This window comes from Mesoplodon densirostris, chromosome 3, assembly GCF_025265405.1.
Source record: "Mesoplodon densirostris isolate mMesDen1 chromosome 3, mMesDen1 primary haplotype, whole genome shotgun sequence".
In the NCBI taxonomy this organism is placed as follows: Eukaryota; Metazoa; Chordata; class Mammalia; order Artiodactyla; family Ziphiidae; genus Mesoplodon; species Mesoplodon densirostris.
The window spans coordinates 54667215-55243930 of record NC_082663.1 but is presented as its reverse complement, the minus strand read 5'-3'; the positions used below and the strand labels follow the sequence as shown (position 1 = coordinate 55243930).

Here is a 576716-nt window from a genome sequence, read left to right as displayed (position 1 = left end):
TTTACACATTTCCAAAAATGGTCTAATCAACATGTGGTTAGTTTTGAGCACCCAAACCTTTTGCCATGACGTTTACCAGCAAGAAATTTTCAACACTTATGGTTTGTGGGTACGTTAATGCCCTCTATTCTAGGAGTATTCAGAGAAACAAAATAGATTCCAAATGTTTCTACATGGGAAAAGGATGGCATGGTACATTAAAAGAAGGCAAAGTAGCACCATGTTTTTTACATATGGTAGATAATGTGACAAAGCACTGGCTTATTCTCCCATGGTTTTACAAGTCATTTACTGAGCCTGTTCAGAAAATGTGTAAATTACCAGAATTTTTGCAAAGAAAAACTCTTTTCTTTGTTAGTGTGTAAATAATCTCAGTAGGTATTTACTAAGGATAGAATGAAATGACATTAGGCAATTAATCAGAAAAATTCTCCTAATGTGGAACTTTTTTGCTATAATCAATCAAATGGATATCTTGCCCCGAACTGAATCAATCTGAAATCATTAGTCAATGTGGCCTCCATAATTCTCTCACCTTCTTTCCCACTTAAAGATCCCATTGTTCTCCTCCAGTGCCACCAGACTCTATCCTAGTAGTCCCGTAAAACTCCATATGAGAATTAAACATGATTTTCAAAATTTTATAGCACAAAAATCTGGCTTTTTAGAGCTATTACATTATAGACTGCAGCTACCCCACTGACAACATAAGCAGAGTGCTCAACCAAAATCTTGGCTTTCCTTAAGCCCCAAGTGTTGAAATAAACAGAATGTTGAAACAGCACTGCTGTTTCACCACTCTACATTTATATCATCACATTTGGTACTCTCAGCTATCTCACACTAACTGCTATCCCAAACTGGAGATTTCTGCCTGTCTTCTACTTTCACCTTAGTGAGGGGGGAAATTTGATTGGGTCTCACTGGGATATAAAGTAAAAACAGTTTAATCATTTAAGAATCTATAATAAAAGAGAGTGGTAAATTCCAGTTTGTTCAAGAAAAAGAAATGTATTTAAGACAGGTTTACAAAGAACACTTCATCCTTCCTGAAAAAGCCGGGCTTAGTTAATGGCTTTGCCAGGAAAGGAAGCAAGGAAGAGAAATCTATGTCCCACAGGTTAAGATGGCACCCACTATGGGAAGCTCTCAGCTTCTTCAAAGGTGAGTTTTCCTCCAGGTGAGCAATATGCTTGAGGGCAGGATCTATAGTCTGAAAGAAATGTACTCAAATTCTGGCTTTATCTAGAGCGTAACTTAAGCAAGTTACCTTATTTCCCTAACCAGAGACCCAAATATGTAAATGAGGATGATAATAGTAATATCTATTGCACTAAGTTGTCCGCAGAATAAAGTGAGGTAACACAGGTAGGTGTTTAAGATGGTACCAGGCGTGCAGTAAGCGTTATTTATAAAGCATTATTACTTTATTATTATTTTCCACACAAAGCCCTAAGGCTAAGAAATGTTTCTAAAGCCTAGTAAATTTGGAATGCTTACAGGTAGAACTAATGGCAAGGCCATCCCAAGGTACTCAGACAAATGTATTTACATTTTATGTAAATACGGGGTTTTATTACTCTCTGTCACATCTTCTCTAGTTCTGCCAACCTTTTTTTTTGTTAATTTTCTTCACTGAAGTAAAATTATACACCCTTCCTATTACATCTGAATGAATATGATGTTCTGTGAAACATATTTGCCAAGGTCTTTGCTTAAATGAGAAATTTCAAATCCTACCGTTTAACTTACATATCATCAGTAAAAAACACATATTTTCCACTTGTTGAAAAGTGAGCAGAGAAGAAATTCATGAATTTGAATAAAAGATTCCATACCTCATTACAGTCATGAATACTACAGAAGTTCTACAGAGCATGTGATAGAAAACAACATGGGACTGTATCAAACATTTAGGGGATTTTTTTTTTTTTTTTTTTTGCGGTACGTGGGCCTCTCACCGTCGTGGCCTCTCCCGTTGTGGAGCACAGGCTCTGGACGCACAGGCTCAGTGGCCATGGCTCACGGGCCCAGCCACTCCGCGGCATGTGGGATCTTCCCAGACCGGGGCACGAACCCGTGTCCCCTGCATCGGCAGGCGGACTCTCAACCACTGAGCCACCAGGGAAGCCCTTTAGGGGATTTTTGATAGTTCAGACTGTAGCACTGGTGGGTCAAGAATCACTTAAATTTACCAGAACAGTCATGTCAAAAACACAGTTTCATTCATCACAGCCATATGCTGTATTGACTCTCCATTAATGGTTTGTGCTTACAAAGTTCAAATACTTAGCCATTTTCCATTTATGATGTGCAAGATGTTGAAGGTTATAAACACTCGAGAGGGAGAAATTATTCTAGGTGGTCTTGGTAAGGGGGAAGAGGACATAATTAGGAATAACATAATTAAGGGGAAGAAAGGCTTTAATCCGAGCAGAGCAAACAACTTTTCTAACTACACCAAAAGCTAAAATGATATTATCCAAAGAAAAGTGAAGGAAACCAATGACACAAAATGATTTGATGAGGTCAAATGAAGAATTTTTATTCCTTAAAAATCATTAATGCAATTTTCAGCAGAAAGCAAAAGCACTGTGAAATAAATAATAGCGTGTTTACTTTACCGTGAATGTGAAAGGAACAGAATAACCAAAAGGGAGTGTGTGTATTTGAGATCATGTCTTTCATGGCAGGCTTGGAGACCTCAGTTAACATGACAGCCCACGAGGGAACCAGGGCAAGGGCCTGCAAGAATCTCAAATTTTCTCCTGCCCATTCATTCTCTGGCTTGGGACAGTGAACACCTCAGCCAAATGAGACCGGGAAACCAGGAAGATCTTCTTCTAGAACTAATATTTTGAACGCAGAAATCATGAATCATTCCCAAACTGGCAGCAGAAGTGTGAAGAATTTGGAAAGGCACAAGGAGAGTCGAGAAGTCAGCACAGACACCTCAAAGAGAAGGGAACAGAGAAAGCTGAAGGACGGCCAGAGGACAGCCAGAAACCTATGGGGGAAGGGGAAGCCAGAATTGCTCTGAGAGAAAAGTGCAGGGCAAGGCATGATGAGAAAGAGTTCTTCCCAAGCGGTCAAGAGCAGACAGCCTGCCCTTATTTAAAAGAGAAAATTGTTTATTCTATCAAAATGGTAGAACTCTGATATTAGGCTCATCCCTCCCTCCCCATGTCCGCCAACCTCTATCTTCCCCAGATAAAGCTTGCTTGGTGCTGGAAGAAAAGAAGGTAGAATTAGAGTTGCTGATCTTAATTCTCAATGCTTTTGGATGTGCATAATTAAAACTCAGCAAATGAGGAAGAGGAGGGAGGACTTGGGAGATGGGGGCAGGGAGAATGTGAGGAAGAATACTGAATAAGAGAAAGAGATGGTCGGGAGCCTGGAGGAGCTATAAAGAGAAGGGGCAGATGAGAGTGAACTTCAAGAGTATAAGGGGAAGGGGTCAGGATGACCCGCTGAGCTTGAGGATCTTGGGACATTTCCAGACACAAAACATATGGATGAGGAAATAAACAATACCAATTCCTATGGCTAAAATGAAAAAGAGTTCTCCATTTCCTGTGAAAAATTGGAGTCTGCTCAAAACACTGGGGGTGATTGTGTTTGGTTTTCTTTGCAAATGCTCTACTATCAAATGCTAGTACTAAATAATCTTGAAGTTTTAATTTGTAGGCTCAGTTAAGCTCCAGAAGAACTTCCCCTGTTTTAATTTTCGAATTCTAAATTCTTACAGTTGGGACCATGGAGGTCAACTAGGCCAGCTCTTATCAGCTTCATAGAAACCATGTCTCTCAATGAGCCAACACCTCCCATAGGAATCAGTTAAGCAATGTGGTCTAAGCTCCATGTATTTCCAATGGGGTGATATCTTAAATGATTGGTCAAGGTCTGGGATTGAGAAATGTGGATTTCATATCCCAGCTCTCTTGGCACGTTAATGAACAATCACATGAAATCCTGGGACTCTCTTGACACTAACGATGACCTTTGCATATATATAGCATTTGCAAGTTTGCCAAAAACCATTTTCATCAATGTTCTCATCTTATTCTCACTGTAGACACACGAGGGATTATATTTCCTACTTTTCAGGTTCAAACACTAGCAGGACTCAAAGAATTTATGTGACTTGCCTAAAATCACACAATTAATAAGGTCTTCTAACACCAATTTACTTCTGCAAATGTACAAAAGCACTTACTAATTTTATTTCAAATCATTAAATTATATAGTACTTAAGAAACTTCCAATAAAATGGATAATTAAGAGTATGCTGATTCAAGTATAGTATGGGAAGTTAATCTGATCAAATACATTTTGCTTCTCTCAGTTTGTGTTTGTAAGTATTTGAAAATCTGTGAACTTACTGCATCTTATTACTTCACAAAAATTATGTTATTAATAAGCCATTATTTTAGGGAAAAAACGTTTCTGCAAGAAGTTTCTGCAGAAATCAAGGTATCCTGCATGTGAGAAAGGAATATATGTTCCATAAATCCAAATCAAAACCTTGTATTCCTTAATAGAAAAGACCCTTCCTGTTGAGAGATAGGTTGGTGTGATAGCTAAGCACATAGAATTTGGTATCAGTCTGCCCTAAATTTAAAACTTGGTTCCAACACGGAGTAGATGTCTGATGCTGAGCAAGTTACTTGATCTCCTGTGCCTCTGTTTTCTCATCTGTAAAATGGGAATAACATATTACTGACCCATTGAGATATTGTGAGAATCCAGTGGGTTAATATCTTTAAGGTGTTTAGAACTATGCCTGATATATAGTAAGTCCTGTGTGTATAAGTTATTCCTACTTCTATCTGTCAAGGACTATTATGCTAGGTGCACTGGGGTCTTATCCAATCTACAAAATAACTGTAGATGGGTATTACTACACTGTCTAGAAGAGGGGGGGAAAGAGCCTCAGAGAAGTCCAGGAATTAGCACCATGTCATACAGACCATTTGCCTTTGAAGCCCTGCGGGGCTTGATCTCAGGAACTCCGTAGGACTGGGCAAAATAGAAACTCTCCTCTTGGAGAGTGCACACAAGGTCTCGTGGGCACCAGGACCCAGGGAAAAAGCAGTGACTTCATAGAAGCCTGGACTAGACCTACCTGCTAGTCTTGCAGGGTCTCAGGGGAGGCAGGGAGCAGCTGTGGCTCACTATGGGGATAAGGACGCTGGAGGTAGAGGTATCGGAGAATATTCATGAAGAGACTTTTTTAAAATAAGCTTTCTTCTGTGTGACTAAAATTGCACTTCTCCACCTATAGCCACTAAAAATGTGGTCATGTTCCACCCTGACTCAAACTGAAAAAGGTGGTAGGAAATGAATGCATATAAAGTGTTTTTCAAGGTCTTCATATAAAAACTTTCAGGAACATCAATGTGGAATTAGGGTGTTTTGATATTTATCTGGCAAAGGGATTGTGCAACCAGCCATGTTTTTCCCTTCTGATCACCCTATTCCAGGAAAAAGATCCAAAGGAGCTTCTCTGAAATTTTACTTTGACAAAATTTCAAAAGTACCCTCTCTAAAATCGCTACTCAGCAGAAAGAAATCCCTAGTTTCAGTCCACTTGGGAGCTATAAACTCAGAAATCAGGAGAAAAAGCTTTGCTTACACTGTTTTGAGTTGGTTGGTGCAATTAAACAATTTCATTGGAGTATTTCAGAGCTGCAGTTCTAAGTAGAAGGTGAAAAATAAATAAGATACCATGGTATTTATCAATTCTCTAAGAATTTTAGACCCTCTGTCAGATTTTTATACCCTCTGGGGAACAAATGTCTATTTTGGAGCTCATTCCAATATCTTCTAAGAACAAAGTGTTTCCGGGACTAACTTCAAAGGGAATCATGTAATCAGGGCTTTTAATGCTTTATACCAAAAACATTTCAAATCAGTAGGTATCTTAAATCAGTTATTCTGACCAATATCATTAGCTAGGCAATGAAAGTGAAAATAATCCAGTTTTTTCAGGTCCGTTATTCTTCCTTTCACAAACTGGAAAACATTATATTACTAACTGTGACTCTAACTATTGAGATTGGAACCCTCAGAAGTATTCAATAAGATTTAAATTGTGTGTATTTTACATGGGCCAAAATGGGAGCAGTGCGGGGGAAGGGTTCTCTTGAGCTGAGTCCATTCAAGTTACTCACTTTAGTGTTTAATTAATGACCTGGTGACATGTTTTGAAAACAGCAATGCTTCTAAGTCCCTTAGCAATGCTAAGTCCAGGACTTCCTTCTCACTGCAGCCAAGGTTGAGCTTAACCTCCAGCTCCATGGATAATAAGGAAACAAGCTTTCTGTTATGGTAGCTAAAAAATGTATGTCCACCCCAGTGACTATGTCATGAAACAAAGAAACAAAATATAGGAAAGGTGGGATAGGAAGAGGGCTAAGCCTGAATAAGTAGGCAAGCTTATCTCAGCCACAATAAGCAGATTATTTGAAACCATTCTTGCAAGGCTTCTTACATCCCTCATAAGAGGGAATAACTAGACATAAAAGAAGAGGCCCTGCAGAGGTACATTAACAGTGCCATGAAAAATAGAGAATATATATATATATATATACACACACAGTACATTCACTTTTGTGTTCTAAGAACACAAGATTTCTAAAGTCATTTTCTCAAAAGCATGCCTAATCCATTTTCAACCTAAAAGAATACACTTTACATCAGAGAAATACAAAGTATTTGTTAAATTACAAACGTTCTTTGGTAACATGAGCTCCTAGCTGGTTGCAGTTTCCTCCTCCATCCATCTATTATGTTGGTTTGAGTCAATGATGCTACTGTTGACTGACAGAGGAAATACATCACTCAAAATCTTTTCCTCACAATCATTTTCCCACTTGGAAGACATGTACATACACTGCCAACTGTACGTCTATTCTTTAAACTAATTGCAGCTCAAATGATCTCTATTTACAAAACTAGTATGTATATTCTCTATAACTCTTTTCCCTCCTCTTTTCTAACTCTTGCCTAATTACTTCAGCAAAATCTCTCATCTTCTCTTGGTTATATATGCAAACAACAAGTTCTTGTTGGTTTGGAGTCTGAGAAGTATAAAAACACAACTACTAGACAACCGTATCAAATAAAAAGAAAGCCATTAGATATAATAAATATTTATCTCCAAAACCCTTAAAAGTACTCACAAATCTAAAATCATCCCCAAAGTTTCTATCTACTTCCTCATCCTCCTTTCCCTTAAGCACAACTATCTAAGAGTGAAATATAACAACTTTGACCTTCTCTTTTTACTAATATTGTAACAGCACTGCTCTTTTTATCTTATTTTATTGCAAATGAGCGTATTTAGCTATTCATGGCTTAACTAGATTACAGATTTGTCTGGAAGTTTAACTTCTTATAAAAGTGTTCCTATGGAGAAATATGTTAGTATTCCAGATTCTTCAATTTCAAAATAATTGCCAAACAGAACCCATTCAAAAGATGCAAAATACGGACTTCTGAAGAATCTGACAGATTACACTATGTATTAAGGACTAGCAAAAATAGAAGCCCCCAAATGGGCTTGCTCTTTCATTCATTGTCATCAAAGGCAGGGTGGCATAGTGGTAAATAATGTGGGCTTTGGAGCCAGATGGCCCAGGTCCAAACCTTACCTCTGCCACATACTAGTTGGGAAAACTTAAGCAAGTCATTTAGTCTTAGTGCCTAAGCTTCTTCATCCTTAAAGTAGGGATAATTATAATATCTATGTCATAGAGAAGCTATGAGACTTTAATAAATTAATTCATATAAAGTTCATAGAACAATTCTTGGCAGAGAGTGAAACTTCAATAAATGTTTGGGACGATTATCGCGATTATTATTATATCAGACACCAGAATCTCCTCCTCTCTTGTATCTTCTTACCAAAACTCACATGGAAACAGACACACATCAGAAGAGATGTGATGACATCCTGCCATCGAAACATGCATTGTGCATGGTAATAGCTAAGTTGTGAGGAGGGGAGGCCTATAGAGTGGCTACTGCTATCACCCAGAGCTAAGGAGGGCTTGAATTAGCCCAGCTGCAGTGGGACTAAAGATGGGTAAATAGGATCTAAAAATCAAAATGGGAATGTTACTATCTTTCTCACACTCATGCAAATACTCCTGGTATAGCACAGAAGCCAATCAATAATAAAAAAAAAAAAAAAGTATTTTTGGGTGACCAACTCTGCTGTGTTCCCAGAACCCTGCCTGCTTTCTAGAACCTTTAGGACCCAGCTTCAAAGGAGTTTGGAGTATAGGATCCCTGAGTTCCCATGCAGTTCTTATGTAACACTACTTTTGACACGGCAAATATCAATATTACTGAACTATTTTCCTTAGCAAACATCAAGATGCCAGAGGCAAGATGGGGGTAGGCACTGACAGTCTCTGTAACATTTTATTTCTTCAAAAATGAGAACGATCTGGAGCTAATAGGGTAAATATTAACATTTATTAAAGATGGAAGATGGAAATATGGGTGTCAATTCATTTCCTGAATTGTCCGTATGTTTCAAATATTTGATAATTAAATTAATAACTTAAAAATGTAAATATAATCCAGAATGGGCAGACTCAACATGCAGTAAAGATGAATAAAAATACACCAATGTTTCTGATAAAATTTCTGTTTTAGTTTCTAGGTATTGACTTTCACTTGAAGGGACTGAATCTAGATAGACAGAAGCAGAAGTAAGGAGGCAGGTCAGGATGCGGTGGAGCGAGGTGAGGGAGGCCGTTGCTGTCACTGTCCATGGAATGGAATCCTGGTCAGACGGGGGCTGATGAGCTGTTCACTGAATGGTTGTAATGTCTTCCAAAATAAACCTCTTTATGTTCAGGCTCTATAATGCACCACTTAGATTTGGGTCCAAATAAGGACCCTACATGTAATGGCTTCTGTCTAAAGGTCACCTGGTCTGAGAAATCTTCTTTCACTCCCCAGGCCTAGCTAGCTGCCTCCCCTCTGGGCTCACCATGCTACAACAGCATGACTAACACATGGAAGGTGTTGAGAAGGTTCCAATCATGCAACACTGGGGAGCTATTCAATATACTTTGCTTAAGCATAGGGGTTTAAGAGTAAACCTGCCCTAGGTCCTGATTCTTCCATTTTACCCTCCAGGATTAGGCTGTTAAAGAACCTTATCGCCTTATCTAATGAACATAAACATTCAGTGATGATTCACTGTCCTTTTTCCCTAGAATATTTTACTTTCCCCATGCTCTAGTTTAGGGATTACCAAACCTGGGAAGAGTGTCAGAATTCCTTGGGGAAAATTTTTAAATATATAGTTACAAGGCTCCATACCTGACCCACTGGATCAGAATCTCCTCCCTTGTGGCCAGGTATCTGTAGCTGAACTGGAAATCAAACCAAAGTTTCCCTGCTCCTACATGGGCATTCTTTTACAAATTGTTGCTTTACTGGTCATCCCCAAAGTTCGGAGCCATTACACCTGCCTAAAGTTAGACTTGTTTCTAAATCTCTACCCACAGTCCCAGCAAATATTTGATTAGGAGGAAGATGACTCTACGTGGCAGGAAAGCATGGAGATAGCAGGCTGAGACCGCTGGTACGGGGAACAGAAAGTGAGGAACATACATTATCCGGAAGGCCTGGCTGGCTCTTGACTCATGTCTAGATCCTGCACAGATGGCTGAACATTGACGAGCAGAGAGGCAATAGTCAGCTGGTTATGAGCCAGGGCTTTAGAGTCAGACTTTTCTGAGTTCAAATTCTAACTCTGCCACTTAGCAGTCATGTGACCTTGGGCAAGTTACTCATCCTCTGTTTCCTCCTCAGATGGAGACAACAATGGCACCTTGGCTCATAAGGTTGTTATGGGGATTAAATAAGTTAAAACCTTTAAAATTTTTAGAAAAATGTCTAGAATATAGGAAGTGCTCACTAAGTATCAGCCACTATTATCATCATCATTAACATTATTATTTGTCCTGCTATCTACCCCCTGGACTGGAGTATAAACTGCAGGGAACCATCTTTCTTACAGATACACAAACCAAGTCATTCTGAAATTCCATTCATCCTTTTGCTTCATGGTTTATAATAACTTCTGTACTTTTAATAGGTGAAAATCCATCTATATCAGCAGCGATGAAACCGACTGAACAAATAAAACAGAGAGTAAGCCTCAAAAGTCTAAAAGGATTTCATCAAGGTTGTACCAGGATGTTCTTTCAACCATGTTAGGAAAGTCACTAGTTGCTTGGATTATGAGTTAAGAACACATCCTCCAGCACCAAGACTCTTCCTGTGTAATCCCAGCCAATGTTACCCTGGAAGCAGCAGTACCACTGTTTCCATTCATGGCCAATCATTTTGTAGGTGGACTAAAAAACGATTTATTTAAAAACACATTGCTGAACTTTAAAATATCTTTGCTTCTCAGAGTTGGAAAAACAGAAGTAGAGTGGTGTTATATGCAGGGGAAAAAAATACAGTTATACTACAGAGTCACAAATGTCACAAAATCTCTCTCTCATGGGTAATGTTGCTTATGTTAAAATTCTTTTTTCTCATGTGCTGCTAGACTCCCTGAGGATACAGTGTCTAAAACCATTGCCACTACATCCTTTTACAGAAGAGAGAGGCAGAGAGACACCAGGGAAGGTACACAGCCAGAAAAGATATTGCAAGAGTATTTTAGAGGCATAAAGTGCCAGACTGCATCGGTTGGCCCAAACTTTTCAGTATCATGGGTAGGCAAACTGAAGCAGAGGGAGGAACCTGTGTCGCTCAAGGTCACCTAGATGGCTGGGGGCAAGTGTGGAACTGAGGTTTCAGTTGCCTGACTCTAGTCTAATACGGTGCTCCATGGTGCTTTATACAAAAGAAAGAGTGGTGAAATTACATTTTATACCTAGCATTTTAATTAAATATATATATATTTTTTCAAATTAAAGTAACTAAAAAGCAAGGAATGTTGCTTATAAACTCCCTTTATCTAAATTTATTTATTTATTTTTGGCTGTGTTGGGTCTTCGTTTCTGTGCGAGGGCTCTCTCTAGTTGCGGCGAGCGGGGGCCACTCTTCATCGCGGTGCGCGGGCCTCTCACTATCGCGGCCTCTCTTGTTGCGGAGCACAGGCTCCAGACGCGCAGGCTCAGTAGTTGTGGCTCACGGGCCCAGTTGCTCCGCGGCATATGGGATCCTCCCAGACCAGGGCTCGAACCCATGTCCCCTGCATCAGCAGGCAGACTCTCAACCACTGCGCCACCAGGGAAGCCCCTAAACTCCCTTTTTGATCTATATTAGCTTTTTTTTACAACCCAAGTCCTTAATAAAAAGGAAAAGAAGGAACACCATTTTAGTGAAGTATGTTGTATATATTCTATTCTAAAAGTGAAACACATGCATTTGAGCAAAATTAGACGATATCCGGCTAGAAACAACAATATCAAAATAAGCCTTAGACCCACCATCCAAACGCAATCACTCTTAATTGGTTGGTATATTTCCTTCCAGTTTTATTTCTCTGCCATAATTTTTATATATTTGTAGCTAGATTGTATACATAATACTGAATTTTCATTTTCACTTAGTATAACATAAGCATTTTTTCTGTTTTAAAAATGCATGCTCTGAGGAAAAACTGGAAAATAGAAAAATAAAATTTATTTTCACTAAATTTAACAATTAAAATTAATATTAGTTTAAATAATTAAATACAATTTAATACACCTATATCACACCACTGGTATATGATCTTTCCTATCATTGTTAAGTATAGTTTCCTGTCCCCTCCATTTTCCCTGCAGGAGCACCTACTCTGCTCTGCGTAAGTTCCAGGGACTGGCTTTGGAGCCTCAGAATACATCATGTAAACAGAGGAGAGAAGAGGAATTAGCAAGAGAGGCTGACCCCATGAGCTCTTCATTGTGTCCTGCTCAAGGCCCACCCAGGCCTAAACTCTCTTCATTTAGGACTGTATCATTCTCGTGTTCAGCTAGAGGAGATTCTGAGAGGATAAGGAGGGAACAGAATGATCCAAGGAGGGGCAGACAGTCAAAGGTGAGGCTCTGACCACCAGTGGGTAGTAAGTCTCAAAGAGAAAGCCTCCAAGGACTCTGGGACCAAGCTGGTGAAATCCGAAGTGGGAGATGGAAGAAAGAATAATGGGAAAAAAGAGAGAAAAACTAAGAAATAGAAAAGAAAAAAAAGAGATTGACAGAGAGAGAGAAACTGCTATTCCCTTCTTTTCTACCAGCTCTTCTGTAACCTAGACTCATAATAACATGACTGTCTAAAGCACATGGTGGATCTGGTGATAAATTTTCTTCCCCTGATGTTCAGCTTAGCTCTCCATGTTATTTTCCTTTTGATTTATGACTTGACCTCTGCCCAACACCCCTCAAATGGTGGAGAACTGTGATAACTTACTTCTCTTACTCATTCTCCTGCCAGTTGGAACAAAAACTTGAGAGAGCCCATGGTTGAAACAATGGCATATTTATAGATATATGTGAGAGAAGCTTCTGAGGTTTCATATCCCTCAGTTTTTACAATGATGTTTTTACCTTCTTCCATAAAATGGGTTTTGAATTAAGGAAAGATTACCCATCATGTCAACTGATTGGCCATAGTAGAATTTATTCAGTTAGGATTTGCACTATTGTCCTTGATATCTTTCCTATGGTGGAGTACACAATTTGTTTACTCTTCCAATGGGTGTTTGTGGACATAACTATTGAGTTTAGAGTTCTATATTTAAAATATTTCTCTATGCAAGAAAAGATACAAAAAAAGGGGGATTAGTAATTTACAACTATTAAAACAACAGTTCCTCAGTAATGTTTTCTAGTGTGACTTTAATAGATTTATAAGAACTTTTATAATTGGATCATTTATATAAAATAATTGCCCATGTGTTTAGTCTATATATTTCTAATATGATTGCCTTTATTTGTAAGTGAGCTACCCAAGATACCATGAGAAGCAAAGGTAAGCTCATTCGGCTCCCTCATTCCACCTGGCAGCTGGCTACTCCACAGCTTCAAAGAGTAACCCCACCATCCTGAACTAGTATGAAAAGTATAAATTATTCTAAACTGGACAAGTGTCTAGTAACTTCTGCAGAATTCCTAACCTAGGTTTGGGCCAGGTCTCTCACCTTTTCTGAACCCTTACAGGTTCATTCACGGTGTAGTCTGACGCTTGAAGAACAAGTAAACCTCTTCCCTCTAGCTTATCTTTAACCATTTCCTATCCCTCATACAAGCACCTAGGCCAGTATTATACTGATAGAGCACATACACAGTTAAGTATCGATGTTCTGTCTTTGCAATACAACCCTGTGTGTGTACGCACATGTAAATAGATACATACTTCCAGTCAGGAAATAATTGCAACTGTACTGTCACATATCACTGGAAGGGTTCTTTGAAAATGAACAAAGAGAACAGAATCTAGTTGAGGGATCAATCACGGCCAAATATGTCAGGCTACAGACTTCATGACTTGGGTGCTTGTGAAGCACCAGACTGTACTGATGTATTTCCACCTATATAAAATGGGAAAAGAGCATAAAAAATCAGCCAAAAAAAGAGTAGGAATATAGTGTTTTTTGAAAATAAGTAAACCTATGTGGGAAAGAATATACACACATTTTCTTACATACAAGTAAACAAACATTAAAAAGTCAAAATGTCCCTTTAGCTTTGCTTGCCTCTTGTTCTACTTTGGATCTGTAGTGTTTTCTTATTTCTAAGAAATTATCCCTTTATTGACTCTAGCCTTCAATTCTTACATTTCCAATAGAAACATTAAACAACCCACCATACCCCCATTTTCCTATGTGGAAATGGCTTAAGTAGCAGATCAGACCAAGCAAAGAGGGTATCTACTAAATTTTCACACCATATCTTCTTTCCAAAGTTGAATGAAAGAAAGAGAAGGCCCATTGAGCCAGGGCCAGAATGCCACAAAAGCATATTTTATATTAAAGCGAGCTTGGCCAAGAATCTATTCTTTCGGAGTTTCCAGGCAGATACCAGCACACGGCCTAATCATTGGACTAGCAGCTTAGCTGGTCCCTCGGCCCAAGACACCACCAGCGGAACCTGCCAATGTGCCTGAGATTCCATTAAAAACACATTCCCTCAGGTTAAGACACTGCCTATTCCTAGATAAACTCTTTACAAATTAATCCTCTTTTAAATTAAATTCCTAATGTTAGGAAGGATAATATATTAATATATTATTTATCCACAAGGGCATTTTGTAAATACTGTCCTGGCTCTTTTCTATCCTGACTAGAAAAGCTTCCTGGGGTCTGTATTTGTTTCCACCTTTTAGTAGCTGTGTGAGTGTTCACAAGTTACTTTATCTTTCTGAGCACTGTTGACTTCATCCATAAAATAAAATATTTACCTTCCCAGATTATTGTACAGTTTCATTCATTCATTTCAAAACATTTATTGAGAGTACCTTTGTGTCAGGTACTCTTCCAGGAACTGGGGACACAGCAGTGCACAAAACAGATAATATCCATGCCCTCTTATCCATGTGTGGGTGTGATGCGGGAGCAGGGTTCAAGTAAATAGATAGACAAACAGTTGCCTGGTGGTAAGTGCTATAGACAGTTCCATTTTTATATAAGATGATTAGCAATTGCCCCCAGCTGGCAATGCAGATATTTGATGGAACAGTCGTTCTGGCAGAGGTCATAGCAGGTGCAAAGGCTTTGATGCAGGAATGTGATGCAGGAACTGTGAAGACACCGGGGTGGCTGGAGCAGAGCCAGTGAGGTAAGGAGTGGCAGGGGATGAGGTCAGAGAAACAGGAGGGCTGAGGATCATGTAGGGCTTTCTGTTATGGATCTTCATCACAAAGGCTGTGTGTGGTGGATGATACACAATGATTCCACTAACTAGAAACTGGCAATGGTCTATGACATAGGCTGGAGGGTTCTGTCAGTTTTACTAAAAACAAACAAAATGAGAAAGCATACTAGAGAGATTCAGAGAAGGAGTTTTTCTTAACAGTCAGTGAAACTGTACCAGAGAAGAACAAACCTGACTCTATATTGGATCTACATTTGTGCTCCTTTGCCTGTGCCTTGTCTCCTCAATCAGTAAAATAATGTTGCCTATACCCTGAAATATACATAAAAGCCCTTTCTTAAGGCTCTGGCTCCCATGTTTGACCTTTAAAGGTATAATACTTTTCATTCATATAAAGATAAAAAGTTGCAGAACAGAGAATAACACTTGTCTTGTTGGAGGTTTACAGGAACTTGGTGACCAGCCTGACAAGGATTATCACATACCCTCTGGGGTCTGGCTGGCACCAAGAAGTTTGTAACAACCAGTTACACTCCCTTCCCTTTTAGTACAAAAGGAGTCTGAATTCTAACTCGGGTAAGATGGTTCTTTGGGACACTAGCCCACCGTCTTCCTGGTCTGCTGGCTTTCTGAATCAAGTCACTACACCATGCTCCACCACCTCATCTCCCCACTTACTGGGCTGTCATGAGGCAAGCAATACAAGCTTGGACTCAGTAACAACATGAGCAGACACTTACATGACATCTTCTTAGCCCTAAAAAAACAGGTGCATCCTGAATTGCTCCTCAAGTAACATTGTCATTACACCCTGGATATTGTGGGTTAGTCAGAAATGAAAAGTCCTAATGGGGTGGTAGTTTTCAAAGCAAGGTGAGAAGGGCTCCTCTCTGGGACAGCTTCTTGCCTGTCAGCGAGGATTTCTAGGTGGTCTACTGCACACAGTGGGCTGGACCAAAGGACTCGAGTTATTTTCTGCTCTATCTCTATAGACAGGAAAAATAGCAAAATCCCCTGTAACCTAAATGACACATTTTATCAGTTGGGCTTCACAGGTAGTTTCAAGTACAGTGACCTGGAACAGAGATTCTCACCCATGATATTTTGGAAGTTCAAAGTTCTCAAGTGTTTTCAATACATGTCATGTAACACTCAAACCAAAATCATTTTTAACTCACTTTAAGTTTTTAATGTCAAAAAATATATGCACCGGGCCTCCCTGGTGGCGCAGTGGTTAAGAGTCCGCCTGCCGATGCAGGGGATGCGGGTTCGTGCCCCGGTCTGGGAGGATCCCATATGCCGCGGAGCGGCTGGGCCCGTGAGCCATGGCCGCTGGGCCTGCGCATCCGGAGCCTGTGCTCCGCAACGGGAGAGGCCACAACAGTGAGAGGCCCGCATACCGCAAAAAGAAAAGAAAAAATATATATATATATACGCACCATGCAGTTTTTTTAGGAGGTTGTGTGTCTGCATATGTGTGAATAGACTATGTGTCAATTCACACCCAGGTGTATGAGCATACATGCACACACACACACACATGCACACACACATACACAGGAGTTGCTGAACATAGTAGGCATTTCATCACCATCTGAGGCAGATTCTATAAGAACCTACTAACATTTAAGCTTCAAGAAGCTTCCCTTGGGCTTCCCTGGTGGCGCAGTGATTGAGAGTCCGCCTGCCGGTGCAGGGGATGTGGTTTCGTGCCCCGGTCCGGGAGGATCCCACGTGCCGCGGAGCAGCTGGGCCCGTGAGCCATGGCTGCTGAGCCTGTGCGTCTGGAGCCTGTGCTCCGCAACGGGAGAGGCCACAGCAGTGAGAGGCCCGTGTACCGCAAAAAAAAAAAAAAAAAAAAAAAAAGAAGCTTCCCTTGTATAGATCCCTTCCAAGGCCTTGAGTTGTCCTAGTAATCTGATCAACTGACCATATGTTTTAATAAAATGTGTAAAAGAAGATGTTTCATTTTTCTACACAAAGAGGTGGTCCAATGTTGTGCAAGCTTTTGGCCTCACAAACCTGGATGTATCACTGAGTAGCATTAATAAGGTCAGTATATGGCTGGAAGGAGAGGAGCCAGGAAGAGGGAATGATATATATAGCATTTATTGAGTGCTTAATATGTCCTAGGCCCAGTGAAAGGTATTTTGTGCAAACTAAAGCTTCAACAGGATTCTAGAGCTTTGATTTCCTGCTTTGGAAACTTCCCTTCACTTCCTGGCTCAGCGCGAAGTCAGTTCCGCTGAATTGTGAGGGCCTACAAAGGCAGTTGGTCCACAGCTACCCCCATAGGGATGAGTGTAATGGGAAAGAGAAGGGGGATGTTTATCCCTGCCTCAATTCTTCACTGTCTGTCACTTCTCTTCTTTCCTTGTTTGATAACATTGCATTTTATTTATAATCACTCTGGTTTTAAAGTGCTTTTTATCATATTTCATCTGACCCTTCAACCACCCTAGAAGTTAGGCAGGTGTTATTAAAGCCATTTTACAGACCCAAAAAACTAAAATTTAGAGATGTTGGAGAGTTTGGTGAAGGTCATAGGCAAATAACAGAATGATCACCAGTGAGCTCCCACTACTCCATCCCTTGAAGAAGTGTAAGAAGTAAATGGTAAACAGGCCAACCTTCCTCAACAAAATAACATTAGTTTCTAAATACAAAAAACGCCCCCGGGCCCATCCCAGGCTAAATGAGAGACACACACAGCCACAGGAACTCAGAAGGAGCAAAACCACTAACACAATAATCTTCTCTCATGACTTTCATTGTGAGAGCATCCACAAATGAGCCCATCCATCTAACCCAAGGCCAACACCAAACACTGAACCCTTGAATCTCTGCCTCTAAAATAAATGCTTTGCCCTCGGCCTCCACCACCACATCCCCCCAATATTAGTCTTCTCAACTGTCTTCCACTAGCTTCCTCCTCTCCATCCCTCCCCACTGTCACTTTGATATTTCAACAAATTTGCCCTTTTAGGAACTCAGATCTCATTTTATTGCATGTGGAAACCATGAAAGTAGTTCTAATGTCAAAACAGAACGACTCATCATTATCCAATGTTATTAAACTAGAGAAAGAAGTTGAATGTGAAGATGGCCAAAGAAGTGACCTTGCCAATTCTGCCCAAATTCTGCAGCTACAGGAAATTCTTTTCCCTTCCTGACTCAAATGAAAAGTTTTTATAACTCAAAATAAGCCAACAGAATGGAAAAGTAAAGGTAACAGACATGAAAACTGATGTCCAGAGAACACGGCCACGTTTCTAGAATGAGCAGGTTATTGTCATTGCTTCCATTTTTTCACCACTTGTATCTTATTACCTCTTTGCAATCAGCTGCCCTCCTTACCATTCTACTGAAATGGCACACTTTGGGGTCTCCCAACAGCCCCTTCGTGACAAGTCAAATTCCTTCTTTATTCATTCCTTGTTTTCTGCATTCTCTAGGTGGCCCTTTACTCTGTTAATGAAACCAAGCAGGGCCCTATGGGGCCTTCCCTGTGGGGCACACCCTTCCCCCATATCCTCTGCTTTAGCTCTTCTATGAAGTACCTAGATAACTGTCTGATGCACATCCCCTGAGTTGTTTTACAGTTGCCAAAACCCCCACCAATGGAAGATGTTAACTACTTGATGATCATATGCACATAGTCCTCAGTCCTCCTGGAGCCTGAGGATTGATCATGTTAACCCCTGTGACATTGCCCTGTTACCTCACCATCAACCAATCAAAGAAGTGTGCATGAGCTGATAACATACCCTGAGACTCCCCTCCCTCACCTGGTCTTTAAAAATGCTTTCTGCGAGTTTGGGCTTTTTGAGCAGTAGGTGTCCAGAACTCCTTATAGGGTGCCTTACAATAAATGCTGCACTTTCCTTCACTGCAACGAGGTGTCAGTAGATTGGCTTTACTGTGCATGGGCAAGTGACCCAAGTTTGGTTCGGTAACATTAACTTCCCCTTCTTGAAACTCTCCATGCCTTTGGCCATTGGGGCATCCCAGGGTTCAGGTTCTTCCCTGTTTCTCCACTTGCTACTTTTCTCTTGTGTTCTCTGGGTCTACCTATAGAACATCCTGCTAATCTCTGTCCCCAGGTCTGTTTTGCTATTTTTCCCATTCCCATTCCCACAATAAAAAGGATTCAAAATCTATGTGTCACCCTCTCAGTCTATCTGATAGCACTGGTTCCTACTTGCAAATATAAAGTGTTTTCAGAGTTTAGCTTAGAAAAGACTATGGAGGAAGGCAAGGGACACTGCATTTTCCTTAGGTTGAGACATTCATAATCTCATGCTGAATGAAGTTATCTAAAGATTCAGAGACCTCTCTGCCAAAGTCTTCGCCAAGCTGGTAGCAAACAGTGAACCTTTTTAGCTCCATCATTATAGGCCAGTTGCCAAGGATTCAAAGTTCATAGCACAAGGGTCACACACTTAATTTGATTCTCTAATAACCAGAATTTTGCTGCTGATCAGTCACAAGCTAAACTGATATATAATTAAAAGGCTCTTTTGCCTGTAAGCACTCCGTGAGACTCAGCACGTTTGTCTAATAAAAGGGCAATGTAATTAAAGAAGTTCTGCATAATGGAATTAGGAACTCACAGAGGGATGCACTTGCCCACAGTGTCGCCTCCTTAAACAAGGAATCCTCCAGAGCCTCTACCAGTCACATGCCCAGGGAAAAAAGCACTGGTCACTGACTAAAAGCTTGATTGATCTGATACAAATAGAGGTAAAATTCCTTGCTGTCCCAATAAAATAGTCATTGAATGTTAATATCACTTTAAGTTTTACAGGGCTCCTTGTAATTCAGTAATTCGACTAGTCACCTAATTGACTGCTGGGCATGTGTAGGCACTGTAGGAAATAGTTCCTCTGGACAAGAAATTGTCAACCTAGTAGTATGACTAAATATGCATTTAAATAACTACAATATAAGCGGAAAATAAGTGATGTAAGAATTGTCCAGTTAAAATACTACATGTTTAGGGCCTCCCTGGTGGCGCAAGTGGTTGAGAGTCCGCCTGCCGATGCAGGGGATACGGGTTCGTGCCCCGGTCTGGGAGGATCCCATATGCCGCGGAGCGGCTGGGCCCGTGAGCCATGGCCGCTGAGCCTGCGCGTCCGGAGCCTGCGCGTCCGGAGCCTGTGCTCCGCAACGGGGGAGGCCACAACAGTGAGAGGCCCGCATACCGCAAAAAAAAAAAATACTACATGTTTAGCTTTTTTAATATCAGGACAGAGAGATTACTTTTAAGTAGTATTTGATCCGTATTGCATATTCCAATTCATTCATTCAACAACTACATATCACTTGCCCACAAAGTGTAAGGGTGTGGGGGGATACAGAGTGACAAGATACAGTGACCCAATCACTATGTAGCTCAGTCACATAAGGAAAGCACACATTTTATATACATATGTGTATATATATATAATATATATATGTATATATAATTGCAATATCATATATAATATATATGTATATGTAATTGCATGTATATATAATATATATATTATAATATAAATATAATATATATATGTATATGTAATTGCAATAACACTGAGAATCACCAAAGTAATATGCTGGGTCTTATAACTTGGCAATATCCAGACAGTCTTGCCTCCTCCTCCCCACCCCCCATAAGATATCCTTGTATTTTCCATTTCCCAGTCAGGAAGCCCTAAAATGTGGTCATGGGGTTGAAAATGTCCACCTATGGTACAAAAGGTCCATTTATGAGTAACAGACAATATTGCTGTTTTATCTCCCAAGAACCCCATTTCTGCTGAGAAATAAAATTAGGGCAGTCAAACATATGTTGGCTATTGAGCTGACCATGAATGTAGCCTGACTAAATACTAGGTAATGTTCCTCAATTAGACATGATAATCTTCACAAAAGCTAGATAAGCATATTATGCGTTTATACCAAATCCCTCAGCTTGTTGGTGAAAATGACCTTATGTTAGGCAGCTGAGACAACTCAGCTGGGACACAGACCCAAGACAGCAAGTGAAAAAAGGTGACTCCTTTTACGCCACATAAGCAAAAGTACTCATATCCATCCTTGGTAATTCATTCACTACAGATATAAAAAACTGATTAATAGATAGTTCTAAATATACTATGGCTCTGTGTAAAATGGAGGTTCCTTTATAAAATGCTCATGGTGTATTTTCTGAAAAAACAAAACAAAACAATTCTTATCTTTTTCTGAAAGCTAAATGAACTTTAAGAAGTTACAAGCTTATTTCATTTATTTACTGATTTATTATTTTACTTGCTCGTGTACTCAGCTCACATTTAGCATGGTGTACTAGACACTACACTTGGAATTAAAGACAAATAAAGTACAGCCCCGGCCCTCAAAGTGCCCACAGTCCAGTTATCAAAGCGCAGAAGAAGGAGCGATCAACACTCAAAGCTTAACCAGGGCTTTAACGGAGGTGGGTCTTAAAAGAATAACACAGCCATTATTCACAAAATGTGGTCATGGGCATGCCAGGCCAAGACAACAGTTGATGGGGAAAAGCCCAGAGGCTTAAGAGAGAGCAGTGAAGAAACTTTTATATTTAGAGCTTGGTTTAATTAAATATTAAGTTAATATTTAAATATTAATTTTTATCCTGAGAGTCTTGGAAGTATCTAAAATTTTTTAAAAACACATTGACTATGGACTTTAAGTGTTTCTCTCTAAATAAAACCCTCCTAGAAGTCCCATTTCAATCTGAGCTTCAAGTTTTATGTAAGTTCTGTTTATTAAAAGCATGTCTTCTCCAGAAGGGAAGATAAACTCTAAGTCCTGAGAACAAATATGGAGGAAAAGTCAGAGTATATTGAGTGCTTTAACAGTTACATAGTTACTTGAGCAAATGCACCCAGAATTGCCAACAAAACAGATATTTACATTAGGGCAAACAATATGAATCAGTTACTTTAACAGCCCAGTTTCACTGAGAGAGAGAGAACACTTTCACAGCCATGAAATAAAGACTAGTATTTTCCTCACCAGTTTTTCATTCCTACTTCCTAACGTTCCTGACAAGTATCATCTGATGGAATTTATATTATTCCACAGCTGAAGTCTACAGGGGTTAAGAATTTGACACAAATACATTAACTCAGGATAGCAGAGATGATGCTCGATTTCAGGCCCAGAGCTCAATCTACCATTCTACTTCCAAAATAATTCTGGACAACACTTTCAAAAATGAGCTATAAATCAGAAAGGAAATGAACTCTGAGTCACCTCGTAACTGATCCAAAACACCTCAATTCAGAGCCACCACACCCTCCAACTTAGAGTGACCAAGGGCCAAGAAATCTCATAGATCTTTCATCTTTCATGCTGAAACAGTGAATTTCTGCTTGGAACTGCAGAGTATTTCCCCACCCCTCTCTTCTCATCCCTCAAAATACAGGAAGTGCCCTTTTCTTCTGCTATACTCTCCGGGGAGAGAGTAAACTCTTCTTTTGTGTCCATTACTTTTTTCTATTACTTGCTCATATTAATTTATTTTTTATTTTAATTGTACAGCTTGATAAATTTTGACAAATGTATAATTTGGTATGACCACTACCCCTGTCAAGATATACAACATTTTCATCACCTAAGAACTTTCCCTAATGCCTTTCCCAGTCAATTCCTGTCTATCCCCAAAAGAGGCAACCACAGCACTGATTTCTATCTCCATAGAATAGTTCTGCCTGTACTAAAATTTCATAAAAATGTTATGTTAGGCAATATGAACTTTTTTTGTGTCTGGCTCCTTTCACGCAGCATGTTTTTGAGATTCATACATGTTATTGGGTGTATCAGTACTTTGTTCCTTTTCACTGCTGAGTAGTATTACATCACATGAACATACCACAATTATTTGTCCATTATCCTATTGATGGACATTTGGATTATTTTCATTAATAGGCTGTTATAATAAATCTGCCATATATATACCTTAAGAAGTCTTTTTGGGAACAGCTGCTTTCATTCTTCTTGGATAAATACTAAAAAGGATCATAGATCAGGTATATGTTTAACTTTCTAAAAAAACAATTTTTGTTAACCTGAAAAACCTTTTTTCTTTGGAGTTTGCAATATTTTACCCTCCCACCAGTAATGGACTGTTGTTCCACAACCTCAGCAAAAGTTGTTGTAATCAGTCTTTTTCATTTTAGCCAATTTAGTAGGTATGTAGTGGTTATCTCATTGTGATTTTACTCTGCATTTCTCTGACTAATTGCATTGATCACTTTTTCATATTTATGTAGGCTATTAATAAATTTTCCTTTGTGAAGTGTCTGTTCAAGTCTTTTGTCCAATTTTCAATTGGGATATTTGTCTTTTTTATCAAGTCATAGGAATTCTTTATAGATTCTTAATACAAGAACTTGTCATATTTATGCTTTGTGCCTATTTTCTGCCAGCCTATTTATTTTTTATTGATATCTTCTGTTTATGATGTGATATAGGAGTTTGGTTTCTCTATTTTTTTCCATAGAGGTATCTAATTTTTCTAGCACCATTTGTTGAGACCTTTCCTTTCTTCACTGAATTGCTTTGGAACATTTGTCAAAAATCAGTTGTATACCTCTGAGTCTATTTCTGGACTCTGATTTGTACCATTCGTCCATTTGTCTAACCCTACTTCAGCCCACACTGTCTTATTTACTGTAGATTTATGGTCCATTTTGAAATCTGGTAATGTAAGTTCTTCAACTTTGTTCTATTCTAGATACTCTACTTTCCCCATAAACATTAAAATTAGCTTGTCAATTTCAACAACAACAACAAAAACCTGCTGGGATTTTTATTGGGATTGCATTGAATCTACACCTCAATTTGAGGAAAGTTGACATTTTTAACAATATGGATGTTTTTATCCTACATTTTTGCTTTCTGTATTGAAGGTTATTTACCTCATTGTGATTATTGGGAATACCGATCAGCCAAAGAAGAAAAGGAAGGAAAGATCATGAAGGGACTAAAATAAATAGTCTGTTAAAGGGATCAGCTTTATCATGGTCTGTGAAAAAATATTCTATCCATATCCTTTTTTAAAAGCTTTGCAGTATAAAGCATTCTCAGCCCTCTTCTGTTTAGTCCCTTGATTCTACTTACCAGTTGTTCCAAACATTTTACAGCTTGGTTTCCATTGATTTCTTTAACTGTGCTCAGAAAATATGACCACAGAATGTTCTCATGCCATTGGGGTATTAAGAAGAAAGTATAAAAATGTTCCTACAAAAATAAAGACTGTGTCCTATAGTCATGGTCAGATAGAAAGCATTTTTAAAAGAGAAATGAACAAACATCTTCTCTAATGTTTCTTCTTGATTAAACGGATGTGAAATAGGTAATATTCTTGGGATGGGTAATCGAAGTAAATGACGATGTATAATTGGCAGATTTCTCACAGTGGCTTGATTGTTCTGATGTCATCCATGCATAAGTGAGCAGGAGATACTTAAATTGGAAAAAAAACTGCTGATGCAGGGAAGCATTTAATACAGCAACATTGATGCACTGCAATGATAAGAAGAGGCAGTCCTCTAAAATTTCCAGAGTTCTGCAGCAGACATTTGTTGGCAGTGCAGATATTAGTGAGCTGCATCTCCTTAAATTCTGTACTATATGGATGCATGAATACTAATCAAAACATAAATCATCATAGCTTTATTAAGACAGATTATGAGGATTCTGAACTTAAAATGTGAACTTTCAGCAATTAAAAAGTGATAAAAAAAATTTCTTCAGTAAGTCTAATAATCATGATATGAGAAGCTTGTTCATTTGATATAAAGCAGATACAAACTGCTTTAGAAGAAGCTTGAGGACTGCTCAGAACCAGGAGATGAAAGAGGAAAGACAATCAAGACTAGGATCAGTACCTGCCTAGGATCAGTACCTGCCTTAGCCCCTTCTAGATAAATTTTCAACTGTACCTTGTTGCAGAGAATTGGTATGAAATACCAATTATCATCACAGGTGATGGCAACATCATCCTTCTAATTGACTGGGCCAAAAACCATGGAATCATCATTGACTCTTTCATCTTATATCCAATCCACCAGGAAATCCTGTTTTCTCTACCTTCAAATATATGAAGAATCTGAACAATTCTTACTACCACCACTGTTCCTATCCTACCCAAGCTACCGCCATTTCTCAACTACATTACTGCAATAGCCTCCTAAGTGATCTTTCTGTTTCCAATCCTCACTTTCCTACAGTCTAGTTTCAAACCAATAGCCAGAGCAATCATTTTACAACGAAGATACACCTTGTCAGTAATTTGCTCAGAACTCTGACATGGCTCCTCATTTCATTGAAAAACAAACAAACATCAATGACCACAAAACACTAAAGGTCTTTATGTGGTCTACACATACTGGTGCAGAACCATCAGCAACAATCAGTCAATAATGCTACCATATGGTCCAGTAACCAGGTCCATATTTATGTACAAGGCAGAATAGACCACTTCCAACATCTAATGATATGACTTTATGGAGCCAGAAAGTCTCCCTCACTTAAAAACCCTCCTCTTGCTGATGAAAATTAGAAATTCAAGCAAGGGGATCTTTATGTCTGATCTTATGACTTTGATCTTTGTTGAATAACAAATATATATTCAAGGGCAAAAATGTATGTGCTTAGAAATTATTTATATTTAAGAGTATATGCATTTCTCATACTCTTCTAGGCAGTAAATTTTGATAAAAAAATAACATGGGTGCTGCAATAGGAGAGACGGAAATGGAATCAAATCTTACAGAATAAGGAGGCAGAAGTTACAGACCACAAACTTTAACTGCATAATAATTTTACCAAGGGTCAAAACTGAAAGTAATTTACTAAAAATGTAATTTCCTTTGAAAAATTCACTATTAAAAATAATAGTACATGCTTGTTGCAGCAATTCAAGTAATATAAAAATACATATAGAAAAGTCTCTACTGCTGTCTCTAATGCTATACCCAACACAATCAAGATACATTATTTTAAGAGTTTAGTATATATCTATATTTAAAGTATACCTCTAATGCTGAGCTTAAATTTTTACAATCAGTTCCATTATAGTTTCCTTGGATTAAGCTTATTTTTCAAAAAATTATCTTAGGTTTCTCTAGAATATTTGAAGGTAATTATTTTATTAAAAAGAAAGAAAAGATTATCCAAATATAAAAGAACTTTTATTACATCTCTCACTAAGTCTGGCAAACTAGCACATTAAGCAATTTTTTGCTTAAGTTTGAGATCTTTGTCAAAGGTCATGCATTCTTTCAGAAGAAGGAAATGAGATGCTATTTTCCCAGTGGAAAATTTACAGAATTACTTTCCTTGTTTTTTACATTGAAAATACATTTGGATAAATTAATAATTTCTGTGATTGAATCCCTATTCAGTGACAGTCTCTGTTCAGTGAGCACTCTCCATTAATTATCTTAAGTCCTCATAACAAGCAGAGAGGTTTATTCTGGTTTTACAGATCACACAGTTAAGGACTAGAAATTACTCAAGGATTTTCCAAAATCCAGAAACAGAATATGTTCAAACTAGGGTTTCTCTGATTTATAGAGAGGTGTCTATCTAATATTACATTCAATTCTAATTTTTTTTCAGTCTGGTCTTCGAACTTTCAAAAAATATGTTCTAGACTAAAATCTTTCATATTTTTTGCTAAAATAAATGGGAAATACATTTTTCTTTTGATAAAGTATAATAATAACCAAAGTAACAAAGTATTACAATCAACTCAGGATAGTATAACTTTGTATATCCAAGCCCTAGTAAACCATACCTTTGGCTTCTTGGAACCATTTTAGAATACAGGAAAAGAAACAGAAATCAAGGGAGAATATGTGTAGAACCTGTTCTAAAACAAGTCAGAAGGCAAAGTGCTAGACTGAGATGGGGTGGGAACTAAGCAGACAGATGTAGCTGAACCATATATAGAAATGGAAAAAAAATCATCTCTCATTTATCCACCACAAGATGACAAATAACTCTTATCTCATGTGTGAATTCTACCTGATTGATAGTAGCAGCCTGGAGTGAGGGCTGAAAGGGATTCTAAGGCTCTCCTTGGGCTCAGCCAGAACGTAGTAGGAAGATTTTGACATGTCTAATTTGGGCATAAAATAGGGAATGGCAACATATATTCTATGTATCTGCTATCTCTAGGATAGGGGACAAAGAAGAGATGGGGACTCATAGTAACTAAGTACTTGCTTTGCATCAGGTGCTTCACACACATTCTGTAAATTTTCCTGGATCCAATGAGTTTAACATTATAATCTACATTTTACAGATGAGGAAAATCATCCTCTGAGTGAAATTTGAAGAAAGAGGGGGGCTTCCCTGGTGGTGCAGTGGTTGGGAGTCCACCTGCCACGGGTTCGTGCCCCGGTCTGGGAGGATCCCATATGCCGCGGAGCGGCTGGGCCCGTGAGCCATGGCCACTGGGCCTGAGCGTCCGGAGCCTGTGCTCCGCAGCAGGAGAGGCCGCAGCAGTGAGAGGTCCACATGCCTCAGAAAAAAAAAAAACAACAAAAGAAAGAGGGAAAAAACCAATCACTTTGTAATAGAGGGAAGGAAAGGCAATGTGCAAATGACCAGTCCTACATAAAAAGTTTATGAGCCAGCTATTGTCATCACAAATAACCTATGTACACTAATGTCTTCCTATTCCATTCCTTCTAGTGTTTCCAATGTTTCTTATATTTAAGTATCACAAATATTCAGCAGTCTGAATTGTCTCATTCGTCAAGATGTGCCATTATGCTAATTATAACCTCTTCATAAATGATGAATAATTTTTCCATTTGGAAATTATTTTAGAGTCTAAAAGAAACTTTATTTGAACTCTCTGATTACTACTCCTAGACCACAAAGAGATTATTTTAGAATGATCAAAAAGAAAACATGCTAGTCCAAGAGTACAGAAATTAATAGCAGTCTCAGCTACAGAGATACTTGGCTACTTACAACTTGGTCTGCATCTGGATTAGTCACTGTCTTCCTCTGGGCCTTAGTTTTCCCATAGGGGGTTGGACCCCTCCCTCTAAGCTTAATGTTGACTCCCACATGCTGTGGTTTCTATAAGCTCAAATGCAACTCTTACTAGAAAGAGTCAGAGAGCCTTTACCACGAATAATAAATAATGTTGGTTGGGAATAAAAAAATAAATCTTTTCTTTCTTTCTTTTTTCAAGTCACGTAAGATATTTTTTAAATATATTGAGCATCTACTAGCCCACAGGCCCAGGGACTGGGTACTAACCAGTGGCTATAAGTAAAGCACTGTGTAGATGTGAGAGGAATTTAAAGTTGTATCAAGTATAAATTTGCTCTGAACTTATGAATAATAAAGGTAAGTAACTAAAATATATAGCAGAAAGTTAAAAAGAATTATCAGAGTTACATGGATAAGTTTCTATGGAAGGTAAAAGGGGGGCATATTACCTCCTGTGGGACCATGGACGTGGTAAAAGAAGTCTCACGGATAGAGTCTTCTGAGCAGGCCTTCAAAGATCAGGAAGACTTGGCCACATACGGAAGAGTGTGAAGAGGAAGGTGATCCAGCAGATGGTCCACCATGAGCAAAGGCAAGGTGGTGGGCAAGTGCAAAACATAAACAGAGAAAAGTAAAACTTTCATCATGGCTGGGCTGAAAGGCCCCTACAAGAGAGTAGTGGTAACTAACAGTGGAAAATAGTAGGGAATCTGCAATGCCAAGCAAAGGAGTTAAAGACTTTATTTTCTAAATTAAATCTTTTTGAGCAGGAGAATAAAAATGTTTGCCATCTCTCAGATTAATCTGGTGAATAGAAGCAGAATGTAAGGTGAATTGGACTGAGAAGATCCTGGGGATGAGGTCAATTAAGAACTACTTCAGTGCCCAAACAAGAACCAAAAGTGCCTCGATTAGCATTGTTACAGGAAGAGGAGAGGGAGAGGGTGAGACACATGCAAAAACTAGTAATAATCATAACAGCTCATATCTATTGGGTATTTACTGTGTACCCTGCACTGTTCTGAGAATAAGTAAATAACTCATTTAATCCTCACAACAGGGCTATGAGGTAAGTTCTATTCTTTCACTTTTATAGATGCAGAAACTGAAGCACAGAAAGGTTCAAATTTGCCTATGGTCACTCATTAAGGGATTCAGTTTCTGGTTCCAGAACCCTGTTTCATAACCAATCTGGTACACTGCTTCCCTGAAGAATAAGAATGAAATAACATGGTCATTGATTGATGATGAGAGGCAAGGAAGAAGGAAAACTCAGAGCTGATGGAGAGTTTCCAAGCCTGGTTGCCAGGAAGATGGAGAAGCAACTGTCAAAAGATGGAGGAAGAAAGAGGCAGGGCAGTTTCGGAAGAAAGAGTATGAGTTTAGGGCTTGTTACTTTCAAATGGAAGCCATGAATTAAGGTACTGTTTGTAATAACAAACAAACAGAGGCAAGGAATTTGAGGGAGAGTTGAGGTCAGTGACACTGACTCACAGAGGTGAAAGTCGGTGCCATGACATTCCCCAAGTGGAGAGTGTGATAGTTCAGGTCCTGGTGGAACATTTAAATGGAAAAGAAGAGGAATTGAACAAGAGAATGGGTTAAAAACCAACACTGCCCATAGACAAAGGGAAAAAGCCTGGAGACCACATGCTATGAAATCTAAAGAAAAAGTGGCTCCAGGAAAGAAAAAAGGAAGATGTCAATGGAATTAGGGAGAACAGATCAATGTGTGAAGCCAGCTAGGAAGGCCCTTTCCGGTGAGTTTGATATTTCATAGTGATCCCAAAAGGCAACCTCATTTCTACAGGGACTTAACCTACGATCAAGGACACGGAGAAAGTCTGATTCGTCACTGAATGTAACTCATTCTAAAAAGCGGAAATGTACAAATTGTTACCTAGATTCTGATTCTTTCAGGGAGCCACTGCTTGTACATATAAAAAAGAAGTAGATAAATAAAATATGTAATAAGTAAAATAAACATTCCCAACTCACCTATAGCATTTGCTCAACTCTTCAAAAATACGTACATTACTGAATGATCAAATCCACCATCAAATGGTAATTCCATGACCTCACTAACTGAAACAGGCTGTGGACCTCTCAGCCCTGCCTGCCACTGCATTCACTCTTGGCTCCCCAGATGAAATATGTGTGAAATTAACTTTTGAATTTAGTAAGGGAAAAGAGTTCCCAACCCCAGCCCCATTGTGTGACAGCTAATTTTGTCATGGGAAGGTGTGTGGCTTTATGCCAGGTGAGCCAAGGGTGTGGACTCAAGAACTGTCTCTTCCCCAGTTTCCCTGACCAGTTAAGCTGACTCAGCCCTAGTCCTCTCGGCTTTCTGCCACAAGACCCGACTCAAGCTGAACCAGTGATTAGGAATGATGTATCCTCAGAGAAGGACGCAGGACTGGAGTCTATTTTAAAGGAATGTAGAACCATATTTACAACTCCAATTTTCCCTAATTCTCAGCGGTAATCCTAATATTTGCTAGAACAGGCAGTGACACCCCATAACAACCTATCCGCAGTCTGTATTTATGCGGCTACCACACCATTTTTGCTTATTTTATTGCTTTTTGTTTGGGTGTCAATAAAAATGCTTAGGAAGACAATGACATAAGTGACATAAAATCCTGGAAGGAAGGAGAAATGTCAGTGATTAAAAGTCAAAGAGATTCATATTTAGAAGCCGAAACAACTGCCAGTTACATAATTCCAAAGAATGGGCCCTTGCTTTGGAGGCAGCCCACTTCACGTTCAGTGCTTCTATTCCCCTGCAGCCCTCTTGTGTCGGTCTTCTAGCTGGCAGAATTCAGTGCAGGGAAGAGCATAGTTACCATTTGACAAAACATATTTAATTTCCAGTGGGGAAAATTAACAGTCTTTACAACACTGCTCTTGATGTAAATATGTTGTATATTTAATACCAAACCATGTACTAATTTGCTTTAAATTTGCCTAATAATTATTATTGCTTAAACTTACAGCAGTGAAACAGCTTCTGCTTTTTGAAAAGCTAATTTTGACAGCAGGTGCTTTTCATGCCACTGTAATTTTTCCTATAAAGATCATTATCACTTAATTGTAAATGGCAGCTGTTTTGAGGGTATTTCATGGTTTGATTGATGGATGGAACTCCAATTTCACCATGATACCTTCTCTAGTCTGTTGGATTTCCGAAAGGCATCATCAAAATTCTTAATACCAGTTCACACTGGTTCACTCTGTCACAAACTGTCAGCCATGAGGTAATGTGTTTACTTGGTAAAACACAAAGACAATTATCTTTTCCTGGTCAAGAAATTTAAAAAATAAATAAAACACTTGTGTGTGGCTTAAAATAATATGTTTCTTTAGCTTCTAACTCAACTAGATATGCTTTGAAGAAAACTAATTTAGATAAAGTGTTTTGTTTGAAGGACATTATTATATTTAAAGAGGAACAGGAGTTCTCTAGATTTTAAGGAAACACATATGATGAAGGCAATGCCTAAGACTTTTCATGTTTTAAAAAGTAATACCTATCTTCTTAGAAACCCAATTTTGTCATTTTCTCCAAACTGTATGATAAACATAAAAGTGAGCCAATGTGGTTACTTATCCTTGAAACTCATGCAAACCTTAGGCCAAGATTCTGTAAATATGTGTCAATCTACATTTGTCTTCCATCAGAGAGAGGGATGTTGACTATGTCAATCTCAGGGACACTCTCTCTTCTTTTGGAGCCTAACCCAACAGAGGAAGAACATATACAATTGCCTCTGTCCCAGTCCTACTTCTTTTCTAACTTCTTAAAGACATGCAGCTGCATGATCTTTGGCAAGTCCCTCAGCATCTCCACGCCACGACTATCTCGTCAGTAAAATGGTGCTGATGATATGATCTGGTTTTGTGCAAACCAAATGATAGAACCTACGTTAAATTCTTAGGAGAGTTACTGTCACGTACGAAGCGTTAAAATATTATAGGATATTTTATGTTCATTATTAAAGAGCTGCACATTTTTACTGAGCTCCTTCTCAGGGTCAGGCACTCTTCTGAGTGACAGAATGAAATACAATCTCCCTCCTCTAAGGCTGACGTCAGCAGCCTGCAGCCTGCAGCAGCATGTTTTTGCTTGGCCTCCAACCCAAGAATCAATTTTATATTTTCAATGGGTTAAAAAGAAAAACAAATAATAATATGCAACAAAGACTTGTAAGGCCCTTGAATTCTAAAATATTTGTTACCTGGCCCTTTAGAGAATAAATTTGCCAAGTGCTGCTCTGGAAGGGCTCTCAGTCTAATGAGGGTGAATACTATTCTAGTGAATACTATGGTAAGAGTCCCACAAGGAATAGAAAGGTTCTGGTGAGGAAACACCAGGCTATTAATCTTGCCAGGGATAATGGAGAGAACAACACAGAAGGCTTTACAGAAGAGATTATATATGAACCAGGACGTATGGACTTGCAGAGTAGGTAAGACCTCATCAGCCTGAGAAGGGAAAGGATTATGCACAAAAACATGATCAAAACACTAGGACTGTGTATTCAGGAATTGTGGCTAATTGAGTGTGGTTAATTATAGGGTGTCTATATGTGTAGAAGGTGGGGTGGGGAAAGGAAGAATTAACAGCAAAAAATGATTGTGGAAAGAGTTATAATATGAAGGGCCTTAGATGCTCTACTAAAGGTTAGAACTTTGATTTGAAGGTAAAAAGTTATCACCAAAGTTTTTTTTTGTTTTTTTTTAGCGGTATGCGGGCCTCTCACTGTTGTGGCCTCTCCCATTGTGGAGCACAGGCTCCGGACGTGCAGGCTCAGCGTCCATGGCTCATGGGCCTAGCCGCTCAGCGGCATGTGGGATCTTCCCGGACCAGGGCGCGAACCCGTGTCCCCTGCATCGGCAGGCGGACTCTCAACCACTGCGCCACCAGGGAAGCCCTCACCAAAGGTTTTTAAGCAGGAGAATGACAAAAATTAGACCAGAGATTCAGAACAATAATTCATGCAATAGTTTACAAAATTAATTATAAAGAAACTCTGGCTTTGGGCCCAGATGAAATAACAGAAACCAGATTTAACCTTCTGCCTGAAACAACTGAAAAAAACTAGACAAGATATATGAAACAAGGTTTTCAGACATTGGCAACAAGTAGTGCCAGACACTGACTCTTGAGAAGTGGGAGAAATTAACAGCCCTATGATTTCCCAGATTCCTGTGTGGAGAGAGGTTTTTGGCTTCAGCATCGGAGGGGGAAAATATAGTCCATAATGAATAGAAAAAACAATCAACAGAAACAAAGTGAGAAATGACAAAGATTAAAGAATTGGTACACAAGTACATTAAAATTTATAACTATATTCCAAATGTACAAATGTCAAACTAATGTTTGAGCATGTTAAGTAGAGATTTAAAAGATATTTTTAAACATCAAAATTGAACTCTAGGGCCTCCCTGGTGGCGCAAGTGGTTGAGAGTCCGCCTGCCGATGCAGGGGATACGGGTTCGTGCCCCGGTCTGGGAGGATCCCATATGCCGCGGAGCGGCTGGGCCCGTGAGCCATGGCCGCTGAGCCTGCGCGTCCGGAGCCTGCGCGTCCGGAGCCTGTGCTCCGCAACGGGGGAGGCCACGACAGTGAGAGGCCCGCGTACCGCAAAAAAAAAAAAAAAAAAAAAAATTGAACTCTAGAGACAAAACAAGTCTAAGATGAAAAATAAACTGGATAGGATTAACAGAAGATTAGATACTACGGAAAAAAGTATCAATGAACCTGAAACATAGTAATAGAAACTATCCAAAATAACAGAGAGAAAAAAAAGCACCCCCATGCCCAAACTTAAGTGAGTATTAGTGAGCCGTGGAGAACTCCAAGCTTCCTAATATGCGTGCATTGAGTCCCTGAAGGAAAGAAAAAAGAAGTTGTACAGAAAAAAATTTTTGAAGAAATAATGGACCAAATTTCCCCAAATGGATATAAACTATAAACCCACAGATTCAAGGAGATAAATGAACCCCAAGCATAAGAAACATGAATGTAATAACACCAAGGTTCACCATAGTCCAGTTGGTTAAAAAACAGTGATAAATAGAAAATCATAAATGAAGTTGGGGTTGAGGGGAGACATTACATACAGAGAAATAAAGATAACAACAAAAGCAGGGTTTTTATTGGAGGTAATATAAGGCAGAAGTCATTGAGCAACATCTTTAAAACACTAAAAGAGAGTGTTCTAATTTCACACTTTTACATGTACCTGTCCAGTTTTCCCAACACCACTTATTGAAGAGGTTGTCTATTCTCCACTGTATATTCTTGCCTTCTTTATCAAAGATAAGGTGACCATATGTGCGTGGGTTCATCTCTGGGCTTTCTATCCTGTTCCATTGATCTATCTTTCTGTTTTTGTGCCAGTACCATACTGTCTTGATTACTGGAGATTTGTAGTATAGTCTGAAGTCAGGGAGCCTGATTCCTCCAGCTCCATTTTTCGTTCTCAATATTGCTTTGGCTATTCGGGATCTTTTGTGTTTCCATACAAATTGTGAAATGTTTTGTTCTAGTTCTGTGAAAAATGCCAGTGGTAGTTTGATAGGGATTGCATTGAATCTGTAGATTGCTTTGGGTAGTAGAGTCATTTTCACAATGTTGATTCTTCCAATCCAAGAACACGGTATATCTCTCCATCTATTTGTATCCTCTTTAATTTCTTTCATCAGTGTCTTATAATTTTCTGCATACAGGTCTTTTGTCTCCTTGGGTAGGTTTATTCCTAGACATTTTATTCATTTTTTTGTTGCAATGGTAAATGGGAGTGTTTTCTTAATTTCACTTTCAGATTTTTCATCATTAGTGTTTAGGAATGCCAGAGATTTCTGTGCATTAATTTTGTATCCTGCAACTTTACCAAATTCATTGATTAGCTCTAGTAGTTTTCTGGTAGCATCTTTAGGATTCTCTATGTATAGTATCATGTCATCTGCAAACAGTGACAGCTTTACTTCTTCTTTTCCGATTTGGATTCCTTTTATTTCTTTTTCTTCTCTGATTGCTGTGGCTAAAACTTCCAAAACTATGTTGAATAATAGAAAAGACAAACTGTCAACTTAGAATTTTATACCCAGATGAAATTTCTTTTCAAAACCAGATTAAATACAGACTTATTTATAACAGAAAAGCTGAAGGATTCATAGACCTGTACTACAAAAAAAAAAAATTAAAAGAAGGTCCTTTGGGCAGAAGAAAAGTAATACCAGATGGAAATCTGGATCTACCAAAAGAATGAAGAGCACTAGAAATAATTTTTTTTTCAATTTAAAAAATGTATTTAGGGACTTCCCTGGTGGCGCAGTGGTTAAGAATCTGCCTGTGTCAGAAAGAGAAAGACAAATATGGTATGCTAACACATATATATGGAATTTAAGAAGAAAAAAATGTCATGAAGAACCTAGGGGTAAGACAGGAATAAAGACACAGACCTACTAGAGAATGGATTTGTGGATATGGGGAGGGGGAAGGGTAAGCTGTGACAAAGCGAAAGAGAGGCATGGACATATATACACGACCAAACGTAAGGTAGAGAGCTAGTGGGAAGTAGCCGCATAGCACAGGGAGATAAGCTCGGTGCTTTGTGACCGCCTGGAGGGGTGGGATAGGGAAGGTGGGAAGGAGACGCAAGAGGGAGGGGATAGGGGAACATACGTATATGTATAACTGATTCACTTTGTTATAAAGCAGAAACTAACACACCATTGTTAAGCAATTATACTCCAATAAAGATGTAAAAAAAAAAATTAAAATCAAAATTTCCCAAATCTTCTTTCACCACATCTGTCTACCTATAGCATCAGTACCACATACTCTGCCTTGACGAACTGTCTATGCTCTAGCTAAGGCCAGCCTCCACTTGTGCACCAGACTACTTCCTCTGGCATTCTCAAGGATAGCAGTTTTTCCCTTCTAGCGAAATGTTCCCCTCAGCATATAACCATGCCATCACTTTCCCATCTTCAAAACTCCCTCTTTTGATCCCATTCCCAGTATTAACATTATTTCTGTGCTAAAAAAAAAAAAAAAAAAAAAAAAAAAGAATCTGCCTGCCAATGCAGGGGACATGGATTCGAGCCCTGGTCTGGGAAGATCCCACATGCCACGGAGCAACTAAGCCCATGCACCACAACTACTGAGCCTGCACTCTAGAGCCCATGAGCCACAACTACTGAGCCTGCATGCTGCAACTACTGAAGCCCACGAGCCTAGAGCCCATGTTCCACAACAAGAGAAGCCACCACAGGGAGAAGCCAGCACACCGCAATGAAGAGTAGTCCCAGCTAGCCACAACCAGAGAAAGCCTGTGCGCACCAATGGAGACCCAATGCAGCCAAAAATAAAATAAATAAATTTATCTCAAAAAAAATGTGTTTAAAAGAAAATTGACTAAGGCAAAAGCAATGACAATGTATTGTAGGGTTTACAACATACACAGAAATAAAATGTATGAAAACAATAGCAAATTAGAAATAGAGAATTCTTTGACCTGAATAAAGACAGCTATGTAAAACCTACAGCTAACATTGTATTTTTTTAACATCTTTATTGGATTATAATTGCTTTACAATGGTGTGCTAACATTGAATTTAACAATCAAAGACTGGCATCAAGAACAAGGCAAAGATGTCCTTTCTCACCCCTTGTATTCAACACTGTACTGGAACTTCTAGCAAGGGCAATAAAGCAAGATAAAGAAACAAAAGGCCCACTACTGGGCATATACCCAGAGAAAACCATAATTCAAAAAGACACATGCACCCCAATGTTCATTGCAGCAGTATTTACAATAGCCAGGTCATGGAAGCAACCTAAATGCCCATCCACAAACGAATGGATAAAGAAGATGTGGTACATATATACAATGGAATATTACTCAGCCATAAAAAGGAACGAAATTGGGTCATTTGTTGAGACGTGGATGAATCTAGAGACTGTCACACAGAGTGAAGTAAGTCAGAAAGAGAAAAACAAATATCGTATATTAACCCATATATGTGGAACCTAGAAAAATGGTACAGGTGAACCTGTTTGCGGGGCAGAAATAGAGACACAGATGCAGAGAACAAACGTATGGACACCAAGGGGGAAAGTGGCGGGGGGGGGGATGAATTGGGAGATTCGGATTGACATGTATACACTGATGTGTATAAAATGGATGACGAATAAGAACCTGCTGTATAAAAAAATAAATAAAATAAAATTCAAAATAAAATCTGTGGGGGGAAAAGAAAAGAAACAAAAGGAATCCTAATTAGAATGGAAGAAATAATTATGCTGAGTGAAAGAAGTTAGAAAAAGAGGACATTCCACTTATATCAAACTCTAGGAAATGTAAACATCTATAATAACAGAAAGCAGATCAATGACTTACTGGAAATATATTTATGTGGGGAGGGGAGGGAGGGGTAGATTACAGGGAAACACATGGAATGTTTTGAGGATGAATGTATGTTCATTGTCTTTAAGCAGTGGTGGTTTCAAAAGTCCTCAAATTGTATATTTTATTTTATTTATTTATTTATTTATTTGCAGTACGCGGGCCTCTCACTGCTGTGGCCTCTCCCATTGCAGAGCAAAGGCTCCGGACGTGCAGGCCCAGCGGCTATGGCTCACAGGACCAGCCGCTCCACGGCATGTGGGATCTTCCCGGACCGGGGCACGAACCCGTGTCCCCTGCATCAGCAGGCGGACTCTCAACCACTGCGCCACCAGGGAAGCCCTGTATATTTTAAATATGTGCATATATTGTCTGTCAATAATATCTCAGTAAATCTGAAAAAAAATAATAATGAGATACAGAGGCAAGGATTTATCTAGGAGATAATGACAATAGACAAGGGGAGAAATGACTAAGATCAGAGCTAGAGAGGGGACTTTGGGAGGGAAGAGAATAAATGAATATGAGGTATCCTTCTGAGGTTGAATGGACAATTGAGTAACTTGGTGTATGGTGTAACTATAAACAGCATTAAGGAAGACAGAAGGAGCATCTGGTTTAAAGGCAAAGGTAATGATTTGAGTCCTAAACATCTCCTATGGGGGATCGAATTACAAACTGAAGAAACAGTTGCATATATAGTACTTGGTTTCAGGAAAGAGGTCTTGGTTAGAGATATAGATTTGGGAATCATAAGCATATACAGTAGAAAATTGAGGCCATGGGAGTGGGTGAGAATGCCCAAGGAGAGTCCTTAGGTTAAGAAAGAAGTGACAGGGCTTCCCTGGTGGCGCAGTGGTTGGGAGTCTGCCTGCCGATGCAGTGGACACGGGTTTGTGCCCCGGTCCGAAAAGATCTCACATGCCGCGGAGCGGCTGGGCCCGTGAGCCATGGCCGCTGAGCCTGCACGCCCGGAGCCTGTGCTCCACAACGGGAGAGGCCACAACAGTGAGAGGCCCGTGTACCGCAAAAAAAAAAAAAAAAGAAAAGAAAAGAAAAAAGAAAGAAGTGACAAAGTGGAGCCTTGTGGAATACCAATATTAAGGGAGGAATACAGGCTTTGTTCTCTGAGAGTCTCAGGCCTCTTTGTATTATCTTATACTCTAGAGTGAATTTATTAATCAGGTCAGATGAAAATAAACCATCATCTTCAGCAATGAGAGATGCATTTCTCTCCAGGAACTAAGATGTTTGCTTACGATTTCAACTCAATCTTAGGTCAAATCAAAAACTGTTTCTTCAGGTTTTCAAGTGCCATACAAAATACATCCCTAACTCTTCTCAGGGTACACATCATACTTATATTTTTCTATGCTTGGTAAGAGACAGTAGAGAACTGGGATATGCAGGAATGAAAAAAAGACGAGAGTCTTAGAAGACAGTCTTCCTCTTCCTGGCAAGTATATTTCTAATTCCCATCTCAGGTACTGAAATAAGATTTCAACAAACATGAAAAAAATATTATGCTTCATTCTCCTTAAGATAAATAAAAAGAAAATTCCACTCTAAATTCCTCTGTGATTACCAGGAAGAAAATAAAAGGGGTTGAATTGAAAGGTGCTCTTTATTGACCAAGCAGATAGAGATTATCTCCCTTCCCATAAAATACAAGCTTTGGACTACCACCACTTCCTTCCCCTTCGCATCCCAACCTCAGCTGTTGTACGTGCTTAGGGAAGACAACACTGTTCACATAACCACCACCTCTAATAACAAAAATTCATATTTTGATTTCCAAGAAAAATTTCAAAGAGCCAAAGCCTCTTTATTCTTTGCTCAGTTCAATTAAAACCATTCAGCCCTGTACACATCAAAAATGAAATGTCCATAGCAGCACTATTTACAACTGCCAAGATATGGAAGCAACCTAAGTGTCCACCAACAGATGAATGGATAAAGATATGGTACACACACACACACACACACACACACACACACACACACACAAAGGAATGCTACTCAGTCATAAAAACGAACAAAATTTTGCCATTTGCCACAATGTAGATGGACTTGGAGGGCATTATGCTAAGTGAAATAAGTCAGAGAAAGACAAATACTGTATGATATCCCTTATATGTGGAATCTAAAAAATACAACTAGTGAATATAACAAAAAAAGAGGTAGGGCTTCCCTGGTGGCGCAGTGGTTGCAAGTCCACTTGCCGATGCAGGGGACACGGGTTCGTGCCCCGGTCCAGGAAGATCCCATATGCCTTGGAGCAGCTGGGCCCGTGAGCCATGGCCGCTGAGCCTGCACATCCGGAGCCTGTGCTCCGCAACGGGAGAGGCCACAACAGTGAGAGGCCTGCATACCGCAAAAAAAAAAAAAAAAAAAAAAAAAAGAGGTAGACTTACAGATATAGAGAACAACCTTGTGGTTACCAATGGTGGGGGTGGGAGCAAATAAGGGTGAGGGAGTAGAAGGTATAAACTGCTAGGCATAAGAGAGGCTACAAGGATGTATTGTATGACGTGGAATATAGCCAATATTTTGTAATAACTGTAAATGGAGTATAACCTTTAAAAATTGTAAAAAAAAATTGTTTTTAAGAGTAAATTAGGACACAGAGCCACATGCACAAGAAGAATGAGATGTGAAGATGAAGGCAGAGATCAGGGAACACCAAGGATTGCCAGCAAACTACCAGAAGCTAGGAGAAAGCCCTGGAACAGATCCCTCTTACAGCACTCAGAGGAAACCAGCACCGCTGACGCCTTGATCTCAGACTCCCAGTCTCCAGGACTGCGAGACAATAAATTTCTGTTATTTAAGCCAACAAACAAACAAACAAACAAAGACAATTGGGGGCTTCCCTGGTGGTGCAGTGGTTGAGAGTCCGCCTGCCGGTGCAGGGGATGCAGGTTCGTGCCCCGGTCTGGGAGGATCCCACATGCCGTGGAGCGGCTGGGCCCGTGAGCCATGGCCGCTGAGCCTGCACGTCCGGAGCCTGTGCTCCTCAACGGGAGAGGCCACAACAGTGAGAGGCCTGCGTATCACAAAACAAAACAAAAACAATTGGAACACAACAAAGGAGCTACAGCAGAAGCATCCTTTCTTGAATATCCTTACAAGCTAGGGAGCATTTAGGCAGTGATTTTACTTTGAAAGAAAAAAAAGATTGTAAGCAGAGAAGGCTACCTCTTGCTCTCTGACATTTAACTTGGTGCTCTTTCTTTTTTTCTACCTTCCATATGCAGGCCAAATTCAAACTCATTAAACTCTCAATTCATCAGACTCCTGTGTAGATTTAAGTATGGAGTCAGGTATTGGATAACACTTGAAGTTTTATTTTTGTGTTTGTATTCTTGATTCATACCCTGGACTGCAAATTATCCTTTCTATCAGGTCAACTCAGAAATCTAAGTGTTTCTAGAGTGGATACAAGCAGAGTTGACAAGAAGAAAGCTTCAGATATATAAAATAGAAAAAAAAATCCAAATTTCACTGCATGGGACTCCCACTAGGACTTCCTTCCATCGGAAGATAAGCTAGTGATTCTCAAGGAATTCCTCCTGTGTTTGCTGTGGCTGGTCTTACAGTTAACTGTTGACTGTCACAGTTTACAGGTCACAGACAGAAAACATGGCATGGTAAAATCATCATCCTCAGAAAAGGATATGTTACTTGCTAACACAAGCAGATACCAATAGCATTTACTTTGTTTTTAATCATCTGAGATACACTGTATCTGAGAAAAACAACTTAACTGATTATCTTGGTAACAAAGGTAGATGAAAAGAGCAGAACAAGGGCAATTAAAGCCCCGGGTTGAACCCTGAGTGCAGAAGGAATAAGTGAGTTAACCTCAAGTCTCTTAAAGATTTGTTGGTGAAGCTCTTAACTTAATATGTTCATCAGACCTTTCATTCAAGCAGGTTTTTTTGAGTTTTGAAAGTTTTAATAGCTTTTCTTTCACTGTCTCTAGCATCAAGTTTTCTTTCTTATGTGTTGTCTTTCATTACTTCTAGTCTTTTATCTACTTCAAAAGAACTAAAAGTACTTGGATCTCCTACACAATAATCCTCAAACAGATTCTGCACACAGTTTGGTTAAAAATACAATATGAAGGGGGAGAAATGTAATTGTTGAATAACTACTATTTTATATATGTTTATAAAATATTATTTGTATATTTATATATATATATATATATATATATATATATATATATTTCAACATGTAATCCAAAAAATGGAAATATCTAAAGACACAGTCCCTTGAGGAAATAAATGATAATAACCCATAAAGAGTAAATAGAACATTCCTGGTGTACTCCAAAGTGGCCAGAGAACTTAATTACAAACTTCATAGTTACATTATGAAGATTTACACCAAGGCTAGAAACAAGAGCATCTTAGTCATGTTCCTCTCAGATTACCAATGGTCTCCTCTCTCACAGAAACATTTTTCACCATTTCTGAATAGCATTTACATAAACTTTTTCAAATGCCCTGTAAAGCTCACCAGTCACACGATGGGGAATGGTAAAGATGTCATATTTATATCTTTCCTGAGAAAAGGTGATAGGAGCAGCCACATCCAGAATGGTCAGCAGTCATCACAATACCATTCAAAGTGTACATCCAGCAAAACACACTCTACCTGATTCCATGAGCAAGGCAGGTAACTTTGAACATAATAACATATAGGAGTCTCCATAAGGCCTCATTTGACCTAGAATAACTAACCTCCTACCAACTTAGAGTTCTGCTTACCTCTGATCAAGCCTAAGATTTGAGTTATTAGAAACAAGAATAGATTAGACAACAAAGACAATGATATTGTTTCCAGAAGGCTTCTTTTGCAGTACAGATACTACTTAGGAGCAGAGATGGGTCTTATCCTATAATCCAAGGTCAAGATTCTGAGGCTGCTTTTGGCCACAAGTAACAAAAAAGCACAGATACAACTGCCTTAATCAACTGGAAAATTTATGGTCTCACATACAAAGAAGTACAAACATAGGGGAGATCTGGACACATATTGTGATATAATAAGAAATATATTTGGTCTTTGTCCCTAGTTCCTGACACAGAGCCCCTAAAACTCTGAGAATTTCCTGACTGATAGGAGTATCTGTTGCTGTTCACAAGAAGCCCCTTTCTATCACACTTGAGTTAATGAGGTGACTGATAGTAGGGCCCCTAGATAAGCTCATGATGGCGCTGGTCACCAGAAAGACCAAGTGGCTAGAAGGTTGGAAGTTTCAGCCCTAGCCACCAACCTCCAGAACAGGATGTGGGGCTGGACACCAAGCTCCATAAGAACTCCTGAATGATGAGATTTGATGAACTTCTGAGTTGGTGAATACAGCAAGGGGCTGGAAGGGTAGTATGCCCAGAAGGGGAAGGAAGCTCTGTGAACCTCTCCTACCATACCTTGACCTATGTTTCTCTTCTACTTGTCTGTTCCTGAATTGTACCCTTTATAACCAACCCATAAAAGTAAGTAAATCACTTTCCAGAGTTCTGTTAGCCATTTTAGCAGATTATTGAACCTGAGGAGAGGGTTGTGGGAACCCCGATTTATAGCCATTTGGTCAAGGGCTTGCCCTTGCCACCTAAAGTAGAGGCAGTCCTGTGGTACTGAGCCTTTAACCTGTGCGGGGCATCTGTGCTAAACCCCAGTAGTTTGTGTCAGAATTGAGCTGAATTGTAAGACGCCCAGCTGGCATCTGGGGCTTTGGAGAATTCTTTGGTTTCAGGAAAGAACCCCCCCCCACACGTTTGGTATCAGCGGTGTTGTGAGTAGAAACAGATCATGATACACACCAAGCTAGATCCTCCGTCAGGGCTTGGCAACTACAGCCCGAAGGCCAAATCTGGTCTATGGCATTTTTGTTGTTGTTGCTGTTAAATTAAGCTGTATTGGAATATAGCTTTGAGCAATCACGTATGTATTGTCAGTAGCTGTTTTTGTTCTGCAACAGTAGAGGTGAGTACTTGCGGCAAAGATCATATGGCCATAAATCCTAAAATATTTATCATCTGGCCCGTTACATAAAAAAGTGTTTCTGATCCTGCTCTACCTTTGTCTTCCTATAACTCTCCAGGTTTTGCTCTCTTCCATGTATTGACTCCATGCTCAGACCCTGACCCTTGGACCTGGGGGTCAAAAGGTAGATATTCCAGGTATCACATCCAAGTCTGACAATATTCTCAGGCAGAAAGAAAGCCATAGTTTTCTTGTATCTTTATTATGAACAAGGAAGCTTTTCCTGGAAGTCCATAGAATACGATTATTCATGTGGTATTGCCCTAAAACATATCACAAGCCAATATCTGAATCAATCACTGGCAAGCAGACTAGAACTGCCACCATTGGATTAGACCAATCAGAATCCACTCTCTGGGACTGGGGATGGGTCAGCATATGACTATAGAGAAGAGGGTGAATGTCTAAACTAAATCAGGACTCATTTAGGACAGAGGATGGCAAGGAGAATGACTGTTGGCTACTACCAAGGGGATGAGTAATAGGCAAAGTAAAGGAACTGAGCTTGATCTGGGTATCCACAGGGGGAAATACTAACAAGAAAGATATAGGAGCACATGAAGAAGATTCCAGAGAGGAACTAGTGAGGGAACACATGCCACCCGTTTTGAGTTTTCTACAACTAGCCCTGCCAATATCCAAAGCAATAAATGCCTTATTGTTCGATGGCTCTACTATTAAAAAAAAAAAAGTAAGTTATATATTTTGTTGAAGAAGGAAAGAAGAAAAAAACCAAGAATGCAGTTCTTCTGAGGAACACTCTCTGGAGTAAGTCTGACAATTTGATCTTAATAACTATGTGACACATATTTAATGCAGTCATCAATGCAGATCCAAATGACTTCTGAAGACTATTGTTAGAAAAGAATTCATAAGGTATGCTTCCCAACCACCACTAATCAATAAATAATTGTTACATACAATACATTAAAACATGAAATTATAATAGCACAAACAATTAAGATATGTAGCTCATGCTTTCACTTCCACAGGAAGACTTTTCATCATTTTAATATAGGAAGATAGTTTTTAAACATTTCCTATGTATAGCTCCTCTCTGATACATGAGAGTACATGGCAAGTGGTTTAAGTCAGGGGTCCCCAACATTTTTGGCACCAGGGACTGGTTTCATGCAAGACAATTTTTCCACGGACCAGGAGTGGGGTGAGGGGTTGGTTTCCGGATGACTCAAACGCATTACATTTATTGTGCATTTCTTTCTATTATTGTTACATTGTAATAGATAATGAAAGAATTCTACAACTCACCATAACGCTGACAGGAGGCGGAGCTCAGGCGGTAATGCGAGTGATGCGGAGCAGCTATAAATACAGATGAAGCTTCACTCGCTGGCCCACCACCTACCTCCTGCTGTGCGGCCCGGCTCCTAACAGGCCACGGACCGGTACCCATCCCTGGCCCAGGGATTGGGGACTCCTGGTTTAAGTAAAGGCAAGTAGGGACAGACTGCAGTATATTCTTTCAGCTGAACAATTTTATGGGTTCTGACTTTCAATAACATGTACATTTCATACGACCCATTAAGCACTCAAACATACATTGTTATATCTTATAAATGGTTTCACTAAATTACAAGTTTCATTACAAAATGTATCGCCTCACCGCCCCTTGCCCAGGATAGCTATTTTATTTCCTCTTGATAAACCTTGCCAATAATCGGTGCTCAGCATAAAGCAGTCTACTTTTTCAGTAATCCACAGTTTTTAAAATATTTGCATTCAAAAATTTCATTTGTAAACTTGAACCTGAAAGTCGAGTCAACTTTTTCCCCTTAAAGAAATGTGAAAAATAGTAGTTAGGTATCTAGAGTAGTCCATGAAAGATTATTTAACAAATAATGCAGCTAATACCATTTAGCTTTACAATGAAAAGCAGTAGAAAACCACACTAATAGAAGGCTGCAATGATTGCTTCAGAAGATCATGATTTCAAATCATAAAGAGTGCCCTTGAAAAGTAAAAGTATTCAGTAGTCATCATGGCAGGGACTACCTCCACAATTAAAAGCATTACAACTAGAAAACATTGACCCTATCCCAAAATGCCACCCCATTTCACAGTCACTAGCGTCCAAAAACTTCTTTATCTGTTTTTTTGTGTGTCAGCACATGCTAAAAAATTACACCAACACACCAGCAGTTTTCTAAAAAACAGTGATACAGTAATACCAGTTTAAATAAACAATATTTTCATTCTGTTTGACTCATTTGCCACCAAAAAAAACAAACAAACTTCACATGCCAGTTGCATTGGAGAAAGGGAAAGACAGCATGGTGGGGAATGGAGCAAGATTCAGAACATCATACAATTCATCAGTCAGTGAGGACAATATTTTTCAAAGTATTGGTACACCACTTAAAATATTCAAGTATAAATACTTGAGTTTACACTGGTCTTATTTCTAAAATCTTTTGTTAAAAGGAATTTCTCTAAAACTTAGGATCCAGCCCCATAACCATCCAAATAATTTTTCTCTTCTCTTTGCATAGATACCTATTACAGTTACAGAAATGGTTTTAATAGTCCATCCTGTGCCTCTGTTTAGCAACTCAAACCTAATTCTTAGAGTAAAATTCAAGTCATCATGCTTGCTGGCTCCCTACAGCTTGTTTTATAATTAGCGTAATTAGTCAAAGGTAGCTAAGTGGGGAAATCATATCATTTGTTTCCCAGGAACATAACCTGGGATGCCTCACCAATGTTTTTCATTAATGGAGAGAGCAAAGATTGTGCAAATGATAAGCAATGTTTCTTTTGCAGGCCTATCTTTACCAAGTTATTCTCTCAACTGTATAAAAATATTTAATATTTATTAAGTGCCAAATATGCTGCACATACACTACATGTGATGAGAATCTGGCAATTCCAAAGTTATTTGGAAAATAACTAAAATGAGGATAAAATAATATCTACAATGTAATTATTATATTAAGTGAGAAAAATCTTAAAAGAGGAAGCTGACTAACACAAGTGGTCAGTAAAAATTACATGTATGTATACATGTGTGCAGTAGGTTGGTGATAAACGTTTAACAACTAGCTGGGGAGAGGGCCGCCTGATTTGTAACATGTGCTCATTTCCATGGTGTACATACTCTCTCATCACAGCTGATTTCAAGCTACCAACATGATTTCACTAACCAGGGAGCTTGGAAGAGATGGGCACAACCAGAGCACCATTGTGTTTATGTGGACATTAGGAAAAGAGAAAACAAAAACTAGAGTGAGTGAAAGAAAAAATGTCAGGGCTTCAAGTTTCCTAAGAAGTGTGGTATGAGAGAGGTAACCTCTCAAATAAATGTAGGATAAGTCCTATGAGTGAAAAATAAAGGGATTAACAAGAGACTGTAACAGGGAGACCTGGTTAAAGAAAAATTTTGAAGTGGTGACTTTTAGGCTGATTACTAAAGAATTAGTAGGTATTGCCAGGCAAAGTTGGGGAATGGTGCTCCAGGAATTGGAATTCAAGGTCAATGAGATGGGGAAAGCCTGTTTCAAGAACTAGGAAGGGATTTTCCTGTGATATTCACTGTGGGAATCTGGTCGAGATCCTGGAGCCACATGGGTGAATGCTGACAGCCAGAGCCTTTTCAGCTGTTTATGGGCCCTGGATCTGTCCTTGACTCCTGTCACTGGCCTGCCCTGCTGGGCTTAACTGCAGCTAGCTCCTCCAGCTGTGCACCTGCACCTGGCTGGCCTAACTCTCCTCACCAGCCTTCAGTGCTGTGCAAACAACAGTGGTGAGACCTACAGCCACAGAAGTGCACACTGACAACTAGGGCTCCTGCAGCTGCGAGTCCACCTGGAGTTGGCCCCAGCCCTTGCTGCTGGCCCTGGCCCTCGCCACCATATGTATATCTGCAACTGGCCCCTGCCACTACTCAGGCACTGTTTTTCCTCTAAGATCAGGAACAGGAGAAGAGAGCCCAATCTCAACACTCCTTTTCAATACAGTACTGGAAGTCCTAGCCAGAGCAATCAGAAACAGAAATAAAAGGCTTCCAAATTGGAAAGGAAGAAGTAAAATTGTGTCTGTGTGCTGATGATGTTGCATATAGAAAATTATAAAGATCCACAAAAAATGTTAGAAATAATAAACAAATTCAGTGAAGTTTCAGGATACAAAATTAACATACAAAAATCAGTTGTGTTTCTATACACTAACAATGAACTATCTGAAAAAGAAATTTAAAAACCAATACTATTTACAATAGCATCAAAAACAATAAAATAATTAGGAATAAATTTAACCAAGAAAATTAATGATATATATAACAAATCTATAAGACACTGATGAAAGAAACTAAAGAAGACACAAATAAATGGAAAGATATGCAGTGTTAATGGATAGGAGTTAGTATTGTTAAAATTGCCACACTACCCAAAGTCATCAATGCAGTCTCTATTAAAATTCCATTGACATTTTTTGCAGAAATACAAAAAACAATCCTAAAATTTGTATGGACCACAAAAGACCCCAAATAGTCAAAGCAATCTTGAAAAAGAAGAACAAAACTGGAGGCATCACATTTCCTGATCTCAAACTGTATTATGAAGATATAGTATGGCACTGGCATAAAAACAGACACATAGATCAATGGAACAGAATTGAGAGCCCAGAAATAAACTTATGCATATATGATCAACTAATATTTGACAAGGGAGCTAAGAATACTCAATGGGGAAAATATAGTCTCTTCAATAAATGGTGCTGAGAAAATGGATATTCAACATGCAAAAGAATGAAAATGAACCACTATCTTACACCATTCACAAAAATAATCTCAAAATGGATTATGGACCTACACATAAGACCTGAAACCATAAAGCTCCTAGAAGAAAACATACAGGGAAAGCTCCTAGACATTGGTATTGACAATGATTTTTTGGTTATGATACCAAAAGCACAAGCAGCAAAACCAAAAATCAACAAATGGGATGAAGAAAACCAGAAAGCTCTGCTCAGCAAAAAAACAATCAACAAAATGAAAAAGCAACTTAGGGAATGGTAGTAAATATCTGAAAACCATATAGCTGATAAGGTGTTAATATCCAAAATATATAAAGAACTCATACAATTCAATAGGAAAAAAAAATCTGATTTAAAAATGGACAAAGGGGCCTCCCTGGTGGCGCAAGTGGTTGAGAGTCCGCCTGCCGATGCAGGGGATACGGGTTCGTGCCCCGGTCTGGGAGGATCCCATATGCCGCGGAGCGGCTGGGCCCGTGAGCCATGGCCGCTGAGCCTGTGCGTCCGGAGCCTGCGCGTCCGGAGCCTGTGCTCCGCAACGGGGGAGGCCACAACAGTGAGAGGCCCGCATACCGCAAAAAAAAATAAAAATAAAAAATAAAAAATAAAATAAAAATGGACAAAGGACATTTTTCCAAAGAAGACATACAGATGGTCAACAAGTACATGGAAAGGTACTCAACATCACTAATGATCAGGGAAATGCACAAAACCACAATGATATGTCACCTCACAGCTGTAAGAATGGCCATCCTCAAAAATACAAGACAAATGACTATTGTCATTATTTGCCATTAAATAAAATTATCTTTTAAATATTCACAAATGCTGGTGAGAATGTGGAGAAAAGGGAAACCTAATGCACTGCTGGTGGGAATGTAAATTTGTACAGCCACTATGGAAAACAGTATGTAGGTTCCTCAGTTAAAAATAGGACTATCATAAAACAGCAAACCCACTTCTGGGTATATAACCAATGGAAATTAAATCATTATCTCAAAAAGATATCTGCTCTCCAGTGTTCATTGCAGCATTATTCACAACAGCCAAGGCAAACTTAAGTATCCATAGACAGAAGAATGGATAAAGAAAATGTGAGAGATATATATCTCACTTTTATGCTTGTATGTATACAATACATATTATTCAGCCATAAAAAAAGGAAATCCTACCATTTGTATCAACATGAATGGACCTTGAAGGCATTATGCTAAGTAAAATAAGTCAAACAGAGGAAAACAAATACTGCACGATCTCATTTAAATGTGGAATCTTAAAACATTAAACTCATAGAAACAGAAAGTAGATTGAGAGTTACCAGGGACTGGGGGGGTGGGCGGGGAATATGGGGAGATGTTAGTCATAGGGTACAGACTTTCAGTTATAAGATGAATAAGTCCCAGGGATTTATTTAATGTATAGCATGGTGACTATAGTTAACAATACTGTATTGTATACTTCAAAGCTGCTGTGAAGGAAGATCTTAAGTGTTCTAACTATAACAACCAACAAAAAAAAATAATAATTACATGATGTGAAGGATGTGTTAACTAACCTTATTGTGGAAAACATTTCACAATATATATAATTACCAAATCATCACATTGTACAACTTAAATGTACACATTATATGTCAATTATATCTCAAGTAAGCTGGGGGGAAACTTTAACAACAATAACAAAAAAAGAAAAAGAACTTATTCTGAACAAAGAAGAAGCACAACATGAGGCCAGAGAAGTGGGCAGGGGTCAGATCACACACTTCCCTGTGCACCAGTCATGTTGAAGAATTGGTGTTTTATTCTAAGTTTAACAAAAAGTCATTGCAAGCTTCAAATAAGGGAGTAAAATGCAATTTAAAGTGTAAAACGTCAATCTGGATGCAGTATGGAAAAAGGATTATAAGAGGACAAAAGTATGAAAGTTGAAGAGCTATTAGGAAGATGAAGAAAAATTAGGAAGCTCAACGCAGGAAGCTGTGAATGTACTTTCAGGAGAAATATGACTTTGAGTTGATACAGGATAGGGAAGGCAAAGATGGAGAGTTAGAGATTCAAAACACACTGGAAGAAGAAGTCATCAAGATGTGTGGGTAGTGAAACAGACGCAGAAGTTAAAGATGACTTCTAGTTTCTAGTTCATACTAGTGGGTTGATAGAAGCACCATACACTGAGAGGAGAAAAACTGAGGAAGAACACGTTTGGGAAAAAGACTGTTTGAGATGTCAATGGTATATCAAAGTGAACTGTAGAATATCCTTTCGAATATGTGGTTCTGGTCTTCATGTGAGTTTGAGATTGAAATTTTGGCTTTGTCTGTATATAGCTGGAATTTAAACCCACAGATGAAGATGCCTAGAAGAAGAGGGTAGAGTAAGACCAGGAAAAAGCCCAGGACAATTACTGGCTGGTAAGGGAAAGAGACATCTTCAAAGGAATCTGAGAAAGAGCCATCAGAGGAGAAGGAAAAATTTAAAAGAACATGGTGTCATGAAAACCAAGAGAGAAAATTTTTCAAAGAGAGGGAATAGTTAACCACTAAGAGGTCATATAAGATGAGTAAAATATGAGTCCATTGGATTTAGCAATTTGGGAAGTCATTGGTAATGTTAATGAAAATTATTTCTGGGGAGGGACTGAGGTAAAATCCAGGCATCAGTGGCTCAGGCAGAAAATGATTCTACCACATGATTCCTCTGATTTTGAATGTAAATTTATGCCACTACGATGGCCTGGATTGCTTAAGGATTTACTCAGTTACATGATTCAAAGGCCCGTGTGTGATATCCATTATAAAGACATAGGAATTCACCTTCTTGGAGCAAGCTGAAAAATTCACAAATTCTGCAGAGAAGAAGCAACTAAAAATTTCCACAGAGTGCAAAAGTAAATAATGAATGATTTTTGAAAGCATGTCCTGTAGCCTTCTCAGGGCTCCTTTCACAATGGGCGATACGTGCATGTAAGAGTTCGATGGAGGAAAGAAGTCAGCTAAAAAATAAGACGGAATTGACTTCCCTGTCAAGTGCAGCAGTGCTAGAAAACACTGGATCTAAATTAGTGTAAGAAAGATACAGGGTTTCTTGTTTGCGGGATTGGGGGTGGTGATGATGGGTTTTGATGTTTTGTTATTATTCTCATTATTCGCTATTAAATAAAATGATGTTTGAAACTAAGTCCATCTATAACTGTGGCATAGAAACATGTACTGTTTTCATTTCAAAGCATAAGTGTCAAAGTTCTAGGCAAACATTTTAAAAGAGACATGTGCTATATTCCCAAATTCTTCACTCTGAAAAGAGAAAAGTTAAATAAATCGTGATTCTTTCCTCAGAGTAAATGATCTGAATTCTACCATGAGTAAGAACCACGATTGGTCAACTTCAGGCATTCCTGCTCTGGTTTCTTTAAAAGACCATTTGGCACACTGAATTATTTCTTCTTGAGTTTAAATATTTGCTTAAAATAGATATTTCATAAGTCTATTCTCTTTACAGCTGAATGTACAACTGTAAATTAAAAATCTTTAAGCAACTAGGAAGATAAAAGATTCTCTTATTCAATTTAAACAAATCTTTTTCAAATGAAAAAGTGTATTAGCAGCCCAAATTATACATTTTTTCACATTGTGCAGTACGTGTAGAACCTACTTATACTCCCATTATCAGGGAAATTTAGAGTTGAAATTTAGAAGTTGAGAAAAAACTTAGAGTCCTTCTTAGTCAACTAATAATCACAGATGATGAACACATCTGCATAACATTTTTTAATGAAATCTGCACAATGTTGAATTTCATATTTCTAACCAGACACATATGACAAATATCAGAAATGACCTTTTGTCATTTTGGAAAAAAAACAGAATTTGAATGTTGCATTGTGGAAATTTCTCTTCTGGGAATACAAGAGTTCTAAGGTATAGTCCCATCTTTAATGTACATATTAACCAGATGTGAAAAGAGAATAGGTAAGTGAGTGGGGGCAAAAGGGAAGATCAGTCAAGCAATCTTTGCTACAATCCAGGCATGAGGGGAGTAGGGTTAAGTTCTGGGGTACTGGTGGTGGGAAATAACAAATGAGAAGCGGGGAAGGATGTAGAGTGAAAGAGCCAATGGGATAGTCCCAGGTGACTGCTACATATGTTAGGGATGGGAGGGAAAGGAAGACATAAAGGCAGACTGAAGTTTTCAGCTGCAGTGAGAATAGGGGTGCACTGAAAGAAATATGGAAACCTAGAGTGGGACTTAAGAGAAAGTAGAGCTTTCTCTTAAGCAGAGCTCAGTTTTATAGGTACTGACTGAAGTAAGGGTAGGACCACCACATTATCAGGAAGAGAGAGAAATGGGACTGGAGCTCAGGAGAGAAGTCAGGCACAGAGAAGCAGATTTGTAAGTCATCTACGTAAACGTGATGGTCACATCAGAAATAGGTGAGCAGTGTGAGGGCAGGAATGAAGAGGAAGGAGAGCAAAGGTGTCCTCCCGATGCTCCTGAGGAAACCCTAATTTAATGGGCAGCAAGCGGAAGTCAGTTGGACATATGTACCCCTTGTCAAAGGAGTATAGTTTCACTTATTCTTTTCAATACAGATTAAAATATTTAAATCTCATAACTCTATATTAAAAAGTAGCTACAAGCAGACTCTACTAGTAGAACTTTAAAAATAAAGGAGAAAAAGTGAAAATAAATGAGATAAATTTTATTTAATTGCAAAATAAAATTTGAAAGTAATATCAGTAAATAAAAAAGTAAATTTTATAAAAATTTAAAGTTTTGAAATAAGTGGGGAAAACAGGGATCTTTTTTTAAAGAGTTCTCACTGTCTTTTGATTTCTATTATCCAGAATACAATTTGTTGAATCTGAATATGAGACTCTCTATGCTGACCATTTTCTCTTTCTAGAAATATTAGTTTTCCCATTTAAGAAAACATTTAAGAGATTCTAAAATTAATTCCATATTTTAAAAGGCTTACTAAGCAGTATGGTCTGGGTATGTGTGTGTGCATGTGTGTGTGTGTGTAAAGTACTGTAACCTCTTGAGACTGTTAGGTCAGCCACAGGAAAGACTGAGAATCATTCATGGAGTAATTTCCCATGTGGCTCACAGTGGGAGAAGCAGTAAGGGTAAAAGCCACAGCCTTCCTCCCACCGCTTTCCCTAATCTAAACTAAGTTTACTTTATCCTCAAGACTATCTATAATTAAAAGAACTAAAATTGAATAAATATCTCATTTTCCTTTTTCAAAGTGAGGATAGAAAATTCACCAGTTGTTAGCATTTCTTCTTCTGATTTCAAAAATCAAAAAATGTGATGCAGCAAAACAAAGGTAGAATGTTTACTAAAATGAGGTAGAAAAGAAGCAGAATGAGTAAACTTAAATACAGCTGGCAACCTTGGATTACTTCTTCAAGGAGGTAGGATATATGCTCACAATGCCAGAAAGAGTTTATAGGCTATTTCTCTCCCACCATCTATCTAAATGCAAAATGTTCAAGTGCCCCATCCAAACAGATGTGCCAGGGCCTTCTGGAGCAGGCAAGTCCAACAAGCTGGGAGAAAGGAAACTCAAACTGTTTGGAAGGAAGAAGTGCAGATTTAAAAAAAAGAAAAAGAATTCTTTCTAGGTGGTTGAAATTTTCAGCATTTGCTGGCTGAGCTGTGTCACACTCAATCCCACTCTCTAGCGCTGTCCAGTTCTGGCTGCCTGCCACTGCTGGGAGTTATAGATATGTAACCTCGGGAGGTATTCTGTCATCTCCCCCTTGTTGGTCATTCATCCCAGCTAACTCACATTCACATGGTATTAATATATGGGGAAACAGAGCTGACATTGAGTATTTCAGAGCATCCAAAATACACTGTGGGTGTTGTTTATCTTAACACAGAGCAAAAGCTGTATCTCTAACAACTCACATGATGAGCTTATCAGTGTGCAAATGTCATACCTCAAAGTAGCCCTCTCTGGGACTCCATTTAAAATGTCAATCCTGATTGGTCTACTCTAGCTGTGCTCTCCCCTTCTCCCCTTCTTTCTCTCTCTCCCTCTATCTACCTACCTATCTACACAACACACATATGTATGTATTTACTAGCTTCTGTGTGGGTGTCATGTCAACTAGAATGTGAGTTCTTTCTGTAAGTACAGGTATTTCTGTCCATGTTGTTTACTGCTATACCCCCAAAACCTACAACCGTGCCTGTCACATAGAGGCACTAGTAGATATTTGTTAAATTAATGTATTATTTTAGATAACTAGATGTGTATATTTAGTTGATGGCCATAAATGAATATTCTATGAGCTGAAAGAAACCACGGTCTTCTTTTTTCTTACCAACTAACTGCTTGTTAGTTTGAAGATACATGCTTTCTGGCTAAATAAAAATTTGCCAAACACTTACACAATTATGTCAAGATTCAAAATGTATAATGAAACTGTAGGTATTTGGGGGAGGGTTTTGGACAAAGTGATTATAGAAATAAGCTCAGGAGGCATCTGATTCTAAGTTCCCTGCAAAAGAATAAAAGGCATAACTTACATCTTCCAAATATACCCGATGTAGACATAAAGCCTCTCAATCAGTGCTTTACAAATTGCTAACTTTAATAAACACAGCCAGTGACAGACTCTGCTCAGTAAGAAGCAGAGAGTCCCCCACCTTTAGATGTAGACCTCATCTGAGATAGTGGTGATGACAGTGCTAGGAACTACAAAAATCACACCCATAATTGGCAGCTACTAGCATTTCCCACCCCCCTTCCCAACAATCTATTTCTATGAAGTTGCTCCTATTGGTAATAATTAAATGAAGAAATCTGTGAAAGGGACTTACAGCCATATCTCACACCTAGTAATTGCTCTAAAACTGTTAGATGTTACTTAGATCATCATTTCAAAGATGAGGAAATTCAGTTAAACAGCCATCCCCCAAATCACAGAGATGGTAAGTGGTAGAACTGGGATCTGAATCTAGAAATAAATTCTATCCTCAGAACTGAGCCCTTAGTCTGGACAATTGTGTTTCCCCCTGGCTCTGTGCCTCCAGCCCTAATCTCAGTCCTTTATGTTCCAAAACCTGCACCTGTATATAACTTAAAAGGCTAAGTCTGAATAATATAATCAGTAAATACTGTTGATCAAAATTACTTACTCAAAGAAAATTCAAATACTTCTGAATTCACTGATTTTGTAAGGTGAGCATTAATTTGCAAACGCTCGTATACTGACACTTTTCATACTCACTGTCACTGGTCACAGACCTGACTGGATCGTTGAATGAAACTGTCACCAATTCAACTGGAAGTGAGAAAAATCCATCTCTTCCATATTAGACAACCAGCTATGTTTTGATTGCATATGGTAAAGCGAGTAGTCTCAACCTAATACCATGAACACAACTCTGAAAAACTTTAAACCCAATTTCCATCACAGAAGTTCTTTCTTCTTATTGGATTTTATACAAATTACATTTTGTCTTCTACTGCGAAAAAAAATGGGTTTCTAAACGAAATAATGTCATGTGCAAACAAAACACATGTTGTAAAATCACATGAGAATGATAATATTTATAAAAAGCTACCTATTTCAATTAGAAGGGACAACTAAATAAGTCCATCCTCCAAATAAGTCATGACATGAGTAAACCATGCTGGCAGTGCAGCATCTTAAGATGCAGGCTGTCTGGCCCACTGTCTGCCTAATCTGCTTTGTGCATAGCAGGAATTTGAGTTAAGCAGTATTTCTGTCCTTTTCTACTTCCCTTACGGAATCTTCAAATAATAGCACAAAGATATAATAAATAATTCATTTATTTATACATTTCCTACCAAGTATTTTTCTCCCTAATCTACTTTAATGAACAGCTCTTCTAGAGAAAAGAAAGCTGACCATCTGGCAGACACAACCCAAATACTTATTTTAGTCAGAGTAATTGAATAGGAGGATGTGATGAGGAGAATGAGATTTTGCTGAACAGAGCTGATCCTAGTCAGCAATTCCTAGCTGATCAGTGGCTAATCCCACTTCGGCTGCATGAAACCTGAAGCTAGGAAAAACTCTAAGCTTCTTTCAAGCACCCAAGAGTCACCTTCTAGAAATAACGACTTCAGCTAAGAGGCAATCTATGCTCTTTCGCACCTTCCACCCCTTCTGGGTATGTAAGTTTAGTCCAAGTTTGGCTTCCCACCCTGTGACCCCAGCCCTCTTTGCAATGCCCCAGTACTTACCCTGTATTTACCTTCAAGCAGCCTATCTCCCACATTCCTACAAACAACACTACTTTCTAACAGGCACCAATGATTTTTAAGTCTTATTTCTACAACAAGAGCATACATTCTTTGAGAACATTGGCTGCATTTAATTCTTGTAAATGCTTTCAGAGCAAATGCATGCTTGATTGACTTAAATATACAGTTGACTCTTGAACAACGTGGGAGTTAGGGATGCTGACCCTTTGTACATTTGAAAATCTACATATAACTTACAGTCAGCCCTCCGAATACGCAATTCTTCCGTATCCATGGTTCCAACCAACATCGATCATGTAGTACCGTAGTATTTACTACTGAAAAAAAAACTGTGTATAAGTGGACCCACGCAGTTCAAGCCCATGTCGCTCAAAGGTCAACTGTAATTGTTTATATGGGGTACTTACTCTGAGCTAGCACCGTGCTGCAGAAATCAACTACCTGTTAAGCCATTTCTCTAGTCTGGTTTGAAAAAGTGTTTTAAATTTAATCTAGAATTGAGAAATTACTAGAATCTTCTCTCTTTTTTTTTTAATAGGAAGAACTGATGCAGAACTAAAAAAACAATGCTATTTCCTTCTTGTTTTTCATGATGAGGACCAAGTCCTGTTATCTATTTCCAGGCTTAAATCCTTGCTATTGAAAGTGTGTTCCATGGATTGGTCCATGGCACTGACATCACCTTGGACCTTCTAAAAACTGCAGCAACAGAAGCTCCACCCCAGACCTAGTGAATCAAAATGTGCAGTTTAACAAGATCCACAGGTGAATTATATGCACATTAAATCTTAAGCACTGATTTAGTTTATAACTTTTTCTTTATAACACTATATTTTATCTTTTGTTTCATTTGATTGAATTTTTTAAAACTATTATGTACCTGATGTAACAAGTTAAACATAAAATTGTATGTGTAAAAAGTTAATAAATACTCCCATCCTAGCTACCTGTGATAATCAATGTTAAATGTTGACTGTGTATCCTACATCTTAGTCTACGTTCATATATACTCAAACAAAAAATACATGTGCACATATGAGATAAGTTTTTTTTTTTTTTTTTAACTTTTTGGCTGCATCGCACAGCACGCAGGATCTTAGTTCCCTGACAAGGGATCAAACCCGTGCCCCCTACATTGGAAGAGCGGAGTCTTAGCCACTGGACCACCAGGGAAGTCCCAAGAGATAAGTTCTGAGTGATGGAACAAACTTATTTCCAATTAGCTCCAGAACATAGATGTTAACACAAAGGGGCTGTTAACCCAAATCAACATCAGCTGCCTACATCTGCCTAAGCCATTTCTCAGATTCCCTAGGTGCTAATGGGCATTTTCACAGTAATCTATTCACAACTGCCAACCTCCAAGTAGTAAAACAAAGATGAATAAAGTGGACAAACAGAATAAATCCTCAGGTTATGAAGGCCTAAGCCTTTGTATATGATATACTTCATATGATGGCATGCACATCATGTCGACAGAAAAAAAATGTTTACGTTATCAAGTCAGCACAGTGTGGTATTTTCTTTCTCCATTTACAGTTGGGCAGCAGTGACAGTGATGAAAATTATATGGCTTGATTCAGAGGACAAAAGACATTGGTGAGCACAATTTGCCCCTAAAGTCAAATGGCAATGTTACAACGCCAGAAAATGGCTCTGTTATATATTCACAAGTTTTTTCTATGAAAACAGCACAGATTACTTAGGCATTGATCAGGTAGACTATATAAGTAAAAAGGAATAACTATTGCCAGATATTGTGCATGAAATAAAGTTATAGATTATCCTAGGACAACCGGTAGCTGAAATCATCAAAATAAGATAAAGCTGAAGAAAAATGAAGAATAATGTTAACATTAATGAAAGGCAGGGTATGAATCAAATTATGAACTCACCAACTCTACTGACAGAGTACTTCCTTAGTGTGGGACAAGTCTAACTTTAGAGCCACTATATAGTGTTTGTCCATGCCCTGAAAACTGGTTGTACCTTTTTTTTCTACAGATGGAAGTTTGATGGGTTCATCTAGGGCCCCACCAAGGGGTGGGTCAATGAAGGGTCAAAAGCCCTTCCTGATGGAGCAGCTCTCTCTGATGACACAACCCCTGGCATAGGGCACACAGTCTATCATCAGCAGGGGAGTCAGTCTTTTTAAGTTACCCTTGAGATCTCATTCCATAGCTTAGTTCTCCAAATATCCAAATCCTAATACTACAGGGTTTTCACCTTTGACCCAAGCCTTCTGGTTGGGTCTGCAAAAAAAAAGTGGAACAAAAAAATCCTTAAGTTAATGAACAGTGACTAGGTAAGCTCAAATGGTAATATAATACAAGACCATTAACCAAGTCCCAGTGCCCTGCAGTTAGTGGATACTCATCAGGGTCCAACCAGCCTGGATATCAAGAATCAGCTTTATTTCTCTTGTGAAACCTTCCTTGTGTATAATAGAACTCTATTACAGGAGAAGGTTCAGTAAAACATAAGGAGGTTTGAAACATATTCAAAAAGGGTAGTATTTTAAAAAATTATTCCCCATGAGTTACGCTCCCAAGAACATCCAAAGGCCTGACTTAAAACAGGAAACACAATCACACAGCTAGAAATCAGTACTACTGAACAAGAGCCAGCTATGTACCAGGCAACATGCTGAATGTTTTACCTCACGGAATCACTAAAACAACACAGTATGTTGAAAATTATCACCATGTTACAGAGAAGGAAATAGAGACTTAGAGAGATTAAATAGCTTCCAAGGGTCACACAACTATAGTAGCCACAGAGATGCCTTTCGATTGCTGGTTTTTCTGCTGCCAGAGCCCATGGTCTTTTACACTTATCAATAGATAAATACATTAACATATGGGGGGAATAAAGCACTAGATTTGGAGTTACAATATGTAAGTGTAAAAGCTGGTTCTGCCACCTGCTGCAGGCAAGTTACTTAATATCACTGAGTGGTAGGATCCTCATTTTAACATAGGCTGTTTTAAGAATTAAATAGGTTTACAAAGAAAATAGAGTGCCTGGTGTATAGTAAAACTTTACAAATAATAAGTCCCTCAAAGTGATCTTCATCCTTGGCTATTTAGAAGCACTGTAGCTACTTATCCTTGACATATATTTTAAAGCTCTTGCTGCATGTTAGACAAAGAACAAACAAGGGCCATCAAGGTCTAAATGATCTTGTTGAAAGAAAGATGACATCATCCATACTTATATTGAAAAACAGAGTTGGAGAAAATGCCTGTGGTGTTTTACCTTTCCCATTAATGTATGGCTTGAAACATAAATTCACAAAGCTTATTACCCTCCTAATATCAATCCAATTAATTCAAACAGAATTTGAAATTAACATATAGATTTCAATTCAGGGGCATTGTTACTTTTTAACTGGTGGTATACATCTAGGCTAATATTTATGAAACAGTACAAATCTTATTTAGCAAAAAGACTGCTTCTAAGCTGGGCAAGTGCAGGGCTCACTAAATCTCATCAACACAAAAGCCAAAAAAGGTTAATCCTGATTTAGCCGCCTAGACATTAAAAGCTGATCATCTGTTTCTGTCCTTTTGTTCTACCCCACCTGCACAAATCCTCAAGGCTTTATCTAACTCTGCTCCAATGTGCTGGGTGTCAGGAGGGCCCCAAGCTGGTGACATAAAGGGAATTTACTGAGAATGTTCCACCACCATCTCCACCCTGCACACACGTGCCACAGCCAAAGGACTCACACATGGTGTTCAGAAACTCAGATGAGAAAATCACGTCTGTCCCAGTTTTGTATCATGTAGGGTCTTACAAGAGTTTATATATTCTCTTTGTTTTTGTTTAAAAACAAGAGCGAGAAAGAGAAAACAATCAGATTTTTGCAGTATCAGAGGTTATAGGTTGGGGCTGGTACATCTGCAAACTGAGAATGTCCAGGAGCTGTGATGCTCTAGGTGCCAACCCAAAAAGGTCCGAGAGTAGACAAGATGAGAAAAACTAAGAGTCAGGAGAATTCTGCACTCAGTAGGTCTTTTGCTATCATCACACAAACAATCAAGAAAATAATAAGAAATAAACAGGAAATCACTGGGTCCAACACATGCTTTTTGCCAATTAAAAAAAAAAAAAAAGTCCAAAAATGGGAAGGAAGGAACTCAAGTCTGTTTGATTAAATAAAAAACAAAAACAAAAAGCAAAGTAGGCCTTCCTTTGACCCAATCTCCTCCTCTAATTATTATCTCCTTGCTCTCTGCCTCATATTGGGTTTGTTCAAATCTTGCTTCTGGCTGCAGGTTCATGACCAAGTTATTTAAATGACCTGTACCTTATTTCCTCATCTGTAAAAAGAGGACACTAAGGCTCCATACCTCGTTGAACTGTTGTAAGGATTGACTGAATACCTGGAAAGAGTCCTAAACTTATGAGGATGCTTCGAGACCATGGCAAGTCTGGGTTTGCACGCATCTGCAAGACAGGAGTGACCGCTACACTTGTGAGGATGTCCCTGAGTGATGTGGAGTCACTGAGAAGCAGAGTACTACAGCGGGCACTTCACGTAAGGAGACGAGGTAGCATGTAGTCTTCTGAGGAGCATTTATAGACTTTAACTCAAGGTTTGGGACATAAAAATCTGAGCAGATGGAGCAGGTGGTGGTAGAAAATAAGGAGAAACAAAAGGGCCTTTGTGATGTGTCCACTCCCTGGGGAGGAAACTTAAGGTTGGGAGAATTGACAAAAGTTGTTGGGAGGGAAGGAGGAAGATGAAGGCCAGAAGGTAGCCCTCACCCAGTGTAAGTGACCAGGAACTCGGAGAGAAGGTAAGGATCACCACTGTGTTAGGTCAGGGCTTCTGAGAAGCAGAAACCAAGACATGATTAGATGGGTAGGGATTTATTGGAGGAAATGCCTGGGAAAGGAACAGGGAAGGGAGCCACAGAAGGGTAGGGAGAACCTGGAGACTGTGATGCAGGTCTGAGTTCTGTGAACGAGAGGGGGAGGAAAGGAGGTTGGGCAGGAAGAGTCCCAAACTGCAGTGCAGTTCCACCAAAGTCTTGGCCAGCCCAGTGGGATGTCCTCAAGCCAAAGTTGTCCATCAGAGACAAGGAAGGACCTGCTTTAGTCCCCCTCTGCCCAGTCATTGGCCAAGAGAAGCCTGTGGGAAGTGAGGCTCCAGTGGGAAATGGTGGTGGATCCAGGACAGTAGCTGGGGCCATAGGCCAACTATACTCCTGCAGGAGAAGATCTGAGCGTGCACTTCATGACCACCACACACTACTCGTGCTGCGCACGTTTCTTCTGTAAGCAGAGTTAGGGGCAGTTCCCCCATGGCTCCTGGTTGGCCTCTCTTACTGAAGGTGGTTAGTGGGTCTGTAGGACCACTGCTTCTTATCCTTTCCCTACTCCACTGTCCATTCCAAATTCCCTCACGCCATGCTATCACCTCCGCAGATCTTGGTGGCTTATCTGGTAGTAGGACCCACACTTCCATTCCTTCTGGGATATCACACCTTTCTGCACCTGAGGTTGCTACACATATTCATTCTCAGCTCCATAGGGGTAGGGAGTGCTGGCAGATGCCAAAGTGGATCAGAAAGTTTCCACACACATTCCTCCACACCCCATTGTGCAAACGTAGCTCTATTGCCCCTGCTAGTTGGGATGAGTTACCCCTGACAGGATGGTAACTTTTCTTCTTGCCTGCTGGGCTCTGGACATGAGTTGTCCAAAGTGCTTTGGCAGTAGGGGTAACTTGGACTTCAATAGGGCCTAACTGTGTCCTCTTCAACCCTGTGAGCACAGAATTTCAGGGAGAGGAAAATCTCGAGTAGGTCACTGGGAGTGAAGGTAAATGGAGCCACTCCTGATTCCACCCTTCACTTCCCAGACTTGTAGATTTTTCCTATTGGGAACACTGTGTCATAGAGACGTCTCTGATGTAATGCATATACTGCGTCTTGAAGGATGGTACTCCATACTTTCATAAACTTGCCTCTAAGCTAGTGTTTCAGGCTTGCCTTCAGATGGTCATTCCAGGGCTTTCTGAGGTCAGTTCTTTCTGGATGGTGGGCAGCGCAGTATGTGGTAAGATCGGTGGATCCATGGTCATGTCCCACTCCCACTCCTCCTGTGCTGCAAAGTCGGATCTCTGGTTGGATGCATGTGTGTGGATCAGGCATTCTGTGAGTCCCTGGATAGTGGTAGTGGCTGAGATTCTGCAGACACAAAAGGCAAGCACATACCCAGAGGAGGTATCTATCTCTGTGAGAATGAACCACTCGACCTTCCGGGACAGGCCCAGTGTAGCCACTTTACCACCAAGTGGGCAGTTGGACTCCTCAAGGAATACGCTATATCAGGGGCTCAGATCTGGCTCTCTTGCAGACAGGTAGGGCATTGTGAGGCAGCAGGGAATACATCTGAGTGGCACACAGTTCATGGCCACCACTCTATCTACACTGCCCAAGGTACTGGGCAACCTTGAGCAAATCACATGGCCTCTCTGCACCTTAGTTTCCTTTTATGAATAGTAAGGAAGGTTGGACTAAATGTTCCCTGAAATTTCTTCCATGACCAACACTATGAAATACTATGATATGAAGATAAGATATTAATGAACTGGGATGGGGATGTCCCTCTAATCCCTAAATCCATGCATAGTAAGCCCTTCCTTGAATTGCTTGAATTACTGCTTTTTTTAAACATCTTTATTGAAGTATAATTGCTTTACAATGGTGTGTTAGTTTCTGCTTTATAACAAAGTGAATCAGTTATACATATACATATGTTCCCATATCTCTTCCCTCTTGAATCTCCCTCCCTCCCCCCCTCCCTATCCCACCACTCTAGGTGGTCACAAAGCACCGAGCTCATCTCCCTGTGCTATGCGGCTGCTTCCCACTAGCTATCTATTTTACATTTGGTAGTGTATATATGTCCATGCCACTCTCTCACTCCGTCACAGCTTACCCTTCCCCCTCCCCACATCCTCAAGTCCATTCTCTAGTAGGTCTGTGTCTTTATTCCTATCTTGCCCCTAGGTTCTTCATGACCATTTTTTTTCTTAGATTCCATATATGAATGTTAGCATACAGTATTTGTTTTTCTCTTTCTGACTTACTTCACTCTGTATGACAGACTCTAGGTCCATCCACCTCACTACAAATAACTCAATTTCGTTCCTTTTTATGGCTGAGTAATATTCCATTGTATATATGTGTCACATCTTCTTTATCCATTCATCTGTTGATGGACACTTAGCATTTTTCACAGAACTAGAATAAAAAATTTCACAATTTGTATGGAAACACAAAAGACCCCAAATAGCCAAAGCAATCTTGAGAAAGAAAAACGGAGCTGGAGGAATCAGGCTCCCTGACTTCAGACTATACTACAAACCCAGTAATCAAGACAGTATGGTACTGGCACAAAAACAGAAAGATAGATCAATGGAACAGGATAGAAAGCCCAGAGATAAACCCACGCACATATGGTCACCTTATCTTTGATAAAGGAGGCAAGAATATACAGTGGAGAAAAGACAGCCTCTTCAATAAGTGGTGCTGGGAAAACTGGACAGGTATATGTATATGTATGAAATTAGAACACTCCCTAACACCATACACAAACATAAACTCAAAATAGATTAAAGACCTAAATGTAAGGCCAGACACTATCAAACTCTTAGAGGAAAACATAGGCAGAACACTGTATGATGTAAATCACAGCAAGATCACTTTTGACCCACCTCCTGGAGAAATGGAAATAAAAACAAAAATAAACAAATGGGACCTAATGAAACTTAAAAGCTTTGGCACAGCAAAGGAAACCATAAACAAGACCAAAAACAACCCTCAGAATGGGAGAAAATATTTGCAAATGAAGCAACTGACAAAGGATTAATCTCCAAAATTTACAGGCAGCTCATGCAGCTCAATATCAAAAAAACAAACAACCCAATCCAAAAATGGGCAGAAGACCTAAATAGACATTTCTCCAAAGAAGATACACAGATTGCCAACAAACACATGAAAGAATGCTCAACATCATTAATCATTAGAGAAATGCAAATCAAAACTACAATGAGGTATCACTCCACACCAGTCAGAATGGCCATCATCAAAAAATCTAGAAACAATAAATGCTGGAGAGGGTGGGGAGAAAAGGGAACACTCTTGCACTGTTGGTGGGAATGTAAATTGATACAGCCACTATGGAGAACAGTATGGAGGTTCCTTAAAAAACTAAAAATAGAACTACCATACGACCCAGCAATCCCACTACTGGGCAAATACCCTGAGAAAACCATAATTCAAAAAGAGACATGTACCAAAATGTTCATTGCAGCTCTATTTACAATAGCCAGGACATGGAAGCAACCTAAGTGTCTATCAACAGTTGAATTACTATTTTCTGTAGAGAAATATATTGGCAGAAATTCACAACAATCTGGATTGTAAAATATTTGAGGTTTTGTTACTTTCAAGTACAGTAGGCTAATGCTTAGTAAAGACCTTACCTTAATGAAAAGAAAACACTACGTAGTTTTTATTTTCATTTCACTAATTTGCACGTGAGTGGATTGTTAAAAACAAAAAAAATAGCAAAAAAAAACCAAAACAAAAACAACCCTGTCTCCTCCTCATTCCTCAAATTCACTACTCAATCAGGTCTGTAATCACCACCAGCAGGGCCCTTCATTAAAACCACTTAGGATTAGGGTATCACCAGGGTGACAGCTTAAAAATCCAGATGTTTCATTATCAAGACTGAGGTTTCAGGGCTTCAGCCAGTTATCTGTTTTCCTGCCTATTTTGTCCCTGCTTCTTTTCTTCCTGAGAAGTTCCTGGTTACTCTCGTCCAGGCTGACCTTATACAAGTTACTTAACTTCTCTGTGAGCTTACTCAGTTTCTTCACCCATAAAATGGAGATCATTCCATCTACCTCACAATGCAGTTGTGAAGATTCAATGAGATAATGTACATAAAGTGGTTAGCCAAGATCTGGAGTGTGGTTGCATACATGATCATTTTCATTATTATGACTTGATAATATACTTGCCCCAGTCTGCTCTCACCCCACACTCCCCTTGCCAATTGATAACCTCTGCACTATTTGGTAGGGTTTGGGTCTCCCCTCATCTTTCTCAGTTCTCAGAAGGAAGTTAATTTAAATTTCCACTGTTCCCCTGTCCCAGACACTGTCGTTTCACATATGTCTCAGCCTTAATAATTTTACAACACCAAGGACCCTGTGTCACCGTGAAACTTCCAAAATGTGGGAGCTTAAAAGGAGTCTGATTTCAATTTTTTTTTTTTTTTTTTTTTTTTTGCAGTACGCAGGCCTCTCACTGTTGTGGCCTCTCCCGTTGCGGAGCACAGGCTCCGGACGCGCAGGCTCAACGGCCATGGCTCACGGGCCCAGACGCTCCACAGCATGTGGGATCCTCCCAGACCGGGGCACGAACCCATGTCCCCTGCATCGGCAGGCGGACTCTCAACCATTGCGCCACCAGGGAAGCCCTCAAATATTTTAAATAGTTTCCCCTTCCTACACTCAGAAACACAGTCATCTTTTTGTTCATAATAACTGGCACAATCTGGGAAGGAAGATTTCATGTACTCAACAAAGATAAGCTAGAGCTCAGACTTGGTCCAAAGTACCAAGGTCTGATTTGGGAGCAATGTGCAACATGTGCTCAAAGGAAATAATTTGATGAAATGTGTTGTCCCCCAAACAAAGTTGCCACAAAATAAGTCCATCATTTTCCCTCTCCCAATTTAAAAGCACTCATTTTTCAATGGAAAGAGGCCACAAGTTTAGGATGATTCTGTTTACTAATGTCTAGTTGCAGGTGATGGTTTTCAAACTTTCCCCCCATTTTCTTTTATTTGTGAGGCTGTCAGGTTTAATCATCCCAAAGTCACAGACAAGGGAGCAGGCTCAGAGAAGACATGCCATTTGCCAGGGATCACAGAGATGATGGAATAGCTCTAGATCCTTTCTTACTTAGACTATATTGGAGTCAGCAAACTCTTACTGAAAAGAGAAAGATAGTAAATTTTTCAGGCTTTGTGGGCCACATTTGGCTTATGTTGCATATTCTTCTTTGTTATATTTTTACAGCCCTTTAAGAATGTAAAAATCTTAGTTCACATGCTATATTAAAACAGGTGGTGGACTGATTTGGCCTACAGGCCATAGTTTGTCAACCTCTGTACTAGAACAATTTTATTGACGTATTATTTGCTTTTTATTTTACACCCTGTCCCATGAACCAGATAAAATTTTAAACGCCTTTTACACCAGTTTTTGTTTTTGTTTGGGGGAGACAGTAGCGTGCATTTGTTTGTTCAACAGCAATTGTAGGACTTTTGATTCTTTTTTCATAGTTAATTCTCTTCCCAAAGGTTTTAAAATTAAATTTAGAATTTACAGGTCTCTAAACTAAGTGATTTTTCTGCCAAAAAGAGCTAAATAATTTGACTATATTTCTATGAAGAGTAAATAAATGTCAGCCTAAACCCTTTGATTTAAAAATATCTTATGTAGCCTAAACTTGCAAGGATTTTGCATGGTGTCTTTTATTTCTAAAAATTCCTGGATATAAAAGGAGGAGAAAATGGGACTTCTGAGCTTGGGCTAAACTTTACTACTTGTCAGCACTTTGAACTTAACCAGAGCATTTCAGAGTCTCTGAAAAATCCACCAACCCATATGAATAGCACACAAAGAAGTCAAAATGAATATAAGGAATTAAGTTCTTTCATCAACATTCACTTGTTTGACTATTTAGTCCTCATAACTTTTTTAGGGGTTAAAGATCATTTGCCATGTTGACTCAGAAAAAGCAACCAGGAAATCAATACCATGTTAATAAATATAAGGGTCACCCCGGGTGAAAATAAGTCATTCTTCAAATGTTATTGGCCTTAATCTGTTATGGGAATTGCTCTTCTTATGACCTAGAGTTATAGGAAATGTGGAGTTTCAGTAAGCCAGATGCTAAGGTGACCCTTTTCATAATCTATTCCATATGCTAATTGTTTCCCAAGCCCACTCATCTCTACAATCAGGTGGGTCAAAATCTTTTTGGCATAACGTTGACAAAAAACATATCCCATATGTTATGCATTACGAGATTGGCATCTACACAATAGAGACAGGGTCCATCCTTCTCCAACTTTCCCCAACCTTCCTTCAGGGAATTAGGGACTGGCTACAGCCAGAAGCTGGATACTGCATGTGCTCTCTCAATTCCTGTGGGAACATTTCTAAACCAAGCCCCAGTCGGTCTCTGCCTGCTCTATATAACCACAGGTTTCTTCTTCATGGGCCTCAGTGTCACCTCCCATCTTCTTTTGCATCTACGTACATTTCCTTAGTATTTTCCTCATTTCCCTTTAAATAAAATAATTACACTATGGGGCTTTTTCTGTGATGTTTTAAACTTGAATCTATCATATAATTCCATCCAATGACAATAACTAGATCCTATTTAAAAGAAATATATAACCCATCCATAATTCATATTTAAAAGAAAATGTATAATCCATATAGCATTTATCATCTATCATTTTCCCCACTGGTGAATCCTTCTTCAGTTGCTAGTTTTGGCCTCAGTTATAATAGTCTCCTCTTCAGCAATTTCACTCTCCAGGAAAAATCAAAAATGAATACCATAGAAATCAGTGGTTCTCAAACTTTTATGTGCAAGAGAATCAGAAGAACTAGTTAAAAATACAGATCACCAAGTCTCACCCACAGAGATTCTGATTCAATATGTCTGAGTTGAAGCCTGGAAATCCGAATTTTAGCAAGCTTCCCAAGTGACTCTGATATAAATGTTTCATTGGACAGGTACATAGTTTAACAGGTTAGGACTCTTTGGGAAATGTTCTGAAAATCATTGGGTAAAAGTTGGTCTGAGTCTGCTTAATGACGCCACAAGAGAAAAGTAATATACTAATAATTCATAAAATTACAGGTCTTACAGGTCAGTATATCCATCAGGGTTCCCCAGAGAAACAGACCATTCATATTTCATATATATATATATCTATGTGTGTGTGTGTGTGTATATACTCTTGCCTATTTATATATATAAAGAGATTTAATTTAAGGAATTGCCTCATGAGGTTGTGGAAGCTTGTTGTTTCCAAAATCTGTTGGGGGATTCTAGCAGGATGGAGACTCAAGAAAGAGTTGCAGTTCAAGTCCAAAATAGTCTGCTATAGAACCAGGAAGAGCTGATGTTACAGATGAAGTCTAAAGGCAGTCTGCTAGAGAACTCATTCTTGCTCAGGAAACGTCATCCTTTTGTTCTATTCAACCCTTCAGCTGATTTGATGAGGCCCATCCACATTAGGGAGGGCCATCTGGTTTACTCAAAGTCCACCAATTTAAATGCAAATCTCATCCATAAACATTCTCAGAGAAACATCCAGAATAATGTTTGGCCAAATATCTGGGCACTGAGGTCCAGCCAAGTTAATACAAAATTAAACATCACAGGGAATCCAGTACAAGGGGTTGAGATTTGGGAGTCATGGGTTATAATCCTATAACCCTCTGATTATAAGATTCATCCATTTTCCAGCTTTAGTGTCATCTCTAGGATATAACTTCTAACATAAAAGTCCCACCTTTAATAGGCAAACATACCTATTGGCTGTAATGGTTTTGGGGCTGATCATACTCATCCTCCTTCCCTCACCTGCTCTCTCTCACCAAGAGAGTGATAGCAAAGATTACTAAATAATTCTTTGTGTCTAAGAATACTGTCAGTGACTTTGGGAACTTCTTCATTTAGGAATCAAAGGCCTCAACTTTTTTAGTATCAGGCTGTAACCAATTGCATAACCTGATTATAAAAAAAAAAGATAGGCTTTCGAAACGGGTGTGAGGTTTTCTCATTACTTTAAATGTGTAGGCTGTAAGCTGAGGATTCAGGAGGCAGTTTTACTTTCTCTGATATTTCACCATTTACTCATTCAATCACTTAACCTTTGTTAAGCTACTACCCTGATCTAGGGTTTTGATGTGCTGGGCATGTTAATGTAGGTAAGACAGTCTCTAACCTCAAGTAGGTCAAAATACAATGAGAAACAAACATACATACAGCAAAAATAATCATAACCATTTACTAAGGGGCTACTATATGATAGGAACCATGCTGTGTATATATTTTTTAGACCTCACAAACTTGCTCAAGTGTAGTTAATCCCACTTTGAGAAAACTGAGTCTGAGTGGTTAAATAACTTGTCTAATCTCATAGCCAGTTTCTAAGAGACTGAGCTATAAATCCATTACTGCATATTTCTGACTCCATAATCCACAACTTCACTCTGCTATAGAATTACCTCACAACAGAAGCCCAATAATTGTCAATAATTGTGATGCCATAGTCACCATGGCATGAAGAAAGAAACACAAGAATGACTGATTCGGAGAACATGACACTCAAACTGGCCCAAGTGAGCAACATTTTGCCCCACTGAAATGATAAGAAAGGGTAGTCTAAATAAACGCATCACCCCACACACACACAAAAATAGCATGGTAAAATAAAAGTGCCTATATTTAAGTATCAAGGGGTAGCCTGTTATAGCAGAATATAGGGATATAAAAAATAAAAATTCAGAGATAAGGCTCAGGATGTATAAAATCTTAAATACTAATTTTTCCTTGCAGGTATGGGGTGTTTTAAATTCAGAGTTTGCCATCACCATGTGGATGGCTATCCTGTCATAACATCATAATACAAACAGCAGGAATTCAACTGTAGTTAGTATTCAACTGAGCTATTAACATTTTTTTTCCATTCAAACAGTATTTACAAGGGAATAGAAAGCTCTTAATTTTAAAAAATATAATAACATTAAAATCAACCTTTTTGTTAGTAACACGGTACTTCTAATTTTAAAAACATCAGGCTATCATAAAATGTCTAAAATAATACCAGTTTCAATGTAGGAAAATCTATCAAAAACAAGAGAAATTTACATTCACAAATTAAAGTGGTTTTTTTTTTCTTTTAGGGTTCTAATAATGAAAGCAGTTTTATTGTGTAGGTACTTTTTTTTATTGTAAGCTAAAAATAAGTTGGTTGAACAAAGGCAAATCCTTTCTTATTAGCCCTTCAGTCCTCACGCTCAGAGGACTCCTCATCTCCTCTGTCATCTTTGCCCTAAACAATATTGCTGACAATTCCATCACAAACACCAACAAGAAGTAGAAAGGCCAAAGGCCAGCTGTTCAAACAAAGCCCTTCAACTTATTCTGTAGAGCTTTGATTTACTTTTGGGGTGCTAATTACAAATTCCAAACATATTCCAAACAACAGTTCACATCATTCAACTTGTGTTCTGTAGTTAATTGACATTATATTTGACTTCAGTTAAATAACTGGCATTATAGAAACTCAGGCTTTAAGAGAAATGCCTGTATAACACATTATAAAATATTTCTAAAGCAAGGTTTAAAATAACTATCTCTATTCAATTCAAAAGCTTACTTGCTTCTCTGTAATCTTTAAGTCTGTAAGGTGAGAAACCATTAGTTCTTTTCCATCATTTACTTAATTGAGATTCAAAACACCCAGACTTCTGGAGGTTAGAGTTCTACAGAACTCATTTATAGGTACACCCTTTGTCTCAACTTCCTTCGTAACTATGATTTTAAAATTCTACCAGATGATTGTTATATGTTTCCTTAATTGATTATCAGAGGAAGCATAGGTCATTGATATTTCCTTTCAAAAGATATTTTCATAAATTAAAACTCTAATTTTTCAAGTCAGCGCCAATCAAACTGGGTTCCAAGGACCTCCAAGGGAATATGGGGAATTTTCTTTTGCTTTTAAAACGAACCTATATGGCCTAAACAGAAACGCTGTTTTTTAAAGGTGATACCTAGCAAAATAAATGTCCTTGGTGTTTTGGGGGGCAATAAAGTGGAAAATGCATGCTCTGTACAAATATTCCAAATTTTCCTGGTATTTACATGTACATTCTAATAATAAAACTTCTGCAAGGATAGAAGGAGGAGGATATCCAAATGCCAACAAAAACAACTCTTATCAAAGCCTACACAGTTTTAGGAAGCATTGCCTACAAAAGAAGTTACTCCACACCAGAGCATTAACAGTCTAAAAACCCTTACAAGACAATTATATTACAAGTCAAAAACCAGAATGACAAGCTCCAAGATATGGTCTACGTTCTTCATTTGCCCAGGAATTTTGCTGTATCAAACACTGATACACATAATTTGGCCATTACCTAGGGTTGAGAGGTGCATTTATTTGTTTAGCTGGCATCAGACATCATCAGGTATTAGTGAGTAAACTGTATGCATGTGCAGCCACAGATATATACATGGATCTACAGGTTTAGAAACCAGGTGTGACATAAAACAAGTATATAGAGCTCTATTTGGATATGCAAATTGAATCAATAGAAGTTATTCACTCAACGATTTTTTTTTTCATAGAATGTTGCAGGAGCTTGCCACTCTATGAGGTTCCTTCCTGAAAGAATTTAGTTCTGTCCAAATCTTGGTTCTGTGCGTTTCCTCTTCTCTCCAGCATAGAGCAAACTTAACATAGAATCATCACAAACTTTGGTGGGCCTCTCAAATTTTTGTGTGAGTGTGATTTTGTTCATGTGTACATTTTCTTTCTTCCAAAATGCTACGAGATTCAGTTTGCTCTCTTGAAAGCCTAAATAAGTTCTTGGATTAAGTCAGTCAGATCAAATTGCCAGTTCCAAGTGTTGGCTACAGCACCAGAACAAACACATTTGTGCTTGTGGAAAGTGTCCTGGGGGTTACTGATTAGACCTGCTTTAGGTGTTGGCTTGGTTCCTCCCATAGCACCTTGAGAAAGGTCCATACTTCTTAGGGAAAAAAAAAATCCTCTTCAAAACCATCTGTTCTTGAAAAAGTTAGGAGTTTCACTTATATTCTGAAAATGACTGACTGGTTTACCTGTACTAAGGGTACTAAGGGTACAAAGCATAAAGCTAAAGCATTTGTCCATCCAAATCTTCCTTGAGCATCTGTGCTAAGTCATGAGGATAAACAGATGAAATGGATATCTTTTCTCTCCTCTAACTGCTAAGATCTACTGGAAGAGACAGATACATAAACAGATAATTAGACTAAGTGCTATAAGGATATGTGAATACAGTAATGCGAAACCCAAAGGAGGGGAGGGTGTGTGTGTGTGTGTGTGTGTGTGTGTGTGTGTGTGTGTGTGTGTGTGTGTGTGTGTGGTTATTTTTCCCCATCACTGGCATCTCTTTCACGAAGCCTCATGAGTCGGCAGCCAAACAAAGACGTTCTGAATATGCATCTGGAAGCATCACACAGGGCTGAGGGCTTCATTGTACTAGGATTGAATAAGGTGCCGATTATATAAGTATCATTACCTGCCTGTGTTGAGCTCTGACTATTTCTGGCACATTGCTAAGAATGAAGGCTTCTCAGTGGCAGTGTCAAGGAAACGGTTGGAGGTTGCCAGTCATTTTAGAGAAATGCCACAGAACACTGCGTGCCAGATGGCTACTGATGAAAGTGATGAAGGTTCATGCTTGGAAATGAAGTCCAACTCCATATTTGGTGCTTCTTTCCTTCTTCTTTTTTTGAATACATAAGAGAGCACAAACTCAGTCTTATTCTACTCTTGCCACACAAAATCCCCATTATCCTTTCTTCTTTTAACAAGGTCCTGGAGAGATGGAGTCAAGTGAAATCCGCTTTATTCCCAAAGCCTCAGAGGCCCCAGAATCCTGTCTCTCCCTCAGCCAGGCCTTTTCTCTTTTACCTCTTCTTATTCATGACTGCCAGAAATGACTGTCAATGGAACCCACTCAGGGTCGGCCTGCCAGGGACTAAAGTTTCTGTGAGGTAGGTTTTTTCCATCTCAACACCTCATGGAAGGGGAAAAAAAGAAATGCCCCACTGGAAATGTTTTCTAATGGTTCTGCTTTGGGGAAGAAGTTCACCTTGTCTCTACTGAGGACATTCCCCACAACCAGAGCCCTGGCCACCTTGTCTTTCTCTGACCAGTGCATAACATTAGGAATAACTGTTTCTTCCTAACTTCCAATGACTCACATGGAAGGGGCTCCACCAGAATAGCAATCCTAGTCTATGTCCCCAACTTTTTTCATTCGACCCCAGGAAAGTGAAGTGGTAAAGGGAAAAATAAACTGAGCCTGCTTCTCCCCAAATCTTCCAAGTTGGGGGCCAAGTCACCACTGTTCCTCCATGCTGGGGCTTCCGTGGGTGAGTCTGCTTGGTTGGGGCTCAGTATCAGTAGGCTGTCTTGCCTTGAGTCATACAACCACTGTCCAAACTAAAGTTTTATCATAGTAAAGGTGACATTTTGGTTCTTTATCTGTTTTTAGGTCCTCCAGGAGACCTCCTGGAGGTGAGAAACAGTGATATGAATTCTAAGAAGACCGACTTCACTCTGAGTAGATTTTTTTTTTTTTTTTTTTTTTTTGCAGTACGCGGTCCTCTCACTGTTGTGGCCTCTCCTGCTGCAGAGCACAGGCTCTGGATGCGCAGGCTCAGCAGCCATGGCTCACAGGCCCAGCCGCTCCGCGGCATGTGGGATCTTCCCGGACCAGGGCATGAACTCGTGTCCCCTGCATCGGCAGGCGGACTCTCAACCACTGCACCACCACGGAAGCCCTGAGTAGATTTTTAATGGACAAAAGCATTATGTTGCTTTCTGTTCCTCGGCTTGGAGGTAGAGGAGGGCTCACTAGGAGAAAGGGAAATTGCAACAGATTTCTCAGTCCATCTTGAGGGCTATAAGAAAGCCCTGAGATAGGGCAGAACAAGTTAGGAAAACTACTTTTTGATGGCTTTAACTTGATTCTTGTCCTTTAGGGGAGGTAAAAAAAAACATTCTGACATTCACATATTCTGGGCACATAACTGCCTTAGGTCTCTCCCTTCCTCCTACCTACCATGTTCTCATAGCTACATCTACAAAAATGCCTCTTAAAACTTTCTAAGAAGTGTTCTCTAGTCTCTCTCTCTTCTAATTTTCCACTGTGCTTGCTCTAATCACATTTGAATGAATGAAGAGTAATGGTTTTTTTTTAAATGGAATATCCCTTGCTTGTCCATCTGTATAAGAGATGATCTTCTTTAGGGTTACTTTTCCTCTGCCACATTGAAATGTCTTGGGGAGAACAGAAGCTCAAAAGCTCTTCATGCAATAGCTTAATAAAAAGTGTGAAGATCAAAGCAGCTCAGAGATCAGCAACTTGATTTTCATTGCACTGGACTTTGCTTTGCATTGCCTTGGACTTTGGGGTCAGCATGAGGTCTGTAACACTTAGGCTTGAAGTCTTTTCATTTGGGCCAGAGAGCTGGACCGCCCAGCCTGAGACCAGGTCTCCACCAACACGGGATGGTGAGGCAGAGGGCAGTGTTCCAGACAATTTGGAAGAACAGAGACTGAGCTTGGCTAGAAAAGACCTGAGAAAAGCAATTTTGATGCCTGGATAATTGCCCCCGTTGCTTGCAAAGCATGCCAGTGGAAGCCTGTCCCGGGGGTTCCAAGCTTAGAAAGTAAAGTGATTGAAGCTCAATCCAGAATGGGGGTTAGTGAGGCAATTAAGCAGGGGAGCAAGTGGGGCCTTTGCCTGGAGCAACTTCTGTTCCATCAATTGAGAGAATTTACTTGCCCTCAAAGGAAGGTTCTTTCAGCACCTGGCACCAGAATTCTCAACATATGAGCTATGCAGTCTCCTTTGATCTGCACTTACTAGTTCCTGGATTATCAGGCAGTAACCAAGGGAATAAACATGTTCTCCAGCTGCACTTGGCCTATGGGCTGTGATCAGTTCTGAAGGCTGAAGCTCCCACATGGTTAGCCTACTTTGTATATAGATTTACTCATCAGGGTTCTTTTCCAAACACCCAGTTGAACAGAATTCAGTCACCTCTAAGGTCAGCTTACATCTATACCTATGCTGTAGGTTACTTTAAGCTTATCACCTTTTCATTTCCTAGCCCTACAATGATGACTCCAGTGATAGGATGCCATCCACAGAGATTCAGGTACTACTTTTTTTGTTGTTTTTTGAGAGAGAGGAACTTGTGTTCACTCAATCCTGCATTCAAATCTCAGTTCTGTGACTCAGAAAAGGAAACACTGACTTCTCCATTTCCTTACCTTAAAAAAAATAGCAAGATATAATCTCGTAGATTTGTTATGAGGACCAAATGAAACATTTTATGCCAAGGACCAAAACAGTGACTGGCACACAGTAATTATAAAATAAGTGATCACTCCCTTCCTTAATCCTCTTCCCCAAGCAGGCCCTGGAGAGCTGTTTTAGACCAGCAGTTCCACTCCCATGGTGTGCTCGTGAGAGCCGACTGTTACATTTTTAGGAGTTTGGTGAGCCAGTTGATATCATGCCAAGAGCTTGAAATTGGCCATGGTGGGAGTATTCACATCAGAGAGATCAGCAGACACTTTAATCGGGCCTTCCACCCACCAACCCAGAGATCTGATTTATCAGCACACTACCAGTGGTTCTCCAGGTGCTGGTCCTGCAACACCAGCAAGGAGGTCACCTGGAACCTCTTAAAAATGCAAATTAACCAATCACATCCCAGCCCTGATGAATCACAAATTCTGGGGGCGGGGATCAGAAATCCATATTTAATTCTCTTAGTGAGAGTTGTGCCTGGCATGTTCAGTGACTAGCAGGGAAATAAATCAGTGTGGCTGGAGGAAGTGAGCCAGAGGGAGAGTAACAAGAGGATATGGGGGGGGGGGGTGTGGGAAGCAAGTGGCAGGGAGCATTACAGACCACCATAAGCATTTTGATGTGTGTTGCAAGGGATAAGGAAACCACTGGAGGGGTTTGAGCAGAAGAACATAATGTCCTTAAATCTCATTTAGGAGGATTCCTCTGACTGCTGTGTTAGGAATAAATGGTAGGGAAAAGGGTGGTAAGAGAAGACAGTGGTTTGAACCAGGGGGACAGAGATACATGAGGTAAGAAGTGGCTGACTTCCAGATGTATTTTGGAGATAGAGCCAAGGGCATTTGTTGTTGATGGTTTAGATGTAGAGAGTGAGAGAGAGGAGTCAAGGATGACTCAAAAGTTCTTTAGCCTGATCAACTGGGAAGATGGATTTTCACTAAGATACAGAAAAGTTGGGCTGATGGAAGATAGAAGGCTGAGTTTAGGAAGTCTATTAGACATCAAGAGTAAGTGTCAAGGAGATCATTAGCCATAAACCTGGAGTTTGGGGGAGAGGTTGGGCTGAGGATTTAACTTTGGAAGTCGTCACCTTCCAGGTGCTATTTGATGAGTTGGGATAATATAGTGAACGCACTTAAAGAAAAGTAGGACCTGGCCGTGGAAGGTGTAGAGGTCTGGAAGAGGCAAAGGACACAGGGAAGGGGCCATCAATGAATATGAGTGCTACACAAGTTATGGAAGCACTCAGAGAGTTGAAGTAATACATTGCAAGTAGCTATACAACTTTAGCTGGTGTAACATAGTCTTCATCCATGGCCTCCTAACTTAAGACACTAGACTCTGAAGGCAGTGTGAGCTACACATGAAGGGTGACCCTACTAAGCCAGTCTGCTCTTTCTTCACCCCCTACCATTGATGGGGCTGGCTTCTCCCTAGGGAGGAGAAGAGTCGTTACCACAAGCTAATCACAGCTGGCAATAGGCTCAGCAAGACCAGTCTGAAACTACATCTGTGTTTGTGAACATTTCTGCTTTATCAAAAGGAACATGTAATTATCTTAAAAGTATAATTTTCCATCTTTAACATAAGCTGGAATAGTCAAACCTCCTTAAGCCCAGAGCGCTTTTACAAGGACAGTTTATTCAATTACCTTTTCAAGCTTTTAAAAGTCTCTGACTCATTTGAGCAAGTGGGGGAAAAAGACAAAACATCAGTATCTTGCTGGAAAAATACTGTGGTTATTGGCACTGAAACAAAAATAACGCTATGATAAGGGCATTGTGTTCCCCAAATCAAGTGTACACCTCATCTTTTTCTTAAGAAATCTTCCTGCACTGGGGATTTCACGAACCGTAAATGTTTACAACCTACATGATGTACCCTTCGACAAGTTCATCTCTCTGAACATTAGTTCCCTTCTGGGTAAAATGGGGATAGTAGTACCTATACAATAATATATGCATGGGAAGCAACCAGCACAATGCCTGATACTCAGTAACTCCCTTTCCATTGGCCTTAAAACAAACATGACACATGTAGCTGGAACAATCATTCCATATTGAAAGAACTGCTGCTGCTGTCTGTCTATCCCATGCCTACCTCAGAGTCCCTCACCAATCTCTACAGCAATATAAGATGTACTTGGGATCGTTTTGCCAAAGATGGGCACTCTGTCTTTGTTGTTTATTTGTACAGAATATCAGGACACAGCCTCATCAAAACAACTGTGAACAAAATGTGAAATGGCTTTTTAAAAAATTACAGTGATGTGCAAAACAGATATCACTGATCTACTTTGACCATGGCCTTCGCCTTAACTGAAGCCCATCTTCAAGAGAGAGGTTAGGGATGTCTATTTCCCACATTGAGTCTTTCTGAACTAAAAATTTAGTGCTTATTTTTGTAACCTACTCAAAACGTATGGGTCAAAAGGCATCTTGCTATGGACACATGCTAATATCATTACACATTTACCCAACCCTATAAGATGTATAACACCAAGAGTGAACCCTAACGTAAACCATGAATTTGGGTGATAAACGATGTGTCGGTGTTCATCAACTGTAACAAATGTACCACTCTGGGTGGGGAGGTTGATGATGGGCGAGACTATGCATGTGTGGGGTATATGGGGGACCTCTGTAGCTTCCTCTTAATTGTGTTGAGAACCCAAAACTGCTTGAAAAAATAAAATCTATTTAAAAAATTTTAAAGCAAAACTAAATTATATTTAATAAACAAATTTTTAAAAAGTCATCCTGAAGTAGCACATACCCACCTTTGTGGTCAATAAGAAGGCTCAGTGATATCCAAGGAAATAGTTCTCAAATACTGAGTCGAGTTAATGTAAACAGCCTTGCTCAAGGTAGAAAGCCATGGGATGGCCTCCTCAGGGCTGAGGGTCTGAGTAAGGGCTGGCTAAGCCTCCCGACCACAGGTAGGACTTGGTATGTGAATCACTATAAATGCAGTTTCTCAAAGTAGTTATTTCTCCCATATATTAGACATCCCCAAGGGAAACCTTTCATCTCACTTCATTCTGGATCCTTCTAGAAACCTTGTTAAAAATGAAAAAATATGATAGCAAGCAACAAGAAATAGGGCAATTACAGTCACTATCTTCTGGGAGAATGTATCCAAGGCAACCTGGATTCTACCAGCACTAAAGAAAATTCAGACAAGTTGTTTCTCAACCCCTCTCTTCCTTGAACCTCTCCTGACTTAATTTCTGTGACTAGTGTTCTCCTGGAGTCCCTCCCACTTTTCTGACAGGCAAGTGAGTCCCCAGTGAGGTCCTCTGTCTCCACCTACCACTGAAATGTGGAGACACCTCCACTTTTCCCATGCTTCACATTCTTACTCTCATGTTCCCCCTCCCAGACACAGTCACCTGGGTTTCTCTCGGGTTACTGGGGTTTCAGGAAATGGCGCTGGACCCAAGAAAGGGGAAGACCTGTTGTGGAAATTTGTATTGATAGTAAAGGGTAGTAAAGGCTTGAATGGGGGAGCCTTGCCTGAACTATAAGTGCAGAGAAAATTAAGAGCTAATTCTTTTTGTTGCACTGATTTCAGTTACTATTTATATGCTGAGGAATTCTCCAAATCTATATCTCTAGCATAAGCTTCATAGCCTTATACCTCTACCTGGATATCTCACAGGGAACTCAAACTAAAAATGTCTAAAATCACAATATTCATCTTCTACCTTCATACCTATTTCTCATTCCATTTTCTAGACTTTCTGTGGGACTACCATCCATCTAGTTACCCAAGGCAGAAACCTATTTCCAATCTCTCTCACTCCCATTCCCCAAATCCAATTCCCCAACTCCCATTCCCCAAATCCAGAAATCTTATAAATTCACATTCCAAATGTTTTGTGGCTCCATCACACATCTGCACTGTTAAGTCAAAGCCTCAAGGAGTTCTAGGGCCTCCCTGGTGGCGCAAGTGGTTGAGAGTCCGCCTGCCGATGCAGGGGATACGGGTTCGTGCCCCGGTCTGGGAGGATCCCATATGCCGCGGAGCGGCTGGGCCCGTGAGCCATGGCCGCTGAGCCTGCGTGTCCGGAGCCTGCGCGTCCGGAGCCTGTGCTCCGCAACGGGGGAGGCCACAACAGTGAGAGGCCCGCATACCGCAAAAAAAAAAAAAAAAAAAAAAGCCTCAAGGAGTTCTAGAAGCTGCCCTGATCTGGCCCCAGGCGAGCCCTAGTGATTAAATCCAGAATACATAGGTGTCTTGTAAGGAGCGCTCAAGAGGCTCATCACCCTTCTAGCCACATACATTTTCTCCTTCCAGTAATTAGTTTTTACTCCTATAGTAAAGTCCTGGGCATTTTTAATTTTCTTTGGCATTTTATATTCTTCTAACCCTCCCAGTTTCTCTTTTGGCATGTAATCAACTCTTAAGAATTCCAGAATTCAGGTCTTTGCTAGGCAAATAACATCATCATCTGTTAGCTGCAGCCTCATGACTATCATAAGTTGCAATGTAGAGGTTCCCAATGCCAAGACCAGACACAGCCTTGGGCTCTCTGAGCCCTGGGAGGACACCATCACAGACGACATATGCATAAAACTAGGGCAAATGCTGAAAAAAGTTATTAGGCATTTTCTAATTCTACAAAGACTCTAGGAGTCCAGTTCCTACTTGAGAAATAAAAAGATAAACAATTTGAAGATAAGCAGAGGTTGGGAGAAAGGAAGGACACAGCACAGGGGCATCTTCATCCCAATCAACAGAAAGAAAATCAGGAAAGGACTGTCAATTGTCATGAAGTTAAGGCATCATTTCATGGTATTGTCCCTCTGGCTAGGCAATAGGGACAGATAGAGCTGCAAATAAGAAGACCATGACTGTTGTTTCAGCAAGTCTACAGTACAGAGGGAGATGAAAACAAGGAAACAAGCACTTACAAAGCAGTGTTATTAGAACTGTAATGAGTGTGATGGGGATAGTCTCTTACTAGCTACATGAAGAAATTTAGACTTTGTCATGTTTTGTGTCTTAGAAATATCACTGTTTGGTGGAGAGAATAGATTACAGTGAGAGAAAACTATAGGAAAGGTTATTTATTAAGAAGCTTATTGCAATAATTTAGATGAGAAATTATGGTGGTTTATACAAGAAGACTAGCAATGGGATGTAAATAAGTGATTGTGTTAAAAAAATATTTAGGAGTTAGAATCAATAAGACTTGATGATTACATGTGAAGGTAGAGGATACAGAAATGACGAACGACTCCAGGTGTCTGACACTGGCAATTTGTTGGGTGGGAACAGCATCCACTATGATCAGAAACTAGAGAGAAGAAGCAGGTTTGGGGAATGGGAACAGAGAAGAAGCATAAGCTGGGTTCCTGATACATTAAATTCCACATTTTTGCAGTGTATTCAAGAGGAAGTATGCAGTAGGCAATTAATTATGGAGGTTAGAAAAGTGATCTGGACAGGAGGTAAAACTTAGAGTCAAGAGCATATAATAGTGAATGGAAATAGATGGTATCTGCCATGGAGAGGGTGGGAGCTAAGACTCTGAGACTCTTGAACAGGACACAGGAACTGGTCCTTGTAGAGGAGACTAGAAGATGCCTACAGAGGGAAGGAGGAGCACTGCTGTGGCCTGGCAAGCAGGATCTTCTCAGAAGGAGGGAGTTTACAACAATACGCTGCTAAGTGAAGATGTTCAAAACACATTACACGAAAAGAGCACGTTGAAGAACAATATGTGTGGCATGACCTCCTTGTATTTTTTTCATATTGAATCTGAATTGAATATTTCCAGAAGGACATACAAGAGACTGTCAAAAAAGGTCCTTAAGAAAGTAAGGCTGGAGAGTCATAGAAAAGAAAAGGGGACTGTAAATTAACACTTAGTGTACCTCCAGTATTGATGGAATATTTTACCTTGAGTGTGTATTACATTTTATATATTTTCAGTTAATTTAAAAAGATGAGACTGATCAACAGTATCAATGGTGCAGAGAAATAAAGTAAAATCAAAATGAAAAATATTCATTAGCTTTGCAACAAGGAGGTCATTAGTAAGTTGATGGAAGGCTTTTCAGGGGAGTGATGGGGCTGCATTTGTGGATGGTTGTTTTGAAATGGGAGATAAATAGGAGAAAATCTGTATAGATAACTCATTCTGGAAGATTGGTTATAAAGAGAAAGGAAAAGATAGGGCAATTACAGGAGGGGGCATAGAGTTCAGGAAGGGGATTTGTTTAATATGTTGAGTTTAGAATACTCTGACATCTTGATAGGACTCACCTCATGATTAAGGGGCGCGGGGACTTGAGATAGTCATCTCAGAGGGCTAGGAAGGGATGGGACTTGGAGAAAAGGTTTAGGAATCAACCTTGGACAAGAAGAGAGATACCCCTCTCACTGCTACAAAAAGAAAAAGTGAGAAGGAAAGAGTAAAGGCAATGCAGATAAGTCTGTAGGGTTGCTAGCAGTAACACTCACCAGTATCTTAGGCTTTTAAAATTTCCCTCAGTGCAATAAAAATATAATCAAATTCCATGCTGCAGGCCTATAGCAGAGTAATTAAGACTTTGAATATTGGTATCTATGATAAAAACATATTATCTCTTTAATATCTTCACCATGCAAAGCAAGCACATGTTAATAAAAGATCTTATGTACAATTAATGGTTTTGAAGGATTATCATTATTTATATCTGAATAAGTTGTGTGAATTATAAGTTGTCTAATCATTCATTATTTACACCCAAGAAGTCACGTAATGAACATGGGAACATTAATTTTACGAGTAATGCTGTGAGTTTCTTGAGGGCAGAGTTTATGTCTACTTTGTCTTTATGTCCTTGTATTTAGCCAGGGCCCAGCACAGAGTCACTGCTCAATTAATGTTTAATGAATAAATAAATGTAATTCTGGGGGAAAAGTTGCTGCTTCATTCTGACTGATATCACCAACAAAAAATTTTAATGTATATATGTACCTATATAAAATTGCCATATAGGGGACTTCCAGGGAACATGGCGGAAGAGTAAGACACGGAGATCACCTTCCTCCCCACAGATACACCAGAAATACATCTACACGTGGAACAACTCCTACAGAACACCCACTGAATGCTGGCAGAAGACCTCAGACCTCCCAAAAGGCAAGAAACTCCCCACGTACCTGGGTAGGGCAAAGCGGAGAGATTCCCGCACAGAGGATCTGTGCCGACCGGCACTCACCAGCCTGAGAGGCTTGTCTGCTTGCCACCGGGGCGGGCGGGGCTGGGAGCTGAGGCTCGGGCTTCGGGCTTCGGTCGGAGCGCAGGGAGAGGACTGGGATTGGCGGCATGAACACAGCCTGCAGGGGGTTAGTGTGCCATGGCTAGCCGGGAGGGAGTCCGGGGGAAAGTCTGGACCTGCCGAAGAGGCAAGAGACTTTCTCTTCCCTCTTTGTTTCCTGGTGCGTGAGGAGAGGGGATTAAGAGCGCTACTTAAAGGAGCTCCAGAGACGGGCGCGAGCCGGGGCTAAAAGCACGGACCCCAGAGACGGGCGTGGGACGCTGGGGCTGCTGCTGCTGCCGCTGCCAAGAGGCCTGTGTGCGAGAGCAAGGTCACTGTCCACGCCCCGCTTCCAGGGAGCCTGTGCAGCCCGCCACTGCCAGGGTCCGGAGATCCAGGGACGGCTTCCCCGGGAGAACGCACTGCGCGCCTCGGGCTGGTGCAACGTCTCGCCAGACTCTGCCGCGGCAGGCTCGCCACGCACTCTGTACCCCTCCCTCCCCCCGGCCTGAGTGAGCCAGAGTCCCCTAAGCAGCTGCTCCTTTAACTCCGTCCTGTCTGAGCGAGGAACAGACGCCCTCCGGCGACCTACACGCAGAGGCGGGGCCAAATCCAAAGCTGAGACCCGAGAGCTGTGAGAACAAAGAAGAGAAAGGGAAATCTCTCCCAGCAGCCTCAGAAGCAGCAGATTAAAGCTCCACAATCAACTTGATGTACCCTGCATCTGTGGAATACATGAATAGACAACAAATCATCCCAAATTGAGGAGGGGGACTTGGAGAGCAAGATTTATGATTTTTACCCCTTTTCCTCTTTTTGTGAGTGTGTATGTGTATACTTCTGTGCGAGATTTTGTCTGTATAGCTTTGCTTCCACCATTGGTCCCAGGGTTCTATCCATCCGGGTTTTTTTGTTTGTTTTTTCTTAATAATTATTTTTTATTTTAATAACTTTATTATATTTTATCATACTTTATTTTATTTTACTTTATCTTCTTTCTTTCTTTTTGTCTTTCCTTCCCTCCTTCCTCCCTCCCTCCCTCTTTTCTTTCTTTCTTTCTTTCTACTTCTACTAATTCTTTCCTTCTACTTTTTCTCCCTTTTATTCTGAGCCGTGTGGATGAAAGGCTCTTTGTGCTGCACCCAGGAGTCAGTGCTGTGCCTCTGAAGTGGGAGAGCCAACTTCAGGACACGGGTCCACAAGAGACCTCCCAGCTCCACATAATATCACACGGCGAAAATCTCCCAGAGATCTCCATCTCAACACCAGCACCCAGCTTCACTCAACGACCAGCAAGCTACAGTGCTGGACACCCTATGCCAAACAACTAGCAAGACAGGAACACAACGCCACCCATTAGCAGAGAGGCTGCCTAAAATCATAATAAGTCCACAGACACCCCAAAACACACCACCAGACGTGGACCTGCCCACCAGAAAGACAAGATCCAGCCTCATCCACCAGAACACAGGCACTAGCCCCCTCCACCAGGAAGCCTACACAACCAACTGAACCAACCTTAGCCACTGGGGACAGACACCAAAAACAACGGGAACTACAAACCTGCAGCCTGCAAAAAGGAGACCCCAAAAACAGTAAGATAAGCAAAATGAGAAGACAGAAAAACACACAGCAGATGAGGCAGCAAGATAAAAACCCACCAGACCTAACAAATGAAGAAGAAATAGGCAGTCTACCTGAAAAAGAATTCAGAATAATGATAGTAAAGGTGATCCAAAATCTTGGAAATACAATACACAAAATGCAAGAAATATTTAACAAGGACCTAGAAGAACTAAAGATGAAACAAGCAATGATGAACAACACAATAAATGAAATAAAAAATACTCTAGATGGGATCAATAGCAGAATAACTGAGGCAGAAGAACGGATAAGTGATGTGGAAGATAAAATAGTGGAAATAACTACTGCAGAGAAAATAAAGAAAAAAGAATGAAAAGATCTGAGGACAGTCTCAGAGACCTCTGGGACAACATTAAATGCACCAACATTCGAATTATATGGGTTCCAGAAGAAGAGGAGAAAAAGAAAGGGACTGAGAAAATATTTGAAGAGATTATAGTTGAAAACTTCCCTACTGTGGGAAAGGAAATAGTTAATCAAGTCCAGGAGGCACAGAGAGTCCCATATAGAATAAATCCAAGGAGGAATACGCCAAGACACATATTAATCAAACTGTCAAAAATTAAATACAAAGAAAACATATTAAAAGCAGCAAGGCAAAAACAACAAATAACACACAAGGGAATCCCCATCAGGATAACAGCTGATCTTTCAGCAGAAACGCTGCAAGCCAGAAGGGACTGGCAGGACATATTTAAAGTGATGAAGGAGAAAATCCTGCAACCAAGATTACTCTACCCAGCAAGGATCTCATTCAGATTTGATGGAGAAATTAAAACGTTTACAGACAAGCAAAAGCTGAGAGAGTTCAGCACCACCAAACCAGCTTTACAACAAATGCTAAAGGAACTTCCCTAGGCAAGAAACACAACAGAAGGAAAAGACCTACAATAACGAACCCAAAACAATTAAGAAAATGGGAATAGGAACATACATATCGATAATTACCTTAAATGTAAATGGACTAAATGCTCCCACCAAAAGACACAGAGTGGCTGAATGGATACAAAAACAAGACCCATATATGTGCTGTCTATAAGAGACCCACTTCAGACCTAGAGACACATACAGACTGAAAGTACGGGATGGAAAAAGATATTGCATGCAAATGGAAACCAAAAGAAAGCTGGAGTAGCAATTCTCATATCAGACCAAATAGACTTTAAAATAAAGACTATTAGAAGAGACAAAGAAGGACACTACATAATGATCAAGAGATCGATCCAAGAAGAAGATATAACAATTGTAAATATTTATGCACCCAACATAGGAGCACCTCAATATACAAGGCAAATACTAACAGCCATAAAAGGGGAAATCGACAGTAACACATTCAGAGTAGGGGACTTTAACACCCCACTTTCACCAATGGACAGATCATCCAAAATGAAAATAAATAAGGAAACACAAGCTTTAAATGATACATTAAACAAGATGGACTTAATGGATATTTATAGGACATTCCATCCAAAAACAACAGAATACACATTTTTCTCAAGTGCTCATGGAACATTCTCCAGGATAGATCATGTCTTGGGTCACAAATCAAACCTTGGTAAATTTAAGAAAAGTGAAATTGTATCAAGTATCTTTTCCGACCACAACACTATGAGTCTAGATATCAATTACAGGAAAAGAGCTGTAAAAAATACAAACACATGGAGGCTAAACAATACACTACTTAATAATGAAGTGATCACTGAAGAAATCAAAGAGGAAATTTAAAAAATACCTAGAAACAAATGACAATGGAGACACGACGACCCAAAACCTATGGAATGCAGCAAAAGCAGTTCTAAGAGGGAAGTTTATAGCACTACAATCCCACCTTAAGAAACAGGAAACACCTCGAATAAACAACCTGACCTTGCACCTAAAGCAATTAGAGGAAGAAGAACAAAAAATACCCAAAGTTAGCAGAAGGAAAGAAATCATAAAAATCAGATCAGAAATAAATGAAAAAGAAATGAAGGAAACGATAGCAAAGATCAATAAAACTAAAAGCTGGTTCTTTGAGAAGATAAACAAAATTGACAAACCATTAGCCAGACTCATCAAGAAAAAAAAGGGAGAAGACTCAAATCAATAGAATTAGAAATGAAAAAGGAGAAGTAACAACTGACACTGCAGAAATACAAAAGATCATGAGAGATTACTACAAGCAACTCTATGCCAATAAAATGGACAACCTGGGGCCTCCCTGGTGGCGCAGTGGTTGAGAGTCCGCCTGCCGATGCAGGGGACACGGGTTCGTGCCCCGATCCCGGAGGATCCCACATGCCGCGGAGCGGCTGGGCCCGCGAGCCATGGCCGCGGGGCCTGTGTGTCCGGAGCCTGTGCTCCGCAACGGGAGAGGCCACAGCAGTGAGAGGCCCGCGTACAGCAAAAAAAAAAAAAAAAAAAAAAAAAATGGACAACCTGGAAGAAATGGACAAATTCTTAGAAGAGCACAACCTTCCGAGACTGAACCAGGAAGAAATAGAAAATATGAACAAACCAATCACAAGCATGAAATTAAAACTGTGATTTAAAATCTTCCAACAAACAAAAGCCCAGGACCAGATGGCTTCACAGGTGAATTCTATCAAACATTTACAGAAGAGCTAAGACCTATCCGTCTCAAACTCTTCCAAAATATAGCAGAGGGAGGAACACTCCCAAACTCATTCTATGAGGCCACCATCACCTTGACACCAAAGCCAGACAAGGATGTCACAAAGAAAGAAAACTACAGGCCAATATCACTGATGAACATAGATGCAAAAATCCTCAACAAAATACTAGCAAACAGAATCCAACAGCACATTAAAAGGATCATACACCATGATCAAGTGGGGTTTATTCCAGAAGTGCAAGGATTCTTCAATATATGCAAATCAATCAACGTGATACACCATATTAACAAATTGAAGGAGAAAAACCATGTGATCGTCTCAATAGATGCAGAGAAAGCTTTCGACAAAATTCAACACCCATTTATGATAAAAACCCTGCAGAAAGTAGGCAAAGAGCGAACTTTCCTCAACATAAAAAAGGCCATATATGACAAACCCACAGCCAGCATCGTCCTCAATGGTGAAAAACTGAAACCATTTCCACTAAGATCAGGAACAAGACAAGGTTGCCCACTCTCACCACTCTTATTCAACATAGTTTTGGAAGTTTTAGCCACAGCAATCAGAGAAGAAAAAGAAATAAAAGGAATCCAAATCAGAAAAGAAGAAGTAAAGCTGTCACTATTTGCAGATGACATGATACTATACATAGAGTATCCTAAAGATGCTACCAGAAAACTACCAGAGCTAATCAATGAATCTGGTAAAGTAGCAGGATACAAAATTAATGCACAGAAATCTCTGGCATTCCTATATAGTAATGATGAAAAATCTGAAAGTGAAATTAAGAAAACACTCCCATTTACCATTGCAACAAAAAAGAATAAAATATCTAGGCATAAACCTACCTAAGGAGACAAAAGACCTGTATGCAGAAAATTATAAGACTGATGAAAGAAATTAAAGATGATACAAATAGATGGAGAGATATACCATGTTCCTGAATTGGAAGAAACAATATTGTGAAAATGACTCTACTACCCAAATCAATCTACAGATTCAATGCAATCCCTATCAAACTACCACTGGCATTTTTCACAGAACTAGAACAAAAAATTTCAAAATTTGTTTGGAAAAACAAAAGACCCCGAATAGCCAAAGCAATCTTGAGAACAAAAAACGGAGCTGGAGGAATCAGGCTCCCTGACTTCAGACTATACTACAAAGCTACAGTAATCAAGACAGTGTGGTACTGGCACAAAAACAGAAAGATAGATCAATGGAACAGGATAGAAAGCCCAGAGATAAACCCACGCACATATGGTCAACTTATCTTTGATAAAGGAGGCAGGAATGTACAGTGGAGAAAGGACAGCCTCTTCAATAAGTGGTGCTGGGAAAACTGGACAGGGACATGTAAAAGTATGAGTTTAGATCACTCCCTAACACCATACACAAAAATAAGCTCAAAATGGATTAAAGACCTAAATGTAAGGCCAGACACTATCAAACTCTTAGAGGAAAACATAGGCAGAACACTCTATGACATAAATCACAGCAAGATCCTTTTGGACCCACCTCCTAGAGAAATGGAAATAAAAACAATGATAAACAAGTGGGACCTAATGAAACTTCAAAGATTTTGCACAGCAAAGGAAACCATAAACAAGACCAAAAGACAACCCTCAGAATGGGAGGAAATATTTGCAAATGAAGCAACTGACAAAGGATTAATCTCCTAAATATATAAGCAGCTCATGCAGCTCAATAGCAAAAAAACAAACCACCCAATCCAAAAATGGGCAGAAGACCTAAATAGACATTTCTCCAAGGAAGATATACAGATTGCCAACAAACACATGAAAGGATGCTCAACATCACAAATCATTAGAGAAATGCAAATCAAAACTACCATGAGATATCATCTCACACCGGTCAGAATGGCCATCGTCAAAAAATGTAGAAATAATAAATGCTGCAGAGGGTGTGGAGAAAAGGGAACACTCTTGCACTGTTGATGGGAATGTGAATTGGTACAGCCACTATGCAGAACAGTATGGAGGTTCCTTAAAAAACTACAAATAGAACTACCATATGATCCAGCAATCCCTCTACTGGGCATATACCCTGAGCAAACCATAATTCAAAAAGAGTCATGTATCAAATTGTTCATTGCAGCTCTATTTACAATATCCCAGAGATGGAAACAACCTAAGTGTCCATCATCCGATGAATGGATAAAGAAGATGTGGCACATATATACAATGGAATATTACTCAGCCATAAAAAGAAACGAAACTGAGCTATTTGTAATGAGGTGGATAGACCTAGAGTCTGTCATACAGAGTGAAGTAAGTCAGAAAGAGAAAGACAAATACCGTATGCTAACATATGTATATGGAATTTAAGAAAAAAAAAATGTCATGAAGAACCTAGGGGTAAAACAGGAATAAAGACACAGACCTACTTGAGAATGGAGTTGAGGATATGGGGAGGGGGAAGGGAAGCTGTGACAAAGCGAGAGAGAAGCATGGACATATATACACTACCAAACGTAAGGTAGATAGCTAGTGGGAAGCAGCCGCATAGCACAGGGAGATCAGATCGGTGCTATGTGACCGCCTGGAGGGGTGGGATAGGGAGGGTGGGAGGGAGGGAGACGCAAGAGGGAAGGGATATGGGAACAGATGTATATGTATAACTGATTCACTTTGTTATAAAGCAGAAACTAATACACCATTGTGAAGCAATTATACTCCAATATAGTTGTAAAAAAAAAAAGTGCCATATAGATTTTATTCTTACAGCCTAAAAAGGTGTTTTTTGTTTTTTGTTTTTTGTTTTTAGCAATTGCAATGGTGCTCTCAGGAATGGAGAGCAGAGAAAGTGTTACAAAAGCTCTTAACAGTGCAGGCTCGCCTGTGTATATATTTATTCCATATTGCTCACTCCAGCTTTGGTCATGACTTCGAAATGATAGCGCGAGTTAATGCATTTTCACACCTCAAAGAAAAGTTACACTCTTCATGCCAGCCTGCTGTGCACAATTATAAGAGAGAAATCACAGGGAGTAACCGGCTGCTAACAAGCATCCTCCAGAACATCCGAGGATTTTCACCAACACATCCTCTCACCCAAACTGCCCAGCACAAATTCAATCAGACCTTTCATTTGGAAATCACGATTCCAATGGCAGACTCTTCTGAAGGACCATTGTTCCAAGGGATTTCAGGGAGTGGAGCTTTGCATTATTTTTTTCTCCTCCTTGGCTACAATTAGAATTCATTACCATCTGAGGGCTATTTACCAGGCTGTATAAAAGGAGTTAAATGTTGAGCTAACAGATTGGAAATATGTCCTCATAACACAATTTGTTCTCCCCACTGGCACTCATAATGGAAGCCTAGAAAAAGGGCCAAGAATGTAAAACACATCACATCTACTTAGCCACATCCCTAGGTGAGTCTTCTCCAATAGGGTTAAGGAAGACTGACCAGAAGGCCATTAGCAATCTGCGCTCTGATTTTACTCAATAGGAAGCCCTTTCAGGAGTACTAAATTTTTTTTTTAAGTAAATTGAAAGGCTGGCCTTCCACACAGAGCACTCCCCGTACAAACTGTAGAGACTGCTCATCACACACTAAGATGAGCGATGTTTGACTGAGGCTTCCCTTCTGATACCTCGCTTCTTTCTGCTCTCATTCTCACTGCATAAGCTAGAACTTTGACAAGCTAACCTCCAGCAAGTTTCTTTCTTCTGCCAGGCTCAAAAGATTTGAGAGGCAAAAAAAAAAAAAAAAAAAAGAGAGAGCGAGAGAGAGAAGGAAGAGAGTGGGACAATGATGCAGAATTAAAGGACAAGCAGACAAGATGGAGGTCTCCATGTGGGTGTATGTGACATCTTTCTTCTGAGCAGTTTAAGGCCAAATCACACAAACTCCAGCGAAGACTCCAGAGTATGTTCACGGCATAAGTATTCATCATCTTATAAAAGCAAAGAAATAACCATCTGATAATCTGTCCCAACCTTTAAGCCTCAACCTCTTCAGCTGCTAAATGGGAATAATGCATATACTCAGGGAAGTCATGAGGATTAAAGAGATTACATAGCAACGTGCTTAGCACTGATTGAGTACTGTGAAAGCACTCAATCCATTATGACCATAATTATGATTAAGCAGAGTAAGAATCTTACCTTTGGATGACAAGATAAACTGCCAAATTATCCGTTTCCTTGTTTCTTTCTGAGGTTGTATCTTGTTCTTTTGTTTGGAACATAGTCCTATTTCCTCATTTTGCTTGACCCTCCGTGTTGGTTTCTGTATATTAGATGAAACAATCCGCTCTCCCAGTCTTGAAGGAGAGCTTGTATAGAAGTGAAACTTATTGTTCAGTCCTGCCCTAGCTGTTGGTTGTCTCTCAAACCTATGTGAGTGTCCAAGCAGCCTATTTCATTTTTAATCTCTCCCAGTGGTTGACGGTGTGCCAAGACCTGTCGCTGGCCCAAGGCAAGGAGGGGGATCTCAGACAGCACCTAGATTCAGGCTGATTGGAAGCCAGACCCTCAGGAAGCAGGGTTTAAAATATGCAAAGATGCAAATATATACCATCCTGTGGGAATGCATGCATAAGTCCCTCTGGCCAGATGATCTGGAGGTGTCCCCAGGGTGAAAGGCACAAAACTCAGGGCTCCAGACAAGTGTATGAGCTCCTTTCTGGGTGAAACCAGTGAGTGGGAGCCAGGCAGAGGGAGGGCACAAAGATGGCATCCCCCTGCCTCCACTTCCGAGAGCCCCTCTGTGGGCCCCTAGGGGTGTGCAAGCCCAGAAGCCTGCCTTCCAGCCAAAGCTCCAGAACAAGCAATAGGCCTCTTTCTTGGAACAACTGTGGGCGTCTCAGTCTGCCATCTGTGCAGTGCCCTGGGGGTGGTATGTTACCATCCCGGGGAACCCAGGAACGTAAGTCCCCTGCCTCCAGAGTCAGATCATCAAGGGCATCCCCTGGGCAGCAGCTGCAGAAACCAGGCGCGAATGCTCCCCAGTGGGAGCTGCAGCTCTGTGGAGCGTGGCAGTGGGAGAATGTGAAGATGGTGCCCACCAAGTGTGTCAAAAAAAAAGTCTAGAATTTTTTTAAAAAATGGAGCCTACCGCTTTAGCGAGCATGAAAATGGCGTCCACCCGAGGCTTTAAGATCAGCAGGTGAAGCTCTTTGACAGAAAGTCCCAGTGATTTTCAAACAGCTGCTTCTGCACATGCCCTTGGCTGGTGAAGTCTGAGCACCAGCCCTTCCCCAGTTCATTACAACACTTTGGGTCCAGAGGACACAAGCCCTGTTGGTTTTCAAAGCCAGGTGTTTTGGGGGCTTTCTCCCAGGTGAGGTCTTAAAAGCTGGGGCACCTGATGTGGGGTCCGAGCCCTTAATTCCTTAGGGAGGAGTTCCAGGTTGTGAGTTCCCTCCCAATGTGGGTTGCCATGCCAGGTGTGGGGTTTATGGAAAGACTGTGTCTCAGCCTCTCCTTCCTTCTTCTTCACGGTGGATGTGAAGGGGTTGCTCATCTAGCTTTCAGATCTTTTTCAGAGGAAATGGTTCCATATGTAGCTGTAGATCCGATGTGTCCATGGGAGAAGGTGACTGCAGGATCCTCCTATGTCACCATCTGGAACCACCTTCTGCCAGATTATATTGACCCATGAAGTACAAGGTCACTCACCACATCAACCTTCATTTTAGGAAAAATAAAAGTCCTTGGGCATTGATTCACAGCAGTTACCAAAGGGATCTTGGTGTTATTAAACATGGCAAATGACTGAATTACCCTCAAATGCACAGAGTGGAAGCATAGCTATAAAATGAGTGTGGGCATCCTCCTCCCCCTTTACAGGCTTCACCCCCAGACCACAGGGGGAAGGTCTGTGCCCTGGGTGAGGCCACCCAGTGTAGCAGAAGCCATCCTGTGCGTGCCTCACCTCTATCCCCTCAGCACTAGCCAACCCAATGGCTTCCACCTGCATGCACCTATGGTTCTTTGCTGGGTGGTTTTCTTTGGCCCACTGAGCTGGAAGGGGCAGCAGGCAGAGTACCAGGGAGTTAATATCCCCTGGAGCCAACCTCTACCAATAACTGGTGGAAGCTGGCGGATCACTAGCTCCTCGGGTGGGACAGCCTGAGACATTTCTATGCGGTCTCCAGAACTCCCCAGCAGATTGAGTCCCGGTTGCACACAGCAATAACCTGTTCAGTGAGGTCGGTTTCCTTCCCTTCTCTCACTTCTCCACTTTCCTACCAGTGTTTCCTGGACCACCTCCCATTTCCTTCTCTTCAAGGTCTCCTTCTAGAAACATCCAACCTAATACACCCAAAAGAGTCCTTCCTTTAGGCTCCCTGCAGCTCCTCATCACAGAGTTCTCATCCCCACCCCCATTCTATCACGGGCATTATAGCAATTGCCATTTCTGTTTGTGGATTTCTAATTTAGGGACATCCAATACAGCTCCCAAAACAGCTTTTACCCTGTGGGAACCTACACTGCCCAACGTTTCTTGAGAGCTCAACTTGTACCAACAATCCTAAGAATCAATTCTTGTTCACTATCTCTAACCATCACCATAAAGATGGTATTATTATCCCCGCTTAATAGATGTGGAAATCCAAGTTCAGGGAAGTTAACTCACTTGCCAAAGTCTAACAGCAAGTGAGATGGAGAGCTGGGTTGGAACGCATGTCGGTTTAGCATCAATGACCATGAAGTTTAATTCCTTTTGCTCCCTGTAAGACCTGCTGAGGGGCAGTTCTGGAGTCTGTATATTTATAGGGCATGATTGGGTGACAAACATATTTGGACTTACTGGTACAGTTTAACACTTTTTCCTTCTTCTTTCCCATTAGCAACTTACAGCCTAGTCTGCTTTACCGTAATCCTCAATCATTTTTCAACATGTAATTTAATAGCATGAGTGACATTGGTCCCCTCGCATCATTCTCCACTTTCTCCATTTGATAATAGAACCCTTTAGTTTTAACTGAACACTTGACTACCATCTAGAGACTTCCTCCCCCAGTGTGTCTTGCAGCTATGATGCCAAAAGATGTAGCCAAAAGGATGTGAGTGAAAGTGCTGAGAACAAGTTCCAGGACCTACCAGGTGGTGCTGTACTGCCACATCTTCCTTCTCCCTCCATTTGGGAGTGAATGCAGATGTGAGGGTAACAGAGGGTTGACACCGACCAGGAGCACCAGGGCACCACCCCTACAAGGTGGCAGGACAAGCTAGAAGGAGCCTGGGTCCCTCTGATCACTGGCCAGCACATACTGTGGTGGGAGAGACAAACTCTTACTTGTTTGAGCCACTGTTATTTGTTCTGCTCTGAAGCAGCCAAACCCAAATCCTAACTAATACAAAGAGAGAAAAGAGAAGGAAAAACGGAGAAGCAAGTCAGCAGAAAAATGGTGTAGGACTGTGGGGATAGGCATTGAGGGAGGGAAGACCAGGAAGGAGAGCAAGGCTCAGAGGGGGCTGAGCTATATTTTATTTGTTTGCTTGTTTTACCATTTTCCAAAACATAAAGGAGGAAGAGAAAATCAAAGCCAGAGAAGAAAGGAAAAGCAACGACATTCTCTTTCATCCTGCCTCTCGGAGACTGCGGGTGGCAGGAAAACAGAGGGGGAGAGGAGTCCCCAGCTGTTAGCAGGGCCCATCCGAAGTTCAAACTCAACCCTCTGCTGAGGAGCAGAAGATGTCATCCACTCCGAAGCACAGGGGGTTCTCGGGATTAACTAGGTGTCCACAGGGGCCTTTGCACAGGCAGAGACCTCAAGACACCCTGGGTCTCCCACCCTGTAATAGAGCAAACCTTCTCACGTGAAGGGGTGGGGAGTTCAGGACAGTCACCAGGCTTTTACTTAACTCACAAGTATGCTAATCATGCAATGCAAATGTGTGCAAATTTCCAGTCATCTTCTAAGAGGACACATGCTTTGAAACATTCATTTCCAGAGTCCACCCAATAGGACACTGTCAGTTATTGACACAAAAGCAAACACAGCTACTCTGAATTAAGGGACACTTTAGAAATCACATGCTAATTATTCTCCCATGCAAGCCTTGTCGCAGCCTGCAGTTTTGTGAGTGAACCTCACTGCCAGCCTTTCGGGACTCGGCCAAGCCCCCATCCCACATGGGCCCCACACACAGCGTTGCTCAGAGTGGCTGCCAGGCCTCAGCAGCTCAACCACACTTCACCAGGGCAGTGGTTGCGATGTGGCACTTTATAAGCAACACGCAGATCAACTGGAGAAGCAAAACTTGCCATGGTCACTAAACAACAATAAGAGAAAAAATGCAATGACAGCAGACAATCTGAATCAGGCTGTATCACGAGTCAAAAGCCAGCAACCCTGGACGAATATGAATTAGAATGTGCAATCCAGGCTTCCCATCTCTTTAACTGTCACGAGTCAACGAGTCAGTCTTGCCGTTAACACCCAGTAGCCTGAGAACCCATTCTGCAGAACTTCAAGAAGCCCAGTCTGGGGGAAATTTTCCTTCCTCAACTATTTCTGAACCTTTCTGGAGATACCTGCACATCACACAAGTTTGTCCTTATTGTCATCCACCACCTCAATCTGCCTCCTGGTTCTCAGCATCTCAACTTATCACTTGCATGGATCATTACTCACCAGCTCACAACTAGCTGTCCGGGCTGTTGTCTTCTTCTCTGAACAAATACTCCCTGAGCTGAGTGTTAATGCCCTCAGGAATGGCTGAGACCAGGATATAATATCTAACAATAGACAGGCTAGGGGATACTCAAGGGAATAACCATGCAGAAAGAAAATCTTAATCAGGCTAGTGGACATCACCCATACAAGGATCCACAGACCAAGGCATTGCTTACGTGGTGGCCAGCTTGCGCCTCAGTGCTCCCAAGCCTGCCAAGATGTTATGGGAGAAGGGAAGGAGATTATACTTTACTCTGACTAGACTTCAAGTAGCTCAGCACCACCGGCATCTCCACTGGAACATATCTTCCTCTTTGCCCTTGGTCATTGGTTGACCTAGAAAGGTCAACATCCCTCAGAGATGCAATTCTGGCTCAAGAAAGGTGGCTTCCATATCATCAGGCAGGGCCTCTTGATTCCTCAGTGTCCTGAACCTGATTTGGGCTTTAGCTTGCATGAACCAAGTTACGGACGTGAGGAATCTACTTAAGCCTCTAACTAAACAGGAACTGCCAACAGCTTAGAAAGAGCAGCTATCACTCCTGCCCCTCACTTTATTCTGATTGAGGTTTCAGAAATATTGGGGTTCCATAAGGGTTGGATTAAACCATTGGAGAGCACTGAGAACATTCTAGTGCCCCCAGCCAGTATGAAATACAAATTGAAACCTACACCATCATATAACGAAAGCCCACCACATTCTCATTTTTCTCATCATGATGATTCTGGTACTTTTTCAAAACATTTTTTTAAATTCAAATACTTCCTCGAGATGCTCTCATTTTCTTTGGAATATTTCCCTGCTGGTGCCCCAAGGCCATTCAGCCTCCTGGGAAGCACAGCACTGGGTCCAGTGTCAGAACCCCCATTACACATGTAGAGCTTAGTCTCAGAGCGCCGCTAACGTCACAAGAGCCCCTGCCGGGAAATCCACCAACCTTCTATAGTAAAAAAACGGTGTTTCCTCTCCGTTGTCTTTCTACTGGAGTGTTCCTGAGAACAATGGGCTTTTGTACTCAGCAGATAAGGTTGAGCTGTCCTCTAGACTATTTAGAATCAAAGGTATCCCCTCCCTTTCTTTTTGTCCTCTCTTTCCACTGGGGCTTAAACCTGAAGGTCAAAGGAAACCTCCTATGACTCATTTATTCACTAATGTTTGTTGAGCACCTGTAGAGGGCTGAATAGTGTCCCTCAAAAATTCATGTCTACACATGTATTTGGAAAGAGGGTCTTTGCGAATGTAATTAGTGAGGATGCAGTCATATTGGAGTATGAGAGACCCTAAATCCAATGACTGATGCCCTTATAAGAAGGGGAGAGGACCCAGAGAGATCCAGCTGGGAAGGAAGGCCACGTGATGATGGAGGTAGGCTTTGGAGTGATGCAGCTACGAGCCAAGGAACTAACTCCAAGGACTGCCAGCAACCACCAGAGGCCAGAAGACAGGCAGGGAACAAGTTGTGCCTTACTTAGGGCCTCCAAAAGGAACCAACACTGCTAACACCTTGATTTCCAATTTCTGGCCTCCTGAACTGGGAGAGAGTAAGTTTTTGCTATTTGAAACCACCCAGGTTGTGGTAACTTAGAGCAGCCACAGGAAACATACAGCTCGTAATAGTTTCTCATCACAGTACCAAGCACTAAGAGCGTAGCAATGACTAAGACAAGTAAGATCCCTGTTCTCGGGCTTCCCTGGTGGCACAGTGGTTGAGAGTCCGCCTGCCGATGCAGGGGACGCGGGTTCATGCCCCAGTCCAGGAAGGTCCCACATGCCGCGGAGCGGCTGGGCCCGTGAGCCATGGCCGCTGGGCCTGTGTGTCCGGAGCCTGTGCTCCGCAACAGGAGAGTCCACAATAGTGAGAGGCCCGCGTACTGCAAAAAAAAAAAAAAAAAAAAAAAAAAGATCCCTGTTCTCACGTGGCAAAAATCCTAGTGGAGAAGACAAATAGGAAGTAACCAAATAAATAAATAGGGTTCTTTCAGAATGGATCAATTTCATGAAAAAACAAACCAGAGTTATGTGATAGAGCAGAACCAGGGTGGAAGGCAGGGCAATATTGCCTTTTAGAGCGGGCTATCTCTGGGACATCCACCCAGGGCGGACTCACTCTCCAGTCCGGCCAGGACACTCCGGGGAGTGTGCTCCCTTCCACTTCTGCATGCTTCTCTCATCCCGTCCACAGATATCTGGCCTCTCCTCTCCTCTCTTCTGAACCCAACGCCTCGGAGTTCCATCAGCAGTTCTGCTTCTGACATAGCCTTCTGTTTTCATTCCACAGAAATTTTTCTTCCTTCACATGCTCCCGAGCTTGAACATGTACATAACTGACAAGAATTGTTTTTGTTCCCCGCATCCAGCCTGTACATGATGGATGTCAGTATATTTCCTCACCATACTAAGAGAGCAGATCCAATTTGACTTAATTACTGCTGGAGCTCTGTAAACAGCCACAAGTTACTGCCGGGCCCTGTGGTTTATGAAGAGAACACCACAAATGACAGGAAGCTGCAGGGAGAAAAATAGTCTGAGCTGACTTTGGCGTGTTCATTTCCGAGTACAGATACTTCCATTCATCAGTGGGGACATTTATGAAATCTGGGCTAAGATGATATTCTAGAAAGGAGCAACAGAGACCCAAAGTGTTGTAATTATGAGGCCATCTCTGAGCAGAAGCCCTGTGACTAGAATGCAAGCTGCTCCACGGGAACCAGAATCAGTCAGACACGGAGAACCTATCCACCTGAGGGTAATTTCAGTGTTACCCGCCCCTGCTCCCCATTCCCACCAAAGCGAGCCTGGCATTCGGGAATCAGCGAAGACCCAAAAGGAAACTCATTTAACCAGAACTTGACTTCTTAAGATTTCCACCCCACAAGAAGCTGCACCACCATCTGACAGACTGAAAAGTACACAATGGGCACAGAGGGGAAGAGCCGGAGAAAGGAAAGCAGACGCCTCCATTCTCCCCAGTGACACATGGGAGCCCTGAGCTGAGGCCTCACGGCTCACAGAGAGGGGGAGACAAAGGCGGTACTCAGAGGGGGCCGTGCTCAAGTGTGCAAGTAGGGATCCTGTTAAAATGCAGTTTCTGGTTCCGTAGGTCTGGAACAAGGGCCTAGAATTCTGCAACCAGAACAAGCTCCCGGTGATTCCAACAGGCTGTCTAGAACCTAGGGAAGCAGCTGCAGCGTGAGGATGGACTGGGAAGGGAGTCCTCTTAGGAGGCTGATGTGATGCCCCAGGAGTCCAGGTAACAAGCAATGCTGCTCTGCTTCTCATCCAAATTTAGGCAAAGACAAACTCTGTTACATAATAGATGGAGTTTATCATCAACAAAAATCATTTATTAATTTAATTGCATATAGTAATTCCATGTGTTGAATTAAGACAATTTCAATAAGTAGTTTTTAAAAGACGATAATTCAGCGTCTTTCAAATCCATCTGCATGTTACAGTCATCTGAGGAGCCAATCATCTGGTTAAAAATACCAGTACCCAGGCCCCAATCCAAGGCAACTGAATCAGGATCTCTTGCCCTAGTGTGTATACAGGCAGATGGGGGGGAGGGAAGGGAAGAGGTAAAGAGCCCTGAAGGGAGAAAAGAGAAGAATCCAAGACAAGAGGGACTGGAGAGAAAGATTAAATCCACACATTTCTTACTTCTATTCCCACTTCTTTCAATTTCACTTCTCTCTCTCCAGCAGTCTTCTAATCAAAGAATGTTCCATGGATCAGCAGTATCAGCGTCACCTGGGAGCTTATTAGAAACAGAATCCTAAGCCCCTCCCCAAACCTACTGAATCAGAATCTGTATTTTAAGAAGATCCCCAGGTAATCAGTGGGCATGGTAAGTCTGAAAGCACCGCTCTACATAGACTTGAGCCCAAGCTTCCTGCGCCAAAGTATGCTACGTACAAAGGCAATCAGTAAGCTGCTCGGGCATTGCAAATGGGGATCAGCTGCTGCTTGTACCCCGCCAGGCGACTGTAGGAGAGGGTGCCTGCGAATGTGTAATTGATTTACAACATCATCTGGCTGTAACCCAGCAAAAGCCAAGTTCTCTCTTTCTCTGTATTGATATAATTACTGACATGAGGGGAAGCAGGTTCTTTCTTCAGATCAAGTAACCTTGTTATTTATCAGCCTGTGCTAGCTTCGCTTCTGATTAGCAATTTATTCTGGGTGGTTATTGACTGGCCCCACTTGGGTCTCCTTATTCATTCTGTTCCCACCAGCAACAATGATTTAGCTCTCAGGGTGATGGCAACATAGATGCAGGTATATATATTTGCATTTTCTGTACATTTTCCTATTTTCTTGCCTGCTTTAATAGAGAGAATATTACTTAAGGACCATGATTGCTTTTTTAACTCCTCACAATACCTAGCAAAGCAGCACTTATTGAAAAATGTAATGGATGCTGCTGGGTGGTGCCAGGAACCATTCTTAACACTGTTGTTCTCAATTCTCCACCTCATGAGCCAGAAAAGAAACTGTTTTAAAGCCACCTTGGAACACCTGCACTTCGACAAAAGTCACCGCCTGCCTCTGTTCACCGACTCTGTGCTGTCAGTCATAAAAAGCAGACGCTGTCACCAGCTCAGAGGCTGCTTCCCCAGAGTTCATTTCAAAGTCATTTATTGGAACTTCGAGTGTATTACTCCCAAACAATTCCTTCAGTTCCCACTGTTGCCAGGCTGGACTTCAAGAGTGGGAAGCCTTACTCTTACAATACTACTAATCAACAGCAACAATGTTAAATTAAGTCCAAATGGGTTTTTATTCAACTTGATGTTGGGCACTTAAGGAATAGTTTGCATCAGAAGACAATTAAGAGGTAGGAACAGATAATATTACAGATTCTGACTTCTGTATATTTCTAAGAGCTTTAAAGCTGGATAGCATTAATTCTTCATAATAGTTTATTAAAACTTCTGATTTTCCTTTTTATTACAAAACATGTAGGCGTGCCTTCATTTTTACATTTATTTTCCACATGTATCACCATTCTGTGGCTCACAGGTGAAGTCAGAAGAGGGAGAAAAAAGAAAGGAAAAAATAAAGAAAAATGAAAGTGATCACCAGTTTAGCGAGCCTAGCACACTAGAAGGAACTTAAAAGGCTCAGTATACGAATGTCTGCGTAAAGTAGATATAATTGAATAATTGAATCACTGAACTTTAGAACTGGAAGGGGCCACAGTCAGAATTACCACATTGTCCCTTAGGGCAGTGTTTTATAAAATGGGGGATTTGGGGGTGATTTTCCCCGTGGGGGCGGACATCGGGCAATGTCTGGAGACATTTTTGGTTTTCATACCTGGTGGAGAAGTACTACTGGCATCTAGTGGGTAAGGACCAGGGATGGTGTTTAACATTCTACAATGCACAAGGTAGCCCCTCATGACAGAAACTCAAAATGCGGCCCCCAATGTTGATAGTACTGAGATTGAGAAACTGCCTGGGAGGAAAGGAGCAACAGGTAAGATGGCCGCGGGCTGGTTGACTAGAGAGAAGCATTTCAGGTTGTTCTACAGCAAGGTAATGAGGTGGAGAACTGGAATGGCTGATCTGACAACCCAAGGCTTAATGCAATTGAGAAGATGATACTGTCCATCAAATACTAAGAGTAAGACAAAGCAGAAAAAGAGCCAGTTGTTGGGAGAGTTATGAGTAGGGAAAAGCAAGGGGCAAAGAACGGATCAAGGAGGACAGTTCCAGATTGAGCACCCCTGATACTGTGGAAGTAGACAGGATAGCTTAAAAGAGTTGCCTTGGGCAAGCCGAAAAAGTCCCTCCTGTGGAGTCTGACACCTGGGCTGAGCCTCAGCGTTGGTAGAAGCAGAGACTGGGCCAGCTTCTGTACAACAGTTCACTACTATGAACATGAGATGTCTGTAAGGAAGATCCCTGAAACTTGGAGGGCATCAGTATATAAAATGGTCTCTGACCTCCAGGAACTAACAATCTCATTAAGATAAAATTTACATATATATGCTGATGGCTCCCCAATTTTTATCTCTAGCCAGACCTCCTCCCCTGGACTCCTAAATCAGGTATCAAATGCCAATTCACCTTCTCGCCTTAAATATCCAATAGACATCTCAAATTAGCATGTCTAAAAATAAACTGTTAATAATCCCCCAAACCTGTACCTCTTACAGTTCTCCCCATCTCAGTTGCTCAAATAAAAACATTGGCATCATTCTTCATTCCCTCTTTCTCACACCAAATATACAATTAGTCAGCAAATTCTCTCAATGCTACCTTCAAACTATACCCAGATTGAAAACATTTTGTTAAGTGAAAGAAGCAAGCCATAACAAAGGACTACATATTGTTTGATTCCATTTATATGAAATGTGCAGAACGGGCAAATCTATAGAGATAGAACATGATTGGGGTTGCTTAGGGCTGAGGGGAGATTGAGGAATGATGGCTAAGGGGTGCAGGATTTCTTTTGGGAATGATGAAAATGTTCTAAAACTGATTGTGGTGATGGTGGCACAAATCTGTGACTATACTAAAAGCCACTGAGTTGTACACTTTAAATGGGTGAACTGCATGGTATATCTCAATAAACTGGTTATTAAGAAGTATACATATACACACATATATAATTATATCTCTCTAGAATCCACCCTCTTCTCACCATCTGCATCATGACCTCACTGGCCCGAGTCCCCATCGCCCCTCACCTGATTACTGCAGCATCTTCCTGACCTGACTGGCCGTTGGCTTCTCTTCCTGCTCTACCTGGACCCTTCTGCATAAGCACCATAGTGACCCTTTGAAAGCACAAGTCAGATCTTATCATTCTTCTTCTCAAACCCTTCTGGTAGTTCCCATCTCACTAGAGAGAAAGCCAAAGCAGGCCCCACATGAATTGGCCCCCCTGGCACCCCAGCCTCCTCTTCCCTGACTCCCTCTCACTCACTGCTGTAACCACTAGCTTCCTCCCTGCTTCTCAAACACACCAGGCCTGCTCCCTCAGGGACTTTGAACTTGCTGTTTCCTATGCCTCTTCTCTCAGATCCAAGTGCCTTGTTCCCTCACCTCTAGCAATCTTTGCTCAAATATCACCTTTGCTGTAAGGGCTTTTTGATCATCCTATTTAAACCACAAATCCCCATCCCCTGCTCCAACACTTTGTAACCCTGTGTCCCGTTTTATTTTTCTCTGTAACACTTTTCACTATCTAACAGAGTGTGTATTTCACTTATTTCTTTTTATAGTCTGAGTTCCCCAAAATGGAAGCTTCATGAGAGCAATAATTTTTGTCTGTGTTCACTGCTTTACCCTTAGCACCTAGAACACAGCCTAACATAGTAGATGCTTAATACAGTTTTGTTGAATGAATGAATGAAACAAAGAATAGTGCAAGACAGAATATAGCTAAGTGTTAAACTACATAAAATTGAAAATATATGCTAAAATCATTTCATGTCTCTGTTTTAAAACCTTGATGCCTTTTATGCTATTTTAGGTATGTTCTATTATTTTCAAAAGCAATGATTAGTAAACACAGAAGAGGACTATATGGTCTTTAGAGAAGCACAACTGTAAAAAAAAAATTCAGTAAGAATAATATACCTTTAATAATGTACAGTGTCAGGAGCCAAAAAGGAGGACAAGTTCCTTCCAAACTGGACATCATTCTCTGTTTAACCTGTCTTATGTGGATTTTGGCTTCACCCCAACAATGAAAAGGCAGTCCTTTTATAGGTACTTAAAAAAAAAAAAAAAACAGAGATTATAAGAAAGAGGAGAGCTGAGGTGCCATGCATGGTTGGAAAAGAAAAGTGACCATTGAGAGCCAATAAGTCTCTTTGATTAGATTCTAACTACAGGGTCTGGCACCTCCTAGGGTTACTGGAAATCCTAGAGCTTCTCATCTTTCCCCCAAAGGGCTTTTGAATCAAATAAGTTATTGCAGATGAATTACAGAAAATATTCTAATAAACCTAGGAGAAAATCATGATTTGATTAAAGAATCAATAATGATTAGAGAATAACCATCTATTTGTACTTATTCATAAGCATTTCTCTCAGCCCTGCTCTAATATATATCTTATTTAAACAGACTTTAAAATAGAATGTACTTAGCACATTGAGTGTAAAACCATGCTGGGTTCTGTTCACTGTGCGCTGGGTTGATCCTAGAGTTGGGGGCATGCAGACCCCTAGTCCAGGAGCCACTATTTATACCTGGCGGCCTCATGTTACAACTACATTCAAAGTACCCAGAGGAAAAGGGCAGTGACCTGTGGAAACCCACAGCTACAAAGGAGTAACAATATCATATTTCTGAAGAAGGGATTTGTGGAATCAAGGAAAACTTCATGGAAAGAGTAGAATTTCAGATAACAGAGTGTTGGATAGGTGAAGAAGAGTGAGAGTGAGATTTTGGTTGATAAAGGGGATTCTAGGTAGATGAAAGCAAAGACAAGCCCTCTACGATGACAGCAGAGAAGGCCCTCCACTCATGCCTCCTAAGGAATTCAAACTGTGTGTCCCAGGACTTCCCTGGTGGTGCAGTGGTTAAGAATCCACCTGCCAATGCAGGGGTCACGGGCTCGAGCCCTGGTCTGGGAAGATCCCACATGCTGTGCTGTGCATCACAACTACTGAGCCTGTGCTCTAGAGACCGCGAGCCACAGCTACTGAGCCCACGCACCGCAACTACTGAAGCCCACGCACCTAGAGCCTGTGCTCCGCAACAAGAGAAGCCACCGCAATGAGAAGCCCGTGCACCACAATGAAGAGTAGTCCCTGCTCGCTGCAACTAGAGGAATCCCACATGCAGCAATGAAGACCCAACACAGCCAAAAATAAAATAAATAAAAATAAATAATAAAATAATAAATTAAAAAAAACCTGTGTCCCAAGGGAAGTCCCCAGAGGCATAGTACTAGACGTCATCTGGAGGTCATGGTATTCCAGAGTGCTGGAGTTGGGGAGCAGATTATGGCCAAGAGCCCCGAAATTTTCTCATATGCAACTCTGTGCATAAACAGGTCTGCTTCAAATATTTTCAGAGCCTAGGGCAAGAGTATAAATGGAGGCCCACATACTCAAAATTTGTACCGGAACATGACATCAGAGGATGGCATCTAGGGGAGAACCAACCCCAGCCTCTGACTTGAGGACTGCCCCCTTGTCTTCCCAAACCCAGCTCTATCCTGCACCTCTTTCCACACATATGTGGACACCCAGGTTACATATCCAGACTCCATCCACAGCAGTCATTTGACCATTCTTCAGACCTGGAAGTGTCCACATCAGTGGCCCAGGATGCCTTCTGGAGACAGACCTGGAGAAGAGGACTATGGAGGGCCATTTGAGCCGAGAAGTCCAGGGTCCTGGGTACCAGGGGCATGATCTTAAAGGAGTAGTGTAGGTTCTGGGGAGGTGGGGGGTGGATATGGGGAAAACCTGCTTGGGAAAATGCCAGAGAGGATCTAAAGCATGTGGTCCTATTGTCTGTGTGATGAAGAAATAACTGCCTCAGAAAATTTCTCACGTCTCCAAATGTTCCCAAGGAAACAGGTGGGAAAATCAAAATTTATACTTCTCCCAAACAAACAGCACTAGATTTTTTACTGCTTCAGAAGATTTTCATTACACTGACATCTCAAAAAAATCATTCAGGAGAGAGGGGACAGATCTTTATTACAGAAGAATTCCAACAACTATAAGTAGATATCCTCCCTCCAGAAACTGGAGCTTCAACCCCTCCTGCCTTGAGCATGGGCTGGACTTAGTGATTTGCATCTGAAGAATAGAGTTTAGAGTATAGAAAAGGAAAAATAAAAACTTTGCAGTAGAGCAACTTGGCTAACGCTACCTCACCCAAACGATCAGGGTTAACCTCATCAGTGAAAGGTCATGTTGATAACGTGTACCCCCAATGACATGCATGTTGATGATGCATGTTCTCTGTGGTTTTCTTTCCAAAAATCCCATAACCCCAGTCTAACCAATAAGAAAAACATCAGACATGTCCAAAATGAGAGACACTGGTAAAATACCTGGCCAGATCTCTTCAAAAGACTGTCAAGGTCCTAAAAACCAAAGAGAGACTGAGAAGTTCCACAGACCAATAACTAAGGAGACACGAAAACTGAATGCAGTGTGGTGCCCTGGATTGGATCCTGGCACAGAACAAGGACATTAATGTGGAAACTTGTGAAATACAAATAAAATCTGGAGTTTACTTAATAGCACTATAACAATGTTGGTTTGTTAATTTTGACAAATGTACTATGGTAATGTAAGATGTTAACATTAGGAAAAACTGGGTGAGCAGTGTATGGAAACTCTGTATTATCTTGGCAACTTCTCTGTAAACCTAACATTATTCCCAAATAAAAAGTTATTCAAAAAAATGTTCATCCACAGCATCAAAGAATCACAGAATATCCAACATTCTGTCTCATTGTGGCCCACATTCACTTGATGGGGCAATGGGATGGCATTTCCCAGGTCTGGAATGTTGATGTGGAGCCCTTTCTCATGAGATCTCAAAGATGCCAATTCTCACGGTCAAAGACAGTCTGATCCCAGAGGGACACGTAAGTGACAGCTCCTCGGAACATCAAGATGTGTCTGTAAGCATTCCAAAGAAAATAAATAAGGTTTGGAAGAAGAAGAAAAAGGGAAATTACTTGTGGCATGTTTACAATTTGGAACAGCATAAAATAGGAAATGAATGACATATATAAAACTCTGGTAATAAACTTAAGGAGGAATCCTAAAACCGACCACAGAGACAATAACGCTCTGGGATAGAACTTCAAGCTGTAAAACCTCCCTCTAGCAAGCACACAATAGGCGGTCCACAGATTTAACTCAAACGGAAATGAACTGTACACATATGCCGTCACTTGCACCTACTGGTTATGGAGGGGACATTGGGAATTTGCATTAAACTCGATAGATCAACTACCTTTAAGAAAAGCATTTGGTTTTCCATGGGCAAACAGCACAGGACCTAGATCACAGGTCCCATTCACTCAAACGTCCAGAAGAAAACGTGTTGTTTCATATACATAAATGTGTAGGATTTTACAGTGAAAAAAATAGAACTTCAAGTATTTTCTGTATTTTCTCATCAAAAATAATAATTTCTTTCCTAATTAATTTAGTTATCCTTCAATCAGCCCCACTAAGTTTTAGGGGAGCAAAATCATGTAACTGTACCATAACTGTTCCAATTAAAAAGAGAATGTCAGGAAATTCATCAGTACCTCTTTCAAAAGACACATTTTGCTCTCTTGTTGGGATTCTTATTGTTGAGAAGTTGTTTTCAAAGTGATTAATTAATTATACAAAACTCTAGGCCTTACAAAATTTAGTAGCAACATCATTTACATTATTTACATTAGAAACATCATTTGCATTTATATAGATTTAGTTACTTTTGAATAGATGTTTCAACATCCATCTATGACTTGTTAAGCCTTCCTTTGTCAGATCACCACAGCAAGAGAAAGAGATTTATGTGTACTGAGTACAGACTGTGTGCTATGAATTACATGTGCTATTTCATTCATTCCTCCCCCATCTCTGTGAAGCAGGTATTATACTTCTTTTACACACAAGGTAATCAGGTGTGTGAGGGCTTAAGTCCTAGGTAAGGCCACACTCCTGGAAGTGCTAGAAAATGGATATGAAGTTAGCATTGTTTCCTATCAAAGTGAAAGGTGTTGCCATATGCCCACACTGACCCTAGAAATACTTGGAAGACAGAAGAGATAGAGTTGGGATCAAGATCTGCTGTAGGCAAATTCTGAAGTAAAGCAAGTTTCTCTTTGTCTGGCCATGCTCTGATTGCTTGTCTTCCCTTCTTCCTTTCCTCCGCTCATCCAAACTTTCCTGTCTTGGAAATCATCCTTGCAGGTTTATAATCACTTCCGTTGCAATGAACAGAAATTCCAACTCAAAAAGGCTTGAATAGTAGAGGAAAAATTTTAGATCAATTACTAGAAAATCCAGAAACAGGGCAAGTTTCAAATCATCTCTATCCTAGGCTCTCACAGTGGGGCTGGGACCTATTTGGTCTCTCACTTCCTTTTTCCACACCTCAGAATTACCTCCATTCATAGAGTGGCCTTCCCCAATACAGCTCCCAAGAACTGCTTTCTCATTTGCATCCAAAGAGAGACATGTTAGAAATTGAGGTAAGAGAGTGGCATGGCAACACAGAGTAATACAGGAAGGCCCGAATTCCGCCTTGGCTTTAGTAAGCACTGCCCCTCATCTTCCTCACCACTGACCCCATCCCTCACCTCCAGCTCTGTGGTTTCCTGTGGGATGTGTATACATAGGACAAAGGGAACTGGGAAATAAAACCCCACCTTACCACTTGCCAGGTACACATTACCCACAAAGCAGAGTTCCCTGGTAAATTTGACAAGAGTCCTTGATGAAGGCTTTTTAAGACTTCAGGATGGTCTTTCTTTTCCAGTCACCAAGTTCAAAGTAAGGAGAACGCCCCAATACTTAAATGTTTCTTTGCGAAGAGGAGAGAGCCTACCTAGCTGAGAGCATGGTGACGGAAAAGAAAACAAATCCAGGGCCAATTTCTTGTTCTAAACATTATTCAGATGAAGGAAGCAGCACACAGCCATGCCCATGTGTAGGACTTCTCCCACTAGAAAATGTGGCTCCATCAGTGTGTCCTGAAAACTGACCAAGTCATTTCAGTATTACTTCCTCTTAGAAAGGGAAATACATTATTATTAGGGGTTGCCTCCAAGGCTCAGAAGATATTTCTTCCTATAAGGAACTTTCTAGCTTCTTAGGTGGGATGAGTGATGTTTTTCATGATACAGCTAGGACAGGAAAAGTAATCCAAGGACCAGCTGGGCACATTGCTTTGCACCACCATCCTAGGAAAATGTGACCTTAAGCAGCAGTCAACTTTACTTGACTTTTCCAACGTGAAGTGACAAACTCCATATGGATTTGTGGTACAGAAATTTGTTGAAAAATGTCTGCAAGATAAGACACTGGTCTTATCTTGGTCTTCACACCCAAGTTTTTCAGCACTTAGAGACTATCACCTATTGGGTAACTCTAAGCAAATCACTTTCCTTCCCTCTGCTTTAGTTTCCTCATTTGCACGTTGGGAGAAGGCAGGGGTTGGCTAAACCCTCAGATTTCTTCCAGAAGTCTCAAATATTGAAAAAAAAGGTATTTATATGTAAATGTGGATTCTAGTGTTGTTTGCTCAGAAGTAACACTTATTTGTATACTATCTTGTTTTACAATAGATGTAAGGCTGTTATCATTTTTTAAGCTCAACAGAGAAGACATTGTGCCTTAAAAATGTATACAGCGCCTCGTGTTCAGAAGATCCTGGGTAAACTTTCAGTAACTGTACCAATGAGGGTGAAGTCACTCTCACTCAAGGGTCCAGTAAAGAAATAAGATCTCGGTCACCAACTCAGGTATGTAAACTATTCCTATACTGGTGTGAAATAATAGGCCCAAATAAAAGTAGGTTATAAAAATTAATGTATTTGAGTCTACAGAAATATTCTAATAATGTTATGCCCAGCTTAGCTTTCAGCTTACTATGTAGGCGAAAATGTTCCTTCTTACTAATTTTCTCTTTCCTCGAAGAGGATATTATTCTACTACTCCTCAGCAAAAGCTAAGTATTGAATATGTCCTTGATTCTAGTGCTTTTTTCTCCAGTATTAGTATTTTTTAAAATAAGCCATGTGGTGTAAGTAAAACAAGCATGAGATCAAAAGAACCAAGTTCAGGGTTCAATTCTTCTTCTTCATAAGCAAGTCACCTAAGCAAGTGACTTCTCTAATATAAAATAAAGAGAATGATTACATTTACCTTACAGGATTATTGTGAAAATCATTTTTACTTATTTATACCTTATGCTCTTTCAGAAAAGAGTTAAGACAGTCTCCATGAATATATTGATATAAGAATATAAGATGGTCCCCAAAATGGGACTAAGACAAGAAAAAACAAGACTTGGGATATAAAATGGAATTGGGGGGCTTCCCTGGTGGCACAGTGGTTGAGAGTCCGCCTGCCGATGCAGGGGACACAGATTCATGCCCCGGTCCAGGAAGATCCCACATGCCACGGAGCGGCTGGGCCTGTGAGCCATGGCTGCTGAGCCTGCGCGTCCGGAGCCTGTGCTCCGCAACGGGAGAGGCCACAACAGTGAGAGGCCTGCGTACGGCAAAAAAAAAAAAAAAAAAAATGGAATTGGGAATAAAGTTTAAATAGTTCATTACATAAAGACGTAAATATTTGCTACAGGTAAGCCGTAAATTGGACAGCTGTGGACAGTGAGTGACATCATGGACAGAAGAGGGCCGAGGAAGGTCTCAAGTGCTACGTGATTGTTACTTGTTTTTGTGGGAAAAGTCCAGGCTTTGATATCATGCCAGTCTCAGTGTGACCACTGGCTCTGTGTGCTTCTTTTACAGCCTTTTAGGACCTCAAATTTTCTCATCTATACAATGAGGAGAATAAATCATACTTTGCAGGGTTGTGGAGCTATGAAGTGCCTTGTGTGTGGTGGCAGCCAGCATATGTCAGCTCCCTGCACCTTCTCCCCCCACCCCACTTCAACCTCTCCTTTCCACTTACTCCAAGTAGTAAACAGTCCTGTGAGAAAGTTTTTGTAGTTCACTAACCCTCTGTTTACCATCATTTTATTTATAATAATTATTAACAGCAATACAATACCAATATCTGCCTCAGAGGGTTGCATACATCCATATTTGATAGAAAATTGTTTCCTCTCAAGGTGTCGACAACAAGAACAAAACAGCAAAGTACCTTTAAGAACTTGCCCTGCAACACACAGAGCCATTAATGTCACATGCAATATAGCAGATGATTTCTTGACAGAAGGTTAATTAGTTCTCTCCCATAGGATGGCATCACCATAATTAAACCAATAACAACAAGGAAAAAATACACCCTTGGGCAACTGAAGACATTCTGACAGTAATGAGAAATGGCAACGGGCATTGAGTACCAAGGCTATTTTCTAGTTGCTGTTGTTTAATCATCATTGGCACAAAAAGCCAGTCGTCCCATGCAAGATAACATCTGTTCCTGAGAGAGCCCTGTTTAAAAAAGAAGGCAAGTATTTCAGCTTTATATTAGCTTTATACAATCTCTTGGTAAATGTAAGCAGGAAGCTCCAAATGAGGGTAAAACCCTGTACCTGTGGTTACGTGGTACCATATATCATTTCCCCTGGTAGTGACATGATTTATAGCATCTGCTCTGCGATCTAATTATAGCCAAATTCATGCATATTCTTGATGGGGAGGGGAGGAGTGGAGGCTACCTGCATAGGCAGGTTTCCCTAAAGGAGGGTCCTAAATAAGACCCCTGCAGAGACTGCTGTTCTGAGGGCTCACTGACACCCGCTGGCAGGGCTAGAGGGCGCATTTTCCTCTCCTCCATTCAGCCGTGCTGGACGTCCACAGTTTCCCTGTGACACCCTACTCAAACCCTGGAGAGAGTCCAGGGAAGTGGTATTCAGCAGCTTGGACGCACTGGGATGCCCTTCACAAAGGTTTGAGGGGTTCCAAATTCAAAAGAAGAAAAGCAGTACCTTGTGTTCACACATATCCCTACACCCCACCGCCTAAGGGTTGGGTATGTTGGGGATAATGCAGCCTCCCACCCCTGTACATTCAAGACTTCAGTGGGCTGAGAGGTGAACATCAGTGTCCAGTCTGACCTTAATTCAAACACACACCACCTTCAAGGCTCAGCTGAGCACCTGGTGGGGGGCTCATGACTCAAAGCAACCAGGAAAAATAGAACCAAACAAAGATGACTGCTAAGAATACATAAAAACTGCTCCAAAAGCCTTCAGTCTGAATCCCAGAGCACTGTCTGTCTTCTAAGCCTCGTCCCTTGGCATGATATTGGAAGATCACGGGCATTAAAAATTCCTAGGACCTTTACTGTGATCCACCAAGAGAAACTCCAGTGCAGAATATGCAGGATCAAATGAACAGCAGTACTTCTCAATCTAAAATTTGGCTCCATGGGAATTTGGATACCCTGGTTTTCTATCCAGAAGCACTTCTGCATCCTCTCTGTCCGTTTTCTGGGCTCAGGGTAGCCCATAAACCAATGTTTGCCAAGCAAATAAAGGAGTCTGCTCCAAGGAAGCAGGTATGCAGGTGTTTATTATTTCCTCAAAGATCTAGGACATTAGCAGACATAATCAATGTGCACTGTAATCAGGTATCCTCGGAATATATTTTCAGTGTCACTGAGAAGTCATAAGTTGATGCTACTTACTCCCAGATGGTTCCTAACACATGGCAGTCAAAAAAGTTCGCCTGCTTGGAAATAATTTATAAGAATCTTTATTGAGATGTGATTCAAGGCAAGGTGTCACAATACTTCTAAAAAGCTGCAAAGTTCTGCAGAAATCGAAACTTTAGCTAATTTTGGATAATTTATGAGAAATTTCGGTCCATATATCAAGACACATGAATTATTAAATTAAAACCTGATGAGGGACCAGAGACCTTCAAGACGGCAGAGGGGTAAGACATGGAGGTCACCTTCCTCCCCACAAATACATCAGAAATACATCTGCATGTGGAACAACTCCTACAGAACACCTACTGAATGCTGGCAAAGACCTCAGACTTCCCAAAAGGCAAAAAACTCCCCACATACCAGGGTAGGGCAAAAGAAAAAAAAAAAAAAAAAAAAAACAGAGACAAAAGAATAGGGATGGGACCTGCACCTCTAGGAGGGAGCCGTGAAGGAGGAAAATTTTCCACACACTAGGAAGCCCCTTCACTGGTGCAGACCTGTGGGGTGGGCAGGGGGAAAGCATCAGAGCCACAGAGGAGAGCACAGCAACAGGGGTTCAGAGGGCAAAGCAGAAAGATTCCCAAGCAGAGGATCAGTGCTGACAAGCCCTCACCAGCCCGAGAGGCTTGTCTGCTCACCCGCTGGGACGGGTTGGGGCTGGGAGCTGAGGCTCCAGCTTCGGAGGTCGGATCCCAGGGAGAGGACTGGGGTTGGCTGCGTGAACACAGCCTGAAGGGGGCTAGTGCGCCACAGCTAGCCAGGAGGAAGCCTGGGAAAAAGTCTGGACCTGCCTAACAGGCAAGAGACCATTGTTTCGGGGTGTGCGAGGAGAGGGGATTCAGAGCACCGCCTAAACGAGCTCCAGAGACGGGCATGAGCCGCAGCTATCAGCGCGGACCCCAGAGACGGGCATGAGATGCTAAAGCTGCTGCTGCCACCACCAAGAAGCCTGTGTGCAAGCACAGGTCACTATCCCCAACTCCCCTCCTGGGAGCCTGTGCAGCCCGCCACTGCCAGGGTCCCATGATCCAGGGACAACCTCCCCGGGAGAACACACGGAGCGCCTCAGGCTGTTTCAACGTCACACTGGCCTCTGCCGCTGCAGGCTCGCCCTGCATTCCGTACCCCTCCCTCCCCCCGGCCTGCGTGAGCCAGAGCCCCCTAATCAGCTGCTCCTTTAACCCCGTCCTGTCCGAGCGAAGAACAGACACCCTCAGGCGACCTACACACAGAGGCGGGGCCTATCCAAAGCTGAACCCCAAGAGCTGTGAGAACAAAGAAGCGAAAGGGAAATTTCTCCCAGCAGCCTCAGAAGCAGTGGATTAAATCTCCACAATCAACTTGATGTATCTGTGGAATACCTGAATAGACAATGAATCATCCCAAAATTGAGGCAGTGGATTTTGGGAGCAACTGTAGACTTGGGGTTTGCTCTTTGCAACTGACTGGTTTCTGTTTTTATGTTTATCTTAGTTTAGGATTTAGAGTTTATTATCATTGGTACATTTGTTTACTGATGTGGTTGCTCTCTTCCTTCCTTTTCTATATATAGATATATATATATTTTCCTTTTTCTCTTTTTGTGAGTGTGTACGTGTATGCTTCTTTGTGTGATTTTGTCCATATAGCTTTGCTTTTACCATTTGTTCTAGGGTTCTGTCTGACCGTTTTGGGTTTTTTTTTTTTTTTAGTATAGTTGTTAGCACTTGTTATCATTGGTGGATTTGTGTTTTGGTTTGGTTGCTCTCTTCTTTCTTTCTTCTTTCTTTTTTTTTATTAGTTTAAAATATTTTTATTTTTTATTTTAATAACTTTATTTCTTTTTATTTTTATTTTTTCATTCTTTCTTTCTCTCTCCCTTTTACTCTGAGCTGTGTGGCTGACAGGGTCTAGGTGCTCCAGCTGGGTGTCAGGCCTGTGCCTCTGAAGTGGGAGAGCCAAGTTCAGGACATTGGTCCACCAGAGACCTCCTGGCTCCATGTAATATCAAAAGGCAAAAGCTCTCCTAGAGATCTCATCTCAATACTAAGACCCAGCTCCACTCAACAACCAGCAAGCTACAGTGCTGGACACCCTATGCCAAACAACTAGCAAGACAGGAACACAACACCACCCATTAGCAGAGAGGCTGCCTAAAATCATAATAAGGTCACAGACACCCCAAAACACACCACAAGACATAGTCCTGCCCACCAGAAAGACAACATCCAACCTCATCCACCAGAACACAGGCACTAGTCCCCTCCACCAGGAAGCCTACACAATCCACTGAACCAACCTTAGCCACTGGAGGCAGACACCAAAAACAACGGGAACTATGAACCTGCAGCCTGCGAAAAGGAGACCCCAAAAACAGTAAGTTAAGCAAAATGAGAAGACAGAGAAACACACAGCAGATGAAGGAGCAAGGCAAAAACCCACCAGACCAAAAAAATGGACAGGAAATAGGCAGTCTACCTGAAAAAGAATTCAGAGTAATGATAGTAAAGATGACCCAAAATCTTGGATATAGAATGGAGAAAATACAAGAAACGTTTAACAAGGACCTAGAAGAATTAAAGAGCAAACGAACAATGATGAACAACACAATAAATGAAATTAAAAATTCTCTAGAAGGAATCAATAGCAGAATAACTGAGGCAGAAGAATGGATACGCTACCTGGAAGATAAAATAGTGCAAATAACTACTGCAGAGCAGAATAAAGAAAAAAGAATGAAAAGAATTGAGGACAGTCTTAGAGAGCTCTGGGACAACATTAAAGGCACCAACATTCGAACTACAGGGGTCCCAGAAGAAGAAGAGAAAAAGAAAGGGACTGAGAAAATATTTGAAGACATTATAGTTGAAAACTTCTCTAATATGGAAAAGGAAATAGTCAATCAGGTCCAGGAAGCAAAGAGAGTCTCATACAGGATAAATCCAAGGAGAAACATGGCAAGACACATAATAATCAAACTATCAAAAATTAAACACAGGGCCTCCCTGGTGGCGCAGTGGTTGAGAGTCTGCCTGCCGATGCAGGGGATACGGGTTCGTGCCCCGGTCTGGGAGGATCCCATATGCCGCGGAGCGGCTGGGCCCGTGAGCCATGGCCGCTGGGCCTGCGCATCCGGAGCCTGTGCTCCGCAACGGGGGAGGCCACAACAGTGAGAGGCCCACATACCACAAAAAAAAAAAAAAAAAAAAAAAATTAAACACAAAGAAAAAATATCAAAAGCAGCAAGGGAAAAACAACAAATAACATACAAGGGAACCCCCATAAGGTTAACAGCTGATCTTTAGCAGAAACTCTGCAAGCCAGAAGGGAGTGGCAGGACATATTTAAAGTGATGAAAGGGAAAAACCTACAACCAAGATTATTCTACCCTGCATGGATCTCATTCAGATTCGAAGAAGAAATTTAAATCTTTACAGACAAGCAAAAGCTAAGAGAATTCAGTACCACCAAACCAGCTTTACAACAAATGCTAAAGGAACTTCTCTAGGCAGGAAACACAAGAGAAGGAAAAGACCTACAATAACAAACGCAAAACAATTAAGAAAATGGTAATAGGAACATGCATATCAATAATTACCTTAAATGTAAATGGATTAAATGCTCCCACCAAAAGACATAGACTGGCTGAATGGATACAAAAACAAGAGGCATATATATGCTGTCTACAAGAGACCCACTTCAGACCTAGGGACACATACAGACTGAAAGTTAGGGGATGGAAAAAAATATTCCATGCAAATGGAAACCAAAAGAAAGCTGGAGTAGCAATTCTCACATCAGACGAAATAGACTTTAAAATAAAGAGTATTACAAGAGACAAAGAAGGACACTACATAATGATCAAGGGATCAATCCAAGAAGAAGACAGAACAATTGTAAATATTTATGCAAACAACATAGGAGCATCTCAATACATAATGCAAATGGTAAGAGCCATAAAATGGGAAATCGACAGTAACACAGTAGTAGTAGGGGACTTTAACACCCCACTTTCACCAATGGACAGATCATCCAAAATGAAAATAAATAAGGAAACACAAGCTTTAAATGATACATTAAACAAGATGGACTTAATGGATATTTATAGGACATTCCATCCAAAAACAACAGAATACACATTTTTCTCAAGTGCTCATGGAACATTACCCAGGATAGATCATATCTGGGTCACAAATTTAGCCTTGGTAATTTAAGAAAACTGAAATTGTATCAAGTATCTTTTCTGACCACAATGCTATGAGACTAGATATCAATTACAGGAAAAAAATCTGTAAAAAATACAAACACATGGAGGCTAAACAATACACGACTAAATAACCAAGAGATCACTGTAGAAATCAAAGAGGAAATCAAAAAATACCTAGAAACTAATGACAATGAAAACACTATGACCCAAAACCCATGGGATGCAGCAAAAGCAGTTCTTTTTTTTAATAATTTTTAATTGACATATAAATCACATAACAATATGTTAGCTTCAGGTGTACAACATAATGCTTATATATTTGTACATATTGGGACATGATCATAATAAGTCTAGTAGTATATCCATCACCACATATAGTTACAATATTTTTCTTATGATGAGAACTTTTAAGATGTATTTTCTTATCAACATTCAAATATATAATCCAGTATTAACTGTAGTCACCATGCTGCACATTACATACATCCTCATGACACTCATTTTAGAACTGGAAGTTTGTAACTTTTGACTACCTTCACCCATTTTGCACACACCAACCCACCTCTGGCAACCACAAAACTGTTCTCTGCATCTCTGAACTCGTTTTTTTTTTTTTTTTTTTTTTTGCGGTATGCGGGCCTCTCACTGTTGTGGCCTCCCCCGTTGCGGAGCACAGGCTCCGGACGCGCAGGCTCAGCGGCCATGGCTCACGGGCCCAGCCGCTCCGCGGCATATGGGATCCTCCCAGACCGGGGCACGAACCCGTATCCCCTGCATCGGCAGGCGGACTCTCAACCACTTGCGCCACCAGGGAGGCCCCTGAACTCGTTTTTTGTATTTAAGATTCCACATATAAATGAGATCGTATGGTATTTTTCTTTGATTTACTTCACTTAGCCTAATGCCCTCAAGGTCCATTCATGGGGTTGCAAATGGCAAGATTTTCTTCTTCTTTTTGTGGCTGGATATATGTATATATCACATTTTCTTCATCCATTCATCCATCAAAGAAGACTTACGGGGCTTCCCTGGTGGCACAGTGGTTGCGAGTCCGCCTGCCGATGCAGGGGACGCGGGTTCTTGCCCCGGTCCAGGAAGATCCCACATGCTGCGGAGCGGCTGGGCCCGTGAGCCATGGCCGCTGAGCCTGCGCATCCAGAGCCTGTGCTCCGCAACGGGAGAGGCCGCAGCAGTGAGAGGCCCGTGTACCGCAAAAAAAAAAAAAAAAAAAAAAAAAAAAAGAAGACTTACGTTGTTCGGCTATTGTAAATAATTCTACAATGAACACTGGCTCACACAAATGTTTTCAAGTTAGTGTTTTCATTTCCTTCAGATAAATACCCAAAAGTGAAAGTGCTAAATCATACAGCAGTTCTATTTTTAATTTTTGAGGAACTTCAGTACTGTTTTCCATAGGAGCTGCACCAACTTACCTTCCCCCTAACTGTGCACAATCTTTCACTTCTATGCACATTCTCACCAACTCTTGTTACTTCTTGTCTTTTTTTTTTTTTAAGATTTTTTGATGTGGACCATTTTTTAGAGTCTTTGGAATTTGTTACAATATTGCTTCTGTTTTATGTTTTGGTTTTTTGGCCATGAGGCATGCAGGATCTTAGCTCCCCGACTAGGTATTGAATAGCAATACAATCCTACCTCAAGAGAGAAGAAAAATCTCAAATAAACAACCTAACCTTACACCTAAAGCAATTAGAGAAAGAAGAACAAAAAACCCCAAAGTTAGCAGAAGGAAAGAAATCATAAAGGTCACAGCAGAAATAAATGAAAAAGAAATGAAGGAGACAATAGCAAAGATCAATAAAACTAAAAGCTGGTTCTATGAGAAGATAAACAAAATTGATAAATCATTAGCCAGACTCAACAAGAAAAAAAGGGAGAAGACTCAAATCAATAGAATTAGAAATGAAAAAGGAGAAGTAACAACTGACACTGCAGAAATACGAAGGATCATGAGCGATTACTACAAGCAACTATATGCCAATAAAACGGACAACCTGGAAGAAAAGGACAAATTCTTAGAAAAGCACAACTTTCTGAAACTGAACCAGAAAGAAATAGAAAATATAAACAGACCAATCACAAGCTCTAAAATTGAGACTGTGATTAAAAATCTTACAACAAACAAAAGCCCAGGACAAGATGGCTTCACAGGTGAATTCTATCAAACGTTTAGAGAAGAGCTACCACCTACCCTTCTCAAACTTTTCCAAAATTTAGCAGAGGGAGGAAAACTCCCAAACTCATTCCACGAGGCCACCATCACCCTGATATCGAAATCAGACAAAGATGTCACAAGAAAAGAAAACTGCAGGCCAATATTACTGATGAACATAGATGGAAAAATCCTCAACAAAATACTAGCAAACAGAATCCAGCAGCACATTAAAAGGATCATACACCATGATCAAGTGGGGTTTATCCCAGGAATGCAAGGATTCCTCAATATATGCAAATCAATCAATGTGATAAACCATATTAACAAACTGAAGGACAAAAACCACATGATCATCTCCATAGATGCAGAAAAAGCTTTTGAAAAAATTCAACACCCATTCATGATAAAAACCCTGCAGAAAGTAGGCAAAGAGGGAACTTTCCTCAACATAATAAAGGCCATATATGACAAATCCACAACCAAAATCGGTCTCAATGGTCAAAAACTGAAACCATTTCCTCTAAGATCAGGAGCAAGACAAGGTTGTCCACTCCCACCACTATTATACAACATAGTTTTGGAAGTTTCAGCCACAGCAATCAGAGAAGAAAAAGAAATAAAAGGAATACAAACTGGAAAAGAAGAAGTAAAGCTGTCACTGTTTGCAGATGACATGACACTATACATAGAGAATCCTAAAGACTCTACCAGAAAACTACTAGAGCTAATCAATGAATTTGGTAAAGTAGCAGGATACAAAATTAATGCACAGAAATCTCTTGCATTCTTATACACTAATGATGAAAAATCTGAAAGAGAAATTAAGGACACACTCTCATTTACCACTGCAACAAAAAGAATAAAATACGTAGGAATAAACCTACATAGAGAGACAAACAATCTGTATGCAGAAAACTATAAGACACTGATGAAAGAAAAAAAGATGATACAAACAGATGGAGAGATATACCATGTTCTTGGATTGGAAGAATCAACATTGTGAAAATGACTATACTACCCAAAGCAATCTACAGATTCAGTGCAATCCCTATCAAACTACCAATGGCATTTTTCACAGAACTAGAACAAAGAATCTTAAAATTTGTTTGGAGACACAAAAGACCCCAAATAGCCAAAGCAGTCTTGAGAAGGAAAAATGGACCAGGAGGAATCAGGCTCCTGGACTTCAGACTATACTACAAAGCTACAGTACTCAAGACAGTATGGTACTGGCACAAAAACAGAAATATAGATCAATGGAACAGGATAGAAAGCCCAGAGATAAACCCATGCACATATGGTCACTTTATTTTTGACAAAGGAGGCAAGAATAAACAATGGAGAAAAGACAGCCACTTCAATAATTGGTATTGGGAAAACTGGACAGCTACATGTAAAAGAATGAAATTAGAACACTCCCTAATACCATACACAAAAATAAACTCAAAATGGACTGAAGACCTAAATGTAAGGCCAGACACTATCAAACTCTTAGAGGAAAACATAGGCAGAACACTCTATGACATAAATCACAGCAAGATCCTTTTGGACCCACCTCCTAGAGAAATGGAAATAAAAACAAAATAAACAAATGGAACCTAATGAAACTTAAAAGCTTTTGCACAGCAAAGGAAACCATAAACAAGACCAAAAGACAACCCTCAGAATGGGAGAAAATATTTGCAAATGAAGCAACTGACAAAGGGTTAATCTCCAAAATTTACAAGCAGCTCATACAGCTCAATATCAAAAAAAAGAACAATCCAAAAATGGGCAGAAGACCTAAATAGACATTTCTCCAAAGAATATATACAGATTGCCAACAAACACATGAAAGGATGCTCAACATCACTAATCATTAGAGAAATGCAAATCAAAACTACAATGAGGTATCACCTCACACCAATCAGAATGGCCATCATCAAAATATCTAGAAACAATAAATGCTGGAGAGGGTGTGAAGAAAAGGGAACCCTCTTGCACTGTTGGTGGGAATGTAAACTGATACAGCCACTATGGAGAACAGTATGGAGGTGCCTTAAAAAACTACAAATAGAACTACCATACGACCCAGCAATCCCACTACTGGGCATATACCCTGAGAAAACCATAATTCAAAAAGAATCATGTACCAAAATGTTCATTGCAGCTGTATTTACAATAGCCAGGACATGGAAGCAACCTAAGTGTCCATCAACAGATGAATGGATAAAGAAGATGTGGCACATATATACAATGGAATATTACTCAGCCATAAAAAGAAATGAAATTGAGTTATTTGTAGTGAGGTGGATAGACCTAGAGTCTGTCATACAGAGTGAAGTAAGTCAGAAGGAGAAAAACAAATACTGTATGTTAATACATATATATGGAATGTAAGAAAAAAAAAGAAAATGTCATGAAGAACCTTGGGGTAAGACAGGAGTAAAGACACAGACCTACTAGAGCAGGGACTTGAGGATATAGGGAGAGGGAAGTGTAAGCTGGGACAAAGTGAGAGAGTGACATGGACATATATACACTACCAAATGTAAAAGAGATAGTTAGTGGGAAGCAGCAGCAAAGCACAGGGAGATCAGCTCGGTGTTTTGTGACCATCTAGAGGGGTAGGATATGGAGGGTGGGAGGGAGACACAAGAGGGAGGAGATATGGGGATATATGTAAACATATAGCTGAATCACTTTGTTGTAAAGCAGAATCTAACACACCATTGTAAAGTAATTATACTCTAATAGAGATGTTAAAAAATAAATAAGTAAATACCATATAAGTTATGCGATAGAAATTAAGATATAGCCAGTGAGCACCAGGAGCTTATAACCTAGGTGAAAAAGTGAATGATGTAAAAGAATAGCTTTAAGATGAAGGAGGATGTGAAAAATGTTATTGGATACCAACGAAAAATAGATGCTAATCTTGTCCAGGCATAGAAAAACAGGAAATCAAACCAAACCCAGAGACTATTATTCCATCTCCAAATAATGTGAAACTCCTTCTACATACACAAAAACGTAAATTTTTTATCCTTCATTGATTAGGTCCTAATTGATACGCATGTCAACTCAATTATTCATTTTGTGGCCTAACGTTATTACCTTCTCAAGTAGACACAGCTCTAAATTCACCAAGATGATGAGGCCAGTTAAACAGATTACGAATGAGATGGTCTGGTGGCATCATAAACCCAGAAGGCAAACCAAGTCCTCAAGATGGAAAGCGTTTGATGTATTAGAATTTAATCTTGCTATCTTAAACAGATGGTGCTCCTGGGAGAAACGCCAAACACTCAAAATGGAAAGTTCATTGATTGAATCTAACCTCAAAGTTTAAAAATACATAACATCAAGACAAAACCCCTAGTTTGGGCCTAAACCAAAGAGCATTTAAAACTCAATTTAGTACTCAGTAAATATTTATTGGTGATTGACTGAAAGAATACAATTGCCATTCATATCGTATGATATTTTATCATTCAGCTTTTCCACAGCCAATTATTATTTACTCCCCAGAATAGCGGGGCACATATGAACTAAGACATTAAGATGGAAGGGTATGGATCCCAGTGCTCTTGACACAGGTGTATTTCACGTGCTGTTAAAAGCTGAATAATTGGAATGAATGTGTTTCAGTACACATGCTGAGCCCTCCCAACTTAAAACATCCATTTGTACTGACTTAAGCAAAATACTATCAAGGAAGTATTAAATAATAAGTCTCCTTTTCTTTATTCTTCTACCTTCAGCATTCTCTCTTTTTACCTTGACAAAGGAATTCATTCATAACTAGGAATTTGATCAAGTGGTGTGGATGATTATAGACCTTGCACAGATCCCTTTTCACTAAGTTGGGATGTAAAAATTAGATCACTTATCTTTAAATGCTCTAATTAAATGACTTCTAGCTCCCTTACGTCTTCCCTTGCTGTGATAAGTCCGAGACCCCAAGAATGCTGGTTCAGCAGGGAATCAGCAGGCACTGACTGTTCCGGCTGTTTCCCAGAATGACCAGCTGCTCAACCCAGAAGTGCGGGGTTGCGGGGAGGGTTCTGAGATGCCTCTTCAGAAGGCCTCTTTGAAGGCATCCCACATGACTGAGCAGGAAGCTGCGGTCTGCTCTGTAACACACCCCCTTGTATTTCCTCTCCCTCCCTCCTTGCCTCGCATCTTTCCCCTCCCCCCCACCCCCTGCCTTTTGCTTCCCTGGAATGATACCCTCTCCATAAAGCACAGCGAAGCATATAAGCTTTTCCCTCAAGCTATTTGCTAGTAAATCTGGGATAAGACTCTACCTCTGCTGATTAAACTGAAACATCTCAGGTTCTCAGCAAACAGAAAATCTGTGTCCATATATGTTACGTGCAGCTCTATTTACTCTACATCATTGTAGCCTGGGCTCCTAATGCTGCTGTAGTTAGAAGCAGTGTACTTTTAGTACACACACATACTCTCTCTCTCTCTCTCTCTCTCTCTCTCTCTCTCTCACTTTATCTCCAAGAAAATATCACACCTCCACCCCAGGGCCAGGGTAGCTAGGACAGAAGGGGCTTCAATCCTTAACTATACTGTGTCCAGGAACCCATTCCCCTCCACCCCCAGCCCCATGACGTTGGTGCCTCCTTTGAGAGTAGACGAGAAAATATCTCCCTCTTCTCGTCTTGAGAGCCACCTTATTTCTTGCTTTAAAAGAATGGATTTTTTTTCAGAAAAAATTTCAGCTTACTATAAGAGGTTATGAGAACATCATGATCATTCAGAAGGCTGTTTCAGTGAGACCCCTTGTGTGGCTCTCTATTCCCCTGTGGGTTGCAGAAGGACATCACAAGGCTGACCATGACAAGAAGAATCCATTCTCCCCTCATTACTGTTTAGCTAGGACAAGGCCTACAGGCAGACATTTATTCAGCTACCTTCACTGTATAGTTTGAATGGAAAATAAAGGACTTTCTCACCAAAACCAGTTAGTCCCTTCTTCCCTTCCTGACATGCTGTTTTTAATTCCTGGCATTGAATTTCTTTCTTAATAACCCTCTGGATACATGTGAATCTCACCTGGATAAAACCATTAAGGGGCAAGGCAGGGAGGAGAATGGTTTTATATTAGCTAGTCAATATACTTGCATAGATTAAGTGGCAGAGGGTCTGGTCCTAATGCAATTGGAATTCATTCAACAACTTGTAGCCAGTGTACAGAGAGCCCTTACTACATGCCAGGCATTGTGTCAGGTGCTAAGGGAAAAGAGAAGCAAAACTCCCTATCTCCATCCCGAAGAGACACACTGGAAAATGGTTGGGACTTGTTTTGTTTCCTTTGTTATCATCAATTTTATTATAAAACTTCACGTTTTACAATAAATAAATATTGAAAAAAATCCACATCTTCGTCCATCACTCCGAGTGCATTTTGGAGAGTCATACAGACATATACATGCTTTTTTACACAAAATCATTATTCACAGAATACTTTTCAATAAATATTATGTCACACGTATCATATCCCTGCATAAACCTAAATGTTAACATTTCAACAATTGTATATATGACAGTAATTTTATTCTTCTTTCTGTTCCAATATACCTTATAAAGGCGATAACCTCCTACCAGTGACAATGACGTGTTAGAATAGTGGTCAAGGAGACCCCTCACTCCTATCCCCTATTCTGATCCTCGTCAATATGTATATAACATTTCATGGTGATGAGGAACCAGAGTTTACTTAAACATTACTCTACTGATCATCATTTGAGTGACTGTTTTCTTTCGTATATATTAATTGGTACATTTCACTGCTCTGGACATTTTTTAATAAATCATTCTTTCTTTCCTTTGGGGGTATATTCTTCAAAGTAAGTGTGTAACTTTTATTATACCATGCCAGGTCACTGCTCAGAAAGGCTAGAACAATAGAGAGCCACTAACAAACAATTAGTGTGCATGTGTGCCCTTAGCCCACTAGGCTGGATCAGTTACAGTTATTTCTTCTAACTCAAGTTGCTGTCATTTTCATTTTCTCAGTTATTTTCAAAGCTATGTATTTTATTCTATGTGATGTTTCACTTACTCTGTTTTCTTCTATGTAAACCGTCTGTTCAAATTCTTTGACACTTAGAAGTGAATTTTTATGTGAAACAGGAGTTTCTAGAGAATTGGGGCAAAGTCGGGCTTATGGGCTTTGACTGCCAGGGGTAGAGTCCTAACCATGGGGCCCAGATCCTGAGAGTTAGGAGATGGCATCAGGGGAATTCGATGCCAGGCCAGCCCTACCTTCTACACAGAAAGCCACAGACCTCCACCCAAGAAAGGGACGTTCCCCCAGTGTCTGTGCCAGTTCCCAAACCATAGATATAGCCAATCATTCTACAGGAGCTGAGATTTTCAAAGGCCTTTCCAACATGCCTCACAGCTTTCGAATTAATCTGACCAACCCCACTTTACAAAGAAAGGAGCTGAGTCACAGAGGGTTTGGCTGACTGACTTGGAGGGCCAGGAGGACCAGGCCCCATTAGTGGGAGAGCTGGAGGCAAGAGGCAAAGCTCCTGAATTCTTGTCCTGGGCTAGGGGAAAGAGGCCACTCTGCCTCTTTATTGTGTCCATCAAGAAACAGACAACCAATTGTGATTATCCCAATGCCCACAAAAGAGCAATTTGCTGCTTTGCCAATAGTGGGACCTGAATAAACTGGCTTTGTGCTGAGAGTCTACTGAGCCCAGCTCTCTGCCCCAAGCCAAGAACAGCCCCAGCTTGCTCCCCAGCTGTATCATCTGCAGGCCAAATCCCTGGGGTGATGGGAAGACCTCTTGTGCAGATACAGTTCATTTGGGTATGAAAGAGGGAATCATTCCTTCCATTTTCTGGAAGAAGAAAATGAAAAATGCATAATGCATAAAAGTCAAATTTTTTCTAAAAAGGTAAATTAATCCTAATTTCTGAGTTAGACATTCAGATTCATTGACTCTCCAGAGGTTTAAAGGCAGTATCAAAACACTGGGTCAATTTAATTGATTCCCCCTGACCCCCCGCCACCGTGCCAAGTTGCTTAACCAGCTTTTTGCCCAACATCCATGTAGATTGTAGAACCACACTGCTGGTACCTAATGGACCAGATGTTTGGCAATGAATAAACATTTTCTGAAAAAGTCTGGGACTCCAAATACCAGTTTTTCAACGTTCTGACTTTTATATTTCGTATCACTTGGAAGTGACAGAGGAAGCAGACTTGTCTACTTCTAAATTAGCCCTTTCAGACTTCACTGGCGGCGCAGTGGTTAAGAACCCGCCTGCCAATGTAGGGGACATGGGTTCAAGCCCTGATCCAGGAAGATCCCAAATGCCGTGGAGTAACTAAGCCAGTGCACCACAACTACTGAGCCTGCACGCCACAACTCCTGAGCCCACGTGCCACAACTACTGAAGCCCGTGTACCCTAGAGCCTGTGCTCTGCAACAAGAGAAGCCACCACAACAAGAAGCCCGCGCACTGTAACTAGAGAAAGCCCGCACACAGCAACAAAGACCAACGGCAGCCAAAAAATAATAAATAAATAACTAAATAAGCTCTTTCCACCTCATTGCAAGGCAATTCAGATGCTCCTTAAAGAGCTAGTCTCATCTCCCATATAAAACCACATGAGATTCTGTTGTCAGGGTTTTATTTCACTTTCTGGCTATTACTGAATAGGTATATCTATTTTTTTTTATTATGGTAAAAGTCACATAAAATAAAACATACTATTTTAACCATGTTTAACTGTAAAGTTCAGTGGCACTAAGTACATTCACATTGTTATGCAACTCTCACCATTGTCCATCTCCTGAATTTTTCACCTTCCTAAACTGAAACTCTGTCCCTTTAAACATTAACTCCCCATTCCCCCTCCCCACCCCCCCCACCCCCTGGCCCCTGGCATCTACCAATGTACTTTCTGACTCTATGAATTTGACTATTCTGGGTACCTCGTATAAGCTGAATAGATATTTATTTATTTATTTATTTATTTATTTTCCTTTTTGCGTTATGTGGGCCTCTCACTGTTGTGGCCTCTCCCGTTGCGGAGCACAGGCTCCGGATGCGCAGGCCCAGCGGCCATGGCTCACGGGCCCAGCCGCTCCGCGGCATATGGGATCCTCCCAGACTGGGGCACGAACCCGTATCCCCTGCATCGGCAGGCGGACTCTCAACCACTGCGCCACCAGGGAGGCCCTAGATATTTATTTTTTAAGGGATGATGGATCATGAAAAAGAAAACCAAGGTTTTATAAAACCAGTGTTCATGCACCCCCTTGGAAATTCACTACCAAGTGCATATAGTGGGAGTCTCAAGAATGGAGACATCTCTTTACAAAGCCTTTCTTTCAAAGTGTTGTAATCATTCTAAGCAAATAAATAAAGCAGCACTCACTCCTGGGTTCATTTGCAGCCGGAGACAGAGAACTATCAATACCAAGGCTGCCAGTGATCCTTCGGTCCTAGGCCAGCTCTTCCTGTCTCCTATTTGCTGCCCTGTTCCTCAGAGGCAGACAGACTGCATTGGTTGTGGGCAAATCCCCAGACTTTACCTTGACAGTAATGCATTCCATGAGTTTCACTCTCCAGTTGTAGGGGAAATGCCTCTGTTTTGATTAGGCTCCCAACCAACCAGCTCTTGTGTGCAAACTCTGCCCAGAAGGGCAGGTACATGGGGGCAGCTTGCTTACTGTGAAACCAGGGGCTGCTCACATATGGCTTGGTCCTCTATTCCCTTTTGCTTCCACAGTCCCTAGCATAGGAGGCCATAATTCAACCAGTAGTAACTTAGGACCTCGTGTACGAGGCTGTTTTAGGCTCAGGGGGATACAGGAATGAACGAAAAAGACAAGGTCCTTGCCTCAGAGCAGTTTCCTTTCTAGAAAGGGAAACAGGGAATAAACAATAATTTGTTTGAATATTAATAATAAATAGATGTGACCATTGCAAGCACTGTTAGCATCTTGGTGAAAATGAAATTGGGTGACATGACAGTGACTTGTGTTACTCTGGGTTTCAAGGGAGTCCTCTCTGGGGAGATGACAACTGAGCTCCTTGTGGCTGAGTGACAAAGGCAGAAGGAATAGAACATGCAAAGATCCTGGAGATAGAATGGGCAGAAGCATTTGTGGCCTCAGAAAAAGATCCATGAACTCCAAGCTCATCTCAGGCTGTTAGCCTAACACGTATAGGTGCCAAGGAGACCAATCTACCACTGAGATACACAGCAGAGAGCCAACTGTGGCCCTGGAGGTCATGTCATCCAACCCCTTACTTTATTTATTTATTTATTTTTTTCTTTTTGCGGTATGCGGGCCTCTCACTGTTGTGGCCTCCCCCGTTGCGGAGCACAGGCTCCGGATGCGCAGGCCCAGCGGCCATGGCTCACGGGCCCAGCCGCTCCGCGGCATATGGGATCCTCCCAGACCGGGGCACGAACCCGTATCCCCTGCATCGGCAGGCGGACTCTCAACCACTGCGCCACCAGGGAGGCCCCCAACCCCTTACTTTAAAGCTAGAGAATAAAGGCTCAAAAAGACAAAGAGTGATTTGCCGTAAGTCACATGGCTTCAGGTGTTGCAAGCTCAGGGTCAGGGTGGGGGGTATGAGGAGGTGGTGATATTCTAAGGTAGAATAGCCTTTCTAGAATCTCTAAATCACAGCAGACTACTCCACAACAGGGAAAGAAGACCCTGAATTCTCATCGGACCTGCTTAAAAATCGATCAGGATAGGCCAGGTGATGTTGCCATAACAAGTAACTCCAAAATCTTAGTGACTTAAAAGCAACACAAGTTGTTATCATGGGTCAGCAGAAAGGGTCTCTTTATCATAGTCAAGTCAACATCCTGAGCATTCCCCAGAGGGAAGGGAGAGTTCTGGAGGGTGTTACATAGGCAAAGAGATAGTCCAACTCAGAGGTGATGACTGTCACTCTGCTCACAACTCATTTGCCAGGTCTACTCAAATGGTCCCTCCCAACCAACAGGCAGCTAGGATATGCAGCCTACACATGTACCCAGGAGACAGAAGAGCTAGATATATTTGGCAAATTGTACTTATGGCTCTACACCTTGTTCTTCTAAACTCTACAGGCTGCACCAGCAAATAGAAAAATCCTCCACAGGACCAAACAACAGGCCTTTCATTTTCCATCCTAGAAAAGCTGAGGCACTACCAGGAATAAAGTAAGCAGAGAATGTGATGAAGAGAGAAATACCCAACAAGCAATCACTGATTCTTACCGTCAACAGTAGGAGAATGGGGAGAGGATGGTTGGCTGAGGAGGAAGAATGGCATGCTAAAAGCTGACAGTTGGGCTTCCCCAGTGGCACAGTGGTTAAAGAATCCACCTGCTAATGCAGGGGACACGGGTTCAATCCCTGGCTCAGGAAGATCCCACATGCCGCGGAGCAACTAAGCCCATGTGCCACAACTACTGAGCCTGTGCTCTAGAGCCCACAAGCCATAACTACTGAAGTCCACATGCCACAACTACTGAAGCCCATGCACCTAGAGCACGTGCTCCACAAGAGAAGTCACCACACCGCAATGAAGAGTAGCCCCTGTTCGCCACAACTAGAGAAAGCCCACGCACAGCAACGAAGACCCAACGCAGCCAAAAATAAATAAATGTATTATTAAAAAAAAAAAAAAGGAAGAAAGAAAGAAAGATGATGGTCAGCTCCCTGGGCAATCTGGGCTTTGGACCCTAGATCTAAGAGGTCCTATCCTATCAGGAATAGGAACCCTAAAGTATATCTTAATACCTAATTAGTAGGAAGTCAATGTTATTTCAGAAGACAGCTTCAATGGTGAACTGGCTCCAGAAAGAGTCTTGGCTCTGACACAGAATCTGCTCATTTCAAACCTTGTAGAGCTGTTCTCTAAGGCCATCTAAACAGGTAAGCTCAGTCCTACATATCCCCTAGGACAGTTAATACCAAAATAAGACCCACCCATATGCTCAGACCAACTAGATCTTGCCTTCGAACTAGGTGTATACAGATTTACTGCCTGCCTGGACCTCAGGCATCTGCAGCCCAACTAAAGTTTTCATCTGTTGCCTCTCCGGGCCTTAGTGAGCTCGTGCATCCTGGTGACTCTTGTACTATTGCTGCAACTGGCGTAAGACACAGAAAACCACCACCAACATATACACACCCCCACATGCTCTCAAGTGAGAGCTCACCTTATCCAATCGAAACACAGTGTGAACACTGAGGAACAGACTTATCTTCTGTTCTCTTTTGCCCCAGCATAAACCATGGCAGGGGTTTAGCGCTCTGTTCCCAAAGCCCACAGTGAGAGATGAGTTTGAAAATTCAGTCAAAGGACTCAGCACTTCAAAGAAACCACACAATAGAGCTCTAGTCACATGAACCCCAAGAATGCGTTTGTTATTTTTAAATCTTCAAAATCTGCCTGCTTTTTCCACATACATCACTCTTTTAGAATCCTCTTTACCAAAGCCCCCGTGCCAAAAGGAGAAGCGTTCCAAAATCACATAGACTTAATGGCTACAGAATTCTTCACCACTTTTCCATGGAAATTGTGCAAAAAGCTGGCTTTACAGCAGGATGTCAAAATGGCCTCAGCCTGCCGACCTCTCTGTATGAAACACTGGAATCCTTCTTAAGGAAATTCCATCCAATGACCTTTTTCAGCACATAATTAGAGTGTGAGGTTTCCTTAAGCCCTGTGCTAAGATGTTCCTGATATAAATCCACTGGTGATCTGAAATCTCTTGTGATTACTGGAGATTGTTGTGCCACTTCTCAGAGTTCAAAAGCCAAGCAGACAAATACCACTGGGCTTTGGGGACACACAGCACTGATGTGTTTGCCAAACTAAAATGCTTTCTCATTAGAACTACATGAAATCTGCAATTACTGGTCTGCTGAGGCTTTTGAGAGAATTCCTATACATATTCTTCACCTCACAATGAATCTGCAGGAGTTCACAGACCCCCCTCCACCCCCCAGCCCCATCTGGCTCAACTTTGTCAAGGCTTGTTTTAATCATATTAAAATGTCACATCTGGGGAATAAACTTTTTCATGGGGCCGCACATATGGCCTTTACGAGGGACTTTTAATGCTGATTCATGAGCTGTCTCCTGTTTGAGTTGAGGTTCTGGTTCGGTTCGTAGCCAATGTTTATCTCTCCCACCACCCCTCTCCTTCTCCCTCCCTCCACCTCGCCTCTTCATCATCATCACCTTCACCATTGGTACTTGGTCTGAACTTTCACCAGTTCCACAGCTGGGGAGGAAATTCTCCCTCATCATCTACTGTGCAGCTCACCTCCTCCACTGAGTCATCCAAGAGCACTGGTTTCACCAGCTGAGAAGTCATTTTTCAGGGGTGGTATGCCCTCCCTCCTGCAGGCAGCCGACCAACACTCTCTCTTTATAAGGTCAACCGCCCCCAAAATATCCCTATTCAGTGTCACCTTCCCAGGTTAGGCTGAGAAATGTGAAAGTGGGCAGCAGTGGGTTACTGGTAACGACTATGAGGACATTATCACCATTGTGGTCACGGCTAACATTTCTAAGGGCTTACTCTATGTCAGGCACTAACCTATTCCTCTTCCTATATCATCTCATTCAATCCTAAAAACAAATGCATGAGGGGGCAACCCATTAGCTCATTTTAGAGCCTCAAGGAAAGTAAATAACTCGCCCAAGGCCTTGTGTCCACTTAGTGATACAGCCAGGATAAATCTTGGACATTCTGACTCTGGAACTCATTCTCTTATCAGGAGTCTTTCTAAGTGATACATAGAAAAACACAAAAGGTTCCCCAGAAAAGGATGCTCTCATCACCTGTGACCTACCAATTTTCTGCTCTCTCCTTCTTTCCTGCTAAGAAACAAAAGAACCCATCCGCCCTGCAGAACCGTAGAGATCTTGGCGAGGGAGAAGGCAGCCCAGCCTCGTGCCCAGCACAGGCCTCACTTCCACTCACAGCCTGGTCATCTGCCAGGCTATGTGAAAAGGAGGCAGACACAGCCCCAGCTTTCACAGTCTTGGGCTCCTCTGGGACCTGCAGGGTCTCCATTTACATCTATGTAATGGATGTAACTGAAGGAAAGACCAGCCAACGGTTCCTGTTAGACCAGGATGAAAACCAAAGTTTCCTCTCCGAGGCCAGCTCCACCTCAATTCCCAGACGGCCACTAAATGGATCCACGACCAAGTCCTCGCTCCAACACTGGCAGAGTGAAGATGTGTGATCTGGTGTTAGTAACCCGACCTCTCTGAGACAGTTCCATTGCAATGGGGCTGCTGTAGGCCTGCAATGAGCCTAGGGGTGTGAAGCATGGAGCCCGCTTCACAGGCCCAGCACATGTTGCTTCTCTCTCTGGAGATCGGTGGTCTGCCCTCCTGTCCGGGCTTTAGTGAGTTACACTTAAGGATCTCCAAATCCCACAAGCTCCTCCACTCCTGACTGATCCTGATTCTGTGACCTCTGACTTCCTCTCTGCTCCCAGTTTTGTTTATAACCTCACCCCTGCCTGACCTCTACTTTACCTCTCTCATTCCTGGCACTGTGTCCTCACTCCCTGATTGCCTCCTGCCCTTGGCTCAGCCTTGCCAGCCCCCCACGTGGGTATGGGGCTCCTCTGGAGACAAGGGTGAGGACCACCAAGTATTTGAGAAGCACACACATGGAAAGTCCAAGGCAAAATTACTAAGTAGATGATCTGTTTCAACACACCCACCAAATGTGCCTGGTCTGTTCCACTCCTGGTTTATCTCCTGGACAAATCCTGGTGCTGGTTCCTTCACTCTCAGACTCAGATTTTGAGTACTATTTTATGGCCCACATAATTGAGCACAAATTCTTGCTGAGGTACTCCAGACTCACTGCCATCCTTTCCTTCGGCCAGTTTTTGGCTTTATTCTCATTAGACCTCTCCACAGGACCTGTTCCTGCCTCTAAATCCCTTTCCCTAAAATACTCAGCTTTCAGACATGAGAAAACGAAGGCTCACTTGACAGCAGCAGGGCCAGGCAGCCACAACATTTTTTTTAAACTTGGCAGGAGTTATTTTTGAGTCCACAGTACCTTAAAAAAAAACCTGCCGCTTCATTTCATATAGAATCACCTTGACCTGTGCTTCAGGATGACTGTCTATCTCTGGTCCCTGGAGTAGCCCCTGCAGTGTGGAATAACAAGTGTCCTCACATCCCTCCAGACCATGCCAAAGGCTCATCAGGATCCAGAATGATGCAGTGATAAAAACTTATGAAAGCTAAAGTTGCTACAAGTGAGAGAACATTTATGAATGAGATTTTTCTCACTGTACTAACATCAGGAAGTGAATCATTCAACCTCCCACTCACCAGAAATTCCTCTCTTTAGATCTGCAGGATTCACCATCCAACAGCTTTTACATCCAGTTGGGGAAGAGGAAAGCGGGTCCTCCTATGGTGGGTGTTAAAATAAACAGGCTCTGGCAGCAAGAAGAACCTCCTGTTTCTTAAGAAGGATCTGAGACAGAGGAGGAAGTGCATGGACATGACATGCAGGTTTTTATACACTGCCCTAGTGTATAAGTCAAACTCAATTTATAAATGATGACACAAATGCTAATATCCATTTCCATATAAAGCCTCAAACCCCTTTTTTGTTTTTTAAGAGTTTATGCCGCTAATCACTACAGGCAAGAGGACAGGAACTGAGAAAAATAACACATCATGAGGGGCTTCCCTGGTGGTGCAGTGGTTGAGAATCCACCTGCCAATGCAGGGGACACAAGTTCAAGCCCTGATCCGGGAAGAGCCCACATGCCGCGGAGCAACTAAGCCCATGGGCCACAACTACTGAGCCCATATGCCACAACTACTGAAGCCCACACACCTAGAGCCCATTCTCCACAAGAGAAGCCACCGCAATGAGAAGCCCGCGCACCACAATGAAGAGTAGCCCCCACTCGCCGCAACTAGAGGAAACCCGTGCGCAGCAATGAAGACCCAACACAGCCAAAAATAAATAAATAAAATAAATTTTTTAAAAAAATCATGAAAGTTACAGATGCTTTAGGAACCTCCCAAGTCCTGTTTGTAAGAGTTACATGTATTCTTTGCTCAAAGGCAAATAGGTCTTGGCCCCCACCTAGCCACTTCCAGGAATTGCTTTCCTTCATGTTTTACTCTTCATTCCTGGCAGTGGACCTCAAAGGACACATGAACCCCCTAAAACAGTATCCACATCCTCGCATTTATGTTTGTATGTGCACTCCTTTAGGAAGGAAACACGTAAATTTCATTAAACACCAAAGGATTTTGAAACTCAACGAAGGTCAAGGACACAATTTGAATAAGAGGTCCTCAACCATCTTTCAGGGCGAAGAAGTAGATCAAATGGAGCCCACATGGATGTCTCTAGATTCTATGGACTATTTACACCAGGAAGAACTTGAAACAGATGTCTGCAATTTGTATCCTCCATGCTCAATCAGGACCCTAACTATGTTATATTCAAATTATCTGGTTACAACTCAAAAAAAGTATTTATTGGACAACTACTGTGCCATGATTGTTCTAAGCATTAGTGATAGAATTGGCTTGCACCACTACAACCGTGTGGGCAGTTAAACTATTGAAGTTCTTCTGTACTGCCCCAGCCAATGTCCCCTCCATCTGGAAACACTGGAGTTCTCCCAAATCCCTCAGCTAAAGGGTGAACACCTGGAAGTGCAGAGGGCCTCCAGGACCCTACTCGGCACTACAGTCAGTGTCCTTATAGATTGGCTGGTCCCAGGGTCATGGCATCTATTAACGTTTTGGATGCCACCCCTGCATATAATCGTGAGCAAAGATTAGACTGGTCCTTACCCTCTTTTTGCTTACGGTCTGTATTAATCAGAGTAGTTAATAGAAGCTGCTCTGAGAAACAACCTTCAAATCTCAATTACTTAATACAACAAAGTCTAGTTCTCACAGTCACATACAGGCTGGCAGTATACCTGTCAGGACCCAGGCTTTGACATGGATTACGTCACTTCAATGATATTCCAATGGCCAAAACCCAATCACATAGCCAATCTAACTGCAAGGAAAGCTAGGCCCTTTGCCACCTGTTAGAAGGGAAATTTAGTTACCATCTTGTTTCTCCTGAGGGCATTCTGCAAATAAATAGGAAAGAGGATTAACTTCTTTGAGGTCCTTGAAAAGGAGTATTCTATAAATTCAAACCTATGATTATATAAACCTACAATATCAGTAAGTGAACTAAATAGACTATTTGATGCAAACTTGTTTTTCTAGATGAAAGATTTGTCCCCCAAGAAGGGATTATCTACAAATAATACCCACTGAGAATTGAAGTTGGAGGTTGGGTTTTGTTTTTTGGGGGTTGCTTGTTTTAATTGATTTATGCCCACATGAGCCTGAACATGAAAGTTTTAACCTGAGATCCAATACCTAAATATTTAGAAAGGTTTTATAGCAAATTGAGGATTAAACATCAATACATCATTTAGGAGAAAGCAGACGTCACTATTTTAACCCAGGGCTGAGTTAGCATAATCTCCTCTCTTTCTCCATACAGCATATCGAGCACCTGGACCACTTAGCACGTGTTCCAACAGCCTCCAGAATCTGGAAATATCCAAAAGCAATGCTGCTGCAGAAAGGAAATTAGGAGAGCTGATGCCATCCATCAGGAAATTGAGTATTTAGGATAATGTGCTTTTCCAGCTTAAAGAACTCTGTGAACTACATCTTTCTCACTCTGTTAATGACAGGAAATGAATCATTCCCTGCTTCAGTAAGGCAGCGAAGTTCCATTTTCCAACGTTAGGGAGTTAGCCTGCAGCAGGATTTCTCTCTCCTGAGGGCAGCACTGGAAAGGCCCCCTAACACTCAGAATTTCATAACAGGCCTGGACCAGATAGGGAAGGTTGGTACAACTCAGCACATGAGGAACACATGTCCACTGGGCTGGAAATACAAAAATGTAGTGGCCCTTCCCTGTCATGCTCCACCGAACAGTAAACCATCAGAGATTTGTGCATGTGTGGTTTTTGTTTGCCCCCTTGCACAGACAGAATGAGCTTAAATATACCAACATCAATAAAGATGCCTAGTAAAATGATAGCTTGCCAGCCTAAAATCCAGCAAACAATATTACAATATTAAAAGTGGATTCTAATGAGTATGCATCAACACATTTTGTAATCTATCTTTTTCCCTGCGGCACCCCAAAGCACCCCTTTCACCAGGGAAGCCTGAGCAGGTCTTAAATGTTTGGGAAGAAAAATGTTAGGGAGCAATTAAAAGAAGGGAAAGATCATTGGTCAGCACCTAAATATGCCGAAGTCTCTTCTAAGTGCTCCATGGGGTTCATCTCATGTAATCTGAACAAATAAGGCCCAGGGTTGGCCCAGCCCTACACATTCATGATTTCTTTCCTCCCAGTGCCTTCTGCTTCTCAGAAGCAGCCCTCACTTGGTATCACTGATTTTAAGCAGGGATACTTAATTACAGGCAAAAATGCAAACCCACAAAACAGGAAAGGGCATGGTCACCCCTGTATAGAGAAAGAACCTTGGTGGGCTGACCTGGGAAAACAGGACTTCCTCATCCACAGAGAAAGCCTGTCCCCAAGCCAGTGCTCAGCACACATTTCAGATGGAACACTGCATCCTAAATGGGTAGTGTGGAGAGAAAAACAAGGAGGACAAGATGAAGGGCAGGTCTTCTAGGTGAGGAGAAACTGCACAAAAGCACACAATCATCCAGAACAAATGCAAAGGAACAGCAAACTGATTCTTCAATAGTACTGACTAGGAAAGAACAATGGGCCAATTACATATAAACAGAGGGAAGGAGGGAGGGAGGGAGAAGAGAGAGGAGAGAAAGGGAACAAAGAGAAAGTGGAAGGGTAAGAAAGACCCCCAGGGCAGCTTCTGCTGTATTTGGAGTGACAGGATCCTTATTCTTCTCTCCAAAGTATAAGCACTTTGATGGCTAAGCCTGAAGTTGAAAGTGGATTTTATTCTCTTCCTTTACACTAACTACCTGCCCCCACCCTCACCCGCATACACACACACAGAACAGAAAGTTTGGTAATTTTCAGCCTGAGGGTTTGAAATGCTTAGACTCCCTCGAACCACAGGTTCAAATTCTAGCAGAATACTTAGAGCCCTCCTCCTTCAATGGTTGATGATTGGAGGCAGGGGAGGGGGTTATTCACTTTCCTCTTCAAGGTCCAAGTCAACAAATTTCCAGTGTGTACCAAGATTCTCTATTATTTATCAGGGTTGGTAGGACAAAGATGGGTGTGTTATCACAAGGGTAAAAGAGGAAAAGATCTAAAGTGCACAATGGGGGAAACATTTTAGCAAATTAATAACTCAGATCTCTTATTACCCATCTTTGTGAGGAATAATCATCTGTTAACTTAGGCGAGTATTAGATGAACACCTTGATTCCAAGCACCAGGAGAAGAATATGTTGATTAGAAATGAGTCCCAACTTAGAGACACCAGAAGCAGGAAAATCAAACATATTCATATTTGCTCCTGACCATTCATGATTTTAATCGAAGTGTTATATCTTTGGTAAAACAAATGATCAACTGTGACTGTAAGATGGAAACGGGTCATTGTTAGTGGTTCCAGAGCCCATTAGTGCTCCAGACCATTGGCTCTGGAACAAGACAGCCTGGGTTCTCTTCCTGCTTGATCACTGATTAAATGGTGTGATCCTGGGCAAGTTACTTAACCTCTCTGTGCTTCAGCATTCTTGTCTGTAAATTGGGGAAACAACAGTACCAAGGTCATTGAGTTGTTGAAATAATTCAAAGAAATTACTTAATACATGTACAGCAATGAGGAACAAGGCCTGGCACAAAGTATAAACTTGAAACTTATAACTTTCATGATGTCGAACATACCTGTAATGGGATAGAGCAGTGGTTTTTGAGGAACAGATAGGACAAAGGGGCACCATCATCTACCCCGTTGTTTAAGAGTGAGGGTCACTACCCAAAGTAAGAGTCAGGACAAGGGGTATGTGTTGCCTATGGAAATGGTATGAAGGTTTTTAAAAAAAGTTAACTGAAACATAGGCATTGGTTAGTTTAGTATTTAACCACAAATGTTCACCATATGTAGACATATAGCTGAAAGATGTTATTTCATTTTCAACAAAACTTATCTTGCAGGCCCTACTAGCTAAATGAGAGCTGCAAATATAAAGAAAACCATGATCCTCACGGTTTAGGGGCACACAGCCTAAAAAGAAAAGCTGTATTACAGTGTAATGCTACAGCACTGTGTCAAGGCATGTACAAAGTGCTAAAGGGGCACAGAAGACGAAATTATTGATTCTCTCTCGGGAACTCAGGAGGAATATGTGTGCTGAGTTTCGAAAGGTATACGTTAGTTCTTTACGGGGTAGAAAGTCCTCTAGGGACAAATTGGTTCAAGACTATGAAGAGCCTTATACGATATTCTGAAGAGAATGGATTTTATCCCATAGTAAACTCATCAAGAGATTACTCAGTGAAGTGGTGTGACGTGTGTCTGTGTTTCAGAAAGACACCTCCAGTGGCAGTGTGGAGGATGGGTCTGAGGCAGGAGAGAGACAGAGGAAGAAAAGGCAGACTACTGAAACAGCTGAAGCATGAAAGAATGAAAGCCTGAACCAGGACAGAGTCATTAAGGATGGAGAGCTGGAGACAGCTGGACAGGAGAAGTAGAAATAGCAGGACGTGTTATCCTGAGACGTTAGGAGTCAAAAGTCAAAATAATCCCAGGGACTCCATCTTGCACTATTGGCTGGATGGTGGTGTCCGATTCGAAAGACTATAGAATAGAAACAAATGTCCTTATTTTGGCTTTGGTGGGCATGGGGCAGATACAAAGGTATTGGGACATACTGAGTTTCAGAAGCCTCTAGGTGATTAAATGAAGGTGTCCATAGGTAGTTGAGATCAAGTCCTGGAGTTTAGGCAAAAGACAAAACACAGACCTAAACATCGATGACATTCAGACTATCTTTAAAGGCAGAGTCAAGGAGAGCATGTAAATTGAGGGGAAGGTCAAGGTCAAGGACGGAGTCCATGGGCACACAAAGGGAATGGCAGCTGACGGAGCAGTCAGAGAGATAGGAATGTCGTTGGGGCCCCTGGTCGTGGAAGAACTCAGGTTTTAACTTTGGGACCTCCGGTGAAATTTCGACTCCCCAAGATTCTCTTTCTCACCATATACATCGATTAGGAGGGTGTTTGCCTCTGATCTCACGATGAACAGCTAAGTAAACATCTGTGAAGAATACAGAGCCTGGGAGCTGGCATTGGAAACATCACGGATCTATGATGGGGACACCACTTTCTGTCTCGCTACCCTTTTGACAGCGTGGACTCTGGCACAAGACTACACATGTTCTTTGTACGACCTGTCACTGCTGAAGGATTAGCCTTTTCACCTCTACTGTTTCTCGAGAGGCGCCACCCCACTTCTGGCTCTGTGCCAGATCACGCTGGCTCCACATAGCATTCTCAGCATTCCATATTGCTAAGTATGAGGCTTCAGTTGCTCCACAAGCTTTTACAATCTCCTAAAAGAATCTTACTTCAAATGCTCCCTCATGGTCTGAGTATTTGCAAAAGATGCAGGACAGCTATATATTTACCTTTTTAGAGATGTGTAATCACTGGAGTCAAATGAACATGGATTATCATTTTATCTCTGCCCCTTGCTAGCCACAGAACATCACACACTTTACTTAAGCTTTAGGGTTACCAGTTTCCTCATCTGAAAAATAGGGATGATCTTTTAATTGGATGCTATTGGGTACCAACCCTATATCTATTCTTCCTTCTTAACAAGACCCCGATTTTGCCAGGTGTCCACCTCTTCTCTTGCAGGCATGAACTTTGGGGCAGCTAATCCCACCCGTAACTCCAGGATTGGACTTGATTGATCTAAGAATAATTATATTCGCTTTTCCAATGACTGATTCAGAAATGCAAAATTCTGAACACTAAAGTGTAATAGAAAATCTGCAGCAGACATTTGGGGAAATTGTTCTCACTTTTAAGAGACAGCCAAGTGAAGAGATGATCTCACTCTGGACTTTGCTGTGTTTGGCTGGGATGTCTGAAACTACTGCCACCATCTTGCTTCTAGCTTGAGAGTGAGGCCAATGTAGGGATGGCAGATGAGAGAGAAAGAATACGGTTGCACTTGACATTTTCGATCACTGAATCAACCAACTCTGCAGACGGCTCTAATTCTGGACTTCCTGTCGTGAGAGAGAATGCATTTTCTCATCGTTTAAGCTGGCTTGCTTTGGGATTTCAAATACTGTAATGGACAACATAGTGGTATCCACTTCCTAGGACTGTAGTGAAAATTAAATGAAACCTGTGAAGTGCCTGGAATGTAGGAAGTACTCAAGTAGCTATTGCTACTACTGTATTGCTCCATTACTTCCATTTCAACACACCTTCCACATCAGTTACTCTTTGCAGGAAAGTTTCACCTTGTATGGTTCACCCTGGGAAAATGTCACTTGGATTCTACATATTACTTTGTTCTATAGTCTTGCAGCTGGTGAACCATTATATCCATAAATTGAGGACTCCCCATATCATGAGCAATTGGGCTGAGTGCATTTCCTGAGTTATCTCATTGAATCCTTAGAATAATCCTGGGTCAAGTGCTCACTTTTAATACCCCATTTTGCAGATGATAAAACTATGTCTAGAGAAATGGACCTGAATCTAGGCTTATACCTCCAAGCCTAATATTACACTGCTTTGCTCGTGAATGCTGAGAAGATCTATTTCATAGACACCTGTGAAGGAACAGATGTCTCGTGCAGCTCAGCCATGTCTAAAATCTTTTGCAAACGGGTACTTCTGTCTGTGATGCTCCAGGTGGGGCCAGCCGAGGTACAGAGAATTGAAGCTACTTAGATTTAACCAAAGGGTCAAGAAAGCATTCTACAAAAGGGTGAGGAGAAATGCAAATGCTGAGATGTATGTGACTGAGCTGAGCAGATTAAACTGAATTGTGAGCTCACTGGAATGGAGCGTAAGCTCTGAGAACACTGTGAAGATCAGAGAAGGCCAGGGAGTAAGTTCCCCGTGTCAGGCAAAAAACATACTTATTCTAATTTAGCCTAAATAGAGTTATCAATAATGAGCAGACATGTGGTCATTTCTAATCTAAAATATATGTTATACATGCAGCATGTGTGTAGTCATACAAAGACAACTGGAAAGAAACATAGCAATGTTTTGCAGAGATTTCTCTGGAAGGTGAAATTATGGATAATTTTATTTATCTCCTTTGGGGTTTTTCCATATTTTCCAAATTCCCTAACCAAAATTATTATATATGTATTAATTATATAATTAGAAAAATAATTTCATAAATATTTATATATATATGTATGCACACTCACACATATACACTTTATATTAACCATACTTAGCCATACTTCTACTGGGTCAGCCCACAGAGCCAGGACGGGAGATGGCACTCTGGGAGCAGCAGAGGAGACAACGTTCTCTCAGACAACAGCTCCCCAGGGGCTCTTCACTCGGTCTGTGAGAGAGCTAGGAAGTGAGCGTGACCAACGAACTACTGCTCAGTGGGAGAAAAAGGAAGGATTCTCTGAAAATTCAATAGCATTGGAAAGGGACAAAATAACGTTCAAGACACACATTGTTCTTGATATTAGAAAATACCTAACCAGTGAATTCAGTCCTTTTCTTATGTTTAGGAACAGGGAAGTAAGGCAGGCGTGGAGGAAGGAAGGCAGGCAGGGAGGGAAGGAGAAAAGAAGAAGACCACCACCAACAACAAAAAAGGCTTCTCTTCCTTAAAATCAGTGTCAGAGTGAAAAAAGGAATTACCTTAACAGCCAGCTCCAGAATTCTCTTTAGGAAACTGTTTCATAATGAAAACATCTTAATAAGGTAGAGCATAAGGTTGTGAGAACAGGAATTAGCAGGAGACAAGGCTATAACAGCTATGACATGAACAATGTGGACTTTTAAGAAAAAGCACATCCAATGTTGAACTGAGAATATATGTTTTTCTGAGACGTGAAGACACAAATTCCCCTCTGAATCCCTCAGAGCCCTTGGTAAAACTTACTAAACATACACACAGGGGCCCAGAGAAATAGGGGTAGTTTTATGGAAATCAGAAGGACTAAATTCTACATTGGGGTTGACGTGGGAGTAGAACCCAGGCAGCCAAGGATGAGACCCTCCATGGACTGAATTTATTTAGCTTAAGTAGGAGCCCAAGTCCAGAAGTAACATCCATGGTAATCATTAGGCCCCGAGTCTTACTGTGTTCTGGCACGGGTGAACTAGTTTAATCATCATCACAACCACCCAGCAAAGTGGGAACTATTCTTATCTCTACGTTCGGCTGAGGAAGGTGAGGCACAGACGTTATGTCCTCCACAGCCCATGCTCCTAATCAAGACGCTGAACTGCCCCTCCCAAAAAAAGGATACGTCGTCCCCAAGAACTCACAAGATGCTGTTGGACTTTCCTCACATTTTTGGATGGTGGTGAGTTTCTTGTTTATTCATATCTGAAGTGGCAGGAGGGGCCCAACAGACATTTGGGTCAAAGGGATATAACGTAATAATGCTTTGTAATCAGACACCCCAGTTTTGCTTTCTAATTTCTATCTCTATGACCTTGGAAAAGTTATTTATCTTCTCCGACCTTCGATTTTCTCTTCAATAAAGTAGTGGGCTGCTAAGAAGACCCACCTCATAAGATCGCCTAAGTAATAAATCAACTAATGAACCTGCAGCACGGAGCACAGGGCCCAGCACGTAAGTGCCCAATAAATGGAGCCTTTTATTTGTTCTCTGCAGTTAAAATATATACTGACGCTGAGAATACGAGCTAACAGCTGGCAACCAGCAAACCTGCTAAGGCTCTATCAGGTGCACCTTCTGTAAATGGAAAACATCTGGTTCACTTCATATAGGCCACTAGGGTTTCAGTCAAATAAAATAAATATAGGCCTGAAGAAAATTTAGGGAAAATATGCATTTAAAAGGTCACTTTAATGCATGATTGTGTGAATTGAATATTAAAATGGGAAATAAAATGTTCCTGCCACTGTCTGAATATACTGTGATTAGTTGTAATCTGCAATTGACACGATACTGTTTTTCCAAGGATTAAAGTTTCTCATTGCAAGTTCAACACATATGTTGAAGCTTTGCTTTCTTTCTCCCACCAGGATTTTTATAGAGGAGCCTGAATTAAGATTAAATAAACATATAACAAACCCATATCACATTTTTAGTTGGAAAAAAAAAATGAAAGCCTGAATCAGTCAACCCACCTCTCTCCTTCCAGCTGGGCCATAAATGTCAGTTGTTCTACTTAAACAGAAACAGAGGCCCTGTCTCATGTCTCTATGGGAGCCAAGTAAGATGAGAAACCAGAGAAAAGAGACGATTGTTTCAAAAACTGCAATGCTGGGTGTACTTGGAGTTCTCAAACAGCAATAATTGCTGAACATCAAATTTTGTGCTATCAAAGGGCTCCTGTTCAAGAGTTAAACCTCATCCCATCCCACAACAGGGCTTTGATGACATGTGATTTGAATAGAAAAGTTTCTATACAATTTCTTTCTTAAAATGTTCTAGGGAAAATACCAAAGCTGGTAAAAGAGAATCACTTAGTGAAAGGGGAATGATGAACTGTTCCAGCTTTCAAAAATCATTGAAATGCATCCCGCATAGTGAGCTGAGTTGTGGAGTCACACGCATTCATGCTGATATGCACCTGAAACACTAAGGATAACAAGTGTAAAACTGAATCCATAAATTTATATCCAGAAAATAATTTTCCTTTAAAAAAATTTGTGTATTTAATACGTCTTAAATGAATAAGAGCTTTTGTTTAAAAAAAGAAGAAAGAAAAGAAATTCCATGATTTTCAGAATTCTTAAATGGCTTAAATTGAATTTTTTATCCTCTGGAAACAAAATCAGAGCACTCATATGAGACATAAGAAGGTCTCACTCATGCTTTCCCAACGTGTCCAGAGCAGATACAAGCTAACCTTTAATAGCAGTGCCCTAGCAACTTCTTTGTCAGCTTACTTCAGCCTGTGCCTTAGAACTGGACAATCTCAGGTGCCATTTCAAGGGAAGAGTTTTCTCACAATTGAAGGAAAATAAAGCTGCTAATGATGTCTGATAAACTCCTCACCCCAACACCCCCATGCCCCCTACTCCTATTAAGAAGCCCATGCCCTGTCTGTGACCGTCCCTTTGTCACGCATCACACTGAGAAGGTCACACTCAGGACAGGAGACACAGTTCTCAGAATATTCCGTAATCCCCTGCTGGGTGAGGCAAAATCCTTGGAACAAGAACTCTAAAGGAACAAAAATCACGTTGAAAGTGTTTTGAAACAGTGAATTTTGTGTATGTCAAACAGAGGATCATTTGATTTCATTTTGTTTTATAAAATGCTTGTGGGCAGAATGGTCTGATGTGCCACTTCTGTGGGTGTTCCCAGCAAGTTCACCCAGTACGAAATTCTACCCCAGGAACTCTTCCCCTTCAAAAAGAACACATTGTCCATCTCTACCTCCTTTTGCATGTGCAGAGGTTAATAATTCAGCAGCAGATGTTCCTTCACCAGAGGGAGAGGGTATCCTGAGGGTATGAAAAGATTCACCTGCCCAAAGATCACTTCCCATCAAGCTTTTCAATTAGAATCAATTGTTTGAAGACAGGGATGGGATGTCAAATGGGTATATCTGGGCGGACGGCTGGGGCCAGGGTGAAAGGGACCCAGCTGCAAAGATGTAGAGCAGAAACCTGCTTGGGCTTCACAATGGGGCGGTCCAAGACCCTCAGGCATGGGATGAATAGGCACACTCAGGAACTGGGATGATTAGAGAACCTAAAGACTCATATTTCTTACTTCTGAATTATTTTTCTCCAGAAAGCCCAACCAAGACCAGGACACAAGAGTGGACCGGAGCATGTACCTGCAACTGTTCTCACGTTACAATGAAAATGTAATAGATTTAGGGAATCACAGCCCCCTCACAGAATACACCAGAATAATCTTAGAATCACAGATGTGCAACAGCATATTCAAAGACTGTTAGGATATTTAAGGATCCAGTTCAGGAGTTCTTAACATTTGGGAAGCCATGGACCATTTTAGGGAATATGACCAAAGTAATGAGCCTTCCCCAGAAAAATGCCCATCTGCACAAAGACATAACACACTGCAAACTATTTTGGAGGGTTCACAAGATCTCTAAGGCCCTCCGGATCATGAGCAAAAAACATCTAACCCAGCCACTTCTCACTTTTCCTACCCCATTATAAAATGAGAAAGCAGGGGGCCCAATGGGTAAAATAATATCTCTAGTTTTGAAGAGCCGAAGTTGCAGCCGAGCCAAAGTTAGTTCCATTTCCCTCAACCCTTAAAGCAAAATTTTTTCCACAGCTTTGTAAATCATTTTAAGAATTTTTTTATCCTTTTTATCTATATCTCAGTTCCAAGATACATAAAAATCAGTGTCTTCTGTTGCCACTCAACTCTAAAGGGGCCACAGGAAATGTAAAAGGTCTAGACAATTAAACAAGAGCATCCTTGTTTTATATACAGATTGATTTCTTTTTAATTTTTTTGATTCTGGGAAAAGAACATTCTGATTAGAGCTACCTGGATACTCTTAAAGTGAGTGTCCCACGTATCCCTGTCCATCCCCTCCTGGGTGCGACCTTCCATACTCAAACCATCCACCACATGCCCTACTGGCTGGACATCTTCTTGAAGCAGTTTCATCTCATTCTCAGCAGTGTTCAGCTGAGAACTCTGTGACCTTTTCCCTCTCTCGATTCAGAACATGGGCTGTCGTTCTTTCCAAATCAATGGCAAATGTTCCAAGTTGTCATGGGGCCAAACTCCCCGCTTGCCCCTGACTAATAAATCTTCTTGAAATCCAGGCCCGAAGCATAAGCTATTTTATTGTGAAGGGCCTCTTTACACAGTGAAGCAGGGATTTGGGTGGGCTCTCATAGAACTTCAGAGCATGTCATAATATATCTTATCACTTGGCTAGGGTTGCTAGTTGAAAATTACTGTGGACCAATAGTTTTTGGATCCCTTTCTTCCTTCACTCTGCAAGAGCAAGGACTAGTCCTCAGAGAGGCGAAGATTCTAGGAAAAAGGAGAACACCGGTTGCATAAAAAAATTTTTAACCAAGTATGTAGAATGCTAATCTTTCCAAGATTGGTCATTATCTGGGGGTGATATAGTCATTGCTTAATGGGAGAGGCAACATGGAACAAAAATGCAGGTCCTTGGGGCACTGGCTGGGCCCGTCCCAAGGAGGGGAGGCCCTGATGCCAGGTCAGATCATTCCAGGCCATCAAAGGTGACCATCCTAAGCCTTTGCTGTGACTTCCAAGCTATGTGCTTATTTCATCTGCCCTCTCCCCCAAAGGCTTTTCACAGCCCAGAGGGTACACATAGCAGAGCCACCTTTAGGGGGCTCCTTAAGAACCATGTGTTAAACCCCAAAGTCTGATTTGGCTTCCAAGGGTCATTTGAATGCAGGAAGCTGCAGGAAATGCACCTATCCTTACTACCCCAGAGCAGCCTGAAGCCCAGAACACTGGCTTCATCCCACTTCTCACATAGAAGAGCCAGCAGACATCTTGGTGCTGAACCATCACCGGTCATGGGGCAGAGCTGCCCCATGGCAGGGCCTCACGAGCAGAGAGAGCGGAGAAGAGCTGGCCTGGTTCCCCTGCATGCACTCCCAATGGTGTATACTGGAATGGCTCCTAGAGGTGCTGGCCCTGACTTCGCTTTACAGAGCTCCCTCTAAGCTGGCTGCAGCCTCACCAGGGAGAAGCTCAAGATCTAATCCTCAACTCGCCAATAGCTCAACCTTCTTTAAGACCAAGCCCACCCCTCTCGGTTTCTCCAGCCTGCCTGGGTGACTGTATCCATCAATCCCACTAGATTCAAAGTCCTGGATCATCTATGCCCCTTCTTTTCCAGTGTGTTCATAGTATAAATTGTATGACCTACTCCCCTCAGGATCTTTCCTTTCCATTTTTATGAGTCCATTTTTGGAAATTCCAGATATGTACCCAAAAGAACTGAAAGCAGGGACTAGAACACCCATGTTCAAAGCAGCATTATTCACAAGAGCCAAAAGCTAGAGGCAATCCCAGTTTGTCAACAGATGAATGGATAAACAAAATGTGATATATACCTACAATGGAGTAGTATTTAGTTATAAAAATGAATGAAATCCTGACACATGCTATGGATGTGGATGGATATGGATGACCCCTGAAGACATTATGCTAAGTGAAATAAGCCAGTCAGAAAAGGACAAATATTGTATGCTTCCACTTATGTGAGTTACCTAGAGTATAAAAATTCATAGAGATAAAAAGTAGAATGGTGGTTGTCAGGGGCTGGGAGGATGGGGAAGGGGGAGTTATTGTACAATATAATGGGTATGAAGTTTCAGTTTGGAAAGATGAAAAAGTTCTGGAGACGGATGGTGGTGATGGTTGCAGAACATTGTAAATGTACTGAATGTCTTTGAATTATACACTTAAATATTAAGAGTCTATATTTGGAAGCAAAATAAAACTAACAAAAAATAAACCAAAGTGTCACCTCTTTGGAGCATACGTGCTGAATGCTATGCTACTGAAATTGAAGAGAGAAGTCACTTCCTGGGCTTCCCTTCCCGTTTTCGCTCCTCTGTTGTGCCTCAGCAGCTGCCCTCAAGTTGCCCGTGGCTCTTGGAGGCCTGGGAGGCATGACATGGCTCTGGGAGACAGAGCATCCCTGCAGGCCCCAGAAGATGCCATCGTCCCCATGTGTTTCTGCTGAGATGATAAGTATTCACAGCGTGACATTCTGAGAAAGAATTACATAAATGCAATTTTCCTCAGTACTATTTCTGGACCGTGTATGAGTCACTCTCTGCCTTCTGAAGTGCTTGCATTGCTAATGAAGGCTTTCGATGCACAATACAGCAAGAATCCTTCAAAATTCTATTGAGATGGAGAACAAAAAATTTGCTGTTTCATTCTTATGTTCATCCTGAAGGGTTAGAGACAACTTGATGGAAGGATCAAACACTTATTCACTAGGTGCTTTATCTACAAAGCCAACCACCTGGGAAGTACTAGCTCAATGTATCCAAAACCTCCCAGTAATATTTAATGCTTCCAAGAGCTTGTTGTGCCAGTAATGAGAAACAGAGTGACACGTTCCTTAGATGTAGGTCCAGCTCACGTTTTTGTGTAGAATTGAAAACTTGCATTGAGTATGACTAATGACATTTACAATGACCACCTTCATAACTGTTGTAAGTTTGAAGGACCTCAAGGTTGAAGGTCTCCTAAAACATCAATTCAAAGGACACTTTAGACAGACTAGGGCCCTAGGCCAAAAGCTTCTCATAGATGGACTGTTCACAGGACAGTCCATTACCAAAGGACTTGTGCAAATTAATACTTGCCTTCCTTTCTCTCTACCTCCCTGGCGGAATGAAATAAGCATGCATATGAGGTTACTTTGAAAAGTATAACTCATTACCCAAACGTGAAGAATTCTATCAGCCTCCTTTGTAAAAATGAGGAAACAGGGACACACCAAGACAGCAAAGAGTATGACACAAGGCAGCTTTCAGTGACTTAAAGACCTTCGCTTTTCCTCCTCAACTCCTCTCACAATGTAAATCCCCAAAACTCAAGGGGCACCCACTTACTGACAGGGACTTAGACCCCTCAGTCTATTCAATGAGGGGACACAAGACCAAGGCAACCAGCCAAACAGAACTTCTTCCTCCTCCCCCTTCTATAAACGACCCATGTGGCAGGAGAGCTCCTTATTTGGAAGAGAGCAATGATCCCTTTTTGAAGGGGACTTTGACGTCTAGTGAACTCCCCTGACAATGGGCTGCTTCCACCTCATGTCCAGGTGGAGTTACTGTTTTCTTCTTCTTCCCTCTGGACAGTACTGTAACCAAACAGAACATCCTTTCAGAAGTCCTTTCTGCCACTGACACCTAACCTAGCCATCCCTCTCCCTCCCCCACTTCTGTTGACTTCTTAGACTATCAGAGAGAGCAAGTAATAGAGATGCAGTCCAGTCCCAGAGAAGTTTAATGACTTGCCGAAGGTCACACAGCTAGTTAGTGACATACCTAGTTAGTAGCATAGTGTTTTTCTTCTCATCATTCTCTCCTTTATTTCTAGCTCAGTGCCTGGCATACAGTTACCATTCAACCTATATCTGATACAATAAGTGAATGCTTTTCATATCTTCTATGGAACCAATCATTCTGTTTCTTGATGGGAGGTGGGATAGGGAACAGAAATGCAAACCACCTTTATTATTATTCCTATGGCCAGCAGATAAGAGGACCAGGAACCTGGAGCTGAAGGATCTGAGGGTGTACTCAATCTTCTGAGTACTGAAGGTCACCTTTCCTGTCACCTGCACATCTAGATGTGGTCATGTTTTTGTGTAGCTTGTGAATGAGTCCCATGTCTTGCCCTTGGTCTTACGTGGGAAATTATGAAATTGTGTGTGTGTGCATGTGTTGGGGAGAGACAGGCAGAGGCCAAAACATAACGACTGCCTCTCACAGGTTGGGACAGCAGGTGGTGAGAAAGACCAGGGGTGCAGGCCTAGGGCTGCAGTTCCTGTGCCACCAGGTCCCTCTGCGGCAGTCCATGTTGCCGGAGGCATCCTGCCACATTTGCAGGTGAAAATGAAATTGAAGAAGAGCAAATTCTTACTTCCTGCTATGAAATCCCAAACCCCATCAATACTCCATCCCTCCGGGCTGGGAACATTGTGTTGCCCTCCAGCACAGTGTTTCCCGGCCCTGAGGGAGGGCTCCACCTATGAGTGGAGCACAGAAAAGCTGCTTCCCTTGTGTTGAGAATGAGCCTTACCACCATTAACAGTAAGGACGGCTCAGGGCAGGATCCTCTTTGGGGCCCGCTGACTGCTCCCTGGCCCTCGGGCAGCTCTGCTCCACCGTGGGTTCTGCTTCGTGTCTGAACTTGACAGGCTGAGGGATAAGGACTTGGTTGCTTGCTGAAGTTTTGTAGGAGGCTGGCAACGCTTTTGAGCATTTTAGAGGCCATGTGCCATTTGAATGAAGAATGACACTGTGATTTTCGATCTGACTTACTATAAACTGTACTCCAAAATCCTTTCCAAACCTTAGTGCATTAAAAAGGATAAAATTATTGCCTTCTGTCTTCCTTTGCCAAGGAAAATCAGGGAGGGGCCAGTGCTGGTGCAGTCCTATTCTCTGCCAAAAGGATGACAAAGTGTTGCAAGCTCATCTCCCAGCTCTTTTATAAGAACAGAATCAATGCAGACAAAAGGAAAAGGGGACCCTTTGTGACCCACTGTCACTTTTCTTATCCCTATATATTGGCCTTTTATTTGAGGTCAGGGGGTCTGAAATCCTCTGAGAAGAGGTAGTAAAATTCAAAGTACAGTAAAGTTTGTTCAGACCTAAAGAAAACAAAGATTACGAGTTGTGGTTAAATTCTTACAAGGAATGTTATCCAAAGAGCTTATTATATTTTCAAGATGGAGTCAAGTCTGACACAGAGATGTTCAAAAGTATTTCTTTCGTTTAAAGCTTCACAAAAGCAATATATCACAGTAAAAATGAAAAGACATCTGAGGAAAGGTTTTCTTCTACTCAGAGAAATGGACAAGACAAAGCTTTTAAGTGGGCTCCACTGGGCACTCAGCCTGGCTGAAATAGCAACAGCAGAGCCTCCAATGGTCCCATCAGCATGTTGACATTCAGTGACTTTTCACACTTCAAAATCTAAGTGACAAGTTTATCTCATTGAAACTATTACCAGCCTCAAAACCAAAAGATTCTCAGCACAGGTGGCTAAGAAGGAAGAAAATGTTTTAAAACCACAATGAACATGAGAAAAATGGAAGTCAAAATAAAGAGGATGTTTGAACTTGAATTCATGTTGCTTTGAGGGCTTTTCTATCATTCATTCATTCCTACATCAGGCTGCTAGGGGATTAAGGGCAGTGCCAGAGAGCGGATGAGAAAACCAAGGCGGAGGTACCGCAGGCCAGGTCTAGGGCTTCTGACCAAATGCCAGACCTTAAGGCTGGAAGGAGCACCAAAGCTGCCTCCTTTTCCAAATTCCAAGTAGCATCTGGAGATGCTCTAAGACAAGAGTCAACAGCTACAGCCCTGGGCCAAATCCAGCCTGCTGCCTGTTTTAGTATGGCCTATAAGCTAAGAATGGTTTTTACATATTTAAATCAAAAGAAGAATATTTTACCACACGTAAGAATTACATGAAAATCAAAATGCTTCTGTGTCCATAAATAAAGTTTTACTGGAACATGGCCCCACTTGTTCCTTTACATGTTGTCTGTGGCTGAGTTTTAAAACTACAACAGCAGAGTTGAGTAGTTGCAACAGAGACCTTACGGCCCACAGAGTCTAAGATATTTACTATCTGGCCCCTTACAGAAAAGTTGCCCATCTCTCTCTAAGATCACAGAGGGAAAGAGTAAAGAACAGGGAACATTCTGTGTGCTTCTGCATTGGACCAGGAGGAAAGAGGGTTGTTTTCCCCATTAAAGATTCCTTCACCATGGAGGAGAACCTTGAGGCCAAGTTGCTCTTGGATGCTGAGGCCTGAGATCAGCAACTCTGTCATGGGATTCTGACCCCACTGGTGTGCAGCCATTAAAGTAAATGATCTATGCATTTCAGCTCCTGCACTCAAGTTGCTTGGGGCCCCATGTTACCTTATGGTAAATAATAGACTGTAATCACACAAATGTGTAATTATATCAGCTAAACACTGAGGAGGGAAAAAGAGGCAAATGGGCCTCCAGTTTGTGGCACTGGGCTCTGTAACCCGTCAGACATTCCAAACTCATACCCAGGGGCAGAACTCTGGACTTGCCTTGTTGATAAAAGGATGTTCTCAAGATGAAAATTACTTGGATTGAAGGTTTTAATGCTATCCTGTTCTTACAATGCTCAGATTGAGTGTCAAGCAATTCTGGATCTTGGGGTAGTTGGCAGTTATCCATTGAGTGTCCCACAGAGCTTCGCACCCAAGCATGCAGTGCTTCCCAGAGCTCGGAGGATGTTGCCCCACTTGGGGGAGAGAAAGGGAAGACAATGTAGGACTGTTTGCCAACAGCAAGTTTGATTCATCCCTTTGTTAAAATGAATCTAAAAAGCTGCTGCATCTGTGTATACTGTGGAGTCAGCACAGTTGGCACTGTTTACAGCCCCATTTGTTGTGGCTGCTTCATGTGCACAGATTTGGCCAAGGGGAGAGATTTCCATATTAAAGTCATTCTTCTGAGCACTTGGTGGTTGGTTCTCCAGTTACACAGTTCTTTGCCTACCATGCTCCTGGACTTGACAGACCAGCCTGGAATAATTTGGGGATGGGGTAGCATACAGGGCAGCCAGTGCCTTGAGTCTGAGGATGAACAGGCATCTTGAGATGGAGGGAAAAGGCCAAAGAAGGATTCTGACGCAGAGGACACATGCTGACACAGTTCTAACTTATAGCATGAATTTTTCCAACAAAAAAGCATTCTAAAAATCCAATCTGCACCTTGGAAATCTGCTTGAATTCCAAATCCTAAAGAAAAAGAGTTCTGGAACTCTTTAGGAAGGAAGGAAGAGACAGAGGGAAGGAGGGAGGGAGGGAGGGAGGGAAGGGTGTGATGGGTTTTGCTATGGCAAATTGACTAGGGTAAACTATAAGGACAGAAGGGAGGGCAGCAGCCATTTTGCAGCAAACATGCACCTTCTCCCAGTTATTCAATCGAACACTAATCTAGGCACTGCTATAAAGGGATTTTGCAGATCAAATTAAAGTCCTTCATCAATCGACTTAAAATAAAATTGTTGGTAGGCCTAACTTAACCAGTGGATGCCTTTTAAAGAGGGCGTGGGCATTCCCTGCGCCACACACCAATAGCATCTTGGTGTTCGGCTGCTCTCCCCTCACAGGCACTTCCATTCCTGCCTGCCCGCAACAGCTTCAGCCTATGCCTGTGGGGTTCAGATTGCTCTTGATCTTCCCTCCTAGAACTGTCTGCCCATGGATTCCAGCTTCTACAATCATGTAAGCCAATTCCTTGTAATATCTACTGGTTCTGGTTCTGCTTCTCTGGTCGAACCTGACTCATACAGAAGACAAGTTACTCTAGCCTTGCAAATCAGGACACGACACAGGCCCATGACGTTATAAAGTCCACCAGCAAAGTTGTTCTCGATTCTCTTCCATCCCCACCTAAGGGATGTGACAGTTTTATACCTAAACCATGGCTCAGTTGGGCCACGATCTGCGATAAGGGCGTTAGTAGGGGACTACAGCAGATGCTCCAGAGTGTGTCGTTCACAAAGCCTCCAGAGGTTCTGCTACTCTCCTCCCATACCCAGGCTGAGAATCTCTGCAGCCAAGAGCCTCTGTGAGGTGGGCAAGGGAACTTTGGTTTCTTTTCTTCCATTGATAATATGTTCACCCAAAGGTATATCCAGGTGGGAGAATGCTAGAACTTGGCAATGATGGAGCAGTCACACCACCAGATGTAGATTCAACACAAGCTTTTCTCTGTTCTCCCCACTTCCAGCACCAGAGCAGGAATGATTCGGCCCAACCAGCATATTTTTTGTTAGTGTGCATACTCCTTTTCTACTCAGTAAATCATCAAGTAAGAAAACTTTTTTCCTGTATTTAGCCACCACTGCCACTTGGCCTTAGGGCAGAATCAGAAGAGAGTACAGGTTTGCATGGCGGGGAAGGGGGCTTTGTGGCCTTCAACACTGGCCCATCCTGGGATGCTCAGTTTCCCTAGGGAAGGATGCAGAGGGCCCCTCAGTGGTGGAAGAGGATAAAGGAAGGGGAGGGTGGGCAGGGATGGGAAAGAGCCCGATTTCTTTCAGCTTCCCCATTCAATTTCCAGACTCTTCACCCAGGGAGGCCTCAGAATCCAGGTGGGAGTCCCTGAGGCTAGAAACTCCTGTGTTTGATTTTATGTTTATGTCAGGCACAGACAGATCAACAGGCCCTTGGAAACACAACTAAGGAGGTTTCTGCTTGTTGATTACCTCACAAATGACCAAGAAGAAGTTGACACACAAGTAGTATGTTTTCAATGATGCACTAATTTAAAATCTTATGTATGAGAAGACATGGTACACACGGTTCCTATCAAAATCAATTTACCCTGTGGTTTTGCATCAGAGCCAGCAGAGGCCCTCAGCTGAAGTGGGCATCATTGAAAAGAGCGTCTGTTCCTCTCTCAGTATCCCTGCTCATGTGGACCTCGATGGGCTGCACTTGCTGCCCAACTCAGTAATATTGCAGAAGCAATATTTCCATGTTTTTTTTATGAAGATGCTTTCTTTTCTGAAGAAAAAGAAGATAATAGTTCTTGCTGAAGATAAAGATCTTATAAAGGTTCTTTATCTTCAGCAAGAACTATTTCTGTTGGAATTAGACTATAGGATAATATCAATTCGGGAACAAACTTGGCTAAGACTGAAGATTCTCACTTGGCTGGATCAAGTTTTTGGAAAGTGAAAAAAATTTTAAAAAGAAAAAAGAAAGAAAACAATTCAGACAAGGCATTCCTTTGTGTTTAGTTGATTCAAAATCAACTTTATATCGAATAAAGGAAAAATAAAACTGATCATGTGAATACTATTTCTAAAAGGAGAGAGAACCTTTTTACCAATTAAAAATACAATGGTAAACATATATTTAAACACACACACACACACACACACACATACACGTTTCAGGCGTACCAAAAGCAAAATAAGTAATACATTCACACAACTAGCCTTTTGCCTCTTTCAAAACTAAAACAATTAAAATTATTAAAGAATCCCGTTAGCCTCAATGAGGTTTGTGAACTTTCCTGTAAAACAGGCTTTATGTCTGTGGTTAATATATTTCTGAACCAAAAATTGAGACAGAATGTCTGACACAGAATTTGCAGGGGGAGAGAGGATAGTTCCAGGAAATCCTAGACACATGGTTGCTGTAATGAGGCCACATGTAGAATAGCACCAATTTTTAAAGTTCTTCAGTTATAAGAATTATATTCTATATATTCCTTACATCCCTCCTCCCCCAAGGGCCTAGAAGATTACTGGTCATGCAGCAGGGCTCAATATGCTTGGATTCTACTTTATGGTTTATAAAATATTTTTACCTTTTTTATTTCATTTAATCATCAAAAATAGCTTGACATGAAACAAAGAAGCAATTATGACTGTACCCATTTTATTGAAAGTACTATTATAAGGACCTACTATATAGCACAGGGAACTCTTCTCAATACTCTGTAATGACCTATACGGGAAAAGAATCTAAAAAGGGTGGATATATGTATATGTATAACTGATACACTTTGCTGTACAGCAGAAACTAATGCAACATTGTAAATCAACTATAATAAAAAAAATTTTTTAAGGAAAGTACTATTAAATTCTCCATTCTGCTTTTACAGACAAAGGGGCAAAATGCCAAAGGTCATATAAACAGTAAATGGCAGAGCTGAGACTCATAAACACTCACTGATTAATGAACTGATTGATTCAAGGAATTGCTCTTTATTACCTGTGTAATTGGCAAAGACAAGAATAGAACTGAAGGCTCAGCTGACGTGGGTAGCTGTGCATTCCCACGTAGCTCTGCAATGAGCACAATAAGCTTGAATATACCAAAATTAAAAGTTTCTGCAGCATAAAAGACAGTTGTAAAAATGAAAAGAAAAGCTGCATACTGTGAGAAAATATGCACAAAATGCATATCTGATAATGGACTGGTACCCAGAATACATAAAAAACTCTCAAACCTTAATAATAAGAAAACACACAACCTTAATTAAAAATGGGCAAAAGATTTGAAGGAACACTTTGTCAAAGAAATATGGATGGCAAATAGGCACATAAAAAGACTCTCGAAACCATTAGTCATTAGGGAAAGGTACATTAAAATCACACTGAGGGCCTCCTTGGTGGCGCAAGTGGTTGAGAGTCCGCCTGCCGATGCAGGGGATACGGGTTCGTGACCCGGTCTGGGAGGATCCCATATGCCGCGGAGCGGCTGGGCCCGTGAGCCATGGCCGCTGAGCCTGCGCGTCCGGAGCCTGCGCTTCCGGAGCCTGTGCTCCGCAACGGGGGAGGCCACAACAGTGAGAGGCCCGCATACCGCAAAAAAAAAAAAAAAAAAATCACACTGAGATACCACAACACACCTATTAGAATGTAAACAAAAAAAAAAAAACTGGCATTCCCTAGGGTTGGTGTGAATGCAGAGCACCGGGAACTCTCATACACTGCCAGGGGGCATAAAAAGCGGTAGACCCACTTGGGAAAACTTCAGCAATTTCTTAGAAAGTTAAACTTACATTTCCCACACAACCCGGCAATACCCATTCCTAGGTATCTATCCAAGGAAATTAAAATTTATGTTCACATAAAAAACTATAAAAAATGTTTATAGCATCTTCAGTCATAATTGTCAAAAACTGGAAACAACCCAAGTAGGAGACAGATAAATTGCAGTACATCTATACATTGGGATACTACTCAGCAGTAAAAAGGAACAAACTACTGATACATGCAACAACATGGATGAATCTCAAAAATAGTATTTTAAGTGAAAGAAGTGAGATACAAAAGGATAAATACTGTATGATTCCACTTTTATGACATTGTTGAGAAGAAAAAGATTTGTAGGAGTGAAATCTGATCAGTGGTTTCCAGGGAGTATGGTGGAGGGACAGAATTAATTATAAAGGGCCATGATGGAACTTTTTCTGGAGGTTGTGGAAATATTCTATAACTTCAGTTTGGTGCAGTTACATGACTGTATATGTTTTTCAAAACCTATAGAACTATACACTTAAAATGGGTGAATTTTATTGTATGTAGATGATACCTCAATAAACCTTACTTTTTAAAAGTGAGAAAGAAAATAGACTTGCACCAAAAAAACAAACAAATATAAAGAAACCCAAAATACAAAGTCATATGAGGTGACAAGTCAGTTTAATACTAGTTGATGTCTATAAGATACAAGGAAGGTAAATATCTGGTTCTTTGCATGATTTTGATCATATTTATATAATAAATTTTCATATATTTGGAAGAAAACCAACTGTGCTTAACTGGGTTGTCAACAAGAAAAATACTTATACAGATGCCAGAGAAGGCAATTTAGGATACAAACTATTCCCCATATATAGTGGGCTGAATGGAGGCCCAAAAAGATAAGTCCACGTCCTAATCCTCGGAACCTATGAATGTTACCTTATATGGCAAAAGTATGACTATTACCTTACACGGTAGAAGGTGTCATTAAATTAAGGATCTTGAGAGGAGGATTATTTGGGTCTGCCTTAAGCACAATCCCATGTACCTTTATAAGGAGGGAACTGTGAGACACACAGAGGAGAAGGCCATGTGAAGATAGAGGCAGAGGTTGGAGTGATGCATCACAAGCCCAAAACTGCTGGCAACCACCAGAAGCTGGAAGAGGCAAGGAAGGGGTTCTCCCCTAGAGCCCCTAGAAGGAGCACAGCCCTGTCACCTTGATTTCAGCTCAGTGAAACTGATCTTCGACTCTGGCCTCCAGAATTACAAGAGAATAAATTTCTGTTGCTTCAAGTCACCAAGTTTACCGGTAAATTTGTTACAGCAGCTATAGGAAATGAATGTTTGTACATTATATGTATGTTTGTATATATGTATATATACACATATATGTATATACACATACATATATGTATAATGTTTGTACATTATAATGATATGGCAATATACGGACATGAGTATACATGCCTAATTCGACCACAGGAAGTAGGCCCTGTGTGAATTTTTCTTGGATTGTACTGACCAAGGTATCATGTTGCTTGGATTGTTTCCCTACCTCTCAACATCACACCTGGTGGTGGGCCTGCCCAGAGGAAGAAGCAGAACCACAGCCACTGCAGTAGAGGCTGCTCCTTGCCGACCCAGTGGCCACTCTCCCTTCTTCCTTAGTAACAGGCACCTACACAGTTAGACTCTGCAATGCGCTCAGCAGACAATCTACATTTCCAAACATCCCTTTTAGATACAGGTGGCCAATGAGATTTAAGTAGAAGTTACTGGGGAAAGCTGCAGAGAAAGGTCTCCAAAAGAAGTTGATTCAAACGGGATGCAATTGACTTTACTCACCTCCTTTCCTTCTTCCTGATGTCTACAAGGCAGAAGTGATGGATAGAGCTCCAGCAGCCATCTCGCGACAGTGAGGTGACCTTAAACACAGAAGGCATGCACTAAGGATAGAGTAGCAAGAAAGACAGAAGGAGCCTGGGTTCCTAAGGACCGTGGAGCTGCTGTACTAGTTCTGAGCTGCTTGCTTCTGTTCCACATGAAAGGAAACACAAAAGGGCTTTATTTTGTTAAAGCCATTGTTATTTTGAGTCTCTATTAACAGAAGTCAAAAGCAATTCCTAACTGATTTCAGGATCTAATTAACTTTATTAAAGAATACTGAAAACTAGAAAGTTAAAAATGAAAAGTTGTGAATATCTGGATTTCTCCTCTGCTTTAGTTTTCTTGAGAACAAATGTGCCGATCTCATAGAAGATTCCTATTCTTTTAATGCTCATCTTTGCTTTTTTTCTTTTTCAGTTAAACTGAAAATGAATAGAAATGTACAAGTTAGTTATAAGTCACATCACTCTATGTCCTCAAAACTGCATGAAAAGAGTACCCAGCCCTGTTACTTGTTCCAAATCAGGAAAAAGATACCTTAGCAGCCAAATTACTAATTCCCCCCATCTTCTTATATTAGTACCCAGTGTACTCAAAGAGCATCAAAATACTTCCTTACTAAAGTATGTAATTTTGCATTTTGTAGGGGCTGGCTAACTTATTTGGATTCTAAAGAATTCAGAAAATTTTCTCCTGATCACCAAAAACACAATTAAATCTACAGAACAGGTATAAAGATGCAAATTCTAAAATCTTTTAAAAAAAAAAAGTAAACTCTCAGATGAGGGGAATGAATAGGGACAATTGCTGAGTGAAGTGCTTAAAAGCAGATTTATAAAAGAATACCTAGAATCAATGATAAAAATGAGAATAAGAATAAAAGAACTTCCTGAGGTTATAAAATATATGAGGACCAGCAGCCGGTGGGACTGACTGCCTGTGGGCTTGAACCTTTTCAGCCTCACTTCTGTTTACAAGAGCCCCATTCACACCACCTTACAAATCCTCCATTCACACCACCTCACAGGCTGTCCTGGGGGAGCAGTTTGGGGAAAGCAAGGAATATAAACAGAAGGCATAATAAACAAGATCACAAGTCCTGCCAGGTACAGGATATAAGGCAAAACAGTTCGTCTACACTGGGCTCCTAATCTAATTTTACCCTCGTTTGCGTTTCCTTCACCCCCATGTTTCCTAAAAGGGAGGTTTAAACCAGTTCAGGACAAATCAAAACTGAGACGTTCTTGTTGGGCGCACTTCCTGTTGAAAGGAAGCCACTGTACACACACAGGGCGACACTCCATGGAGCACTGTCCAGGGAGCCACCCTAAGGACACTTCCCAAACAATTGTAACCATAAATGTGTCTGTTCAGCTTATGCCACTGGGTAACAGAATTGAGAGGAACGGGGAGTCACTTCAACTACACTTTAATTTCTGCTGGGGAACATTATTATAGACATCTGAATCTGCCAAATCTGCTAGCAATCACACAGGGGTCCACTCAAACCACCATCTTTTCTTCCCTCTACCACAGCACATGTTCCAATACTGAAGTTAAACATGCCATTTTGGCTAATTCTACCATGATGGAGCAAAAGACTGAAAGTGAAATTGAAAGTTTAGTCAACAATTTACATGAAATCAATGGGGGAGGGAGGTTGAGAAGACACATACAGACACATACAAACAGACACACACACACACACACACACACACACACGGGTTGAGTAACTAATGATTGACTATATTCATCTGTTTCCCTTTGTGAATTCAGTGAAATGAGTTTATGGGAATAAACAAAGTATAAATCATGCATTTTAATTCTACAAATGTTAATTAATGTTTAAATGTATAACCTTATTCTAATTTGAGTCAGCTTACACTTACATATATAATCAAATATTAAATTAACTTAATTATCAAAAAAAGATAATTAGAACAAACTGTTAAGAGACCACGGAGGAAGAGGCACTCATATTGCAGATGGGAGTATGAAATGTTACAATCCCTACAAAGGGGAATTTGGAATTCGAGATGAATTTACCATTTAGACCTGAAAAAATCCACTTCTAGGAATATATCTTGAAAATACACCTGCATCCATGAGAAATAGCATATGCATAAGTGTATTAATTATCTATTGCTGCATCACAAATACACTTACCAATCATCTCGGTTTGTCTAGGGCTGTGGATTTTCTGAACCTCATAACTTTCAGTGCTCAAACTAGAACAGCCCCAGGCAAACACAGACTGTTAGTCATTCTAATAACAAATTGTCCTAAAATTTAGAAAATATATTCAGTAAGCTTGACAGAGGTCTTGGCAATGATTTTTTTCTCTGACACCAAAATCAAAAACAAACAAGTGGAAGTACATCAAACTAAAAAGCTTCTGCACAGCAAAGGAAATCAACAAAATGAAAAGACAATATACTGAATAGGAGAAAATATTTGCAAATTATATATCTGATAAGGGGTTAAAATTCAGAATATATAAGGAATTCATACAACGCAACAGCAAAAAAAGCAAGCAATCCAATTTTTAAAATAGGCAGAAGATCCAAATATTCTTCCGAAGAAGACATACAGATGACCAACAGGTATATGAAAAGATGCTCAACATCACTAATCATCAGGGAAATGCAAATCAGAACCACAATGAGATACCTATCACCGCACACCTGTTAAAATGGCTATTATCAAAAGGACAAGAAATAACAAGTAGAAAAAAGGGAGGATGTAGAAAAAAGGGAACCCTTTTGCACTGTTTGTGGGAATATAAATTGGTGCAGCCACTATGGAGAACAGTATGGAGATTCCTCAAAAAATTAACCTAGCAATTCCACTTCTGGGTATTTATCCTAAGAAACCAAAAACACTAACTTGAAAAGATATATGCACCCCCATGTTCACTGCAGCATTATTTAAAATAGCCAAGATACAGGAAACAACCTAAGTGTCCACCAGTGGATGAATGGGTAAAAAAAAATGTGATACACACACAGACACACACACACACACACACAGAGGAATATTTTTCAGCCATAAAAAAGAATAAATTTTTGTTATTTGCAACAATATGGATGGACCTCAAGGGCACTATGCTATTTCTATGTGAAATAAGTCAGACAGAGAAAGACAAATACTATACAATCTCACTTACACATAGAATCTAAAAAACAAACAAAAACCAAGCTCATAGATACAGAAAACAGTTTGGTGGTTGCCAGAGGTGGAAGACTGGGGGGAGGGGAGAAATGGGTGAAGGGGGCTAAAATATACAAACTTCCAGTTATAAAAATATGTGATGGGGATGTAATGTTCAGCATGGTAACTATAGTCAATAACACTGTATTGCATATTTGAAAGGTGCCAAGAGAATAGTTCTCATTACAAGAACAAAACTTGTAACTATGTGTGGTGATGGATATTAACTAGACTTATTGTGGTTATTATTTGGCAACGTATACAAATACCAAATCATTATGTTGTACACCTGAAACTAATATAATGTTATATGTGAATTATATTTCAATTCTAAAAAAAAGTTAAAAAAAACAGAACTTAAGGCTTCCCTGGTGGCACAGTGGTTGAGAGTCCACCTGCCGATGCAGGGGACACGGGTTCGTGCCCCAGTCCAGGAAGATTCCACATGCCGCGGAGAGGCTGGGCCCGTGAGCCATGGCGGCTGGGCCTGCGCGTCCGGAGCCTGTGCTCCGCAACGGGAGAAGCCACAACAATGAGAGGCCCGTGTACCGCAAAAAAAAAAACAGAACTTAAAATGCTAAAACTAGAACAGTCCCAGGCAAACCGGGACTGTCTGTCATCCTAGTAACAAAATGCACTAAAATTTAGCAGCTTAAAACAATACATGTTTATTTATCTCACAACTTCTGTGAGTCAGGAATCCAGGCAAGGCTCAGCTGAACTTGTGTTCACAGCCTCTGACAGGGCTGCATTCAAGCGTCAAAGAGGGCTAGGGCCTCCTCTGAAGGCTCAACCATGAGAGGATCTGTGTCCAAGCTTACTTACGTGACTGTTGGCAGCACTCAGTTCCGTTGGGCTGTTGGAATGCAGGCTTCGGTTATTTGGTGGCTGCAGACGGGAGGTCACCCTTAGTCCCTTGCCATGTGGGCCTCTCCAACATAGCAACTTGCTTCATTAAAGCCAAAAGAGAGAATTTTCTAGCAAGGCAGAAGTCACATTTCTGGTAACCTAGTCACAGAAGTGATGGCCGTTCAATATTGCTGTCTTCTTTGGTTAGAGGTAAGTTATGCAAGGGGAGTGGCTTACACAACGCCAGGAGATAGGACTCACCTGGGGCCAGCAAAGACTGAGCCTCGGCCTAGACGCATCAGAACACATCTGTGTTCTATTTCAAATCCTCTCAACTCCCATGTGTTACTCGAGCTACCAGTGCAACAAAGCCCCAAGTCTTGATTAGCTTTACACAGGTGCAACCTGACAGTGCTTTGCTTCGAGCCTGTGCTGATGTCTGATACAGATCATAGTATTGAGGGGTAACATAGATGGACAGAAGTACAGTGTTTCTTGAATTTCATTTAAAAGAAGAAAAAAAAAACTACAGAGCAGAAAGCTGAAGTTGGATGCTACAATGGAAAAATCATGGCCCTCCGCCTGGGTTCTCAGGTAAGTTTGTTCATAGACTCAGAGCCCACTGATTGAAGGGGAGACTGGATCTCCTCGAAAAGAGTCCTGCAAGTCCATTACAAGTATAAACAATAAACTTTCCCTCAGGGCTTCCCTGGTGGCGCAGTGGTTGAGAGACCGCCTGCCGATGCAGGGGACACGGGTTCATGCCCTGGTCCGGGAAGATCCCACATGCCGCGGAGCGGCTGGGCCCATGAGCCATGGCCGCTGAGCCTGCGCGTCCGGAGCCTGTGCTCCACAACGGAGAGGCTGCAGCAGTTTGAGGCCTACATACCACCAAAAAAAAAAAAAAAAAAAAATGGTGTCCTTAGCAGGAATGTATGGTCCTTGATAGCTCCTCCCAGCCCAAATACAACTGACCAGACAGGGGTTATTTCATTGCCAGCAATGTTGCTTGCAAATACAGTTTGCATTTTACCCTTAAGAGAGTGACAGAATAACAGAGCTGTACAGTTACCCAAAGGTCAAGTCCTCGTGCAGAAGACAAAGGCTTATTTACCGTCAGCCACCCTGGGGAAAGAGCAGAGCCTACAGATTCTGCTCTTCTTTAGGAAGGAGCTACTAGAGCTGCAGGAGTGTTCCGGCATCTCTGGGGAGCTGCACGGAAAGACATAGGTGGAAGGAGGGGAATTCCTGAACCAGCTTTATCTCCTCCCTTTGTTTTTCTGAAACAAGCCCTACTTGAAGTATGAGGCTGACATGTTTGCTTGTTTGTTTGTTTGTTACAAATAGGGATGCTATGGTGGCAAAAACCCAGACAAATCTTAGGGCTTCATCTGACAACAGAGACTGAGGTGCTTGGGACTATTAAAGCAAAATATTAACTTAATAGGTGTCCTACAAACAGAAAATTCAGGAGATGGATGATGGTGAGAGTTGCACAACAATGTGAATGTACTTAGTGTCACCGAACTGTACAGTTAAATACGGTTAAAGTTTTTTAAAAATAAAAATTAAAAAAGCAGAACATAAATGCCACCCACTCTCCTCCACTGCACCCTTCAGATCAGGCAGGAGAGTCTTACCCAGGGTCCAGAAAGTCCCCTATTAGCGGCTATCTATGAGGCTCGCCCTAGGGGGTTACTCAGAAGCAGCTCTCCTGAGCCCCTGAAAGCTATACTGCCTCCCAGGTAAGTCTGCAGTCCTTCAACACAGGTCCTGGGTTGGCAGGGACCCCTCACCTAAAAGCTTTCCTCTCTCAGGCCCCTGAGCCCTTAGGCCCCTTCAACTCTCTGCTCCCTTCCATAGGGCACCCTCTTTTCCTCTCCTAGATTTGGTCATTTGGCTCCATTCCACATCCCCTGGGATGGAGCTGAAGAGAGTTTAGGGTCCACATGGATGAAGGGAAGAATGAAGGTCAAGCGTTCATTTCCACAGTGATCGAACTGTTTTCCTAGTGAGGGTGGATGCCTCAGTAACGATCTTCTGTTCTACTTTGCTGAAGGGATCTCTGATTCTTTTCTCCCGAGTTACGTTAAGAACAGGTCTTCTTCTCTCCTCTTAGTCTGATGGGTGCCATCCCCCAGGAGATGAGACGCAAGGAACTCATTCTGCATATAAATACTTCCAATTTTACAGAAGCCTGCCTTGTTTATTCCAAGAAACTGAATGTCCGTGGAAAATGGTTTGCCCTGAAAGACCTCACCTCTTCCCAAGCATGTGCAGCAGGCGAACTCTTCAGGGCCTGCCCTGTCCTGATGGCCAAACTCTCCCCTTGCAGCTTGTGGACGGGCACCAGCCCAACGGAGAAAACTCGGTTCTTTTCTCCCTCAGCAAGTCCAATACGCTCCTTTAATGACTCTAGTGGTGCTACGGTCAGCTGTCCAGAGAGCCAAGAACAGGCTTGGTGGGGGCAGGGAGGGTGGGTGAGGACTGATGAGCCGGCATCTGTGAGTCAAGGTGAGCTATGCAATGATTCTTTAATGAATTTGTTTAAGGGGAGGAGATGAAATATGGGGCAGTCTGAGAGGACAGAGGGGGAGAACTAGGGAAAGAGAGCAGATGTTGTAAAAGATACTCTTTCATGTTTCCTGTGCACTAGAAATCTGCAGATGTATGTTGGCAGGGCTACACTCAGAGAACAGAGGGAGGCTGGAGTTTACACATCTGGAAATCATTTGGCAGGGGGCAGAGTTCAAACACTTTCTGCTTCAGCCGCTCGCAGACCTTCCTTGCTGCGCAGGCTGTGGCTGAGTGAGGGGCTGCCATTCAAAGACTCCCCCTGGCCTCACTCCAGGGGAAGCCCTACCTAAGCCGGTGGGTTTGCCTCTGTATCGGTTCAGTCACGTAGAAAAGTTGAAAGGCTGACAAAGAGAGAGAACGGGATGGGGGAAGGACAGGAGCGAAGCAGAGAATTCACCACAACTGAGAGAAGGCTGGCTGGAAATCAAGAAACAAAATGTACTTGGACCAAATCCAGCGCATGAGTTAACTTGAGAGCAAAGAACACCATTCAGTGGAGGGAAAAAAAAAAAAGGCCTCCTCTGCTGCATAGTAACACCCAGGGATCATGCTCACACCACAGCTACTTTTCTCAGAAATCCCTGTACATTTTGCCTTCATTTATTTCAGGAATGTGGAGGGCCCTCTTGATCCTGAGGGAATTACTCCCTTTGGAAGGATTTATGGGGTTCTGCAAAGAGAGAGAACAAGGTCTCTGAGGGCCCGGTCATCACCCCACTGACCCGCAGCCTCTGCTGCCACTGTGAGATGGGGTCCCTCCCAGAAGGGGGCAAGGTCAGCTCGGGTGTTTAACTTCCCTCTGAGGGGAAGCACATCTCGGGTGAACTTGTGTCCCAGCTCAAAGTTCCTGCCATGCTCAACCGTGTAGACATATTGGATGCAGCTGCTGGCAGGCTAGGCTTCGGGCTCCATGTGGCCTGTGCAGGAGGTGAACTCACAGGGAGTGTCTTGAGTTAAAGGCACTGGGCTCACTCAGGCGGGTTAATATGGCCCAGGACCTCAGAAGGATCAGAGTCCACTTGGGGAGAGAACAGAGCACATGAAAAGATGAGTAACAAAATACAGCCAAATGGAATAAATATCAAGTGTGAGATAAAACATGCTCAGATGGATCTCCTCATAATCCCCATCCCCAAAATCTGTTTAACTTCCTGTCCCCTCTACCTTAATGGATGTCTCTGCCATCCTGTGGTTGCCCAAGGAGAAATATTCATTTCTCCCCCTCAACTTATGTCCAATTTGGCCACAGGTCCCATTGATCTTATGCCTTCACATCTATTGAATGTCTGTCACCCTCAGCATCTCTAGCCTGAGTCGCTGCAGCAGCCTCTGCATCAGTCTCCCTGGTGCCTCTTGAGTCCATTCTCTGAGTTTTCTTTCTGAAAAGTAAATCTGAGTGTGTCATTGCTCTAAATGGTTCAATGGTTCTCCACAGCTTTCAGGATAAGCTCAACCTCCTAAGCATGACACACAAAATCTTCACCATCTGGCTTTTGTCCACTTTCCGAACCTCATCTTCAGTGGTGTGCTGGTAAATGTTTAACAACAAGGCCTCCAGACACACCATGTGTCATCTTATACGACACACTCCCCCTGAACAATGAACTTCTTCCAGCTTCCTGGCCACGCCCGAATCTCTCCCTCACCCCAGCCTCTGCACATCTTCCTCTCTCTGCCCAGAAAGACCTTCTTTCTGCCTCCCCCCACAACCAAGTCATCTTTCCAGATCTAGCTCCACCAGATAGCCCTTAGCAAGCATAGTGGTCACCAAATGCTGCCTTGTAATTGTGTGATGGCAGGGCTGCTGCTGTAGCCAGGCACATTTGAGAATAGGCATCATTTTTATCTTTGTATCCACACTGCCTGCCGTACTTCCTAGCACATGTGTAGGTTTTCAGTAATCATTGAATTAAAGAACAAACAGTGCTGGTTTTTAATTTACTACTTACATTCTACCCTCTTGTAAAAAGATTCAAGCTTGTAAATGAGTGCTATAAGCCTTTCCACACAGAGCTCTGGGAAGTACTGAAGTCAGAGTAGCCAGAGAAGACTTCTTGGAGTAGATTTGCCAAAATTAGCAAATTAAAATACAGGATGCCCAGTAAAATTTGAATTTTAGATAAGCAATGATTTTTTTTATTATAAGTATGTCCCAAGCAATATTTGAGAAATACTTATAGTAAACAAGTATTCGTTTATCTGAAAAGCATATTGAACTGGGCATCCTGCATTTTATCTGGCAAGCCTATCTTTGAGGAGGCTGCATTTGAGCAAAAGCCCGATGGATGAGTCAGATTCAGAGAGGGCAAGAGAAGGGGGACTGGTTTTTCTCACTGGAGACTGGTGGGAGGGGCAATAAGCAAAGTGCATGGAGAATGGGACCTGCAAGGAATTTTCAGATTGGTCTTGTTAGAGCCCGATGTTTGTGCTCACCGAGGATGAGAGGCTGAAAAGGAGGAGAACGTTGAAATTGAAATCGAAATGGAAGTGATCAGAGAGAAGAGTACGGCCATTATTCAGACATTTGTTCGGTTTACAAGTCCTGAACTGGCCCAGAGGCGATTGGAAGAAAGGACAAGAAGAAAGGGCAGATTTCTAAATGTGTTGGAGGATGGGAAGGTGATCTAAGAAATCCACAAAGATTTAAGACTCAAGAGGAGAGGCCGGATTAGAAGGGGCAGGCAGAGGAGGATGAGCTTCATTTAGACCAAATGACATTGATATGAAAGTAGGACCCTCCAAGGAAAAATGAACAGCCACGTAGGAGATGGGGTGCTAGGGCCTGGGCATGACAGTGATCGTGGAGTGTCACTACATACGTGACAGGAATGGTTTGCAAGAGCTCTCAGTCGCTTACATGGTCTACATACATGACAGAGGAATGGGACTATCCTCACACATATCCGAGGCAGTGTGACAGATCACTAACATGCTCATGTGTTCAATGACTCATCCTCATTCCAGGGATTCTCAAGAGTCCACCAGGCCACTGGGGAGATGTCTCACTCTTCCGTTTCTTGAAGGAACAATGGATGCAGTTCACTATAAGACACTCATAAGATGGAAAAGGGCATTTTCCCAGTAAGTTACCTAAATGTATTGTAAAGTCCAAGTTTAATATACTTCAAATATGTGCCTCATCGGAGCAAATTTGCTTATCTATGTGAAATTGGCAGAGGTACAGTCTGTGGATAGGAAAATACTTTGAGAATTATACTGCACTATACAAATTTAATATTATTTATACAAACTGCATACCTAAGAGATAAATGAAAATAATCACCCAGATATCCAAAATTATGTTTGTGTATTGCCAGATGTCTATTTCAGGAAAATCGAATTCAGACTTATGCCCCTTCACTCCCTATGCTCCTCTTGTCTTCCCTTTTTCATAGCACTTATCACTATCTATCACACCCTATGAGGAATACCTTATTTCGTGTTTTCCCTGACTACCCACAAGACTGTATGAGCCTTGAGGGCAAGAATTTAGATCTGTTTTGTTCGTGGCTATACCTCGTGCTCCAAGCAAAGCTTATTTCTGATTGAGTGAATTAACTTTAGTTTTCAAAGGGATGACTGAGCTTGCATAAATATATCTTGGTAGCTAGGAAATATCCTGAAAGACAAATATGAAGAAATCTCCAAATCACAATATCCATTGTCCTATAACTGGGCATCAAACGGTCATGCAGGCCCATTAGGAGACACTGACCATGTAAACTTGATTGTCCTAAAAATAAGACATGTGTAGGCCAAGGCCTGAATTATTTCTGGTAGAGGACACTATAGGCATCTCAGGTGACCCGTGAAAGTTAATTTCCCTCCCTGAGTATGGACCTTGCTAAGCTCAACTGTTTGATAGCTCTTATGTCCCTAGAGGCCTCAGGTCCTCACCCCACCCCTGCTGAGGATTGACTCAACAGAGGCACCATGCAGACTTTGCTTTTCCCATCTTCCTAGGATATTGTGTTTGTCTCAAGCATGAGAGCCACATTTGAGTTCCAATTCCAGAGCTCAGCATGTCTATTTGAGCCTATGGTTCTTTTTGCACAGTTCATTCCCCTGTCGTCTGTAGCAATCCGAATGGTCTTAGAGTGATGACCGGACACCGCCTTGCACATGGTGTTCCACAGAGAAAATGCAAGAAAAAGGATCCCTGCTCAGCTTCCCAGTGTGAACTGGCATCCCTGATGTAGGCAAACAAAAAAATATATATACACTGCAGCTAAGGCTCAAATGAGCCTTGAAAGGTATCCAGCTGCACTCTTAAACCCAGCCGGTATGTGTTCTGGTCAAATAATGGAACAGACTGGCAAGTCTCAGAGAACCCAGTGCTGAAGTCCGGAAGGCTGTCATGTCTCTGTGTGCTTGGCCTCCCTGGGAGGCAGGAGGACAAGGGGGAGAAAGACTCAGTAGCAAGATGCTAAGGGAGATGGAGCTGTCCCAACTAAGAAAGACCCTACTAAATAGCTGAATCCTTCTTGGAGTCTAGTTTCAAGGAGATGGACAGAAATTGGCCACAAGGCCCATAGAGGGCAAACTGGAGAAACTGAAAAAGTCACGGACGGTGGTGCCTGAATCCCAACAGGTCATTGTGAGGAAACCTCATGTACCTCTCACCACTCCCTCCATCTCCTCCTCTGTCTCCCCTCATTGTGTCAATCACCTGGCCCCCCACAAAGAGCCAGAGAAGAGGCTCCCCTGCTGTCTCTTTCTACCTTGGGGGACTGTCTCCTGCAAGCCCTCCTCTTCCTCTGTAAAGCCACCCAGCTCCACAGAGCCTATCAACCCTTTCTCTTTTCCACTCCTGTCCTCAGTCGATTCATCACAGTGTTCCTCTGGCCTCCTCATTACTGCCAGACGTGAAGCTGATGGGTCGGCCTTTATAGACACTATAACGCCAGATCCTCTTCCCTTCACTGTCTGCAAGCCTGTCTCTATTTAAGCCCTAATCCTTTTTGCCATTTTTGACCTAGTTTCCATTATTTTATATTTTTCCATATTAAGTTAAATAAGCCACTTGTCAGCCTGCATATATCTTATTGGATCCAGCTCTCCTTTTGTGACTTAAATGAATGCCTAATGGGAAAAAAATTGCACCGGCCAGTTCCAGGGATTTATTCACTTTCTTAACTTCCAACTTAAAGGACTAGATGGAAAGTCCCTTTAAAAATGCTGGTTAGGGCCTCCCTGGTGGTGCAGTGGTTGAGAGTCCGCCTGCCGATGCAGGGGATACGGGTTCGTGCCCCGGTCTGGGAGGATCCCATATGCCGCGGAGCGGCTGGGCCCGTGAGCCATGGCCGCTGGGCCTGCGCATCCGGAGCCTGTGCTCCGCAACGGGAGAGGCCACAACAGTGAGAGGCCCGCATACCGCAAAAAAAAGATAAAAAAAAAATGCTGGTTAGGGGCTTCCCTGGTGGCACAGTGGTTGAGAATCTGCCTGCCAATGCAGGGGATACGGGTTTGAGCCCTGGTCTGGGAGGATCCCACATGCCGCGGAGCAGCTGGGCCCGTGAGCCACAGCTACTGAGCCTGCGCGTCTGGAGCTTGTGCTCCGCAACGAGAGGCCGCGATAGTGAGAGGCCCGCGCACCGTGATGAAGAGTATTCCCCACTTGCCGCAGCTAGAGAAAGCCCTCGCACAGAAACAAAGACCCAACACAGCCATAAATAAACAAACAAACAAACAAATAAATATATTTTTTAAAAATGCTGGTTACCACCTAGAGGGGTGGAATAGGGAGGGTGGGAGGGAGACACAGGAGGGTGGAGATATGGGGATATGTGTATATGTGTAGCTGATTCACTTTGTTATAAAGCAGAAACTAACACACCATTGTAAAGCAATTATACTCCAATAAAGATGTTAAATAAATAAATAAACAAAAATGTTGGAGATATTCCTTAACTAGGCAAAGAAGGGCTGTAACTCATTACCATCCTTCTTTCTGCAATCTTCAGATGGACGAATATGTTTAAATATATCAAAAATATATAACAAGTGTGGACGAAGCACTCAACACTGGGAAATCTACCCATTCCTGGGTGAAAAACTGACAGTAGTTGATGAATGTGTTTCACAGATAAGGAGAAAGAAGAAGAAACTGAGCCAGAGAAAAAAAGGAGAGCGAGGAATCAAGAGTTCAACAACAGACACTCCGCTGAGGCAGAATTAATCCTCCCTCCTCATCTTAAGCCCCAGATAACTGTATGTGTAACCGAACAAAAGCCAAAGAGGCACCACTTTCGAAAATATTATTTCTTGAAACATGCATGACATTACCAGGGGTCTGAACAAAGACACCGTTCATGATAAAGAACCCACAGACTGGCACCTCACCTTCTTCCTGACAAATTTCAGAAGGAATTACATGCACTGTGTTTGTACCACAAACTCTTCGCACCAAACCAAACTTTTCAGGGCTCTCTTTATTGCTTGAATATGCTCTATCTTGCTTGTCCATCACTTAGGGAAACATAAAGACTACTCAGTGGTGTTTTCATGTGCTATTCTTAGTCTGTTTTTCTCCTCCAAAATCAAGTAGTTTCACAGCTAACCAACTGAAACTGTAGAGCATGTGGAATTCTCAGGGATTGTACCCAGAAATAGTAATGTCCAGGTGGTTTTATAATCTTGGCAAGGAGTGGTGACTGCCTTGCCCTGGCTGGTGGCAACGTGCATTGCAAAATACAGAGATGATGACAGGGACAGGTGAAAAATAAGAAATAAAATTTATTGGTTTTGACCCTCCAAGAAGAGGAGCTGATGCTTATTTTTTCAACTCTCATTGAATTGTAGAATCAATCTTTTCTTATTTTGAAAGAGTAGTTTTCATTACTGATAAAATATCAGCAGTAAAAAATAAAGAAATAACATTAACTCTGACAAATCACGTGCTCAACAAGGTCCTCCCTGTCCATTCAGTTTAAAGTAGACTCCGTCACTCTCCTATCACATCCTCCTGTTTTATTTTTCTAAAAACATTATCATGAAATGTTAACTTATCTGTGTAGTGTGTATCTTCTCCCCTCAATTTGTCTCCCCACATCCCCACCTTGAAGGCAAAGTTTCAGAAGAGTCATAATTTCTGTCTTGAACATTATTGAATCTCTAAGGACTAGATGAGTACCTGACACAGAGCAGGTGCTCAATAAAAATCTGTGAAATGAATGAATAAATGAACAAACTCAGGCTTCGTGAGTCGTGGTGAACAGTTTGGTGCAAACAGCAGGCATTTTATAACCAGGCAGACCTATGTTTGATTCTCAGTCTCAGTCCTTATTTAATTTAAGCCCTTGGGAAAAATACTCAAAGTCTTAGAATATTGCTTTCTTTAGTCATAAAAATGGGGTGATTAGTTACTACCTCATAGGATTGGTTTGAGAATTAAATGAGAAAACATGCATAAAGCGCTAGCATAATTTCTGGTACACAAAACTCAAGATATGTTAGCTCTTTGCCTATTCCTGAGCTATATTCACTCACCGACTAGTACCTTTACCTATGTTACAACTGGGGAGCTATGGAATTTAGTGCTCAGAGGGCCTCAATGTTAAACAAAACTTTCAAATTCAGTAAAACAAACAAACACACAAAACAAAGAAAGAAAGAAAGTGCCACCATCTGGGATGGGTCCTTGTTTCCATTAGTTTTCTGAAATTCAGAAGGAATACAGAGTTCAGCAAATTATTCCCTGACCTAAATTGGAACATGGAGTCAAAGACAAGCACAGTTGACCAAGTCAACAAAAAACTTAATTTTGCTACAAATCAACATGATTTGGGTCTCTAATCTTAACGACACATTAGGGGGAAATACTCACTACTCAGATGTCACATAGCACATTGGAATTATAAAAGGAGGCATTAAACATAATCCCCAGTGGAGGATCCAAAATTCAAATAAATCGATGATTACGGTTTCCTAGAGCAAGTTCACTGAGTTTCCAAGAGCCTCCCAACATCAAGGGAGTACATAAATTATACAAGGCTATAAAGTCTGACACAGTAAAAGTGGCTCATTCTGAAAAAGGAAATGAATTATTTAACCTTGACTATCAAAACACCACCACTGATTTTTCTATACTTTCCTTTGGAGTTCACAACTGAGAAGCCACTTCATTTTGTTTCTCTTTTATTTATATTTTGGGGGTTTAAGCACTTGGATACAAGTTTCCTAAATCTCAGGAAGGGTCACCAGAAAGGAAAACAATCCCAGTTTGAGGCACCCTCTGAATCGTGAGCAGCCCTACTTAGGATCAGGGCTCACTCTACTTGAAATACTACCTGGAAAGTAGTAGACACAAAATTACAGGTCATCTGCTATTACAAAGAGATTTGTATGAGCCTGTTGTTTTGTAGTTTTTTTGTTTTCTTTTTTGTTTTTAAACAAACATGCAGCATACGTTTTCCCAAGAGAAGAGCCAGCCAGCACCAGACAAGAGTACAAGCGAAGCTCAGGGACTCAGAACATGGACTTCGGAGCATACTACTGGGTTTGAATCCCTGTTCCACATCTTACTAGCTGTGAGACCTCAGGCAAGCTCCTTTACCTTTCTGTGCTTCAGTGTTCTTGCCTGTAAAATGGAATGATAATGATAATAACAGTATCTACATTGTAGGGTTGTAATGAGGAACCAATGAGAATTTGTGAGGAACTCAATAAAGCTTGTTAAAGCCTTTATGTAAGTCAATCCTAACTCACAGGAGATTTTCAGTGTTTTTGTTCTGTGAATGTGTGTCCTCAGTGGGAAGGGTAAGGATAACCACCCCACCCTTAGTGGGGTGATGAACAGGGACTCTCTTCACCTTTTCCCCCCTCGTCCGAGAAGGTGGAAGAGGTAAACATGAGTTGCCACACTTTTATTAAGTGAAATACTGACAGAAGTGAAATGAATAAAAAAGCCAATCCCATTCACCTTAAAAATCAAAGGAGGATGCGGAAATTGAACCCTAGTTCTTGGGTTTCCAGGCCTCCCTGTCACTTTCTACAGGCATCATTATAAATCGTGATCTCTTCCCAGGGCACAGATCCTGAAGATAAGTATTGTCAAAGTAAGAATGTCAAAATCTCCACCTTCTGAGGGCCACCATGGAGTCAAAAGAAGTAAAATAAGACAACATCATTCTAATACTCCTGAGAATATAATGCTTCAGCATGAAAAGAACGCTTCAAATTCTTCAGTGTCAATCTGACTGTGCCCTGTTCCTTATCGCTTGCTGCCTTGCTATGTCTTACCTTTGCCCACTAAGTACTGGGTGGTCTCTTTGAAATCTGATAATAATTTTCAGTACACTCCATGAGAGCAGCCCATCTGCTAAGAGAAAATTTAAATGAAACTTCTGAATAGCTTTCTTTACTATGAGATGGGGATGGTTTTAAAACTAAAGTTTCTGAGGGGAAAGATGAAGTGTAATTTGTGAACCCAACCTGGGTACCCACCAGAGAGGGCTGTTCACAGATTTTGGGCCAGTCCAGATGAGTTATGGATCTCCAGAACCCAGGGCAGACTCTCCTAACCAGAGGATAATTCTAGAAAGTGAGAACAGAGACAACATACCCCACTCATCACTACCGTAATAATGAAGAACAATAATGACAATGGCAGGAGAAAGCAGAGAAAATAAAATGTTACAAGACAGAGAGGCAGTTAGGAAAACTGCATACCGATCATTTTTCTTCAGGACACACCACTGAGAAAGATTAAGTCTTTAACCTCTGATGGCTTCCTGTGGTGAAGCCATAGAAATCTAATTGAGAGACTCAGGTCCACAGAAATCTGCTGTCTGCTCTGGCTGCAGAATCATATTATGATAAGCCTTTGACTTGATTACTGTAAGAAACAACGAATTGTTGCTAAGACATCATTATGTAGACTGCACACCCAAACGATGCTTTTCTAATCTTTGTTCACTGGTCTCTCCCCCCATTATCTCTAGCAAACAGATGAAGGAGAAACCTCAGGGGACACTGTATTCTGTTTGATTCTGGGGGGTTTCCAAATGCATTTTGTATTTCCATTGAAAAGACACAATTGAGTGGTGTATAAAAGACAGAAGGGCAATTACTTCTGGCATAGCATTGTAATATTACTGATATTACAATACACTTTCTATTTGTGGAGTTAGTAAAGATGTTGGAACCACAAAGCCTTCTCACAATTATGTGCTTGCTGCTCATTATATCTGCCCATTGCACATTCTGAGACAGTAGGAGTATATCTTTCCGTTTGCCCACAAAATTTAACTCCAATAGTATCTGCACGGAATAAACTAAGGGGGGGTGGGGTCTCAGCACACTTTTATACTTTTTCTTTCTCTGGCTACTAGCAGGTGTAAACAATTTGACAAGGCCTGTGGGCTTTCAGAGGAACAAGAGGTGCCTGAAATTTTGTCTCAAGTCTCCTTCCCTGTTCTCCATTAGAGTAACTTCATTCACTGTTGCCGTAAACCTCCACCTCTTCTTCATCCAGAAATTCCCATATGAAAAATGAGCTGCTCTGGCCTTCCCCAACTCTCCCAGAACACAGAGCACAGCCCTCGCCCTCCTGACCAAACAGAGCTTTTCTCAGAAGCATCACTTCCTGTTACAGTGATCTCTCTACAAGTCTGTCTCCCCGACTTGGCATTTGAAACCCTAGAGCCAAGCTTAGTTCCCAGCTCTTGGGAAATGTTCTCTGAATAAATGAATGGATGAAAAAATTAATCAACTAAAGATTGCAACTGAACAGTTAGGAAGCCTAGGAACACAGGATGTTCACACCTCCTAGGAGTACAATTCTCTCATTAAGTATGAAGTTGAGGTTGCAACTGCAAATAGAGTACCCCCAAAGTAGCACGATAATTTTTGATCGACCAAAAATATCCAGTATTGGTTGTATTGCCTTAATCTTCTATGACATGAAACCAATAAAGGGCAATACAGGTTAATTTACCATAAAGAGTAACAGTATGAATAGATGTTATTTTCAGTGATGTCCTTGTTCTGCAAATGGGCAGTGGGTTCCTAGGCATTCATTATCCTATTAAAAATATTGAACCACACAGGTCTTAAACCCAAGGTTGTGATCAATGATCAATTAAATTCTACACAGCTAGGGGTTTAAAAAAATTAAAAAGAGCAAAGCTTCCTGTAATGTATAATCCTCAATCTTTTATTCTAATTATCTGTCTTTGTATAGCTCTTCAACTTAACTAGTACTCAGTGTTCTATCTTACTTAATGATTTAGATTTTTTGTCTAAAGCTTAAAAAAATCCTTTGTTAATACTGAAAATGGTAGACAGACAGTGCTCAATATCCGTAAGTGAGCTGAACAGTGATATGAGCCTTTGATTTTAAGCAGATGTCTGTTTAGGGGACATTATGGACTCATGACCTATTTGAATCTACACAATAAACTATGTTAATATAAAAAAAAGAAAACAAAGACAATAGGTTCTGCTATATTCAGGCACAAAGCTTAAACGAAAGACTTGTGAAAAACCAATTCAGTCCTTACTTTCCCTCATTCATGAGCAGTGTCCTTTGCTGTCATAAAAACTAATCCTGGTTAAAGTTCAATTCAGAGGACAGAACGGAATTAATTAATGTTCCAACAACAATAACAACAATAAAAAGAATAATAACTGAGCGATGACTTTCTACTTGTATAAGGCTTTGCTGTTTCCATGACATTAGAACCCATATTTGTTACCCACGCTAGGATTCACCCAGCACACAGCCAGCGGAGCAGAGAGCCCAGTCTGAGCTGAATAAATAATCATTTGTGACGGTGACTGCGTTGACGAGACTATCCACAGCATTCTGCATCAATCGTTCAGGAGTTAGGATGAAATCTGATCATAAACACTTCATTTTATGGCTTGCTTAGTACTTACCTAGAGAGAGCAACACGAGTAACAGGAATGAGATTAGAATTTAAGCAGAGGGAGCATTTTACTATGAAAGGCTATAACGGCGCCTAAAACAAGTCAATTAGCTGCAGGTTGAGAGCTCACCCTAAACACAAGAGGATTTCCAATCATGAAGAAAATGCCATTTTGCTTTATGTTATTGGAAGGATCTCTGAGTTACCATTTAAACCTGGGCTTTAAGAGACTATCACTCCTGAGGCCTTCATAACAATTGTTCTAAATGTGGATCTCATGGATGGCAACCTATCTGCAAGGACCTTAGAGGGAAGTGCAATGTCACAGAACATGGGTTAAGGAAAGGGTTTTGCTGAGGAAAGTTTGCACAGCTAGGCTCAGGCAACAGTAGAGGAGGTGAGGGCACCGACTGTATCCATAGAGAGGGGGGCCAGGGCACCCTTCTGGACAAGCAGTGTGGCTTATGTCCCAGTAGGGGAACCCGAGCCCCTTTCTCTATGCCTTTGTTAAGGACACACAGGAGAAGGTGGCTTTGTTATACGAAGGGCAGATAGACTCCTGCTGCTAAGTGGGCTGGCTTTAGATGCCAGCTGTTTATTAGAATTGTCCAGGAAAGCCAGGCACCCAGCAACCAGAGATCTTGAGGCCCATGAGGGATTGCAGGCCATCCTGCTAGGGAGAAAAGCCACCCTTCATGTGAGAAGCTGAGCTTGGACACAACACCTCTCCCTGTCAGGGGGAAACCCCCAGGGCCAGCTGAATCACTGTCAAGGCAACACAGAGAGGGCACCTAAGGTCATCCACAGATATCTATCCCTTACATCACAATATGACCCATGAAAGTGTGCAAAAGACTGTGAAATGAAATCATGCTAACCTAAATTCTTTGCTTCCCTGTGTCTTGATGTGGCTTTATTAGAATGATCCTGTTCTAACTAATGTTCAACAAAGTATTCTGTGAAAAGAGGGCATCCCAAGGGCCAGGTTTCTTTCTTTTCTTAGAACTAACTGTACACATTTCTCTACCAAGCAATTACAAATCCTTTGCCTCCTTTTACACTAGGATCAACGCTAGGAAAAAAAAAACAAAACTGTGATGTAGATCCCATTTGTCATCAGAGCTCCCCACCTGCACACTGCTGTCTCCCTCCCCAGGTACAAGGTCCTTGCATTGCCCACTTGGGCCTCAGCCTCAGGGCACTAACCTCCCAACCTGACCTGCTTTCACCAACAAGACTGCCTGCTTTGTGCCTGATTCCGTAACAATAAACGGTGATTTCATATACAGGTAAATTAACTCTATTAAATTGTTTCACTTTCTAGTGTGCAGTGAACTGAGTGGTGATGAATATTCTAAGCACTCAGGGAGGATATTTTTGTGAGGGAAGGCTTCTTAGTTCCTTACTTTGTGTCTGTGGTCCTTTTGCACTTGGATTCAGCTTGGCTTGCTGCCACAGAGGAGGCTGGACTGGAACAGCTGATGAGCCCTCACATAACACACTTGAAGTCCTTTGGTTAAGTTCACATCAGCCTCTTGTCCCGATCCGGATCTTCCAGCTCCTCCAATTTACTTTTTACCATCATTTATTGTATGTGTCATTGTTGCAGACCACTTCATTCCTTTTATGGAATGAGGTTGTGTATAAATCAACTAGTGATAAACGTGCCCTTGGGCATTGCTCCCTAACAGTTAGTTTCTGGTGTATGTGAATCTCAAAAATGAAGCCACAGCCTCATGTTCTTGTTGATCAGCTATTAAATACTTGGTTGACTATGAATAATGTCAAAACAGTGTACTGAACTTGGAACCCAAAAATCTCAGTTTGATTCCTGACCCTGAATTTCCTTATTTACCCTAAATTTCCCTTTCTCCTTTGTTGTTTCTCCATACTGAGGAGGGGTGGGGCATAATAAAAAAGAGAAAAGCAAAAGGCATATTCCACAGGAAATCACCAAAGACTACATTCTTGGCAACGCTTTACTGTCAGGGACAAACTTTTTTTTTTAAGAAAAAAGGAAATATCATATTGAAAATAATTTATTAACTGATTAACTAGCACGACAAGATATGATTCTTAAGTCTCATTAAAAAACCAACTGCTAGCCAAAACTCTAAACCTCCTGTATGAGACCTTTTAATATTCCTTAAGCTAAGCTTCCGAAGGTCTAAAACAGATTGCTTGACCTTGAGCCCATATAAACAAAGTTCTCCCAAGTATCCCCCAAGCCCTCCGGTGAGGGCCTGATGGCTGGATATGTGATGGCACAGGAAGTTCAGTATGTACTGCACGATGCATGCTGAGGAATGTCTGCAGCCTTGGAGAATCAAGCAGGTACCTGTCTGTGTTTCTTGTGATCTCAGGACCTGGGAACCAGACCAAGTCACACCATGTTTCAACTGCAGCAAGTCATTAGCAAAACAGGCAAATGGCAACAGTGCAATTGCAACAACAAGCAGGTGGCACTTTTACCAAAGATGTTATCCTGAAAACACAACTAATAGGCTAGAATGTAAACAGTACACCTTTCTCAGAAACAAAGAAGTCTTACAGCTGTCAGTGGATCCAAGTCTCCTGATTCACTTCTCTACAGTGGGCATTTGAGGTCCCTTCGTAATATATACGAGTGAACAACTGAGCAAAGAAACAATGAAATAAATGTCACTCCTGTCAATGTTTCAGAACCACCAGAGGACACATCAAAAACTTCAACATAAACCCCAGGGCTTCTGCTTCCGTCAAAATGTTTCTTAGTTGCTCTTACTTCAATATTAATCAGCCTCCAGCTGGTTCAAGATTTGTCATCATAGAGTGAGATTCTTTCCTTTTATTATGTAAAATTAGGGATTCAATTCCTTTGTGGTGCATCTTTTTAAATCTATAATGATTTTTTCTTCTCAAATATTATGTCACATTCAATTTTGATAGCCATAGGACAAAGTGGATATTCTCTCATTTTCTTAAAAACATCAAAATACCTGAATATTTTAAGTATGACTGAGTGATGAATTGTCCTAAATAAATCTCTTAGACCCTTGATGTATTATGGGATTTGACATCAAAATCAAATATTCCACAAGTACAAAAGCACTACATGTGTCAGAAATAGCCCAGCTGCTCCAGAATAAGCTGGAGTGGATGACCAAAGCCCACCTGTCCCATTACACTCCCGCCACAAACACCATCACCACCCTCACACACAATATTTCCCTACACACAACTTCCCAGATGGACACAGAGGCACCTCTGAAAAAGATATGCTAAACACTACTACCCTAAATACAGTTCAATCATAAAGTCTAGTAAGAGATATATAGTTCTTTCAGATACTTCAAAACAATAAAAAGCATTTTTTAAATATTTCTATAGGCTTAAGATTCTAACAGCACGTTGAGTATCTACTATATATCACCCTGTCCTTGGAGTTATATATTCTCATTAACATATTTTTCCCGAAGCAGGAACCAGTTGATTTCTATATGATGAACTGAACTTCCAGCTGGGTCAATGCCTCTGTAGTATGAATTATCTGGGAGATATCACAGCTACAATTTTCATGATCAACTTGCACTGTTTTCCCCAGCTACGGCAAAAATCCAGCAGTTTTTCCAGGCCTCCTGCTTTGTGGATGGTAGAAAATGTTATAGTTACGCTGAGATAGAAGTTGATGAAAATTTATATAAAAGAAGCAAAAAAAATGTGTGTGCATGTGTGTGTGTATTATGATATATACATCCCTCATCTGGTTGTACAGGAAGCAGGCATTAGTACAGAGCAGGTCTGTTTCTTTCAAAGAGACCCATGTCATTTTCCCAGGTTTTATCCAAATACAAATTGCAGGAACAACCTAGACCTTTTCCCTTTTCACATCCTTGCACTGTTCTCCCATGAATAATTTCTGGGCTTAACTCCTGAGTCTGCCACACAGTGGCTTTGTGACAGTTGACAGGTTACTTAACTTCTTAGAGCCTCTCCTTGAAAATGGAGATATTAACATCATCTGTCGGAGAGTTGCTATGGTGATGAAATAAAGGAGCATCAGTGTAAACTTCTGGGCGCTTCTACTCACTTACATTAGATCATTTGCCACTCCTGCCTTTCTTCAAGAGTAAGATTATCTGCACCATTATATCAATACCCCACCTTCAGGGTACAAACTTGCAAAATATCAGCTTTTCATCTCTCTGTCCATCAGTAAATGGATACCCTATGCACACACAGAATGTACAAACATGAAAATGTTTGCTTTTAATGACAATGGTACCAGCATCAAGGGAGTCGCATAACAGACAACATGTTTTAAAGTAAGGAATTATTTTCCGAGTATTAATTTACCAATTTTCCACACACCAAGTTCCCAAAGCAGTCAAGAACATCTGAGACCCTGCAGGCTTCATGTTTCCCCTAATGGGGCACTAATTGTTTTCAAATAAATGCCCTTAGTGTGCAAGCTCTCTGTGTAGAATGAAAATGGATTAAGGAATGGTAAGCATAACCCATCATTCTGGTGTCTACAATGTCACACTTCAGAAGATTCCCAGAAATATCTGGTTGGCATTAAATATACTTAATATCCAATAAAAATATTTAATATTTGAACTATAAGAGTATCAACTGTAAAACACCTCCCTCAAAAACAAACACAATTCTATCACTGCTTCCTATAACATTTACTCTTCCTAAAATGATTTTATCTTTAATACACACACACACACACACACACACACACACACACACCACTCCTTTGATACAAAGTATTTTCTATGTGAAAGGCTCTTTAATTTTGTGTTTTCCTTCATTTGCAACCTTTTTAGGACTTTAAAATGAGGTGTTTTAACAGCGCCACCTTGTGGTGATGAGCCATTTCAAATTCATCCACCCACCATCACTTCTCTTCCCCCACCTTTTCTCGCTTCTGTTTTGTGAGCTGTTTTTTCATTTGTACTCATTTCATTCCTCAGCGTTAGTGTTACTGAGGATGATAAAGATTTCATCAAAACAAAGTAGGTCATTAAAGAAACTAACAAAAAAGCAATCGTGTGAGCAGAACAGTAGAACCTGTACACTTAAGAATATGCCTCTCTTCAGGGGAAAGAAGTGTAACTAAAAATCAACCAGAGATTTATTAAGAATTTCCAAGTGGGTTTTAAAGGAAAAGCTAATCTGATTTAAAGCACTTGGGCTGGAGTTTTCCTTTCATCGCCACCACATTTTCTTCCCTGTTGCCAGTCTGAGAGCCAGGCAGTTCAGAACAGTAAGCAAATGTTTCCCAGAAACAAACAATGGAATATCAAAGCCATTTATATTCTTCTCACAGCAGCAGGAACCATAGCCAGGTGCTCAAGGAATTGGTTCTTTATGAAGAAATAATCAAATATTCCTTCCTTTCTTCCTTCCTCCTCATTTCTGCTTCCTCTCACATTAACTACCAGCATCCCTTTCCCCAGGGGCCAGAGTGCTACTTGGGGAACTAATAATAATGTACATTTTTTCCTAAATCGCTTCAGCTCCAAGGATTTAGACATTCATTAGGAGCTTATGCCCAGTAGCAGGTCTGACCAGTTGATCATCAAAACAGGTAATGCATGTACTCTTTTGAGGATTAGATCATTAAATCCATTGGAAACATCATCCAGCCTTTAAAAGTCCTTGACTCTTTCAACTTTGAAAAAGACCATTACGTGGATTTGCATGGTGAAAAATGAGAGGGAAGGAGGGAAGAATTGAGAATGGTGGCTGGAGAACAACTGCTCATGAGTCTAAGAGCAAGAGCACCCAGGCTACTAAAAGACCTTCCCTGTGCAGAGAGGCCCAAAGGGAAGGTGACCTCCTGGTTTAAAGGTCAAACTCAGATACACACAGATATGTACACAAAGGCACACACATGAATACATACACACACGTGCACACATATTAACACACACGTACTGAAACAGTCATCCAGTTCATTGGCATAAGCATAGGGTTGAACCCAAACTTTTTGCACTGACCTTCTATGGAAAGACATTTGTCTTAGAGGGCCTCAGACCTGGGACTCAAAAGTCAAGTTGCCAAGTTTTGTGGAAGATGAAATTGAGAGAAGACAATATTTGCCTATAGAAGATTTTGATTAACAGGAACAAAAGCTTAGCATTGACAGATGATAAATGGGGTGAGGGGTGAAACAGTGGGGGGAATAGTATACCTGGCTGTGAGGAGGAAAGGATGACTGGAGCAGCCAAAGGAAGCTCTGAGTGGGCCACAGAAATCACCAAAGCCCAGTGTATCATCCTGTGAGTATAGAGTCCTGCAGGCCTGCCAAAATCAGACACGCATCCTCGCTGACCTTTCCAGGTCTGAGTGACTCCCAACCAGACTGAAGACTGTGACCAAGGAGTGAATTCCTTTTCCTTCCTGATGACCCTGCATTACTTTCCAGTAATTCTCCTGTGGTACAATTGTTTCTGTATCTGCACAGGAAGGGAATTTGTGATTCCTTCTGGAAACTGGAGTGCTGTGGGTGCCAGGCTCACTCTCTTGGCTGCTGGCTCAGAGTCTGATTATACACAGACCTGGAAGGAAGCCCAATCATGTGTGGGTTGTGATGCAACAGCCTGGCTCACCAGCAGGCTGGGTGGTGGCTTTAACTCTCTAGGACTCAGTAGCCTTTTGGTGACCATCAAGCAGAAATTGCCATGACTCCAATGGTGTAAAACTGGGGACAAATCAGGCCTACCACTGGTGTTTGTAAATAAAGCTTCACTGGAACCCAGCCATGCTCATTTATGGAACTATCCTCTATGGCTGCTTTCACATAAAAGTGGCAGAGTTGAGCAGCTGTGATAACAACCATTGGCCTGAAAAGCCTAAATTATTTACTATCTGGCCCTTGACAGAAAAACACTGCCAACCTCTGATTTAAAAGAAGGATCATCAAGAGAAGGAAGTGTGGTATAACAGAAGGACCATGAGAAGGGGGCTCCCAAGGCTTGGGTTCTAGCCCTGGTTCTGTTACTAACCATCTGGGTCTCCAGCTCTGAGTGACCGTGAATGTTTCTTCTAGCTGCAAAAGATTAAAAAAATTCTGTGATTTAAGTGTTTGGTAATGCACAGGTTTCAAATGCCAATTTTACTGCCCAATACTTTCCATTTTCAAAAAATGTCATTTTTCTATTTGTAATCCAAGGATTATGATATTTAAAATCATTAGATTGGATTCCATACATTGTGTTTTAAAAAGAAACATACAAATATACATACATGCACACACGCGCACACACACACATAATCAGAGCAAGCCATCCAGCCCACTGGTATACATATAGGGTTTCACACCCAAGACCCTTGCACTAACCCTCTATGGGAAAGACATGTGTCTTCTAGGGCCTCACCACTTGCTCAGTGAAAGCTGCTGTGTCTAGGGCCTCGCCATCTGTAAAGCTATGATCAAAACATCACTATTCAGTTTCACCTAAGACACAGCTGTAGAATTATGGAGAAGTATTCTTACAAAACTGAGCAATTGTCTGAGTCTGTCTCCTGACTGAGGGAATTAAAATGCCTAATTCACAAAACATTTCATATTCTGTAGTACATTTATATAGTGGATGTTATCCTATTTACTTGTATTCTGTAACATCTTTGTTTAGTGGTTACTTTTGAGACTTGCAAACAGTTTCCAAACATCTCTCAATCCGAGAAAAATATAGCATAGTGAAGCTGGTTTTAAATGAGGGCTTCTGTCTTAGTCTAGGTTCTCCCCAAAAGCAGAGCCTGAGACAAGACCATTTATTCTGGGAAGTGATTCCAAGGAACAGGAGTAGAGGACTGGGCAGATTTAAAGAGGGAAGGAGGGGAAGCTGAGCCAAGGACACTTCACTGGACTAGGAACTAGGATGGGCAACTGCAGCTCCATACCCCTGAGATGCTTTGAATTGCCTTGTAGAATGAGGCCCTGATGTCTTCCTGAATAATATGGGGTGGGGGGGAATATTTATCCCCCAACTCCCATCACTGCCCCAAGGGGTTTTAGTTCACTCCCACTTCCAGTGTATGCGTGGGGCAGAATGGCTAACCTGGTCTCTGCAAGCAATAGACTCAGGGAAGCCCCAGGTCAGAAAGCAAGAGTTATGTGGTGCGACTGAGGCAAGGACCTGATGGGTCACAACTGCATAGAGTTGTCATAGCAATGGCTGGAGTCAAAAGGCAGGCAAAGAGGATATAAGGAAGGGCACAAGAAGTGTCCCAGACAGTGTGTAATGCTTAAGTTTTACTACCCCATTCTCCCAACACACCAACAATTAGGTTATTAGCATGATGACAGCACTCCTTCACCCAACATCAGATGAGCATCTGCCTCATGCTAGAACCATGGAAGAAAGAGATGAAGATTCTGTCCTTGTGTCCAAGGAGAATTCCACTTTTAAAAAGGACACAATTCTGTAAATAAACCATGTCAATGCATTCCGATCAACACTATCAGTTAATATGTGAACACAGACAGATTATCCTACTCTGTTGGAAGGACAGCAACGAATGGAGGTCAATGTAAAGGAAGTCTTCAGAAAGAGGGTGATGCCTGAGAGGTTTCAAAGGACCAATAGCAGTTTTCCAGGAAGTAAAGCAGGATAGAAGAATAAGTCACCTATGAAAGTCATGGAAGTTGGACAAGTCAGAATGTGTGCAGGAAAATGCAAGGATTTCAGAAAGGTTAAAATAGAGATAATGTGAGGGGAAACGGTCAACCACAAAGAGGGAGCAGAGTCCAAACCATGAAACACTGGATCCCATCCTAAGTACCCTGAACTCCTTCTACGGACAATAAAGGAACATGGAAAGACTGTTAAAAAAAATAATAAAGGGCTTCCCTGGTGGCGCAGTGCTTAAGAATCCGCCTGCCCATGCAGGGTACACAGGTTCGAGCCCTGGTGCGGGAAAATCCCACATGCCGCGGAGCAACTAAGCCTGTGCACCACAACTACTGAGCCTGCGCTCTAGAGCCTGCAAGCCACAACTACTGAGCCTGAGTGCCACAAATACTGAGGCCCGCATGCCTAGAGCCCGTGCTCTGCAACAAGAGAAGCCACCACAATGAGAAGCCTGCACACTGCAACGAAGAGTAGCCCCCGCTCCCAATGAGAAAGCCCGTGCACAGCAACAAAGACCAAACGCAGCCAAAACTAAATAAATAAATAAAAATTTTAAATAAATAAAATAAAGAAGGGAGTTATTCAATTTACTTTGAAGAACAATAACTCCGATAACATCATGGAAGGGAATTTATATCATCTCAAAGGAATTTCAGAGGTAAATTAAAGTGTGCATATCTAATGATCCCAAGATTAAAATAATTCAAGTCTGTCAAACATTTCAATTCATAGAATACACAATAACCTATTTTTCTGTAAATATACAGAACATCATAACTAAATTTAACACAAGACTAAATGAAAACCATTGCAAGGTTTCATCAGAGACTTTTGTGAGAGTGCAGGTCTGTTATTTATTATTTAGTGTTCACAGCACTACAATGTAGGTTTAGAAATAACTGAAACCACTGGTCACTTCCCTAGCCCTTTACCTCTGTGAAGCAGTGTGATAATTCAGAAAGACTACTGCCAGGACTCAGTCTAGAAGTGTAGATTTTCCCCACCATATTGAGAAGAAAATCAGTCATTTAGGTTTTTTATTGAGATAATGAACAATGGGCATCCAATAAACAAAGTTGCTGTTCTCAACTTAAATTTGCCAAAACAGTAATTCTAAGGCTCCTTACATGAATTTGTGTGCCAAATACAAGAGGCAGGGTCATGTCAATGGAGGAAGAAGGCAAAGATGTGACACTAAACATGGAAGGACGGACACAGTGACAAAAGAAAGACTTAAAGGAGCAACAAGCTTGCTGTGCCTGTTTCCACATTATCTAGAATGAGAGAGTACCCAATTTCTCCCTTTGCTAGACCATCCACAATACTTGATGTTGATTCTGGGTAGCTAGACATATGACCCATTTCTAGAGAGGCAATCCAGAGCCCCTCAGCTTGTGTTCAAGCCCCTCCCGGTCATGGAGCCAAGGCTGCCATCTATTTTGGAGTCATCGTCCACTTTGGCAGTCTGGTGAGACCTGGATACCCCTTTCCTATTTCTATTTTCTAAATAATAATGAATTTAAATGTATAAAATAAAACTATATTGAAATATAATTACCAAACTATTACAGAACAAATTTTGTGATATACTAATGCATGTGCTCCTTTATCAGTACACTACACATCAAGATCTAATGGTGACTCTGATAACTAGCATAATTTCAATGACATGATGAGCATGAATGATATTTTGAAATATCTGCAACACTGTGAGATGATATGAAAATATCAGTAATTTCTATTGGTGACAAATGCATGTACTGCTAATACTACTATGGTTTATTGCCTACAATAATTGAAACATATGCTAAAGTTCAATTAGAGGTCAGTGAAACTAAAGATTTAATTCACGAATCCCTGGTTAAGCCTGCTAACCGCACTTCTGAAGGTGTGGCCTCCAAGTTTCAATCCATTTCCTGGGAAAAAGCAACTCCAATTTCAAGGAATTCCTCAGATTTCCATAAAATGGAAGTGGTAATTTTCAAATCAATTGATTAAAAACATAAATAATAACTAAAAGCTACCATGAATTTAGAGTTACTTAGAAATATTTGAATTTCATAAATCACAATCCCATCCACATGGATTAGACCTAGAACAGTGCCCATATAGCCATATGTGTAAGACCTTGTATTATTCAGGTCACAAACAATGCACTAAGCATATAAGAATTGAAAAGCTATTTTTAACAGAAATGGTATCTGTTTAAAAACGGAATATAGGAAGGGGACTTTCATGATGGCAGAGGAATAAGACGTGGAGATCACCTTTCTCCCCACAAATACGTCAGAAATACATCTACATATGGAACAACTCCTACAGAACACCTACTGAACGCTGGCAGAAGACCTCACACTTCCCAAAAGGCAAGAAATTCCCTACATACCAGGGTAGGGCAAAAGAAAAAACAGAGACAAAGAATAGGGATGGGACCTGCACCTCTGGGAGGGAGCCACAAAGGAGGAAAAGTTTCCACACACTAGGAAGCCCCTTCACTGGCAGAGACGGGGGTGGGGGGAAGCTTTGGAGCCATGGAAGAGATCACAGTAACAGGGGTGCAGAGGGCAAAAAGGAGAGATTCCCACACAGAAGACTGGTGCCAACCAGCACTCACCAGCCTGAGAGGCTTATCTGCTCACCCACCGGGGCAGGGTGGGGCTGGGAGCTGAGGTTCGGGCTACAGCAGTTAGATGCCAGGGAGAGGACTGGGGTTGACTGCGTGAACACAGCCTGAAGGGGGCTAGAGCACTATAGCTGGTCGGGAGGGAGTCCAGGAAAAAGTCTGGAACTGCTTAAGAGTCAAGAGACCATTGTTTCGGGGTGCGCAAGGAGAGGGGATTCAGAGCACCGCCTAAACGAGCTCCAGAGATGGGCGTGAGCCATGGTTATGAGCACAGACACCAGAGATGGGCATGAAATGCTAAGGCTGCTGCTACAGCCACCAAAAATCTTGTGTGCAAGCACAGGTCACTATCCACACCTCACCTCCCAGAAGCCTGTGCAGCCCGCCACTGCAAGGGTCCCGTGATCCAGGGACAACTTCCCCAGGAGAACACACGATGCACCTCAGGCTGTTGAAAAGTCACGCCAACCTCTGCCTCCTCAGCCTCGTCCCACATTCTGTACCCTCCCTCCCCCTGGCCTGAGTGAGCCAGAGCCCCCGAATCAGCCGTTCCTTTAACGCCCTCCTGTCTGGGCAAAGAACAGATGCCAGGGGGCGACCGACATGCAGAGGCGGGGCCAAACCCAAAGCTGAACTCCAGGAGCTGTGTGAACAAAGAAGAGAAAGGGAAATTTCTCCCAGCAGCCTCAGGAGCAGCATATTAAATCTCCACAAACAACATGATGGACCCTGAATCTGTGGAATACCTGAATAGACAACGAATCATCCCAAAAATGAGGTGGTGGACTTTGAGAGCAACTGTAGAGCTGGGGTTTGCTTTCTGCATCTAATTTGTTTCCAGTTTTATATTCATCTTAGATTAGTATTTAGAGCTTATTACCATTGGTAGATGTTTACTGATTTGGTTGCTCTCTTCCTTTTTTATATACATATTTTTCCTTTTTCCTTTTTGTGTGTATGTGTATGCTTCTTTGTGTGAATTTGTCTTTAAAGGTTTGCTTTTACCATTTGTCCTAGGGTACTGTCTGTCCATTTTTTTTAGTATAGTTTTTAGCACTTCTTATGATAGGTGGATATGTTTATTGGTTTGTTTGCTCTTTTTTAATTACTTTTTAATTTTTTAACTTTAATAGTTTTTTTTATTTTAATAACTTTATTATTTTTTTCTTTCTTTCATTTATCTTCTTTTCTCCCTTTTCTTCTGAGCCATATGGCTGACAGGGTCTTGGTGCTCCAGCCATGTGTCAGGCCTGAGCCTCTGAGGTGGGTGAGCCAAGTTCAGGACATTAGTCCACCAGAGACCTCCAAGCCCCTTCTAATATCAATCAGTGAGAGCTCTCCCAGAGATCTCCACCTCAACGCTAAGACCCAGGTCCACTCAACGCCCAGCAAGCTACAGTGCTGGACACCCTATACCAAAAAACTAGCAAGACAGGAACACAACCCCACCCATTAGCAGAGAGGCTGCATAAAATCATAATAAGGCTACAGATACCCCAAAACACACCACCGGACATGGTCCTGCCCACCAGAAGGACAAGATCCAGCCTCATTCACCAGAACACAGGCACCAGTCCCCTCCACAACCCACTGAACCAACCTTACCCACTGGGGGAAGACACCAAAAACAATGGGAACTATGAACCTGCAGCCTGTGAAAAGGAGACTCCAACACAGTAAGTTAAGCAAAATGAGAAGACAGAGAAATAGACAGCAGATGAAGAAGCAAGGTAAAAACCCACCAGACCAGACAAATGAAGAGAAAATAGGCAGTCTACCTGAAAAAGAATTCAGAGTGATGATAGCAAAGATGATCCAAAATCATGGAAATAAAATGGAGAAAATACAAGAAATGTTTAACAACGACGAGAAGAACTAAAGAGCAAACAAACAATGATCAGTAATGAACAACACAATAAATGAAATTGAAAATTCTCTAGAAGGAATCATAACAGAATAACTGAGGCAGAAGAACGGATATGTGACCTGGAAGATAAAAGAGTGGAAATGACTGCTGCAGAGCAGAATAAAGGAAAAAGAATGAAAAGAATTGAAGACAGTCGCAGAGACCTCAGGGACAACATTAAACACACCAACATTCGAATTATAGAGGTCCCAGAAGAAGAAGAGAAAAAGAAAGGGACTGAGAAAATATTTGAAGAGATTATAGTTGAAAACTTCCCTAATATGAAAAAGGAAATAGTCAATCAAGTCCAGGAAGCACAGAGAGTCTCATACAGGATACATCTAAAGAGAAACACACCAAGACACATATTAATCAAATTAACAAAAATTAAATACAAAGAAAAATATTAAAAGCAGCAAGGGAAAAGCAACAAATAACATATACGGGAATCCCCATAAGGTTAACAGCTGATCTTTCAGCTGAAACTCTGCAACCCAGAAGGGAAAGGCAGGACATATTTAAAGTGATGAAAGGGAAAAACCTATAACCAAGATTACTCTACCCAGGAAGAATCTCATTCAGACTCGACAGAGAAATTAAAGCTGTTACAGACAAGCAAAAGCTAAGAAAATTCAGGACCACCAAACCAGGTTTACAACAAATGCTGAAGGAACTTCTCTAGGCAGGAAACACAAGAGAAGGAAAAGACCTACAAAAACAAACCCAAAACAAGAAAATGGTAATAGGAACATACATATCGATAATTACCTTAAATGTAAATGGATTAAATGCTCCAACCAAAAGACAAGGACTGGCTGAATGGATACCCAAAAAAGACCCATATATATGCTGTCTACAAGAGACCCACTACAGACCTAGGGACACAAACAGACTGAAAGTGAGGGGATGGAAAAAAATATTCCATGCAAATGGAAATCAAAAGAAACCTGGAGTAGCCAATTCTCATAAAAGACAAAACAGACTTTAAAATAAAGACTATTACAAGAGTCAAAGAAGGACACTACATAATGATCAAGGGATCGATCCAAGAAGAAGACATAACAATTGCAAATATTTATGCACCCAACAAAGGAGCACCTCAATACATAAGGCAAAGGCTAACAGCCATAAAAGGGGAAACCAACAGTAACACAATAGTAGTAGGGGACTTTAACACCCCATTTTCACCAATGGACAGATCATCCAAAATGAAAATAAATACGGAGACACAGGCTTTAAATAACACATTAAATAAGATGGACTTATTGATATTTACAGGACATTCCATCCAAAAAAACCAGAATACACTTTCTTCTCACATGCTCATGGAACATTCTCCAGGATAGACCATATCTTGGGTCACAAATCAATCCTTGGTAAATTTAAGAAAACTGAAATCAAATCAAGTATCATTTCCAAACACAATGATATAAGACTAGATATCAATTACAGGAAAAAAACTGTAAAACCTACAAACACATGGAGGCTAAATAATACATTACTAAATAACCATGATATCACTGAAGAAATCAAAGATGAAATAAAAAATAACTAGAAACAAATGACAATGAAAACACGACAACTCAAAACCTCTGGGATGCAGCAAACCAGTTCTAAGAAGGAAGTTTATAGTAATACAATCTGACCTCAAGAAACAAGAAACATCTCAAATAAACAACCTAACCTTACACCTAAAGCAATTAGAGAAAGAAGAACAAAAAAACCTCAAAGTTAGCAGAAGGAAAGAAATCATAAAGATCAGATCAGAAATAAAAGGAAGGAAACAAGAGCAAAGATCAATAAAACTAAAAGCTGGTTTTTTGAGAGGATAAACAAAATTGATAAACCATTAGTCAGACTCATCAAGAAAAAAAGGGAGAAGACTCAAATCAATAGAATTAGAAATGAAAAAGGGGAAGTGACAACTGACACTGCAGAAATAAAAAGGATCAGGACAGATTACTGTAAGCAACTCTATGCCAATAAAATGGAAAACCTGGAAGAAATGGACAAATTCTTAGAAAAGCACAACCTTCCAAGACTGAACCAGGAAGAAATAGAAAATATAAACAGACCAATCACAAGCACTAAAATTGAGACTGTGATTAAAAATCTTCCAACAAACAAAAGCCCAGGGCCAGGTGGCTTCACAGTCGAATTCAATCAAACATTTGAGAAGAGCTAACACCTATCCTTCTTAAATTCTTCCAAAATATAGCAGAGGGACGAATACTCCCATACTCATTCTACAAGGCCACCATCACCCTGACACCAAAACCAGACAAACATGTCACAAAGAAAGAATACTACAGGCCAATATCACTGATGAACACAGATGCAAAAATCCTCAACAAAATACTAGCAAAGAGAATCCAAAAGCACATTAAAAGGATCATACACCATGATCAAGTGCGGTTTATCCCAGAAATGCAAAGATTCTTCAACATACGCAACTCAATCAATGTGATACACAATATTAACAAACTGAAGAATAAAAAGCATATGATGACCTCAATACATGCAGAAAAAGCTTTTGACAAAATTCAACACATTAATGATAAAAACTCTCCAGAAAGTAGGCATAGAGGGATCTTACTTCAACATAATAAAGGCCATATATGACAAACCCACAGGCAACATCGTTCTCAATGGTGAAAAACTGAAACCATTTCCACTAAGATCAGGAACAAGACAACGTTGCCCACTCTCACCACTATTATTCAACATAGTTTTCAAAGTTCTAGCCATAGCAATCAGAGGAGAAAAACAAATAAAAGGAATACAAATTGGAAAAGAAGTATAACTGTCACTGTTTGTAGATGACATGATACCACACACAGAGAATCCTGCAGATGCTACCAGAATACTACTAGAGCTAACCAAGGAATCTGGTAAAGTAGCAGGATAAAAAATTAATGCACAGAAATCTCTTGCAATCCTATACACTAATGATGAAAACCTGAAAGAGAAATTAAGGAAACAATCCCATTTACCATTGCAACAAACAGAATAAAATACCTAGGAATAAACCTATGTAGGGAGACAAAAGACCTGTATGAAGAAAACTATGACACTGATGAAAGAAATTAAAGATGATACCAACAGATGGAGAGATATACCATGTTCTTGGATTGGAAGGATCAACATTGTGAAAATGACTCTACTACCCAAAGCAATCTACAGATTCAGTACAATCCCTATCAAACTACCTATGGCATTTTTCACAGAACTAGAATAAAAAATTTCAAAATTTGTATGGAAACACAAAAGACCCCAAATAGCCAAAACAATCTTGAGAAAGAATGGAGCTGGAGGAATCAGGCTCCAGGACTTCAGACTGTACTACAAAGCTACAGTAATCAAGAAACTATGGTACTGGCACAAAAACAGAAATATAGATCAATGGAACAAAATAGAAAGCCCAGAGATAAATCCACGCACATATGGTCACCTTATCTTTGATAAAGGAGGGAAGAATATACAATGGAGAAAAGAGAGCCTCTTTAATAAGTGATGCAGGGGAAACTGGACAGCTACATGTAAAAGAATGAAATTAGAACATTCCCTAACACCATACACAAAAATAAACTCAAAATGAATTAAAGACCTAAATGTAAGTCCAGACACTATCAAACTCTTAGAGAAAAACATCGGCAGAGCACTCTATGACATATATCACAGCAAGATCCTTTTTGACCCACCTCCTAGTGAAATGGAAACAAAAATAAAAATAAACAAATGGGACCTAATGAAACTTAAAAGCTTTGGCACAGCAAAGGAAACCATAAACAAGACCAAAAGACAACCCACGGAATGGGAGACAATATTTGCAAATGAAGCAATTGACAAAGGATTAATTTCCAAAATATACAAGGAGCTCATGCAGCTCAATATCAAAAAACAATCAACCCAATCAAAAAAATGGGCAGAAGACCAAAACAGACATTTCTCCAAAGAAGATATAGACTGCCAACAAACACATGAAAGGATGCTCAACATCACAAATCATTAGAGAAATGCAAATTAAAACTGCAATAAGGCATCACCTCACACCAGTCAGAATGGCCATCAACAAAAAATCTACAAACTATAAATGCTGGAGAGTGTATGGAGAAAAGGGAACCCTCTTTCACTGTTGGTGGGAATGTAAATTGATACAGCCACTATGGAGAACAGTATGGAGGTTCCTTAAAAAAACAAAAATAGAACTACCATATGACCCAGCAATCCCACTACTGGGCATATACCCTGAAAAACAATTCAAAAACAGTAATGTATCATAATGTTCACTGCAACACTATTTCCAATAGCCAAGAAGCAACATAAGTGTCCATTGACAGATAAATAGATAAAGAAGATGTGGCACATATATACAATGGAATATTACTCAGCCATAAAAAGAAATGAAATTGAGTTATTTGTAGTGAGGTGGATGGACCTAGAGACTGTCATACAGAGTGAAGTAAGTCAGAAAGAGAAAAACAAATACTGTATGCTAACACATATATATGGAATTTTAAAAAAATGGTTCTGAAGAACCTAGAGGCAGGACAGGAATAAAGATGCAGACATAGAAAATGGACTTGAGGACATGGGGAGCGGGAAGGAGGGTAAGCTGGGACAAAGTAAGAGAGTGGCATGGACATGTATACACTACCAAATGTAAAATAGATAGCTAGTGGGAAGCAGCCACATAGCACAGGGAGATCAGCTCAGTGCTTTGTGACCACCTACAGGTGTGGGATAGGGAGGATGGGAGAGAGATGCAAGAGGGAGAGGATATGGGGATATATGTATATGTATAGCTGACTCACTTTGTTATACAGCAGAAACACACCATTGTAAAGCAAGTTTACTCCAATAAAGATGTTAAACAAAATAAAAATAAAAAAGGAATATAGGGCTTCCCTGGTGGCGCAGTGGTTGAGAGTCCGCCTGCCGATGCAGGGGATACGGGTTCGTGCCCCGGTCTGGGAAGATCCCACATGCCGCGGAGAGGCTGGGCCCGTGAGCCATGGCCGCTGGGCCTGTGCGTCCGGAGCCTGTGCTCCGCAATGGGAGAGGCCACAACAGTGAGAGGCCCGCGTACAGCAAAAAAAAAAAAAAAAAAAAAAAAAGGAATATAATCCCAAGTGCAAGCCATAGACCTTGGTTTGTGTGACCTTGACTTTGAACAAATGAACTCAATTTTCTCATCTGTAAAATGGGTATTAAAATTATATTGATTTCAGGACTTCCCTGGTGGTCCAGTGACTAAGACTCTGAACTCCCAATGCAGGGGGCCTGGTTTCAATCCCTAGCCATGGATATAGATCCCACATGCCACAACTAAAGATCCCACATGCTGCAACTAAAGATCCCGTGTGCCACAACTAAGACCTGGAGCAGCCAAATAAATATTTTTTTAAATAATTATATTGCTCATAAAATTACTGTGAAAACTGAAATGAGCTAGTGTTTTTCTTTTTTATTTTCATTTTTGAATTTTATTATTTTACACAGCAGATTCTTTTTTTTTTTTTTTTTTTTTTTTGCGGTATGCGGGCCTCTCACTGTTGTGGCCTCCCCCGTTGCGGAGCACAGGCTCCGGACGCGCAGGCTCCGGACGCGCAGGCCCAGCGGCCATGGCTCATGGGCCCAGCCGCTCCGCGGCATATGGGATCCTCCCAGACCGGGGCACGAACCCGTATCCCCTGCATTGGCAGGCGGACTCTCAACCACTTGCGCCACCAGGGAGGCCCTTACACAGCAGATTCTTATTAATTATCCATCTTATACATATTACTGTATATATGTCAATCCCAATCTCCCAATTCATCACACCACCACCACCACCCCCGCCACTTTTGCCCTTGGTGTCCATACGTTTGTTCTCTATATCTGTGTCTCTATTTCTTCCTTGCAAACTGGGTCATCTGTAACATTATTCTAGGTTCCACATATATGCATTAATATACAATATTTGTTTTTATCTTTCTGACTTACTCTGTATGACAGTCTCTAGATCCATCCATGTCTCTACAAATGACCCAATTTTGTTCCGTTTTATGGCTGAGTAATATTCAATTGTATACATGTACCACATCTTCTTTATCCATTCGTCTGTCGATGGGCATTTAGGTTGATTCCATGACCTATCTATTGTAAACAGTGCTGCAATGAACATTGGAGTGCATGTGTCTTTTTGAATTATGGTTTTCTCTGGGTATATACCAGTAGTGGGATAGTGGGATCATATGGTAATTCTATTTTTAGTTTTTTAAGGAACCTCCATACTGTTGTATCAATAGTGGCTGTATCAGTTTATATTCCCACAAACAGTGCAAGAGGGTTCCCTTTTCTCCACACCTGCTCCAGTATTTGTTTGTTGTTTATAGATTTTCTGATGATGCCCATTCTAACTGGTGTGAGGTGATACCTCATTGTAGTTTTGATATGCATTTCTCTAATAGTGATGCTGAGCAGCTTTTCATGTGCTTCTTGGCTTTCTGTATGTCTTCTTTGGAGAAATGTCTATTTAGGTCTTTGGCCCATTTTTTGATTGGGCTGTTTGCTCTTTTAATATTGAGCTGCAAGAGCTGTTTATATATCTTGGAGATTAATCCTTTGTGCATTGATTCATTTGTAAATATCTTCTCCCATTCTGAGGGTTATCTTTTCATCTTGTTTATGGCTTCCTTTGCTGTGCAAAAGCTTTTAAGTTTCATTAGGTCCCGTTTGTTTATTGTTGTTTTTATTTCCATTACTCTAGGAGGTGGATCAAAAAAGATCTTGCTGTGATTTATGTCAAAGAGTGTTCTATGTTTTCCTGTAAGAGTCTTATAGTGTCCAGTCTTACATTTCGGTCAGTAATCCATTTTGAGTTTATTTTTGTGTATGGTGTTAGGGAGTGTTCTAATTTCATTCTTTTACATCTAGCTGTCCAGTTTCCCCAGCACCACATATTGAAGAGACTGTCTTTTCTCCATTGTATATCCCTGCCTCCTTTGTCATAGATTAGTTGACCATAGGTGCATGGGATTATCTCTGGGCTTTCTATCCTGTTCCATTCATCGATATTTCTGTTTTTGTGCCAGTACCATATTTTCTTGATTACTGTAGCTTTGCAATATAGTCTGAAGTCAGGGAGTCTGATACCTCCAGCTCCGTTTTTTTCCCTAAAGACCACTTTGGCTATTCAGGGTCTTTGGTGTCTCCATACAAATGTAAAATTTTTTGTTCTAGTTCTGTAAAAAATACCACTGGTAATTTTATAGGGATTGCATTGAATCTGTAGATTGCTTTGGGTAGTATAGTCATTTTCACAATGTTGATTCTTCTAATCCAAGAACATGGTATATCTCTCCATCTGTTTGTATCATCTTTAATTTCTTTCATCAGTGTCTTATAGTTTTCTGTATACAGGTCTTTTGTCTCCCTAGGTAGGTTTATTCCTAGGTATTTTATTCTTTTTGCTGCAATGGTAAATGGGAGTGCGTCCATAATTTCTCTTTCAGATTTTTCATCATTAGCATGTAGTAATGTGAGAGATTTCTGTGCATTAATTTTGTATCCTGCTACTTTACTAAATTCATTGATTAGCTCTAGTAGCTTTCTGGTGGCACCTTTAGGATTCTCTATGTATAGTATCATGTCATCTGCAAACAGTGACAGCTTTACTTCTTTTCCAATTTGTATTCCTTTTATTTATTTTTCTTCTGATTGCTGTGGCTAGGACTTCCAAAACTATGTTGAATCATAGTGGCGAGAGTGGACATCCTTGTCTTGTTCCTGATCTTACAGGAAATGCTTTTGGTTTTTCACCATTGAAGATGATGTTTGCTGTGGGTTTGTCATATATGGCCTTTATTATGTTGAGGTAGGTTCCCTCTATGCCCACTTTCTGGAGAGTTTTTATCATAAATGGGTGTTGAATTTTGTCAAAAGCTTTTTCTGCATCTATTGAGATGATCATATGCTTTTTATTCTTCAATTTGTTAATTTGGTGTATCACATTGATTGATTTGTGTATATTGAAGAATCCTTGCATTCCTGGGATAAATCCCACTTGATCATGGTGAATGATCCTTTTAATATGTTGTTGGATTCTCTTTGCTAGTATTTTGTTGAGGATTTTTGCATCTATATTCATCAGTGATATCAGTCTGTAATTTTCCTTTTTGTACTATCTTTGTCTGGTTTTGATATCAGGGTGATGGTGGCCTCATAGAATGAGTTTGGGAGTGTTCCTTCCCCTGCAATTTTTTGGAAGAGTTCGAGAAGGATGGGGGTTAGCTCTTCCCTAAATGTTTGATAGAATTTACCTGTGAAGCGATCTGGTCCTACACTTTTGTTTGTTGAAAGACTTTTTGTTTCGTTTTTGTTTTTGTTTTTTCTGGGTTTTTTTTTTGCAGTATGTGGGCCTCTCACTGCCGTGGCCTCTCCCGTTGCGGAGCACAGGCTCCGGATGCACAGGCTCAGCAGCCATGGCTCACGGGCCCAGCCACTCCACGGCATGTGGGATCTTCCCGGACTGGGGCACGAACCCGCGTCCCCTGCATCAGCAGGCAGACTCTCAGCCACTGCGCCACCAGGGAAGCCCCTGTTGGAAGATTTTTAATCACAGTTTAAATTTCATTATTTGTGATTGGTCTGTTCATATTTTCTATTTCTTCCTGGTTCAGTCTTTTTGTTTGTTTGTTTTTAGTTTCTGCTTTCTAACAAAGTGAATCAGTCATACATATACATCTGTCCCCTTTTCCCTTCCCTCTTGCGTCTCCCTCCCTCCCACCCTCCCTATCCCACCCCTCCAGGCGGTCACAAAGCACCGAGCTGATCTCCCTGTGCTATGCGGCTGCTTCCCACTAGCTATCTACCTTACGTTTGGTAGTGTATATATGTCCATGCCTCTCTTTCGCTTTGTCACAGCTTACCCTTCCCCCTCCCCATATTCTCAAGTCCATTCTCAAGTAGGTCTGTGTCTTTATTCCTGTTTTACCCCTAGGTTCTTCATGACATTTTTTTTCTTAAATTCCATATATATGTGTTAGCATACGGTATTTGTCTTTCTCTTTCTGACTTACTTCACTCTGTATGACAGACTCTAGGTCTATCCACCTCATTATAAATAGCTCAGTTTCATTTCTTTTTATGGCTGAGTAATATTCCATTGTATATATGTACCACATCTTCTTTATCCATTCATCCGATGATGGACACTTAGGTTGTTTCCAGCTCCGGGCTATTGTGAATAGAGCTGCAATGAACATTTTGGTACATGTCTCTTCTTGAATTATGGTTTTCTCAGGGTATATGCCTAGTAGTGGGATTGCTGGGTCATATGGTAGTTCTATTTTCAGTTTTTTAAGGAACCTCCATACTGTTCTCCATAGTGGCTGGACCAATTCACATTCCCACCAGCAGTGCAAGAGTGTTCCCTTTTCTCCACACCCTCTCCAGCATTTATTGTTTCTAGATTTCTTGATGATGGCCATTCTGACTGGTATGAGATGATATCTCATTGTAGTTTTGATTTGCATTTCTCAAATGATTAATGATGTTGAGCATTCTTTCATGTGTTTGTTGGCAGTCTGTATATCTTCTGTGGAGAAATGCCTATTTAAGTCTTCTGCCCACTTTTGGATTGGGTTGTTTGTTTTTTTGCTATTGAGCTGCATGAGCTGCTTATAAATTTTGGAGATTAATCCTTTGTCAGTTGTTTCATTTGAAAACATTTTCTCCCATTCTGAGGGTTGTCTTTTGGTCTTGTTTATGGTTTCCTTTGCTGTGCAAAAGCTTTGAAGTTTCATTAGGTCCCATTTGTTTATCTTCGTTTTTATTTCCATTTCTCTAGGACGTGGGACCAAAAGGATCTTGCTGTGATTTATGTTATAGAGTGTTCTGCCTATGTTTTCCTCTAAGAGTTTGATAGTGTCTGGCCTTACATTTAGGTCTTTAATCCATTTTGAGCTTATTTTTGTGTATGGTGTTAGGGAATGATCTAATCTCATACTTTTACATGTCCCTGTCCAGTTTTCCCAGCACCACTTATTGAAGAGGCTGTCCTTTCTCCACTGTACATTCCTGCCTCCTTTATCAAAGATAAGTTGACCATGTGTGTGGGGGTTTATCTCTGGGCTTTCTATCCTATTCCATTGATCTATCTTTCTGTTTTTGTGCCAGTACCACACTGTCTTGATTACTGTAGCTTTGTAGTATAGTCTGAAGTCAGGGAGCCTGATTCCTCCAGCTCCATTTTTCGTTCTCAAGATTGCTTTGGCTATTCGGGGTCTTTTGTTTTTCCAAACAAATTTTAAATTTTTTGTTCTAGTTCTGTGAAAAATGCCAGTGTTAGTTTGATAGGGATTGCATTGAATCTGTAGATTGCTTTGGGTAGTAGAGTCATTTTCACAATATTGATTCTTCCAATCCAGGAGCATGGCATATCTCTCCATCTATTCGTATCATCTTTAATTTCTTTCATCAGTGTCTTATAATTTTCTGCATACAGGTCTTTTGTCTCCTTAGGTAGGTTTATTCCGAGATATTTTATTCTTTTTGTTGCAATGGTAAATGGGAGTGTTTTCTTGATTTCATTTTCAGATTTTTCATCATTAGTGTACAGGAATGCGAGAGATTTCTGTGCATTAATTTTGTATCCTGCTACTTTACCAAATTCATTGATTAGCCCTACTAGTTTTCTGGTAGCATCTTTAGGATTCTCTATGTATAGTATCATGTCATCTGCAAACAGTGACAGCTTTACTTCTTCTTTTCCAATTTGAATTCCTTTTATTTCCTTTTCTTCCCTGATAGCTGTGGCTAAAAATTCCAAAACTAAGTTGAATAAGAGTGGTGAGAGTGGGCAGCCTTGTCTTGTTCCTGATCTTAGTGGAAATGCTTTCAGTTTTTCACCATTGAGGACGATGTTGGCTGTGGGTTTGTCATATATGGCCTTTATTATGTTGAGGAAAGTTCCCTCTATGCCTACTTTCTGCAGGGTTTTTATCATAAATGGGTGTTGAATTTTGTCGAAAGCTTTCTCTGCATCTATTGAGATGATCATATGGTTTTTCTGCTTCAATTTGTTAATATGGTGTATCGCATTGATTGATTTGCGTATATTGAAGAATCCCTGCATTCCCGGAATAAACCCCACTTGATCATGGTGTATGATCCTTTTAATGTGCTGTCGGATTCTGTTTGCTAGTATTTTGTTGAGGATTTTTGCATCTATGTTCATCAGTGATATTGGCCTGTAGTTTTCTTTCTTTGTGACATCCTTGCCTGGTTTTGGTATCAACGTGATGGTGGCCTCATAGAATGAGTTTGGGAGTGCTCCTCCCTCTGCTATATTTTGGACGAGTTTGAGAAGGATAGGTGTTAGCTCTTCTCTAAGTGTTTGATAGAATTCGCCTGTGAAGCCATCTGGTCCTGGGCTTTTGTTTGTTGGAAGATTTTTAATCACAGTTTCAATTTCAGTGCTTATCTGCTTCAGTCTTAAAAGGTTATACCTTTCTAAGAATTTGTGCATTTCTTCCAGGTTGACCATTTTATTGGCCTAGAGTTGCCTGTAGTAGTCTCACAGGATGTTGTGTATTTCTCCGGTGTCTGTTGTAACTTCTCCTTTTTCATTTCTAATTTTAATGATTTGAGTCCTCTCCCTCTTTTTCTTGATGAGTCTGGCTAACGGTTTATCACTTTTGTTTATCTTCTCAAAGAACCAGATTTTGGTTTTATTGACCTTTGCTATTGTTTTCTTTGTATCTATTTATTTCTGCTCTGACCTTTATGATTCCTTTCCTTCTACTAACTTTGGGTTTTGTTTGTTCTACTTTCTCTACTTCCTTTAAGTGTAAGGTTAGATTGTTTATTTGAGATTTTTCTTGTTTCTTGAGGTAGGATTGTATTGCTATAAACTTCCCTCTTAGAACTGCTTTTGCTGCATCCCATATATTCTGGATAATCGTGTTTTCATTGTCATTTGTCTCTAGGTATTTTTTGATCTCCCTTTGATTTCTTCAGTGATCTTGTGGTTATTTAGTAACGTATTGTTTAGCCTCCATGTGTTTTTGTTTTTTACCTTTTTCCCCTGTAACTGACTTCTAATCTCACAGTGTTGTGGTGAGAAAAGATGCCTGATATGATTTCAATTTTCTTAAATTTACTGAGGCTTGATTTGTGACCCTAGATGTAATCTATCCTGGAAAATATTCCATGTGCACTTGAGAAGAAAGTGTAATCTGCTCTTTTTGGATGGACTATCCTATATATATCAATTAAATCTCTCTGCTCTATTGTGTAATTTAAAGCTTGTGTTTCTTTATTAATTTTCTGTTTGGATGATCTGTCCATTGGTGTAAGTGAAGTGTTAAAAATCCCCCACTATTATTGTGTTACTGTTGATTTCCTCTTTTATAGCTGTTAGCAGTTGCCTTATGTATTGAGGTGCTCCTATGTTAGCTGCATATATAATTGTTACATCTTCTTCTTGGATTGATCCCTTGATCATTATGCAGTGTCCTTCCTTGTCTCTTGTAACATTCTTTATTTTGAAGTCTATTTTATCTCTTATGAGCATTGCTACTTCAGCTTTCTTTTGATTTCCATTTGCATGGAATATCTTTTTCCATCCCCTCACTTTCAGTCTGTATGTGTCCCGAGGTCTGAAGTGGGTCTCTTGTAGACAGCATATATATGGGTCTTATTTCTGTATCCATTCAGCCAGCCTATGTCTTTTGGTTGGAGCATTTAATCCATTCACATTTAAGGTAATTATTGATATGTATGTTCCTATTGCCATTTTCTTAATTGCTATGGGTTTGTTTTTGTAGGTCGTTTTCTTCTCTTGTGTTTCCCACTTAGAGAAGTTCCTTTATCATTTGTTGTAGAGCTGGTTTGGTGGTGCTGAATTCTCTTAGCTTTTGCTTGTCTATAAAGCTTTTGATTTCTCCATCGAATCTGAATGAGATCCTTGCTGGGCAGAGTAATCTTGGTTGTAGGTTCTTCCCTTTCATCACTTTAAATATATCATGCCACTCCCTTCTGGCTTGTGGAGTTTCTGCTGAGAAATCAGCTGTTAACCTTATGGGAGTTCCCTTAGATGTTATTTGTTGTCTTCCCTTGTTGCTTTCAATAATTTTTCTTTGCCTTTAATTTTTGACAATTTGATTACTTTGTGTCTCGGTGTGTTTCTCCTTGGGTTTATCATGCCTGCTACTCTCTGCACTTCCTGGACTTGGGTGGCTATTTCCTTTCCCATGTTAGGGAAGTTTTCGACTATAATCCCTTCAAATATTTTCTTGGGTCCTTTCTCTCTCTCTTCTCCTTCTGGCATCCCTATAAAGCGAATGTTGCTGTGTTTAATGTTGTCCCAGAGGTCTCTTAGGCTGTCTTCATTTCTTTTCATTCTTTTTTCTTTATTCTGTTCCGCAGCAGTGAATTCCACCATTCTGTCTTCCAGGTCACTTATCCGTTCTTCTGCCTCAGTTATTCTGCTATCGATTCCTTCTAGTGTATTTTTCATTTCAGTTATTGTATTGTTCATCTGTGTTTGTTTGTTCTTTAATTCTTCTAGGTCTTTGTTAAACATTTCTTGGATCTTCTCGACCTTTGCCTCCATTCTTTTTCCGAGTTCCTGGATGATCTTCACTATCATTATTCTGAATTCCTTTTCTGAAAGGTTGCCTATCTCCACTTCATTTAGTTGTTTTACTGGGGTTTTATCTTGTTCCTTCATCTGGTACATAGCCCTCTGCCTTTTCATCTTGTCTATCTTCCTGTGAATGTGGTTTTTGTTCCACAGGCTGCAGGATTGTAGTTCTTCTTGTTTCTGCTGTCTGCCCTCTGGTGGATGAGGCTATCTAAGAGGCTTGTGCAATTTTCCTAATGGGAGGGACTGGTGGTGGGTAGACCTTGGTGTTGATCTGGTGGGCAGAGCTCAGTAAAACTTTAATCCACTTGTCTGTTGATGGGTGGGGCTGGGTTCCCTCCCTGTTGGTTGTTTGGCCTGAGGCGACCCAACATTGGAGCCTACCTGGCTCTTCAGTGGGGCTAATGGCAGACTCTGGGAGGGCTCATGCCAAGGAGTACTTCCCAGAACTTCTGCTGCCAGTGTCCTTGTCCTCACAGTGAGCCACAGCTACCCTCTACCTCTGCAGGAGACCCTCCAACACTAGCAGGTAGGTCTTGTTCAGTCTCCTATGGGGTCACTGCTCCTTCCCCTGGGTCACGATGTGCACACTACTTTGTTTGTGCCCTCCAAGAGTGGAGTCTCTGTTTCCCCCAGTCCTGTCGAAGTCCTGCAATCAAATCCCCCTAGCTTTCAAAGTCTGATTCTCTAGGAATTCCTCCTCCCATTGCCAGACCCCCAGGTTGGGAAGCCTGACGAGGGGCTCAGAACCTTCACTCCAGTGGGTGGACTTCTGTGGTATAAGTGTTCTCCAGTTTGTGAGTCACCCACTCAGCAGTTATGGGATTTGATTTTTTTGTGATTGCGCCCCTCCTACTGTCTCATTGTGGCTTCTCTTATGTCTTAGGATGTGGGGTATCTTTTTTGGTGAGTTCCAGTGTCTTCCTGTTGATGACTGTTCAGCAGTTAGTTGTGATTCCAGTGCTCTTGCAAGAAGGAGTGAGCACACATCCTTCTACTCCGCCATCTTGAACCAATCTCTCCAGTTCTTGAACTCTGGGATATAGTAGTATTTGTTCCCCAACTGGTCTGTGCCCATTTGCTCCTTCACTTTCTTTGACAGCACTCTCCACAAGACGTGGAACAAATTCTGAGACCAACCCTTGCCTTCCCACCAGCTCCAGCCGAGCTAGTGTTTTCCTAAACAATGGGTTATAAACCATTTCGCAGGATATAAAATGAGACATGAGACAACCAGCATTCTTTAAAGGAAACAGAATAAAATGGAAAGTAGCAAAGTGTATCACAAATAGTAAATGTAAGTGTTGTTTCGTGAAACTTTTTTTCTGAATTTATAAATGTATAACTTAGTCCTGCTTTACAACACTATTGTTTTTAACTATGAGTCAAATTTTTTTTAAATACTGAAATAAAACATGTGAAGTATATAGCAGAAGGCATGGCCCATAGCAAGCTATTGTTAGTGACAACAGGAAATCACTGGTACCCCAAGATCTAGAGTCACAAATTGTGGACCACTCCTGTAAAGACCTGGCTTGCTAGGAATGTAGTGGGCCATCATTTTCAATATATCCTCCAGAGGGACCAGAACAAGGCTTACCACAGAGAAAGGAGAAAATAAAAATATGCCTCTGGAAAATAGGATAGAGTTTTATTTAGCTTGCCTCAAGAGACAGCTTGAATACTATCTATGTTAATTGCTGGTCATTTGACTTCATACAAGTTATTTAATTTCTCTGGGCCTCAGCTCCCCAAAATGAAGATAATAATAGTAGCTACCACATAGGTTTGTCACAAGAATTAAATTAGTTGAATTTTAAAAGTTCTCACTATGCCTGGCACATAGTAAGCGCTCAAAAATCATCAACTGTTGCTATAGTTGCTATTATTATTATTACTATACTGAGAATAGACCAAGCTACAAATAGTGACCATTTTTCTACTTCCTCCCTTAGTTTCAAATGATTTTTATCTCTTATTGTTATTCCTGCAGCAAAACAAAAGACTTTTTTTTAAACCAAATAAAAGACTGTGAACAACTTTTTCTTTAGGAAGTCCTTTATATATTACCACCTACATTCGTCTTTTCTCTGAGCTCTAAGTTATTTTTAATAATAATAAAGGGTTATTTATTTTTTGTCTTGGGTGCCTGGCAGAGGCTGTATGTATATAAATGCTCACATCCTATCTGTATGCTGAAATTTCATCAGGAGATCCAAAGGTGCTAAGCTCAGCTTTCTGGATATGCTATTTCTTGCTGCCATGTGGAAAATACCATATGGAATTGATGTGACCCATGCAAAGGGGAGTTGAACTTTCTAATATTCACAGACATATTGGCCCCTGGATTAAATTTGAGATTTAATGCACCGAAACCCAATCCCCTGACAGAGCCTGGTAACCACCAGACTGGAAATAGACTTTCTGGATGACCACTGAGTTTCTAAATCACATTAGCCTTTTGTCAAGTCACACAGCAGGTAAATAGTGGAATAATTTAGGTTCTCGACATCAGGGAAAAAGCACACACTCCAGCGAGGAATTAACCACTCCAAGGTTAATTAACCTCTCCATTTCTTCTTTGCCTTCCTCTTGCCCTACAAGTGTGTCTTAAAATCATAAGGCATCTACCTACCATGCTTTGACTCATGGTCCTGTTCTATTGGGGCCTGCCAGCCCAACGGGGTTTTGATGCCACCCATCTCACATCCCACCTGAATCCCTATGCTCTGTGTCTCTTTTAAGTCTCCAGAGACAAACATTTCTGACCCAAAGTAAATAAACTGCCTAGGGGGCCAGGCAGAATCTCATGAGAATAAATAACAGCAACCAAAGGCAGAGCCAAAAGAAATGGATCGTAACGAGGGAATTTTTCCCAACATTTTAACATGAAAATTTTCTAATATGAAAGTTGATAGGCTAGTATAGCCAGTATCTACATACCCACCACCAAGATGGAACAGCTGTTCATATTTTGGCATTATGTATGTATGTATGTATGTATGTATGCATGTATCCATTTGATCCTGATTATGTGTGTGTATGCTGAACCATGTGAAAGTAAGTTGTTGGTATCAGGACACTGCACCCCTAAATATTTCAGCATATGTCTTCTCAGAATGAAGACATTCTCCTTTGTAACCTTAGTAGAATAACCACACCTAAGCAAATTAAGGGGAACTAATATCATCTAATATTAGCTCACATTCCAATCACCCTCCTTATCCTAAGAATTAAAACATGGTGCTTGATTACTATAGCTCTTCAGGCCTTTTAAAATAGAGCAGTCCTCCTACCTCTTACTTCAATGGCACTGACTGCTGCATGTGTCTGGGCCAGCTGTGTATGAAGTGTGCACTGGTAGGTTGTAATCGTGATCAGAAGGAGCAGGAGAGGAGAACGGGGCACAGCTCAGGGTAGCAGGGAGAATAAACTGGACTTTGCATCTCACTCAGAGTAGAGGACAATGGCTCCCCAGCCCGACACACCCCTGCCCTCACTCCACTTCTCCACCTCACAGACCTCACTGCAGCCACGCTGGCTTCCTTGCTGCTCCCCAACAAGCTAACAACACACCCAGCTCAACACGTTGGCTCTCTTTCCCTTCCTTGGAAGGCTCTTCTCCCCCATAGCCAAATGGGTGCCCCCATCCCCCCCTCCCCTGCCGCCTCCAGGTCTTCACTCATCCTATTTAATATTGCAAACCATGCTCCCCACCTTATTGTGTCCTCACAGCATATTTCACCATCTAGCTTTTAATGCATTTTGTTTCTTTTGCTGACTGCTTCTCTCACCACCTGGAATATATGCTCCTCCAGAACAGGGTTTTCGTGTGATAGTGCTCATGGCTGCATCCCCAGCTCCTATATTAGTACCAGGCCCTGTTCACTCAACAAATATTTATCAAGACCCTCTGTTATGCTCCAGACACTGGCAGAGCAGCAGGACATCAGATGTGCCCCTCAGAGTTGACACATGCCCTAGGCCAGAAGTGAGGCTACTGCTCAGCATTAAGAATGGCTCCCGGAAGCCAGGTGAGACCCTGGACCTGCCCAGGGCTATTCCCAAGCCTTGGCATTTGCTTGGAGCTAGAGCTGACCATACAGCTCACTCCTGCTATCCCACTGTCCCCCTCATGAATCCCACAGTTGCCTGTGCAGGTCTCTGACAATTCACCTGGGCCTGACAACTCCTCAGTGTGTCCACTACAAAGTTGCCCTCCCCTTCCCTCAGGACCACATCATCTCTCCAGTCACCCCCTCCCACCTGTCCTCCTCAAGGCCAACGCACTGACCTTTCTAAGAAGCATCTGTGGCCAAGCCACTACCACAGCTCAAAATTTCACTGGCATCCTCCCCCACATAGGAAAAACATCAGCACCTAGTCTCACATATGCATAAAACCCTTCTTGACCAGAGAGCCACCTTCCCCACCCTTTCTCCTGCCACTCTTCACCTCACATTTGACAACACTGAATTATTTTTAGAAGTTTCTGGAATAATCCAGGCTCCTCACGCCTTGCACTTATTTAAACTGCTCTCCAGCACGCACCTCAGCTCCTACCCCATCACCTTCAGTTTGTGGTCCTGGGAAACTTGTACTCTTCCTGCCAGTTTCAACTCAAATGCTATCTCTCTGGGCACCTTTTCTGACTAGTAGGTGAACTTGGCCTCTCCCTTCTGTTATTCTTACACAGGGAATTTTGTCTAAAATGAAACTCACTTTAACAGTGCCACCTCACCATTATTTGTTTCTCTATCTACCAGCTAGACATCAGCATCGTCCTGGGAGGCATGACCTATGAAGGGGCAAGGGTCTTTCATCTTCCTATCCAAAGAGTCTTTGGCAAAATACTAGGTGTTTAATAAATTTGGACGACTTGGTCTAAGGAGCTATTTTGCCCTGGGCAGAGCTGTTTGTTGAGAGCCTTAAGGATCAGAATTAGTGACCCTCATCTTCCCCCATTCTGATTTTATGGCTCAGGCCTTGAGTTAATGGTAAACTTCCTCATTGTTTCGGTTTGCTGAAACATTATGTAAACCCAACGTCAGGCGGCTGTTTGACTAGCGACAAACAATTCTGCATTCCAGAGCATGCTGACCCCATGGCCAGTTTGTTTTGTTTGCTTTTCACTAACAAAGAGCCTCTCATTTAAACTTCTGAAAGTTAAACCACATTCTATGTTCCATCTTGTGCTCCCTCATACAAATGTCAGTGTGTGTGTGTGTATGTGTGTGTGTGTCTGTGTGTCTGTCTGTCTGTGTGTGTGTGTGTGTGTGTGTGTAAGACAGGGACAGAAATAGGGGGATACAGAGAGAGAGAGAGATAAAGAAGCCATGGGATTGGCTGGCTGCTATGCTTCAAACTAACTCTAATGCCCTGACCCAAAAGAGGACTGCATAATGCACAAGGGACTGGACACCAGGTCCAAAGGGTCATGGTGAGGTGCCACTAGCCTTAGCAGACCACCTGCTTCCAAAGTATTTTTTTTAATTGGAGTATAATTGTTTTACAATGTTGTGCTAGTTTCTGCTGTACAACGAAGTGAATCAGCTATATATATATACATATGTCCCCTCCCTCTTGGACCTCCCTCCCACCAGCCCCATCCCACCCATCTAGGTCATCACAGAGCACTGAGCTGAGCTCCCTGTGCTATACAGAAGGTTCCCACTAGCTATCTGTTTTACACATGGTAGTGTATATATGTCAATCCTAATCTCCCAGTTCGTCCCACCCTCCCCTTCCTCTGCACCCCCATGTCCACATGTCCATTCTCTACTTCTGTGGCTCTATTCCTGCCCTGCAAATAGGTTCATCTGTACAGTTTTTCTAGATTCCACATATATGCATTAACATAGACAACATCCTTGCCAATTCTCCACTCCATTTTATTTCCCTCTAAGACACAGTATCTTTTCCACCCAACTGAGTCCAGACAATTATATGGGTCTAATGTTCTGTCATGGTCAACACTCAGTAAACAGCAGCATTAAGAGTTCTCCAAGGAGTTAGGCTAATTTTCTACAACTAAGAATCTTCTACTTTGTGAATAAGCTTCTGTTGTTTCTACCCATGATATGTTGACATGGCTGCAATATCACTTAGTGTTATTACTGAAAATTTTTCAACCGTTATCTTTTCCCATTGAAGACCTTCATCCATGGTTCTGTGCATGGTGGCAGTGCAGAAGGACACTTGGACTGCTAGAAGGCTCATGCTAAGAGTCTACAGTCTTCAGGCTGAAGGTGAAGAAGCATTTCTTGCAGGGTCTAGAATCCTTCCCCTGACTGTTGACATTGTTTTAGTCTGTCTGGTTTGAACCAAAGCCAGCTGAATCTCCTCCAAGTTCCAGTCTTGGTCAGATCTCAGGAGACAGCCTGTCTGGTTGTTCAAAAAAAAATATCTGCCTGAATAGCCACCCCAACCTGGAGTCACAGCAGATCACTGATGCCTTGTGACCCCAGCAAGTGTTCCTATTCATGGTGGAGGGGAGGGGCAACAACATTAAATCCTGAAATCTCCACATCTTAGGTTACTGAAGGCTGAATAAGAAGCCCTATGAGCAGACAGTGAGGCTTCAGGGCCAGTTTCCATCTTGCACAATCAGCCTCTCCTGCCAGGCATCTATGTCGTCTTCATTTTTTCCCCTCTTTACTCATGGGCATCTCCTCTCAGGGCCTCAAAGCACTTTTGATTGTCTGCCACTATTTAGTAAGCATATACAGGGCCTGACCATGATCAGTTCCCTGAAAAGATAGGAGAGCACTAGAAAAGAGGTCTCCACTCACAAGGAGCTTATAATCCAGAGATGGAGATAAAAATGAAAACATTAAAAATGAATATGGGAGTTCCCTCCCTGTTGGTTGTTTGGCGTGAGATGACCCAGCTGGAGCCTGCAGTCCCTTTGGTGGGGTTAATGATGGACTCCAGGAGTCACAACAAGGAGTACTAACCAGAACTTCTGCTGCAGGTGTCCTTGTCCCTGCGGTGAGCCACAGCCATCCACTCCCTCTGCAGGAGACCCTCCAACACTAGCAACCGTGTGGCTGACAGGGTCTTGATGTTCTGGCCGGGTGTCAGGCCTGAGTCTCGGAGGTGGGAGAGCCAAGTTCAGGACACTGGACCACCAGAGACCTCCCGGACCCACGTAATATCAATCGGCGAGAGCTTTCCCAGAGATCTCCACCTCAATGCTAAGACCTAGCTCCACTCAATGACCACAAAGCTCCAGTGCTGGACATCCCATGCTAAACTACTAGCAAGACAGGAACACAACACCACCCATTAGCAGAGAAGTTGCCTAAAATCACAGTAAGTTCACAGACACCCCAAAACACACCACCGGACATGGTCCTGCACACGAGAAAGATAACATCCAACCTCATCCACCGTAACACAGGCACCAGTCCCTCCACCAGGAAGCCTACGCAACCCACTGAACCAACCTCACCCATTGCAGGCAGACACCAAAAATAACGGGAACTACGAACCTGCAGCCTGCGAAAAGGAGACTCCAAACACAGTAAGTTAAGCAAAATGAGACGACAGAGAAACACACAGCAGATGAAGGAGCAAGGCAAAAACCCACCAGACCAAAAAAATGGACAGGAAATAGGCAGTCTACCTGAAAAAGAATTCAGAGTAATGATAGTAAAGATGACCCAAAATCTTGGAAATAGAATGGAGAAAATACAAGAGACGTTTAACAAGGACCTAGAAGAACTAAAGAGCAAACAAACAATGATGAACAACACAATAAATGAAATTTAAAATTCTCTAGAAGGAATCAATAGCAGAATAGCTGAGGCAGAAGAACGGATAAGTGACCTGTAAGATAAAATAGTGGAAATAACTACCATAGAGCAGAATAAAGAAAAAAGAATGAAAAGATGAGAGGACAGTCTCAGAGACCTCTGGGACAACATTAAACACACCAACATTCGAATTATAGGGGTCCCAGAAGAAGAAAAGAAAAAGAAAGGGACTGAGAAAATATTTGAAGAGATTATAGATGAAAACTTCCCTAATATGGGAAAGGAAATAGTCAATCAAGTCCAGGAAGCACAGAGGGTCCCATTCAGGATAAATCCAAGGAGAAATACGCCAAGGCACATATTAATCAAACTGTCAAAAATTAAACACAAAGAACACATATTAAAGGCAGCAAGGGAAAAGCAGCAAATAACATACAAGGGAATCCCCATAAGGTTAAAAGCTGATCTTTCACCAGAAACTCTACAGGCCAGAAGGGAGTGGTAAGATATACTTAAGAGTGATGAAAAGGAAAAACCTAAAACCAAGATTACTGTACCCAGCAAGGATCTCATTCAGATTCGATGGAGAAATCAAAAGCTTTACAGACAAGCAAAAGCTACCAGAATTCAGCACCACCATACCAGCTTTACAACAAATGCTAAAGGAACTTCTCTAGGCAGGAAACACAAGAGAAGGAAAACAACTACAAAAACAAACCCAAAACAATTTAAAAAATGGTAGTAGGAACATACATATCGATAATTACCTTAAATGTAAATGGATTAAATGCCCTGACCAAAAGACACAGACTGCTGAATGCATACAAAAACAAGACCCGTATATAAGCTGTCTACAAGAGACCCACTTCAGAGCTAGGGACACATATAGACTGAAAGTAAGGGGATAGAAAAAGATATTCCATGCCAATGGAAATCAAAAGAAAGCTGGAGTAGCAGTACTCATATCAGGTAAAATAGACTTTAAAATAAAGACTATTACAAGAGACAACGAAGAGCACTACATAATGATCAAGGGATCAATCCAAGAAAAAGATATAACAATTGTAATTATCTATGCACCCAACATAGGAGCACCTCAATACATAAGGCAAATGCTAACAGCCATAAAAGGAGAAATCGACAGTATCACAATAACAGTAGGCGACTTTAATATCTCACTTACACCAATGGACAGATCATCCAAACAGAAAATAAATAAGGAAACAAAAGCATTAAATGACACATTAGACCGGAAGGGCTTAATTGATATTTATAGGACATTCCATCCAAAAACAACAAAATACACTTTCTTCTCAAGTGCACATGGAAAATTCTCCAAGATAGATCACATCTTGGGTCAAAGCAAACCTCGGTAAATTTAAGAAAACTGAAATTGCATTGAGCATTTTTTCTGACCAAAATGCTATGAGACTAGATATCAACTACAGGAAAAACAACTGTAAAAAATACAAACACATGGAGGTTAAACAGCATGCTACTAAACAACCAGGAGATCACTGAAGAAATCAAAGAGGAAATCAAAAAATACCTAGAAACAAATGACAATGAAAATATGACGACCCCAAACCTGTGCAATGTAGCGAAAGCAATTCTCAGATGGAAGTTTACAGCAACACTATCCCACCTCAAGAAACAAGAAAAATCTCAAATAAACCACCTAAACTTACACCTGAAGCAATTAGAGAAAGAAGAACAAAAAAAACCAAAGTTAGCAGAAGGAAAGAAATAACAAAGATCAGATCAGAAATAAATGAAAAAGAAAGGAAGGAAACAATAGCAAAGATCATTAAAACTAAAAGCTGGTTCTTTGAAAAGATAAACAAAACTGACAAACCATTAACCAGACTCATCAAGAAAAAAAAGGAGAAGACTCAAATCCACAGAATTAGAAATGAAAAAGGAGAAGTAACAACTGACACCTCAGTAACACAAAGAATCATGAGAGACTACTACAAGCAACTGTATGCCAATAGAACGGACAACCTGGAAGAAATGGACAAATTCTTAGAAGAGCACAACCTTCCGAGACTGAACCAGGAAGAAATAGAAAATCTAAACAGACAACCACAAGCCCTGAAATTGAGACTGTGATTAAAAATCTTCCAACAAACAAAAGCCCAGGGCCAGATGGTTTCACAGGCGAATTCTATCACGCATTTAGAGAAGAGTTAACACCTATCCTTCTCAAACTCTACCAAAATATAGCAGAAGGAGGAACACTCCCAAACTCATTCTACAAGGCCACCATCACCCTGATACCAAAACCAGACAAAGATGTCACAAAGAAAGAAAACAACAGGCCAATATCACTGATGAACATAGATGCAAAAATCCTCAACAAAATACTAGCAAAGAGAATCCGACAGCACATTAAAAGGATCATACACCATGATCAAGTGGGGTTTATTCCAGGAATGGAAGGATTCTTCAATATAAGCAAATTAATCATTGCGATACACCATATTAACAAACTGAAGGATAAAAACCATATGATGATCTCAACAGATGCAGAAAAAGCTTTTGACAAAATTCAACACACATTAACGATAAGAACTCTCCAGAAAGTAGGCATAGAGGGAACATACCTCAACATAATAAAAGCCATATATGACAAACCCACAGCCAACATCATTCTCAAAGGTGACAAACTGAAAGCATTTCCTCTAAGATCAGGAACAAGATAAGACTGCCCACTCTCACCACTATTATTCAACATAGTTTTGGAAGTTTTAGCCACAGCAATCACAGAAGAAAAAGAAATAAAAGGAATCCAAATCGGAAAAGAAGAAGTAAAACTGTCACTGTTTGCAGATGACATGATACTATACATAGAGAATCCTAAAGACGCTACCAGAAAACTACTAGGGCTAATCAATGAATTTGGTAAAGTAGCAGGATACAAAAGTAATGCACAGAAATCTCTTGCATTCCTATACACTAACGACGAAAAATCTGGAAGAGAAATTAAGGAAACAAATCTGAAAGAGAAATAATGAAAAGCTGCTCAACATCACTAATTATTAAAGCAATGCAAATCAAAACCACAATGAGGTATCACCTCACACCAGTTAGAATAGGCATCATCAGAAAATCTACAAACAACAAATGCTGGAGAGGGTGTGGAGAAAAAGGAACCCTCTTGCACTGTTGGTGGGGATGTAAATTGATACAGCCACTATGGAGAACAGTATGGAGGTTCCTTAAAAAACTAAAAATAGAACTACCATATGACCCAGCAATCCCACTATTGGACACATACCCAGAGAAAACCATAATTCAAAAAGACACTTGCACCCCAATTTTCACTGCAGCACTAGTTAAATAGCCAGGACATGGAAGCAACCTATATGCCCATCGACAGATGAATGGATAAAGAAGATGTGGTACATACATACAATGGAATATTACTTAGCCATAAAAAGGAACGAAATTCGGTCATTTGTAGAGACGTGGCTGGACCTAGAGATTGTCATACAGAGTGAAGTAAGTCAGAAAGAGAAAAACAAATATCGTATATTCCACATATATGTGGAACCTAGAAAAATGGTACAGATGAACCGGTTTGCAGGGCAGAAATAGAGGCACAGATGTAGATAACAAATGTATGGACACCAAGGGGGGAAATTGGCGGGGGCGGGTGGTGGTGGTGTGATGAATTGGGAGATTGGGATTGACATGTATACAATGATGTGTATAAAATGGATGACTAATAAGAACCTGCTGCATAAAAAATTAAATAAAATTAAATTTTTTAAAAAAGAATATACAATGGAGAAAAGACAGCCTCTTTAATAAGTCATGCTGGGAAAACTGGACAGCTACATGTAAAAGAATGAAATCAGAACAATTCCTAAGACCATACACAAAAATAAACTCAAAATGGATTAAAGACCTAAATGTAAGGCCAGACACTATCAAACTCTTAGAGGAAAACATAGGCAGAACACTCTATAACATAAATCACAGCAAGATCACTTTTGACCCACCTCCTAGAGAAATGGAAATAAAAACAAAAATAAATAAATGGGACCTAATGAAACTTCAAAGCTTTTGCACAGCAAAGGAAACCATAAACAAGATGAAAAGACAACCCTCAGAATGGGAGAAAATATTTGCAAATGAAGCAACTGACAAAGGATTAACCTCCAAAATATACAAGCAGCTCATGCAGCTCAATATCAAAAAAACAAACAACCCAACCCCAAAATGGGCAGAAGACCTAAATAGACATTTCTCCAAAGAAGACATACAGATGGCCAAGAGGCACATGAAAAGATGCTCAACACATCACTAATCATTAGAGGAATGCAAATCGAAACCACAATGAGGTATCACCTCACACCGGTCAGAATGGCCATCATCAAAAAATCTACAAACAATAAATGCTGGAGAGGGTGTGGAGAAAAGGGAACCCTCTTGCACTGTTGGTGGGAATGTAAATTGATACAGCCACTATGGAGAACAGTATGGAGGTTCCTCAAAAAACTAAAAATAGGGCTTCCCTGATGGCACAGTGGTTGGGAGTCCACCTGCTGATGCAGGGGACACAGGTTCGTGCCCCAGTCCGGGAAGATCCCACATGCCGTGGAGCGGCTGGGCCCGTGAGCCATGGCCGCTGAGCCTGCGCGTCCGGAGCCTGTGCTCTGCAACGGAGAGGCCACAACAGTGAGAGGCCCACGTACCGCAAAAAAAAAAAAAAAAAAAAAAAAAAAAACCACTAAAAATAGAATTACCATATGACCCAGCAATCGCACTACTGGGCATACACCCAGAGAAAACCATAATTCAAAAAAGACACATGCACCCCAATGTTCATTGCAGCACTATTAACAATAGCCAGGAAATGGAAGCAACCTAAGTGTCCATCGACAGATGAATGGTTAAAGAAGATGTGGCACATATATACAATGGGATATTACTCAGCCATAAAAAGGAACAAAATTGAGTTATTTGTAATGAAGTGGATGGACCCAGAGTCTGTCATACAGAGTGAAGTAAGTCAGAAAGAGAAAAACAAATACCATATGCTAACGTTCATATATGGAATCTAAAAAAATGGCACTGATGAACCTAGGAATAGGGCAGCAATAAAGATGCAGATGTAGACAACGGACGTGAGGACACAGGTGGGGAAGGGGAAGCTGGGACAAAGTGAGAGAGTAGTATTGACATATATACACTACCAAATGTAAAATAGCTAGTGAGAAGCAGCCGCATAGCACAGGGAAATCAGCTTGGTGCTTTGTGACCACCTAGAGGGGTGGGATAGGGAGGGTGGGAGAGAGATGCAAGAGGGAGGGGATATGGGGATATATGTATACATATCCCTGACTCACTTTGTTGTACAGCAGAAACTAACACAACATTGTAAACCAATTATACTCCAATAAAGATATTTTTTAAATTATTATACTGTATACACATATTTGGAGCCTTTTGATCAATAAGTTTTTCTACAAATGGCTGAGATCATCTTCAGATTGTCATTTAAGACCTGTCCATGAAGGGGGCAGAGGTGGGGTGGGATATGATTCAGTACTTTAAATAATCTACTTTTAAGACATTTTAAAACACTATGGAATTGAATTATAGTAACTTCAAATATTTTTCATTTAATTACAATCTAACTTTTAAATTTACTGAAAAACTCCTCATCAAATTTACCATTTCAAATTTATGTTTAAATGTGCAAAAATATACACATTTTATTAACACAGGCTTTTCTCTTCTCTTTCTCTCCCTATTGCTATCTATTATCTATCTATATACATGCATGTGTGTGTGTGTGTGTGTGTGTGTGTTTCTATATGTTTCTCATTTCTACCAGGAAAACGTAGAGAAAATTTTAATGCTAATCTCCAAAAACTAATATAACTGAGATATCTGGTAATTAATATTACAAACAACTTAGTAAAGAGACAGATAAGTGTGGTAGAAAGAGCTTAGGCACTGGAGAAAGGAAGCATGAATTTAACCTGCTCCTTTCTCATTATATGGACTTGGAAAAGAATAATAATCCTTATCTCACAAGGTTTTTTATGGGGGAAAAGGATTAATGTACATAAGGTATCTAGCACAGTATTAAATATGCTGTTTTAAGCCGCCTTGTATACCTTTGGGAATTAGGTATAAATCATTAAAGTCCACGATAACTTAACTCTCTTTTTAGAAGTTAATAAGCATTTATTAATTAACTGTATTATCTTCAATAATGAAATCACGCTTTCAAGCCTTATCTGGAAATGTGTGATAACCAGGACCCCTGCAAGTGGACGGTTTAATCAAAGTCAGGTTAGGTTTACCTAGCAATAGGAGTTGTGTGTTTACTGGAGGTTCAATTAGAAGGTATACATTCTGACAAAGGGAACGGAGAGGAGACTGTGCATGAGGAGCACATGAGTGAGAAAGGAAGAACAGAAAAAAGCTGGAGACAAGAGAAATCAAATCCATCAACTGAGACAGAAACTCTGGAGTCCCTGTGGAGTGACAGCGGGATCTAGTGGAATGCTCACAGGCTTGGCAATCAGCTGGTTCCAAATTCCTGGTCAGCCACTGGTAGTTGGGTGACCCTGGGCAAGGCATGTGACCTTTCCGAACCTCCACCACCTCATCGTGGCAAAATAGGTAAGATATTCCCTACCTGGCATGGAAGATTAGAGGTGATCTACACAGAACGCATGACACAATGCCTGTCCACAGAGACATCTAATTAATAGCTCATTATTACCTCCTAGTTATCACCTGCTATTGTCATCGCCTAATGCCAGTGTGAAGCAGATCCATAACATAGCAAACTAACACTAGTCAATATCCAGCTAAAATAAGAGCAGATACTGATGAGCTAGAAAACAAACAACAGACAACAAACAAAAAATCTTTTTGTAGCACTAGCAAGATTAACCAAGAAAAAAAAAATAGAAGGGATAATAATAGTATGAAAAAAAATGTTTTGATGTGCCTACAAGGAATGAGGTTTTAGAAGAACTGGTAGCTAAATATCAAGAAACCAGAGTTCACCAGCTATACGTTATCACCTTCAGTAAATGCAGCCATGTTCCAGTGCAGAGTTGCCCAGGTAGAACCAGAAAGAAAGAAAGCTTGGCTAACAAACTAGAATTGCAGACATCAGATCAAGAAATTCAGTATGTACCTGATGCAGTAGAACTGGATGATACCCCTTCTGTGGAGAAGATTAACATGCTGATTTGGGAAGTGGGATTCTGGCCCTTGGAAGGGCGAGGTGGAGTCAGGGAGGTTTTCCTTCTCCCAGAGTTCCCCAACGATGGCTTACAGTACAACAGTGATCAACAGTAGAAGGATAGTGCTTAGAGGCTGACCGCTCCAAAAAGACAAGGGAAATAGGTAAAATCACAACAACGGGGACCCACAACATTCCTTAAGAATTTCCGGGGCTTCCCTGGTGGCGCAGTGGTTGAGAGTCTGCCTTCCGATGCAGGGGACACGGGTTCGTGCCCTGGTTTGGGAAGATCCCACATGCCGCGGAGCAACTGGGCCCGTGAGCCAAAATTACTGAGCCTGCGCGTCTGGAGCCTGCGCTCCGCAACAAGAGAGGCCGCGATAGTGAGAGGCCTGCGCACCGCGATGAAGAGTGGCCCCCGCTCTCCACAACTAGAGAAAGCCCTCGCACAGAAACGAAGACCCAACACAGCCAAAAATAAATAAATAAAGCAAACTGTCAACAAGTAAAAATAAACACTATAAAAAAAAAAAAAAAAGAATTTCCCTGCAAAAATTTCAGTTCCTGCAGGGGCCAAAGAGCGGGATCATTTTAGGAAAGACACATCCTGCTCGTGGGTCCTGGATGCCAGATCCTGAACAGCAGCAGCAGCACCCCAAAACACATAGGAAAACAAAGAAGCAAAAACCATAAGCTCCAGAATCATTAAAAGTAGTAACACCATATCCTAAATCCTATAAAATAAGAATAAATATATTGTATGCACTAATTATACAAGGCCTCCCTGTGTTCTCTAAACAGCTCTACCGTGTAGCCTAAAAATGTATATTTTGGTTACAAGGGGCTTTAAACATGTAACTGACAATAATTGTCTTCTTGGAATTCAGAAGAGTCTTTGAGGTGATGCTACAAATGGCCTAGCTCTCCTAACAAAACTAAACAAGTACAAACTCCAACCCAAGAAGTCTGTGCTGCTGCCTTCTTATTCTCATCACATTCATTAAATTAATTAAACAAGGAGGCCATTAGACCAAGGTGACTCAAATGCTCTAATGCAGCTCTAATGCTTGGCACCTACATAAGCAAACCAAAATCTAAGCCTGTAAATGCCTCAGAGTTAAGAAATCGAAACCTAAGTAGAACCAATCACAAACAGCCGACTAGGCTTTCCCGAATGAGGCAATGGCTTAAGCTACAGACAATCATATAATTTCCTTGCTTTGCTTCTAAGTCTTCTCTATGAAAGTCCTGCCTCTAGCCCCTAACTACCTCTGGTTTGTCTCTGCCTGATTAGAGTCCATATTTGCTCAGGTAAACGCTTAAACATTTTAATATGCCTCAGTTTATCTTTCAGCACATTGAAACTCAGTCCTAACTACCATCATGGCTTATTTTCATGTTCTCTGACATTTAAAAGAGATCACCTGGCCCACCTCACCCCCACTCTCACCCCGCCACAGTTTGAAATAAGGGAAGTAAGACTCAGGGAGGTTGAGGGATGGTCACAATCATAATGATGCTAGTGTTTATCCCTCCATGAATGCTAACCAAATCATTTTAATGACACCTAACTATTATATCCACACAGGTTGCCAGTCCTCAGCACATATGAGTGACTAGTGTAACTCAGTTATGACTGATTGAAAAACTGAAATGAAAATTAAGGTGAGGTATCATGTTCAGTCACATGAGAAATCTAATATTTTGAAGGTTGCCACAAATGCACTGCAATTCGGATGTTCATATCAGACCAAAGACAATTTGGAGTGTTCTTAGTCATGTGAAGCTTATAGTGACAGTCAGACCTCCAAGCAATTCACACATCGCAGAAGTGCATTTTTCATCATAATTTTATAGGGCTGTATTTTTAAAAGCAACTTTAAAGATATTTCATTGAAAGGAATATGTCACTAAGATGACTAAAATTCTGAAATCCAATCACAGCTTCCTTCACTTCCTCTCCTTCCCCACTCCCTCCAAGTCACCATCAGTCCACACTCGATTCTGACCCCACTTGCCTGACATAAGCCCACAAGAACCATCACTGCAACACCCTGCTGGCCTCCTGAGAAAAGCATTCTGGTCTCTCCCTTTGTCTCTCCACCACAAATCTGCAAGTCCCTCCCTAAGTCTTGGTGGTCCTTTTGTTTGCCTTGAATAGACCTACTTTCACATCCACTATAATACCAGCAGCAAACTGATTCCATATTGCAGCCTAAATCCTACCCAAATCCACAATAAGGACTGGGCCATCCAAGCACCCATTACAGATACCAATTTATCAGGAACGTGCACTAAGCCAACACAGGAATGTCGGCAACTTGTTGCCAGTGTACTCAGCTGTCCACATGAAACTTTTCACATAAGTGGCCAGACATAAGCCCACTCCTGGCTCCCACCAACATATATATTAAAGCATCCTGCAAGGCACAGCCTTTTCTCTACAGTGCACTTTAGCAAGTTAGATGGTTTGCCCTCAGAGTTACAGATCTTGAGATCAGCTGATAGAACAGCTGAGGCCAGCACCAAGGGACCAATGACACGCTGAAACTGCAGGATGCAGATTGTAGTATTTATCAGTAACAAGTGGTTCACATCATTATCTCAATTTGAAGCACTGACCTAAGACTTCCATGAAGTTGTCTGGTTCAGAAATAAAAAAGAAACTCAAAAAAAGAGAGAGAGAGAGAACTAAAGAAAAATGAGATCTGTTTTGCTATCATGTAAGTCAGGAAAAGAAACTTTTAAATACATATTGAACTACACTTTACTACTACTCATGTATTCAATACATGAATAGTACATTCCCCTATACTTAGTAAATAGGAGTACTCATCACTACAGAAAATATGTGAGGTGTGAGACAGTTTCAACTAAGTGTAAATGTTATGCTACATCTGGGTCTGTAATAAACCCCAATTTCTAAATATAAACATAGGCATGCAATTTTTTAAAGAGAAAATCAGCTTCTCTTTGCCATAAAAAAATGACTACTAGATAAATATTTAAGGAATACCACTTCAAGACTGCCAAACTACTGCCCTGCCCTGAGAATTACCCCACCGCCCCATAACATGCTGGGCTGGCCCTGACCTCAGCCCCGTTTTATTAGCCCACCCACACGTAACATGAATCCCAGCTCTTCTCCTGCAATCCCTCCTCTCCCCCGCAAAGTTATCCCCCTTGTTATTTCTGTCTGTGGCTTCTATTTCAAAAGCCGAGAGGTTCCTTTTCTTTCTAATCTTGCTTCTTACTCAGTTCCCACATATAATTTGGGTTTTATCAATCCCTTCCACCCCCACCTCTTTAGTCTCCTCCTCTTTACTTCAATCCTTCCTCTTGGGTAACACCAAAGGGAGCACGAGTCTCCGTTACCCTAACACACCCATTCTTCTCCTCCCTGCTGCCCTGACTAACCATCCCGTTCTCTTCTGCACGTCATCTCCAAACTTTCAAAGGAGCTTTCTACTTGAGAGAGTAAGTGACCTCTATTTCCTCACCAGTTCCACATGCCTTAACCAAGTGCAAACACACTGACAGCAGAACTGCAGCAAGGAGGCTGGGGGCAACTGCGGCAACCTGGAGGGGGCAATCCTCCACCCCAACCTCTCACACTCCCTCCACTACATCGCCGACACAGGGCCTCCAGCCAACATCCAACCCAAGAGGAATGAGGGCTAGGGGTGGTTTGAAATTTGGGATTTTTATGTGAAATCTAGCAATTTCTAAATATTAGCTATTAATCTGATTTTTTTAAACACTGAGGATGAAATGAATTACCTTCTTATGGTTGGATTCAGCCTACAGCCCTGAAATCTGCAAACTGTGCTTTAAATCTAAAAACAGTTTGAAAAGTCATCAGTGACCACTTAGCTGCCATAACCAATAGCCTTTCTCACCTCACTTTTCTCACCCTTCCGTGTGTGTTGCGGGGCGGGGCGGGGGGCGTTTTATCACCAACTCCTGTGTAGCCAAGATTCTGTGACTCCATTCCTTCCTTACTGTTCTGTCGTCACCTCTTTCCTTAGCTTATATTGCTTGATCATTTTCTTTTTTCTCTTTCAAAAACCCCTAACTGCAAAATCATCTAATATCTGGGATTCAACTATTCCCACTACAGAGCTCACTCTCCCCGAAAAACTCCAGCTTCTCCCCCAAGCTCCAGTCTCAAACTTCTGTGTATAGGGTATAAGAACCCCCCAAATACCCCCTAATTCTCTTCCTTAGCACTGTTGCCACCAAATCCACTTATTCTACCCCTTTCCTTTTAGCCAACCAGCCTCCAAACTCCACCAACTGCTCCCTCACTCCTGACACCCAATCAGTCATCACTTCTCTTCTGTGCCCTTTGCAAAATCTGTCATGAATGTCTCCACCTTTTCTTTCTTCCTCCTTGACTCTCATTAGCTCTCAGCTGGAGGACTAATCCCAGAGCCTACAAATCCACCTCCCCGGTCCAGGTCCTTCATCTCTTCACCTCCACCCTGCTGCAAGATTCACCTTCCTGAAGGACTCAAGTCCTGGCACGCCTGTGCTCAGAACAATTAAACTGGTCCCTGTTGCTTACCCAGAATGGAACTCTTCACCCTACCTCATATTTTCAGACTGCTCCTCCTCCATTTCTTTCAAACCCCGTGCATTTCAACCAAACTCACTCACCTATTCTGCAAACACACCTCACCTTCTTTACTTAAGCCACTCTCCTGCATGAAATATCCTCCCTTCCTTCTACCAAAATCCTAAGTGGCAAGCAAAGTCCTTTTTTTTTTTTTCCTGGTACGCGGGCCTCTCACTGTTGTGGCCTCTCCCGTTGCGGAGCACAGGCTCCAGACGCGCAGGCTCAGCGGCCATGGCTCACGGGCCCAGCCACTCCACGGCATGTGGGATCTTCCCGGACCGGGGCACGAACCCGTGTCCCCTGCATCGGCAGGCGGACTCTCAACCACTGCGCCACCAGGGAAGCCCGCGAAGTCCTTTTTATAACTGTTTGGACTGCCTCCTGACTAATGTAATCCTCTTCTCTGAAACCCCATAACTCTGGATCTATTCCTCTGGTGGACTTAACACAGTGAAGCCTCCATTAAGAGCTCATGATTCGTGTGTTATCTCTGTAAGATGATGGGTTCCTTGGAGTGGCAGGTTTGGGGTCCCATTTGTCTTGGACCACTCACAATGCTAGCAGTGACTTCCATCTCCGTATTTGAGGACCAGATGACTGGGCCAGTTTCCTGACTGCCTGCAACAGTAATAATAATCAGAGTATAGGTTTTCACAGGCTGGGGTGGAGCCTAGCAGTATGAGAGAGTTGAGGACCACCTGTCTTTCTGGCTGAGGCAATTCTGGGATTAGAATGATATATAGTGGCATAGTGGGCCAGTTACAGGTGCAATCTCAAATTTCTTACTTTAGCTTGACATTGGTTCCTGTCAAGTGAACTTTAACTGCTATTTCCAATTCTCCTTCCAGTTTGAGATTAGAGCTGGTGTTTAGTCACCAAGATAGCAAGCTCCTCTGTAGCAAACTAGATCTCCTCAAAGATCCCCCCTCCATCCTGTCCCCTGGTTCTCTATCCACTGTATTACCTTGGACTTGTCCTTCTCCAGGATTCAGCCCACAGCACCTGAGCCACAAAGTTGCCTTGGACTACAGGGTTTTCATTTCCTTCTCCTAAAAAATAAATGTAACATTTTTTTTTATTGAAACATCCCACATGGCTAAAAGAATTCAAACAGAACACAAGTGTACTCAATGAAAAATCTCCCTCCCACACCACAGTTCCCCAGTTGAGGAGTCTCCCAGTCTCCTAAGGACAACCGCTAAACCATTTCTTTGGGTACCCTTCCAGAAGTTTTCCCTCACCTGCAAATATATATAACATATAATCACTTTTGTATAGGAACAAAAGAACACAACGCACACTAGTGTGCTACTTGGTTTTTGTTCTTAACAATATTCAACAATTGTAAATATTCAGTAACTTGTAAATCTAAGTTAATACACAGAAAGCCCTTGGAAGAGTACCTGGCCCACAGTCAATGCTCAAGGACCCTTCACATGGAACCTAGCAGAGGACATTCCAAGATTGTAAAGTTCATACCAGTTAGACGCTAGGAGCACACAAAAAACCACTGCAGTTCTGCTGCACGAGGGCTCAGAGGTGCTTCTTCCCACTCACATTCCAGAGACAGGCTCCTGCAGACTTGGCTGTCACCTCTCACACTGCCACCAGAGCTCATCCTCTCAACGAAGACACACCTCCCTTCCTCTGAGGCCACCAAGTCTAAACAATCCATGCAGGAATAAAGGCCTCATAATGGGTTTGGCTGCAACCCCTTTCAGAAAACTGAGAAAAAGCTGCTTCTTGCCCTTTCATTTGATTATATGACAACGAAAGATAAATTCACCCGTATACTATGCGCTGTGTGAAATCAGCACCCCCGGTTTTGCCCAAGCTGTTTCAGCCCCGCACGCCGTCACGGTAACGTGGAGAGTCTCTGGCCTTCGGCTCCTGCCCCAAACCTCTCCTACCAAGTCCTCTGATGAGAGTGGAGCTCCCAGGAGGTGTAAAGTAAGAAGTTAACCAGGACCAGGGCACAGCTGCGGGTTGGAGCACCCTTGGGAGACCACCAGAGAAGTCTTTACTCCCCTCGAAAGCAGTTTTCAGTTTAAAGCTCTGAAAAACTTCTCCTGACCCTCCCATCCCCGCCGTTTTCGCCATTTTCTGTCCTCCCTCCCGCCCCGCGGAGGCCTGCAGAACTTCCCGTTGTTCGGTTCACACACCTGAGGAGGCTCTCACTTCCGCTGCTGCTTACAGCCAGCCTACCCAGAATGCATCGCGGCAGACCGGGCACCACCCCCACCCGGGGGCGGGGGGGAGGGCCGGGCCAGAGCGTTTGGCTCTTGAGGTTTTTGGGGTGTCTGTAGAGTTTGGGAGAGCTTGCATTTAGGGAGAAGCTGGTGACCACTGCTCCTAAACAACGAGTTGAAAGTCCTTTTTTTTTTTTTTTTTTTTTTGCGGTACGCGGGCCTCTCACTGTTGTGGCCTCTCCCGCTGCGGAGCACAGGCTCCAGACACGCCGGCCCAGCGGCCATGGCTCACGGGCCCAGCCGCTCCGCGGCATGTGGGAATTTCCCGGACCAGGGCACGATCCCGTGTCCCCTGCATCGGCAGGCGGACTCTCAACCACTGCGCCACCAGGGAAGCCCTGAAAGCCCTTTCAAATTCCATCCCCCCTAGAGACTTTTCTTTCCAAGTACACGTGGGTTTGTGGGCTGGAGGACACAATGTGCACGCACAAACGGGGTCCCCCAGAAACTGAAAGTGGGGAGAAATGCCATCACAGTGGCACCCTGATCCTCATTAGGGGAAGAAACATGAGATGCTTGACCCTTTCATGTTACTTGCTGAGAGGCTTATGTAGGGTGAGAGACGGGGTCAAAACAGGCCAGCCGTAGACAACTGTTTCGCCACTGACTTTGCAGACATTTCCCAAAGCCCTGTAGTACCCGATACCCGTACTGGCATAACTGCACACACACAGGGAGAGTGAGCCTTCTTTCATAACAGCTGCAGCTTCTTAACGGAATGGCCTTTCCACTGAACCTGTCACAGAGACTAGCCCAAAGCCCCTGTCAACAAGAATATTAAAAATTCAGGAAGAAGTTGAGTAAACAGGGCACTGTTACTTAAAGTGGCACTTGGTCAGGCCACCCCGGCCAACAGAGATCCAGGGGCTACTGAATGACCTCAACGGTTCTGGACCAGAACGAATAAGGAGAAACTTCTGTGAGCAAGAATAGTAACCAGGCCAACCTCCTAGAGCCCTGGCTGTGAACAAAAGGCTAGGGTCAGAAGGGTACCCCAAGCAGTGTGTCAAGGCTCACACCAACCTCGAGAGGAACACCCAAGGATGCACTGGGATTGTGTCACGGATGGAATATGGGCTGCAGGCAAAGTGACAGAGTCCCTGTGCACGGGTGTGAGAGAAGAGCGGGGCGCACGTTTAGGGGAGAGATCAGACACTCTCCAGGGGAGGACAGATGACAACTCCGAGCAGCTGTCTGCAAAGTTCAGGACTGCAGAGCCGTTCCAGTGACTTTAGGAAATTAAGATGTTTGGGGCAGGAGTTCCAGACAAAACTCTGAATTTAGTCTAGCTTCCAGTTGCTTCCAGCCAAAAACCTGGGTGGCATTCTTGGCATCTCTCTCTCTCTCTCTCTCTCTCTCTCTCTCTCTCTCTCTCGCCCCCACCCCACGCCCAGTCTATCAGGGAATCCTATTGGCCCTATTTTCAAAATATATCTCAATTCTGCCCAGTTCCCACCACCTCTGCTGCTATCTATCACCTCTCACCTCAATTACTGAAATAACTTCTCCAGGGTTCTTATTTCCACCTTTGCTCCCCTGCAGTCCACACAGCAGCCAGAGGGATACAGTGAAAATGTGAGTCAGATGGTGTCCCTTCTCTGCTGGAAACCCTCCAATGGCTCCCCATCTTACTCAGAGGAAAAGCCAGATCCTTCCACTGTCTTACAAGGTCCTGCACAGACTGGCCCCATGGTCCCTTGGTCCTCATCTCCTCCTGATCTCAGACTCACCTCCTCACTCCAGCTGTACTGGCATCCTCATCCTCCTTGAACTGACCATGTCCACTCCTGCCTCAGGGACTTCCTCAACTATACTTCCCCCGGCCTGGGAAGCTCCTTCCCAGGATATATTCATGACTCACCCCTCAGCTCATTCATTCTTTTCTCAAATATGAAATTCTCAGGAAGATCTACCCCATCCAAAATTACAAGTGCATCCCCTTTGAACTGCTCTATTATTTTCATATCATTTATCACTTTCTAATGTGATATATAAGCACTATATATAGAATGCATTTATTATACATTTATTATACATTGTCCTTCCTCACACTAAAATGCAAAGTTCCATGAGAGCAAGGAGTTTTATGTTGTTTGTCAATTGGTGGATTTTTTGAGGCTACTAGAATGTCTGGCTTACAGATGGCTCTCAGTACAAATAGTTTAAATGAATAAGTAAAGTAATTTAGAGTGGAAGCCACCGGATGGCCCCTTCACCAGACTAGTAGCTCCTCTATGGCAGGAAAGGTACCATCCATCCATTCATACATGTGATACATATTTATTGAGCACCTCACCTATACAAAGCACTTTGCTGGGGTCTAAAATATAATGGTGAAAAAAACATATACGGTCCTACCTTCAAGGAGCTTACAACTTAGTGACTGGAGACAGATATTCAACAAATAACCCTGCAAATAAGGAGATAATTACAACTGACATAAGTGTACTATTAAAACAGTCCAGGAAAGACATTCTGTTTTGAGTTAGGTTGGTAGCAGAGGAAATGGAAAGAGCTGAACGGATTCAAGATTACTTAGAAGGTGGAAAATGCAGGCGTTGTCAATGGATTAGATGGGGTTAGGGAGAATTTTATGACAAAGGGGAGTCCTGAATTTCTGGTTTAAGAAACTGGGTGGATTAAAGTGCCCTTTGCATGGGTTAGTGTAGGAGACTTGATAATGGACCCTCAAAAAATATCCATGTCCTCAACTCTGGAACTTGTGAATGCTACCTTATCTGGAAAAAGAGTATTTACAGATATGATTAATTTAAGGGTCTTGAGAATGAGAGATTATTCTGGATTAACTGGATGGGCCCTAAATGCAATCTTCCTTATAAGAGGGAAGCAAAGGGAGATTTAAACACACACATGCAAGAAGGCAATGTGAAGATGGAACAAAAAGAGATTTAAAGATGCTGCCCTTGAAAATTGGAGTGATGTGGCCACAAGCCAAGTCTGATAATTAATTTTCTGTGTCACCTTGACTGGGCCACGGGATGTCCAGACATTTGGTCGAACATCATTCTGGGTGTGTTTGTCAGGGTGTTTCCTGACGAGATTTTGTTTGACTCAGTAGACTGAGTAAAGCAGGTTGTCCTCCCTAATGTGGGTGGTCCTCATCCAATAAATTGGAGACCTGAATAGAACAAAAAGTCTGAGAAAGAGGAAACTTCTCCTGCCTAACTGCTTGAATCAAGACAGTCCTCTTCTGCCCTCAGACCGGAATTTACAGCATGGAGTCTCTAGCTTGACGACTGCAGATCTTTTCACCCTCCATAGTTACATGAGCCAGTTCCTTGTAATAAAACTATACATACACACACACAAACATACACACACACACTGCTGGTTCTGTTTTTCTGGGAAACCCTCACTAACACACCAAGAAATGTTGGCAACCACCAGAAACTGGAAGAATCAAGGAACAGATTTATCCCTGAAGCCCCCAGCGAAAGTGTAGTCCTGCTGACATCCTGATTCAGCCCAGAGGAACTAATTTTAGATTTCTGGCCTCCAGACTGGGAGTATAAGTGTGTGCTGTTTTAAGCCAATCCATTTGTAGTAATTCATTACAGAAGTCACAGGAAACTAACGCAACGGGAAGCAGTGTAAGAGGATCATCTAAGGGTAGGGGGACATCAAGATTCAGATGGGAAAGCAGAGAGAGCCTGTGTGGGCAACTTATTCTTGAATTTTGTTTGACTTGGAACGTACATAAAGAGAGCAGATAGTTGCTATGGACAATGGATCCAGGGAGGATTTTTCATTCTTATTTTCAGATAAAAGAGTTTCAGGCTTTGTGTATGACTTGGAAATGACCCAATCGAATGGAAACAAATAGAAATTCAAGTGAGGGTGAGGTTACCTGCTGAAGCCTGAGAAGGGGAGCATACAGAGATCAGGTGTCAATCCTGGCTGTAGTTTAGGTGTCCCTGAAGACATTTTAAAAATTCCGATTCCCAGCCTGCACTCAAGACCAAAGATATCAGATTTTCTGAGTTGGGAGCCAGACATCAGTCACTGTTAAAGCTTCCCAGGTGATTCCTATGAGTGGTCCGTGGGATTCAGAGCACATCTGGAAGGAGTGGCATAGGGTCCAAGGAGGATCAGGTGCCGGTGCAAGTAAGTTTGGAGGTTTGCTGGGTGTAAATTAGAGACGTCCCAACTCCACCTTTATATTTCCAAAATTCAAGACAAGGTCAAGTGCTAAGCACGTGCTGAATGTATAAGGGAATAAGGAGAAGACTGAGAGCTGAAGAAAAAACCAACATTGTTCATACTGAGAGTGGGAAGGGGAAGATGCCTCAACTGGAAAAACGTGGGAAGAGTGTGGAAAGGGCTGTGAATTTATAGCTATACCTTCCATCCCTTCATTCAACTAGTATTCGTCAGACAGACACCAAACCAGGCTGTGGGGATAAAACATAAGCAAGACATTGTCCCCAACCTCACAGCTTTCACAATTCAATGGAGGAGAAGGACATACAAGGAAACAGAACATTCAAGAGCTGTAATAGAATCAAGCACAAGGGATAGTGGAGACTTAGACCTTTGTAGGGACCGAAGTCACCTCCTCCCATAACAGTACTTGGCACATGCTCTTGAGACATATTCATTGTACTCCAAGCACCTTATCAATTCTGAGGAAACAGAGGAGGAAATGACAGCTCAGCTCTGCTTCTGCAGGTATGACTAAAACAGCCCTAAAACTGTAATGACATGTCAGCTGGTCAGTGCCCCATGGGGTCTCTACGCAGGAGAAAGTCTCAGCTGTCAGGCAGGGCGGTGGCAATGCTGAGGTCAAGATGGGATGTTGTACATCAGGGGTCCCCAACCCTCGGGGACGAGGACCAGCCCTCAGCCTGTTAGGAACGGGGCCGCACAGCAGGAGGTGAGCGGTGGACGGACGAGCGAGGGAAGCTTCCTCTGTCGCTCCCCATGGCTCGCATTACCTCCTGAGCCATCCCTCCTCCCCCACCATTCCCCCGCCCCCGTCCACGGAAAAATTGTCTTCCAGGAAACTGGTCCCTAGTCCCAAAAAGGTTGGGGACCACTGTTCTACATGGTAATCTTCCAGGTGACATTCAGAAAGTGGTCACTAGGTGGCAGGGTTAACATTTGCAAAATAGCTGCCAGTAACAGTCACTACTAGCTTGATACTCGCTGGAAACATTTTTTGTTTCCATCCCAAAAGGGAAAGTGGAGCCAAGTCCTAGGGACATAGGATGATTGGGTAGAGTTTCTCGAATTTCACCCAGAGCTCCCTCCATATGCAATCACTCGCTTCTAAAGCTGGACCCCTCTCTGCTTTAGGGACACCAGCCTCAGTACACACCCGGTCCTAAGAAGCAGTTGCAGAGTGGGGTTTGCGATGGGGAGGAGGAGGACAGGCTGCAAAGTTTTCTTCAAAACACTGGGGGAAACAAGTGGCTCTGATGGTTTGTTTCCCTTCTTCAGATTTCCCTGTCACCGTCTTTCTCCTGTTTTATCTGGTGCCAGGCTCCCTAGGTTCAAGCCCTACCTCAGCCACAGAGCCAAATGACCTTGAGCAATTTACTTAGCTTCCTTGTGTTTCTTTACCCAGAAATGACAGAGTGTAGTCATAAAGATTAAGTGAGTTAAAATCTCTAACTTACTTAGAACAGTACCTGGCAATAAACAGTAAGCACTATGTACTAAATGTTATTATTTTCTCAATGAAAAAAAAAAGAACTTTTTTTCTAAATTCCTTATGAAGATGGTAAATAGTTGGCACTCTAAGTTGTAATTTAAAAACATAAACAACTTCCAATCCCAATTTTTCAGATGAAAGTATAAAGAAAAAAGTGACAACACAACAAAAGGTACATCTATGCTGGAATGGTGAACCATGGTCAGGTTCTTTTCCTGGTAGAATTCTGGACTAGAAATGGGCCACCTCCTGCCAGGGAAGCATCTAACCCTCCAGGTATCCAGATTCCCACTCCCTTCCCTACAGAAAAACAAAACCTGAGAACCCAGTGTCAGCAGGTGCTTTACAACCTGTCCTAGGTCTTGATTGTGGTGGTGGTTCTCTCATTCCCCGTGTGAGCACAAAGTTCTGGCATCACAGCCAGCAGCCTCTCCAGATACTCCAAAACTGCACTGCCCCACCAAGGCTATACTTTTTTTTTCTGAAAAAAAAAACAAACACACACAGCTTGGGATAGCTCAATTTCAACCTTGGTTATGACCTTATCAACTCATACAAAGCGAAGTTTTTTGTCATTTGTTTAGTTTCTAATTGGCTCTTGAACAGTGACTGCGCCTGTGTTTAAAAGCTACAAGTCAGCCTCATTTTTCACAGCAGATAGACATGTAGTTAAATTTTGAAAAATCTGGTCATAAAAACTGCATGAGATTTGGTTACAGGAATTCTACGATACAGTGTAGTCACAAATAAACTGAGTTCTTTGATAAAATGAATGCTTGTATTTGATCAATCCTGCAATTTTAAATTTTTATGTTTGATTTGTTTAAAGCAAATTCAACTCTATTTAGAAAGTAGAAAGTTTTAGAATTTCTTCTTTCTTTCTTTGTTTTGTTTGTTTATTAATAACAGACTACAACAGGAACAGACTGTGTTCCAAAGAGGAAGACTACGCTAGAATTGAGGCTACAATCTTATAATTTTCCCATACTTGGCCACTGCTGATTGCCACTGTCTCTCCAAGTAGAGACTTTTTCTCTTAACTTGATGTTAATTTATGGAGAGTCTTATCACAATATATGTTTATTCACAATACAAAATGGATTTTTCTCTCTCTTGTTGAAAATTCCAAGATGCCCCAGTGCTTGGCTTCCTGTTGTCTTCCCCCAAAGACTCCACATACTTGCATCTCATATGAAAATTAAAAAAAGGCCAAAACTAGATTGGTACCATCTCAGAGGTGAACTGCCTACTGGGTTGGTCAATGTCAGGGCTGTGGGCTATGACACACCCCAGGTGTTTAGGGCTTCCCACTCCATGACTTACCTTCAACCAGGCACATCCCATCGACCAGGCTCAACTGACCACTGGGTCCCAGTCCCAGAAGTGAAGGTAGCTCAGAGCTAAGGTCTCCAACCATCCCGGCTGCTGACTTGATAGGCACCTGGGCAACCCCACAAGGACTTGGAATAACTGGCACCCACAAAACAAAGTTCTAAGAGGAAAGAACAAATGCATGCTGCCTGGGCCCTCCAGAGACCAAGAAACACGATGATCCTACAGAAAACAAGTTTTGACAAGTAAGGGACAAAGGGGGGTGGGTAGGATGATGAACAGCCATTGCTAAAGGTGAGGTTCAAAAATAAAATACGAAAATCAGAAGGAAGAAATGTTAGAGAGAGACACAATTGAAGCAAGAACCAAATGCTAACAAAACAGTGCGCCCTGACAAGAAAAAGATTTTCAGAAAGGAAATGCAATAGAAGTGAAATGGGAGATAGATAGTCAAGGAAACAAACGCAGCCTATAACAAAGCCAAGGAAAAGAAAGAAGAGGCCTTTTCCTGAGCACAGAGGCCAGGGAGATTATAAGGTATGGACCAGCTCTCCAGCTATCTCCATCTGAACAGATATATTCCTACCACTGGGGTTGGGTTGGTTTGGTTTTTAAGTCAGAAACAATAGTAACTTGGTAAACACTTATAGACACAATTTTTTCATGATTATTAAATTAAAAACTCTCAAATATCAATTGCTCCAGACTAGCAAATCTTCCCTCCAAACCCCAAAACCTTCACTATGTTCCAACTATGCAGGAGCTAAAAGAAAAGTATTAGGAGTAGGTTTTATTACTGCCATTTACGGGCATTGGGAGTTCAGGAGTTTACCTGGGGCAAATAGCACCTCTGTCAGGGGGAGGTAGAGGGAGAAGAATTTGGTTCCAGCTGTGCAAAATTCTGTGGCTTATTGGAGGGCACTTCTCTGCTTTAAAACAGACAGAAGCTGGTGTGTGAAATTCAAGCCATCTCTAGAAATGTGTTTAGAAAACATGTTCTGATGTTGCCACATTATAAAGGCCCTGTGTGCAGAATCTTAACCTTTTTCTTCTAATTCCTCTGCTCTTCCCCAAACCCCTTCGTCCTCCACGCAGGGGTGGTTCAAGAACTCCTGTGACTTGAGAGACCCTCCGTCGCAGGAGGAAGCAGAAGCACTAAGCACAGATTGGGTATGCAAACCCAGTGAGCCACCTTAATCATCCTCTTCGTATGTACAAATATTTCCTCTCATCCCTACTTAACAATCAGCAGTCGTGATGGGCTCTAATTACAACGATAAATTGGGCCTTGGACAGCCACCTCCTGCTCCATCATTAAAGGGGACTATTTACCGGGGCCTTTGCAATCAGTCCATCTCCTCAGTACTGGAAAGACACCACGGCTCACAGTGGTCACTGGTTCTGAGCAGGGAAGCACTCCGTGGCCCCAACAGCAGCTCATAGCCATGGATTCTGAACAATTAAGAAAACACATCTGCATGAAATGAGGAGTGGACCAGGGGCCTGGGGACCAAGTCAGTGTGTCCTTGGCATTTACTAAGTCCAGATGTCTTTATCTTCTGGGCAGGAAGTCAGAGTCTGTCCAGATGGCATCTTGATTGCTTTCGGCTCAGCTGATTAAATTTCTAAGGCTGACATCTCTTCCAAATACCCTCTCCATTCTATGAAAATGTGGTTGTCAAATAGTGCCAGGAAGAGTCATCTGAAGATCGCAGACTGAGAGGGCCCAACTGAGAACCTGAGTGCCTGGGACACAGAGCCAGGCAAATTTCCTGCCTCATGTCTGGGACTTTGGGATTCTTTCTGCTACAAACAAGGGAATTTCTGGAGAGGCGGTGCTGAGGGGCAAGATCGTGACTGGATCAGAGATCCAGTTAGGAGTCCTGGCTCCTCCACTTTCTGACCTGTGACCTTGTGCATATTCCTAAGCCACTCTGGCCTCAGTTTACTCACCTATAAGTCTGGGATAGCAAAAGGAACCACTTCAACAAGCTGTTCTGAAGATTTATGAGATCATGCACATCAAGTGCTTATGAGAGAACCAGGCACATGGTAAGGGTTCCCTGCATACATTTTATTAGTACATTTGGCCCTCTGTATCCACAGGTTCTGCATCGACAGATTCATCCAACCATGGATAGAAAATATTTGGGAAAAAAATTCTAGAAAGTTCCAAAAAGCAAAACTTGAATTTGTCACAAACTAGCAGTTATTTACACAGTATTTACATTGTATTAGGTATTATAAGTAATTTAGAGATGATTTAAAGTATAGGGAAGGACAAAGTTAGAGAGTGGCATGGACATATATACACTACCAAACGTAAGGTAGATAGCTAGTGGGAAGCAGCTGCATAGCACAGGGAGATCAGCTCGGTGCTTTGTGACCACCTAGAGGGGTGGGATAGGGAGGGTGGGAGGGAGGGAGACACAAGAGGGAAGAGATATGGGAACATATGTATATGTAGAACTGATTCACTTTGTTTTAAAGCAGAAACTAACACACCATTGTAAAGCAATTATACTCCAATAAAGATGTAAAATAATAAAAATAATAAAAATAATAAAGTATAGGGGAGGATGTGTGTAGAATCTTTGAAAACACTATGCCATTTTATATGAGACTTGAGCATCTGTGGATGTTGGTATCCATTGGGGTCCTGGAATCAATACCCCACAGATACTTGGGATGACTGAAGTCTTGTTAATTTTTGTTCCTGGCTTTACTTTGCCATCTGAAGACGTGCTCCTTAAAAACACAAACCAGCATGAGGGCAAGGGACCAGCCTGGTCACTTGCACATGCTTTATACCAGAAATAATAAATAATTCTTTATAGTCCTTTATGGGTTACCTTTCTTTCATAAGCACTCTTGAGAGGTAAGCAAGGCAGACAGTATTTCTCTTTTACTGAAGTTGAGACTCTAAGAGGGTAATGACTTGTCCAAGGTCACATCGGTAGCTGTGTCTGAAGATGGAAACCCATAAAAGCTGTGGAACTCCTATCTGCTACAGATCCTACTCATACAAGGAAGTCAAAGCTGCAAATGGAGCAGAGGAATGAACATGCTCCCCTCTGACCACCACCATCCCACCCCCAACAAACACTTCTGGTCATGCCAATGGGACACGTGGAGCATCACCAGGATGAAGGAGGCCATAGCGGTATTTACAGAAATTGCTGCCTACCTCTGCTACTTTAGAAACTCCTTTCCTCCTATGCTTCACTCTAAAGGGCTGTGGGAACTTAATCTAATACTATGCTCACAGGAAGAAGCCTGACAAGAGACAGGATGTGGAAAATGTTCCAGAAGGCCTAAAAGTCAGTGGCTTAATAATAATGTGAATAATCTCAACTCTTAGGATGTTAGACTCACGTTATTCGTTTACATTCTTAAAGGAAAAAAGATGGCAGGGTTGGATTAGGTTATTTTAAAGCTTATTTTTAGCTTTAAAATTTTTGACGTTAATGGACTACTACTACTAGGACCCCTTTATTTCAGAGTGGAGAGTTTATCTGAGAATCCCAATTCCCAGTCCTGTGCCCCCATATCTCACTGCCTGTTAATATCATTAACTTAAAGGTTGAGAGAAAAGCCTTAAGGATGCTTTTAAAATTTCTGCCTTTATAAAATACACCAGGTGAAAGAGAAGTTAGTAGATGGCACTTACCGTATGGTTAATTAGAAGTTAAAGCTGGACAAATATTTCATTTTTTAAAATAAATTTATTTATTTATTTTTGGCTGTGTTGGGTCTTCGTTGCTGTGCGCGGGCTTTCTCTAGTTAAGGCGAACGGGGGCTACTCTTCATTGCGGTGCACAGGCTTCTCATTGCGGTGGCTTCTCTTGTTGCGGAGCACGGGCTCTAGGCGCACAGGCTTCAGTAGTTGTGGCACTCGGGCTCAGCAGTTGTGGCTCGCGAGCTCTAGAGCGCAGGCTCAGTAGTTGTGGTGCATGGGCTTAGTTGCTCCATGGCATGTGGGATCTTCCCAGACCAGGGCTCAAACCAGTGTCTCCTGCATTGGCAGGTGGATTCTTAACCACTGCACCACCAGGGAAGCCCCAAATATTCTATTATGTTATGCATATTTCCAGAACCATTTATGTGTAACTGGATGACCACGGAATAGTGAAACCTAGTTTTGGGAATATCCCAAATCAGAGAGATTTAAAATTGTTAAAACATGGGCCCCAGGGAATGGATATTTCCAGTATCGATCATCTCGGGAAGAGGGTAAATCCTGGGGCAGGAAATGCAAGGAGGAACCCCCCCCCCCCGCCCCGTTTCCCTGGGTACAAAGCCAAGAAGGCTTGGACTCTGAGATGTGAAAAGGGCCGTAGTATTTTTTGTGATGGAGAGGAGCTGGTGATGCCATGGGAAGACACTGTGTCTGCTTTGATGGTGGCAGTGGCAGCAGTGCCATCAATTACAGGGCAGAGAAAGAGCCAGTTCTGGAGCAGCAGGATCAAGGCTGGCATCTTGAAGCCGTCAACACAACTGAGTTTGAACTCAAGCATGACATGAGAAGAACCATGTCCCCTCTCCAGGTGGGAGAGGCCCGTTAGCATCGCTTGCTGTGTCTAGCCTGGGGACCTCACAAGAGCCATCAACTGCAAGGCAGCAGTTAAACAGCACGGTAAGCAGGCTTGAGGGCTGTGTTTACGTGTGCCCACAAGGTAGCACACCCTCAGATAGAAGTGGGGACAACTTCTGGCCTTTATGGCTCTGAATCTTGTGTCATAATAATTTGGTAAAATAAATAAACAAATATGGAGAAATATAACAATAAAGAGTAAAACTGACTGTAAAATGCATTTGAATATTCAAGTTAAAGTAGCATTTTATATGCAAGTAGATTTAACCATCTGAAGACAGTGGGGAAAGCAGGCGTGACCCAAAAAGCAGAACAAAAACTAAATTGTACGAGAAGAAAGAAAAAAAGGACAGTTTAATACCAACTGGTGCCCATAAGCTAGAACAGAGATTAAACATCTAGTTCTTTGCTAAAGTTGGATCACAAAAGCATATTTTGCTTTGCACACTCTTGGAAGAAAACAAACTAGCTGTTGGGTCATTGCTAAGAAAAGGCATAAATAGCCAGACAAGGTATCCAAGGACCTCACGTCGCTCCCCAGACTGTAATCACCTTGAAACACAGAAAAGTGAGTTCACAGGTCTCCCAGACATGAAACTGGGGGTTCTATGGAGTCACCCATGGGTGGCAGCTGACCCTAGGGATGAACTGCATGGAAACCTGGTGCAGAACAAGACAGAATACAACAACAACAAAGAATGGTTTGGGGTTTGTATGTATATATGTAATATAAGGGTCCTTGAACTTTATGAAAACTTCTGGGGTCCACAGATCTGTTGTTTCCCCACTGACATGGGTACCAGTCTGTAGAAATAAATGAGTTACCAGTGCCTTTTCTCATCTTCTCCTTTCCCTCTCTGTATCTCTGCAAGACCTAGTCCTTGTAACAAGTAACAGCAGTCCATCCCTAAATGGCACTGTGAATGAATTAAGATTGCAGCAGTCATGATATGATGCCCATAGCTCCAGCCAAACCTCTCTACATTTTATATTTGTGGAAGGGGTAAGACCACCTCCATTAGTAAAGAAAGAGTGATTGTCAACAAAGAGCCAAGGTAACTCTATTTTATTGGCTCAAGCCAATGACTGTTAGATAAGTAAAATGGAAGTCATTGCTTTGAAATAGAATCATGGGATTTTTTTTTTTTTTTTTTTTTTGCAGTACGCAGGCCTCTCACTGTTGCAGAGCACAGGCTCCAGACGCACAGGCTCAGCAGCCATGGCTCACGGGCCCAGCCGCTCCGCAGCATGTGGGATCTTCCCGGACCGGAGCATGAACCCGTGTCCCCTGCATCAGCAGGCGGACTCTCAACCACTGCGCCACCAGGGAAGCCCCAATAATGGGATTTTTAGATGAAGAAGTGCCTTATAAATAGTTCAACTCCATCATTTTGCAGATGAGGAAATTTCGCAGCCACACACAACTAGTTAATGGCAAAGCTAGGAACAGAATTCAACTCAGGGCCTTTCTTGGGAGATTTGGAAAATATTCAGATAAAGAGACTGGGAGTATAATGCATGAACTTGTGACACAGCTGAAGGAACTAGAGATTTTTAACCTAGAAAGGGGATAGTTCAGGTACATAGTAACCATTTTCAAATACCTTAAGGACTGTCAAGTAGTAAAAGGTCTTGAACTTGTCCTGCTGGCCTGAGGAAACAAGGACAATTGTGGGGAAGTTAGAGAAAGACTTTAGCAGTTGAGCAGAATATAAAACCTTTTAAACGGTCAAAATTTGCCAAAATAATTCACTGGGAGATAGTAAGCTTTCTGTCGCCTGAGGCAGTTCAGGAAAGACTGGAAGATAATGTAGTGTGTATGTTTTGTCCACGAAATGGGTGGGGTAAGAGGTGTGGAGGAGAAAATTCAGGCATGAAAATCATTTGGATGGGGTGACCTTTAAGAGTATGTGATTCTTTACAACCTGGGATCAAATAAGCGTTTCATTCTTGCCTCCAAACTCGACAACTTATCTTGCCATCTGTTTGCAATAGTTTAAATTTTAATCTATTTGATATTTCAGGGTATTATGCCCTGAATATTTGATTTGAATGCTGTGGCAGAAGGTCACTCATATTCATTTATTTTCTTTTACTCTTATACACTTGCAGTGAGTCTTTTGAAGCCATTATGCAAACATATGCAAATCATATGCAGATAGTGTGTCCTCAGAAAAATGACAAAATCTTATGGCCTTAACTGAGCCATCAAACCTGTCTTTAAGAGGGAAAGTAATATGCCTTTTGAATGTCTCTGGGGCAGGAGACAATTTCCTGAGAGTGATATTTACATGAGGTTGGAATTGGTTACTCAGAGGAGTCTTTGCCTCACATTCTTCACATTTATGTAGGACTTTGAGGTTAAGAAAGTAGTTTCACGTAAATGATCCCACTGGATCCTCATAATTACCCTGTGATGTTGGCAAAACAGGAATTGGAATTCTTGTTTTATTATTCAGATGGGAAATAGACTCAGAAAAGTCAAATGACTTGCCCAGGTTTGCTCTGTTGGTAAATGATGGGTCTGAGGCTTCAAAGTAGATCTCTTTTCAGTCCAAGAACTCTTCCATGACACTGTGATACGTGTCTTGTTCAAAGCAAGGTGGCTGTCATCAGTCTGGGTTTGCTTGGACAGCGTTTCGCCAAAAGCATCTTTGAAGGTGTTTTGTTGATGATGATGATGGCATTTTAAGGGTGACCAGAAAAGTCTAATTATTTGTAGTAGCCCTAGCACAGTGCCAACTACATAGTTTCTCTAACCACCTCCTGCTTTTTCGCATCTGCTCTGAAATCTCCAGATGAAGAACTTTCTTCACACTGTACACTCTTCAGCTTTTTCAGGAGGCAAAATTCTTTCTTAAACTATCGGGAGTAATAGCACAGTCTCTGCAGTGAGACTGTCTGGATCTGAAGCCCTAATCTACCACTTTCTACTTGTGTGGTCTTGGAGAGGTCATTTATTCCTCTAAGCATCAGTTTCTACATCTATAAAATGGGGGAAATAATAGCACCTCTTTGATAGAGTATATGATAAGGAGATATCTATAAAACAAAAGAAAACCTACTTAGACACATAATATGTGCTCAATAAATGGTAGCTACTATAAATATCCTATTAGTAGTTGTAACACAGTAGTGGTAGTAGTATTATTTTCTCAAGGTATTGTGAACTCTGATGCTAAGAATTGGCTCTTGGAAATGGAATGGGAGGACAGTAATACCAAATAGCTCCTATATGTCAAAGAGAACAGACAATGTCTGAGGTAGCCAAATTCAGCCCAGTGAGGAATACATGAACTTTAACTTTCTTTAGTCACTACCATACCTTGCATCATAATGAGGGTAGTTGCAATCCTGTTTCGAAGGTATTTCTAAGAAAAAATAGAACCAAGGCTGGCACCCATAACTCTTCTCTCTCTTAGTCAGACTGCTCTGTATATGGCAGTGGCCTCTACTTCCCTGGGTCACCTTGGGAGGGAACAAGAGGGGATTCCACTCCAGCTGCTTTAGCAGGCCTGAATCACGGGGTCAAGGGATGGATTTGTCCTCCTCCTGTACCAAGACCAGAAGTGGGTACTGTGAAGGTGGCCAAGGCAGCAGCTCCCTTTCTGGGATGACCCTGCTCCCTCTTGCCCTAGTTCCCAGCTCCAGCAGGTGCCACTGCAGGGCACCTTCCCTCTGCCCCCCACAGAGGGCTCTGCCCTTCCAGTGTGCCCCAGCACCTCTCCCGGTCACTCACCTAGGCCAGCTAACAAGGTGGCCTCCTTCGTGAGGACAGACTTCTGCTCCCACAACCTCTCCGATGGAAAGGGACCAGAAGCTGTTGGAGCTGGCCAAACCGCTGAAGCTCGCCTAGGGTCACTAGGAACCATGACCCTGAGAGTCCATGTGACCAGCAAAAAGGAACTGCACAACTGATTCATGTTGGCCAGGAAATGCACTGGGCCATTCTGAGGCTGGGTGCTCAGCTATTTTTGGCAAGAATGGGTACTATGCAGAAAGGACTTCCCCTTTTTTGCAGCAAAAAGCCACCAAATGCTGAGCAGTCAACAGCATTTCTTGTTCTCAGATTACCCTTCTGAGCACTCTCTGGCTGCCAGATTATCGAGGCCATCATAGCTTGATTCGATGTCTCAGCTCCAGGCATTAGCTAACCCTACCAAGCTTGGTTGCCTCGGTCCTGTGATGGCTTCCCGTGTCGGCTGCTTCCTGTTGGCGGTGCTGATTTCGGCCAGCTGTAAAGTCATCACCTCCTCAAATCCAATGTGCACTGAGGTGAGTCCAAACTATTTGTCTTTGTCCAGATTAAACCACCTGGAAATGTTGAGATTCAGCATGCAGTCCTATCTGAGCCTTAAAAGGGCAACGAGGTGTGTAGGAGTTTTTCTTTACAGTGAAAAAGGAACCAAAGAGCTCAGCCGGGGAGATGATCTCACAGGTCCACAGTAGGAAGAAGTGAGAGTTGTTTTTCTCTGCAAACAATTTCTCCCAAATAATCCCAGTTGGGACATAAGATGTCAACAGGGTCCCAGTGCAAAGAGCAGACCTCCAAACCTGCTCCCTAGCATGGCGGAGCGTTTGTCCAACTTCCCAGCACATGGCCACTTCCCCAAAGAGTCCTTCAGTTTCCTGGCATTCAGGACGGAGACTAGTAAAGACCACCTGTGCCAGGCTTTAGAGCATATAAAGATCACTCTGAATGAGTCTGGCTTTCTCCTCGAGTTGGACAGCCCTCCATCTGTTTCACTAACCCCCAGGAGAAACATCTGAGCATAGAGCCAAGTTGCACCTTCTGTTTTGGACCACAACAGTATTTATCAACCTGTGGGAAGTTCTTGGGGAGGGTGGTGAGAGAGAGAAAGGAGAAGGGCTCATTCTCTTGCCATCCTCCTCCCATTACCTCTGATTCCAGCAGGTATCCAGCACCATGTGGCCTGTCGGACAAGTGCTGTAAACAGGAAGGACCATCAGTCTTGGTGGCTGAGTGGGCTGCTTTCCTAGGTTGGGGCTGAATGATGAAAAAGAGGCAGGAGTAGCAGGATGGAGAAAAGCAGTGCATAGGAGCCAGGGTTAGGAGAATAAGGAGAGCGGGGCAAGGACCCACCAGACAAGAGCAAGAATCAAAGCTAGGACTGGAATAACGGAACCTTGTTAGTCTGGTATTGGGATGGAATTAGGATGCACGCTCAGACCAAAAGGAGGTACGATGCCCAGGGGAGATTTCTCAGTCTGCTATAACAAAGTACCACAGACCAGGGGACTCCAACAACAGAAACTTACTTTTGTACAATTCTCGAGTCTGGAAGTCCAAGATCAAGGTGTTGGCAAGGTTGGCTTCTTCTGAGGCCACTCTCCTTGGCTAGTTGATGGCCTTCCTCTCCCTATGTCTTCACATCATTTCCCCTTTCTATGCATCTGTGTCCAAATTTATTGTTCTTATAAAGACACCAGTCATATTGGATTGGATTAGGGCCTACCCTAATGACCTCACTTTAACTTAATTACCTCTTTGAAGAGTCTATCTCCAAATAAAGTCTCATTCTGAGGTACCGATGTTAAGACTTCAGCATATGAATTTGGGGGAGACACAATTCAGCCCACAACAGAAGGGGGCAAGTAAAAGGTTTTTATCAGCTCCAGAAGGCTGTATCCTCATAATTCAGGTTGAAAAATCAACTGCACAGAGGCCTGTAGGTAACATGTAAGAGGGTAGGAGTGGAGACACCATCTCCTCAGTAATCAGGCAGGGTATGCCATCCACCTTCTAGCAACATCCTCAGATGGGATAATATTACCATTAAATTCCAGCTCATTGGGAACCAGTCCATGTTAAACATCCTACTCTTAAGTCTACCAGTTCACTTTTTAAATCCCCACATTGCAGCAAAGTCTGTGCAGCCTTTCTGAAGCCCACAAGGGCCCTCACTGCTGGGAGATTTTGGAAATCCCTGAAAATATTGGACCAGTCTAGATTCCTATTGAAGACATCAGGCCCTAGAGTCACCAGTTGCTTTTTGCAAATGGTACCTGCTTTAGCAGAGGGAAGGAGAAAGAGGCAGGAAGAGCTAGTCCTTTTATTGCCTATTCAGAGGACTTCCATGCCATTCAGGTGGCAGGCGTGATACTGAGCATCCCAGGACCTCCAGGCCTGGCCTATGCTACAGTGAGAGATTTCCTTTTTGGAGAAGTCAGGTGAGACTGAAACCTTCCAATATCACATCCTCCCTGCAGCCATCCCTCTGAAAGGACTCTGATTTTAAATGCCTTGGGACCTATTCAATTAATACTGGGTCTATATTTTCCTTTACCTCTTCTATCATGTTTGAGTTCATGATAGCAGGATTCTAAGACTATTTATAGAGCCCTCACTTCTATGTCAATACTGGGGAAGGAACTGGGAGATACGACTTTTTCCTGAAGGTAAGGACCGTCTAGGCTTCAGAAAAGTGAGATAAAGTAGAAGTGGTACGAGAGGAAGCTTTTGATTTAACGGTTTGGCCCTTTTTCAGGTGAAATTCACTCCAGCTTGCCCACTCCTTTCTCTTGTTTTCCTTTCCTCATTCATTCTTCCTCTTCAGTTTCAGCAAAATTAACACATACTGTATATATGTTCATGTGACCACCATGAATTTATCAGGCCCTATCCTGAAAACAAGGGTTTGGTTTTGTTTTGAGTTCAGTAAATTTTTTATTGAAGTAAAATATACATACAGAAAAGCTCACCAATCCTAAGTGTAGAGCTCAATGAGTTCTCACCAAGTGAACACATCCATGTGAGCAGCACAGAGATCAAGAAACAGAACTTTCTCAGCACCTCAGGAGCCCTCTCATGTCTCCTCCCGGTCACTAGCCCCCAAGACCATCAAGTACTCTCACTTATATCACCAAAAATTGACTTTGCCTCTTTTTGAATCTGTGTACATGAGACCATACAGTGTGTACTCTTCTGTGTCTGGCTGCTTCCACTCAATATCAAACACGTGATATTTATATATGATGTTGTGTGCAGCCATCATGTGCTCCATTAATCACTGAATGGTATTCTGTTTTATTAGTGAAACTATTTATTTATACATTCTACTGTTAGTGGACATTTGCACTGTTTTCAATTTTTTGCCTATTATGAATGTTGCTGCTTTGGATATCTTTACCTAGGTCTTTAGTAAACAAATGTTTATTAGGTGTATAATACGGAGTAGATGTATTTAGTCACAGGGTACACATATGTTTAACTTCAGTAAATATTGCCAGACAGTTTTTCAATGGCTTGGTACCCATTTATCCTCACCAGCAAAGGATATGAGTTCTGATTGCCCTACAGCCTCACTAACATTTGCTATGTTTGTTTAAGAACATTAGCTCTTCTGATGGATGGGGTATTTCACTGGGATGTTTTATTTTCCTGATAAATAATTAAATTGAGTATATTTATGTATCCTTGTGTGTGTTTGTGTATGTGTGTGTGTGTGTGTGTGTGTGTAAGTGCCTATTTCAAGTCTTTGGCCCCTTTTCTCTTACGTTGTCTGTATTTTGTTTTTTGTTTTTTGTTTTTGTAGTGGTTCTTCATGTATTCTGGATACAGGTTCTTTATCACATTACAAATATATTCTCCCACTCTGTGGCTTGCCTTTTTACTCTCCTGACATTTTTTGATGAACAGAAACCTTTTATTTTAATATTGCTTGATTTATCATTGTTCCTTTATTTATTTTCAGTGCATATCTGTTCTGTTTAAGAAATTTTTGCCGGGACTTCCCTGGTGGCGCAGTGGTTGGGGGTCCGCCGGCCAATGCAGGGGATGCGGGTTCGATCCCTGGTTCAGGAGGGTCCCACATGCCGCGGAGCGTCTGGGCCCTCATACCGCAGCTACTGAGCCTGTGCTCTAGAGCCCGCGAGCCACAACTACTGAGCCCATGCGCGGCAACTGATGGGGCCTGCCCGCCTGGAGCCCGTGCTCCACAACGGGAGAGACCACAGCAGTGAGAGGCCCACACACAGCAGTGGAGACTCAGTGCAGCCTAAATAAATAGATAGATAGATAGACGATAGATAAATAACTTAAAAAAAAAGAAATTTTTGCCAACGCAAGGCCATGGAGATATTAACCTATGTTTTCTTCTGGAAGTTTTATCATTTGGTATTTATTTCTAAGTTTCACATGTAAATTTACAGTCCATCTGGAATTGCTTTTTGCCTATGATGTGAGGTAGGAGTCAGGATGAATTTTTTAATAAAACTTTTTGTTTGAATAAAATGTCAAACCTTGACAAATTCTAAAATATTCTAAAAATATTATAATGAACACTCGTAAATACTCCACATAGAACCTTCCATGATTAAATGCTCTGTGTGTGTATTCATGTAGGTATGTGTATCATAAGTAACAAAATTAGATCTATGACCAGGTTTTTGGAGGCTGACCAATATGCAAAGAGTAGCTGGAATTCAGTGTTCTGTGATTTAGACTCAGGTAACATTTTAGATGTGCCCTTGAATAATTGCTTGGGAGTGTAGGCATGCCTCCTCATTTCAAATGGGCTCATCTTGACTATTCTGTCCCCTTAAAACCATGGTAGGAGAGAGTCTTTTGGGTCTAGGTATGGGGAGAGTGTTTAAGTAGAGCTCCGTTTTAAGAGAACTCCAAATTCATGGATACAAGGGCTTCCCAATAGCTCTAGACGATGACAATGATGTTTTGATGATCCAGGGGAATGCTAACTTTTCTTGTGAGAGTGACGTACATTACCTCATTAATCCTCAGAGTTGGTCTGCCAACAGGGGTTATTATCCTCGATCTACAGCTAGGCAAAAAAGGAGGCTCAGAGAACACAGCTTGGTAGTTGAGAGCTGAGATTTGAACCTGGGCAGTCTGCCTCAAGACACACAGAAAAAGAACCACTTATAATTGGAGTGCCCTTTGCCTGGAGGAGTTAGACTGACAACAAAGTTTTAGGGCTGTAACCTCTTGGGAGTGTTTTGTTTTATTTTCAGAGAGTAATTATTACTCTGTGATTTGGCTCAGTCAAATTGCTATCTCTGGATAGAGGAGTGATCACCGAGGGAGGGCTGAGGTGCAGTGTCCCAGACTCCTCGTGCCTGGCGGAGCTGGCTGCTGTGGGTACCAAGTGCAGAGGAGACATCCCAACAAGTGGGATCAGCACTTGCGTGAAACTCAGAGAATTTGAAATCAGAAAATGATCTCAGCACTTGTGAGGAGAGAAAATATTGTGGAATGGCAGGGGGTTAGAGATGCAGCAGAAAGAAGCAAAATAAGATCCTGATTGAAAAAATGCAAATGAATACCTGGAGGGAAAAGGGATTGCAGACACAGATGTAGCACTTGGGAGTCCTGCTCTGTGTAAAGGCACAGCTCTGAGGCGGAGCTGGAGATGAACTGACCGGCACAGGTCTCAGTGCAAATGCCCATGATATGGATTAGGGACGGGCATGGGGCAGTTGTCCTGAATACCAGCTGGCTTTGTCTCAGCCCTGCTGGCTGCCTAAGTTCACATCCAGAAGGGTCCTGTCTACGATGGAATGGCCAAAGCAGAGGAATGAGAAAGGGACTTTGGAAACTGACCTTAGACTGAGGTCTAGCGATGAATCTGGGTCTATAAGAAGTGGTCATGTGGGGCTCAGAGAAACCACAGGAGCTGCAAAAGCGGTGGTGGGTGTCTGCCTAGAAAAGCAACTGAACCCGTGGTCCTCACAGCTGGCCCAGCCCTGGGCAAAATGGCAGTGGCTACACAGTCAGGACCCAGCAATCCTCTTTTACACCCTGTCCTTTCCTGCTCTGTTGTATTATCATTCTGCTGCCTGGGAATCCCGTGCTATGCTATCAGAACTCACCCCTAGAAAGTTTTGCTGTGAAAACTGACAGTGAATAAGATACAATCTCACTGACATAGTTCTATGAACAATGTATAACCTGAATCAAATCATGAGGAAACATACAAACCCCAAAGGTGTAACATTCTGCAAACTATGAGCCTGGATTCTTAAAAAAATTAATCAATGCCAGGAGAGACCAGGAAAGGCTGAAGAATCATTTCAGATTACGGGAGACAAAAGAGATGTGGAAATGAGATGCAGTGATTGTACGGGAGTGTGGCTGTGAAAGCCCTGGCAGAAGAGCCCAGAACAGTCTCTGAAATGTGTTTGGTTTTCAAATTTTCTTATGAGCTGCAGTTATTGTCATTTGCGTCTTTCTTTAGGAATCAAGGGCAGATAGTTCATTGCAGTTTATGTAACTAGAGATTATTGAGTGTTACGACCCAGGCTCGTGGTGGTGGACTTCTCAGTACTCCTGGGAAGTGTTATGCACTGGTTCTTGGGTTTTCACTAGGTTGAAACTGAGCTATTCCTTTCCATTTGCTAGGCGCTCCCTCAGGCCACTGGCTCAGGAGAGCTAGTGCTCCATTCCAACTTTGGGAATCACATTAATGCAGTGAAGTGCTTATTAAAGCATACAGTTTAGTTGTTATGGGCACATTATATTCTGGAAAAGGAGGGAATTGCCAATGTCGAGCCTTTTGCTAAAGGACCAGAATAGAGAGAGATGAGTTGAGAAAAGGCCCCCTTTCTCCACGTATATATGACATCAGCTATGCCAGTGGAGACCAGAAAAGAAAAATGTCTCCTCAAAGCTAATCCAGACCTTAGCAGCTGCACATACATCTTCTCTCTAGGTCTTCCATGTTCAGGGGGACCAAAGAGGGGTCTAGCAGCATGTGTTTTCCCCCACCAGTCAATCAAGTATGTTTTAAATGCAAAGTGTGCATTTCAAGGGCATTATGTAGGTTTGTGGCCGTGCCTGAAGGGCTTTGGGTCTATGAAACAATTATGGATTACAAGAAAATATAAATATGGCAATTTCATCAGTGACTTTCTTAATACTGTCACAATATAGAAGAAAACCAGTGATTTCCTGTAAATGAGCATGCTCACTGTACCTACAAAAAAGCGCCCAACTAAGCAAAAGTGGAGTGAATAAAGGCAAAAGCAGTTAAATTAGCAACACCTCTAAAATGTCACACTTCAGAGCAAAGGTGGATGTGTGCCATCTTCTGTTTCTAACTAAGCAGACCTGTTTGCAACTCAGGATGAGGACAGCTGCTGATTTAGACTTCCATGGGGCAGGTCTTTCCCAGTCCAGGGCAGTCTCAATGGGGTGTCTAGTGAGACCACTCTAGTGAGACCACAGAGAAAGCAGGGCCTGAAAGGTTGGATGAAATCACATGGAGCCTGAGATGAGCTGAGAGATGGCTTATGGTTCTGGGATGTCTTTCTTCTTTGTATCCCCAAGTGTACTTTTTCTTGGAGATCATTTCTTTCTTTCCCTGGAGCCTCCCCATGCAAAATATACCCCAACAGACCTTCATACCTGCCCCACTATCCTTTATCCTAAGGCATCATCCAGATAAATTATGAGCCCACAGTTCTATAGGCTTCTAACTAACCCCTTCCCATTTTTACCTAGTTAGTCCAAGATCTATAACTTGAGTTTGCACTTCTAGCAAGCAGTAAACAACCAACGTCAGAACACTTGACTCTCCTGGGGACCCAGAATGAGGAAGTCCTCTGAATTTATGTGCAGGGCTGTGCCCAAATGTTAGGTCTGGTATCAGCAGCCTACAGTTCCAGAGATTTAAAACTCAGTCATTCTTCAAGATTACAAGACCTATGACCTAAGATCTGTGCCATGCTACTAGTTCTTTTTTAAAAAGATTGTATTAAGAAAATTTCTAAATATGTACAAAAGCACTTAGTTACGGGGAACTTTGCGTGCATCACTCCACATTCAACAACCATCAACGTTTTGCCTACTAATTTCTGCTATCGACTCCTTCCTTTCTTGCCAAAGTATTTTAAAGCAAATCCCAAGCATCATGTCATTTTGCCTCTAAATCCTTCAAAATGCAACTCAAAATAAGAACATTTCTCCTACATAACGGCAAGGTCATTATCATTAACATAATTCACAGTTTCTTAGTATTCTCTAATATCCTGTCCTCATTCAAAGTTCCCTGATTAAATGTCTTTTCCCAAATGCTTTATTTGAATCAGCATCTAAAGAAGGGCTACTCTATGTCATATGATCCAGAAATCCCACTCCTGGGCATATATACAGACAAAACTATAATTCGAAAAGACACCTGCACTCCAATATTCATTGCAGCACTATTTACAATAGCCAAGACATGGAAGCAACATAAATGTCCATCAACAGATGAATGGATAAAGAAGATGTAGTACATATATATACAATGAAATACTACTCAGTCATAAAAAAGAACGAAATAATTCCATTTGCAGAAACATGGATGGACCCTAGAGGTTATCATACTAAGTAGGTCATAAAGAAGAAGACGAATACCATTGATTTCACTTATACATGGAATCTAGAATACATCACAAATGAACTTATTTACAAAACAGAAACAGACTCACAGACATAGAGAATAGACTTGTGGTTGCCAAGAGAGTGGCGGTGAGGGAGGATTAGAGTGGGAGTTTGAGATTAGCCAATGCAAACTATTATATATAAAACAGATAAACAACAAGGTCCTACTGTATAGCACAGGGAACTATATTCAATACCCTGTGATAAACCATAATGGAAAAGAATATGAAAAAGAATATATATATAAAATATATATACACACATACATATATGTATAACTGAATCACTTTGATGTACACCAGAAACTAACATGACATTGTAAGTCAACTATACTTCAATAAAAAATTTAGAAAAGAAGGGCTCTTCTATTTTCTGTTGGTTATGTCTCTGAAGTAGCTTTTGTATGTGTCTCTTTTTATAAGAGCAGCCTCCTCTCTCATCTCACCCCCTTGCTCTCCACTTCTGCCAAACATCATTCACATTTTGATAAAACGAAGTCAGTCATGCTATGGAATGCTCCACCTTCTGCCTTTGGCTGACTGCTACCTTGTGGTGCTGTTTACCTGAAATCCCCCAAATCACTTATAGACTGAAAGTTAGGCCTAAAGTCTTGATTGGATTTAAGCTTAAACTTTTTTTTTTTTTTTTTTTTTTGCGGTACGCAGGCCCCTCACTGTTGTGGCCTCTCCCGTTGCGGAGCACAGGCTCAGGACGCGCAGGCTCAGTGCCCATGGCTCATGGGCCCAGTCGCTCCGCGGCACGTGGGGTCTTCCCGGACCGGGGCACGAACCCGTGTCCCCTGCTTCGGCAGGCGGACTCTCAACCACGGTGCCACCAGGGAAGCCCAAGGTTAAACTTTTTTTGGCAATACTTCATAGGTGGTCCTGTGTACTTCATACTGCATCACATCACAAAGTATGTAATATCTGATCGTATTCTTTTGTCGAAGCTAATCTAGAGTTGATTTGTTTGTTCCAAAGTGAAAGAAAACATTTCCATGCATCCAAAATCAAAACTATAAAATTGCGCTCAGAGAAGGCTTGTTTTCATCCCCGCTCCTCCATCTGGTTCCTTCCTTTCCCTTAAATATAACCAGTTTGCTGTTTTCCCCCATGGTTTCTTCTTGTAAATGTAAGAAAATACACACATACCTTCCTTACACAAAAGGTAGCATACTGTATACCATATACCATATACAATATATACTAATAGACGTTCTGCACCTTGCTTTTTTCACCTTACAATAAACCTGTATATCACTCCATCATCAGTTTATGGAGATTGTGCCTATCCTTTTTTCAGCTACACAGGGTTCTATTCAGTGAATATACCATATTTTGTTCAAGTGGTCCTATATGGATAGATAATCTGATTATTGCCAATCTTTTGCTATTGTAAAAAATACTAAAATGAATAACGTTATGCATAAGTCATTTTGTGTTTTTCCAAGTATTATATTTGGTGAAGATTCCTAGAAGTAAGACTGCTGCTCATAGGATAAAACATGTAATTCTGCTAGATACTCAACCATATACCATATACTGTCTGATATTAATTTACATTGTTTCTCTCATCAGAAAGAAGACAACAAGACATATAACTGTGAAAATTTAGGTCTCAGAGAAATTCCTGACACTCTACCAAATACAACAGAATTTTTGGAATTCGGCTTTAACTTCTTGCCTACAATTCAAAATATAACCTTCAGCAGGCTCATAAATCTTATCTTTTTGGATCTGACCAGGTATGTATCTGAGTTCTTTGCGTGTGCTTGATGTTTTACTTAGGTCAAAACACAACTTGCATTCAAATTGTTTCCACGACCTTCTTTTGGGGCACGGGGACAACATGCTTATTCTGCATGTTTACCCTTTCCCATGAAATATTTTTATACAGGTAAAATATAATTTAAATAAGCACCCATCAGTGGAGAGGAAAGTGGCTTGTTCTCAAACTAGATTGTGTCAGCAGTGCTGTTTATGAAGTTCTAAGGAATATCAATAACAAAACTGAAAATAAATCTACTACATCAGATGCCACATCATACTATATTTTAGCATAGTTGACTATTAATGGGTGTGACATTTTAAGAAAAAAATTAGAGGAGAAATACATGCCATCTACTAATTTTTTCCTGAAACTTGGTAAAAAAAGAGTTCCATTATTTGGTTTCAGAGGCAGAATTAGGATTCTAAATGCTGAACCAGTGCTTGTGAACCAGCAGGCAGAAGTATCATAAGAAAATAAGGGAAGAGAGTGAAAGGGAAATGCAGCTGGTGTGTGTGTGTGTGTGTGTGTGTGTGTGTGTAATGGGGGGAAGGGCTCCGTATGTGGATGAGGTCTGCACCCCTTGCAGCAGCTCTACTTCTTCTACTTTGGTCCTTCAACTTAAGCTTCTACAGAGCAGGAGAGTATTGACATACATAGAACTGTACGTTCACATCTGCATAACCACCACTGGGAGGTAGGTATGGAACATACTGCCATCCCACTCATGTTAGATAGGAAAACAGAGGTTAAGGAGATTTTATGAGCTTGCTTAAGGTCACACGGGAAGGAAACTGGGACTCTGCTCTCCTGACTCCCAGTCCAGAGTCTCCCAGATAACCCTAGGCTACCTCCCAGCCAAGACTCCATTAGATACAATTGAGAGAAAGCCTTGCCCTTTCAGATCTTTCTGTTACCTACCTAGTTTTGCCACAAAGAAATTTACTTTCCCTCTCCTTTATCATTTCTCATTTTCAGATGAGATGAGTTGGATCACATTTTTAAGAAGTGTTGGGCCAGGATAGCTTTTGTAGCTGAAGGACTTTTAGTTTCCTCTACTGCTATTTTGAAAGAGTGATAACAATAGGACCTCATACTTTCTAAAATCCTCCTCTTCTGCTCCCCTCCCCAGCTGTTATCTGGCTACCAATGAGGCACTGTTTTTATTACTTAACGCAGTCGTGGTTTCTTTAGCTTTACCAACTTGCTTTCTATCCCCTTTTCTCATTCCTCTGTCTTGCTTTTCAGACCTTCCTCTCTGGAATGATTTTCCTTTCTCCTAAAGCACCTCCTTAGACATTGCTTTAGTGAGTGTCTGTTAGCAGTCAACTCCCTCAGTTTTTGTTTTTCTGAAGATATCTTTATTTCACTCTGATTCTTGAAAGATAGCATTTTCTGGCATATGATTCTAGGTGGACAGTTGTTTTTTTCTCGGCCCTTTGAGGCTATCATTCCAGTATCCTACTGTTGCTTTTGGGAGATCATCTATCTGTCTAGCTGTTGTTTGCATGTTGGCAATCTGTCTTTTCTTCTCTGGACATTTCCAGTAGCTTAGCTTTGTCCTTGGAATTCTGTAATATCACAATGATGCACTGTGTAGATCGTCAGGCTCCTTGAATCTGAGATTGGCGTCTTTCATCAATTCTAAAATATTCTAGCCACTATCAATTTGAACTCCGGTTTGCCCCCATTCACTCCTGTATCTCCTTTGGATCTCTGATGAGACTTATATTGCATCCTCTTATCTGCCCTTTATATATCTTAGTCTCTCTTTCTTGTTTTCCAACTCTTTGTGTTTTGGACTACATTCTAGGTAATTTTCTCATATTTACTCCTAGTCCATTAATATCCTCTTCAGCTGTGTTTAATCTCCTGTATAAACTATCCATTGGCTTATAATTTCAATTATTAACTTCTCCCATTTCAATAAGTTTCACTGATTTTTCATTTTACAAATATATGAGATCAGTTTTGATATTTTTTCCTTCATCATACTTTTGGTTCTTGGTGTTACCTTTAAACATATCAAACATATGTTTGACAAAAGCATATTTATTATATGTTCTGATAATATTCAATACATATCAGCTATATAATATATTCTTTATATATCATATATATACATATATATGATATATATATATACATACACATTATCAGATATATCTGATAACTCTGGCATCTGCTACCTTTTTTAATCTGATTCTGTAGAACTTTTTTTTTTGGCTGACTTAAGCTAATGTGTTTTCCTTATGTGTTTAGTGAATTTTATTTTGAGCTCATTTATCATGTGGAACTTTGTGCAAATCTTTGTTTAAAATGTTTTCCTGGAACTAGATAACACCAATGAATTATTAATATTTTCATGTGTGACAATGGCATCATGGCTATAGAAAATAAGCCTATTTTTTTGGAGATGCATACTGAAATATGTATGGACACCTAGGATTTGACATAAAATAATTTAGGAGAGAGAAGTAGGTATAGATGAAGAAAAGAAGCATATATGGTAAAATTGTGAGAATTGTTGCATTTGTGTGAAAGATATATGGAAGTTCATCGTACTATTCTCTTTACTTTTATGTAAATTTGAAAGTTCTTCTTATAAAAAATTAGTTAAGTACATGACTCCAGAAAAGGTTTCTCTTTACTTCTGCTAGTTACCTGAAGTCACTACCATCCTGGAACTGCTTTAAGCTAACTTTTCCACTTGGGTTTCTTTGGGGAAGTCCACAGAGGTAGCATAAATTCAGGCTACAGTTCTCATAGGTGGAAGCTTCTGGTTAAAGGATCTCAGAGGAGACTTTTCTTGTTGTTCTTGTTGTTGCTGTTCTACCCAGAGCCAAGGCCAAGACAAAAGCATATCCTAAAGGTCTCCCTCTGTGAGTTTTCTTTTTTAAGGTCACCCATTGAAAGGATCCTTTGAGGGTCCTGGTAGTTTGCAGGTTTTGATAAGACCTCCTATCCTGTCCTCAAGTTTGTCTCCTGACACTGGTCCATGTGGCTCATTAACACCCAGGCTCTAGGCCACTAGGGATTGGCAAATATTGACAGACATGACAAAACTAGCTACAGAACTCCCTTGGTTCTATGGATTCAAGCTTCCCTTTGAAAATGCATTTCTAAGTAATTCCTTTACTGACCTTCAGGGGAGCTGTGTGTGTGTGTGTGTGTGTGTGTGTGTGTGTGTGTATAATCCAATATTTTTAGGTGTAATATCAGGATGGGTTTCTCTGAACCTCTAGTGTTCCATGTTTCTATGGGGCATTTTCATGTATACCATTTGAATCACAACCATTCTACAAAGTAATCATTGTTGCTATAATTTAGAGAAGAAAAAACTGAGGTTGAAAAAAGTTGTGACTTGCCCAGGATGACACAGATTCATACTTTACATAGCATATGTTATATATTATGCAGTATATAAGACATATTTTATATCACTTATAATGGTAAATAATAGTTTGATTTTGCCTACAATCAAACCACTAAACTGTTCCAAACACAGACCTCTGAGAGTTCAATCTAAAATACCTGGAAAAAAATTCTAAATCAGAGTGTTCAGATCTGAAGCTAGTCATTAACTCAACAGGCCATCTGTGGGTACTGAAGAAAGTTTATTATGTTTTACTTTGAATAATAATGTACACTGTTTTTACTATACACAAAAGATGGCTTTGTTACTATAGGCCACTGTGACAGCATTTTTTTCTTTTCCCTAATTAATTCTTATTAAATACTATTATCTTTTTAAGGTGCCAGATTAACTGGGTACATGAAGATACTTTTCAAAACCATCATCAACTGAATAGCATTGTGTTAACTGGAAATCCCCTGATATTCATGGCAGAAACATCACTTACCGGGCCCAAGTTGCTGAAGCATCTTTTCTTAACCCAAACAGGAATATCCAATCTTGAGTTTATCCCAGTGCACAACCTGGAAAACCTGGAAAGTTTGTATCTTGGAGGCAACCATATTTCCTCCATTAATCTCCCAGAAAACTTCCCAACACGGAATCTGAAAGTCCTGGATTTTCAGAATAATGCTATACACTACATCTCTAGTAAAGACATAAACGCTCTGGAACAGGCCACGAACCTAAGCCTTAACTTCAATGGCAATGACATTAAAGGCATTGAGCCTGGGGCTTTCAATTCAAAAATCTTTCAAAGTTTGAAATTTGGAGGGTCTCTCAACTTATCTGTTATACTGAAAGGTCTACAGAACTCTACTATTCAGTCTCTTTGGCTGGGGACATTTGAGGACACTGATGACCAACACCTCACTTCAGCCACATTTGAGGGACTTTGTGACATGGCTGTTGAAAGCATCAACCTACAAAAGCACCATTTTGATGGCTTCTCACCTTCTACATTTCGGTGCTTCACTCGACTCCAGGAGTTGGATCTGACGGCAGCTCACTTGAAAGGATTACCCTCTGGGATTGAGGGTATGAACTCTCTCAAGAAATTAGTTCTCAATGCAAATAGTTTTGACCAATTGTGTCAAATCAATGCTGCCAGTTTCCCATCCCTTACAGACCTCTCTGTCAAAGGCAACGTGAAGAAACTTGACCTCGGTGCCAGGTGTTTGGAAAAACTAGCAAATCTTCAGAAACTTGATTTAAGTCACAGTGATATTGAGGCTTCTGACTGTTGCAATCTGCAACTCAAAAACCTGCCCCACTTGCAATACTTAAACCTGAGCTACAATGAGCCCCTTGGTCTCGAGGATCAGGCGTTCAAAGAATGTCCTCGGCTAGAACTACTGGATTTGGCATTTACCCACCTGCTTGTTAAGGCTTCACAAAGTCCTTTCCAAAACCTCCATCTCCTGCGGGTTCTGAATCTCTCTCACTGCCTCCTTGATACCAGCAATCGGCACCTTCTAGAAGGCCTGCTGGATCTCCGGCATCTGAATGTACAAGGGAATCACTTTCAGGATGGGAGCATCTCAAAGACCAACCTACTTCAGACAGTGAGCAGCTTGGAGATTCTGATTTTATCCTCTTGTGATCTCCTCTCCATAGACCAGCAAGCATTCCACGGCCTTGGGAAAATGAGCCACTTAGACTTAAGCTACAACAGCCTGACAGGCGATAGCATGGATGCTCTTAGGCCTCTTAAGGGGATCTACCTCAATCTGGCCGCCAATAACATTCGCATCATCCCATCCCATCTCCTCCCCACCTTGTCTCAGCAGAGCACCATTAATTTAAGTCACAATCCCCTGGACTGCACTTGCTCAAATATCCATTTCATAACATGGTACAAAGAAAACCTGCATAAACTCGAGGGCTCGGAGGAGACCGTGTGTGCAAATCCCCCACCTTTAAGGGGAGTTAAGCTGTCTGATGTCAAACTGTCTTGTGGGATGACGGGTATGGGCATTTTCTTTCTTGTAGTATTTGTATTCTTGCTCGTCATTCTGCTCATTTTTTCAGTTAAATTTCTTCTTAGGTGGAAATACCAGCACATTTAGTGCTGAAGATTTCTAGAGATAGAAAATAAATATGTTTAGCAAAATTGCCCTCAGTAAAGGAACTGTTGTTTGTTAGTGACCAGACTTTTCAGATGGGTTCCTGGAGCCGGGTAGGGATTCACTGGGCTTTTCTGAGTCCCAGAACTAATAAGTCTCCTGGGAAGGTAAACTGACTAGGGCCAGAGGGCCAGGTGCAGCTGTGAGAGACACAGAGCCTTTTCCTCACATGGAAGGTGGCTAGAAGTTGAGGAGAACCCATGGCAGGGAAAGGCCAGGAGAGTGACCTAGTAGGACGCCATCACTTCCATTCATGAGCATCCTTTGAAGTACCTCCCACCTTGACCCGAAAAGGAGGTCATCAACTGCCACAGCTTGGCAGTGCCAAGGACCCCAGCTCCCCAGCTCTCTACCCCACAGCTCGGGCACTGTGCTTGGCTCTGAGTTCTCAGTAATGTAGCCATTTGGGAAACAAGTTGGAGATAAAGTCTCAAAGCTTATTTTAAATGACAAAGAGAAAACAAAGAATTTAAAAGAAGAGGCTGAAAAATGTATCTTGCCATCAAATTGACTTCGTTAACCTCCTTAATCCTTATTTCTCTAAGGATTCTACAATGCCTCTGCAGTGCAAATAGCTCCAAGGGGAAAAAAAAAAGACACCCCTGCCAGGATGCCCCTCCCCCAGGGTTTAGGAGTTTTGCACATTGGCCACCCTCACTTCAGAACCAAGGAGACTTTTTCTACCTACCTGGTGTTCTCGCTCTTATTATGTTACAGATCCTAACTTACAGGTGGGCTGTGGTCCAAATGCTCTTCTCACTTGAATGTCTGATCCTTAGAAGCTTCTTTCTCACAGGAACCGTGAGATAAATGGTGGTTTGGTTCCCAGGCCAGCTCTCAAAAGCCTATTCACCGGGGATAGCAACTGAGATAACACATTTACAATGAAAAACTAGTGGAAGAAAGAAAGCATCCCGGCACAGTCACCACTGGGAACACAGTAAGCTGCCTTAGTGAGCAGTAGTTTCTGTTGAGGCTGGGGGGATTGCAAAGATTATACCAGCAACAGAGAGGGGACAAAATCATTAAATGCAGATAGAGAACAGGGAAGCTGGCAGTGTAATGACTTAGGCCTTCTTCTCAAGGTCCAAAGGGTGACACCCATGCAGGGCTTGATCTTCTGAAATCTGCATTGGCAGACAAGAGAATTGAGCTCTTGTACTCAGGTGTTGCATTTATAAGGCCTGGATTAAGCTGAATAACCCGTTTTAGGCTAGAGGTAGTAGCTTATAGTTATAAAATTCTGATTGGATAACAAAGTAAAAATTGATTAACATCCAATGAGAATTGATTAGCCCTTAGGTTGAGGGCATATTAGTGGAACAGAGTAGAAACTTGGGGACCAGCTCTTTACCTCTGTACCCCCAGGAAAAGCAGGAAAGACAAAGGAATAGTGAAGGGAAGCCATAAACCTTCACTGCAAATGCTTTGCCAGTCTTAGGGGATTTTTTCGTGTAATACTACGCAGGAGCCTAAGTTTTCCCAGATGTTCTTGGTCAAGGACACAAGACGGGGGCTGGGGTAAGGGGAGTGAGGCACTTGATTTGGGTGCAAAATTTAAGGGGGAACCAAAACACTCAGTAATCAGGCAAAAACATTACTTTTAAAACTTTAAATCAAGGCAAAAAAATATCCGTGATAAATATCAAAAGTTTTTAAACATAGCCAGGATCCACAACAGCACCATGAGGAACCATATTAGAACCTGAGGCAAAAGGAAACTCACTAGTAGCCGTCCCATCTTTGTTTAAAATTTTGGTATTTTTGTTCATTGTGGATATTTTACATTAGTTTTGATATCTTAATGTTGCATTAAAATACTATTCTTCTTTGTTACTGAGTTCTTGGTGTCCCCTTAAGTTTGGCGTCCAAGGTGGGTGCCTCACTCACCTCACCCTGTCCCTGCCTTGAGGACCGGTAAGAAGTGGGGCTTCCCAGCTAACCCAGGCTGCAGTTTACTGAGGGCCCGTTCGCAGTCACATTACCTCAGTTTTACTCCAAAATGTCCCATCTCCTTCCCCTTTAGTTTCTGGAAACAGGAAGAAGTATTCAAGATTTTACACCTTGTTCCCTCATGCTCATCTAACTCCCAACTCCTGGGCTCCAAGGCATCCTTCCTTCAAAGCCAAGAGAGGTGGCAGAGATGAATGGGTACCAAAGCCCTCTGAGCGCTAGGCGGCCTGGGCCTGGTGAGAGAGGGCAAGCAGAGCACACTCTACTAATGAAACGAAACATCACACAATTAACTGTTTTAATTATCTTGAACACCAGCATTTGGGAAAACAGGTGGCTGGGAAGGGAGTTTTCTTCGGCTTTCCTGAGGGAGACTTAGTAAGGCAGTCATTTAAGGATGTGTGTTAAAGGGAGAAAGAAAGTGCCTGGAAATATGAGGATATCATGACACACCCCTTCAGCCACCTTCGCTCCTTCCCTAGGCCTAGGATGGCATCACTTTGAGAAGGCCAGTCTGAGCCGCTGCTGGGTTGTTATTGGCTCTGAGTCTAGCAGTGACCAAGGCCTTTTCCCCTGAGTTTTGGGCTCAGAAGGGACCTAACGCAGAAGTGGGCACAGTTGCCTTGGCCTGTGCCGAGCAGGTGCTCTTCTAGGAAGCTTCCTAACTGCTGCTACAGGAAAGGCCCCTCATTCTAGGGACCCTTCTGAAGGCAGGCAGCCAACCCTCCCAAGTCAGAGAGCATACCTCCCTCTGACTCGATGCCACCCATGTGGCCCACTCTCGTGGTGCAGGAAGCATTCACCTTTGGGAACTCAGGCAGGAATGTAGCAGGACACACAGTCACATGTTGATTTTGTTCATTTGCTTGTCGCAAATTCGATGATCAGCTCTGGAAACTTTGGGAGATATTCCTGGTGGTGACCTGAAGATCCCAAGACCATGCTCACTGGTCCCTCCTTCCCTTTTCTTTTTCTCTTTCCTTTTTCTTTCTTTGCTGTTTCTTCCCTTCCTTCATTCCTTAACTCTTTCTCTCCCTCTTTACTTCCCTCCTTTCTTCCTTCCTTCAATCCTATCAGAGAGTATGGAAATCCACACTCTTAAGGGAATCCAGTCTGGGACTTCCCTGGTGGCGCATTGGTTAAGAATCCGCCTGCCAATGCAGGGGACATGGGTTCGAGCCCTGGTCTGGGAAGATCTCACATGCCATGGAGCAACTAAGCCCGTGTGCCACAACTACTGAGCCTGTGCTCTAGAGCCTGTGAGCCACAACTACTGAAGCCCGTGCGCTTAGAGCCCGTGCTCCGCAACAAGAGAAGCCACCGCACTGAGAAGCCCGCGCACTGCAATGAAGAGTAGCCCCTGCTGGCTGCAACTAGAGAAAGTCCACACGCAGCATAAGTAAATAAATAAATTTATTTATTTATTAAAAAAGAAAAAAAGAATCCAGTCTGATAGCACCAACCCACTGAGTTCCCTGTGCCTTCTAACAAACTTAAGCTCCTTTCTGCCTTAAGGATTTAAGCTGCAGATAGGAAATACTAATTGCTGACCTACCACTCCCTACCCACACTGTCCTCCATAATATTTAATGTGTAACTTGGAAAAACAAAAACTTCCTGTAGAGCATCTCTGGTGAGGATTGCATTGCACTAAAGACCGTAGGAACCCAAGCCCTTACAATATGTAATTGTCCATCTTGCTTTCATTTATCAGGCCCCTTCCATGCGATGCCATATGCTACTCCATAACTGAGCACTGATCTATCTAGGGCTTTGTGACAGCTCCTCTGTTTTAAGCAACAGTGAATTCACCCTACAAAGTCAGAAAGGGAGTTTTTGATGGCTGCTGTCAGTTTTATTGCTTTATCCTGGTTACTAGGATAGACTCTGCAGACATGGTGTGTTCATTGGTCTTATGTATCCCATGTTGTGGCTGCTATGATATGACAAGCTACTCCTATAAAAACATGTTATTATTGCATATTGTAGCTCAGTGAGCTGACCCTGCATTTCAAACTGTACTGAAGCAAATAGCGTTGAGGTCCATAAAAACTGACTTGGCCTCCATCACAGGGGACTCTCTGCGTGAGCTGCAACTCCCACAGTCTGGGAGCACGTTTTACATTTCCCCCGTGCCAGCAGCCATCACTGTTAACTGAACGCAACACAGACCCAAACACAGCCGTTATCTATGTATCTATGTAAAATTTCAGGGCAGGAAACTTTCATTTTATTTCTACCCATCTAATTCCCCAGTAAGTGCCGCTTACAATTTTGAAGTTTACAAAAGCATGAAATAAATGACTATAATGTTTTCATATATTAGTGTAGCAGGCAAGAGGGGTGGCTAACATTGCTTTCTATCTGCCCTGAATATTAAAGAGAAAATTAACTTGAATTACAGCAATAGAGGATGCAGTTAGTTCTACGCAAGTCACGACGGGGTGGTCCTGGGTGGTGAGTTCGAATCAATTGCCCGATACATCAAGAGCTAGGATGCCTGGTGTGGCAGGAGTTAGTCTGAAGGCTGCAGAGGAATCAGCAGCCCAGTGTTTCTCCCAGAGCTCCCGGATACTGGTTTATCAGCAGAATCATCTGGGGAATTCTTTACCAAACAGATTCCTGTGCCCCACCTCTGGATACTGGGATTCTGTTAGACTAGGGTTGGCCTTGGGCTCCCAGCCAAATGATTTCATGTGAAGTCCTTCCCTTTTCTTAACTTTATCAAACAGTAACAGAAACCTGTGTTAGGCTCCATGAGTCAGATGAGCTGAAAAACTACGCCGCATCCTGTAAGAGGAAATTTCCAAACAAAATGGGAAAAAAGTGTTAAGGAGCCTTCCAATCCATGGGTGAGACATCTGGGGAAGCAGCTCCTTAGTCTCTTCTGCCATCACTGCCAGGCCACAAGCCTCTGCCCCTCAACTACCCGGCTCTCCCACCTACCCCCACTCCATCCCAGCTGTTGACAACTTGAAATCACGTATGGAATACTGTAGGTCTTGAAAAAGGAAAGCACTAATCTATTATTCTTTTTTTTTTTTTTTTTTGCGGTATGCGGGCCTCTCACTGTTGTGGCCTCCCCCGTTGCGGAGCACAGGCTCCGGACGCGCAGGCTCCGGACGCGCAGGCTCAGCGGCCATGGCTCACGGGCCCAGCCGCTCCACGGCATATGGGATCCTCCCAGACCGGGGCACGAACCCGTATCCCCTGCATCGGCAGGCGGACTCTCAACCACTTGCGCCACCAGGGAGGCCCTAATCTATTATTCTTTAATTTGGTTTTTAAAAGCCATTATTGCTCATGAAAGATTAAACAGTGAACTGCACTGAACATTCACCTCTCGCCACCCCTCCCCCCATCTTTAGATAATATTCTCTAAACATTTGGCTGTTCGAGACATGGTCCTAGATCCTACAAAGGAAAGTAGAGGACAGCGGGTCACCTGAGCATTCATCTGTCTTCCCCTTCTCCATTTATGTCGGTTCATGGGCTTTCTAAACAGCTTGGGAGCCCTTTTTCTCTTTCTCCTGTCTTTGGAAACAACCTAAATATCCAAAAAGAGATAAATGATTAAAGACATTCTAGTTCTTGGGTGGGATAACCACATAAACATGCTGATACTACTAGGAATTAAAGAAAAACAAGTTAAAATGAGATAAAGTTTTATATCAGTCTGGCAAAAAGAGGAAGCTGGATAATAGTGTAAGTGGGATGTAGGGTTATAGGAACTGCAATGCACTGCTTATGGGTGTAGACTGGTGCAGCTATTCTAGGACTGTGAGGCAAGAATTCATCAAATTAAATATGTGACCCACCAATCCCGAGCTGGGTGTGTATCACAAAATTTCACAATTCCACAACAATATGCAGTACAGCGTTATTTATGGAGGGGGAAGTTCAAAGCAATTTGAGAGCTCATCACTAGGAAGATGGGCAGGTAAAACGTATGAGTCGCACACCATGGGGTATCATACAGTAGCCAGAAGCAATGGATTAGATACAGCTACAGCAAGGTAGTTGAATCTTAAGCATATGGTGTTGGAGGAGGTCATGGAGAGGACATGATCGCCAGTTGAACCGAAAGCTGGACCCGGGCAATTGGAGTCTCCTCATCTCCTCCCCTGGCCTTGTAAAGCATGTGTGGTGTTCCCACAGTGGGAGCCATTTTCCAGGATGCAGCCTTGAGAGAGCCAGGTGTTGCTGAGACCATCTGCATGGTATACACAACTGAACCCTGGTAAGGTTTCTATATCAACGTTTAAGATCCCGGCAGGTGGGTGCGGAGATCTCCTCGTCTTGTGGCAGCCCAAGATAAGCCTCATATGTAAGTTCCCTCGCTTATTAAACCTTCCACCTACCACTCTGGAGTGACTGCCTCTTTCTTTGGTCTCTCCTTGTCCTCTATGTATGAGAGTCATTTTGTGAACCAACAGATAAGAGCTTGATGGAAAAAAAAAAAACCCAAATGACATATTAACATGATTTTTATCAATTAAAAATACATGTATACAGAACAATGATACCTATGTGTTTTAAGAACACAAAACCAAACCATTAACAAAGTTGCCTCTGGGGTAGGAGAGGAGGCTGGATAGGAGAGTAGGGATAAGTTTCATGAACCTTGGTGCCAAGGTTGATGAGCCAAGTGCTGAAGAGTAGGATGACCTCAAACATCTGCATCTGAGCTTCTCTACTTGTGCACGTGCGCGTGAGAGAAAATAATGCAGCATGTCCTTAACATGAAATGCCATGTGGTCATTATAAATAATATTGCAGAAGTATATTTATAGACATTGAAATATATTTTTGATTTCATACTAAGCAAAAGAGGTTACCAAACATCATGCCCACTATTATTATTTTTTTTTTTTGGTAACATAAAAATCCATATAGATTGAAGAATGAAAGTGGCTGGGGAATTGCAGTGATTCAAACATGTTTTTTTTGCTTTTCTGTATTTTTAATTTGCCTTCAATGGATCATGTATTGTGCAATAAAGAAAAAAAGCAGAATTTTTCTTTTTAAAGATTTTTTTGTTTTCACAAAGGCACAAGAATAAAGAGGTAGTGAGAATTTACAGATAGTACTGAGAAAGGAGCAGCCTTTTCCTAAGGCTTTGTGGTTTCAAATGCAGATGCTCAAGCCCAAGCTTCCTGGGATGCTCTTTCCTTTTCCTTGAGGACAGAGGGGGCCATAGTTGTTCTAAGGATCTCCACTTGAAAGGGGCAATAGGCTGAGGAGCTAGGACTTGCATTACTGGGTAGCACTGAACTGATGGGCGTGGGAGGCCTTCCACAGGAAATACCCTCTGTCTCTACAAAGGACTGCCTCCAGCCGAGGAAAGTCACATCAGCCCAGTACTGTTTCACACAGCATGTGTACGCCAAAGGGACAGAACTTTCAGGCAAAAGATTTTTATTTAGACAGGTTAGGGCTGGAGGATATGGAGACGCCAGCTGACATACGAAGGCTCAGTAGCTGCAACATGCTTGCTTTAGGCCTTGTAAATAGCTTCATCCTTCACCTCCAGGTTCTGACAGCCCTCTCCGGGCAGTGCTTCAGTGAAACATCAGATGACTTTGTTAGAGTCTGTCAGCTTTACAATATTAAGAGACTTTCTGTAAAGCTGCGTGGAGCAATTCCTAGTAGCCATATGCAACAGATCTTCCCTTTCCCCACATCTGAAGAGACTTGATGTTCAGTCCGTCTCGGTAGAAGATTCTCTTTTATTGCCTGCATCCAAGTTTTGGGCTGGACAGTCCCACCGGCGGCCTGTGATAAGAGACGGTGACCTTGTCTTTTGGATTCCCAGGAATCCAGGCGATGCTGCTGCATGTTTTTTATGACGAATGGTGCTAATGCTTCCAGTACAGGGTCTGAGGTGTCTGAAGTGCCACACACCTCAGGCCCTGAACCTGGGCCAAGTGACTGACGTTTAGTATACAGAAAGTAATAAAACCAAGGTTCAACAAAGCTGTGGTCATTTCCAGCTTTCCTAGATATAGGAGACGCATACAATACTAACTGGGGTAGGAGGTAGGAAGAAAGAGGAATAACACAAAATGATGACTTTGTGGAAAGTGTTAAAAACATACTGGCAGGAAGGAAATGAAATTGAGTGAACTGCCCTATCACTGAATTCCTTAATGTCTGGCCTGTACCGAAGTAAGCAAATTTCCGCAGTTAACAGAGCTACACTTTTTCATGTAATATTTGTGTTGGGAATCAAAAATCTAGAAGGGAAATTGCCTACTGACTAATTAGTAATTAATTAGGACTAATAAAGGAGTCCTATTACAGAGAACGATTAGCTTGCTTGGCTTTGTAATTTTGCACCATATGATTTTTTTGCATGTAAACTTAGAAAATGAGATGGCTTAGATCATTCACAGAGGGCCCTGGGTCTTGAATTCAATTGCATGATACCTGGTAATGTTTAGAAAGGTCAAGAGCTTTAGAACCAGAAAAATCCACGCTCTAATCTAAGCTCTCTTTACAGGGTATATGTTAAGTAAGTCACATAGCCTGTCTGGGCCTATTTGCTCATCAGTAAAATGGGGATGCCACCACCATCTGGTTTGAGAATTGTGTTGGGGCTCAAATAAGACGGCAGATAAAAAGCATCTTGCCCAGTACTAAGGGTGCACATATAGTAGGCAGACAATTAAAAAATTAGCAAACCATTCCCCTCACCAAAAGGAATCTGCAGACAACCATCCTTTCCATAAGAGAGAGTTACATTCAGTAATGTTTTAGAGATGCTATGTATGTGGGTATATGGGAAAAAAACTTAATAGTCATTATCTTTTCATGCTAATTTTTTATTTCAATGTTATGCAACTGCATAAGTATAAATATTTGTTCAATATACAACAATTATGACATCCATAGGGAATTCCTTAGAGAAAATAAGACCGCAAACACTTTATTGCACAGATCCTAACAAACTTTAAGCTGGTAAATCTACAGCTGGGAATACTACCGAGGAGCACATCTTACAATCACAGGAGACCGACCAAATAGAACACAGGAGAATTTCTACCAGCTGACTGGAGAGGTTTACAACAACAAACAGGTATTACATGAATGCAACCTTAGGTACTCTGTAGCCATCCAAAATGCAAAAACATATTTGGCAAAAATGATAATACACTATACAAAATATACATTAAAAAATATCATTTGTAAACAAGCAGCTAGTTGTGCTTTAAAGGAAAGTGGACAGTTAAAAAGCAAAGGCTGTAAACCATAAACTACCTCCCCGATAGGCCTGTCTAGATGTCTGGGTGCAGAAGGATCGGGTTATGACAACCACCAAGTGCACGTATGAATTATAAATGTTGAGACCATTCAAGATCTTTCAACATATTTGTTTCTTCTACAATTCACAACATAGTGATGGGGAATGGCTAAAACCTCATGGGAAAATAATTCAGAGCAAGGAGGAGACTTCTTTTTTTTTTTTTTTTGCCATTGTCAACTCATTTTACAATGAAGGACAACCAAGCAGTTTAAGTTACGCCTTTGTTTTTGGAGCGGAGTTTACAGCCTCACTGAATGATTTATAATCCACAGGGCTGTAAGATGAAGCTGTGCTTAGGTGAACAATTTTATAGCCTGAAGATACTAAGACATCCCCGAGGGGGGTTGGGTGCTGGATTGGTATTTCTTCTTGGTAATTTTTTTTTTTTTCTCTTACAAAACAAAAAATCCTGCTACGGATCCCAAGCATCTTATAAATACTTATCTGTGTGTATTTTCTCTTAGTGCCTTAGTACTTATGTCAGCAAGTGCTGTCTTACAATAGAAAACAATCCACCAGGAAGGAAAACTGCAACAAAAAACAAACAAAAAGATCCCCGCAGCACTAAAATGATCGGACAAATTCTACATATTCCATGGTATACAAAATTTAAATAAGGCTTAGCAAAAGTAAAAAGGACAGTCACATTCAAGCACCAAATAGCTCCAACAAGTCTTTTTGTTACAAAAATGCTGCTCTTTATTAATACAGTATTTTTTTTGCATACAAATAAAGAGATCATGTTATGAAATGTATGGAGCTACTTGATGCATCAGAAATGAATGTGAAACCCAGGAACTTGCTAAAAACAGCAAGCTTCATCTACAACATAAGGCCCCAGCTATGTATTAAAATGTATCTGATGTCCTGATTATTCCTTAAAATATATGCTATGATGCCAAAATCCACAACCCCACCCGGTCCCCCGACTTTTCCTCAAAAAAGCAAATTTAAAACCTCTTCCAATGCCTGATGCTTATTACTCAACCTAAGTACTAGCAGATTTGTGTGCGGCCAGCAACTTTCCTTTATGTTCAACAGCAGAGCTGGTGCAGAACTACTACTATAAAATGTGTGCTTCTTAGACTAGTGACTCATAGCATAAAGGCCTGAGTTTAAGAGCATGAAAAGGAAAAGCGAGAGAACAGAAAGGGAAAGCAAAAGAACAGAAATAAGTCGACATGTGTTTATAGCCCCCGCTCTACCTATGATGAGGAGCTGACATACACACCCACAGACAAGGACAACTGGCCTTTCAGACAGCTGGGCCCAGGATCAAAATGGCTATTAGGATGACCATGAAATGAAAATGGCTAGCTCCATCTGTTGTGGCCATTTCTGATGGAGGAGGATTCCAAATGCAGCGATTCGAGTAGTTCTTTAGATCTGGAAGTATAGGTAGCCAGATACAGTACTATCAAAATCACTCGTTAAAAATACCCATGAAAGCTTACAATCTAGTGTATTTTGGGCTTTCTTTCACCTTCAACTCGACTTAGAATGTTTTAATGTAGAAAAATGTAGCCTTGAAATATTCTTTTCAACCACAGACCAAAACACATGGGTGGATGTGTATATACACGAATATGGGTGTATCTATACTTTTACATATACCCAGGTTTAACCCTTTTGCTTCATTACTGCATTATGATCAACGGTAGAGCAAAAATCTTATTTAAAAAAAAAGTTGTAGTAAATGACGCCATCAGCAGCAAAGTATCGACTCTATATCCCCCAAACCAAACACATTGCTAGGTATTTACAGAGAAAATCGTTTTCCTCAACAACCGTCAACCTCAACCAAAAAGATTTTTTGTTTTTTTATTTTTATTTTTTTGTACAAACACTATCTGGTAACAGTTTACCGGTTCCAATCGGGAAGGCATTTGGAAGAAGGTCCCTTCTTTTCCTGTTTCTTCTCTCCCCCTTCTTCGGTGAGGCTTCAGGCTCTGCCTGGGGGGGTTCCCACAGTGCTGGTTTCCAAGGTAGTCAAGATGCAGTTACACACGCAGGCTGGGTCCCCCAGTCCCGCCGGGGGCCTGCCCCATCACAAGGCCTTTTTGTGTGGGCTGCCGCGCAAACTCTCTTTCCCCCGCCTCTGTCGCACCCCGGAGTCCTTCTCAGAAGGAAGGGCGATGGGGCGCTCCGTGCTTGGAGCGGGAAACGGCTTGGTCACCTCTCTGCCCACACTCTGCTTCCTAGTCTGAGCTGGCTGGACGGGGGCCGGCTCTTTCCCTTTGGTTTCTGCCGCGGTGGCTGCTCCTGAGAGGGCCCTGTCCCGGTGACTGGCGCCCTCCCCCACGCCTGGGTTGGGGTGATAGGACTCCAGAGTGATGGCTGAGCTGCGGAAGGACGGCAAGGAGTCGCTCTTTGTCATCTGGGTTCTGCCATCCCCCCCAGGCAGGGGCTTCCGATGGTCCCTGCTGCTGGAGGCTGGGGGCTCAGCCGTGGCCCTGCCGGCCTTGACAGAGAAGGTGTCGCTGCAGGTGGTAGAAGTCTCTGGAACTACTGATCTGGCCTCGGGAAAGCCAGAGGAGTAGCTCAGAGACTTCTCGGGGAGGGCAGCGCAGCGGAAAGAGCTCTGCGCCGTGGCCGAGGGCGACCGTTTCATGCCGCTGGGCTTGCCCGCCTCCGTCAGTGGCTTCTGGGAACTGGGCCCTTTCCCCTTGGCCTCCGGCCAGCCCTTCCCGGCGGCTGCTGCCGGCCTCTCCGTGCCCTTGGGCCCAGCCTCACCTTGTGCCGGGGAAAGGCTGGCCCCCGGCTTCCCGCTGTCCACAGAGGAGTAAAGTGCTTCGGTGCATTTCTTGCCTTCAGACTTCCCGGCGTCAGCGCTGGCAGCCAGCGGACTCAGGCTCCTGTCTGTCTGTTTGCACGGAGGGGGATAATCTTTCACAGTGGATGGTTTGGGGGCCTTTGGAGATAGGTTTTGCCTTTCCCCAACAGTGGGAAGTTTCTGGTCCACCGACTCACTGGCCCCTGGGGGTCCTTGCCGTGGTGGATGTGCGGGCTTCTCCAGTGCCTCTGAGGGATGCCCACTGCTGGGGGGTCTCAGCTTGGTGTCTAGAGGACCCCATTCCATGTGTCGGGGGACTGAGGGCCCACTTGCTCCCTGGCCAGTCCCATCGCGGGCTGTGTTCTGGGGACCTAGGAGGGCAGGGAACGCCTCTGACATGCCCTTACCGCTGCCCTTCCCCTCTTTGCCGGGGGGCTGAGCACCAGGCTCTTTGCCCACTGCAGCCTCAACGCTCAGCTTCTGGGAGGAGGGGGGCCGGTCTGGGTGCATAGACTTTGGAGGGTCTGTGTCGGGGCCAGACCTGGGCTTGTGGCTGCTGCTCTCACAGAGCACAGCAGCGGGCTTGGGAGGGCCCTGGAGGCCCAGGCTTGAGCCTGTAGCGCAGGGCTTGCTCCCAGACAGAGAGCCAGCAGGGTAGCTTTGTTGAATGTAATGCTGCTGAGTGGCCAGGCCAGGGAGCTCTTTGGTGGTAGGTAGGGGCTGAGAGCTACTGGTGAGATGATGCTTCTGCAGGGGCTGTTCTTTCCTTTCTGGTTCCTTGGGACCATCTTTCTGCACAGATCGGAAACCGGAGAGCTTTGCACTCTTCTCACTCCCTGTCCCGGGTGGCTCCAGAGACCACCTGGCAGGAGCGGATGCCAGCTTAGATTCCGGGCCACTCCTTCCCTTGCCCAGCTCCCTCTCACAAGGAGCCGCTGCAGAGTGCAAAGAGGGGTCTTCTCTGGCCAGTGGCCTCACCTCATCTCGGCCGTCTTTGGGGTTTGCTTTCCCACAAGGCCCGTATGCTTTCTCCAAGGCCTGGGTCTGGGTGGAGACATCTGGGCGGGTCCTCCCCACAGTGGGGAGGGTTTTGGAGTTGTCACTGGTTTTAGCAGCTTCTAGTGGATACAGCTCCTTGGAGGGGTCTCTGCGGATGTCGGCCCTCAAAGCCAACTGCTCACTTCTGGCTGTGGAAGGGCCCCTTTCGGACGACTCCCTCCCGCTCGGCTTCTCCCTCAAGGAGGCACCTTCAGGTGGGAGTGGGCTGCGCCATCTAGACGGGTCAGCACCTTGGAGGTTCTGCCCCAGGAGGGGAAGGAGCTTAACATCGGGGCTGTGGTCTTGGTGCTGGCTGGGGCTGCCCTCTCCCCGCTGGGGGTGGCTTTCCACGATGGTCGCCGGGGTCCTGGCTGCGTGGGAAACCTTCCTGTCCAACTTCAGCTCTGGGTCAGGCAGGGGTGCCGCCGGTGAGCCCTGCAGACCCCGGCTGGGTGGTGGGAACCGCGGCTCGAGCAGGTAGGATTTGTTCACCTTGAAGGTGGCAGGGGAGGACTCCCTCTGACCCGCAGTTTCACCCTTCCTCCCCACGCTGCCGGCGGAAGCCTGTGGCACAGGGGTCCCTACGTCACTGCCTGGGCTGGGGCTCTGGGCAGGCTCTGGTGAAGGCAGCTCCGTCTTGGAGGCCTGCGGTCCAGACAGAAGAGCAATGTCCAAAGTGCCCTCAATGGGCTTCAGGCATGACACAGACCGCCCTTCCAGCTTATACTCGGAGGGGCTTTTCCGGACAGGTGACTCCGGAGCAGCCAAGCCCGGCTTCTCCGCTCCGCTGTCCACCCGGCCAGAAAGGGCCTTGAGAGGGACAAAGGAGACGGTGCTGAGCTGAGCCACGTGGCTGCTGATGAATGGCGTGCGGCTCTCGGAGGCCGGCTGGGCCTCCTGCTGACCCCCGGCCGGTCGGCCCGCGTTCCCCGGCAGGCCCTCCTGGGCACCAGGTGTCATCTTGGGCTTGAGCACAGGGCAGGGGCCATCATCTTTGTCTTCAAGGGACATCTTCTTTCGGAGGTAATCGATGTTGGCCAGCTTGCTGTCTAACTTCTCACACCGGGGACCCTCCTTGGCCTGCGGGGCCTTCTCCGTGTACTCACCCTTCCCGGAGATGGGCCTGGGGGTGGCATGACAGAGACCGTCTTGGAGGGTGCTGTGAGCCGAGGCTCGTTTGAGGTCGCCGGTGCCCTGGCTGTGGTCCCCGGGAGCTGCCGCCCCCTCCGAGGTGACAGCCTCGCTGGCCCGCACACTGGCCTGGTTGTGGAGAGCATCTTTCAGCAGGCTGCCTGGGGCCTGGGCCTCCTGCGCGGCTGCTTTGTTTTCAAAATGATTTGACCTTTCCGAAGCCTTTGGATAGATTTTCTTCTCTCTTTCTTCTAGCCTAAAAGCAGAGAGGTTTTCCACATCATTGCCAAGTCCATGGGGTTTCTGGCGGGATTCCTGTTTCTCTGGGAGCCCATCGGGTTTCTTCACCACCACCTTGGCCTTCAACTTCTCTCGGTCCAGCTCATCCACAGACTCCTGTCGGCCCACTTTCCGGGACACAGGGCGTTTCAGGCAGCCTTGCTCCACGGGCCTGGCCCGGCTGAGGGCAGGCGCGTCGCACACGTTCTCCTCCAGGCTCTGCAAGGTCACCTCCCGCTGGGACTGCTCCCGTGGCACCTCCTCCTGGGTGACCTCCAGGCTGTGCTTGCGGGAACACAGGTGCTTCTTGTCACTGCTGTAGGAGGGAGAGAGCTTCTCCTCCGACTGCACGCGCTTGAGCAGCGGGGACCGCGGGGGCTCTGCGCTCTTGGGCCTCACGATGTGTCTGACGATGGTCGGGGGGGAGTGCATTTTGCTGGGAAAGGCTTGAGAGATCTTGGAGTTGCCAAGTGAATGTCCTAACAGAGGGGACGGTGACCGCTGAGGGGAGGTGGGCTGTGGAGTTGGAGAAGGCGTCCGGGCCAGTGGGGAGAGCGGGATGCTGCCTGCTGACTTACGTCTTCCTGACCGGTATCGCTGCCCGCTGAGTTTGGGGGCCAGGCCGTGGAGAGTGCTGGGCCGGATGTGTCCTGACCCTGCTGGGGAGTTGGGGGCACTAGAGCTTGGGGAGCTGCTCTGGGAGGAGTTAGTACCTGTGGGTGGAAAACAGGATGCTGTGAGCAACGGCCACTTTCCCTTTTCTTTCCATGCTTCCAGACCTAGCTGTTTTAGATAAGGTCAGGTAAAGGTCAGCAAACTGTCTCAGTATCTAAGTCTAGTGAATAAATGCTTCTCAGATAAACCTCCCCACACCATGGGTTAACCCAGTACTTCCTGTCTTTTTTAATGGACCGAACAGCTGTATCTTCTGACCTTCCTATAAATCCTGTTCCCTGTCCATTACATCCTCAACCTTCTTTCCTTAAGCAGGAATAAGCCTCTCTTCCAGGATCTCAGATGGTGACCCCTCATCTCTTGAGAGGCAAGGAGACTCACTCACCGGATGGGAAGTCAGGGGTGGAGCGGTAACTGGGAGTAGGGGATCGGGGAGACAAGCTGTGAGTGGGGGACCCCGGGAGGCTCTCCCCTGATGACAGGGATCTGTTCAAGCAGGAGAAACTTCGGCTGGTGTGAAGTAAAGGAGAAGGCTGCTTGGCTAGTTTTTTGAAAAGGGATCTTCTCCTAGAGTGAAAACAGGAGAAAACAGATCAGATTCTACATTCAAAACCACTCCTCTCCCCATAGCACCAGTGCATTCAGTACACGCCTCTGTGCCAGAGACGGTGATGGGATGGTGGCAGATCCTTTTAAAGAGAAGGATCCCACTTTTATATTCAAAACTTTTTTATGACTTAGAAAGGAAGAGGTTTTGATACTACACAATGGAAGCTCTCTTCTCTTAATCTCAAGCACTTTAAGAAGAGCTGTGAAAATAGGAAAAATATATAATAAATATACATTCATTTATTTATAGGTCAGGTTTTTGAGGACACGGTTTTTTGCCTGAAAGCTTCTGAGTACACAGCCCCAAACACACTGACATAAGTTAATTAATTAAGAGGTAATACAAAGTAAATCCCTGGAAGAAAAGTCATCATCTTGGATATAGAATTCTTTGATGGTGATACACTGGGTAGAGGCTTTATCTCTGAGGGGCTGTTTGCTGTGCTTATTCCATTGTGAGCTCTTGAATATTCCTAATGACTGTGCATGCTGGACATTTACATAGAAAAACCGAGCAAGGTGAAATGAAGCTTATCATATCAGCAGGGCAGGAGACACTATGCTGCAGCACAAGCAAATGTGTAGTTAGTGTCCAACGAGCACATCTGAAAGCTAAAAGCACAGCTTCAGGTGGCTTCGAAGTGCAGGTGGCTGTACAGAGTTCCTTCATCCCAGGTAGTTTACACTCTGCTACCCACTGAAGCAAGTGTGTTCTATATGACCTAAACCACAATTAAAATATAAAGCTCACATTAAAAAAAAAAGGAGAATCTCAAAATGTGTATATGTGTGTGTGTGTAATTTTAATCACACTAATACATGTACTTGGGTTAAAAAGTGAAATAGTTTGTAATGAAAAATAGCAACTCCCTGCTCTGCCTTTTTCCCAATCCCCAGAGAAACCACTTTCTAGTCTTTTAGCTGTTTCTTCTCCTATTTGTCTGCATATTGCTATGAAATGTGCTTATGCTGTTTTTTTAGTTTTTCGATTTCAGAAATTATCTGTTGATTTCCCACCACAAAAAATGAGAATTAAGCTCATATACAACCACTTCCACCTTCTAACTGAAAACACTTCCCTGTTTCTATTCCTCCTAGTAGAGCTAAATTTTTTTGGTTAGAAACAAAAGGCTGGTGTTTTCTTTATTTTACATGATAAATACTGTTCACAGCTTGGCCATAATTCATTTTCCTTCCTTGTATAACTCTATCTTTCCTGGAGTCAATAATCATTCCTTTTTCATTTGCTTATTTTTCTTTTCTATCATCAAAAACCCTCATAATGTTATCCAACACACCAAATCCAAGTGGGCAAAGTAGGGCTGCTGTGGCATCGTGCAGGGAGCACATCTAGACAACTGCCTGGCAAGAAATATCCTCACCAGAAACACACACACATACACACACACCTTGCCAGTGCCTGCACGGGGCACAAAATGATACTCACGGTGCCTCTCACAGTGCAAACGTGTAGCCAAGTTAGGCTTTCAGTCAGTAAAACAAAGCCTTTTTATTTCTAGCTTATTTGGATGCTTTAAAGATCTAGTTATCTTCAAATATCTGGCATTAAAAAATAGCAACTGGAGCTTCCCTGGTGGCGCAGTGGTTGAGAGTCTGCCTGCCGATGCGGGGGACACGGGTTCGTGCCCCGGTCCGGAGATATCCCACGTGCCGCAGAGCGGCTGGGCCCGTGAGCCATGGCCGCTGAGCCTGCGCGTCCGGAGCCTGTGCTCCGCAACGGGAGAGGCTGCAACAGTGAGAGGCCCGCGTACCGCAAAAAAAAAAAAAAAAAGCAACTGTTTGTTTTTAGATAATGTAAAGGACGTTATTAAATACAGATATAATGCTAAAAACTGCCTGAAGTTTCAGTTCCTCAAATCCAACTCAACTGAAATGAAGTCTAGAGGCTTAAGAAAAGGCAAAGGGCTTTTCATGGTTCTCACATATGAGAAGAAGCAATATAAATTCTTCTACAGTGTAACTATCTAAGTCTTTTCACTGTGAAAAAGAATGCTGTTACGAAGGAATATAAACTCTAATGTATAAATACATGTGAACCACGGGGCAACATTTCTCACAGAGAAATGGATCCTTCTCATATGCAAGCATTTAAATTAAGCAAGGAGTAAATGTCCCTCAGTGTGGGAATGCACCAAACCCATGAAGAGGATGGCTCTAACTCACCTTTCCAGAGTTTCCTTCTTCTTGGATTTCTTGCTCCGCCTTACCATCCGGCTCTTATAGCTGTTTCTCCTGGCTGGCCCCGTCTTGATTGATGTGTTCTCAAATGGGGTGGTCGTGATCGACACCTTATTTCCACTCTATAAAAAAATGACGTGGTATTAAAGCAAAATGCTGTGATGAAACAAGACCAGAACAGAGATAGGAGAGCCTAAGACAAAGAAAGATCCATAAGGACGGACATACAAAAGGCTTCCATGTGTCAATGACCCTCCAAGCAGTGAAGTCCTGACAAACTCGGTGGGAAAAAAATGTGAGGTTTCCTTAAGAGGGTGGGGTCTGGAACTCCACAGAGCTGAGTTCAAATCTGTGCCTGTGACCTGAGCACTTGCTTTCCATCTAACAGAAGAGTCATACCTATCTCATAGGGCTCCTCTGAAGATCAAGGAGATAGAGTCTGAAAAGCCTTTAGCACTGAGGGTGACACATGGAAAGGACTCTATAAATCACAGTTATCCTCATCCATATGTATTAAGTATAAAGATGCCCAGGGGCTCTCTAGAAATCATAAAAAAACATCATAAAGCAACAAAACTGAATGAGACTTCTATTTTAAATTATTTTTAAAGGTTCCTTTTCTACCACCAGAAAACCTGTCAGCAGGCAGAGCTGGAAAGTTCATGCCAGCAGGTATGAAACAGCCTCTGTTTTGCCAGGTCAGTCATGGTGAGGTCATTCCTGGTGGGTTTCTGTGCCCTTCCACTTGAACCTGGGACAGGGGCTGGCTGGGCAGGCCCTGGGGATGGATTTGAGAGCAGAGTCAGAGGGCAGGCTGAGGTGTGCCCTGGGCAAGTGGGCAGGACCCTCCCCCTTCACTCCCATATCAATGACCTCTTCTTGAATTTCTTAATAACCAGGAGGGAAACATGTCCTTTCGGAGTCACAGATGGCCCGGATTACCTTAAGAAGACAAGAAGCATACGGAGAAGGGCCTTTTAAAAGGCCTATGCCTGGAAGATGCCTAGCAGCTCAGCTCTAAGTGGTATTAAGAGATGGGGAGTTGAGTATGATGGGGGCTGGGGACTGGAAAAACAGAGATTGCTTTAATATCAACATCCACCTTCCCTCCCAACTTGGGAAGTAATACGTGCCATTATAAGAAGAAAAGAGTAAAGCATATATATATTAAAAAAATCACTGAGGAGCTTACCACCCAGCTAACATTGGTAACATTTCTGTATATTTCCTGCTGGTCTCTTATCAGGCATATAGAAAGTATGTATATATATAGACACACTTTATAAATAATTTAAATCTTAATTAAATTAATCTCATATTTAGTTTTCTGTTTTTTGTTCACTTCACATTTCCTAACTTTGAAAAACTTGCCCTTTGTCATTGAATATTCCTTAAGAACATGATTTTTACTGGCTATTTAAAAATATTCCATGAGATGGGTGATTCACAATTTAACTATTTCCCTACAGCTATTGTTTTCTATCTTGAAATTCTTGTAAGGTTTGAAATAAACACCTTTATCTCTAAATCGCTGTCTGAGCCTCTGACATTTCTCTTAGATTACCTAATTAGACCCAATACACATAGCAAAGGGTCTAGGTGGACATTTTAGCGACTCTTGGTGCCTGGTGATACACTAATTTCCAGAAGGGTTATGTCACCTCATGCTTTTGCCAGTAGCGCACGAGCAGTAGCCATAGAACAGGCTTGTCAGAACTGAATATTAACATTAAACAGATTACTGATTTTACAGGAAAAAGTTATAACAAGTTTTAATCTTTGTTCTTTGGCTATTAACAAAGCTGGACTTTGACTCATTTATTTTCGATCATTTCTATTTCTTTAGAGAACGATTTGTTCATGTCTTACATCCAATTTTGTATCAGAGAGTCTTAGTATTATTGATTTTAGAGTTCTTTATATATTTAAGAACATATAATCCCATACTTAATGTCATAATTGTAAAATAGTATTTTAGGGAAATGAGATTTGAACTTGAACAAGAGAAAAAATTTGTCTTCATCCTGAAAGAATAAAGTACCTGTTTTATACGCAAATGCCAAAACTTTAAAAATAAACCTTAACCTGATAGTAGAGACTGACACTCAATTTATTCTTTAAACTGAAAATTCAGTTTTTAAGCATGAAAGGCCTACCATTGAAGGTTGTTTGGTGTGGGATTTTCTCTTTACAAATTGAGTGAGGCCAGGCTAACTGAGTGAGGCCAGGCTAAAGTTTTAGTTTTTCCTGCGTGTCTTAGGGGAAGGAAAGGAGCAACAAACATGATGGGAGTTCATCTTTCATTGAAGTTCCTCCCGTCCTTTTCTACATCATATACAGAGTGGACACAGAGCCACAATGATCACTGGGGCTGCTAGAGCCCATGAGCCATCTAAGCTGGAATCCACTTCCACCCCTTCTAACACAATTCAGCACTGACTTTTATATCTTTACCTGTAAGAGACTCACAATGCCACTGAGCATTTTAAAAGCACACTGTGAATATTCAAGCATTTTCCACATATATTCTCTTACTTTATTTTCACAACCAAGTCATGAAGGTTTTTTTAATTTAAACCCTATGAGGTAGGAAGGGATTATTATTCTTTGACTAGAGGTAAGGAAAACAGATTCAGAGACACTGAGATTCTTTTTTCCCAAGGTCACAGAGCCCAGTGGGAGAGCCCAAACCTGGCTCTCCCGCCCCTCACCCCACACTGCCCACTCCTCATGGGCAGGGCATGCCCTGATCCCTTCCACCTCTTGCTCCCAGCAGAGTGCACAGCTTGTACTTAATGAGTGGTGGTGAGGGAACGAGGCACTGGATCCACATAAGGAATGATCAATGTATCAGACTGTCAAGAAGAAATTTTAAAAATATAAAAATATCATCAACATTATATGAAAAAAATATAATATACTGGGGCTTCCCTGGTGGCGCAGTGGTTGAGAGTCTGCCTGCCGATGCAGGGGACATGGGTTCGTGTCCCGGTCCGGGAAGATCCCACATGCCGCGGAGCGGCTGGGCCCGTGAGCCATGGCCGCTGAGCCTGCGTGTCCGGAGCCTGTGCTCCACAACAGGAGAGGCCACAACAGTGAGAGGCCCATGTACCACAAAAAAAAAAAAAAAAAAATATATATATATATATATATATATATATATATATACGTATAGTATAAATACTGAACATTCCTCACCAGAAAAGTTATGACCAGGGTTTGCTGAATCAGAGCACGTCATTAAGTTCTGTACTAAAGTCCCTTTCCACTATAAAACCAAACCCAGTTTTCTTTTTTTGTTTCTACATATGGCTGTTCCAGATGACAGTTCACTTGACTTATGGAAATACACAAAAAGATAACTTCCCCAAGGGGAAATACAGACACAAAAAATGCAGAGTGCAAACATTTGGTTGGAAACGTTAATGATTACAAAAATGGTAAGTAAATGACTGAAAAATATTATAATTTTATGGAGAATAGGTGAGAATTGTGAAGACTGCCATCTGGTGGATCCATCGGCTATAGCAAGTGCTGCCAGAACTCGGCACACTGTATTTTACTGGGTCCGCTGACCTCAACAAATTCTTTTGAAAGAAGCAGTCTCTTATCAGGGAAATTCTGCAGCACTGTTTTAAAAAATAACAACGAAATGGGGCCAGAAGACTGTTAAATGTTCTATTAGTTAAGTTTTACTTTAAACTACTTGTGTGATTAGTGCACTGTGGGAGGGAAATTATTTTAAGCTGGCTGAACTGAATACAAAAGCAGAAGTCAGGCTATTCAGTCTCTTCTCTCAGTCTGACTCCACATTAGTTTATCAGTTGGCCTTGGGTACTTCACTGAGCTAGACTGTTTTTACATTTCTTTCTCCGCAAGACGCACATGGGGAACAGCACTCTTCCTGCATACGTGTGTCCTTGCCCTGACTCAACCCTCCATGATCCAGCCCCAGCCACCTTGCACACTTCATCCCAGATGCTATGAACTCAGGCTCCAGCCACACTGGTTTACTCATGCACCTCAAGCACTCGGAGCTTCCTGTCCTTGTGTTTTTAAGCATCTTCTTTATTTTGCCTAGACCGTCCTGCACTCCCTTCCCATACACTAAATGTCCACCCATCCTTCACAGCCCTGCACAGAGAACCCCTAACTCTTCACCCCTGCCCACCCTGGTGGAAAGCTCTCTCTCCTTTAGAACCTGGGCCATATTTACAGTTTGTTCCTTTTGTCTGACACTCTGATTATAGCCTAGTATTGCCACTGTTTCCCCTGTGAACGTTGGACTGTATTAAGTTACTGGCAATCAGAAGACTTCACGTACAGAGCACAGTGGCGTGCTGGTTGAAAGCACAGGCTCTGGAGCTGCATTGCCGAGATGCAAATCCTCTTCTGCTCTTTCCTAGCAGATAACCTTGGCTGCTTTGTTAACTTCTCCCTGCTTTAATTTCTTTATCTGTAAAATGGGGACATTTATATTTATAGCACCTATGCACAAGGTATGAGGATTACCTGAGTTTATTCATGTAAAGGCTCTCGATTACCTATTATTCATAGGTGTCATTTGCTGTGTGACTCTTCGGTACCTCGCACACTTCACATTTTGGGGGCCCAGCTAATATGTGAAGACGGTAATAACGATGCTATTTGATGGTCCCCATTTTAGTTTCCAGAGGTTCTCCAGAGTTCAGGGAAAGGAAATTTTGAGGCAGGGGCTGGTGATATTTTAGGGCTTCTCTTACGATTGGGGATTTAAACTAATGCTGTACTAAAAAAGCAACCTGGTTGAATAGAGAGTTTTCTGGATTAGGGAGGCTACACTGTGCAGGTAGTTATGGGAGCAGGGGATATGACTGGGTCCATGTGGCCTCCACCCCTCACTGCAGTGGCTGGAGAGAGATTTCAGTGCTTTGACAAAGTTCTTTTTTAACAAGCTACTTGCAAGCTGGATGGAGGTGATTAACTCCTTGGGGCAGGAGAGGTTTAAGGCGACGCTGAAGGAGCACATTTACAGGGATTCACAGAGCTGTGGGGAACTGAACTGGATGACCGTGACTTTCTAGTTCCTTGTGCATGTAAGTTAGTGCTTCCATAGCAGGCTCGTTTTGAAGTTGTGAGGGTAAGTGTGACCAAAGCTGCAGCCATGAAACACGCAATACGCTTATTAGGTTCACAATCCGAAAGATAAATAAGTATTGCACATGTATCTCTAAATATACATACAGCCCTATGTAATGGCTCTTCCACCTTTTTCTAAGGATGCCATGAGATTTTGTGAAGTAGTTTGCAAGTATAAAACTTCGTGTAAAAAGCATCTGGAATACCAAAATACAGCTACTACCCTGATGGTCCACCAATGACAAAGCCATCAGGGAGCCCAATAGTATAGTATGCATTTGTGAGAAAGTTGAGTAGAGTTAGGGGAACCACCTGTAGGTATGGAGGATAGCAAAGCCCAGCCTCAACTCCAATGGGGACTGAGGTCAAGACCAAAGTTTCATTAATGCTGTGAACTGATCAACAGCAATAACTTTCCTACAATCTGCCACTTCACAATGGACCTTTGAATATGCATGCTATTACTCTTCCTGGAACCTAGGCCAGACACTGAATCATTTGAAGAATACACTTGTGTTGGCTGGGGGATGAGAGAAGGAAGAAGAAAAGTCATTTAACTGTACTTACTTTTCAAAGGCTTTGTACACCCACCTACCTGCACTACCTTCCAAATCCTAATTTTCTTTCAAGTTCCAGTTCAGTGTCACTTCTCTGTGATGACTCTCCTCATTCACAGAATCTTCTCTCCAAAAGTATGGGACTCCTCCCCCTGCTATGGCCCTGGCTAATCAAGCTGAACTTTATCTACCTGCATACCTCTTCTATATCTCCCATAGTCCTCGAGGGCAAGGACCATACCTGAATTCCTATGTTGCCAACATCTACCATGGCACCTGCCTCAGAGCGAGTGCTCTAGAAACAGTCTGAATGTCCCTTGTTTAAATGACACATATGTGTTTATGTTGTGCCTCTCAATAGGCTGCAGGTTATCTGAGGTCATGGCTCACGCCTCTCTGATAGCCCCTTAGAGCCCAGCCCTCCCAGTGTTCACAACAGCAAGAGGTCATCCATAAACATCTGTGGACTTGTAAAATAATCCTACAATTAAAGACTGTATTTTTGATCACAGATAGTCGTCTTTCCTTGAAAAAACTTAAAATCAAACTCAAATTTATCTTTGTTTTAACCAGATCCATATTTGGAGCTATAACTTTATATTCTGTAGTCAGCAGGTGGCTGAGCAAATAACCCAAAAGAAAGCAGAGGATCCGTATAGACTGTCTCTCTCTATCATACTCATGTGTCTTGTGATCTTCGTACTCCATTGGCTTGAATCAGCTTACATTCCAAGTAGAAATTGATCTACATTCAAATTCATTTGTACGTATGAATGGGAAAAGGCCTGCTAATGATCGCTAGAATCCCTTCTTCCATTACCACCTATTTCTATCATTTATAGTGTACGTTATATATTCACAGTTCTACCTTTCAAAAGGAAACCCAACTCTCAGACTCAACCTTCAGATCTGACCTCACAGTTTAATACTACTTTGTCTTCTGCTATATAGAATAAAATTTACTGAAGAAAATCGCCTTTAGGATGGACGATTTCCAAACAGATTTTACTATGTGTGGTACATAAACAAAGAGAACTCTATTTGTAATTTAGGATAAGAAGCAAAATTAAATTAAGACGTGATTGTGCAGATATATGAACGTGTATTTCATGATATAAAACCAAAAAATTCATGTTATTTTTGCCTTTACATTAAACAGACTACCGCATATTCTCTCAGCAACGAGACTGAGTGTATGGATGTGCCATATAGAAGAACTCTAGACTTTGAGTAAAGAACTCTTGGTACTAGTTCTTTCTGGCTACCTCCTTCATCAGGATGGCCATGACATCAAAAAGATAGTACCTTTAGCAGGAGCTCTATAACTTCTGTGTGGACAAGTCCATGCACTGGTTCTCCATTGACGTGTGTGATCAGATCCCCAGCCTTCAGTCCTGCCTGACAAGCTGGACTTCCTTCTTCTACATTCTGAAGTCCAAGAGGAGAGCATATATCAGTAAGCAAACAAATGACAACCCTGACACCTACTGTTTCTTGTGGCTCAGTGTTCTGAGTTAATCAGCAAAGGATCCTGAGCTCCTAAGAGGAAACCAGTAAGACATGGCTTGCTATTCTTTTTCTGTCGTCATCCTAAAATAGGGTAATTCCTATGGTTCCTTAAACAATTTCAGGTGATCTGAGAAAGTACTTAAAAAAAAGGATGGCCAGGGAAAAAAACTAAGAAAAGAAGAATGAAAGAAGGATAAAAACAGGACTATCTTTGACTATTTCTACCAGCTTGGTATGCAGGGTGGATAATCAGATATGAAGACTAACAGAATTATGAGAAAGAATTAACTTTTGCTAAATTCAATCCCACCACAGAGATAAAGGGCAAGAGTATGAAACAGGTCCCAAATGCCAGCTTAACAGAAAAATCATTTGCTGTTAACTACGCCTCAGCTGACATATTTATTCTCCAGTTTGGCTGGGAACAAAAACTAACCAGAAAGAGAGAGTGTCGGTCTTACCCAAACGATATGATGCACTGTGTAAATGTCGCTGTCTCCCACATACACCCGGATGGCTCGGATGGTGAAACCATAGTTCTTCCCTGAACTGTGGATCACAACGGGCTGGTGTGGACTGGCAGAAGCTCCTGAGGAGTCTCGGCTGGGAGAGGAATCCCTTGAGGAAGAAGGGTCCGAGGACAGAGAATGGGGAGACATTGGACTTCCCAGTGGAGAAACAGCAAACATATCTGCAACAAAGAAGCCAGTCATCACAGCTCATCCTGGTCCCACAAACTGGTCTCAGGTAGCCCTCACTAGGTAGCCCTGCTGGGATTGGGAGCACAGTCACAAAACAAATCCATTCCTTTCTAATAAAGAAGAAATAATATAAAAATATTTATACTGGTAACTAGCATGGTAACAGGTAACTTGACAGAAGCCTGTCAAGAAAATTTCAGAAGTGTCTCTTTTTAAACTAACTTTTAAACTCACATTCTGAAGTTACAACTTCTTAGTTCTCTACACAAATTAAAAAACACACAAAACTTCACTTCTATCTGACCGTGATCTTTTAATACACTTTCTTTTAATTAAAGAAACAGGAACTTCCCTGGTGGTGCAATGGTTAAGAATCCACCTGCCAATGCAGGGGACAAGGGTTTGATCCCTGGTTCGGGAAGATCTCACATGCCGCGGAGCAATTAAGCCCATGCGCCACAACTACTGAGCCCGCATGCTGCAACTACTGAAGCCCACATGCCTAGAAGCTCGTGCTCCGCAATGAGAAAAGCCACTGCAATGAGAAGCCCATGCACCACAATTAAGAGTAGCCCCTACTCACTGCAACTAGAGAAGGCTCGCATGCAGCAGTGAAGACCCAATGCAGCCCCCAAAATAAATACATAAATAAGTAAATAAACAAACCATAGGTGCACAAATTTCAGGCATACCGTCACACAGGGAAGGCTGTATGGACTATAGTAAAAGACACTCAGGCTCCAAATCTTGCCCTAAATAACTTTAACATGGTTCTTTTAGAAAAAACCTGGCCTGGAAAGCAATTCATCAATTTACCTCTGCTTTTTTGTAATATTACTGAACTAGTACTGATTAAACAATTTTGATCAAGAAAACATTGTAATGTTAACTTCTCTATAAAAGAATCATTCCTTATTACTACGATTAGAACTGATTCTCTTCATGTATTACCTGTAATTCTAGCAAGGTTTCTGAGAGGATAATGCAGGTGGATAGAGAAATTTTAAGAAAAACTCACTTCATATTCTTCAACACCAATACTATTCTGTTTTCCTTGTTTTCTGAACAAACACACTTTTAACTTATAGTTCTTATCACTGTTTCATCTATGTGAATCTAAACAGATCCTAACTGGTCATGTGAAATTGCGTGTCTGTGTGTGTGTGTGTGTGTGTGTGTGTGTGTGTGTGTGAAAAAGAATAACCTACAAAAAGATGCTGAGGTTTAAATGTGAGCTCAGTCAGGGCCAGGCTACAAAGGGCCAGCGCAGCTGAAGGCTCCCGGGGTGCAGTGGGTAACATCGTGGCCACAGCAAACTGAAAGTATCCAGACTAATTCTTTTTTGCTCTAATTCTTATGTCTGTCCAAAGGAAAACAATTAGCTAAATGTATCACTATCCAAGCTCCTTCACTTTCTGACTTCATGCGGCATCCTGACCCTTTTTTCCTGGCTACCTCTGTCTCATCCAAAGGCCAGGTGAACAGATGCACACTGGTGGGCAGGGAACTTCAACACATGCAAAGGCAGGAAGAAGATAGAGCGGATACACAGATCCAAACTGCTAAAAGAGCCAGGCCCCCGACCCTTTACCTCAGTACATTTTATCTTATCTCCTCAGATTGAATAACTGACCTACATTCACCAAGATGTGGGCTTTCTCATCAGCTCTCAAAGTGGACTGGACCACATCCCACTTAACTTCCTGACTGCAGCTGCACTGGGGCCATTGCCTTCTGGTTATGAATAGTCACTCAAACTAGGGAGATAGGTGTTTGTTTTATGGTGCTACACAGACATTTCCCAGAAATGAGAATATGCTACCGTGAGCATTACCCCCCAGGGAGCTTTTGTTTTTACCCAATTTCTTTCTGCACAAATTTGAAATTTCAACAATGTAAACAATCCCTTTTATACATGGTCTGTATTCTTCCAACTGCAAGCCATCTGCAATATAATTCGACTGCCACTTCCACTCTCTTATTGTCCTTTGAGTGATAAGTCATAACCACCAGGGTATATATTTTCATCTCAGCCAGTGAAATTACTGTAGACTTTGTGATTAGTAGAGGCAAAACTAGGTTGTGGAAACATACTGCAACTGAACAAAACCATAATTAAGCCCAGTTTTTTAATATAGGGTAGAAAATAATACCAGTAGGAGGAAGCATAACCCAACAGACAGGGCTGGTAAACCTTGTAATTTCAGTGCTGTCTGTGACTCTGCATCCCCAGAAATGAAAAACTTACATTCTCTGTGTCAATTTCCTTGTTAATTAGATGAGAAAAACTATACTTAGCTTTCCAACACAGATGCTGTAAATAGCTCTGTAAAGGATACAAATGATGCATAGTCTAGGGAAGAAAAATTATTCAGAAGAGGGAAATTTATCACTTAACTTGGGGGGCGTGGGAGAAAAGGAAAGAAAACAAATAAAAGAAATAAGCCTTTGTGGGAAGGGAGCCTGCCTCATCTCCTGCTGCACAAAGAAGTGAGAAGGAATAAACCACATATGCCCCTGGGAGCTCTGGAGGTCTTGCAGGGAGACACTCTGGAGGGCTGCGCCAGGACACCACCCGCTACTGTTTCAAGCCATCTTGTATGTCAATCGGCACTGCAAACTGGGGGCGGGGGGTGAGCATGCACAAATCACACGATGTCATGCAAGCAGATGTCTCTCTACCTCCTGGGATCACGAGGGACAGAGCACTGGCAGAAAGGGACTTTGTGACTTTCCCCGAGGTTTTCTTTTTCTCGGTGCTTTCTAATCGCTGCCGAGCCACGTGAGAAGTGGGTTCACTGGAGGGCTTTGAGGAATTATCTGTACTGTCCACACACTCGCTTCGTCCATTTATCTGATCCAAGTGCTCTGAAAAACTGCCAACTGTACAAAGAAGAAGGGATAAACATGTTCAGGAAAATCTGGGATAGGAGAGGTGGGGAGAGGGGGAGAGGGGGAGAGAGAGAGAGAGAGAGAGAGAGAGAGAGAGAGAGAGAGAAGGAAGGACAAACGCTGGGAAACAGACGCCCATGTGGGTTCATGAGTCCATGTGGTGTCAGGCAAACAGGAAAATCATGGGACCGGTTTGAGAAAAGTGGCGCGGAGGAGGAAGAATGAAAGAGGTGTCCATGCAGATTTCGTTCTACTTGTACACAAGTCCACTAACTCTCAGTTGACTCCATTTAACTAGGAGAATAATCACTTTTTAGAATCTGTCTTTTACAACCCTAGTAGAGACAACTCTTCCCCCTGACCCCGCCACGAAAGGCCATGACCCAAACGTCAGCGTATGAACCACGGGATGCCCACCGTAGAGTATGATCATCCTGTGACACAAATGATCATCATTAGCAATGCTGTTAATACTGGTTTTTGCTATGTGGACATCATGTAGTCACTTCATGGACATTTAGGCCCATATCGTCTCCTACCATCTTTCTGGGACACACCTCACACTTAGGCTCAGGTTTGTAACTTACGGAAAAGTGCCTAAAGTGTCGCCTTTGACTTCCCACGCCTGCTTTCACGCTGAGCTCCTTGTACATTTCACAGGACAAGACAAAGGGTATGCTTCACCATGGTACCCAATGGTTCCCTACATCTTCTTGCCTTTAGACTAGACAGTGCCAAATGCTGATCTGCCCTGAAGTTACTGGGAGTGAAAAGATCCACCCCCCTCTAAGCCAGCCATCACACCTTTATTTTTAATTTTATTAATCCTCAGTATACACTGGAGAGTTTTGTTTTGTTTTTTTTAAAGTTAAAAAATTAGGACTTCCCTCAGCAGAGGAACATAAGAAAACATGTAACCACATAGAAGGATGCAGAAATGGAAAATCACTGATACCAGTCTGGTAATTGCACACGCCCAGGGTAAAGAAAGTTCCTTACTCTTGTCAGAAGTAACATGTTGAAAAAAGTCAAGTGACCATCCCTTTTGGTTTCTCCTATTCTTTCTTTCACAGGCTATCAGTTTCCTGGGGGTTTTTTTCTTTCTTTTTTTAATCACTGATAATACATCTTTGTCCAGGAGAAAACAATGCTTATCTTCTTTTTCCTTCTAAATGCTATATTATAAGGCCCCTGTGCTTTAAAAATCATCAACACTATCACCACATTAAGATATACCATCCACACAGAGAATTTAATACCATTATAAATGATCCTTTGAAAGATCAACCAGCACGTTTTAAAGTGCTGACCATGACATTCTTTGCCTAGAGAAGAGGCTTAATCAGACTTAACTAACATTTCTGTTACAGTGCTATATACACATCACTCGACTGCACGGCAGGTTTGGTCCTAGTTCACAGAGGTGGCACAGACCCACAGGTGGGGTCCGAGCTAAGGGAAGCCTGGGACTTGGGACAGTGGGCTTGGGCATAGCACAGCTCATGGCCACCTACTGTGCTGTAGGTACAGGGTAAGATTCACAAACTTCCATGTGACACCCATCCGACCTACTAAGGAAGACGACCTTAAGGCAAATATCAACAACCTTTCGACTTCTATATGCCAAACTCAGTCCCACATGACAGCATATCTATTCTATTCACTCTAAATGAAGAAATCGACTGCTGAGGGACTGGACAAAAACTGCTTCACAAATCAAAAAAATCTTATCTCAAAAACGTTCAGTTTACTTTGGGGTAAGTTACACACTCCCTTCTCCTTTCTAATTTGGCTTGGATGGGATCACTGACAAGCATCAACTGAAAAGCTGAATCTCTTCACAATGAATAATTTGTTGGATGTATTCAAGCACTACACCTAAAACTTCAAGACTTACTTTTCACTGATTCAAATACATTGCAGTCATGAAAAAAGAAACAGGTATAAAGCTGCGCTTCCCTAAATGCCAGAGTGTGAATATCCAATGTTCTCTTTTATCATCCCTCCCTCTTGCCTCGCCATCTCATTTCATAGCACTGTATATAAACGTGTGTTTCTTTTCTGCCAGTGGTAGATAATGTCACCTTAATGTTCTGTAAATGTCAAGGATTCTTTCTTTTTGATGGTGGAGCAATATAAAAATCAACAAATTTAATTTTACCACAGTCACGGTTTTCAGATTCCCTAATTACCCTTGGCTGTGAGCAAATCAGCTCATCTCTCTATTCTGTACGGCCCCCGAGGTCTTTGATTATTTTTAGTGTGTGTATGGGGGAGACAGAGAGAAAGGTGGTTTGAATCTATTAATCATAATGCACAGCAGGCTATAGACAGATTTTTTTTTAATTGTGAAAGTAATCAATCAAATGCTTAGACACCATTCCCCTCCCTTTACCTCCTACCTTTCTGATAGTGAGTAGGCAGAAGAGACCAAGAGAACATAAACAATTCATCATATTCAGAATAAATGTGAAGTAGAGGTAACTCTATTCAGAGTAAATAATAACTAAGAAACAGATGAGAACTTAGTAACCAGAAATATAAAACACTGGACATATCTACATTTGACCTGATTACCAAGAGGAACTAAACATGGTCAGGCATCTTAGACTACTAGCTTGTTTCTACACCACTTCTTCATTGCTGTTCTCTTGGCTCTCTAGATTTAGGACACGTGGAATTATCCTACATGGAAACAGAACTGAGGTGAAGAGAGAGAGGGAAAAAACCCAACAGCATTCTTCCCCATGATCAACTGTAAGCTCATGGGAAGCTCCACAGGACCAGACTTTTTAGTGAGGTGGAAATAAACCCAGCCTGTAAAATTTGTAATTTTGAAATGATTCAAAACAAGATGAAAACATTACACCACGAATATTCAGTTAGTTAAAAAAATGTGCATGAAAATTCTTGGAATCACTCATGGTTATCAATATAGCATATTGGATATGGCTTAATGAAAACATTTATCATAGCAACCTTAATCCATATCCATGTTTTTATTTTTTAAGCATAAATACACATTGCTCTGTAGAAGGACATGCTGTGCATAAAACTTTTATACACTGAATAATATTTGAAATGCACTTCAAGGACTTGCTCTGAGGGACGCACAAGGCCGATCATCTAATGAGGACACCTCCGTGATTAAAGGCCCCAAGTATCCATGATACAGTAAGCATTTTAAAAACCTGTGGAGATACTGCTCCTGGTGTCAGGAAGGTTTACTTCACACAAAAGTGACACCATAAAGCGCCCCCAAGCCCCGCTGTTTCTCACACACCCAAAGATGTCTTAGGGTTATTTGCGTCAGTTATCCAGGGGCTGGGAAGGCAGCTTGTGTGCAGTGGAGTTGTTTCATAGGCGCACGAGACACCGATTTGAACTGTGTCCGTTTTTCTGACTCCCCTCTCCCCATTCCATCCGTGAGCCTCACAGAATAAGCATCTTTTTATTCCCCCTTAAAGAAACTTTATGGCTAAGTTACTTTTGAAGTAAAACACTTCAAAAGTATAGATCAAGGTATGAGGTATTTTTTTTTACCATCAAATATACAAGATGTTTGCCCACCTAATTCCTTGCTTGTCTTCTTTCTTTTATGTCCCTGAGATTCTCATCAGCCTCTGTTTCTAGCCAGCTATGCAAACAGAATAAGCATCTTGCTGCACTGACTGAGGGTCTCATGTGCAGACTGCTTGGTTATTGGGTATAAGTGGTCCCATAACAAAACCCAACTCCTCCAAAGAAACAACCACCCGTCTCAACAGTAGAAGGAAAACTGGCTTACACGGTACCTTATGGGTGGTGATTTAAGACATCGTTGAGGGTAAGTTTGACCATCTGACTATTTAATAGGTTCGCTTACTTGTAACTCTGAGTTAGATGCAACTCCACAAGGCATGCCTTTGTACCCACAACAGAGAACATGCTCCCTTACAGTGTTCTGACAGCCATCAAAGGACGCCACCGAAACCCAGCAGAGGATGTGAAGGCTACAGGTGAAGCAAGAAGGATGTGCTGTACAGCCATGCACTAAGGAGGGGTCTGAGACATCTGATCTCAGTTCTGAGGAGCCCATCGCCCAAGCTCAAGCAGTGGGGCCATGGAGAGAGTCTAGTGGCACAAAATGCCCATCATCGCTGCCTGGCTGGGCCAGGCCTGGGACTCCAAGCACCAGCAGTCACTTCTCAATGTGGTGGGTGATGCCTGGACGGCAGGGCCACGCCCAGGGCCTTACCTGACAAGGTGGAGCTGCTGATGGTGCTGGCCGGAGTGCTGACCTCGGGCTCCTCCTGAGCACTCTCTGCAGGGGGGGCGGCTGGCTTTTCCCGCTGCTCATGCAGCTCTCTGGGGTGGGGAGCGGGCTCATCTTGTTCTGCCTCTGCTGAAATAGCCAGTTTGGGAAGCAGGCCAGAACCGACTTTATGTCTGTTGCTTTCAGTATCCGAAGAGTTGGATGTGGATAACTGTTGCCTTAATTAAAAATAAAAAACAAAGTCATGCATCTGTACATACTATGAAACTGTGTTCAAGGTGAATTTTGGAAGAAACCAGGTGAAAATGGAACTGAGGTAGCCTAACCAAGACATGTCGAGGGCAGTGATTCTTACAGTGTGGTGCCTAGACCGACAGAATCAGCATCCCAGGGAACTTGTTAGAAATGCACATTCTCAGCCCCTATCCCAGATCTCCTGGGTCAGCAATCTGCTTGTATAGGCCCTCCAGAAGATTCGGATGCACACTCACATTTAAGAGCCACTGTCTTAGTAGCTGCTGTTTATGATATTTGTTAACAAGAATTTCACATACATTTCAGAATACTCTGAACTCCAGCTTAATGTTTCCGTGGATGGCAAAGTTGTGTTTTTGGTTTTGTCCCCAGGGTCTTCCTTCTCTTCTCCTGGATTCTGAGTACCTCGATCTATACTGCTGAAAACCTGCAAGACAAATAGTCAGTGCTTATTAATATCTTCTTGAAAGGAATTGTCAGAATAAAAAACCAAACAAATCCTGGCAGAACAACCTGAGACTATGACTGAAGTTTGAATTGGGACCGTGTATTCAAAAGGTACTTTCCAATGCTGTTTACTTGAGTCCTGAGGTGAGTGGTCAATGTACAATTTTTTCCTTTTGGAGTGGGGAGCTATGAATTCATCACCCTCTCACCGTATCTCACTATGGACTTTGTATCTGCAAACAAAATCCATAGATGCATTGCGGTTTCTAGGCCTGGGATCGATGCACATGTTACATTACTTTTTAACCATGAAGTCAATCAGAAAAAGAAAATCACAGAGAAAAAGATTTAATGGCCCCCAGTCAGGGGCAGGAAGGAGAAAAATGAATTGGAATTGAGGGCGAAGAGAAGAATAAATTACCTGTTTCAAGACATGTTGGGGGGAGATGCAGTGCATATTTGGTTAGGAGTCAGAGGTACTTACTTGTTTGGCTTATAAATCTCACATACAGACAGGCAGTTTCATATGTTGGTACCAGGATTTCTGAAGGGGATCATAGCTTAGGCAAACTGAGAGCTCTGCTGTACCACAGGGAAGATGGAAGCTAAAATAGGGAGCTGAGAGCCCAGCCCAGGAAGCGCTCACTACTGCCCAACCCAGCCACTTGCTGCTCTCATGGGAATGGACCTTAGACCTCCTATAATCTCCTGGGATTTGGAGGAAGGTGGGTAAAGAACAGGAGACAGTGGGCAGGGAACAGTTTAGGGGCTGGCTTTGATGGGCCAGAGAACAAGTACTGGGAAAGCCCGCACTCTGTGTTATCAAAGCTTCTGTCCCGGCTCTGGGCCAGACCTGCACCTCCCCTCCAGGGAAATCCCTACCTCTCCATGTCCTTCCTGTAAATGGGGAGGGCAGTGCCGGCCAATTTGCAGACGCACCCTGGGCAGTTACTCAGAAAAAGATACGGAACACTTTAAAGTCACTCAGTGCTATAGAAAAGCTACACAATAATCATGCAAACTGCCATGGCAACAGAAAATACATCGCTACTGAAAATAGCAAAAGGAAGGTAGGATGCCCTCTAGGTTCATTTCTATCTTCCTAGGGCCCTGCCCCCATCTCAGGACTATCAGGTGTGTCTTCGTTTTGTTTGTCTTTTAAATCTTACCACTACCAGTGAAAAAGCATCTTTCTCCGATGTCGATTTTATCTTCTACCATTTCCAAAATTCTAGCTTGGCTTCCTACTGCCCCTTTAATATAATAACTCACACTTTCTATCATCGGTTAAGAGACTTTCTCATTCCGCAATCAACTGTCCCCAAGTGTCTGGGCTTATGTCAAGGACCAAGCTTTCTCCTTTGTGTTGTGTTCCATGGGATACTAGAAGAGGGCCCTGCACACAATGAGCTCAACGTTCTTCACTATAAGATGAAAGAAATGGAAGGATGCCTCCAAGGCCCAGCAGCACTGAGCTAGACCAGGGTCAGCATGTAAATGGTATCAGGTACTCCAATAATGACTATGAATGCAAGTCTCTGCCTCCAAGCAAAAAGATACTAATCTTTGGATCATGAAACAGAGAAATATACCCCTGCAGGGCGGTAGGGACTCTGGATTATCAAGATGGGGTCATTACCCCCCCCAAAAAAAATCTCAAGCCCCAAAACACTGCATGGGGTTTTTACAATTCTGTGCAGCTGTTTAAGGCACCAACTATCTGACCAGTAGGAGATTCTCCCAGAGACCTTCTATGTTTATGCCATATTTTACTTACTTTAGAAAACCTATGTGAACATGAGGAAAACTGCCTTATTTCCACACTAAAGTCTTCGTCATTTGTGTCATCTTCTTCCTCAGTCTCCATATGATGGTACTTCTCTGACCGCGCTGCAGGGAAATGTTTGGAAACAGTTCCAGTTATTCAGAATTTCAGTTTTTAATTTAGATATTTTAATTATGAGTTTTAATATCAAAGCAGCATTATGTTTCAGAAGCCATGCGTTCAAGACTGGAAGGTACTATCAAAAGTAGAGCTGAGGGCTTCCCTGATGGCACAGTGGTTGAGAGTCCACCTGCCGATGCAGGGGACACGGGTTCGTGCCCCGGTCCGGGAGGATCCCACATGCCGTGGAGCGGCTGGGCCCGTGAGCCATGGCCGCTGAGCCTGCGCGTCCGGAGCCTGTGCTCCGCAACGGGAGAGGCCGCAACGGTGAGAGGCCCGTGTACAGCAAAAAAAAAAAAAAAAAAAAAAAAAAAAAACGTAGAGCTGATTTTCTACAAAGTAAAGGCCAAATAATGTTTTATGTCAGATAATGCACGTACTATCAAAATAACTTGTGTCATCTTCGGATTCCAGTTGGGGAATGAATTCTGCCTTCTGTCTCAGCAAACTGTTCCAGTCTAAGGAACGGAAGAATCGATGCTGTTTGACTTCATACGCACCACCTTGGGGAAGGGAGAGGAGGGGAAGGACAGAGGGAAACGTGTTAAATGATCCTCCCAGCAAAGGTAAGAACCAGTTTCAAAGAACAACCAAAAAAAAAAAAGAAATACAAAAAAAAGTTCTATCAAGAGAGAACTAAAGAAGTCAGAGAAATCTTTTTCATTCTACAACCAAAACCTCCAAAAATTCTTCCATAATTTATCAGCAGGAGATTTGATTTTGCTAACAGCAGTTGCTACGGTACAGTTTTTCTTTGTTAATTCTTCCATGACTTCCTCCATTTTTCAAAGGTTAATGATGTGGCCACTTAAAATCCCACTGTGATGAACCTGGGGACGTGGACACACACTGGCCCAAAGCAGACTTGCTCATTACAAACCCCAAAAAACCTAAGAAGGTGCAAAATGTGTTCACAGCAATATTTCCTCTGGAGGTAAGGTTTTAATAAAGATGAATTTTCCCTAAATAGTATATAATGGTTAACATTTTATTGGATTGCTCATTAGCATTGGTAGGAATTATATTCTGTGGATTACAGATTCTTAAGTAAGAATATTACTCAGCCATAATAAGAAATGAAATTGAGTTATTTGTAGTGAGGTGTATGGACCTAGAGACTGTCATACAGAGTGAAGTAAGTCAGAAAGAGAAAAACAAATACTGTATGCTAACACATATATATGGAATCTAAAAAAAAAAAAAAAAAAAAGGTTCTGAAGAACCTAGGAGCAGGACAGGAATAAAGACGCAGATGTAGAGAATGGACTGGAGGACACGGGGAGGGGGAAGGGTAAGCTGGGACAAAGTGAGAGAGTGGCATGGACATATACACACTACCAAATGTAAACTAGATAGCTAGTGGGAAGCAGCTGCATAGCACAGGGAGGTCAGCTCGGTGCTTAGTGACCACCTAGAGGGGTGGGATAGGGAGGGTGGGAGGAAGACACAAGAGGGAGGAGATATGGGGATATACGTGTATGTATAGCTGATTCACTTTGTTATACAGCAGAAACTAACACAACGTCGTAAAAGCAATTATACTCCAGTAAAGATGTTAAAAATAAATAAATTAAAATAAATTCAAGAAAGGAGAAAAAAAAGAAACTGGCAAACCTGTTTGATAGATTTATAATGCATGTGATGAACATCAATCACAATCCCTAAGTTTTAGGCTTCTTTTTGCCAAGTTAGCATTACAGCACAGTTCAGTGAAACAATATTTTTAATTCACTTCATGATTTTAAAGAGAGATTTTGGAAGGGCAGGCCCCATCAAAATATTACACTATCCCTCATGTAAAGAGAAGAAGGTACACATTTTATTAAATCCCAGCATGAAAATCAGACCCCCGCCCTGCCACCAACATGCACACTATTGATGGGGGAGATAAGGAAGAATCAATCTTCAAACAATTCCAGAAAGAGAGATTTCTTGCAAGACTGGTGCCGGGGTCTAATCAGCCTCCCTACCAGGAGATGCCCCTCGATGTGTGTTGCAAATGCCTCTTTAATACAGTTGTCACTCATGCTTCTCATCCTGTCCTCAGTGGGGTACGAAAGGAATAGGATGAGAAATTGCATCTGAATGAAAAATGGGCTTGGATCTTGGGGCTGGGGAACTGTCTGTAAGGTTCAAAGACGTGGCTCTGTCCCCACTGGGCCCCTTGAGCATAAGGGGCAGGCTGGCTAGAGCTCTAAACCCAGCCAGGGGAAACCAGTGTTCTGAAGACAATGGAACAGAGAGAAAAAAAACAAAGTGGAAAAATCATCCTCCAAAAGGGAGAATGGGTTCTTTACAAAGCATTTGATTAGAATCTTCATATAGAATTCCAGCCAGGCTTTTTCCGTGTTTATAGCACAATACTCAAGTCTGATGTTGATCCCAACAGCAATAGCATTAGCAGCTGTGATTTGAGGGCCAACTTTGACTAGTATTACCCTAGATGCGAGAGGAAATTGCTTCTTTTAATTAAACCACTGAAAGTAACCCCACGAAGTAGGTATTGTCGACTCCATTTCTGGATGGGGAAAGTAAATAAGCAGTAAAGCACACTGGACCAAGATTACTAGGTGAGTAAGGGTTAGAGGGGCTGAGTTGAGGTCTGTCTAAAAACACTCAATGCCACAGCGCCACAGGCCACATAAGGGGGAGGCATATTTCAGTTTGGATTCTACCGTGCCATCTTTCTCGCATCAGTTTACAAATGGATTCTCGACTGCCGATCCTGGGGAACACAGCCAAACAGCCAATTCCCCAGCACCTCTGCCCAGTCCAACCCCAGTCCTCCATGTATCCTGGTTCTCGTCTATCCCAATCAACATCCTCAAACACAGCTGCCAGGGACATTTTCTTCCAGTGATCTTCTGTTGGAGAAGTTAAAAGGGCTTAAATATTTATCTATCCAACTCCCTCACTGTGCCAGTGACACTGAGGTCCAAAGAGTCAAGCCCTACTTAGTGGCCCACCATGCACTATCCAGCGATGACTATGACTCCAGCTGCCACAGCAAAGGACAGCTCTGACATGCCCAGGTTGCTCAACTTTACCCAGAAAAGCAGAGTTCTCTAGACCCAAAAGCTCGAAAGACACTTCCAGACAATATCCCGAGTTTTTGCTCCCCGACCTGCTAACCTTTGGGACCCACCCACATCGGTGAGAGCGTTCCCTTCCTCTCTGTGATGAGTACCAAATGGGTCCTCCCCAAGGAGCCCCAGCCCACTGCCGACCCAGTGCACAGTTCTCACCCTTTGGCCTCTGTGCCCCACTGAGAAGCAGGTGCTTCTCACTGGGTCATGTTTCTCATGCACTTTTGGAGAGATGGGGAGCAAAAGAATGAAATGGACACACTGGGGAAAAATGAACTCTGGGCTAAACCGTTGGTATAATATAGATGATGGCTTTACAAGCCAAATGCAAATCATCAGACACAGGAGCTCATGCAAGTGTCAGCTCTCACTGTAAGAATTCACCAGGAAGGGAAGGGAAAGCGACAATTTCTTGAGCTCCTATTATGCACTAGGTTAACGTACCAGATACCTTCATAAACATGCCTGCACTCAATCCTCACAATAATCCCTCGAGGTGTGTAACATGCCCATTTCCATAGATTAGGAAACTGAGACTCTGGGCAATAAAGAAAGGACTCACGACCTCCCAGCTGGCTCATGGGTGGGAGTCAGTCACATCTGAGCAGCTCTCAAGGCCAGTGAGCCTGGCTGCCCCTCAATACTCTGCAAGTTCAACAGTCGAGTTCAAGTACGACAAGGTCCCAAATTGCAAGTTATGCTTTGGCACTAATGTTCTCCTTTGAGTTTTCCTCTCCCTTCATAGAAGGTTCTTAAACATCCACTATGTTCTTCACACTCCTTTTCTCAGTCTCTCTAGTCTCTCGGGCAAATGCGCACTTGCACATTTTCACGGTGCATTATTTTGCCCGCTAAATATGCATTAAATCCAAAATGCTGTCATTGGAAGCAGCATGGCAAGCCTGCGAGATTCTCAGCCTCATTCTCCGGGCCCTACTGGGACCTGTCCTGTTGGACCTGCCTGTTTGACAAGCTCTCCTTGACAATGCTAAGAGCTTGGGCAGGGTCTTTTAAATGTCTCTTCTGAGCTTCTGCTAGAAGATTTGTTTCTCAATCTGTCAAACCCTGGAAAGACCAAAAGCAGCAGTCAAGCAGAAAATGTGCAGAGAAAACTTGCAGCGTATAATATATAAACATGGATGTACTGACCACCATCATAGCCCTTGTCTTGTTAAGTAAAGCCGAATCAAGTGTCCACATATTCTTAAAGAGGACAGAAATGGGCAAGATACTAAGGAGGAAAACTCTCCAAAGTGACACACGAACACTGAAGGGAACTCTTTAGGGGGTGTGCTGATTCCAATATATTTTTAGCCCTACCTTAGGACAACACTCTCCTGGGACAGCTGATTAGGATATACAAATAGATACTTGTATTGTTGTAGGACAATCTTAAAATGCCACTGTTTCTCATATCTGGCTCAAGTGAGTAAAATCACCCGGCAAAACTCTGCCCCACACAGAGCCTTGACACCCATTCTTGGACAGCTCCTCTTATCGCTTGAACTATAAAGCAAATCTAACCGCAGGTCACAGATGGTGGGAAATAACCAGTTTGCTAGTCACTTCAGACAAAAGGAAAACCAAATAGGGCGACAAGAAATATAAAGGATTCTGTCCAAAGAGTTCAGTCAGCCCAGAAGTAGGGGCACCACCACAATTTCTGCATCTCATATGTCCAAAGGGGAAAGCCAGAGATTATATATGCAGAAAAGTAAACATGATAAGACTGCAGCAGTGTCACATCTGGTCCTAAGAGCCAGAGTCCATGATCTTTGATCCTCACAAAAATCCTGGGGTATAGTGCTGTCAGCTCCATTTTATAGATGAGGAAGGAAGGCACACAAGCGAAAACACCCTGCTCATGGTCACACAGCTGAGACTGAAACTCAGGCAATCTGCCTCTGGAGTTTATCCCTTTAAGTCCCATGATATTGCCTTTCCTAGTTAAAGGCCCACTCGTCCATTGAAAAAGGCAAAAAACACATGGTGTTCCAGGATGAAACTCAAAGCAGTTTTGCCAACTGAGTCCTGATTTTAAAAATTCTTGGGAATTCCCTAGCGGTCCAGTGGTTAGGATATGAGCTTTCACTGTTGTGGACCTGGGTCCGATCCCTCACTGGGGAACTAATAGACCACAAGCTGCATGGCACGGCCAAAAAAAAAAAAAAAAAAAAAACACCCCAAAACGTCTTGGATTCTCTAATGCAGGGTCTTCAAGAGTTTTCTGTCAAGAGCCAGAGTGTAAATGTTTTAGGCCTTGTGGGCCATGCAGTTGTTCATGACTATTCGAATCTGCCAGAGTAGCATGAAGGCAGCCATAGACAGTATGTGACTGAACAGCATAACTGTGTTTCAATAAAACTTTATTTACAGAATAAAGGTTGGGCCCAGGGGTTTTAATGCATCATCATAACCTCTAGGTAGCACAGCATTCCATACTTAAGCAAGAACAGAGCTCTCCAACTGGGGAAGCTGTGAGTAAAAGTGGAGAACAATGTAAGATATATATTTGGAGCTGTTGCAGATGATTTTGGCCTTGGAAAAACTGGGTGAGAGAATGATCTCCTCAGTATTTTCTGATCTTTCTAGCAAAACGAGGTAGAATGAAATAGCTCAGAGTAAACAACCCATGAAGTCAACAATTTTCACTGATGAAAATTTTTATCGATACAGTGTACGTGTGTGGTGTGTGTTGTATGTGTGTGTGCAAGTGTGTATGTTATATGTGTTTATTATTTAGTCTCATCTAGATAAAATCACATATTGGGGTTGGCTAGAACTCTGTATTGGGATCTCTAAGTCTGTCTATTCAGAATATAAGGAAGAAAAGGAAAAAGAGCTGGCAAAACCAAAAAACTGGTAGCAGAACAGTCTGGAAAAATAATCAGCAAGAAATAAATCTACTATCTCCTTAATCTTGAAAGTCAATGTTTTTTAATCCTCTTTCTTGGGCCATGGTGCTGATCAACCCCAGGCACTCATTTCCAATAATTAGTTCAAGTACTGATAACCTGTTTCAAAGCCTGCAGATAGTAACTGCTGGGTCAAATCCTTCTAGGAATATATATATTTTACAACCCCAAACAAACAAACAAAAAAACCTCCACATCCCTAATCCTCGGTTTCAAATTGTAAAGATCCATGCTTTTCAGGACAGAAGAGCTACATGTGCCCTTGAGGTTTTCTTCCAGAGAAATTTTATTTACTGAAACAAGTTAAGAATAATTTCTGCTTTGCAAAAAAGAAGAAAAACAACAACAAAAAAAGACAAACAACAGCCACCAACCCTCTTAGCGTACATACTATTCTGAATCAGGAAAAAAAAATCCAAAATATTATTGTTATAACATATTGTAGTCATAGTCTACATCAACCAACAGTTGTTTCCTATTAAAAAAAAACACACAAACACAAACCTCTGAGTGCTCCACATTGACATTATTTCCTGCATCTTAGCAAAATTAAAACGTATGTGCTCTAACCTGTTCCCAGTCTCTCCAGGGGATTCTGCCTGAGAAGCAAGGTAATCAGATCCTGGGCATCGGGTGGTGGCGCCTCATCCTTTTCAGGCCAGTTGATCTCATCTAAAAGGAAGAAAAGTAGTTTACGACTTCACTGCTGAAAGGCTGGTCCACATCCCAACAGCATGGACATCACCCGGGAGTTTGTTAGAAATGCAGAATTTCAGGCCCCACCCCAGACCTGCTGACTCAGAATCTGCATTTTTAACAAGACCTTCAGTCGATTCCTAGGCCCAGTCAAGTCTGAGAAGCACTGCTGCACAAGATATGAATAGCACAGCTGTCAACAAGGCAGGGAGAGAACACTTCAATGAGCAGTACCTCTCATCTGCCTTTTTGATTCGCTTTTCTTTGGTAGAATTGGGTCACTACTAATTGGTCCTCTAGTTATTAAGAGGGCTCAATATAGTGGAAACTCTGAAATTCTGATGTCACCCATCCAGGGATCATGGGGAGTCAGGGTTTCTCTTCTACCATCATCCTCAACTGAGAACCTGGCCACAGCCCCAGGGTTCTTCAGCTCCAAGAAGCAAAAAATAATTTTGTAAAAATAACCATTTCCAGAGACAAAGGAAAGGTCAAAATGCTAAGACTGAAGAAGAAGAAGAAGAAGAAGAAAAAAAAAAAGCCAAGGAACTGTAGTCATGGAAGTACTTAAAATCTGTCATAAATATTAGAATATGTTCTACATTCTAAAGGAGTTTGCCTGAAGATAGGTGTGCATGCTTGTGTGCATGGGCATGCAATAAAAACATGAGTTATTTCTGCATGTGCTTGCCTCTAGCTTCCTCTGCTGCAGTTTAAATCTGATTTGGAAAATAAAACATGAATATGCATCTGAGCCATAAGGCATCGACAGAACACAGCCAGCATTTGCTGCTTGTGTTAATTAAACAGTTGATTCCTTTTGCCATTCATCCTTGGTGTATCAGAAAACAGCCTAGTTATAAATCCATAAAGAGTTTAGATATTGTATAAAAGGGTTATACACTGCAGGCAACTCACAAATCTACTTTGTTAAAGTTTACAAATATGCCTGGCTTGCAAAGTCAATGGTGGAAAATAATGCTGTGATTAAGAGGCTCCTCATACCAAAAGGAATTGTCCCCCTATTTCCACTGTTGGACACTCTAAGCACAGTCCAGAATGGACCAGAGGTAGGTGATGAAGATGTGAGTGATGACTGACAAACTTTGAGGAAGAGAGGCCTTTTCGATCTCTGCTCCAGGGAAATTTATAAAAACAGCAGGTAGGGTAGTAATAAAGCCTATTTAATTATCATTTAGTTTTGCCACAAGCCACACAACAATAGTTAGGGTCAGCTTGCAGGTTAAGATCTAAAGGTTATTGAATTTAAATGAAAGATGAACAGCTGTTAAGAAATAACATTACACCATAACAACTACCAATGAAATCATTAACAATCTGTGGATTAAATTCGCTTCCTCCCCATTCTCATTATTTATTATTTGGTAGACATTTGTTTTAGGGTTTATTACATTTTTGTTAATTTCTTCACTGTGCCAATAGCCATTTTTCCCATTTGTGTAAATGTTACCCACGTTAACCTTTTCTTCCCTGGTGCAACTTTCCTACTATGGAAAGGAAGACTGGACAGCAGTGAAATCATTTGCAAATCCCACACCAATTTCTTTTGCAGAAAAAGTACACCATAAAAATTGGTCACATTGCTAGTACATTTCCAAATTCCATGTTAACAAAACTTCCTCAGATCAATTCCCAACACAAATTGCTCTCCTGAGATTGTGAAAGTCAGTTATGTGCTATGATGAGTGAGTTCTTTTAATCTGTTGGCTAAACCATTTGATATAGGTTAACATTTTAGTAAAAACAGTGATACTCCCCAGAATTACATTAAATAGCTGCTGCCCAATAGTGGCTTAGAGATAACTGCTGACAATATTTACCACTGATGACTTGTCCAAATAGCTCCTCTGGAGTGTCCCCAAAGAACGGCACGCATCCAACCAGAAATTCATAGAGGATGATCCCCATGGCCCACCAGTCTACGGGCTTCCCATAGCCCTGCCTCAGAATCACTTCTGGTGCAATGTATTCAGGTGTGCCACAGACCTAAAAGATGATTGCAATATTAGAATAATTAGAATATTAGACATGAAGTAAAATGAGCAAGATGGCTAAATATCAATTATTTTGCCTAGAGTGCACCTGCTCAACCACATGGAACCACATGGACAAAGAACTTAAGAACAGTGATTCTAAGTTGGTATTTATCATACCAAAAGCAATGAATTACTTAAAATACCAAAAAAAGCAAAGTTTAAAATGCTGCTCTAATGTGAAACTGTGTGTAATGTCTAATTTCAAATTTGAGTAGTTTTACTTACTTTACAAGGACATTTGTAAACCTTGGATTTAAAATAATACTGCATTTTTTCGTCTGACACTATCAGAGAGAGTTTTAGTATTTATATGACTGAAATAGATTCACATCCTGGTTACTTCATAAAAGCCTGACAGTTGAGATGTGTTCACCTTAAGTAACTGTACAATGAACAGATTGTGGGCACATGGTAATGAGGCATGCTTAAAGGGAAATGGGCCATGGCTCGGAGTTTGGCACCTGTGATTGTACAACGCATCATGAGTTTCATGAGGGCTCTCCTGAGACTCCCGAATTCCTTACGAAAACAGTTTTTCCATTTGTCTCTCTCACACTCTCACTTGTGTACAGTTAGATCGTTTGTCTTACTAATAGACCATAATGTCGGGGGAGGAATGTGGAGGGACCGACATTTCAAAGAGGCCCAGGGAGAAAAATGGAAGCAATTTGCGCTTTATTAAACGTAAGGCTTATATAGACATCTAAAGCCCCAGCACTAATGTCAAGATGGCCTAGGCAAGCTGATTCTGAATTCCACTGTCAACACTGCACTTTGTATTTCTCTCTGGAACCAAACAGCACGCGAGCTTACCTGTTTGTCCAGGAACTCTCGAGCATCCTTCTCAATATGACCCTCATAAAGATTGGTAGTCATGCTCATTAGTCCCACCTTGGATAATCCAAAATCTGTCAGCTTTATGTGCCCCATGGAGGTGACCAACAAACTGTGAAGCAGAAGGACATATATTACAACACTCACTTTGAAGCTCATTTTTTGTTTTTACTTTTCTCCCTCCCACTGTGAATTGATAAGACTATGTAATACATAGGTATCAATCGTATCACAAAACCCAGCCTGCAAAGAGATGAAGTCACACAAAGATGCTAAATATGTGTATCTGGCGGCTGAGAGTAATCCACAAGGGAAGGCCAGAGACCGGGCTCAGCCCATCCCCCTTGGAGCAGTCACATACAGCATCATTTACAACTTGAAGCTCTCAGAAAAATTCAAGTATGGAACTCTGACACCTTTCCCTTTCCAGAATAAGAAAAGAGTTGAGAAAGGGCTACTGATAATCCCACGTCACACATCAGCAACTAACATAAGCAACCAATCTGTGATTCAAATGAGACAAAAGATAAAGAACTTGGAAGAAAAATGTAGCATTGTTTCAGATTTCAACTTCTGGCTCGAACTTAAGTGTCTGCTCACTAAGCACAAGACCTACGTGTCTTATACATGCAAAGAATTCACATTTGAGAGCTTTATGAATTTACAGTTAATTTTTTTTCACTTTAAGTGGCAAAGAACATTTTAATTATTTAAAACATTAAAGGAGTAGAGGAGTTAAAAAACATAAAGCTATTGGAAGGGTACAGGCCAAATTCTAACGGCTCTCTTCATTGGGAAGGTTGTGAATGAAGTTTTTTCTTTATGTACTTCCCAGATTTTCCGTAATGAGCATAAGTTAATTTTATAAAATTTTGGCACACTTAAAATCGTTACATATTAATAAGAAATACTTCTAGGGGCTTCCCTGGTGGTGCAGTGGTTGAGAGTCCGCCTGCTGATGCAGGGGACACGGGTTCGTGCCCCGCTTCGGGAGGATCCCACGTGCCGCAGAGCGGCTGAGCCCGTGAGCCATGGCCGCTGAGCCTGTGCGTCTGGAGCCTGTGCTCCGCAACGGGAGAGGCCACAACAGTGAGAGGCCCGCGTACCACAACAAAAAAAAAAAAAAAAAAAAAAAAGAAATACTTCTAGAGGTGTCTCAGATTAGTGGAGAAGGCATGGAACATTTAATAAATGGTGTCAAGGTGAATACCTAGTCATTTGGGTAAAAATAGTCTATCTGTATCTCAAATCAGACACCAAAATGAACTCCACATAGACTAAAAATTAAATAAAAAATTAAATTGTGAATAAAATAGAATAGAATATCAAGGATATCATCTTGGGGGAGAAAAAATTATTTAAGTATCATTCTAAATGCAGAAACTATCCAGAAAACAACTCATAGCATTCTATGTACCTATTATTTACATAATAAAAAAACTAAAAAAAAATTAACTAACCCTGGCTTAATACTCTTTTTTTGTTTCTTTGTTTCTTATAAGCTGCTGTTGTAAACAGCATAGCCTTTAAAAAGATTATACAAAAATCATCATGTATACTGCTAAAAACAACTCATTTGGGAACATTACGGGAGAATTTTAAAATGTACAAAGCAGCATTAAAAGAAAACATCTTTACAGACAAACATTTTTGTATTGTGTGAAAAAAAAGACGTATTTCATCCGTGTACATACTTGTCTGGTTTCAAATCCCTATGTACAATTCCATAATTATGTAGATATTCCAAGGCCAGGACTGTCTCAGCAAAGTACATCCTGGCCATATCAACAGGGAGAGGACCCATGTTCTTCATTAAGGTAGCACAGTCACCTCCTGTAAAACACACAAAAAAAGACTTAGCAGGTATAGTATCAGCTGGGATTAAAGATCGCCAGTTTAGATTGCAGAATTTCAAAGTAGAATGGTCTCTATCCATAGACATAGTCGATCATGTTCATAAGTGGAGACTGTGTTAGGTAATCATGTTTCTACTTATGATGTGGTGTGGAGAAAATATAGACTTTTATTTAAGAAGCACTGCTCATGAGAGAGCAGATTTGGCCTGAAGTGAAACTAAATGATGAAGAACTGATGATGTGTTTTAGGAACAGTGTTACACTTTAAAATAAACCATTTTAAAACATGGATTCTGGAATCAGGCTGCCTGAGTTCAAATTCCAGCTCTGACTCTTACAGGTGGGGACATCTTAAGCAAGCTGGTCTTGGTTCTTTCAGCTGTAATATCAGAATATGAATAGTGTCATCCCTTTTATGGTGAGGATTAAATGAGGTAATCTGTGTAAAGAACTCAGGATGCTGTCAACACATATTAAACATGTGATAAACGTTAATTATTGTTGTTAAAATAACCATAACAAAAGTTAATAAAGCAAAGTACTGGTGTGGTGAAAAGAACAATGGGTGGAAATCAGGCAAGTTATGTTTTTGTGTTGTATCTACCACTAAATATCTAGTGAAACCCCTTCTCAGGTTTTAGTTCATTCATCTGCAAAATGAAAACGATATTTAACGGTTCTTCAAGTTATAAGTTTGCGGATTCTGTTTAAACAATCACAAGGGCTTAAATTAGATGCTTTGAAAATTGTTTTAGAGACTGGGATGGACATATATACACTAATATGTATAAAAGAGATAACTAATAAGAACCTGCTGTATAAAAAATAAATAAATTAAATTAAATTAAAAAAAAAAGAAAATTGTTTTGGCCCTTCCTTATCTATTCATTTTATTAGCTCTATTTATGTCAGTAAGTCATGGCTATGGAAACACTCAAAAATTTCATGTAAAATTGATGGAAATAAGATTACTTGGAGCATTTAAAAGGTAGACCACAAACTTCCAAAAGAAAAAAAAAGTTAGTTTTTTTAAATTAAACTATAGTTGATTTATAATATTGTGTTAGTTTCAGGTATACAGTTTCAGACTCTTTCCCATTATAGGTTATTACAAGATACTGAATATAGTTCCATGTGCTGTACACTAAATCCTTGTTGTTTATCTATTTTATACATAGTGGTATCTATCTGTTAATCCCATAGTCCTAATTTATCCCCCCCCTTTCCGCTTTATAACCATAAATTTGGTTTCTATGTCTGTGAATCTATTTCTCTTTTGTAAATAAGTTGATTTACATTATTTTTTTAGATTGGAAGTTAGATTTTCTTGAATGTACCTTTCTCCTAACTCACCTTTAACTTCATACCATATACCAAAAAGGATATATTTTTAATACTTTCCTTAAGAAGATCCATTGTAATGAATGTTTTTATGATATGTGATAAAAATAAGTAGGAAAAATCCCATCACGTATATTCTAACTTTAATGACCAATTGAGAGGAGGTACTTAGGATGAAAAGCTATTAAAAAGGGAAAACAACCTTTTTCCAAATAGCACTAATTTTCCCTTTGTTATAGTAGAGCTGGCACTTTACAAGCAATTATGAGAAGATAATGACTGGGAATACGGCCATCTAATTGCCTGGCCTTGGTTCCTACGTGGACACAACCGTTGTATGGCACAAGTACAGAAAGCGTCAGCTGCACAAATGAGCCAGTGGTTTCTGGGTACAGGTGTCATGTTCTCTGTGTCAGAGTGACTCACCTTCGACATATTCCATGACCATGCACAAGTGGCGCCTGGTCTCAAAGGAGCAATACATGCTGACAACAAAAGGGTTTTCTGCAAAAGTCAGGATATCCCGTTCCACAAAGGCCTGCTGGATCTGGTTTCGGAGGATGAGGTTCTGTTTATTAATCTTCTTCATGGCAAACCTCTGCCGCGATTCCTTATGCCGAACAAAATAGACTGCCCTGAAAAGGAGCACAAGAGTTGGGGTTCAAAGGAAGAGGGGATGTTTCTGGGTACAGTACACCACTTTTTTTTTTTATGGTCACATGATAGCCAGGATTCAGCCCACACAAGCTATGCTGGCAACTACAAACATTCCATTCCAGGCCAAAGTCCTTTGGCTAACTGATTTTTTAAAAAATTCTTTCAATAAAAGTTACAGGTCACACATAAGGCAAATTCATTTCACTGCTTCATTTCACTGAAGAAAATGGACAGTCTCCAGAGTGAGCTACTTTCCAATAGCTAGCTGTTGTTTTCAGTTTTTCTATAACAGAACAAAATCTGATCTATAAGTTAAAACAGGAAAACAATGAACAAAAGTACATACATATTCTGAGCTAGATCCTTTCTAGCATTAGGTATCTATTAGGCATTTTTTCACAACTGACTAAAGCAGTAATTTTCTATATGGTAGTCATGGGATCTACAAAAAGGGACCATAGACTATAGCTTCTTAAAGTAGCTGACTTCCAACTTGAGAGTAATTTACTTCCCATGAACTTTCTAGATAAATAAGAAGTATGTAATAGGTCATATGAGGCTGCCCTCCCTGCTACAAAGAGTAGCATATTTCTTCACTACAGACCTCGGCATGAGTTACACCTATGCCTGTTTCAACAGGAAATGCATTTCCCAACCTAAAAGGGGGTCCGGAGTACACTGCATTTCTGGTCCATGTGACCCACAGCTGAGGTGTCTGGCAACTTTACTGTAAAATGAGCAGGCTGCATGGAATTTCTGCCAGAAGCCTCATCCAAATACTCTACAGAACCAATTCTGTTTGGTAAAGACAATGGACTCCCTAAAGCTTCAAATGATGTAGAGAAAAGAAGTAATTCGGAGGAGGATCCTTCAAACCCCACCTGGAAATGATGAGCAACAAGGAAAATGTCTTGGACGGGCTCCTTTTCTCATAAGTTACTCCTCACTTATCTCATTATTAAGGGACAACAGGTTTGAACTCTCAGGTTAGGCAATTCTCAAATAATTAATAATTTACCTAAAGAGCTGTCATCATTAGAAGTGTGTAATAGGTTGTATGAGGCTGTCCTGAAACAAACGCAACGATCAACTAAGTAATAATTTACCTGAAAAGCTATCAATCATAGTAAAGTACATCCAGTAGTCTGTTTCCTAAATAAGGGGTTATCTGAGTGCATTTTTCACTAGGGATTTTCATTGCCTCCAAAAACTGAACTCAAAGGGGACTAGGACACCCTATATTCCTGTTGGACCAATATGTCAGAGTGATCCACTTACATAAATCTTAAGTATATTCAATCTCAGTTTAACCAATATTCACATTTTCCTCTTAAGCGTTCAACTAGGAATTCATCTTTCTTTGAAGTGTGTATGTCTTTCTCTTCTCATTGTATCCATCTTTTCCCTTCACTCACAAAATCACACATTTGTGGGGTCTCTGTTTAAACATTCTTTTTTTAAAAAATCTTTACTCCTTTTTCTCTCTCCTCTTTTCTCTGGCCTTCTAGTTCTTCCTTCCCTGTATAGTAAAAAGCTGTCTTAGCCACACTCCACATAACCAACTCGAGGAATAAGCTGGTACTCTTATTCCCACTGTACAACAAACTGACAAGGGAGCTGGCTGGCTGGATGCCTACTGCTTTCCACAGAGGCTAGGCACCCTCTTCAGGATTCCCAAACACTTGGGCTCCCACCAGCTGGGTTAATTTCTACACCTGTTCTTCTGGCTAGGCTTGATATCATGAGTGACTAATTTAAACAAATATTTAAACTGATGAAACACGAGTGTGAAAAGAGAAAGCACTGTTGTCCATAAGAAAACTGAGTGGAATGCTTGGGAAAGCACCGATAAATGTGAGTTACTAAATAAAATTCCTATTGATTTAGTATGAGTGAGAAGATTCCAAACGCTGAGAAAATAATAAAAATCTAGACAGACTGCTTCCAGTTCTTGCTTCACCTGTAAAAAAGCTAAAAGTGGGAAACAACACAGTACAATCAGCCCTACATAGCCACGGCTGCTGCACCCTCAGATTCAATCAACTGAGGACTGAAAAATATTAAAAACAAACAAAAAAATCCAGAAAATTGCATGAAGCAAAACTCAAATTCACCACACTGGCAACTATTGATATTTACGCAGCATTTACATTGTATTAGATATTATAAGTAATCTAGAGATGATTTAAAATATATGAGAGGATGCCATTTTATATAAGGGACATGAGTATCTGTGGATTTCGGTATCTGAGGGGGGTCCTGGAACCAATACCCCTCAGATACCAAGGAATGACTGTATAAGTATTGTTTATACTGGCTGTCTTATAAAGGGCTTACATCGAAAGGCTAGTCAATTTACAATATTTAGGTTAAATTAAATTTATAAATATTTAGGTTTACAAATACTTAGGTTAAATTAAAATGTTTAAAGTACATATCATTTTTTGGTGATTTCCTACTTCAACTTTTTCATTTACCAACTACTCATTCTTTCTGAATCAGATTAAAGGCTGTGACAATTTTTTTCTTTTTCCAATTACTGATTGGATAAAATCAAGATCCAAAGACACTTGAGCTTCTCCTAATCAGAAGCTGATAGCAGGACAGAGAGATTCAAAGGGAGCACAGAAAAGAACTTGGCCTCCCCTTACATATATGAGACAAGCATTGGCAGATATTGTCATGAAGAGGGATTCTTGAGATACAGAATCTGCTTTGTTTTGTTTTGTTTTTTTGTGGTACGCGGGCCTCTCACTGTCGTGGCCTCTCCCATTGCGGAGCACAGGCTCCAGACGCGCAGGCTCAGCGGCCATGGCTCACGGGCCCAACCGCTCCGCGGCATATGGGATCTTCCCGGACCAGGACACGAACCCGTGTCCCCTGCATCGGCAGGCGGACTCTCAACCACTGCGCCACCAGGGAAGCCCCAGAATCTGTTTTTTAAAATGAACTTTAGAATTGAAAATGTTCAAAGGAAAAAGCCAGTATCTTTATATGAGCACTTGCCTATTCTTGAGAGTCAACTGGAATACAGGTCACTTTCTATCACTTCTTTCAATATTTAATATTGAGTAAGTTTAGGGCTGAGGACCTCCAGACATATGATACTGTGAACTTCACTTTTAGACGATCAGTAGGCTGCCATTTTGATTTTCAACCAAGCTCCACCATTTCTTACATAAATAACTGTTCCTCAATATGTTTGAGAACAACAGGAAGTGAAGGAAAAAGAATAGGGTTGTACATGATTTTATGAAAGAACAAAAGAGAAAGATACCTCAGACCCAATTTGACCAGTACCTGCACTAGGTACTGTGTAAAAAGGCCTTCAATCTTTATTCTTAGATTTTCAATTCATAAAATTTGATTTGACTTTCTGTCTTCCCTTGCTATTGTACTTAAAATAATCAGGTAATCCTTAGGGAAATTTACCTAAACCAGTTGAAATTCATCCTATAGGTAGCTTGAGATACCATTTCCTCAGGAGAAACATATCTCGATCAAGTTGCAAAAGTCAACTAGACTTAATTAGAATTCCTTGTAGCTGCATTTTTGTTTGTTTTGTTTATGTTATGTTTTTACATTTCTGTACTGCTTTGGAAATATTATTTCTAATGCTGAAATGTGTTTATTTCGTAATACGTGTTGTCTCTCACATACTCCTTTCCTCCATTCTTACAAATTGCTGTTCTAAATCTACTCAAGTCAGCAGAGAGTGAGGCAGAGGGAGACAGAGAGGGGGAGGGAGAGGCTGAGAAAGAGAGAGAGACAAACAGGGAAACAGCGGGACAGACAGACATCTAACACTGCTAAGCAGAGCTGCAAACTGCCCAGGGTTATAAAACTAGATCGAACTGATTTGGCCCCCATTTCTCTGTTTTCTGGCCTCAAGGGTTGCTTTCTCTGAAAAGGCTTCTGTGTCTCTTTTCCTACACTGACCCGCCCTGTGAAATAGGAAGACCCAAGGGTGGGAGGTGATGCATGGGGAGGGGCAGCCAGCGGAGCGAAGCATCACTCCACTCATGCAGAACTCAGGCGGGGGAAGGGAGAAATGGAGTCGGAAGCAGGCAGGATCTAGAGCAGAATGAATCAGTCCTACTGGGAGTGTGAACATCTCATGCATATAAAATTATGCATGAATCTGAGAGCCTGATACATGAATCCCGGTGAGCAGATCCGCATGTGGGAAGGAGAGTGCAAGTGTTAGGGGGAAGCTGAGGGGAAAGGCTACCAAGAGGGAGCATCGTCAACTTGCACACCTTGTCTCTCAGGTACATGACCCTGTCCTTTGAGGGTTAAAAAAAGCAGAAGGGGAAGCAAGGCTAGAAAGCAATGTGAAGTGGGGAAGAAGCGTTGCGCCTCTCAAATTTAGCTCTCTTACTTTAGAACATTTTAGGTCAATCTTATTCTTCTATTTCGAAAACATTCGAAATTGTTATTTAAAAATCTAGGTGGAGGGCCTCCCTGGTGGCGCAAGTGGTTGAGGGTCCGCCTGCCGATGCAGGGGATGCGGGTTCGTGCCCCGGTCTGGGAGGATCCCATATGCCGCGGAGCGGCTGGGCCCGTGAGCCATGGCCGCTGAGCCTGCGCGTCCGGAGCCTGTGCTCCGCAACGGGGGAGGCCACAGCAGTGAGAGGCCCGCATACCGCAAAAAAAAAAAAAAAAAAAAAAAAAAAAAAAAATCTAGGTGGAAGCGCTCAACGGAAGAAAGATTTCTATACCCCAATTAAGATGGCTAAAAGTTATAAATGATATTAAAAGGGATAAAAGAGCTCTGCTTGCAGTCAGAGTATGTGTGACCAGAATGGGGAGCCTCTTTCTCCACATCTAAGTGGAAGTAACATCAACACCTCACAAGGGCTTGTGAGAAGACAACAAATAAAGAGAATAAAGAGACTAGTCCAGCGCCTGGCACACAGGAGCTGTTCGCTTTCTACAAAGTGCTAAGTTGGCATGAAGCGAGGTGCAACGTCCAGTCAGGATCTGAAACCTGTTAAACAGAGAAGGAAATTGAGTGCTTCTCAAATTGGCAAATTGGCTTTATATCATGAATTGTCACCAAGTAGGATGTTGAGAAAACCAGGACGTGTTATAGCTCTCTCGAATGAAAGGGTTAGTTTCCACTATAACCAGTATTTGAAAAGTCACAGAACCGGTGTCACTCTAAGTCACTGATGTGAGCGAGGGACTCGGTTACAGGGATGCCTAAGAAAGCCTCGAACGGCTCCAATTCATGGACCTACGTGATCCATCTGTTCAGCCAATTCACAGAAGCCCACTATCAGCATCCTGATCAGGTGGGCCAATGGGTGTAGCTCCATTCAAATTTTAAGTTAAAAATAATTAAATCGTAGAGGAAGTCTGTCAGAAATGTAATGAGAGATTAACTTGGAGAAGAGCAAAAGAGAAAAAAAAAGTTTTGGCTGATCGGCAGAGGCTCCCACAGGCAGCTTGTAAGCCCATTAATGACTTGGCCTGCGTCCTGGGTGTTTACTGATTCACAGCTTGTTTAACTTCTTGTATATTCCCAACCATTCCCCAAAGTGTGATATACCTCATCTACTATACAGTGGTTTAATTTGCACTACAAATGAGTTTACTCAACCAATTAGAACTCCAAATACTGCTAAGATATATGCCCAAATTTTATAAAAGTGGTGCTTCATAGACAATCCTATGCCAGAATTCCACCGGCAATAAAATTCAGCACTGCTCTCTCTCTCTCTCTCCCTCCCTCCCTCCCTCCCTCTCTCTTTCTCTCTTACTCCTCTTCCTCTTTCTCTTTCTCTGCTATGTGAGGACACAACAAGAAAGCAACCATCTGCAAGCCAAGAAGAGAGCTCTCACCAGAGCCCAACCACGCTGGCACCTTGACCCCAGACTTCCAGCCTCTAGAACTTACGTGGGCCTCTCACTGTTGTGGCCTCTCCCGTTGCGGAGCGCGGGCTCTGGATGCGCAGGCCCAGCGGCCATGGCTCATGGGCCCAGCTGCTCCACGGCACGTGGGACCCTCCCGGACCGGGGCACGGGCCCGTGCCCCCTGCATCGGCAGGCGGACTATCAACCATTGCGCCACCAGGGAAGCCCTGAATGTGGATTTTGACGTTTGAATATGTTTTAACCTTGCACGATGTCTATACTAACAATGTATGGGTTGTTTGATAAATAAATATTTTTTTAAAAAATTAAAAAAAAAATTCAGCAGTGCTCAAACCCACAGATCCCTTAAATCAAAGTTCAGTCTCTTCCCTAATCAAACAAGAAATCCTCAGATGATCTCCAGAACTAAAAAGGACTAAAAGCCAATAATATATAAACAAAACCCACAAACAACTGCATGCTAAAACAATCTTCTTAGGTAGAAGAGTTTCAGTGAAGTCCTCAAAAGAAATAAAATATTGTAAAAGTAAAACATCAGAAAGCATTTATAAGCCACATCAGGAAATATGCCATTTGACATAATCCTGAAAACAAATCAGTGAAGCATAGAAAGCACTCACAAATATTTAAGTTCTTCACTAAGTTAATGGTGTGGAAAATATTAGAGGTGAAAAAAACACCATAAGGAGAAACATCTCTTGTGGCCTAACAAAAATTGATTCTATCTCATCTGCTGTGTGTTATAAATGGCAATAAATGTCTGCGGGATTGTTTATTGCTGTCCACCTACAGATGGAATTGGGATTAATACTTAATTAAACTAGAGTTCTTGGCTGTCTAAAATGGATCAGGACATAGTTTGTGCATTAATTACTCTTCCAAACTATTAGTAACTCAGAGGGATCTTGTCAGTATTGACCTTATGCCCTGAGAGGGAAACCGTGTATCTATAAAAATGAATCAAGGAAGGGGCACCACTAATGTGGTCGGACTATAGCACAGAGTTGAATTGAAAAAAAAAAAATCCTGGTGTTATATAAAGACTAAAAGCAGTGTGTTGCTTTAAATTTTCAATCAGCCTTCTTATTAAAGTACTACTCTCCCAAGGTTGACTGCTGGTCAGATAGGAAGTACTGGCTAATTCTCAAGTAGAAATGCTACAAATGAACTTATGTATATTCAGATATATATATGCAGATGTGTATGTGTATCTACATAAAAACAGGCATAAACAAAACTTTTCCCTTACTTTAGAAATTTTTACTTTCTAAAATCTTCCTCTCCCATGCTCTAAAATGACCCCCAGGTCACTTGAAATGTTTTCTGATTGGGTATCCAATGAAAAATGATTTGGGCTTCACCTGTTACCCATCAATGAAGGAGCAGTGATCTGAAAACTCAAGTCCCCAACAACATCTATTTGGCATAAGATCAATGTGAAGAATATATTTCTCAGGTGTGTTAAAATATAATAGAGAGTTTTCCTGAATTACTCACCCATAGGCTCCATTGCTAATCAATTTAATCGTCTCAAAATCACTTTCCCGAGGTTTCCTTCGAAGTTTCAGGGAAGCATTAGAGCTCTTGGAGACAAAATATGGATGTTAAAAAATAGCTCAGAATTTAAGAAAATGATTTTAGCAGTAAAATAACTAATATTTGAATTGCATGCTTTATTGTTTAATATGTTCAAGTGCAGTATTCTAGCCAAAGGAACCTGGGGGATGGCTTTAAAGCTCAATTTTCCACAGCAGTGCTGATAAACTACTCCTCATGACTGGCTCAGTTTCATTTAAGTTAACATCATTTCCAGGAGATAGAGGCACCACGTTTTTGAAAATTCCTGATTTTTAATTTACCTCTGTAAACCATTCAGGTGAGCCTCACCCTAGTCTTTTAAAGTTTTAAGATTTAAGTCCAAAATGCCAAAGCTTAATTCCAGTTTCAGTCAATCAGAAAAGAATGGGCTGGAGTGGCCCTCTACGGGTTGGTGGATCACGTGGCTTCTCTGCCACTGACCAGAGCATGTCCATTTCATTCCTGTGGCAACCTTTCCTGTTTGGAAAAGTTAGTTGGCAACAAATGAGACAGCCAGGCAGAGCATGCCTGTCTTTCTTTACTTCCATCCACCGTAAGTCTTACTTACCATGGTTTAGACACCAATTTTCAAAAAGATAGCTCTTTAAAAAGTTTAGTTCAAAGGACACGAGTAAACAAAGTTGTTTTTTTTGTTTTGTTTTTTTTTTACAAAAGTTTCTCACGCCCCATGTATCTTAGCACTGAGAGGGGGTTAACAGTCATTTTGCTCCCTCTGCAGAGACCAGAATCCCCTTCCCATAATTTTGGAAGAAACCCATGACTCTGAGGTATGTGCCATCCTCCCCCACTCAGCACTGGCACCCGCCCACTCGGCCGCCCCGCCACCTCTGGAATATTCAGACCGAGCTTCCCACTGTCCTCAGTGCCTGCATTCTCTCACCATCCTGAGTGACTTCCGTATCTACACAGATAACTCAGCCAACAACCTGGCCTCTGGGCTACCTGACCTCCTCAATTCAACCAGCTCCTTTCTCTGTTTCTCCTTGGCCTCTGGCCATAGGACCTGGGTCTACTCATCACCTGCCAACACCCCACCTCAGAAAACATCATCCAAGACTGGGACCCCTTACTTGGTCAGCCACCCCACTCCGACTGCTCTCCACAGCTCCAGCTACAAGGCCCTGAACCAGCCCTCTTGTCTCATTAACTCTTCCTCACCTGAGTGACCTCACCCTTGCCTATGGATGACTCCTAAGTCACCTAGACCATCCACCAAAAACTCTCCCTCTGAGGGCCGGAAGATCCCACACCTTATATACAATTGACTGCTTGACGGCTCTCCTTGGATGTCTCAAAGGAACTTCAGCTTAAGCTCACTCAAAATTACGGCAGTTATGATGAAACTAACAAAAACAGCTATCATTTATTTAGCACATGTGAAGCTGTCCTAACCATTTTACACAGACTACCTTATTTAATCTTTTTTTTTTTTTTTTTTTTTTTGCGGTACACAGGCCTCTCGCTGTTGTGGCCTCTCCCATTACGGAGCACAGGCTCCGGATGTGCAGGCTCAGCGGCCATGGCTCACGGGCCCAGCCGCTCCACAGCATGTGGGATCTTCCCGGACCGGGGCATGAACCCGTGTCCCCTGCATCAGCAGGCGGACTCTCAACCACTGCGCCACCAGGGAAGCCCCTTATTTAATCTTTTATATCTATTTTACAGTTGAGGAAACTGAGGCACAGAGAGATTTTTTTTTTACCCAAGCTAGTAAGAAGTGAAGCCAGCTTTGAAATCTGGAAACCTGACTCCAGAGCCTGGATTTTTAAGCCCCCAGGCACAGCTGCCCCTCTTTCCTGACCAACCCCCGATGCTGGGGGTGGTCCATCCTGGTTCCTCTTCTGCTATTCACAATTAGGAAGAATGGCACCAGCATCCAGGACCTCTCATCTGTGTCACTGCTGCAGACTTTCAAATGGCCTCCCCAGGGTCACTCCAGCTGGCTTTCCTTACCCCATCTACTTCCTACACTGCAATCAGTGTGATTTTTTTTTTCACATCGTTACTCTGTTTGGGTCATCTCCCTATCTACACCTCCTCATCCTCCACACATATACATTTCCTCCACAGTTCAACAGCTTCCCACTGTTCTTTGAAAGAAACAATTTGACAACGATGAACAGCAAGCACGTCTGTGTCCAGTTTTTACCCGAGCTCTCTAGGCTGCACGGTCTCCCTCACTCTTAAGCCTTCAGATATACTTGCTCCCTTGTGTCACATGATGGTCCCTTGGCCTGGAATGTTCCCTCTGCCCTTTCTCATCCTAGTCACTTCTCACATCTCGAGTGTCCTTTCCTTAGGAGATCTTTCTGGACTGGTAAATCTCTTTATGTTATGAAGGTAAATCTCTTTAATGTTATGTTCCAGGAGCACATGGCCCTTTTTCTTTATAGATCTTATTCAAGTTTCTCATTTTGATTTTTTGTGCTTGATTTCTCTTTATTAATTTGTTTCTCTTTGAAGAGAGGGGCTAAAACTGTATGCCTGGTGCCTTGCATATAGAAGCACAATAAATATGTGTTGAACAAATAAAGTAATTAACACAGCCAAAATCTCCAGATGCTAATAAACAGAAAAGCCAACATCATATTTCATCAAGAAAGATACTTACTTTCACTGATTCATCTGGTTCTGGTGTTTCTGCTGTCCCACTATCATAGTTTCCCAGCTGAGCCATTTCTAAATTAAAAAAAAAAAAAAAAGCTAAGTTTAAGAGAAATAGGACAATTGTAACTAGACAAGAGTACTATGCTAAAACAAAAGAAGCACAATTTCTCCAATATTAAAAAAAGAAGAATTTACTCTATACTCCAATGTACACATGAGAAAATCTTAATTCCAAAATGGCAAGAACCAACAACTGATATTGATATTTTGAAATTGTTCATTTCATGCCCTTTTTCCTAGAACTCCATTTCTTATGAACACATAGACACAGCTACTTAGAGCTGGGCCTCTGCTCATGTTAGCAGGATTCACTGGCTGACACAATCACCACAGCTTGGAAAGGGTTTGGGGGCTCAATGATTATGCTTGTAATCAGATATTCAAGAGAGGCAAGTTTCCCAGGCATCAGAGATGCACTGACTACAGCTCAGAGATGAGTCTCAAGTTGTCATGAGCATCCCTTGCTCCATTCCTTCACGTCCACTGAGAGCTGGCCCTCCTAGTACATAAGAATCCACAACTTGTCAGAAAGGAAGCAATAGTAGTTGTTAAGAGGAGTTTGGAGTTGAAAAGACTAAAGTTGCCACCACTAAGAGCACTTACTAGTGGCTTTTTTTTTTTTTTTTTTTTTTGCAGTACGCGGGCCTCTCACTGCTGTGGCCTCTCCCGTTGCGGAGCACAGGCTCCGGACGTGCAGGGTCAGTGGCCATGGCTCACGGGCCCAGCCGCTCCGCGGCATGTGGGATCTTCCCGGACAGGGGCATGAACCTGCGTCCCCTGCATCGGCAGGCGGACTCTCAACCACTGCACCACCAAGGGAAGCCCTTACTAGTGGCTTTTTAACCTTGGGTTCTTCCTCTGTAAGATGGGAACAATATTGTTTATCTCTTGGATTTTTTTATGAGTATCACATGTGATAATGCATGTAAAGCTCTTAGCATGCTGACTAACAAAAATTAAGTGCTCGCTGAATGTTGATTGTTATTTATTACCATTAATTATATCATGTAAAGTAGTCAGTACTAGGTTGGATGCCACATGCTTGACACCAGCCTAAATTCTACCCTAGTGGTCTAGTTAAGAGACAAAGCATTTCATTGCTCAACCTACATTGGAATGCATCCTTAAGTCTATATAAGTAAATGAGAAAACCTAATTTATTTTATCGTTCATTTTGATTTTTATCAAACAATGCACACTTAAGAAAAAACAAAACATGTTTTATTAAAAAAAAGAACATGAAAAAATTTTCTCCAAAACTTTAAAGGGGCTTATCGCTAAGTGGTAGGACCACAGGTAATTTGAATTTTCTAATTTTTGAAAATCGAATGTGTATGATAAAAAGTTAGAGGTTTTAGTTACATATTTTTGTGTGCATCTAATATTATTTCTTAGGCTCTCAGAATTTTATGTATTCATGTTCTTATAAATATAATCATCTTTTTTTGGGAGAGATTACACATAAAACACATGAAGCAAAGTAACAATGGAGTGCTGTCTTTAGAGAATAATTAACTCCAGAAACTAAAATAACTGGAGATTGACACTATCCCAGTTTACTTACAGAGGAAGTTCAGGAATTAAAAATGAGCTCAGTACAAACTGTGTGCTTTCTTGGTGTCATTCAAATGACCTCAACGTCCTATGTGACTAGCACTTTAGAGTTATAGACTAGGAGGTAGACTATAATGTATTCAGTTGGAGGGGCTCAAAGGGTCAATTTTACTATTATTTATTTATTAAGCATTATTACATCTTAGGTGCAGAGGTTAACTCATATAATCCTAAAAACAACCCTGTGAATAGGTACCATTATCCAGTTTTTATGGAAAACACTGAGGCACAACAAAGAAGCTCATCATAGTGTGATCAAGGTCACACAGTCTGCACTGACACTCTGGGTAGTCCCATTCCAGACTCTCACTCTTAACCTTCAAATGTCAGGATTTAGGTCTGCTGGTGTCCGTGATGACAAGAAGGGAAACAAATGTAGATCAGAGTTTGCAATAATCACATTTTAAGTGATTAGAGCAAACAGATTAAAAATTACCCTCACATCTGAATTAAGAAAATTAAGTGTAAAAAGTTAAAAACAACTCCCAGTGATAGATTTGTATAATTAAATATGAAACTTGTCAAAAATCACTATTAAAATGTTTTAAAGACAATAAAGGCATATAAATGGGCCTCAGGTTATTCACCTACCAAAGGTTCAGCCTACAGTGATATTTACTACCAGCTAAGAAAACTGTGAAGAGCTCACTCAGTCTACAAATCAAAGGCTGACACAACTAACTCTGCCGGCGTGAAGAGTCACCGTAATATACTTTGACAGTCTCCCCCACTCCAATTACTTTCATAAAAAAACAAATTAAAAGATGGTTCTGTTTTAAATAGAGTTTCTGCTAAATAACTATTATCTGGGAAATACATATTATTTGTAAGCAGTGGGTAGTAATGGAATGGAACCAAGAGTCAGCTTTTGAAGCAGGAAGCTAAGGCATCATTTTGTAATGCCTGAAGAGATTTTTAAAACTCATCTAAATACCATTAAACATCTGCCCTTTTTATTTCAGTGATTTAAACCATTTCTGAAGACTCATGATTCAAAAAGGTAAAGATGGTAATTTAAAAGCTATGGGGAAAAATCTCTCCCCAGGGAACTTTTCACAAAAGCAGCCACCAGACTCTGATAAGTGATGAATCTGTTGTGGTACTGCTTTCAGTACAGTATAAATTTATCTGGCATTATCTCCCGGTAATGCATGCATCATTTCACTGGAAGCAAAGATTCGATGGCCATAAGAGCAAATAAAGCAGGGGAAATAGGAGAGCAGGCAGAGAGCAGCAGGTTCCCTGGCTGGAGATGGGAAAATATCTGCCAACTGTTAGCATCATCACAAACAATTTAGCATGTAACACTTTTCAAATTCAACTTAATGACCCAGGAAGACAATTTTGAATAAAGGAGTCTATGATTGTTTTTGAGTCTTTTCAGGCAGTATATAACCTAAGTGTTTTAAATGACAATCCCAAACAATAATGAACAGGAAAAGGTGGTGGAAGGAGTGGTTTCCCAATATCAGATTTGAAAAAAAATCACTAACAGGGTGCTTCCTCTTCTCTGCATTTAATAGCATTAGACCTATTTTTTTTTATTTGAATCAACCAGGAATCCTTGTATAAGTTCTAAAAAACATTTCCCCCCGACTGGCTCTCCAATATATTACTATTTTTCATACCTTTTTGAGACAAGTAAGTAAAAATAGATTTATGAACACTGAACCTGATTTAAAGTTAATCATCAGTTATCAGTCACCTGACTCCCAAATTACATTTAAAAGTCACTTTTAAATTAAATGTAATTAATTCCTTTACCAACATTTTCAAAATGTGCACCCTTGAGGAGAATCCAAAGGAGCTCTGAAAGAGAAAAAATAACCCCAGAGAAGATGGAAATCTAAACCCTTCTTGGATGCTCTGGAATTGTTAGGCTGATAAGACTCTAGGATTTCAAGGTCTCTTCCCTACTCTAGTTAAACACAAAATCCAACATATAGTTCTTTCCTTTAAATCACAATTGGTCCCCAAATTTGGCCTTTTCAATATAGAGCCAAAACATGAGGAAAAAATAAAGACTTGCCACTAAGTTTTTCCATGAGACCACGGTGCCTAAGCAAGTAAAAGTTTAGCCCAATCAGGGTACTCACCTTCCAGAGGATCCTTATTGAGACCCAGCTGGCTAATGATGTACCTGGGAATGTCAGTTTTAATACCCTGTCCTTCTTTTGCATGGCCTTCTGCTGCTTCCAATAGGTAGTAAAATTCTTCAGGATCAAATTCCTAGCAGAAGACAAACAGAGATGGATACTTCTTCGAGCCAAAATTGTCTGTGGTTTTATTATATAAACCACATTCACAGTAAAATTGCTGGATATACATGGTAATAAGTTATTTACACAGAAAGAAGGCAGATGGATTACTTCATTTAAAAAGCATATAATTTTCAGTTCATATTCAAAGCCTAATCATATTCTAAGACAATACATTTCAGTACTTGGTAACCCAAAGAGAATTTCCATTTCCAACTTCCTTGTAATGTAACTTTGAAGGTACTAGGTTCCACTTAAGATATCTATCTTTTTTAAAATGAACAGGTCGGAATTTTTAATTGTGCCTTTTTAGTAAAGTTTTAAAAGTCTGTGAATCTCATCCAGAAGATTCAGTTTCTCTCTCTATACAAATAGCCACAAAAGAAATAATGTTAGGATGCATTTTTCTCAAAGGTTTTGTAGGAAACTCCCTTGGTACAGAGGTGTCCAAAAATATTAGAAAGAAAAATCCCCAAATTTTATCACCAAGCTCTAAAATTAAGTTATTAAAATTCACATAATGTGAACATTAAGAAAGAAAAATATGAAATTAGTACTTCCAGTTACCTCTGTCTTCAGTAAAAATTTGGGAACACGTTTTTCTTAAGTATTTTACTTTATTTTGCTGTCTGTTGCTTCCAGTATGTAATAAAAATCTTAGGATCACATCACTCTAGATGGATGCCACGGATTTATGTGTTGTAAACAATTATAGATTTAAAGCACAGTTACTGTTTTCAGTTAGATTTCCTAGATCCTCCCACTCCCAGAATTTTTCTCATTTTGATTAGTGCCCCATATAGGCAACTGTGGAATCTCCGTATTTCACCTGAGAATTACTCAAGTATTTCTAAAGGCCATATGAAAAAGCATGCTACAAATGGAGTAAAGCCAAACCAATGTCCACGCTCAGTACCCTTTACATAAACCTACAACCAGAGACAAGGCAAGCCTGGGACTATAGGCCTAAGACGACTGGTTGGGGGAAACATTCTCTAAAACTCTCAAACTCCAGTTTTATTTGAGCTTTAAACATCATGGAAAGCAGCAACATCTTCAAATCTACTTCTAAGCTCACTTGTTTCTATCTTTGATAGGCTACATGTACTTTTACTGTTTCTCTTCTGATTAAGAGTGATTACTGTAAAAAAAAGTCATTTCCCCTTTTAAGGCAACATCTCTCTTAGCATGTCTGCTGCCATCCAGAGAAGCAAGTTTTGATGCTAAATGGTATTTTCCCCCAAATTGAGCAACTGCGGGGAAGTACAAGCCTGTGGTGCATAATTCAAAAGGTGCAACAGGAAGAGCAGGAAAAACTCAGTCTTCTGCCTGTATCTGCCAGTCACACAGTTCTCCTCCCCAGAGGCATCCTGAGTATTTTTCTTTCCCTTTATCTTTCCAGAGACACTCACTGCTGAATGATGCTTTTGATTCTGTGATTCCAAGGGTCCTGGCCATTGATGGAAAGCCTTCCTCCACCACACACCTACCTTTCTCCTCCAGACTCACCTTCCACCACATCTCACTATGCACAGGTATATGTTTACGGGGCTGTAAACATTTCACTGTTATAGAAAGCTATGAATCTTAATTAAAATAAGAGCAAAACCAAAGCGATATCACCATGTCTGTACATATGTGTACGTAAAATTCTGAAAAGCTGTATTGTACTCAGTGTTATAAATAACTATTAGCGAAACTTAAAAGTGAGTTTTGACACTACATTAAGCCCCATAAAACTATTCTTATGTTCGAAGTTTCGTCTTTGTTCAGTGTTGACTGAAATCTCAATCAAAATTACATAAAATAAAGCAAAGATTTTAAAACAGGAAAATGGTCACTGACTAAAGAAAGTATAATTGATAAAACAAACTAATCTTGGAAAGTCTCATTCCTTTAGGTCTGGATAAGGCCATACTGTATTCTCCAAATGGACTGCTGACTAGCACTTATTTCGAACATGCCACATTTAAAAAGTAACAATTATAACCACAGGTCACCGTATATCATATCTCTGATTTCCCTCTCTCTTCATCTTGGCACCTCCAAAAAAGCGGGGTACAGAGAGTGTTCTAAATGAGCTACAACATAGAAATTATGCTGAGATAAAGTCAAGCACATTATTTCATGATTATTTTTTAGGTTTGACCAGACTGTGATATAACTATCTCTTAACACAACACAAGTCCTAGAAATTTCACTGAAAACCAGACAAGAAAAAGCACACACGGCTGTTGTCATCAACATTCACGTGTTGCTGTTTCTCTTGACTCTTTCTATTTAACTCTTTGAAGCCAAATACAATTGGAGCTTTCTGGTGGTCCCTGCTTTCCCACAGTTGACAATAAATACCAAAATCACCTCGAGGGGCAACTCACCAGGCACTCTAATAACCGAGCAGGACGGGCAATAACAATTAGGATCTTTCGAACTAGTTGTTTAATAAATGCCAATTCTCCACTTTCTGAACGATCATGAGCCTATGAGGAAGCAATGAAAAGAATGATGAGACAGAGTTGCTCCACTAAATGGGAAAGAAAATCAGCAAAGCATGCTAATCAGATAATGCAAATATCCAAAAATTAAGCGACTTAGAAAATACTTTTAAAAGGTTGAGAAGCAGACATTATCCCTACATAAATGGACACTATTAAACGTCTATATCTACAAAATGGCTCTATTAGCTAAATTTTAATTGCAAAACTTTGATTTATTCTCTGTGTTAAAAATCAAATATTAGGGCTCTCAATGTGAACCATGAGTGAAGTAGACATTAAAAGTTTATGACACATTGAGTACATGGTACAAGTAGAATGGACAGCTGATGAGGAACCTTGATTTTCCAGATGTAACTTCTTAAAAGTATGAAATGGCTAACATAGTGAAGGACTGATTTTGTTAACCTGGGCATTTAACACATTCATGAAATATGTTTTATATAAACAACACTATTAGCCTGTAAGTTAGCTATTTCATAATATGTAAGAAGTTGTACACTGCTTATTTCAAATGTTAGGTGAATACTGTTTATACTTGGATACATACATATGAATTTGATTTCACATAATGAATAAATAATACCTAGATACTCAACTCAGTAAAATTTAACTGACTCAAAATCTTCTAAAATTTTATTTTACATGTTGCCTAACGTGAAATCTAAGCACAAAAGATATCCTGAGGACAGAACTTAGTTCATTAACAGTCGTTTTAATTTTCAATATTTTTTGAAGAAATGAGGTAAATCTGTATCAAGGCAGATATAAAACCAAAGTTTTAAAAGTTTAAATATAAACTTCTACACATGCTCACTTTCAGCCTTTCTTAATTTTTATGATTTGCTTTCCTTCAAGAATTAAAAAAAAAGTATCAAGGTGATATTGGTGCAATAGAATATAATTTCATAGATAAGGTAATAAACATTTAAAATCATTCTTGAAGGTGCTTTATTCTGACAAGAACTAGCCTGCCCATAAAAAGAAGTGTCAGACCAAATCTATGAAAAATGATTATACTTAGAAGTAGTATGTTTACTAAATTTAAGTCATTAAATCAAAGGCAACTTTCCAAAATGTAGGTAGAGAAACCATATACAGGAAAAGCCAAAAAGCTAACATTTAAAAGAAAAAACACAGAGAAAATGACCACTGGTGAATAACTGTAGATTAGAATGTGTTTAAAGACAACCAACTGTTAACTATAACTACAGGTTCTAGTAACCAGTAAGGATGTCAGGGCACATATGAGGAGACATACATAATATTTAAGCTGTCCTTAAGTTTTCTTTTCATGTTTTGTTTTGTAACAAAAACGGATTTAGGAAGATACAGTGAATGCCAAGAAATAAGGTTATATGTGTTCTTTATAGTTTATCCTTAATCAAAACTAAACAGAAAACCTTAAAGGTGAAGCAAAAAAACCCCACCTAACTTCTGGATTGATAATCCTCTTACTATAATAATTACTGCTTTATAAATTAAGGAATATAAAGAAAATCTAAAAAGCCTAAACATGTTTTGGTGGTCTCTTCAAGGAGAAACAAGAACTTTATATCTTAAAAAATTAAAAATAGCTCAGCTTATACAAATTCCATTTCAAAAATTGTAAAAATAATCAGTTCATTCCAACTTCTTACTTCTGAGAATTATCAGCCCCATCCAAGGCCAAAACATACAATGAGTTATACTAACACAAATAATATTTTGTTTACTATCAATAGGGGAGATGGGAACTTTGTTAAAACAACACCAAACAAAACCACACACTCAGCATGAGAAGAGAAATAGTTTAGTAGCTGCCGGCAGCAAGCTCCAGCATTCCTGGATTCCCTGTGTTTGTACTTTAAGTGTTGGCCAGTATAAAAAATACAGAGACTAAGATCTGTGAGTGGGTTATAGCTTCCTGTGTATTTTATTTTCTTTGGCTAAATACACCTAAGTGAAAAAAAGAATGGAGACATAAAAGCTTTCCTCTGGAATGGACCTAGACCTCAGGACTTTAAAAAGGCATCAGTTAAATCAAGCTACTCAACCTCAGGGGGACTTGGCCTGAGTGTGCAAAGGACTGACAATGGGAACAGTGGCGGGGAGACAGGCTAGGCGGGCACACAATGTCATGGCTGGGAACTGACAATAATTGTGTCGACGGGAAGGCAAAGCCAGGCCTCACAATGTGATTCTATCCAAAGGAGCAAGTTCCCCTGTGACCTGTTAGCTCCAAACTCTGGAAGGACATTGTGAATGTAATTCTGAAGACAGTTTTAATTTTCACAAAAAGACTGAAGGAAAATGTTTATCTGTGAAAATAAACAAGAAAACATCCTTATTCAAACCTGACAATACTCTTTATGTTACACATGTATACATGCTTCTCTGCCCAAGAGAGAAATTTCTCTAAAAGTCAACAATGTTAATCTATTACATGGTGCATTCAGATGATTTTTGAAACCCTAAGATTTTTTTAGTTGCCATGAAACAACCTGCCAAGTCTATCATACAGAAACGAAATTAAGTGGGGGATTTCAATGTAAATAGCTTCAGCTTTGGGTTCTACCCTTTTCAGGGAATGCCTATGAAGGAATGAACCACAGAACTTAACCAGTAATTATGGTAATAGCCTGGGACTGAACTATGGAATTAAGGAAGAAGTATCTCACAGAGGTAAATTAATTTTCATCACCAATCAATTATTATATAATCATCAAATACTTAAATCACTCCCAAAGAGGGCATCCTCAGAATGGCTGTTCTCTAAGTATTAAAGAATTAGGTCTTCCATGCCTACGTGTCCATTAAATTTAAAAACTCCAACTTCCAAAAAAAAATTTTTTTTTCATCATAATTTATAGTAGAATTGGTCCACGACAAATTGGAAATTGACAACAAAACCTGAAGACAATGTGTTCATCCAAAGACAGTCTGAGAAACATTCCCTTAGTGAGCTGCAAGAGGTTGAAATGTGAGAAATAGGAACAAAGCATAGAAAACTCTGTTGGGAGGTTTAGAATGGGAAAGGGAGGAAAAATGGTGGCTGCTGGTCAGAGAGGGATCATCTCATCTTGCCACAACTAAATTCAGTATGAGCAAGGACAGATGGATTTCTAGAAAATTAGGATGCCAATATTTTCCTTCAGTTCCATGCAATTATTTACACAATCATGCTTAGAGAAAACCACCTACGATTTTATTTACATGGGCATAATGTATGCCGATGGGATACAGAAATACAATATAACCAAACATATCGGCTAAATACGTTTTACTTGTAGGCTGTGGCTGATCAATTTCAGTCAGGACAGCACTATTATGCATTAACTGCATTCCACTATACACACTCCCTTCCTGTCCTGGGTGTTATCAGGAGCTAGGACTGCAAGTGTTAGGCCTGGAAGGGGCCTGTGTTTATCTGTCATTTTAGAAATTGGATATTTTGTTAGAAGAAAAACTGACACTAATGAAAATATAAGTTGCCATTTACTACCCAACACCACCTGCAGGTTAATTAATAGGACACATGGCCTGGAAGAAGCCAGCAATTTTCCATTTAGCTTTTCCAGATATTAGAACTAGATAGCATCATCAAATAATGTACATACACTCAGGCAATTTCTAACTTTATGGTTAAGGAGGGGAAAAAAAATCACTGCTTCAAAATCCTTCACAAGCCACTTATCCTAGAGTCATAGATTGTTGGGACCCAAGGTTCCTGTAAAGGTTATTAACATTAACTTTCTATTACTCTAAATGTTGACCAGAATCAATTCACAGCAAGTAGCAATCAATCTGTTTTCTTCTTCTTCCTCTTCGTTTCCCTGGAATATGAACTCTGTCTCATGGCTAAAACTTGCTGAGCAAATGCTCTCATAAAATTTTTCTTGTTTCAGGGGAAAAGCAAAACAAATCAGAAAACTTTATTAGGTGTAGGGTCTATACCTCATGCAGCAACTTATCTAACTTGTGCTGTAATTCAAGGAAGTATCGTGAGGTGATGAGACCCTGGTGGGATTTATCCAAGCAATCACGAGCCAGTTCAATAATCTGATGGTGAGTGAAACTAAGCACTCCATCTGCGAGGGGAAGGACGTGGTCCGGGGAGTAGCTGGTGATTATTTCCTTTAGGCGCTCTTCCATCTGAGCTGTAGCCTGTTTAGAGATGACAGGCACACACAGATGTAATACAAGGAAACATATATGTAAACAACTCAACAGTCACATTTATTTAGCATTTACAGAGACCTCCACAAGTTATTAAGTAGAATTCTAGAAATTAAATTTAAAAGAAGCCTCCCTTCTGTAAATTTAAAAGAAGGCTCCCTTCTGTAAGATACTATAATGGTACATATATATCATTATACACTTGTCAAAACCCACAGAATATACCACACAACAGAGAACCCTAATGCAAACGATGGACTTTGGGTGATTACGATGTGTCAGTATAGGTTCATCGACTATAACAAATAGACCACTCTTGGGCTGGGGGGGGGATGCTGATGGGAGGGGGCTGTGCCTGCGTAGGGTCAGGAAGCATTTGGGAACTCTGTACTTTCCGTTCAATTTTGCCATGAACCTAAAAACTAAAGTCTACTTGGAAAAAAAAAAGAAAGAAGAAGAAGCAGCAGCAGCAGCAGCAGCCTCACCATGTGGGAAAAAGATCTGAGGTATATAGGAGAAACTGAATCTCCCAGGGTGATAATTACTTTTTTCCTCTGCCCTATCAAATGTAAAGTGGTACACGTAAGCTCCTCCAAATAACTCAGTATCTGTGAATCGCTGTGCTCTCATTTCAGATCTTGGGCTCTTTCAGACAGACTGCCAAAAATTTCAAATATTGTAGCTCTGTTTTTACCTATTCAAAAATCAGGACCGTTGCTGGAGTTCCACAGCGTGGGCCAAGAGTTTGTTCCTTTGGCTGTGTTTTAATGTACTAGGAACAAGCATCCTATACCATCTTTACTTATACCTCAAAAAGCTACATCATGGGCAAATGGCCAAGGGGATTCCCTTGGTAACATAAATCTAAAATTTCCTTCCCAACTTTTATTTCATTCTCTGGGATCCCCGATTGCCTAATCAATGTTCCTTGCCTGCATTAATTGCATATGCTGGGAGACTCCCTCTGCCTCCTGTTCCCTTCTAAAATCCTAACCAGTTTTAACTAGTATAGTCAGGATCTATTTCCCTAGTGAACAAGTGACATGTGATAAATGGTTAAAATGGCTGTAATCAATGACATCAATGTTGGGTTCATTACAAATAATAAGTACTCCACTCCTGATTTGTGAAGCCAAAGATTTCCTTTTGCTCTATTGCCTAGGGTTTCAAAGGTGATGGGGGAGGGACAGGAACAGAATGGAGAAATTGCTTCTCCCAAATGTGTAGGAACACGCTGGTGGAAAAGTTGTGGAGACGAGGTAACCGGAGCTCCTTGCAGCCAGGGCATCCAGCAACAACCCTTCGCCAAGGCCTCTCTGGCTCAGTCCAAATTGCTGGTTTAACAGGGAACACTGCAACTGGACCTTTCCTTCTAAGAGGGTTAGACGTATGATTGCTAAAGAGATTGGAAGTCACAGAAAAGAAAAATCGGGTGAAAAAAGTAAAAGACTTTCATGACACATACCAATTTACAGGCTTCTGAGGAAGGAAAACAATTTCTGCTTGACCATACAGCAGCAGGCCCAGAACGTGGGCAGAAGGAGCACCAGGGCCCAGAGGCCTTTCAAAGCTGACGGTCTCTGGAGTACCTCACCAGGCTCACCCAGTGGGTAGGACAACCAGTGGGACTCACGTTACAGCCAGTTCAGCCCACGGAATATGTGGCTAGTTCTCGGCAGCTTTTAAAAATGTTTAGTGATTTTATCTTTCTAAAGAAGGCTATGGTGCTATTTTATAAAGAGAGTCATCAATGGACTGGACCATTACTTCCCACGACAAACACCTTACAGACACTAAACCTAGGTTGCCCGTTTGTTTAGATGCTAGGCATCTTCAATTCAACTCATTACCTTTGGGAATCTTTCCTTGTAGACATGGTTCATCATAATTATTTCATGGTCACAGCAGGCGGGAGAGCGTCCAGGGCTGCAAGCAAAGCAAATTACCCTTTTAAACTTGCCACAGCATGAAATGAAAATAAGCTTTTCATTTATAAACAATTGGTTGCATCAAAAGTACTATGCAGTCTTTGTAAGAAAAGTATATTAGGTAATAAACTACAAAATCAGTCATTAGCACACACGCACGCATACATACTCACAAACACACAGAAACCCCGAATAGTGTTCATAAAGAAAGCTCCAGAAGTGGAATGCTGCAAATTAATTATAGCTACAATATAAAGGTTCAGAAAACGTTCTTAAATTGTGATTATATTTTGTATGTAGCATGCGTTTGCGTGGTTCTAGAAACCAATTAATGAACTGCAATATAAAAGAAGACAGGGCAGCTACAAACAGCAACATCTAGGGCACGCTGAACTGTATAATTTCACACTTTCATCATACACCTGCACTCTGCCACGTACCACTGAAGAGGTTTAAGAGTTTTCCACGGCACAGGTGTCACCACTGAAATCCATTTTCTGGCCTGGCACATATTTATTTGGGATGCTGAGGAAGGCATTGTGTACAGCACTAAACACAGGCATACAACTCTGTGTTTTCTCTATTTCAACAGTAGGTGCCTGCTCCTTCCTAGTGGTATACAGTCAGGCAATTTCAGTGTGAGTTTATATATTCCTCAGAGGACATGGCTGCTTGTAGTAGATATCCTAGGAACTCCTTTCATAAAACCAAAAATGGCACCCATGTGGTAAAATACGATGAATGAATATGTATTGAATGAATACAGCTCTAAATGAATTTGTAAAATTGGTCTTTTATTCCATATCTCAAAATAATCTAACACAATTATGCCATGTAGCTGCATTTACTATATGACACTAAATAAGAAGGGTACAAAGGGAAAACCCTTCTCAGAAAACTTTGATGTTCAACTGAACACCTGACAAACTATGTTTTACAATAAACCTTAATAGATCAAAGCGGACCAGTTCTACAGCATGAAGATCTCATACTGTGGAGAACCTGAAAAAGGACTACCCTGCTCCCCTTGCAGAGAAGGACCTGTTGTCCAGCTGCTGGGATTGCAGAAGGCTTCAGCTGCCAGTCCCTTCAGGGATGGCCTCAGCTACAGAGCCCCCTCATCCAAGGCCATGTCCTTCCCAGGGTACCACATCCCAGGACTGAGACAGGGATATAAAGGAAGGGCCATTTGGCCCAGAGGGACAGCTCTGATGTGTCGTGTCATCCCTAGAGCTCCCTGTGGGGTTGGCTGCAGCTGTCAGGTCTGCACTGCAGCTAGATTTCTCCCTCTGCCCAATCCTGCTTCCTCCCCACCCACAGATGTACTTCCCAAGCACTCCCTAATAAACATCCTGGTCTCTGTGTTAGAGTCTGCTTCCTGAAAAGCCAAACTGTGATATACGTAATTTTTTGAGACAAGGCCAAAACAAAACTGGCTCTACTCAATGTCAAATGGACTACATATGGTACCCACAAAATACAAGGGAAACAAACTCCTAACAATTTGCTCATAATCCTGGAGATAGTAAGACTTGTGATGGGAAGAAAGAATGAAAGATCTGGGTGGCTTTTCGTAAGGTGGAATCTGAATTCCACATGTGAACCCAAACGTGCTGTCCTTCCTTTTCAGCCAAGCCTCTTCCTCGTAAAATATTAATTGATGTAGCACCATAATTAGATGGTCTTGAAATTCCCAATGGCTCGAAGTTTCTCTAGGTGGTCCCTGTAGTCCATCACGGTTACTGCTACCGCAGCAATTAGCAAATTGTAAGGATTTAAAAGAAAAATACTAAGACGCCTTTCAATGGTAATTCACAATATCACGTGTAGATGGAAAACCATATATAGTAGTTCATAAATTAATTAACATATATATGAATTACAGGACCAAAAGTCTTCCCTTGAAATGGTTGAAAAGAGATTATCCAACTCATTGAAAATTTTCAATCAGGGCTACAAACCTCAGACTTCGGGAACGGGGGCGCATGGGTGTATTCCTGCATCTGTTCTCTGTGGCGATGCTTTCGGTGGTACAAAAATGTTTTGATAAGAAGTGTAATTCATCTGGTGTTGGTTGATATGGTAACTGGTGCAACTTCTCCTGGGAGGAGCAGGATGACTAAAACAAACCAAAGTGAGGTTTTATGACTATCTCAAAAAGAAATTCTTTAAGTGAATATGAGATCACAGCATTAAATTTTGTTATATCACCATTTTATACTACATCCTTTCCATGTTATAATTACAATAGCTAGTGCCTCAATGTATACCTTGATGTTGTCTCTGGGAGGTCAAAATGGCCTCCAAATTTCATCTCATTTGTCTATAAGATAATTTCCCAAAACAAAGCTTACTCTCTGGAGAAGACCCAGGCTCTGAAAATGGATAGGACCCAGTCAAAGCCACAGCAAGAAAGTGACAATTGGAGTAAGAATTTAGGTTCATTAAATGACAGATTAGTTCACATTGGTACCCTTGCTTCTACCACTCACCACAAACACTGTGACTTTTAGCTAAGTAACATAAAATGAATTCGTGATGTATGTATGGTCATAAATGGGTAATGGGATCTCTCTTTACAAATCATGCTATCCTTTGATGCAATTTCCATCAATATGTGTCCTGGGTAAAAAGGGGAGGGGATAAAGAAGATACTTGTCTTACTAATGCCATTGTTTTAAAAATTGGGATTTTCTATTTCTGTCTTCTTTGGCTTAGGTTTCTTTAAAAAAAAAAAAAAAACCTTCAATGGTGGTGAGTTTTTTGTCCCTTGAATATAGATTTGCTCTTTGAAAATTGTCACTCACCACTTGGAGCAAAGTAAGGTAGAAAAGGTGAATGGCTAAATAACGCTGCTTTTAATCAATGTGAGAAATATAACTATAAAGCAAAGTGATTGCTTTTTTTGTTTGTTTTTATTGAGGTGAACTCTTTAAGCATTCTAACAAAAGAGATGAGAAATGTCTGAGTAATGGAAACACAGGTAGAATAAGCATATTTTGAAAGATACCCCTCATCTGAATATTCCATTCTAGCAGGGTTTTTTTTATTAAAAAAAAAAACAAAAACCTGCCACACTAAGACCACACTTCATAAACACTGCAGCGTCACAATGCAGTAACTAGAAATTAATGACTAAAGCTTAAAAGTATCCTTATACCTTGAAATTATAAAACACATTCTAAGTAGATACTGAGATAAGGACTTTTTACACTGTAATGAGATTATTTTATAAATCATAAAAATGAGAACACTACTAGAAAGACTTATGAGGTAAACCAAGGCTCTATTCACAAAGTACAGGTATAGTCTTAAATACTGTCACTACAAAGAAAGAAATAAAACACACATAAACTAAGTCAACTCAAGAGATCAGTAAAAGAATAAGAAAATCAATGTCAGCAGGAGAGAAGCAGCAGCGATAAAAGCAAAGATGATGAAATGAGCAAATAGAAAAACAGAATTAAGGATCTGTACATATGTCTCAAAGGTAAAGCAATGTCCACAATTCTGAATCCAAGAATTCAAAACCCCAAAACCCAGAAGTTTGTTCATAAGTATACAGTAATCCTTTTTTGTGGCAAAGCATTAATTGAACTGATGGAAAGCTATTTAAAATATGTATTTAATCCACTTAGTATGAATGTTGATTCAGGTTGCTGTAGAAATATTAATGTAGTTGATTCTGAGCTGCTGACCCAGTTGCTGCTGAGCTGTTATGTACAGTACAGGGAGGATCATGTTACCTTTCTAAAATGTGAAAGTTAATTCCAAAAGCACACCAGGCTCAAGAGTTTCACATAAGGTGCTACAGACCCGTGCTTGCATGGCAGGGACACAAGCTACTTCAGGAGGGTGATTCCCTCTGTGGAGTGAGGGAAGAGAAAGGGAATGGGTGCGAGGGACTTTAGTTGTATTTTAATGTTTACTTTAAAAGTTTATTTAACAAAAAGCTGTAGCAAATATAACAAAATATTAACACGTGCTAACTCTAAGCTGAAAATTTTGTGGTTATGCCATATACATAACCATATAACTGAACTCCATAGGGAATATGCTCTGGGCTTACTGATGGGGATATGTTAAAATGAATGAGGAGGTGGGATAAGTAAGTATTAGAGAAGTGAGAAGCAAGGGGCTTCTCTGGGGAGGGAGCTCCTCTCCTCTCAGTTGGAACAAACAAGGTGTAAATGGGAAAAGGGTGACACCGAACCCAAGCGATGCCGAGATGAGTTTACGGAACCGGGAACAACTGTAGGCTCTCCAAATAGCCCAGGGATTCAAATGGTACCAAACAGGGCCCCAAAAGTGAGTCAATAATGGACAGCAGAGAAGTCCAGGGGTCAGTTTCAGCAGAGGTCAGGAACTCAAGGGAGAACTCGTGAGTCCAACAGAGGCTGCAGGTGTCATCCTCAGGACCTCGTATACTTACTGAAAAGACACTTCCGCTGGTCAACGCATCCTTGGAACAGCACTTTTACTAGAGTTTCAAGAATGAGTTTGGGAATTTCCCAATAAACTGAGTCCCATGACTTTATATTTCTAGTATGTTCTCTAAGTGTGGTGCCCGTGAGTCTCATCACCCAACTAGTTTGCATATGACTTCTGACTACATGAAAAATCAAATCCACTTTCAAAGAGTGAAGATTTACAGAAAAAAACTGTACTTCTAGTTCTCAAGGCAATAAGAAGAGTTCCCCCAAAATGTTCTGAGTAATGGTATCATTCAACGAAACATTTAGTCTCTCAAGATAACCATTTTGCAAGGGACAGTATCCATATACATGTGTAATTTTCCACTTATTATTTATTAAAAGTAATATTATTTTATAGTCATACCTCATATTTATAGGTACTTATTTTCATATTTCCATTCTTTCCCTCAGCAGAAAATAATTCATCTGGTAAGAAATACATGGGAGATGTCCTCCCACTGCTTCAATTCCATACTACTTATATTCAAATTAAAAATTATGTTCTGAATATTATCTTGGAAAAGTTCTGCAAATTAATTTTAACTACAAAATTTGAAGTTAAGAGAAGCTGCAACAGTAAATATTCTGTGGAAGGACTGATTAACTTCACATGGCCAAATCTTTCCAATTTCAGAATAGAGCATTTTAACACTTGTGAATTTTGCAGTTTACATAATATCCAAAGGATCAAGACGTGGCATTTACCTTTCAGTGTTAGCAGTTCTGGAATTCAGCTAACAACAATTATCTGTAAAACTTAAGCTGCATTTTCAAAGTGTTTGTAACTTATTTGTACATATTCTGTGTTTTCATCTTAAGAATAAACTAAAAATGCGTTTCTAATTAGCTACATCACAACCGGTTAACCCAGAAAGTGAGACTCTAAGAGTGATTCAGGTTAGATTTAGAAAAGAAGAAAATGCAACTCCTAAGCAGTTTTGCACAATGTTCGCCCTAATATATGAAGGGCAAGAACATAAAGAAACTGGGGGAAATGAGAAGCAGCATTTTAGATTTTCAATTAGCATTTTTATCAATAACCAATAAGGAGAAAAAAGAGCCAAACTCTGGGCAACAGAAGCTACACTCCACAAACTTAACAGTTCCTTTGGTCTTTTGGTAAAAAGGTTAATTTTGAAAGTTACAATTTGATTTTGAAGGGAAAAATAGGAATAAGAGATCAACAATTATACAATACTACCTTCTTCAATAAAATAAACACTTAAGAGAAAAGCTGCCCTACCTCTGAGCAGAAGCTGTTAGAAACACAGAATACATGTGTGTGACTAAAAATTGTCTCAGGAAGCTTTCTCTTTAGGCATATATGCAAGTCAGGGACAGCAGTGATTCCATTAAGACAGATGGCCAGGTCAGATTTATTAATTATCAAGTTTGTTTTAAGAAATACCTTGTAAATTCCTTAAAAAAAAAAAAGCCAAGCGCCTAGAACCCTTACTTGTATTCTTATTGCTACGACAAGGGGGTTAGTAGATAGCCCATCGGTTCATTCTCTGTGCCTCAGCGTTTTGATCCACAAAATGAGGACAATAATGACAACCGCATTGTGAGGTATGTTTCTACAATTAAGCCAATGTGTTGTAAGTAGTGAGACTAGTACCTAACACATCATAAGTATTTATAAAAATATAATTTCCAAAGTAATTTGTACCAAATGGGGTCCAATTCTATGCAGCTCACCTTTGCTTTTTAGATTCACTTTTTAAAATAACGTATGATTTACTAGAGATGGAAAGGAGAAAGATCCTGTGTTCTCCCCTATTTTTCTTGCAAAAGAGAAATTTCTGAATCCAAACTATAATAAAACTTGACTGAAGGGCAAAGCAAGGTGATATAGTAAAAATAAAAAGGATTTAGAGTCAAGGAACATGATACACATTTGGGACATGGGGAGGATTCAATGAGAGTATGTATGAGTAAGCCACAGGGGACAAGTACTCTGTTTACTGGTGGTTGGGTTCTAATCTGAGACACTTAGGAGTCTAGGGAAGAACACCACTTAAAATTTGAAAATTATTCTTTTCGCTTTTTGGTCAATCAATTTCAGCATTCATTTTCACACTGTGGTGGCCCATACTTTCAACATCTAAAATATGTGTATAACTGAGTCACTTTGCTGTACAGCAGAAATTGACACAACATTGTAAATCAACTATACTTCAATTTAAAAAAGTAAAAAAATAAATAAATAAATAAAGCTCTGTGGAGACAAATATCCCACAACATCACTAATTTAAACTGAGAAAGCATGTATCTGATCCACTGAATCACTTCTAGTAATTGCTAGGCCTCCTGTTGAAATGTTGTAGTTTGTGGCAAGAGTATCCCTTCTTCCTCTACTCTATTTTCACTGTTTCATCTTGTCTCTTTATTGATCTTAATCTACTACTAAGTTCTTTTAATCTCTCCTTAAAAGAAAGTTCTTATCCAGAAGGCACAGATTTAAGGCTTGCCCTTTTTTTTCCTTTGAATGAGAAAAACTAAAAAAAAAAACCCCAAACTCTGAATATAAGCCACACAAGAAAAAAATGACCCAGGCCATCAAAGTTTAATGGCATTTTCAGTACTAATATCACTGGCATGGAACTACAGCAATGAAACCAGATTGTGTTTCCTCCTCCCACCCAAAACACCAAATGGTATGAAAAAGAAAGCTCCCAGTCTCCTCCCAACTGGTGATCCGGGGACTCACTCAACTTGTGCATCATAGTTTAAAAGCTTGCAGCAAAAAGTATGTCCTTTTAATGTTTGTCAGCTCATCATTTGATGTGTTGCCTACTCGGAGGGGCAGACATGCAGAATTTATCCTCTCCTTCCTATCAGGAAGCACCCAGAGAAAGCACTGCCTGTGTAAGAGCTCTGGGGTGTGAGAGAGGGAAAGTTGGGCACTTACAGAGACCGTGGAGCTGGGCGTGTTTGTCCCATAGCCAGAGGAGGGGAGAGAAGCCAAGGACCAGCGTCGTCCATCAGTCCTGGTGAGAAAGTGAGATTAGCTTAGGCCAACACTGGAGTACGGTTACATGGGAACCCCAGGGAAACCGAGTATTTTTAGTTGAACAAATGACACAAACACAGTCAGTGAGGATGTGGAAATGTTCAGCAAGGGCCAGAGTAAACAAACATTATACAGCAGGTTGACTTTTATTTAAAGTGAATCAATACACCCAAACAAGTAGAAAGTGAATGGGGTGATCCATACTATTGATCTCTCGCTAATACACTTTGACAAAATGAATACCAGGGATAATTACATCAGTCAGACTCAGCAGATTCAGATGAATAAAAACAGAAAGGGAGGAGGAAAAACACGCTTATCTGGAAACTGACAACAGGGGCCATGATCTTTGGAAGGGCCTGAATTCCAGCATGGTACAAGAGCCTGTGGGGACTTCCATTGCATCCTCAAGACTTTCTGCTTATTATTTTCAAGGGAGCAGTCTTAATCATCACACCGAGGGGAGAAGGGATCAGGGGGCTCAAGACTGGCTCAAGCCTTAAGTGGCAAATAATTTTAGCACTAAGAAAGTGACTGACCTTGTGCACAGAATCTCTTAAGAGTTATTATACCTTCTGACACGACCTGGCTTTATAAAGTGTTCCAGCAAAAGCCTCTTGCAGGGTTTATGAGTATGCAGCCCAGCTCTAGCCAGTGAGAGGGAGTGAAGAATGAAAATTCCCCACTAGTGATAGAACCTAATGCAAAGAGTAGGGTTACCTGCCCTAATCATAGAGGCAAAGCTGTCAGGAGTCTTAACAGAGTATGGTTTTTGTCTCCAAGTCGTAACAGGATGGATAGCTTCTGGGTTGAACTCTGGCTATGAATTATAATCATTACAAGGGTCTCAGATGAGTTGCTGAAGTAGTAAAGACAACACCGTTGCTAAGGCAAGGGGACACCAGAAAGTCAATTTTCTGAAATCTCTGGCATTCCAGAACCATTAATTTACTAGCAATTTTGAGTGGACTATGCCTTCAAAATCACATAACAGTGTGAAAACAAATATACACACATTTGCCACGAGGAATATAGGAAACACATACTTTTCTAAACAGCTATACTGTTTTCTTAGATGCAGGATTATATGTAGACTTTTTGTAACTCATGATTAGATTAATTTACCAAATGAGAGACAAGAGTAGACCAAATTTACCACAGACACATTCACAATAAGTTGAAGTCAGGGAATTCATCAGCATTCGACTTGAATTTGAGAAATGTCACAATCAGATGTTTATGTAAAAAACTGACATTTTAGCCAAAATTATAGTCAAGGGAGAATATAATCATAGGCCACCAGGGATGTTGCCTCCAATAAATGCAAATGGTCCACAAAGACAAAATGGAGAAATTCAGGTGGACAAATCACAGAAGTAGTACAATGTTAAGATTTTAGTAAAATTTACCTGTCGTTTCTGTGACCACGATTGGAGTACAATTGAATCAAGTATGTTTTTTTTTTTTTTAAAAAAGAAGCAAAATAAGATGTTTGTAAATATACCAGATAAAAGGAATGAAAAGAAATAAATCACATGTTCTCTAGAAATAATTTTATACTATTGAAAATGTTAAAAGAAAATAATTCTGAAAACATGCTTATAAAGACATCTGACCATCAATTAAATGGACACAGGTTGGTTCTAGTTTATTTGCCTAATTATTAAAGACTTAACCCGTTCCTGGACTTTCTATTTTAAACACCTCCAATTTTTAAATGAACTTGTTCAGTCCATTTAATAGCAATTATCAGAATCTAGTCTCTGGAAAGAGTGAGGGACACAACTTCCCCCACCATGATTTTGTTTTGTGATTCCTTAACTCTCCTTTCCCTCAGGTATCAATGAACATATTTCAGATGAATGAACAACTCCAAGAGGAGACATGTTCTTATTAGTTCTGAAGCATAAATTACATTTGCTTACTCTGGAAAACACACAACTAGAAAGATGTTTAAACAAGAATATGCTCAGTACTCTGTGCAGCCACGGACCAGAAATAAGTTATGTCTCATAAAGTTCCCTAAGTTGTCTGTGTCTATTTACTCAAATGGAGCACAAAGGACCACTGCATTTTCATTACCATGACAACTGCACATCAGAAATTCCTATATATGCTATATACAGTGCTTAAGAGAGAGCATGCCCTTTTTTTTGAAGAAAGCTATCACACAAGTATAATTTGGATCCTACTAACAATGTTCTGTTTTCTTTGCAGCAGCTACCAGTAAAGTGTCACCTGAAAACAAGCGTACATTCTTGCCAAAGCAACAAGGCTTTTTGAAAAGAGTGCTTTCTTTGTGGGTGGAAATTTTAATGTTACACTAAATGAAAAAGGGAAAAACACCTGATGGGAACACAGGATACAAAGAGACTGGCAAACAAAACACAAAACCAAAACCCCCAAAAAACCAAAAAACCCACATCATTTCAACACTAACCACAAAAAGTTAGATTAATACGGTATACAACAAAGGAAGAAAGAAAAGTCCCTATTACAACTGTATGAAGAGGAAGATTTCTTTGTTTGTTTGTTACAGTCATCTGGTGTGAAACATTTTATGGTCTAGCTGATACTGGAACAAGATCAACTATGCCAATACAATGCAACCAGAGTAACTCTGTCCACCAGTGCTCAACAAGTGTCTCATGACCTGACCTCTCAGCAGGCAGGTCTGTTCCAGTAATTTGCTCACGGAAATATATTCTGAGATTTAACCTGATAAATAACAGCTAGACAGCTAGGAGACATCCACAACAATTATTCAGGGCTCTATTTTCTTTTTTTTATTAAAAAAATTTTTTTAAACTAATTTATTTATTTGTGGCTGCATTGGGTCTTTGTTACTGTGCGCAGGCTTCTCATTGTGGTGGCTTCTCTTGTTGCGGAGCACGGGCTCTAGGAGCATGGGCTTCAGTAATTGTGGCACGTGGGCTCAGTAGCTGTGGCTCACGGGCTCTAGAGTGCAGGCTCCGTAGTTGTGGCGCACATGCTTAGCTGCTATGCAGCGTATGGGATCTTCCAGGACCAGGTCTCGAACCCGTGTCCCCTAAATTGGCAGGCAGATTCTTATCAACTGCGCCACCAGGGAAGTGCCTCTCTCTATATTTCTAATGAAAGTGAAAGCAACTTATGTTACCTAAACCTCTACAAATTCTGGGGAAGGCAGAACAATGTCATTACCTCCATTTTACCACCACCAAGGAATAAAACATTAAGTAACTCCACAATCAGATGGATTGTAAACCAGCTTCATCACAGTGATTAGTAAATTACAAAATATGTTTCCTTGCTCCAGACAAAATCTACTACACTATGATGTTCATTTTCATCCTTTTATTTTAACTCAATACTAAAAAATTAACTTGATAATTTTGCTCTCAAACACCTATTAGATAATATGGAAAGCAAGTGTGTGTCATCCTATTTACTAGACTGAAATTCAACGTTACAGGGGATGTCTACTGGGGGGTAAATTATCACGTTATAAGTAAGATCAGAAAAGATTAATACGTCTGACCTTTATCCCGTCACCCAAGAATAATTTTTAAAATAGGACAATCTCTCCCCTCTGTTGGACTGAATATCCAAAATGATAAAATGTGGGACTCCCCAAACAGCATTACTTCCTAAAGGCTCAGAAATGCATGCCAAATGGTAGGGAATGGAGACCCATGGAATTTCCATGTTTCTTGAATGAAAAATCAACTTTAAAATGGAAGAGAAAGATGACTGATGTCAAATAAAAATAGGCCAATTTGAGTTTGCATAGCAAACACAGGGTTCTATTTACTTGAATAAAAGTTCAAAAAGATGATCACTCATGTCCTAATCTAAATTAATGCTTTTTGAAGAGTGTGGAGGGAGTTCCATCTGGAAATTCCTGCAAAATGAACCAGAGGTCTCCTATGATAATCTTCTGTTACGGTTTATGGTTTATTTATCGAAAATTAACATGCCTAGGGGTTTGTGTATTTTTTTTTATAGCATAGAAACCAGATTCATCTGTCCTCCAGTCAGCCACTTAATTATTAGATTCTCTTCATTTTTATAAATCTGGCAGGATTAAAAGACTGATTTCAGTCACGTTTAAATGTGGGCTATAATGAGATTTGCATTTTCCTTCTACTTAAAGTAATTAAAGGCATTCCCTTTTTAAGAGAAATGTATTTTAAAGACTATGGTATGTTCTCTTTTTTTTAATCAGTTTTTATAAGATTTCCCTTTTTACTTAGAATGGTACCACCACAGTGAACTAATATTCAGTGGGCAAACACAGGCTTTGTGAGACCAGTTAATTGTCACATTTTCTTTATGGTGCTTAAAATGAACACTGAAAGTATCAAAGTTGGAATTGGGGAAAATTGGGGTATCGGTCTCAGGAAGTTCCTTGGAGATCACATCTTAATTACTCGTGTGTTCTCCCTATGGTGGAGGACTGGTACACACAGGCATTTACCATATGGTGGGGAATGTGTGATTTTACAAGAGAATCTTAATTATCAGGAATTCCGAAAACGCTGCAAGCAGATCCTTTTCTCTGGATTTAGTTATATAAAATGCATTGAACGCTGACAAATGACAGTGAAGACGTTGCAGGTTTTGCTCGTTAGTAACGTGTTAAATCTATTTTTTTAACCTACCTATGTGTCTTAATTAAATGCTACTTAAATTCATTTCAAGGTATGATTAGGTCTCTGAAGAAAATTTGACAAATATCTAGGACAGGGACTTCCGTGGTGGCGCAGTGGTTAAGAATCTACCTGCCAGTGCAGGAGACACGGGTTCGATCCCTGGCCAGGAAGATCCCACATGCCACGAAGCAACTAAGCCCGTGTGCCACAACTACTGAGCCTGAGCTCTAGAGCCCGAGCCACAACTACTGAGCCCGCATGCCACAACTACTGAAGCCTGCATGCCTAGAGCTCGTGCTCCACAACAAGAGAAGCCACCACAATGAGAAGCCCGCACACCGCAATGAAGAGTAGCCCCCGCTTGCCACAACTAGAGAAAAGCTCGCGTGCAGCAACAAAGACCCAACGCCCAACGCAGGGAAAAAAAAAATATATATATATATATATGTGTGTGTGTGTGTGTATATACACACACACACACACACACACACACACACACACATATATATAAACAAATTTCTAGGACATTCAGACCATAAAATGTCATTCTGAATATGCAGAAACCTAGCTAAAGGGGCAATTTTGTTTTCCATGTGTTTTTCCTGGGTAGAAGAAGGCAGGGTATACACATGTTGAGAGGGATGACGGAACCCAGGAAGGTGAAGATTTGAATGTGACAGGGTGAAGTACACTAATTCCACACACAGAACACAGAAGAGGTGGCTGTGTAGACTCCTCTGACTGGGAGAAATCACAGTAGAAGATCCAGAACTGAAAAGGTTTGATAATAGATCATATGCCTACTGTCCTCTGAGCAACAATACTTTCTCATGACTCACTGACCCAGATATGAGACATATAACTTTGATATTTGGTGTCCAATTCTAACTAAGATAGGAAGAGAAAACATAAAACATCCTCATGGCTTTATTTCAGGGAGATCACTAAATTGCTGGTGCCCTCAAGGAAAGGCATCTTAGAGTTTATACCTTGTGATCCCGAGTAAGGTCATTTTTATTAAGGGGGGAAAAAAAAGGTATTTCAACAACAACAAAAACAATTGCACCAAGACATATAGGTGAATCAAGTCCTTATAATATAAGCTCAGATAATTCAGTAAAAATCTGTTGATCATCAAAAGCATGTATGAGACACTGCACTGGGGATGGGAGAAAAGGTGGAAATGGTTTTCTCCTGCCCTCAGTGAGAGCCCACCATCTAGGAAGGACCAAGAGAGGTACATATAGCTCTAAAGGGTAGTGGAGGGAGTGGGGTGGGGGGATGGGATTCTCCACGTAACACTTCATTATTCTACTCACAAGAAGTCCTTACCTCCGTGCAAATGAAAAATGGGCAGAGGCACTGGGGGAGAAGTTTCTTGGACTATCTTGAGGGCTATTTCCTGTAGAGAGAAAGAAGAAAAAAACCTGACATCATGACTATGTTTTTGTATCTTTATCTACATCCAAAACCTTCTTCTCTTTAGTAGTAAGTTTCTGTACACTTTGGTAAAATGTCCATCTCCTCAAAAAATGTTTTACTTTTACTTGGAGAAGAGACAGGGGGTCGGCTTGAGTTCCAGCACAGCTTTCCAAGTGTGTAATATATGAATAAACAAACCTACATCACCAACCAGCAGTTTTCCATATATTTAACAACCTAAATATTTCAGTCCTACAGAATAATGAATATACAAATGTCCTGGTTCCTACTCTTCCAGATGTTAACATTTCCAACAGCAGGATGGATGGAGAAGTATATGCTTCAATTGGGAGGGTGAGGTTTTCTATTTTAAGGAGGCAGTCTTGATATTTTTATTTATAGAAACCGAAATAAAATTCTGAGTTCTCAAAAATGAATCCTCATATTTCAAAGTAAATATTTTAAAGGGAGAAATGTCAGAACAAGTCATAAAATACTGGGGAGAACCCAACAGTTCAGACCTATTCCTCAAATGATCCAGCTCTATCTCAGCATGGCCTAGTGGCCCAGCAGGACTAACCCATATCAGTATTTTCTTCAATAGTCTCTCTGCTCCTAAGCAGCTGGGTGGTGACTGGCCAGGCAGCCTTTAAAAGCCACAGTCACGGGCTTCCCTGGTGCGCAGTGGTTGAGAGTCCACCTGCCGATGCAGGGGACACGGGTTTGTGCCCCGGTCCGGGACGATCCCACATGCCGCGGAGCGGCTGGGCCCGTGAGCCATAGCTGCTGAGCCTGCGCGTCCGGAGCCTGTGCTCCGCAATGGGAGAGGCCGCAGTAGTGAGAGGCCCGTGTACCGCAAAAAAAAAAAAAAAAAAAAAAAAAAAAGCCACAGTCATACAGAGGCTGGCAGAGGGTGTCTTCCCCAAGTCCTCTGGAGGCAGGTGGAGCACGGGTTGCTCACTGTAAGGTGGAAGCTCCTGGGGGACTTGCTACTTTCCCCATCAGAACATGTAACCTGCTACTGATCACTGAGAAAGCTTGGCAGGCAGCAGGTGAGGGGAGGTTCAGGGCACTCCAGACCACCCTGCTTCCCTCTGCATGTTTAATTAGGTTGGCAGAATTTCCTGAGGACCGAATGGGACTGTAGCTGGTGTAAATAAGGAGGTTAGGAAAGGCAGCAAACTAATCCTGTATGTTCTTGAAACACAGAAAATAAATCAAGAAGACATGTTGAATCCTTAACAACAAGCCAGTTGCCACATTACTGATTTCTTACCGGAAGTGACAATTGTAATTATGGGTAAGGAATACAAGGCGGCACCTTCAAGTCAGTACCTAGCTATAAAGGTAAACAATGTATTACCTGTGCGCAAAAAGAATAGATTAGTGCATTAAAGTGGATAATTTCAGGACTTCTGGACTGGCTACACCTCTACCGAAATTTTTCAATTAAAGTTGCAGATTTTATAGTGATGGCATCAACAGATGCCATTAAGTTTATGACAGACAGCACAAGTAAAGCCATTTAACTGGGAAGCGCTGAAAAGCCCATTTCTTTATGGATAGAGAATCAAGAAGCATTTTCCCCCTGCAGCAATGAAATTTATCAGGCCTTTGCATCTATTGTTCCTTGGGCCCCTGGAGAAATGGATTCTGCATTTGCCATCCAGTAATCCAGGACTCTTTTTGTCCATTTATCTACACAGCTAAATTAAGTTCTTTGAACTTTTCCCAACAGCCTTCATTCCCCCTGCCCCCCCTCCAATTTAGTTTGTGCATCACTCTTCATATTCCTTAAAAGGTCTTGATTTCAAGATGGCTAGAAATCTTGTTTCTAAAGGGAAACAAATCAAATGCCAGAAATCTCCATGTCGATTTTGTTTTTATTTGGGAAAAAAAGTTCGCTCTGCTCACACCCCACACAGAGCAAACTACCAGTAAATTATGAGGAGAAACAAAACAATTGATTGAAGCCAAGGCATTCTGAGAACAATCCCTGCTACCCTATTCACTGAGAATAAATAATAAGGCCAGTGAAACTTGGCACCAAATTCTTAGCCCTGTGTTCTTTGTAAAGAGAACACTATATCTGGAGGTTATATGAGATCAACCAGAACAACTAGAGAGAGCTTATTAAATGTTTTTAAGACTCTGAAGGAGGGAGAGACAAGGAATTATCTTAAAAACCTTTTCACTTTTAGAGATTTTAAGGAGTGGTCCCCCAGGAAGCTATGTAACATCTTATAATACATGGCGGACCATCACTTTGAGGATGAATGGGCAGAGATGGAGATACAGAGGTAGGTTAATTTAACTCTGCTCTTAAACAAACAAACAAACAAACAAAGAATCCAGGGCTACCATTAACCATTTCTCATCTTCGGGTTTTGCCTTCCTATTCCATGCTGCCTTTCCAGGCACTTCCACTGACAATGTTCCTCAACTCCAAGCGATAGAGCCATTCCTATTATCTTACTAACCACAGATCGTTCTTCTTGTTTCATGTCCGACTGAAGAGCTAGTTGAAATGCAAATATGCGCCCAGGCATTATCACAAAGGCTCTTAAGTGCAACGGGATATTGGAGAAAATGAAGGTGGCATGAACTAGACTGATAATTCCTCAAGGACGAGAGACTATAGCTTAACTTGAGGTCAGTTCAGCAAGGTAGAGATAAAGAGAAGGAATGGAAGGACTTCAGGAAGGGGACAGAATCAACCCAAACACAGCGGGGCAATGCAGTGGAGACGGGCTGTCTACAAGCAGGGAATTCAGACTGGTAAAGCCAATGAGCTGTGAACTACATGTATTGGTACTACCTGGTGGAAGGCCTTAGATGTTTGGATGCAAGAGAGATGCTAAGAGATTTTAAGCTGGCATGAGTATGCCGAGTGGACAGATGTGCTGCCAAGGAGAAGGAGCTAGATTAGGACGTGGAAAGCCAATAGAAAGGATATTCTGGTGAGCAAACCAAGGGTAATTGGTGATGGATTAGAAATAAGTCATGAAAAAGATTACAGACTAAAAGTGACTGAGGCTTCCAATATGAGTAGACTGTCCCATTAACAGGGAACTTTTAGAGAGAAATGGGGCGGTAGTAATAGTAGAAAAAAAGGGTAGATGAGTATTCTAGACATTTTTGTCATTTGTTACAGAAAATTCCTCTATTTTCCTTAGGGAGAAATTAGAAGATTAGCAGATTAAATAGGCAGAAGTCAATCTTTGAGGTCTTTGTTCTTATTTGAAATAAAAATTGATTTCTATGTTGTCTCTTAAGTCTTAGGGGTACTATTTTTTTTTTTTTTTTTTTTTTTTTGCGGTACGTGGGCCTCTCACTGCTGTGGCCTCTCCCGTTGCGGACCACAGGCTCCGGACGCGCAGGCTCAGCGGCCATGGCTCACAGGCCCAGCCGCTCTGCAGCATGTGGGATCTTCCCGGACCGGGGCACGAACACGCGTCCCCTGCATCGGCAGGCGGACCCTCAACCACTGCGCCACCAGGGAAGCCCAGGGGTACTATTTTGTTATACAAAACAACACTAATTTAGAACAGATTGAATTATAAAGCACACCTTATATAGTCTTAACTTAGAGATGAGGACCAGACTGTTGCGGACACGCACAGCACTTCCCCAGGACAAGAAAGTAAGATGGATTGAAACCAGAGTCCTATACTTGACCTTCACTGCTCACAGCACTGCTCTCTGAATTCATCCACCCATCTGCAAAGCAATACCTGAGAGACTCTCAAACGAAAACTGGTGCCAGTTAATTCTCTGCCCATATGTGCAACACTTGCTTATAACACAAATCCAGCTGTTCCCGGGGATTTGCTGGCTCTTGGATGTTTGAGTGCCATGACACTTTATAGACTACTCTTTCTGACCTGGTAAAGGAAACCTTAGTAGTGGTCAGGCATTGAATAGGTAATTAACTCCAGGATCCCCAGGGGCAACTAGCGTTGCTAATACACAGGCAACACATCAAAATAGTACTTTACCTAACGGAGCTACACAGGGTGCCTCATATTAGAGGCAGTTATTGTTAAGAAAGTGATTTCCAGATTAATTAAATTGTTTGATTGCTTTGTAATTAGGTTGGAGAAGTCCTGTGTCTTTACCACAGAGAAACAAGCTGCAAATCTTTTTGGAAGGCATATGCTATACCCACTATAGATTATTAATGTGCTTTTAATAGATGTCTGTTCACAAAATGATAGTTTCTGGTTGCCTTGATTTTCTATCAGGACTTGAGGGATCCAAGAATTAATGATAATTGCCATTTGAAACTCCTGGTAGATCAAAAGAGTAAGCCCTCACTTGAATCCTTGTCATTACTTGGTGATCGGCTTAAATTCGTTGTGACTTTTTTACACCATAATAACCAGCGCTGTGTTTCTTAATTGTTCTGCAGGAGATTCTCAGCGACGAATTGACATTGCTGAAAAACCTTAAGTCCAAACTTCACAGGACCAAACCTAGGACCCCCTCACAAGATGTTATGGCAGCAGATAAAGGGGGCAATGGAACAGTTATGCAGGGACCTCAAGCTGAGTGGACTTTGAAACACAACATGTCAATTTCATGTGAGAACTTTAAGTCTATGCTACCAGATCCAGCGGACGCCAGAGAAGAGTTAGAAATCCTCCTTTCATTAGCTGTCTCAGAAACTGGCTCCTCTCCAGATAAAACTGCAGAATATTAATTAAACCTGGGCAGCTGTTTAGACTCTGAGTGGACAGAGAGAAACCTTGATTGGCCTTCGGTGGCATTCTCTCAGGGTAAGCTGTGAAGTGTTCACAGCAGGCCAATAAATAGAGTTTTATGCCTGGGTTTTCAAGTAAAGAGAATTATGCACAATAAATCAAGCCTTTCTTAAAATCTGGCCCCTCTGAACCTCTTTTGGTTTTCCCATCCCTGCCATATTGATCCTTCTTACCCAATACCACTACTCACTGTCATCTGATTAATTCATTCAACAAATATTTATCAATATATAAATGGTGTGATTTGATTTGCATTTTAGAAAGAGCCCTCTAGCTGTTCTGTGGCCAAGGGGCTCTAAGCAGGCACACATGGAGGAAGCAGGGAGATCAGTCAGGAGGCTACCAGCATAGACAAGGTATGAGATGATGGTGGTTTGGACAGGATGGGAGTAGATCTCAGGTATGTTCTGGTTGTAGAGCCAACAGGATTTACTGAAAAACTGGACTGAGTGGAAGTATGGGGGAAAGAACAAAATATTGCCATTTGCAACAACATGGATGGACCTGGAGGGTATTATGCTGAGTGAAGTAAGTCAGACAAATACTATATGATACTTTTTAGAATCCACATATAAGTGGTAATACAAATGAATCTATATACGAAACAAAACAGACTCACAGATACACAAGACAAACTTATGGTTACCAAAGGGGAGAGGTAGGGGAGGAGGGACAAATTTGGTGTATGCGATTAACAGATACAAACTACTATATGTAAGAATAGATAAGTAACAAAGGATTTACTGTATAACAGAGAATTATACCCAGTATCTTGTAATAACCTATAATGGAATACAATCTGTAAAAACAAACAAGCAAACAAACAAAAAACCCAAAGCACTATGCCATACGCCTGAAACACAATCTTGTAAATCAACGATACTTAATTAAAAAAATGCAAAAAGCCCCTGAAAATCTGGGTGGGATTTATGCTCTTTTATTTACAGAGGCACCACCTCAAATAATTTTAAATATATTAAAATGTTCCATATTATATGTAATCACATGTAACAATGTTACACTTCTTAGATGTAGCATTTACATTACTCAATTAAACACTGAAAGTTCTATTATAGTTTTTTATTGTACTTGAGAGCAAATAACATTTTTCCAGCTCACATTATTCAGTACCTAACAGATTTAATAGCCCTGATCTGTTTGATATAGCCAAACTAGAAAACAGTGCTAGTTAAAAGTTTGCAGAGAAGGAAAATTCTATAGGCTAACTAGTGAAGTTTGAGGAATGATAATTTCAATCATTCTATATCATGTCATCATTGGTAAAACAGAATGAAGTGTAATGACAGGTATACTGTAATTCATTTCTCTCTTCTTCTCACTAACATAATTCTAAATGCTAGTGAGGGATAAATTTTGGTTATATGTGTAGACACACAAAAAGCGTATTTTGAATTCTCAGTGCCTAAGCTAGTCCCTGTAACACAGTAAACTAGAAATGTATTTTTTTCTAATTCATCAATTATGTATTAAGTTCTTTTTATATACAGAGCTTTGAGTTACCTGCTAGAATAGATTAAATAGGTAAACAAGACCCAAAGAGCTAAAAATCTACTGATAGAAGATCTGTACATTACCAACTCTAGACTTCTCTTGTGAAACCAATTCTGGATCCTTATTCATGTGAAAAAGAAATTTTCTTAGATCAAAGCCCTTAAATGTGTCAAAATTACTCACTAAAAACAAACTCTCAATGATGATACCACATAGAGAATGTACTAAGTCACAACAGACACTTAAAAAATGGACACACCCTGCTTTCTAAGGAATGACTGATAAGCTTATAGGGTGGAAAACATGTAGGGAGTGAGAGAGATACCCAATAACAGGTCAATTTCTAAGTCATAAGACTCTCACAGATGCCCATTGCCTCCATTTCATGAAGCCATTCCTCTGAAATTTGTGTAGTATATTTGAAATGCTGTGTCATTGACATGAATCTCTTGGAGACGTGTTATAATGGGTTCTCGGGAATGTTTTAGCTTTTCATTGACCCCTCCTTATTACTCTGAATTGATGTCATATCTCAAGGTGATCCCAAGTAAGGACTGGTGAACGTCAAGAGTGATGAAGAAAGTTGATTTTCAGTTGTATGTTTTCCTCCCATCTACAGTAATTCATCTTCCCAGCAATAGAGAAGAGATTACTTTTAGCCTTTGTCTAAAGTTACTGAGAAGCGTCTGTAAGGTCAAGGTAGGGGAGGTAAGAACATAGCTACTGTAACAGATATTCCTAAGTTTCATGCAGTTTTATGAAATGTGATGCATTCTATTAATCTTAGATAATTAATTAGTCTCTGAATGTGGATAAAAGACTGAGTTAAAGAATGTAATCTAAGGTGTGCATATTTTTTTTCTATCTTACATGAAGGGATTTCAATTCTTTAACGTAATTAGATACAAAGAATTTCCATTTTTACCTAGAAGAGGGGTGGACAATATCAGGAAATTGGTTCCTCTCAGACTGTTTGCTTCAGTTGCTGAGTAATTTCTAGTCAAAGAGGCAGTATTTAAATGAAATGTTGCACATCCATATAACTTGCTAAAAGTAATCTGAATGTATTCTCTTTTATAAATCTCCTCCTTTCAGCTCCCCTTAAAAATATAACTACTAAATTTAAGGTGGTCCTACTTAACAAAATGGTAAATGTTCCTTTGGCTTTTGATACAAAGGCATTCATTCCATCTGAAAGAAGCAAAATACGTGTTACGTATTTTTTTAAGTTAATTATGTTCGGTTTCTAACTCCAGAAATATCTTGAGAGTTAAAGAATTGAAGACAGTCAGTTCTCTTGTTTCATAATAAAATAATATGTAATGTGCCAAGTATCTAATAAATCAGAATGCTGACTTTCAGTTCCCATAAACCATTCTATACAAGATCTTAGAAATTCCCTGGCCCCGAGACTCTCCTCTAATATTTTTCTCCCACTCTCCTCTTCCATACCCTTAGATCAATAAACAGTTCTCAATATGAGGTGCACAGGTGGATTACTTGGGAAGCTTTAAAAATGCTGATGCCAGGCCCTAGTCTACCCCTTTTAAATGAAGTGACTCTAGTCAGCTGCCAGGGCTGAGAACTACGGCCTTAGAATTTCCTTGTACTCCATAAATCATGCCCAAGACTTCATTAGCCATTTAGAGTTCTCAACCAGGAAGTTTTGGATTTTTTACACTCCCCCCCTTTCCTTCTATAACTCAACTTCCCTGCCTTCTTGTCTCAGCTATACTAATTCAATCTCCCTTTTATACATTTACTTCACTCTGACCTCCAAATAGTCTCAAAACAGGACTAAGACTGGAAATTCCTTCTCCATCAACCCAAACAAATAGTATCCCACCATGTCAACACTCCAGTAATCCCACCTGCCTGCAGGTGTCCTCTTAGGTTAATCAAGTAAGTTAATTACACTTCTTCTACCCGAGTCCTATTGCTATTCTCCTCTAAACTCAATTACTTCCACAATTTCTCCTTTCCTCTAAAACAGGAACATCCCCCAAGCTAAGCTGTGTATCATTCCTATGTTCCTGGGTTAAGATTAGAAGTCTCTGTATAAGGAAATCATAGGGAAGAAAACACTCATAAACCATAACCCTGTTTATACTTTTACTATCAACTTTAATCATTTGATTGCTCAAAGCTGAAACACCAGCTATCGTTATAATCAGTATCTAACAGTATATGAACGAGATATTTGCCTTAAAACTGTACATCTCATTCTTTCATTTTTTAAATAAGCAGACGCCTAATATTTGGCCCAGGTAATATCAGAACATGTAAAATTATTAGAAATGTTAAAATCAAGGCATGGGGGGCTCAATTCAACCAGTGATTATCAGAAGCAAAACTAAAATCATTCTAATTATCCTAATCATTCCTCCTTGCAGAAAGCATGATTTGCCCTTATCCATGATAGGGATGTGTCCATTCAGGGCCTTATTCTATTTATAGTCTATACATGTATCCATATTTTAGCATACAATCCTAAGTAACTGATGGGTGGGGTGAGGGGAGCTTGTTTCAAACCACATGCAACCCTGAGATGCTGGATACACAAATATCAACCTTCAGAGAATCACTACCCTAAGGAGCCACAGATATTAATTATAACGTGTTGAACCCTTCAGGTATGTTGGGGTGTATTGAGGCAGGGAAACAAGTTGTAATTACTCTCTTAGAAAGCACAATAGGGTCCTCAAGGTCCTCTGAATGAAAAATTAGGTACATAGCAGGTACATAATTTGGCATATTAAATCATTTAATAAATATTTATTTATCTTACTCAATATAAGACCTGATACTATAAAACTACTGGAAGGAAACAGAGAAAAGACTTCTTGGGCTTCCCTGGTGGTACAGTGGTTAAGAATCCACCTGCCAATGCAGGGCACACACGTTCAAGCCCTGGTTGGGGAAGATCCCACATGCCACAGAGCAACTAAGCTCATGCGTCACAACTACTGAAGCCTGCGCTCCTAGAGCCCGTGCTCCGTAACAAGAGAAGCCACTGCAATGAGAAGCCCAGGCACTGCAACGAAGAGAAGCTCATGCACCCCAACGAAGAGTAGCCTCCGCTTGCCGCAACTAGAGAAAGCCCGTGCTCAGCAATGAAGACCCAATGCAGCCAAAAATAAATAAATAAAATAAATACATTTATATATATATATAAAAACTTTTAAAAAAACCTCCTTGACATTAGTTTTGGAAACAATTTTTTGGATATGACAGCAAAAGGGCAAACAACAAAAGCAAAAATAAACAAATGGGACTACATCAAATTAAAAAGCTTCTATGCAGCAAAAGAAACAATCAGGGTTTACCTGGTGGCACAGTGGTTAAGAATCAGCCTGCCAATGCAGGAGACACGGGTTCGATCCGTGGTCCGGGAAAATCCCACATGTGGTGGAGCAACTAAGCCTGTGTGCCACAACTATTCGCCTGTGCTCTAGAACCCGTGAGCCACAACTACTGAGCCCATGTGCTGCAACTACTGAAGCCTGTGCCCCTAGAGCCTGTGTTCCGCAACAAGAGAAGCCACTGCAATGAGAAGCCCACGCACCGCAAAGAAGAGTAGCCCCCATTCGCCACAACTAGAGAACGTCCCCGCACAGCAACGAAGACCCAACGCAGCCAAAAATAAATAAAACAAATTAAAAAAAAAAAGAAACAATCAGTGAAATGAAAACGCAACCTACTGAACAAGAGAAAATATATGCAAACCATGTCTCTGACAAGGGACTGATATCCAAAAAAATAATACAATTCAATAGCAAAGAAACAAACAATCTGATTAAAAATGGGCAAATAGGGGCTTCCCTGGTGGTGCAGTGGTTGAGAGTCTGCCTGCCAATGCAGGGGACACGGGTTCGAGCCCTGGTCTGGGAAGATCCCACATGCCACGGAGCAACTAGGCCCGTGAGCCACAACTACTGAGCCTGCGCGTCTGGAGCCTGTGCTCCGCAACAAGAGAGGCTGCGATAGTGAGAGGCCCGCGCACTGCGATGAAGAGTGGCCCCCACTTGCCGCAACCAGAGAAAGCCCTCACACAGAAACAAAGACCTAACACAGCCATAAATAAATTAATTAATTAATAATTTTAAAAAGAATGGGCAAATAACTCGAATAGACACTTTCTCAAAGAAGATATACAAATGGCCAACGGGTACATGAAAAGGTGCTCACCATCACTAGGCATCAGGGAAATGCAAATCAAAACCACAATGAGATTTCACGTCACAACTGTCAGAATGGCTATTATCAAAAAAACAAGAGATAACAAACAGTGAAGATGTGGAGAAAAGAGAACCTGGTTCACTGTTGTTGGGAATGTAAACTGGTGCAGACACTATAGAGTCTCCTCAAAAAATTAACAATGAAACTACTATGGTCCAGCAATTCCACTTCTGCGCATTTATCTGAAGAAAATGGCATCACTATCTCAAAAAGACATCTGCACTCCCACATTCACTGCAACATTATTTACAACAGCCAAGACATGGTAATCACCTAAGTGTCCCTTGACGGATGAAAGGGTACACACGTACACACACACACACACACACACACACAGTGGAATGTTATTTGTTCATTAAAAAAAGATCTTGCCTATTGTGACAACATGGATGGACCTTAATGGCATTATACTTAGTGAAATAAGACAGAGAAAGACAAATACTGTATGTTCTCACTTATATGTGGAGTCTAAAAATCTCAAACTCAGAAATAGAGAGTAGAAATCTGGTTGCCAGTTACTTGGGGTGGGAGAAATGGGGAGATTGTTAAAGGGTACAAATTTCTAGTTATTAGATGAATAAGTTCTGGGGATTTAACATATAGCATAGGGACTATAATTAACAGTACTGTATTATATATTAAAAGTTGTTGAGAGAGTCAATGTTTAATGTTAACACCATACACACAAAAATCATAATTATGTGAGGGGATGTAGAAGTTAACTAACCTTATTGTGGTAATGATTTCATAACACATACATGTATCAAATCAACATGTCATATTCCTTAAACTTATATGTTATATGTCATTAATATCTCAATAAAGCTTGGGGGAGAGTCGATATATGCTGGGTACCTTGCTAGACCTATTAAGTCAAAGGTAATTGATATGGGGGGGGTTTCCTTCAAGTGATGTTGGCAGTGATGCTGGATGAAATGGAATACTGTCATTCTGGAGACTGTTTAAGCTAGAGCTCTGTATCCTGAGAACACTCAAAGGGTCAAAAATAAACAATCACTTTGGGTGTCAGGTCAGTGTGAATGTAATGCAGACCAGTGCTTAGCAGTTGGACAGGAAAGCCCTGCCGTATTTCCCTCCTTTTTGGCTACAATGTGGCAGACCCTTGGTAGCCTTTGGAGGAAGTTAGATGAATCACACCATCTCTGACAATGCTCTCACCCACCAGGCAGGAAAGAAAGATCCAACAGAACATAATGGGATACTGCACTCACGGTGATATGTATACATAAAGTGAGGAAGCCACAAATTCAGAAGACAGAAGAATGGATGGCTGCAGAGAGGCAACCTTTCATCTGAACCCTGAAGGAAGGTGGTAACTGAAAGGAAAGGAGCCCTTTGAAGCAGAGGAAACTGAAAAAACAAAGGGACAGAATCTCAAAAGTGAACAGCACAATTTTACATGTCTTAATTTTATTACAAAAGCAATTATATACATTGTAAAAAAATTCAAATAGTTCAAGGAGGTATAAAATAAAGACTGAAAATCTCTCCTAGCCTCTGACTCTCATTCATTGATTCATTCAAATACTTAATATGAACTCATTATGGGCCAGGCACCACAACAAGCTATGGGCCACATGCTGCTTCCCCACCCCCAGTTCTACTCTTCAGATGTATGGATTTATCTAGAAATACATGTAGATATATAAGTATATATTAGGTATATTTAAAAATTCCCCAAATAATACCATGCCATATATATATATATTTATACATACACACACACTTATATATACAGTTGACCCTAGAACAACACAGATTTGAAGTGTGCGGGTCCACATATATGCAGATTTTTTCAATAGTAAATCCTACAGTACCACATGTGTTCAGAGTTGATTGAATGTGCGGATATGGACTGTGAATACAGAGGAATTGTGAATCAGAGGAACCTCAGGTACAGAGGGACGACTCAAAGTTATACTAAGATTTTCAACTGCGCAGAGGGCGGGTACCTGTAACCCCTGTCAACTATTTATATATATATTCTATAATTGCTGTTTTTTGTTAATAATCTAGCTACAACTTTCTATATCAGTTCATCTAAATAAACCTCTGTCATCTTTAGAATCAAATAAAATTCCAATATGTCTTGTACCATAATTTACTCAGGCTTCTGTTAATGGATATTTAGACTGATTTCAGTGCTTTGATTATCCAATGAATATCTTCTGAATATTTAAGTGATTATATCCAAGAGCTAAATTCCTGGAAGCAGAACTACTGGCCCCAAAAGTGAGTTCAGAAATCTCTTGCATTCCTATACACTAATGATGAAAAATATGAAAGAAAAATTAAGGAAACACTCCTATTTACCACTGCCACAAAAAGAATAAAATACCTAGGAATAAACTTACCTAAGGAGACAAAAGACCTGTATGTAGAAAACTATAAGACACTGATGAAGGAAGGAAATTAAAGATGATACAAACAGATGGAGAGATATTCCAAGTTCTTGGATTGGAAGAATCAACATTGTGAAAATGACTATACTACCCAAAGCAATCTACAGATTCAATGCAATCCCTATCAAACTACCAACAGCATTTTCACAGAACTAGAACAAAAAATTTCAAAATTTGTATGGAAACACAAAAGACCCCAAATAGCCAAAGCAATCTTGAGAAAGAAAAAAGGAGCTGGAGGAATCAAGCTCCCGGACTTCAGACTATACTACAAAGCTACAGTAATCAAGACAGTATGGTACTGGCACAAAAACAGAACTATACATCAATGGAACAGGATAGAAAGCCCAGAGATGAGCCCACACAAATATGGTCACATTATTTTTGATAAAGGAGGCAAGAATATACAATGAAGAAAAGACAGCCTCTTCAATAAGTGGTGCTGGGAAAACTGGACAGCTACATGTAAAAGAATGAAATTAGAACACTCCCTAACACCATACACAAAAATAAGCTCAAAATGGATTAAAGATCTAAATGTAAGGCCAGACACTATAAAACTCTTAGAGGAAAACATAGGCAGAACACTCTATGACATAAGTCACAGTAAGATTCTTTTTGACCCACCTCCTAGAGAAATGGAAATAAAAACAAAAATAAACAAATGGGACCTAATGAAACTTAAAAGCTTTTGCACAGCAAAGGAAACCATAAACAAGACAAAAAGACAACCCTCAGAATGGGAGAAAATATTTGCAAATGAAGCAACTGACAAAGGATTGATCTCCAAAATTTATAAACAGCTCATGTAGCTCAATATCAAAAAAACAACCCACTCCTAAAATGGGCAGAAGACCTAAATAGATATTTCTCCAAAGAAGATATACAGATTTCCAACAAACACATGAAAGGATGCTCAACATTACTAATCATTAGAGAAATGCAAATCAAAACTACAATGAGGTATCACCTCACACCAGTCAGAATGGCCATCATCAAAAAATCTACAAACAATAAATGCTGGAGAGGGTGTGAAGAAAAGGGAATCCTCTTGCACTGTTGGTGGGAATGTAAACTGATACAGCCACTATGGAGAACAGTATGGAGGTTCCTTAAAAAACTAAAAATAGAACTACCATATGACCCAGCAATCCCACTACTGGGCATATATCCTGAGAAAACCATAATTAAAAAAGAGTCATGTACCACAATGTTCATTGCAGCTCTATTTACAATAGCCAGGACATGGAAGCAACCTAAGTGTCCATCAACAGATGAATGGATAAAGATGATGTGGCACATATATAGAATGGAATATTACTCAGCCATAAAAAATGAAACTGAGTTATTTGTAGTGAGGTGGATGGACCTAGAGTCTGTCCTACAGAGTGAAGTAAGTCAGAAAGAGAAAAACAAATACCATATGCTAACACAGATATATGGAATCTAAAAATAAATAAAAATGGTTATGAAGAACCTAGGGGCAGGACAGGAATAAAGACGCAGGTGTAGAGAATGGACTTGAGGACATAGGGAGGGGGAAGGGTAAGCTGGGACGAAGTGAGAGAGTGGCATGGATTAATAACATATACTACCAAATGTAAAACAGATAGCTAGTGGGAAGCAGCCGCATAGCACAGGGAGATCAGCTCAGTGCTTTGTGACCACCTAGAGGGGTGGGATAGGGAGGGTGGGAGTTAGACACAAGAGGGAAGAGATATGGGAACATATGTATATGTATAGCTGATTCACTTTGTTATACAGCAGAAACTAACATACCATTGTAAAGCAATTATACTCCAATAAAGATGTTTAAGAAGAAAAAAAAGGGAGTTCACTTTTCACTTTGGTGCATATAACGAAATTGCTCTCCAAAGACACTGCCCTAATTTACACTGTCACTAGTGGCATATGGAACACCATCTCCCCTTATTCTTGCCAACACAGAATTTTTTCATATTTGGTGGTATCATATTGTTTTTCTTTTAATTATATTGTTTTGATATGCATTTCTTTAGGATGAGTCAAACTGAGCCTCTTTTAAAATGTTAACTGACCATTTGTTCTTTTTTGTACTAACCACCTGCTTCATACTTTACTCCTCTGAATGTTAGTCTTTTTTTGAAATTAATTTGTTTTTTGTTTTTTTCTACAATGAGGCAATTCTGTCAATACACTGAAGATGTTTCTCCCATTTGTGCTTATCTTTTTTTTTTTTTTTTTTTGCGTGGTATGCGGGCCTCACACTGTTGTGGCCTCTCCCATTGCGGAGCACAGGCTCCAGACGCGCAGGCTCAGCGGCCATGGCTCACGGGCCCAGCTGCTCCGCGGCGTGTGGGATCTTCCCGGACCAGGGCACGAACCCGTGTCCCCTGCATCGGCAGGCAGACTCTCAACTACTGCGCCACCAGGGAAGCCCTGTGCTTATCTTTTAATGTTGCTTATGGTAACTCATCTGCAGAGAAAATTTTATGTAATCAAATTTATCAACCATTTTCCTTTATGGCTTACAAGGTTTTGTACCTTGTTTGGAAAGACCTTCCCCACTCCCAAATTATTTTCTAAATGCAACCATATTTTCTTCTAGTAGTTTTATGGGTTTTTTAAATTAAAATATTTTTCTGTATCTACATGGGATTTATATGGTTTAAGGAGTAAGATATAGCAGTCCAGTTTACTTCTTTTCCAAATGGCTAATCAACTGATTCAAGACCATTTATTGGGTTAATAATCTACATTTTCCCCAACGATTTCAGTAAGGCATACTTAAGGAATGCCAACTAACATGATGCCATAGATGGGGAGCTGTAGGAAGTTAGGACAGAGCAGTAAATGATGGGGAGCATAGAGAATAGATCAGAATCAAACTAGAGAAATCTGAAGACCAGTTGGAAATATCCTTTAGGGCAGTATTCCAGGTGACTTTTGACCTGGATGGGACTGTGGAATCCCTATTTGTATGAAGTATTCCAGGTGATTCTTAGGCACACTAGAGTTTCAGGATGGCTTTAGAACAGTCATTCTTTACGTTGGTTTCACATACAAACAACCTAGGGAACTTTAAAAAATCCAATGACCAAGTCACACTTCAGTCCAATTAAATCAAAATGGGGGTTGGGGTGAGGGAAGTATCAGTCATTTGTAAAGCTTCCCAGGTGATTCCAATGTGCACTCAAGTTGGAGAAAGACTGCTTTAGATTCTGCTAAAGAAAGTGAATTTTATAGATTAAGTTGTTCTCTAACCTAACTATGTATCAAAATCCCCTGGGGAGCTTTTAAAAAGATATACACTGATGCCAGGCCAGACAGATGAAGTTTCTGATTTAATTGGTCTGGGACCTGGGTATTTTTTTAAGCTCCACAGGTGATTGTAATGTGCAGCAAGGCTTTAGGACCTACAGTACAATCATTCTCAAACTGCAGAGTGTGTCAGAATCACCTTGAGGATTTACTGGGCACCACCCCCATAGTTACTTAATTAGTGAGTATGGGTTGGAGTCTGATAGTTTGTATTTTTAACTAGTCTCCTGGTGCTGCTCGTCAGTGGATCACACTTTGGGAACCACTACACTCATGCACATCATGACAAACCATGGGATGTTTTTCTTTAGTTAAAAGACATAATTAAGTTCCTGTCTTAAAAAATAATAGCTTCAGGGCTTCCCTGGTGGTGCAGTGGTTGAGAGTCCACCTGCCGATGCACGGGACACGGGTTCGTGCCCCGGTCCGGGAAGATCCCACATGCCGCGGAGCAGCTGGGCCCATGAGCCATGGCCGCTGAGCCTGCGCGTCCAGAGCCTGTGCTCCACAACGGGAGAGGCCACAACAGTGAGAGGCCCACGTACCGCAAAAAAAAAAAAAAAAATAGCTTCAACGTAGAAGAAAGATTTGAGAGGCAGTGAGAGTATGCAGGAAGATGGAGCCCAGTTCTCATTCCACTGCAAAATCCCCGAGCAACTGGCTCGGGAAAGGAGCCAGGTGTAAAACACATTTCAGGGGAGACTTAGCAGGGAGGGTTTAACAAAAGATGATGCTGAAGTTGCTAGCTTGGGTGACCATGTGGATGATGTTGCCACTAACTGAGAATAAACAGCATTGGTGACAAGATACTTGGTATTGAATAAGTGCCAGTAAGTACAAACAGGCATCTGCATTCAGGAGAAAGGCCCAAGATAAAACTGGAGGAAAAATCAGCACATGCATCAATCAGAGAACCTTGGTCAAGAAGTGACTGTCACAAGTAAAAGGGTGACAAAGGATTTAACCCAAGGGATCCCAAGAGTTAAAATGGATGAGAAAACAAAAAGGAATCATAGGAAGCAAGGGAAGAGATATAGTCAAGACGTAGAAAATGGTTCCTGACATCAAATCCTGCAAGGGTGCTCACAATGAGTAATATTATTTTACAAAGAAGTCATTGCATTCGACCACTGGAAGACCATGGTTTTCATGGAGCAGTAGGACAGGAGTGGTGTTGTGCCTGGGTACATCATCGGTGAATCCTGGCCAATGTTGGACCTGAACGACTTTCCCAAGGGAACTAGAGTAGGAATATTGGGCTTTGTTTTACTGAGACATTAAATGAAGATAACAACATCTACATTTGGTTATTAATTTAATCAAGTTATAAGTTTTAAAAGACATTTCAAATGTTATAATAGCTCATAATTTCATAGAATGATTTAAAACCTAATATTAAAAATGTGCTATCAGGTGGAAAATCAAGGAGGTAATACCTAAGTGAGGGGTTGGCTTTCACATTTTCTGATAGGAAGCTACAGCAAACCAAAATGCTTCCTCTATAGTCTAGAATATCTAATTGTCAAACCTTAGTACAGAACAATTTTACTCAGGATATTTTTAATTAACAACATCTCTTTTACTAGAAAATATAGGAAAAAGTTCTGCTAAATAGTTTTGTAATGTTTTCCAACAGCAATTAACTCAGATCAAAAAAAAAAAAAAGAAAGAAAAAAGACATTTTTATTCAGCAATGTACGTCATAAAAAAACAATCTTCATCCAGAATCTACACTACCTTTCAGCAGACACATGATTTTCTAAGTGATGTTAGGGTAGAATATAGTAGCATATGCCCATCACCCCCATGGGGCTGACTAAGGATAAATTAGACTGAGGGGATAACTTTAGTAGTACTACTAATATTAGAAAATGCTAAACATAAAACTGTTTAAACTGGAGGCAGATGGTGAGGGCGGAAGCAATATGCACATAGGATCTTGCTGGTGAAACGTTTAAAATCCGTAGAAAAGGAACTGCTCACTTTTAAAATAACCTTAAAAGACTGAGTCTAAAGCTAACACACACTCATGGTTGAGGACTTGAAAATACCTAAAATTATAGAAATGAAATTGGTAATTCTACTAATGTAATGTGGGGTTTTTCTTTGGTCTGTTTTTATAGTGTGTACATGTATACACAAACATACTTTTAAATAGGATCATAAACCATATTCAGTTTTTGTATCCTGGTCTTTATAATTAGGTTGTGATTATAATTTTCCTATCCATTAAATATTTTTTAAAATGTGATGACTTTTTAATGGCTACACATTATTTATTATACAGATGGCCTATCATTTAAGCATCACTCTTCTTACTATTTAATGTTTAGGCTGTTTCTATTTTTGTGCTATATAATGCTGCAATTAACATTGTGAAATATGTATTTCTGAATACTTTTCTGATTATTTCCTTAAATTATATTTCATGAAGAGCAAATAACAGTTCAAGTGATATGAACTATTTTTAGGGTTCTTGACATAATATATCACTCTGCTTTCTAAAAAGACTGTAAATTTACATCAGTGTACTGAGAATACCCATCTCACTGTACCATTACCAGAAAATGATTATTACCATGTATGCTTTTAATATTTGCAAATCAGGTGAAAACTGGTATTTCATTATTTAGATTTGCATTTATTTGATTAGTGAGAGATTGAACTTTTCATTTGTTTACTTCTCATTTCCATTTCTTCCTTTGTGAACTGTCTGTTCATGTACTTTGCCTATTTATTTAGTGGGATATTAGATTTTTTTCTTACATTATTTACAAGAGCTCTTTATGACTTAATAATACTAAACTTCTGCCCATTATATTTGTTGCAGATATTTTCGGTTATTTCTTAGTGTTTTCATTTTGTTTATGATATTTAACTTACAGAATTTCAAACTCTTAATATACTCATATTATCAACCTTTTTTCCTTAGTGAATTCTTCCACTTTCTTATGCTCAGAAATTATTTCCCCATCCTAAACATATAAATATACAACTGCATATTAATTTTGCTTTTTAGGGCTTAATTTTTTGCAGGTAAATTAAAATACATACAAAAACGATTTTAGTATATAGTATGGAGGAAGCTCACCTCACATATTTTCATACAGAGAGCGAATTTTTCCAATATCATTTGCTGATTAAACCTTTTCTTTCTCAGTGGTGTGTGATGTTTCCCTCATCATATTGTCTTCAAACTCTGCCAATTTTTATTTCATGTGTAAAGGGCTGCTTGCATTTGTATCATTTTATGATATGTGTTAATCTCAGGTAGTCAGGTCTGACTCACTGAATTCACTTGGCCAACTGTATTGACCCAGTCTTCCATGTGCTCTAGAGTCATCATGCCATATTACCACAGTGAGCACTTGTCATCTTTATGGTCACCCAGTATCTTCTGAACAGCCTCCCTACAGGAGAGAAATTTCCCATATCATGAGACCTGCCTCCCCAAGCTTGGTACTCCCATCCACTTTTCCAGCTTTCCTTGTATCTAGAGCAGGGGTCCCCAGCCCCCGGTCTGCGGCCTGTTAGGAATCAGGTTGCACAGCAGGAGGTGAGCTTCATCTGCCGCTCTCCATCACTCTTATTACTGCCTGAACCACACACGCCCCCACCCCCGCCCTGGGTCTGTGGAAGAACTGTCTTCCACAAAACCAGTCCCTGGTGCCACAAAGGTTGGGGACCGCTAATCTAGAGCACAGGTGAGGCTTTGCCAATTAAGTCTAACTCAACTTTAGCTTGAAAGAAGGCAGTATGAGGAAGAAGCTGCCAGAGGAATCAATTTTGGTGGCAAAGGTGGTGATGAAAGCATCCCTCTTGGGTGGCAACAGTGTCAGAGTTTCTGGAATCCAGATATCAGGGGGAGCAGCAGCCATGGCTTGCACTGGTACAATGCCAAATTATGGTTGGGCACTGTGGCCTTCAGGCTATGTGGCCTTCAGTGTTCACTCTCTGGCCCTTCTGACAATTCTGTGAGCTATGTAATACACCCTAATAAATTCCTCTGCTTAAACTAGATAGAGTGAATGTGATGCTTGTAATGAAGGAAACAGAGTTACGCACCACACACACACACACACACACACACACACACACACACACACACACACACGTACGCAAGGATTCTGATGGGAACTACCCAAGTACTGTAATATAATTTGGGGAAATTATAATATTTAGGCTTTTTTAACCTTTTCTCCAACAAATATGGCGTGACTTTTCATCACGCAAAAACAGTTTCGATTTCAAATAAAGTTTTGTTGTTTCTTTATAGCAATCTCTTTCAAGTCTCTTTCTAGTTACTTCAGATGCATGATATTTTATGACCTTTTTTGCAGGGGAAAGGGAGCGTGGGAAAAGAGAGTAGAATGCTATCATGAATTGGTGCCTTTCTTTCATTACCATTTATAACTGGTTAAAATTGATAATATACAGTAAGATTAATTTCTATATATTCATCTTATATACAACGTACTTAATGAATGTTTTTGTTAATTTTAATGCACACTTTATTCTGTTGGATATTCTAGGTTATTTATATCATCTAAATTAAAAAAAATTTTACCACCTTTGAGTTACAGATTTTGTTTCAGTTTTAAGTATTGCTTGACTGCAAAGAACCTCTAGAATAAAGTTAAATATTAATGGGGAGAGATTTTCAAAGAATTCCTCTAGTATTTTACTTTAGTAAAGTAAGATATTGACCATTAATCTAAACTAGATATGTCTCTTACTACATTATGGAATTCTTTGTTCATTCTCAGTCTCTAAAGAGTTTTTAGCAGAAATGGATGTTAATTTTATAGTGTTCTTTCAACATCTGTTCTGCTGAACATCTGACCCATTGTTATGATGTATTAGTAGTGTTCATACTATTAAACCAATCGGCATTCTTGGGATAAACCTCAGGAGTTTATTGTAAATAATTCTTACAGTATTCTATTAAATTTTAACATTTATATTTCAAAAGTGAAGTGGGTTGGTGGTTTTCTTATTTTGTGCTATATGAGTATTTTCTTTTCATTTTCTTCTGTGAGGTACAAGGAAATCACTGTTTTTCATGCTAGTATGTTATTACCTTTAAGTCTTTAAAACACACACCTGAATGCATATTTTACTAATTAATAAATTCAAAAGGAATGCAGTATAACTCTTGTTTCCTGCCCCACTCCCCAAAATCAGTCAAGGAACTTAGTGTATGTGTACTTCTGCCACACCTCCATCTCTCATCTTAGTTGATATGAGTTCCAGATCTATATTGCTAATGGTGAGTCATTATTTATACTACTACATTTTTAAAAAACCTTTTCAAGCTTTCATTTTTCTATTAATGCTCACCACTGTACTTTTATACTTCATTTTTCCAATTCTTTAATTATTCATTTTAATTTAACTCTCAGTCATGTTCTATTTATCTTTAAGTGAGTTTCTCAGGAAAGATATGGAAAGTACATTTTATGTGACCTTGAACATATGAACATACACATATATATGTATAATATCTTAGCAAATAGAATTATTTGACTACAACATCATTACACAGCAATTTGTGGAAGGAAAGTCTGAGGTCAGTATGAATTTTATTCCTTTGTAAGCAGTTAGTTTTTTTTTTTTTCCTGTTCAGATATTTTTTCTTCATTACTCAAAAATTTAAAAGTCATGGGACTACATTTAGGGCGGAGTTTTATTTCTCTGTTTCTTTCTTTCTTTCTTTTCTTTCTTTCTTCCTTCCTTCCTTCCTTTCTTTCTTTCTTTTTTGTTACTCAATTTTTCTTCCAACTTGGGAAAGTCTTCACTAATAGTATCTTTCATTATTGTTTTTGTTCCATTTATCTGGTCCCGCACCAAAAGGATATATTGCTATAAATTAATTAATGAATTCCCAATTTATCTGGTATGGATGTTTAATACCAGAAAGTATAGTTTCTTAAATCTAACACAGAAAGATGAGGCTGTTGCAGGGAGGTGGGCAGCTGATGTCTCTGGTCAGCTCAAAAAGCAGCTTTCCTATTTCCGGAAGTGACTGCCAGATGTTTTGGTATAGGAACTAAGTCTCCTCTGTTTGGGTAAGTAGTGTAGGAAGGTGAAATCCACCTTTGTCTTCTGCCTATTGAGTTGTCATACTGTTTCTGAGATCTAGCCATGAGTTGACTGGGTTTGAATCATGAGATTTAGTGTTGTACACAGGGGTAGTTCTTCCTAAAGACATAACCAATCATTGGTGTATTCTTAATCTCCAGTATTGCTGCAGTTTTGCAAATTGGGGATGGTGGGATATTACAAATATTTCAATGAAAAGCATGATTAACTACCAAACACTCAAGGGTTGACCCATAAGTTAACCATTCACTCTGAGGTATGTTAATGTCAGTGACTAAAATTAGGTTTTGTAACTTCTATCTTGCTAGTTCAGATAACAACTTCTATCTTGGCATTTCAGGAAACAAAATGGTAAGTAGGAGCAGGTTAGATAGAACATATTCATGACAGAAATGGTTAAGGCCTCACATCACCAGGCGAAATAAATATCCATCATTTATGTCAACAATAAGAACAGGAGGGGTGAAATAGAACAGCTTCACAGAACAACTGACAAAGCAGACAGCTTACTGGTTATATGAAATTTGTTGCAGGGGAGGTATCTACATCTCTTGTGTTAAAAGTCTGCCTGGGTCTCCCGAGGAGGGAGAAGAATTTGCATTTGGCCTTTCTCTTTTGAAAATCAAAACTGTCAAATGAAATGACTAGTGATAAGCTTAAAACCCACATTTCCTGAATTCCACTGAAATAATGGCACAAAAGAAATAAATGTGAACTAAGTCAATGTATTTTTTTTCTTTCAATTTCAAGGATGCTAGAATGTGTCCATTCCCCAGCCAAATTACTGATCCCACAAGGAAGCAGGTTTTTTTTTTTTTTTTTTTTTTTTTTTTACCAATTAAGGAACTTGCTTCATTTCCTGCATTTGGCCTATTTAAAATGATTTGCATCTCTTAACATTGAAGTGGGGCATGTTCTTTGCCTGAGGATCTCACATACACACTCTCTCTCTCTCTCTCTCTCTCTCTCACTCCCTCTTTCAAAACCTTCAAAACTAAATTCATTCCTTTAATGACTGGTTGGTCACTCCGGTAACTATTGTAGAGTTCTGGAACATTTCCACATGTGCAAAAGGAGGCTTTCAGGCCTAAAAGTTCCAGTTTATAGATATACCTACCACTAACTGAGATGTAATGTTACACCAAATAATCAAAGGGGATAGCCTTCAAAGTGTGCCTGGGAGGCCCAGGCAACAGGACAACCAATTTTCCCATCGAAAGTCCAAATGGAACATCCATCCTCATATGATGATAAAATGAAAAAAGTGACCATATCTAGAACATGCCTGTGGGTCATTCAGGCATGTCTCCCTCCCTCCATTTAGGTCTGTAGAGTCCAACCTGCTGTCCCACCCAACTCTTTTCCTTAATATTTTAGATGCTGACAGACCATTTTCCTTCAGACCCTAAAGCATGATCCCAATGAAGAACACAAGGCCAATCTGAATTAACACTGAAAACACAGGGTGAAAACAACTCCTTTAAAACAAACCAAAAAAAAAAAAAAAATCTGGGAATATGGAGTTATAGCCTTAGAAAAAATACTTCAAAAGATTATTAGAAAAAATACATGTAATTCAATCTCCTCCTTTAACAGAAAAGGAAATGAAAGCCAAATAAAGAGACTTGACTGACAGCAGACCACCATAAAACTTTAAGAATATTAACCTGAAATATCACTTCTTTTTATCTAAGGAAAAAAGATGAACACAGTGCATGTAATCAAATGCTGGGTTTTAGTTCATACCTGATACCTTAAGTGATGGACCACTTTGGAACAGTTTTCATAAAAATGGGTAGGGATTTCTTCTCAGCCCACTTGTTTACTAGGTAAGTGCCATTTCCTGCTGACCATCCTTGATCTGATTTAGTCACATTGAGGGTTGTTAATACACTATTGTCCTGCTCATCTCCTGACCAGCAGTTACTCTTTTCATGTATCAGAGCAATAGTTCATTCCTAAAATAATCTAGGATTTTTCTCTATCCTCAAAACACACCATGAATGATAACTGTAACAACAAAATGCCTGTAAACCTATGTGTTTCTTTTTGTAAAAAGTGAGCTCCCCCCTCCACTTTGGGGGAGAGGGAGGCCAAGTTCTTTGACAGAGTAGAAGAGAAGAAACAGAAATGAAGAAAAACATTGATCTAGACACTGTGTCTCGCCCAGGAGAAAAGAGTGAATCAAAGCTCACTCTGGAAGGCAGCTATGCTCACCACAACTTGGGATTAACATATACACACTACTATATATAAAACAGATAAGCAACAAGGACCTACTGTATAGCACAGGGAACTCTATACTCTGTAATAACCTATATAGGAAAAGAATCTGAAAAAAGAATAGATAGTATATGTATAACTAAATCACTTTGCTGTACACCTGAAACTAACACAACATTGTAAATCAAATAAACTCCAATACAAAAAAAAATAAAACATAAGATGTGAGGTTAAATAAAATAAAATAAATAAATAAATAAAAAATAAATAATACTGAAACCGGGGGCGGGTGGGGGGCAAGCTCACTCTGAGGATGTCCCAGGTCTTCCCTGATCCCTCCAGAAGGCATTTTTGGGGTCAGATTCCAGAGCCTCTTCTGGGAGGGGTGCAAGAGGCAGTGACTGGGAAGCAGCGTTCCAGACCTAGCTCTGACACCAACAAGCCATGTGATCCTCAACACTTGGCTGCACTGGGTCTCAGTGTCCTTAAAACAGTTTTTATTTTATTTTTTTCTGTTTTCTTTTTGCGGTACATGGGCCTCTCACTGCTGTGGCCTCTCCCGTTGCGGAGCACAGGCTCTGGATGCACAGGCTCAGCGGCCATGGCCTACAGGTCCAGCCGCTCCGCGGCATGCGGGATCCTCCCGGACCGGGGCACGAACCCGTGTCCCCTGCATCGGCAGGCGGACTCTCAACCACTGCGCCACCAGGGAAGCCCCTTAAAACAGTTTTCAAACCTGAATGTATATGTGTGCGCATGTACATACTAAATCTTTAACTCAAGCAAAAGACTACTTTCTATCCCCAAATGTGACAAAGTTTGAGCTTCTCTGGCTGAAGCAAAGGTGGAGTGGGGGCTGCAAACCCCACTTCCACATCACCCTAACCCTGAGGCAGCTCCTCTATAACTGCTGTGGTTCTGACCCACTGGAGTTGGCTTGGTTGAAAAAATGCTGTTCATTTCCCAAGTCAGCTCTAAACCAGAGGAAGTACACAGCAGAGGGACCTCCAAAGGCTGGTGTGCCAAAATGAAAATATCACAGACTACTACAAATGGACCCCAGCAGAGACTGCTACAAGGAGGCCACATTCCATTGCCAGAATCCCACCTGCAGACTGCGACAAGCCTGTGCTCTACTTTGTTTTGTATTTACACATTGTATTATCTTATCATTTTAACTACATTATGAATTCAAATTGGTCATAATAATACTTTGATAGTTTCTTCAAACCTCACACTGTGTGGCACTTTATAATATTGCAAATACTATCACATTCATGCAATCATATGAGACTACAAGAGGAAAGTTCTATTATTTCCATTTTATAGATAAGGAAGTTGAGATCTAAAGAGTGATTTGCCCAAATTAACACTGCTGAAACATGGAGAGCCGAGGTCCAATGTTTATTACATATACCATTTAGTACTTTTATCAATTGTTCGAGATCTCAAAATTAAAAGGATTCGGGGAGCATGATTACTGAGTTACAGAGTAGCTGGAGGTTTCTACACTAGAATCTAGTCCTCAATGCCTGGGAAAGCAGGAACACAGTGTGAAGTGGTAACAACTCCGCAGCTTTGTGTAATAGTTCCTTCTCCATTTACCTCACTAACTTCACCAGGTCACCATGATGTTAGTGGGTGCAAAGTTCCTGGAAGTTTATAGTGCTAGCCATTGTTTCACCTAGAGAGAACATGCTTGAGATGTACTTGGAAACGCGTAAAGTTATTCTGGTGCCTACATAACACATTCTTGATCCTTATTAAATGTCATCTGCAGCAAGCATTAAAGAGCATTTCCTGTGGACCCAATCTTTGACTCTTAAGGACTCAAAAATCTCAGTCAGACAACAATGGATGACCCAACGACACAAATACCAGACAATAGAAGGCCAGCACTTTAAAGAATACCTTCCCAGATTAGGCTGAGAAACTAATCAAAGTTGATCACAAAGATTTATGTACAATGTTATTCACCACAATATTACTTATAAGAACAAAAAACTGGAGAGAGCCAAAGTACTCATTAGGGAGAGGTAACTATGGCACATTCATGAAATGGAATATATCTACTCATTAAAACCAAGTATTTGAAACAACAACAAAAAGGTATTTAATGGTATGTAAAAATCTCAAAATCATACCAGAAGAAAATGATCTAGCTACAAACTTATATCTGTGTACATGTATAACTGATTCACTTTGTTATAAAGCAGAAACTAATACACCATTGTGAAGCAATTATACTCCAATAAAGTTGTAAAAAAAAAAACTTATATCTGATCCCATACTTACATATATATATATACAAAGCTATGTGTGCATATGTAATTTTATGTTTGTATGTACAAATTTATAGATACATAAATGTTATAAACATTATAATAGATGTAGATGTGTAAAATCTACATATTTAGACAAATACCCAATTGTTAAGTAGTCAATTCTGAGTGGTGAATAAGAATATAAATGATGTTTATATTCTTCTTTATACTTTCCTGTATTTTCCAAACTTTCTATAATAAACATGTACAGCTTTTGTGAACAGGAAAAAAAAGGTTTTTAAAGACATTTTTTAAAAACCTAAAATTTCATTTTCTAAACAAAAGTGATCTCTTCTTCCTAAAACTATATGACTTTTCTTATAGTTTCTTATATGACTTTTCTTAAGTTTTTCTTAGAGTGTGTATGCTCTCCTAAATGTTCTCCACCTCTCTCTTCCCTAGTTTACAGAAACCAGATCTGCTACCAACTCTAATGTAGGAGTGTGGGTGGGCTCCTCTTCCCACAGCTGAACCCTCTAAATTGGTGATACTTAACAGATTGTATGTACACCTTAACATCCCATGACAAGCTCTGCAATTACCCACTGTTACTCCTAACATCAAAGCTTAGAACTTGAAAAGCCTGCAATTTGCACGGCTTTGTGGAGAAGTACTCACACATTACCACAGTAAATACAACAACCTGCATTAAAGCATCATTAAAGCTGAAATTGTAATTATGCCAGGGTGAGTAAGTTCAAAGATAGAGATGGCATTGCTAGACGTGATATTTAAGAAAATGCTCTTTAGTGCAGGTACTTGAATTTAAAACACAGACTTTTAATCCTCCCTTACAGGTTGCCCAAGGGGGAGCATCTAGCCTTCTACCAAGGGCGCGGGGCTCTTAATGAAGCCAGCTGGCTGATCCCCAGGCTAACAGGACCCTTACCTCAAGTTCTTTTATCTCTGTGGAACAGTTAGTTTTCCTGTGATACAGATCCACACACTCTCACCAGCCTAATGGGCTGAAGAAGACAGTCTGTATTTACATATAGCTGAGAATTTTTCACTCTAGTTCGGAGATAACTTGGGAGTAAGCTAGTGAAGAGGGCGCCAGAGCATCACAGTGCCAGAAAAACCGAAGTCACTGTGACAGTCACCAAAGCAGACTGTCCAGTCCGAGACCATCAGGTAGTGAAAACCTCAAGGGTGAGGAGAGAAGTGATTCAGCAAGGATTTTAAATGTACCTTTTTACTTTCTAGGTCATCATTTACTTATCATATATTTTAGAATAAAAGCAACCCTAAATGTTAGGCAATCCCTTATTTTTCAACTAGCATATAAAAAAGGTTTTTTGGGTGGCCAATATGAATTTATAAACTTCCCAGAGATTTAGAAGACATAATAATATGTGTCATTTATATATTTTAAATCAGTGAAATACATAATTATCATACTTAAGAGATTTAAATCTGAAAATGTCTAATCTCAAAGACAAAGTTGATAAACCAATTATTTTAATATTCATTTGTAATATTTTATAGAATTTGAAATTAAAAAGATTCTATATCTCACTAACTTTAGAGAAAACTGGCTATTTGAGACCTGAATTTCTTAAGTATTCTTATCCATCTAAAATTTATAAGAATCTCTTTTCTCATAGAAAAAAATAACTTCAAGAATTCCCAATGTCTTTTCTCTATCAGAAAGAGAACATTTCAGATTTCCTTAATTTCAGTGAAATGCTGCCTTGTTTGACTGCTCTGTGGACTTGGGAGGGGGTAAAGCACCTTAGCAACCAAACTAATAAAAAGTATAAAAGGCAACAGCTCCCTCTCAGCTTTTAGCAATGGTTGAAACAGACTATATTATGGACAAGGCAAATGAAAGATTTGCTAAAATGACTTTCAAAATAAAGTTATTAAGATAATGCACTATAATGTGTGGGGCTTTGTAAGTACTCAGACATATTTCAGAGGACTTTCTCTTTGAGGGGAAAACAAACCTTGCCTTCGATCAGAAGTTCAGTGCAGTTTTGGTCAACAGAGTAAAAATGACCTCTGTGCATTTCGTTATAAACAGTTATTTACTCTTTCAACAAATATTTGTTATGTGCCCCATAGAGATTACTGACTTGATGCTAAAATTCACCAGTCCGTCTCTGGGAGCCCTGTCTTCTTTTGGTATCTGTGACACTACCTTCTCCTCTTTCCCTCCTGCCTCTCAGCTTGCTGCTTCTCAGTTTCTTGTCGGCTACTTGTCTTCTCAGAATGTCTAAATGTTGGCCTTGTAGACTTAGTTCAAAGTTATGTCTTCAGAACCTCCAAATCTCTTTCCCTCAATGATTTTATCCCCTCCCCACGTTTTAAATGCTGTCTATAAATGCATGGTCCAGACTGTTATCACCAGCACAGACTCTTGAGTTTCAGGCCCATGGAACAACTGTCTATTTACATCACTTACAAGTCTCTTGGGTATCTTAAATCCAATCAGCAGCAAAGTGAACTCTTAAGTGTTACCTCAGATCTGTTCTTGTCTCCTGTATCTTGGGAGGCACCCCTTCCACTGACCCATGTTCTCAGCAAGGTCTCTGGAAGCCACCCTTGATCAGCTCTCTCTCACCCCACAAATCCATCAGTAAATATTGTCAATTCTAACTTGAAAAATATGTAATGAAGATCCAATTGGCACTTAAGAAACCAAACCAAGCCAAAGAAAATCCACAGTTGATGCATAAACACAAAAAAAGTTGCCAAATTTTGATTTTAAAAAATAAATAAATAAAAAGGAAGAGCACTTCCCAAAGGATGGAAGAGCAAAATCTTCCTGAGTGGCTGCCCAGGGGACCCATGTTCACAAACAAAAACAAAAACAATACCACTTTTGTTAACACAGGGGTGCATTAAGATTAAATTTAGCAGTAAGCTTCCAAAAGCTTTAATTTATAATAAAGAAGAAACCAAAAAGCTAAATCAAAGACCATTCAGGTTAAATTCTACATTTAGATTTAGGGGACTATCTAGAGATTAGGGGAAAGATGCCAGTCATTAAATTATCATTAGGAATATACTACATGTAAACATTACACTCTTCTCAAAGAACCAAAATGATAAATGCAGGTCACAGGACAGATGGAGCTGCATGAAGGAATGAACAACTATTAATGATGTTGGTATATACCCCTGATTAGTGACTCAACACAAAGCCATACCCAAAACTAAAAAAACACAATGACTGACGTCAGTTCATCTGATTTTATCATCCTTTTCCTTAAGCAGGAAGGGCAAGATGTGTCATTACTCAAGCCAACAATTGGCAATTACACAAAGGCTAAGGATTAAAAAAAAAACAAAATACTGTGGGTACAACGTGAAATAAGAAAGATGTATTCTCCGTAATTCACAGAAAACTGATTTATGAAATACCTGAAATCACAGAACAGATACATTGCAAAATCATACACCGTGGACACACACACTAGATTAAGAACTCTGGTCTTGAGCCCATTTAAGGTTTTAATAAAAGCAGATGATTCCAAGGTAATGTTCCACCCAAGGGTGACTATGTTCAGACATATGATTTGCCAAGTTTACCTACATAAAATGAAACTCCATGAGGAGGATGTCAAGGTGCTCTCACCTGAACACAATGTTTTACAAGTTTAAGTTGATTTTGTTGAGATCTGCTTATAAGTAGAAAAAAATAACGAGTGACTATATCAGAGATTGCTCTTGAGTAAAACAAGAAAGTTTCTATCACTTTAAAGAAAGAGTGGTTACATGGGACATCTGCAAACTTAATTTGCATTAAGGCTAGTCACCAATTTGCTATGACTCTGGAAGCACACAATCTTGCTTTGTCCTCTTCCTTAAATATAAAGAAGCAAAGCAAACATCTGTCTTGTACCATCATGTCTGTGTAGCCAAAGGAGGTCACTGCCCTGCTGATGGAACATTTTTATTAAAGATCTACATATCATATTTAAACAGTCTGGCAAACAATATTTCAAGCACAGAAAACCTACTGAAAGCTTGAATGAAAGTCACAAAACAAAATAGATGAAACAAAGGCACTCTTAGGCTCAGGGCTATGTCCCTAGTCTCACCTTATCTAAGGAGAAATCTTTCACTTATACCTAAAGATCATTCATCTCTATTGACTAGGTTGTTCCCACCAGCAAACTAAAATTCACAGTAGTGGCTTCCCCTCTGTGTGCTGCATGCAAACCTGATGGGGCCACAAATACCTGAGCAGAAATATGTAAGTGTACCTCTCCCCCTAGTCATCTAGGGGGTTGAGAGAAACTGTCTTAATGCCTTTTTTTTTTATACTGCTATCTTCCTCCCTTTGTAGGCTAGCCTATAAGGTTTAGGAAGAATTCAAAAAAAACCCCTTGTTCCTCAAAAATTCACTCACTGCTTGGGAAAACCATCACCCTAAATGGCAGACTAAGAACACGAGGAGGTAAGGAAACACTTCACTGATATTAAGCTTGTCAAAAATTAAGAGGCAGGGGAAACAGTGAGGTCAGAGCAGCAATTCTTAGAGGAAGACCAGCCTTGTTTTTTTTTTAAAAAAAGAAACTCTACAACAACTAGATAAGACAAAAACAAAAATGGAAGAAATCAGAAAGAAAAAGACAAACTTGACAACAAAATTAAAAATAAAAACTTGCATTCATCGAAAAACAGCATTAAAACATAGCAAATCAGAAAAGAGTATCAGTGAGATGACAAAAGATAACTAAAACATGCACAGGTTACTCAGCTCACACCTGCTAGAATAGCTATTATCAAAATGACAAGAGATAACAGGCCTTGGTGAAGATGTGGAGAAAAGGGAATCCTTGTACACTATTGGTGGGAATGTAAATTGGAGTAGCCATTGTGGAAAATACTATGGAGGTTCCTTAAAAAATTAAAAAGAGAACTACCATATGATCCAGCAATCCCACTTCAGGGTACATATTGGAAGCAAATGCAATCAGTATCTTAAAAAGATACCTGCACTCCCATGTTCACTGCAGTATTATTTACAGTAGCCAAGACGTGGAAACAACCTAAGTGTCCTTCAACAGATGAATGGATAAAGAAGATGTGGTGTGTATGTACAACAGAATACTCTCCAGCTATAAAAAAGAAAGAAATCCTGCCATGTGCAACAACACAATGAATCTTGAGGGCATTATGCTAAATGAAATAAGCCAAAGAAAAATACTGCATGATCTCAGTAATATGTAAAATCTAAAAACAAAACAAAAACAAAAAAACCAAACTCATAGATAGAACAACAAAATGGAAGAAATTAAAAACCACAAGACTTGTTGCTGCCAGAGTTGGGCGGTGGGTGAAATGGGTGAAGGTGATCAAAAGGCACAAACTTCCAGTTCTAAGATAATTAAGTTCTGGGGATGTAATGTACAGCATGGTGACTATAGTTAGCAAAACTGTATTGTATATTTGAAAGCTGCTGAAAGAGTAAATCTTAGAAGTTATCCTCCTAACACATATATATGGAATCTAAAAAAAAAAAAAAAAAAAAAAAAGGTTCTAATTAACCTAGGGGTAAGACAGGAATAAAGACACAGACGTAGAGAATGGACTTGAGGACACAGAGAGGGTTGGAAGGGTAAGCTAGGACGAAGTGAGAGAGTGGCATGGACACATATATACTACCAAATGTAAAACAGATAGCTAGTGGGAAGCAGCTGCATAACACAGGGAGATCAGCTTGGTGCTTTGTGACCACCTAGAGGGGTGGGATAGGGAGGGTGGGAGGGAGACGCAAGAGGGAAGGGATATGGGGATATACGTATGCGTATCGCTGATTCACTTTGTTATACAGCAGAAACTAACACAAAACTGTAAAGCAATTATACTCTAATAAAGATGTTAAAAAAAAAAGTTCTCACAAAGAAAAAAAAAGTGTAACTATGTGAGGTGATGGACATTAACTAGACTTACTGTGGCAGTCTTTAAAATAAAAAAAAAGATATATAATCATTGTGTTGTACACCTTATACAATGTTACATGTCAATTATATCCCAATAAAACTGGAAAAGGTACTATGATATTATGTTGGCCTCTGTCAACAGAACCTGAAAAACTTTAACATTAGTGTTGGCAAGCGTGGAGTAAAGAAAAAGTTGCAGCATATGCATTTCAGTCACATGTACAGATGTACAGACACATACACACACAATACGTACAGGAAAAAAGACAAGAGATATAATAAAATGTCAGCAGGGTTATCTTTGGATAGTGGGTTTAAAGGGGATTTATATTTCCATATAATTTCTCATGTTTTCTACAAACTCTCAGCTTACTGTTACAATTAGAATATCACATTTTATTTTTTAACCGTATCAGCCTTGAAGATCAGAGTCATGGGAACAGAGGATGCAAAATATCTTGTGAGATTTTATCATACCTTAAAAATGGCTCAGGGTCATGTGGATATTGGTAAGTGGATTAAGGACTTGGTTGGCACAAAGTGCCAACATTTCAGGTTTTACTAAATCTCTTACCACCCAGCTACATATCTTCCAAGCTTATGGTCACATTCTTGGGGCAGTGGGTTATAATGAAGTCCCTCGCCAACATCAGGGATGCTCTCACGTATGTCTCTGTCACCCTGGAACGTTGACTAATCCTGTTCTATCCCAGACTCTCTTCCTTGAATTTATTATTCCACCTTGTGTATTTCTTCTCTATCTCCACTTCACTGCTAGACTACTGACTTTCAATTCTTTGTGTCAGCATGCCTGTCTGCAAAACCACTGCCTTTTACCTCCATCCTATTCAGTGTCACATCTGAATAAGTACAACTGATATAGCAGAAATGCAAGGAGAGCAAGTTGTGAAGTGGTGAGACCAATGAGTGGCTCCAAAAGAGATGCCAACACAAGTTCAAAAGAGGAAGGGCCTCACAGTTTTCTGAAACAATAAAAACGTTATTGAAAAAATGTACATGATGTATCATAGTTTCTATTTGGTAACCACCTTAATTTATACTCTTGGTTGTGTTTTGTTAAGCCAAGGCCCCAAGGGTAGAGGTGGGGAGAAGGGAAAATAATGAAGACATGCACATAGAAATGTTCTCAGCGTATTTTGAAGAGTGGGATTCGGGGTGTTTCATTGCCTAACCCCATGTGCTACCCCAATACTTTTCTGAGTTTTGCAAGTTTCCACTTGGAGTTGTATTGTTCATACAATCACTCCAGTTCTCTGATTATTTTCACCTGGATGGGCCTCCTTTAGCTCAGTTGTATCTTTGAAGAGAGACTTGGTGAATAGAGCAGCAAACACAGTGGCAACTAATCCTTCAGAAATGAGGTCTCTATATATGACAGATAGATAGATAGATGGATAGATAGATAGATAGATAGATAGATAGACAGACAGTAGCTAGCTAGATAGGTACATAGATAGACAATAATTTATACCAGTTTTCCCAAGTAGATACTAACCTAATAGGTTATGTGTACTTAGTGGTTTAAGAATACTTCCTGTCTTTAATAATTCCTAGAGTTGTCCAATAGGAAAGTGAGACTTTTTTCCACCTTTCCTTTCAGAAACCCTTGTATAAATGAATCTAAGTAGCCAGCTGCAAATTCCCAGTAAAACAATTTTTGAAGACACCAAAGGTTAGGTATTTTGACCAATGGGACAACACTTGATTCTAGGACTCTAGAGGTTTGGAGTCAGTGGGTCTCAGTTATTTGACTACTGGCTCATCCTCTATAAGTATCACTCTTAGAATTCAGACTTTAACCATTTGAGTCAAAATATAATATTGAAGTGATATTGTGGTAGGCAGAATTCTAAAAATGGTCTCCTCACGATTCCTGTCTCCTAGTTATCCTAACCCTCATCTAGGTACTACTATGAAGGGATTTTGCAGACGTAATTAAAGTTCCACAGCACCTGACTTTAATATACAGAGACTGAGTAACCCTGACCCAATCAGATAAGCCCCTTAAAATAAAAAATTTTCTTTGACTGATAGCAGGATAAGTTAGAGATATGAAGCATGAGAATCACTGGATGTGCCAGTGCAGGCTTGAAGATGGAGGAGGGCAGCTTCCTGCTCACAGCCAGGATAAAATGTGGATCTCAGTCCTACAGCCGCAGGGATCTGAATCTGTCCACAATCTGCATAAGCTTGGAAGTAGATTCTTTCCCAGTCTCTAGGTAAGAGTCCAGCCCACAGTGAAAATAAAGAAAGCCTCATTTTACATGGAATGGGGAAGCCCTGAAAGGGGAGCTCTCACACACTACCACTCAGACCCCAGCAGGGGGAAGGAAGAATTTCTCCCGGTCCAGCAACAGCTCAGCCACTGAGAAGCCACGACCACCCTGATCTCTCCTCCCAACTTCCTCTTTTCTTCTGTAAAAATGAAAGCCTCTCTTCTGCTTTTTGGACTTACCTATGGTTTGCTGTAATTCTCTGCTATTCCCAAATAAACTCACTTTGCTGGTAAAATACCTAGCTCCTTTTCTTTTCTTTTTTTTTTTAAGGTCAATAACTGACACTGACTCTGGCCTTATGATACCGTGAGCAGAAAAAGCAGGTGAGGGTTCCTACAGAAATAGGAGCTTATCCTTTCTACCTTTCTTTGATTTTGGCCTTGAGGTAACTTGAGAGCTCCCCTGAAGTCAAACAAGTCAAGCCTACCTAGACTTGTATAGACCTGTAAGATCAATAAATGGATATTGTTTTAAGCCACTAAATTTTTGGTAATTTATTTCATAGTAAGCAGGTATTATTTTGTTTCCTTTACCGGTTTTATTTTTAGAGCCTTATTTTACTATAAAACCACTACACGCTAATTTCCCTACTTTCCTATTCTCCAAAGATAAACACTGCTAACTTTCTTTCTCTTTCCAAAAACTCCTTATGAATATGCATGAATATACAAGTATTTATGCATGTCTATATGCACTCAAACACACACACACATATATAAAATTACACAACGTATTTTTTCCCTGAACAGTCTATCTTGGGCAGCTTTCTAAATCAGAACATAAAAGCCTACCTCATTCTTTGTAACAAACATGCAGTCTTGGATTATATACCTGAATTATTTTCTACTAAACCAGCTGCTTAATGAAGGGCATGTTAAGTAATAAAGTGGTAACAACTTAATTTTCCATTTGCTAGTTACAAGCAATGTTAGATTTATTATTTTCTGTTTTTTATTATTTATTATTTTCTGAGATATCAGTAAGATAAATTACTAGAGATGGATTTGCTGAGTGAAAGGGTAAATGCAGTCGAAATTTTAACTGATACTGCAAACTAACCAAAAGTGTTGTACCAATTCACATCAACACTTATGTGATGTGAGAGGGACTGTTTCTCCACAACCTTGATATCATTGGATTCTATCACTTTTACAAAATTTTTGACAGTATACTAGGTGAACAATAGTGTCTCATTATTCTGGTTCATATTTCTCTTATGATTGCAATGAATCATCATTTCAAACATTTTTGTTGGCCAATTTAATTTTTTTCTATGATACGGCTTTTACATCCTTTCCCCATTTTTCTCCTGGTGCATTCACCATTTTCATATCAATTTACACAAGCATTTTGTATATTAAGGCAATCAGATGTCTGTCAGTTATGGGCATAAAAATATTTTTCACACTTTGTTTTCTTTTGATTTTGTTTATTACACAGAATTTTTCATTTTAGGAGAGAGATACTAGTCTTTTCCTTTGAGGCTTCTGGATTAAATTTCATGCTTAGAACTAGGAGCCTGTGATTTTTACCTTTCTTTTTTTTTTTTTTTAATGGGACTGACTTGTTCATGGTTCGTTTAGGAATGCCTGGCTGTCAACAAACACTATTTTGTCTGTGGAGATAAGCTCCAGAACATGATGCCAGTATCTCTTCTTCCTCAGGGTACCACTGACATATCTACACAAATAAATTAATGTTCTCATGTCTACCGATTCATTCAATGGGTATAAATTCATGTCAGTGATGCGTGGCCTGACTCACATAATCCCTACCTAAGAAAAATAGGAAGTGTATCTACTGGGTGACTAAGCACTGAGAGATGGCACTTATACTTTCTCTTATTTTTCATGGGGACATCAAGGAACTGTCCCCCTGGCCTCTGTGTACCATACGCAGTAGAGAATGTAGCAATAGGAAGAGGTAAGAGATGCAGTGAGTGAGAAATCGTTTTACATTATCAAGATGTGAGGACAGGTCCTTTATTTAATTTACATTTTATTCTTCTTTTATATAGAAACAGGAACCTACCAGACTGTGATAAATGCCATTTCTCACAAAAAGTCGACAGACTTTTCTACAGCTTCTGGGTGAATAACAACCTGTTATGTTCCTCCATAACATAAGGGAAAATACTCTCGGAACCTGAAAGACAGGCTTCTGTTTGCCCATTCCTCTGATTAAATACAAAATTATGTTTTGAAGGAAAAAGAATTCTCCATAGAGAAACAAATAATAATTAAAAGGATCATTAAAGTCTTAACTACACTTTCTTTAATCCCAATATTAGAACTGAAGAAAATAATGGCAGTAAAAGACTAATCAACAGGCACATCAAGTATGATGCAATTACTACAGAACACTACAAAGAGGAGTAGGATTAAATTTTTTTAATCACAACTGAATTATACGTAAGAAATAAAATTTATCATATACTTAGCACCTTGTATATACTGCTGGGCACTCTGACAGAGGAATGAAAAGATAAGACAAAGATATAATTCTAGCCGCTGAGTAAAGTATTTGGCCTTGCTTGACCCTATGGTCAGCTTTCACTACCATGACAATGATATAATAAATATCTCCAAAGTATAAAGGTAATAATATAAATAGTTGTGTATTCACCATTCAGCTTTGGAAATATAACATTGCCAACTCCTTACCCCTCTCCACAATTATACCCCCTGACACCTTCTCAGACGTAACTACTAACACAAAATGGGTCTTTAAAATGACCATATTTTCCTTCAGGCTCTTACTATAAATGTACATACACAGATACATATTTATATGTGTATGTGCGTGTATTCCTAAACAAAACATTGCACGTAGCATCACATTAACCTTATATGTATGGTTTAAGTAAGATTCTTTTGCAACTTGCTTCTGTTGCCCAGCACTATCTTTCTAGGCGCACGGTGTTCCGTAGATAATTATGCCACAATTCATTTATCTACTTTCCAACTGATAGACATTTGGGCCACACTGCTTCAAACATTTAGCTATTACAAATGATGCCACTATGAGCAGTCTAGAGCACACCTTCTTGCATATATGTGTAGGAGTTTCTCTAAAGTTTTCCCTTAGAGTAGCAGTTCTGGACTTTAGTGGTCTTACTACATACAGTATCATAATTTTATGAATTTGTCCTTTGCCTTTTTAACTTTACCATCTTTTATTTATTACTATGAGGAAAATAAAATTTATTCCAAAGGGGCAACTACGTCTCTCTCTCTCTCTCTCTGTCCCATCTTGTCCCCAAACATGTTTAGATAACTTCCACTCTCAGCTGGAGAGCCCCCCTAAGCAAAAGGACTGCTTTCCGGGGGCCAGTCATAGCCTAGTTCATAAGTCAACACCACCTGAAAGCCTATCGTGTGACAGTGTCTACAAGAGTATAACAGAGGTAGGGCTTAAACACTCATCATTTCACCCCATCACCTTCCATATCTCGAACACATCTTCCTACAGATGCTCCTCAAAATCTGTGAAAGGCACTCAAAGTCAAAATTCATTTTACTTTCTGACTTTCATCTCTCTTTTCACCTTTACATTCTTGTACAATCAAGCATGTACATCCCACACTCTAGCCACACACTAGAAATTCCCCCATCTCTCACCCCTGTCAAAGTCTTGCTCATCTTTCAACATCATGAGCAAGTGGCTCCTTCAATATCTCCCAAACTTTCCTGATTGGAATTAACCCTTCTCTTCTTTGTACCATCTTAGATAGAATTCAAACAAACAAACAAAAAACACACAAAGCGGTCTTCATTGCATAGTTTTTGTAATATGGTTCTACCATCCTTCTAAGTAGTTCTTGAGGCCAAGAGTCTCATCTCTTGAATCTTCTTTGTCCCTACAATGGTTCTGGATGTAAAGATAAGTTATATATACACCACTGTCAGGTAAAACTTTAGATAAACTCTTGCCCACATTACAAGAGGAGACATGTTCTAGACTGCTCAGAGCAGCATTGTTTGTGCTAGCTAATATATACAATAGGTAAGTTCAACTTTAGGGAGAAAAATGCTGAATAGTTTTGATGCACTTTAGGACATGAGACCCCAAAATATGGCGCACTGGCACATTGACTATTTGAAGGTGAAGGGACTTGAGAAACAGCATGTGCAGGAAGGGCTTTCTGACCTGCCCCGTAAGCAGGTCATAAAACCTTCTTGTGAGAGGCACCCTCCCTACACCTGGAGGAAAGGAGCCTTCTTATCTCTGAAGACAAGGGACACAGAAGAATCTGAACAAACAGTCCTTGCTAACTTTCCCCCAGTTTACTACAATTAGCTCACCTTTGTCCTATACGTCTTTGCACAACTCCCTTCTCTTCACCAAACTACTGTAAAAAACAATCCGATTTAACCGTTCCTTTGGGTTTTCGTTTCCTCATGAATGCTCCCATGTCCCGTCAAACGTATGTTAAATAAATGTGTATGCTTTTCCTTTGTTAATCTGTCTCTGGTTACTGGGTCCCCAGTGGAGAAGTTAGAAGGGGAGAGGGAAAAGATATTTTTCCTCACTTACAGTTCTTGACACTAATCCTCTTCATGTGAACTGTCATGGCCACGTTTCCCAAAGGAAATCCTAACATGGGAGCGTGACTTGCATCATCCACAAATTCAGATGTGGAGAAAAAAAAATAACTGGAATAGGACCCCATATAAAAAGGATTTCTCCCTTTCAGATCCAAGAGCTCAAAGAGAGGATAAGGTTTGGGCTGACGGATGAGAAACAACAACTTAGTGACAAAGCTACAGGGAAACCAAGATAACAAGGTGGGGAGACGCATCCAAATATCAAAATGCCTGTATTTTAAAAACTAGCAAGACGAAGTAAAACAGAACTCAAGAAAAGGTATTTCATTACCTGCATGAGCAGAGAGAGGCGAGTGAGGCCGAGGCAGTGCTGGGGGCTGCCCATTACCTATCAAGCTCTTCCGGTTGCTGGTTCGGCAACTGTCCAAAGGAAAGGAAAACCAGTTTTAAAAGCAAAAATAATAATAACGTTCAAGTGTGTTCAAAGTAGACACAGCTTAGGTTGAACAATCTATCCGCACATGTTATTTCTAAAATTTTTGCAAGTCAATATGCACTCACTAATATTTGAAGGGTGGCTGTTTCCTGAATATTAGAAAATATAATGTATTCGTATCATATATAACACCATCAATATTCCTCACCACAAAGTTATCATCAAATGCCTTTCTTTTGGCTCTTGACTGCCAATATGTGATATGCCATACACACAAGTGATAAATTAAGGATTCAAATCAGCAAACCCCAGGTAGCATCTTTGCTGACATGAAATTTCTAATACAAAATTACATGCAATAAAGAACAATGACATTAATCTTACAATGATGCACTAATTAAAAATCTAATTATTTAGACAAATTTCATAGCTGTGCCTTTTGTCAACAGAACAGCCAAGGCCTAAGATAAATGTATTTCACTACTCATTCATTTTTCATCCTCACACTGCATTCAAACACCTTATGAAGGTAAATATTTTGGAATCATAAAAACAGATTCCAGTTTGTATTAAAATAACAACGAAGGCCTTTTCTCACAGGCACACTACCTACTGTTTTTTATCCTGGTACCCAGTGAGTAGAAATAAATTGCTACATATGAGCACAGGGTAACTATTTTTTCCTGTTTCTGCTACTAGAAAGTTAAAAAATAGCTACCTTGATTCCAAAGTAACTTTCACAAGCCTCGAGGAATAACACAAATGCAAAACTGGTTGATGATGAAGTGGATGTTATCTTACTTTCATTTGCTTTTCTTCAGTACAGACTGGTACTTCACAATCAGTATAGTGGTTAGAAAACGATAATACAAACCAGTAGGTTACCTCATTGAATTCACCCGTAATAAGGTTCAGGGCACTATGATTCCATCCTCCTACACCTGGTGCCCTTATCCACCAGTAAAGATTTATTGTAATGTCTTCTTAATTCAGAATACACCTGTTACAGCATTCTTGAAACAGGAATTTTCACCTAACTTCTAAATAACATATAGTGGACATAATTGAGAATTTGTATAAAATATTTGAAAGGGGGTTTCTCTGGTGGCGCAGTGGTTGAGAGTCCGCCTGCCGATGCAGGGGACACGGGTTCGTGCCCTGGTCCGGGAAGATCCTACATGCCGCAGAGCGGCTAGGCCCGTGAGCCATGGCTGCTGAGCTTGCGTGTCCGGAGCCTGTGCTCCGCAACGGGAGAGGCCACAACAGTGAGAGGCTCGCGTACCGCAAAAAAAAAAAAAAAAAATTGAAAGGAACATTTCTAAATACTGTTTAAACAACACATTTCAAAACCAAACCAAATTTCTTTCTCCAATATTGACTTGGGAACCAATCCTCTCTATTAGATGTTTGCTGCTTATTATCATTTGTCAACATTCCCATACTTATAATTTCTTAAGGTCAGGCTGCATCATTTTATTTTCCTTACTGGAGCAATCAACACCCCCTAGCACTATCTGTGAGTTTAATTAAGATCATGTTTACTCAGCCTTAAAGAAGTTGTTGAATAAGAATAGGCCCTTGATAATTATGAAGGTGGAACGTGGTATTATCAACTCATCTATCAAGAACCATTATTTGGCCTATTAAATTCATAACCATTAAGTCAGATCGTGTGATTGTTTTTTTAAAAATATTGTACAATGTATTTAGTGTTAATTCAAATTAATGTCTCCTTTAATTTTAATATAGGAATATTAAATATATCAACTTGCTGATGTTAATAAGAGAAATTATAAATGATAGATTTAGATCCTGGAACTCTCAGCAAAGTTATTTGCTAATTTGAGCAAGTTAATTGTAATACAGGTTAACTTACACAAAAATGGCTATTTGTATTATTTTTTACATTTAGTATTTGATCTAAATCATTTATGAAAATTTCCTATTGACATTCACTTATTAATTTTTATATATGTAAATCAAATAAATAAGAAATATATATCAATAGAAACAGTAGCCTAATGAATATCTTACATAAGAATCAGTGAAATACGCTGACAAAGGTAAAATTTAGAAAATATTTCTTAAAAACATTTTAATTGAATTTTCCTAAGAAACATATAGAATGACTAGTACATTACCACAACAAGCTAAATAAGTAGCCAATAATTTGTATTTAAAACAAAGAAAAACACAAACAAAAAATTCTCACAACTGTATCAGTTATTTAAAGCCTACCAAAGCCTACTAAAGTGGAAAAGTACTGATGTGATTTTAAAAATGTGATTAAAAAAAAAAACTCGAAAAGAAACATCGGAATAAAACTTGATGGAATCTGTCTGGCCAATACAAAAATATAACAATGTAAAACATAAAAATAAGAACAAAGTTTATATTACATTCATCCCATGTTTGCCCACCGTCTAAAAAGATTTGTAAACTTTACAAACTGATGATTATGAATGTAATTAATGGTGCAAGAAAACATAGGATTCTTTATCTAATAATACAAAAGCAGGTTAGAAGAAGTTAAAAACAAGCTGCCTCAGAATTTGAACAGTTCACCATAATTAAGGTACTGGTATTATGTTACACAAATCCTTAAATAATCGGAGGGATATCTTGTTGACAAATGTGATGAACAATCAAAACTGAAAGTGTCTTCTCTAACTTCTATATGGCTCTTTAGCCTGAAGCTAGTGAGTGTAGTAAAATTTTTGAATCTCTCAAAGTCAAACAGGAAGCTTTTAAACATGAAATGTTCCTCAGCATGGCAAAATCAGACTTTACAAAGTACAGACCAAGAGAGAGATTTACATATGTACACAAATCTCTACACTCCGAAGTAGGGTCTTGGCCTCTCAAAGGAACTTATTTGTTGCTAACATTCTTAAGGGTAAAGGGGCATATATATATATATTTTTTACTGTATTTAACCTTAAAATACCTAGATTTTGATATATATATATATATATTAATACTTTAAAAATACTGGGACCCTATTGAGATATTCTGTATATAACTTTTCAAAGTTGGAGGGGAGGGGTGGCCATCCAATCTCACTATCACCTACTTCTGGTATCCCTGACAGTCACTTAATCTTATTGTTCTAGGTACCTGATTCCCAATAAATGAATTAAAATCTGCATTTAACCCCACAGCAAGAGAACTCCTAGTGGGCAGGACCTATGAGTATTTACCACCTAGACTGCCACAGCACCTGACACTGCCGGCGTTAATAATGACACTGGTGTAAAATGCTGAGCTGACCTCTGTTGTCATTATTTGCTCATCCAGGTATCACACTCTCTTCTGCTGATGAAAGGAGAAGCTCATGGCTAGCAAGTGTGAGGCAGGCTCCTGAGGTGCTGGTGACCACACCATACTCATTTAACCCATAAAGTGATAAAATAGCAGAAACATCACCACCTGAGCAAACTCAAGGTCCCTTTTCTTTCACCAGCATAACTAAGTTGAATCACCCTTGCTTTTTCTCAAGCCATGTCACCCAAGGGAAAAAACAGGTGCCATCCTACCAGGTAAAATAGGAACATCATTTCTACTTTAGCAAGAATCTCTTGTTGAAAACTTACCCTCTTCTAACCATTTAAGCTTGTAAAGAGTTATCTCTAGTTCAGCCTTAGGAACCTTAAAGGTATTTGATTGCAAAAGTGAAACTAAAGAACAGTTATGAATTCAAGTTCCAGCTCTCCATCCCCAGGATGCAATCTTTCTGCTTCACTCTTTAAGAAGAAATGGAAGCCATCCACCCTGCCTGTGCTTGATTCTGAAAGCTGAACCTGGGAACAACCACTGCCCACAAAGCACCTGCTCCTCTTCATGCCACCCAGCTGAGAAAACACATGGGGACACAGCCTATGAGGACATGCTCAGTTTGTTCTCTCAGTTGACAAGGTGACACAATGGCACAGATTCTTTACTTGCAAAATCTGAATTCAGCCCAAGAAGATAGCCACATATAACTTGAGACAAAGGCAAAGGTAAACGATGGATTAGAACAGGGGCTGATGGTAGTGAGCTTTCCCTGTTACCTCATTCTTTTGGTTCCTGCCTAGAAAGATCCATCTACCAACAGAAAACACACACACACACACACACACACACACACAGAGTACAATAAGTACTGCTGACTGTGGACCTGGGATCTGAGAAGGATGGGAGGGTGAAAGGCAATGACAGTACTTCTGAGTCAGTAGGACTGTCTGGCCCCTGTGGGCTGGGAGGCGAGGCAGGTCGGGACAGAACCCTCTGTGAGAAGAGCGTCACAGTTGGATGGGCACTTGGTTGGAGACGCTTTAGCATGACAGGAAACCACCACCGGGAAGTATTTTATTTGTTGGCATGGTGTTTTGGCTCAGGCAGGTGACCTGAGATCACACAGGGTGCCACTCTGTTCCCTGAGTTCACTGTTCCCGCTCACCAAAGCAGTTTCACAAGGAGCTTCCCCATCTCCTAACGATTGCCAATAGCACCTTCCATTTGTCAGGAGGATAAAGAGATAGATCACGCATTTCATCGTGTAAGTCAGGCCTGATCAGAGTGAGGGACTAAGGAACGTGGGCTACTAGCTGAGGGAGGGGAGGGGAAGGAGGTGTACGGATTTTTGGTCCAAAGCACCCATATTCTATTCCTGCCTAGACTGTCCTTATGCTCAGAGCTCCATATGAAGGGTGTGGTGGGACCTGTAAAAGTCTCACACCTATATCTGTCACATCTCTCCTGGCAGAAGAACCTGTTAATTATCCTCTACCAGGTCTGTAAAAGCTGTGAGGCCCACCAGGCTGTGGCTTTTTGCAACTGTTCTGAGTAGCTGAAATGCAGCTTAATTTTAAATTACAATCATTTGGGGACATGAATACTGATCACGTCTGATCGTGGTAGGACAAGCTGAGAAAGAGAAACCCAAACAGGCAGTAATTTCTAACAGTCACAGCCGACTTGAAAGGTCAACACTCAGTACGACATATGACTGACCACAATTGAGGGGCAGTGAGTTGCCTAAGAAGAGCTCCCGGAATTCTGAAAAGCTAGCCTATAATTTATTAATTCATCTTGATGAAAAATTTGATAAATTTGCACAGGAGGCCAATTATAGACCATAGCTTTACTGAATGTGAACATCTGCTAACTATTTCCTGATACCTTAATAGAATCTGAACACTGAATACTCCTTGAACAAAGAGGAAGACAGAAGTGGAAGAAACCAGGCATGAACAGGAGGCAGAAATTGTCTCGCTAATGTGGTATTGCTGAAAACATGTTATAAAACAGGCAGGCTTCTGTTTCCTTATCTTTACAATGAAGGGGTTAGACCAGATTAGAGGAGTCATTATTTTTGTTTATGAAATTTTTAAAATATAGAAAATATAGAAAAATCATCAAACAATTCCCACCACCTGAAATGAACAATGGTATCATTTTCTGATGTTTATTCCCAATCTTTAGTATATATATGTCCTTTCAGTGGCTGGGAAGGCTTTGTGCAGTGAACCTCCTGGGGATTATCTGGTTCTATAAGGGTGTATGCCTTTCACTGTCTTTCTAGTGACTAGGCTACTTTAGACGCTGTAGGGGTTGCAGTTAAGTTGGAGAAAACTAGTAGTAATACAAGTGATTCTTGTCCATAATAATGTAAATGAATTTTGTCTTGTGCAAATACAGTTAATATCCACCCACAGAGAGATGACCCCAAACATTTAATATCATTGTCCTATGAGATATTAACTGGTTTTGTATCTATTAGCAAAATTTATTTCATCATTTCTGCTTATATGAATATAATATATACATTTATAAATATTTTAATATATATATTTTATGTATATATATGATTTTCAAAATCTCTTACTGTTGTCCTCATTAATAAGTTAAATAAAATCTCTCACACATGTTTATTTTATATTTGTATGACAGTCATGTTTTTGACTTTTTGGATAAATTGCACTTTCGCACACACTATATATTATAGATATTCTGTAACTTACTTTTTTTTTCACTCAACATTATATTTTTGAGATTTAACCATGGCAACATAAATATGGGTTTAATTCATGCCTTTTTTAGATTATTCATGTGAAGTAAATTTTAGGATTATTAAATGCACTAAAATTATGTATATCATGGATATTTCTTTTTTCTTTGTGCAACATTAAATATCTAGGCCTCTGTGTATTTGCAAATCTAATTGTAAAAGCCTGGAAAAGTATCTTCGAGACTGAATTTGAAAGAAAAATTATATCATGCAACATAAAGCAAGCCTTCCTTACAATTTTCTTTGGATACTTCTCCCCCAAATCCTTAATTCCTTCAGATGCTGCCTTGCCCATCTCTCCATATCTGTCTTCATACTATTGTCTTCTCCAGAAATAACGTTTTTGTCTTTCATATGTAAATCAATCTACCCTTCTTCTGGGCCTCTTGTCTACAGCTCTACCCCTTTTCCTGTAGAGTACTATGAGGCCACAGCTGGTAGCTGGCTGGATAAGCTTTAGTGCCCCTTAGAAGGCAACAGGAAGCAAGGCATTAATATTCCTGTCCGTGACATACTCTGTTATTTAGGTGAAGTTACGACACTGCCGATGTCTTCCCTATGGCCCATGAAACCAGGGCTCCCCGCAAGGTTTCACTGATTCATTCAACAAATTATTTTTCGAGTTCCTAATACAAGCTAGGTACTACTCTAAACAAACAAATATCCCTACTGTCCTCTAGAGACCTGTATTCTAGAGAAGGAAGCAGATAATAAACATAATAAACTAGTAAGATAGTATGGGAGATGGTGATGACGTTTGTAGTACGAGGGATGGCAATGGAGAACAATGACGCAGAGGATAGGACACGGAGCACGGATGTAGGAAATCACAATTCTAAACAGATGGTTAGGGAAAGCCACATGGTGCGGGGGGAGGGGTGGGGGGCAGGGCGGGGCGGGGGGGGCGGTGTCTGAGTAAGACGGGAGGATGAGGGAGTGAACATTTGGGGAGAGCAAAGGCCCTGGTCAGGAGTGCTCCAGGACCAGCAGGCAGGCCAGCGTGCAGGAGGGGAGCTGGCCAGAGGCGAATAGCCAGGACGACAGTGGACAGGGCCCGGGGCTACCTCTGGGGCAGGCGCAGGCCACAGCACGGAGACTGGTTTTACTCTGGGTGAAAAGGGAAGCTGTTGGAAGGTTTAAACACCATCTGAGTTTTGTTTTAAGAGAATCATTCTGGCTGCTAGATTGCAATAACCAAAGGAGGAGGGAGAAAGGCCAGTTAGGGAGCTAAGTGGACGGGCACGCCTAGTACACCCCATCTCCTGTGACTCAACTTCAAAATACAGCAGTTTATTTTAAAAACTCAGGCCAAAATCGCCCCCAAGATTCAGTGCAGGTATGAGAGCAGTCCATGCTCTTTTGTACAGCCTCTGAAACACTGGAGAAAGAGCAGGTAGCTAGAACTGCAGTGACTGCCAAGCAGAGAGCTTCAGCCCTCTGCACATGGGCATCAATGCAATGACCTAGTTTATCGTCATCCGGGGTATATTATTGTGAATGCTTAGTATTGATACTATCGGCTTGATACTTGAACTTAACTTTTCCGTTAGTAGAAAAGCTCCTTTTAAAAGGCATTAATTATCATGGAAATGAATGACTGCTCATACTGCTTTCACCTAGGAGCCAAAAAATTAGGCTAGTTACATGCTTAGAGGAAGGTACAGATCTCCAAGCTTTCAAAAATTCTGAGGAAAATATATAGATTACTGTATACAGTACTTCTTGTAAATATACCTAATCCATTAAGATAAGCCCTTGGTGAGGTCTAGCCCAATTTTCTGTCTTTGTAGAGGAAGAGAGAGATGGCTGAACATACAGATATTGGCAAGATGCTATTCAATGTAAAAAACATTTATGGGCAAGTACGATGGCCAATAAGAAAATGAAGAAAACACTCTCTAAGTGTTTAAAGTATAAATGAAGAGCTAAGAATGATTCACAGATAATGGTATTCTAAGGCAGAAGCTGGCAGAGTTGTACAAACAAAAATGTGTTGCTATCTAAAGTGTGAGATAAAATCCCAATCAGCTTTGAAACGTATTTTCATAACTAATAAGCACTGGAATTTTATAGTATACACTAAGTATGACAAATTGTCCCTCCATTTCATAGGTCTTCCCTAAATAACCCCTTAATCTTGGTGATCTGCCTGACACAGAAACTTTTTTTAAACCTATTTCATCTCAGTTCTTCCATTTGTGGCTATTTCAAAGTGAGATACATGAACACAGCTATCTCTATGTGGTTGACATGGTGAGCCCTGATGTCGTATGTGAGCATGTGACTGATGGGGGGCTGACGTGCACCATGTTGCACCAGAGTGACCCTGGCAAGCAGAGCATCCACTCTGTGGTCACTCATTCATTCAGTAAACATAACCAGGGATTCCACCTGGAGCTTACCATCTAGGATAGGGGATAAGATCCTTGAAGTCAAAGATTATATTTTTTATCATAGTGAATCTCTTTGGATACCCAGAAAAATACAGAAAATAAAAATGACTTGAATAGAGATTCAGTAGATATTTTTGAATAACTAACTAAATATGGTTCCTACCATTAAGGAGTTTCTAATTTAACTTGGAGGACAAACATAGTCTAATCTGTAAGACTAAACTGATCTAAGACGATATTATAGTCTAATTCTACTAGCTTGATCAAGGCAGTGTATAACTGAGAAAACACAAAGAGCTGACAGGTTTATATGATGTGAAACATCTTACTGAGAAAACCTACATACACGTCATTCTGAATAAAATTACAATGGGAAATCAGAGGAATGAAAAGAGGGGCATATCACAATGGTCAAAGTCAAGCAGGAGCTGGTAATAATATGGGATTTATAGCAGCAGAGTTAAGTCCAACTGCTGAAAATGTTAGAAGTAAAAAGTAATTAAAGTGAGAAGGCTCTCAATACCTGTTAACTTTTTTTAGTGCAATTTATCTGCAACATGCATTATGGGACATACCTAGCCTGCACATCCCCCAAGAATCCTAAGACATCAGGGCAGGTCATCTATTTGAATGAGGACACTTAAGGGCTGGAACAGTCAATGATGAGATGAATTCTGGACTTCTGGACTAGTCACGCAGATCATAATAGCTCAAACCTCACACCAAAGACACGTAATAAAGATTGTTTGTACTTGAGATGAGGGTGTGCAGAAAGTGCTGCAAAGGTAAGGTCATTAACTCTGATCCAAGAGTTGAAGGGCATGTACTGTATCTTGGCAAGCTGCTTCAAAGGCTGATTTGGTCAAACATTGCGTGGAGTCATTCAAAAATATGGTCTAATCTGTCCCGCAAGGCTAAAGCTAAAGAGCTGCTATCACCTGGCTGGGCTGACCTCCGGCTGGTATCAAAGTGGCAATGAGTCAGCTGAGGGAGGGACCAAGGTGGTGGCCCCAATTTTATAACTGGCTAAAGGGTTTTAAAAACAAACACCTATGAGACTGACACACAAGCCTTTGGTTGTTCTCAGGGCAGCTGTGGACAGTGACCAAAGATAAGTCTACAGACATGTTTGAGAGTTAAGGAAAAATAAACAAAATACAAACTAATGTTCTTCTAAACCTCTACTTTACAAGTGTGTTTGTGTTTTGGGGGTTGGGGGATGTGTGTGACTTTTTTTTTTTTTAAACTTCCATGTTTCATACTCAATATGGAGAAAAGTCACAACTTGATACATTTTTTTTTGAGCAGTAGAAAACCAAGTTCAAAATCCAGCTACAAAAATTACCTTTAATGAATTTAATTTAATAGCATTGGATTTTTCTCAGTTGGCCAGTGCAAAGAAATCTTTCCAAGAAAACTAAGAAAGTGGTGGCAGCTTATGTATTAAACCCAGAACTTAATTCTGTTGGTATTTTCACAGCCATGTCTCCAGATTTTATCCTTTTTGGCAAAATTCTGATACCACAGCTTTGTTTGATTGAAATAAATATTCCCTGGATGTCTGGCCAGAGACTTTGCTAACAGCCCCGGAGATGCCATCTTCTTTGAGTAAATTTCATCTGAGCCTTATCACTTCCTGTAGTCAGTTTCCTCCTAAAAATGCAAGTCCCTGGGGATGGTCCCAGGATAGGGCCTGCACATTTTTATAATGGGAAAGCATTTTTTTAAAGGGTCAGGTTGAAATATTCTAGGACTAATCCTGTAAAGAAGAGGGACCATTAAAGTGAGTGGGGATAGAAGAATAGGTTATTACCACATCTGAAGCAGCAGTAGACATATACAGGGTAAATTTGAAATTTGCCCTTTAGTTTAAAAAAGGAGCCTGCAAAGTCCATATATCTGTTCCCAGCCCTGTCAGTCACCCATTCAATATGTTGGCAAAGTATCGTCTGAGCAGTGTGTGTAAGAATTAATGATGAAAGCAAAAGGATGTCAGAAAGTTAATTCCAAATGGTTAGAGGCATGTGATTTTTAGTACTGTGTGTTACGGAAATGTCAGGAATGGTATACTTTAACTGTGTGCAAGCTAATGTCAGTGTGCACAGAGGGTCTTTTTTCCTTTTTCGATTAGTGCTGTTAGTGTTCAAAGAATAAAAATGGTTGTTTTACAGATTAGATTCCAAGGTAGCAAAATCTGATTTTTCAACCATGACCTGCATGAGAGAAGCATCCTAGGAAGTCTTAGATCATACTTCTGAGTTCTTAACTTTAATTTATATAGTGTTTTTTTATGTTTTAATATTTTTGTGAACTGGTGTAAATTGTTAATGCATATAAGCTTGTGTATTTTTGTAAATAGTTTGTGATTTATTTCTTGACCCATATGTAAATATTTAGAGTCTCATTTCTTCAAAAGTTATTTGAAGCTGAGTTGTGGGTTTGGGGTTTTGTTTGTTTGTTTCTTTGTTTGTTTTGGATGGGGGTGGGGGGAGAGAAGGGATTTTGTACTCTGATAACCCAGATGGAGATACCTTGTGGTTTAAAGCAAATGTCCCACTGAAAGCAATTCAGATATCAACAAAATTATTTCAGGTTAAAACAGAAAAAAAAAAAAAAAAAAAAAAAAGACAGTGGTGGCAGCATCAAACCAGAGCAAACGTAACAGCTTAAACCTAATGCTCCGCTCGGCCTTTCTAGAAACACTATAATAAAACTGTGCGATTAGCGTCTTTCCCCTGTACCTAGTACCTTCTTTATTGCTTTAAAGAAATGGTCATCAGCTTTATAAAGCTGCATTGGAAGATTTTCTTATATTCACATCTTATTTGAACATACATACATAACAGCTGAACTGATATAATATTGTTTTACCCACTCTGGGCTTCTCCACACAGAAATTAAATCTCAGTTTAACGTGCTACACCTAGAAACATTTAATTTGGTGGATACGTTTTACTCTAGTAGGGTTATTTACCTATAAAGCTAAACACGACCCATACGAATCAAAATCTCTGCTCCCTCTTTCTGGTTCAGAGGATTCTGGGGCCGCCCCAATCTGACCCACAAAAAGGGAGGGGGAGCTGACTTCCAAAATCACCGGATCTCCTTTTATGACGCTCAACAGAAATGTATGTCAAGCCCGGAATGAACAACACGACTATGTAACGCCCTCCCAACTCGAAAGCATTTTGCATTCACAGCAGTTTGGCATAATGCTTTGCCCACAAGTGAACTGTCTCTGATTCCTGGTCCTCCACAGTCAGAAGACAAACAGACACACATGGAAAACCCACATCTGAGCTTCACTTCGTGCTTTTCTGTGAGGAAAATTCACGTGGCAAAAAGCCATCCTCTTTCTGGTCAGTATGTTTTGTTGCTAGCTGCGCCCAATTCAGAATCTTGCAAAATGACATTCTGCTAATGACAGGAATGTCAAAGCTGGGATAATGGGCACAAGTAGAAGACAATGTTTCCTAAATGGAGAAATAACAGGAAAACTGCCAAATGGATATTAAAATTAGTTGTGTGTTCCTCCCATACTTAAGCACTTAGTCCCCTACTATTTGTGTCCAGCGTGAAAGGGAAGCAGACCTCTAAGGAGGGAAGAATAGCCCACCTAGGTGAAAAGCACAGAAGAAACAAGACGCCAAAGGACTGTTTTCCCTTAATTAACTGACAGATGTCTTTTCTCTTCCTCATTTGCATCCACTGATGTTTTCTTAGTCAGTCTCTCATTTTGCAACGATGAAATTGGCCACAAGGAACCAATTCTGTTTCTGAAGACAGGAGGACTGGGGTGATACCAGGAGATGCTGGTCTTTAAATTGCTCAGTATTCAGTCTGGGTAATGAATGCTCCTTGCTCTCGCCATTTGTGGGCTGAGCCACAGAATTTTAGCTCGGGAAGATGAAGTAATGACTGCCAAAGCAGCACCACCAGCTAGTGGCAAATAGGGCTTAGGAAGGGAGGTCATGTGGGCTCCCACAACCAGGGCACATTCGAAGTTAGAAATATCTGCATTAGACACAGAAATACATTTAACTACATCTTATGTGAATGTATTATACATTCCACGAGGGAAAAGGTAGTTCTGTTTTAGATTTCACTGATTGGCTATTTCTTAGGAGAGTACAGTTACAAAATACAAGGACTTGCCATTGGCACACCTGGCTTCAAATTCCAACCCCCTTAAGCCTCAATTTACTGATCTGTAGAATAGGGATAAGAATATGAACTACCTTGGAGGGCGAAGTACAGATGAAATGAGATAATGCATGGGAAGAAATGATCACAGTGCTTGGCATGGTAAGTGCTTCATAAATATTAGCTGTCAGAAGAAAACATTTTGGTCTTTCTTTCTTGCATACATTCTTTCACGCACATATGTTTTCCTATTTAGAATGTTACACTAAGGCTTTCCCTCAAGGATCCTGGAACAAGAAGCACAAGATTGCCCATAGAATTAACTTCTAAAATCAATACAATGAATTATGCAAGAGCTAAAGAGGCTGGTTCTAAGGCAGCAGACTTGACAGTAAATGTAAATATTAACACAGTTATAGAAGGAGTGTAACAATGAGAAGGGCAACTGGTTGGCTTCAGAAACATAGAAAAACAAATGCTGCAGAACCACAAGTTCAAGTGTTCATCCAAGGGCTTCAAATTGGCATCCCTCAAGGTGAAGGACATGCAAGGGACTGCACCCAACACAGACATCAAAGTTTCAGATCAACTGTCAAAACCATGTGCATCTGTCCACCTTTGCCCAATGCTGTGGATCATTTAAGCCATCTAACAAGTCTTGCTCTGCTACCATATTCCCTAAGCCACCTTCTGACTACTTCATGGAGAGGCCTGCCCAAATGTGAATAACAAGAACAACAATAATGACAACTGCTAACGTTGACTGTTTTTTAATACACGCCAAGCAAGGGTTTAATTTGCATGAGAATCCCAAGGCAAGAGTTATTTTTATCCACATCTTATAGATGTGAAAACTGAAGACCTGAGAAATTCAGAAACCTAAGATCACACAGCTAGTAAGTTGTAGAACTGGAATCCAAACAGAGGCAGCATGCCTTCAGAGCTTGTGCTTCTAACCATTTTGTAAAATGTTTATAAGGCAGAGAATAAGAACTTTGAAGAGCCTAAGCCCCATACTGATTATTTTTCCTCCCTGTAAATTAATGTCTCAGCATTCTGGCCCTGTACATAAATCAGTGAGCTTGCTAACTACAGACCCATGCCTAAGAGAAGGGGCTGCTCTTCGGATACCAACCGAACTGGATTTCTGAGTCTGTAGCCTGGCAGTCAGATACAGGAGGTAGGTCAAGTTAACAAGCTTCACACTCAGATTGTGAGGTTTTTCTAGAAGCAGCAAGCCTGACCCAGGTAGACAGACACTACAGTGTCACCAAGTAGGGCATGCTTTTCATCCTGTGATATACTTGTACACACAGTTATCAGGCTTACAGACAGACAGGTAAGATGTCACGATTTGGACATTCCTTCCTCCACAGTGTATTCTTGAGGATCCAAAGGCAGATGACCCAGCACTTGGATCATCCATTTCAAGCAGGCACTTCCTCCTTATCCAGCTGCCCAAACCAGCTGGTCTAGTCAGACACAAGTAGGAAAGAGACTTGTGTTTAAGCATGCGTGATTCAGATTCTTTTAGTCCACTGTTTCTTAATAAGATTTTAAAATAAATCCATATCTCTGGATCATTTCCCCCTTAACGTGGCTTTTTTTTTTTTTTTTGCTTTTTGATATCTAGATATCTGACCTAGAGAACACAAAAATCAGATATGTGGTGTGAAGCCTCTTTGTATATTCTACTGGTTTTAGAGAAAAGGAGGACACTGTAATATGCATTAGGAAGTGAATTTGGCCAGCAGAAAATCTAAAACATATATATTGACCGTATTGAGACAAGCTTTTTTTAAAAAGAAGTATTTACAAATGATATATCTCAAAATACAACAAACTCAACATTATAAAATCTATGTATTTACAACTTCTATAAACTTGTGACCCCAAGATTCTTCTCTTGTACTTATTCTTTCAGGATGTCAATCTTTTAGTCTGGTATCTCCCCCCATTTTTTTTTTAAATTGAAGTATAGTTGATTTACAATGCTGTGTTAGTTTCAGGTGTACAGCAAAGTGATTCATATATATATATATATATATATATATATATATATATATATATATATATATATTATTCTTTTTCAGATTCTTTTCCCTTATAGGTTATTAAGATATTGACTACAGTTCCCTGTGCTATACAATAGGTCCTTGTTGTTTATCTGTTTTATATATAGTACTGTGTATCTGTTCATCCCAAACTCCTAATTGCATCTTCCCGCATTCTTGCCTCCCAAAGACCTCCCAGACTCTAAGAGGGCATGTATGGGAATGTGTCTGTGGAAAGAGGTTTCACTGAATTGTGTGAATTACATTAGAACTATGGCAGGAGTTCAGACAAGGCAGAGTGCCAGGAAAGCATCAGTTCCTAAGGAAAAGTTTAATGCTGGCTTCACTCACCTTCAAATCACCAGCCTGCCTCTTATGGGCATGGCCACCTATTTCTCACAGGGCCAGCCCTGTGTTCAAAGAGGTGACCTCATTCGTCCTAGCCTGGAATCTGGCCCTTAATGAGTAAGTACCCTGAGCCCCAGAACAACACAGGCACTCCACCTCTTCACCATATTCATCAGACATCCCACCTCAACTCATACTGCATTCCCTGCAGCTACTCAGAGAGCTCCTATTCATTGTGGTCCTGGATTCCTGTTTATTAAAGTTATGGAATCCCTGACCTTCACAAGAAAACATTTCTAAGTAGAAATTCAAAGGTATAGAAAGATGGCACCCTACTGTGTAAAATTTCTATATCGAAAAGGATCCAGAGTAACTCGCCCCATGAAACTAAATTGCACATCATGACTAGAATTAAGACACAACTTACTGAAAACAAATCAATTGACATTATGAAAGAAATGAATGTGAACTCTTCCACTGGCAACTTTTGCTTTTCTTTTTTCTAAACAGACCCTAAATCCTATTGAAAGAGCAAAATACATATGAAAACAACAATGCAGCTAAACCATCATGAAAATAAAATCTGTCAGTAGCTACCAAGTGAGTCATTCCTTTGGCTTTGTGCTCACATCATATTTTCATTCACAGTATAATCATAAAATTGTAGGGTTTGCTTATATAACAAAGAGTGTTTTCTGCCTGGGTCTTCAGATATTAGCTACACTGACTATTTAGTACCGGAGGCCCCAAAGTTTCTGAACTCACACAGTTATATGGTAAAAAGCAAAAACACTTTGTGCTATTAGCCAATCTGCCTCAAGGACAGTACATCAAAACTGTGATACTATGTTCTTCAAATGACAAAAATTGTTTTTCATTTTACTTAAAAAAACACACACACACAAACATTTTAGTTATGCATTTTGCATCTGAAAGTATAAATATTCTAAAATAATGCATAAGACAGCCGATGAGTGGTAAGCAATAGGTCGTATCATCTTTCTACAAACTGGGGACTAGCACCTGGTGATCAACCATTTCACAAGACAAAGTCACCTCCTTCCCCTCCTCCAACAATACCATCATGAACTTGGTTTTCTTGTTTTAACTCAACTTGTTTTTCTGATGTGCAGCTTGATTACCCCACCAAAACCCCCCAGCAGTTTTTAAAGAGTGTCTCTGTCCCAGGCAGAGGGAGGACAGTTACCAGGACTCCAAAGAAGATGTGCTTATGAGTTTGCAATCAGGAAATCTGGGGAGGGAGACATTTCCCTAAGTTTTTAAATAGCTCCATTGTTTAGTTAGGCGACACTGTATATTTGAGAGGGGAAAAAAAGGCCTACCCAAGGTTTGACAGAAACTAGGCAGTCATGTTTAAAAAAATAAAAAAGAGTGAAGACCAAAATGAAATAAACATATAATCCCCTAAATTAGAAATGCAACTGTCAAAGCTTTCAATATCCAGGTAGGCAAATTGTTCCTATCTTAGGCAGGTGAAGGCATTTTTCTCAAGTAAGTACTATAGAGAGTAAAGATTATTAATGTGGGAATATTTTTATCCTTGAGAAATAGGAAATAGGAAATAACTGGGTAGGGGAGGTCCCAGGAAGATTATGTAATGTGTCCATAATACATTGTTAAACTAAAACATATAATTCCATTTATTAAAAAATTTTAGATTATTTTATTACAGTAAATACCAGCAGAACCAATAATTAATATTTGTGTTCTAGTTGGAAAAAAAAATACTGGTAATGAGTCTGGCCCCAAAGTTAGGAAGAATTAATGGTATATTACTTATAAATAACTCTATCTCCCAAATCCTCCTGGCCCTCATCGTCACAGCCTTGCTTCAGAGATTAGTCATTTTTCAACTGTTAAAACTTCCTTTCAGAAACAGAACTTTGATTCGTTTTTTCACCTCTTCCTGTAACATGATTTTTACCTCAACAAGATTAACCTCTAACTCAACTACGTGAAAGAGTTAATCAATTTGTATAGAAATGAAGAGAACTACTTCCCTACTCTGTTAAAAATGTTTTTTAAAAATTGATAAGACTCAGGAATAGAAATAGGGTTGGCCGCTTTTCTTAGGACAGTTCATTTTTGGGTCATTCTGTCTTCCAAATGCTTTTTATGTACCCAATGAAATATGTATTTTAAAAGATCTATCCCACAATAAGGACCCACTTCTGCCTGGGTCACACTAGCCTGACATCGAACGACAAAAAAGTCCAGAACTGAGGGAAGAAAAGGTGGCCCAAAGAGGCCCAAGGACTGAGGCGGACAGAAAACTGTCTTTTTGCCTGAGAACCACAGAGCTTGAACCTGTGACAAAGGCTCTCCGCTCACCCACCCACTTCTGTCTTCTCTTAAGATCACTAACCACCACCTAAAATTAACTGCCTCCTCTCTGTGGAAGTTTTTTTGTTTCTAATCAAGCCAATGGACCGCCACCCCTCCCCACCCCATACACACATCCCTTTTTTTTTTTTTTACCTTTATCTGAGACGGCAGAGAACAAATAAATGATCAGTCTTGCTCTCCTAAAAACCCTGAATGAAATAGTTACATAAGCTACGCTACAATCACAAGATGGGATATTTTTCCCAAAATACTTACTTACAATGGTGAAAAGCGTAGAGTCCAAAGCTTGATATCAAACATGCTTGAAAATATATAGAATGCAAAGAAACTGGACTGGAAGGAAATGTACATAAACAATAACAATGATTACTTCTCAGTGGCAGGAATATGGGAAAATGTGTGTATGCTTGTGCTTTAGTTTACAAAAAAATTAACTATGAATCCTGTAACCTCTTAATCTGGAATAAGGTGTGTGTGTTATAAAGAAAAACAGAAGCCTTCTAAAAATACTGCTGGGGGGCTTCCCTGGTGGCACAGTGGTTAAGAATCCGCCTGCCAGTGCAGGGGACACGGGTTCGAGCCCTGGTCTGGAAAGATCCCACATGCTGCAGAGCAACTAAGCCCGTGCACCACAACTACTGAGCCCACACTCTAGAGCCTGTGAGCCACAACTACTGAGCCCGCATGCTGCAACTAATGAAGCCCACGCGTCTAGAGCCCGTGCTCCACAACAAGAGAAGCCACCACAATGAGAAGCCTGAGCACCGCAACAAAGAGTAGCCCCTGCTTGCTGCAACTAGAGAAAGCCCGCACAGCAATGAAGACCCAATGGCAGCCAAAAATAAATAAATACTAGAGGAGAATGAAAGGAATGTTTCCTTCCCTCATTCCAAGAAGTCCTTGTGTTCAGAGTATGGGCTCCTGGGCCTTAGAAGGTCTTTAATAGGTTTTGGTTTCAGGAATGGAAGCAGAAATTAGGAGGAGCCAGAGGGTAAGTCTCACCCAGGCCCTTCCTCCTAAGAACACAAGAGCCTGTGAGTGATGTTCCTAAAGGAAATGGGCAGCAAGGAGCTGCCTGAACCTAGAAGACAGGGGTGAGTTTCCCTGAGACCAGGTGGGGAATGGGAGAAGGCACAGGTGTCTGGTGCTGTGAACGGCTAGGACCTGTGTCCATTCCTTTCCAAGGCAGGGCTCCAAGAGGTACACGGTGATAGAGTTAAGAATAGGAGCCATGCTTGCTTTGCCAGTGCCAGTTAGAGATGTTCTTACCCACTACAGTACAGGCATCCCGAGTACCCACATCCCAGCTCAGAACAAGCCTCCTCATTTCACGTGGGCTTCAACTAGAAGTAATGCAGATGAATAGGAAGCCATTGCTGGTTTCCACGTCACTTGACCATATCAGAAAGGCCACATCAAGCAATGTGGTGGCATTGACTGTGGTGATGGTTTCATTGGTGTATACTTAGCTCCAAACTCACCAAGTTTATATGATATAAAAATATGATATAAAATTAAAATTTTATATCTAAATATAACATACATAATATACATCAAATATGTACAGCTTATTGTATGTCAACTCTACCTCAATAAAGTGATTAAATACAAAACAAAACAGTTATAGTAGAAAAAACAACACACCAGATCCCCTTTGGCTGGGATGTAGCAGCCAGTCCTAAGTCACAGCAACCCAAAGTATCGGCTAACTGTCTCTCTCAGGAAACCATCAATAAATGCCATTTTATTATTTTAGCAAAAGCTCAGCCCTCTTCAGAACCTGATTTAAAACATGAAAACAGAAACAAAGCATGGAATGTTGACCATACAGTTTGCTAATGACAGGAATTGTTTGCACCCCTTTAATTACAATCCAGTGGCTGCTGGTTGTATAGTCATAGAGGTACTAATCAAAGCTGGGCCAGGCCCAATTCTAATAGTTATTAATGATGTGGGGAAGACACAGCTAGACTTTGGCAGCCTTTGTCAGCTCGACAAATAGCAAAGCCCAAAGGAGTAAGGTCTCCTTAACTTAAAATGCCAATAAAAGCCCTACGTATAACCCTAGAGTTGCAGAGGTTTGAGAGTGAATGCAGGTCATCTCAATGGTTCCCTCTGAACTAGCAGTCCTTCAGAGGAACCTTTCTTTTGTTTATAAATTCAACCCCTGGAGTTAGAGGAACACACTCATAAATGAAGATTATCCTTTTATTTTATTTTTATTTATTTATTTATTTTTTGCTGTATGTGGGCATCTCACTGTTGTGGCTTCTCCCGTTGCGGAGCACAGGCTCTGGATGCACAGGCTCAGCGGCCGTGGCTCACGGGCCTAGCCGCTCCGCGGCATGTGGGATCTTCCCGGACCGGGGCACGAACCCGTGTCCCCTGCATCGGCAGGCGGACTCTCAACCACTGCGCCACCAGGGAAGCCCAAGATTATCCTTTTAGAATATCCACACAGAGCACACAATTTCTGTAGTGGTAGACATAATCAGCTACTCTAAAACAACAAAGAACTCTATAGACATCATCTTTCCCCAGCATTTATTGTTAAATATATTCACTCCTCGTAGAGCTTTAATTACTGAATTTATATTCCGGTGGTGGTTACCATATTGCATTGGAATATTAAGTGTCCCACATTCAATTTGCAGAAAATCTGCAAAGTTGAAGCTGCTATGCAAAACTAACTAGAATCATACTGTCACATGTTAAGAAAGCATAAAGCTCCCAGTATTGGGGTTAGTGATATGGAACGAATCACGGGGAGAAAAGAGGGACCTGTGGTTTTGCCATCACTGTTACGTAACCCTCAAGCTCCACCCAAAAGCCCACAAGTATCACTGGGCATGGACCCCATCCATTTCCCTCCTGAGCCTTCTCCAAAGGTTGCAGAAATGCCATACTTCTGCGGTGACAGGGAGCATTTCAGTCAGGTTAGGAGTTCAGGGCCCAGAAAGGATATGTTGCTTTCCAACATCTTACATAAAGCAGCTTAGCAGAAAACATCTGAATAAGCTGGAAGGAACAATTCTAAATTCTCAGGTGTGGCTTCTGATGACACCACAACAAAAGATATAAGCCTTTTAGGTAAGTGGTTTTAAATGAAGAGATTACACGAAGCCAGATAAGGCACTGTATACTTAAGTCACTGGCCAACTGAGGCTTATGCTCTAATCTCTGGTTGGAAATGTGGTCTGGTGTGAAGAGTAAACTACCGTGAAGGGCCTCTTCAATTGAGAACCAAATAAACAGGGTACACCTATAATGAATGGCAATATAGTGTAAAAACCTATTCTTAGACTTCATTGTTTATATGCATCTCCAGATGAACATATATGTAGATGAGGATTCATGTCATATTATTTGACAATAATTTGATACTTTCCTTTGAAACAAACTTATTTTGCTTATCACAGAAAATGGCTGCAAAAGCAAAGATAAAGGTGACAACTGTAAGGAAAAACGAAAGCAGGCAGCCTGTCTTCCCACAGTAGAGTCAAAGTTAATCAGTTTATCATATAGTAAAATCTAGATCATTCTAACATGACAAAATTCACAGGGCACCACTCATCTTTGCTGCAGCATTACAACTTGGCTTAAACTATGCTCATTTATTTTAGAATTGGTTGCTTCGCTTATGACTTTGCCCAGCAGCTTCTGTTTCTTGGTGGAAAAGCACAGAGTATTTTCTAGAATATAACACCACGTCTATGTTGCAATGTATCACAGCAAACTAGCTCAGTCTGATGCTGAGTTTTTTCTCTATGTGTTCTCTCCAAAAAGGAGAGGTATCTGCAACAATCTGAAAAAAACACAAAGAAATTAAGACCCAAATAAAGTAACGCTCACAACTCCAACAGTTAGCAGAGAACAAAGTTCCACTTTGTTATTCTAATGTTAATAGCTGCCACTTTTTAAAAAGTGCTATCAAGTCAGCATGAGTTTCTTTTTTTAAGGGTGAGTTCACAGCAAAAACTAATTAACTGCCAAGAATGAGACAGGTTTCAAAAATACAATTCTACTCATCAAATGCTGGTTTCCGTTTACTTCCTCTATATGTTAACTTTAAGACTGTTCATTCCTAGTCTGAGACTCTGTAAGTATGGTTAGACCAGGGCAAAGAATATTTAGGTATTATTTTAAGACATACAATGATTATCTTAAATAACGCTGTACTGAAGTTTATCTTGTTTAAATTGTAAATATGGTCTATCACTTCTAATACTTTGAGGTCTGTGCAATACTAGACATGAAAAAAACAGCAATGACTCTGAGCTACTATATGGTGTTTGTCGTTGCTACACATATGTGTGTTTCTATATCTGTGCTTAATAAAATATATACTACATTGCTTTCTTTTTCTGCAGTTTGGAATTGTATTATTCTCAATAAATTCTCTCACCATCTGCATGAAGTTCTACGGTAAATACCCATTTCACGTACTGACATACACGAGTGTGGAGTGAGTAAACCCTCTGGACGGGAACGACAAGACTAAAGCTGAAAGCAATAAAGTCAGGTAAGAAGTAATCCTAATTTTGGTGTTGGTGTGGAATGTTCTACACTACCCCACAGTTAAAATGATGTTTAAACTGGGTTACTCTAAAATGACTCCATGTAGCTCTTCTACTAGGGATTGTAAGCTCCCTGGAGCAAGCATCGTATTCTTTTTGTGACCCTAGTACAATACCTGGCAGAAGGGCACACTTGGTTTTTTTTTTTTTTTTTTTTTGGAGGAAATATCTGTAAATCATGTATCTGTTAAGGGTTCAGTATTCAGAACAAATAGAGAACACTTATAACCCAACAATAAAAAGACAAATAGCCCACTTTAAAAATGGGCAAAGTATTTGAATAGACATTTCCCAAAGAAGATACACAAATGAAAAGATGCTCAACATGATTAGCCATTAAGGAAATGCAAACCAAACCCACATTGATACACCACTTCACATCCATTTGATTTTTTTGGGGGTCTTCATTGCTGCGCGTGGGCTTTCTCTAGTTGCCTCGAGCAGGGGCTACTCTTTTTTTGTGTGTGTGTGTGGTATGCGGGCCTCTCACTGTTGTGGCCTCTCCCATTACGGAGCACAGGCTCCAGACTCGCAGGCCCAGCGACCATGGCTCGCCGGCCTAGCTGCTCCGCGGCACGTGGGATCTTCCCAGACCGGGGCACGAACCCGTGTCCCCTGCATCGGCAGGCGGACTCTCAACCACTGCGCCACCAGGGAAGCCCAGGGGCTACTCTTCACTGTGGTGCAAGGGCTTCTCATTGCGGTGGCTTTTAAACCTTGTTGGATAAATGAATAATCTCTAAGAATAAGCTAATAAAAAATGAGAAAAGGAAAGTTTTGCTGAAAATGGAAGAGTAAGGAGTTTGAACACAGCAAACCCTGGCGTAACAAACCTTCCTTTCTTAAATTAGTAAAAATTCCCATTTTACAGTTTCTCCTCACAAGCCAAGAATCTTCATTAGAAAGCAGAGATCGTGGGTCAGGACATACTGAGAGCTATACAAAGTCAGATTCTATCCCTGACCTCCAGGGCTGAATCGAAAATGAACTGCATGTACAACAGAATAATTGACAGATTTAGGTAACTGTAAATATTATAATAGAACCTATAGGCTAAGGGGTTAAAGTGGCAATGGAGCAAGAGTTTCTGGAAGGGGGACAGATTGCTTTGGACAAATAAGCACACTTTCAATGAAAGCGACCGAAGTAGGTCACAATGAGTAAGTGAATTTTCCACTGACTCATTTCCACATGTATCATGGGGCAGCAAAGGATACCAGTGATCTAATTCTCCAACTGGGAAGAGCTGTACAAATCAGTACTCTAACAAAAGAAGTTGGAATTAATACTGCCTCGGCAGGGAGAACCACCATCCTGACCTAGGAACAGGTTAGTAGGCAGGCAGGTCAATAGGCCTGACCAATAATATGCACTTAATAAAAATCCTCATGTATTCAGAAAATCTAACAACTTAGATTGTAAGCACAGGAGAGTAAGGTGACTCCTGTGCTTTCTCCAGCTAAGGATCGATTCAATCAGGTTTAAGGGGATTCCACCAGTTAACATATTCAGTAAATCTTCACTAAGTCTGCATGCAGTTTTTCAGTTTTGAACTTTGAATGCAAAAAGCCTCTATTTTAGGTTTGATAGGAACCCACACTGGCCAATTATTTTTAAATACAAATTCATTTATTTTAGTGCAAATGGAGCATACCATTGTAAATGTCAAATAGTCACCATCCATTATGATAATAGGGCCCAGCCAATCTTACCAACTTATTCAAAGTTCACTGCATGAATGATCAGAGCTCTCAGTCCCCAGACAGACCTTAAAATATGTCCTTATTAAAAAATTCAAAAGCAATAAATCAGGTTAAAGAGGTGACAAGAGATGACCCTCGTCTGCCATCTCTTCCAGGAGACGCCCAGTGCTTTCTGCTGGACCAGCCAGAAAGCTGACAGCTTCTCTGCCCGTGCAGAGGACACCAGGATGGGATACAAGTACCATGGAGACTGAAGGTCTCCATCTACCAGGAACTTACATTGAATTGAAATAATGTGTATATTTTACTCTAGTGGGAGATCACCCACAGACAAAAGTAAATGCTTTTCTTCACACAGGAAAAACCACTATCCCCATTTGGTAAGAGGCCACCCAATGAACATCAGTTTTATTTTTTTCCAGTACAGTTAATGAGTTAGGTAGCCTCATCCATACTTTGAACAAAAGTAGTCAAGTATTATCAGCCAGTTCTGAAGCACCAGTTGAAGCTATAGGAAAAATAATTTTCACTGTAAAAGCTGATTGGCTTGGGATCAACACTCATGACCTTGGCCTCTTGAGCACAATGCTCTACTGAACCAAGATACCAAATTAAAATACAGCTATTGAGACACCCAAGGCTCTACAAAATGAGACCCTGTGAGTGACACAAACACCAAAGACAGGAAAGGGCTGAGGCAGAGAACATTGACACATTAGGTGCTCCAAATATATAAAGACCATATGGTTTTAATGTTGCAAACTAAAGCCACTTGAAACTACAAAACAGAATGGAGGGGTTTAAAACCACAATCTCATTACCATACACAAAACAGGTCTTATTCCAAATACCATCCCTGGGACTCTGATGACACTACTCTGGAACGCAGATTTACAGTAATGAAAACGTATCTTTTCTGAAGTAAAATGTCAATCAGATGATGTGCTTCTGCCCCCAAGGCTATGATTATCCTATCAAGAAGCAAACGGATGAACCCATCATTTTATAATGGCTACCCAATAACCATCAGGGGGTCATCTCAGGGCTTTCAATCACTACTAGCCTGGGTCAAGCAGAAGTTCAAAAGGAAAAAACCTAAACCATCAAATATTGCCTCTGAGACTATAAAACAAAAGAGATATGGAATAGAGGTATCATGTCATGAAACTACTAAGTTAATTGGGCTTTAATATTGCATTGCCCTGGAAAATTATGTGTTAAATGAAGACCTATAAGTATGTGAATGAACGATATTTATCCACACATATACAAAACATTTAGATAAAAATATACAGTTGACCCCTGAACAACATGGGTTTGAACTGCACAGGTCCACTCACATGTGGATTTTTTTCAATAGTAAATACAACGGCACCACACGATCCCAGTTGGTTGAATCCAGAGATGCAGAACCTTGGATCCAGATGGTTGACTGTAAGTTACAGGTGGATTTTCAACTACTTGGAGTGATGGGGCCCCTACCCCCCACCCCTGCATTGTTCAAGGGTCAGCTGTATACTTAATTTGGAATTTGGGTTTACAATTCTCTAACTGTTCCTAAACATACACAGTATTTCACAATGAATTGTGAAATCGTAGTAAAATTCCACTTTAAACATGTCTGCATTAAAAAATTTTAAATGTAGTACAAAAAATTTCAAAATGTATAAAAACAATGTATGGCTTATTTTCGGATTAATTAGGAACTTTGCACAGACCTGTACACAGCACAAACTTTAAGACCATTTCAACGATGTGGTTAACAGCAGATTCTAAACTTAACAAGAATAAACGTGGGCTTCCCTGGTGGCGCAGTGGTTGAGAGTCTGCCTGCCGATGCAGGGGATGCGGGTTCGTGCCCCGGGCCGGGAAGATCCCACATGCTGCGGAGCGGCTAGGCCCGTGAGCCATGGCCGTTGAGCCTGCGCGTCCAAGGCCACAGCAGTGAGAGGCCCACGTACCGCAAAAAAAAAAAAAAAAGAACAAACATACTTTTCTTACTCCTACCCTTTTCCGCATATGAGGAAACATGCTTTCCTTCTAAAACTTCCACCATTCTGTCCACCTCATTCTTCCTCTATGTGGACCTAGAAATCATACTGCCAACAGAGCACTTTTAAATGGAAAATGCTTCTTGTTTCTGTCAAGAAAAATAGAACAAAAAAGCAAAGCAAAACCGAACAATCAAAAAACACTATCATTATGCCACAGAATTTTGCAACTTCAATTTTCTACTCAACTCCTATTGTCTCTTTCCATCCTTATTTCTTTTGTCTTAGAGACAGAATACACAGGATGGTGAGGTTCCCCAAAATACTTTTTTTCTTCTGGTTTTATTGAGATATAACTGACACACAGCACTGTGTAAGCTTAATGTGTACAGCATAAAGATCTGACTTACACACATCATGAAGTGATTATCATAATAAGCTAAGTGAACATCCATCATCTCACATAGATACAAAATTAAAGAAATAAAAAAAAATTTTTTCTTGTGAAGAGAACTCTTAGGCTTTACTCTCTTAACCTCTTTCATATATAACATACAGCAGTGTTCATTACATGTATCATGTTGTACATTATGTCCTTAATACTTATTTACCTTATAACAGGAATTACGTACAATACACCTTGACTACCTTCATCCAATTCACCCTCCCCCTACTCCCCACCTCTGGTAACCACAAATCTCATCTCTTTTTCTGAGTCTGTCTGTTTTTGAAGTATAATTGACCTATGTTAGTTCCTGTTACACAACATAGTGATTAGATATTTCTATACATTTCAAACTGATCACCATGATAAGTCTACTTACGATGTGTCAACATATAAAGATCTTACATTGTTATTGATATTTCCCACACTGGATATTTTATACCCGTGACTCATTTATTTTGCAACTGGAAGTTTGTACCTCTTAATCTCCCTCACCTATTTCTTTCCTCATCCCAGTCCCCTCCCCTCTGGCAACCACTTGTTTGTTCTCTGCTATCTATAACTGTTTCTTTTTTGTTCATTTCTTTTGTTTTTTAGATTCAACACATAAGTGAAATCATACAGTATTTGTCTTTCTTAGCATAGGAAACTATCAATAAAACAAAAAGGCCACCTACTGAATGGGAGAAGATATTTGCAAATGATATATCCGATAAGGGGTTTATACCCAAAATACAGAAAGAACTCAACATCAAAAAAACAAACAGCTTGATTGAAAAATGGACAGAGGATCTGAATAGATATTTTTCCAAGGAAGACATACAGATGGTCAACAGGCAAATGAAAAGATGCTCACCGTCACTAACCATGAGGCAAATGCAAATCAAAACCACAATGAGATACCCCCTTGCACCTGTCAGAATGGCCATCATCAAAAAGACAACAAATAAGAGTTGGTGAGGATGTGGAGAAAAGGGAACCCTCGTGCACTGTTGGTAGGATGTAAATTGGTGCAACCACTATGGAAAACAGTATGGAGATTCTTCAAAAATTTTTAAAAGAACTATCATATGATCCAGCAATTCCACTCCTGGCTATTAATCCAAAGAAAACAAAAACACTAATTCAAAAAAAAAATAGCATTTCTATGTTCATTGCAGCATTATTTACAATAGTCAAGATATGGACTGTATACAGCACAGGGAACTATACCTTTAAGTTTTCAGGAAAGAATCTGAAAAAGAATATATATAACTGAATCACTGTGCTGCACACCTGAAACTAACATAACATTGTAAATCAACTATACTTCAATGAAAACAAAAAATATGGAAACGACCCAACCTCAGTGCCCATCAATAGATGATAAAGAAGATGTGATTACATATATATATATATGCAACATAAAAAAGAATGAAATCTTTCCATTTGTGACAACATAGATGGTCCCCAATATACTCAAAAAAAAATAAATTTATTTATTTATTTATTTTTGGCTGTGTTGGGTCTTCGTTGCTGCATGCGGGCTTCCTTTGGTTGCAGCGGGTGGGGGCTACTCTTTGTTGTGGTGCGCGGGCTTCTCATTACAGTGGCTTCTCTTTGGTGCGGAGCACGGGCTCTAGGCACACGGGCTGCAGTAGTTGTGGCACGTGGGCTCAGTAGTTGTGGCTCGCGGTCTTAGTTGCTCTGAGGCATATGGGATCTTCCTGGACAAGGGCTTGAACCCATGTCCCCTGCATTGGCAGGTGGATTCTTAACCACTGTGCCACCAGAGAAGTCCCCTATACTTTTAACTATATGGAAAATTCCAGAATTACCATGAAACTTCAGTAGTTATGGCTTCTCCTATGACCAAAGAAACTTAGATCTCAAACACTATTCCAAAGTAAAAGAAAACACACATGTCTATGGAAGAGATAAATACATGGTTCTGTGGCCTGTCCTGCGTAGAAAACACTACCTAAACCATCTACAAATCATCTCCATTTTGCTTGGGAAAAGACAGGGCCCAAAAGATTAGATTCAGTCCCTGGGTCTAGGCAGCTCTAAATACTTGAGACTCCCGGAAGAGAAGTACTCAACATTAAGTAACTTTGGCGCTTGTCATTAATCTTTCTGTGGATGACTCTCAATCCCCAACCTGGAACTCCTTCCTAGTTCCAGACTCTTGTATCCAACAGTCAGCTGCACATCTCCACGTGGGTGTCTACAGAAGCTCCAATTCAGTGAGTCCCCAACTGAAATGATCATCATTACCCAACCTGCCCTGCTTCCTGTGTCTCCAATTTCAGGGATTGGTACCATTACCCAACAGCCTAAAGCATAAATAAGGGCACAAACCCTTTGGCCTTCCTCACTCTAATCACTCAACTGGTCATCTGGTCCTGTGGGTTTCATCTCCCTTCACTCTCACAGCCCCCAACCTGGTCATGGTATCATCACCATCTCTGACCTGGAAGCTTGCTGAAGCATGCTCTAACTGAACTCCCAGCCACCTCCTTGTCCAATTCCAACTCATCCTCCACTGCCAGAAATCTTCCCAATGGGCAAAGGTGATCTTATCACTGCTCTGTGTAAAACCCTTCAGTGGTTCCTCCTGCTCGCAGAGTAAATTCCAGGCTTCTAATTATCACTCTCATCAAATTTTTCAACTCTCACTCCAAGGTCTCTTTGTACAGGTATGTGTCTCTTTGCCTGGAATATACTCTTCCATCTTTCACTAACCAACCTGCTTAACTTTCCTGAAAGCCCACTCTCTGTTACATGTCCCTGAGATTCTCTCAAAACTCTTTGTATTCCCACCACCACAACATGGCTAAGAGTGGGTAAGCACAGACATATAATCACACACAGGGTTGTAAATTCTTCTTAATCCTTTGTGTCTTCTTCTCCCTCTACCCACCCCACTGCATTCCCCATGAAACTGCAAGCTTTCAAGAGGGCTGGAACCACCTGCCTCCTTCACCATTGCCTCCCCAGCACAATGCCTGACATAAAGAAGGTGCTCGGCTAATATTTACTGAATTCATGAACAAAGAGATGCAGAGGATGGAGAGCAGACTGCACTCAGCTCCACAGTCCAAGCCTCATCTCCCAAGGGAAATCTCCCCTGCTTTCAGCACATTTTAAACTCAGAAGTCACCACAACAGTAGATCTGACACTAAGGGGTGGCTTCCATGAAGTAAGGATGTTTCATACCTGAATTGCTTAAAACAAACTGGGAATCAAACAACTCCTTCATCCAACTCTCTATTCACTGACAATCCATAAACCTTCTTTGGCCCAAAAACTCTCATGCAGAAAAGGCTTATCATTCTTAGGGAGTGTAGAGCTTCTACTTTCCATGCTGATAGGTCAAGGTTTTATTTGGAATGATCTAAAGAAAAATAGAAAGAGGTTCCCTCATCTTTCATGCAGGTCTATGGGTAGAGGCAACTATGCATTCAGGCACCATATCTAAGACCCCATTACTAAATAGGGTTTCCTTTTGGAGTTATACCATTAGCCCATACAGACTCCGTGATGTACACGACACATATGCATTCATCTGTGGGTGTGTACAGGAATATGCATACAGCTAGAGTTAACTCTGCTTCCATGACAGAGTTGGGACTCTGATGAGAATAAAGCATACATGTATGAGCTACTGGTCAAGAAAGATATATTTTACTTTGTTTTTGTTAATAATTATACATTTCAATGAGTTCTGTACTACAAATAAATGTGAACAGTAGTCAAACCATCTATCTTAGTATAACATTAAAGTAAAAAAATGCTATATTCTATACTAATTATCTGAATTATATCATTAAATATGTAGATAAATATCCTTACATTTCTTTGGGCAATAACTCTGATGATTTACAATAATTACATAAACATGCCTTCCAGATGAAGATAACTTTTAATAATCTTATGTACCAACATTAAAATAGGATATATTATAGTTATTCTACTTTTCATATTTAACACGATCTATTTGCATTTTCACAAATAAAGGTAACTGGCTAATTTAAACCCAATTTCTTTTCACAGGGAGTTCATTTGCATTTGCATTCAGAATTAAAATATGAGGTGAAGTCCAAAGGTAAGGAGGGAAGGAGTCCTTACCATCCACATCTGTGTCAACTCCATGAGTCACTGAAAAATGATGGATTGTTTTTCTCATCTCTTTTGAACATAATTCTGTGGTCTCAAGTATTACAGGAGGGAAACATGTGCCTAAGGGGCTATGATTTACAATTATTCTGTTTCATGCTGATTAGCATAAACGACCATGATAGAAAATTGCATGCAAACCCTAGAAGTCAATAAAAGATATTGATCCATAGCAACACCTGAAGGAGGAAAAATTGCTTACTGCCTATGCTTCAAGCTTCCTATCTAATTTGGTAGAGGATCTTTTAACCTGAAAATGAGTCCACGTTTACAAAGCATTTTTATGGTCACATGAATTACCTTTCACACAAGTAAATGGACAAATCAAATCACAACACTTTGCTGCAACTCCTAGGTCTATTAGACTAAGAGTTTGAACCCAGATTAATGCAGAGGCATTTATAATGCAACTGCAAAGCCAAAAAGAATATCCCTTTCCATTTACAACCAATATTGTGAAATGATGCTGAATTAGGCAAGTGGTGTGACATGTAAAAGCATTTATAGTTCTCTTCCCCCACCAAAAAATAATTTTCTCTCCAAAATGCAAAGTTGAAGGGGGTAGGTAGGTAATGAGAAGAAATGGCTTCCATTTTCCAAAAGAATCAGGATGAATTTTGCTTGCCACTCCTCTTATGTAGAACATACTTAGACCTTCATGATTTAAACACTTAGAAAGTCTACGAAAGAAAACAACTTCAAGACAAGTAAATGAGAAGTGTTTTATCACTACTATTCCTTAACTTCTTTTTATTTCAAAGATCTTACTTTCCAGCTGGGCAATACAATTCCAGCCTGGTAAGTAGATAGGTGCAGCACACGATTTCTGTGTGTTCATGCCCTACTTAATTAGGAGAAGACGTGTGTTTATGACAGAGATGGCGATGCTCTGATGGCAAGATGCTGGAAGATACAGGTTCCTCTAATGTAAGTAAAGGACACAACTTAATACACACAGAACAGGGATACAGTCACATTCCCATAAGCCCTGGTTTTGGGGTCCCTCCAAAGGGAAACGACCAGGGTGACAACTGTTTCTTCCATGTTATTGTTTCCTGAACGTCCTAGCTACATGCTAAATAAAAGCAACATATGAAACACAGGGAATTTCTCACTGTTTACTTATCAGGTAATCACTAGGTGAATCAAAGGTTACTTTTCTGGTATAACATCCCCTTAATTATGCCAGCGCCCCAAGTCAGTGTTCTGATAAACTCAAGAGGCCATCTGGGTCAGCCTTTCTCTGTACTACTAGAGTCTAAATTGCCAGGGATGGCAGTGAGCTTCTGGATCTAGCTATTCCTGACCTCCACAGAATCCATGGACATCTAAGAGATCTATGAATAGAATTTAATGGGTCTACAAACTTGGACTGTTTTGTGGTTTTTCACTAACCACAGGCTGAAATGTATCATTTCCTTCATGTACAGTCACAGCATTAGCATTGCTTTTGATTTTGTCGCCAATAGAAATCACATATGTTTTCATATCATGGTACAGTTGCTGCAGATACATTAAAAAATCATTTATACTCATTACCACTTCAAAATTATGGTAGTTAGTAGACCCACCTCTAGATCTTGATATCTGATATGCTAGTAAAGAATCACAAAAATCCCCAATTTTTAATGTTTTCATGATGATTTCCATATAACTGGCTTCCTTTATGATTCTATACATTTTGTTTTATGCACTTAAAAACATTATTCAGAAAAGTGGTTCAAAGGCTTCACCATACTGCCAACGGAATCCAGGATTTTAAAAACAAGTAAGCAGTAGAGGGCCCAGGAAATCTTGCTAACATCACACAGCTTGTTGGTGGCAGAAATGTGACTAGAAACAAGATCCCATGACTTCATGGCTCGTAGAGTCCTTTATAGCTGTGGCTTGAAATGACCCAAGTGTGGTCACGTGCCACCATGTAATTGTTGGCTTCTCAAAGATCCTCCTATAAATGTCTAACTAGATCAAGGCCCAGAGACTGTAGTTTGCTGGGAAAGATGAGGGATATTAGCTGAAAGCCAGATCTATCATATAGAAGTTTTTCTAAGACTTTTATCTCACTCTTTTTCCAGAGACTGAAGTCACAGCTCTGAGTATGGATTGAAGTTGAGCTGTAAGAAAATATACATGCAATGGAATATGGAACACAGAACACTCATAAATCCTTTAGAATATCTGCTGAACCTTCGTATTCACGAGAATCCCTAATCTCCACACAGGACATTTCTAATCGAACGATGCCCTTGCTCTATTCCGCCTAGTCCTCACAAACTTTGTACGCCATCTATGAGGTGGCATTTAGGTGATTCCAGGTGTTCATCAATAGCATACTTTGTACCAAAGGGTAGATACGGCTATTTATCAGTGGTCATTTACGAGCCCACCAAGTGCTAGCTGAGGGAGGGGAAATTATCAAACTCAAAAAAAGCTAGTGCTGCCCAAGGTCACAGGATGGAGACTCAATCTTATTTCACACACAAATCAGATCAATTGAAGATGGAAATGCATAATATATTAGTCAAACAGTTTCAAACCTTGATAAAAGTAGACCTTGGAATGTGTATTAACAGCAGTTTGCAATAAGTAATGTTTCACATTTGAACATTAAATGTGTTGAAGAGAGAAAACAAATAAAAAAATATCCAATTGCTTTCCTGAAATATTGATGACAGCACTGTAAAAGTTCAGAGCAGTAATAAAACTCCAGGAGTTATTTGCTCCTATAACAGTGTTTTTTACCCTATACCTCGCCCCTGCTGCCTGCCTCCCTCTAATTCCCAAGTTCCACAGAAGGAATTTTGATTCTTTTAAAAGCTTTTCATCCTAAAGCATATGCAGTGTTCATTCCAGACCTGAATCTGGCGATGATAACCCTCCTGTCATTTTTTTTTTTTTTTTTGCTAGAGAAAATATGGAACACCAGACCGCCAATCTAGCAATAATGTACCGTGCGATATGAGAGTCACAAACTTGGAAGGAACCTCAAGTAGACATAAAAGCTACTTGGCACTATGTATCAAAATTCATAAACGTGTTCACGTCACTTTGGCCTAGAAATCTCTATTGTGGGAATTTATCCTAAGGAAATAGCTCCAAAAGACAGAAAAAGCTGTATGCTCGGATATGCTCACTGTGGAGTACTTTCATTCAATAAACCTTTATTAAGTGCCTATTATGTGCCAGGCACTGGGCTGGCACAAAGTCTGTGCTTCAATGCATTCACAATCAGCTGGGAATTCAGAGAAGTATACACAGAATTATGACATGTTGGGATAACGGGCCCGTACAGAAGCACTAGAAACACTAAAATGTGCTGGAATAGGAAGGCAAAGAGTCAAGGAGGACTTTACAAAATTTTAGATAATGCTTTTAAAATTTATTCCCAATGTTATTTTTAAAGACATAGGGAATGTTAAAATGTTTTAAAAATCTCTTTACTATTCTGAAAAAAATTCCTCAATACATTTTTTTTTTTTTTTTTTAGCGATACGTGGGCCTCTCACTGCTGTGGCCTCTCCGTTGCAGAGCACAGGCTCCGGACGTGCAGGCCCAGTGGCCATGGCTCATGGGCCCAGCTGCTCCGTGGCATGTGGTATCTTCCCGGGCTGGGGCACGAACCCGTGTCCCCTGCATCGGCAGGTGGGCTGTCAACCACTGTGCCACCAGGGAAGCCCCTCAATACATTTTTTAAAATAAAAAATAACAAGAAAGCCTAACAGCCCTTAAGAGCTTTTAGAGACCCTCAATCTTTCTCTCAACCACATGTGGGAGGTGGGGTGTAGCCATCGATTGCTAAGTCCTCACTGGGCACATGCCACCAGTCTATTCCCCGTCTTAGTCTTCTATCACACACCAGGGTGTCCCTCATCAAAACTGTGGAAGAACCCTGAGTTCATTTGGCTTAAAACACAAAACAAAATAAACCCCAAATTTTATCACTCCTGTGAGAACTTTCTCTTTCAAACAGCCCAGGGTCGCTACAGAAAACTCCTGCTGTAGGAATCCAGAAGGTCTTTTGCTATAAAGACAGCATTTATAATGTGTTATGATTTTTAGTGTATTTAGAAATGAAAACAATTCCACAGTTTGAGGGGCTGTGTTGGGAGGCTTTTGAAGAAGTATAGGTTGGACACACCTACTAATTCATTGGGAGAAATAATCCAAACTAAATTGGACATGCTGCAATCTAAAGAGCAATGACCTTATTTACACTTAGATTAGAGAAATCTCTATTCCTGTAACATGCACGACACCCAATGCAAGTCCAGGCACGCTATATCCACATCAGGGTGTGGGAGCCATGGAGATGCCTCTCTCAGCATGTTCTGGCCTGAGTCATGGCTCAAGGTTTGGCCATACTCCAGAAGTGGGCAGGGGCTTTAGAAGAATCACTAGAGAAGGCCACCCCAGAACCGCCTTTCTTTAAAGAGTGCCTACAGGAAAAGACTGCACTTGAAATAATCCATGGGAAGAAGGTGAAATGAACATTTATTGAGTGCCTATGGTTGCGAGGCATTGCCCTAGGTCCTGGCTTGGCAAAGATTTTCTGTAGAGGGCCAGATAGTACAGTACATGTTTTTGGCTTTGCAGGCCAGAGTCTCATGTTACAACTACTGAATTATACTGTTGTAGTACCAGCAGCCATAGATAAAATCTAACTGAACTGGTGTGGCCGAGTTCTAATAAAGCTTTATGTATAAAAACAAGTAATAGGCTGGATTTGGCCTATAGAATGTATCTTGTCTATCCCTGATCTAAATGTTTTACAATTTATCTTATTTAAGGCACAAAAAAAGATTTGTTGGCTATTCTTCCTACTTAAAGATGAGGAAACCAAGTATTAGAGGTAAGTTTACCTGCCGAAATCACACGTCTAGTTGGTCACAGAGTCAGAATTCCAACCAAGGTCTCCCTGCTCCAAAGTCTGAACTCTTTCTAATATAGGAACAGGGTCTGTTAGGATAAATACAGGTAAGGAAGAACAGCCAATGTGAAGGAAAGAGAAAAAAAAGTCAAGTCTAAATCCTTTCTTTCATTTAACATTAACCAATCTATGTCCAACTATGACAGCAAAAATGCTGGTAAACAGAGTTACAGGTAAAACATTCCTCCCAAGAGAAGCTTCTGGAATATTCAGTACTGAACTCCTTCATAACCATAAGGGAAAGGAAGCAAATTCTGTATTATAATGTGTCAGATTATGGAAAAGCTATAAGGTGGTCACACTCCTAGAATTCCATACCGTCCTGAAAGGATTTTGTAAAATAACCTCACTGATACTCACATATTCAGTAATTCATTCATTCCATGCCCAGACAGCACACTTTATAAGTGCTTAAAAAAAGGACATGGTACTTGGTACTTCAGGAACTCTGAGTTGGAGGCAACACAGGGCACTAAATAGTTAATTACCTGTTGATATCAGTTGCCACTGAGTATGAAAAGAAACTATAGGGGTGATGCACACAGCTCAGTGCCTGAAAATCAAGAGGAAACAGGCAATAAATATGAGTGTGCTTCTTCTCCTGGTTGAACCTTATTCAAGGTTCTCCCTCCTTTTATTCCCCTTGAGAAATGAAAGATTCTGTTTTTAACACGGTTGTCCTAATTTGGAACCTGGAGGCCAGGTTCCAAGTTGCTTACTAGCTTGAAACTTTGGTACCTAAGCATCAACTTCCTCATCTTACAATGAGGGGGGTTGACTAGATGTTTCTGAAGCCTCTTCCAAGTTAAGGCTTCTATGAATCAGTTTCTTAAAATATGATTCTGTAATGTCCAACTTAAAAAAAAGGACCCTGGATGAAACTTAGATGTCCAGATATTTTAATCCATGACATAGGGTTTTTACATCCTTTGAGTAAGAAAAAGTTTCAATTTGTAAAACCACCTCCCTTAAAAAGCAGAAAGTGTCACTTAGAGAGCTGCACAATTTATTTCTGAAAATTAAATGATGATTTTCCCCAAATGACAGAGGGGCAAGGAAGATGTGGAGCAGATGGATTCATTGTTCCCCTATGGAGAAAAAATATTTCTACACCTTGCAAAAATATATTAATTGGCCTGCCATCTGGCAAGCCTGCTCACACACATAAGGGATAAAGTTTAGATCTTGAGGTTTAACATTTAAGCCTGTGGGGAGATGTTAATTGGAATCTGAGTTAGCAGGAATATTTTTAAAGGGAACATTTCAAAAGAGATCTGAATATAGGGGGAAAAAACCAGAACCTAAAATGTGAGACCATCCAAGGTGACATCACAGGTGTCCATGGCCTCACTCCCACTCTGCACACCAGTGAGCCAGTGTGGACACTCCCACAATTAGGTGAGGCTGTGCATTAGCAGGGCAGCTTTCACAGCATGATTTTGAATGCTTCCCCACAACTTTACAAATAACCCCCCCACCCATACCTTCTTGTACATTACAAATATTTTTCAAAATTTCTGGAAATCTTACCATTGTAAAGGTGGGTGTTTAAAAGAACCTCTTTAAGGGAAAAAGAAAGCTCATCAAACAGGAGGTTCAATAAAATATGAGTTTTGTGGTATGTACATGCACATGTGTGCACACATACGCCCAGAAAAAAACACGTGGAAGGATAACCCCATATTTTTCATAGTGGTTATATTTGAGCACTAGAATTTGGGGTGGTTTTTTTTACGGCTATTCATATTTTCTCCATTCTTTGTCTTAGGCATAAGTTTAAATTTTCTTCTCAAAGCTATATACATTCCACTGAAATTAAAATATAATGAAAATCATGAAAAGACATGATAACTTATTTTACAAAGCAAATGAAGTATCTTGAATTTATTTTTTGTAAAATGCATGTGCTGGTCTGTCTTCACTTGCACTGAAAAACTGCATGCTTCCTTCTGGATCTCTATATTTTCCAACAACCATAATCAATGTCTTAAATTACACAGCTTCCAAATCTTCCACCTCATGGCTCTGTTTCCTTCCCCAATAAACAACCCCAAATTATTTATAACCATTTCCTGCTAGTAGAATTTGTTTATCTGGTTTCTTAAAACTTCTTCACCTATGTAGCATCAAAGGGGCTATTATACACTAAGACTGGACCATGCAATTTAGGTAGTTTAAGCTTCTCTTTCGAGTATCTCATTCTGATGCCTTTTCCTGGTACCTACTTGATATTACCAACCACGTAATCAAACTATGTGTTAACCATCTTCCTCATCAAAATGATTTTTTTTTTTTTTTTTTTTTTTTTGCTGTACGCGGGCCTCTCACTGTTGTGGCCTTTCCCGTTGCGGAGCACAGGCTCCAGACACGCAGGCTCAGCAGCCATGGCTCACGGGCCCAGCCGCTCCGCGGCATGTGGGATCTTCCCGGACCGGGGCATGAACCCATGTCCCCTGCATCGGCAGGTGGACTCTCAACCACTGCGCCACCAGGGAAGCCCCAAAATGATTTTTTAAAAGGATGACACAATGTAACACCGTATCCTGGCTGGCATCCTGGAATAGAAAAAGGACACTGGGGCACAACTAGGCAAAACATAATAAAATATGTTTTAAAAGGCAGGGGGTGGACAAGGGAAAGCAAAACAAAACTTATTCTAATCCTTTAATAGCATTATCAAACAATCAAAAAGTACCTAAAACTTTCTAAGGTTTCTAAGTTTCTAAGCTTTCTAAGTTTCTAAAACTTTCTATATCCTAATTGTGGTGATAATTTGTCAAAATTCACAGAACTGCACACCTATAAAGGATAGTTTTACTGTATGTGAACTGTATCTCCATAAACCGTGCCAAAAACAAAACAAAACAAAACAAAGCACATCTAGCTGCCTGGACTTTTTCTAGAGTGAGTAAATTAAAGTGGTAAACCCTGTGTCAGTACGAATCTGGATTAGTGGCCGTGAAAAACACCTTCAATATTTTAAAAATAGCACCTGAAGGAAAGACTTTTGTTATTCCATCCTTAGTAAGGAGCAGCCATTTCTCAAAAGCAGCTCACATACTGCACCACTGAGAGCTAAGACATAGCCAGTGAAGGATTTTTGTGGTTTAGAGAATTCTGGATGCAATGTTTATGCCTTTTGCATGTTGTAGATGGTTCATACTTTATTCTCATACAATTGTTTTAAGCATAGCAAAGCAGTCTTAGTTCTCTAAATACAATGATCTTCACAGAGTCTTAAATACTTAAATATGTATTTAACTCTCATCAAACATCTCTCTAAAAATGTAGTTAGCATTAGCATATTTGTAGTTAGTATTAGCATATTCAAGAGAAATTATTGTAGTTTTAAAACGTGAAGAAGAAGCCTGTAAGCAATTCATCTCTAAAATCCCAACAGCTCTTTCCTGGCATTCACACTGTACTGCCATGTAAGATGCAAGAACTTTTGTCCCTTCTATAAATGAACTATATGCTCTACTACAAGATCGGTAAGGATTTTGAGATGAGTGCATAATAAATACACTCATGTGAATGCACAGGATTTCATAATACGTAGAGAGAAATCTCAGCAAAATAAGCATGGGTGCAGTGTAGTGTTATTCATTCAAAAGGCCTGTAAGATAGCAGCTATTCAGAGATACACCATAAGTGAAACCTCAATTTCAAAAGCACAAGCCCACTCAAATACCATTATAAACTGTGATACTTTACGATGGGGAAATTACAGGAGAATACATACACAATTTCCACTAATGGGAAAGAGAATCAGCAGGGGGCATTTTAAAACAAAGTAAAACCTACTTCTGTTTTTCACTCTCTTCCCTCAGACAGCAGGTGGCATTTCTATAGCCAAGATCAAGATTATCAGGGCTCAATATTCCACAAATACCTTTCAATTGCCAGGAGGCTGCTGTATGATAAAAATTAAGTGACTAAAATCTTACTTTACAAATATTATTTTCAATAATTAGAATATTGTTGGAGCTGTATTTCCTTTGAAGGTAGGATAGTGCAGTTACATCTTTATCTGGATTTACCATGTACTACTGGTAATTTGGGGACAATTAATTAACTTCTCTAAGCCTCAATTTTTTCATCTGTATAACAGGTATTACATATACCATTAAATGAGACAACATACACCAAACTACCTCAACAGATATTCTTCCTCTCCCTCCTCCTGTGCTGATGTTGGTAGATCTCCTACTGGTTATTACATGTTACCATAATTATCTGTCAGCATCACTTTCTAACCCCACTAGATTGAGCTACTTGAACAAAAGGACCATGTCATATATATCTTTGTTTCCCAGGTGATAATCATAGTCCTGGTCACATAAAAGGTACTCAATAAATATGTGGTACATAAATGAATAAATAAAGCAATGCGATAAATCCACAGGCTTTGCCCACAGAAGTCAGACAGAGTCAAACTAGGTTATTAGGTTATCAGGTTTCAGAAGGTGATTCAGCCTCATCCATGAGCCACAAAGCAGGAAAAAGGATCACACAAAGATACATAACTCATAAATAAGCCCCTCCAATTATTTTTAAATGTAATCAACTTCCCATGTTTCAGAGGTTAATCCCTCTGGGCTTCTGGTTTCTCTATTTTTTGGCCCAGTTTATAAACATTTGACTTCTCTTTAGTGCTTTTAAGGCAGCCAAAGACAAGGAATTGAAAGAGAAGCTGCATGGCCTTCAGGACTGGGGGCTGCCCCCTCTCAATCCAATCCCTAATACATCTTATGACTAGAAGGCAAAAACAAAACAAAGCAAAGCAAACCAAAATCATTCCAGTCTAGCATGCCTTAACATAGAGTTTAAGATATATATACACACCTGGAACTTCCCAACAAAATCCATAAATGTTGGGCCATGAATCCCCTCCAAACATGTTAGTTTCTTATTAAATAGATTTGAAATCAAACCTGTTAAGTGGCTGAAGGAGCAGCTACAAGCCACTGCTTGTGGGACACACCTAAAAGAATGGAAGGTTTGAAAAGCGAAGCTTGTTTCCTCGGCTCCAGGCTGGGCATTTCACTTACATGGGAACTAGAAAACTGGCTTAAAATGAGAACTATAATCTTTCTGGAACAATAGGTCATGACGAGCTTCCTTAACGCCAAAATAAGTGTTCAGAAGTGACTTCTGCTAACTGAAAGTGTAAAGGGCATATATATTTACTCTGGCTTGAGTACAACATTTCTGAATATGTCTATCAGTGCCAAGAGTCAGAACACTTTTCTTTATGGATTTCAAACCTGGGACCCATTAAATGGAATGTTCGTATTCCTCCTGAGGAATGCCATCAGAAAGCTGCATCATATTAATATCTAACCAGTGCAAGTATTTGTACCTTTTGATCCCAAGATCACCCTAGGTCTTACCTGAAAAGGTAGAATAATTTTAAGGTTAGGTCTCAGAAGGTAAAATAAACCACAATTTCTCTTGTTTAAAGAGTTTTTTTTTTTTTTAAAGAAGCCATCAAATGATAAGTAATCAATAACAATTTCAGAGAAAACTGGAGTCTGCCTGCCAAGAGGGCATCTTGGCAGTAGCGATGCTGGTAAAAATGACATCAAAATCACTAAGATCCAAGAACTGCACTGAAGGAAGCAGAGCTCTGATCTTGAGCCTGGATTCCTATGTTAAGGAGGCTATAGAAACCACTATTGATTTTTCACCTTAAAAATCCTAGCTTTCCATGGCTAACTTATCTAAAATTGACAGGAGTCATCTATTGAGAAAGAACAGTACATACAAAGTTCACAGGTCATATAGTAAAAGTGAGGTAACTTTTATTCCTTACTAATTCTGTGGTCCAAACATCTAACCCCAGACATCAAATCCTAAAACATACAGGAAATTATAATTCATAAACATACTGGCTCATTTTGCAGAATCCTCATCAACAACTATGACCTAAAGCACCCCTGAACTATCCCATACTCTACCTGTCCCACCATGGCCATTTGAATCAAAAATTAAAAATTACTTTGCTTGGGGACCTATCATTTATGGAAAATGCAAATTCACAGTCATCCATTCAACCTGCCAAGTCAGGTGAGTGTGCCTATCAGCTGTCTTGCCACCTGTCTGCCCTTTGGAGCAGTTAAGCAAGGGTAGGCTAATTTTACGGTGAACTAATTTTTGGATTAGCAAATAATTTGTGTTTATATACGTGGGTCTAGAATGGAGAATACCAAGAGGATAAAATTAACCTTTACCTAGAAAAATAAACTATCTGACGTGGCTTCTATATCTCCAATGCTCAGTGTCTGACGTAGGTAATCTACTGGGAAAAGTCTTCAATTTTTGTATCAGAAATCTTGACATTAGCCAAGTGAAAGTAATATTTGTACAGGAATTATATCTCAAGTTCCAAGATCAACAAGCCACTCCAGATCAGACTTAAGAAATAACATTACATAATAGTCACTTAATGGCCATTGTTTTACAGTAACAAAGGTTTCATTTACCGTATTTCCTAGAGTGCTTTATTCAGCTAGCAGCTTTTCCCATGACAAACATACTTTTTCCCCTTAACCCCTTCATCTACCTGTAAAAGTAAAACATATAATAACTATAATTTCTAATTAAAAGATACCCATCATAAAGCACTTTAAAAGATAGGAATATTAAAGGGACATCGGTGATTTTTACGCAAGCCACAGGTTCAGTGATATTCTTCAGATCTAGTGGTTAAGAAATCTGGCAGTGGCTAGATGATGCAATAGTGACTCTCAAGAGAGATGTCATAAGGTCCAAGTCAGGGTCCTGAGACATCAACGTGCAGTGTAATGTTTAAAATTAGACAGAATAAAGCACGGCAAGAACAGCTTCAGAAAACACTCACAGGGCAAAATGGGCCTGGTGGATCCATCAGTTTTCCTCCCTTTCTGATTCTACCACCCTAGGAGACTTCACCAAGTTTCACCGGCTCCTCATTCCCTCCACCCAGGTGATTCACTCAGAACCTAAAACATTATCTCCAAAAACTATCTCCTATATGAATTTCCATGTCAGGTTAGAAAGTTTCCAAAGACATGGAGCTCCATATATATATAGATAGATAGAGAGATAGATAGATAGATAGTTATAGATATAGATAGATATATATACGGATTTTGCCTGCAATCAGTTTCCCAAGAAACCCCAAACTGTAACAAAATCAGAATCACTGATAAATGTAAATTCCAAAGTCAGCAGATTGTAGAAAGTCCCCAGGTTCTATAATAAAGCAAGTGATGGAGGAGCTTAAGATAAGATAAACATTAATGACTGTCTATTCTTCTTACCAACCTACTTTACCTTCAAATGCTGATCAAAGCCTAAATCCTCTGCTTGGGCCTTTTTTCTTTAAAACAAAATAACATGATGTTTCAGTTTGATATTGCTATAATTACCTCTCTAACAAACATATTCAATAACCATTAGTATAGCTAAAACTCCCACTGGTCTTCTCATGCTATTAATAAGATTTAAGGTCAATATTTTCAGAATTTAAAGCCAAGTTCACAAGGGAACTTTCCTAACTACCAAGATAGAGGAAAGAAAATAAAGTATCAGAACAAGTATTAATAACCACGTGAACTTTTTATTTAGAGATATTCCTCTAGTTACAAAATGTGCCAAGGGTCACAAAAACCAAGTGTGCTGCTCGATATCCAAGGCTTCTACCAATAGAGGTTGACTTTGCTTTTAAAAAATGCTTTTACACACACCCTGTGCCTACTTTCATTCAGGTAGCCCCAGGACCATTTTATTATCTTGGATCTCCTATTAACTTTCAAAGGGATTACTCAGTTACCATGATGTCACTCCCAAATGACTAGGTTACACTAGTGAAGACAGCTCAGATTAAAAATAGCTTTGTGCGGGCTTACTCACACTGAGAGCTGGGTCCATCTCAACCTACACAAGGAGGACTCTCCCAAAGTCTTCCGAATAAAGCCCTACCCCAAGCCTTCTCCATGAGCTGTCTCCACACAGGGGAGATTTCTCAATCCCAGCATCTGTCAGTTTTTAGCTCAGAAGGTAGACGGTCTCTATCTTGAAGCTTACGATTCCCCTGTTTTAAAAGTATCACTGGGGGCTTCCCTGGTGGCGCAGTGGTTGGGAGTCCTCCTGCCGATGCAGGGGACACGGGTTCGTGCCCCGGTCCGGGAGGATCCCGCATGCCGCGGAGCGGCTGGGCCCGTGAACCATGGCCGCTGAGCCTGCGCGTCTGGGTCCGGAGCCTGTGCTCCGCAACGGAAGAGGCCACAACAGTGAGAGGCCCGCGTAATGCAAAAAAAAAAAAAAAAAAAAAAAAAGTATCACTTGGGCTTCTGATAACAGGACATATGCGTAAAGAGAAGCAAACAGAGCCATAAAAGCATATAACGTTCACCCCCCTCACTGTGAACTTACTGACACACATATACCCCTTCCAGTGTCGACCAGGTAAAGCAACGAATAGCCCATGCATCCCCAGGGAGCATATGCTCCCCATTCTAAAGCTTTGTTTTTAATGGACTTCTTTTGAAATCTACTTTTTAAGGTCTCACACATTTTTCTCTCTCATTCCTTTCCTCCTCCCTCTTTCTGCTTCTCTCTCCCCTCGCAAAAGACCTACAATTCAAGGGGCAAGATAAATGATCTGTCATCTCCTGTTGTAAACCTCCCTCTAGAAGATTAAAGCAATATTTCTGAGATGTGCATATTCCGGTTCACATCCTTTGCCTCTGGCCAGCCTGAAGACCCGCAGAACACGCTGCTCTGGTGTGGGGCAGCCAGGCTCTGCACACAAGTCACTCAGAGAGCTGCTGGGAGCTCCTACCCTGGGGTCTCGGCGTTCTCCTCTCCCCCAGGGGTCTCCCTTATTAGGCTGCGGGAGGGGTGCAGGAGTGAGGGCCTTAGGCACGAGTGCCGATGTCCGAGCTAACTAGAGACAAGATGAGAGGATGACAAGATGAGAGGATGGAAGGGCGAGCCCCGCAGCGATGGGCAGGCCTGTCCCACCTGCGGAAGATGCAGTCCAGAGCAGGAAGAAAGGAGAAGGATGAAATGAAGCAGTTATGAAACAGGCCTGGGCAAAGCAAGGAGTGGGAGGAAAACGGGTGCAAAGACTCGGGGAGGGGCAGAGCCTGCAGGTCAGGCGTAGAGAGGATGAGAGCTCGGATGTGAGCGCCAGGTTCCAGCCACTTGTGGAATAGGCTGGAGGGGCGGGGCGGACAGCGTACCCTCCATCTGTACTTGGCTCAGATTCAGGCTCAGGCAGAGTCACCGAGGGGGCAGGTAGGGGCTAGAGACCCTCAGTGGAGCAGCTCCAACTGTAAACATGTCAGAAAGGAGATACTCAGGAGACTGGGGAAAGCACTTGAGCTTCCAGAGGGGAGGGGAAAGGAAGCTGTCATTGCCTGTTTGGGTGATGAAGCAGACAGTAAAGTAAGCCACACTGAGTAAGGGGATATGATTCAGGGAGGAGGGCTGACAGGCCAGCTGCGAATGTGCAGAGGCTGGTACACAAGGATGTGTGGCTGCTGTGCCTAGCTACCCACGGCGGGGGGGGGGGGGATGCCACCCATGGTCTCCAATGCCTCGCTTGCTTCACTCCTGCTTTCCTGGCTCCTCCCGCCGCCCTGAGCCCACCCCTCTGCTGCCGGGGTTCACGCTGAAGTCACCAGGAGCCCCCAGTCGTCAGACACAACGCACACCACGGTTCACCTCCGTGGAGCGGCAGTTGATCATTCTGTTGGGATCTCTGTGAGAATACTCTGCCAGCTTCCCTCCCTCTTACGGGCCTCTCCTCCACGTCTCCCTTCCGGTTCCTATCTGCATCTCTGCCCACTCCTTAAATGGGGCATCTTCAGCTCTCCCACAGATTAATCTAACATATTTCTCATGGTCCTAATGAGGACTCCCAAGCCTCTTATCTCTGGTCCAGCCTCCTCGAGTGCCCCGGACCTACCATCCAACTGCCTGCCTTGAGGCTCTTTCTTTCTTGCCCCAGAGCCTTCCTTGGCTGTTCCCAGATGCCTGCTCCCAAAGTCTTCCCGCCGACGGCTCTTTCTCATCCTTTAGATCTTCTCTTGAATATTCCCTCTTCAAAGACCTTCCCCGACCACATGATCTAAAGTAGCCCCCGCACTGTCACTCTCTTCTCAGCTCTTGCTTACAGCCTTCAGAACACAGTGACCACCACTTGACTTATTTAGATGTTGGTTTATTTGTGAGGCCCAAGCATTGTCTGGTTTACCTCTGTATCCCTGGCCCAGCACAGGACACTGGTGCTGTGGGTACCAGCTGAATGAAGGGATGGATGCTCCATGGTACTCAGCACACAACAGGTGCTCAATAAATGTGGATGAAGGAGCCTCTGGGGACACAAGGGGCGAGTACAAGTACTTGTGTCTTATATGTACAAGTGATTCTCCATTTCCCTGGTTCCCCAAGTAAAAACCCCCAGGGCCATTGTGGTATCTTTCTTCATCCCTCAGAGCCAACAGCTCATCACCTTCTCCCAGTTTTATATCCTTAATATCTCTCAAGGCGTAATCTCACCACAGTCTTTGCTCAGGCCTGCAAAACCCTTTAGAAAGGCTACCGCAATAACTTATTCATTGGTTTCGAGGTCCCACCCTCTCTTCTCAGACCTAACCTCCCCAAGTGCTGCTAGACATGTCTCTCTCCCACTGGATAAAGGCCAAGCTCACACAAATACTAAGTGTCTCAACGCTCACTCCTCAGTCACTACCCACTACTCATCCCCTTGTTGTAATGACAGTAACCGTATTAATAGTTAGGGTTTATTAAGGCTTTTTGATGTGAGTCATTGCATTAAGCATTTTATACATATGAACATATTTTAATCTTTATACCAATCCTACGAGACAAGTAATTTACTTGTCCCTACTTTATAGACAGAGCAACTGAAGTCCAAAGAAGTTAACTTACTCAGTATACAATATCACAGAGTTAAGATTCGAACTCAGGTAAACTGGCTTCAGATCAACCCTCTTAACCATTGTGCTCTATTATATAGGCTCTTTAAACTTTATGCTTCAGCAGTACCGAGTTATGCTTCTGGTTCTTTATGCTCCAGCAATACTGAGCTATGTATAATCCCTTGAGCTCTGTTGTTGCCAAGGCCTCCATGCCTCCGTACACACCATTTCTTTTGCTTCCTGGGAAGGCCTTGTCTTCCTGTCTGATAAATACCAACGTACCCTTCAAAACCTCCCCAAGGTTTTCTATCTGGTGCATCTCCCGGCTCCTTTGTACCTGGTAAATACTTCTTGATTGCCCTGGTTTGCAATGATTCATCCGCATGTCTTCACTGAAGGCATGCTTATGGCTTTCAGCTTTGGTGCGCAGGCAAATGATAGATGCTCAATAAATGTGGATTTAACTGGGCTTTCTGTAAAAGGGGTAAGTATGGGTTAACCAATACCTAACATGCCAGGGCAGGAGAGAGGCATATTCCATGCTTTTTAAAGACATATATTCATGCTCAAAACAAAAGAAAAACTCACCAAACACTACAGATGTTTCTGAAGAGAAGATGCAGTGTGCATAAAAATTCAATGCATTCTGACAACTACAGCAGTTAAAGATCCCTTGAATGTACCTGATGTTCATTGCAACTGCTGAGTCATGTGAATTTAGCAAAAAACAAAGCAAAACCAAAATAACCTTTTATCCCAAGGTTCTCAGAAAAATACATTTGGAACCTCTCTCAAAGTGATGAACTGAGTCACAAACTACCCAATGGCCTGGGTAGGACTGTATTGACTTAGGTGTCACTGAGGTTTGGATATTATCACTTAAGCCCAAAGAAAACACGACAGATTTCTGACCACTGAGGTTAAAAATCAAGCATCTTCTAGAGTCTCTAGATTTCAACAAAACTAAAAGTGCACTTCAAAACTAAGCAGCAGCAAAAAAACCAAAAAACAAACAAACAAACAAAAACAACTAAGCAGCAACATTTAAAAATCAATGGTAGTCCTTTCTTTACAGTGAGACATAGAGGAGATATAAGTCAAAGAGAAGTTTGATCCCTTCTGCCTCGAAATTTTTAATCCAACGGGAAAGGAAAAGATGTTACAAACAAATAGTAACATAAAGCAGGCAAACTAATTCCCATCCTCCCTTGCAAGGGGATCCTGAAGTGAATGGAGAATCCACAGGTCTATGAAACTCACAGCCTCTAAAACATGCAATTCTTATTTCAGTTTAAAACAACACATTTTCGTTTAAATACCCTGTTTATTCAGCCTAGATTTCTGTCCCTCAAAGCAGCAGGTGAATGGCTGTATTGAGACTACCTTGAGGAAATGAAGGAGGGGGACAGGTAGGCAAAACCCATCATAAAAAAGGAACCATTACCAATGGCAATGTGAGCTTTACAGCAAAACAGCGGACAAAGTCAGTGTGCATCCAGACAACCCAGTGTCTGCTGCAGTCCAGGCAAAAAGGAATGAAGGGAACAACATTATCATCGTTGGGACGCAGCACAAGTAAGCCAGGCTTCCGGTGCATCAGGACCTGTTTAAGAGTCTAGGCCTGAGAGTCAGTCTGTAGGTGCCTTTCCCCAAGAACTCAGGGAGTTATGGGCCCATGCAGGGCTTTGAGTTGGAAGAGAAACCTTAAAAGTGTTCCCATGAAACTGATTCACTTTGTTATAAAGCAGAAACTAAAAAAAAAAAAAAAAAAAAAAAAAAATCTTGGGTTTTCTAATGCATGTAACAATAATAAAAAAAAAAAAGTGTTCCCGTGAGAGGGCAAACCAACAAACCAGAGCCACGCTAAACTGGCAAGGCAGATGTGATGCAGCAAAAACCCAAAGTCCTCTGTGTTGACAATTTCTACCATGACATAGATTTAAGGGAAGAGTCTGAAACCATTCAGCCTCTCTTTTGTCAAACATCCTATCCCTAGGAACTCCAAGATGCTCATTCACAGGCTCAAAGGTGGATTTTACTCTTTGATAGACGCAAGAAGCTGATACAAAGGAAAGGTTATGAGGAAGTCCTCTGGATTACAATGTAATCAGAACAAGCAGCTGGGATAAAATATGCAAAACGAATGATCTGTCGAACCAAGTCAGCAAATGTGCAGAGAAGCAGCCAGGCTTGGGCAGGAGAGCTGTTCCAAGGGCTCAGGCACGTCCAGCTGAGGATGAGGGCAAGGCACCCTCACCTGGACAGTGGGCACACCCTCAGTGAGGCTGGCAAAAGGATCGGGCTACTTGGGAAAGGAGAGGTCCTTTTAAAAGGGCAGATTTAGGGAAACTGATCAGTGCAGTAAGAAACAGGGTTAATGTGGCACTTAGAGGGGGAAAAGGATGTAGAGCAGTTAAGGGAGCTCACAGAAGGGGAAGAGTCATACTATAAGCAAACACTTCATGTCCTTATGAAAGGACACAGAGCCAGAACCGATCACTGTATAATAAGAGAAAGCAGTGGCCACGTACACTGACCCGGAGAGAGGGACCTTCACCTTCCTGAATCTACCTAATAAACAGAAAGCAGTTCCAGCCCTGTGAGACCTGTAAGGAGATGTATCTAGAGATGATCTTCAGGATATATATTTCCAAACTCCATGAATCCAGGAAATCCCAAATAACAAACAGGCTGTGACAACCTCTACTCTGAGAAGGGAGGGAAGAAATTCCACCTCCCTCTCTAAACTGAAGATACGGGCCCATGACTTGGGGAATGGACGCAGCCCTCCCACACCCTCATTTGGTTGGGAAGAATCCAAGTTCCTTCAGAACCTAGGCTCTCTGCCAGTGTGAGCTGTCTAAAATGGAGTGTTCTGGGCTGGATAGATATTACCCAAAGGCCATGGTCAGACCAGCCTGAGAATTCTTTATGCATTTGACTCAATAATAAATACTATCAAACAGGTAGGTGCGGGGAAGAAAGATTCCAGATGCTTTTCAGTTTCAGACACACAGGTGTGATGCCAGAGCAGACTTATCTCCCCAAGAAGTGGTTCCAGGTGAGAGTAGCAGCTGCATCACCACCAGGGCTACATCACTTAGACATATTTAAGGGCTCCTGACAAACAAGTTATAGGATTTACTGCCATGAGGAGTAGGGGCCTGGTTCAGGAACAGTAAGTATCTCTTCAACTGATTCGTTGTTTGGGGGGTTTGGTGCACGGATGACACAGCCTGTTAAAAAATGACCAATACCAAAAGAGTGTCTCTGAACATTATAGCAGAAAAGCACAGCCACCTTATTTAAAAGGCACAACTTTAGAATCATATGGTTTAGGGACACCGATATTGTTGAAGTTGCATTAAAAGGTAAGCATAACTTAAAAATCGACGCAATGATGCTCTCTCTCTCTCTCTCTCTCTCAGACACATACACACAAACACACACACACACGTTTGTTTGTGTATGTATAAACAGCACATGTCAGGGTATTCCAGGACGTTTCTGAAAATTAAGAAATACCATGAGAAATGTCAAAAGCAAAAACTACTAAGTTTTCCAAAGTATTATGTATTTGCACTTATGCTACAAAAAGTTACTGGTATAACCAAACAGAATGAACCGTCTTCCTGTGTTCTTTAAACACTGGAGCATAGAGATGAATCTCCCAATCTGATAGCCAAGCATCCTGTTTATTTGACTGCACCCTTGCCCTCGTGCATGTTCACGTGTATGTTCAAGGCAAGTTTTGAAGAAAAACAAAGAATCTATATTTACACAACTCAAAGGGTGTGCCCCTCTAAAACCAAAATCACGCCACCTGTCTGTGCTGGACACAAATGTGGAGAGAGGAGAAACACCTGCTTTAAAATCATTTTCTCTCACCCAAGTGTCAGCAACTAACTCTCAACTGTCTTTCACTTGTGGCATGAGCTTCACCTTGATTTTAAAAGTCTTTCTTCTTTTCACCTATTCTAACAAATATGTTACAAAATGAAAAGGCCAGTCTATTTTTAGAAATAAATGTCAGCAAATCAATTTTTAAAAATGCAAAGTTATGCAGACTTTTCTCTTTAAGCAGACAATATGAAACAGACAAACTTGAGCTATCTTTGAATCGTACATTTGCATCGTATAAAGGTTAAATATTTCATAGAGGGAAGCATCTGAAAGGCTCTACACAGAGTAGCAGAAGCTCCAACGCCTGAGTGAATGAAATGGATAAATGATCAGATAAAAGAGAGGGAAAAAGTATCTCCTCCCCCTTCCCTTCTCTGCCCACCACTCACAACTCGAGGTCTGATTCTCCACATTTCTGAAGAACTCCGAAAAGCACATTCATCAGCATGACCCAGGAAAACCGCAGAGGAGGGAACACCTGAACCAGGGCCCCCCAGCAGAGTATAAACTTTTCAAACTGTAACCCAATCAACAAAACCCCAGTTGCTAAGGGGGCCCAGGCAGCCGGGCAGCCTCCTAAGCCAAAGCATTCATTCCCTCTCCAGGCTAAAAGGACCCCCAAGTTTTTTACCTTTGTGTTCGCCGAAGCCTGTTCCCACTCCTCAAATGAGGCAAAGTAAAGTTTGAGAGCACAGTCCAAAAATTTGGGTCAGACATATCCATTTCTTTCTCGCTTCAATTCACTGTGGGTTCAAGGCCATAAGACCAAAACGGAGGGAGGAGGGGGGAAAAAAAGACAAAAAAGATCCCAATTATCTACTCACTGCCTCCAGAGGAAACGTGCTGCGAACTGTGATCTCAAGAACAACTTGGAGCGTGAGTGAGAAGTACCCGTCCTAGCCTTTAATCAACACACAGCTATTTCTCCAAGGTTCAGGAAACTTGTTTCCTCCTGGGTTTGCCCTCTCCTGGTCAGCCTTGGCCAGCTATAAACAGTTAATTACAAGAGTTGGGCCGTGCGTTCGGCTCAAAATGTTGTCTGTGTGTGATTCAGTCCAAGGTACTTTGTCATCTGTTTGGCAGATACCATTTGCAGCTCCTGCGGGGGGGTGGGGATGGGCAGGGGAGAGGACTAGTTTAAGTCTTTGGTTCCGGGAGGCTGGTGCTTATCAGCAAAACCATTCAACATCCGAACATGCCCAGTGGTGAGTTTCCTCTCGGTATCTACATACAAGGAAAGGAATGTAAATGGAAAAAGCTCCTCTTCTTCGCCCCTCCTCGAAAAACGGAAACTTAAAAGCACTTATAGAAAGCTGGCCTGTTGGCGGACTCCAGCCGGACACCTTTGTGCAGCCTCAGCGGGAAGGGGCCAGGCGGCGGGACCGGTCCCCACCGCAGACACTCCCCACAGGAGCGGGGCCTCATGGGAAAGGGAGCAGGCGGGACCTGTGCGTGAGCCCAGGAGGACCGGGACACCCTAGCATCTCCCGCCGCCGCGCCCCCAGCGCGGAGCCCCTGGTGGATCGGTCCCTCCAAAGAAATAAACCCAGCGCGATCCGGAACCCGGTGGAGAGTGCACAGCGCACACCTGGAGGCTGATGCGTGATTCACTGAAGACTGGATCACCAGGAAAACACTCTAAGAAAGTCAGTAATGGCTCTGCCGAGGGACGCTGTTTGTCGTGTAGGAAAGGCACGCCGAGGGAGTGCCACACTCACCTAAAACCTCAGTAAACTGAATTTATGAGTTTACATCCATTTGATGAATTGCTACAGCGCACACCTGTCTGGCTTCACCCTATCTAGGGACTGGTCAGCCACTACCTGGGAAGATACGACCTGGCACTTAGTTAACCAATGCTAGCATCATTTTCCTGCCATGAGTGTGAAGACTTTGAAAGGAAGGAATGAAGGGGAGGTTGAACCAATGTTACTGTTATTCATTTCGAAGAAAGCCACAGGATTCCAATAACTCCCCAAACCCACCAATGCTTATGATTAAGTCTATAAAGAAAACACTAGAATTTAAATTAGCTACTTTAATCTGGTGTAATATGGCAAGAGATAATAAATTTTTAAAAAATGTTTAAGCAAAAATAACGTTTAAAAAATGGTTTAGTTCAATCAGTAAATACTGGGAACAAACTTGCTTATAGAAATATAACGGTGAGGAAAAAGGGGATGGGGGGGTCAGCTGACAAGGGATGGGGCTAAACAAAGAACAGGAGTCTACTTTGAGATGCTCTTTAATTCTGGGGACCCCCAGAAATGTTTTCACCCCAAGCACTCTAAGAATTTCTGATGGGCCTCCTCAGATCCTTGAAATCTACAAAGGGAGACAAAGAAGACAATATTTTCTCAATTTTACATGGCAAAATACACTTCACCAGATACTTAGGGACTTGGTCCAATATTTTTTGCCCCATACTAAGCCATGTCTTCTCTTAACAAAATGCTTTTAAATATCCAAAAAAGTATTTTTTAAAGGCTGACACAAAGATAGTACCACACTCCAGAGGAGAGCTTCCCAACCTCAGCACTGTTGACATTTTAGGCTGGGTAAGTTTTTGTTTGGAGGACTGTCTTGTGCATTGCAGGATGTTTAGCAGCCTCCATGATCACTGCCCACTAGATGCCAGCTGTGATCATCAATAATGTCTACAGACATTGCCAAATGTTCCTTGGGGGGTGCAAAATTGCTCCTGGTTGAGAACCACCACTCTAGATAAAGGCTTTCTCTGAGATAGGTAGTATAGAGCATTGCTTAAGAGCAAAAATCTTGGGTTTGAATTCTGCATCCAACACTTACTGTGACCTTAAGCAAGTCACTTCATGTCTGCCCATTTTCCCTATTTTTATGGGGTCCATGATAGGACCAGCCTCTAAGAGGTTCACACACATAAATGAGATGACATACATAAAGCCCTTCATGCAGTGTCTAGAGCAAAATGCACATACATGTTGGCAATATGCAGAAGCTAAAAGAATACCATGCAGAGAGATGCAAGACGGGAGCAGAGGGCACCCTACATCATACTCTCTACTTTCATGGCACTCTGAAGATGCCTCTACAGGGGTGCTGGTCACACTGTATTACAATTGACTGTTTACTGCTGCCTTTCCTGTTAGCCTATGAGCTTCCTCAAGGCTAAAGTCATGTTTTATTGATCTCTGTACTTCTACAATCTGACAGTTCCTGATTTATGTAAGCGTGCAAGACATGCTTTTTGAATGGAGATACTTCAGATGCTCAGGTATCTATTCTTTCTTTTAAGATGCCCTGAAATTTATCAGTTTTAGCAGGTCAATTGAGTTTCTCAAAGAATCCTAATTTTAAGAATCCCAGGAGGATATTTTTAAATTCTAAAGACTTTCTCTTATTGATTCATTTTTATCTATATTCTGTAACTGGAAACAGAAGTGTTAGGCTAACATTCTTCAGGTCTTAACATGGCTTTAAGAAATGTCACAACCAAATCCAGGGGAAACTCTCTTTGAATCCTACCCCCTACCCCATCCCCAAAGATAAGCCCAGGGAAAAATTTTTGTGCTCACTTTTTAGGTATCCAGATAATTACATATCAGAGGCTGCTCAGAGCAGAACAATGAAGCTGGTGAAAGGGGACTTGAAAGTGTGCTATATAAATTGTGGGTTGAAGGAACTCTGGTGAATGTGGAAAAGATTTAGGGAACAAGCAACAGCTGTCCTTGAATACTGAAATAACTACCATGTGGAAGGACCTTCAAATGCAAAGATGAAAAAGGCTGAAACAACAAGGAAGGACTTCCTGTGTGGGTGTTTGAGGAGAGGTAAACTGTAGTGATACAGTGGGTGAGAGTCAAGTTCTGGATGATTTAACTCTGGGGCAACTCTGCACCACCAACTCTCATATTCTCCATGGTCCTTCCAGAAAAGCCTACATATGTGGGCAACACCCATAAAAATGATAGCAATAAAATGGATAAATCAATAAAACATTAATTTCTTCTCTTGACTGAATAATACATATTTTGGTCTGTGGGAAGCAGATGTCATAACTCTCTCTACCCTGTACATTTTGGGGAATCCACGGTGCAGATTCTCAAAGTGCTGGGTAAAGACCTGAGTATTTTAAACTACTTTAATGTTTACTTTAAACATTTAATGTTTACTTTAATGTTTTTTGCACTTCAAAGGCTTCAAGAATTGGGGTTGTATCCAAAATGAAAAATAAAAATTGGTAAAGTGAGTGAAGAGCCGGAAATGAATTAGTTAATATAGTGAAAGTGGCTGATATGTTCCCACACTTCTTTAAGAGTAGGAGTAGGTGTGACACTGAAGTGTAACTTGTCTTCTAACCTGTTTGACTTGATTTGGGAACTTATGATTCAGAAGGTAATGCAGTCAGCAAATACAAGAATTAAAATTGTCAGAACTGCTGACATTTTTCTACAGACAAAATAATTATATGAGCAGAAACTAAAGCATATTTTAGTTGCAAATGCAGTAAAACTCTGGCTACGGAACTAAGAAGAAATTGAGATTATTGGAAATTCTTAAGACTACAGCTGATCTAGGTCACTATACAAATATCCAGTCAGATTTTCTACTTATGGCACAACAACTAAGGCTATACAGCAGTGGACAAGTTTTGTGATCCAGAATGCTCACTCATTTAATCAGGTTGATGTTATCAGTCATTGTTTTCATGAGAAAGGTGAAGGAGATTGAAAAATAAGCTTGTCAAGCTCTTGAAATGCTAGCTTAAGATGAGCTAAGTATTTAATGAAGGGTCAAATTCTTCTCTCCTACATATACAAAATTCCAGGTTCTTTTCACTGACTTGAATTCTCCTGTCTATGTTCCATCCGCTGACCCATGCTTATTCAGTAGGGTTTCCTTCACCCTACACAGAACAGCATTAAGGTTAATATCCCTGGAGCCTCGCCTTGAACTTAGACACTATAGGAGATTAAGTCTTCTAGTGTAAGCCTGAGGCCTGGGAAGCTGTCAGCTCCCTGGACTGACACGCTTGCCATGAGGCCGTGTCCAATGAAAAGATACGAGGGCAAGTGGAGTTAATACTGAGTTTCAAAATGTATTCTGATCATGGCCTGGTCTGGGGATTCTGCTATAAATTTACTTTGATCTCTGTCCACTCTTGTTATCAGAGTACCCAGAAGTGACTACATCCCCAAGGCTGTCCATACCTGCAAGTGTACTTTGGTCATCTTCTAAATGCTGTCTTGAGAGCTTGAGTATAGGAGTGTGAAGAGCACATTGCCCATCCTGAATGAGCAATGCTTGTAATCACTGTATACCTTAAGAAATAAAGCTTAAAAGCTGGGCTAGAAATGTAAAGAAAGTTGCATCAATGGGAACGGGTTGTAAGAAAGCTCTTCTAGAATTACTAAGCAAATTTTTTTGCTTACATTGCTAAAATGTGAAGGAAGATTAAAAAAAAGATCAATGAAAATTAACTTGTAGGGATAGATCTGAATGCTGAAAAACTAAAAGATGGATAATAAGTAGGGTTACATCGTGCTGGGAATATTAACAAAACATTTTAAACAATATCATAAGGCAAGAGAGATTCAGATTTCTAAAGGGAATAGATAAAACAAAGGAAACCAAATAAAACTGATTTCTCTTTCCTGATAGGTTAAGTAGAGAAGTACATAATCCACAAGGGCAGGTTGAAGGACAAGGTCCGAGAGGGGAAAGGACAGACTAAATACGAGCCAGAATGGGAAGAGGATGTGATACTTTCCTCAGGTGTTCCCTGGATCCCAGGAGAATCAGAGGCTCAGAAAATGTAGCAAATAACCAATAACTTCACAAAATTAAAGAGGAGAGAACAGACAAACATAGGAAATGAAGCACTTTTCTCCCAAATTAGTGACTCCTTGATTTGTACAAAAGATAAGTAGATTAGAACATATGATGGTGCCATTTGCAACGAAATGGATGCACCTAGAGATTGTCATGCTGAGTGAAGTCAAACAGAGAAAGACAAATATATGATTATCGCTATATGTGGAATCTAAAAAAATGGTACAAATGAACCTATTTACAAAACAGAAATAGAGTCCCAGATGTAGAAAATAAACTTATGGTTACCAAGGGGGAAAAGGGAGGGAGGGATAAACTGAGAGATTGGGACTGACATATACACACTGCTATATATAAAACAGCTGTATAGCACAGGGAACTCTACTCAATACTCTGTAATGACCTATAGGGGAATAGAATCTAAAAAAGAGTGGGTACATGTATATGTATAACTGATTCACTTTGCTGTACAGCAGAAACTAACACAACGTTGTAAATCAACTATACTCCAACAAAAATTAATTTAAAAAAAAAGAATATGCATGGTGGCAGCCCAGCTCACAGGACCAGGGAGGGTTTCAGAATCACTGATTGTAAGCATATTACCCTAGCACTCTATCTACCCTATCACTGACTCTCAAGCAGGGTCCTGGGGGAAGTCCCATAGCCTAATCTCCCCTGGGAGAGGAGTTAGGCTGCTAGAAAATGTGTCATACTTACAGGGCTGGAGGGGGTCATCCTGCAGGAAGGAGACTACTGGGAGAGAAACAGAGAAGAGTGTGTCTCTCCGTTCAAAAGCAGCCGTCTGCAAGATCCATCAATAAACCAAGCACAGCACTGGCCTCTAACAGAGCTAAGCAATCCAATTATGGAGCAGAGTGCCATGCTTCGAGACCATCGCCAACATCTGACAAATAGGAAGGCTAACTTCTAGACTGCGTTAAGACCAAACTTCCTTGCCACTTACTGTAGACAGCCTTGCTGTGAGCCGCCTTACCCCTACTGGGTTAGGCATCCCTCTATTGAGCTCTGCACCTGAGAGGTCCTGCATGAAAAGTGTTCCCCCACCATATCAGAATCTGTATGTTTGCAGATCACTCCCGCTTAGAGTAAGAGCTCCGTGAGGGCAGGAGCTGTATCTCCATCTTTTAATCCTCAATACACCATTAGGATGAATGTTAAGACAAGGGATAAAGGGAGGAAGAATTTGCTCAGGGTTAGAAGGATACTTGAAAGCAAGTATTTTTAAGACGGACCCCTTACCTGTTTTAAAAAGCCCTTTCTGTCTATTCCTCTTGGAATTTCATGAGCCCGTACCATTATTCACATACACTGTACCTGTTAGACAGGTCTACTGCCTCAGTTTTCAAAATCTCAGCAAAGAGACCATGCACATGTAGCTGTGTATCCGTAGACACATGTAAATATGTGTCTAACTAGTTTGTATGAAATCCAAAATGCTTTTTGAGTAACAGTGAACCTCAGACACTAATCATTACATTAGACTCTCAATCTGGAGTTAACTTCAAGGACATGGTGTTTCTTGATCCAAAAGCTTGGTCTAAGGTACATCATTTCTCATCCAGCTCCTGAGCATGAATTACAGTGCAATTATAAGAAGTGTCAATTAAGTGGGTCAGTGTGGTTATATTTAGCCCTTTAGTAGCTGACACTAAGACCTTTCTGTAATATAAGATTAAGGCTAATTTATCAGTTCTTCTTTTCTTGAATATTTTTCCAGGTCAGGCATCTAAAGTTATTGAAAATTATCCCATTAAAATAAGAGGTAAAAATTTCCATTGAAATACCACATAGGGAACATACACAGACAGAGGTAGAAACCATGTGCTTCTGTAGAAATCAGAATTTTATTCCATTCTTAAAGTTGACTCAAATTATTCCACAAATCAGAGGATAATGTGTCAGTGAAGACACAAAATTTTTTAGCCAAGGATTTCTCAAGCAAGCTTCAATCATTGGATTTATTAATTTATATCATTTTAATAACAACAAAAAATTTTTCTGAACGTTAACCTTTCATTTTGTTTCAATTTAGGTGTGTTTAAACTTTTTTCTTTTTACATCTTTATTGGAGTATAATTGCTTTACAATGTTGTGTTAGTTTCTGCTTTATAACAAAGTGAATCAGCTATATGTATACATATATCCCCATATCCCCTCCCTCTTGAGCCTCCCTCCACCCTATCCCACCCCTCTAGGTTGTCACAAAGCACCGAGCTGATCTCCCTGTGCTATGCAGCAGCTTCCCACTAGCTATCTATTTTACATTTGGTAGTGTATATATGTCCATGCCGCTCTATCACTTCGTCCCAGCTTCCCCTGCCCCCCCGTGTCCTCAAGTCCGTTCTCAGTACCCTTTTTTTAGATTCCTTATATATGCATTAGCATATGTTATTTGAACGACAAAATTTTTAAAGAAATATTAACTCATAGGAGAATAAATATGATGTTAAGCATAAAAAGTGATAATATTTTCACTTTTCATAAATCATAGAAATGCAATTAAAACATCAATCAGATATTTTTTACCTGTTTAACTGGCAAAGGCTAAAAAAAAGGTAATACTCAATGCTAATGAGAGCACAAGGAGATAAATACGCTTTACCAACTTTCTGGAAAGTAATCTGGAGAATGAAAACACACACACTACACATATGCACACGCATATAGACGTATGTGTACATATACACAGATACTTACATATAAATGTATATGTGTGCATATATACATATAAATAATATACACACACATATATATTTGAACTAAGTCTGCATTCTAGAAATTACACAAATCTAACTGAGTAAATGCACAAAAATCTATGCATATGAAAATTAATCTTAGAATTCCTTATAATAGTATAACATTGGGAAAAACCCAAAGGTACAAGACAAGGGCAACTGTTAATAAATATTGAAACAGCCATAAAATGAAATATTATAAAACCAGTAAAGACCATTGTGGCAGAAAGAGTAATGCATTCCAAACATACGAGGTTCTAATTCCTTGAACCTGTAAATATGTTACCTTAATAGGAATTTTGCGGATGTGATTAAATTAAGGATATCGCAACAAGGAGATTATCCTATATTATCCAGGTGGGCCCTAAATGTAATCACAAATGTCTTATAAGAGGGAGGCAGAAGGAGATTTGATTATAGAAGAATGTAATATGACACTGAAGCAAGATGCTATGCTGATGGTTTTGAAGATGGAGGAAAGATCCAGAGTCAAAGAATACAAGGAAGGCAGCTCTAGTAACTGGAGAAGGCAAGGAAACAGATTCTACCTAGTGTTTCTAGAGGGACCTCAGCCCTGCTGACACCATGATTTCAGCCTAGTGAAACTGACTTTAGACCCTACAGAATTTTAGAGAATAAATAGATGTTGTTCTAAGCCACTTCGTTTGTTGGTATTTGTTACAGTAGCCATAAGAAACTAAAATAATGTTTTTTAAAAATATGTAATAAGTGGCAAATGCTCCTGAAGTATTTTTTTAAAAAAGGAAAACATGGAGTTCTATGATCTAAATTATTTACAATGTCATAAATATGAATGTACATGAATAAAAGAGATGGAAGTAAACAAAGCATTTTTAGTGGACATTTATGAGTATGGTGATTTTATTCCTCTTTATACTTTTAAATAATAAGTCTATATTATTTTTAATTAGGAAAAATCCCTTAGTTTCCATTTGACAGTCTTATCAGGACCTGAAAGTTCAAGTGCCTGAGAACTTACGAATACTTAGAAGCATTTACAAACTTAAGACACACACCTTAACCCCAAAATTTGATAAAATTTGATCACTGCTTTTTGACAAACAAAATTAATGCATTAGTGTAAAAGCTCTACAAGCCTTAGAAATATATACTAAAATTGCTTTTAGTATATAGAGTCTTCCATATACTAAGAAGTCTTCTCTACTCTCGGGAATTTTATAAATAAAAATGAAAAATATCTCTTTTCCAGACATAAAACCTTACCTGTCTCTGGCAACTGGGCAAATGGGTATTTGCAAAGCTGACTGGGCTATAAATCCATACTGAGCTTTGTTTTGGGTTGAATATATATGTTATTACTTGCAGATTGGTCAGGCTGTGCATTTTATGTGAGCAGTTTTGAATTCCAGACCTGCTTCCCTCCACTGAGCCGCAAATGAAAAGCTGTCTTCTTTCATTGCTCAGAAAAATGATATACTCTTTAAAGCAAGCTCAGTTTTAATATTAGCCAAATATGGGTGCAGTCAAAAGTGATGTTCTTAATTTCCAAGAATTATATTAGCTATAATTTGGGATCACCTCCCCCCAACACATAGAAACATTACTCTGTATAAGGCTAGATAATTCAGATTTTACTGTCTTTACTTAGCTAGACTCTGAGGACTGAAAGGCTGCGACCAAGTTTCTGGTACCAACGATGGAAATATTCTTTGAACCAATGTATTGTCATACATGTCATAGAAGACAACCATATTAATCTTCAAAGGGATCAACAAACTTTCAAAAATAAGTTATTCCAGTTAATAAGAGCTACAACAACAGCCAATCATGTCATTCATTATAGTGATAGATGGGAGATGGATGAACATCTATCAACATGAAACAAGAATGATCCCTACCAGTGGCTCTTAGGACACAGAATTCTAAAGAATGCTAATATATCAAGGTTCAAGAAGAACAAGGGCAGATGACATGTACACGGCAGAAACAGAAAACTGAAGAGAAAAGAGAAAACCCCACTCCAAAGTGGCAGAAAAGGGGCTTCCCTGGTGGCGCAGTGGTTGAGAGTCCGCCTGCCGACGCAGGGGACACGGGTTCGTGCCCCGGTCCGGGAGGATCCCACATGCCGCGGAGCGGCTGGGCCTGTGAGCCATGGCCGCTGGGCCTGCACGTCCGGAGCCTGTGCTCCGCAACGTGAGAGGCCCGCGTACCACAAAAAAAAAAAAAAAAAAAAAAAAAAAAGTGGCAGAAAAATACACTAGTTTGGAAAATTAGAAAATGGGAGAAAAGTAAATTGGGAAAGCGTTTACTGTATATCAAGCGATAAAAGAACAACGGTTGTTCCGGTTTTCTCCCTGCTGGCCTCACCCTGGTCGTGGCCTCCATTACCTCCTGCCTGGGTTAATTCCATTCTCTCCCTGCTCCTCACTCCAAATTATTCTTCCAGAGCTGCCCGGCTCTATCGTATGCATATAATCATTTCACTCTCCTGTGAAACAAGATTCAGTAGCTCCCCACGGCTGCAGCAACATTTCTTCAAGGATGGTTTCTGTCCTACTATCCTTGAATTACCTGGATTGCTTGTTAGAAATGCAGATTTGGGGAGGCTTCTCCAAACCCCCTGATTTAGGATTTCAGAACGTTAAGCCCAGGAATGTGCATTCTACCAAAGTGCCCAGGGGATTCTTATCGACATTAAGAGAGATTAATACATTAATCTCTCTTAATTAATTAATATAATTAATGTAGATACATTATCTACATTAAGGTTTTAGAGGTTTTTCATAGGAAAATCAAAATCTCTGTAAATGGAATACTTGATAGTGCGGTCCCTTGTTATCTCTCCTGCCTCATCCTTTGACATGTGCCCCTTCGTGGTTTATGTTCCAATAAGAGTAAAATATGTACTTGTCAGAAATATTGAATCACTGGAAGCTCCCCAGACACAGTAGCTCTGCCATACCTCATTGCCTTTGTACATCCTGTTCCCTGTTTCTAGAATTTCTACCTCCTCTGCCTGGAAAACTTCTGCTCATCTTTCAAGTGTGAACTGAAAGGTCACCTCTCAAGCACAGTTTGCCTAACTTTCTCTTGCATGCCTGAGTGTTTTTTCTCCTGGATCGCCAAAGCATTTTATGCATATACATTCCTCTTTTATAGCATTCATTCTACTGCGCACGATGACGTGTTTATAGGTCCAACTCTCCACTAGGGTTTAAGCTCTCCAAGTACAAGGTCAGTTTTTATTCATCTGTGTATGCCTCAGAGTACACAGTATATACTCAGCAGAATGCATGGAGGCACATACATTATTTTCTAAAGTTAGTTAAAAAAAAAAAACTAAACCGATTATTTTTCTATTTCCCTAATAGAAAGCTTGTGGGCTTCTACCCACAAGCCCTAGGGGGATGCTTCCAAAACCATGTTGGCTTTTGCCAACTGGTTGGATGATCTTTCTTTTAAAGCACTGCTATTATTGACAGGCTTCGTGATGATTAATAAAAAGAACAATAGAAATTTAAGTCTCTGATTTTTAGGCAGATTTTAATAACTCACTAAGAAATGAATCAAAAAACACTATCAGCTTTTTACTTTTCCTTCACAACAAGTATGCCTGAAGTAAAGTGTTACTTTGTCTTCCTTGAAAAAAGTGACTAAAAATTGGAACTCAGGCAGGGTGACCTTTATCTGAGGCTGGAAACTCAGTCCTACTGGGGACATGATCAGCACAAACAACTCACTGCTGTGATCAGAGGAGAACCGAGAGCACCACAGCGGTAGCGCTCAAGGTGGGCAACCTGCTGACGACCTCCTCGCAGCCCGGGGCCCCCGGCTCAGCTATGTCAGCTTCCACAGCAAAACCTTCCATCCTATTTAAGAGGAGCTGCAAAGGTGAACAGACACAGCCGATCCGAGCAACACTGGACAATCAGCCTCCTCTGTCCATCCCCTGTCCTAGCACCTCTATTCCTCTTTGGCAAATGCCCATTCCTACATCTCAGTCCTGCTCTTATTCCACAGTCAACCAATTCCATCTGAGGGTTTAGCTAAGAATTAATGTTTCAGTTGATAATACTGAAGATGCGACTATTTAGCTGGGTTTATATTTTCCTTTTATTTTAATTGAAGTATAGTTGATTTATAATGTTTCAGGTGTACAATAAAGTGATTCAGTTCTACATACATACATACATACACACACACACACACACACACACACACACACACATATACTTTTTCAGATTCTTTCCATTATAGGTTATCGCAAGATATTGAGTATAGTTCCCTGTGTGATGCAGTAGGTCCTTGCTGTTTATCTAGTTTATATATAGTAGTGTGTATCTGTTAACCCCAGATTCTTAATTTATCCCTCCCCCCCCTTCCCCTTTGGTAACCATAAGTTGGTTTTCTGTGTCTGTGAGTCTATTTCTGGTTTTAATTTGTATCATTTTTTTTAGGTTTCACATTTAATTGATTTCATATGATATTTGTCTTTCTCTGACTTACTTCACTTAGCATGATAATCTCTAGGTCCATCCATGTTGCTTCAAATAGCATTATTTCATTCTTTTTTATGACTGAGTAATATTCCATTATGTGTATATACATACATATATATGTCACATCTTCTTTATCCATTCTTCTGCTGATGGACATTTAAGTTGCTTCCATGTCTTGGCTATTGTAAATAGTGCCTCTATGAACACTGGAGTGCATATATCTTTTCGAATTAGAGTTTTCACCTTTTCTGGATATTTGCCCAGGAGTGGGATTGCTGGATCATATGGAAACTCTATTTTTAGTTTTTTAAGGAAACTCCATACTGTTTTGCATAGTGGCTTCACCAATTTACATTCCCATCAACAGTGTAGGAGGGTTCCCTTTTCTCCACATAGCTGGGTTTACATTTTCAAGAGGATTGAAAGTTTTAGAGAAAGGTACAAGGAGTAGGTGTGGGGAAGAGCCCACCCCTGACTGCAGGAGTCTGAGTTCAGTGGATGAGGGTACCAATCAGAATCTGGAGACAAGCTTCCCAACGAGAGGTGTGGCCATCATGCCATCTCCCCACTGCTTCTCATTAGAGAAAACCAGAAGTGAAGATGCAAAACCTTGCCCTGATATAGATTCTACTGACTCTTAGTTTCCACACAAGCATCAAGGGTAGAAGACTTATTTAATAATTATACAGCCACCAAAAGTGATCATTATAGATTATATAAAAGCATGGTTATTTGTAACTTGAAAAAGACAAGAGAAAAAGTTTAACTACAGTATGATTATAATCATATGAAATCACGTATGCACACAGAAAAGGATTTGTAGGCACCATAGAAAACTGAACACAGTTCCTCCTAAGTGATTTATTTCAGTCTTTTATTTCTGCCATTGTTGTTTTAATATATATGAAAGAACACTGTACATTTTAACAGTTACTTCCTGGTCTTTAGCAACTTGCTCCACGATTATATCAATTTGCCTTGCTGCCAACTCATCTTCCCCGACACAACTCTAACTACCTTCAAAATAACACCGCCTGATGCAAAACACACAGAAAAAGCAGGAAGGCTTGGGCTATCTCTGGTGGAGGTTCGGGGAGGGATAACCTTCAGTTGTTCACAAACACTAAACTATAAACTGCCAGGGGCTAAAACTGAACATCTGAACATCTTGAGTGACATTTGATACTATCAAAGTCCTTTCTCTCCCCTTCAAAATAATCTTTTCCTTCTATTTATCCTGTATTAGAGTCTAGTACCACAGCTTTAAAAACATAACTGCAGAATTCACGGCTCTCATAGATCCATCTACTGACTCTGTCCCAGAAATGGGATCAGATATAGCCAGCTCTCCATAACCGCTGTTTCCCCATCCATGGATACGGAGGGCCCACCATCCTACACCATTTTATAAAAGGGACATGAGCGTCCACAGATTGTGGTGCCCATGGTGGGTCCTGGAACTAATCCCCTGTGGGTACTGAGGGATGACTATATGTAATTCAGTGAGTTGCCAGGTATCCATAGAGTACGTAAAACATGAGGTATTGTTTGTTACTTTCAGCTTTTCTGGGGAGCAAAGCCTGCTGCATATAATTTTCATAAATGGAAAGCTCTGGCCCAGTCCCACAAATCACAAAGGTCTTTTTAGTCTGTGTTTTAAAAATATTGATATAAGTCAAGGAATGGAAGTTCTGGGTGGATCTAATACCCACCTGTCAACAGGTGGTCAATGGGCTGAGCCCACTGGTTAGCATAAGTAGGCAAACAAAGACCATTTTGGAAAGGAAGGAGGAAAGAAGTCTTTGTGATGTCTCATAAGTGCCATGCCATAAATTATTGAATTTTTCAATGTGCTACTTCCAAGGGAAGCAAATGAAAGAACAAGTGGGAAACAATGAACAGATGAACAGACCAGAGTATGTAAACCAGGCAGCCAGGTTTTATAAATGCATACTAAGTACCACAAAAATAGGGCTTCCCTGGTGGCACAGTGGTTGAGAGTCCGCCTGCCGATGCAGGGGACACGGGTTCGTGCCCCGGTCCAGGAAGATCCCACACGCCGCGGAGCGGCTGGGCCCGTGAGCCATGGCCGCTGAGCCTGCGCGTCAGGAGCCTGTGCTCCGTAACGGGAGAGGCCGCGGCAGTGAGAGGCCCGCGTACCGCAAAAAAAAGAAAAAAAAAAATGTGTCATGCCTGCAGTCTGTAACATCCCTTCTCCTATGCCATTGGCTACCTCAGAGGAGATTAAGGCATAACTGCTTCTTTGAGTGATACAGGAATTTAAGGTCCTACATTTCAGAGTCATCATGTCTTGAGAAGCTTTCACTGCAACAATTCTGAACCTTGTTTATTTTTACTTTTCATCCAAAGACTCGGCATTTCCAGAGGGAATAACTAAAATCTATGCTATTTTCCTACAAATAGCCCAGTAAATAAAACAATAACAACATCTCCTTTGCCAGTGAAATCATATCTAATCTACCTGTCAGATTCCTGGAAACTCTAGAATAGATTCATGTCTCAAAGTTTCCAAGAGTAGTTAAGTAACTTTAAAAAAAAATCTCATAGAGAAATATGACCACATAAATGTATCATCACCTGAGAGATCAAGGAATATAGAATAGTTGTGGTCACATGGTTCTTTAAATTTGGGTGTGAAAACTGACTTCATAAATAGAATATACTTCTAATTAAAATTTATTATTGATTTCAAAACAAAACTCATAGTATTTCCAAGGCCATATAAACATTTATTTTTCTTTCTTTGGTTAAAGAGAATAAGCAAAGCATGAGTAACAGAAATTCACTGACGATCCATAAATTTCATCTTATGAAATTATTTTAACTTCTTGTCACAATGAACCTTCCACAGAGCTGTCAGCAACTGGCAGACTCTAAGTCTGAATTTCACTTCTTATGCTTCTCCCTACGAAACCTGTGTGGACTTGCCAGATAGCAGAGAAATGCCCTAAGGTAGAAATCTAGAGAAAAGCGACAAAAGCAAAATTCTCAGCTTGTGTGTGTGTGTGAGCCTGTGTGTGTGTGTGTGTGCGTGTGTGCGTGTGTGTGTGTGTGTGTGTATGTGAGAGAGAAAGAGAGAGAGTCAGCCTGACTTTTCTGGCACTGACTACAGATTAAAAAAAAATTAATGAAAATGAGACATGGAATACAAATATCATTTAAAACATATTTAAGATAAACAGTATAAAAATTCTTTTATGTTTTAAATAAAAATATTGATCATATTTTACTTATTCTAGAAAAACATTTGCTTCTTTCTTGGTTGAAAATGCTTTTACTTAGTGTGAATGTGTTTAATTGCAGACTCTTGTGAACTCTCTTAAAAAGTTTCTCTGAAACTGTATTCCTTTCCTTAAAGGAGCTGGTTTCAACATGTCAGTGGGGGAAAACAAATAACACTTCACCATATAAAACAGCATTTTCACAGGGCTATGCTTGTGTGCCAATATGAGTTTTAACCAAACCCACACACCTGCACTGCTGTTGTGTATCTATTTCCAAATATTAAAGACTCTGCCCAGTTTGCTTGAATAATTCTGGGCTGACACCTACTTTAGTGACGCAGTGAGAACCTCAACTGATCAATGACTGGGCAAAATCACTCTGAAGACAAACAGCTTTCCCCAGATATTCCATACTGCTGCTATTTTTAAAGACTTGATGAGCTTATCTGGCTTCCTAAAGGGAAAATAAGTAGCCTTAACCAGATAATGTATAAATAGGGGTGGAGGAGAGAGACATGGTTAAAGGGTGCTTCTGAGAATCCAAGAAGAGAATTCAGGGCCATTTAAAAAACATCAAGGTCCTAAGAACTCTTACCTTTGGAAGTCACAACTGACATACTATCAAATGTATTAAAATACACCCAAATCACATATTAAATCTTTTTTTCTCCCCTGTGAGATATGTTTTAAGTATTTCACATTTTTGCTTTATAGCTAAACAGTCATCACACACACATGAGAATTCTCAGGAAGTGCGAAGATCTAAAATAGAAGTTGTTTTCAAAGATTACAATTTTATGAATGTTAAATTTAACAATTAATAAAGTGGATATGTTATGTTGACAGACAAATATTCCTCTAATAAAGCTCTAAGCACAACCTGAATTCAGACATGGAGTCAGGTTAAAATGTGGGAAAAAATGTATGTTTTCATGGATAAAATATGGTATAAATTTTGATTCTGCAGTTTTCTTTTTGTGTTTTTTGAACAAAAAACACCTTTCCCCTTTGCATTTAAAATGTGGGAAAAATGTATGTTTTCATGGATAAAATATGGTATAAATTTTGATTCTGCAGTTTTCTTTTTGTGTTTTTTGAACAAAAACACCTTTCCCCTTTGCATCAAACTTGGCATAATTATACGAATGTCTCTTTGTGCTCGGGAAACTAGGTATGTACGGGGAAGTGATCTCCCATAGGGCTGAGAACACGGATTCTGAAGCCACTGCCTGGGTTTGTAATTACAGCATTGATCCTTATTAGTTCTGTGATCTTGGATAAGTACCTTAGTTTTCTATTCTATAAAATGAGAACACGAGTACTTACTTCCCAGGACTGTTGCTAGGATTATGTTAGTATTTTTCGAGTGTTGAGAACAGTGCCTGATATTCTAGAAATATTAGTCATGTTACTGTTACTTCAGACCTAATGCATGAAATGGTTCTGGAGGAATCACTCACTTTCCCCAACAAAGCTGCTCATCTAATGGGAGCTATGGTGAAGGAAGTAGATGGACCCCAATTTTCAGGGAGATATATCCAGATGCCAAGTCCTGGACCAGTGTCCTTATCTTCCTTTTCCTTCCCAGAGATTGTTCTCTATGCTAGGAGCAGGAGTGATCCCAATGCTAAGGATAGGTCCTTCCAGGTTAAGGGTCAAGGAATAGGCACAGGATCAGAGAAATTAAACACCTGCTCTCCCCAGAATAAATACTAGAGTCACCTCCCTCTAGTGGCTGAGATGTCAATTACAACTCCCCCAGCCAACTGTAACTTTTTTTCTTTTAACATCTTTATTGGAGTATAATTGCTTTACAATGGTGTGTTAGTTTCTGCTTTATAACAAAGTGAATCAGCTTATCTGTTGTAAAGAAAATAGAGACCATGGTAAACTTAAGTGAAAAGTCCATTCTAAGCCAGTGGAGAGCAAGGCACAAAATAATAAACCAATTATGTTTTTTCATAAAGAAATATTAAACATTTGCACAGTGTCATAATTATTAACCGTAGCATCACAAAAAGAGCAACTTTAATTAAATGTAACCCCATTGTAGGTATTTAATACCTACTTCATTGTCCTCTAAGTGCAGTCAGTGTAATCCACATGATAAATAGCTTTTTCTTTCCCTAAGTTTTTCTAATGGATTGGGCTCATTAGTTTACATAATCATCCCTAAAACTAGGACAGTGCTCCCACTGTCGCTGTGTAGTAAAATATTAATTCTACCAAACCAAATATTTGACATGATCTGTTAGGCTTGGAGTGTTTTCCTTAAACCATTAACTTCTCAGGGGTATGAGGAGACAGGGAAAAAAAGAAAAATACCACATCTTTCACTACAGTTGTGTTACATAAGGAATATATAACAAAGAGAAATGGATTTTGTTTAAAAGTAATGAAATTATTTTTTAGCAGTTTATGTCCTTAAACCCATTGCAGCCACTCAGACATCCAGCTCTTCCGAAAGGTTCTGATTTTAAAAACACAATGCACATGGTGCATCAGCATACACTATGTGCTGTATACTGATGAAAGAAGGTTACAGCAAATAAAATGTAAAAGTGTGACTACTTTTTCATTTATAAATTCACTTAAGAAGGCTAAACAATGTCAACCTACCAGATAAAGAAGATCTTCCTGAAACAAAGCTCTCCTGTTTTTTTTCACATAAACTTTATACACACACTTGACTTAAAAAAACTTTTTATAAAATACACCCAATTAAAGAGTGTATTTCATTTTTATTTTTGTTTGTTTCCTCCCACTCCTAAAGAGTGTATTTTTTTTCCTCTCATGCTGTTAAATACACCAACATCAAGAAATATTTTTTAGCACATAAAGTACCATGAAGAATCTAGTAAATCTACATAATTTCATACTCACTTAAGATAACTGAGAGGTGTGTAAGAATACATACATGTGCATGCATATTTGCATGAAGCAAAATATTGTGTTGGAGAAGGAAGAATATGAGTTTTAGAAATTTTTATTTGATGTGGTGTCAATTCATCTAAGGAGCGATATTCTCTCAGCATTTGCACCCACAGGGCTAGAAATAAGCCGTGGAAAAGAAAAACTGATATGCACATTTACAGATTCTCTTTCTACACTAAAGATCAATTATTTCTCTGTTTAAAAACCAATGAACCAGACAAACCTAAACATACTCTTACCATACAATCCCCAGCAATTGCACTCCTTGGAATTTATTCAAAGGAGTTGAAAACTTGTGTGTCCACAGAAACCTGCACATAGATGTTTACAGCAGCTTTATTCATAATGATCACAACTTGAAAGTGATCAACATGTCCTTTAGTAGGTGAATGGATAAACTGTGGTATATATAGCAATGGGATATCATTCAATGCCAAAAAGAAATGAGCTATCAAGTCATGAAGAGACATGGAGCAATCTTAAATGCATATTACTCCGTGAAAGAGCCAATCTGAAAAGGCTACATACTGTATGATTCCAACTGAATGACATTCTGGAAAAGACAAAACTATGGAGACAGTAGTGGTTGCCAAGGGTTGGAGGCTGGAGGGAGGGGTGAAGAGAGGCAGAACACAGGATTTTTAGGGCAGTGAAAATACTCTGTACGATACCATAATGATGGATACACGTCATTACACGCTTGTTCAAATCCATAGAATGTACAACACCAAGAATCAACCATGATGTTAACTATTATGGACTGAGGTGATAATGATGTGTCAATGTGGGTTCATCGATCTTAAAATTGCACCACTTTGGTGAGGAAGTCAGTAACAGGGGAGGCTGTGCATGTGTGGAGGAGGGTGTATATGCTGTATGGGAAATCTCTGTACTTTCTCCTCAACTTTGCTGTGAACCTAAAACTGTTCTGCTTTAAAAGAATAAAGTCAATTAAATTGTTTGAAAAAATTTGGCCTATAGTTTAGGCCAAAGGATATCTATGACGATCGATAAATTATTCTTTTTAAAAAGACACACAAAACCCCCTATAATCCCTACAGCCCACAAAAATAAAGCCCAGCTTGGTCCAGTCTCCTGCTCCTGTCTCAGCACTTAACACGTTCTCCCTTCCGTTCAGTTCCCCACACTGCGCTCACCAGGAACCGTGCTCCCTGTGCTGTAACCATAACACAGGCTCTCAGCCCGCCCCATCTGCCCCTGCTGTGCCCCCTGCCCAGGAGGGGCTCCTCTGCGAGCTCTCCTTCTCTTCCTGACTGACATCTTTTCATCCTTCTACAGCCAAAGAGCATCTCCTCTGGGACCTTCCCGCTGAAACCGAATCAGACAGAATTAATCCTCTCTCCCCTTGTCTGTTAGCTGTTTTCAGTTAACTGTTTAATATGACAGTTAACTGTTTTTATGTTGGTCTTCCCTGAGGGAAGGTCATGGATCGTCCATCTTGGTAGCCCAGCCTCTGTTGTGAGGTCATTACTGGCAATCAATACGTGTTTGTAGGATGCATGACGGGTTCTACAACGTGTGTCTACACGAAGGTGGCTTCAAATCTCTTGGAGCAGTAGGAGGTACGTGAGTAAAAAGTGAGGCCCAGGCTCCCCGTGTTGCTGTACTACTTACTGGAGTTTTCACTACCATGTTAATACAGTGCTGATTTTTTTCCTAACTGGATTGTTTCTGCTCCCCTCCCCATACACCACACCCTTATTCCATCCACCCAAACCTTATCCTTCCTCCAAGCCTGGCCTCCTATCTCACCTACCCTGAAGGCCTTTTTCAGTTACACAGACATGCCCAGGCAGGCTCCAGGTTGAAGGAAAAGAAATAGGTTCAGTCGTAAAATCACTCCAGGCCTACTGCTCACGTTAAGGCTGTGGTACTAAAGAGAAACCTGATTTGGTAACAGGGAAGGGAAAGGCCTCAAAACCGATAGTTCTCAGGGATCTTGCCTTGACCAAGAGCTTGACTCTTCCAGGAGAATCTAGTGCCCTTCAAGCTGTTGGAATCATAAAGGCCTTTGTCTTTTTTTTTTTTTTTTTTTTTTTTGGTACGCGGGCCTCTCACTGTTATGGCCTCTCCCGTTGCGGAGCACAGGCTCCGGACGCGCAGGCTCAGCGGCCATGGCTCACGGGCCCAGCCGCTCTGCGGCATGTGGGATCTTCCCGGACCAGGGCAAGAACCCGTGTCCCCTGCATCGGCAGGCGGACTCTCAACCACTGCGCCACCAGGGAAGCCCTGACTTTTCTATTATATAGATGAAGAAACTGGGGCTCAGAGATACTATATAACTAGAATCAAGTCCCTTAAAGCAAGTGCAAAAGCCACATAAGCCTTGAAAATGGTAGGTTAAAACATCTCAGAGGGAGGTCTAGATATATTAAATGAAATAACTAACTAATCACCTTTATATCAGCGTCCCAAACTCCAGCTCCTGTCAAAATCATGAAAAAGATCAGATCCAGAGTCACACATTCAGATTTCTGGAACAAAGCTAAGTGGCAGCCATCTGTGATCATGGAGAAGCAGCACTGCCACAACAAGGGACAGTAACATTAGTGTCTCCAGAACTAAACCTATACATTGGCTTAACTTCGGGTCTCACTCACAGACGTTGCCATCTGTGACAGCACTAGTGACATTTCACATCCTCCTAATGAAGAAGCAGCGTAGAGGTTTCGAGAGCAGAGGAAAGGCTCACTGAAGGCTCGAACTTCAAACTGTGTCTCTACTGCTCCTATGAAATGAAGTTGGCTACACAGCCACAGCAATGCTCGCCACCAAACTCCGTAAATAAGGATGCTAAATTAAAGCTATAACTTTTTGATGAATGGGGGAGCATTCCTCGATACATATTTTAGTGTACTGCAGATTGATAGTAAAACTAAATCGAACTAGGCAGTGAACCCTGTGTAGTTGGGGAAATTAATCACCAGCCAAAGGGCACCGCAGCACAACAGTGGTTGCAGGCTGGCAACCTCCTTCGAGCAAACTGAAGACAGGCACTTTAATGAGGGAGAAAATATGAGCTAACAGAACTGTAGTCAAATCAGTTCCTACAGGAGGGAGAGCACATTAACTGATGTGCTGATACCGGCCGCCAAAAGATCAGCTAGAGAGAACAAAAGGCTGTCAAAGCAAGATGCCATCACGAAGCCAAGACAGCCCAGGGTGTGGGCTTAAGCTGCAATATGACACTCTCAAGGGGAACATGAGTTTTGTTCCTCATGTCAGCTCTTTAAGTGATTTTTTATTGATGTCATTTTTTTAGGACCTGCTAGTTCTCCCGGCCTACCAACAGGAGATTCCAATAGATTGTCATGATGTCTTCAGATATACACACTTTGATAAATAATAAAAATTTCCTGTCATCCTTAAAGACTCCTTTTTGGACATAATTTTCCTACCTATGCAGGTAATGGTGTCCAGACACATTCATATCACTCGACTGCATCTCTGAGCAACCCTCACACCAAGAGAGGTGCTTTACCAAACCCTGATTAGAATCAACTTCAGCCCCCTTAAGACAAATGGAGATTCTTAAGGTGAGTGTGCACACATACACATGCACACATACACAGTGACGTCCTGGTACAGGATGGGATAAAGATGCTGCTGCTAAGGGAAAAAGAACATTTCACCTGCAGAAAGGTGAGATGTACTAGATGATCATACAAGGAGAAACTAGGTCCTGGCCTTGCCATTTTCTAGTTTGAGACACTCTGAATGGTAACTTAACCCCTGTAAATCCTGATTTCCTCACCTATAGAATGGGAATAACACTGCTGAATAACCCCACCTGTTCTACCTATTCTCACAAAGTGGCGGCCTCAAATTATGTGAGGCTGGCCTCAAACATTACAAAGAAATAAATGATGGGATAAAGTTCAAACAAATAAACAGTAAGAATGACCTCACTGGGCTTTTATGAGGAACCAAGTAGAGTTTGTATGTGAGAAGTGTCCTTAAATTGGAGAGCTCTGTACAATTACTGAGCCAAATTGATCTTGGCAGAGACACGGAGTTTTTAATGCTTCTCCAGAAGCAATATCACTGCACAGCCCTCAGAACCAAAGTGGGTCAGAGAGTCTCTTGAAAAATGAAATCCCCAAATTAGCTGGGGCAAAAATGAGGCTGGCCCTAGACTCCCTTATCTTTCAAAAACCCAAATCAATTTATAGGGTGACAGAATGCATGCTCTCCAAATACAAGTCAGGAATTTTTTTTTTTTAAGAAGCATCTAAAGCTTCTAGCCGATTTCTATCAAAATGAACCCAATGCTACTAAGCCAATTTCACAACACAATTTCCATCGGCAAATCTATGGCATAGGTGCTGTTGCCACCCCTATCCTATCCTCATTCCTATTTTTACCACAGTAAGTACTGCTGACTGATTACATAGTTTTTAGGCACTAAGCCTCCAGTTGAGCCTCAGAATCCTTCTTAACACGGAGTTCTGAGTGCCTCTTACACAAGAGTAGTTGAAAAGAAGCATTCATTATTAGCCATCTCTAGAATAGAGAAATGAGCAAATGACATAGTCAAATGGTTTTCCAAAATGAAAATTTCTACGTTGGGCTGATAACTTCCAACAAATAAAAGTATCAATATTAAATAATTTCTTGCATCAAATCAATATATTCAGCTATTCTAGGTAACATTTTGCAAGTCCCTCACACTAGAAGGCTTAAAAATAAGCCATGCTCCTCAAAGTTGCACATTCTGTTAGATTATGTAGAAAAGGCAGCAGGTTACAAAATTTTCCCTTTAAAGTTTCTCGGCCCCAATGATCTCTTCCTTACTCAACTGCACAGAGCTTGGGGACTCAGCCCAGGGCTATTTTTTCTTTAGTATAGTCCTTGTTCTTTCTTGAGAAAAGAACAGTAGCCTGGCCAACAGCTGCCCCTGCAGTCTAACTCCACAGGTGAGAGGGAGAGACACTTCTATCACTGTTAGAACTCAGGTCCTCACTGGCATCATAAAAGACGGAACTTCTCCACGGGCTCCTGGGGGCATCTCTAAGGGGTCTAGAGGCTGGGGATCCAAACTGGAACTTCAGGCTATTCAGGTGTTTCTCCACTTGGAGCATTAGGCTCACTGTCGGTTAGCTGGACTCAAGAAATCTCGGTTGCAGGTTGCAGCCGGAACATGTCTCCTCAAGGTCAGTCCTTGTTTTCCTAACTGCGAACTGCTCACTGTTTTTCCTTCGTTGAGACCCAAACCACAGGGACACGAACCAAGGCAGATTCTGCAGAGCATCTACCTCCCACCAGCAGCCCAACAGAGGCCTTGGTGACTCAGCCGATGTATCCCACACCGCCATGCCCATCACACGCTGAGTCCTGGAAACAAATCCCAGCTCCAGGATGCTGCTCCTCCAGTAGCACGCAGGGTGTTTCCATCAGCCGTGATGTCCTCATTTTCAGATTCGACGTAACTACACACACCTAAAAGTGAAACTGTTAACTCCCCAGTTGATTTTTCTCCTAATTCCCTATTTCTCTCTGAGCTACCACAATTCCTTTGGTCCGCAACCCAGCTGGTCCTGTTGACTCTTCTTCCATAATGCCCGTCACATTCTTCCTTCCCTTCTCAATGCTGTCTTTCTAGATCTGTTTTTTTTTAAAATTTATTTATTAATTTATTTTAATTATTTTTTGGCTGCGTTGAGGCTTCGTTGCTTCAAGTAGGTTTTCTCTAGCTATGGTGAGCGGGGGCTACTCTTTGTTGTGGTGCGTGGGCTTCTCATTGCGGTGGCTTCTCTTGTTGCGCAGCACAGGCTCTAGGCGCTCGGGCTTCAGTAGTTGTGGCTCGCTGGCTCGAGAGCGCAGGCTCAGTAGTTGTGGTGCACGGGCTTAGTTACTCCACAGCATGTGGGATCTTCCTGGACCAGGGCTCGAACCTGTGTCCCCTGCATTGGCAGGTGGATTCTTAACCACTGCACCATCAGGGAAGTCCCTCTAGATCTGTTCTTGATTTTTCCTTTTTCTGTGCTTTGCTTCCTCTCCTATATTCATACTATGCTTCTCCAGCGCAGAAATATTACTAAAGTCCCATTTTCCCGGCTAAAAACCTCAGACGTGCCCCACATTGAGAAAAATAAAACCTAGGTCTCATAGACTGGCATGTGAGACACTCTACAGTCTGTGCCCAACCCTTCTTTTCCATGAAATTCCTTCTATCCACACTCTAGGTAATTCAAGCTCAAAGAGAGGCTGGCTTATTCCCCATTCCTGATCACATCTCCATCATCCCTGTCACTCCTATTCCTGGCTCATCCCTGATGACTTTCTCTCCTTTCACTTACTTTCCTCCTCATCGACTTTCTTGGTCCAGTTCAAACCCTGCTCCTGAATTCCTAAATCCTCTGGCTGTACCACTTATGTGACCTGCGTAACATAACCCTTTACATTTACAGGTGTCTAGGCTGAACTAAGTTGTTATTCAAAACCAAAATAAGTTCCGAGAAAATCAGAACACCTCTTCTTGATATCTCCCATGGCATTAGCAGAGCAAACCAACCAGAGTTGGTTCCATTTGCTGACTGACTGGTATGCTGCAACTTATAAATAATTTTAAGATGACTTCCTAAGGACTGATTTTAGAATACAGAATAAACTAGAAATGGGTGCACTTTAGGTCTTGCCTTCCTTTAATAAACCTTATTCTCATTACCATAACTCACCCAAGGGCTATCCAACCTCAGACGAAACTCTTAAGAAACTACCATTTTTGAAGGGAAGAGGAGAACAGGTAAGTTCATTTTACATAAAATAAATGGAAAAACTATTTGATTTTAATACGATGTTACACTGATCACAGTAACTGCAAAGTATATTCTCTCTCATGTTCATTCATAACCACACTTACAAACGTGTACATATCATATAATAACATAGTGTCTCAGAATAAGCAAGCAATATAAAAATGTGTGTGCTTTTACAGGAACCTACACAATGGATTCTATAGTGAAAAATAAGATCCACTTGGAAGCTCCAACGAAGCAGAGAATAGAAGTGAAAATGCCTTTGGAGACAGGACAACCATAGAGTTCAAGTGCTGAGTTCAAATCCTCTGTAGTCACTGCCATTTTACTGGAACGCACAAAATTAAGCAAACACCAACAAAACAATAAAATACATTTTCTGTCAAACTCTTTCAGTTCTGTTTTCACAAAAGAATGTAACACCAAATGGAATCTCACTTATTTCAATAGCTGTCGTAATTTATCATCTTTTTTCCTTCTGGAAAGAGACAATGCCCATTGTAAGCTGGGAGTATAACCTGATGGATCATTAAGGTGGGGGACAGTGACTCATACCTGTGAAGCTATAATGAGGGGTCTGTGAGTCCAAACACTGCCAACAGCCTGAATAAACAAAGCCACACACAGAGGCACTAGTATTTTTTTTTCTCAAATGTCTGTAGCTGTTGTCATGATCAATAAATTAGAAAATATTAAATGTCCTGAAATTCACAGTCGCTTTCTGCTTTCTATCTCTTTTTAATCAAGAGATACGTTCAATCAAGGGATTGTATGGGATTTTCTACAAAAAGCCTGACATTAAAAAGGATCCCCAGAGGGCTTCCCTGGTGGCGCAGTGGTTGAGAGTCCGCCTGCCGATGCAGGGGACACGGGTTTGTGCCCTGGTCCGGGAAGATCCCACATGCCGTGGAGCGGCTAGGCCCGTGAGCCATGGCCACTGAGCCTGCACGTCCGGAGCCTGTGCTCCACAACGGGAGAGGCCACAACAGTGAGAGGCCCGCATACCGCAAAAAAAAAAAAAAAAAAAGGATCCCCAGAGCAATAAAGGCGAGACCATCTATACCAGATCCCTGATGCTGATCCCGTAAGTCATCCAATGCCACACAGATCTGGGGCTTTTCAAGCTTTCTGGCTGCTGCTGGGCTCTGTGCAAAGTCTATAAAAGTGAGCTCCTTTTATAACTCCCATCATGATAGAAGACTATAGATGCAAATGAGTTGAGGATGGTGGTCAGTGGCTACTAAAAGAATAAATAGGGTGCTCATGTATCCATACTCCATTTATCTCACACTGAGCTCAACGGAAAGCCCATACAATCGAGGTTCCTAGGTAGAGCTCTAAGGTAACAGGTAAAGGATGGATAAACCAAAACACATTATAATCATCATACACAAAATATCTGGATCTACACTGTGGGGATGCTAACCATCCAGATCCCCCTGCCGGATGCCACGGTCTAGGGACTCCCCACCTGGTTCCTGAGCGAGCCTGCAGGATCGTCTTCATTAAACATGTGGCTTCGTTCTCCTACTGTCTCTGCGCAGGGAGTAGCATGGGATTATCATCGCCCTATTACTGTTATCACACTTCAGTCAAGCTCTTTCCTTGTTTGCTTCCCATACACAGCTGAAAGCTCGCTGAGGGGAGGGATGGAATCCCATTTATTGTCATCTTCTCCCGACCGCACCTGGCTCTCAGAAGCAAAATGACTGCTGAATAAATGAAGGCACATAAAGCCCCATCATCGGGGTAAGTAGCAGAAGCAGCAGTGCAGGCCAAGACTCCTAGAGCACAGTTCCGTAGCACGGTGTCCAACAGGAGAATTTTAGTGGATGCCAGGGAGAAAAAGCGAGCCAAAGCAAGCACTTTGCAGTGGGCTGGAACTGCAGATCCTTCTGTGGTTTTTATCTGGAGCCTTGTGCAGGCTTACCCAGATCCCATTGCCTGTAACATGTCAGGAAGCCACCACATACATGAAAACTGAAGAGCGAAAGATCCATGAGATGGGACTAAAATGCACCGTCAACCAGACAGCAAGGGATTCTCTCCTCCATGCAAATACAAACACATGGACACACATGCTCAAAGGCATCCACAGTCTGGAAGGCTAAAACAGCACTGGAAAGAGGGAATAAGTCCCCTGGGCTGTGGGAAATAGGCTGGTCATCTTCCAACTCTTTAAGAATCTTTACCCTTTAAGGATGCCCTTGGGGTTGCACCTCTCTCACATCTGTCCCCGATCTCTCTGGCCACGGTGGTCTGTCTCTTTTATGAACTATCTTTATGAGCAGTCTGTGTTGTTCGTTGGTCATTAAGTGAGGCGGGTGCCAGAGTGAAAGGAGCCCTGGACTAAGAATCAGAAAAGCTGGTTCGAGTTACATGACTCCCTCAGCTCCTGGTCCTTCTTCAATGAAACGGAGATAGAGGGCTCCGATACATGGCTCTCACAGGGTCATTTGAGGGTGAGAGAATATACAGTTTACCATTATATTTGGTTTCTAGGGCTGCAGTAACATTACCACAGACTTGGTAGTTTTAAACAATGGAAATGTATTCTCTCATAGTATCAGTATCTCTCAGTATCAATAGGCCCAAATCAAGGTATTAGCAGGCCATGCTCCCTCGGGAGGCACCAGGGGAGAGTCTGTTCCTTGTCTCTTCCAGCTTCTCGGGGAGTGATATCTCCCTCTGCCTCTGTCTTAGGATACTTGGGTTTGGATTTATGACCCACGGGACAATCCAGCATAATCTCTTCATCTCAAAATCCTTAAATGAATCACAACTGCAAAGGCTCTTTTTCCAAATAAGATAATATTTACTGGTTCCAGGGATTAGGATCTGATATGTTTGGGGTCACCATTCAGGTCACTACACCCATCAACTATATTAAGTGTTAAAGTACAATTCTTGCCCCGTATTCTTTTCTTAATTCTCATTATCAAAGCTAGGACAGAAATTCTTTGAGGATAAGAACAACTCATACTTTGCAAGTCCCACGAAGGTTTTTAAGGTATTATTTGTTCATATAGAAAATAAAGCCCTTATTCTACTTTTTAGTTCCCAGTATTAGATCCCATGTAAGAATTCTAACATTGTGTCAAGTATCTCATTTTTTATTTCTAAAATAGCCAGACCTTCTGTTCAGAGAAGCTGGGGAAAAAGGAATTGCATTGTAGATGCTTCCACTGTTACTGCCAAGTGCCTTGCATTGAGTGTCATTTGTGATGCGCTGTTAGTGAAAATCGTTCTGAATTATCACCAGAATCCAAAGGCAGGAGAGCTACTAGAAGTAAAATTGTCATAAACCCCAGACGAATGAGTGTGAACTCCACGCAGCCTGATCCATCTCAGTGTCAAGAGGAGAAAAGCAGCAGCTTCCAATCTGGAAGAGCTTGATGCAGGCTCAAGATGGGGGTAAATCCGTTCACTCATTTTTTTCAACAAATATTTGTTGAGGACGCACTATGTACGAACACTAGGGACCCCGTGGTGAGCAAAATAGGCAAATCGTTGTCAATTTAAAAGTTTTGTTCTAGTTGGGTAAAATAAACAAGAAACAAACAAACGTTACATATTGAGTGGGGATACACACCAAAGGAAACATCATGAAGCAGGGTTGGGGGAGCAGGGCTGGGGCTCTCCACGAGGGGTGGGAAAGGCCTCTCTGTTGCACTGACATTTAGTTCAGACATTAAGTGAAGGAGAGATCAGGTGATTGGGGACCAGGAGGGACAGTGTTCCTCTAGCTGTTCCGATCAGCTAGAATAGCTTGTTGTACCAGAAAATGCACTGCTCAAAGACCAAGAGGATAATGTCAAAAGGACCCAGGAGTCAGCTTGAAAGGCTTCCCTCTGATTGATTTGGGGACAACATGACCAACAAAAGGAGGAATGGTGGTCACGGATCATTACACACCAAATATATGTTATCTATTTTATTCTTTAAAAAAATGCATGAATTAATAATAACATTCCTAAAAATGGGGGGAGAGAAAGGAGGAAAATTTCTTCTGTAACAGAAAAACACCAGCTAATAACAGAATTAGAAAACTGCCATTTGGCAAACAGCAATATAATAACTGAGTCAAGCAAGGTCACTGATAAATGTAAAAACCATTGGGTAAAATTTTGTTGAGAAAAGGATATTCATGTGAACTCAAAATGCTGCTCCAGAGATTACTTAATAAAGCAAAAGGCGTAAAACCGCAAGGGAAAGGCCTGGCAGGCACCAGATTTTGGGCTTCGTAATACGATGCTAGGGGTAAGACATCTTCACCTGATCTTTTCAAGTATGTTTAACCTGAATCTAATGATGAAGAAACCATCAGATAAACTGAGATTGTGGGACAGTCAACAAAATAGTTGTCCTGTATTCTTGAAAAATGTCAATATTATGAAAAGGTTAAAAGAAAACCCTAAAAGTGTTCTAAATTAAAGGAAATTAAAGAGATAAGACAACTAAATGGAATATATAATCTTTTTTTTTTTTTGCTGTACGCGGGCCTCTCACTGTTGTGGCCTCTCCCGTTGCGGAGCACAGGCTCCGGACGCACAGGCTCAGCGGCCATGGCTCACGGGTCCAGCCACTCCGTGGCACGTGGGATCTTCCCGGACCGGGGCACGAACCCGTGTCCCCTGCATCGGCAGGCGGACTCTCAACCACTGCGCCACCAGGGAAGCCCCTAAAAAAAATACAACTCTAAAGAACTTTTAAGGGGATAATTGGAGAAATTTGATATGGACTGCATATCAGATAATATTGTAATCATTTTCAATTTGGGAGTATAATAATGATATAATGTTTTGATTTGCATTTCTCTAATGATTAGTGATGGTGCTTTGTGACCACCTAGAGGGGTGGGATAGGGAGGGTGGGAGGGAGATGCAAGGAGGAGGAGATATGGGGATATATGTATATGTATAGCTGAGTCACTTTGTTATAAAGCAGAAACTAACACACCAGTGTAAAGCAATTACACTCCAATAAAGATGTTAAAAAAATAATGATATAATGATGTTATGGTTATTAAGGAGAATTAATTGTTCTCAGGAGATAAATATTGGAGTACTTAGGGGTGAAATGTCTGAATGTCTGCAAATGACTCTCAAATGGTTCAGCAAAAACAAACAAACCAACAAACAAAACCCCATTTCTTTTAATATCTATATGGGCGAAAAGGGAAGGAGGCAGGAAGATAAAGCAAATGTGGCAAGAGTTAACTGATGAATCAAGGTGAACATGGGTGTTGACTGTACCATTCTTCCAACTTTTTTCATAGGTTTGGAATTTTTTTAAAAGGGTAGGGGAGAAAACTCTAGGAACAGGAGACAAAAAGGCCGTGACACAAACATGCTTGGAGTGGCCAAGAAAAAGCAGAGTCCACTGCAGCCAGCAGGAAATGAGTGAGAGGCAGCAGGAAGTGGGTCCTGGAAGACGGGAGGGCAGCCACTGGAAGGCTCTGGGCAGAGAAGTGACCGGCACGACAAAGACCAGTCTGACAGCTTGATGGAGAATGAGCCTAGGAGGACAGAAGTTCAACTGAAGCTGGGGGGACAAGATAGGAGGCTGCTACAGAAATCCAGGGACAGGACTTTTTGACTCAGAACGTAAGATTGAGCCAAGTTCATAGTTTACATAAAGAGGAAAAGAAAAACAATTCCAATACCGTTTTAGGAAAATAAATGTTCTCTCACTTTGGAGTATCCCCATATTGTTTTACTAACTGGACCCAGCAATACTTCACATTGAATAGTAACAGTTCATATTGTCATGGAAAAAGTAGTAGAATAGCATAAGAATCCATGAAATCGAGCTCATCTCCTTTTCACCTGGGATCATGAGTACAGCTGTCCCATTTTCATAATATCTCATCATTGTCATGTTCCATTAGCATATGCAACATCCTCAATACAAAGGTCAGGTTTTGCAGTTCATTTTTCTTGCGGTACGCGGGCCTCTCACTGTTGTGGCCTCTCCCGTTGCGGAGCACAGGCTCCGGACGCACAGGCTCAGTGGCCATGGCTCACGGGCCCAGCCGCTCCGCGGCATGTGGGATCCTCCCGGACCGGGGCACGAACCTGCGTCCCCTGCATCGGCAGGCGGACCCCCAACCACTGCACCACCAGGGAAGCCCACAGTTCATTTTGAATGCTGGGTTTCTAAGAACAATATGAAGATAATAATAATAAAACAGAATGCTCAGGTTGGAACTTTTCACAAATGTGATCTAATTAATTCTTATAACACCTCCAAGAGGTATTATTATCCCCATTTACTGCTGGAGAAACTTGAGAAATTGTTTTCTTAATTCGGCATTTGTATCACTCCTCTTACTGAGACACCTCTGAGCTTCACATTGTCATCACCATCTTTTGCTTTCAAAGAATATCACAACTTAATTCTCTTATCAACAGAGTGGGTGTTAATGGTTGTAGCCACATTTTAAGAGTAGGAAATAAGTTTTGAAAAATGACGTGAAATGTCTCTTTCCTAGTCTCAAAGCAATGCAGTAACAAAATGGAACATACAGCAGCACCCCCCATACACACACACACACACACACACACACACACAGCAAAGTACTTTTTTCATTTGTTCCAAGATGATCTAGTAATTGAAAGATAACTGCTATAATTTCAATGTATTCTAAAACCAAAATTCGAAATTTAGTTAAGTAAAGAAGTCACAATATTTGGTCCTGGAAAACTATGTAATAACGAATACTCCTGAGTGATGAAGGCCGAATGAGTCTCTAATGGTGGGTGGTACAAAGGAAGTTTCCAGGCTCCTTGTACTTGGGGTGGGGCTGAAGAGGCACATCTCCTAATAGGGCTCAAAGGGTCTGAGGCCATCACAGCAATGGTGAGACACTGTCTCCCCAGGGCAGAAGCAGGCCGGCCCTGGCTGAGGGAACTGGGCAGAGACTGCTCTGGATAGAGCAGCAGTAGATACCAGTGCCTTGGGGGCCCATGGCCTGATTTCCAAATGAAATCAATTTAACCTTCATTGCATCACTTAAGCTCTGTCTAAAATAAAACTTTTTAAAAAAGAGAAATATAGGGCGCCACAATTCAAAACAGTCCCCCCAGTCCCATAACCACACTCTCAACAGAGGACTGAAAAATTTACTTGTATGGTGAACCAAGCAGATGAACTCCAGTCAGAGTAACAGAATCACCTTCCCTGTAAATAGCATATGCTACTTGGAATGAAAATTTAAAATGACTGCAAACTGGAATGCGTTCAAGTAAAGTGTAGACAGTGCAACCTTATGCTGTAGAATAAAAGTGAGGGCTCTTCCCCCAGAGGCCTGAGTTTGAGCCAGATCTAGCCTCTTTCTAGACACTGGCAAGTGGGTACATTTTATTGTTCAAACATGGAGGGCTTGAAAGTGAAAGGGGACACTTTCGATAATCACACTGGGCTAGGAGGCATCAACTGAACTGAACCTGGGCAAACAGAGATGTGTGGTCACTACAGATAAGTCTGTTTCTCTGGGCCTCAGTTTTCACATCTGTCAAATGTGAAATCGTCTTCCTGGACTCACGGGCCTGGTGTGAGGACTACAGGAGTTAATGTATGGGAAACACTAAGAACAGCACCGGGCAGGTAGCAGAAACCAAGGCCCCTGAAAGGCTCTCAGGGCCTGGCCATGGAGGCACCTACATCTGCAGAAGCGAAGGCTTTGAAAGGACTAATGAGTCCCAGGGACCCAGTGGGATGTGAAAGCTCTGTTTGCCATCTGACCTCACAAAACCTCATCCCCTAGGCTTGATAACTTTATAACAGGTAAGTTTGTATTATCAGTTCAGAAAATAATAAATTCCAGGAAAAAAAAATCAAAGCAAAGCACCTAAACGTCTTCTGCAATAAGTTTATTATATTCAACCTTCCCCATTACTGCACATCAGTCTACTCCCTGCCCCCTCACCTATTCCCCACTTGGAGTACCACAGAAGCATCATCTCATTCTCCCTTCTTCGGATTCTTCCAAGAAACAGAAGCCTCCAGCTGGTGGCACCTGCAGAAACCACGGTAGCCGAGAGGAGCACTAACTGGCCTGTCCACGCCTCCCCTGCCACCCCTCCAGTGACACCTGAGGCCCCAGTTTTCCCACTTGTGCCCAGCCCACGCCCACAGGACCAGCAAAGTGTTCACAGTTGTGCTCATCTCTGCTTTGCAGAGCCATTCCGTGGAGTGCCTACACCAAACAGACCCGGTCCTACACAACAATTCAAAAATAAAACTCACGGATGCACAAGGCAGTTCATTAAACCATCACATTCACAAAAGCACCGGAACTGGTGTCTGCAGACTATGAAAAAATTGCCATCTGGTACCAGCTTCTGCAGATTTTTTTCAATACTCTTCACAAAGTGAAGTGGCGAAAACAGAGAATAAAAAAGACAAATGGTCCTGCTCATCCTACAAAGTCAATGAAACTAAAAGGGTTTAGTAGTCAGCTGACTTTCCCGCACTTACAGGAATCCCATGAAAAGGAGACGCAAATAAGTTTATTTGTATCCTTTTTAGATTTCACAAATAAGTTATATACGATATTTGTCTTTCTCTGTCTGACTTACTTCACTTAGCATGATAATCTCTAGGTCCATCCATGTTGCTGCAAATAGCATTATTTCATTCATTTTTATCCTTATGTCTGAATAATATTCCATTGTATATATGTACCACATCTTCCTTATCCATTCATCTGTAGGTGGACACTTAGGTTGCTTCCATGTCCTGGCTATTGTAAATAGTGCTGCTATCACACTGGGGTGCATGCATCTTTTCGAATTATGTTTTTCTCCAGATATATGCCCAGGAGTGGGATTGCTGGATCATATGGTAATTCTATGTGTAGTTTTTTAAGGAACCTCCATACTGTTCTTCATAGTGGCTGCACCAATTTACGTTCCCACCAACAGTGCAGGAGGGTTCCCTTTTCTCCACAGACACAGAAAACAAACTTATGGTTACCAAAGGGGAGCAGTGGAGAGGGATAAAATAGGAACCTGGGATTAAAGTATACATACTACTATATATAAAGTAGATAATCAACAAGGACCTACTGTATAGCACAGGGAACTATACTCAATATCTTGTAATAATCTATAACAGACGAGAAAGTAAAAAAAGAATATATATATATATATATATATATATATATATATAAAACTGAATCATTTAACTGTACACCTGAAACTAACACAACATTGTAAACCAACTATATTTCAATAAAAATTTTAAAAAGGAAGACATTAAACAAAGGAGGCACAAAATCACAGCATATTGCCATGTATTTGGTAAATGCTTATTATGTCTGCCCCTCACCATGGCAACAAGTGGAGTGAGGGGGATTCAGGCAGCTGTGGACACCCAGTAACCTTTCTAGCAGCAGCAGGACAAATGGACAAGCTCTTGGCAAAAGTTGGACTAGGTGACCATCATCCCCAATGCCCTCCTCTGCTAAAGTATCCTCTACCTGTCCTTCCTACCGACTTTAGGACCACCACAGGTCCCATTCTTGCTAATAGAAATTTATCCCACTCAATGCCTATAAGCTATTATTCTTATTCTTGGGCAAGGTAGGTGAAGACAGTGAAGGTCCATGACATTCATGACTTGCCCAAGGTCTCAAAGCTTGTATGTGCTGGGGGCAGTGATCAAGATTCAGGCACCATACTGCTAGTATTTTGGGGTCCCATACTCAACTCCTCCAGGGCCAGTCAGGTAACAGGAATGAAAGGAGCCAGCCAGGTGGGGTTTTCAGTACGCTGGGGAACAGAAGCCCCACAGAAAAAAGGCAGCAGTGGCCCAGCTCTAGGCAAGACTAGAATCACACCATGAGAGGTTATAGACTCATGGAAGGGCTTCGGCTTTTACAAAGCAGCCCCCAAAGTCCCCAATTAAAACTCTCTTGCTGCTTCAAAGCACCTTCAACGACAATAGTTAATTGATTTTATGAAGTATCTGCTATATAACAAGTGCCGTTATAGGTGTCAGGGAGATGGAAGTAGCAAAATAGACAGGCCTCCATTCCGTGGGGCTTACATTTAACTCTCTTTCATTAAAGAGGCTTAGCCTGTTTAGCATGTCATCTGCCATGACTTCGAGATTATTTTCTCTGTCCCTCACCATAGCCAGGTACAGTTGCTAATATACTCTGAGGTTTACCTTTCTATAATAATGCCTTTCTACTCTCTCCTTGAACTTTTATTTATAATTAATACCTGGTCAGTTTTTACATTTTGAAGGTTATAATTTAATACTTACGGCAGCATCAAAATGCATGCCCTGCCTCTCAAGGTGTCAGCACCAATCCCGAAGCATACATCCTATGTAAGAGTGTGCCATGTTGTGAGCATAGGTAAAAACATCAGACCAGGATGGAGGCCCAGGGAATCACATTCATTCCATCCATACACACTTGTGAAGCCTCTACTATGTGTGTCAGGCACTGTTTTAGGCTTTGTGGATACATCTGTGAAAAAAGAAAAAAAGAAATCCTTGTCCTCGTGAAGTTTATGGCACAATGGCAATTAGTCTTCTCTGAAACTAGTACTGAATCCTACCAGCTGTGTGGTGTGTGTGATTTCAGTCCCAGCTGAAACAGGGAGATGGGGATTTGGGAGGGGAAAGGAGAAGAAATGGAATAGCCACTCCACTGCTACCTCTGGCCTAGCTGTGAGTCCACCATCTCGAGACTCCAGAAACCAAATGGGGAGGTGAACAAAAGGATGGATTAAGTAGAATAGAAGGAGTGCAGGAAGTGCAGCAGATGCTCTAATGGTTGCCATCCACTCAGAAGTGGGGGCATGTGATGAAAATGCAAAAGAACTTTGCTCTATCAACAGCAATGTGGTCCCTGAGGAACGGTAGCCAGACTCCAGGTACTTACTGGTCCCTACTGAGGGCGAGGCCTGCCAGGTGCCAAGAAAGATCCTGGGAATGTAAAATGAGGGAGCTTCCTTTGGAATCTTTCTACCTAATAATCACAGTCCAGATTATGAGCTGGCCTGGGTCACATCCACATTACTCATGAAGCACTGATGTCATCATTATATGAAACAGCCACTAAATTGAAGTAAATTTATTATGTACTGGGGATTGTGGAAATTCTGAGTGGCTATGGTTGCTTCAGAAGGGAGAAAGGGAAGGCATATATAAATTCCACTCAAGGTTTTTAAGATGTTTTCTATCACATTGATATGGATCAATGGATATTCGGGCCATTTTTTTTTTTTTTTTTTTTTAAAGCTTGTGGACAAACTGTGTTTTGCCTTTCTCTCTCCAGCCCTGCTGCAAGACAAGAATGTCAGAATTTCAGGATGAAAGGGCATTTGGGAATAATGTGGTTGAATTCTCTGTTCTACAAATTTCCACGTAAGTGGGAACTTGGCCTTCCTGGGAGATTTCCAGTGGTGTGAAACTGAGGGTCTGATGATCCGGCCAGTTCTACACTCTGAAAGCTTTCTTAGAAAATTCTTCCCCTCATACGGAGCCAAAGTGTGCCTTGCTGTAGCCTCCCTGTAGCAGTGTAAGGTTACACTCCTGAGACATACTCAACTAAATTTACATTTCATTTATCAGCTGAGCTGCCCCAGAAGCTACAGATCTCTCATTTCAGGGCAACTCTTAGGAAGCCCATGGAGTCGGAGGGTAGGAGGGTAACTCCCATGCCAGCACAGCCTGCCTCCAGGGCTTCACCATGAAAGGAACAGAATATTCCACTACCGCATTTAGAAACTGTGTGTCAGCACCTCAAAAGGGCACAGACACTGTCAATGCTCACCACCATCACTCTCCCCGGACCTTCAACCCCCGCTCATAAAAAAGGAACAAGAAGAAATCTGATCCATCACAATCAATGGAAGAAAAAAAATTCTATGCAGGGATGCAATAAATGCTTTTCTGTGGTAATAGCATGAACCTATTTGGAATCTCTACTGTGCGCATTAGACCGTCATCTGGGGGCACACTGTTAGAGACACCCAACATCCAGGCGGCCAACCAGCTATCTCTACCTAGAGATGTCTCTACCTAGAGATGTCAAGACCAAACTCATCATTTCTGTAATTTTCCTCCCTCTCCAATTCGCTCTCTTGGGTTCTGCTCAGTTAATGCTAGAAATCTGAGTGTCAATCATTCATTCAAAACTATCCACTGAACACCTACTCTGTGCACCTTTCTTTCAATCTCTGTAACAAAGACTGTTATCTATTTACCAAACTCATTTCCTCTGTTTTCTGGACACAGGGAAGCTGTATTTTCCAGCCTTCCATGTCCTTAGGTGTAGTAGAATACTAAATTCTAGGCAATGGAATGGGAGTGAAAGTAATGCATGCCACTCTCAGGTCTGGCAATGCACCATCTCTCATGCTCTTTCCCTTTTCCACCAGCTGCAATGATGGCCAGGGCAACCTTAAAGGCCATGTGTTGAAGACCCCCTTACCCCAGATCCCTAAATGACTGTGTGGAGTGGATTCTCTTCTCCACACTCTTGTTCTGTGAGTGAGAAATACAATTCCATTGTATCTGAGCCAACTGTACGGTGGCTGATTTGTAACCAGCACTGTAATCAATACATCTTCTATTTCCAATTCACTCATTCATTCATTGTTTAATAAACATTTTGCAAACACTTAACTACATTCCAGGCATTGAGAAAGGCACTGGGGAAATAAACATGACTAAAGGAGGTCACAAAGTCTACCTAAACTGGATAATTTAAACCCCATATAAATGATCCCATGGCAATGTGTCTGTCTTAAGTTAGTCACAGTGGAAAGATCTGAGACTTCATTTTGAATCCTAGGCTAGTTAAGCCACTTAAATATCTAAATGTGTTAGCATCTTCATCTATAAACAGAAGCAATATTCCGTCCTGCCTAGTGTCAGGTGGATTAAATTGAAAGAGATAGAAAGCTTTCTGTCAACTATCAAGTTCTCTGCCATTTTTAATTTAATTCACTGCAATTGTCCTAATCCAGGACCTGTTATTCATGAAATATCATACCAGCATCCTCATTGGAGTTTCTACCTAAAATCCTATCTATTCCTAAAGAATAGATTGGCAAAGGTAAATTTTCCCAGTCTGAGCTTGGATCGGTCATTTCCTTTTTTCAAAAAAATCTTCCAATACTCTGGAATGCTTACAAAATGAAAGTCAAACTTTTTAGCTCAGTATTCAAGGCCCTACATAGCATGGTCCCAAATTAATGTATAAGTCCTTATCAAACTATACAAGTCCATGCTTTTCTTCTACCTCACCCACCCTATCTTCTAGCCATACGCACCATTTCTACAATGTGCCACGCTCTCTCACCTCCTTGCCTTTGTGTTATTCTTTGTCCAGTTTTGTTCTTTACAACTATCTCTCCCCATTGAAACCCCCCATTTTTCATGGTTCAGCTCCAATATCACCAGTTCTAAAAACATCTCTCTCCAAAAACAGTTTTCAGAGCCTCATCCTCCTCTGCACTGCCACATCATTTACTCTGAGTCTCTCTCCTCCACTACTGATACACCTTTATTTCGAATAACCTATTGTCTTTGGGAAGGAAAAAGAAGAGGAAATGTGAGCACTTAATAAAGTCACGTTACACTGAAGAAAAAAGTTCAGAAGACAGTCCAATGACTTGTGGTTGGATTACCAAAAACAGACTAGTTACAAGAGTGATGGAATTCTCTGGATTATCAGAAAACTCTTCCTATGCTTTAGGATCGATTATATTCAGGGGATGCTTTACAAAAGCTATTAGTGGAACCTTCATGTTGAAAGTCACTTTTAAAATAATAAACATAATCCCATCGGCAGAAGAGTAGAACCAAAGTTCAAAGTCGTTCGTTCATTTCCCTAGTCAATTCTTCAGATTTTGGTTCAGTCTTATTTTAGAAAAATGAGAGAAACAAATGTGTTAAACTGTCCCACTGATACGTAAGCATAAAGCTTGTAAGTTAGCATTTTTAAGGAACTGGTCATGCATGGCACATTTTTCATTCATTTGCATATATGAAATAAAAAGTATTCATTAATTAAAAAGTCACTTAAATCATTCTTTCCATCAACTGAGAGTTTGCTTCTACTCTCTCCCTTAGGATTAAAAAAGGGTGAGGGGAAGCTGGATACTCTGTATTTTTTCTGATTAGATACAGGGAGACCAACTCTACCCACAGACACTAAATTCACAAAAATCCTAATAGAGCGTATGTACTATACATACAATACTAACAGCATTTTCTCTTATGTACTCTTGTAACAAACTAGGCTAAAATGCAAGTATAGTTCCTTGAAGATATTTCTCTAGAGAACAGAGAAGAATGAATTTATATCAGCCTATGAGTGAGAGGGTGGGGTATGTAACTGGAAATTCTAAAAAAGATTTAAAAATACTAATGGTTTTAGACAATTCAAGTACTTTGTCCTGTAAATAACAGGATATAAAATACTTTGTGGCAAAACAGATATGATACTCTAATGTGAATTAGAAAATGTTTCTTAGAAATTGTCATAAACAGTATCATTATAAAAAATGGATCAAAATTCATGAAATTCAGTGTAGACCATTTCCTAAGGAAAGCCACATGTAATACACACACAGGAATCAAACAAACAACTAATCAATCACTGGACACTAAGTGAAACATTAGTAAGATACGCTCAATGGGACAAGCATAGTACATTTTCTCAGTGTTCCTGTAAGTCATCAAGTAAACAGCTCAACAAGTTTCCTTACTTTATGTTAACACTAAGAAAACAGTTAAGAAAAAATTGTTTATTGCGTATTGTGGTCCAAAGTGTTCAAATACTCGGGGTGCAATCTGGGGGAAGGGAAGGGAAGACAAAGCAGCCCCGGGCAGGCACTGGAGCGCGCTTACCTCCAGAAGTGAAAAGCGAAGAGAGGACTACAGGGACTGCCTGGGCTGGATGGGGTTGGACTCAGGCTCCTTGGAGTGAGACTGAAAGTTAAAATAATGTCATTCCAAGTGGGAGAAATGATGGCAGTAAAAATAGCACAGCTCATTGAAGGGACTGTGTTCCCTTTAGGCGAGAATGATCACGGCATGCCTATCGGTACCACTAGGTAATCATCTAATCACGCGCCCCTTTTTAGCTCTAAACCAGAGAACAAGCACAATGCTTCCTGCTGAAATTTACATTCTCAAAACGACTGCTGCCATTTTTATTTGTGCCTTTTCTTTGTCACAGAGCAACTTGGCAGATATGTTCGACATGTGATTTTTTGCAAAGTCAATTCAGTGCTGTTCTTTATATTGAGTATATTCTAATTCTGATTAAGAACCAATGGTGAATCTGTAGCAGAACTAGAGGGAAGTAGTTATCAGAAAAGAAATGAAACTTCAGGTTAAATACTGTCGTTTTAAAAAAGCAAAGCAACAAACATTTCCATATTTTTAAGTGCTTTGCAGGGAAAAATATCCAACAACATTTTGTCTAATTCTCATGGTACAAAGTGTTCTTATGTTTATATTCATAATAAGTAACTTCAAAATTTCTCACATATGGTTGTAAAGTGTTTTACTCTCCAAAGAGGTTTTTTCAAGTTCATCTATCAACGGACCATTATAATTCCTACTCCCAACAACCCATCCAAACCACCAAGCATATTCACCAGCCAACTCTCAAATATTCAGCATGGGGTGGTGAGCTTACAGTCCTTTTATCTTTTTTCCTTTTGGTCTCATGGCTCTTCTCTTTTAGGGACGAAAGGAAACAAATTTGTCAGATATCTTACTTGCAACAATTTTGCCAACAGATCTATCAAAATATGAAGTTAATACTAGTCCATTTTAATTATTTTCACATGGCAAAGTCAAAATAAGAATTAGCTAAGTGTTCTAGTACCAACTCTTAGGCTGAAGTGAGCCCTGGAAACTCCTGCTATATTGCAATGAGTTTCTTAACATTCTTCTGCCTCTCCTTTGGTCCATGACTCTACATCGTAACCACATTTTCCTACCTTAGGCAAAGAGGTCTTGGAACTGAGCTGCATGTTGGCTAATTCAAGCTGGTTGTGCCCTTCACCCAACAGAGAAGTGGTGACAGTGGCTAGAATCAGATTTAGGCTTCCCCAATTCTTAATGCCATCCTTGTTTCCCATGATGTGGATAATTGAGACTTGGCTGTATTTGTTTTAAACCGAAATGTAAGTCATTGCTCACAATGCTCCAATTTGTTTAATAAAATGTTTTAATAGAGTAACATTTTATATCTGTTTTATATCTTCTAAAACCATTCTCTGGTTTGGTACCAGTACTCGGCAAACTAAGGAATTGGTTTCCTTATACATTCAGAGCACGTTCAAAAAGCTGCTGCTCTTAAGCATACTGTACTCTAACTTAGCAGCTCATTGGAAAGCTCTCCTGAATGCCCACTGATACAGCCATCATTTAGTCCAAGTACAGTCTTATCTGTTCCTTCTGGTCCTAAAATAGGCATGCAAAGGCACTGAAGCCACTCCATGCCTCCAACCTGAGATACATTATCATGTGTGCTATGAAGTGTCTGTGAACCTAATTCTATACTAAAATTGAAAAAAGGAAGAAAAAAAAAAAGACCCAGTTTCTCAGAAATCAGAAATCCATGCATAGGCTATCTACATGTCAGAAATTTCTGAATAAATTAATAATCCATTAATTTCTGAAATACTTATATATTTGCTGTCTCACATGCAGGATTCCACTTTCTGAAACAGGAATCAGAAACTGCCTCATGTTATTGATAAATCAGATGGAAAATTCTGAATTGCCTCTACAGAGTATAAAATATGCTAGTGTAAGAGTCTGTGCTGCAGTACCTATGGAATAAACTCTCCTGAAGAAAAACAGAAACATCTCATGAGAGAACATACAGAAGCTGTTCTGCAGAGTTAGTCTGTTAAAAGGTCCCCAAATAAATAAAATTATATACACTAAATGTGCTCTTAATAAAATCAATGATAAGACTTTCCATTATAGCCATTCTCTGCAGTGTCAAGAAACTGGATTTACTCAAAGACTGCAGAATTAGCTTTCTCCATGAATGAATGTAAAATCAGCTATGTCTACCTAAGAGTAGTTTTACATTTCAAGGTAAACAAAACGTTCAACGTGAATTTCATGCTAACACGACAATGACATTGAAGAGTGATACTCTAATTCTATCTACTGTCTCAAGCTCCTCAGGTAAAGGATAAACTATTTCAGATGCACAGTAACATGTACCAGGGTAGAGCCTAGACTGAGGGGGTGTGGCCTGGGATGAAAACAAAATGCACAGAACCCCCTGTGTTGAGCTGACCTGTATGTCCTGCATCATCATAAAATCTGTGGCATACCTCAGTCTTTCAAATTATAGATGGAACAATGAATACAACTGAGTTTGTATTTTACAGAGTAACTTTGAAGCATCTCCTGTTAACGTGGACGAGATACCAAACACGAAAGAAAGAAAAGGTGTAATGTGAAATGGTATATACCAAGGCCAAAGAAGACAACAAGGAAGCAGCACAATCAGAAATAGAGGTCAAAGTGAAGCTGGGGGTTAAAGCTAAGTTCCTGAGCCTGGCACACAGAGTCATGGGCATCTGAGCTGTGCATTTCCAGAATGCTAGAGAGATGAGGGTTAAGTAGAAAAATCCACGCATGCCACTAAAATATTCCACATAGATGAGGAGGGCTGAATGCCAGGGTGGAGATGGGGACAAAACAGTAGGCAATGGGTAAATACTCTTTGTACCTCTATTATATAAAAAGCCACATCTAGCAAGACGGTTGTAGGAGCCCTCTAACTTTTATAAGTGAGCACTTGTCAGTAAAAAATCAGTGTATAATTTTAGAGCAAGAACTGATTAAGAAAGTGCTCACATCACTTCAGAAATGTCATGTTTTTATTCACTTATTAACCAAGGAAACAGTTTCCCTTGTATGACGCGTCTACAGGGTCCAAGAGGAAGAGTTACCCCTCAGAACTGGGTACAGGTCTCCCCTGCAGTCTCCTCCTGGAAGGAGTCCAGTATGAGATGATTTGGGTTGCACAGAATTCAATGGAAATGCAATTTTATATCTGTACTGCAAGTTAGAAGGCATATTTATATTTTTCTACCAGATTTCTATTGTACTGTTAATTATTTTAAGTGTGCCAGCACAGACTAACTCATAGCTGCTGCATCTTTGACAAACAGATTTAAAATAAAAATTTGCTGACACTTCCTTCATCACAGATGTTTAACTTCGCCACAAATTAGATGTGGGCATTTTACGTGGCTGCATCAAATCAGAAGGCAGTCAGATGCGTTAATGGGTTAAAAAAAAAAAACAAAAAAAAAAACCCCAGCTAAGCAAACACAGAGCTCAACTAGGTAAACACACTGCATGCGGTGGAGGGAGACTCTGCAGAGAGGATGCAAAATGTACTACAGTTCATTACTATTCTGTTGCACAGATAAAACATGGATCACAGCTAATGAGTGTCACAAATAACCCTTCTTTTGCACTCTTATCCATTGTAATGTCTTCCGTTATTCAAGACAGACAGAGGCCCTTCTTTAGAACAAGGCAGCATGGGGATAAACAAACAGTAAGAGAGAAGAAAAAAAGAAAGACAGACACACCACAGGCCTGCTGATACATTCTTCCACAATGAGCTGTTAAGATGTTTCCAGCACTGAGGTTTAGTAACTTTAAATATGCAGCAGCTCTTTCCCTCTGACTGCAACACAAAATGCTGGGTCTGGGCTTCCACATCAGCTGAAATCAAATGCCATACATTTAAGACATGTTCCTTCCAGCTCACACTGCAGTGCTCTGAGGCTGTCAGTACAAACAAATGCTAAATAGCTACTGGTCGCAGGAAAGCGAGTGCCATGCAGAAAGCATTAAAATATTAAAGAGAGACAATACTTACTCCAAGGTCAGACCCGGAATCTGTAGCCTTTCCCGCTGGGCTTTCATGGTTGTTATATGTTACCACACTCTATTGTAACCATGACACATATTCCCTGCTAGCATCCCGGTGATGACAGAGAGCCGAAACGAACCTCTAGAAAGGGCTGGACTAACAATCTCTCGAGGGGGAGGGGAATCCTGCAAGTTTGGGTCTTTCCACCTCCAGTCATAATCAAGGGATGTCAGCCGCTTTCCTCAGGTTAACAGCAGTGCACACTGCACTGATTTCGTTAAGGGAATGAGGCTTTCGGCTCTGCATATCAAGTAATTGGTTTCTGGTTTTTTTTTTTTTTTTTTTTTTTAAAGAAAGTCGCTCCTCTCATAGACCCAGTTTTCACTTCAGTGAAATGAAAAGTCCTTTTCACCATGCAGACTGGAAAAAATAATAACAAAGCAACAGTATCATACTTGTCAAAGAGTTTATCTCAGCAAACCTCAACTATTCCCCACCTCCCGGGGATGCTCCTGAATAGAACGTGGCCACCTTGAGGAAGTTCTACTTATTCTTTCCTTGGTGGAGTTAACAAAATCAGTCATGTTCCACAAGAAAGACACGGGGATCGGTGCCCAATGAAAATAAACAGATTTTTTTTCTATATATGGCAATCATCAGAAAGAGGAATAAACTAACTGCTTTAATTTGGGGGAAGCTGAACTCTGCTGTGAGGCAAAGACTTGTGTGAACAGGCAAAACCCTACAATGGGAAAGTACCAACTGGACACACAAGAGATTGGAGCTTGTATTTTTATTTTGGAAAGCTGATTTTTAAGAAGGTCACAGTGATACATACATACATTAACGAGCAATCAAATACAAATAAGGAAAGGGAGAACATATATTCTGGAAGACTGAAAGTTTCATCCTGTATTTATTCAACGAACACAATTTTTCACAGTATTCATAACTTGGAACTCAGTGTACTTCCACTGTCGTGTATGAAGAACGTATCTGACTCACTTCCTCTAATGCATTTTAAAATGTTTTAAAATTTGGCAACCACCGGTTTGTTGAGAAGAAATACTAGAACAAATTAGGATTGTATTTTAGCAAGATTTCTCATTTTCAAGCACTGCAAGTCTACCCACGCATAGCCAAGCTGTGGTGAAAAAACTGTGTTCAAGTGGTTACATTTAAAAGGCCATGAAGCCAAACTCCATCTTTTCACAGATGACGAAGCTGAGGGCACACAGTTGGTGGCAGTGCCGGAATTAGATTCGGGTGTGTTTACTCCTGTCCCAGGGGCTGTCATAGGCAGGGATGCCATGTGCAGTTGTTCAGGTTGTGCCCTGCACAAGGGGGCTGGGCAGGGAGGGAAGTCAGGGCTGAAATCCAGCCTGCTTCCCACGTAGCCAAGCTTGAACCAATGCTCTGTGCTGCTTCCACCCTATTATTTCTCTTTTTCACAAAGTCACCCTCAGCTCTGCACTATCTAGAGGGTCACCTGTTTCTAAACCTACAAAGGTGCATGTGGGCCAGAGGAGGTGCACGTGATCTTCCCATACCCTTTCTCTATATCCTAACCTGCCAATATGCTCTGGGGCATTTGTTAATGTTACTTCTCCTTCTGTGTGAGCTCACAAAACTAACCAACCTTCCTCCCTGTTAGAGGTAACAAATCCACACCAGGAACACAGTCATTGGTTAGTGACCATAGGGAGGCAGACAGAATGTAAACAAATATCTGTAATTAGCATAAAAGCATAACAATAAGAAATACTAAAGATACAATGGAATACAAAAGAAGAGGGATCATCTTTGCTCCCCATTCTACCCTTCCCCCCAAATAAGCTTCTTTGCTAAAATACCCAGAATCTCACCATTCTTTCCACCCAAATCACAGTGAACGTCCTGACTAGATTACTGTAATTTCCTTCTAACTGGACTCTCTACTTCTTCCCTGCTACCCTCATACCCTTTGTTGGCCACACAAACTCCAAAATGATCATTTCCACAATATATCACTCCTCCGCTCAAAATCTTCCACTAGCTTCCCTCTTATTCCAAATAAAAGCCAAAAATCTAGCAAACTTGGCCAAAAAAGTGGGACAACTGAGCATCAATAGGATTGACAATAGCAATATATTAAAATGTATCCAAAGTTTGAAATCATGAGTTCAAGAAGATGAGAAAGGGAGGAAAAAAGAAGGAAGGAAGCCAGCCAGCCAGCCAGGGTCACCTTTGGAGGATGCTGGAAAACTACCCAATTAATTTTGAAAACTGGCAAAGGAAAAAAAGCAAGCACTTATCCTGCTTTCCCTATAAATTCCACCTCATAGATGGGAAATGATTCTCTTCATAGACATATTCCAAGTGGTAAACAAAGAAGGGGTGACAAAATGAGATTATCACCATTTTTCAAACCCTAAGCAATCAACAGATCTCGGCCATAACCAACAATGACTGCTGGCATCACAAAGAGACAGCTGGGTATTATATGCTGCTTGATGCAACACCTATGAAGTAGTTTCACTAAAAAAAGCCACATCACCCCAGACACAACCAAGCCTCTACATCAAAATATCATTTTATAGGAAATATAGTAACAAAGGAACATGTTAATACCACAGAAACACGATCAGCAAAAGCTAGACTGTGAAAGCCAGAACAAATGATCTGATTTCTTAAACATTTTCAAAGCAGGAGGGGAAAAAAAAAAAAAAAAGATGGAAAGAGAACCTCAACATTAAAAAAGACTTAAGAGATATATTGACTAATTACAACAAAAAAACTTTTTTTGGAGTCCTGATATCAAACACATAATCAAACATTTAGAAAATAATCAGTATAATAGACATATACACACAAACACACAAATACATACACACACACTGGGTATTTGTTAATAGCAATCAATTATTTTTAAGAATAACATTGGGATCAGGATCATTTTTAATTCCTTACCTTCCAGATATACACCCCAAAATATTCACAGATAAAATAACATGTCTAGGCTTTGCTTCAAATCAATCTGGAGAGGGATTATAAGATATATTGCGTTGGCCAAAAAGTTCGGGTTTTTCCACAGGTTTTTTTCCTGAACTTTTTGGCCAACCCAATAATATATATAAAAGAAAACTATCCCTGAGTTACTATTTAGTAAGCCTGGGTAATAGGTAGATAGGGGGTTCATTATACTCTTCTGTCTAGTACATGTTTGAAATTTTCTGTAATAAAAAATTGAAGAAGAGTTCTTACCAGGCCTGAAAAGCTCCATGTGACATGTACAGGCCCACCTCCCTGGCCTCTTCCCCTACAACTCCCGCTCTCACTCCTGGCTGTTCTTCACATACACCAAGCACACTCCTACCCCAGGGCTTTTGCATTTACTGCTTCCTCTGCCTGAAACTCTTCTCCCCTGAGGCATCCAAACGTCCTCCCTAGGTGAAATTGCAAGCCTTCCCCACACCTAGTGTTTCCTTATCATCCTAATGTCTTTCTCTCCTCAGCACTTATCATCACTGGACATATTTTATATTCATTTTTTGATCGTCTGTCTTTCCCTATGAGAGGAGGCTCCAAGAAGGTAACTGGGTCGTTTGTATCTCCAGTGCCGAGAACGGCTCACACAGGTATCCAATACCTATCGGCTGAAATATGAATAAATGTCCCTCCCTCTGCTGCAACCACCAACCAAAGAGACTTACCCTCCTTTTTCTTATAATTATAGATCTCCACAGCATTAGATAACTTAAGTGCCAGAGCCATGACCTCAGAGAGTGGCCTCCAGGAAACTGGAAGATCAGGACATGTTCAGATACCACATGAAGACCCAGAAAGGCCCCCACTGGCTGGAAGGCGCACACCAAGGCCCAGCTGCTCACATGTGCGTGCAGAGAAAACCAAGGTCACACTAGACTAGGGGGCTGCATTTTGACGGGAGATGAGTATTTGGGGAAGACACTGGTTTAAACTACTTTGGCATCACTAAGAAGACATGCACACTGGCTGGAGTTAAGCAGCCTTCTCTTCTTACGTACGGGAAAGGAAACCACGCAGCCACATTAATGGTGGCAATACATATGGGTTTTGAACAAATCCAGTGGCATGGCTTAAGGCAGGGTTCTTCTATGTATTTCCTAGAGTAGTAGTTCTCAACTAGGGCTGGCAATGTTTGGAGACATTTTTGGTTGTCACACCTGGGCAGAGGCCAGGGACGTTGCTGAGCACCCTGCAATGCACGAGACAGCCCCACAACGAAGGATTACCCAATTCCAAATCAACAGTGCTGCTCTATGGACTTCCCTGGTGGCGCAGTAGTTATGAATCCGCCTGCCAATGCAGGGGACACGGGTTCGATCCCTGGTCCTGGAAGATCCCACGTGCCGCGGAGCAACTAAACCCGTGCGCCACAGCTACTGAGCCTGTGTTCTAGAGCCCGTGAGCCACAACTACTGAAGCCCATGCACCTAGAGCCCATGCTCCGCAACAACAGAAGCCTCCGCAATGAGAAGCCACAGCAATGAAGAGTAGCCCCCGTTTGCCACAACTAGAAAAAGCCCACGTGCAGCAACGAAGACCCAACACAGCCAAAAATAAATAAATAAAATAAATAAACTTATAAAAAACTAATGAAAATTCGTAAAACCTCTATTAAAAAAAAAAAACGGTGCTGCTCTAGGAATCCTGCTGTAAAGGCAAGCGTCAATTTCTGCAGGACCCTCAGCATCATTAACCAGTTTCAAACATTTTGGTTCTCATTTCACTGCACTCAGCTTAGGGGAAAAAAAAAAGAGCAATCTTATTGTTTCACTTCTCAGTTGATATTTCCTCTCTCAGCAATATTACTAACCTAAGCGTAGGCAATGTTCTGGCCTGTTTTCAGGGGGAAGGGCTCTGCCCTGTTTTCAGGGGGAAGGGCTTTTTACAACCAGAGCCCCAGAAGTATCTGTAATCACAGAAACCTAATTACCAGGGTCTCCAGGCCACACCCAAGCAGTAACCTAGATACGGAAATCTGCAAAGCAAGACATCCCAAACTACAGCCAAATGAGCTCTACCGTGATTCCAAGGCCATGGATAAAAGGGTGTCTCACACGTCTGGCTGGGTACCATGACCTGAGGTACATAGGCAGACAGGATTTACACATAAGGGTTTGACTTCTTAGACGAAATTCAAGGGGCAGATGTCCCCAATCCAATATTTTCTGGTATTTTGTCTCTCTAGATTCAAGAAAGATACAAAACCTTAAGGCAAGAGTGAAAATGAGTATCACCCTGCCTGAATGTTCAATTATTTATATATTCTTAAAAGGTGAGCATGGTTGAGGAAAACGTTCAAAAAAGATGTGTGTGTGTGTGTGCGTGTCTGCTCTCTTCTTTTACAACTCACATAACTCGATAATAGTTAGACCATATTATTAACATTTTCACTCTCTCAATAGCTGATATAATTCATAATCATTTTACTGTATACCTGAAACATTGCAAATCAACTACAAAAAAAATTTTTTTTAATAAAAACAAAATTTTATTTAGCAGTCCCTGTTCTAGGTATGAGAGATACAGCAGTGAATGAGATGGAAAGATCCATCTGTGGAGTCCATTGGAGTTGGGGAAACTAAATAAAGACAGAACTAAGATCATTTCTGATAAGGACAGGTATTGTGTAGGGGCCACCCCAGGTGATATGACAATCAGTGACTCAGGGAGTAGACAGTGCTTTTAGATCGGGACCAGGAGGACTCAATGATGTGCAAGCTTCATTTGCAGAATGAAAAGGAACCAGCTCATGAAGAGTCGGGAAAAAAGTACCACAGACAGACGGAACAGCCATTGCAAAGTCTCTGAAGCTGGGACAGGCTGGCTCATTTAATGGCCTTAAAGAAAGTCATGTGTCTGATTGTAGTAACGCAACAAACATTTGTTAAGCATTTATGTAATGCATGGTATGGTGTGGGATGTAAGGATGAATCATATAAAAGTTTGATTCTTAAGGATTTTATCATTTAGCAAAACAGGAAGAAGGATAGAATAAAAGTTAAAGGAAGAATCAGTTTTATGTTCTATCTGACATGGAGATAAAGAACCAGGTTTCGATTTTAGTGATAACTTTAATAATGGGTATTGGTTGTTCAAGCAGGCCTTTTTGAGAAGCCAGTTAATGACCTCTAAGGATTGTCCATCACTTCATAAAGCAGGTATCATAAGGCTGTCCATGTGTGTTCATTCATTGAAGGACATATCTCAACTGCTTCCTATGGGCAAGACATTAGAGAAGCAAGATGACTAGGATAGGACCCCTCCTAGGGGGGCAAGATGAGGAAAGATCAGGGCAGAAGCATCTTCTACTCTTTCTCCCCTCCCTGTCTCCTGCTCTCTCCTGTTCCTCTTCCTTCCCCAAACAAAATGAGATCCTTTCTCGACAGAGAAGGCTTATCACCATCATCTACATAGTTTGCTAAAGATAGCTTAAGACATATAAGGTACCAAATTAACCACTGGTACACCTTTTCTCAAGAAAGTACTGGGGGATACGCTAAACAATGAAGTAAACCATTTAAGAGAAATGCATAAGATCAAGGCAAGGACAGTGCATGGAGAGAAGTGAAGGGAATTACCAGGATGAGCATAGTGATGGTAAAAGGAAATCCCAAGAAAATAGCCATGCAGCAGACCTACTGAGCACACAGACCAGTCTGCAACAGAAAGATGGAGGTGTCCATCGATGGATGAACAGATAAACCAAATATGATATACACATGAAATGGAATGTTACTCAGCCTGAAAAGGGAAGGACATTTTGACATATGCTGTAACATGGGTGAACCTTGAAGGTATGTTAAGTGACATAAGCCAGCCTCAAAAGGATAAATATATAATTCCACTTATATGAGGTACCTAGAATAGTCAGATTCCTAGAGACAGAAAGGAGAATGGTGGTTGCCAGGGCTTGGGGGAGGGGAGTTAGTGTTTAATGGGTATGGAATTTCAGTCTGGAAAGATGAAAAGGTTCTGTGGAGGGAAGGTGGTGATAGTTGCACAGCAATGTGAAGGCACTTAATGCCACAGGACAGTACACTTAAAAACACAGTAAATTTTGTTATGTGTATTTTACAATTAAAAAAACAAAAGAAAAGAAAAAAAAATGTATACCTATCCTATGACTCTACTTATAGGAAGTTCAAAATCAGGCCAAACCAATCTATACTTTTAGAAGTCAAGATAGCAGTTATGGAGGTAGTGACAGGAAGTATGAAGGGGGCTCCTGAGGGACAAATAATGTTCTGTTTCTTGACCTAAGCGCTGGTTATATCTATATACACAGTTTGTGAAAATTCCTCAAACTTGTGAATCTGGGGATTCCTCTAAGTCTCAAGCTGCATTTCTCATAAAAGCAAAGAATCTATTTTAGAGGTTTTACAGCTTTCTCACACGCTTCTCAAATATACTCCCTCTTGTTAAAAACTTATTTATGCTCTACATCATTCCATGCAGGATTTGGGGCAACATGTAAGAATACACACATACACTACTCACTATTTGTTAAATTAATACATGAAGCAAAGTAAAAAAGCAAAAGTACACACACATACACAAAGGTACAAGTACATTAGGTCAGAACCAAAGAAAATAGAAAACTAGAAAATGGAATAAAGGGACAAATCCACAGGAAAATACAAACCCAAATATTGAGAAAATACAGAATGCTAAAGTAAAGGGGCAAATTTTATGGGGGTATCTGGGACCAAAATAATTAATTATTCACTCAGCATTATATAGTTAGTAAGTCAGATTTTTCTGACTCCAACCACTTTGTTCTTTTTATTAAAGTACACTACACTTTTCCAGATCATAAAGTATAAGCATTGACATTTACTTGACAAAATGATTCCAGGAGCATTTTTCTAGGTAAGATATTCAACATACTTAATTCACCAAAAATTGATTTTCAGTAGCATTTTGGAAAACATATTGCATGAAATCAGATATATTCTGGATACGTAACCCAAAAGGTAAGCTAGTAAACTCTATTTTTGGACAGGTAAACTGTCAAAAATGGCCAACAAACAAAAATTAAATTAAATGACACAGGGCTTGGGAAAAAGCTTCACAAACTACAAAGCATTTTCTAGAGGTGATAACTGATAACAGACCTCTTCTATCTCCACACTCAGCAACACCACAGTTATCTCCTGTTTGGATAGATTATCAGGGTCAAAGACTATATAGCACCATCCTTACTATTTTCTATTTTTGTTATCTGCTGACCCATTAACAGCCACACCATCATCTTTCAAGAGCTCAACCCACATTAGCAGAGTTCCTCATTAGAGAAAGGCCCTCTTCAATAGGTTATCCTAATGATGTCTAATTTTTTAATATATTTAAAATTTTTTTCGCACTGTGAATTACACAATTAAGGCATTTTCCACAGTTGAAGCTATGTGAAAATTTTTATAAATAATAGATGCAACATCTAAAGAGACCTAAAATGGTAACGTGAAGATTGACAAATGAAAGAAAAACATTATCTTTTAAATAAGAGGGGGAGAATGGTAAATTCAAACCAGTTAAAAGAAAGAAGGAAAAATTCAGAAGATCATCAGTGAATTTTAAACATAAAGGGCCATATGCAGTAGTTAAGCTCTTTTAGGGAAATGTCATCATCAACATCTATGGACACACCAGGTTTTGAAACCTGGGGAAGACAATGTGTAATGAAGAGGCACAAATGTTTGCATCATCACTGAAGATCTATAGCCTTCTTTTAAAAATGCTCATCTTTCTGAAATTTCTGGCCCCAACATATCTTGCATAATTCCAAGTCAAGCATATCATTTAGTTATTATGAAATGCGATAATGATCTGACAACCCATAACAGATGACCCATATGTGTGTGTTGCCCTGCTGTTTGAAGTCATAGTAACAAAAACACCAAAATTACATGACTAGGTGCAATGCACTCGATGGAGACCAGCAGAGCAATGAAAAAACAAATGCCTTTTCTTTATATTCCATGTTTGATAGCTGCCATTCCTTCAGTGAACATTCATTTACTGAATAACTATTATGTGCACCTTCCTGGAAATAATAAAGAAAATCAGTATTTCCTAGTTTTAATATAAAATGTTTACTTGGCTTAAAAATAGGATTTTATGGAAAAGGTTTCATTGGCTATATTCTGGGGGAGGAAGCGGGGGAAAGAAGGACAAGTTAGCCCAAACTTGTTTGCCTTAACAACAGACTTTATATTGATTTCAACCCTGATATTCCAAGTTCTACAAAACAATACAAAAGGTGAAATTAAAGTCTGGAAAGACTAATGTTGGCTTTGTGGTCATATCTGCTCGGACTTCAAGCATCTTGTTTGAGCAAAAGAGAAAATGAGGGCTCATGCCTGTCTATTTCAATTAGCCAAGCAACACAAAGACAACTACATGTTGTTAATGTTGTATTTTCCATCTTCATCAATGTGTATTTTTTTTTTTTTTTCTTTTTGCGGTACGCGGGCCTCTCACTGTTGTGGCCTCTCCCGTTGTGGAGCACAGGCTCCGGACGCGCAGGCTCAGCGACCATGGCTCACGGGCCCAGCCGCTCCGCGGCATATGGGATCCTCCCGGACCGGGGCACGAACCCGTATCCCCTGCATCAGCAGGCGGACTCTCAACCACTGCACCACCAGGGAGGCCCAATGTGTATTTTTAAAAGTTTTTTTAAAAGAGTGTATCCTATCTCATCTCCCTCACAGTCAACTTTTTTTTTTTTTTTTAGCTTGTAAGAGTTGTCCCCCAAGTACAAATAAGCTGGGCCTAGGTGGCATCATGAATCCAAAGAAGAAAACCAAAAAGAGAATGCAGTCTGAAATACAAATATCCCTTTTTTATAATCTGAAAATCCTTCTCCAATTCCCATTTCTTCCGTTGAAAATTACAGTCTTTCGATGCAAATATAGGACCTTTTCAGGACACCAGGAATTGCTGAAATAAGTATCTTATAAAATCAAAGATCAATGAATTTTGCAACATGGAGATGGGTCACCTGAAAACACAAAACGCTTTCTATATGCTGAAAAACACATTTTAAACTATTTTCTCCTGAGCAGAACTCGAATTTTAAAATTTGTAATATTTTGGTTGATCATTATTATCCTTTAAAGAATTTCTAATTATAATTGTTATGTTTTTCTTTTAGTCAAATTTCATTTAGGAGAATATTCCCAAAATTTTTGAAAAATCTTGTTAATTTCTAGTACTATACTATAAAGGTATCTAACTTGTAGCATTTGTGTCAATTTCATATACTTGAACCTATAGGCATTCTTACCCCATTTTACAAATGAGGAAAGGAGGCAGAGAAGTGGTAATTAACTTGTCCAAGGTCACCCAGCTAGGAAGAGAAGAGAACCCGTAATAGTCTGCTTTGGATAATTTATTGAGATTGCTTTCTGTAGCCTAATGAAGGATCAATTTGATGAATGTTCCTTAAGTATTGCAAAGTGCAATGGGAAGACATAGTCTACATTTATAGCATATAACATTCAACAGAGATCCATTTAAAGCCTAATTAACTTTACTTTTATTTTCTTGACCTAATATTGACAACATTATGTTAAAACATCTGCTCCCTCCCCAAAAGCAAGTGCCTCTTAGACCAGTGTACTGAACATTTTTGGTTTTTAGGATTACTGAAGGACATCATCTGTTTCTAAACTAAATGGCACACTTGTGGCGGCTGACACGGCATCTTATCTCCTAGTACACACTCTGACACATCGTAGTTACTCAAATTTGTTGTCTGAACTCAGACCTTTCCTGTTGCCAAAATAAGTAATTATCTTCATTCACAACCCTCATTATTTCCATATTCAACCATTTTACCATAATATTTATTCTTTGTCCCCAATATTCTTCCCCTTAATATGGATTATTATTTATAAACATTTTATACCTTTTGAATTTTTTTACTTTTTCAGGGTTTTTTGTAACATCTAAAGTTTAATACTTAGTTAGCACTGTAAGATTAAATATATATGAAGGATCTATGACTTCAACTGCTTTAAGAACCCTATGATAAAACAACTCAAATTTATCTTACAAAAAATGCCTTTCTTCTACTTTACTAAATTAAAATATTTACCTCAACTTAAATGTCACTTGCTCAAAGGGGTCTCCCCTGACCTCCTGATCTAAATTAGACCTATAATTATCTTCACCTAGAACATTCTGCTCTTTTCCTTTGGAGCACTTATCACAAACAGGGTAAATTTTAATTAATATATAGTAATATAAACCCCATAAGGGCAGGGGTCATGCCTTTTCTGTTCACCATTTTATACTACATGTTTATTTAGCACAGTGCTCACACATAGAAGGCACTCAATAAGTATTTGACAAAGAACAGTTAACAAAGATAACTAGAAGTATAGCCACAGGGGTGAAGGCATCAAATTCAACTTCTAGAGATTATTTCTAGAAGGCTTAGTTACCATTCTTTTTTTTTGCGGTACGCGGGCCTCTCACCGTTGTGGCCTCTCCCATTGTGGAGCACAGGCTCCGGACGTGCAGGCCCAGCGGCCATGGCTCACGGGCCCAGCCGCTCCGCGGCACGTGGGATCTTCCCAGACCGGGGCACGAACCCGTGTCCCCTGCATCGGCAGGTGGACTCTCAACCACTGCGCCACCAGGGAAGCCCTTAGTTACCATTCTTGACTAGAGAAATCAGAATCACTCTGGGTTATCTTGAGAAGTCCAGTGTGCCATGTTTTATTCAAGTCCATGCAAGCCATTGATACAGATGGCATCATCTGTGAACAGCAATAATAGCCATATAGCTTGCAAAGTGCACTGGAGAGCTACCTGGAGAGAGAGGGGGTGAGGTGGCTGGCCCTGGACCAGCAGCAGAGATGGGCAGAGCCAACAAAAAGGCTCTGAGTATCAGAGATTGAGAAAGGAGAAGTGTAAGGCCACAAATTTTGATAATTCTGTCATGTCAAACAGCAGAGAACCACTCAAGAGGAATCTCTGATAACATGACACAGTTTTTATGTGAATATCAGCAATGCCTTACCCCCTCCCAGATAACCTAAAACTTGGAATCAGATTATACATCTCTCTTATCATGCCCACATTCTAACAGAACTCAGTCTTTGGTTCCAGGACAAATAATCCAAATCAGAAAATGACATGGGTTTTCACCTTCCCCTTTCCTTTTCTATCCACTCAGCCAACTTGGGAGCTCAGTCTTTGAGCAGGTTTAAGTCCTATAAGCCACCAGTCCTCTTCATCACCCCACCCCCTTCTTTACAAATGTGGGATTCAGAATGGATGGGACCTGTGACATCTGCCTTGTGGATGAGAGGGACAGTCACTTCATATGAGAAGCCTGTCATTTAGATACTCTTATTTTCCTTCATATTTTGCATGGGAGAGGAATTTTTTTAAAAAAGTCTCCAGATAGCACAAGATAATTAAATAAATGTTAATGTATCTTTACCAAGTTCAGTCCCAAGCTTCCTCCTCACATCATAGGCTGTTGCCTCTAAAAGAATCAAATTCTTGAGAACCAATATTAAGACACAAAATGTCTGATGATCTCAAATGATCTCAAATCCAAGTTAAAATTCAACTTTCCTTTTCTGTGGGACCTGAGCCTGGTTGGTACAAGCTTTAAGGGTTATTCTGTCTCCTGTCAGAGAAAATGCTTTGAAGGATGGATAAGCATTACAGCAGGGAAGAGACCATCCTATGGAAATTTCACTATAATAATTCTTCTAGAAAGAAAAGACTGCAGTGAAATTGGTATTGAGAATAAAGTGAGCGGGAAGTTGGCTTCCAATATCTAGATGGCAAAGTGGAAAACTTAAAATACTTGAAATCCCTAAGTAATCAGAAAACAATGTTAACCCATTCCCTCATGATTTCCATAAAAGTATAGACTGAAATTTGATGTGCTTTATGAGAAAATGCAGAAGAAAGAAATGTTCATACATTTTTTTCCTCGTGTGGAGATGGATACGGTATAGGAATTAAAAAAAAAAAAAGCTGTGTTCCTTTATTTTAAGGTTCCTTTGACAGGTCAGGATCAGGCTGAAACTCACGTCTGGTCCAAACCCTACAGGGACCATAAAAGTCACCCAGAAAAAAAATATGTCCGTTTTCCAGGGTCCTACTTCTTCTAAGGCAGAAACAACAATAAAGAATTCAGAGGTGAAAAGAATTAGTACATCATAAAAAATAGGAAAGAAAAATAAAATACTCTCACATTGACGGTCCCTAAGAGAATTTACTCACATACTTAAATTTATGCAGCAAGTTACCAGGAGCCTCATAAATACTGGAGCCATAATCAAGCTGTAATCATTCATTTTATTTACATTTCATTAGGGGGCACTAAGGTAATGATCTTCGAAAGATTTCACTGCAGCCAATGCAAAAGGAAGTAGACACCTTAAAGGGAGAGGGTATAAAAAGGGAATGTCATTTGTCCCAAGGGCACAGAACTGTTAAAAACAGTCTGTTTGGGATTCCCTGGTGGTGCAGTGGTTGAGAGTCCGCCTGCCGATGCAGGGGACACGGGTTCGTGCCCCGGTCCGGGAAGATCCCACATGCCGTGGAGCAGCTGAACCCGTGAGCCATGGCCACTGAGCCTGCGCGTCCGGAGCCTGTGCTCCACAATGGAAGAGGCCACAACAGTGAGAGGCCCGCGTACTAAAAAAAAACACAAAAAAACAAACAAAAAAACCCCCCCAAAAACAACAAAAAAATCTGTTTACAAAGTTACTATGCACTTTTAAAAAGTTACTTGTTTCCCACTTGTGATTGCATTCTAAATTATTTTTACTCCACACATTGCATGTGAGATAAGACCCAAATTTATCTGACAAAGAATTTAGACTGAACTTTGAGTATTACATGGGAAACAAACAAACTTCCATGAGTTAGGGGCTGCGACGGTAATTTCCTATACACCTACAACATTTGCCGTATATATTACGACTTGTCATTTACTGCTGGCAAAATCCATGACAACCTTTCAGGCACTTTGGTAGCAATTTGAATAGCTGCAGCAAAGGGCAGAGCAGCAATACACTGAATAAAACATCCAAGGCCTGTATTATTCCTTTGAAGGCTGTCAGCCATACATTTTGAATAACCTGAAATGAAGATCAAAAGGGAATAGAATTCATTTATTTATTTATTTTACCTGAGGCAGTGAATGAAAAGAAAGTAAAATTTAGGATTAAAAAAAAAAAGTTTAAATGTAGGCAAACATCAGTACTTTGTTCCTAAGATCCATAAAGTTCAATAATCTCCTCAAAGTCACAAAGCATGACACTGAGCTATAAAACTGAAGGCAAAGCAACAAAAGGAGTTAAAGAAAAATAAAACCGGATATTCCTTCCTCTCACTTCTCTTCTCAGTCACCTTCCATCTGACCTTCACCGACACAGTTCCCCCTGTATTATGGTCATGGGCACCACCTCGGTTCTCTTCAATAATTTCAGCCTGACAGTGGTTCCTTCTGTCTGTGGGGATTCCCTGGGAATCATTCACGTTTCTCTCTCTTTCCTCAAGCACGTTTTAAAGACAGGAAGAACGTGATAGAACTCAAGATGGGAAGGAGAGAGAAAGAGAGGCTGTGCTATTCTGAAACGATTCTAGCTAACATGTAGATATTAGCTCGATATAAGCTTTCTAAGCCATTTTTAAAATATATATCCAAAAGAATATGGTTACAGAAAAGTGAAGAGTAGAAATGATTGTCGAATAGTTTCACACAAAAGCTACGGCACAAATTTAATGGCCCCATTTAAAAACCTGACATCACTTGCCAAATGGTTCTGTACACAAGATAATTCAACTAACAAGATTCTGTATATAGAGTATAACATAATTACCTAATTGATAAACTAAATATGATCCCAATACTCAATGCTGGAAGCTTCTTCCATGACAACAGAAGCAGATATTACTGTTGTCCCCATCTACCTGCCAGCAGGCACAAAGATAGCTGAGGGCAGCATCTCCTCCTGCCCTCCCTGAGTGGCCCGGGCCTCGGCAACTTCCATCACACAAGGCAGCCACACCAGCTGCACAGTGCCAGGACCTTTGATGGTCTCCATGGGGCTCAGGGATTAGGACCTGAGGGGTTCTGGACTACTCAGACAATTTGCCTGAGAGTATGTGTTCAGTTGGATTCTGTGGGGCAGCCTGGGAACTCACCCATCATTTCTGGCATAGCTTCCCTGGGGAAATGAGTTCAGAGGTCTCAAACAAGCATCAGAACATGAACTGTTCAAAAAAAGCTCATTTGAAAACATGTGTCTGTTTAAGAAAAAGCAACTAAAAATGAGGCTCTCCCTCAATTGGAGATTCTGCCTCTAAGGATTTTTGTTTGGCCCTTTAAGTCAGTGAGACCTTGAGCCAGTGATTTTTTTTCTGAGTCTAAGTTTCACTCGTTTGTAAAATGGAGGTCATAACACTACCTCGCCACCAGGAAGTAGTCATGTTCATGTATTTCTTTCCTCAGAGAAAAAGTTTAAAAGCCCAGGATATGACAGGCAGAATTCTAAGAAGACCCCAATAACTTACACTCATGTATACTCCCCAGGGCTCCGTCCACTGTGGCCAGACCTGTCAAGATGATGGAATATCACACCAATGACTTGATTACTCATCAGCTGGTGCTGAGTTAATCAAAAGGAAATTATCTTGTCTGGGCCTGACCTAATCAGGCAAATACTTCAAGAAGGTGAAGCATCAGAGAATGGCTTCACTGGACCAAAGAAGGTGGAAGATACTGTGAACTCAGCAATTGTAAGGAGCTGAATTCTGATGACCATGTGAGCTGGGAAGAGAACAGAGCTGAGCCCTGCCCAGACTTCTGATGTCCAGAACTAGGAGATGATAAACGGGTGTTGTTTTAAGCCATTAAGCTTATGGTAATTAGTTACACAGCAATAGAAAACTGGTCCAGAACACAGCTATAAATTCATGTCTATAACTACTGGGAAAAGAGGCATCAGAAGTAACATAGTATATACATACCACAAAGAAAAAGATAGAGGGAGGGGAGAGATTTGAGATGTATTGGGCCAGACACTCTCATAAGTGCTTTACAAATGTTGTCTCTTGTAAAGAAACAGTTTTATTTAGAAAGAAGTTCCAGTGTCTTCTATTACTCTAAAATAAAGTTTCAAATTAAAGCCAAATTACCACCAACTTAAAGGTTTATCGTGATAGAAATCTTTTAACTAGTAAAAGGATATAATCCAAAGATGGCTTTGAAGATTTTTATTTTAAAAACTCTCAGAGCAACCAATGGGTAGGTGATTGTAACCTTTAAAACAACTATACAAAATAAGGTTACTGCTTATCATATAGGTCATTCAGAACCAATATTCTCTATTAATGGGAAAACTAACCCATTATTTTAGAAACAGATGCAACATAACATACATGGCAATGCAAAAAGCAATTAACTGCACCAAAACCATTCAGAATAAAATATAAATTGCAAACTTTTTTTTTAATAGCAAAATCAGAAAATACCCCATAATGCTTTAAAAAAGGAATCATACTCATCCACAGAGCAGAAAGTGAGAAGAGGGTTACCTGTACCTTAAAAAAAACTCAACATTTATGTAAGATATGTAATGTTAATGTCACCAGCACCCTTGGGGTTCCTTGAAAACTGAAACTGACTTATCAGAGAAGACCAGTGAATGCAAAGCATATCTTTGCTACTTCAGAATCATTTTGAAATTTCTACCATTCTTCATGCTCTAACTTTGATTCTTTAAAAAAAGAAGAAAAGCATATGTGTTCAGCATAGCCTCCAAATATTTCAGAATGCTACTCTAAGGAAAAGACAGCACTGTTCTGTAAGCACACAGCTCTCCTTATTGTAACTGATAGCTTGGCAGTCCAGGAGAAAGAATGGAAATATTCAAATAAATACTAAAAAGTCTTAAGTACTATTAGCAGTAATTTTGGCTTAAAGACAGAATTTGACAAAGTGATTTCACCATGCAACGCTATTAAACAAATATGCCTCTTGGAATTTGTTACTATCTTAATTTTATGTAAATATATTTCAGCTGCTGTGCTACAGCTTCCATGAGATAATGACATCAAGATCTATTTGGGCACGTGAAACTTCCCTGCAGTCACTGCTCACTTTTTAAAAGCAGTAACAACTTTAGAACACAGGGAAGAATCTTTAAATACTCTTTAATCTCAGAGTCTGACCTCTGTATTTCAACCAAAATGTGAACAGGCAGGTTTTACCAGAAATGCTAACTACAGTTTCTATTCATAAGTGCTTGCTCTGGGTGAGCACTTGACATGAGTTATCACATTTAATTCTATGAGGTGATACTATCATCAACCTCATTTCACTGGTAATGAAATTAAGACCTAGAAAGGTTATTTAACTTGTCTAAGGTTAAGTGGGGTGGTAAGTGGTAGAACTGGATGGCCAGTCTTTTTTTTTTTTTTTTTTTTTTTGCGGTATGCGGGCCTCTCACTGTTGTGGCCTCCCCCGTTGCGGAGCACAGGCTCCGGACGCGCAGGCTCAGCGGCCATGGCTCACGGGCCCAGCCGCTCCGCGGCATATGGGATCCTCCCAGACCGGGGCACGAACCCGTATCCCCTGCATCGGCAGGCGGACTCTCAACCACTTGCGCCACCAGGGAGGCCCTGGATGGCCAGTCTTCAAAGCCAAAATAAGCAAGAAATCCTCAGATGAACTATCTTTCATGACAGAATTACCCTTAATGAAACATTTGAGGTATGACATCTATCATGGCTACTTTACCATGACAGGGAGAAATCAATGGAAAATTTTTGTATGTATGTAAGCCAATAATCCAACAATTCTGGATCTACAAGGGAGCAGCATACGTGCACCCTCCCACCTTCACACAGAGGCACACTTTCATGTTGGTATCAGTAACAGAGTGTTACCTTGAACCGCATGTAATCTACTAGCTATTTAATTATACCTAAATAAATGTGTAATGTGAAAATTAGACAATAGTTATATTAATTTCTAAACATAAAGTAAAATGACATAATTAATCCAAGACCAAAAAGAAAATCATTAAGAAAGTTAACTGAGAACGTAAAGTTATCTCCAACAGCTTTTGTCATACAAGCTAAATTACAAGCGTAATTATGAAATATGTGCACACACAAACTTGTATATGTGACAGTCTGGAATATAGAAAATAATTACTCTATTCTTATCAATGTAACTTAGAATCAATTGTGAAAGCTAATTTTTTTTATTAAAGTACAGTTGATTTACAATATCATGTTAGTTTCCAGTGTATAGCAAAGTGATTCAGATATATACATATACATATATGTATATATATTCTTTTTCAGATTCTTTTCCATTATAGGTTATTACAAGATACTCCTGGAAATCCCCACCCTTTCTCCAAAATAGTGGGAATAATCCTCCCACTTGTTAGCCTATGGAATTACCCAGCCCATACAAACTAACCACCCTATATTTCAGGGCCTCTCGCCTTCCGAGACTGCCTGCCCTCTGTCTGTGGAGTGTGTCTCCCTAAAAAAACCTGCTTTCCCACTTAGTTCTGGGGGTAGGGCCCCTCGCCTGCTGCTCGTATCCCTCGCAAGCATCCTATATTAATAAATCTACTTCTTGCCTAAAAAAAAAAAAAGATATTGAGTATAGTTCCCTGTGCTATACAGTACGTCCTTGTTGTTTACCTATTTTATATATAGTAGTGTGTATAAATTAATCTCAAACTCCTAATTTATCCCTCCCCCACCCTCCACTATCCTCTTTGGTAACCATAAGAGTGTTTCCTATGTCTGTGAGTCTATTTCTGTTTTGTAAATAAGTTCATTTGTATCATATTTTTAGATTCCACATATATGTGATATCATATGATATTTGTCTTTCTCTGTCTGACTTACTTCACTTAAAGTTAATTTGTATCATTTTATATACACTTCCAGTATAATTGTCAGTTTACAAATCCAGATTTTTTTGCTGAAAATTAAAATAGCATATTAATCAACTATTTTACATATAGATCTAGAAAATGCTTGTAATGGAGACAACATAAAGTTATATCTCAAATACAAGAAAATGTACAAATTGATAAGACAAGTATACGCTCCTAGAGACATAATGGTAAATATATGAATAAATATTTCTCAGAAAATAATACCTAAACAGGAAAATAAAACATAAAATGTTTTGTTAGTGAAATGCAAATTAAAGTAACAATGAAATATCACTTTATACATAAAGTGGCAAAATATAAACAGTATTAAAATACCTATTCCTTGTAGGGATATGGAAAAATATGGTTCTTTTCAAATCATTAGCTAGTGAAAATACATGCATATATTATTTCTTCTCTCTGGTTCAGTTTGGATATTTTCTATTAACCTGTCTTCTAATTTATGAATACTGTCTTCTGCTGTGTCTAATCTGCTATTAAACCTATTCAAAAAGTTCTTAATTTCAGACACTGTATTTTTCAGTCATAAAATTTTCTATTTGCCTCTTTTTCCACAAATTTCAATTCCTTGGTGAAACTTTCCAATTCTTTCTCTTTTTTTTTTTAACATATTAGTCATGTTATTTTTAAGTCCCTACATTCTATTCAATCTTTGGGGCAAAATTCCAATTATAAATTATGTTCTCTTTCTTTTCTCATGTATTTTGGTCATATGGACTTGTCTCTTAGGATACTTATAGCTTTTTTTTTTTTTTTTTTGCGGTATGCGGGCCTCTCACTGTTGTGGCCTCTCTCATTGAGGAGCACAGGCTCTGGACGTGCAGGCTCAGCAGCCATGGCTTACAGGCCTAGCCGCTCCGCGGCATGTGGGATCCTCCCGGACCGGGGCACGAACCCGTGTCCTCTGCATCGGCAGGCGGACTCTCAACCAATGCGCCACCAGGGAAGCCTAGGATACTTATAACTTTTGATTATCAGGTGTTGTGTAAAAAAAAACTGAAGAATCTAAGTTAGTGTTTCCTCCATCCCACCCACAGCATTTTAATAACACAGATATACTGTATATCTCTTTATGTGTTGTGACCTTTAAAAAACAGAAACCACTGTAATAGTCAATATTTTTTCACCACTTAAGAACCAAGGTTTACCCTCTCGGGAGAGATATTACCCACCTTGAGAACATATGCTCTAAATAACGTCATCTTCTACCAAAAAGGGTTACTCTTCCTCTTCTAGACAGTGAATGAATCACATTTAATCCAATCATAGCCTGAGCTGATTCAAGGTTATTTCACTTTTGGAATGATTTAGCCTACTTCTGACTGGCCTCTGTTCCTACACTGCAGGCCCTCTAGGGCATTCACCTGATGGTTTGGTGGGTTTTGACCCAATTCCTCTCTAAACTCATGACTAGAGCATAGAAATTAGCATCCTCACTGTAGAACCAATCAAGAAAGAGTTCTTCTGATTAAAAGGGATCAGTCCACTAAATTCAGGCAATTTACTCATTTCTTGAAGATATTTCTCTTTCTGGATGGCAAGCAATTCTTCATTAAATATGAACAGAACACTATGTGACAAAATTACTATGTAACATAAGAAAAATGTTCAGTTTTATGTCCCTTTTAATTGTAGTATTTCTTACACTAGAGAGTGTATTTTGCACTAACAGTCTTTCACTTCACAAGGCACTAGAAGCATTCCAGGAGCAAACCATCTACCATGATTGTTATGTAATGCTTACTTGAGAATAGGGTTCAATGTGATACGACAGTTAAAAAAGAGATAAAGATACTGAAGAATAAAAACTGTTATTTGTACATGATGTAATTTTATGTCAAGAAAGCCAAACAGAATCAATTGAAAACCTATCAGAGTTAATAAAAGAGTTAAGTAGCCTGGACAGATCCCATATAAATATATAAAATCTAACCCTTTTGTTACCAATAATGAAAACGAAACATGATTTTAAAAATTCTATTTATATATAAAAAAAGTTAAAAATACTTCAAGGTATCTTAATGAGAAAACTGTGATCTGTAAGAAAAAGGAAAAAAAAACACTTTACAAAAAGAAGCTATTATCAGTATGGTTAAGCTGAGTATAATAAACATTTCTAGACTGAAAAAAAAAAGATACCATAAGATGACACGTCCCTCTGAATGAAATGTATATTTTTAATATTCCATTTAGGGAAATGTGGCATGGTGAGTGAACCTCAAATACAATTCTAACATTTACCTAGAGCAAAATGAATAGGTTAAAAAAAAAAAAGAAGAGATGAGCCTATCACATAAAAACCTGAAGAAGAATAAACATGAAAATATATGTCTACAGTTGCTAAAAAGAGTGTCGTACTGGTTAAAGAAAACAGAGCACAGAAAGAAACAAGATATTACGGGACATATATTAAATATGATGAGGTATAACGAATCAGCAGGGAGAGAATTATTTAGTAATGGGAGAAGGGAGTAACTGGATAGCAAAATGGGAAGAAAATGTTATCCTATGTACAGAATGGATTACAAATCCATTTAGACAAGGAACATTTTGTGCCTGTTGGTGCAATACACTTAGGTATTGGAGATTCAAAAGTGAAAAGACAGTCTAGTAGTATAATAAATGAGATAGCACACGTGAAAGTGCACTGAGGTCCCCCTGATCCCTTCTAGTGGGAAATATTTTGCTATGCTAATTTGAGTAAGCACTGGTGAAACTTACAAGGTGCTACGTGTGTCCTATTACTGCATCTCCCAATGCCTTCACACCCAAACACACAGTGCCTGACACACAGTAGATGCTCAAGTATTTACAGAATAACAAATTACAGTAAGTATTTTAAAATAATATGAGTACTCTTCTGTGTGTGTTTCTCTTAGAAAAGCCTGGGCTCTCATCCTTCCACTTCCAATGAGGGAAAGTCTACTGCAATTTGTCACTGGTACAATGATTAGAGGGAAAGAAAGCAAGGGAGGAGATTTCATTAAAGAAAGACATTTTTCATGTTTTTCACTTTATGCCAAGCACTGTACTCAGAAGGAGAGAGAGGGTCCAAGCAAAAAGGACAGAGTAAGTAAGAAATGGAAGAAAGTATTTCCGAGTAGCAAAGAAGATATTGCTAAAGATTGCGAGCATAAGACCAAAGACCCAAACACTTTAGTTTTGTGACTTTCTAAAAGGAAAGACAGGTAGCATAAGAGCTCAGAGATGAAGATTACCTACGAAAAAGACATTTCGGGGAAAAGAAAAAACACTTTTTCATTTGCTTATGTTATGGAGTCATTTTATTTTATTTGTTTAACACACCTACATCATGTTTCATAGACACAAGGAACTCTTCCAGGTGTTTTTACAAATATTATTTCATTTCATGTTTCTCTATAAGGCACTGATGAAAGACACTGAAGACATTAACAAATGGAAAGATACACTGTGCTCACAGATTGGAAGAATCAGTATTGTTAAAATGACCATTCTACCCAAGGCAATCTATAGATTCACTGAAATCCCTATCAAAATACCAATGGAATTTTTCACAGAACTAGAAAAAATAATTCTAAATTTTTTTATGGAAACATGAAAGACCCTGAATAGCCAAAAACAATCTGAAGAAAGAACAAAGCTAGAGGTATCATGCGCCTTGATTTCAAACGATACTACAAAGCTATAGTAATTAAAGCAGTATGGTACTGGCACCAAAAAAAGACACATAGATCAACAGAACATAAAGAAGAGACAGCCCAGGATGAACCTACTTATGCGGTCAATTAATCTACAACAAAGGAGGCAAGAATATACAATGGAGAAAAGACAGCCTCTTTAATAAACAGTGTTGGGAAAACTGGACAGCTGCATGCAAAAGAAGCAAACTGGACTGCTTTCTAACACCATATAAAAAAATAAACTCAAAATGGATTAAATAATTAAATGCAAGACCTGAAACCATAAAACTGCTAAAAGAAAACATAGGCAGTATGCTTTTTGACATGGGTCTTAGCAATATATTTTTGAACATGTCTCCTCAGGCAAAGGAAACAAAAGCAAAAGTAAACAAATGGAACTACTCAAACTAAAAAGCTTTTGCACAGCAAAGGAAACCATCAGCAAAACAAAAAGGCTGCCTACTGAATGGGAGACAACATTTGCAAACAATATATGAATAAGGGGTTAATATCCAAAAATATATAAAGAATTCATAAAACTCAACATCAAAAAAGCCCCAAACAATCAGATTAAAAACTGGGCAGAAGACTTTAATCAACATTTTCCAAATAAGACATACAGATGGCTAACAGGCACTTAAAAATATGCTCGCCATCACTAATCATCAGGGGAATGCAAAGCAAACTACAATGAGATATTACCTCACAGCTGTCAGAATGGCTATTATCAAAAAGACAACAAGGGACTTCCCTGGCGGTCCAGTGGTTACGACTTTGCCTTCCAATGCAGGGGGTGTGGGTTCCATCCCTGGTCAGGGAGTTAAGATCCCATATGCCTTGCAGCCAAAAAACCAAAACATAAAGCAGAAACAACATTGTAACAAAATTCAATAAAGACTTTAAAAATGGTCCACATCGAAAAAATCTTAAAAAAAAATGACAACAAATAATGTGTTGGCAAGGAAGTGGAGAAAAGGGAACCCTCATGCATGGTTGGTGGGAACGTAAATTGGCACAGCTGTATGGAAAACAGTATGAAGATTCCTCAAAAAAATTAAAAACAGAACTACCACGTGATCCAGCAAACCCACTCCTGGGTATTTATCCAGAGAAAATGAAAACATTAATTTGAAAAAATATATGCACCCATATGTTCATTGCAGCATTATTTACAATAGCTAAGATATGAAAGTAACCTAAGTTTCTAATGGTAGGTGAATGGATAAAGAAGATGTGGTATATATACACAATGGAATACTATTTAGCAATAGAAAAGAATGAAATCTTGCCATTGGCGAAAACATGGATGGACCTAGAGAGTATCATGCTAAGTAAAATAAGTCAGAGAAAGAAATACTCTATGAGTTCACTATATGTGGAATCTAAAAACCAGATGAACAGACATAACAAAACAGAAACAGAGTCATAGATACAGAGAATAAACAGGTGGTTGCTGCAGTGAGGGTGAGGAGAAATAGGTGAGGGAGATTAAAAGGTACAACCTTCTAGTTACAAAATAAATAAATCACAGGTATGAAATATACAGTGTGGGGAATATAGTTAATAATAATATATCTTCATAGGGTGACAGATGTTGACTAGACTTATTGTGGTGATCATTTTGAAATGTACTGAAATGTATAGAAATACTGACTCACTATGTTGAACACCAGGAATTAACATACTGCTGTAGGTCAATTATACTTCAGAGACAAGCAAAGAAAGTCATAGAAAAAACAGATTAGATATGTGGTTACCAGAGGTGGGGGGTGGGAGAGGGGGAATTGGAGGAAAGTAGCCAAAAGGTACAGACTTCCAGTTATAAAATAACGAATGTTCACTAAACGTATCGTGGTAATCATTTCCTGATGTATATCATGCAAATCATTATGCTGTACACCTTAAATTTATACAGTGCTGTTTGTCAATGATTTCTTAATGAAATTGGAAGGGAAAAATACAACATCTCTCATAAAGAAAAAAAAGACTTCTAGAGGAACAAAATAATAAAAAGGTTCACAAAAATGTAAGCTCATTAAGATGAATTTAATTAAAGGACATGACAATGTAATGAAATAAAAGTAAATTTCATTTATGCAGCACAAAAAATCACTAAATATTATTTAATTTAATCTTTATAGTAACCCATGATTTGGATGCCATTATGACCACGTCCACTTGACCAAGACCATGGACCTATTAATTGGTAAAGACAGGATTTGAATTCAGGCTGTTATAAATAAGTTCCCATTGATAAAATTTATCCCAAGTGCACGACCCCCAAAATGAACACTTTCTCCCTTGAAGATGAGAATAACAGAACAACAAGAAATAAAGGGAGTAGTCAAAGGAGAGATGAAGACCAGAGTTTTAATCTTCTTTTTATCAATTACCAACTATGAGACCCTGGGCAAGTTAAATAAACTTTCTGGGCCTTGGTTTTCACATCAGTTAAATGGAGATAATACAATTTAGCCTCAGAATTAAAGGCTGAGAAAAAAATGTCTATGGAGAGGCACCTGGGAACTAAGGAGCACAAAGCTGGGACAAGGGCAACAAATGTAGCTACAGCTGCATTAGTATTGAGCATCACACTAAGTCCTGAGCAGGCAAGGCATGCTGCAGGGTCCCCCAGGACAGAGAGGAAAGAAAGGACAGAACTGGAAAGATGACTCAGAGAACTTAGAGGAGTTGAGGGATAACTAGGTTGGAAAAGGGTAAAAGGGCAGATTCAGAGGGCAGCAAGAAGGTTACAATATAATTGACTCCACAGGCACCTTGGAAGATGGTACTTCCCCTCGTAAAAGAAATAATAATAAGAGTACACCAACTTCGGGACTTCCCTGGTGGCGAAGTGGTTACGAATCCGCCTGCCAATGCAAGGGACACAGGTTCGAGCCCTGGCCTGGGAAGATCCCACATGCCTCGGAACAGCTGAGCCCGTGCGCCACAACTACTGAGCCTGCGCTCTAGAGCCCACGAGCCACAACTACTAAACCCACGTGTCACAACTACTGAAGCCCGCGCGTCTAGAGCCCGTGCTCCGCAACAAGAGAAGCCACCGCCATGAGAAGCCCGCACACCGCAACGAAGAGTAGCCCCCGCTCGCCACAACTAGAGAAAGCCCGCACGCAGCCAACAATAAATAAATAAATAAATTTATTTAAAAAAAATAAAAGAGTACACCAACTTCTACACCAAAAACACTGCAGAGTATCAAAATCTAAGGACTAAGTTGAAAAATGGGGAAGCCTCTTCTCAGACCTTTACCTGTGTACTCTGTATGTAAACTGAGTAAAAAATTAGATCGTTTGAACACTTTTCTTCTCATACTAGTATTCTATTAGATGTCAGCAAACACTCACTGGTGCCTAGCATATGCCACACTCCATGCAGAGCATTTTTGATGCACCATCTCACTGAATCCTCATAACAGTCCTATTTCCATCATTCCCATTTTAACAGAGGCAAAGTCACATAGCTGTGGGGCGGCAGAACTAGACTGGAAGATACACGTAATTCCTGAAAAAAAGCATATGATCTTAACTAAGTATTACAGTTACTGTTTTCAAACACAGACGTCTGGGGGAAAATCTTTAGAGAAAACCGGGAATCACCAAGTCAGGCGTGCCATGTTTCCACTCACTACCAAAGTCCATCACATGAGTTAATGAGTAAACTCATTAACACCTGGTCTGCAGACAATTTTCCCTATCCCACCCTTGGGACCCCTCCTGGGCTGCCGGCTTAGTTTACCTGCAGTAGGTGAGACAGATCAAAGCAAGGCTGGATTTTAAATAAGAGATGACCAAATACAAAACCAAATACAAATACCAAAGCCAAATACAAAACAACAACAGCAGCAGCAGCAGCAACAAAACCCCACAAAGCTTAGGTCCAAATAATTATTTCAGTAAAGTCATTATGAAGACAAGGATTAATTAAGCCCAGGCTCACTCATTTTAAGTATAAATATTAAATTAGACTAGTTATAAATCAAGTTATATCCATTAATGAGCTAAAAGTACTTTGCACCAACTCTGGCCCTTCATATATTCTATGCCAGTGTTCCTCAAAGCGGAATCTAAAAATGATTCTTAGGGAAATATGAATATTTAATACATTAAACATTTTTTATTGACATTTCATTGATGCTATGTAATGACTATCCTTTAATTTCAGACTGCTCGATGGTTTCAGTGCCATATTTCCATTGGTGTTAATGATCAAGTTGGCCAAGTAGTACTATTTCAACTGCCCTGAGCTAATGAGAAAAGATCAGAGGCCCAAGTACACATGTAAAGTGAGGCTAAATGGTATCACGGAGCAACATGGAACCATCACTAAAGGCTTTTTATCAGAAAAGTCATAGACCTGAGCTTCACACTGCATATGCTTAACATGCTAACTCAAAGCACAAGCAAATGAAGGAAGCAGCTACCAGAGCAGTATGTAATCTTGATACTGTCATTTTAAATGTTACTCTGCAGTTTTGTAATATTTGTTTTAATTTGTTTTAGTTGTAGTGATAAAACTGTTAAATACAAGTTTGTACCTGACTTTTCCTTTCATACATAATTATCATTAAAATAAATATATTTAAGTCAACAATGTGGGTGTGAAAATTTTTCTCTTTTAAAAGAAGTTTACACATCATTCAATTTAGAGGAACACTTCTAAATGCATGGTCACAAACTACATTGCTTTGGGAAGCACTGAATCTGTCAGCATTTTCCATAAGCTGCCACTGTGCTACCTGTACTCCTTATAGAACAAGCGTGAGGCCAAGTGCCTTACCACAGGGAGCTCAAACTTTAGGTAGAGAGAAAAGGTCCCTTTGAGAAAAACAAACTAAGCCATCTTTTTTTTTGGCCATGCTGCGCAGCACACAGGATCTTAGTTCCCTGACCAGGGATCGGACCTGTGCCCCCTGCAGTGGAAGCTCAGAGTCCTAACCACTGGATCACCAGGCAATTCCCAAAAAAAGCCTTCTTAATGAGGCTTTTGAGAATCAGATGAAAGCTATTAGAAAACGCACACACGCACACACGTTTACATATAACTCCAGGGAGTTCATACATTCCAGAAAGCTGTTCACAGCTCCTAGGATGAGAACACCTAAATAATCAGAGAATAAGAATAATTTACAAAAGGCAAATTATTCTATTTAATTAGTAAGTGGAAATGATGCGATGACATGCAACCAGGAAAGAAATAAGTGGGGACCAAAAAAATTGAAAATAACTTACTAGATCAGTAAAAGAATTAGGAACAACTGTTATTAATAGGTTTGGCTGGGGAAATTTTGCTCAAATACAAGTCTATACAATTCCAAATCTCATGATCGCACCTTCAAGGAGTCAAAATACAAAAATCTCATCATCACTGAAATATTTTTATTCATCAGAAATTTAACTACATAAGAGGGGCATATAAGTACAATATAGGCAGAAGGAGTTACCAGAAATATAAGTACTTGGTTTACTCCAACTAAAGAGATATAGACAGAATCTACAGATGGTTAAATGTAGTAATAAATGACAATAAACTTGAGATATGCAAAGGATTGGTCATATTAAGCTCTGAAAGGCCAAAGAAATCTCTGGCTTCCCAATGTATTTGACTCATTTTTATATGAGAATTAAAGGATGAAACTACCAGATTAGAAATAATTATGAAGAGATATGTTTACTGGTTGTAAACTAACCACTAAATAATACTTTGAAAACCCCAACACAATGTTTTGTTGAAATTTATTTTAACCAAGTGCAGACTTTGAATAAATAAAAGGATTTAATTACTAAATTTCACGGTTTGTCATAGAGAAAATATCAAATTTCACTCTATCAAAGATTAACAGAAAAATCATAATAAAAACTGTGCAGATTACTTACATAGCTTAAGTAGATATCAAAGATTGCAGACATGCTCTGAGGAACAGAACTAATTGTCAACCCATGACCCGTGCATAGCTAATTATCAACCCCAAAATGGAAAAAAACCTTCATTGCCTATTCAGTTTGTACTGCAGCTTTCAGATCAAGGTTTCATCATTTCTGGTCATAAATAAGAACCAGCCATGCAGGGAATTTAATTCAAAGTGCAAGCACAATTTCAACACAAGTTTATTTCATCTCTTTTTTTCTCCACATTTTCCTTTTTATTTTCACGAGAAAACAAACTACATTATTTCTTGAAATGCACAACCTGCAGGGTGGCCTAGAGTTCTCGGTCACCTCCAGTTCTGAAATCACACTATCCAGCTACGAGAATAAAGTCTTCTATGGAAAATGCATCTTATGAAATTACTATCTGAGTGAGCAAACTAGAAGTTAAAACAAGACATTCATTTTTAGGCTTGAACCCATCTTCCCAGTCCCAAGAATTCCCGGCGAAAAGGCCAATCTCTTAAAAAACTGGTAAGGTTTTGTCATCTTTCCCAGTAAATGTGACAGAGCTTTTCCTGATGAAGACTTCTTACCTACTCATCTCCAGAAACCTCTCAGGTAATTGAAGTGTGACAAACAGACCCATCTATAAAAAGCTCTCATTGATTAAGATTTTATGTACAGCAATTCAGAAGGGATAGTTAATGGAAGGCAGTCAGTGTGTTCTATTTCTCACCAGCTAGGTTATTATTTGAAGATAGCCTCCGTACCATCACCACCCCTGAAAAAAACAAAGAAGAATGCTGGATACTAACCTCATTTTATAGTGTTTCCATAATTTTCTGAAGATAACATGGACTCAGGGCTCCTTCCAAGATGTCTTTTTTTTTTTTTTTTTTTTTTTTTGTGGCACATGGGCCTCTCACTGTTGTGGCCTCTCCCATTGCGGAGCACAGGCTCTGGACGCGCGGGCTCAGCGGCCATGGCTCACGGGCCCAGCCGCTCCACAGCATGTGGAATCTTCCTGGACTGGGGCACGAACCCGTGTCCCCTGCATCAGCAGGTGGACTCTCAACCACTGCGCCACCAGGGAAGCCCCAAGATGTCTTTTAAACACCTGTGATACCATCTGACAGGATCACCATGTGTCGGTATTCCCATAATGGCTGGAATTTCAGTGGGAAGTCACTAGAGTCCTGCATTTGAGAAACTGGATGCTGTCCCTTTTTTACAGTATCTTAATATACACATGCCTTCCTGGCAGCAACATTGCCTTCAATATAATCTGAATATTTCTGGTGATGGAGGCCAGGGAAAATATGGATAAATAAAACACAAATAATTTTCAAACTTTCTAGATTGCTTCAGATTAACAGCTAGAAGTTAATAAATGAAATCCAGTGTAATGTCATGCCCAATCCTATTTTATCTACAAGTGACATTTATCACTTCATCAGGAATGTGGTAAGAAAACTGTTTGAATCAGAGTTAGCAGGGCTCCTTTCACGAACTTCACCATCCCCCCATCCTCGCTAGCTAGCTAAAGAAATAATACTTATCCAAAAACAATGCAGAAATTCCTCTCCCACCTCAAGAATTAGGATCCTGATAAACACCAAGAAAACTGATGAAATCAACAGTTTGGGGGCAAAAATACAGTAAGGGGAACTGAGGCTAGGAGTGAACCTTTAAAAGCCTTGGTAAATATTTGAACCCCCTTAAAAATAAAATAAGGAAAAGCATACTCCATGAGAAAATACATTTCATACACTTTTAAGTAAGTATAAATGGATGGCATTAATTGCCTTCTAAGTTCCTCAAGCAGTAGATACCTTTTAGGATCTCACACCATTGTGACGTTAAATGAGACACTTAGAAAATGACGTCCGCTTGTCATAGATAAAATAAATCCTAAGAAGCTATATTTCCCTTAAATCTGGACCTCCATGAAAATGTTTATCTCTAGGGGCTAGCTGTGAATCTGGAAATGCAGAGAAACAAAAGTAGCTCAAGACAGATAAAGAAAGCTTTGGGGGGCTTCCCTGGTGGTGCAGTGGTTGAGAGTCCGCCTGCCAATGCAGGGGACACGGGTTCGTGCCCCGGTCCGGGAAGATCCCACATGCCACGGAGCGGCTGAGCCCGTGAGCCATGGCTGCTGAGCCTGTGCATCCGGAGCCTGTGCTCTGCAATGGGAGAGGCCACAACAGTGAGAGGCCCGCGTACTGCAAAAAAAAAAAAAAAAAAAAAGAAAGAAAGCTTTGGGACTTTTCCTTATCCTACACAGCTGTGTGGAGTGGGTCCCCAGCTCAACACCAAGTACATAAGCTCAGTCCTGCCCAGCAGTTTTATAAACCTTAGCTTCTCCTTCCTTCAGGTCCACAAGCGCAGTCCTAAAGCAGCCTTACTCATCCTCCTTTCCTCCCAATTCCCTACATTACATCACAGAATCAGATGCTAAACAGATAGTGAATCCCCATATAAAGGACTTTTCTACCTTCCTGCTTCACACACCCCTGAAAACATGTTAAAGGGTCAAATATATAATCAGGATGTTTTTAATCCAAATTTCCTAATTATTCTTCATTGCTATATGTCAAATCTATGTCCATCTGTGACACATTGCTATGTGTCAAATCCACATCCTTTAATTCTGTTCTTTTCACTCACAGTCAAATACATACACCACTGGCCTAAGAACAATGAATGTCTGATTGAAGCTAAGTATTAGTCCTTTTTTGGAAAGACAAATAAGTTCCCTCTGGTGTCAGCTGCATTAAGTTCATGAGCACTACACATCTTATCACCGATAGCAGCATGTTCCTTGCTCTGTTTTCTAGTCAACTTTCTGAAACAATGGTAAAAATCAATGAAGTACTCAAAACAGTGTTTTGCTACCAAGATGGCGTTGCTGCTGAAACTACATGTTAGCAGGCAGAAAATGGTAACGACTAACACCACCTATGGTATCAGGAAAGAGAGTTGTGAATAAATAAGGGAGCAGTTAAAGGGGGCACAGTTTCAGAGTCTTCAGCTCACAGAAAACATGCTTTGGGGAAAAGATGTCAGGGGCACAGCAGACTAGTTCTTCTGTAGGTCTTAGAAGGAAATTCTCTTTTCTTCATTATCCTTGGACCAACCTTTCCTTTCTGATACACTTTAAAGAGCAGTGATGGGGGGGTTCCTGTGGAGAGGGTCTCTGCATCACTTAGGATACTGTGTAGCTACAGCTGCACCCAAATGTGTGGCTTGAGCAAAACAGTGTATTGCTTGCTCACGTAAAAAAAGGTTCAGAAGTAGGAAATCCACAGCTGATGTGATGACTACCAAATCATCAGATTAAACTACTTCTACCTTTCAGTTTCCTCATCCTTAACAGGTAGCCTACCCTCACATTCTACCTCATGGACCAATATGGCTGCTGGAACTCTGACCAACACAAACGCATTCCACACAGAAAGAAGGAAGTAGAAGAAAAGAAAAAGGATCCTCACCAGCCGTCTATCTCCCAAGTAACGTCTGCTTAGATCTCACTGGCCAAAGCATAATAGCCTATTAGGGAAGGTGTGAGGGAAGGTGGCTCGTAAGTATATTCTTTTAATTGAGTGCTTTACCACCCCAACAAAAATTACGTTTATCAGTAAAGCAGAAGGGGGATCAAGGATACTGGGGATACAACTGGATGTCTCTGCTGGTGCCCTAGCTGGTGTTAGTTCTGGGCATGAGTCCAGTTCCCAGAAGAATCCTTGAGGCACATGAAGGTCCAGCCTTGTTTACCAAAGGGACACCACTGCCAAGTGGGGCGACAGCCTTCCAGCAAGGAAGAGCACCCTTGCTCAGAGTGCCCCTCTGCATCGCCCCCCAAGCACCCTGACGTGCGTGGGAGGGAGAAAGCTGCCATGACCTCTAGTCATGGGCAGCTCCATTTCCCCAGCTCATCTCAACAACACTCTAGGCTGTGCTCTGAAGGGGCATCTGTAAGGTTGAGACACCAGACCCCATTCTCAAAGAAACAACGTTATAAACAGTGCGGGAGGTTTCCAGGCTTCACCACAAAGGCCTATTTCACAGGTAATGTAGTAGAAACAGTATTCATTGGCCATCAACCAAAGTGGAATTGATTGGATTTCGACAGATTAGTCTTTGCTCTAATGAGGTGTGCAGAAGAGCCTGAATAGAAGGAAAAAGAAAACAGTAGCAAGAAGCAACTCCTATTTCTTCCTGGCTTTGTTCTCTGGCAAATGCTCCTTTCAACTGCTCTCTCCCTCACAAGTTACTTGTCTTATCCCTGTGTTTTTCCCCAGTCCCTTCTCTCTAGCAGCAGGGCTATGGAGCCCATTCAGAGGAATTAGTGAGAAAACGAGGAGACACTGAACAGACCACAACAAGCTTAAGATGACAGGTAGAATCTACCTTCCAGATGTGAGCAGTGAGGATGAGAATGGAGGGGCACTATGCATTAAACTGTGTCCCCCCTAAAGATGCTGAAGTCCTAACCACCAGCCCCTCTGACTGTGACCTGATTTGGAAATAGAATCTTTGCCAACGATCAAGTTAAGATGAGGTCATTAGGGAGGGTTCTAATTCAATGGGACGGTGTCGTTATAGAATGGGGACACAGGAAGTCATGCGCACAGGGGGAAATGCCAATGTGAGGGTTCAGGCAGACATGGGAGCCATGCATGTACAAGCCAAGGAGTGCTAAAGCATCAGAAACCACTAGAAGCTAAGACAAAGGTCTGGGATGGATTCTCCCTCACAGCTCTCATGAGAAACCAACCCTGTCAACGCCTTGATCTGGGACTCCTAGCTTCCGCAACTAAAAGTTTCTGTTGTTTAAGCCACCCAGTTTGTGGCACTTTGTTAGGGCAGCCCTAGCAGACTCAGTATGTGGCGTGGCTGAAGCATCTTCACCCACCTTGCTGGCCCAGGCACAATGCTTCCTTTCTCTCAAGCATCCACCTCCTGTGTGGGCCTCAAGTGGCCTCTCAAGGCCCTTAGTTTTCAGCCACCATCATTTACATACTTGGGGCTCCAGCCCTGCGGGTTCCAGGAATACTCACTGACGGCTGGGCTAAGAGTGAGTATTCCCCCCCCCCCCAAATAGGGCCTCCCCATTCCCAACAAGGATCATTCACCACTATGCAAGATAATGTGAAGTCAGGTGCTGCTAAACAGAGTACCTGTGTTTCAAAGGCTGTGCCCATGACAGAACTGCCTGGAGATGCAACTGCCTCTGGCTTAACGTAGAAACAACTGTCTGAGCCAAAGCAGAGTGACGGTAAAGGATCAAGCAGCAAGAGGCATTGCAGTCACTCACTTCTGAGGATTCAACCAAGTCAGCCTACTCTGCTTGTCAAGATCTCTCAAACACGTTTCTCTGCTTCCGTAACACCTGTCTTCTCTTTCCCTCTCCTGGCCTTTTCACCACAGGATCTGTCTGGAAGACACTGGGAATGGCAGGGGCTGGAAAAGCTGTGAAGAAAGCTAAATCTTTCAATGATACAAGTGACCTGGGGGAAATCTCCCTTCTATGCATAGCCACTCTCTATCTTTCACTGTTTTTTTTTTTTTGTTTTTTTTTTTTTCTTTTTGCGGTATGTGGGCCTCTCACTGCTGTGGCCTCTCCCGTTGCGGAGCACAGGCTCCGGATGCGCAGGCCCAGCGGCCATGGCTCACGGGCCCAGCCGCTCCGCGGCATATGGGATCCTCCCAGACCGGGGCACGAACCCGCATCCCCTGCATCGGCAGGCGGACTCCCAACCACTTGCGCCACCAGGGAGGCCCCCTTTCACTGTTTTTAATAAAAAAATCTATGAAGGGAATAACAGAATGAACATCTACATCACCTGAATATCACCTAATCAACTTGATAAATCAAACACCATTGAAACCCCCAGCACTCCTTCCTGATCTCAGTTCCCCTCTCTCTTCCCAGAGGTAACCACCAACATGAACTTGGTGTTTCTTATTCTCATGCAAGCCTTTATACTTTTACTACAAAAACAACCCTCCTAAAATCAGAGTGCTCCTTGGTCACAGTCCCACTGGTTACTTTTTTTTTTTTTTTAACTCTGTCTCTTTCCTTTCTTTCCCTCGTCTAGAAAAAGACTAATTATCAGATAAATGTACTCAAACCATGGGGATCACAATTGTCGATAGCTTAATCTGATTCCTGCCAACAAATATCTATTTTATTTACTGCATTACCTCCCCTCTCCCCTCAATAAAGCTGTGATGTAGGGAATTCAAGCCAGACCAAGAGGAAATACACTTTGAATAGTTATCTATTTCTGGCACTCCTCAATTCGAATTGGTAAATGGAAGCCTGTTTCACCTACGCTCAAAATTCTCTAACAAACCAAAACAAACAAATTAGAATTTAGGAGAAGAATAACTGCACTCCTTTATACAGAGAACTGGAAAAACACGAAAACATTTATCAATAATGAACCCATCACTCTTACCTGTTTTCATAAAAGACAAACGCAAACAATAAAATAAAACTGCACTAGACTCGGGCTTCCCTGGAGGCACAGTGGTTGAGAGTCTGCCTGCCGATGCAGGGGACACAGGTTCGTGCCCCGGTCCGGGAAGATCCCACATGCCACGGAGCGGCTGGGTCCGTGAGCCATGGCCGCTGAGCCTGCACGTCCGGAGCCTGTGCTCCACAACGGGAGAGGCCACAACAGTGAGAGGCCCGCGTATCGCAAAAAAAAAAAAAAAAAAAAAAAAATTGCACTAGTCTCAAATACATTAAGTGGAGGACCCAACATCTACCACCATATTTGGAGCCTGGCATAGTCTCATTGGAAGTTGGAACAACTTAATGTAGGAATACAATAATTGCTCAGTCAGCTAACTAATGGGTTAGTCCATGAGTATTAAACAGTAAGGGAGGTACATGATTTTAAAACACACATAAAAATATTTATGAAACAACTGTTACATGCCAGGCATGGTTCTAGGCATGGAGGAGATAGCAGGGAACAAAACTCCCTGGCCCTAGGGAACCTCCACCCCAGCAGGACAGCACGTGCAAAGTTACACTAATGACATATTCTGAGGAACTCTGGGAAACCCTCCCTGATCAATAAATCACTCTACAAATCACAACTTGGATAAGAATGGCCACAGTGCTGGTTTCTGAGGAAATCTTATAAAACCCCAAGTGTTAAAGCCAAGCAAAGAAAATCTGTTCTATTCCCTAAAGGAATATAGCATCTCTTTGTTGACTAGTGGAACCTATGAAAATGTGTTGTTCAGAGTGATTTCCCACACATAACAAGTAAGAACTTTTCTGAACTTAACCAAATATCGCCAACAGCTGTAGAAAAAACGTTAATATTTGGAATTTTATAAAACGAATTACTGAAAGTATGGAAGTGGGTCAGGAACCTAAACAATGATACATGACCATTAGAAACAGCTCAGCACTTAGTTCTCCCGGCTGTTTCTGTTGGAAGACACAGCAAATTTTGTGGGCAAGCAGGGCACTCGGCTCACATATGACTGGTCTGCTCCAGAAGTGCTTCCTAGCTGGAAAGAAAATGGACTCCAAGAATCAATAAGCATCAAAGAATGAGGATTTAAAAGAAAGCCTAAAATACACTAAAATGCTGATGGGAACTCTCTCTACAAGGTGAGATTATGGATGAAAACTTTTCTTCTTCATACTTCTCTATTTTTCTACAATGGAAATAATCAGGAAAAATGATCAATGCTTTATGATCTAAGAATTCTCACAGTAGAATAAAATGCTACCCCATTTCTTAAATGCTACAAGACTACAACACTGAAAATACCCGAAGGAAAAATTATTGAATGCATCAAAAGACACAAGTGAAAGCTAAATGCTCTGCTTTTTTAAAGTGTCTTTTCTCTAAGTGATAAGATATAGGGAAATTTTGAATGCATTTTTTTCCCTGTGTTTACTAGTTCTTCCACAATGATTCCCTGTGTGATTGATAGAAGTATTGCTTAAATTATTATTTTCTACAAAGGCCAATTAGCCCTAACTTAATAAGATACTATAAATCCTACATTATTACTCAAAATATAGACCACAATAATAGACCACATATCAGTTCATTCTCCAACAACAAGTCTCAGAAATGCCTCCTAGACTGAATTATTTCCCTCTTTGAAAGGATCCATATAAGTTCAGAGAGGTCAGAATGTACAAACTCTTCTGAAATTAGCTATTTCAGCAGAACACAGGTCCCTGGTTCTCCACTGCTGCTACTCTGTGAGCAGATCAGCGCCAGGTCTGATGAGTCAATGAAAGGATGTGGTAACAGGTAGAAAATGGAGAGCAAGGTGGTTTGGTTTTCAAATCTCTTTCATATGACTTACACTGCAGGAGTAAAGTATTTCCTGATGATAGAAACACAACTGAACTCAGGGCCAGCTATCTCTTTTACGACAGGTTTTTAAGGCTTATTTTAAGATGCGCTTTTCCTCCTTCGGCTCTGAACCCCATTTCCCAACAATCAAATGCTAGGTTATGAAGCCAGAGAACAATTTGTTACGTCTATGAATCCCTCTGCCTGCAAGGCCAAGTTTCATCAGCACCCCCCTCCCGCTGCTGCAAGCAAGTTGAAATATATGACTGTGTTCTTAGGTTAAGGTCAGTGCTCTGGGTTACAAACACGGGCAGAATGATTTCTATATGGGCAACAAAAAAAGCAAGAGCTTGGGCATCCTCAACAGAGTCATTTACACTCTACAGAGAAGACAGATGAGTGGGAGTCGCCCCCGGGTGTGAGGCGATGGAAGCTTTGGGGCTCTCAGGAGGATGCAGTTCTAGGACCACAACCAAAAGAAGCCAATAATGAGAGGAAAATTTGAAATATGTGAGCCACAACCTTTGAAAGTACCTACAACCCTCAAGCACCTACTTCCCTCACTGGTCAGCTTCATTTCTTTTGGAGGCAGTCCTACCAGTGGCTGGCTAGAGAGATTATTTTCAGCCTTCATTTTGAAGGCTCCTGCTGCCAACACCTGTCTCGATTGTCACTGGCTGACCCCTGAAGACGGAGAGTGCGATTCCCCAATATTAATGGACCCCAAGAGGACAATTCTTTCTGCCAGGCTCACAATGGGTAGGAAAGCCTTCAACTACCTGGCATTTCTTTTAATCAGTTATACTGCTTTGGGGCTCATTTTACAAAGCCATCTGGCTTTGCAGACATCAATGCAAGGACTATGAAAAACCCTCACTTTTTACTGCGGCCCCAGAAAGGGGAGAAAATCCACTTCAAAGTATGTTAAGCTCCCAGGGTTCTGGTGTAGAAATGTCTTGCTCCGATTCTTCATTGTTCAGACATCCAAGGAGCCTAGCCATCTAGGACATAAAAGAATTCTTCTGAAAGCACCATGTAAAATAAAGTGTTTGTTCAGTCACAGTGTCCCTACAAATGTGATCTTATGCTCCATGGCGGGGTGTCTAAGAAGATGAAAATGAAGGGGTCTCAACAGAGCTAGTGGAAACCTGGTCAGATAAATGGGAGGTTGGGAGACATGAGCCGTCCTAAATTGGAGAACGCTGAGGTGCCCACCTTCCTATGAATATTCTACTCATTCTCACAAAATGTTCCACACCTCAGTTTGGCATTAAGGAGAAATGCTTTGACTTTTTTCCTCACTACTGAATACAACTGCAATTGTATTTAAAATATCTTTACTTTCTATTGCTTTGACAGGCTCACTTTTGAAGTTTTCTATTCATACATTTCAATAGTCCTATCCCTTTTTAAGAGACAGTGAGCTGGCTTTTAACAAATCCAATACTAGGAGAAGGGACCAATGGTATTTTCTTTTTTTCTTTCTTTTTTCTTTTTTTTTTTTTACAAAGAGTTATTTCATTCATCAGAATTTAAATGCTAGCAGAAACTACAAAACTCTAGGAGACTGACACATCAACATTTAGATGTATAAAAATACTATGAGGATTAATAACTAGCACCCAATTTTAATGTACCATTTTAAAAAGTTATCCTCTGACATAACTAACCTGGAAGTTAAATGCAGCTGGAGGTTCATGTCACCAGCTCACAATAGGTTTCTTAAAAGAGGCAGTTATTTCTCTTTTGAGGAATTAGGGTCATTGACTACTGACCCAGTGGCTTCATGCAAATAAATGGAGCAGTCTGAACACATTTCTTAATGGCCAGAAGACCTGACAGCAGAAAGGACAAGTGCTTAGGTCACAACTACAGTTGATTTATAATTTCTGCAATGAGCCCAGGGACAGGGTGGGTCTTCATTCCAAAGGAACCTTATCTTCTCTGGTGATAATACATCTGACTTCCAACAGACCTGTTCAAGGTGAAGCAATATAGAAGAAGTCTCATCCTTGCATTTGATCTGCTGCAGCAATATTTTGTTCTACCTCTTACATGTCGGAGGCTTAACATATTCTAACAGTGAATTAAGGCAAAATATAGGAAACTGGTGATATTGTATTTTGAGACAATTTAAGATAGTATCACGCATACGAAGGTAGTATTTAACAAGGGTAACATTTTAACAAGAACAAGAGAATCGTATTAAATTAGAACAGTATTAAGTGAAGTTACATTTTACTGTGGCCATTTGTAACATTTACAAATCTTAAATTGATAATTAATGTGTGCAAAATATTTACCTTGATTCAGTTTTAATTTTTAGTTGTAAGACTTTTTTCATCTTTTAAAAGTACAATGTCACATAAGGTTATTTTACTTCAGTTTGATCTAGATTAAGAACACCTATGAATTAAGGTGGGTTCTGGTCCTAAGGAATATTGCTTTGAACATAATACCTGAAATATTTTTGGAGGTACATCATTGCTCTTTGACCAACACAGTAATACCATCACTTGCTTAGTATCTTCACGTAAGGTGGAGAGGCTGAATATAACTTTAGTTGATTCACTTAAATCCACACATATGATTATTTTTACCCAATGCTTCAGTTGTGGGGCATTTCCTTCCTCATTCCTTAAGTCCCGTGAACACTATTTTAATTATTCTAGTGCTTATATCTTCCCAGTTTATCACTTCAAGTCCTTGAAATCACAGTGACTTTTTGGCTATGATGGCACACTTGCGGCAACTAGAGTTCTTCTAGCTTCAAAAACAAAAAACTCTGTTTATTGCCTATGGACTCTACTACAGCCACTCCAACCCCTGGTCACAAATGGTTATGTTTGTTTTACAAAAAAGGAGAAGTTCTCCATTCTAATTTAAACAATTCTATCTTCCAGAGTCTAAGCTTGGGCAGCCCTGGATCAAGTTAAAGGCTTAAATATTTGGCATATTATAAAAGAAACATTCCTTTATTATTAATCTTATGACATCCTTATTCGTTGTTTACTTACTGTGATTTTAAGTTCCTGTGAGAGCCTACATATACTTAAAAACAACTTTATAATTAACAATACAGAATTTACACACATGCAGAATTATAGTTAAAATATACTCTATATCTTTTTTTAAAATTAAAGTACAGTTGATTAACAATATTGTGTTAGTTTCAGGTGTACAGCAAAGTGATTCAGTTTATATATATATGCATATATATGTGAACATATACTCAGATTCTTTTCCATTATAGGTTATTACAAGATATATTCAATAAGCTTAATGGTAATTATAAGCTTGTTCAAAGGCTCATAATTAGCATTTCCTCTGTCACTTAAATTTCCACTATTGGCCAGCAGAAGTTCCTTCAGTTCTGTTCATCTCTTTATAGCTCCACACACTATTGAAAGCATCCCTTCTCTTTAGCAAAAACAAAACAAAACCAACCAAAAACCAAAAAAAAAAACTGTTTTGAAACCAACAAAATGTTCCCTTATCCCAACTGTAGCAGCCAGTTATGTTCCCTGTGCTATACAGTAAATCTTTGTTAATTTATATATTGTAGTGTATATCTGTTAATCCCACTCTCCTACTTTATCCCTCCCCCCTTTCCCCTTTGGTAACCATAATTTTGTTTTCTATGTCTGTGAGTCTATTTGTTTTGTAAGTAAGTTCATTTGTGTTATTGTTTAGATTCCACGTGTAAGTGATATCATATAATATTTGATAAATATAAAAAGATACTTATGTTACCATCTTTGTCTATTTTGATGATGATTAAAACTTAAGTGCAGGAAACACAATTTGAGTTGGTCAAAATACAGCTTATTAGGAAACATGAGAAATGTGATACGCCTTTTATGTAGTACAGTTTATATCATGTGTCAACCTTTGATAAAACATGATTGACTCATTTTTAAAAACATAATTATATTTTTCAAGTATATCACTCAATAATAATCACAATATATTATTTCACCATTTCCTTTTTGGCTATAGAACAAATTAATGGCTTTTTTTCTAATTAACCAAGTAAACATGGGTAGAAGAACCTACACGGGGATGTCCCTTTACTTTCATAAGCAAAATACAGACCTCATCTGTAAATGCATATGTGTTCATTTGTGAGACAATATTACCATTATTTTTAATCGCAAACAGTTTTAGAGTTTAGCTCCAATATTTCAAATGCCTTTAGAAAAATGTAAAGGTATTTATTACCTTAATACTATAACTAAAGTTTCCAAAAAAGCTATTAAGAATGTCAGGGAAAACAATTAAGTTAATATCACATTAATATAAACTTAATGTTAAGAATTGTCAAAAACATAAAGTATTAGACAACTTTACCTCAAATTCCGAATGTGACAATTTCTTAAGTCAACATTTAAATTTTAGAAAAACCAAATCATAAAAGATTGCAAAATGCATAGTTACAGTTCTTTGTTCACATTATCATATTTACATACCCCTCAACCAATACAGGTATGGGTATACTTTATAGTTCGTTACATAAGCAGAAGTACAAATTATTTATAAGTTCACTTTAGCTTTATTACAATCTAATTTTTAGACAGATTAAAATATGTCATGCCTGAATCCCCATTTTCACATCTTAGGGTAATTGTACAATTATCACAAAGTAAAGTCACATTTAAAGAATTAAAGTTCACAGAAAAACCTTTAGGTAATCAATAAATATTTTCCAATTAGTAACATCAAGTAAAGAGATCCCCAAACTGATAAATAATTTTTTGGCTTTATTTACATGTATTATTATATATTATCTTCAAAATATTTAAGATAAAACTACGCATGTTTAACTTTTAAAATTTAACTTAACCAGATCAATGTGAAACAAAAAATAAATGGCTAAAAACACCTATGAAAAGTGTGAAAAGCAGACCAGTGAGGGAGAACTTACCAGACATTACAACTCACTAGAAAGCCACTGCATTCAAAACAAAATGGTGTTGGCACAGAAATAGACAGACATCAGAACAGAGAGGCCAGAAATAGATACAAATATATATGGCACCTTTATATGTGACAAGGGTAACATTTCAATCCCATGAAAAATAAAGTTTCTCATAGTAACTAGGACTTAAGTAACTGGTTATCTAGGGGGAGAAAAAAGAAAGAAAGATAGAATCCTACCTCATATCATGTGCAAAACTTAAAACTGGAGTAAGATTTCAATGCTTTTAAAAATGGGGAAGAATATTTACAAGAATACTTGTATGACCACAGGATGGACAATACCGTCCTAAGCAAAACAGATAATAGAAGCAATAAAGAAAGACAGACATAAATAATTACAAAACATAATAATAAGTAAGGATTTTCTTTTGGTAAAAGACATCATACACAGAGACAAGAACTATAAAGAACAATAAAGCTATATTTGCACATATGTAACGATAAAACACAATAAATACCTCCCAGAAATTGTGACGGGAAAGCACCATCAAGTAGAAAAATGGGCAGTGAAAATAAATAGGAAATGAAGAAAAGGGAAATTCAAATGAACAATAAACATATGAAAATATATTTAACATCAGAGGTAGTCAGTGAAGAAAATGTAAATTAATGATCAGAGATAATAAGATTGGCAAGAATTGAAAGGAACAGTGGCATCCAATGCTGGTGAGAATGCTGGAAATGGGCATTCTTATGTGCAAATGTGATACGCTATTCCTTTGGGGGGAAAAAAGCTAGAAATATATATTAAAATTAAAAATACACATACCGTTTGACCAAGCAATTCCACTTCTGGGAATCTATCCTATAGGGAAAAAAAAAGGACCAGTATGTAAGGACATAGGTACAAAGATGTTTACTGCAGCATTGTTTGTCATGGGGCAGAGGAAGAGGGGGGACTGGGAACAACATGACTGCCCGTTAATGAGGAAATGTTTAAATGAAATGTGGAATATCTATAATATAGAATATTATGTATTATTAAAAAGAATGAGATAAATCTGTACATAGTGACTTGGAAGGCTGATAAGGTGAGAAAAGCAAATTGAAGAGCTATACTTCCATTATGAGAACGGCAACAACCACCAGAAAAGAATGGACGTGCAGACACTCACATGTACATGGAGTAAGGAATGGAAGAAACACAGACCAGGCTAACAATGGCCACCCAGGATTGGGAGTGGGAACAGGGAATGGAAGGGATGGGGATTATTTACCTCCTCCTAGTGTCTCTCTGTGCTGTTTCACTAGTTACTATGAACCCTATATTAATTTTACAACTTTCAGAACACATTTAAGAAAAAAATATTAGCTTTTATTAGTGGTAGTAGAGCAGAAGTACTTTCAGACATTCATCTGTAGTAAAATAGTAGCCATTAAATAAATATTCCCTTCTTTGCTTATGCCAGTCACGGCAGAGTTCTTTTTTTTTTGCGGTATGCAGGCCTCTCACTGTTGTGGCCTCTCCTGTTGTGGAGCACAGGCTCCGGACGCACAGGCTCAGCAGCCATGGCTCACGGGCCCAGCCGCTCTGCGGCATGTGGGATCTTCCTGGACCGGGGCACGAACCCATGTCCCCTGCATTAGCAGGCGGACTCTCAACCACTGCACCACCAGGGAAGGTCCCCACTGCAGTGTTCATTTTTGATGGCTTGCCCAATATCCATTCTGTCTCTCTCCCATATGTGTATCAGCCATGTGGTTTGGGTGGGGTTGACTCCACCCCATTCCCAGAAATTCCTGAATGGTCTAAGCCAGTTCTGTCCACCAGAAATACAATTTGGAGTCACACAATTTTAAATTTTCTAGTAGTCACAGTAACCATGAAAACTGCTGGCAGCCATCTATGAGCTAGGAAGGAAGCCTGCCCTGGGATGAGGGAGAGACTGGGTCCTTGTGTCAACACTGAACCTCTGAATCAACCCTTGCAAGAAGCCTGGACTTTTTAGTTACATTAGCTGGTAAATTTCCTTTATTTTTTTCAGCCACTTTGAGGTAGGTTTTCTATTACTTGCAATCAAATGTATTCTAGATGATAAACTCATCTATGGACTAAACAAATACTTCCTTCTTAAGAAAAATAACTCGAATGTTCAACATTTCTTCATTTGTAGTCAAGGCATGCTTTTGTTAAACTAGCCTTACTTGATAACACCTTTAGGCAGCTTCTGAAAACATGCCCAGAGAAGATTTCCAAAGACGAATTCCTGATCATGCAGGGTAACTTTGCCTGGTTACAACTCAGAGTATTTCTCCTTAAGACAATACAGACATGACGTGTCAGAGCAATCAATTAGCTCCACTCTCATTCCACTCTCTTTGTTGACCCTCCGTTTCTAGACCAGTGTGTCCCACCTTTGGCACTATTAACATATTGGGTAGATAAGTCTTTGTTGCGGGGGGCGGGGTGTGTGGTTTCCTGTACACTGTAGGATGGCTAGCAGTATCCCTGGCCTCTCTCTACCCACTAAATGATAGGAGAAATCCCACCCCCCCAAGTAGTTGTAACAATCAAAAATGTCTCTAGACACTGTCAAATGTCTCCTTAGGGGATAAAATCACCTCTGGCTGAGAACCACTGTTCTAGACCAATAATTAGTTCTAATGTAGAACTGACCTTCATTGTTTTACCACATGATGGCCTCCCCCCGCCCCCCTACCCCGCAAGTGTCCCCTGCATCACAATCTTTCCAGGCATTATGGCCTTCTCCTCGACTAGACATGAATATGTGAACCTTGTCTAGCCATGCTCTTCCTCCTCTAATCCCCGCTTATGCTGAGCCTGAGCTCTCCACTGAAGGTCTTCTTTCTGGAAGAAATGTAGCTAGTCCCCTCTGACTTCAGCTTGACATCATTACCTGACCTGCTCCCTGAATCACCCACCCAACCATTTCTTTGCGCTTCTCTGACGGGATATTTGCTCATTTGTGGTCACTCATTCCTCAATTCAGCCTTCCCCGGCTGGGTCAGCCAGCTCCTCCATCAGTATATCGTGGGGGACAATTCCATCCCAGTCTCTCCACATTGAATCAACTCACACATTATTCTCCCTAATTCATCCCTAAGACTAAAGATAGGTTATAACCACTGGAAAATTCTTCATAGCTTCTCAAATTGATTGACAGATTTAATGCAATTCCAATAAAAATCTCAACAGGCTTTTTTGGATGGAAATTGACAAACTGATTCCAAAATTAAAGAACCTAGAATAGTCCAAACAATTTTGAAAAAAAAAAGAACAAAGTTGGAAGATTAACACTATCTGATATCTGAACTTATTATAAAGCTACAATGACCAAATCAGTGGGGTACTGATATACAACAAACAGGCCATGAACCAGAATAGAAAGTCTGTAGACAGACACCCATACATGGACGACCAATTTTCATCAAAACTACAAAGAAATTCAGCAGAGAAAGAACAGTCTGTTCAACAAACGGTGCTGGAACAATTAGATACCTGTATGCAAGAACATAAACGTTGATCCATATTTTACCCATATACAAAATTAACTCAAAATAGATCATAGATGTAAAAATCTAAAATTTTAAATCTAAAATTATAAATCTTATGGAAAGAAAAAGGAGAAAACTTTTGTGACCTTGAGTCAGGCAAAGATGGCTTAGACGCAATACCAAAACCATGAGCACGTACAGAACAAATTGATTATTTATACTTCATCAAAACTAAAAACTTTTGCTCTTTAATAGATGCTGTAAAGAGATTGAAAACACAAGCCACAAGCTGGGAGAAAACTTACCAGTCATGTATAACAGCTTTATTTATAATGGTCCCAAACTATAAACAACCAAAATGTTCATCACTAAGTGGATGGATAATCAAACTATGGTGTATCCATCAATAGGATATTACTTAGAAATAAAAGTAAGGAACTATTAACATATGCTACAATAGAGCTGAATCTCAAAATTATTATGCCAAGTGAAATAAACCAGACAAAAAAGGGTACGAACAGTATTGTTCCAGTTATTTAAAATTTTAGGAAATGCAAACTAATCTTTAGGGTTGGAAAATATTAGTAACTGTCTGATTGGGCATGTGAGGGTGAGGAGGAGGTAGCAATTACAAATCGGTAAGAGGAAACTTCTGGAGGAGATGGATATTTCAATACCTTCACTATGGAGTCTGTTTCGCAGGTGTGAATATATATATATATGTCAATTTATGAAATTGTGTATTTTAAGTGCAATTTATGGTATGCCAATTATAGGTCAATCAAGCTTTTTTTTTTTTTTTTTTAAAGGGGAGAGGGGAGCACTGTTACCTGTTGGGGAAAACATTAAGTGTTAGACCATGTAGGGTTATGCTGCTGTTGGGACACCCTAAATTGGTTCATGCTACATGGGATTTCATGAGAGGAAGTGGTGTTGTTGTTTTAATTTCTTTTGTGGTTTAATACAAATAGAATTCACAATTCCTGGGTACTTAACATAATACAGCCTAGGTGATGTTAAACAGTAGATAAAAGGTCCATGGGTGGGAAGAGACTACACAGAGCCTTGAGAAATACCAATCTGAACTATGTTTGCTTTAATTCTCCTTTTAAGTATCTCCCCATATAACCACCACCATCACCACCCCCTGCTGTGGTCTTAAGGATGTGTCCAACCAACATCTTCCAGCAAAAAAAAAAAAAATTAGAATAGAGCCAAGTGGCCTGAATTCTCAAAGATAATAATTAAGTAACATGCTTTTTAACAGATGTTTGATGACACTATTTTTCCCCATGATTCTACCAGAATCAACTGCATTTACATACAAATTGGTAATACCTTAGAATCCCAGCTAAAAAAAGCCACCGTTGTTCCCCTAAGACATGAAACCATGTACTGATCTATTAATTTCATTTCAGTGTATGATGTCAAGTGCATTTTAAAAATACACTCCACGGTTTCCAAGGGCTTCCTTAATCCACAAGGACTGGTTTTAGAGTTTAAACTAATTTGTCATAGACATTAAAAAACGTTCTGGGGGCTTCCCTGGTGGCGCAGTGGTTGAGAATCTGCCTGCTAGTGCAGGGGACACGGGTTCGAGCCCTGGTCTGGGAGGATCCCACATGCCGCAGAGCAACTGGGCCCGTGAGCCACAACTACTGAGCCTGCGCGTCTGGAGCCTGTGCTCCGCCACAAGAGAGGCCGCAATAGTGAGAGGTCCGCTCACCGCGATGAAGAGTGGCCCCGCTTGCCACAACTAGAGAAAGCCCTCGCACAGAAACGAAGACACAACACAGCAAAAATAAATAAATTAATAAACTCCTACCCCCAACATCAAAAAAAAAAAAAAAAAAAAAAGAAAGAAAGAAAGATCAGGCAGTAGGCACTACCCTCAGATTCCCTCATTCTCCAACTGAGAAAAAAGTGGAACCTCTGCTTAAAAAAAAAACAACAAAAAACCTTCTGCTTATTCTCCCAGGTAATTGATTCTTGATTTGTTAAGATACTAAACACTATGCTTTACACCCTGAAATACCAAACCCCTGGTGAACTCACTCATACGCCCCATGCAGAGCAAATCCTCTCAGCTGAGAGGCCAAGGGAAGCCCGGGAAAGCAGACCACTCCCTCCCTTGGAACCACTGCCAGCCCAGGGGGACGTCCCCGCCTGCCCCTGCAGTAAACATTATTTGTTCCACAGCAGTGACACGGGGATGTCAGAGAGTTCCAACTTCTCCAAGAAAATGCCCTCCTCGGTTTTTGAAAAATACAAATAAATCCAAAAGACAACCTATGCCTCAAAGCCGACCTTCCTAAGTAAAAGCACACACCTCCACCACCAATAACAGTAGAATCAGCATTGGAAAATCGGGGTTTAGTAAGAGGTCAGCAACCAGGGCTAATGTCACCACGAGGTTAATCTCACTGATCTCTAGGACACGACAAAATTTAGAAATCATTTTTCCTGCACAATGAAAAGCACAACGCCTAGGCCAAATTAATATTTTCTAATAGGGAAGAACAATTTCACCTAAGCATCTACAAAATAGGCAAATATTTCTTGAAAGATTACTTTATAGTTCTAGAAAAGAGGCATTTAAAAATCCTTTCCCTCGATATATTATGCCTGTTTAAATTTATTATCATTAGAATTTTCATTCTTTAAAAAAAAATTTTAATTTACCCTTCCATGCTAGGCACCCGTTTCCACATGCCTCTAAAATTCATAGAATATACTTAATAAAACTTTTTCCTCTCATGAAGTTGTATTTATGGAACTATCTGCATACAATTTCCTTATGCTATGAGTCAAAAGATACCTGGGTGATGTCTGAGGTGAAGCAGAGTCCAGAAGGCCACTGGGAAGAGAGGTGTACGGGCACTGGCATGTTCTATGGGCACGTCTTATGTTCCAACACAGAAGCACGGAAAAGTCCTAATCCTCATCCTCTTCCCAGAAGAGGTGACTTTATATAACAACATGTTCAAAGACAAGGCATGTGTATTCAGATGAAAGAAATGACCTGCCGGAATTCTTAGAAGTTGAGGTCTCTACTGCAGAAAAACAGAGAAGGAAACCCTAGGATATTTTTCCCCCAGTCACTTACGTTTGACAGTCAGCTGCTACAAAGAGTCAAAGAGCAGGGATTCTAATTCTCAGGAGTCAGAATGGCAGAGGAAAAAGTAGAGATTCTAAGGAGGAACACCAAGACATAAGCAAAATCTTCTAGCCACCACCCACCTCTCGACGATTCCCCTCAGAGAGCCCGACTTACTATACAACGGGGTCAGGAGAACAATACAGAATTCAGCTGCCCTGCTCACATGTCTCACTGGACGATGGACTCATTTGGGGACTGCCAGTTACCACAGTGGGGACTGCCATAGCCACCAGTGCAGCCATCACTAGTCTCATTACTAGTCTGAGTAAACTCAGTATCCTGGTAGTGCTGGTATGTGACAAGGTTTTCCCTCTGGTTGCAGTTTTAAGTGTAAACTCTTAAGAGTTTGAGGCCATGCTTTCCAAAATGTTCAAAGAAACCATGACGAGCAAGGTGAAGTCAAGTGTACTCTGTGAGGTCTACCCTTTACATGACCCATACTGTGGATGTCGATGCTGTAATTCACGTCTTTATAGAACAAAACACTACCACACCCTTGCTCATTATCTTTTTCTAACTCAAATGTATTGCCCTGAAGAAGGAAAGTTTGCTTTCCAGTCGCTGGTGGGTGGGACCCCTAAATTGTGGCCACAGTTCACAGTGAAGGAACAGTCTGAGCACAAGCAAATCTCAAGTCCTCCGAGTTGTTGGTTCTTCACCTACCAAACAAAGGTATTTAAAATTAGTCTTCTGTTAAGGTTTCTTCCAGCTCTGAAATCCCATGATTAAACTTTTCTAAGTGGACATCTATAATATCCCACTTCATTTTCCTCAATACCTGTCTGTCTCAAAACACAGTTTTGAGAAGTAACCTATATACTATGCTCAGAAGGATGGGCAGGTTTCTAGTGATGGATTATTCTAGAAGAGGGGCCACTGCACTGAGCACAGGGAGTTCCCTCTCAGCTTCATGATACAGAACATGGGTGGGGTCTGTCTCCCTCACACACCTAGAAACCCCCCGATATCAGTGTTGACTGTGGAGGGACACAGGAAAGATCTACCCAAGGATACGGGGTCAGCCACCCTATGTAACACCTCTCCCCTGATGGAAGGGCTGGTAAACAAAGTTGTCCCCCCACCCCAGAAAATGCTACTCAAATAATCTGGCTTTAAGGGAGCTTCCTCAGCCTACTGGCAGTCTTTTGCCTAACATTATCGGACAAAAATAAGTCAGAGGGGGGCCTTAATTCCCATTGTGTTTTATTTAATAAAACACTTATATAGAGCTTACTGCATGTCAGGCACGGTTATAAACATTTTACAGATATTAACTAATTTAATCCTCAAAACATTCCAGGATAGAATAGTATACATACTTTTTTTTTTTTTTTTTTTTTTTTGCGGTACGTGGGCCCCTCATCGCTGTGGCCTTTCCCGCTGCGGAGCACAGTCTCTGGACGCACAGGCCCAGCGGCCATGGCTCACGGGCCCAGCCGCTCCGCGGCACGTGGGATCCTCCTGGACCGGGGCACGAACCCATGTCCCCTGCATCGGCAGGCAGACTCTCAACCACTGCGCCACCAGGGAAGCCCTGCATACATACTTTTATGGATGAGGAAACAAAGACACATAGAGGTTAAGTAACCTTCTGAAGGTCACAGGCTGGTTAAACAGCAGAGGTAGGATTGAACCCAGGCAGTGTGGCTCTGAAATGCCTACTGAATAACAGACCTGAGAAGGTGGCTTTTAGTGAGAAAGTGCAGGCACCCACCTGCTGCAGTGGGCCACCCTCCACAAGGCTTGATGAAAAGATGCTCCCTGAAAAATTCTCCAAATTCCTGTCTGACTCACGCTTGCTAAAAAGTCATTCTAAGAAATATGAAATAGAGAATTTATCCTCATGCCTTTGGACATCCAGAAGCCCACGTTGCCATTACACACACCCTGAAGCTCTCCTAAGAACAGCAGTTCCCATCTAGGGGTGGCATTTTAGATTCACCCTGAGAATGGGCTGAAAGTCCACAAGCCTCGCTGCTCCCGCTGCCTCTGCCCCCAACGCACATAAGTGCAGATTCTGATTTGTACTCCCAAGTGTGTTTGGAAATGCACGCGCACACACACACATGTATTTTGATAAACCTCCCTAGGTGACCCAACTCTCCCTCCCACGGAGCAAAACTAAGGTCTTCCTAATAATTTTCAAAGGTGAGAAGATCAATCCTACATTGTTTCTATCTCCCAGGTCTCCTCCTCCAGCCCCCTCACAGAAGATGAATGCAGGCGTGATACAGGATGCTGCAAATACATACCAAATACCAAACTGGCTTTTCGATGAATATATAAATGTAATTGACATTCTTTCACAGTCTGAAATCCTCTCTTTACTCTCAGGATATATTACACCATTCTGTTTTTATATAAACATGCCACTTTAAATGCTAATTCAGATGCAACACTCAATTTTTTCTTCATTTTGTTTCTGGGTTTCTAACATTCAAAATGACACTGGACTTCCATTTGGCTTTGACGATAGGCATTTTGAATTCTTGTTGTTTCAATATTTGTGGGGGTAGGAGGGAAGAAAGTACTAAGAAGAAAACTAAATTTATTTTAAAACTTATCCAAATACAGTTTACATGCTCTTTATTTTGTTTGAATTAAGCCCTTTCCCTCTCTTTCAGAAAATGTTACCTTCACCTTACTGTAAATCTTGTAAATCTAATTTGACTCCGTTGTAAAACCAAGATGATTCCCTCTCCTTGTATTCTAGAAATAACCTCATTTTACTCAAACTGCTTTTCTAAACAGCCCATCAAGGCAGCATGTTCTGGCTGAAATACAACTGGCCTGAACATACGTCTTCTTTTTGAAAAATACACACACCTACAGATGCCAATGACATCCACATGAGCCTCTCCAATTACATAGAAGGTCACTTCCTATCTTGTCTCAAAATGAGGAATTTCAACCTAAAAAATATCCTAATCCAGTGCACCCAGTTCAATCTAATTACAGTGAGACAAACTGTCTTCTGAGTCCAGCAGGCCCCGCTCCACCCAGAAGCTTCCAGTAACCCTCAGGGTCCTCTGCCTCTGTCATCCTAAGCACTGTGACAACACTCTCTCCCTCTGTGGCTCACTCCAGTCTTCCATATCATCCAAACACCCTTTCCTGCTCCTGCCCAAGAGAGACAATATGGGAAAGACGTGAGACAAGTTTATCACCTTTTTCATATACTTGTTAACCTATCCATGTGGCAAAATGGTTCTTGACAGCAGCTCTCCTTGTCTGTCGCCAGACCCCCAGAAGCATCCCATTAATGACTCGTGTTCTGCTGTGCTAAATGCAGCTCAGGGGCACCGTGCCCAAAGGTATGCACATTTCAATGAGACCCCGAGGAGAAAATACCTTTAATATCCAACTGAATGAATTTCAGTTCTTTCAGATCCAACTGAATGGATGTCTGGCACGGTGGTAAGTGTGTTTTAAGATGCCTGTTTTCTTTGTGGAGAGGAAGATGGACCTCCTAGCAGACCTGAAATCATTGTATGCCAGCAGCACCTCACGCTACTTAGTCCGTGGCCAGCCCTACTAGACCCCAACCATTTCAGAATAATGATAAAAGGAAAAGGGGAATGGAGAAGGGACAAAACTCTATGGAGAGAAATAGTTGCTAAACACTAGTATTGTTGCTAGGTTGAGAAATTGAAATTAAGCTGAGAAGACTCCTAAATTACTTTTAATACTTTCAATACTCCCAGAAATTCCTCAGCATGCAGAAACATACTTCTCCAGGCCTTCTGTGCACAGGAGGAGCTGCTTTCTGCTTTGGGTTTCTGCTGCTAGATGTGTGTGGCCAAACAACATAAAGCCAAGAGACTAACTGACCAAGTGTCAGTCACTGTTCTACTAAAATAAAGTGATAACTGCAGATAGTCCCACGGATCCCTGAACTACAGGGCTCCATGAAACAATGCACTCATGCTCACAATTAAAAGACGTAGAAGAAAGGCTATTTTAATTTTGGGTAGCAAGGAGAATTTACTTGCTAAGAAGAGATAGTGCAGTTTCTTTCTCTGTGCGGGGGGTGGGGGGGGCTTAGGGGGGTCTTAAAGATCATTAAAAATCAACATAGGAGGAGGCAAGGGAGCTGGCCCCAGCCAATTTCCTGCCCCTCTCTCCAGGGAATTTGAAGAAGAAAAGAAGCTCCCTCTGTACTAGAGAGCTGTTTATTTGATCAATTAACAAAACATGAGGGGGTCCTTTAAAATTAAAGGGGACCTTGGTTTTGCTCCCAACCATCCATTAGCTCACACCTTGGGCTTTTACCCTTTTTCCACTTTCCCTGTCTGAGAACAAACACCACCCAGAGAGCTTTGCCACTTAGAAATGTCATTTTAGGGCCCAAGTTCAAAAGACTAGTTAAGGGACCCACAACACTAGGAACTTTTTAATAAATATGAACATTTTAGACTAGCTGTTAGTAGAAACTTTACAACATAAATGTTGTCTTGTATCTGGAATTTGCTTTTAGCTTTTGCTCAGCATTGTTTGTTTTTTATAATTATACTTGTTGATGCATCTTCTTTAGTTCAATTATCCTACCCGCTGTAGAGTATTTCATTGTATGACTATATCATGATTTATTCAAAGGATATACAGATTTTGACAGGTAGCTGAGAGGAAAGGCAGCAGAGAGTATGGCAACTTTTGTTCCAAGGAGAAAGACAAGAACATGCTAGAAGAATCTGGGAAAATGGCTACTCTTTGTAAGGAGAAGACAGCTAGCTAAAATCCACCCATACAGGGAGCTAGAGTAGAAATGGGATTTGGGACCTTGACGTTGGTAAAGGGCTGGAAGAGCCTCTGGAAAACTGATCGGGGGTCACATGGTTTTTTAGTAACATCAGGTCTAGAAAGAAGTTCCCTTGACCTCTCTTGTCTGCTGACCTTTGCACCATTAAAAAAAGAAAAGTCACATCATTGTCTTCGAAACCTTTTAAAACACATGTGAAACATAGACTTCAAGTTAGTCCTTGAGAAAATGATCGTAAATTACAAATTAGTGGGGATCTGGATTACTTTTTTTCTATAAAGAATATAGGTTGCTTTTTTATACTTTTCAATTAGTAATAAAAAGAAAAGCCTATTTTCTGTGTTCTTTTATTTGTAAAAGCTTTAATTGTTATATAATATATACAGGCTTTATATAACAAATATGTTTTTATCACGATTCCAGACAAACATTGTGTATAAGCTTACTTAAAATTTTTTATAGACAATACTAAAATTTTTTTAAATCTGATAAATCTATGTGTCTGAATGATGAAAGTGCATTTTAAAAATATTATCCTTCAAGGCATACACATTAAAAGTGGCAGATATAACAAAATCAGGTGCCTTCTTCCAAGAGCATAGCTTTTCTGAAGGTACACCCCCTCTGACAAGTTCAACCGCATTGCCGGGTACCATAGACAATGAGGAATACATCACATTGCACAGTTGCTTGCTGTTGACATGGAAAGACAACTCAACAGAAGAGCAGGATCAAATCCTCAATCTTTCTGGGAGAAGGTAATAAAAGACTTGAAAGCATTTATGCAGTAAATAAACAGAGGAAGTGTTAACAGGTTTAATGATCAGGTACCATGATGCGGGCTAGCACCCATACCTAATAAAAACACACCTGTGCTCTTCTTCATCAGATTTGTATTAAAATCACTTGAGCATTTATCTTATAAGTATTTTCTTTTTCTCAAAGTCATAAAAGAAACTTGCATGAGGAAAGTCATGACTGGCATCCTGTGTGGTGGTCACTGAAAACTCAGAGTGGCATTACATCCCAGAACATCTATGTCATAAGTCATTAATTCTTTTGGGAATACCTGTATTTAATAGAAAATTTAAAAATAGCATGTTTATTTCTTGTTTGCTTTACTTGCATTTATTAAGTTTTCCAAGATTCACTTAAAAAGGTAGATTTATGTTGACATATATATATGATTTTTATTCCCATCATCTGATTGATAGAGCAACTGATTTTTATTAGGAGGGGATTTTAATTGGTTTAAATGTAATTCTATCTTACTAAGTATTCAAAGCATGTGCTCCAAACAAACTGATGCCATCATCATTTTTTTTTTATTAAAGAGTCCATGCTCTCAAACAGAGAAATTTAAATATTTTCCTTATCATGTATTTCCCCCATCAACTCATGGCTATCAGCTAACATGAACAGAATTGAAACTTACACAAGTGCAAAAGGAGATATGGCCCTTCAGTAGGTATAAGGAATCTACTTTGCTAACTAACATTATTGTAATAATAATTTATAGGAAACATACTAACTTAAACAGAAAAAAAAAGCACCATTTATTACAAAGGCTAAAAGGAAGCTCTGACTGAAGTTCTAAAGTTTTTAAATAAAGTATACAAGACAAGCCTAAGATGCTTTAAGCATACAAAATTATGAAGGAAAAGAGATTTTTGTCTACAAAGATATTTTATGTAGATATTTCTGTTTTTCTTGTTTCTGATTTCTCATCATGTTGGGAAATATCAAAAAGTTCAAACTTTTACAAGTCTAGGCAAAAGAGTCCTAATCATAATGCAGGAAAATGGAAGTTTTTGATTCTAAGGACATTTCCTATGGTAAACTATTAGGCCGTTAACCTGTAGTGCCCAGAGATGTAAGCTGGGAGCAAGAGAGAATTTATTTAGGTACATTCTCCAAGAATAATGATCCAGCGTCCTCCTGGCAACTAAAACAGTACAGACCAAAATGGAGAGTAATAAAATGTTCATGGTTCACGAAGTTTTGGTTCCTACACGCAAAGACTGAAATTTCCCAAAATTGAGTCAAAAGAATGAATTCTTACAACAGTCACCACATACGTTTCTAATCCTCCAAGTTGAGATTTGTATGAACTTATCTTAAATATTATACTTATTTTTTTAAAAAGGACATTGCCCCATCCACTAAATTCAGCATAAATCAGATACCAAATCCAAATATTTCTAGACCAGCCCTTACACAGTACTAGTTGATAGTAAATCTACCTTAGTAGAATATTAAAGGCAATTAACTTCATTCTGCAACTTGCTGATGCAAAAAACTATGATTTATGCAAATATATTATTAGCCTTAAAAATAAAAGGTGGAAACATACTATAAAGAAATCAAGTCAATGTTCACAAATTTGCTATTTTAATATAAGAGCATTACATGAATCAGTGCAGTAAGGTCTAGATCTAATAGACAGTTTCGCTGATGCAAAGTCTTCATCAATTCAAAGGCAAAAGTATATCATTTACTCTGCGTAAAATTCATAGTATAAAGATCATAGAATTCCAGATCATGTAGATAAGCACTAATTCTTTAGTCAGATCATTTTAAACTATCTGCAGACCAAATAATGTTTTTGCTTGATTACATAATAGAATTTTTAAATTTAAGATTCTCCCAGGAATAACCTGCTGTACAAAAATAAATAAATAAATAAAGTAAAAAAAAAAAAAAAAAGATTATCCCAGGAATAAATATGCATTTTGGCTTACAATGTCCATAAGGAACCCTGGAAACTTTCTTCAACTTATCTTGAAATTATTAATATTTGACATTTATAATAAATGCAAAGCTTTGTGTTTTCCTAATTCAGTTGATTATCATTAATCTTCTGATTGCCATTGAAAAGCTAACAAGTCAGAGAATAATGACATTACAAACTGTATGCCAGAATACAAATGAATCAATAAAGAAGTTATTCTACTTACAGACTTCCTCTTCTGGGGAGACTCAGCTCCTTCTGCAAAAGAAAAAACGAAACATGTATATGAGATGCTACATTAACCTTAGACTACTAGGATACCAAACAGGTAACATAAAATGTATCATCCTTATTATGCTTGATTTGGCATCTTCTACACTGAAAAGATTTTAGTGTTATTATTTTATGCTGGATCCCTTCTTACATTGTTCCCTTTATACACTGTATTTAACATACAAACCCTGTTTACCTAAATTCCAGAGCAGAAAAGACATCAATCCTCCCAAAGCAATGACAGCCAAATACTGAGTTGAGCTACGTGACCCTATAATTAAGGGTAAGGGAAATCTGAGCAACCAAAGAACTTATCCAAAAAGGAAACAGAAGGAGGAGGAGAAATTTTGCAGAATTATAATTAAGTGAAAGGTGAAATGAAAAGGGTAGTGAAATCAAACTATTTGCCTCCAACAGAAATAAACTCATGCAAAACATTATGTCTACCAAAGATTATAATTTAAAAAAGAAATAGAGCAAAAGTTTTCCTTCTGGTATTATTTCTTAAAACAAATGTGACTTATGATTAAGAATATTTAAAAGTAGGTTAACGAACTTCTAAAAAGGTAACCAGACAGCAACAACAATTAACATAGTGCTTTATAGTTTCAAAGGATGCTCTCACACTTATCTCAAATTAAGATCATTATCTACCTTTCTAGAGAGAGTCTATGGGAAAATAAAACAAAATAACCCAGCAAACAAACAAACAAAAAGGGATACAGAAATACCTCCACCCACTAAAGGAGCTTTCAGAAGCCTGGGCACTCGAGAATGATTACTTGATGACAATAATTAAAGAATAGGAGGTAATGAGTCAACTGGCTATTTTAACTCAAAATTTGAAAGCCTTGACTAAATTTGGGCTTTCCTTCCCATAATTATCATTTATTTTTTTGCCTGCCAGGAGCTCAAGCATCATTTTTTGAAAGGTGCTTCCTCTTCAGCTTCAAACTCACCTTTCCTGTTCCCTATTTTTATTGGATCCTTCAATGTTTGTCATGGCCTGTGGCCTCACATCTTACTTCTAAACCATGCAATTTGCTCCATCACGGCTTACAAAAAATGGACTTAAGAGCCACAGCCCAGAGGAGGATCCTGCCTTAAATAGAACTTATCCCAAGTTATTACTTTACTCACTTATTAGCTGGAAAATATATTTTGATTCAGAGTTATAATAATCAGATCACTGTTTAACTGCAAGAAAAAAAAAAAAACAATTTTAGGGGCAGAGTATTTTCTTCCTTCTCCCAATAGCTAACCATTTTCTTTTCACGGACTGCAGGGTCCAATGGTGAAATGCTTTTGTTTTGTTTTGTTCCGAGTTTTTCTTTAATCCTTCATTAGCCCCAAGAAATTATAGCGTTTGCTGAAGTTGGCTCCCTGATTCTGAAACATAAATATACCTTTATTTACTAAAGCCTCTAATGAGAAGGGTAAAGTCTTTGACCAAGACAGTTTTCCTTGGGAACTGAAATGTAAATAGAACACCAATGAGTAATTGTCTCTATGTGTGTCTTGGGTTATGACAAGCACTGAGAAATCTGTTTGTATTCAGGTTAAAAAAAGAAAAAAAGAAAAAAGGAGAACTGCCTACAAGTAATCATTCACCAGAGGGTTTCTTTTAAAAAGAAATTACTGATCTGAAAAGGAATACATATACATAACTGAATCCCTGTGCTGTACACCTAAAACTAACACACCATTATAAATCAAATAAACTTCAATAAAAAAAGAAACTACTGAGACCCACTACATAGCAAAAGGCCTAGAGCTTAATTAAATAAGTAAATACTGCTGTTTAGTAAGTTCATCTGACAGCAGCATTAAAAGAAAAGGAGGCATACCTGAGGTGCTATCATTAAAAACAGAAAAAAATAAGTCAGATGTTGTTTCAATTCTGTACGCAAACAGATCACTCAGAAGATATAAGAGGAGAAGGGCCAAATAAATGATCCCCAAATAGTTCAGTCAATCATATTCCACCAAATGACCTGACTGTAGGCTGCTTGCTTTGCTATGAGAAGAAACCGCTGAAATGGCAAGATAAGGGATGAAAACCGACTCTGTTTTTAATCAGAAAGCCCTTCCAACAGGTCTAGAATTATGAGTTCTAAACAAGAAGAAAGGTCACAGTGGGTAACCCCACACTGCTGCTCCCCGGGACAGTGGCCGAGGTTCCAGGACATTTAATAGGCTACTGTCAATGACCTGCAGGGTCTGTGCTAACCAAGCTGAGGAGCTAATCCACCTGACGGCTTGAATGTCAGGCTTGGAACTGGAAACTCAATTTGCTAGCAAATTGGAATCAGATGCGATGGTAATAAAGTGAGAGAAATGAATGTGCTGTGGCCAAGACCTTGTGAACAGTGGCTGCAAAAGCCTGCAAATACCAAGAGGGCTAAGCGATTGCAGACAGAGCCAGGAGGGGCTGCTGTCCTGCTGCGTGGGGAGGGACCATCCACTGATCACACTGCACCGGCTGGACGCAAATGAGCAATATCAAGGGACTTACTGCCCCAATCCTAGTGGTACGATGCGTGTGTGTCCTTATTCTCTTAATGTCAGGATAAGGTCACTAAACCATACTTACATAATTAGATAAGACATGTAGTATTGGTTCTGGTCATAAACCAAAGCTTGTGCTTAGTATATTTGGAACATGTGTAAAAAATTAGCATCAGATTAAGAATAGAGAAGGGAAGGGGGCAGAGAGAGAAAAAAGGGCAAGAAGCGTCCATCTGAACTAAAAAATATGTGATTATTAATCATCACAGGTTAAAGAAATGCATGAGTGTATTTAAGAATATTAAAATTTTAAAATTATTTTCATTGATATTGGTTTTTCAGTGACATCTAATATTTTTTAGAATTGCTGTGTATCATTACTTGCTTGACAATATGATCTCCTTTGCCCCCCTTTCTAAAAATGTTGACTAGCAAATACACATGCATTTGAAAATAAAGACAAAGTTAATCTAAGAACTCTGTTTACCTTCTTGTGATCTCTTGATAAGACTGAGAACACACAGATTCCTCAAATACTGAAAGAGAATTTCTGTGAGTCTGAGAAGAAAAGAAAGCATAACAAATGATCCTGCCCCTTTCCTTGGCCAGCCTTGGCCTCAAAAGGAGAAGATAACTTGTCTCGTTCATAAAGGCAATTGAGAAATAGCTGCAACGTTTAATATGTACAAACAATTTCCACAATAGCAATTTTAAAAATATATACTATTTAATATGTATTTAATAGTTATACATACACAAATAAAACAACATGGCAACACACGCCACATGTATTTAAGAAATCTTTGAACTATTCTTTTTAACTGATGGGCCACTTTATGATTTAAAAGAGAAAGGAGATTTTATATCATATTACAAATATTATATTACAAATAAAATATCCCCTCCTTCAAGAGGTGGGGCTTAATTCTCTTCCTCTGGAGAGTGGGCTGGACTTAGTGACTCCCTTCCAAAGACAGAGGAGGGAAAAGGAAAAGTAGCAACTTTTCAGTGGAGAAACCTGACAGACACCGTCTGAACCAACCAACATTAATGATACCAACAATAATCACAGATACCATGTGCCCCTGACACGATGTCATGAGAAGAGACTTCACCTCTGTGGCATTCTCCCTAAAAATCCTTAACTCCAGTCTCATCCTGGAAAAAGCACCAGGGAAAACCAAACTGAAGATCATTCTACAGAACATCTTTAAAACTGTCAGGGTTGTGAAAAACAAGGAACAACTGAGAAACTGTCACAGGCCAGAGAAGACTCAGGAGAACGATGACAAAATGCAATGTAGGATCATAGACTGGATTCTGAACCATAAAAAGGACAGTAGTGGAAAACCTGGTGATATCCAAATAAAGTCCTTAGTTAATAGTAATGTACTAATGTCAATTTCATAATTTTGACAAATGTATTAAGGTTACATAAGATGTTAACATTAGGGGAAATTGGTGGAAGGGTATGCAGAGATTCAACTGTCTTCAACTTTTCTATAAATCTAAAATGATTTCAATTTTTTTTCAAAGTTCTCTAAAAAGAAAGAGAGGGCTAAGGAGAAAGAAAGACGTGTGTGTGTGTGTGTGTGTGTAGGCTAGGGCATGGAATCTATGGATAAATATTGAAATATTCTAAGCTTATTTTAAGGCCATATTTAACCCGGTATTTTAGAAGTTTATAGAAATAATCTAAGTGAGAGAAGCTTGTGACTAGGACCATCAGTGAAGGCAGTGAGAAGCAGTCAGGTTTGAGATATGTTTTTACAGAATATACAAAAGAACTGGATGTGGAAGATGGAAGAGAAAGCCAGAAAGACTAAAAGTTCTTGGCCTGTGCAAGGAGAGTTAGAAGGAAGAATGGTTCTATCTGGATACATCACATCCAAGATGTCTGTAAGAAATCCAAAGAAAAAATTCCAAGCAGGTGGTTGGACAAATGAACCTGGGTTCAGGAGAGAGGTAGGGGCTGAAAATAGACTTTGAAGTCATTATTGTATAAGATGGTACGTAAAACCGTGTGCTGGAAGTGACAGGAGAAGAGAGAACAGAAAAAGAAGGGGCACATATACCTATATGTATATACACAGGACCACTTAAAATCTACAAGTGGGGAGAATTTTGCTCCACACTACACCCTGTTAAATGATGTGCTGAACTATGCAGACCCTGGGTTCTTTTTTTTTTTTTTTTTTACATTTTCAGTATTTATTTATTTATTTATTTATTTTTTATTTTTTTTATTTTACAAATTTAATCAGTTATACATATACATATGTTCCCATATCCCCTCCCTTTTGCGTCTCCCTCCCACCCTCCCTATCCCACCCCTCCAGGCGGTCAGAAAGAACCTAGCTGATCTCCCTGTGCTATGCGGCTGCTTCCCACTAGCTATCTACCTTACGTTTGGTAGTGTATATATGTCCATGCCGCTCTTTCACTTTGTCACAGCTTACCCTTCCCCCTCCCCATATCCTCAAGTCCATGCTCTAGCAGGTCTGTGTCTTTATTCCTGTCTTACCCCTATGTTCTTCATGACATTTTTTTCTTTTTTTTTTTTTTTTTTTTTTAATTTCATATGTGAAATTTATTTTACACACTATAGTATTGGGAATTTAGTCCGGAAAATTAGTACACAGGTCAAAATCTTAAAAACAGATTTCTCTGAAGTTGCATGAAATTTCTAAGGCTGCTTGCCATTTCCATCCATTTCACGAAGCTCCTCCTCTTATTCTGCTGCTCTTTTTTTGTTTGTTTGTTTATGTTTTTTTGTTTATTTATTTATTTATTTATTTATTTATTTATTTATTTATTTTACAAATTTAATCAGTTATACATATACATATGCTCCCATATCCCCTCCCTTTTGCGTCTCCCTCCCACCCTCCCTATCCCACCCCTCCAGGCGGTCACAAAGAACCGAGCTGATCTCCCTGTGCTATGCGGCTGCTTCCCACTAGCTATCTACCTTACGTTTGGTAGTGTATATATGTCCATGCCGCTCTTTCACTTTGTCACAGCTTACCCTTCCCCCTCCCCATATCCTCAAGTCCATGCTCTAGTAGGACTGTGTCTTTATTCCTGTCTTACCCCTATGTTCTTGATGACATTTTTTTCTTAAATTCCATATATATGTGTCAGCATACAGTATTTGTCTTTCTCTTTCTGACTTACTTCACTCTGTATGACAGACTCTACGTCCATCCACCTCATTACAAATAGCTCAATTTCATTTCTTTTTATGGCTGAGTAATATTCCATTGTATATATGTGCCACATCTTCTTTATCCATTCATCCGATGATGGACACTTAGGTTGTTTCCATCTCCGGGCTATTGTAAATAGGGCTGCTATGAACATTTTGGTACATGTCTCTTTTTGAATTATGGTTTTCTCAGGGTATATGCCCAGTAGTGGGATTGCTGGGTCATATGGTAGTTCTATTTGTAGTTTTTTAAGGAACCTCCATACCGTTCTCCATAGTGGCTGTACCAATTCACATTCCCACCAGCAGTGCAAGAGTGTTCCCTTTTTTCCACACCCTCTCCAGCATTTATTGTCTCTAGATTTTTTGATGATGGCCATTCTGACTGGTGTGAGATGATATCTCATTGTAGTTTTGATTTGCATTTCTCTAATGAGTAAAGATGTTGAGCATCCTTTCATGTGTTTGTTGGCTGTCTGCATATCTTCTGTGGAGAAATGTCTATTTAGGTCTTCTGCCCATTTTTGGATTGGGTTGTTTGTTTTTTTGCTATTGAGCTGCATGAGCTGCTTATAAATTTTGGAGATTAATCCTTTGTCAGTTGCTTCATTTGCAAATATTTTCTCCCATTCTGAGGGTTGTCTTTTGGTCTTGTTTATGGTTTCCTTTGCTGTGCAAAAGCTTTTAAGTTTCATTAGGTCCCATGTGTTTATTTTTGTCTTTATTTCCATTTCTCTAGGAGGTGGGTCAAAAAGGATCTTGCTGTGATTTATGTCATAGAGTGTTCTGCCTATGTTTTCCTCTAGGAGTTTGATAGTGTCTGGCCTTACATTTAGGTCTTTAATCCATTTTGAGCTAATTTTTGTGTATGGTGTTAGGGAGTGATCTAATCTCATACTTTTACATGTCCCTGTCCAGTTTTCCCAGCACCACTTATTGAAGAGACTGTCCTTTCTCCACTGTACATTCCTGCCTCCTTTATCAAAGATAAGGTGACCATATGTCCGTGGGTTTAACTCTGGGCTTTCTATCCTGTTCCATTGATCTATATTTCTGTTTTTGTGCCAGTACCATACTGTCTTGATTACTGTAGCTTTGTAGTATAGTCTGAAGTCAGGGAGCCTGATTCCTCCAGCTCCGTTTTTCGTTCTCAAGATTGCTTTGGCTATTCGGGGTCTTTTGTGTTTCCATACAAATTGTGAAATTTTTTGTTCTAGTTCTGTGAAAAATGCCATTGGTAGTTTGATAGGGATTGCATTGAATCTGTAGATTGCTTTGGGTAGTAGAGTCATTTTCACAATGTTGATTCTTCCAATCCAAGAACATGGTACATCTCTCCATCTATTTGTATCATCTTTAATTTCTTTCATCAGTGTCTTATAATTTTCTGCATACAGGTCTTTTGTCTCCTTAGGTAGGTTTATTCCTAGATATTTTATTCTTTTTGTTGCAATGGTAAATGGGAGTGTTTCCTTGATTTCACTTTCAGATTTTTCATCATTAGTATATAGGAATGCCAGAGATTTCTGTGCATTAATTTTGTATCCTGCAACTTTACCAAATTCATTGATTAGCTCTAGTAGTTTTCTGGTAGCATCTTTAGGATTCTCTATGTATAGTATCATGTCATCTGCAAACAGTGACAGCTTTACTTCTTCTTTTCCCATTTGGATTCCTTTTATTTCCTTTTCTTCTCTGATTGCTGTGGCTAAAACTTCCAAAACTATGTTGAATAAGAGTGGTGAGAGTGGGCAACCTTGTCTTGTTCCTGATCTTAGTGGAAATGGTTTCAGTTTTTCACCATTGAGGACGATGCTGGCTGTGGGTTTGTCATATATGGCCTTTATTATGTTGAGGAAAGTTCCCTCTATGCCTACTTTCTGCAGGGTTTTTATCATAAATGGATGTTGAATTTTGTCAAAAGCTTTCTCTGCATCTATTGAGATGATCATATGGTTTTTCTCCTTCAGTTTGTTAATATGGTGTATCACATTGATTGATTTGCATATATTGAAGAATCCTTGCATTCCTGGAATAAACCCCACTTGATCATGGTGTATGATCCTTTTAATGTGCTGTTGGATTCTGTTTGCTAGTATTTTGTTGAGGATTTTTGCATCTATGTTCATCAGTGATATTGGCCTGTAGTTTTCTTTCTTTGTGACATCCTTGTCTGGTTTTGGTATCAAGGTGATGGTGGCCTCGTAGAATGAGTTTGGGAGTGTTCCTCCCTCTGCTATATTTTGGAAGAGTTTGAGAAGGATAGGTGTTAGCTCTTCTCTAAATGCTTGATAGAATTCGCCTGTGAAGCCATCTGGTCCTGGGCTTTTGTTTGTTGGAAGATTTTTAATCACAGTTTCAATTTCAGTGCTTGTGATTGGTCTGTTCATATTTTCTATTTCTTCCTGATTCAGTCTTGGCAGGTTGTGCATTTCTAAGAATTTGTCCATTTCTTCCAGGTTGTCCATTTTATTGGCATAGAGTTGCTTATAGTAATCTCTCATGATCTTTTGTATTTCTGCAGTGTCAGTTGTTACTTCTCCTTTTTCATTTCTAATTCTATTGATTTGAGTCTTCTCCCTTTTTTTCTTGATGAGTCTGGCTAATGGTTTATCAATTTTGTTTATCTTCTCAAAGAACCAGCTTTTAGTTTGATTGATCTTTGCTATCGTTTCCTTCATTTCTTTTTCATTTATTTCTGATCTGATTTTTATGATTTCTTTCCTTCTGCTAACTTTGGGATGTTTTTGTTCTTCTTTCTCTAATTGCTTTAGGTGCAAGGTTAGGTTGTTTATTCGAGATGTTTCCTGTTTCTTAAGGTGGGATTGTATTGCCATAAACTTCCCTCTTAGAACTGCTTTTGCTGCATCCCATAGGTTTTGGGTCGTCGTGTCTCCATTGTCATTTGTTTCTAGGTATTTTTTAATTTCCTCTTTGATTTCTTCAGTGATCACTTCGTTATTAAGTAGTGTATTGTTTAGCCTCCATGTGTTTGTATGTTTTACAGCTCTTTTCCTGTAATTGATATCTAGTCTCATAGCATTGTGGTCAGAAAAGATACTTGATACAATTTCAATTTTCTTAAATTTACCAAGGCTTGATTTGTGACCCAAGATATGATCTATCCTGGAGAATGTTCCATGAGCACTTGAGAAAAATGTGTATTCTGTTGTTTTTGGATGGAATGTCCTATAAATATCAATTAAGTCCATCTTGTTTAATGTATCATTTAAAGCTTGTGTTTCCTTATTTATTTTCATTTTGGATGACCTGTCCATTGGTGAAAGTGGGGTGTTAAAGTCCCCTACTATGATTGTGTTACTGTCGATTTCTCCTTTTATGGCTGTTAATATTTCCCTTATGTATTGAGGTGCTCCTATGTTTGGTGCATAAATATTTACAATTGTTATATCTTCTTCTTGGATTGATCCCTTGATCATTATGTAGTGTCCTTCTTTGTCTCTTCTAGTAGTCTTTATTTTAAAGTCTATTTTGTCTGATATGAGAATTGCTACTCCAGCTTTCTTTTGGTTTCCATTTGCATGGAATATCTTTTTCCATCCCCTTACTTTCAGTCTGTATGTGTCTCTAGGTCTGAAGTGGGTCTCTTGTAGACAGCATATATATGGGTCTTGTTTTTGTATCCATTCAGCCAGTCTGTGTCTTTTGGTGGGAGCATTTAGTCCATTTACATTTAAGGTAATTATTGATATGTATGTTCCTATTCCCATTTTCTTAATTGTTTTGGGTTTGTTACTGTAGTTCTTTTCCTTCTGTTGTGTTTCTTGCCTAGAGAAGCTCCTTTAGCATTTGTTGTAAAGCTGGTTTGGTGGTGCTGAACTCTCTCAGCTTTTGCTTGTCTGTAAAGGTTTTAATTTCTCCATCAAATCTGAATGAGATCCTTGCTGGGTAGAGTAATCTTGGTTGCAGGTTTTTCTCCTTCATCACTTTAAGTATGTCCTGCCACTCCCTTCTGGCTTGTAGAGTTTCTGCTGAGAGATCAGCTGTTATCCTGATGGGGATTCCCTTGTGTGTTATTTGTTGTTTTTGCCTTGCTGCTTTTAATATGATTTCGTTGTGTTTAATTTTTGACAGTTTGATTAATATGTGTCTTGGTGTATTTCTCCTTGGATTTATTCTGTATGGGACTCTCTGTGCCTCCTGGACTTGATTAACTATTTCCTTTCCCATATTAGGGAAGTTTTCAACTATAATCTCTTCAAATATTTTCTCAGTCCCTTTCTTTTTCTCTTCTTCTTCTGGAACCCCTATAATTCGAATGTTGGTGCGTTTAATGTTGTCCCAGAGGTCTCTGAGACTGTCCTCTGTTCTTTTCATTCTTTTTTCTTTATTTTGCTGTGCAGCAGTTATTTCCACTATTTTATCTTCCACCTCACTTATCCGTTCTTCTGCCTCAGTTATTCTGCTATTGATCCCATCTAGAGTATTTTTTATTTCATTTATTGTGTTTTTAATCGATGCTTGATTCGTCTTTAGTTCTTCTAGGTCCTTGTTAACTGTTTCTTGCATTTTGTCTATTCTATTTCCAAGATTTTGGATCATCTTTACCATCATTATTCTGAATTCTTTTTCAGATAGAGTGCCTATTACCTCTTCATTTGTTAGGTCTGGTGGGTTTTTATCTTGCTCCTTCTCCTGCTGTGTGTTTTTCTGTCTTCTCATTTTGCTTATGTTACTGTGTTTGGGGTCTCCTTTTTGCAGGCTGCAGGTTCGTAGTTCCCGTTGTTTTTGGTGTCTGTCCCCAGTGGCTAAGGTTGGTTTAGTGGGTTGTGTAGGCTTCTTGGTGGAGGGGACTACTGCCTGTGTTCTGGTGGATGAGGCTGGATCTTGTCTTTCCGGTGGGCAGGTCCACGTCTGGTGGTGTGTTTTGGGGTGTTTGCGGACTTTTTATGATTTGAGGCAGCCTCTCTGCTAATGGGTGGCGTTGTGTTCCTGTCTTGCTAGTTGTTTGGCATAGGGTGTCCAGCACTGTAGCTTGCTGGTCGTTGAGTGAAGCTGGGTGCTGGTGTTGAGATGGAGATCTCTGGAAGATTTTCGCCGTTTGATATTATGTGGAGCTGGGAGGTCTCTTGTGGACCAGTGTCCTGAAGTTGGCTCTCCCACCTCAGAGGCACAGCACTGACTCCTGGCTCCTCAACTTGGGATGATTTGTTGTCTATTCATGTATTCCACAGATGCAGGGTACATGAAGTTGATTGTGGAGCTTTAATCCGCTGCTTCTGAGGCTGCTGGGAGAGGTTTCCCTTTCTCTTCTTTGTTCTCACAGCTCCTGGGTCTCAGCTTTGGATTTGGCCCCGCCTCTGCGTGTAGGTCGCCGGAGGGCGTCTGTTCTTCGCTCAGACAGGACAGGGTTAAAGGAGCAGCCTCTTCGGGGACTCTGGCTCACTCAGGCCGGGCGGAAGGGAGGGGCACGGAGTGCGGGGTGAGCCTGCAGCGGCAGAGGTCGGCGTGACGTTGCACCAGCCCGAGGCGCGCCGTGCGTTCTCCCAGGGAAGCCGCCCCTGGATCCCGGGACCCTGGCAGTGGCAGGCTGCACAGGCTCCCGGAAGGGCGGTGTGGACAGTGACCTGCGCTCGCACACAGGCTTCTTGGCGGCGGTAGCAGCAGCCCCAGCGTCCCACGCCCGTCTCTGGGCTCCGCGCTTTCAGCCGCGACTCGCGCCCGTCTCTGGAGCTCCTTTACGCGGCGCTCTTAATCCCCTCTCCTCGCGCACCAGGAAACCAAGAGGGAAGAAAAAGTCTCCTGCCTCTTCGGCAGCTCCAGAGATTTCCCGGACTCCCTCCCGGCTAGCTGTGGCACATTAGCCCCCTTCAGACTGAGTTCTCGCCGCCAGCTGCAGTCCTCTCCCTGCGCTCTGACGGAAGCCCGAGCCTCAGCTCCAGCGCCGCCCGCCCCGGCGGGGGAGCAGACAAGCCTCTCGGGCTGGTGAGTGCCGCTCGGCACCGCTCCTCTGTGCGGGAATCTCTCTGCTTTGCCCTACCCAGGTATGTGGGGAGTTTCTTGCCTTTTGGGAGGTCTGGGGTCTTCTGCCAGCGTTCAGTAGGTGTTCTGTAGGAGTTGTTCCACGTGTAGCTGTATTTCTGGTGTATCTGTGGGGAGGAAGGTGATCTCCGCGTCTTACTCTTCCGCCATCTTACCCGGAAGTGCAGTATTTATTTTTGTATGTAACTTCCTTTCTTTATGTATCTTCTCCGGAGGTATCGAATCAGCGCATGTCCCCGCGCCGGCTGCCCCGGGGCCGCAGTGCCGCCGCGCCGGGTCTGTGCTTGGTCAGTTCGGCCGGCCCCCACCCGACCTGCCAGCTGCAGCAGCTGCTCCCGCCGCTCCCGCTGCCGAGCCGACCCTGGGTTCTTCAAACAACACAAACTGAATGAGGCTAGCAAGTAAAAATACTACTGGGTAGACACCAGCTCTCACACAGGTGACAGGATTATTGCACAGACAAGATCAGAAAATGGGCGGGAACTAGGAAATTAACCCCCAGAGAACATGACCACATCTGGGGAACAGCCCGTTAGGACACCTCTGCTGCTCAAGGCTCAACTGGAGCTCAGCCTCCAGGAAGGACCTCTCCACTGTCCCAGCACCTTCCCCTCAGCACTCTGGCAGGTCCCCACTCCCCGTGAGTGTCCCATTATTGCTGGGTGCCAGCCAGTGTGATCACGCCTGAGTTTCTGCCCTAGCTGCCCAGGGAGCAGGAACAAGGAACACTGGCTCCCTTCATGAGCACAGCGGGAGATGGGGCCAGGCCACCATGCCTCCCATACTCTGGGAGGTCCTCCAAAGAAAGGGGAGAGGATTTGGAATTCAGTAACCAGCCCTTCCTCCCCCACCTCCAAAACCAAAACGAAAACAACATCCTGCAAACAAATAGAACAGTGATGGCGAGCACCTACCATCCCCTCACTATTTTCCAGAAAACGATTTGATTTAACGTTCATGTATTTCCTCGTGATCATTGTCCCTTAATTAGTCCTTGGTGTCCTCACCCTACCATCAAGGGTGACTACAACTACTCTGCATTGACAGACAAACCATTAATTTAGGGAGAGAGTTCGAAGAGCCAAGATGCGGGAAGCAGTGTATCAGGCACTGTTAGGGACACGTAAGGAGGAAATAAAATAAGACAGATTTAAAAGCTACTTGGGGAAACACACACAGCGAAAGAGATATCACCAGGTGCAGGATTATGCAGTATAATTTGAACGAATAAATGTTAACAGGGGAGAGAAAATAAAAGGGGATGAGATAATTCAGCTCAAGCAGTGGTCCTGAATGCAGCCCGGCTACACATCAGTGTCACCCAGGGAGCTTTTACAAATACTGATGTCTGAACACCACCCTGGAGATGGAGAGGGAGTTGTGTGTATATGTTGTTTCATGGCGGCTGGTACTTTTAAGTACCCTTAAGGCCTATTAGTTTGCCTTTAGATTTTTTTCTTTATGGAATACTACTTTTCTAGCTACTTTTCAAGCATCTCTACGGAGATGCTTGGACATTCAAACTGTTCATCCTGTAAAACACCACTCATTGGGAATGTGAGATGGGTGGAGAACCCTAAAGGACCTCTCCTTTCTTGCAGGTTTTATTTCATTCTGTTTCTGTGTCTATAACCACAGTGCCCTTTAACATATTTACCTGTGGTAGTAAAGTTCAACAAAATAAACCGTGAAAGGTACACACACAAAATCCTTGCTACGTTTTCATGTAAATTTTACTCTATCACAACCGCATACTCACTTTCTCCGAAAAAAACAGAAGTAGTTACTGCCTTGCTTTCTTTCTGGGTTGGCTTTTTCTGCCGTGAATTCAAATCAACGGCCATCGTCCCCAAGACTAGGCTTTTGCCTCACAGGCCCTTTCCATACGCAGAGTTTCTCAGTCACAATATGGGTGTCTGGCTCTTTGAGTTTTATAAAATTCTATCCGAAATGGAGTCTATGAATTTCTTAACAAACTCACCTGGCTGTTTGGCAGGACACGCCAGCCTTCCCATGGAAAGCCCAGAGATGAGCAATTGCCCAGGATCGCAAAGCCAGGAGATGGTGGAAGCAAAATGCGAATCTATGACACCCAGCCCCAATTTTCCCCCTACACTCCAATGCGAAAGTGCTGGAGAGCAGGCCAGAGTGGTGGTGTGAACCACAGGGAGGGGAGTCTGAATGAGGACATGAGCACAGAGGGTTGGCTTTAATTTAAAAAAAAAAAAAAAAAAAGGAGGGCAGCTTTTCCTCTAAAGAGGAAGAAAAGTACAAGTAAAAACCGGTACCTTTTAAAGAAGAACAAAGGAAAACTGAAGCAATTTACTTGGAGTTCTGTAATTTCAGAAACAGAAAAGACGAAATCTTCTGCCAAAGGTGAAAACAAGGGGCACACATGGGGATTAAAGCAAGCAAAATGGGGTTCTTTTATCCAATTGCACACTTTTTAGTAAAGGCTGCTGAGGCAAGTGCTATGCCACGCACTGGGGATAAAGGACTTGGTTTGCTTTAGAATATAGTGTGGAAAGGCCTGGAATAGCGGTTTTTTCAATAGTACCAAGGGCGGGGGGTGATCAGTTTTCTTTAAGGAGAGTCAGGATTGTTTCTTGCCCAGTGATATTCCCCATTATTCACGATAACAAAATCTGGTGGAACTGAGCTATTCTCAACCTCCAGGCTTAGCTCAGGTTAAGTTAAGCTAATGAGAAAGTTCATTGTCTGAGCCAAAGTAATTGGTTCAAAGATGGCATCTGATTCAATCTGGGAAAACAAGATGCAAAACAATGTTTGCTCCAGGCTCCTGGGAAAGAATGCCTTCCTTTTTCCAAGAGAGTTAACAGGAAAGGAGGATCATTAACCCCAAGAAGCTAATGACAGCCGCAGGGTAGAAGCTGACAGAAAAGAAAGACAGATAGAAACTGGGTCTTGGGTGATGTCTTTGAAACAATGGATCTAGTCTTGCTTATACCTGGATTTCTCAGTTACTGAGTCAATCGAGTCCCTTTATTGTTCAAACCAGTTTAACCTGTGGTTTCTGTTCCTTACAATTCAAATATTCCCAAGTGATGCAATACTTAAGCCTGGTCTTTCTTCCACGGGCTCTGGGAGTTGGCTAGGCAGCCTCAGGAGTGGGTGAGGAAAGGGGCATTCCAGAAGAGGGAACAGATGCTGTAAAGTACAGCGGACTTAAACAGTACACAGCTCTTAGTAAACTTGGAATGGCCGGAACTGAGGGTAGAAAGAAAAAACCAACAGGACATGAGAACAGAGGCAGGGACAAGGCAAATCATAGAAGGGTTTTGGAAGAGTCTGTCTTTATCCTATAGGCAATGCGGAGCTCATGGAACATTTTAAGTAGGAGAATAGATGGTCAAACTTACATGTCAAAAAGGATCACTCTGGTATCAAGCTGTCAAATGGCTTATGGAAGACACACGGGAAATTAACTCAGAGGCTTATTCAATTGTCCCGGAAGCATAGCCCAGTGCCAGGACTAAGAAAGAGGAAGTGGGGAAAGAGGGGAGGGGCAAATTCAAGACAGAAGCGTGTGTATAGGATCTACGGGAGTTGAAAAGAAATGCTTAACTCCTGGGAAGGTTTAGAACATTAGGAGCTAAGGGCAGGGCTCCATCCAGAGATTAGGGAAGAGGGCCATCCAAAAGTTAAATAATGGAAATCTGAATGTGGATAAGGGGATGGCAAAACCATTTAATTTAGACCAGAGAGTCCCAGATGGGAGGGAATGTGGGATAGATTTTCAAAGTAAGATAAGAGCAAAGGTGGGCATCGCAGGTCTTTCTTGCATGAAAGTTAAATATCATTCATCACAAACCCCTCCTCCACTTTAAAATTTTTACACAACTGGTGGGAATGTTTTTCTTTACTAAGCCCATCTGCCTTCATCCATCTAGTAACAGTCCCTAATGTTTACTGCAATGGTGATGTACATTATCTTAATTTTCACTATTATTTCCGTTTGACAGAACTGAGGCACAGACCAGTTAAGTAGCAACACAAGGTCACAGAGATGGTAAATGGCTTAGCTTGTCTTTGAATCTGCAGCAGTCTGAGTGCAGAGCAGTTTAATTATTTTTCATCACCTAGTAAGATTTGGTGTATCTGTACCACAGACTCCCCTCATGTAGGCTATCAAGTTGCATTCATAGCTGATAACACACTGGCAATTACTCTTAGAAAGGAATGTTACAACGCAGCTTTGCAGCTCTTTCTAAGCAAATTTCACACTTAAGTTATTTTTATAGACTCTGGTTTTATTTGAAGCAAAGCCTTGCAAACACATTACTTTTAACACAGACCTTTTTAAGTAGAAAAAGCAATAACAAGTCAAATCATCAGTTAACCCCAAGTCAATGAGCAAATGAAACAAGCTTCCTTTCCAGCCAATTACTAGGGGTTTTGATGCTTCCTAACTACACCCTTGACATCAAAAAATCAAGCTTGGGAATCTCACATTTATATATATATATATATATATACACTGCCTTCCAATTCAGTATTATACAAGGGAAATCTGCCTCCTAAGTCTCCATGTTTCTCTGCAGGGTTTGCTGAGTAATAACTAGTATTTAATGTTAATAAGATCTCCAGTTTATTGAGTGCTTACTATATACTAAATGAGGTGCATTTATTTCCTCAAGATTAGGAGCTTCCAGCCCACAGTCATACGGTATTTTATGTCTTCAGTTTCTTCTTAAAGAACAAAATACTGTCTCTTTCAAGCAAAAGTGTGTCACTTTTGATCAAATGAGAGGAGCCACAGACCTTTGCAACAAAGGAAGCAAAACAAGAAAATGTATATTAGATCAGCCAAACTTTATGCTAAACAAAAATACTTATTTAAGCCCATTGTATACTTCATAGTGATGAAGTGAGTAGGATCTAGAGTCAGATATACCTATATTCTAACGTAAGTCAACGCTGGAAAATGTCCTTGAAAAATCTCTTTAACTTCTCTAAGACTTAGTCTTCTAAGTTATAAGATGAGGATATTACAGTTGATGCCATAAGGTGTTGAGAAGACTACTGAGAACGCACATCCTGCATGTAGCACAGTTCCTGAACACACCAGCACCCTAGATGTCAGCCATTACTATTGAAGTGTGATACTCGGATCAGATGTGCCACCTGGGGCACAAGTGAAGAGCTGGAATGGGTAAAATCAAAGAGCAAGTGCCCAGGTCGCCTACCTTGTCCTCTCTGAATGCAGAACCTGGGCACAGTTCTGTCGAACAATTGGAAGATTCCAAGCAAATCAGGCTTCAGTGAAATCACACACCCTGTTACTAATCAGCAGAAAAAATTCCTTTAGCAGAAGGAGATCAAACACAAATGCTGGATATTTAAAATTTTAATTGCCCTTAAGACTGCACATTTAGAGGTCCTTCAAGACTATAAAATTAAGGTCACCGTGGACAAGTTTTGTGCTTCTCTTTTTTCCCTTAGAAGAGACTTATGAAGGCTCTTGATAAATACGCGTATCAGCCCTGCCACTTAACTGTGTTTCTTGTTACTTGGGAAAGCCTGTGACCTATGGTGAGCTTAGATAAAAAGGCAACACCGCACAGCTGTGCCCTGCAAGGCTTCACAATTTTTTCAGGTCTTCCATCCATTACCAGCAAATTACAGTAAATTCAAAATATTGATCTGCACACTCCTATATGGGAAGAAAGTTACTATGGACTTTTATTGCTTACTGTTGGGTACAATTCCCTGGAATCAATAAAAGCTACAATGTTCATAAGCTTCTAAAAGGATAGTTAATATAGTGGATATGAGACACCTCTTAGGATCACTACAAATCTATAGGATTCTTCAACAGAACAGTGGCAAACATCTTCACTGTTCAAAAGCCTTATTTGATTTTAGAATCTTCTCATTACCCAGGAAAATGCCCTGGGAAAGAAATGAATATCAATGACTGGCAAAACTAGAAAAGACCCTGCTTAACAGATTTTCTGTTTTACCTGTTGGTTCCCCTGCATTTCCACACCAATGTTACTGTCCAATCCAGAGTCAGTCATTAAGAGTTGTGATTGTTTGGTTTTTTTTTAAGAGTATCGTAGCACAGATTTAAGGTAAGTTTTCTTGACCGAGGTTTCCTGGGTCCATCAAAGGAGGCTGCTGGCCCATAAACAATACTTCAACCACCCCTAATTTAAAGAATCAATATCCTTTTATGAACCAATTTTCAAAAATCAGATAATAATTCAAAGGTTCTATTAAAATTACAGACAACCTTAATACAAAAAGAAAAAGGCTTTTTATAGAACCAGGAAACAGAACTGGATGAGACTATTTGACCAGTGATAGTGAATTCATCCAGCTGATTAATCATTTTTATTTACTAAAGATACTCTATAGTTTATCTAGCAGTCACTATTCTGAAAGCCCATTTTAGTGTAGAAATTTACAGGCAAATCAGCTCAAGGGAGCTCTTGAAGTGCTATATGAAGCTTATACACACAAGTCTGCTTTCTTCTGAAACCACTCTTCTCCATCTAAATGCAAAAGACGATGTTTAAAATGTACATATAAAATGTATGAGGGTGATGGAAGATTAATGACACACATATTCAAATAATCAATAATGTGTCTTAAGCCTTTAATGGTACTGAAATTTATTGTAAAGAGGTCACAGAATAAAATAAACAATTGCCTTACAAAGGATATATTTTACTTAGTAAGTAATAGGTTCTATTTGTTAAAGGGTACGATATTGGACTTTTTTGGAAGTTATTTTCTCCAATGTGCTATTTCAAATAGCACCAGCTGAAAGTACACTGGAATTGGGAACCCTGAGATTGAAGAATACAGAGTAAGGTAGGATCCCCTATTTCTTGCTTCACACCTTCCCCCCATCCCCCATGAAAACTGGTGCTACTGGGCTGCTCTTGTGATGCAAGAAATCTAGTGGGTGCCAGGCCCTGTGCTACTCATTTTCTCCTACAGGGTTTCATTTAAGCCTTACCCCTACCCTGCAGTTATAGGAAGGGTGACCACCATTTTTTTCTGATGGGGAAACTGAACCTTGGAAAAGTTACATTGTGATTTGCCCAAGGTCAGTGGTCTCACGTTAAGGATAGTATAGCAAAGACAAAGTAGCCTTGATGACCCTTTCCCATACTGCACCAGCCCTGGACACTCAACTAAAAAAACATTTTTATGTGAGAAATAATAAGTCCTTATTTACTTAAGCTGCTGTTAGTTGCGTTTGCAGTTATTTGCAGCTAAATACATTCCTGATACTCTCCAAAAATAGTAGTGAAGTTTGCAAGCTCCAAAGTCAGCTTTGGAGCAGTGTATCCAAAGGTACACCTGGCATTAAGACAACCCTGACACCCTCAACTCTGAGCATTAGGAGGGCTGGTGCTTGTTACCCAGAGAAAAAGACCAAATGTTCCTTAAATTAGGATTAGATTGTATGAGAAACAAAATCCTTGGAAACACTGATTACAGATCTCTCAATGTGGTTCCTTTTTCCAAAATCAATTGGGAGGGCCGCACAGTGTGTGTTAATGACTTTGAAGTTAACCAAAGAGACTCCAAACTTAATGGTATCACATTTGTGACAGTTAATTAGCAGAAAATATTAAAGTACAGTGGAGTTTTTGCCTTTTTTTTAATAAGCATCAAAAGCAATAAAAGGCTTTGGGGTTTTAATTGCTTCTTCCCTAAGATTGAATTCTGTTCTCACTGCAAAGACAGAATCCTCTCTCTCAAAGTCAAAATGATCCCTTGTGTGATGTTTTTGGATTAGAAGGACTACAACAAGAGTGGACATTTAAACTGAAGACCCAGGAAAGTTTTCATAAGGTGGCCTCTTATTTTTCCTAACTGAAAAATTAAGTATTTTCCAAGCAGGAAGCTCTCCCCCTTATCATATGTGAACGCTGCCATTTTAACTCAGGGGTGAGCTTAGGGGATTTCCACTATGGTTTCTATGATACTAATTAGGTTCTTCCTTTTAAAAATAAAAAGCATACTAAACCTTATTGTACTGACATGATTGCTGTATTATAGAGAAGCTATGTGTTACTGGATTACACTATCACCTTGGAAACCTGAAATTCATAGTCAAGTCTGGATGCACTGTCTATAGAAGTAAAAAAAAAAAACCCAACAGTCTAAACTGATTATACTATAACATAGTATGAACAAAGGGGGAAAATCAACTCTCAAAGAATACTGAAGAATACAAAATTACAGGCAGCCTAAACTATCTTTCAAAGTCACACAATTTAGACAAGCTGATGAATTGGCACTAATGCTTTTAAATGGTCCTATCACTTTAAATGCTAGTAAAAAAAGAAAAGAGAAAGTAAACTAAATTACACTGAATACAATTATGTATCAATTAGGAAAAAAGTAGCTAAGTAAAATAGACTGTTAAAGAATTACATGTCTCTTTTTTTTATTGAGATATAATTGACATAGCATTGTATGAGTTTAAGGTGTACAACATACTGATTTGATACATTTGTATTGCAACAGAATTGCCATTGTAGTGTCAGCTAACACCTCTATCATGTCACATAATTATCATTTCTTCTAGTGATGGAAAAAAATTAAGATCTAGTCTCTTAGCAAGCTTAATGTTTATAATACAGTTTGTGGTCTATAATCACTTACTGTGTGTTAGCTCTCCAGGGCTTATTTATGTGTTAGTTGCAAGTTATGTCTCCTTAAACAACATCTCTCCCATTCCCCCAGCCCCAGACCCTGGTAACCAGAATTACTCTCATTTTTCTAGTTCAGTTATTTTAGATTCCACATATAAGAGATTATATGTATTTTTTTGTGTGTGTGTGTGGTACATGGGCCTCTCACTGTTGTGGCCTCTCCCATTGCGGAGCACAGGATCCGGACGCGCAGGCCCAGCGGCCATGGCTCACGGGCCCAGCCGCTCCGCGGCATGTGGGATCCTCCTGGACCGGGGCACGAACCCGCGTCCCCTGCATCGGCAGGCGGACTCTCAACCACTGCGCCACCAGGGAAGCCTGATTATATGTATCTTTTAAAGATAGAACCTAAATATAAAAACCCTAAGTGCTAAATGCTATACGCTAATTGAATTAAGTTGCTAACCCACGTGTCCTTAGGCTCACCAGGAGGAAAGTGCTGATATGGCAGAGCCGTAAGAAGGCAGCCAGGCAGGGAGGCTCAGGAACCTGGCTTAGGACAATGGCCTTGGGCAAATAACTTACCCTCTCTGTGGCTTCCTTCCCTCACTGGAGACGATCAATCATAAGAGCTGATAGTGTCATTGTGAGGGTTAAATGAAAGAATACACATAAAGTACCTAGAAAAGTGACTGGCACACATCGAGCATGCTAATATTAGGTTATTATTCTACCTTAAATATTCATTCACAAATCTGACATTGCAACCCTAAGGTTTTGCAATTCGAAAGTGTAAAGTGTTCATCTACACAATAGGTAGTTATGCTGATATATCGTCTGTGCACCAAAGCACAGATGAAAACTAGTAATACATTTAAATATTCTACTTGAATGAAAGCTCAGAGAATCTATCCTTGAATTTCTTATTGATACTCTCAGGTGCTTTCCAAATGAATTCTGCTGCGTTAAAACTAAGCCAAAATAGATTACCTGGGCCATTGTAACTGCCCTTTGTCAAGCACAAAGTCCATCTCAATGAAAAACAAACTTCTTGGGCTTCCCTAGTGGCGCAGTGGTTGAGAATCTGCCTGCCAATGCAGGGGACACAGGTTCAAGCCCTGGTCCGGGAAGATCCCACATGCCACGGAGCAACTAGGCCCGTGAGCCACAACTACTTAGCCTGCGCGTCTGGAGCCTGTGCTCCGCAACAAGATAGGCCGCTATAGTGAGAGGCCCGCGCACCACGATGAAGAGAGGCCCCTGCTTGCCACAACTAGAGAAAGCCCTTGCACAGAAACGAAGATCCAACACAGCCAAAAATAAATAAATAAATAAATTTAAAAAAAGAAAAAACTTCTTAAAAAGCCTGATTCCATTTTTACCCCCACACATGCTAAAAACAAGTTGGCATATGTTCCAAGCATTCCATAGTGTATCTTTTAAGCAGACCCTTTTTATCTCGTGTAGCTTTCATTAAATTACAAGAGAAAAAGTATTTCTCACTAGGACAGGAATAATGCTATATTTGTCATCTACTCTGTTTTCATTCTATATTTCTCTCAGTCTACCTTTCATCAATAAATAACCGTGTTGCTTTAACTAAAAAGTGTGGAAAATTCTGATTGAATTTTCCACTTCAGAGTACACAAAATCATTCCATCTAACGTGCTGTGTTAGAAAATCTATGCCCTATTCTGACCTCCTGTTGCAGCCTATTTCAAGTATTGGTGATGCACCGTATCACACTGAATGGCTGGTGAAGGAGAGTAAACATATTGACTGAGAAATGTTTTGAAAAAAACCTCTATTCCACCTAGATCCTGGCTACTGTCAAAAATCACAAACATGTTTGCATTCTGTCTGTGCAGGAGCATGACAAAGTTCTCACAGAAATTCCCACAATAAGTGACACCAGCTACTTGCCTAATTCTCCATCTAAGCAGGACCATGCAAGGCGGGGGCTGGGGAAGGGGGAGCAAGAGTCAGCCCAAATAATATACTCAGAGGTGTAGGAGAGAAGATGTTATTAACTGTGCCCTTCCTTTCACCTATTTGCAAGGTTAAAACAGAATTTAGTGGAAGAGATTACCACCGCAGTGAGAAGGCACAACTCAGCCAGCAGGCAAGGAACACATGGAAGGAAAGGTAATATATTGATTGACCTTTCCTTCCAATTTCAGTCTAGGCAGCTTGCTGTCTTTTTTCATTGGGGGGGATGTGACAGCTGACCTATCCTAATTTTCCTGGACTAGCAAACTGGGACAGTCCTTGGACAAGTGAGGCTGAGACCAGTACACACCTATAATGGCAGAGGACAACATTAGCTCTGTCCTAAGTAGCAGGCCCTAAGTATAATGCTGTACTCTTCTGGATTAGAGCTCTTCCTCCCTCCAAAAATGCTAGTTTCCTTACCAGAAAACAGTGGGGAAGACATTTCCCAGGTGTAGAGAGTGGCAGCCAGTATGAATTATTCATATTCCTTGAAATAAAGAGCAACAGGTCCATTTAACTCAACATTTCCCAAAGAACTTTGCTAATGGGTGTTGACAAGAAAAACTTAAAAGTTCCTTTGTAAAAGTTCTGTATTCAAGCAAGTTTGAGAAACACCTAATACAGCTCAGAGAACTTACTTACTGCAAGATTTTCCCAAGATTTTTTAAATTATTGGCATTTTATTTAACAAGCTCAAGGGCCATGGTCTGCAGTGTTCCCCAAATTAATGGAACCATGGAACACTTTGGGGAAAACATCACTGAGGCACATACACAGAACAAGCTTTGAGAAATGTAAGTTTAACTGAGCCTTTACTTTAGTACAATGATAGGATGACCATAAGAAAACCAGAGACCAAATCACTGCCATGGGATACACCAGTGACTGTACTTAGTAAGAATTTCAGTCTGGTATTGCACTCTGATGAAAAGAGGTAGGCGCTCTACACTGTAATTCTGTCAAGTGTCCCCTAGTACACCTTGAAAGACTGCACAACAATTCCAAGAGAAGACTGAAAACAACAGCTACATAAACAAATCCCTCGTGCACAACAGCGATCAAATCGCTAAAGAAATAAACCCAAGGCATAAAAACACATGACTACCATGCCATAGGTCTACAGTTCATGTGAAAGATACACCCAGGAAATAAGGACTATTATCTCAGTCATGTGTGTCTAACAGTGATGGAATAACACAACTAAGCCCCTATTTATGAATGGTTAGGCTTTTCTTTGTTCCCTTTTCCCTATTGGCAAATTCCCTGATCTCCTTGGACAAATCTCCTATTTCTGAGACTTCTGCTTCCATTCAGGAAGTAGACAATCACAAGAGACCATTACTCTCAATTACACATGTGAAGATGTGAAGAAAAGCTAGAAATGAAAAGTATGTTATCACTTTGTCTGGTTCCTCTCTTACCCATCCATGGCAGATTCCTCCTCCTCCTGACATTCCACCATGATAGCCATGGGCCTTTTCCTTCAAGAGTTTATCACTCTGGAGTTCCCTTTTAGGTTTACTTATGCCCTTAGCTTTTTAAATTATTTTTTAAAATATGATTTTGTAGCTTACACACCTTGTTTTAATTGTGAAGATAACAACAATCGTCTCTTGTCATTGTCCACATTCTAAGTGGAAGAGGAAGCCTCAGAAATAGGAGATGTTGCTTTTTCATGCGTTTATAATTCTGAGTAGGTGCCAAACATTTTGAATGAAAGAACAGTAGAAATTGAGGTAAATAATATTTAGCTCCAGGAAAAGGTGTGTCTCTTCTATGCCACACCACTTGAGTCAGGGTGATGACTCATTCTGCTCACTACCTGAACTGTGCAGGTACTGTTGAGATCCATGGTCAAGAAGAGAAACCGGCAATACAAACAGATGTGGAGATAGCCAAGATCTTGATGTTACCAGACAAAGACTCAAAAATAACTATGCAAAAGGATACAGTGGCAAAGATGTGTGACAACATGAATGAAGACATGGCAAATTTCACTAGAGAGATAGAAACTATAATAATAATAAAGAACAAGAGGAAAAGCTGAACTGAAAGATACCAGAGTGAAATGGATTACCAGCTGACTGAGCAAAGCAAAAGAAGGGATAAATAAAGTTTAAGTCAAAATGATAGAAATTATCCAAAATGAATCACCAATAAAGCATAAAGCAAAAACAAAAACGAGTGTCTAAGATCTGTGCGACAATATCCAACTGTCTAACATAGGTACAAATGGAGCCCCAGAAGGAGAGGAGAGAAAATGAAGTAGAAGATATATTTGAATAGATAATGGCCAAAGACTTTCCCAAAAAATTGATGAAAGGCATCAATCCACATATCCGAGAGGCTCAGTGAATTCCAAGCAGAATAAATACAAAGAAAATCATACTTGGGCACATCTTAGTCAAATCTCTTTTTCAGACAAGAAGCAGATAAATATGTGTGAGATAGTGGAAAGGGAGAACTTATTAAAAAACATTAACTTGAAAAAATGTTAAAACAGGCAGTGGTGTTGTCAAGATAATCAAGCCAGTTACAAAAGGATACCGTGGTCTCCAAGCATTGGCCAGCAAGTGTGTTTGAGGTGCTCAGGCTGCTCTTCTCAGTACTGTCAGCAAAGAAACTCCTTCCAAAACCCTATCAGAATCCATAGAACCCCCCCAGGCAAAATAAGCGTTGCCTAGCTAAATGTTTAAATTACTTTTTTAGAGTTGCTGGTTATGTTTTGGTTTGTTTTCCTTTTTGCCTCGGGGTAGAGGGGTATAAGGGGCAAACAGGATACAGAAGTCCTTGAAGGCAAAGAAACAATTTCAGTAATTCTTCATAAAGCTAGAGCTAAATTGGATAACCTGTACTTAACCCATCTGATGATCTTTTCACCTCTAAATTAAAAAAGATTTCCTACACCCTTCCTCGAATAAATCGCTAATCTCATCTTGGCCAGTTGCCTGTTACACAAGTCTTTGGTAAGCACTACTCTGATGACTCTGAGAAAAGTCAACAAATGTAATTCACCAGTTTTTTAAAGCCCTTGAAAAAAAGAATCCACCTAAGGACAAGAGAGGTTGGGCTGTAACAATTCACCTATGCCTACTTAATCTTTGCCAGATGAAACAAAAAAAAAAAGAGAGAGAGAGAGAAAGAAAACTGCTACAAAGATCTGTGTTAGGAAAGAGAAACAGGCCAAATTAAACAGTTCTTTCCCCGCAATATTTTCAGTCACAACATTTAAATGGCCTTAAAATAGAAATTCCAGCAACTAAAATATTAAAAGCCAATGATACGGTTTTTACACTTGTTCTTTACCTCTATTTTGAAGCCCAATCCCACCCTTTTCTTAAAAACAAATATTTACTGGATAATGAATTAGGATGTTGGCAAGTAGTATCAGGAAAGAAATGCAACTTTGAAAACAAAAATAGAAATTTTAAACATTCTGAAAACTGCTACAAGGGTAACACAGGGGTCTGCTGGGGTGGTGGTAATACTCTGTGTTTTAAATCTTGGTGTTGTTACCTGGGTATAGTCAGTGTGTGAAAGTTCATTGATATCTGCATTTTTTGGGATATCTGTTACTCTTACAGAAAAAAAAAAATCACTCAGATCTTTGGAATAATATCAGACTTAAAATATCTGTACTTTTCTGTATATATGTTATACCTCAATAACAAGAATTTTTTTTTTTAAGATTAGGGAGTGATTCTTCAAAAGGCAGCAGGCTATACTCACCTTCAAGCTTAAGCACTAAATCCTGTAAATGCCTGGCCACAAAATGGCCAAATCGTTCAGTATGAGTTACCGGAACAGAATTCCAAAGGCATGTTTTCGCCCTGTAATTTTGACTGCTTCAATACTGTGTTTACATGATACATTATACACAGAATCATGGGAAATAAATAAGTGGAATCCACTTTCTGTAGAATTACTTGCATGTATCTGAGTAGAGAGATGTTAGGCTGAAAAAATTGGGGTGCCCTTTGCCCAGTTTTCAACTGAATTGTTAGGGCTCTAGAATTCTGTTAAAGCCAACAGAGAAATACATCCTTGTAAACTGGGAGGGACACACAAAGGAACGGTAAGGAGAATGAATGCTTTTCAGATAGTTTTGCAGCATTATGTAGGACCCTAGTGCTGTGGAGTCAGGTGGCAGGAGAGTGGGATATAGGTCAAAGGAGGTCTCTGGCACAGGAGGCAGAAGAACATCACCACAGGTACTGTGGTTACCTTCCTTTTGAACCCTGAGAAATGCCACTCAGTACAGGGTGTCGCCCGGGAAAGGGCGGAGCCCTCCTAGATGGTGGTGCAAAGGGCACGGTGTGGTGGCTAAGCGCAGGGACTAACTGGGCTTCACCATGTACTAGCTCTGGACCTCCTGCAAGTGATTTAACTTCTCTGTGCTGTCTGCTAAAGGCAATGAACTGTGCACAGGTGTGCCAGGTAGACAGATCATGTTGTAAGTGTAGCCCCAAAATGCAACCTCAGACTCAGCCTGAACCTGAAGGGAACTGATCGTTTGGAATATGGGAAAACATTACCCTTCGAGTGTGATGTACAATGTCATAGCTTTGTCCTCCTGTAAGCTGACAGGTGCAGTCCATAGGAGTTTAGATTGAACATCAAAGACATGGAGTTAAACAATGACCAGAGGAGAGGTGAAAATTCATTTACCTGTCCATTCAAGGCCTTCCTGATGATCCGCACCATGTAGGTGTTTATCTATTTATGTCTGAGGCCTGCAGCTCAATCTGTTTTACCCTTTGATAAGGTGAGTTTGCCTTGAACTCATTGAGAGACTTTCTGCTTTCCTTCACGAGTGGTCTGTGCCCTCCACTACCAGTAACAGAAGCAACTAACTGTGGTAAAAATCGAAAAAAGGTAGAGGGTTTTTTCCTACACCTTAGAAACATCCAAAACCTGTAGCAATTTTTAGAATCTTTGACTTTTCTATTGTTTTCACTTTTAAAGGCTTATGTTTTTCATGATGTTGCTTTCCAGCAATCCTAACTTCATGCCCAGTAAAAGTGACAGAAGTTTTGGTTTTTCAGGCTTACCCACTGTGTTCTGTTCCTGAATCTGGGTGCTGGTCACACAGGATTGTCCAGTTTTGGAAATTCATCAAGCTATACGCTTGTGAATGTATGTTGTATTTCAATAAAAAGTTTTATACACACGCGTACACACACAAGTACATGCAATTTTTTTTTTTAAATTGGCAGCCTCCACAAAAAGGAAGTAGTTGCAACTGCCAGGCATGGTCCAAGGGCACCACAGGTGGAAAGGGTCTGGTCCTCCTTCACCACTTCCGCTATGTCCACCACAGGCAGCCAGGCAGGATAGTTAAGAACAGGGATCCCAAGAGCCAGACTGACCGGGTTTGAATCCCAGCTCCCATTTTACTCTAGCCGTGCGATCCCGTGCACGTTTCAGTGGCCTCACCTGCCGAACGGCCATCAACAGTACCACCCTCCTGAGGATGCTGTGAGGAGTAAAGTTGTCAGTCCTGTGTGTACAGAACCTAGAACCAGGCGGACATGCGTCAGGGCTGCGTAAGTGTCAGCTGCTCCATGATTTGTAGGAGCACTGCTTCCATTCCTAGAGCCTTCTTTAAGTCTCCCTTATACCATATTTCTTGGCCTATCTACCTACTTTCATGTGGGGAGATTCAAGTATACAGGAGAGGGTAGGGTTAATCATACTCCTCAGACAGAGAATATTATTCCCACCCATCGGTTTACTTACTTGCACACCTAACTTTCGACACCCCTCTCCTGTCTCCAGCCCACCTTTCTAATGTGCCTGATGGATATTCAGCTATTTGTACGAGCTCCCGGAAAATGCAAGTTGTATGATGTGCATGTATTTTTAATCGACATTACAAGCATGGCAGTAAAGAACTGAATTTGTGGGCTTCCCTGGTGGCGCAGTGGTTGAGAATCTGCCTGCCAATGCAGGGGACACGGGTTCGAGCCCTGGTCTGGGAAGATCCCACATGCCGTGGAGCAACTGGGCCCGTGAGCTATAATTACTGACCCTGCGCGTCTGGAGCCTGTGCTCCACAAGAAGAGAGGCCGCGATAGTGAGAGGCCCGCACACCGCGATGAAGAGTGACCCCGCTTGCCACAACTACAGAAAGCCCTCGCACAGAAATGAAGACCCAGCACAGCCATAAATAAATAAATAAATAAAAATAATTTTTTTTAAAAAAGAACTGAATTTGTTTAAGCTTTGTTTTTTCACATGGTAATATGTTTTAGGCTCCATCCACATTGTTGCTTGTCCCTTCAAGGCTGCTGCTTCTAACTGCTAGATGTTATGTGATGTACCCTGTTTTTCCACTCTCTCAGCTGTCTACACCCACAACATCCCCAAACTTTCTGGGGTAACAACAATGCTGCAAGAAGCATCTGTGTCCTCCAACAGAGGCCAGTTCTTTTGGATCGGGATTGCTGGTTCGTAGGGCAGACTGTGTCTAGTTTAACTAAGAACTGTCATTTTACTACCCAAAACAGCCCGATCACTCTATGGAATGTATGCACCAGACCATTTCATTATAAGAACAATCTTAATGAGGTTATTCCCCCGCTGTATGGATGAGGAAACAAGAGACTTTCCCTCGGCCACACAACTAATACATAGAACTTGAGAACAGCCTGCGTGATGGCAAAGCCCGCCTGCATCCCATCAGGGACAGCCATACAGGAGCATCCCTTCCATGTCACCTATTCCCTCCATTCCGGTCTGGCCCATCACATTACCTTGTGCATTCTCCTAATGTTCATGCCCATATTCAAGGTTTAAAAAGCCCTTTCTGGGACTTCCGTGGTGGCCCAGTGGGTGGCACTCTGAGCTCCCGATACAGGGGGCCCGGGTTCAATCCCCGGTCAGAGAACTAGATCCCACATGCATGCCGCAACTAAGAGTTTGCATGCTGCAACTAAGAAGTCCGCATGCCACAACTAAGACCAGGCGCGGCCAAAATGAATAAATAATAAATAAAAAAATTTTAAAGCCTTTTCCTTCCTTCAGGGCCCTGATGAAAACCCACCGGCTCCAGGAAGCCTTTTCTGAGTGTGGCTCACAGATGTCTTTTGGTTCAAAATCAACGCCCCTTTGATATTGTTTACCGAACAATTGATTACTGTCTCTGCATTATTTCTTTGCCAATTACATTACATTCTTGAAGGTAAGAACTAAATCCTACAAGTTATATTCCTCCATGCCTACCACACAGCTGAGTATATGACAAACATTCAAAAATAAGTATAACTGTACAGACTTTTAACAATGCAGACATTCTACCTCAAGGATCATCTGGTCCCAAGCCCTTATCTTACAAGACGGAAAAAAAAAAATCCTCGAAAAGTTAGATAATGATTACCTGATAACCATAAGAGTAATCATAATTTAAAGGATAGCTACAATTTTTCTGGCACTCATTAAGTGCCTATCTATGTGGTAAAAACTTTTCATACATTCTCTCATTTACTCCTCAAAACGATCTCATGAGGTGGATATTATTTTGCTCTCAGATGAAGAAACTGAGGCTTTCTCAGGGTGATTAAGTAACTGCCCCAAAGTCATAGCTATTAAGTTGCAGATATAAGATTCACACCTACTTTAGCTGGGACCAAAGGCAATTTATAGATGGCTGATGTAAAACAAACAAACAAAAACTATAAGCTGCCTCAAAAATTTCTGTCATCAATGTATCACCCCTAAAAGCCTTTGTAAAAAAAATTTTACATAATACAACATTTTATATGACTAAAATATTCCCAGAATAATTATGGCAACCAATCTTCCCAGTTCCTTCCTCATCTTTCTACCTCCTTAAATATAGTAACAAGTATTACATCCTCCAAAAGAGAAGAAATTATTCTTTAACACTTGAAATTCCTGGGACTAGGAGGGTATTAATTACCATCCAGAAACTCAAAGCATAATAAGGCTCAAAATGTAGATATTTTAAAGCCTATCCCCTTAGTACTTGAAAAATCAACCTATTTTCTTTTGCTATTATAGAGAGAAACACAATTCCATGATTTCCATGGCTTTTATTCTACATCATCTTTGCAACTCTGAACTCTGGTCAATGCAGCCTCTTGCCCCCTCTGAACAGTGGGTTTCTACGGTCTCAGAGACATTTACTCTTCAGAGAGATAAAAATGAAAAAAGGATCAATCCTAAAAGGTTTATAGTAGTGAGAAAAGAAGACCATCTGAGATAGCTCTGGGCTATCTATTTATAAACCTTATTCTCATTAGAAAAAGGTAGAGAAATCGCTGAGAATTAGTATAAAGGATTTTCAAGCCCTAAGGCATACTGAAACAATGTATCTTAGAATTATATGCAGGGTTTTGGTTAGCTGGAATACCTGTCCATTTGGGGAGTTCGGTTTGTTTTTTAAGAGGATAGAATGTTACAGCACTTCCTGGTTTTGAAAGGTATTAGATGCTATGCCCACCGCTACTTACTGTCACATGCTCAAAATTTCAATACAGTCTCTATGAACCTATTTATTCTGGATCAGCAAAGCTTCCAATGAAAAGTGACAGTTCATCTAGAATAAATCTTCATTATTCTTTTGTGCTGAAATGCCAGGAGGTTTGAAAACTAATCCTCTGTACACTCTCGTGTTATCTTCTGTCCACCTCCTGTCTCCCCAGATCGTGTCCCCGACGCTCCCATATCACATTGATTTTTATTTAACAGAAGCCTTTACCAGCTCCACAAATAACTGCTCTGTGGTCTTTGAACTATTATTCCCATTGCCCGTTTTCTTCATTCTTTGTTCATTTAATGTGTTACAGCATTCATACTGGGGGATAGACAGGTGAGCATATTCTCCAAACAAAAGACATTTTAGAAATTCTCAGTGGACAAGTTTAGCCAATCAGAGGTACATTACTTACCTTTAATTTCTCCCTAACTCTTTAACTCTTATTCAAATAAAACAGATTTAAAGGCTTGTTTTCCTATATTCAAAGCACTTTCAAATGCTTTCGAAGACTAAGATTAAAAAAATTCAGGCTAAAAAAAAAAAAAAGCCAACTCCTTGAGCAGAAAATGAGCACCTTACTTCTGGTCCATATTTTCCCCCATAGCTTTAAAGTAAGTAATTCTGTTTTAAAAATTAACATCCGTTGAAGACACTGATAGAAGACCACCCAAAAATAATGCCTTGCAAGTCATGAGAAAGGATGCCGTTTGTAGAGGGATTTTAGGATTGAGAAATGCTATTCAAAAATCTCAGACTAAACGGTGAAGTATCTAGTTATAAATAGCCTTGATGGAAAAGAAACATAATTCCATAATTTGATTAAGGGAACATTTAATAAACTCTCATTTAATAGAAGAGAAAACCTTGAGCAATGGGGGTTCAGTGATAAGTGGCTGCCCACGGCCATAGAGCTGGTTTATGACAAAGCCCAATGTACAACCCAGTCAAGGATATTCTTCCCACCCCTCTGTATTGCTAATGGGAAACTAAGTATCTCTACTTGATCACACTTCTTCCCAGATTACAATGCCGACTCAACAAAATCAGTGTTCTCAAAAGATTTGGCAGCTGGTTTACTGTAAATTGTTACCGACCCAGGGTTTTTTTTTTTTACTACAACTCAGATTATTGAGTTGAAGAAAATACAGTGCAGATTCTAAGCACCAATGTACTGATAACAAAAGGTCACTGGCTACACTGATGCATATTTCCATTTGCTATTTGTTGTCCAAGTAACCTATCCACACAAGAAATGTAGTTTCCCCCATCAGTTCCTAATATTAGGGGAAAAATTTAGGCCTTTCTCAAATCCTTAGTCCTGCAGTATTTGGGGGAGGAAAGGATTTGACATTTAAAGCCTATTTGTTAACACTGGCTGAACCTATTCACACAGCACATTAAGGCACCAGACATTTTCTTTATAGCAGTTTAATGAGTTCCTCTAAGAGTGTGTCTAGAAAAAGAAGCCATGATTCTCACTCAAGACAAAATGGAACAACAAAAAGACTCAACAGAAGGAATGCAGCTAATTTGCAGTGTAATATACAGCTCTTTGCAGGGGGAGGCACAATATTTCTGAAAATGCCAAGCAGAATGAAATGAACACAGGAAAAAAGAAAGAGGAGGAACAAAAGCACACGCTGAGTTGAGTCCTTAAAACACCACTGACCAGGGGTACATGCTGGGTATAATAGTGGATTAACCACTCCATAAGCAGTTAAACACATTAACAGTGTGCTTAACCACAGGATGTTTTAGTGCCTCATTAATGAAAACTCTTAGGTGGGGTCTGAGAAGGACCTGGTGTACTCTGAGCTGTGCTCTACTTTAGCAAGATTCACATGATGAATCCATTCACCTTATTCAGAGCTAGTTTATTTTTTTCCCTCACATACTAACAGAACTTTCATAACTTCATCACAAGGATCTTGAGCCAAAGTGAGTTGTCTGGAGCTTGGGGGTGGGGGCACCCCAGGTACTTAATAAAGGTAACAAAAGGCTATGACATTTGGAGTCCACTTTCAAATACTACCACACAGGCAGTGTGATATTATGTATTGGTTAAAATTATATCCTATACCCAGTCAGTAGCCCTGATCAGGATTGACTCCCCCTGCCCCAGGGTGGTCAACTAGCATTACATCAGAGGTATCTGTATCTCAGTCACAGCCGAGATGTTGCTAATTGGCATACTGGAATGGGTTTTCATTGCCGAAATCAAAACCAGTGTTCTCAGGATGTTAGAAACAGGATTTCATTGTTGAAACTAGTGGTCTTTAAGGTAAGTGAATCGGCAAAGTCAATTTAGAGATATTCTCTGCCCTTGCATGAGCAGCGCATAAGAATCTATGAAGGTCTGTAACTTGGACCCTTAGGACTGGCACCCGAGGCCCAACTATTCAATGGCCTTATGTCCAGCAGCTGGGGCACAGAAGCCCCATTGCATGACGCCCACCATAAAAATGAGAGAATCCTGCCTCCGGAAAGTTGCCAGGTCAACCTTAAGTGGAACCTTCCAACGAGATTTGGCTGGAGAACTTAAAAGGCCTGAGAGCAGGGACTTCACTGAGTTTATAGGACAGGCTGCAGGAACGCTTTGTGCCTGTTTGCCAGGAAATGTCTGTTTAATAGAAGTCTGTGTGCAGCACAACTGGCCTGCAACTTACTTGAGCTGTGTGGGAACAGCAAATCCTTGCTCAAAACCTCAGCCACTTTTCTGTAGACCCTAAAAGTTGGGCATGACCAAAATGACTTAAGACTATTCTCAACGAATACATCACACGTGGAACTGATGTGCTGGAGCCCACCCACACCAGCTTGGTAAATTTCCAGGAATTTTACAAGCCAGTTGTTAAATACAGTCATTAATTGATTAAAACTATCTAAACTTCCAATGAAATTCATTATATTGAAAACAAAGGTAAGAGATACTCCAAATTGGTTCACTTCCTAATTTTCTGCTCTATTTTAACTAGGATTTGGGTCAATTGGATCTGTATATGTTAGAGCTCCACTGGGCATCTCTCCTCAGCTCTGAAGTTGCTTCTGTCAAACTGCTGTTTGAAATTGGCTGCGGTGGGAGTATTTACACCACAGAAACCAGCAGGTGCTACATATCAGGGTTTTGCTTGTTTTCAGGTCTGGTGATTCAACGCCAGAACTCCCTTGGTGTGAATGGCCTTTGATTAATAGAGGAGACTTTGCCTCCTCTAAAGCCTTCAAACATACCAGCGTAAATAAAAACCCACAACACCCTTTTCCTCACAAGGGCCACACCGCCATGCATCATGCGACAGGACACGACACACTCACTTTTGAAGCAGCTGGGTCCACTAGTCTCTGGCGATGTCGGGCTGAGTTGAAATGGCTCTTCGGAGGTTGCCCTTCCTGACAGGGAATGGAAGATGGGGATGAACAAGGTGGGAGAGGAGAAGGTGGGGCGTGGGATGATGGGAAAATGGTCGGAAAAGGGAGAGGGACAGCATTTAACGGCACTGTACTTGTCTGTTTCAGCTAAAATCCAACAACAAAAAGACATGACACGATTTTTCCCCACAAAACCACATGCCACGTGCAAGTCATTTTATTAAAAATAGCCTTGTATATGCATGTGTGTGATAAAGTCATGAACACAGCCCAGTATCACATTTCCCATCAAATCTGCACTTTCCTGTTACCTGATGTTGCCTCTAATTATATTTCAAGAATACTAAGGAAAACTAGAGCACGATTTCCCTGAACATGAAGTCAATCTTCCTAGAATAGCAGAAGGCAGTAAGGGGCATTCTTAGACGTGCCGCCCATTTGGATATCACCAAAAAGACACGGAAATCACCGTCTTCCCCCAAACCAAGAAAACTCTCTTGCCTCAGAAGCTCCTCTCTTCTTCATCCTGGCAGAATTCCTGGTGTCTGGCAGCCACCAAAAACTCTGCCCCTGAATGCAGTTAAATTTTATTGGATGGAACAGAGATCGAGCATTAAGTTTATAACCTAACCTGTGTAGAAGGGTGGTCGTTTCCTTAGACAAACCATTGTATATATATTGGACAAATGGATCATGTAGGAAGACTTAACACCTCCCATCACTCATTCCATGTCAAACACACACACACACACACACACACACAAACCCAAGCAACTGTATTTTAAAGGAAAAGTTTGGAATAGGGGCCCCCATGAATGGTATAGAGTTTCACTTCTCCATCTTTCAAAGTTGGATAACAGTAAACAAGAATCTAAGAAGCAAGCACAATCCACTGTGAGCACTGACTTCAGGGATGGGGAGATGAAAGCAACAGAGAGACGGTCTCAGAAAACCCCTGGGCATAAAGCCCCGGGTCCAAGTGAGCATCTACCTAGGGAGTGAAATATCTGTCAGATGAGTATTAGCATCTGCTCACAGAGGAGAGTGAAAAGACCTCTACTTAGGTAAAAATGCAATGTCTATATTATAATACTTGAGAATTCTTTTCTTTTTTTCTTCTAAGAATAACAGCTCTGTTACTTTTAAGACATGGATCAATCACACCCACTTGAATTACCAACAATTACTGCTTCGGTATCCAAAGTATAACGCTTACCTTCCAAAAAGGAAATGTTATAAGTAGCAGATTGCACATCAGGATTATGTTTTTCCTACTAACTGCCCTGCCAACACGCATTCTTTCCCTACCCTCTTCTGAAAAAAATGCAAGGCAATAGTTTTAAATCTCGGTTGACCTAGAAAATGTACCAAAGCTTTGACAGCAGAAATTGTTCTCATTAATTCACTGAATATTTGGCAAAACAAAACAAACAAAATTGAGTATGATTTCCCATTCAATAGAATCAATAGATTTTACATGAGAAATAGTTTTTAAAAATCAGATTATTTATTTAGTTTGATTTGAAGCCTCCTTTAAATTTAATGGTTTATCAGAAAGTGGTTTAATGCTTTTTCTCCTAAAAAAAAGTTATCAGATGTAAATAAATACTTATCCTCATTAATATATCCAGAGAACTATCTGCCCTTATCAACCTCCCTATGGAATGATTACAACCAATTTAAGAGTTCCAGTGCACAGTGCCAGGCTCCCACTCATCAGGAAAAAAATTAATCTTGGCGTTAAATAACAATTACAGTCAATGTGCAAATTAACTAAATCCTGAGCCTGTGGTTTATTGCTTTTCTTCTGACTTCAAGGTGAAAAATGTTATATATTTTTTAATTAGCTAATTGCACCATGAACTCAGCAGGGGGCAGATGTTGATATTAAACTGTGACTCTCAATCTTAAACTCCCATTTTGTGAAAGGCTGGTTTAAAGAGAGCAAGCACATCCTTCAAGGGGAATGGAGGGGGCAGGTGGGTTTTTAAAACCTGGTCCACTTTGTCTCATTTATTATGAAGTACAATGACTCTGTAACAATAGTCTGCTTGTGGTGAACAAATAGGTCTATGAGATAATCAATATATTTACACAGATTCCAGTAATACATCTTAATAGAAACCAAAGAACAGCCTGGAGGATTAATGTCATTTTAATGAATTGCTTATGGAATAGAAATAAAGGAATTCTGAACAGCTCAGAGCAAGTTTTTCTCCATATGACTCATGTCTTAAATTCATCTTAATTTTCAAAAATAGTCACACTGTATTCTGTTGTTGACAAAAAAAGTTGGTGGTGGTCGGTGGCTTGTGTGTTCTAGAGTTACTGAGGCTTTGTAGAAAGGTGGACATAGCTATGTCCTAGATAGGAACCTTTGAGAAGTATTTAATTCATTAGAAACTGGACTTCTTCACTTTAGGGAGACCTTCGTTTAAAAGCTTTCCTTTCTTATTACAGGCCAGATTCCCTCATACAGCCAGGGAAGGTATCTGACCATAGCCAGCTCTATGAGTTCAATTGTGAAATATTTGACATTCTTTAAAAAGCAATCAGGGCCCTCAAAAATGGTATGGTAGGAAAGCAACATCCTTATATAACAAATCTGTATGTATAGCTTTCCATGTTCAAGAAAAACATTAAATTATATCTCTCAGGCCAACATTAAAGACAAAATTTGTGCCTTCATTTTCTTCCAAAATTCTTAGTCCCAAGAATCCATTTCTCCTCCTAAATGACAGCCTTCAGCCTCTGGTATCCGTCATTCCAGTCTGAGACATCAGTCTCCTGGTACCATTTACCTCCTGGCTAATGCCGTCAACATCAGCAAAATAACAGATCGGACCTGGGTGGGCCCCACGGGGCTCTCAACTGAATGGCTTATTTACATATGTAAATAGGGGCTCTTTACTACCAGGGGAGGGGGCAGAAGGAGGAGGGTTGGATTCCTCACCATTAGTTTTGTGGAAACAGAAGCACATTATGTTGCTTAGGTTAACTTATCAAAATCATTTGCTGTGATCACCACTAATAAAAGTAGCAGCCCTCAGTTATGTAACTGAACTACTGAAAGATGACACAAGAAGTGTTGACATGTACATAACCTGGAAACTTAATGAGGCATATTTCATCTCCATGCTAAATGCTTTCATCAAGACTTCTGTTAAGTAAGTCATTTTGGAAATTATAAACTTCCCTTAACACTGCAGATCATACTTTTTAAAGAAATTATTGTTCCTTAAACATTACAGATCTGATAGCGTAGTACTTCAGCCTAATCTGCATCACATATACATATTTACAAGAATGTTTTGTGGAAAACAATATATCAGGTGTGAAATAATGGGTGCCCAATGAATTTAGTGGCTGACATCAGATTATTTAAATGCCTAACTCTTTAAATCAGGTATAAGTTACTCTATGTCAAAATTAGAGCCACAAGGAAAATTTAAAACTAAGTGTATCTATAATTTTGGCATTCGTTCCATTATTTTTTTAAGAAATATATCATTAGACATTTCCAGCTAGATATTTTAATATAAGAAAAAAAATAGAAAAATCACATAATTGTTTCAAGGGCTCCTAGAGGACTCCTTAAAAATCCATTCAAAGGAGTTTTAATTCTGAAAAGAATCACATGCATTCTTGGATAAGAATAAGCATTTTTACCCAACTCTGAGACATCCTTTTGTCTGAATAAATATATTTCACCCCCAGTCAAAGCTCTTACTTAACACTATACTCACTATACTTAAGTACGTACAACAAAGCTACTGCAAACAGGACCTGGTAAAGGCACCCCTGCACATCAATAAAGCAATTTAGGATCACACAAAGGCAAAATACTCCATGAAAATAAATCAACTGGAAGAATTCACAAGCTGGGGAGACCTAGCAATTACCAGGTGTATCAAAATAGGGATCAGACACCCAAATGAACATGGAAGAAATGTGCTAGAATACATTTTCGACGATGATATTATAGGCTTCTAAAACTATGGAACAAATACCACAATAATTTATGAAAACCTTCATAATTCATAACTTTGTAAAGATAAAAGTACATCATGTTTTTCTTGTCTCTTTTGAGACCCAGGTTTTTCAACTTGGCTCAAGAGGAGAGTCATCAAAATAGGATAGGGGAAGGGATACTCCCACCTATGAAAGCAAACCCAGTGACTTTCTAACTTCTCACTGTGATGCTCATTGAGAAATACATTTTGCGTCATGAAACAATGCCTCCCAGTACTACCAGCAGTGCGCTCTATTTTCTGATCTAGTTTAGTTCCTTTTTAAACAAACGCTGGTCTCTACTACTAAATTGATGATTTGACCTGCAGTTAAAAAACAGACCAAGGAAGTGTTCTTCAAGGGTCATGAGGGAACTTCCCTGGAGGTCCAGTAGTTAAGACTCTGTGCTTCCACTGTAGGGGGTGTGGGTTCTACTAAGATCCTGAAAGCCGAGGGGCATGGCCCCCCAAACGAAAGAAACTTTCATGAGATAGGACTCACCCAGTAACTCCTTACAAATGCTTTAGGCTGTGTCCTAAACTTCGGTCCTTTATTTTTTCCCCATATCCATGTACTATGTGTACTATTACATCCACTGCATATACTATTCATTTCTTAATTGCTTTCTTTAAAAAGGTGACTCTGGGTTTTAAAAACTTCTGTACTTCAATTTTTAATGATGGTTTAAGTAATAACATCTTGAAATCATAACTTGGTTGTGCTAGTTATGTTGTTTTCTACTATATATTAAGGAAAATACATGAAACATTATATAAAAACATCTGTGTACTGACTAGAATCATCTGTGTGCAACCTGTAGTGTCCACGGCACCTCGGGGGACAGCTGATAGGCATGAACAGCCCAGGCTCTGCAGTGTTTGTGGTGGGAAGAGGGGTGGTCACCATTTATGACCCTGCTGTAACATCTCCCCCCTCAATGCCAACTGCCTACTCTGAGATGACAAACAGGGACTGTAAACTCACATGTCCCTGACCCAATTATGGACGTTTGTCCCCCAGGTCTGCCCGCCTCGGTGTTTCTCATCTCCAGCAAAGGGCACCACCACTCACCCAATGACCTAGGAGTCACTGACCGTCTTGTCCTTAAATTCAGTTCCCATGGGCCAAATATCAACCCCATGACCCCTATCCAACCCATCAGCAAGTCCTCCTGGTATTAACTTCAGAATGTATTTCAAAATTCAACCTTTCTTACTTTTGCCATTGTCAGTCTCATCCCAGCCATTTACCTGTATTTGGTTCCTAGGGCTGCTGGGACAAAATACTACAAATGGGGCGGCTGAGAAAACAGAAGTGTACTGTCTCCCAGTTCTGGAGGCTAGAAATCTCAAGTCAAAGTGTCAGCAAGGCTGGTTTCTCCTGAGGACTGTGAGGGAAGGTTCTGCTCCAGGCCTCTCTCCTTGGCCTCTAGACGGCCACCCTCTTCCCACGTCTCTTAACATCACCTTTCTTCTCTGCGTCCAAATATCTCCTTAATTATAAGGACATCAGTTATATTGGATTAGGGACCACCTGAAAAACTTCCTTGTAACTGGATCACCTACTGTAAAGACCCAATGTCCAAATAAGGACACATTCTCAAATAGAGGGGTTAGGACTTCAACATATTTGAGGGGAGACACGATTCAACCGATAACACCATCCCAGCCATCCAGACACCAGCAATAGGCTCCCATCCCCATTTGCTACGTTTGTCCTCCGTAGAGGCTGTCTTTCCAACAGCAGACAAAGCCACCCTAATAAAATATATATGATATCACTTTTCTCCAAACTCTCCATACCTCTGCCTTCCACTCACACCAAGTCCTTCCAGGTCATGTAAAGCAGGAGTCCCCAACCCCCGGGCTGCGGACCGATACTGCCCCGAGACTTGTTAGGAACTGGGCCGCAGAGCAGGAGGTGAGTAAGCGAAGCTTCATCTGCTGCTCCCCACCGCTCCCCGTCGCTCCCCACCGCTCCCCACCGCTCCCACCGCTCCCATCGCTCCCATCGCTCCCCACCGCTCCCACCGCTCCCACCGCTCCCACCGCTCCCACCGCTCCCCACCGCTCCCATCGCTCCCCATCGCTCCCCACCGCTCCCATCGCTCACATCGCTCCCCACCGCTCCCATTGCTCCCCACCGCTCCCATCGCTCCCCAACGCTCCCCACCACTCCCATTGCTCCCATCGCTCCCCAGCGCTCCCATCGCTCCCCAATGCTCCCCACCGCTCCCCACCGCTCCCATCGCTCCCCAACGCTCCCCACTGCTCCCCAACGCTCCCATCGCTCCCCAACGCTCCCATCGCTCCCCAACGCTCCCATCGCTCCCCACCGCTCCCACCGCTCCCCAACGCTCCCACCGCTCCCCATCGCTCCCCAACGCTCCCACCGCTCCCCAATGCTCCCACCGCTCCCACCGCTCCCCACCGCTCCCATCGCTCCCCAACGCTCCCATCGCTCCCCACCGCTCCCATCGCTCCCCACCGCTCCCATCGCTCCCCACCGCTCCCCACCGCTCCCACCGCTCCCCAACGCTCCCACCGCTCCCCACCGCTCCCCAACGCTCCCACCGCTCCCATCGCTCCCCACCGCTCCCATCGCTCCCCACCACTCCACACCACTCCCCACCACTCCCACCGCTCCCATCACTCCCCAACGCTCCCATCGCTCCTCATCGCTCGCATTACCGCCTGAACCCTAACCCCCACCCCGACCATGGAGAAACTGTCTTCCATGAAAGTGGTCCCTCGTGCCAAAAAGTTGGGGACCGCTGCTGTAAAGCCTCAGGCAACCTAGCCCTGTGCCTTTTCTGGATGCCGACGGCTCCCCCCAACCCCTCACTCACCCTGGCCACACTGGTCTTTGTGCTGTTCCTAGAGCCCTCCAAGCTCTTTCCCAGGGTCCCCGAGAGTCCCTTCACTGGAAAACACTTTTTTTTTTTTTTGTATTTTTGCAAAGTATGCCTATTTGCTCCACTCAGGAAACCTCACCTGTCCCCTCTTCAAAGAGGACTCCCCACCCCCATCACTCCATTTCCCCCTTGTCCTCCTTCACTTCCTAACAGTAATTACTGCCTGACAGTACATTGTATGTGTTTATCTTTTTTTCTATAAGCTCTATGAAGCCAGGAGCTTTGTCTCAATGGTTCTGGCACTTGGTGGATGCTGGATAAATAATTTTAAATAATTATGAAACCAATAAATGAAGCATATGTATTTATATGATGCAACAGCTCATCCACAGGGTTCCTGCAGGAAACAGAGGGCACCCTCAGACCAGGTAGTTTGAGAAAATTCTGATAAGGGAATCACTTAGGAGTAGGGCTCCTTCACCTTCTTTAGGCCAGAAGAGGCAAAAGGGAGGGAGCTGCTTCTAGAACCTGAATCAGAGAGCTGGGTACAGAGGGTCACCTTCAGAAGAGCATTCAGCCAGCCTGGACTGATGCTGGGGAAGGGAGACAGAGAAAAATGACTTCCATCACTTTCTTTATTTCTCTCTCCTTTCCTCCAATCGCCTGCTCCCCCACTGGTCCAAACCCCACCGGACACCCGGAGGACAGAAGGGGGATGCAGGTCCCCAGAGGAGGGGAGTAGAGGGAGAGAGAAAGGGAGAAAGGAGGAGGGAGGGTGGAGAGGAAGGAAGAGAAAGGATGAGGGAGGAGTGGGGAAAGGGAGAGGGTGAGAGAGCGGGGAGAAGGGAGGGGACAGAGTTAGGGGAGGGGAGAGTGGGGAGAAGAGGAGAGTAGGGGGAGGGGGAGAGTGGAGGGGGGCGGCAGAGAGAAAGGTGCGAAGTGATTTGGACATCAAAGAAAAGATAAGTGGGCTTCCCTGGTGGCGCAGTGGTTGGGAGTCCGCCTGCCGAGATGCAGGGGACACGGGTTCATGCCCCGGTCCGGGAAGATCCCACATGCCGCAGAGCGGCTGGGCCCGTGAGCCATGGCCGCTGAGCCTGCGCGTCCGGAGCCTGTGCTCCGCAACGGGAAAGGCCACGACAGTGAGAGGCCCGCGTACCGCAAAAAAAAAAAAAAAAAAAAAAGATAAGAGGTACCCACTCCATCACTGAGCACAAGTTAACAGCGGCAGCCACAGTGGCTGCTTCCCTTCTAGCTCCTCTTCCAAGTCCCAGTTTCTTCCACAGCATGTGCTGTTCCACCTTCAAAATGGCCCTTGCTGTATTGAATCTGGGGTGTGCATTAGCACTGAGCCCTGTGGACACACCTCCGGGAAGCCACACAGTACTTTTCTTATCTGGCTCTCACTTCCCAGAAATGCTGAAAGGGTGAACTAGATATTATCTGTGAAGCACCACATATTTAATGACGGGGATTTTTCTTTCGTCAGGGTTTCACATTAATGTAATTTTGGTAGGTCTGCAGTCTCAAGTCAAAAGAAAACCCTGGGATTGGATTCCTGATGAAATTCTTGCTTTGAACTCAAATTTGCTTCCCAACCCTGGCACATTTCAATTTGCCTTTTAAAGTTATTCAACATTAGGAAAGTAAAAAAGCTAGTCTGCATCTAATCCGCTAAGATTCCATGGAGAAGGGAGCTCTAGCAGTCTCTGAGGGGCGTCTGGAAAAGATCACCTGGGGGCCAGTCTCCTCCCCACCACTCACTCAGCTTCTCTGGACCTCAGCATCCACATGGTAATGGGGCACGATGCATTTGAGGGTTTGAAATTCCAAGACCCTCTCTGAAAGTTAGCTGCATGTTGTAAAGATCAAAAATATCCAGGATACCCTGTTTTGTTTTGTTTTCTTAACATTTTTATTGGAGTATAATTGCTTTACAATGGTGTGTTAGTTTCTGCTGTATAACAAAGTGAATGAGCTATACATATACATATATCCCCATATCTCCTCCCTCTTGCACCTCCCTCCCACCCTCCCTATCCCACCCCTCTAGGTGGTCACAAAGCACCAAGCTGATCTCCCTGTGCTATGCAGCTGCTTCCCACTAGCTATCTATTTTACGTTTGGTAGTGTATATATGTCCATGCCACTCTCTCACTTCATCCCAGCTTACCCTTCCCCCTCCCCGTGTCCTCCAGTCCATTCTGTACATCTGTCTTTATTCTTGTCCTGCCCCTAGGTTCTTCAGAACCATTTTTTTTTTTTTAGATTCCATATATATCTGTTAGCATACGGTATTTGTTTTTCTCTTTCTGACTTACTTCACTCTGTATGACAGTCTCTAGGTCCATCCACATCACTACAAATAACTCAATCTCGTTTCTTTTTATGGCTGAGGAATATCCTTTGTGTATATGTGCCACATCTTATTTACAGGATACCCTGTTTTAAAGACATCCAATTACTGGAATCATGTCATAGTTCAAATTTCTTGCAGGCTTCGTAACGTGTGCGTTTTGGGAATCACAGTATTGACTTGCTATTTAGAAAATGTTTACGTTTACTGCCGTTCATAGAGAAATGTTTGGGTCTTCGACTGTATTATACCCGTCAGTCAATGATTCTTTGTTAGAGCATTTCAGAACATTACATATTGATTCAAATTAATGAATTTTGTGTCGATGACTGGTTAACATATTTTACCATAGACAGTAAGTTTATGGATGTAATTACTGACTTGAGCTCCAAAAACACAGCACAATTATACTGCAGCACATATGTCAACCCACTTAAGTCACTTCAATTTAGAAAAAAATGTAATGATATCACATGCCACACTTTTTTTAATGAGAAAAATTATAAGATACCGAAATTAAGAGGACCAATTTTCCACAGGGAAATCTGGGAGAAAAATTTAAAGGTAAACCAATTTTCTGAAGGCAAAATAAAAATTTCAACATAGCTCTGA

The 576716-nt window shown here is 40.8% G+C and overlaps 2 protein-coding genes across 4 annotated transcripts; one reads left to right on the top strand and one right to left on the bottom strand.

Annotated features, from left to right (window-relative positions):
• Positions 1-240705: 240705 nt before the first annotated feature.
• On the top strand, positions 240706-256174 carry CD180 (CD180 molecule). The gene is made up of 3 exons (XM_060091722.1): positions 240706-240795; positions 250501-250667; positions 254446-256174. Exons 1-3 carry the CDS (start codon positions 240706-240708, stop codon positions 256172-256174), a joined length of 1986 nt encoding a protein of 661 aa, XP_059947705.1.
• An 8813-nt stretch (positions 256175-264987) lies between these two features.
• Positions 264988-476464, bottom strand: LOC132486164 (microtubule-associated serine/threonine-protein kinase 4-like). 3 transcript variants are annotated; one of them, XM_060092980.1, is made up of 27 exons: positions 476431-476464; positions 472404-472484; positions 381414-381502; positions 341369-341438; positions 335301-335379; positions 329876-330033; positions 327837-327912; positions 325765-325974; positions 321712-321813; positions 319172-319304; positions 315406-315473; positions 312693-312778; positions 305085-305293; positions 303156-303294; positions 301441-301573; positions 300412-300577; positions 298445-298546; positions 292254-292376; positions 291706-291818; positions 289781-289908; positions 289209-289444; positions 284762-284962; positions 281840-282069; positions 281175-281297; positions 274180-274316; positions 271772-271953; positions 264988-271424 (listed from the first exon to the last, which is right to left on the bottom strand). In XM_060092980.1, the coding sequence occupies exons 6-27, from the start codon at positions 329899-329901 to the stop codon at positions 267538-267540; spliced, it is 6810 nt and encodes a 2269-aa protein (XP_059948963.1). In that variant the 5' UTR covers positions 329902-330033; positions 335301-335379; positions 341369-341438; positions 381414-381502; positions 472404-472484; positions 476431-476464; the 3' UTR covers positions 264988-267537. The 3 variants fall into 3 exon arrangements, with proteins under 3 accessions (XP_059948963.1, XP_059948960.1, XP_059948961.1); XM_060092977.1 differs by lacking the exons at positions 472404-472484; positions 476431-476464 and adding an exon at positions 432146-432498; XM_060092978.1 differs by lacking the exons at positions 284762-284962; positions 472404-472484; positions 476431-476464 and adding an exon at positions 432146-432498.
• Positions 476465-576716: the final 100252 nt, after the last annotated feature.

Excerpts from the sequence above, each read along its gene's own strand:
- CD180 (XM_060091722.1), top strand. The coding sequence starts at position 240,706 with ATGGCTTCCCGTGTCGGCTGCTTCCTGTTGGCGGTGCTGATTTCGGCC. Across the intron at positions 240,796-250,500 it reads CAAATCCAATGTGCACTGAG|AAAGAAGACAACAAGACATA; the intron begins GTGAGTCCAAAC and ends TTCTCTCATCAG. Across the intron at positions 250,668-254,445 it reads ATCTTTTTGGATCTGACCAG|GTGCCAGATTAACTGGGTAC; the intron begins GTATGTATCTGA and ends TATCTTTTTAAG.
- LOC132486164 (XM_060092977.1), bottom strand. The coding sequence starts at position 432,237 with ATGGATATGTCTGACCCAAATTTTTGGACTGTGCTCTCAAACTTTACT. Across the intron at positions 327,913-329,875 it reads CCCCGTTCCCGAAGTCTGAG|CCCTGGACGCTCTCCCGCCT; the intron begins GTTTGTAGCCCT and ends CTTTGCTTGCAG. Across the intron at positions 303,295-305,084 it reads GGTCATGGAATATGTCGAAG|GAGGTGACTGTGCTACCTTA; the intron begins GTGAGTCACTCT and ends TGTGTTTTACAG.